The following is a 576,716-nucleotide window of genomic DNA, read 5'->3' as shown; positions in this document are numbered from 1 at the left end:
AATATGAGTAGATCAATAGGTACTGCTCCGTAGGGAAGGTAACGGTGCTCCATGCAGTCATGCCAGCTACATGATGTTGGAGGTGTCTACAGACAACGCCGGCTCTTTGGCTTAGAAATGGAGATGAGCACCAACCCCCAGAGCCGGTCAAAACTAAACTTAATGTCAGGGGAAAACCTTTACCTTTTCTGTAAGTAAGAAAAGTTAGATCATTGGACTGAAGGTCTCAGAATGGCCCAACCAATAGCTGCACTGGAGATACTAGTCTAAAGCCAAACCTTTCAAAGGTGGAATATGGATTTATTTATTGGAACAACATCAGGGGTGAATAACATGGATCTCAAAGAATTTCAATGGAAGCTTGATCTACACTGCATTATATGGTCAATGTAGACTCATACAATACATTTTAACTGCACTGAATAGCATTATGTGAGTCTCCACTGATCATATAATGTAGTTTCAAACTACATTAATCCATTAAATATTTAAATATTAAATATTAAATAAATTAATCCATTAAATATTTCAATAAGTTTGCATAAATTTAACACCATGTTATGCTAATTTTCACTGAATTTTGGAATAAAAATGATATTCAAGAGATCAGGCCCTTAGCCAGGATTTCGTTTCGGGGGGGGGGGGGGTGAATTTTTTTCAGGGGGGGTTTCGGGGGGGGGGCTGAGTCTGAGTGAAAGAAGGTCTAGCCTAGCAAACCTTTTGTATCATTACCCCAATACCCCCATGCATATGGGATATATTGAGTATGGTGATCACATCATGATATGAATAAACATAATAGTTTAAATAATGCACCAGTAAGGCCTTTTCGTGAACCACCATGAGAATTTCGGGGGGGGGGGGGGGGCTGAAGCCCCCCGAGGCCCCCCCCGGCTACATGCCCCCCCGAGCCCCCCCCCCCCGGCTACATGCCTGCAAGAGATGATCTTCAGAATGTTTCCTTGATGTGTCTTTTTTCATTGATGATATAATTCTGAGTGAAATACAGAGATTACAAAAAAATCACTCCTAGAATGTTTTGCATTCTTGGTATTTTATTCATCATTGAGCAACTGCATCTTCTGAGGCAGAAAAACATGTCCTTGAAAAATTTAATGTAAAATATTATTTTTAAATGTTTTTAAAATGTCTGTGCTTTGTTCTGGACTATCACTGTTAGATAGCGGATTGGGACACAGTGCTATGTTATATTCATCTCTTCTTAATGACATGAATTTTTAAAAGTTCTGTGCTGTATTTATTTTTTAATGTTGTGTTAGGCTAACTACGTGTGATCTTAAGTAGGCCAGGGCTTGTAGCATTTGGATTTAAAAAGCAATTAAAAGTAATGGTAAAGGTTTCCCCTTGACATTACATATAGTCATGTCCAACTCTGCAGAGTGGTGCTCATCTCCATTATTAAACCGAAGAGCCGGTGCTGTCTGTAGACACCTCCAAGGTCATGTGGCCAGCATGACTATATGTAGCACCATTACCTTCCCACAGAAGTGGTAACTATTTTTTTAAAAAAAATATTAAAAATATTTTAACAGATAATTAAAAAGAATGAAAATGAAAAAGGGGATACAATAATAGGGATGGTCTGGGTATGTATTCCTCTAAGTTCTTGAAGCCAGAGAGGAAAAGTGCTAGGTATAGGTGAAGGTAAGAGGGAGTGAGGAGGGGGGATGGGGATGGTTAGGGAAGACATGGTAGTGAAAGAGGGATAGTTTGTTGACTTCCAATTGCTTTCCTAGTGGACTTAATCTTTTCTCACATTGTCCTTCCCTCTATCTCCTTTCTTCCTTTTCTTCATCCAGGGCTTATCCTTTTCTTCTTCAGTTAGCTGGATAATTCCTTTTACCAGGTTGGGTTATCCTAATTGTTTATATTTTTATTTTCCTGAATCATATCATCTTTAAATGGTACCTATTGATCTATTCACATTTGCATGTTTTTGAACTGCTAGGCTGACAGAAGCTGGAAGTAACAATGGGAGCTCACCCCAGTCATGGATTCAAACTGTCGGCCTTCCGATCAGCAAGTTCTGCAGCTTAGTGGTTTAGCAATGAGGCAAAATGGTGTCCTGAGATGGTTTTAAAGTACCTTTTAATGTGGATATAAGTGATTTTAATGATTGTATATATTTATGGTTTTATTACCTGGCATTGAATGTTTGACGTATATATGCTGTGCTCCACCCTGAGTTCCCTATGGGGTGAGAAGGGCGGAATATAAATGTTTTAAATAATTAAAACAAACAATAACCCACTGAGCCATCATGGCCCCTAATTAAAAATATCTATTTTAATTATTTTTGAGAAATTGCTGATATTGTTAAGTTCTTCTGGGGTTCATGGATTTACAACTCAAATAAATTAACTTTTAAACAGCAGAGTGCAAAGCTTGGATAGATCCTTGCTCTTGTCATACTACCATTCTCTCCTTCTGCCTCTTTTAAAAATAAAACAGGAATTATGCAGTATTTGCCTTTCTTGCTTCCAAAATAGCCAGGTTTGTTCATTTGTTTATTGCAATACTTATAAATCATCTTTTTGTACTCTCCCCAGGGTGCAAAGGTGATGTACAACTTTAAAAATGAAACAATCACACTGAGAAGAGAACAAGCCATCTTTAAAACATCCAAAGTAGAATTTGTTTTCCTGTGTTTCCTATCTATATGTAAAGCAAAATATCCTACAACCAGATTGATTTTACAGTCCCATCCAAATTCAGCCCATTACCAACTAGACCCTAGGTCAATGGTAGTATTGCAATATCTATTGGGATTGTATTATTGGTGACTTACCCTTGTTTTAGAGGGAAAAGGAAGATATATATAGTACATGAATGAATGAATAAATGCTCTTGAAAGATTCTTCTAGCACCAAGAGTTGAAAAGCAGACATTTCTGCAGAAACGTCCAACGTACCACCTGTTAGGGGATCTTGCAGCCGGTATGGCTCTCCCAGCTGGCATCAGAATCATTTATCTTTACCCTGTTACCAAGGAAATATGCTGTTTTAGCTTTCATAGTGTAAGCTGCTATTTTTGCTGCCAAAGCATGGTAGGAGTTGGCTTATTAAAGCAACCTGCCTTTGACAAACCAACTGTGGCTCCAAAGTGTCAAAAGTCTGCAAAGTCTGTCTGACACCAATTGGCTAAGCCGATTCAACAGCCCCCAAATGTTACCATGAGCTCCGAGAGATTAAAGAATGAGATGCAACAGAATGTGCACTCGACAGCTTCTGCGAGGGAAGGGGATTTGTGTACTTGGCTGAGTTTAATATTACAAATAAACTTTAGAGGCAAGAGAATCTGTCTGGTGCTATGAAGAAGAGATAGGACGAAAGGAGTTGTTTACATTGATGAAAAATCTGATTTACTTTGGAGCCACTGGACACATGATGTTCTTTCTGATTCGCTTGCAGTACTGTACTTGTGACTTTGTGCAGGTTCAACAAATGTTTATTTATTTGCCACATTTGTATACTGCCTTTCTCAGCCCGAAGGCGACTCAAGGCAGTTCAAAGTCGGCAGCAATTCAATGCCTTAAAGTTATGAAATAAAATTAAAAACAATTATAAAAACAATTAAAATATTTAGCATATGCTATAAAAAAGTACAACCTATAAAAACATAATTCTTGGTGTCTTCTTACTAAAATAATTATCCAATTCCATAGTCAGTCATTTCATAATTTCATATTTGCCTGATTATGCTGTATTAGTGAAAGCTTGCTCGAAGAGCCAGATTTTAACCTTTTTACGGAATGTCAGAAGGGAGAAGGCCGATCTTATATCCCTGGGAAGGGTGTTCCACAGTCAAGGGGCCACCACTGAGAAGGCCCTGTCTCTCATTCCTTCCAAACGCATCTGCGAGGGAGGCGGGGCCAAGAGCAGGGCCTCCCCAGAAGATCTTAAGGTCCTAGATGGTTCATAAAAAGAGATATGTTCGGACAGGTAAGCTGGACCGGAATATGCCTTTTATCTCACACTTTCTCAGAATATTAGGATTTTGGGGCATGTGTCTGGGCCCATGTACACTGACCATTTAATACAGTTTCAAAGAAATTGGTTTCACTATGCAGATGATTGTATAGGAAATCCTGGAACCAGTTTAAGGTCCGGATGGAGATTAGAAAGCACTGATGCACATTAAGGGCTTTCTTTCACACACTTTTGTGAGAGCTTGTCTGGATGCCACAGTTTGAAGCCAGCTTTGAACTACATTAAATTCTTAGTGTTGATGGGGGCTGCAATAACATGCATAATAGGAGAGTAAAAAAAGCAAATCAGCCATGACCATGTGACTTAACATAATGGGAGGATTGGAGACATGTACCACTCCTTTATAGTGAGTCTACCAGATGGTTATGGCAATTTCATAAACATGTATTTGTGAACTAGAAAAATCCAAGGCAAAACATTTTTTTCACTTAACTTGGAATACTGTGTCCAGTTCTGAGTACCACAATTCAAGAAGATTATTGATGAGCTGGAAGATGTTCAGAGGAGGACATATGATTTTCCTGCGTCTTGGCAGGGGGTTGGACTGGATGGCCCACGTGGTCTCTTCCAACTCTATGATTCTATGATTCTATGAGGGTGACCAAAATGATGGAAGCTCTGGAAATCATGAGGAGTGAATTTAGGAAGCCTGAAGAAGAGAAGGTTAAGAGGTGACACAATAGCCATGTTTAAATATTTGAAAGAATATCATATTGAAGATACAGCAAGCTTCACTTTCGTATACTAGCACACAGAGCAATGGATTCAAATTATAGGAAAAAGATTCTATCTAAGCCTATAGAAGAATTTCCTGGTGGTAAGAGTGGTTTGACAATGGTATATGCTGCCTTGGAGTGTGGTGGAATCTTCTTTTCCGGAGGTTTTAAAACAGAGGCTGAATAGCCATCTGTTGAGAGTGTTTTGATTGTGTATTGTTGTATGAGAGGGGTTGGATATCCCTGGTGTTTTCTTCCAACTCCACAATTCTATTCCTGTAGACATCACCCCTGGTAGAAGGTGCAGTGGGGAAAAATATCTGACAAAAGAAGGAATGAGTTGCTGTGAAGGAGAACCTATAGCTCAAGAGATCTTAGGGATAGATACGGACTCAATTTCATGTATTGATTGAACTTACCAGCCAGTCAAATCCTTCAAGAGTTGAATATACCATGTGATTTTTTTAAAAAAAAAATACTGGATTTATATTGTCCCTGATTTGTTCCTACAGTTTTAATTGTTTTTGTTGAATTTCTAACACAGAAAAGGGCAGAGGTAGCCTAATTGTGCATTTTGGACAGATATGAAAGGAAACCTTTAACTCTGGCGCCCATCCTGCCAAGGCCAAGTTTCCTGTGTAGTCCTTTATTTTTCAAATTGTGCTGTCTTTGTAGCATAAAGGAAAAGTGGATTAGAAAATGAAAGTATTTACATTCCATAAAATTTTCAATAAAATTCCATGAACAGAAGCAGCTCCAGGTTTTCAACTTCAATAAATAGAGGGCAGCTAAATATTTCATCTAGTCATTGAAAATGCTATATGAATAATGTAAAAAGCAATTAGGAATGCAACTACTGCGTCAAGCTCAGTCCCATGTTGTCTAGCCATCCTGAGTCGCTCACAAAAATGCTTAGGTTACCTTTTTTCTCCCTATTTTGAACTTTAATGTCTGGGCACATTGGAATGTGAACCAGGGGTTGGCTGGGGAGAGGAGGAGGAAGAAGAAGGTGCCATCGGATAAGAACATACTTCAGGTTGTCTGGACAAGTCCTGAACAATTTCTGTGTTCAGCCACCGACATTTGCTTCATTCTGACAGCCACAGTTTATGTTGTGCCTCAACAGGTGTTTACCTTGCTGACAGCACTCACCAAGAAACCAAATGTGGTAATAAACAGTTTATTGATAAAAGCACATATAAAAAGGGCCAAAGGCACCTCAAGCAAATAGAAGGGTAAAAATCCAAGAGTTAATAGAGGAAGCAAGTCCCAAAGGCAATAGGCAAATTCAGAAAATAAACATGAACAAAAATCCAGGAAACAAGGAGCAAAACATGGACATGAATCCAAAGGTAAATCCATAAAACAAGGAACAAAACTGGAGCATGACTCTTCAGTCTTGAATTAAAGTATGAACTAGGAACAAGACAGGGGTTCCTCACTCCAGTAGTGACGTTGCTTGATCTAAAATCCTAACAGCATAATTTAAGGACTGCAAAACATGAACACATTCCTTTTTTCAGGGATTTTCCCGCACCTGAATCCCCACCTGAATTCAGAAGCAGCCTGGTATCTCCGTCTAAGCCAGATGCTTAGTGAGCTAATGTTATTCTCCTCTCCTTAACTGTTGGATTCCAAAACAGGTCCACTTTCACACGTCTCAGCAGCAGCATCTTGCTCCAAAACCCCCTTCATTCCTTCAGCTACAGAACCATTTTGCTCTAAAACCCCCTCTATTTACTCACCTACAGAACCATCAGGTCCTGAATCCCCAAACCCCTCATCTTCATCTGGCTGACCCATGACAGTTTAGATGAAAAAGAAAGTGTAATTAGAAAAGAAGTGATCAGCTGCACTTTTAAGAGCATGGTATGAACAAACTCCAAAAGGCATGAGTATAAAGAAGCTTCTGATGATACAGGTTTGCTGCTGGAATATGAGAGGAATCATGCTTTTCTAGAGGAAAAACAAATGCTGGGTTGAAAGGGAGGAGAAGGAGAAAGATAATCTCCAGAACTGGTCTCCAGTGAAGGAATAAATTATCAATGGCTGGTTAGAAGAAGGCAATTTAACAGAAGTGCCCTTCAGCCAATGTAATGCTAATCCTTAATTGCCTGGTAAATAACCATGCTGTTAAGGAACCTGGCAATTATGCTGAGTTGTACAACACTTACAAAAATTAGATGATAGTAATGTAATTACAGGAAAAAGTTACTCCAGGAGAAACAGAGTTTGGTGTCTTCTAGCGGATGATCTACCGCAGGAAAAGTCAATTGGCAATTACTGTAACAAATACGCTGATCTGACCAGGCCTTTTACTGGTGCTTCAAAGTGAAACATTGCCTCAATGCTGGGAATTGGGAATCGCAAAGAAGAGGAATGCAGCCCTTTTAAATTTTCAGAGCCCTCATGTCACATCTTCTTCAACACAGTGACACACACTTAATTGTTATTTCATTACAAAAGATAGACTGTGCCGCCTAATGTCTTACATAATGTTGGAAGTTCTCATTTTAGGGGATAGAATCACAAGCTTGTGATAAATTTTGAAGAAGCTAATTAGCATGTGTCATTTTTTAAAATACTGAAGATCATATGATAGGAAATGGGTTAGTAACATCTTGTGCCACTCTTGTGAATTCTGCATTTGTAAGAGTTGAACCAAACAGGAACTGTAGAGAAGTTTGCATTACTGATGGCAATTAGAGCTTAGCTGCTGTTCCTTCTGGAGTCAATCATGGTTTATGTCAGGGATCCTCAAACTTTTAAATTCGGGGGTGGGGGTGGTTCACGGTTCCTCAGACTATTGAGAAGGAGCCCCTGGTGGCACAATGGATTAAACCCTTGTGCCGGCAGGACTAAAGACTGACAGGTCAGAGGTTTGAATTTGCGGAGACCACAGTGAGAGAAGCCTTCCATAAAGATGGTAAAACATCAAAACATCTGGGTGTCCCCTGGGCAACATCCTTGTAGATGACCAATTCTCTCACACCAGAAGCAACTTGCAGTTTCTCAAGTTGTTCCTGACACACACACACACAAGACTGTTGGGGAGCTATACTATTGTTTGGGGAAAAATGGACCAATTCCTGGGCACATTACACATATCTTATTTGTAGTGCAAAGAAACAAGAAAGAACAATACAATATCTAAAATGAGGAACAATTTAACCGACATAAACTTACAAGTATTTCAATGGAAAGTGAGGACCTGCTTTTAGCTGATGAGATCTAGTTAATCAGGATTGCTGTTGCCCATGGTTGTTTATTTTTGTTGATGTAGTTTAATTCCACTGTATTTATTACATGTTGTTTGCATTGTTGCTTTTGTGAGCCACCATGAATCCCCTTGGGGAGTTGGGGTGAGATATATAGATTTATTAATAATAATAATAATAATAATAATAATATTTTTGACAGACAATACAATTATTGCAACATGGGATTTACAGTTCCAGGCTTACCATTAGACAGCCTAAAATAGTAGACATTGAGGGGCAGAATAGTGGCAAAATGCTGGAGGACAGAACAATGTGTGCCATGCAGCTTTCCTCTTCCTCATGTTTGTTATGAATCTGATTTACACACTGTGCTCATCCTAGGCACTCAGGGTGGATAACAATCTGCATAAAAACACACTGCTAAAATCACTATTAGAAATACCTATATTCATAAATTTGTTGTTGTTCATTCGTTAAGTCGTTTCCGACTCTTCGTGACTTCATGGACCAGCCCATGCCAGAGCTCCCTGTTGGTTGTCACCACCCCCAGCTCCTTCAAGGTCAATCCAGTCACTTCAAGGATACCATCTATCCATCTTGCCCTTGGTCGGCCCCTCTTCCTTTTTCCTTCCATTTTCCCCAGCATAATTGTTTTCTCTAAGCTTTCCTTTCTTCTCATGATATGGCCAAAGTACTTCATCTTGGCCTCTAGTATCTAAAACAAACTACAAAAATCAATGCAAAGAATACAATTGGCTCTCCACATTTGCTGGTTTGACTTTTGAGGATTTGATTATTCACCGATTCAGAAGAAGGAAAGGAAAGCCCTCCTGAACAAATCTTGCCAAGGAAATCTAGTGATAGTTTGCCCCAGGGTTCTCATAAATCAGAAATGACTTGAAGGCATACAGAAGCAGGCATTTAAAGCTGTGTGTTCCTCTTGCATTCTGCTTAATGGAATTGGCATTTGTTTCTCGTTTTAACTTGGAATACAGGGTTTGGAGTCAAGCAAAGTAAAACAAGCAGGTTAAGATCCTCAGAGTCTTGGAAAAGCCAGCTAAGTCGGTTTCTGGCACCCAAAGGTGGCAAAATGTTCCTTCCCAATAGGCTAATTTCATGAAAAGTAAATTTCAATTTCTTGTTTCATTATATAAGTGTGGCATTTTGGAAAAGACAATCTGGAATAGTCTTTGCATTTCAAGAACACCCCCAGCAGCTTCCTCTCAGTATGTAAAATGTCATGGTGAATTTTGAAGTCTGTGTTATTGTAGTATGTTTTGTTAGAGATATGCATAATAAGGGATCTAGCTTTTCCTGCAACTTATCCAGTCTTAATGCAATTACTATTTTTTAAGGTGGCATACCAAATTTCACAGATGGGCAAATTCACCCTCCCTTTATAGATGTATCTTCTGCTGAACTATTTATTATTATTATTATTATTATTATTATTATTATTACCCTGCTTTTTCTCTCCACTAGGAGACTCAAAGCATATTGCATTACAAGCATTTTCATACAAATATACAAACATTAAAATTGAATATAATTGGTATTAAAAATTCAGTTAAAATCCAAAAAATAAATAAAAATTATTCCAAACTGAAAACCACAGCAGCCCCTGACTTGATCTTAAAAACCTTTTTCTTTAAAAGCCTGTCTGAATAAAAGGTGCACTCTCAAGCTGCCTTCAAACTGTATTAAATGGACAATGTAGGTGTGCCTATATGACAAGGAATTTGGAATGGTTTGACCAGTTCCTCTTTCTGAAATATACTTACAGCACCTAGTACTGATTGGCAGTCTCCTATCCAACTACTAATCGGATATGACCCTGCTTATCTTCCAAGATAACATGGAATCTGGTGCCTTTATAGAATACTTACAGAAAGCACATATATATGCTGATATTTCTTGAAAAAGCTATTTTCTTTTAATTTTTTTTCATGTCAGGAGCAACTTGAGAAATTGCAAGTCACTTCTGGCGTGAGAGAATTGGCCATCTGTGAGAATGTTGCCCAGGAGATGCCTGGATGTTTTGATGCTTTACCATCCTTGTGGGACGCATAGGGAGCTGGAGCTGGCAGAGGGAGCTCACCCATGCTCTCCCTGGATTTGAACCTGTGACCTGTTGGTCTTCAGTCTTGCCAGCACAAGGGTTTAACCCACTGTGTCACTGGGGGCTCTTTTCTTTTAACAATAACCAGCCACACATAGCAATACAGTAACCAATACAGTAAGTACAAAAGCCCCCGGTGGCGCAGTGGGTTAAACCCCTGTGCTGGCAGGACAGAAGACTGACAGGTCGCAGGTTCGAATCTGGGCAGAGCATGGATGAGCTCTCAGCTCCAGCTCCCCATGCAGGGACATGAGAGAAGCCTCCCACAAGGTTGGAAAACATCAAAAAAAAAAAAAAAAACAAACTTCCGGGCACCCCCTGGGCAACGTCCTTGCAGACGGCCAATTCTCTCACACCAAAAGCAACTTGCAATTTCCCAAGTCACTCCTGACATGAAAAAAAACTTTTGAAAGATAGGATTTTCCAAAAGTTGTGTAAGAAATCGGAATTAAGTTATTTTATTGGAATAATCAGGAATGTTTTCTTATTATTTTTCAAAGTTACTGTTTGTGACTACTTCAGAAGTGTTTTGGCAGGAATCATTCAACTTTCAGGCCATTTTCTTATCACTACATAAGCACATGTCTTCCTCTGATTTCTCTGCATAATTGCGGCTTTTGACTGCATCCAGAGGTTCAATATCTGGTGTTTTTCCTTTGTATCCCTTAAAGTAAAATGAGTATTACTCTATTTATATAAGGCTTGCTCATGGGTGTATATCACTGAGTTTTAAGAGCTCCCTTTCTGGACTACAATAGGACTTCTAGGAGTTGTGGTCCCAAAAGTAAAATTTCCAAGTTCAGAAAAGAGACTTCTCTCTGCAAATGTTGTTCTCTCCTTAACTCATAATCTAATTGCATTATTACATAGTGTACTTCATCCTCTCAAATACAAGGATATTGCTTGTCTCTAAATGCACTGGGACAGCTGCCACCACATCTGGGGGAAAAAGAGGACCGGTGTCTGTAGGGAAGGCAGATTTGGATGAGCTTTTCTCCATTTTTCTATTCTCTTAGCACAAATGAGGTGTCTCCTCTTACAAGCTCTTATCATTAAAATGATAACACTCCAAATTACATGTAATTTATATTTCTGGAGAATAGGAGGGGAAAACAGGGAAGAGAAGCATAAAAGAGGACAAGGATGAGAAGCTCTTCCTATCCTTATTGCCAGCTACTCCAGTTTAATTTTTCCACTTCCAGATGCTGAAGGAAACGTACACTCTGCATAAAAACAACAGAAAACACTAAGCCTCCCATTTCTTTAGGTCATAGTAAAAAATGACATTCGGTCTGGGAAATATATCACCAGCCTTAAAAGTTATGCCCATAAGTGTAAAGTATGAATAGTATTTCTTTATTCCAGTTCCTTTTGTGTGTGTTTGTGGAAATTTGGGTGCATCTACATTGTAGATTTAATGCAGTTTAGTACCATTTTAATTGCAATGGCTCAATCCAGGGAGTTGTTTGGTGAGGCACCAGCACTCTTTGGCAGAAAAGGTTACAGAGCTTTTAAAACTACACCTGCCATAGAATTGAGCCAAAAAAGTTAAAGTGGTGTCAAACTGCTTACATTCTATAACAGTGTTTCTCAACCTTACTAATGTTGAAACCCCTTAATACAGTTCCTCATGTTGTGGTGACTCCCAACCATAAAATTATTCTCATTGCTACTTTCATAACTGTAATGTTGTAACTGTTACGAATCACAATGTAAATATGCAGGATGTAGCCGATACACCCAAATTTGAATACTTGTGGGGTTGGGGGGATTGATTTTGTCATTAAGGAGTTGTAGTTGCTGGGATTTATAGTTAACCTACAATCAAAAAGCATTCTGAACTCCACCAATGATGGAATTGAACCAAACTTGGCACACAGAACTCCCACGACCAACAGAAAACGCTGGAAGGGTTTGGTAGGCATTGACCTTGAGTTTTGGAGTTCTAGTTTACCTACATTCAGAGAGCACTGTGGACTCAAACAATGATAGACCTGGACCAAATTTGGCACGAATACTCAATATGCCCAAATATGAACACTGGTGGAGTTTGGGGGAAAATAGACCTTGACATTTGGAAGTTGCTGGGATTTACAGTTCATCTACAATCACAGAGCATTCTAAACCCCACCAATGATAGAATTGGGTCAAACTTCCCACACAGTCTAATCACAGCAGAGGAGGGCTTATGGTGCGAGGATTTGTCATCTGTTTCCAAAAAAGGTAAGGACAGGTGGAGAGATCTTCACCCTTCTCTGCCAAACAGGTTCCTAAGACCATCAGAAATATGTTTTCTGATTGTCTTTGGCGACCCCTCTGACCCCCCCCCCCCGCGACACCCCCCCAGGGGCCCAACTCCCAGATTAAGCACCCTTTCTATGAGCTCTTGAATTCCCAGAGAAGTCTGGATTCAGACATCAGTACTTTTCCTTTCTGCTTTTGTTTGTTGCTTCATGACTTCAAGTCATTTCCAAGTTATAGCAACCCTAAAGCAAACCTATCACAGTAATTTCTTGGCCAAATTTGTTCAAAGATGGATTTATCTTATCCTTCATCCGAGGCAGAGAGTGTGTGACTTGCCCATGGTCATCCCATGGATTTTCATGGCTAAGCCCTTGTCTCCACAATACTACAATGCTCAAACCCTATATAATACAGGAACTTATTTTGTATTGCTATGCTAGACATTCCTAAATTCACAAACCGTCTTAGACGTGACTGCATTATTAAATGGCTTAAATACAATTACAAAGCATTCTAAATATCTCTTTTAATTATATTTCCATTTTAACAAAGCAAAACTACTTCAATAGATGGGAGGCCAGAATAATTTTTCACTGCCAAATTTGAGAACAAAGGGTGAAAAGGTGCCTTTAAATGATTTTATAAATGTCTGGCTAAACTTCGTATAATTAAAATGCCGCCCCAACAGTAATGGCTGAAAAAGAAGCAGAAAAGCTTGCATTTTAGTCTTATTCCAAGCTATTGATTATGGCCCATATTACAGCTCTTATATAAATGTGATTCTCTTTACTTTGCATTAATTTGCATTCCTGGCATTTAAACTGATGAATAGTGGAGATACTTGCACACTTTTGGCCCCAAAGAAAGGATTATGCAGAGGGCAATAGAAAAAGTGGTGAGCAACTCCACTCCTTCTCATTCACCTTTTCTCGTCTATAGTATTTATCTCCTCTGCCTTTCATAATAGCAGGGCTTGGGAACATATCTTTCCTCATTACCAACTAGACTCCTACATGGATGCATTCTATAAAGTTCTGGGATTTGCAGTTTCTAGAGTTCTTAGGAAAGTGCACTAGATAATTCTATGTCCCTGGTAAACTGCAAATCCTCATAAACCATAGGATGGAAGCATAGCAATTAAAGTGGTATCAACATGGTGTCAAACTGCATTAATTCTACAGTGTAGATGTAGGTAGTGTTAGGCTCCAGTGACACTGTCATATGATGCAATCTGAACTGCATTGAACTGCATTATATGAGTCTACACTGCCATATACTCCAGTTCAATGCAGTGAATCTGCTTCCGCAAAGTACATTATATGGTAGTGTTGATGGGGCCTTAGAGACCCTAGACATGACTCGTTCCTCATTGTGCCAACAGTTAAACTGAGTGACTTAAGTCATAGCTTGGGTTTCATGAATAGGCATCAATTTGTTAGCTAGCTCATTATTCTTGTAATTTCACTACCAGATAGAAGGGAATTTCACATTTTCTGTAGGACTCCTGAGTTCAACCTGGAGATGCTAAGTCTTTCTGAGCCTGGAACTACACTGTCATATAAAATTCAGATTATCAGCTTTGAACTGGATTATATGGAAATGTAGACTCATATAATCCAGTTCAATGCAAATAATGTATGGGCCCTGTGGGGACTGACTCACAGGTAGTCGTGGGAATACTTGAACTGATTCAAGGCCAGCCACTATGGTGTGTGTAAACATCATCCAGCCCCTGAACTGGTTCCAGGGCTCACAAGGTATGCCTTAAGAGAGCCAATGAAATTACACGTGTGTGGGAGGCACATACACACAGGTTTTGCTTGCACATCACTTCTTTTGGTTGGTTTTTCATGTAAGGGTGCCTCTTTGTAGCCAATTAAGATGGCTCTGTATCTTTTGGCCTTTTCCAATATTTGCCCAATGGTGAGGATTCATAGAAACTGCATTCTAAGAATATATGGAGGCCTGTTGTTCCTCACCCCTGATGTACACTACCTAAATGTGGTGATGGTGAAATTTAGACATTCCTAACTATCTGAAGATCATTCACGAAGCAATATTATGCTGGTGAGGAATATGTGACCTCAGTTTGTGTGTTCAGTTAGCTCTTCCTCTTTAACTCATGCCCTTAATTATCTCATATTGCATTCACGATAAACCGGCATGAGTGAACTGACCCTTCGGTAAAGAAGGATGTGTTCTTGTGCATCCTCCAAGATCAATTAAAGCTAAAATAGGCAGCTCCAAATCCCTTTTCTAGAGCTTATGCAGCCTTTACTGTCTCTCTCCCAGATGTTCTTGCCGAAGCCGATAAGACTTAGAAAAATGAAAGTGCAAAGCACATATTATTTGTGCAATTTCTTTAGCTCATAATCCAGTTGTCCTTTTTGCTTACAGAGGTTATGGGAAGAAAATCTGTAACTAGATCAACACTTTGCCTTTTGGTATTATAGAAAAGTGTTTCTTTTCCCCCTGCTGGAATTTTTAAAATGGCTTTCATGCACTCTATGAAAGCAGCCTTTTATGTGCTGGGAAATTTGGGGCATTCAGCCTCTCCCTTTATCGTCCAGTTCAGCAAAATATAGAAACTCTTCCAAATGTAGGTATTTTTTTATTCTATGCTAGTTTCAAACCTGTGTAGTTTAGTGGTGATTACTGAGGAAGGTGGGCGGTATAGCAGCAGGGATTGACATAGTGACTTCCAAAATGGTTTTGCAGCAATGTTGTTGATGCCACCTACAACATAACCACTTCCATTTCAGTAAGAAGCATTGTGACTATTACTCTTTAGTGACATGTCCTCTGTAATGATCAAATAGCATTCTACCATCAGTTGCAAAAAATTGGACTGTATTACCTCTTTGGAAACTGTCATATTTTGAGAAATCAGGCAGAGCTTGGCAAAGTTCCTCTTTGGACAACAATCCCCAGAATCCCCCCACCAGAGCTGGATTCCAAAAAGGTAATTTTTCCAAGCTCCAATGATCAAGCATGTAGGAATCACCACCTGTATTTACCTTTTCGGCTCATGCCTCTTTGTTAAGATAGCCATGGTTATGGATGGAAGAAGAATCCCAGTGTAGTAAATTTAATGAGATTCCTCCCTTTTCTACTTACCAAACAGTGCATTAGACAACTGGACAGCTTTTTCAAGTAAACAGAGCATTTTAATATCCACTGTGATGAAGGCCACACTATGGTTTAACATAATGAGCAGCAACAATATCTTTAAAACCAGAAATTCCTAGTTTAAAATTGTAGAATTGAACAAATTTATTTTCCCTTCTTTTTCTAACATTCACCCTGAAAGTATCATTGCTTTTGCTGGCAAAACTGTATTATCTGTGCACAAAAAAGATGTTATCAGCATGCCTGGGGGGGGGGGGGGTCTCAAGATTGTGTGTAAATAGAAAAAAAGAATTAGAAAAAAATGTATGGGGGAACTCATTGAAGGGTGGCTTTTGGGGGACAGACAAGAAAACAAGGAGAGAAAATCTAATGCAGGGGCCAAGGATACTCCACTTCACAAGATGTTGTTGTTATTCTTGTTGTGTGCCTTCAAGTAGTTGCTGCAGCTTTTAAATAACAAGTTTTGATACTAGTGTTTGAGTGTTGAACTATGACTCTGGAGTCCTCTTGTGATAGGTCATCTTTGGGGTTGACATAAGTTGGAAATGACTTGAAGGCACACACAAGTAATTCTCTGCTGTCTCTCTCAATTATCTAGAACGATCCTTCCCAAAATGAGAATAGGTGACTACATTTTAGCTATATCTGAGATTTCCTAGCTTTTCTCATCAAAACTAATAGAATATAGGACTTTCCATATCATCATAATCATCACCACTCGCAGTTGAGTATGCTTGCCTTCCAAATATAGAATCATGGTGGTGGGTCCGTAGGTAACTGTAGAGACCTGTTCTGGATTCACATGTTCTATCACAATGAGGACACCAATTTCCAGATGGAAGGCAGTCCTGACAAGGGTTTGATTGACGTGTCTTCCTTTTGACATGTTTCTCCCTTTTGCCCGTCATTCATGCCTCTTTGAATTCCACAGCATTGTTGGTAACTGCTGAGCTCCAGTTAGAACGCTCCAGGGCCAGGGCATCCCAGTTCTTGGTGTCTATGCCACAGTTTTTAAGGTTAGGTTTTAGCCCATCTTTAAATATTTTTTGCTATCCACCAGTATTCCATTTTCCATTCATGAGAGTAGAGTAGAGAAGGTTGGGAGGAGACATGATAGCCATGTATAAATATGTGAAAGGATGTCATAAGGAATAATAATAATAACAATAAACCTTTACTTATATTTTGTTCTATCTTCCCGGAGGGACTCAGGGCTTGTTTTCTGCTGCCCTGGAAACTAGGACTCAGAGCAATAGGTTCAAATTACAGGAGAGGAAATTCTACTTGAACATTAAGAAGAACTTCCTGACAATAAGAGGTGTTCAGCAGTGGAACTCTCTGCCTCAGAGTATGGTGGAAGCTCCTTCTTTGGAAGCTTGTAAACAGAGGCTGGATGGCCATCTGTCAGGTGAATTTTGTGCTTGTCCTGTATGATAGGGGATTGGACCAGATGGCCATATGGTCTCTTCCAACTCTATTATTCTATGATTCATTGATATACCGATTCACTGTAGCTTTGTTGTTGCTGTATATCTTTTAAACCTTTCTGAATTATGGCGCTCTTAAGGGGAACTTATCATGGGGTTTTCTTGGCAAGATTTGTTCAGAGTGGTTTTGCCTTTATCCCTTTCTGAGACCAAGAGAGTATGACTTGCTTGAGGTCACTTAGTGGGTTTCTATGGCAGAGCAAAGATTCAAACCCAATTCTCTAGAGTCATAAGTTAGTGCCTCACTGCACTAAAGGAATATAGCTCTACTTTTTTTAAGAGAAAGGAGAACAATAAACTTTTGTTATGTTATGTGGTGGAATTAAAATTAAATTCACTTAATGGGTAGAATTAAAATGTTGTAGCTGGTATTGGGAACTGCCAAAAAACCCCCATTGTTTTTATCCACAAAACAAACATTTAAAAATAACTCCAAAACAACAGCAACAAATGCTACAACCTCCTGACACATTTCTCCTGACTGAAGGAACCTGAACATTGGTTGGTTTTCATTGGGACCTTAACGGTACCAGACTTCCTCTGGATCAAGACCATTGAAGCTTTTTCCTTCTCAGTGAGGTGCTTGCTGCCTGTGAGTGTGAAGCAATTTCAGCAGTGTAATGCGAAAAACTGTTGTAATCCCCCAGGTTTCACATAATTTATGATGTGGTAATGATTTCCTGCAATCATAATTCCCTGTTTTGAAATTGCTCTCGCGGATGGCTAGTGCAGTCCGCTTTTCTTCCCTAACAATTCTGCAGCTGATGTCTGCATTCCCCCAGTAATGAGATGGAGGTGGTTAATTTATTAGTCATATACCTCGCATGCAGGTGGAACAGAAATTTCTGAAATGAATGAAGAGTCCTCAGCAACCTCAGCAGAAGTAGTGGCTTTATTTCCTTGCACACAATATGTTTTGGCAAGAAGGCTCCCCCCCACGGAATGAAAGCGAAGGAGAAACCTCTTGCTTCCACGACTCTGATGTGTTTCACTAGAGATAACTAAAGGACATTTGCTTTATCCAATGTTGTTTTTGATTCACAGGAGCATTTATTTTGTTTCCATTTATCCTTCTACATGTTCATAAGCCTTATCTCTCTTTCTAGTATTGAATTGTTCTCAAGCTCATTTTGTATCAGCACACGAGTTTGGCAACTTTGTTCACCCAACATACACACACATCTCCATTTTCCTAACTTAAAGAGTTTTTCCTTGCTTTCATTTTGCTGCATCGTCGAAGGCTTTCATGGCCGGAATCACTGGGTTGTTGTAGGTTTTTCTGGGTTATATGGCCATGTTCTAGAGGCATTTTCTCCTGACATTTTGCCTGCATCTATGGCAAGCATCCTCAGAGGTAGTGAGGTCTGTTGGAACTAGGAAAAAGGGTTTATATATCTGTGGAATGACCAGGGTGGGACAATGGACTCTTGTCTGCTGGAGCTAGGTGTGAATGTTTCAACTGACCACCTTAATTAGCATTTGATGGCTTGGCAGTGCCTGGGGGAATCTTTTGTTGAGAGGTGATTAGATGTGCCTGATTGCTTACTCTCTGTTGTTTTGAGTCCTTTGTCCCACCCTGGTCATTCCACAGATATATAAACATTATTCCTCATATTTAATGAGAATCCCATTCCCTGTCATTTGAATCCATTGTTTGGGGTCCTATTTCTGGAGAGATGGAAAACAAGCTTGCTTCATCTTTCACTGTACAGATCTTCACAAATTTAAACCAAACTACAAAGTGATAGCTCCAAAACCACCTCCTTCCACTTCCTCCTCCTAATATTGTTACTATTTAATACTAATAATAATGCTTTATTGATAACTTGTTCTATCTCTCTGAGGGGACTCAGGGCAGCTTCCAGCAAAATGAAACACAGTGGCAAACATTCAATGCCAGTAACAACATATAACAAATCAAAAAACAAAGTAAATAAAAATTAAATCACAAACAGTACATTCCAAACTTTAACAGCATAATACGTTCTTAAAAACTCTTAAAACTTATTTATTTCTTTGCAATATTTGTATACTGCCCTTCCTAACCCTGAAGGGGACTCAGGGAGGTTCACAGTTTACTTATATTTCCCTTTTTATTGCAGTCTGAGACCCAAAGCACCTTATAAAAACAGACATGCCCAAAATTTCACAGCATAAACATGTTTAAAATAGACTTTTTTCAATTGAATAATGTCAGTTTAAAAGCTATGTTGCTGTTTATTATTTATGTACTGTTTTGTTTATTTATTTAGTGAACCGAGGTAGGTTATAAAAATTACATAAGAAATTAGATAAAATTTGATATGATACAATTACATTTTTAAAAAATTAAAACAATAAGGAAGACCCTTGTTTCCATGGAGGATATGTTCCTAGCCAGATCATGAAAACCTAAAACTGCAGATATGACTGAACACCATTCAGTGATCTGACTTTCAGTCCTAGTATGGCACAGAGGTGCCCTGTAGGACTCAGACATTCCTAGAGGGCTCCTTGGTGACTTCTGCAGGTAGCATACAATAGAATCACTTGGAGAACCTGGCAAACCATGGCTTATTATGTTGTCAAAAACAGATAGTTAAACCAAGTTAAATGCATTTAAAATCTAATTAAAACATGCAAGAGACAACACAACATACCACATTCAACACTGTTTGACAAAGAGGCCATCATTGTTTTCTCTTTTGTAGAATATTTATGTGGGGCACTTGTAGATTCAGAAATACAAAATCTATACCCTTCATATTAATAGTCTTTGCCAACTTGACTACACTCTGATGTTGCTCGGCCATGTGGGTCCTGGTTTTCATCTCTGAAATGTTGGAGGTTATGGAAGTGTTTGGAACAAAGAGTCACACAATTGTCCAATTGTGTAGAAATGAGGTCTCGTGTGCATAATTCTTTCTCACGCTCTTCTTGTCCTCTGTTCTTCTTCTATTAGTTTAGCAATGGAAGGGGGAGTGTGGTATTTAGTTGTGTTTATCTAGGTGGTAATGAATGCTCTGTAGCAAAGTGTATCGGTTACAAAATAATTACAAGGGCCATCTGTAAATTAGATTCATGACATTATCTCCAGGGAAGAATGGAGCTCTAGGCATACTGTCAGCTAAATGTAAACAATGAAACGTTAACCAACAAATGTCAGCAAAATACTGCATGTCCTTCAGTGGAGATTTGACTGGTTTTGTGTCTTGGTTTTTTAAAGGCACATATTACTGTTTTGAAATTAGTCATTAATGGTGTCTAATTCCAACAAAATCAATGGTAATTCTTGACCACAGAAAGACAACTAGACATCAAAGAAAACTTTCCAAAATGTAAATATGCCAGGATAAGATTCAGCTCTTGAAAAAACAAAAAGTCAAGGAAACTGTAATGTATTGCTTATATGGGATGAGTAAACATTTTGGATAAGGATTTGCAAATGAATTTAGATTTGAGATGGAAAGGCGTGAGAATAGAGAGAGAGAGAGAGCAATTGGTAGAGAGAGATCAAACCCAAATATGAACAAAACCAAACGTGGCATGTTCAACCTGTCATTCAGATGCAGGACTGGTGCCTGAAGGACAGATTCCCCACAGCCTTGTTCTGGACGTCTGTGGAGGAGGCCAAAGATATGCTGCTGCCGAAGTGGCAAATAGAACCTCACAGCATATGTTCCAAGATTTCACAACTGAAAATGGAATATTTGTGGCCAAGTGAAATCACAGCAGAGTGAAGATGATAAAAGTTATAAATGAAGAAGAACACACACAGTAGGAGACACTGCAGCCATTGTCTTTTGCCCTAGCTTACAGGGAAGGACGTAATTCTACCTCTGCTCTCATTTCCTGCCTGCTACATTGAGTGCAAACTACTTTTGTACTTTGAACTCAGTTTGCAACAATTGATGTAACCTGAGGACAAGGGGGGAAAGTGAGAAGTAGAGAGAAACCAAGGCATTTAAAAGCTCCTGAAAACACGAGAAGGCTGAGGATTAATTAGGACTTTCCCTGCCAAACCAGAACAGTTGGAAGGGTAGCCATTTTAGAATCTAGAAATCCTACTGCAGACTATTTTGTGTTACAGCAAGATGATCTTAACTCCAAAACAGCCAGCTCCCCAAAAGAACCAAAACGTTAACAAAAACGTTTGCTTCTAGTCACCAAAAATGCTCAGTGCAATGACGTACCTCTTTATACCTTCTAGACCCAAAAGAGCAAAAAATCATGTTCTCTCTTGTAAAAAATACTACATTAGTAAATCAAACAACTAAAGATTTGTTGGCCTTCCATGGTACTCAAAATATGCTGCCTGAAGAAACACCTCCTCATGGTTCCTATGTAGGGACAGCCCTACCTGAGATGCCATACTCACAAGCCTCTGTGTATAAAGTACAATGCAAAGTTTTGTGCTGCATGCTGAGCTTCCCCTTTTTAATTCAGCCTTGAAACTGACACTTGCTTGAACTACTAAGTGGCTTGATAGTGGGAAATCTCTACAGAGTGCTTGTCTTGGAGGATTACAGTAGAGACGTCTCTTGCGATGACAGAAAGTGAGATCTGTCAAAGAATGGATGGTATCTAAAGGGATCCAACATTCTGAATTAATTGAGGAGCCATCCCTCCTGTATCTAAAAGCCATCAGCTTATAGCTGTCTCATCAGATTGGTGCAGTCAGCCTGAGTGACAGACGACGCAGGATACTGAAAAACAACAACAGTAGTCAACAACTCACAAATCGGGATCTTTGGCTTTTCTGTAGCTTGGTGCCTTATTTTTGTTCCATCTGAGAGATGTTTGCAAAGCCAGGATAAGGCAGCGCCAGCAAAGTCATGTAACGTTGCTGCAGTTTTGGACAATGACATTTGGCGATTACTGATCTTGAAAGCTTACTTTCAGAGTGGGGGAAATTGCTCCAGGCTTTTTCCTCCCATCAGTGACAGGAAAGCACTAAACACTCCACAGGCATTGTTAAAAGATGTTGTTTGCAACAAACAGACCTTTTCTTTTTGCTTTGATAGTTCACCCTGGTTTAATATGAGCCATTCTTTCTGTCATCTCAGAATAATTAGAGCATTTTGCACTGTGCATGGTGGTCAAAGGGCTGCAGTATTTTTGGCAACTCATAGTAGCCTTTCCAGCACATGTAATCATTACTGCTAAAAGAAAAACCACTTAGCAAGTAGCATACGCATACTTTGGGGCTTATGAACCACTCCCACTTGAACACCAATTGCTCAAGAGCAGCGGTAGTGTGCAATATTGTCTCCAAAGACTTGACTCCTGTTGTGACTTAGGCCAGGAAAAGTCCCACTCACAAATACATACAGATAAAGGGGTGGGTGGGGGTGGAGGCCTCAAAAGCCATGTCTCAGATCCTTCTTTTTCTACCAGCATAATTATATCAGTTAGGAAGAATTTATTGGGCTGTTCTGGGAAGTGGGACACTGGACTAAGGAGCCCTTTCATACAACGCATTTATAGCACCTATAATTCCACTAACTGTCATAACGACATCTTATGGATTCCTAGGATTTGTCCTTTAGAGAAAGGTATTTTGAATTCTCAGAGAGTCCTAGTTGCCTCAACAAACTATCAGCCCTAGGATTCCATTTGAAGTTTTCATGACAGTTAAAGTGGAATCACTGGGCTGTAACTGAGAAGTGTGAAAGGGCCTTAGTTTGGTATTTTGGTCTCCTACAGCATTTGTGGAGAGCCAATGTTTCATAGTGGTTTAAGTGTTGGATTTTAACTCTGGAGAGCACTGGGTGATCTTGGGCTAGTCAAACACTCTTGGCCCTAGAAAACCCTGTGTTGGGTTAGCTTTAGTGATAGGTTCGCCCAAAAAACTTGAAGACACAAAAACAATGAACTAGCCTGGTGCATAGGGGAAAACATTCTTTTCAATATGTTTTTGAAGAATATAGCAAAATTTCCAATTTGTTTTGTATGGAACTCCCCCTGTATGCATGGGGGACACATTCTGAAATTTGCCATGGAAGCAGGAAACCATGGAGAGTAGCAATCCTTACTGGCATCCTCCTCTAGGTCTTCTAGGCAACTTTATTGGAAGCATACCATTGAATCATGCGGAGGGCCTAGAACATTATTATAGAGAACATATTTTGTTAGATGTGGGCAAGTGAAAAGTGTGAAGTTAAAATAACACAGCCCCCACCAAATCCACAGCCCCGCCCCCCAAATCTTGGTGTCTTGGTTTTTAGGCCTCTTCCGGGGGTTATGTGGGTGGGGTGCTGATCCAGAAAATTGCATTGAACCGACTACATCAGCGCTAGTTTCTTAAATATGGTTATGATGGTTTTCGATGGGTGAGCAGATAGAGACTGGTAGATGGTATATGTTCTGTATCTCTAAAACTAGAGCTGTTAAGGAGAAACCAGTGCCACGTTTAGAATCAGTAGTTTAAATATACCCAGGAATGGGGCTAACATTACAGACATCAATGTAATTCAATTGTAGGAGAAAGCAAACTAGATTAACTGTCCAACCTGTAGTGAAAAGGAACAATAAAGCACCTGCCTACCTTCCTGATTGGTGTGTCCTCTAAGACTTCTATGACAGGTCCTCAGGTGTTTCAAATACTGTTTCAACTGTCAGTGCAGAAGAGACTTTGTGTCTCCTTTGCTTTTGTAGCAATATTTTGTTGACTTACAGATTCCGCTGGATTGAATTAGCAAAGGAGGGAGGCAGTCAGCAGCACTCTATAAAGTTTTTAATCACTTGCTCGTGGAACAAGATAATAAATGAGTCTGGCTCATCCTGTAAAACAATGTCAGTTATGTTTCCCCAGTGAAAGTTTACAAGGTAACAGAAATATAATAAACTGACACTTTGATAAAGTCAGCATTGCTTTATCATTATATGTTGGAGATACTTTTTTTGAGGAAAATAATTTGAAATTCATTTGAATTTAATTACATAGACTTAAATAACCTTAGCAAGATAATGGAACAATTTTTTAAAGAAATGATCCAACCCTAAATGAAGAGAGGGATTGAAATAAAGTGATTGATAATATTCATGCAGCACACTCCTAAATCCTTTATATAACTATTACCTATTTTAACAGGCAATGAGAAATTATTATATTGCAAACTGAGATCAACTACTGACCAGGGTTCAAATCCCTGCATAGTTATAGTCACTACTAGATCAGTGTTTCTTAACCTCGGGGTCGGGACCCCTGGGGGGGGAGTCACAAAGGGGTGTCTATCAGAAAACACAGTATCTTCTGTTGTTTGTAAGGGTTCTGTGTGGGAAGCTTGGGCCAATTCTTTTGTTGGTGGGGTTCAGAATGCTCTTTGATTGTAGGTGAACTATAAATCTCAGCAACTACAACTCCCAAAAGTAGTTGCTCTTTCCCCCCAAACTCCACCAGTGTTCACATTTGGGCATATTGAGTATTCATGCCAAGTTTGGTCCAGATCCATCATTGTTTGAGTCCACAGTTGGATGTAGGTGAACTACAACTTCAAAACTCAAGATCAATGCCCATCAAACCCTTCCAGTGTTTTCTCTTTGTCATGGGAGTTCTGTGTGCCAAGTTTGGTTCAATTCCACTGTTAGTGGTGTTGAGAATGCTTTTTGATTGTAGGTTAACTATAAATCCCAGCAACTATAACTCCCAAATGACAAAATCAATCCCCACACCACACCACCCTTATTCAAATCAGATATTTGTGCCAAATTTGGTCCAGTGAATGAAAACACATCCTGCATATGAGGTATTTACATTACAATTCATAACAGTAGCAAAATTACAGTTATGAAGTAGCAACAAAAATAATTTTATGGTTGGAGGTCACCACGACAAGAACTGCATTAAGGGGTTAGCAAGGTTGAGAGCCCCCGGTGGCGCAGTGGGTTAAAGCACTGAGCTGCTGAGCTTGTTGATCGAAAGGTCGCAGGTTCGATTCCGGGGAGCGGCGTGAGCTTCCGCTGTCAGCCCTAGCTTCTGCCAACCTAGCAGTTCGAAAACATGCAAATGTGAGTAGATCAGTAGGTACCACTCCAGCGGGAAGGTAACGGCGGTCCATGCAGTCATGCTGGCCACATGACCTTGGAGGTGTCTACGGACAACGCTGGCTCTTTGGCTTAGAAATTGAGATGAGCACCACACCCCAGAATCAGACATGACTGGACTTAATGTACCTTAAGGTTGAGAACCACTGCACTAGATGATTTTGAACACGTTAATTTTTCTCAGTCTTATACAATGAGTCTTGTCAAGAGAATTCCACAATAGGCTTGTCATAAGTTGGATTTAACTTGAAGGCAGACAACAACAATAACAGCAGCAGCAGCAACACCAATACCCCTAAAACACACAATCTATATGGCTGGATTGGGTCCATCTTTTCAAGAGGACTCTATGGTAGGGTTGCCATAAATTGGATTTAACTTGAAGGCTGCTTGGGAGTAGTAATAGAATTTAGGCCGCAAGTTTTCACCATAGATTTATTTCTTATTTGTAACTGCTAAACATTGCATCCTCCAATGCAACATGTGCCATTAATAACCACCACTGCCCTTCAGCTGTTTATACAGGACACCAAGGTCCTTATGTAAGAGAATGAATGGGTAGAAATCTGACCTCAAAATAGCAACATTTAGACACCAATGGTAGATCATTTTAATCTCCCAGGATATTCTCTGCTGCCATCTTCAAAGATATTACTCTTTAACAAAAGGACTATAGAGGAAGGCTTCGGGGGGAAATTCCTGAACAACCCCACTGGCATTAAACAGCAAATTTGATCCTATTCAATTTGCTCATCATCAAAATATATTTCCTTTCCACTACCTATTGATAGTGTAAAGTGATACTTTAGATATTGATAAAGAATCACTAAATATTATCAAGAGTTTTTTTTTCCATCAGGAGCAACTTGAGCAACTGCAAGTCGCTTCTGGTGTGAGAGAATTGGTCCTCTGCAAGTACATTGCCCAGAGGATGCCTGGGTGTTTTGTCATCCTGTGGGAGGCTTCTCTCATGTCCCCACATGAGAAGCTGGATTTGAAAGACAGAAGCTCACCCCACTCCCGGGATTCGAACTGCCAATCTTTTGGTCAGCAGTTCTGCCGGCACAAGGGTTTATCCATTATGCCACCTTTCATATATTTGGATTTTGCACACTGTTAGTTGAATTCGTTTTGAGTTCCACTGTTTATAGCATTTAGGTCGCCTGTGTCTGCATACTAACTGTATAGATACACTAAGTACAGCACTTATTTACTATCTGATTACATGTGCATGTTAAGTGTGTGTTTTGGCAGAAACCAGTAACATGGCAGCATCACCTCTTTGACTTGTTTCCTACCTCGCCCCCTTTTTTGTTATTGATTTGTTGCAGCAGTTTTCAACAGTGTAGTGTTCCCACGCTGGTTTATATTAAAATAAACATGTTACCAGGCATTGCAAGTCAATATCTCCTGCTGTTTCTTCATTAAAGAATGAGAGAGTTCTTCCCCATTAGATGGAAAGCAAAGAGAGCAGCTCCTTTCATCTCAGTTACCATGGTAGTCTTGCCTCAAACTTCTTCCAGCCCAATGTTTTAAATCTCCATTGCCAGTATAATTCAGTTGGAGTTGATCTGAGCAAATGTCAGTAATATTAATCATTTTTTGGAAGGAGGCAGAGATATGAGGACAGAAAGGAGGTGCAATTCCAGGAAATTGGGCTCTAATAGGAGCTTAAAAGTAGGCATTCACAATTATGAAAAACCTTTGAAGGCTAATGAAGTTTGGATTATAATCTCTTTATTGACAAAATCAATGCTAACCACTTGCCCAGGACTCGATATCCTCCCTTGTTTTTCCATCTTCCTATCTAGTCATCCCTTATGAAATTTCTAGGAAGGCTCAGCAAAATGCAGCTAGCTTGTCTTTTCCCCATCATTAGCAGTTTCTAATTCTGGCACATAGTTCAGTCATGTCTCAACAATCATGGGTAAGTAGTGATCATGAATACTAAGAAGCATTTGTGAATACAGAACAGTTACCTAGATTTAGTCATTTGTAAGTAATCTCATATTCATGGCTACTACTTAAGAGTTTATCACACGAGGCAGGCAATTTGCAATTATAGCAGGACAGCATCTTTACCTAATAATAATAATAATAATAATAATAATAATAATTTATTTCTACTCCGCCACCATCTCCCCAATGGGGACTCGGTGCGGCTTTCATGGGGCCAAGCCCAGACAACATAATACAGCAATAAAATCAAAGCATATATATCAGACAACAACAACATTATCAAAATGACATTAAAATAATAATAAAATAATAATAGTAATAATAAAATAAAAATAAAATAAAATACCAATAGACACAATCACGATAGAAATGACAATGGGCGGGCTATATATTCTGAATAAAAACAATTAACAGACTATGATGAGATAAAATAGGAGCAGGAATTTTTAAATGGAACTAATAAAACACACAGAGGCAGAACATCCTATTTGTGGGGCAGAACATCCTATTTGGAGGGCATGAACTCCATTAACCAAAAACGTTGAGGGGGTATAAAAAATCATACCGAGCACCTACTCGCCAAAGGTGGAGCGGAAAAGCCAGGTTTTGAGGTTCTTTTTTAATGTTTCCAGTGAAGGGGCTTTCCCGATCTCCCCAGGTAAAGAGTTCCAAAGTCGGGAGGCCACAGAAGAGAAGGCTCTCTCCCTTGTGCCCACAAGACGAGCTTGTGAGATTGGTAGGGGTGAAAGGAGGACCTCCCCTGAGAAACGAAGGGCCCAGGTTGGTACGTGGAGTGAGATACGGTCACGAAGGTATGAGAAGGAAGTGACATCATGTGATTTGGATGCCATTCCCCTGCTGTTATTGCTCTTTGTTTGCCTTGTGTGATAAACTCCTAATTATTTACATTATTGTGACTTCTATTTTACATCAACTCCATGGGGAAATAGACAATTTTGCTAGTACATACATGGCATTTCTGCAAGGCCAGGGGTGAGGTGTAGGGTGGGGGGAAGATATTGGATCAGAAGATTATTCTTAGGCTCCTTCTACACTGCTGTATAAAATCCACATTATCTGCTATGAACTGGACTATATGGCAGTGTAAACTAAGATAATCCAATTCAATCAGATAATGTGGTGTTTCTGCTTTGATAACCTGGATTATCTGGCAGTGTGGAAGGGGCCACAGTGATATATATGCAACTAAATATCTAGTGGATTGTGTATTGTGTGATTTTAATAATTGATATAATTCATAGAATCATAAAGTTGGAAGAGACCTCATGGGCCATCCAGTCCAACCCCCTGCCAAGAAGCAGGAATATTGCATTCAAAGCACCCCTGACAGATGGCCATCCAGTCTCTGTTTAAAAGCTTCCAAAGAAGGAGCCTCCACCACACTCTGGGGCAGAGAGTTCCACTGCTGAATGGCTCTCACAGTCAGGAAGTTCTTCCTCATGTTCAGATGGAATCTCCTTTCTTGTAGTTTGAAGCCATTGTTCCTCATCCTAGTCTCCAAGGAAGCAGAAAACAAGCTTGCTCCCTCCTCCCTGTGACTTCCTCTCACATATTTATACATGGCTATCATATCTCCTCTCAGCCTTCTCTTCTTCAGGCTAAGCATGCCCAGCTCCTTAAGCTGCTCCTCATAGGGCTTGTTCTTCAGACCCTTGATCATTTTAGTTGCCCTCCTCTGGACACATTCAAGCTTGTCAATATCTCTCTTGAATTGTGGTGCCCAGAATTGGACACAATATTCCAGGTGTGGTCTAATTGTTTTAGATGTTTTTAATTCCTGGTTTTTAACGTAAATGTCTACAACTGTATGCTATTTTAAAGTCATTGATTGGTTGCCGATGTGTGAGGCCACTCTGAGTCTCCCTCAGGGTTAAGTAGGGCGGGGTACAAAGTGGTAAATAAATAAAATAAATACTGTAGAATACTAGCCTATTTCAATGCCACTTCTGATATTTTCCTAATATGGTGAAATATGATTGAAAGCAACAATCTCACTAATTGAGCAACTCTTTAAAACAGTGTTTTAATTAGCCTGAGCTGAATGCTGTATTTGTATGTTTTTAGTGTCCTTTCATAACTGTTTAGCTTGCAGCATGAGTAAAATAAGTCTTGGTTGACCCTAAGAGAATACTGAATATTATACTAATAAAAAAGCCATCCTAAATATATAGATTTGTTTAAAAGCAGTGATAGCCTTTATAGCTTTTACTGTAAACACTTGGAATTGTGACACAATGTTTACAATTAATTGAGTGAAGGCAACAGTGGCTTCACTGAGATCTGAATATTTCCTAAAACCATTTCTGAACTAGAATGGATTGTCAGGACATGGTTTCTTAGAAAGGGCAGCAGAGGCAAGGCAGTAGATGGTGGATCTCAGATTCTTCGTATTTCCACTAGTTCCTTGCAAGATGTGCCTTTCATTTGTGTAGTGCTCACCTTTCTTACACCATCACCTTTCCACATTTCCTGGTGTTAGAGATGCAGAAAGCCCCATGAAAGTGGAACATGTAAATGAAAACCACTTTTTTTAGACCAGAGAGACCACCTTTCTAGAAATCTGGGGAGACCCTGCTCTCGGTCCCACTGCCATCACAGTCACATTTGGTGGGGACTAGAGACAGGGCCTTCTCCATGGTGGTCCCTCGGCTGTGGAACTCCTTCCCTAAAGAGGTTAGATTTGCACCCTACTACCTGACCTTCCAGCAGAAACATGTTATGAGATCAAGCGTTTGCAGAATAGACTGATTTTATTGGTGAAGATAAGATTTTATTTGACCACAATTTGGACTGATTTGGATGATGTTTTTAACCTGGCGAACTGTTTTAATGTATACTTATAGTTATTTTATGTATTTTATTATGTGTTTTACATTGTGTCGGTATTGAATTGTTGCCTGTTGGAAGCCGTCCTGAGTCCCTCCTCAGAGGTTGACAAGGGCGGGGTATAAACGTTCTAAATAAATAAATAAATAAATAAATATCTAAGGACCTATTCACATGGCCCATGGGGCCATGCTGTTTTGCCTGCATCCTGCATACCCTCCCTCCTTCCCCCATTATATGGTGGGGATGGGACAAGGCACATTGGCAACCTGTCCATGTCCCCATCAGATGGGAGAAAGGGCAGCAACACACGTTGCTCCATTTCCCTTTCCCCCATCATATGAGAAAAAGGGGAGGAAAGTGCAGGCAACTCCACCAGAGCTGCCTGTAAAACACTTTTCTCCCAGTGATGAAGGAGGAAACATCTTGTGACACTTCCCCTACAATTTGGGAGGAATGTGGGCAGGGCCTGCTGAGCATCATCTCATGTCGCTTGGCAGGCACAATGAGGCTGAAAAACCCCCATGTGAGGATGTCCTAGGTCCCGCAATGTGACTCTACAGTCCACATCTGATGGAAGTTGATCATAGAGTTGCACTGGAGGATCTAGAACTAACAGATCTATGGAGGATGCTATAGCCATCATGCTCCACACTGCTCTGACTCATTTGGAACAATGAGAGAACTATGTGAAAATGCTTTTTACAGACTTAACTTCTGCGTTTACACAATTCTTCCACATACATTGGTGTCTAAACTTATGGATCTTGGACTTTCATATATAATCTGTTTTTGGATTATGGACTTCTTGTCTGGACGTTCCCTGAGGGTTAGATTAGGTAATCATATCTCTTCAGCTCTTATTCTTAACAGTGGTAAGTCACAGGGCTGTGTGCTGAGCCCTCTACTTTATATTCTTTACACATATGATTACACCGCCATTTACCATAGTAATATCATTATTAAATTTGCAGGTGATCCAACAGTGTTCAGGCTTATTTCTGAAGGGGATGAGTCTGCCTACCAGGATGAGGTGGATCATCTGCTCTCATGGTGTAGGGACAATAATTTGGTTCTTAACGTCAATAAGACCAAGGATCTTATAGTAAACTAGCTGTCCCCTGCCACGCATTGCTGTGGCCGTCTGTTGATCTGGGAAATAAAGTAATGAGAAAGTGTTGGTTTCTAATATATGCTATTTCTTTATGCTTGTGGGTAAACAGTATTTCTTGCTGTTTTTTTTTGTCAGTGTTGATGTGGAGAGTGTCTGGTTTGCCCAACCCTGGAACATGCAACATATCATTGTCCTTCTTTAAGGGTCCCTTTCAAATCTATTATACTATATCTCTCTCTCTCTGTGAATCCTATCTATCTATCTATCTATCTATCTATCTATCTATCTATATCTATGGCTGTATGGCTCTTTGTCAGGAGGACTTTGATTACGTTTTCTTGCCCTGATGAAGGGAGTTGAACTGGATGACCTTGAGTATTTTCTGTTGGTCATGGAGGTTCTGTGTAGGAAGTTTGCCCCGATTCTGTCATTCGTGGGTTCAGAATGCTCTTTGATTATAGATGAACTATAAATCCCAGTGACTACAACTCCCAAATGTCAAGGTCTATTTCCCCCAAACTCCATCTGTGTTCATATTTGGGTGTATTGAGTGCTTGTGCCAAGTTTGGTCCAGATCCATCATTGTTTGAGTCCACAGTGCTCTCTGAATGTAGGTGAACTACAGCTCCCAAACCGTTTCAGTATTTTCTGTTGGTCATGGGAGTTCTGTGTGCCAAGTTTGGTTCAATTCCATCGTTGATGGAGTTCAGAATGCTCTTAGATTGTAGGTGAACTATAAATCCCAGCAACTACAACTCCCAAATGACAAAATCATAATTTTTTGAGTGATGGTCACTCCTTGTGTTGTGAGACATTTTGTTGCCAAATTTGGTGTGCTTTCGTTCATTGGTTCTTTTGTTTTTAAGGTACTCATTATGCACAGAGCATACATACATATATATATATATATATATATATATATATATATATATATATATATGATTATAAAAGGAATAGATTAGAAATTCAGCCCTTAGTTATAAATGAATATTGAGTGGAAAAAGTGGCAAGTTCCTGGGTGCTATTGTTAAGGGTGACCTGACTTGGGTGTTCATTCTGTGGTGTAGGTTAAGAGGGCCCAGCAGCGATTGTATTATTTGAGACTTTTAAGGAACCAACAACTGAATGAAAAGCTGCAGGTGACTTTCTACCGCTGTGCTATACAGAGTGTTCTAACCTATTGCATCTGTGTATGGTTTGCTAATTGCACAGTGGCAGATAGGAAGGTGCTCCAGAGAGTTACCACTACTGCCTAGAGAATTATTGGTTGTCCTCTTCACTCTTTGGAAGAACTTTTTAATTCCTACTGCCTTTCAGAAAGCTCAGAATATTCTTAAGGACCCATCTCATCCTGAATATTCTGTTTTTTAAAAAATTACTACCATCTGGCAGATGGTATAGGATGAAAAACAAGACAAATAGGCTGAGAGATAGCTTTTATCCCAGAGCTGTGACTATATTGAACTGTATGGTTTCACACTGATGCAGCCTTAGGGATAATGCAATAGTTATTAGTTTACTTAGGTGATCATTCGTAGCCCGAGGAGAGTGGTCCTCCAAGTCTGGTGTCTTGTTGGTGGGCTCATAGAAGGCTGTGGAGTCCTATTCTTGATCCATATTGGTTTCCAGGTGGAAGGCAGTCCCGGTCAGGGTTGGCTTGACACACCTTCCTCTTGGCATGTTTCTCCCTCCATTTGTGCCTTTTCAAATTCTGCAGCACTGCTGGTCACAGCTGACCTCCATTTAGAGTGCTCAAGGTCCAGGGCTTCCTAGTTCTCAGTGTCTATACTACAGTTTTTAAGGTTGGCTTTAAGCCCATCTTTAAATCTCTTTTCCTGTCCACCTACATTCCGTTTCCTGTTCTTGAGTTCGGAGTATAGTAACTGCTTTGGGAGACGGTGATCAGGCATTCGGACAACGTGGCCAGTCCACTGGAGTTGATGGTATAGGAGCATTGCTTCAATGCTGGTGGTTTTTGCTTTTTCCAGCACACTGACATTTGTCCTCCTGTCTTCCCAAGAATCATTTTTACCAATTGAGATGTATATTCACAAAACCACGTAAGCCACTGGATTAAGCTGGGCCAGAGAGCCAGTGCCTTAACACTCTTTTAACCAAGCAAGAATGGAGATTTGCAGGATTTTTCAGAGGCAACGCTGATGGACTTGTTCCAGGAGTTGAGTGTGATGTCTGTAGACAGTCCACATTTCACAAGCGTATAGTAAGGTTGGGAGGACCCTCCCAGTAGTTATTAGAATGTGGAAGGATGGGTGTTTTGTTCTTGTAATTCTATGTATACAATGTGAATTGGGGATGTCATTAACTTTTGTTGTACGGTGTACAATGAGAATAAAGTTATTCTGTTCTATTCTATCCTAAAGACACCATGTTAATCAACTCTGCAAATAACAAAATCCACAAAAATAAGCCTGCAAATGTGAAGGGCTGACTGTAGTTTGTCTCTCCATCTTCATCTGTATTCCCCTATCAAAAGTACCATCTCTTCTTGTGTGTGGCCAAATTTTGCATTAATTCCCAAGGAGCGATTCACAGAGGTATAAGTGCATGGATATATTGCTATAAATTACAGAGTCCACGTTTCAATGCTAACATCCAAACACAGTTTGGCAGATTCTGAATTCCATGTTTGCTTCTTCTCCCAGATCATTTAGTGGAGACTGAAGTTTCTGAAAGCGCTACTAATATTTAATCCTTTGGCTGACAATTCATCCTTGGGGAACCATAAGAGTAGCATCTTTTTATGTGCAGTAGAGGGCATAGGCTGCAAAGCTTGCATCCATACATTTGCGGTCCCTGACAGCCGGATGGAGTTTCTCTCTCTGAGGAAAAAACAAAGTAACAAGAGTATATAATCCTTTTCCTTTTGGAAACATTCCATTCATCCAGTGAAACCTTATGGACGAGGGAATGGGGTGAATGAATGATCAATTCACCCCCACCCCATTGACCCTTCAACCACAGGTGCATAATGAAAATAACAATTAACCCTCTCCTTCCCCATCTCTTGGCTGATGGTATGCAATGTGAACTATTGCAGTGGTGTGTGTATGTTTCGGGTAAATGCCAGACATAATTCATTTCTTTCTTCTTTGGATAGAATTGTCATACTCTTTTTTGCTCTTCACACACTAATTTAGTAAAATGTGGGAACGTCATAATAATGGTAGCTTTAATGTTGAATGCTCTGTAGGAATATTATCTTCCACATAATACATATCTAGTTACCAGTCCATTTCAGACTTGAAGCACTATTAAGAAAGCATTTCTGCACAGGGGAGACAAAACCATGTAAGAGGATGAGGGTCCATTTCCTAGATCCTACCCACAGTTTCATATTATCATCCTTCTTCACCCGCATTCAAGCACTGGGATAGCCTGCCATTACTTATGGGGGTGAAGGAATGGGGGATGGACTGGGTGGGTTTCCTGATCAAAACCCCAGGGGGAGCATAAGTGAGTATAAATATGAATAGAGTGCATCTTCCTTGTCTTTCCCCCTGGAGACTAGATCAATGATGTCTTCATCATCAAAATACCCCCCTTCTCTGTTCCCTCCCCATCAGTAAGCAACAACTGCTTAAACGGTGTTGGACTTTTGTTTGATGGTGTGCAAAGGGCAACAGAATGCTCCCTGTACCTTATCCAAAAACAGATACATGCTTGTTTAAGCTACACTTTAATATACACATGTATTAACATAACTCTGGCTGACCCTAGAATAATACAGTATATTTGTTTAATACAATTCTGGCCACACTCTAATATTTGTTTTGAAATTTTGTCTGTGGATCATCCATTGCCTCTAGTGTATTTTCCTGCTGAAATATCTGTATTTCCTTGTCTTGCTGCCTTGTGAATGAACATATTTCACATGACTGGAAATCATTTCATTTCTAATACAGAGAACATTCATGACAGGAATTTAGTAAACCATCTTTAAGAAGGACCATTCCTTGAGGAAGTACAGAACATTCTACAATCAACAGCAAAATGCATTCTCTGTGGAATCTAGTATACAATGTATTGTCGAAGGCTTTCGTGGCTGGAACCACCGAGTTGACAAGAAACAACCAGGGATAGTTAATCACCTCTCAACAAATAATAATAATATAATAAAACTTTATTTATATACTACTCCATCTCCCCGAGGGGACTCAGAGCGATTCCCAAGTAATATCACAAAACATACAGAGTAAAAAAAAACATAACCATCAGATTAACAAACAAAATATAAACATAAAAACAAAGGATTCCCCCATGCAGTAAGAAGCCACACCTTGAAAATTGCTAGGTCATTAAATCCTAATCCAGGTGGCCAATTGAAACATTCACACCTACCTCCAACAGACATGACTACTTTCTCCCACCCTCGATATTCCACACATGTATAAACCCAATTTTCCTAGTTTCCAACAGACCTCACAACCTCTGAGGATGCCTGCCATAGATGCAGGTGAAACATCAGGAGAGAATGCTTCTGGAACATGGCCATACAGCCTGAAAAGCTTACAACAACCCAATGTAGTTGGTCATTGTTATCCACCAATTTTGCATCCAGATTCCAACATCTATATGGCCTGTGGCTTTTTTTAATCTAAAAAGCAAACCTGGGTTCTGCCATTTCATATAAAGGACACCATTTTACTATGCCATTGTATAGAATGGGACTTGAGCCTCCACTGTATAAGCATTCTTAGCATTTTTAGCAACTACAGTTCCCAGTACCCAAGATTCTTTACAGGAAACCAGTGAAGTCAAATAAAAATGAAATCGATATAGGTTTTCCAGGGATATGATAGGAATTTGCAGTGTCTTTGGTTTCCAAAACCTAATATCCTGACTATTTCTCAAGAACTGGTATCTACCTACAACAAGCCAATATGAGGCAGTCAATTCACATGAAACAGGCTGAGGGATGGGTGGGCAAGAGAAGCAGTTCATTGGTCATTTCTCTAGACTAGTGGTTCTCATCCTGTGGGTCCCCAGATGTTTTGGCCTTCAACTTCCAAAAATCCTAACAGCTGGTAAACTGGCTGTGATTTCTGGAAGTTGTAGGCTAAAACACCTGGGGACCCACAGGTAGAGAACCACTGTCTAGACCTTCTGGCCCCTACTCTTTGTTAAAAGTCTGAGTTGGGTGTCACATATTTTGACCTGTACCTCTCCTAATGTACTTGCTATCTTCATGAACATGAGATATTGTCCCATCTCCAGTGCTGACGTAGAATTCAATAGCCAGGTGGCTTTTGTACACAGAATATGGGAATGTGTATGTGTGTCACTATCGTCTTCTTTGCTTATATCTTCCACTGCCCTCAATAGTTAATTAACAGTTTTAATTAGTATATTATTCCTGTTGCTAGTATCAAGATTGTATAGAACAAGTTTACTACTGAAAAAAGTTTGCAGTATTAATGTCTATGAGGGCAATAGGCTTGGCTTCCACACTGTTCTTGTACAGAACTATTGATTAGATTCATGATTCCCAAGCTCTAGTATTCCATATGTTTTGGATTTCAGCTTCCAGAAGCCTTGGCTGCCTTTGCCAATGAACAGGGATTCTGGGAGCTGAAATCCTAACACATGGAAAAGCAGAGTTTAGAAAACTATGGTCCAGAAAATGTGTGTCATCTTAAAGGTGTAAAATCTCTTTCAGTCCAAAAGCTGAATTTAGTTTAAGAGAGTTTCTCGCAAATCATAGACCAGTGATGGATAGTGCCAATAAGATTAGAATGAGATCAAAAACATATTTTACCTTAAACCTTATAGTGTTACAGTTAACTTAGCCTTAGGACAGATGTCAACTCTGAGAGCCTGAACCACCCCTGCTGTTCTGAAAGCCTTAATTATATCATCAGAAAAGCTGAAACTAAAAAGTTAAGTTTATCAATACTTTCTGGGAAGTCCTACAGTTGTTGTAAAGGAAAGTTAGAATTGAGAGGGAATAAAAAGTTAGATTGCCCTGTGTAAAAGGACCAATGTATAAATCAACCATAACTGCCTTAAGTTCAATATCTAAAATCTTCTTAGACCAAAACTATATTGATTCAGCTAAAATTATGGTGGCGCAGTGGGTTAAACTGCTGAGCTGCTGAACTTGTTGACTGAAAGGTCACCGGTTAAAATCCGCGGAGTGGGGTGAGCTCCCGCTGTTAGCCCTAGCTTCTGCCAACCTAGCAATTTGAAAACATGTAAATGTGAGTAGATCAATAGGTACCGCTCCAGCGGGAAGGTAATGACACTCCATGCAGTAATGCTGGCCACATGACCTTGGAGTTGTCTATGGACAACACCGACTCTTTGGCTTAGAAATAGAGATGAGCACCAACCCCCAGACTCAGACACAACTGGACTTAATGCCAGGGGAAAACCTTTACCTTTATCTAAAATTAATGTTTCATATGTATGTATTGGATATCAGCACACATTTTTAAAAAAAAATACGATAGTTGTGTTTAGCACTCAGATGAATCTGAGCTCAGGCAAAACAACAGTTCCTACTTCATACTTCTATGGAGTAAGACAAACTGGATTTCTTATTTCAAACACTAGCACTATTTCTTTATTTTACACTAGCAGAATCTCATTTTATTGCAGCCATAGTTGACTCAAAATAATCCCTCGCTCACAGCAGAATCAAAAGACCCTTGGTGTTTGATTCAAGAGGAACATGGTGTATTATTTGAAGATAGACTTTCTCAATTAAGCCTCAAATCAAACCAAGAGTTCTTAGAATTATGTTTCGCCTTTACTATTCCTTGTAAACGATGAACTACAGACTTGCTATTGGTAACTGTACTTGAAATTACTTGTTAATCTCCCAGTGGTGCTTTTGAGGACAAGGCATCATGTCAGCGGATAAAACATAGATCAAATGACAAACTGGCTTTATTCTTTTCTATCAAAGGAGGAAATCAAGGCATGCTTACTTTAATAAAAGAACAAACCACTCCAGTAGCTGGATGACAATACGGGAGGTCATCGTATCAGTACAGTTCATAGTGCGCCCTGACCCGCAAGACTGTAATTTAGCAACAGGCTTGTTACTAAGAGTCAAGGGAAATTGTGCACTATACTGAATTATTCTAGTTTTCTAAAAACCCAGAAGTGCATTTGAAAGATAATACCCAGCTCGGCTTTTATGGACTTCTCTGTAATAGATTTAGGACAGTATTTTTCTTCTATAATAACATGGGCAAAAAGGATTAATGTGGCAAAATACTTGCCCAGTGTGTGCTGCATACCTGGAGTCCCATGGCTGATAATTTGGGGTGTTCTGAAGGGGCAACATTATTTCAGTTGCAATTTTTACTGCTCATGAGGTGTAGGATTTTTGCTTCAAGTGCACAAATGACTTGCCTTGTGTAATGTGCACTTCAACGTGTGTATCGAGCAGTGCCATTTTTTGCCCTACCTCAGGAAATACAGGTTGAGCATCTCTTATCCTGAATTCCAAAATTCGCAATACTCCAAAACCCAAAATTCCCCACTTGGTTGGCTGAGAGAGTAAAGCATTTGCTTTCTGATGGTTCAATGTATACAAACTTTTTCATACACAAATTTACTAAAAGTATTATATTTGCCAGTTTGGCTCGGAGATTCGGCCTGGACTGCTATCAATATGCGGACGACACCCAACTCCTGTTGTGCTTGGAGCCTGGAGTAACATCAATACCTGACAATTTCACTTTATGGCTGGAGGCTCTGTCAAACTGGCTACATGCTAGCAGACTGAAGGTGAATCCGGCGAAGACTGAGATCCTGTGGCATGGCCGCCTGATAGGTCCAACCCATCCGTTACCTACCTTTGATGGCACTGCTCTATCTCCATCACCTACTGTTAAGAGCCTTGGTGTCGTTTTGGATTTGCTGCTGCCGATGGAAACTCAGGTCGCTGCTGCCAACAAACAGGCCTTTTCCCATCTACGACAAGCGAGGCAACTGGCACCTTACCTGTCGGATGAGGCTCTGGCAACAGTCATCCATGCCATGGTCACATCTAGGCTGGACTATTGCAACGCCCTGTATGTTGGCCTTCCGATATCTACGACCCGAAAGCTCCGTATTGTCCAGAATGCTGCAGCCAGGTTACTCACAAAAACACCCATGAAATGCCATATAACACCAGTGCTGCGGCATCTACACTGCCTCCCAATTGAGTATCGGGGTTTGTATAAGATGCTGGTCCTGACCTTTAAAACTTTATTTGGCCAGGGTCCATTGTATCTTAGAGACCGTCTCTCCTTCCACCATCATTGGAGGGCGCCACGACCATCCCAACGTGATTTGCTCTATTTACCGGGTCCTAAGGAACTGCACTTGGAAAGCAAGGTTTAGTGCTCTGTTCCTTTCCCAATTTAGATGGGAGCATGTTGCTAATCTCAGGTCTCCGCGATTAGCAGAGAAACTGACTCTTCAGAAGCAATACCTGAGAACACAGTTTAAAGGCTCTCAAGTTTGTAGACCTATTGCTGGAAGCAACGTCTCACTTCATGGTGAAACTCTTTGCATTATTTGGCTATGTTGACTCTGGACTGTATCTTGATTTCTGCATTTGGCTTTTGCTTTCAGCTTTGGACCTTGCCAGCTTTGTTGATTCTGTAACTTTCTCTCAGTGTGACTATGGAATTTGGGCTTGGAATTTGGATCTTATATTGTTTTCAATGGTTGGTGTGTGCTTTAACACTATGCCCCAAGGACTGAGCTTGGAGTTGTTTATTTTTTATATTCGAGACTGTCTTAGAATATTGTGTTACTAGTTTAACTGGGGCTGGGTTAAACATGACAGTGCTTTCAGCTGTATCATATTTGTAATATGTGATCCACAAACAGAAAAACTGTAATAACAGAAGTTACATTAATGATGAAGAAAAATTATTTATGTGTAGATTATATTGCTCTTGGTTCAGACCTTTGTTTATCTATTTAGGAATGATTGATTTCTTTTTTTAATAAATGAGAAATATATGTATGCATTTTTAGTACTTGAAACTTCCAAACATGTTCAGCGTGAGAATTGAATAATAACAATTACATTTCACAACTGAAAATGATTGTAATTGCATAATGAATGTGTGCCTGAATAATCATATTATCTAGATGGCTCATGCCTTTAGCCTAATTTGAAGGCACAGCTTGCTGTTTTCCAAGTCATACAGCAATTTTAAAGGATGTGCAATAAGTATTTAAATTACACTAAATCTGAGCAAAGTGAATAAATCAGGATGTACACATATCTGAGGTTATTTTAGCCACTTGGACTTTGAATATTACCCAACGCTATAACTGACATAGTCATATGAGTATTGGGAGGGTACAATCCCCATATCTGTTTGGGGGATGTACATTCCAAGACCCTCTATGGATACCTGAAACCATGGATAATAACAAACCCTTTGACTATGAGTGGGCTGAAATTATGCAATAGAAACACATTGGAGGATGTAAAGAGGCCCACAGACGTTTCTCGGGCAAGGAAGATATTTCTTGGAGCATGAGTAAGTGAAACTGTGGATATTGTACTTATGGATAAAAGGACCATACTGTATCTCTAAAAATTACAAGTTTCTCCAAATTGTTCTAGCAATACCATCCTATCTCAAAGATAAGCTGGCTCGAATGGCTTAGGGTATGGCATAAGATAATTGGGTAGGTGGAACTGCCCTCAGCCAAGTGAACATCCCTTATACCTGGCATAACCCTTTTGTGCTAGCTGATCCTAAAAATGAGCTGGTAGACAAACTAGTTGGCACAAGGGCTGAGATCAGCCAGCTGAACCAAAAAGGAGGCAGAGAAGAAATGAAGTTGAGTTATGCCAAATATAAATCTTGCTTAGCCCTGGGAAAAACCCCATGGGATACCAAGAGCCCACTGCAATTGGGAAATGTTAGTATAGTTTCATAGTTATTGCTGAAAGGTGATATTTTTTTCCTCTGGTGACTTTCCCCCTTAAATTGCTTAAGGTCCCACCCTTCCCTGATTGAAACAGGTTTAGATTCATCATAGCTTCAGCCAGCCTTCTGCTAGATGCTTCTGCTAGATGCTGACCCACTTGCTGAGTTAGAATTGCACTGTTCTTCTAGGCTTGACTGACTGATTGATTATATTTTTGCATTGTGCCTGTTCTCATTAAATGCCTGGGGTGATTTACAATAAAACTATAAAAATAATAAATCACAAATTCTTTTTGAAAAATACAAACTCTCACCTATAACAAAACGATGAAATACACACATTACCATAAAACAGTGAAATCCTGTAAAATCAATGTTTCTTTTCTCTGCAAAATATTTAAAATAGTCTGTAACAATTGTGCATTAATGAAACGGATGTACAACTGCCGAAGTTACTGCATAAAATATTTTTGATTATCCTGTCATTAATATTTATTTGTTTGTTTATCAATGCTTCTCTGCAATTTATATCCTGCCTCTCTCCCAGCATGAGACCTGAGATAGCTTACAACAAAGTTAAAGCAAGATGACAATGCTCTTTCACTTTTCGCTTGTTTTGTTTAAATCTATTCTTTTAAGAAAAGCCAATTGAGATAACATAATGCTCCAATTACATGGTCAATGTATTTTCGGTTATTAAAAGCTGACTGTCGTTCAGACAAATGAGGTGTTCTTCAACCGGTCACACAATCATAAAATAATTCTTTACTTTTTGCATCTCCCCAGAGAGAAACAGCTTGACAGATCATTTTAGTGATGTCTTCAGTCATGACCCAATCCATAGCTCACAGAAGCCCAGGCACTTAAAATTAAATGTGTTGAATATCTCTACTGAAACCACGGCTGAACTGGACTAGAGCCAAACATGGGTGGATTAATGGAATGGAGGACTGAACTGGCAGATAGCTTTAATGGCTCCCAGACGAGGCACCCATTATGGTGATGTTTAGAAATATTTAAGCACAAAAATATTTAAGATAACAGTGCTTCATGTAGTCATGCCGGTGACATGAACCTGGAGGTGTCTATGGACAACGCCGGCTCTTCAGCTTAGAAATGGAGATGAGCACCAATCCCCAGAGTCAGACACGACTGCACTTAATGTCAGGGGAAAAACTTTACCTTTACCTTAAACACACATCTGTACAGTCATACTCCAAATCGATGTTGCTTGATATGTCAGGATTTCATCATTTGGTATACTGGGATCAGAAGTGTGGAGAGATATTTTGAAACCTTGACATGAGAGATCTAGTGTTGTAGTTCAGGGAAAGGTCTAGAGGACATTACCGTAGTAGATAATTCTATACATTCACTGCAAATGGAGCCATGGCTATTTAAAAAAATATATTTCATATTGAAATTTTTTCATAAATGAATAAAAAAAGTTAAATATAGATATAGAATAGAATGGTGTGGGGAACGAGAGAGAAAGAAAAAAAATCAAAAATCAAAAAATCAAATCAAATAAAAAGAAAGAAAGAGGGAGGGGGGGAGGGGGGGGGGAAGGGGGGGGGACCAGCTTCCATGCTTCATGTGTATTGTTCTTCTTTTAACCAGTCTTTCATATCCTGTCCCCAATTCATCTTTCTATTTTCAGCACCAATCTTTTGTTGAGTTCTTAATTCTGTTTGGGTAAATTGTCTCTTTCTTCATTTCTTTCTACACATTCTTTGAAGAGTCGCCTGTCGGTGGGTATTATTGGTTGCCCCGGAATGTCTTTTCATTAAGAATGTTAATTTGTCCATGTCCATAATTTCCATCACTTTGTCTAGCCATTGTTCTGTTGTTGGGATTTCATCTGTTTTCCAAAGTCTTGCATAGACCATTCTTGCTGCCATAGTCAGGTATATGAACAAAACATCTTTACTTTTGTCTAATTGCATTTCTGTGTCTGTCATGCTCAGTAAGAAGTATTCTGGCTTCATTTGTATTTTTATCTTTAGTATCTTTTGACATGGCTATTAAGGTGATATCAAATTGCTGTGACTGTAGTATAGACATACAAATTTACAGAAGAACTAAGGCAGACTGCTTATATACTGCCTAGTCAAATTCTATGAATAACCCATGAAATGGTTTCCACTGATATTAATAAATGCTAACTAGGTAGTTTCACATTTGAGATTCAAAACCTTGAGTTTAGAATTAATGCTTAGGAGAGTAATGTCGGAGAGGCATATTTACTCATGCAGATGTGTTTGCTGATTCATATCTTGCACACACCTGCAAATCGAAAACAGTGATCTCTGAATACCATTTTGGTGGCCTTTGGATTAGTGTATTTAACTCTCTCCAGTTCGTATCACAAGGTGACCAAAATTATACCACTTTCTCAGAGTTGGCTCTGTCAATATTTGTTAATTAAGTCTAAATATTTTGAGCCTATACAAATAATTCTAAAATTTTACCTTATCTCTTTTACATAGCGCTACATGCAGTGCTTCCAAAATTGGTGTTCCAGGTATTTTGGACTTCAGCTCCCAGAATGTCTGGTCATTGGGCAAAGTAGCTGAGGTTGAAGTCCCAAACACCTGTAGGACTAGTGTTTGGGAATCATTGTGCTACAGATGTTAAATTGGGACTGTTGTAGTTATGAAGCACTAGACAATAAAGACAATAATGCTTAGCAAGGTGGAAGGCAGTAGGAGAAGAGAAAGACCATTTTGGAGATGGCTAGACTCTAGCAAGAAAACCAAAGGCCTGAATTTGCAAGACCTGAACAAGACTGTTGATAATAGGGAGAGTTGTAGGTCTTTCATACATAGGGTTGTCATAAGTCAAAGATGATTTGCTAATAGTCAACAACATTAAGAATGAATGGGAGAAAGCGGCTCACTTACTGATGCAGTAATCATTACTATCTAGGAACCATGAATATGGATCTAGTATGAATGTATAACTCTACATTTTTGTTGTTTATTCATTCAGTCACTTTCAATTCTTTGTGACCTCATGAACCAGCCCACGCTAGAGCTCCCTGTCACCCATGGCCACCCCCAGCTCCTTCAAGGTCAAGCCAGTCATTTTGGGGATACCATCCATCCATCTTGTCCTTGGTTGGCCCCTCTTCCTTTTTCCTTCAATTTTCCCCAGCATTATTATCTTCTCCAAGCTTTCCTGTCTTCTCATTATGTGGCCAAAGTGCTTCATCTTTGCCTCTAATAGCCTTCCTTCCAGTGAGCTTTATTTCCAGGAGTATGGACTGGTTTGATCTTCTTGCAGTCCAACACCACAGTTCAAAAGCATCTATCTATCTTCCTTTGCTCAGCCTTTCTTATGATCCAGCTCTCACATCCATAGGCTACTACGGGGAATACCGCTGCTTTAATTATGTGGACCTTCGTTGCCAATGTGATGTCTCTACTCTTCACTATTTTATTGAGATTGGTCATTGCTTTTCTCCCAAGAAGTCAATGTCTTCTGATTTCCTGGCTACACCCTACATCTGCAGTAATCTTTGCACCTAGAAATACAAAGTCTGTCACTGTCTCCACGTTTTCTCCCTCTATTTGCCAGTTAACAATCAGTCTGGTTGCCATAATCTAGGTTACACATTTGCAACTCTAATCCTGAGTTCTGATCATTGTTAGATGTTCAGCCATTCACATTGATTTCTGGTGTGAACACCGGAAAATTAATTCTTTATTTTGTGTCTGTTTATGGATTGCCAGTTTCCAAATTCAGATACAGACACAGGATAGCAACCAGAAAGCTAGGGAACCAGTGTGAGATAGTGGCTTTATCACTGGTCTAGGAATGGGAAACCAGGATTTGAATCTATGCTAGGCCATGAAAATCCACTGGATGACCGTGGGCAAGTCACTCCCTCTCAGCCTGAGAGGAAGGTAAGATCAATGCTCCTCTCAATAAATCTTGCTGCAAAACCCCATTTATTGGTTTGCCTTAGGTTCATGACTTGAAGATACACAACCCATATGCAATATCTATTGTTGGATTATGAGATCGCTGCATTGTGATTCCAAAAAAAAAAAAGTAGGTTTCTTTTAAAGAAATGTGTGTTTCTTTTCATAAATAACCTTTCAAAGTTGTTAAAACAAAACTTCTTATCTGACTTAGTGTCATCCCCAATAGCAAAAAGAGGCTGTAATTTTCTTTATTTTCCTTGTATGGTGGCATCAACTTTCTTTCCCCCACCAAATGTCAGTCAACTTTGTTTCACTTCAGATTCCAGTGGGGGATCAATATCCTTAGTGAATTGAGGCTGCAGAAGTCATGGTTTCAGTATGTTTCACACTTCTTCAATGCACACATCACTTTCAAAACCCTATTGGCCAATACTTGTGGGACTTACATGTTAAGAGACAGAACTGTTATGCAGACATGCCAAAGACAGATTTCCTGGATCAAAGTGAGGCTTCTGCTCTCAGAGTGTAAAGCTAAATTATGATGCGTATGTACTATTAAACTTGCTTCACTCACAGGAAAAAATCCTCTGACTTCACTTTCTGGATGTATATATATATTTTCCAACACAGAAAGCTGCCTTATGTTCCAAATGTAGAACAAATATATTACAGATAAATGTGTTATATATAACACATTGGTTGGTATCTCGTTGGGAATTGTCAATGTCATAAGCTAATTCACAATACTGCAATTTAAAATTGCATAGTTGTGCAATGGTCATATTCCCAGGAGGGGAGAATTCTTGTACCTGTGCCATTGTGACTACAGTATTGTACAAGTGGAGCACGCACCATGTTCCTTGCACAGATTTGCAATTACACAAAGGTTGCATTGTAAAGAGCATGGCACTTTATTGAGCAGGCTATGTTTGGGTAGGCCTCAATGCAGACGTGGGTGTTGATAATCCAGAATTAAGTACAGTGGAAAGTCATAGATGTCTTGTATCTAGCCTGATAAATACTGTTGCTGTGCCCTGTTGTGTGGTTAAGTTCCATATCACAGTGGAACATCTTGTGCATTGCCCCATATTCTCCAATATGGTTATGTATTGCATTAGCAATGTAAATATGCTATTGTAATCTTATTAATTGCAGCCTGTGGTAGAGAATCTTAGTCATTATTTGGGGAAGAGAGAAGAACTGAATCTGGAACCTTATATTTACAATGAATGTAAGCTATAGTGTCTCTTAAAATACTATCAACAACAATACGCAAATGGTAACGTAAGAAGAAGCATTAGATTTGCCATTGTCTATTTATCTGATTTATATTCTGCCCTTCTTTCAAGAAGTTTGAGATGCCATGCACAAAGTCATCTCCTTTCATCTTTTTTAATATATCTGTGTAGTATGTTAGGATAAAGGGCCCCCTTAGTGGCGCAGCGTGTTAAACCACTGAGCTGCTGAACTTGCTGACTGAAAGGTTGGTGGTTCAAATCCAGACAACAGGGTGAGCTCCCACTGTTTAGCCCAGCTTCTGCCAACCTAGCAGTTCGAAAACATGCAAGTTTGAGTAAATCAATAAGTACTGCTTCTGTGAGAAGGTAATGGTGCTCCATGCAGTCATACTGGTAACATGACCTTGGAGATGTCTATGGACGACGTCGGCTCTTCGCCTTAGAAGTGGAGATGAGCACCAACCCCCAGAGTCAGACACAACTAGACTTAATGTCAAGGGGAAACCTTTACCTTTAGGTTAGGACAAGAGAAGTGGCATTCAAGGTTGAGCAGGGATACCAATGAACATATCTTAAGTAAAATTCTGTATTAGATAGCTGGACCATTTGTCCAGATTTTGGAAATGTACAAAATATTTGTGTAAGATCTCGATGGAGCATTAAGAGTTAATGAAAGTAATAAACTATTATTGCTACAGCCCTAATTGTAAGCTGAAATGTCTTGGATTCAGCTGCAATGCTTAATTGAATCGTTCTGAAGTTTTCTTCACATAGATTACAAAAATGATGGCTATTTGCATGATAAAGTACAAAATGTAATTAAATTGGACTAGCATAAAGAATGACTTCAGTTTTAATCTCAGTGTAAAAAGATTGCTGCAGAGCCTGCAGTAGACTCAAACCAGTAAAATGTGTTTATACCAGCAAATAATATTAGAGTTTATCCATCTGTGCCATAGAGGTGTTATTTTTTTTAAAGGGCCACATCAGTCACACTTTATGAACCCCACCACTCTTCGTGCAGTTTATCTTTATGAATTACTTAGATTTTGGAAGAGAAGGCATGCTTATCAAATTTGCAGATGACACCAAATGGTAGGGGTGGTGTTAGCTGATACTCCAGAGTATCAGACTACAAAATAAATTTGACATGTTGGAGAGCTGGAGCAAAATGGATATTAACAGCAATACATATAGGATAGGCTTTAAAGAAGGCAACATAAATAGGATCTAGGGGTCTTAGTAGATCAATGGTTCCCAACCTGTGGTCCATGGATCACCAGTGGTCCACAAGAATAGCCACTGTTACTACATTGTTACAATGAGAGTGACTGGTCTTGCAAAATCCTCTTATAGTGCCAAGGCTTATTAAATATGTTTTTTTTGTAGGTGAGAAGATGGTGACTACTGGATGGCACATGTTCTGTATCAGAAACTAGAGCTGATGCAGTCTATCCAATGGGACTTTGTGATGCTGATTTTTCTGAATCAGCATCACAAATAACCAAACCAAATATAAAGTTGACCAAAAACTGATTTGTAACCCTTTTGGTACTAATATTGGGGTGTGGTCCCAGGTCAAAGTGGTCCCAGGTCAAGTGATCGCTGGTCCAAAAAAGGTTGGGAACCACTGTGGTAGATCATAAGTGAAACATGACTCAACAGTGTGATGTGGCAGCCAAAAAAGCCAATTCAATTCTAGGTTGTATTAGTAATAGCACCATATTCAGATCAAGAGATGTAACAGTCCCACTCTATTTAGCATTGGTTAAGCCATACCTGGATTGTGGTGTTCACTTCTGCACCACACGGTTCAAGAAGGTTATATGTCCAAAAAAAGGCCAAGTAAGATGATCAAATATCCGGAATCCAAGCCTAATGATAAACTAGTGAGGGAGCTAAGAAAACTCATTGATTAGTGATAACTTGAAAGCACACAACAGCAACAATCTGTCGCAAAGACATTCTCCCTCTTTTCTTTTTATCTTTTTTTAAAAAATGAAGAAATATTTTTGAATTTCAGTTGCTGTGGTAGGACAGGGCTTGGTCTGCAAATCAAAGTTTGACATATGCTGAATCAGACAAAATTACTGCTAAATCAGTTTTGATATATAGTGAAAATGAGGAGGGAGATCCTTCAGGTGGAAAACAACTTGTTCTTATGTTGAGCTCACAATAGAAGCTCCCTGCAATCAGCCCATTTTCTCTCAAATTATCAGGGATTTATTTTTATTTTTAAAATATTTTTTCAAATTTTAAATATGATTTAAAACATTAGACTAAACATATATCCATCTGTTAGAGCTGGCATGGGTAAACTTTGAAGTCCAAAGCACCTGGAGGGCTGAAGTTTGCTCATGCCCGAGTTAGAGAATTTAATTGTGTTTTGAAATTCCTCCCTGCTGTTTCAGGCATAGGAGAGGTCTCTCTCTTTTTCTTTGTTTCCAACCAAGAAATAAACAAGATGTCAACTCTGGGGATGGTGCTATTTGGTAAAAAAAAATGCAGTAGGAAAACTGGGGTTTTAGATTCTGTGCAATGAGAAAGATGGAAAATAAAATAAATAGGCATTGGAGAACTCTGCTTTATATATCTCTGGAGTAGATCATGCAGGATAAGTTAGATAAATAGTCTGACCCGGTATACTGCAGCTTCCTGTGTTCCTATGTTATCCAAAGACAGACTGAAGTTCGAGGCTCACGTGGGCCAATTTGAAGAAAGATATCCATCACTATACCCTTACTTCTGAGATACATGTTGTACTTTCTATATACACCAGGCCAGGTCCTGTCAGGAATGATTGGCAGATTTTATACGTGTAGAATACACTGTTTTATGCAGCAAAACATTTCTAATTTCTTGTTATACCTTTTTCCCCAAGATTCTCTTGATCCTGTCAGATGAGTTTGAAATTCCATAGAGTTTATTTCTATATAGCCATCCATGTGTTCATTTATTTGATTGATTGTGTCCTTCTTGAATTTCTTAAAATCTTGAGGCAAAAAATAAAAAAAATAATTCAAATGTTGTTTGTCGACTATGATTCTTTGGAAGCCAGACAAATGCTGAGCTGTTGCATGTCAAAATCATCACACACCACAAGAAATATTGAGATTTGGCAGGGGATTGTTCAGCTCTTCTGAGCAGAACATCTAATGACTCTTTGTAAGCAGCCTGTATTTAGATGGATGAGTGAGTGACTGAAAATACTGCTTAAAATGGGAGTAATTTATAAAATCCCTCTGCTGTTAATGCTGGTATCTTATGAACAGAGGGTAGCCTGAACTGTTAGATGCAACACTGATTTTGTTGTGATTTGAAGCTGTTACAGATGTTAAAGATGGTTTCCCTTGTTCACAGTGAGATTGTGAAGATTCATGAAATAATGGATGAATAATATGAGAAAATGATTCATGCACTTCATGGGGCAATCTTATTGTAAAGTGAGAACATTGACATTTTCCAGTACCTATCAACAGTGCAGGAAGAAGAGGTGAGCAATGTCTGATCTTCTTCTTCTTCCCCCTCCTTCTTATTCCTCCTCCCTCCCCCTCCTGCTGTGTGTTTGCAATTATATGCTTTAAAGAACTGTGGCTTGTATTTAATGTTTAATGACGTCACCAGGATGGTTTCAAGGCTTAGGTTTTGGTCTGGAAACATCAGAGCCGGGAATTATACTGCACTGGAAACCCTATCCAAAGCACTACTTGACCTGAGATTTGTTGACTTGTCTTCTTGTTGAGAGACCATAGCTATATCTACACTTACTGGGTTTATCCGGGTTAAAGCACTCTGGAGCTGCTCCAATGCAACCCACAAGTGTTCCCAGAGTCATTTGGCCATCCATTGCCAGAGTCATTTGGCCATCCATTGCCAGAGTCATTGGCCAGTCCTACTGCCTGGACTGAGAGCTCATTGGAGATACTGTCACTGTATTGCCCCAAGCAAGCAGCTCCCTCCCAGAGGCTTGCTGGTGGCCTCTCATTTCTGGTCCCATGGTTCAGTGCCCTGGTGGGACATCACTTGAAATACTACTTCACCAGCATACCTTTGGTAGGGAGCTGTCTGTTGGCCATGTGGACAGTATATTGAGCCAAATCCAGCTCTCCACGCTTCCAAAACTACAGGATCACCCCAGAGCTTCCAGCAATCACCAGAGTAAATAATGTGTTCCATTGATCTGGATTAGTGGTTGGATGCAGTAGTTCTGCTGTGAATACATCCATGTGACATCATTGATGCAGATTAACAGCTGGACACAGTGATTCTACTGTGAATCCAGACATGCTGCATGTAGACTCCCCACAGCAACTGAACAGTGAATACACTTTATTATGTATAAATGGCCTGAGAGAAACATAAATTCCCAAATAATTCAAGCACCTACACACCTAGAGACATGGTAACTACTACTTTTTCACACACACACACACACACACACACACACACACGTGTGTATCTTCAAACCCTGATCTCCAGAGTCAAAGTCCAATTATCAAACCACTATACCATGCCGGCTCATCACTCACATTCCCCTTCTCTCTCTGTTTCTATGAGCGATCACAATTTCATGTTACAGCTTTGTAGATCAGGGTTCAAATTCCTGCTTAGCCATGGAAACTGGCTGGGTGACCCTTGGCAAACCATACTATCTCAGCCTCAGAGGAAGGTAAAGAAAACCCCACTTTAAACAAATCTTGCCCCCCAAAAATCCCAATATAGGTTCATTTTAGGGTTGCCATAAGTTGAAAATGACTTGAAAGTGCACAGCAAATATACTGTTGTGTGTATGTAATTCAGAAACCTACAAATACACAATACTTTCTCTCAAACCTTGGAGACTGGTCCTCTTGAGTTCTGCCCATCTTCAAAGTGTTATGTGGGAATGAGGCCCTTTGAATTTGAATTCCTTCTCAGTGGTTGCTGCGAGGTTCTGGATTTCCTTTCTTAGGGAAATCAGAATGGCTGCTCCTTCCAATGGGAAGTAAACATTTTTGATTCCAACCAAGTGTTTAGCAAATAAGTTGAGACTGAACATATTTAAAGAAAAGGCTTTCAAGAAGACCCTCTTATATATTTTAACTGGACTCTATTGTTTATCATTATGGTTTTAACAATGTCTTTTTTGTTATTTTTAATTGTATGGTATATATTGCTTTTAATTTTATTTGCAGTTTAATTCTGTATTAATATTAACATGAACATCAGCATCACAATTTCTAGAGTGCCTTCTTGAAAGCAGGCTCAATTGATGCTGCTTCCTAAAATATTTGCCAGGAAGCAAGGTTTGTGAATGCTTGTTCTTAGAGGATCATGAGAAGCCGTAACAGAAAATTAGATGGTAATTTCAATAGGGATGGGTTTAATTGGGCCTGGGAAATAACAGCTAAGAAAAGGTAAGGAAAACTATTTAAAGGAAATTAAAAATGATTAAAATCAGCTAACATCCTGGAAAGTAATAAAATCTTAAGCAGGTCACAAAAGTAAGTGTGAAAGCATGATAACACTGCATGCCACCAGATTGAGAAAGAAAGAGAAAGTTACTTTTTGTAAAAACTCATTGGCATATTCTTTACCAGTATCATTGAAGAATCCCAATTCCACTGTATTCCCTGAGATCATATATTTCTAGACAATAGTTTACTAAATACCATTTGTTTTCTGAATTTCAGACTATTAAATAATCCAGACACTGGCATGAGCCTCAAAGCCTGGGCAAATGTTCAAGATTTAGATTAGACAGAGTGGCTGTATGACATATCAATCCATTGCATCAGCAACTGAAGACATCAACATGAGATAGCGATGAATTGTGGTGACACAAGTTGGGCATTCAGAATTGATGGAATGGAGGTTGAATAAGGCCAACGAGGTCTTCACATGCTGTATGCAAACAGCTTCATACACTGACTTAGGTAAGACACACCTTTCCGAAATGTTTAGAATGCCTTGTTACCATATTCCTTCTTTGTAGTGGCACCTTAGTTTCATGAATCTAGAGTTCATCTGCTATTTGACCAGCTGGTCAATTCCCCAGTGGCAGAACAATGCTTTGCATTTTTGAAGATCCTAAATTCAATCTCTGGCATATTTCTTTGCTTTCTTAAAAAAGCAGGTAGCAGGTGATAAAAAAGACCTTCAAGAGTTGCTGCTAGACAAAGTGGACAATATGAGGTGGACAATATGACACCACAACCTCTGAGGATGCCTGCCATAGATGCAGGCGAAATGTCAGGAGAGAATGCTTCTGGAACATGGCCATAAAGCCCGAAAAACTTACAACAACCCAATATGAGGTTAGATAAACAAGTGTCATGGCCTTATATAGGGGAGTGTTCTTCCATATCAAGGAGGCTTTAGTTTATAATAATTGAAATTTTGGGGGAGATAGCTATGGTCAAAGCACATGTAGAAGACTCCAGGTTCGGTTTTCAAGCAAGAAACGATTTTAGCCAACATAAACCTACTAGTATTTCAATGGGATGGGCCTGCTTTTGGTTGATGAGATATAGGCCATGTTAATTAGGATTACTGTTGTTGTGTGACTTCAAATTGTTTCACTTAGGGTTACCCTAAGTCTAAAGTTTAGGGTGGGGGCCTTGGAGGCCTTTGTTGGGGAATCCTTGGTCCAAACATCCTGAGCTTAATCTGAAACCAAAAGGGGATTACCAGAGAAATTACAGTAGACTCTCCACTTTTGTGGGGATTAAGGATGCAGGACCCCCTGAAAGTGGAAAGCCCATGATTCTAGCCACTTTGAGTCCTTTTTGGGGAGATAAAGCGGGGTATAAATACTAATAATAACAATAATAATTTTAACATCTCTCTAGGAAGTTCTAGGTCCTTCAGCATGACTCTGCTAATTTTCACTACAAGTTGCCAATAAAAGTCCAATGGAGAACCTAGAGATTCCCATAGAGAATATATTAATCAAATCTGAATCAAACCTGGTGATCAATGGGGTGACAGATGTCGCAGCCAGATTGCCCTCACATCTGGAGGAGCAGCACTGGTCAAGTTCAACAGCAAGTTCAGATGCTGATTATCTACACTCCCTTAGTTTATTTTGAATTTTTAACTTCAAACTCTTGGACTGCAGACTGTTGACCCTAAATCCTTTATTTTTACTGAAGTTTGTTTAGTGCAACTAATGTAGTCTCCAAAGTTTTAACTGTGAACTGTGAACTAGGAAATGCCTAGAAAGCCCTAGAAAGCTTTGGAAGTTGGTCTGCTTGTTTGGCTTGCCTGTTGTGGCTTGCTCAATAAGACTGCGGGATAAGAACTGATAGTAGAGTGAAGTGACTGAGAGTGCTTGATAGTGGAGTCTGGGAAGGAGCCTGAGAAGAAGATTACACTGCTCTGAATCCCTGAATCTAAATCTGTATTCTATTATTCTATTCTCACTTGACTTCAGCTGAAGGTTTGTTGACCGGAAAAAGGCTTCTGACTGAGTGACTGACTGATTAATCAAATCCATGGATAAACACATCTGCAAAAGTTAAACCTGCAAATGTGGAAGGCCAGCTATATTCCAAAATCAAACATAGGGATATCACACACTCAGCTGGAAGCATTGGCTCTATTGTCCACAGTCCCAGAATAGCTTTGGTTGAGCTAATTTATAGCTACCAGTAAATTAGCACAGCTGGACTCATTAGCCAGCATAGTTTACTTAAGAGGGAGGAGAGTGTTTATGTTGTCTCTGTTTCCTGCATTTCAGATGTCTTGATAGAATGCTGAGAATCCATTTCCTCCTGTAGGTGTTGAACCAGGTTCTGTTTCTGTCATGACAGATCTTTGTCTGAGGAGACCTTCTCCAAGTAAGCTATGGCAACCTTATACTGATCAGGAATGCGAGTAGTAATTCTTTTCACTACAGTCTCTAGGAAATACGCTTATATACATACTTCCCTCTGTTTTAAATTAGGCAAGCACACACAGTATCTGACTTGGGGAAAGTTGGGCCAGCCCAACACTGATGCCTGTGGAGCTTGGGGAGAGGTGGAGCTTGCAATAGAGTGCAGGGAGATAATTTTCCTGGACCTGATCAGGCTAATGGGTCTATATCTCACTTTCTATAACTCTTTATATCTCATTAAGTTTCCTCAGCCCCGATTCAGAATGATTGACAGTAACTTTCCAGGATTTGGCCCTAACTGGAGATGCCAGGGATTGAACTCGGGTTGTTTAGTGTGCAAATCACATCTTCTGTCCCCTGGAGGGAGCTTTTACAGAAGTGTTCTGATAGTAGGACACCAACCCAGAGCCATCAAAATGTGGATTTATAGCAGCATGGCAATAGTAACCTGCTCTCTGGGTGTGTATGTGTTTTGAATGAGTGAAGGTCAACTCCATACAGTGTAATTTCAAATGGCCTCAACTCAGAGGGTGTTTGTGTGAAACCACCCCGAGGACCTGTCTTTTGTCAACTGGCTATTTTTACATGCAAGCCAATTCTGTCAAGAACATAATGCATGACACTGTATGCACTCTCATGCTTATGTGTGATTGACCTTTTTTATAAGCCAACACATGAATAACTGTCCTCAAATCACATAGTGACTCATACCACTCATGATGCCCTGCCACTTCCATTTTGGTCACTGTAGCTTATTCCCGCCAAACATCCCTGCTTCTTGTATAACAATGGCAACCTAACATTATGTTAGATTACTCCAAACCTAATTTATTTCCTGTCATTTCTTATCCATCTTCAAAGGTTTAACGTCTCATTCTCATCACATTCAATGCAGAAAGCCTATATCTGTCTGTAATGTAATTATGGTTGTGTTATCACTCCCTACAGTAAATGTCACTAGAAATTGTCTTCTGCTTCATGTACAATTTCATTTCTTCCTTGATTGGCATTCTACCATGATGCATGTGTCAGGATTCTCTCCTTCTATTTTTGTATGCCAGAATGCATCTCTTTGTCCCCTTAGAAAAACAAGTGAAAGCCAGCAAAGTTGTTAATGCCCCAGTTACCAGTAAATTCTAAAGGTTACAAACTTAGGGTGGAATAGAACAGTTGTTGACTGGGTTTTTTTGCACTGTCTGTGATATGAAAGCTACATTTTCTGCATTGGTGCATTATCTCAGTCCAAAATCACATTTGTCCCAATCTTGGAAGACTTCCTATAAAGGTGAAGGTGGAGTATTCATTCAGTAATATATTTATAGATCCAGTGCTAATTGCATATAATTAGCTGTGTATGGCAATGACCTACGGATGTGAGAGCTGGACCATAAGGAGGACTAAGTGAAGGAAGATAGATGCTTTTGAACTGTGGTGTTGGAGGAAAATTCTGAGAGTGCCTTGGACCACAAGAAGGCCGAACCAGTCCATACTTTGAGAAATAAAGCCTGACTGCTCACTGGAAGGAAGGATATTAGAGGCAAAGATGAAGTACTTTGGCCGCATCATGAGAAGACAGGAAAGCTTAGAGAAGACAATGATGCTGGGGAAAATTGAAGGAAAAAGGAAGAGGGGTCAACCAAGGGCAAGATGGATGGTATCCTTGAAGTGATTGGCTTGACTCTGAAGGAGCTGGGAGTGGTGATGGCTGACAGGGAGCTCTGGAGTGGGCTGGCCCATGAGGTCATGAAGAGTCGGAAGCGACTGAATGAATAAACAACAACAAATGGCAATGAATGCCCTTGGGGCAATTTAATGTTTTGGAATGCATTAAAAAGGAGCAGAATGGGATCCACTCATTCTGGAACAAGTCAGGAATAGGTGAATATTTAGGAATCAGGAACAGAGGACCATTACTTTATTTGGGTAAGTATAAATAAGTATACTTCTTCAGATGCAGTAAGTCAGCATTAGAACATAAATTTTAGAACTGGACAAAACCCCATATGAAAGCTCAGACACTATATCATGGTATGGGGAATGGCATGGACTGGAACCAAAAGAGGTCAAGATCAAATTTCAGGTCTTTCTGTTAGAAATATTGGTTTGTTGTTAACAGAGATGATTCTCAATATTTCCAAGTGACTTGTGTTGTATTATCTCGATTGTGGTGTTTGCCTCTAAAGCTATAATACAGTGGTTCCCAATGCCGCAACCCCTTAATACTGTTCCTCATGTTGTGGTGACTCCCCAACCATAAAATTATTTTCATTGCTACTTCGTAAGTGTAATTTTGCTGCTGTTATGGATTGTAATTTAAATATCTGATATGCAGGATGTATTTTCATTCACTGGATTTATAGTTAACCTACAATCAAAGAGCACTCTGAACTCCACCAACAATGGAATTGAACCAAACTTGGCACACAGAACTCCCATGACTAATAGAAAATGGTGGAAGGGTTTGGTGGGCATTGGCCTTGAGTTTTGGAGCTGAAGTTCACCTGCATCCAGAGAGCACGGTGTCACAAACAATGATAGATCTGGACCAAACTTGGCATGAATACTCAATATGCCAAATGTGAACACTGGCGGAGTTTGGGGAAAATAGATTTTGACATTTGAGAGTTGTAGTTGCTGGGATTTATAGTTCACCTACAACTAAAGAGCATTCTGAACCCCACCAATGATAGAATTGGGCCAAACTTCCCACACTTGGGCCAAACTTCGCTATACCTTGTAGGGACTCGCTGGCGCGAGCCTCCCTCCAGCCTTGCACACTTTCCCTCACCTGCACATGCACACCACGCTGCCATGTGCAGAGCATGCCTGCCCTTCCCTCTCCACTAGGAGTCTCAGAAACAGCTCTCCCCTTGGCTGAGAGGCCGGCTGAGAGGCTGGCCAATCACAGCAGGAGGAGGGCTTTTGGTGGGAGGATTTGCCATCTGTTTCTGAAAAGGAAGAGGAGGATAGGCAGAGAGATCTTCAGCCTTCTCTGCCAAAGGGGTTCCTAAGACCTTCAGAAATATATGTTTTCTGGTGGTCTTTGGAGAACTCTCTGAAACCCCCTTGCAACCCCCCCCCCCGGGTCCCGACTCCCAGGTTGAGAAACACTGCTATAATGCAACAACAGAGACCCATATTTTTTCCCCATTCTGGGAATGCCAATTTAATTCTGACATTCAAATTTTGTGTGGTTTCGGCAGGCAATCCCTGCTGTGGAAATTTCTGTGAAGTGTGATTCTCCTTTAAAACAAAAGGTAGCCGTCTTCAGTCCACCTATATTTAATGACTGGTATTGAAATAGGCTGGGGTAAGTTGTGCTACTCACATGGTGTGATTTTGGACAATGTGTAATAATTGTACCTAGCTGACAGTGTATGTATGTATATATGTATGTATTTTTTTATTTTAAATCCCACCTTTTTCCTAATATGGGGCTCAGAGCATCTTTAAATTTGAGATAAAAACTTTTTTTTGTCGTTTCAGGAGTGACTTGAGAAACTGCAAGTCGTTTCTGGTGTGAGAGAATTGGCCGTCTGCAAGGATGTTGCCCAGGGGATGCCCAGATGTTTTGATGTTTTAGCATCCTTGTGGGAGGCTTCTCTCGCGTCCCCGCATGAGGAGCTGGAGCTGATAGAGAGAGCTCATCCGCGCTCTCCCTGGATTCGAACCTGCGACCAGTCAGTCTTCAGTCCTGCCGGCACAGGGGTTTAACCCACTGCGCCACCGGGGGCTCCATAGGTAAAACTCAAAGCCAAGGAATGTAGAAAAGTTAAAAACAATCAAGGTGCAATTATATTAATAGTACACATTTAAAAAGTGTCTGGAAGTATAAGTGGAGTTGTACATGTGGTACCATCCCCCCCACCCCCGTGAATGTACGTTGCCTCCATGCATTGCCTTTGCACACTGTGCAGTGCAATTACACCAACCATAAATATTGATCACTAATTCACATCTGTTGTTCTGTGTTGGTATTCAGTGCAGGAGTATCTATGTAATGTAACTGTGGTAGTGGATATTTATGTTATCTTTTAATCAATGTAGGATTTTATCCTGTACGTGTAAAAATGAGGAAATTGAACAATTCCTTTTCTGGTTGCTGTTGCGCTACCAAGTTTTGGTGTTGGTGGTGGTATATGTGGCCCTGGTGGGAGAAGAGGAGTAAAATTCACTTCAAAACGACTGGGGTTCTATAAATTGTACTAAATTGTACCTCTTCTATAAATTGTACTAAAGTAGGAGTCAGGTGTGAAGTAATCCAAACATTTGTTATTTCCCCATTTAAAACAAAAGGAGCACCATGAATAGGTTTTTGGGCAGATGATTACTGGTATACAATTCACCATATAGAATTTTACACTTCTGCAAGATTTGCTTAACCTTTGATGCCTCTTTTCTGAGACTTCTTTCCATTTCCCAAGTATTTTAGCTTTCCCTGTTTTGAAAGTCTTTTTGCTAGAGCCAGAGCAATGTCAGAGGTTTGCTGAGGAAGCATTCGTTCAATGCCCATTGCAAATCTGAAGGTTCTGCATGGACTTTTTAAGTACTTTCCTGTATTGCACCATAGCTTCCTTCAGTGGGAGAAATGATAAACCATGCCTTTTTCTATTTGTTGAATTTTTATGGCAGATAACGTAAAGCTAAACATTGACATTTTGAACTCTTCTGTTTGAGTTCCTCCAGGCTATACATTGTAATTATGGCACTGTGACGATTTAATGGACATTTGCAAGAGCAATGCTGTTCTGGCTGCATACCAGTAACCAAAATAACTCTCAAGAGGCCCATACAAGAGCTCTTCCTGCGAGAAGGAAATTAGTCAAGGGGTTGTAAAGGAGTTTTTCTTTCCTACTGTAAGAATGATCTCTCATTTCTGTGTACTTGAGACACAGGGCACGGTCTGAGATTGGTATTTTTTAAATACTGCAAAAGATCAAGCATCAAAGAGGACTTATTAAATATGATTCTACTCTTAGACATGTGTGATAATAATAATAATAATAATAATAATAATAATAATAATAATAATAATAAATTTGTTACCCACCTCTCCTAATGTCTGGACAACAAATCAAATTACAGGAAAGGAGATTCCCTCTGAATATTAGGAAGAACTTCCTGACCATATCAGCTGTTCAACAGTGGAACTCTCTGCCTCAGAGTGTGGTGGAAGCTCCTTCCTAGGAAACTTTTAATCAGAGGCTGGATGGCCACCTGTCAGTGATACTTTGATTGTGCTTTTCCTGCATGGCAGGGAGTTGGACTAGATGGCCCATGTGGTCTCTTCCAACTCTATGATTCTATGATTCTATGAAAACATATCAACCTAAAATACAAACAATAAAATACATATATCAAAACCAATCCAAAACAAATGGCTCAACGTTGATTGGGTAAGCCTGTCAGAAGAGGTCTTCAGTTGGGTAAGCCTGTCAGAAGAGGTCTTCAGTTGGGTCTCAAATTCTGATAGCTCATTTAGCTGTAAGATCTCTTCTGGCAAGTCATTCTACAGTTGTGTAGCAGCTGATGAAAAGGTCCTCTGGTTGATGGTTGCCTGTCAGGGTTCTGTATGGTTGAAGTAATCATCCCCCAGAGTGTCTCAGTGTCCTAGGGGGCAGATTGTACAGGAGAAGGTGATCCTTTAGGTAACCTGGACCCAAACAAGGCAGGGCTTTAAAGGTTATAACAAACAATTAGTACTTTGTCCAGAAACTAATTGGCAGCCAGTGGATGACTGTAGTATGGGTGTAACATGCTCACTCCTAGGTGTTCCCATAAATTATGTACACACATGCACATTGACATGCACATTAGAGTACATTCCTGTCATTCTGGAAGAGCAATAATTTTCATGTTATATAATACAAGTAGAAACTAAAAACAGAAAAATAGTATCCTTTGATGCCGCTTCTGTGTTAGCACAATCCCAATGCAGTTGTATTGCATAGTCATTCCCAGTTTCAAACTTTTGTGGAGGAGTCTTCAGAAATGTGCTGTGATGAATTTATTAAATATTTTGCAGAGAAAATCACTTAGATCCATTCTCATTTGGACTCCACATTGAAATCTCCTATGGATATAATTGAGGCACACACTTGCTTGGTTTTGATGGATGAGTTTCAGTTGGTTCAGCATGATGGTGTAGAAAAGCTGCATGGAGAAATGAAGTCTAGCACTTAGACTCATGTTGATACTGGCTGATTATAGCTTCAGCAGGAGGGCTGTCTATTTGGCTGGTGGAAACAATAAAAATTTCCTTGAAAGAAGATTGTGTTGAAACCCTTCCACAAGAAGCAACTCTAATATAGCAATGCCAGACTTTCTTGGCTGAAACTGATTGCTTGGATCCAATCCAGTCTGTGTTCAGAGTTACTTACAGGACAGAAACAGTGTTGATCACCTCGGTGAATGACCAACACCAGAAACTGCACAAGGCGAATCACAGTTTCTTCTGGTCTTTCAGGAGCATTTGATTGTATCAGTCATTGTATCCTCTTGGACTGTATGTCTGGTATGACCTTTAGGGCATTGCTTTGTATTGGTCCTAGTTCTTCTTGGCTGACCATTATACTAGAAGACTATTGTTCACTCATTTTGCCATTAGCCTGTATGGACCCACAAAACTTAATATTGTCCATTATGGATAAACTTATGGGTTTAAACATCTATATGAGGATACTGGGGAAGATATTTCAAATTATCATAGAAAACTTTAGACAAAAATATATTCACATGTATAAAAAGATAGCAGAAAAATTATCTGGCATTCCATCCTTTCAAGGAATGTGACTTTTGTCAACCCGCCTAGGGTTTTCTTATCACACATGGGAAAGGGAAGGCTGAAACATTCTGTCAACACTGGCCAATGGCATGATGAATAGGGTTTTGTGAACCATCTAGATAATAAGTACCGACCACTCTGTCTGTATGACTTTTCTTCATTCTTAGGACATCTTCCCACTCCCAAGCTCTTGGAGAAGATACAAAATAAGGTCAGATAAAAGGCTGAGGCAACTGAACTCAAGTTTGTGTTTGGTAGCAAGATCAAACACAGTCATTCTTTGGCAGACAAGCTCTGATTGAAAGGCTGTCATTCATTCCTTAAACCTCCTAATTAGACTTCTATAATGTGCTCCATGAAGGGTGCCCTTGAAAAGGGTTTGAAGTTACAGCTAGTGCATAATGCAGCAGCTCAATTGTTGTCTGATGTGTACTTTAGAGGCTATGTATCTCTGATCTTACACCAACTGCATTTCCAATTTATGTCTGAATTCATTTCAAGGTGGTATTTTTTATATACAGAGCTCTAAGCAACTTGGAGCCAGGATATCTTAAAGATCCCACCTCCTTAACATCTGAAATGTATTTCATATCCTTCACAGAGTTCCTGTTGCATATCCCACCACCACAATGGGTAAGTTGTTAAGTGCATGATGCAGGGTTATCTATTTGGCATCACTTTAGTTGTGGAACTCTTTCCCAAGTGATGCTGGATCCATGTCTTCTGAGATTCCATCACGCAACCAAGACAGTATTGCCCTTTATGGTCTTTAGTCAGAAATTGCCTTGAATGATATTTTAATCATGTGGTTTTAAAACTGACTTTAAAAATTGTTTTATTCTGCAAAGAATAATGTACTTTTATCTGTATTATATCACCTCTGGGACCCCGGGAAGCTAGGAGGCGATAAATAAATCTATTTTTGTTATGTGCATTCAAGCCATTTCTGACTTATGGCAACCCTAAAATGAACTCACGATGGGGATTTCCCTTGGGGAGAAATTCTTCAGAGGGCATTTGTCTTTGCTTTCTCCAAGACTCAAAAGAGTGAGACTTGCCCAAGGTCACCCAGTGGGTTTTCATGATTAATAAACAAACGATAAACAAATAATAATAAATATATTTAACAAATGAATGAATGATCGAATGGTTCAGCAGCAGCTGGCAGCTAGACAAGGGACTGGAAAGGCACACAGGCAGTGGTAAAATGAGGAATGTAGTATTTCTGTTTCAATATCAACCAAATGTGTATCTATCAGTATAAATTAGAAGATTATACAAATATGTGGCCTTCTAGTTATCAGTGGTTAAGTGGCTTGCTTATCCTCTCTGCTTTGAAAATATGTCAGGGTTAATAAGATAAGCAAATAGTAGTAGATGTTTCTGTTTGGATTATTCTGTGAAAATTTAAAGAACTGGAAGACCAAATTCTATTTCAGGAGATTCATATTCAGGAAAGAAGTGACATCGCTTGCAGAGTTCCTTTTGGTTTTGCCCTTTGCAGTGAAAGTAGCTGCTTCCTTCCAATACCTATGAGAGTTAGGAGTAAAGCTAAACAGTAGAATGAATAACAACAACCATTTTATTCTTCTATCCTGCCACCATCTCCCCGAAGGGACTCAGGGCGGCTTACATGGGGACCAAGGCCAGCCGAATGCATCCATCACTTTAACTGCCATGAGCCAATGGAATGAAATCCTTTTTCTGTCAAAAAATAGTGGTGCCTCACCAAACTACAACTCCCATGATTCCACAGCATTAAGACTTGGCAGTTGGTGTCAAAATACATTACTTCTATAGAATGTGTTTTGACACCAAAATATTTGGGCAGCAAAATCAGGCAATTCCAATTGGATGGCCCCCCAATAGGATCTTATTCCAGGGGCAAACTAAGGGTAACTTGGAAGTCCTTGAACAGACTTAGAAATTGAGTTGGCAGATCAAAAGACAACCTGGCAAAATGGCACTACCTAGAAGAATCCTCCACCTTGTGCGACTATGGAGCATAACAAATAACTCAGCCATCTGCATGCTTGCCCACAAAACCCGTTCTCAAGCACAGAGGAAGAACTGTTCAAAGCTACAGACAATGCAGAAACTGTTGCCTGTTTTTGATCTAAAACTATTTAGCTGTTTGTGCTCCCTTTATCCATTTTATACTTATTTCTGTATGCAATGCTTTTGACATGAAAGAAAATAACTTCTATAGTGTAGGTGCAACCTCAGATACGAAGACTAGGGCTTACTACTGAAGTATTCAAGAAAGAGTTACTATTTCCAAAAGGACTGTATGCTCATTTTCCTTCCTTGTTCTAAGTTTTCTGTTGGAAAAGTTCAGAGCAACCATTCTCAAGCACGTCTAGAGACCTGACTGATGGCTGGAGTACATGGCCAGAACATTATATTCTGCCTTGTGGTCTAGCAATCCAACCTATATGACTAAAAAGTCAAATGGATTTCAAGATCAACTTACAGAGGCAAATAGATTTAACTGAAATCATTACCAAAGATTAAGACATAGAATGAAATATAGTGCTAGAGATAGCTATATTGTTTCACCTTGCATTCCAATTTGCCCGTCTCTCCAAGAGAAAGGACACCAATCTTCCAGATGTAATCAATTTCAAAAGATTCTAACTCCTTCTTTCAATCCATTTGACTTTATCTGTTGAAAGCATTATATTTTAACTATTATTGTTTATCTCCAAGAAAATAGGAAAACCTGTCACCAAACTGATTGGTAAGTATTTAAAGAGTCAGCTGCTGTGGCCAAACCTTGTGCCAAGACAACAGTTTCTGGAGGTATTTTATATCAACTTCTTATAACGATGGAGACCATTTGCTTCCATGAACTGATACAATCAGATTTTTAAAAATGTATAGATACAGTCCAGGTGGAAAACAAGTTAGTTTCTTGTGAGATCCAGGCATCTGATAGACATGTGGGGGAAAAAAGAAGAGTTTGGTCATAGGCAGTTGAATGAGATTAATAAGTGTGGAAATTATATTTTTCTTAAAAAATATTCAGAACAGAAAATCCATAACTTCAGTCATAGCTAACCCAAAGTTAAAGGACCTATAGAGAAGGATGTCTATCAAGCATAGGGAAAAGAAAAAGGGTGGAAGTAAATAAAAGTTGGATTTTCAAATTTGAAGAGAGTTGCAGTCCAAAAAAGCATAAAGAGCCTAAGAGGTTATGATAGTAAGACTTTGGAAAAATTGTTTTTCTACACTTTGGACTTTGTCGTACAGCCCAGGTAGACCGTTCTGTCTCGCTGGCTTACGACCGTGAAAGGTAAGGCACATGGGGCAACTTGTAGTGCTGTGCGCACCCACCCTCCTCTCCTTATCACACATGGAGGGTGGGAAAGGGTGTGTTGGCACTCTTTTGCACCCCCATGAAATGGCAGAAAGTGCGGCAATATGTGGGAACCCTCTCTGCCATCACACGGATTTTAGGGCCAAAAGTGCAGATAGCTCAATCGAGGCTACATAATGTTTTCCTCCCTCTAGTGGAGGGTGAAGCACCTATTGGCACTTTGCCTCCACTTTGGGAGAAAAGTAGGTGTGGCATGCCATATGTGGTGTGTGGTGGTGCATGGCAGGCCCTGTCAAAGCCATGCAAGAAGGCAGCAAAATGGGACATTTTTACCCCATGTGAAGAGATCTCAAGACTCAGCATTATGCTGAGTTTTGGGATCTCTGATGGATTCTGGGAGCTATGAAAAAAGGAACTTTTCCAAGCTGTAATTTTGTGGGCATTACTTAAGAAAGCTTTTGGAGGCCTGTTCTGTCTCCCAACTCTTGTAACTGAAACTCTTAGAGCCAATGAAGTATCTGTGCATTAATTTAGAATAATTAGTATTCAGTCCTTTCTAGACTTAGTTGGTTGCAGAGCTTCATCTGGAGAAGAGTATAGAAAGCCTAAATTATCTCTCTTGCTAAATTATCCATCCAAAGTCATAAAAAGGAGTCTGTTTTCCCAATATGAAGTTATACAGTATCATTAATCATTCAGTGTTGAAACAAATCATGCAGTGGGTAAAAGATAAAATTTCACATGCTGGGTCCTAATGGAAGAGGAGGAGAAGTACTTAAAAGCAATTTCCCTTATATGAAATTTGCACACTTTGCTTAAGCAGCAATATATCATATTGACTGGAACTAATTTATGAATTTACAAGTACATAAATCTAAACTTAAAAAATTACTCCCTTTACCAATTCCCATTATGTCATGCCCTAATCTTTAAAAAAAATATAAGTTACGTGATAATTGTGCCTTAGTGAATTGCAGTATTGTGCAACTGGAAGTGCAAACAAATAAGAAAGGCAGGATTGTAGTGCACGATGCTCATCTGCACATGTAATGTGGAATGTACAATTTGAAGCATAGAAACATAGGGTTGGAAGAGGCGTTGTGGGTCCCTAATCCAGCCACCTGCTCAGACAGGATTTCTAGCTAAAGCATCCAACTTCTGTTTGAAGATGTCTAGAGAAGGAGATTCCACCACTTTTCGAGACCATTGCTTCAATTGCCAGATAACTTCCTTCTAACATTCAGTTGGGATATTCTAGTATCTACTGTAACTTCAGACCATTAGATGAGGTCCTTTCCTTGAGTTATTTAGATAATAAAATTATGTCTGCTTTCTCTTCACCAAGCTAAAGATGCCCAGGTTCTTCAACCTCCCCTCATAAGTTTTCCATGCCTCTTATTATCCTTGTTGCCCTTCTCTGAACCTGCACCAACTTGTCTATATCCTTCTTAAAATGAGACAATCAAAACGGAGTGCAATACTCCATTTGCATATTAACATACACTGCCACCAGATGCAAAATTCTGGATCTATGACCATCAACTGAATGTGAACTTCTGTTATAGACAAAAATATCCAACCATTTCTATCAAGGAATGTAAATATATGTGAATAACTACCAGGACTCCATCCAGAGATATTTATTAAATATGTGGATTATTTTTAGAAGTTCAGCAAATACAACTTGATCTGTTCTGTGAAGTTACATGACCTCCCCACACGCCCTGTCAGAATCAATACAGATCGCGGCAGATTGTGGCAATTTTGGTGGCTCCTGCTAAGGTGGCATGGGGATTTGTCACCCTGTGACCTGCACCAACCTCATCACACAGGGGGGAGTATCAGGAAGCGATCCATTCTTGTTAATTTCTATCGAAAGATTGAATGCCTCACATCTTTCACCACTGGCTATTTTTTTTGGTGGTGGCAGGTTTCCCCCCCAGTTTTGCCATGGAGCCACTCTGAAAGGACTTCTCTGAGGTGTGATGTGAGCCTTTGGGCTCCATGGTGAAACTACCAAAAACCTGTCATGCTGAATTTGGGCCCATGTGAAGAGGTCCATACATACTCTCTTAGTAGCATGTTATACTGGAATATAATAATAATAATAATAATAATAATAATAATAATAATTGTATCTCCCCAAAGGAACTCAGGTTGGTTTCTAATATGTAAGGCAAACATTTAATTGCCGGAAAGAAACAATAAAGACAATTACATCAAAATGAACACATTCAACAATATAACACAATCTAATTAAACTTCACAGACAAAATAAACAATAACGAAAAACATCATAAAATACAAAAAAATCTACTAAAGCACACTAAAAATAAAAATATTAAAAACCCATTTCATTGTAGCGCCATCAGTAGAGGTTCAATAAAACGAATAGCCAGGGTTGCAAATGGCCATGGCCAACTATAAAAGGGCTGGGCATGGGATAATGCAAACGGCAAATCATAGGGCCGGGGAAGTGAATGAAGTGCAGGACAGAGTGTTATCTGGCTACTTGGGAATTGGGCCTGGGGACTAATCATTCTCAAAAACTTGCTGGAACATTCAGGTTTTCAAATCCCTGTGGTATGTTAGTGTAAAAGAAAATAGATAATGAGAAAAGTAGTCGAGGACAGCTGAAAGATTTCTTTCCATTTCCTTGCTGGCTTACTACTTCATTCTAGGGCATGGAGGAAGAATAAGTGTAATAATAATAATGAGAAGAAAAAGAAAAGAAGAGAAACAAGCACTGGCAGATTATGTGAAAGGCAGATTATGTGAAAGTCAAGAACCAACATTGAGGAAAGTCAATAGTAGTAAACTGCTTAAAGTGCAGAAGACAAAGAGGGAATACTGTAAAAACACAATCCAGAGCAGAAGAGAAAACTGGCAAAAAAAGGCTCTCCATGTACTGTTTCTGGCAAAAATTGAGAGCCAAATTGACAAAGAAAAAACATGGCTGTGGCTCACAAATGGAACGGTGAAAAAGGAGATGGAAGGCCTAATTTTGGCAGCCCAAGAACAAGCCATTCAAACCAATGCCATCAAAGCCAGAATTGAAAAGTCGACGACAGATCCCAAATGTAGACTCTGCAAGGAAGCATGTGAAACAATAGATCACATCCTCAGCTGCTGCACGAAAATCGTGCAGACAGACTACAAGCAGAGGCATAACACTGTTGCTCAGATGATTCATTGGAATTTGTGCCACAAACACAATCTGCCTGCAACAAAGAACTGGTGGGATCACAAGCTGGAAAAAGTTACAGAGAATGAACACACCAAACTCCTCTGGGACTTCCGGATTCAGACAGACAGAGTTTTGGAGCACAACACTCCTGACCTCACAATCGTGTTAAAAAACCAAGTATGGATCTTCAATGTCACAATCCCAGGTCACAGCAGGATTGCAGAGAAACAACTGGAAAAGCTGACACGATATGAGGATTTAAAGATCGAACTGCAAAGACTCTGACACAAACCAGTAAAGGTGGTCCCAGTGGTGATCAGCACACTGGGTGCAGTGCCTAAAGACCTTGGCCTACACTTAAACACAATCGGCGCTGACAAAATTACCATTTGCCAGCTGCAAAAGGCCACCTTACTGGGATCTGCACGCATCATTCGCTGATACATCACACAGTCCTAGACACTTGGGAAGTGTCCGATGTGTGACCCAATTCAACAGCCAGCAGAGTGTTTGCTGTGGACTCATCTTGTTGTGTTGCAAATAATAATATAAAAAACTTTTTTTCTATACTGCCCTATCTCCCAAAAGGGATTTGGCAAAGTGGTTCCTATTTCACTTTAAGATAGAGAGGTAGACTAGTTTATTGGCTGGTAATAAGCCCATTAACTCTGGCCAGTACAGCCAGTTGTGAGGGATGATAGGAGTTTTCGTGTGAAAACATATAGAAGAGAGAAGAGTAACTGTATGGAATAAGAACAAATTCCAGACTGTAGCCCAAGTAAGGGCAGAATACACTCCAGCGCACTCACAGTCATTCAAACAGAGTTTAGAATGTGACTTGATGCTTGGCACTTGGTTTTGCTATCAAATCACTAATCTAAAGATTGACAAGCAAAAGGGGAAGCAGTTCAATTGATTTCCATGGTTTTGATGAGTCTTTAAAAGGCTTCAAGTGCTATCATCTTTGAATCATTGGCTCTCATACCATGCTCCCCCCAGCCCTCTGAGCTTCCCGGAGTAAGGTGTGAACTTTAACAAGAACTAAAAACATGAATCCCTTTTGATCTGCACACCTTGCATAAACCTGTTAGAATCGCAGAATTCAACTTCAGAGCCTTCAGAATCAACTTGTTCAGATACATATTGTTAGGATCTTCTCTGTATAAGAGTCAAGGGCTTCATATATAAAAAGGAAACTGCCAGAACTCAATGTTTCTAGGAGATACAGCACCATTTTAGTTAGACTTTTAAGGCTGTTGGAACCCTTTCTGAGCAGCTAGAAAATGTGTTCACATCTTCTGAAATCAATATACAGGGATAGAATGTAGTCCATGTAATGAGAAGATAACCAACAATCATTGGAGATATACAAATTGTGAGCTTGGAAGAATTCCTTCCTTGGTCTACAACTCGAGCACTGGACTGCATCTCCCCACATGGCCACTGGCCATGCTGGCTGTGAGATTCAGGGCATTGTAGTCCAAATAATAATAACAATAATTTCCCCAAGCTCTGGAAAAATCAATCTCTGCTTGTTAGCTTGATGTACCACGGCCAGTAAAATTTGAAATCTTTCCAATGCTTTGTTTCATTGTCCAGCCCTTAACATGTTGGTATGCTTCTCTTTCTGTCTAATGATGGGTTATTATTTTGTCAAATGCATCCTACCTCTTGCTGGTGGGAACAGCTGTTTTTTTCTTAATCACAGGATGGATGTGAATATTTCAAGGCAGAATAACACGTAGGAGTTGGGTGACTCCAGTCTTTTTCCTTACTAATTTTTCTGTGGAATTAGCAATATAAAAGTTTTACTATGCATAGAGGTTGCCTTATGTTAGATTCCAATCTCAGTTTATTCTGTTAGTGGTTTCTGACCTTGTGAAGGAATGATGTTACTTGTTGTTACTGGAGATGATGAGCTAGGGCAGTGTTTCTCAATCTTCCTAATGCTGTGACTCCTTAATACGGTTCCTCATGTTGTGGTGACCCCCAACCATAAAATTATTTTTGTTGCTACTTCATAACTGGAATTTTTGTACTGTTATGAATTGTAATGTAAATATCTGATATGCAGGATGTATTTTCATTCACTGGACTAAATTTGGCACAAATACCTGATGCATCCAAATTTGAATAATGGTGGGGTTGAGGGAGATTGCTTTTGTCATTTGGGAGTTGTAGGTGCTGTGATTTATAGTTTACTTACAATGAAAGAGCATTCTGAACTCCAGCAATGATGGAATTGAACCAAACTTGGTACACAGAACTCCCATGACCAACAGAAAATACTGGAAGGGTTTGGTGGGCATTCACCTTGAGTTTTGGAGATGTAGTTCACCTACATCCAGAGAGCACTGTGGACTCAAACAATGATAAATCTGGACCAAACTTGGCACAAATACTTAATATGCCAAAATGTGAACATTGGTGGAGTTTGGGAGAAACAGACCTTGACATTTGGGAGTTGTAGTTATTGGGATGTATCGGTAATCTACAATCAAAGAGCATCCTAAACCCCACCAATGACAGAATTGAGCCAAACTTCCCACATAGAACCCCATGACCAACAGAAAATACTGTGTTTTCTTGTGGTCTTTGGCAACCCCTCTGAAACCCTCTCATGACCCCCCAAGGGTCCCAACCCCCAGTTTGAGAAATGCTGCGCTAGGACAACAAGAACACTGATGCTGTGCCAATGTCACATGCAACATTCACTGTATAGTACTCTCATTTTTTTCAAGAACTGCTGGATTTGTATTTTTTGGGAATAATGAATACCTGAACGGAAATTGAGCAGCAAGAACTTGAGACAATACTTATGATACAAAGAACAGACACTCACTCTGTAACTCAGATTCTTGCTTATTTTCCATTGTGGATTCTATAGTTGGAACTGTGCTAACCTTGGTTTCCACTCCCCCTTGATTTCTGCTTTCCTGCTTTTAGTAACTTCAGGAATATGGCAAACTCTCCACTCTGCCAAACCAGATTGTAAGAGAAATGCATTTGCCCTGCAGTTAGCATGTTTTCTTTCCACAGCTGTTCTTTTCTGGAGGGTAGGTGCCACTGCAGTCAAGATCTGGCAGTGAAGTCTAAGTTTATCTCTTGATGGTAAATCTTGAGACAAAACAAACCAATGGGCAAGATACAGGACGTGAGAAGCGCACGTGTTAAGGTACGCAAACATATCTTACAAAGAGAGAAGAGCTTCTAAATGTGTACTAAGGATATCTGATCTCACCCTATCTGGAGATTTCCGAGTGCCAAAATGTTTCTTTGTAAATTTTGTGTTTGTGAGGGTAAACATTTGAATTTGTTCTCCTTCCTCCCCTTCAACTGCCCCCCATACTAAAAACACTATGTAACACCATTTTTGTTCCTGTGTTATAAATGTCATTTCTTAACAGGTTTTATCATAAAAACATGGAAAACGTTTATTAAACTGCTAATGGTTTGTTTTTGCAGGACTTCCTGCAGCACATTTTGCTATAGTTTTTCAATGAATATCTCATCGAGTCCCAACAAATTCAACATAGTTTGTGGCAGCAACAAAACGAATTTTCTGAAGTATAATAACTACTTTCAAAATAGGTACCACACAATTAAACAAGAAATAACACTTTGAAACCAGGAACATATTTTCTTTTCCAAATTTTGTTACATAGTGTAATTGATTCAGCCCTTGGATTCAGCTCTTAAAGAGAATATAACCACAGTCCCCAAGCAAACTTTGCAGGAACTAAATGATGTTTTAATGTAATGTTGCCATGAGTCTAATCAGTGGATCTCAAACAATACTGCAGTCTCAGACGAAAAAATACAAAGGTAGAGCTCTCAATTCATTTGCCTCCAGAACAATGTTTCTGATTAACTTTTGAAGTAGCACAAAGGGGAGTTTTTTGGTTGTTTTTTCCCAGCAAAAGCTTGTGAAGATGACTGTAATATACCCTGTATTCTTTGCAGAGAAAACTTCAGAAAGAAATTATAGCTTTTCAAAAGGTTTGATGGCTGCCTAGAACTCTTAGCTGAATTATGAATGATTACATGGTGAAGAAAGGGGATTTTTTTTAACTTTGCTTGTCTCTTACATACACATTTCAGCATCACTGTATTTTATCTTGCTGCTAAAACTTTACATCCTTGTGTGGTGATAAATATTAAGATCCACTGAAGAGAAAATATATTTAAAAGCTTCCTATTTTGCACATAGGGGGTAACGAAAAAGTGTCAAGAGCTGTCATAAGTAGGGAAAGGGTAGTTGTTTTTCCTCCACAAAAACAGGGCTCTTAAAGTATCTGAAAATAAGCTGTCATTCCCACTCAGTTCATCTGCATTTTGTTTGATTTGTATTGCCTGCATAATTAAAAGCAGGAAATAAATATATTGTGGATGAACAGTGCATATCCGGAACAAAGATAGTTGAAAAACTAGAGTTGTTCCCTGATTTGCTTTAATGAGATCATTTGTGTTTTATTAATTAACATGAGATCATTAATTTTTGGCTGTCTACGGCTAGTGTGTACAGAATGTTTACAGCGGGTTTTGCCCGAAGCTTCTCTTGGGATCAATTCTCTGCATTGTTTGACATGAGAAAAGCTGTAAATATATAAATGTTTGATATTGCTCTGCTAGGAAATGGAATCCTACTTATGGTAATGTGTTTTTTAAAATAGCTGCTTAACGAACAACAAGCAAACCAGCATTTAAAGTACAAGAAACAATCTTCCCAAAAAGTATACTTCTAAGTCCCTTTTAAATGTTATTAACTGCTCCGTCAGTGTTGCTAATTTGTCCCTGGGGTCAGAAGAATCCTGTTGCTTGAGTCAACATCTGAAACCAACATTGTGAGGTCACAAGGGTAGCACAGTTGAGGTGTTTGAGGGGATCTAGAATGTCTCCTAGATTGCCTGATCATGCAACTGTGCGTGTGTATGAAGAAAATGTTTGCCCTTAAGTAAGTACCCATCTGAAGGCAGGCTCTCACCCTGGCAGACTTCAGGAAAAGTTTTGAAAACCTGGCTTTTCCGGTGTGCTTTTGGGGATTGAACATCCAATTTCCATTCCACATCCTGTCCCAAGTCTAACTTGTCTCTCTGATGCTCTTCACCTTATCCCTCAGTTGAAGATTAACCCTACTGTTATCCTGTCCTACCCCCCACAAGTCATAGCACTTTCTATCTATCTAACCCATGGGTTTTATCAATTTTTATCAATTTTTGTTCATTGGCCTAGCTCTCTTTGTCTAATTCTATTACTGTTTTATCAGTTGTTTTTTTTATTATGATTTAGTTATTTTCATTTCATTACTATGTTATTATTAAGTATTTTATTTGATGTTATTGTCTTGTTTTATATGTACTTTTGCTCTATTGTAATTTGTTTGGGCTTGGCCTCATGTTAGCCACCCCGAGTCCCTCCGGGGAAATAGTGACATGGTAATATATATATATATATATATATATATATATATATATATGAAGAAGACCATCTTTTAAAATATATTAACATTGAAATGTTAGGTTTGACCTAAGACAGTTGCATGGGGCATAGTGTCAGTATTTTTCAGCCATTAAGCTAAGAGTAATAATGTCAGGAAGTCAATCTCAGTTGAGAGTCCAGACTTCAAGTAAGTTCACCCAAAGTGAAGACACCAGCCTAAAAGGCATCCAATTCATCCTCCATCTTCTTCAGGTAGTAATGGCTGAATGTCCCTTATGCAAAATGTTTTGGACCAGAACTGCTTTAATTTTGTATTTCTTCATAAATGTACAAAATGAGATATCTTTGAAATGGGTCCCAAGTAAGCATGACATTCATTTATGTTTCATCTACACCTGAAGGTAATTTTATATAATAGTTGAAATAATTTTGAGCATGAACCAAAGTTTATGTTCATCGAACCATCAGAAAGCAAAGGCATAACACTCTCAGTCACCCATCATGATATTTTTAGATTTCAGAGAATTCTAGAATTATGGACGCTCAACCTGTAATAGCTGCATTGGCAGAAGAAAACTGACAGTGAGGACAGTGTGGTAAGTTTGGATGGGATGCTACCTGGCAGCAACAGTAGTGGGAGGTAACAATTATGGAGCATCTCATAGAAGCAACAGCTCTGACACTTTTAAACTCACTGTTATTAGTACAGCACAGAACAAGATTCTGGCAAACCGCTTCTGAATGTGACACTTCTCAATGTGACATGAGCAAGGCTGTTAATAACAGCGTCCCTTGGAGACCTCTCATTCATAGGGTTGTCATAAGTTGATTTGACAGCACATGACAAAAACAAATGAAGTGAATCAAGGTAAATAGGCCCAGAATCCACATAAAACTTGTCTAAGTAGGTAATGTGGTGCCCTAGGGGAGGATAAATTTTTTGACAACTAGGAGCAGTTGCTGCTGTTTCCATTAGGTTTTATGTTGCACATGACATATGAGGACTTCTTTCAGGGCATGCGTGGGAATGTCCATGGGGTGTTTTCCCCCCAGACCATGCACTGCCATTGACAACTTGAGCAGGAAGAAGGCTCAGAAATTGTACATGCTATGTTATCAATCTGGAAAAAAAATCTCATGGTCCATTCCAAAGTGGAAAATCATTGGAATGGTTCCTGTCATGCTCCAAAAGACAACATGGACTCAAGTGCTGACATTTATCAACTCAGTTTCATATAGGTTTCTGGTATATCAACATGCATCCTCACTGTATGGGCTAATTTGCCCATCATATGCTGCTGGCTCTTTTGCTCAGAGCCCATTACACAATGCACATATACTTCCTGCCAGGCTCTGTGGCAAAGAGAGAAACCAAGCAGCATATGCAGCCACAGCAGCAACATGTTGCCTTTGAAATAATGGGGGGAAGCTGGGTAGTGGACGCTTCCCCTTGTGGGATGAAGTTCAGCGATGTGGACATGGGATGACGGGCTCTCCACATCCCCTGCCAGGACTCCATGGATTCGCTTCAATGTGGGGCGAATCCATATGCCAATGTGATAAGGTGCATGGACTCGTATACAAACTTGGGACAGCAAATGGACCCATTACTGTAGGTATGGTAGATGTGCTCTTACTTTTATGGCCATTTTTTCTGAAGTTCTTATAATATATCGTAGATTAGTCTTTCTTAGGAAAGAAGTCCAGGAGCTTTATTTATTTATTTGCTTACTTATGACATGTATATGCTGCCCTTCTCACCCCGAAGGGGACTCAGAGCAGCTTACAAGATATATATACATACAATATATTATTAGCATAATACAATATCAGTATTATATATTACTATATTGTACTATACCATTTTATTGTAATATTATTAGTAATATTACATGTAATATAAAATATATAATTATAATATATTATTATTAGTAATATTATATTTTATTGCATTATAATATTATAAATATTATATGTATCTATATTATATTATATTATATTATATTATATTATATTATTATTATATTATTAGCATAGCACAGGAGACAAGGTGGAACTGTCCCCTGCCCCCCCCCCCTTCACTCTGGCCCAGAGCAGCAGTTGGTGCTGGGGGAGAGGGTATTGCTCTCATGTAGACCAAAGCACTTGCTGGAAGAACTTACATAAAACCAAAAGTATATTTGGTGCCACCATAGCAAAATATTTTGTTTAGCATGGTAGAATGGGCAGCAGAATGTCTTCTTGTTTCCAGAGCATATACTATCACATGACACACTGCTGCCTATTTACTGATGAATCTGCCCTTGCTAGAACCAAGGAATAACACGAAAGCAGCCAATATGTCTTTGAATACCAGGTATTAGGGAACACGAGTGGGAGGATATCCATGTCTTGAATCTGATTGATCGTTGTAAGAGAGCAATGCTGAAATAGATAGATTGTAAGTCTTCTGATTTTTATGTTCCTGCAAACTGTCATCGACATCCACTGTCTCCAGATCACATTTCATGCTTTCAAATGATTTTTCAAAACAGTACATATATGTACTTCACTCTCTTCTGTGCTTACCGATGGAGCATTGGTCTCTTATTAGATATGGACTGATATCCTGTTAGTTACATACACAAAACTAAGTCCCATATATCCCTGGCTATGTTTTTTGTTCATTTCAGAAATTAGTATTATTTTATGAGCTCCCTGCAAATAATCTGCTCCTATTGTTATCTCATTAGTCTTTTAATCGTTTTATCCTGCATATGTGGCCCATCCTTTGTTATTGTGATTGTGTTTATTGGAATGTTATTTTACTATTGTGTCACCTTTTTCTTTCTTTCTGTAATTTTGATGATGTTGTTTGCTGTTTATGTTTTGGTTTCATTTTGCTGTAATGTGTTGTCTGGGCTTGGCCCCATGTAAGCCTCTCTGAGTCCCCATCGGGGAGATGGTGGCGGGGTATAAATAATAATAATAATAATAATAATTATTATTATTATTATTATTATTATTATTATTATTCCGTTCAGCAGTTAGTGGAGTATGTGGAGATGGGAAAAGCATCTGGCTATATCTGGTGAATCTGAGCTGATGATCAATGTCTGCAGAGAGTTTTGGAATTAATAGCTAAATGGTGGGAGAGGTTGAGAGGAGAGATGTAGCATAGTTCTGTCTGCAGTCTTGGCTATTATTCTGTCATGCTTACCATCATTCTGGATATGAAGTTGCCACACTCATTGTCACTTCACATCTTGAAAATTTCCATAAATCTTGCAGCACTAACTCTTTTCTTTAGAATCATAGACTCATAGAGTTGGAAAAGACCACAAGGGCCATCCAGTCCAACATCCTAGCATCAAAGCAGCCATGTCAGATAGCCATCCAGCCTCTGTTTAAAAACCTCCAGAGGAGGAGACTCCACCATGCAGAAACACTCTTACTGTTAGGAGCTTTAACTTCAATTTGAATTCATTGTTCTCTGTCCTGTGACCTCTTCACACAGCCCAAAAGACCGTGTGAAGGCAAATGCTGGCAAATGCTGGCAAAAGAGAAGGTGCACGAACTCATGGTGCTATGCGTGCCCACCCTCCCTCCTCTCCTCACCACATGGAGAGGATGGGAGAGGGAGATGGCAGAAAGGGAAGAAACGTGTGTTGCCCTGCTGCCGTTTCTGTCATCACATGGCAAAAAAGGGAGGAAAGTGTGAGTAGCTCCATTGGAGCTACCCAAACTACATTTTCCTCCCCATAGTGGAAAAGACTAATTTTCGGCACTTCTCCTCCACTTTGGGAGGAATGAGAGTGGGGCCTGCCATGCGCCGTGTGATAGCGCATGATAGGCCCTGTCCTTGCCGTGATTAAAAATGGCAAAATGGGGCCAAAAAAGCCCTGTGTGAAGAGGTGCCTAGTCTCCAGAGCAGAAGAAAACAGACTTGCCCACTCCTCAATGTGGCACCTTTTTAAATATTTAAACATGGCTCTCATGTCCCCTCTCAGCCTTCTTTTCTCCAAGCTAAACATCCCCAGCTCCTTAAGGTGTCCCTCATAAGATCTGGTTTCCTTGCTGACTTCCATTCTAGTCCTTCATGATCCGATTTGTTATTTACTCAATTTACTGCCTCCTTTCTCTCAATAAAGCTAGATTAATATTGTTACCAACATGTAACATTATTATATATATATATATATCTTTTAACATCAAAAGCAAACAGTCTGGCAAAGACTATTTTGAAGTAAATGAAAAATAAAAGAGAATCTTCCTCTGCATGAAGATAAACAGAGATGCACTGACAAAGATTCTTGGTGTGAGAACAGAAATTTTACAGGTCGGTTCCTATTTTCATCTGTGAAATATTGGAAGATGGGCCCTTTGTAATGTGCTCAGTTATCTGCCTGGCTACTCTGAATGAATATACTGCTTCAAACTTTGATGTTTTACCAGTAGCAGCTCCATCCACTTGTACATGCAAAATAATTTTCTTCTTCTAAAGAAATGAATGTGCAAAAGATCTGTATGCACATTTGAGTGGAACTGGATCTCTGGATAGTAGTTCAAAGCTAACAGAATGTCGCTGACACGTTCCCATTCCTTTTGCCTTCTCGTATATGTTGTCAAAGGCTACCAAGGTTGAAAGAAGAAGACTCGGAGGGCCTGGTCTTGCTTTCAGTTCATTCCTCAAGGAAATTCGGTTTCCAGAGCTGCCATAAATTCTATGGTTAAGATTCTACCTGCATTACTTAAGACTGAATTGGGGAATCCTAGATCTTATTGGACATCACAAAAAGTTAAAGGACACAGTAGGTAGCTTCACTCAGTGTTTCTTGAGTGATAGTTAGAAACCCATGTTCAGTAAGAATGTCCAAATAGCAAAATCCCCGAAAAAGTGGAGAATAAATAAATAACACATTTTTTACCCTGAGAAAAAATACCTCTGTAGGAATCTCGAAGTCCTCCAGCACAACTCTGTGGTCAGCTTTGGGCAGAGGTTGACCATGGAGTCACACTGGCATGGAGTCACACTGGCATTGGTTCCCAACCTTTTTTGGACCAGGGGACCACTTTGACTAGGGGCCACTCTCCAATATTAGTACCAAAAAAGTTATGAATCAGTTTTTGATCAACTTTAGATTTGGTTTGGTTATTTGGGGTGCTGATTCAGAAAATTGCATTGGATAGACCACATCAGATCTAGTTTCTGATTGAGAACTTATGCCATATAGTAGTTACCATCTGCTCTCTCACAGAAAACAATATTTAATAATCTAGAACTGATATGGTCTATCCAATGCAATTTTTTGAATCAGCAGCTCAAATAACCCTAGGAAGAGGCCTAAAAATGAAGAAACCAAGGTGCCTCCACTTCCATGTGCCACATGGAATGGCTCTGCTCATTGGGTGGAAGAAGGAGGAGAAGCAGTCAAGAGGCTTGTTGTCATGCCTCTCCCCTCCTGACATCCCTGTTGTCTTGGCACTGTAAGAGGGTTTCATGAGACCAGTCACTCTTGTTGCAATGGTGTTGTAACTGTGAGGCCATGGACCATATTTTAATTCTTGGGGATCACTGGTGGTCCATGGACCACAGGTTGGAACTACTAATCTAAAGCGACAAGAAACAACACAAAATAAATAGCAGATACTATCTCTCCTCCAGATGTATTTCTTTGCTCTCCCCTGAGCCCCACACTTTAGTCCTTATATAGGTCATGCATTTAATACATCCAGTCTAACAAGTTATGTTAAATGCAGTTTCCAATTCTAGTTTGTGGGGAACTTTCCCACCATTGTCCCAATTGGACATTATAGCAAACTATGATTTAGCAATTTGTATTAATCTAGGTGCCTGAAGAGAAATGGGAAAGAGGAGATAAAGAAGGAATGCATGGGTGATTTATTGATCAAACAAAATCTGTGTTTGTTGGTCTGGGAAATGACACAATATGAATATCAATGCACGCATTCTTTGGATCCAGTCTTTTCCCTTTCCTTACATTTCCTTACCAGTTAAAATATATTCTGTCATAGTGGGTGTCAGGTGTAACAATTCCTAATGGCAGCGCTGTATATCATAGATCTAAGGAGTGATTAAAGAATTATGAATCATATTGATTTTTGTTTCCACGGGGCTTAGAAATAAAGCCTATTAAAATTAAATCAACTACATTTATGATAGTTGTTGGAGAAATATGTACCTGGAATAGCTGTGTCTTAATACAAAACTAGTGATAAAGAATAAAAACAAATGTTTTGAAGGAAATTTGTTCTAAAACTTAGAAGTGATTGTCATAAGACTGCTGTGGTGCTCACTATGTTTCCAGTTTGGGTCGCTATAAGTTAATACATGTATATCCCACTTTCCTTTCATCGTGAAAACTATGATAGCATTCCCTGGTGGCCTCTCATCCAAACACTGACCGGATTCATACTTGCTGCACCTTCAGAGAATGCTCTGGGATTATCAGTGTTGTGAAATGGTAATCTACTTTACTATATCCTAAAAATATTGCTGATGGTGGTAAAATGATGCAAATTTCAGATAGAAAATATGTGTTCCTATGGGTATTCACTCAGCCTTATCTGACCTGATGAGACATTAAAAGGAGTTATTAATGGATACTTTTCACTGCCTTCCTTTAAGGCAGTAAGAGTGTGTGATGTGCTAAAGGGCTCCCAGTGGATTTTGTGGTTGAGTCCTAGAGTTCAGTCTAATACTCAACTATGCCAAGCTGACACCTGTGTATCTACCTCAGTGATTAAACTTTCTGGAATAAGTACTGGTTATGATGGTTGAATCAACCTTCATGCTTATAAGTAAGGATAAATGCTGAAGAAGAAAACACAAAGAGGATGTGTGAGTCATCCCTCGAAATGCCACAGTTCTCCAGTCTGGATTCCCCCATTGACAGTTCAAAGACAACACAAGCACAACGCACAATATAATGATGCCATCTAGTGGCCTTACCAAGAAAGCAGCTAGAAAAAGGCTCTATGGCTGTGCCCAACTGTAGGGGAGGAAAAAAAAGATAAATATGAGCAGTGATACTAGATTGACTGGATTGAACTTTTTATCCCCTAATTAAGGACTGAATTGATTGTATCTCCCATCTAATGCAGAACTTAATATATTTGCTGTGTAGCAGATTCTTCCTGTTTTTCCATTACATTGGCATTAAGGATACACCACCGCTAAACCAACACAACTGTCTGAGATGTGCTCATGACAGATATATCCACAATCTCGAGTACTCTGCTTGTGTCTCAGTCAAGGTCTAGGTCAGCAATGAGGTCCACCTTCATCCATGCATGGAGAAAGTCAAAATATTCATGACAATGAATACATGGAATTAGCAGAGCATAAAGAAAAGCTCTGATGGGTATAGCTCTATTTGCACACCTTATGTGTGTAACCTCCCTCTCTGTTGCTAGTTCATTCCTTACAGAAAGCTGAGAGGCTATGGATCGAGCAGACAGCATCTGACTATGTTTCCACAATCAGATTCACCAAATCATTGTCCAAGCCTTTGGAGAATCCTTGGGGCATTCAGGAGGATGATTTTTTTTTCCATGGGAGCTGTGCTGCAGTAAGTAAGGCAGCTTGAATGAACAGGGGTCATTGCATGATGGAGGGGAAGGATGCTTTCTTTTGAATTGACCGCAAAGAGCAATGCATGGGCACAATGGGACCTGTGTTTTTCTTTTGTACGACATTGAATGTTTGCTGACTTTGTGGTTCACCGCCCTGGGTCCCTTTGGGGAGATAGTACAGTATATAAATAAAGTTTTATTATTTTTACTTGTACTTGTGTATGTCAATAACAAGATTGTGTATACTAACTAGATAATAGTTCCCAAGATAGCTTAGGTTCATGAAAAATAGATGACCTTCTACATTTTGATATTTTTTTCAATAATTGTTGTTGTTCTTGGATCTGGTTATCACCTTTTTCCTTTATGCTTTCCCCCCTGCTTTTAGCAGTATATAAATGCAACTAGATTATTATTAGCACTTCACATCATTGGGCATCAGGAGACTTGTTATACAGTTGTTAACTACATGCATATAAGTCCTCCCTCCAAAAAATTGGTAGCCTGTAATTTATTTACTGTCAGTATCCACATTGTAATTAAGAAATGAACATAAAATGCTGGCTTCACCATTAATCACTTTTGGATATAATAATAAATAAACAAATAATGAAACTTTATTTATATACTACTCTGTCTCCCCAAAGGGACTCTGAACGGTTTCCAAGAAAGAAGTGGCAAACATTCAATGCCAAAATACACAACAAAGAAAATAACCAGCCTCCCAGATCCCAAACGGAAAATTCAAACTATAACAAAATTATAACAGATAAACCAAATTAAATAATTAAACATACTATAGATATCAAACGGTATATCACATAAATCTCATCCAGGCAACAGCTGAGACATTGCTAGACTGATGTATTACCAACTCTTACCATGTTAACGTCCAGTTTCATTTCTTTACATTTGCCATTTTCATTTTAAATATATTTCTTTCAAGTGAGCACGCTTACTGATCAAGGTTTTGTATGTGTATCCAGTTTTCCTGCTTTGTCATAACATTTTAAAAGATACATTCTTTTTTTCTAAACCATCTTTCATTTCTAATGGACCTGGCTTTGAAACCCTCGAGGAAAAAATTGATAAGGAAAACAAAGGCAACACAGTCACCAGTCCAATTCTATAAGATAGGGATGGTTCAATATAGTACAACCTTGGAAGCTCAGATGAGCAAAATGAATGCAGATGGACAAGCTTAAGGCAAAGAACATCCAGTTTGTCTACAAAGAGACAGGAGTGGTGAAAGTAACTTCTGTAAGAATGCAAAGTACTAAGACTGCAGTCCTACATACCCTGAATTGGAAGTTAGTCCCATTTAACTCAGTGGATCTTATTATCCAGAAAATTGTTTTTCATGTGAGAATCTGCTACCAACCTGAAAATCTTCTAGGATCAGACCAGCTAAACTATTGGGCTGAGTGAATTGGCTCATGAGACAGTAGATGATAGTGATTGGGAAGAAATGTGGAGAGGTTGTGAGTCAAGCAGCTTGATGTTTGCCCTTTAAGCTTGCATTGCCCTCTGGGTAGTGAAGAATGCTAGTCTATTGCCAATCAAAAAGATTTCAACTAAAGTCCTGTTGGCTGCCTTGTAGGGGATTGAGCAGAATCTTTTTTCTTTCCAAAATGTCCTTCAGAAAACATGTCTAGCCCTGTCTATGAGGCATAAGATTGGGCTTTGCCTATCATCTGGGTTTGCCTTCCATGCTTCTGTTCAATGCAAATTTTACATATTATTTAAGCAATATGAAAGTTTCTGAAATTGTCCTAAGAAGCCAAGAAGAGTCCTGTTGGACAACATTAAAAGCCTGTTTGATGCAGTAAGCTGAAACACTTGTATCTCTGTGGGCTGGGGCATCTATGTTTAACAGTGGATTATAAATCTCCATGAACATCCAGATATGCTTAGGCACTCGTAATAGAAAAAATGCAAACAAACTGCATACCTACTAAATATGCTTCCGAAACATGGCCTGCCTCTGGAAAAACCAATTGCTCGAGTCTAGCCACCAAACTGATGAGATTTACATAAGCATTCACTTACCATTCGGCAGCTGATCTATTCTGCTTTGGGGGACTAGCAATTGGATGTTGGCTCATGGATTGATGCTTGTGTGAAAACTGTGCTTGATGGTGCAACTCCTAAGCTCCCTAAATTGTTCTGTGGGTCGATAGACATTGATTAGCTATTTAAAGGAAACATTTACTAATCATTTATTCACCATTTAGAAATGCTGTACATTTACACATGACACCTGCAGACTAATTGTATGGATCAGATTTAGTGGCTGTTCCTCAAAACAGAGGTTTCCGTTGTTGTAATAAGTGCATCTAAAACACAGCGTTGCCCATTTTACATTTTTTTCAGCAGCCTATGCCCTTAGCATCTACATAAAACAGTAAACAACTTTACTTTTGTAAAAAAAGAAGCTGAAAATACAAAAGAAGTTCAAATTTTCCCCAAAGCAAAAGGAAATATTTCTCATCACACAGATGTACAAGAACAATTCTCTCAGGCCCTATGTTCTGACACACCATGACAGCTGCCTGTAATTCATACAACCAATTCTTGGTACTTTATTACTCTCTAACATTGTATGTGTGGCTTAGAATTTAAGGTGAAGATGAATTTATGGAGATGAATCATAGCCTAGGAAGGGACCACAAGGGTCATTCAGTCCAACCCCCTGCCAAGCAGGACTAGACAACCAAATCATTCTCAACATATTGACACCTAGAATCTCTTTAAAACCCTTCAGAGTGGTACTCATTATGCGGTAGAATTATTGTCTTCTCCTCAATGTCCTCACATTGATAAGATTTGGGTGCCTTGTTTGACCAGATTAGATTTCCTTATATATGTGTCAAATGAGTATAGAAAGCTGTCTTCTACTAAGCCGAACTTCTGATCTAATTCAGTGCTATAACCTCCAAGTGGTAGTAGCCTTCCAGGTGTTCAGAAGGGTTTTTTTTTCCAAGCATTCACTGGAGAACCTTGATATTATCTGGTGCTCCATATAAATATTTACTCATTGTGGTACTGTTTAATTTCAAAATCAGATGAAATTGAGGTATAGAAAGGAATGATTAATTTTATCATGATTGTCTTTATCCCTGGTCTTGGGAATATTCGCTGTCACAATGGCCTGCTGTTAGGTAAGTAAGCTTGCCTTTCTAGTTAATCCTGCCAATTAGTTTTTGGTTGAAATACAAAATGTTGGTTATTATTCCTAAAGTCCTACATATGGGTTCAGGTTACCTGAAAAATTACCTTTTCCTATATCATCTGCCCCTCTGGGAAACACTATGGGTAAATAGTAGGGGTGTGCAACTTGGCAAAAACCCATGCTGTTTTGGTTCTGTTTTCAGCTCCCCCCTCCCCCCTAACCTAACTCTAACTCTAACTCTCTCCCCCCCCCCCAGGTTCTGTTTATTGAGAAGTAGGGATGCTATATTTATTTTAATATTTAAAAATTATTGCAGTAGTTATACACTATTTTAAGTCTTTATAAACCCTCCCCACATTGGTATACACTACATAACCCTTTTCCTTTACCTTATAGACAAAATCCTTCAGTCACTTTAGTTGAGGAGCAACTTTTAGATAGCCCCCTCCTAGGAGTGGCTCCACCCAATCCTCTCCCCCCCCCCTCACTCACTCAATCCTTTTGCCTTCTCTTTCCTCCCCCCCTCCCCACCCTTGCACACCACACTTCCTGCTGGCTACTCTTTGTGCACCTGGCTTCCCCTCCACTCCACTCCCTCCTCCTCCCCTCCACTCCCTCCCCCCTCCCTCCCTATAAGTGCAGTGGCTGCACTTGGAGGGGATGATTTTAACCAACTACAACCACCAAATCCATGTGGGGGTCCTCACAGGTAACAGATGAAAGGATGCATGGAAGTTGCATGGTAGAATATTTAAAATATTTTCAATAAATATTTTAAATTCATATTTATTTAAAAAACGTGGAACAGCGTGTCTGTGAAAAGTGAATTACGAAGTAGCGAGGGACACTGTAGGTCCAATCCCTGGGGATTTTGGTAGGGCAGGGTAGAATTCTGCTTGAATTCTTGGACAACTGCTGCCAATTGTTGCTGCTGGCAACTGCTGACAACTGCTGACAATCTGAGACTAGACTTTGCTTGGATTGAGCACAATTCTAGCAATGCTCTTTGCACCAAAATCCATAGCCGAAACAACAGCTAATCCATTCGCCTTCTTTCAGAAGAACTTCCTTCCCTTCATGATTTTGTGTTTTCCAAATGTTAAATGGTTGCTTCCTACTAAGCCTCCCAGCTGTGCCAATGTATTCATGTGTAGCATTCACTGCTTACCTAATTGCCTATTGAAATTAACTCTTTTGAACTTAGAGGCTTTAATTTCCCCAACTAATTAACTTGTGCCCGCATGGTCCCTGGAGACAAAATATGCCATAATTGACTCATCCCAAATCTATGCGTTTTAATTGGACCTTTGATATCGTGGGAAACATTGGCATGCCTTAAAAAATCAATATGATTGTAATGTCAACATTTGCAGATAACCAAGGAGCTTCCACATTAAAGAAGCCAGTCCAATCTTTGCAAATTATCTTTTGAGGCAGGCTTCATTTCCATTTTAACTGTCTGTGTGGCTTTTCACACTACTTTTGTATTTAACTTTAGAAACCTAGAAATAAGATGGCTGCAGGTTCCATCTGTTATCAGATGGCCAGACCACATCATTCGTTTAAGGGGGAAGGAGTTGCGGATAGCTTCTGGAACATCTACACCAGACAGTTTAGTCCAGTGTAAATCTGCCCCAGAGCCACCTTGGATTCAACATGTTTGAAGCACATGTTTGAAGCTCATCCACTGAGCTGTCACCTTCTCTGTGTCTCCACCAATATGCCCAAATGGCCATGGAGCTAATCTGAGCTTCTGGCCATTGTGGGAAACTCTGTTAATGTCAGAATGGGACCATGCAACCAAAAGGAAGGAGGGGAGCAATCTGCCCCCATTGTTGGTTTCATGGGTCCCTTACCCTTATATCAGCAGAAGTGTCGACAGTGGCCAGGAGCTTGAACGGAGCTCACACATGGAAACCCACTGGGTGTCCTTGGTCACTCTCTCAACCTCAGAGTCAAACCCTCTCTCTGAACACATCTTGCCAAGAAAACCTTGTGATAAGCTTGTCTTTTTCAGTCAGCAAAAGAAATTATTTCAAAGCACATAACAACAACAAAACGCAAAGCATGACAAGTTAAAGAAGAATGAAAACAATTATATTCAGCAACCATTCATGATGGAGCAATTGTAAGATGATCCTCTCGATCTCAATGCATTGCTCAGTAATGAATGCATTCAGCATGTCATTAAATTCATTCTTCTTCAAAGTCATTTTCAAAGGTCTGTTAAAAAGAACACAGCAATTTCAGAGTTCTGTAAAAAGAAATACAGCTCAAAAGTCACCTAGACGTGTGATTCTACAAAAATAATAAATAAAATCCTGTATGAAGTCTGGAATGAGAAAATTTTGATATATTGTCTTGTTTCTATAGTTCTAACAAAATGAATTGTCTCTATCAATTTGGTTTATTCGCCTCTTGTAATCTGTTTGGAAGAAAAATGGCAGAGCAGGGCTTTAAAAAAAACCCAGAAAACTCTGCTGCAAACTCCTAACACTGTGTAGTAGAATAAATTAATCGAATACCAATCGGGTGTGAATGGCCTGCATTCTTTTCTGACATTGCTAAATATATTTGCAGTGTGTTCTCTCTTTTTAGCAATAACAATTAGAAAATGTTTGCTTAGTACATGCACATTCTGTGGGTCTAATAATTTATTTTAATTTGATAAATGGTGGGTCAGATCTCTTGCATTGTTTATCATGGCAGTACTGAAGTAGAATAGTGTTCAGGTCAATTTGCACAACCAGTCACATTGATTTTGACAGTGACTGCTAGCAAGCAAATGCTTTAGGCTGGTCAGCATTAGAATTGGTCCGGCTTTTCTCTGAATATTCATACTTAATGGTATGTCCATTAATCCTATCAACACAAAAGAAGGCCATGGGACTGGACATAGAAATCATATTAGAAGCACTTTGCAAAAATGTACTGCCACTGAATTTAATTTTCTATTTATTGGCTTCTTTATATTTGCAAGATGTTTTCCCTCAGTTTGGGATAATTTAAAACTTTATTCCCTACCTCTTTTGATTTAGAGTATATTAGAGGGATCTCCAACATTCCCAATTCAGAGCAATGTATTTAAACTTTGTTTCACGCACAAAATTACCTCCAGTCCATGTATCTAAAGTGTATACAAGCCATAAATGAATTTTGGGTGTAGACTTGAGTCCTATCTTCAAGATCTCTCATGATGTATTTATTTATTTACTATATTTATATACTGCTTTTCTCACCCCAAAGAGGGGAGGGACTCAAAGCAGTTTACAGCAATAAATAGCAAAATTCAATGCCTTATATACATATAAAACCAAATCATAAATCTAAACAAAACATATAACTATGCATAAAAATCAATAAGACAAGTAAACATAAGATAACAGTTAGACATAAGGACATAAAAATAAAAACCACCTGATATAAACATTAAAATAACATGGTCCAGACTCATAGGCCGGGGCCATTACAAATGTCGACTCCACATATTCCATATTTATTTTTTGTTACGCTTTACTTTACTAGTAAAAAACTTGGTCCCATAACCATGTTTTTGTTTTCTTTCTGAAGGTCAGGAGGGAGGGCACTGATCTAATCTCACTGGGGAGAGGTTTTCGGAGCTGAGGAGTCACCACTGAGAAGGCCCTGTCTCTCATCCCCACCAACCGCACTTGAGAAGCAAGTGGGACTGAGAGCAGAGCCTCCTCAGAAAATCTTAACCTCAGTGATGGTTCATAGAGGGTGATGCGTTCTGACAGGTAAGCTGGGCTGGAACCGTTTGTATATGCAAATATTCCAAAATATTATGACAACAGCAACAACCTGAAATCCAAAATACTTTTGGTTGCAAGTATTTTGTATAAGGGATACTCAAAATATACTTCTGCAGCCCACTTATTACATCAAAGGACTAAGAAATAGGGAAGATGGGAAATTTCATTTAGTTCTTTTCTTGGTGTTAACCCACTTAATTTCCACACTGCTACCTAATACATTAACTTTAACTCAGTAGCTCTTGAATATCGGCACTTTCTTGAAAGGTGCAGTTCAGTTCAGCATTAAAAATATGCATACAAAAACCTATTAGGGGAAAGTACATATGTTTATTTATGTGCTTTCAAGTCACTCGTCAACTTGTGGTCACCCCATTAATTTCACAGAGTTTTCTTAGGTAAGGAATATTCAAAGAGTTCCTTTCTTTGAAATACAGCCTACATTACCTGGTATTCCTTGTTGGTCCCTCCTCCAAAAACTACCAGATCTGATCCTGCTTAGCTTCCAAGATCAAATGAGATCTGCCTATTAATGCATGCAATTGGGGAACAGTATGTACCATGAGGTGAAACATATAGCTGAAAATGGTATACAAAATTGTATTTAATAAGAAAATTGCATACAAAAATGCATACTTTGAATGCAAGATGCCCAAACGTGACACAGTAATGGAATGGAACAACCCTAAAGATTGAAATTGTTAAACTGAAAAAAAAAATACAAAGTTGGGTCTAAACAATGTACACACAGTATATGATTTAGCATAATCATTTGGTCAGTTTTCTTGTCCTACTCCATTTTGTTGCTTTTGAAGGTGTGGCCAACTGTAATACAAAATTCATTATGTATCAGGAAAAGCTGATATACAACATTTATATAAATAATATGCATAAATAATATGCAATTTACATAAATAATATGCAATTTTGATTACTCAAATAGCTGTAGTGGATTTGAGTAACAGGTCAGAAAATAAATCATTTCATTGTCACATACAATATGCATATTTTTATCTGCTAATTTCAGAGTACGTAAACTGATGACCCGGAATATTTTTGATGATGCTTACATTAGGTTTAAATTGTTTTTACAGTTGTTTATCTTTGGATGTGTTATGCTCAATAAGTTGTATGCTTAATAAGTTGTAGCCTGTTCTACAAAATAACTGCCTGGTGATTTTGTACCTAAAAGATTAAAATCTAATGACTTAATGCCACCATCAATTGATAACATGTATTTTATGGCAACTGTTGACTATCTTGTGAAAAGGGGATTATTATCTCTATATCTTGATGCTATAATTATAAACTTAATGAAGTGATATACATACCCACACATACATATAGAGTGTGAGAGAGAAAATGAGAGAAGACGTGAAATTGCCTGTATTCATTCTATCTATGGAGGAAAACACAACAACTCAATCAATCTGTACTTATATGATCATTGTTTCCATCCACTTGCTCTTTATATGGAACCCCCTTTCCCCATAGTGGTTTTTACCATTCATTTCAATGCATGTAAAACACACACACACACACATGCCAGGAGCTGTTTCTATTTAGCAGTGAGCAGGCATGGCACTTAAAAAAAATTCCTGGGATATTCAAGGGGACTTGGGGTCTGCCAAAATGCTTCCCCCCCCCCCCCCGCAAACACACAAGCAAAACCAGGCGTGACTAGAAGTCAACTTCTGTTTTTCAAAAATTGACATTTTAATGTTGAAGAGGGCACATACAAGCACCTCTTTACAATCTACTTAAAAGGTGAGTTATTTCTACTAAAGGCAACCCATTCACCCCTCTACCCCTCTTTTGGCCAAAAAGGAGAGGCTTAATCCAGACAAGACAGAGGTCCCCCTGGTCAGTCGCGAGACTGATCAGGGTATAGGGTGGCTACCTGTGCTTGATGAGGTTACACTTCCCCTGAGGACACAGGTCTGCAGTTTGGGGGACATCCTGGACTCAGCTCTGACACTTGAAGCCCAGGTGTTGGCGGTAGCTGTGAGGGCCTTTGCACAGTTAAAACTTGTGCACCAGCTATGACTGTACCTCGAAAAACCTGACTTGGCCATGGTGGTCCACGCCTTAGTTACATCTAGAATGGACTACTGCAATGCATTCTACATGGGGCTGTCTTTGAAGATGGCTCAGAAACTGCAGTTAATGCAAAGGTCGGCAGCCACATTACTAACTGGGGCTAGTTAAAGGGAGCATACCATGTCCCAAGTAAAGCAGCTCTACTGGCTACCAACACATTTCCAGGTCAAATTTAAAGTGCAGGTTATAACCTATAAAGTCCTGTACGGTTCAGGTTCAACCTATCTTCAAGACCGCATCTCCTTCTATGAACCAGCACAGGCCCTAAGATCTGCCGGGGAGAGCCTCCTCTCTGTCCCACCTCTGTCTCAAGTACAGTTGATGGGGACGAGGGAGAGGGCCTTCTAAGTGGTGCCCCCCGGCTTTGGAATGTCCTCCCTAGAGAGATCAGGTTAGCCCCCACTCTCAAAGCTTTCTGGACACAACCGAAAAATGGCTTTTATAACAAGCCTTTGGACCATGATTAGTACCTTAATCACTAAACTTGAAGACGTAGTGATTGACTCACTTGGGCTGGGCTTTAGAACCCGGCAATGATAAGATCTACCAACCAAAAGGTTCGAAGCTCCAGGTTGGCGTGAGTACATGACTGTCAGCCCAGCTCACTGTTTACCTAAGTAGTTCAGCTTAGAGTTGTAAGTAGATAAATTAGGTACTGCTAAACAAGCACCGGGGGGGGGGGGGGGGGTATTTTATGACATCATAAAGAAAAAGATCAGAAAATATCTGGCGACCAAAAGGAAGAAGGAAGTCTTGATGGCTCTTTGTCATTAGGTTGTAGTGACAGCACCCCCCTGTGGCTGGATTCAAGCACAACCTCCAAGGTGCCAAAAAAGCTGGACATTGACACACCATACCTCCTTTCTGTTCTGTCTATCCTGTCTGTCCAAAACGACATTGAATGTTAGTCGTGTATGTGTACTGTGATCTGCCCTCAGTCTACTTCGGGAGATAGGGCAGAATATAAATAAGGTGATATTATTATTATTATTATTATTATTATTATTACTATTATTATTATTATCATCATCATGCTAGCACTTTATGGGACTGATATTGTACACAGCTAGCCTATATCCACAGCATTGCTGCATTTTATTGAATTTTAAATCAGTATGTTTTACATAAACATTGCTATGTAAATTTACCTTGTTATTGATTTATATGTTCATGTGCCTTGTTGTATTTTGTGTATTGTTGCACTATTGAGTACTTCCTGTGAACCACCCCGAGTCCCTTCAGAGAGATGGTGGTGGGATACAAATAAAGTTTTATTGTTTTTATTATAATCTGGAGGGTTTAGTGGCCACTAAAGCAGTTGGCGGGGGCAGGGGAGCACACAATGACAACCACATGTAGCCTTAGCATTATAGTTTGCCCTACATTGTGTGAATAATCAAGACTGATGTCAAAAGAGACCATGATATTGATTTAGCTACACACAGGAATTTTTAGCAGTAAACTGCAGCTGCCTTATTCTGAGACAAACTGTAGTCCACAGCATAATATTGTCATCATTGGCTAACCATAGCTTTCTGTTGCTACATGCAGGAATTTTTCAAGCCAGGGAATGAATCTGGGGCCATTTGTATGCAAGAGATATGCTCACATCCTGAGTTATGGTTTGGCACTTTATTCATCAAAAGATAGCACTTATATTTATACAGTAAAGTAATAGTTTGAGTCCAAAGAGACTTTTCCAAGCTTAAGAATCCAGCAAAGGAGGTTCACCATGCTGTACTGTGCTGAGAAAGGATTCACAAATCCCCCAAGGGATCTGTCATGATCATTCAAACAAAGTCAAATCACCCATTTCACATCGAGCCTGCACTAAAGAGTAAAGAGAGAAAAGGTAACTCGGACAGTTCTCTGAGCTTCTGTGAACTGGAATGAAAAGATAGGTGTCTGAAGAATCTCCTGTACTGATTTCAAGAAATTGGATCCCCACAAATTATGGAATGTACAATGAAATGTATAAAAGTATGAAATAGAAGCTAGTGCTCCTCCAGACCCAGTACTACCTCCCTCCCTCTGTGTCTCACCTAAACCTTTGTTGTGACCTTTGAATGTTGTCTAGTCTCAACTAAATCCCCCTTTTTTAATTTCCATAATCACTTCACAATGAACTGGGAGATGTGGGGGGAAACAATAAATGGATGCACATTGGAGCTCCCCAGCTTAGTTTCCTGCTCCCATGGATAAGAACGGGGCTATCTGTGGGAAAGATCCAGCATCCATGCCTCAACCCAGTTTTGCCTATTAAGATGGTCATCACCCCCAAGTGTCCATTGTGTACACTGGACTAACCCTGCTGTACTCAACATAGCCAACCTATTGGGCCCATCAAGGATTCATTGCATATTGCCATACCACATTCCTTCAAATGTTCCTATGACAATTTATGGAATTTCCTGCCACAAAGAGCCAACCAGTGATGATGTCCAACAGTATCCTGAGCCACTCAGGACACAGATCCTAGCTGGACTGTTTTTCAACCATTCAGAAGTTGGTATGGGTTTCTGGAATAGGTCAAATGAAAATAAAAGGCTCTGTATTTGGAATTGCAGTATGTCAGTACTTTTGAGTGCTTTCTCTTCTAACATCCTCTCTAGTCATTGAGAATAAACATCTGCTTTTGCCTTCTACCTGTCAGTGTCTGATCTGGGCTTCTAGAAAGGCAGACACACTGGGCCTCCTGAACATGCAATTTTAGCATAGCTGAACTTGCTCAACTGTACAATACTGGAATAGTTATAAAAATACTTCAGATGGCAGCCATTGCAGAGGAAAATAAATGCCAAGTTCATCTACATAAAACTTTGCTGTGATTCAAGGAGGATTGATGGCACTCTTTCCTTGGCAGTATAATGAATGTGGACCTTATAAGGGGCATCTAATGACTGACACCTGAAAATCCTGTCAGTGCCCAATACTAAGGCATAACGGGTGGTTATATATGGTAGCTTCACAGAGAATCTAGATGTCTCTTTTAGTACTGGATCAGTTTTCTTGATCTCCAGGAAAAGCCTCTAGAGCAGTGCTTCCCAACCTTTGCTTCTCTAAGTATTTGGGCCTCCAACTTGCAGAAGCCTTAGCCAGCTTGTCCAGTGGTCAGGAATTTTGGGAACAGAAGTCCAAAATACCAGGAGGACTAAATGTTGGGGACCAGTGCCCCAGAGGACTGCAGACAACTATAGCTTGAGCTCACGATGCAGTGTAATTGCTTGGAGGAAGTAAATTGGTGGATTAAAACACCTAAAATATCTCATCATATTGACTTGGGGGATACTGATAGTTAGTCAACTACAATAACTTTTCCAAATTCTGAATAGAGCAGATCACAAATCAGATCAAGTCAAGCAATATTAAACGGGAAACACCTTCCCTCCCCTTTATGTGAGGTAGGTAGAACCAAAGAAAGCAATGATCTCAAGGTCATATGGTGAACCATAGGGATTTGAATTTGAACATCTTAAAATATTTAAAGTAAGAAACAAATCCTCATCATAGTCTGAACATATTTCCATCTTAACAGCTTGGAGGACTTCATAGATGACTGCCAGTTTTCATAGTCAACATGGAAATTCACCCATACTCTAATATAGGATCTATTGTGAATTGCTTTGAATTAGAATAAGGTAATATATAAATATTAAGGGCTTGTGGTGTTTGTAAATAAAAGGCTATGTTAATCTTTAATGACAGTGATTCATAGCTTATGGTGCTTTAAGTTCTGTTACCTTACGTTTATTTTATAGACAAAACCAATTTCACAAAAAAGCTCCTTTAACCATAGCATCGTACAGTTGGAAGAGACCACGGGGGTCATCCAGTCCAACCCCCTGCCATGCAGGAAAAGCACAATCAAAGCTTATAAATGACCTCCATGCAGTTTTTATAAACAAAGCATGCTCAGATCTTTTAAAAAAGGCATTTTACAATCAAATGACCCTTTCTTCTCTTAGATTTGGAACATGAAAGGAATCATTAAGAGAAATTGTAAGTTTTCATTGCAGTGCTCTGTTATTTGAGAGTGCTCTTGCTGAAACTGGACAATTGCTTTGCAACTCTTCCCAGTGCATTAAGTAACTAGCAATTCAAAAATTGCTTAAATTTTAACTATGACACATGTAAGTTGTAAAGTACATTTTCTCAGCCATTTAAGTGAGCTAGCATTTTGTCCAGTCATTCCACTACAATTGTGTGAGAGCTCTAAAGCAACATCTGGACAGAAGTGAGAATTCATCCCCATGTTTCAAGGAATTTCTGGTCTTTGTTTTAGACTTTATTTCTTTCTTAGGGCCCTTCCACACAGCTGAATAAAATCCCACATTTTAAACTGGAATATATGGCAGTGTGGACTCAGATAACCCAGGCAGGGGCGGCTCAACCATTATGCAAAGTAAGCATTCTCAGTATAGTTGGTTTTGCCCAAGGGCGCTCTTGAGGTGCTCTTGGGGGGAAATAGATTTTGACATATGTGAGTTGTAGTTACTGGGATGTATAGTTCACCTCCAATCAAAGAGCATTCTGAACTCCACCAATGATGGAATTGAACCAAATATGGCACACAGAACTCCCACGACGAACGGAAAATATATATCAGTGTTTGGTTGGGGGGGGGGGGGGGGCGGGGACACGCCAAAATACTGTTTGCTTACCATTGAAAATTACCTAGGGCCACCTCTGAACCCAGGGCCCTTCCACCCAGCCATATAACTCAGAATATCAAGGCAGAAAATCCCCCAATATCTGCCTTGAACTGGGTTATCAGAGTCCACGCTGCCATATATTCTAGTTCAAAGCAGAAAATGGATTTTATTCAACCGTTTGGAAGGGCCTCCATTTCAAAGCAGATATTGTGGGATTTTCTTTCTTGATATTATAGGTTATTTGGCTGTGTAGAAGGGTACTTAGTAAAAAAAAAATACCAGTCCTAATCTAACACATCTTTATCCCCATTCTCCTTACAGGAATTCCTCCCTCCCTCTCTCTTAAATCTTCCATATTGACTTACTCATAGGTCATGTCAAAAACCACAATTTTGCCCCCCAAGCCTGCCCTCAACATAGACAACAGGTTGACTTATACACAAGTATATATACTACTTGACATTTTGGTTTGGAATGCAATGACTGCATTCGCTGCTTGATCGGTTTTTCATAATGCAGTCCTTAAGACGAGTGAAATATTTTTACATTAATTTACATTAATTTTTAGTTTTATTTTCTCCATCCATTTTCTTCTTTTAAAATTCAAGGAACAAATGTGCAAATCAAAAGATTGATTTCAATTGTATATAGAAAACGTATTTAGTAACTTTTCTTATACCACTATGATGACGAGTAAACTTGATTGGTTTTTACATTCCCTGTGACTTTTGCTGCAGAAGGAGATGCAAGTGTTGCCTTGTAATTTTAATTGGGTTTATATGTCACAAGTCAATAATGCAATGACATTACTGCAATAGAGCCATCTGCATTTCAGCACAAATAATGTATCTGCAGTGTTTTCATCTTCATGTGTATGTATAACACTAAGCCTTAAAAGTACCCAACTGTGCAAAGGGAAACCATTTAATTTTAAAAGCTCATTATACATGGTAAACAAGTTTTACTGACAAATGAGAAAGGGTTTTTGAGTTTTAAAGAAAAGAAAAAGTTTCTCTTGGTAATTAAGCAGCTGATAATTATGAATTAGTTGCAAATGTGCAAGCAACAATAAACACTGGCTTACAATTCTTCCTTTTATAAAGTGTATTTGAGTCGTCTCATTCAGAAATGAATTCAATAAAATTAATAACTTCTAGGTGTAGTTTAGCAGGCTGGAGTTGTCAAAGTCTGACAATAAATACCCCAAAATAAAGTATCAAGATGCTTTAGCTACAGATTCTATATGATGGCATGAGTACAGTTAATGTGATGTTAACATGTTTTAATTATATGTAGAATAGTGTGAAGAGAGAAGCCAGGAAAATCTGGGAGGAGTCAGGCTGGATCTACACTGCCATATAATCCAGATTATAAAAGCAGATAATCCACATTATTTGCTTTGAACTGTATTATATGAGGCCCCTTTACACTGCCATATAAAATTCAGATTATCTGTTTTGAATTGGATTATATGGCAGTGTAGACTCATACAATCCAGTTCAAAGCAGATAATGTGTATTACCTGATTTGATAATCTGGATTATATGGCAGGGTAGAAGGGGCCTGCATCTACACTGCCATATAATCCAGTTCAAAGCAGATAATCTGGATTTTATATGGCAGATTTTATAAGGGGCCCACTGGGAAGGGGGCTATGAGCATGGAAAGAGTTCTGGGAAAAATATTACTTTTGTTTGAAATGTTATAATACACTGTCTATGGAACCAGTGTAAGGGAACATGTTTGTTTTATTTGCTGTACATAACATTTTTACTTTTTTCTACACATCTTATTTGTATTTTTAATTTAATAATTAACAAGGAACACTGGTGGTTATGCCTTACTATTAAACACACAGATTAACATAGAAACTCATCCACTTTACAAGTAGTAGTTGTAACATAGAAGCCCATGTACTGCATCTTGAGTGGTATTCTGCGAGTAAAGACAAAATGAATAAAATAGTATTTGGTTAGAACTAAGGCGTCATCCTAGTTAGGGTATTTTCTCACATGTGGGGAGATAAATGATTTTAATGTTTATGTATGTGTGTAGTCTATTTATGTCCTGGCATTGAATGTTTGCTGTTTATATGTCGTGTTCCACCCTGAGCCTCCTTTGGGGTGAGAAGAGCGGAATATAAATGCTTTAAATAAATAAATAATAGTTTCATAGTCAGTGCCAATGCTGGCTCCACATGCAGTTGGCACTATCAACTAATTTGACAGGGTACATCATTCAACTTTCTTACTAACTACTGTTCATTCAACATCCAAACTCAACACTGTGGCTACTGCACCATATGGCTTGAATAACACCATTCCATATTAGCTGTCAACAGTTTTGAATTGTCAAATATGAAATGTTGTTACATGTCAAATATTAAGCACGATCAGATGTCAAACACTAATACTGCATATTGAATATTTTCTGGATAACCTGTCTTTAGAATGAAAAGTGACAAACTGTAAGAGGACTTCTGACAGGCAAATTTATATCTGCTCTAGGTAGCTATCAGAGTTTGTGAGCTGATGCAGCTGGATGTAATAAGCTGCACAGTGGAGCTGGGAAGTAAAGGAGGGAAGAGACATGCACTTAAAGAAATACTGAACATGTTCTTAGGCAGTACTTGAAGGATGGGAACAATGAAGGCAAGCTGATGGGCATGGTGAGACACTAAGTAACTAGAACTGTTTGAAGTACAGATATTGCAGTAGTTATTGAAAGAAGATACAGGTTATTGTCCAACATTTGAAGGCTATACATTTTTTATCTTTGACTTTTTGATTTCAGTAGAATTTTCCCCAAGTAATCATCCAAAAGATTGGATTATTAGGCAAGACAGCAGTATGATGCTTCATAACGGCTTCAAAACCCTTTGTGTTATGGATGTTTTCCCTTGAGTCATATATGATCCATCAAGGTCATCAATGCTATGTTTTGCACCAATCACTACTGTGGTGTTGGGCTTATGGTTTGGATTCAGTGTTGTAGAAATATAGTTGTAGAGGTAGTATATAAATAAGTTGCATACACAAGGGCATCAGTAGAACTCTGTCTAGAAGTTTTATCCCACTTCCACTGTCATGTCTCCATCTTATGGAATCCTAGATTGTGTAACTTAGTAGAGTACCTTACAATGGTCTCCTAGGTAGCAGAAGTGCAGTGATTCTTAAATATTGGTGCTCCAGGTGTTTCAAACTTCACTTCTGAAAATCCCAAGTGATCATGATGAAGCATTCTGGTGAGGGAAAAATTCAGACAGCCTCTAAGAGTAAGGTACACCCATGTTGAAGCAAAAAAATCTTTTACCAAGGAAAAATTTAGAAGCTGAAGAATAATTGAACTCATTGGAATCTCAAGGAAATGTAGATTGAATATTTTCAGGGCATGCTGACCCTTCCAGCAACTAATAACATGACAATATGAAATGTAAAGGGAAGGTTAGGCATGAATAGTTTTCATTTTGTGCTTGCTTAGTAATTCTCTGTTGTGATGTAATGATTGCTGTTTACTCGACTAAAATAGATCTAGTGTACTCTAGCTATATGTTATTATATTGCTGTTGGGTAGATTTTTCCAAAACCTGCTGTAAATGCTTTGGTCTCAGATTGGTCAGAATGTGTACTGATATCTGGACCAAAATCTCAGTAAATAAACAGCTACTTTCAATTCACTAGTTGTTCCATTGTTTCCTACAGAAATGGAAAAACACCTGGAAAACCAATTGTTGACAGCCAAGGATCTAAAGCACTCCCTTGAAATACAACAGATAATGAGGAATGCTGGGTAGAATCATAGAATCATTGACTAATTGACTTGGAAGGGACCTTGTAGGCCATCTAGTCCAATCCCCTGCCAAGAAGCAGGAAAATTGCATTCAAAGCACCCCTGACAGATGGTCATCCAGCCTCTGCTTAAAAGTCTCCAAAGAAATAGAATCATAGAATCATTGATTCTGCAGTCCAACATCTGGAAGGCTCGATTATTTCTACCACTACTTTGAGACTTCTCACTCTCCTGGTAAATTTCCTATTAAGGATATTCAGTATTTAAGAAGTGTTGAAATAGACATTAATTTTTTAAAGAGTCACCAAAAAGCTTTCATTTGAACCATCCACCAATATTTTTCAGTGTCAAAAACATCTGATAGAGCAGATAAGAAAATAATTGCTTAATGGAGCTGCTGCACAGGACCAGCAGTATTGTACCTAGGGATTTCATCCCATGGGATAAGTAAAGCATTTAGGATTGTTGTTCTTGCCTTAAGTATTGCAAAGCCCCATTTTGAAATTAAATGGATGATTTTCCTACCCCAATCACATTGTTTCTCTCTTTCTATTTTCTTTTCTAATTATTCGTTTGCCTTCTCATTACAAGGGAGACATATTTCTCCTCCCACTGTCCTCCCCCATTTTCTTCAGATATTACAATTTCTCTTTGTAAGTACAAATAGATCTCAATTCAAAAGATAAGTCTATTTATTTTACATTCAAAAAGAGATATGAATTACTGTTCCTTTTTCCTCAGTCCTAAAACAGTAATGGTGGAAGAAAGGAAACAATGCTGCCTATCTGGGCTCCTCTCTCCATGATGTCATTGTTATGTTTACAAGTGGGCAAGGGGGAATTCCCATAGTAAATTGGACATTTTTACATGTCTTTACAAAGGGAATTGAATAATAGGCCAATTGCCAATCAGCTTAGGAAGCATAGGGAAAAAACACACTTCAGAAACAGTGAAATACCTGGAACCCACTGTATGAGCTTGCATCATGTGATGGGCTCTGTCAGTAGCTGTTTCTTAATTGTGCACAAATGCTGATTTTATTGCATGTGATGAAGTCCTAGGATCTTTCAAATGAGCACCAAGAGTGGAAACAATTTTAAAGGAGTAGGCATATATCTCAATTCAGAAACTTAAAATCTGATAAACTTATACTACTCTCTGCAAGAGTGGTCTTCTTAATAGACACTAAACTATACCATATGCCCAACAGAGCATATTCTGCTTACCAGATGGAAAAACCATCTGTGGATATGTTCACAAAAAAAGGAAACCCACAAAAAGAACTCTCTGTGTATTTCAGGAGAATGTATTAGCATATTGTCCATGCTGTCCTGCTTACTAAAGTGGAAACATCTCACTCTGATTGTATTACCAGTAGTATTACATAGAAACTGCAATAAAATGAAGTGGGCCATCATATCTAAAACATAGCAAGCCTCCATGCAGCATACTAGATACAGGACCAAAATTAGTGCTTCCCTTCTTTAAAAAAAGCAAAAAAGGAGAGGATATTTTGTGAATTTGTATCATATTGAAAGGATGAAAATACAGTGAGGAATGGCCCTTTTTTACTCCTCTATCTGAAGATAGATTCACAAAATCTTGTGGCACAAAATTGGCCCACTCTTCTCTCTCCAGGCACTGATGGAATTTAATTTGGGTTTTTTTTTTTTGGTGTGTAGTTGATCTATGCTTTCTTTTTTGTGTACATCAGTCTGTGAACAGCACCTGGGTGGCTCTTTAGAATGTCAGAAGTAAGCCTCCAAGATATTGAGGATTTTTGAGAACAGATGCCTTGCTGGGATGATGACCTTTGTTACCATGGTGGCATTTCTGACATTTGTGGGTTTTTATTTTAACCTCCCCCCTCCCCGCCTTCCTTTCCACTTCATGCTGCTGTTTTAAGGGTACAAGCCATCAAAAATAATTAGCATCTAGAATCTTTTGAGGAGATTCAGAGTGGCCATCTGTCCCAGTTTACAGGAGACCGACTCCCTATTGGAAGGAAGCTCTTTCATAGATGAACATCAAAACACTTGTGTCCAAGCAACATCACAGTGTGGTCAAGATGACAAAAGTTATTAATAAGGAAAAACATGCAAGTTAGACGATACTGCTTTTTTCTGAGTTTATTAGGAAGGGCAATGTTCCTCCCCTATTCTTTTCTTCGTTCTACTTTTGCACTTTAAACTCAGTCTGTAGCAACTGAAGTAAGGTGAGAACAAAGGGACTGGCGAAGAGAGGAAAAAACTGGAAGAAAAGAGCAGAATTGGGACATTGTAAAAGTGTCTGAAATGGTGGAATGACTGAAGATTAATCAGGACTGTCCCTACTAAATTGAGACAGGTGTAGGATATGCTGTAAGTGAGGTCCCACCTGCATGAATAGTTGCCAGATAATTTGAGGAATATGTTGCAGAGTCTGCAAACTTTATCACATTAGCCTGTCCTTTGGTCGCATTCACATTGTTTAAGCAGATGGAAACATATTTTTATTGGAATGATCTCATTCACACCATGACACAATTGTGCCATGCTGGTACTTTGAATTTTCACAATCAATTCTCCATACAGGATTGCTTCCTACCTGCGTTTGCCTTACCAAGTGTTTTTAAAAAATCGTATTCTGGTGCTTTTTTTTTCTCTTCCTATTTCTCTCTCTCTTTTTTTAAGTTTTGCCATCTTATGAGACTTTCCTCTTCCTTGCAATATCAGGACTACAGTGGAAGAAAATTATTGTAGAAGGAAGAGAAGCCAGAACAACTGTGATATTGAGGTTTTCCTGTAAATTAAAAGAGAATTAAATCATGATTCAAGGGCAATGTGACTACAGGAGAGCCACAACGTGTAGTAAGCTTCATCAAGTGATCCTTTTCTCCTGACACAATTGCACTTTAATAGCCTCATTTGATAAAGTCCAATGTGTAATTAAGGCATGTGTTACTACACCCAGATATGGCCTATTCCAACCATATTTGCAGGACTTTTCCTGTTTAAAGTTTAATAGGTATAAGGACTTATAAGGTATAAGTTGCCCTACAGCAGTTTGCATTTAGCCAGCAGGTTGTACGGGTACGCAGGTCACCTCTTCACAGTCTGCCCCTCTTGGGTGATATGTATAACTTGTTTATTTAAATCAGCAGTGGGACTGATGCAGCTTTCTATATTGTTGGACTGCTATTCATAGGATTCCTCACCTTGCTAGGGCTGATGGGAGCTACAGTTCAACAACATCTGAAGGGCCAATGATTAATACCACTGATTAAATAGTGGAGATAATTTCTAAATGTGCATAAACATAACAATTACAGTGTGCATATTTAATGCAAATCTGTGTCTTCATATTTTTTGACAATATGTATGTTGTCACCCTAATAGTCTTTGCAAGTGATAGGGGAAGAGGGAAAAAGAAGGACATCTTGATTTGGGTTGCGTCCCTATTTTTTTTTTTGTTCATGAAGATATTTCTGCATCACTTTTCATATAAAATATTTCAAGGCAGTTTACAGTATCAAATCTGAAACTTACTAAATGTAATAAGGTAATAAGATCACAATGCAGTGGTAAAACAATTAAGTATTCAATTAAAATGAAATACTTTCCCAGACTTGGTTTAGGGATTTTGGAGAAGAAAGTGGGACAAAAATCAACCTGACCAACATAGACATATTGTGCTGGATCAGTGGTTCCCACCCTTTTTTTGACAAGGGGCCACTCTCCAACATTAGTACCAAAGGGATTACGAATCATTTTTTGGTCAACTTCAGATTCGGTTTGATTTTATTTTATTCAGAAAATTGCACATCAGCTCTAGTTTCTGATACAGAACATATGCCATCCAGTAGTCACCATCTGCTTGCCCTATAAGTGGGTTTCACGAGATTAGTTGCTCTTGTTGTAACAGGGGTAGTAAAGGTGAGGCTGCTGACCATATTTTAGTTCTTGTGGACCACTGGTGGTCCACAGACAAGTTAGGAACCACTGTGCTAGAAGAATGGGAGAATGTTTCACAGAGAAGGAGGAACAGTGTTGTATATGAATGTCTTTGGCCCAAAGGTCGGGTGGTCACTGCAATGGGATGGGTGGATGGAGAGAATAATATAATGAGAACAATTGTTGTAGACACTATTCAGAAGTGTGAATGTCTATGTACACATAGATGTGTACATTTGGGAGAGAGGGAGCTGTATTGCATTTGATCTTGATCAAAAATTTAATCTTGGTAATATGATTGTGAAAATAAAAAAATGTACATCTAAAGAGGAAAATAAATAAACAAACCTTATATACATACCTGAACTGTGTAGTCGCCAATCCTGCTTTTGTGTATAAATTATTCTAGGAAAGATGTGACCTGTCTTTGCTTATGTTACCTTCAGATTTTCAGATCTCCCTTTTTATTAGTACAGAGTTAAAATGGTTCTGCTTGCTATTTCTCATAGGGAGGAAAAGTCTTTCTTCACTCTTTTTTGTCCCGCAAAACATTTCTGTTGACTTTTTTTCTCCAAACAGATTTCTTTCTGTTTCCAGTCTCAACATCTGGAGTGAAAAGAAATATAGGAGAGCAAACAAAAGAAGCCTGTTATTTTAATAAGCACACTTTTTAAAAAAGAAGAGGGAGGCAAAATTATTATCATTATAAGCAACCTTTTTGCTTTTTCTTCTCTTCTAATCGTATCCGTTCCTCACTGCTAAACCATTCTTCATTTTGAGCTTCTCTATTATTTCTGGAATTTGCAGAAAGGTTAGTGAATCTCCAGAGTTATGATTACTTTTTCTAGATGACATTTATTGATCTCATTACCTTCATGCTCATATTTCAAAAAACTTTTTTCCTTCAGTTACCATTTCAAAGATGACAAAGTCACTGCAGTGTGCACTGTGTCAGAACTGCGTGTAATTAAAACTTGTACACTGTGCTACATCAGGACCTCACTGTCAAAACCTCAGCATGTGTTGTTTACAACTTAGATTGTTATAATTAGAACACAACACGATTGGTAAGAGCAAGAGGAAATGTACACTCAAAATAAGCATCAATTATGTTTCTGCTCCAAAATATTGTGACATTTCATCACACAACATGTTGCTATTGTAGATCATGATTCTAATAGCGATTTAAGCTAATGCTGTTGAGGAACAGAGATTCCATGTAAAAAAAAACCCTGAAAATAATATGGTCAAATGACAGTGAAAATTATAGAAATAGTTTTCCTGAAATGGTACCCCAGTTCCACACTCACAATGAGGCCACTGGCCAACATTCTGTTAATGAATTACGGTAATATAAGTCTAATTTATGCTATCATCCATGTTTAATCATTTTAGTCATCAATTACTTTTACTATTGTTAAATTTTGTGCTGAATGCCTGTACAATTGAAAATCTTAGTGTTGTAATTATTTATTGACTGTGCCAAAATCCTCCCAAAATCACCCTTTTCTTCTGAACCCATCTGTTTCCACCACACAATGACATTGGTGGAGATACATCCAGCTATGCGACAAGGACATTATCTGCAGGGACCTCCCAGAGGCTCCTTGAATTCTCTGTGGATGCTTTTGTAGCATTTTCGACTGCCCAGATGGATGTTGAAGAATAGCATTAGGTAGCATAACTATGGAAATATAGCTATGAGCCAAACACACATCTCTTGGTTTTGAAATTATTTCTTTGATTTTTCTAACATGTCTATTTGGAAGTAAATTCCATTGATTTTATTGGAGCTAAAGTCTAAAAATATTCATTGCCAATCTCCGATTCCTTCCTTCTGTTCCAATAAAATCTGTCATGGGATATCATTTATACATTTGTGTTTATCTTTGAATGAAGCACCTTTGGGATTTATTTATTTATTTATTTACCACATTTTTATCTCACCCTTTTCAGTTCGCCCTTTTCAGCCTGAAGGTGACTCAAGGTGGTGTACAGATCGGCAATAATTAAATGCCACAGCATATATACATACATATAAATTAAAAACAGTTAATTCACATAATAAAAATCCATATATAACCACTTAAACAATATAATCAATATCTACCAGTTCAACTCCTTATCCAATTGCATTGTCTAAGCTGTTCCAATTTTTGCCAGACATTCTTTTTTAAGTCACCAACCAGTCAAAACAATTATTTTGTTTTGAGTGAAATTTTAAAATATTCCTAATTTAAATAAACTATGAGTAGTTTTTGGAGAACATCAGAAAATTGACTGTTATGTGTGTTTATTTCCTTATTCTACAAACCTAAGATTTCAGTCTTAGTCTTAGGATTGTGTGGCTTGTTTGTGGACTTCCTACTGGCCAAGTTGAGTAAAGTGTGACATAAATGCAGCCTGATAAGGCTCTGTCATTGACTTAATTGCTTCCTGCATTTTAAAAAATTGGTCAGGAGGAGGAGGAGGGGAATGAAGAGGAAGAAGGATAAAGAGCACTGTGAAATCAGTTTGTTGTTTACAGACTATTTATCCACCAGACCAGAACTTTTTAGAAAATGGGAACACAAATTCACTTCCCGTGTCTTAAAGAAATGTTGCTTGAAGCCTGAAATAGATCCAAGGACTTAAAATACAGCCTACAAGTCAAATTATGAACAACCCCAAGCTGTCTGGGATGCTAATTACCTTTTTTGCTAACTTTTCCCCCTTTTGATGTGATAGTCAGTGGGCAATCAAAGTCTAGTGGTACATCAAAAACTATTCCTGGACATTAATAATATTTCCCATTACTAGGAAAGATAGCCATTGGCTGCTGTGGGGAATGAATATGGCACTAAATTGGTCTGTGGTCTGGTTTAACTGTGTTGCATTGAAGAGAATTAAAGGGTTTTTTTAAAAAAAGATGAAAAGCTATCAAAGTCATACCATGATCCATCTCCCAGGACATGTTGAGCATAACTCTCCTCAGCTCAGGAAGGCAGCTATCAAACCCTGAGGGTGTTCTCAGTAGACTGGCTTGAGGTGAGGAGGTGAAGCCTCTAAGCAGCATCTCTCCAGGTTGTAGTTCTAGAGAAGGGAGTTGAGGTTGGATTTACAGCCAGGATGAGAGCTGTCTGGTCATCCCCCCTTCTTGCCACCCCACAGGACAGTAGACAGCAATGACAGAGTTGCTAGAAATCTACTCTGGAGATTCTGTTTTGACATTGTACAAGAAGGTCATCAATACTTATTTGGGCAATGTCAAAAATTACACATACATCACCGATAGGATTCCAGCCAGTATTCTATTTGATATTCTCCAATCTGTCTGTCTGTCTGTCTGTCTTCCTATCTATCTATCTATCTATCTATCTATCTATCTATCTATCTATCTATCTATCTATCTATCTTTCTACAGTCACTTCTGGTGTGAGAGAATTGGCTGTCTGCAAGGACGTTGCCCAGGGGATGCCCAGATGTTTTGATGTTTACCATCCTTGTGGGAGGCTTTGCTTATGTTCCTGCATGGGGAGCTGGAGCGGACAGAGGGAGCTCAACCTGCTCTCCCCGGATTAGAACCACTGACCTGTCAGTCAGCAGTCCTGCCAGTACAATGGTTTAACCCAGGGGTCCTCAAACTTTTAAAACAGAGAGCCAGGTCACAGTCCCTCAAACTGTTGGAGGGCTGGATTATAATTGGGGGGGGGGGGGGACAGGAATGAATTCCTATGCACACTGCACATATCTTATTTATAGTATAAAAAACACTTTTAAACAATACAATCATTAAAATGAAGAACAATTTTAAGAACTATAAACATTAGTATTTTAGTGGGAAGTGTGGGCCTGCTTTTGGCTGATGAGATAGGATTGTTGTTGTTATTATTGTGTGCTTTCAAGTCGTTTCAGACTTAGGTTGACCCTGAGCGAGGGCCGGGTAAATTACCTTTGAGGGTCATATCCAGCCCCTGGGCCTTAGTTTGGGGACCCCTGGTTTAACCCATTGTGCCATTGGGGAACTCCGACTCTGTTTATATGATATTGGTGTAATACAAATATCCTTTATTTTAAACCCTGATTTGCAGTATCAAGCACATCCACATTTAGTGAAGATGAGAGAGTGGACTGCCCTTTTCTCCAGATGTGCATAAGGTAGCTCTTCAATTCCTTTATAACTATCAGTTAAAACATAATTCTTAAGCTATCCTATGTGTGAAAAGCAAAATGACTCACTTACAAGACATTATCTCTTGGACATTTTCATGCTCAGTGCACCGCTGGGGCAGTGATCACTTTGCTTCTTTTATTTTGACTGTAGGTGCTCAGAATGATTTGCAAGTGTATATAAGAAAACCATGGAGAGAGAGCATGCACACATGCAAGTGAGAAAATAATACAAGTCTATGAAGAAAAAAAGCAAGTTGTGCTTTCACATATGACAATGGGAATGAGATTAGATAGCTCTGGTGCTTAATTCATGGGATATTCTAGTTCCAGCCAGAAGGCTGGACATAGCTTATTCTTGGCTTCTTCGTTTCTAGGCTTCTACCACTCCACTAAATTCTATGATGTTTAATGAGCTGCAGTAAAACTATCTCTAAAAATATACATACATATATAAAATATTTCTTTGCCAGCTTTCAATGTATGTATCATCCTACAAACAAAGGCATTTTTTTCTTTAAAAATATATTTCAATATAATACTATGGCAATAATAACTCTCGTCATCAAGAAAAAACTGAGTTTTGTATGGTGCTTGAGTTCAATCCAAGAAACCCTGCCTGCAGGCTTTCAATAAGATGAGACGGCGAGGAAAGGGGAAAGGAAAAGACAGGGAGATGAGAGGTTAATGGGTTGGAAGAAGAGATATTTTCAAATGCCGTTGAAAAAGTTGCAAAGAGGGAGAAGTTGAGATGTTAGGAGACAGAGTTCTAAAGCAGAGCGAGGGATGGGGAAGAGGCTATGGCACAAAGTGTTGCCTAAAGTCGTAGTTTGTAGTCATAAAAATATTGCCTTTTCAGCCTGAATTGTATTATTTAGAATCCCAGAATATTGGAATAATTTGCAGGCCATGTAGGAAAAAGGAAGAATGCAATCCATAACAATTTCATCATTAAAATGAATAAAACACATCTAATCTAGGAAGTTGGTTGTTTAGAGGTCATTAAATGCTGTGCCGAGTCATTCCAAGGTAATTTTCTTTATTTGTGAGTTATATTAATTGTTCTCAAAATTATAGTAACTGAAGCAAAACAAAAACCTTGAGATTATTCACAATATTTCACATTAATAAAAAAATGTACGCATTTGACTGGCCGACTGTGGGATAAATGACTCATACTTGGGAAATGCAATTGATATTCCATTTTTTTCATGTCAGGAGTGACTTGAGAAACTGCAAGTCACTTCTGGTATGAGAGAATTGGCCGTCTGCAAGGATGTTGCCCAAGGGATGCCTAGATGTTTTACCATCCTGTAGAAGGCTTCTCTCATTTCCCCGCATGGGAAGCTGGAGCTGACAGAAAGGAGCTCACCCCACTCACTGGATTCAAACCACCAACCTTTTGGTCAGCAGTCCTAATGGCACAAGAGTTTAACCCATTGCGCAACTGGGGATCCTGATATTCCAATAGGATGATGTTACAGATTTGGCCTTCAAAACTCAGTTCTCCAGATGTTGTCTCCAATTCCTAGAATTCCCAACAACAACAACAACAACAACAACAACAACAACAATGGATCAGGAGCATTTCTCTTGAGTTATAGTGCTGTTATTCCACTTTAACTGCCTGAACAATATCCTATGAAAGTTTAGGGAGAAGTATTTAGAATTTTCAGTAAAATACCTTTAGGGCCCCACTGCTGTTTTCAAATGAACTATCATTAGGCTGAAAAATGCGGTATAAAAATAAAGCAAATAAAATAAAGCAAATTACTATAGGTGTATTGTTGTTGTGTTTGGCCATTGAATGTTTGCCTTTTATGTTTGAAATCCTCCCTGAGTTCCTCCGGGGATATAGGGCAGAATATAACATTATCATCATCATCATCATAATCATCATCAGTAGCTGTCTCCTATAGCACCAGGACTGTGTCACAGCTGGCTGGGAGTCAGCTGCATTAAGATCACTACTGACCGAAAGGTCATGAATTTGAAGCCAGCCTGGTTCGGAGTGAGCTTCCGACCATTGTGTAGCTTGCTGTCAACCTTTGCAGCCTGAAAGACAGTTGCATCTGTCAAGTAGGAAATTTAGGTACTGCTTATGCGAGGAGGCTAATTTAACTAATTTATGATCCACCCTGCAGGGTGAGAAGGGCAGACTATAAATACTGTAAATAAATAAATAAATAAATAAATAATATATGGCAAAAGGCGTTGTAAACAGATCCAATTGCCTATTTCTTTCTTTGTTTTTCTCGGGATAGTGCACATGGTTCTTCACACCCTTTTTCTTCCAATTGTCTTGTGAGGAAGGTTAGGTTGAGGGAGAGTGATTAGCCAAAAGAGAACTACTTGAAGTTTACACATTTCAATATAATACCAATAATAGCTAATAATCTAAACTTAGACACCAAGGGGGATAAGGGCCCTTCCACACAGCCATATAACCAAGAATATCAAGGCAGAAAATCCCACAATATCTGCTTTGAACTGGGTTATCTGAGGGCCCTTCCACACAGCCATATAACCAAGAATATCAAGGCAGAAAATCCCACAATATCTGCTTTGAACTGGGTTATCTGAGTCCACACTGCCATATATTCCAGTTCAAAACATATAATGTGGGGTTTTATTCAGCTGTGTGGAAGGGGGCTAAGATGACCAACCAGACAAAGGTAGATGCTCCAAAGATGCTAACTTTCAAAATTCTGGGCAAGATCACTGTGAAGAAGCTCCCCCCATTCAGCATTTATCTTGTCTTTATTTTGCCTCAACTCAGCTTTCAGCCTTCATGTCTGCCTCCTGTGGAAGATACTAACCTTGACAGTGTTTTCCTGATATGTTTTCAGGAAGCAAGCAATTGAAGCAAAGTTGTTATCTCTAAGACTCTAGAAAGCTATTTTGAAATACAGGGAGTACTTAAGAGAACTGTAAGGAAGAAACAGTTGACAAAAACAAGCTTCTAGACAATACATTATCATTATCAGTCAGATCTAAAAGTGCTTTTCTGCATACAAAAGGTGTCAACATCTTCAAGGGCTGCTGATGAAAATGAAAAGTTGATTCTGCAAATCTTTGAGCAAGTAGAAGTACACAAAGTACAGAGTCAGGGTTGAGGAGACGGGCGTCCTTTCCCCATTCTGGGATGGGAAATTAGTAGAACAGGATTAATGTCTCTAATGCATAGAATCATAGAGTTGGAAGAGAGACCACATGGGCCATCTAGTCCAACCCCCCAGCATACAGGAAAAGCACAAAGAACCACCAAAGCACTGAGAAGGCCCTGTCTCTCGTCCCCGCCAGGTGTGCTTGTGAAGCCGGCGGGACCGAGACCAGGTCCTCCCCAGACGATCTTTTCTCCCACCCTGGACATTCCACAGATATATAAACCCAATTTTTCTAGTTTCCAACAGACCTCACAAGCTCTGAGGTTGCCTGCCATAGATGCATGTAAAATGTCAGGAGAGAATGCTTCTGACATGCAGCCCAGAAAACTCACAACAACCTAAAGATATATGGTTTCTTAACTGAATCTATGATATTTTTAAATGTCCATTTAGAAGTAATAGAGTACTTGCAAATATTGCTGTTCTGGAATCCACCCAAGGTTTTAATCTGCCCATAATATTTGGAAAACAGAATATTTTGTTACATTTTAATAATTTTACCTTGGGACCACTGATTAGAAAAGTTATTTTTTTAAAAATTGGACTGATGAGAATCCTTCAACCAGTATGATAATGGAATTGAAAGGTAATGAATGCTAAGGGGTGGCTCATCCATTTTCGAGATAATAAGGGAGAAGTAAGAAGTCTCATAACCCTATATATAAAAGGAAGGAGATGGATTGCTTGAAATCATGTGACTGTGTGGCTGCTCTGTTGGAGGCCATGAGCTTAAGTGGGAACGAAGAGGAGATTTTCCTATTTAAAAAATTAGGTCACATTTCAGCTACTCTTCTGCTGCTTTCCCATCTTTTGTTATGGAGTCTGACATGAATATTACGGCACACATTTTAGCTGAATAAGGATTTAGAGTTTGGTTTGTAGAATGGAGATAATAACGTTCACTTCAAAAGACTGTGAGGATTAATTAGCTTATGAAGTAATTTCATGATAACAAATGCTAAGTACTATTAATAACAGTAATAAAAGCTTTTCTTAAACCAAATGGACAGTTGAGTAAAAGAGTCTGTTCACAATGATTCCCCTTACCCCAGCTCTTGTTTTAGAGCCTAACCCTTCACGGCATTGGCTGAACTTTAAGCACTTGTTCCAAGTAGACATGTTTGATACGGATTTGTGGCTTTGTTGAAAATGCCTCCTACCAAGATATTAATTACTATTGCTTGCAAAAGAGCTTGGCAAATAGTTACATATTACATATGATAATTATATGTTGCCTTTGATAAACGAAAAGAAGGCACAGTGCCATTACAGGATTACCATGATGTCTTAACATGCTGTTATAATTGTTCTTTGCTTGTCCATATAGCATCAGTTATTCAGCTTCCATTTGTAATATCAGGCTAGTGGCTTCATCTTCATCTGGATCCATTCTAAATTAAAGCTATAATACAATACAATTCTTTGCCTGTTATATCTTTCACTGGGCAGGAAAGGTAGTATCAATACTTTGGGAAAGCACCAAAAGATTTCAGACAACTGCATGACAGTTTAGAAGTAAGAAAGGGAGATACGGTCCTTCAAATCGCCTAAGCCACAAACTAAATAGGGCTTTATAGGTCATCATTAGCAATTTGAATTGTGCCTGGAAAAGGACAGTCAGCCAATGGAGCGAGATCAAGAAGGAAGTTGTATCCTACATGTAGCCAAATCAAGTTACCAATCTGGCTGCAGCTCTTTGAATCAATTGACATTTTGGAACACTCTTCAGCCCCATATAAAACACATTGCTGTAATCCAAACGGGATGTAAAGAAGGCACTTGTTATCAGGGCCTGATTAGATTTCTCCAGTTGGCACACTAGCATTTACTGTATAAATGCAGTCATGGTCAACACCAGAACTTGGTCCTCTAGGCTCAGGGCTGAATATAGGCAAATCCTAAATGGTAAATCTCCATTTTTGGAGGATTGTAACCCCATTCAGCACAGGTTGAATCTGTTCCCACACCTGTCTTTGAAATGACCAAGGGCACTTCTATCTTAGCTGGATCAAGCTCCAATTTATTTACCCTCACCCAATCCATTACAGCTGCCAGACACTGATTTAGCACAGAAATACTTATACAGTAGAGTTTTGCTTATCCAACCTTTGCTCATCCAACATTCTGTATTATCCAACACAGTCTGTTTCCTGCCCGGATCCACAGCTGTTTCAATACATAGCGATCTTTTGGCCCTAAATTCGTAAATACTTTAATTACTATAGAACATTACTGTGTACTGAACTGCTTTTTCTGTCAATTTGTTGTAAAACATGATGTTTTGGTGCTTAACTTGTAAAATCATAATGTAATTCGATGATTAATAGGCTTTTCCTTAATCCCTCTTTATTATCCAACATTTTCGCTTATCCAACATTCTGCTGGCCTGTTTATGTTGGATAAGCGATACTTGGAATCAGTTGAAAAGGAATAATAGAACTGAGGATTACCAGAACAATGATGACACCTGATCCCCAAACTTTAGACAATCTCTTTTGACAGTTTCATGTAGATACAACATAGCATAGGGGCACCAGACAGTATCCTGAGGTTAATGGCCAGGAGTTGTTCAGGAATTCCACTACACCCTTAGCGAGCTCCTCTAGGAAAGAATAGAGCCATTATAGAACAGTGTACATCATAGAATCTCCAAGTTTCAGCCCAATAAGGCAATTCAGAAAGACCCCATGGCTGGTGGTACTGAAAGCTCTTGAGAGATCCAGAAGAGCTGACAGGAACATACTATCCCATCTAGATCTCAGTGGCAGTTACCCATCATGGTGACCCAATCTTAAAACTAAGCCTGAAACCAGACTAAACTGGAGTTATATACAGTGATATCTTGACTTAAGAGTTTAATTACTTCTGTGATCAAGCTCTTATCTCAAAATGCTCTTATCTCAAAGTGATTTTTCCATTGACATGCATTATAATGCTATTAATCTATTCTCCCCCCAACTCCCCCATTTTTGCTACATGTTTTTAAATAAGAAAATGTACTTTATAAATAACAAATAATGTATAAATGGAACAATAACAAGGACATTTGAGGTAGCAAAATGTGTGTTGGACAGTGTAACAGCAAGGAAAAATGTTCACATTCACATGGAACAACAAAAAAAGAAAGCTCAACTTGAAAGTTGCAGAAGCACAAAGTTGTGGCAAGGAAGCACAAAGTGAAGAGGCAGAAGCACCATTTTCTTCCTACTGTTCTCATTCTAACACTCTCCCCCCTGCTCTCCCCTCCCCCCACCCAGTTCTCTCTTCATGAAACAAAACATATCAGGAATAAAAACCACACAAAATTAACTAGCCTTAGATTCCACAAAGCAGACAAGAACAAAAGAGACAATGATCTGCCAAAGTGGATAAGAGCAAAGCAGACAGCAGTCTCCCAAAGCGGACAAGAACATGAGACACAGGGCCTGCTCCCTTGAAGCCCTAAAACCCCATACTCTTGCGCTAGCACTCCTTCTTGCATTAGCTCTTAATTCAAAATGCTGCTCTTATGTCAAAGCAAATCCTGGGCAGAGCCACAGCTCTTAACTCAAAAGGCTCCTAAGTTGGGATGCTCTTAAGCAGAGGTTCCACTGTAATCTATTTTAGCCCTTGAGTTGCTCAAATATCTCGCCTAAGAATAGGATGTTATAGACTGGCCTATAGTATATTGGGATCCAAGAAAGGGTTTTTCCCCCTAAAGAGATCATACAACAGCCTATTTCAGGAGAGTTGAGACCCTACCTCATTGCAAAGAGTTGGCAAGATCAGTGGGTCTTACCAACTCAGCCAGGAGTCCTCTGGCATGTTGAATAAACCAAGAAATGCAAGGCTCTCCAAGGTGGTGCTCTCCAAGGATATTGTCCACATCCTTAACTGCATAAATTGAAAAGTGTCCATCAACACTGCACAAGCAGTGGCAAGTTTACCTTCACGTCACCTTTATCAACTCTGGTATCCCCATCCGACCAAATATGAGTGATTTTATCTACAAAGCAATGGGCAAATTCTTCACAGCAGGCCTGTAGCGAGGGGGTGGTTTTAGGGGTTCAAATCCTCCCCCCCCCCGAAATGTTTCAGATTTTTTTTAAAAACCTGGTTTACTCATGAATTTTAACTGGTTAACCAAATCTCCATGCTAAGTCTATGAGATGCAAAAAATAAGAGTCCCTCCAGAACTGTAAGCACTATCTCAAGCAAATATTGACAATTTATTCACACTGTCATTACTTGCAGCAATAGCCGATGTAGTGAAGCAACCAAGTTGGGGGCCAGACTTGGTGGAGGTGGTTGACAGGGGTGGAGCTGCAGGCTATTGAAGGTTGCTCTGCCCCCTGCTGTGCTCTTTGCTTCAGCATGAGCTAGGAGGCAGGTTTCAACCCCACCCACCCCCAAAATTGTCAACCCTCCCCGAAATTTTTTCTGGCTACGGCCCTGCTTCACAGTGAACTGTTGTCATGGCGTCATCCAAATAAATCTTGGGATTGGTTGTTTGGTGAGAGACATGAAATGCTCTGTTAGAGAGCTCCAGTGCTATCCTTTGGAGGAGTAGACTATAATGAACTAGAAGAAAATACCAAGTATCTTGCCAAACTAAATTTTAAGTCCTTCAGATGGAGCCATGACAATTAAGGTGGAATGAGACTTACACACTTCTTGTACCACAGCTGCTGCTGAAGATACTATGATAGACTACCTGCGATATTTTCTTCTTCCCTGGAGATAACCAGTTTATGAGATTCTGATATTTTTACTTTTCAGGCTTCAGCAAAGTCAGTTGATCCACATACAGTTAAAAATGAAGTGAAATAGCAGCAGTACATTCCCCCCACTTTTATTTATTTGTTAAAACAACATCTAATTTATCTTCAATAAAGGCATTTGTACATTTGACAATAATACAGCCTCTGATAGTGTTCAGAATCTGAATTAGTTGCTTTTTTGTAAACCTCAAAAATCCACCCTGTCAGCACAGCGAGTTCTAGAAGTTTGAGTCTTAAAATATATTTTCCCCAAAAGATCTGGCTAGACTTTGTGCATAAATCTCAGTCATGACTTCGTTCTGTTGGAGCATGTAAAAATCAGTTGGTGTGTTAACTGAAAAATGCAAAGCATGAAGCTGATGGGTTGGGCCATGCCCAGAAGCTAGCTGAGCCTGGGAGTTTTGACAACTGTTACATGTTTAAGTTTTCTGTGCAGGAGTTTAACAAGGCGGTCTATATTTTGCTTCTTGGCTGCTGGAAGAAATCTCTCACATGGGACATTGTGTGACCATTTGAATCTCTCTTATGGGACATTGCGTGAGTCAATGTGGCTATTTGTATGACTGTATATATTTTGCTCTACATGGCAAGGAGTAAACACATATATTAGGATTTATATATTAAGGATAACTGTCTCTTTTTTTTAGTAATTACAGAAAATCTTTTCCCAATGATTAGGTGAGCTGCTGTCTAAATTTTATCTCCATCAGCCATCTGTGGCGCCGTTGTTAAAAAAGGGAAAACATACAATTATTATGGAAGAATAGACTTTTAGGAGCCCCTCATCCACCTCCAACACTGCAGTGACTTAGAATTATGGCTGAAGAACTTATGGTGGAATCAAAATCATGCATAATTCATGTCTTTACCAATCCACACACTGTCTTGCTAGAGAAAAGGCACACCGCACAGAACATCAACAAAGAATAAGGTGTTTATAAAATATATGCATATAAAGTATATTTGAACAAAACATTGGTCCAAGTATACAGAGAAAACAATGGGATTAATTCCAACTTGGTTATAATGGGTTTACCACGTGGATCTGTTTTAAGAACATCATATTCTGGATTCCTACATAATAGATTTATCATCACAATATAAAATCATTGCCATCACGATAATTACAATGATTTTCACCATCATTATGGATACAATGTCTTTCCCCGTAAACTGGAACCCAAGATGTTTTACAAATTATAACAGATTTTAAAAACCAACAACATTTAAAAACAAATTTAAAAGATTACTCTGCTGCAACATTTCTCAACCTGGAAGTCGGGGACCCTGGGGGGACATGAGGGGGTTTCAGAGGGGTTGCCAAAGACCATCAGAAAACACATCTTTCTGGTGGTCTTTAACAGAGAAGGCTGAAGATCTCTCTGCCTGTCTTCTCTTCCTTTTTGGAAACAGATGGCGAATCCTCTCACCAAAAGCCTTCCTCCGCTATGTTTGGCCAGCCTCTCTGCCTGCCTCTCAGCCACAGGGAGGGCTGTTTCTGAGACTCCAAGTGGGGAGGGGAGAACAGGCACACTTGGCGCATGATAGTGTGGTGCACATGTGCAAGTGAGGGAGAGTGTGTGAGGATGGAGGGAGGCTCGCACCAGTAAGTCCTTTCAAGGAATGGGGATTCTGTGTGGGAAGTTTGGCCCAATACTATCATTGGTGGTTTTAGGAATGCTCTTTGATTGTAGGTGAGCTATAAATCCCAGCAACTACAACTCCCAAATGTCAAGATCTATTTTCCCCAAACTCCAAAAATGTTCACACTTGGACATATTGAGTATTCATGCAGATCTATCATTGTCCACAGTGCTCTCTGGATGTAGGTGAACCACAACTCCAAAACTCATGGTCAATGCCTACTAACTATGAATCCCAGCAACTACAACTCCAAAATGACAAAATTAATCCCCTGAACTCCACCAGTATTCAAATTTGGGTGTATTGGGTATTTGTGCCAAATTTGATCCAGTGGATGAAAATACACTCTGTATATCAGATATTTACATTACAATTAATAACAGTAGCAAAAGAACAGTTATGAAGTAGCAATGAAAATAATTGTATGGTTACAAAACATGATTATACCACAACATGAGGAACTGTATTAAGGGGTCACAGCATTAGGAAGGTTGAGAAACACTGCTCTACTGAATCTTGGCAAATGTGTGTATAAGTGGGGGAGTGGGGGGATGGGGGTGGAGAGGGAGAACAACTGCTATTCACGGTATTAGTACTATACTGAAGTGTCTTTCCTTCCTTCCTTTTGTGAGTTTGTCATACTGTCACTAAAGAATAAGTACATTATATTTATGTCAGCACTGTACAATTGTTGTGTTGCTTTATAGAATGAAGATGGTATGACAGCTTGAAAAAATAGTTCTTTTCAAACAGGAATGGTAACCTTATATCAATAGTATGTCTTACTAATCCAAAACTATTCTGATATAATTATCTGAACCACCCATCTCAAGTTGATAAGAGACGTGCATACAGTGCAAATAACTCAGATCCAATTTGTGTTAGAGACATGAAATAGACATCAAACTCTAGAAACCTCTTACCCACAGAAAGTCAGGGTTTCTGTGCAGAACTGACTTCTCATATATATTTTCCGCCCTTTTCTTAATAATCTCAACCCCTACAAGTATGCATGGCCCATTTTCAACCTAATGTTGTTCAGATGCAGAGTACTGGATTACAGTATACCCAACATGGGTATTGCAGTTGAACTCATTTGGAGTGCAGGAAGTTGTGGAAGGCTGGCCGGCAGATATATGCATTAAGATAATGTGGAGAGAAGGGAAATAATTATTTACAGTATAACAATTTAGTTAATCCATTTTCTCATCTGGTTGTCTGCCTTTGAAGTTATCCCTCCACATCTGCAGTTTTGACTTTGGCGGATCTGATTAAAATTGGATTCTCAAGGTCTTCCAGCATGACTCTATTGTTAGCATTGTCTGGTTATACTGAGGGACCTAGAGATTTCTAGAGAGAACACCTATCTCATGGCTTATCTCTATGTCTTCTAATTTGATTCTATGGCCAGCTTCCAGCAGAAGAAGGCAATAGGGTTGTGCTGCAAGACTTAGCAATGCCTAGAAAGGTATTCTTTCACAAAATTAGCAGTTTTTTATTAGCTGTGCTCCTAACCCAGGCATGGGAAAACTTTGGCCCTTCAGGTATTTTGGACTTCAACTTCCACAATTCCTAACAGCCTACTGGTTGTTAGGAATCGTGAGAGTTTAAGTTGGAGGGCCAAAGTTTGCCCATGCGTGTCCTAACACCAGTGAATGTGGAAGTATAGGTATTTAACAAGAATTCTTTAATTTTCCACTCTTTTGCTGGTAGTATTATATCCTTCTTAATTATCTAAACATTTTCCTTAATAGTAAGTGATTTCAGACACTGTCAATTTTTGGTTACTTACCCAACATCCATCCATCCATAAATCTGAATAAAGGAAGTTGGTTTTGCAGATCTCTACTTCAAAATCCGCTATGGAGATAACTAAACCATATGATTTTTGGTTGTGCGTTTCCAAGTTATTGTGTGCATTCTTAAAAGGTTAATAACCTAAGCTTAGATATTTGTGAAAAGGAAATGGCAATTTGCAATGCCTCTTTGTAAGAGGCAACAAAGGGGGAAACTAGAATGAAACGTGGCAAGGGAATGCTGTGCTCTGCATCACCCAAATATTGCAGCCAGGGCAAAAGTGAGCAGGTTAATTGTAGCGTACTTGCAAAACATTATGAAGTTCCATAAAACATTCATTTATACTTAACCTGAAGTTACTTTTTAATGGAATGGAATTTCTGGGTGATTGGGAGATACATGTAAACTTTTGGCACCGATTGCAATCAGAATGAAATGTATGTATGTATGAAATTAAAGTCAAGGTATATAAATTACATAATTTACTTTTTAGATTCTTAAAAAAGTTTAAATTCTGGCTGCTTAGCAGTACCTTCACACTCTTGCATAATTCTGCCCATTAAAGAAGAATATGTTTTGGTGCAAATTTTGTTTATGATGGTATTTTCATAATTACAGAGACACATCTGGGAGAATGGGTTGCCTCTAGTTAATTGCTATGATGGTGTGGTGGTTTTAACCAAATTAGCTGAATATATGCAGTATTTACATTAGGGCTGCAGAGACATTGCTTGTGTATTGAAGAAAGGAAGCTGAGTTTGCATATCAAGCTAAATGAGATTGATGGTGTGTATACCCTGCAGAAGAGAAAAATAGCAACCCATTTTCAGCTGGCTTAGTGTTGGAAACATTTCACGCTTGCAAAACTTTGTGACTTATTTAGCTTGTAAATTACTCCACATGCGCCTACCTGTGAGAACTCAGTGGGGGATAGAGGTAGATGAGATGATCACTGCAAGTTCAGCATGGAGATTACTTTATTTCTACAAACATTACTAGCCTCAATGTTCTTTTACCACTGTTGTCATTTATTCGCTTCTGACTCTTGGTGACCTCATGGACCAGCCCACTCCAGAGCTCCCTGTCGACTGCGGCCACCAGTCACTTCAAGGATGCCATCCATACATCTTTGCCCTTGGTCAGCCCCTCTTCCCTTTTCCTTCCATTTTCCCCAGCATCATTGTCTTCTCCAAGCTTTCCTGTCTTCTCATTATGTGGCTAAAGTACTTCATTTTTGCCTCTAATATCCCTCCCTCCAATGAGCAGCCGGGCATTATTTCTTGGAGTATGAACTGGTTTGATCTTCTTGCAGTCCAAGGCACTCTCAGAATTTTCCTCCAACACCACAGTTCAAAAGCGTATACCTTCCTTTGCTCAGCTTTCCTTATGGCCCAGCTCTCACATTCATTGGTTACTATGGGGAATACCATTGCTTTAACTATGCGAATCTTCGTTGCCAGTGTGATGTCTCTACTCTTCACTATTTTATCGAGATTGGTCATTGCTCTCCTCCCAACAAGTAAAAGTCTTCTGATTTCCTGGCTGCAGCCTGTGTCTGCAGTAATCTTTGCGCCTAGGAATACAGTCTGTTACTGCCTCCACCTTTCCCCCCTCTATTTGCCAGTTATCAATCAGTCTGGCTGCCATAATCGTGGTTTTTTAATGTTTAACTGCAACTCAGTTTTTGCACTTTCTTCTTTCACCTTGGTTAGAAGGGTCCTTAGCTCTTCCTCGCTTTTGGCCATCAAAGTGGTATCATCTGCATATTTAAAGTTGTTAATGTTTCCTCCAGCAATTTTAACTCCAGCCTTGGATTCATCAAGCCCCGCACATCACATAATGTGTTCTGCATACAAGCTGAATAGGTCGGGTGAGAGTATACAGCCTTGCCATACTCTCTTGCCATTGCCTTCATTTTAATTATCATTGTTTCTATGGGGCTTCACTCATTCATTCATTGGATTCATATGAGACTCAAGGCAACACACACAAAGAAAATACAAGTACAAGGTTAGTCAAAATGCATAGGCCAATAAGCCATTCAATTGAATGGCTTATTGGCCTATGCATTTTGACTAACCCTGTACAATGAAAAAAATGTTATTTTAAAAATTCAAAACACATTTGAAAACGTATAAAAGTTGAGATACCTGGTTATCTCTTTGAACTGTTAGGGACAAAGATTATTCCAATGCACAAAATATATAGCAGATCTTCAGAAATGTTATTTCAGTTTCCCAAAAATGTCTACTCTTATGCTCTCAAGAGACAAAAATAAATTAGACTTCATTAAAAGTAACACATCTGGTTTACTCACAACCTTCATGTATTCAGTATACAGGTACATAACTTGTCAATCCAGTTACAGATAGGTTTTGAAGTGGTTTCTCTGTACAGATAACACAGGGCATCTTTCTTATAATCAACAGCAACAACTTTACATTTTGAGTGCCTAATGGAGTCTGTCCTCTAAAATGGAGTCTCAGGTCTGAGCAGTCTCAGATCTGATCATGTGGTCTGCAACCCCTCCCAAAACCTTTCAGGAAACATAGAGTAAAGGGAAAACTGCACACCAAAACATACATATACAATACAGTGAGCAACAGAATCATAAACAAACAAATTACTAGTGGACGCTTGAAGAAGTTGCTATTTCCAACACACACACCCCAATAGAATACTGCACCCATTTCTGTGACCCACAATTCCAAGAAAACTATTGACAAGATGGAAAGTTTGCAGAGTATGGCAACTAAAATGGTAAAAGATCTAGCAATCATGCTTTATGAGGAGTGGGTATGTTTAGTGTGGAGAAGGGAAAGTTGAGAAGGGACATCATAGCCATGTTTAAACATTTCAAATATTGTCATTATGAAGATGGAACAGGCTTCTTTTCTGCTGCGCCAGAGACAGATACAATGAGACAGAGCAATGGATTCAAACTTCAGGAAAACAAATTCCAGCGAAACTTTAAGAAAAATGTCCTGATGGTAAGAGCTGTTTGACAGTGGATATGCTGCCTTAGGGTGCAGTAGTCTCCTCTGGAAATTTTTTTAAACAGGTCAGATATTTATCTGTTGAGAAATACTTTGATTGAGTGTTTCTACATGACAGGGAGTTGGACTGGCTGGCCCTTGTGATGTCTTTCAACTCTATGATACAAGTCATTGGCTATACTCACTGAAGAGTTGTAATTGTAGCACATCGGACTTATGGTTCATATATCAAACAGAGGGAGAAAATATGGAGGTAGTGACAGACTTTGTATTTCTAGGCGCGAAGATTACTGCAGATGCAAACTACAGCCAGGAAATCAGAAGATGTTTACTTCTTGGAAGGAGAGCAATGACCAATCTCGATAAAATAGTGATGAGTAGAGACATCACACTGGTAACGGAGATCCGCATAGTTAAATCAATGGTATTCCCCATAGTAACCTATGGATGTGAGAGCTGGACCATAAGGAAGGCTGAGTGAAGGAAGATAGATGCTTTTGAACTGTGGTGCTGGAGGAAAATTTTGAGAGTGACTTGGACTGCAAGAAGATCACACTAGCCCATACTCCAGGAAATAATGCCCAGCTGCTCACTGGAGGGGAGGATATTAGAGGCAAAGATGAAATACTTTGGCCATATAATAAGAAGACAGGAAAGCTTGGAGAAAACAAAGATGCTGGGGAAAATTGAAAGAAAAAGGAAGAGGGGCCGACCAAGGGCAAGATGAATGGTTGTTATCCTTGAAGTGACTGTCTTGACCTTGAAGGAGCTGGGGGTGGCCACGGCCAACAGGGAGCTCTGGAATGGGCTGGTCCATGAGGTCACAACGAGTCAGAAATGACTGAATGAATAAACAACAACATCAGGAAAATACCAGATTGTAGGACAGCTGGTGCAGAAATATTAGCAACAGATTTGAGAGTCTCTTCCAATGAACACAGGAAGTCAGGATTATTCTGTTCAACCGAAGGTCAACAGGTTCTTCTTCAGAGTGCTTTCCCCACTCCTTGACTAACTCAGAGATGAGGGAAATAAATTCTATACTTTCTGAGAAGCATTTTCCATCTATTCTTATTTATTTATAAAATGTCCTTCAGTAGGAAAGTCCCCAGATGGTATGCAATTTCAAACCATAAAAACAAATTCAATAAAACCTAATAAAGAGCCATTTCAACATTGCAAAAGCAAGCAGCATCCATAAAAACTAGTAAAGTCTATAAAATCCAGTAGAAAGCATAAACAACACAACTAAGGCTGCTGCCAGATGATCTCTCCTAGCATTACCCATCAAAAAGTATGGTAAAACTATTCTGTCTTTCCCTTGTTAAAGTCGCACAAGTAAGTAATGATCCTGTAGGCTTTCCCTCCTACTTTAGACAGCCATGCACATCACTTCACCCAACTAAAGTAACGTTTCTCATCTTCATACCCACCTACCCCTCTCATTACTTATTTTATACCTGAAATGCTTCTACATTCTTGATAGGTTGAGTAAAAACCAACCAAGCAGGCAAAATTATTTGACAAGTCTGATTTTGAAAAAAAGGAAATCCTCTAAGCATGTTTTAACTCAAAATTTAGCAGCATCATGACAACAGAGATAAAACAGATTTTTCTTCTTCTGTATATGTGTGCCTCTAAGTCGTTGGTTGACTCATGGCAAGTCCATGAATTTAATAGGATTTTCTCAGACATGGAAGTGCTCCGAGGTGGTTTGTCATTACCTCCCTCTGAAATATAGCTAACAGCACCTGATACTCCTTGACAGACTTCCATCCAGGTGCTAACCTGGCCTGAATCTGCTTAGCTTCCAAGATCAGACAGGATCCGGTGTTTTCAGAGTACCGTATTTGAGTATAATGCACCATTGAATGTATTGCTCACCTCAGTTTTGAAGGTGCACAATACAAAAAATGGATTTGTGTCATGTTGCCAGGGCTCTGCCTTATTTAGGTAGAGATGAACTAAACTCCCAGTTTTATCAAACAGTTTAATTAAAACAGTACTTACTTGCTGGCTGTTTTAATAGATCAAAATATAAAACATAAAGATAGCACTCAGCCACAGAATAAACAAAAACTGATAGCAAAAGCTATACCGTAGTCAAAGGGTCCAGTCCAGTGGTCAAATGCCAAGAGTTCAATAAACAAAATCCAGGGATCGAGAGTCTATACTAGGGGTCCTCAAACTTTTAAAGCAGAGGGCCAGGTCACAGTCCCTCAAACTGTTGGAGAGCCAGATTATAATTTGAAAAAACATGAATGAATTCCTATGCACACTGCACATATCTTATTTGTATTGCAAAAAACACTTAAAAGCAATACAATAATTAAAATGAAGAACATTTTAAACAAATATAAACTTATTAGTGTTTCAATGGAAAGTGTGGGCCTGCTTTTGGCTAATGAGATAGTATTGTGTAATTTCAAATTGTTTCAGACTTAGGTTGACCCTGAGTGAGGGCCAGGTAAATGACCTTGGAGAGCCGTATCTGGCCCCCGGGCCTTAGTTTGAGGACCCCTGGTCTATACCCTAGTCAAAAGCCAGTCCAAAAGTTCAAGATTACAGGATTACAGGAGACAAGTCAGGATACCGAAAATCCAACAGATCTGGTAGCATCCACCACCAAAATATGACAATACCTTTCTCCCAAAGATCATTTCCAAGGCTCGCTCCTTACATCCACAAACACCCAGCTGCAACCTATCTCTTGCATACCTCCACCCTTAATTGCTTTCACCCATGAACTCTTTCTTACAGATAACTAAACCCTTTAGAACTAATACTTACATTAGCCCTCCCATCACCAAGCACCATCAACTGAAGAACATATGAAAATTTGCCATTGAATGTAGTGTGCCCAACAGTGCAGGCATAGAGTGTCAGGGAGGCAGGCAGCATAAATGAGCCCATTTGGGAAGCCATACCCCTCTGGCAGGCTGAGGCTGGAGTTTGCCAGTTGCATGTGGTTCCCAACTGGCCTCATTCATGCAGCTAAGTGACAGGAATGACTGGTTCACCAGCTGGACATTCCTCCTCCTCCTCTGGGCTTCACAGAGCATTAAGACTCAAGTAAATATGGTATTTAGAGTCTTCAATACAAGCCATGTTGCTTTGACAATAAGAAAGATTTTGTTTTAGGAAGGAATCATCTATTTTAAGTGTAAAAATAAGAAAATTAATATCTGCAATTACATATATGTCAGCTAGTTATACGTCTTAATTTAAAAGAAGAAGAAAGGATGTTCTGGTGACATGTGTCAGTCCTGGTAGGCCCCAGAAACATTATGTTTCGCCCAAATCTGGAGGCTGTGAGGTCAGTTGGAAAGTAGGCAAGTGAGGTTTTATATATCTGTGGAATGTCCAGGGTGGGAGAAAGTGCTCTTGTCTGCTTGAGGCAAGTATGAATGTTGCAATTGGCCAACTTGATTAGCATTGATTGGCTTTCTAGCTTCAAAGCCTGGCTGATTGCTGCCTGGGGATCCTTTGTTGGGAGGTGTTAGCTGGTCCTGATTGTTTCATGTCTGGAATTCAGAGTGCTTGTGTGGGTTGCTGCTGCTCTGGGCCAGAGTGAAGAGAGAGGGGAGCAGGGGACAGTTCCATCTTGTCTCCTGCATATGACATCAGTTGGGGACCCCTCCCCCAGGACCAACTGCTTCTCTGGGGCAGAGTGAAGAGAGAGGGGGCCAGGGATAGTTCCATCTTGTCTCCTGCATATGTCATCAATTGGGGACTCCTCCCTCAGCACGGACTGCAACTCTGGGCCAGAGTGAAGAGAGAGGGGGCCAGGGGACAGTTCCATCTTGTCTCCTGCATATGTCATCAATTGGGGACTCCTCCCTCAGCACAGACTGCAACTCTGGGCCAGAGTGAAGAGAGAGGGGGCCAGGGGACAGTTCCATCTTGTCTCCTGTATATGTCATCAGTTGGGGACCGCTCCCCCAGCACCCACTACCGCTTTGGGCAAGAATGAAGAGAGAGGGGGCCAGGGGACAGTTCCATCTTGTCTCCTGCATATGTCATCAATTGGGGACTCCTCCCCAGCACCAACTGCTGCTCTGGGCCAGAGTGAAGAGAAAGAGGGCCAGGAGACAGTTCCATCTTGACTCCTGCATATGTCATCAATTGGGGACCCCTCCCCCAGCACCAACTGCTGCTCTGGGCCAGAGTGAAGAGAGAGGGGGCCAGGGGACAGTACTACCTTGTCTCCTGTGCTATGCTAATAATACAATATAATATATTGTATATACATATATTTATAATATTATAATGTAATGCAATATAATACTACACACACACACACACACATATTTATTACATGTAATATTACTAATAATATTACAATATAATGGTATATTACAATATAGTAATATATAATACTGATATTGTACTATGGTAATAATATATTGTGTATGTGTGTGTGTGTGTGTGTGTGTGTATATATCTTGTAAGCCTCTCTGAGTCCCCTTCGGGGTGAGAAGGGTGGCATATAAATGTTGTAAATAATAAATACATAAATAAATAAATCCATCTTTTTAGAAGGGAATATCTGGCTGAATGGCTGGTTGGCCCAGGTCCCGATGTAGTTAAAGTCATTCTTCTTGTAAGGTTTTCCCCAGTTTGTAGCTGCCTCCCTTGTGGCCTTCTCAGATGTTGCTGTTATTTAACAACGCGCAACGGATTCTTCGACAGAGCCGAGCAGGAAGTTCTTCGGGGCACCTGCTCTTCCTCCTCTTTCTCTCTTTCGCTTTCTTTCCTGGCGCCTTCAGCAGCGCAGCCGAAGGGAAAACCGGGGCGACAGAGCAGCTAATGCGAGAGGAGTTTTTGACAAGGGCTTTAATGGGATGTTGAGGGCGGCCTCGGGAGACGGAGGAGGACGAGGAGGAGGAGAAAAAGAAGGAGCTCGGCTGGAGGAGGAGGTGGATGGATAGATTGGGGAGGGGATTCCTCCTGGCTCGGATAGCGAGGGCCTTTCCCGGCTTGCACTGACGGAGACTCAGACTCCCTGCCGCGCAAGGGAAGCCTACAAACACCAAAGGCGCGGGATAGATCCGATCCATCCAATCCCGTTGCGGAAAGGCAGGACGCGGCTCCTTTCCTTCCCTCCTTCCTTCCTTCCCCAGCGACCCCTGAGTCGCTTCAGGCGGAAAAGGCCGGGGCTTCCCAGCTCTTCTTCACACAGCCAGCCATTCCATCCTTCTCCCGCCGCCTGCTGTTAACGCTTCAACGAGGGAAAAAAGAGAGAGCAGGAAAAAAGAGAGCAGGGAGAGAGAGAGAGAGAAAGGGAGGAGGAAAAGGAGAGCACCCAAAGCTCAAAGAGAGCAGGAAAAGAGAGAGAGGAGGTGGAGGAGGAGGAGGAGGAAGGAAGGAGAGCACCCAAAGCTCAAAGGGAGCAGGAAGAGAGAGAGAGGAGAAGGAGGAGGAAGAAAGGAAGGAGAGCACCCAAAGCTCAAAAAGAGCAGGAAAAGAGAGAGAGGAGGAAGAAGGAAGGAAGGAAGGAGAGCACCCAAAGCTCAAAGAGAGCAGGAAGCGAGAGAGAAGGAGGAGGAGGGAGGAAGGAGAGCGCCCAAAGCTCTCCACCTGCTGCTGTATCTGGATGGATTTCCCCTTTCCTTTCCCAATCTCTGGATCTGGAGGGCTTTGGGAACCAAAACGAGGAGCCAGGGACGCCTCTGTGGATGTCAGTGCCTCCTGAGAAGAAAGGAGTGAAGTGGAGGCGAAGAGGAGGAGGAAGAAGCGGAGGAGGAGCCCCGTCTCTCTCTCTCTCTCTGGACCTCTCTTTGCGCCTCTTCCGTAGCGAAGGCGCCGGAGCCCCTCCGCGGCGCAGGAGCAGCATGTGGACTGCCTCCCGGTCTCCCGGCAGGGCGCTGGGGCTGCTCAAGTCCTCGAGGCCGCTCTCCTCCGCCCGCAGCCGGGGCGCTGGATGAAGGAGGCAGCACTCCTTCTTCATCCAGCAAGAAGCACCCCTAGAGCGCTCCCTCCGAGGGGCACCGGGGTCTCCTTCTCCCCTCTCCCAAGACGCCGCCCGCTTGCCCACAGATCCCGCCGCCCTCCCTTCGGCCCGGGACCCGCATGGCGTGCTACCTGGTGATCAGCTCCAGGCACCTCAGCAACGGTCACTGCCGGGGCATCAAAGGCATCTTCCGGGGACCGCTCTGCAAGAACGGCGACGCCTCCCCGGTAAAGGGCGCGCGGGGCGGTTGGGGAAGCCTTGGAGCCACCCTGTCCTTGCCTTCTGGGGCGCCTTTCCTTCGGAGGGAGGAGGGTGAAGGGCTCCCCCCCATTCCTTAGACTTGTTGCCTCAAGTGGCTTCCAACATAGAGAGCAGGCATGACAAACTTCCTCCCTCCCTCCAGGTGTTTTGGACTTCAGCTCCCATCATTCCTAACAGCCTCAGCCAGAAAAAAATTGGGGGGCTGGGGTTGAAACTTTTTCTTTAGCGAATCATGAAGAGTAGTTCCATGCAGTCATGCCGGCCACATGACCTTGGAGGTGTCTACGGACAATGCCGGCTCTTCAGCTTAGAAATGGAGATGAGCATCAACGCCCAGAGTCAGACACCACTGGACTTAATGTCAGGGGAGAACCTTTACCTTTATCTAGTTCGATAACACAAAATAATTTAAATAGTATGTCTCACTCTGTATTTTTATAGAGACTTCTGGGGCACCTTTCCCTCAGAGGGAGGAGAGTGAAGGGATCTCCCCCCATTTCTTAGATTTGTTGCCTCGAGTGGCTTCCAACATATACAGCAGGCATGGGCAAACTTCATCCCTCCCTCCAGGTGTTTTGGACTTCAACTCCCACCATTCCTAACAGCCTCAGGCAGGGCCATAACCAGAAAAAAATTCGGGGAATGAGGGTTGAAACTTTTTTAGCGGATCATGAAGAGTAGTTCCATGCTTTCATGCCGGCCACATGACCTTGGAGGTGTCTACGGACAACACCAGCTCTTTGGTTTAGAAATGGAGATGAGCACCAACCCCCAGAGTCAGAACAACTGGGTTTAATGTCAGGGGAAAACCTTTACCTTTATCTAGTTCCACAATACAAACTAATTTAAATAGCATGGTTCATTCTATATTTTTATAGAGACTTAATTAAATCAATTTTCTACTTAAGTTACAAAGTTTCAAGTCTTGAAATAACTGAAAACGACTGCTAATTGGATCTTCTTTTCACATCAGGAGTAACCTGAGAAACTGCAAGTCACTTCTAGTGTGAGAGAATTGGCCTTCTGCAAGGATGTTGCCCAAGAGATGCCTGGATATTTGATGTTTTACTATCTTTGTGGGAGTCTTCTTTCATGTCCCCGCACAGGGTGCTGGAGCTGACAGAGGGAACTCAACCCGCTCTCCCCAGATTCAAACCACTGACCTATCCTTCAGGGCACAAGGGTTTAACCAGGCATCCTCAAACTGCGGCTCTTCAACTGTTTGGGCCTTTGACTCCCAGAATTCCTGACAATTGAACAAACTTGTTAGGGCTTCTGGGAGTTGGAGGCCTAAACAGCTGAAGGGCCACAGTTTTGAGGATGCCTGGTTAAACCCATTGTGCCACAGGGGGCTCCTTAATTGGTAATTTATAGTTACAAAATAATACCACAACATCTGTTGGAAACACTTGAAAACTGTGTCAATACACTCTGACAGAAATCAGGCTCCATTGACATTGCAAGTCCAGTCAGTCTTTTTTGCCCCATTGAGCTTCTTATGTATGTTTTCAAACAATTTCAGAATTGAAAACTACCTATATATAGCCATAGCACCGGGATTGTGGCGCAGCTGGCTGAGTGTCAGCTGCATTAAGATCACTCTGACCAGAAGGTCATGAGTTTGAAGCCAGCCCAGGTTGGAGTGGGTTTCCAACCAATTGTGTAGCCTGTTGTTGACCTTTGCAACCCAAAAGACAGTTGAATCTTTCAAGTAGGAAAATTAGGTACCACCTTGTGTGGGGAGGCTAAATTAACTAATTTATGAGGACATAAAAAAGATTCCAGCAAAGCACTCCAGCAAAAAGCATGAGGGGAATGCGGAAGTACTTCATCAGTGTTGCAGATGGACGATGAAAGCGACAGCTCCCCTGGCAGCCAGAAAAAGTTAAATAGCCTCTGTGTATGTCTGTATACATTGTATGTCAAAACTGGCATTGAATGTTTGCCATATACGTGTGTACACTGTAATCCGCCCTGAGTCCCCTGCGGGTGGGAGTTGCAGTCCAAAACTCCTGGAGGGCCCAAGTTTGCCCATGCCTGATGTAGATATATCCCCAGTTACTTTTCTGAACCACTGAAGTGGCTGAGGGGGGAAAGGAAAGGGCGTGAGGCTGGAGGGACCAAGTTTGCCCATGCCTGATGTAGATGCATCTCCCCTTACTTTTCTGAATCACTTAACTGGCTGAGGGGAAAAAGGAATGGGCGTGAGGCTTTTAGAAATGATGGGAGTTGCAGTCCAAAACTCCTGGAGGGAAGACCTGATGTAGAGCCAGAATCGGAGGAGCGCGCGCGGGGGGGGGGGGGGTGTTCTTTGACAAAGTTTTCCCCCTCCAGAATATCATCTCCAAATCTCCTCTTCCTCCTGAATCTTCTCTAAAGAGAAAGGGGAGGCTTTTGGGTGGGCAGCTTTGCTTAAGCTTCGAAGGGTCCCTGAGTAAGTCCACTGAAGGAGGGTCAACCGTGGCCCTGCTTTGGGGCGGGGGAATCTCTTTTGCGCCCCCTTCCCTCTTACCCAAAGCTTCTACGACGATTGAATTCGGTTTGGCAAAGTTTTCTCCCTCCTGAATCTGAGAAAGGGGAGGCTTTTGGAGGGTGGGCAGCTTTGCTTTCGGAGCGGATGGCTTGGCTTCGATGGGTCCCAGAGGAAGGCAATAGGGACTGAAGGAGGGGAGACCCTGCTTTGGGGTTCTTTCGTGTCCTCTCCTTGGTGCCTAAAGCTTCTGCGACGGTTGGGTTTGGTTTTGCAAAGTTTTCTCCTTCTTGAATCTCTCTAAAGGTTGAGAAAAGGGGAAGGCTTTTGGGGTCTTGTACTGGGGATACCTTTCCCTTGACAAAGTAGGATAGAAGACCAAGGTCCCTTTCGTCTATTCCTCCTCCTCGTTGGCTCTCTTCTTGCAGATCCAAAGGTTATGGGATGGCTTAGTTTTGCAAAGTTTTCTCCCTCTTGAATGTAAAAGGGTAGACTTTTCCGATAGGGATGACTTTGCCCTCGACGGATCCTCGAGGAAAGCAACGAGATTGATGCCGCTGACTCGGTGTGTGCGTGTTTGTTGGGGGGAAAAGTTGTCGCGCCTTGGCTTTGGGATGCCGCAGGGAAAGTGTGGTGGGGCGGGCTCCAGGTTGGACTGGTTGGCTGCGGGCGGCGGGACGTTGATTGGCAGCTCAAAGGCGCTGAGCATCAAGGGTGGTCGCTGAGAAAGAGAAGAAGGGACCGAGGAGGACTGATCAAAGAGAAAAGGTCCCCCTGCTCTTCCCTCTTCACCTCTTTACCTGGCAGCCGGGCGGGCAAAGGAGGGAAAGCCCCAACGAGGCAGGCAGGGAGGGAATGCCAGGATGCCAGGGAGATTGAGAAGGAAGGTGGGGATTGTCAGACCAAAAGCAGAAAGGAGGAAACCCCAGGGCATCCAGATTTTCCATATAATAAAAGGTGACGTTTGTGGAGCACAATGAAGCAGAGTTCGACCTCACATGGAACATGAGGCTTCTTTGAAACTGGGTTGTTGTGAGTTTTCCAGGCTGTATTGCCATGTTCCAGAAGCATTCTCCCCTGACGTTTCGCTTGCATCTATGACAGGCATCCTCAGAGGCTGTGAGGTCTGTTGGAAACTAGGCAAGTGAGGTTTATATATCTGTGGGATGTCCACGGTGGGAGAAAGAACTCTTGTTTGTTTGAGGCAAGTGTGAATGTTGCCATTGACCACCTTGATTAGCATTGAATGGCCTTACAGCTTCAAGGTCTGGCTGCTTACTGCCTGGTTCTGGAACATGGCCATACATGACCCAGTGATTCCAGCCATGAAAGCCTTTGATAGCACTTCTTTGAAATGTTTCTCATCCTAGTTGAGCATCTCTTTGTGGAATTCCAAAATCTGAAATTCTCCCCATGGATGACCCAGACAGTGACACTTTTGCTTCCTGGTGGTTCTGTGTAATCAAACTTTGTTTTGGCTACAAAATTATTTTAAAATATTGCATGAAATTACCTGTGACCTATATGTAGAGGGTATTTATTTATTTATTTATTTATTTATCTATCTATCTATCATGTCAGAAGCAAACCGAGGATACAGTTGTAATGTATTTAAAAATAAAGTTTAGAAAGTTGGCATTATACTAAATGCCTTTTGACCAGAAGCTGGCCACTTGGAGTGCCTCTGGTGTTGCTATAAGAAGATCCTCCATTGTGCATGACACAGGGCTCAGACTGCATTGTAATAGGTGGTCTGTGGTTTGCTCTTCTCCACACTAGCATGTCATGGGCTCCACTTTGTGGCCCCATTTCTTAAGGTTGGCTCCGCATCTCGAGGTGCCAGAGCACAGCACCTTCCAAGTCATCCAGTCATCTGTGTGCCCAGGGGGCGTCTCTTACCCAGTATCTGAGGTTCTGGGTTTTAGGTTGAGGTTCTGGGTTTTAGCCTGCCACTTTTGGACTCTTGCTTGCTGATATATTTCTACAAGTATCTCTAGCTCTTAGAAAACTATTTCTTGATTTAAGGCATTGGCATGCTGGCTAATATCTGAACAGGGGATGGGCCGGAGATGTCACTGCCTTGTCCTTTTATTATTGGCTGCTACTTCCCAGTGATGCAAAACCTACTAAACAGTATAATTTCTCCAGTGGTGTAGGGGATAGACATCCTGTGATAATGCAGCATGTCTCATTAAGAGCTGCATGTATAAATACGGTGTATAAGAAATATAAATTATTTTTATATTTTTCATGAAAATGAACAAAATCTGGCTACCACTATTTTTTAAAAACTCTAAAATCAGAATAGTAAATAAAGAACAACACTCAGAAAATGGGAATTCCAGACAGAAAACAATCAGAGCCAGCGAACCCCTCCCAACAAAGGATTCCCCCGGCAGGAAGCAGTCAGGCTTTGAAGCTGCAGTTCTATTCAGTGCTAATAAAACTGGCCAATGGCAACATCCACACTATTTTTTAAAGTGTTATTCTTTACTTACTGTCCTGATTTTATATTTTTTCATTCTGGTAGCCAGATTTTGTTCATTTTCATGGTTTCCTCCTTTCTGTTGAAATTGTTCATATGCTTGTGGATTTCAATGGCTTCATTTGAAATGCTTCTGGAACATGGCCATACAGCCCGGAATACTCACAGCAATCCAATTATATATGTACATATACTACTCTGTGAGCAGAACTGTGGTATTAAGCGTCATTTAGTTCCAATAACTTGGTAAACATGAAAATAGTGAAGTGAAAATTCACTGTATACATTCTTAAGTCACTGCATTGCCTTCTAAGAACGTTTGAAATACATGCTACGCTGTTTTTTCTCTCTTTGAAAACTGCCACACTCCTCATTCAGTATTGACATTGTGCCCTGCATCCTGCTGGTCCCTTTCAATTAAACACTGAATCTGTTGTTAAGTGGTAAGCCCACATTTAGTTACATCCTACTGATTGAGTGAAGTCTGTTTTAGTTGGGACTGAGAACGGGATTTGGCTCTTTAGCTCTATGTATTTCTTGAATCCCAGAAAAACAAAACTTTTAGAAACAATGCACTTTATTTATTTGTGTATTTTAGGGCTAGGAGACAAGAGCTCCCTCGAGTAGCTCAACAGATACACAGTGGGAAAAGTACAAACCTTATACACAATGCATATGCCATGACAGCTAGTGTTATGCAATGGTTTCTATGCTGGACTAGTATTCTAGAAGATCAGGAGTTGAATTTATTTTGGCCATGGAGACCCACTGGGTGACCTTGGGCAAGTCACTCTCTTTCAGCCTTAGAAGAAGGTAATGTCAAATCTCCTCTGACTAAAGCCTACCAGGAGAACCCTATGCTAAGTTCACTTAGGGTCACCATGTATCAGAAATGACTTGAAGGCACACAGCAACATACATATCCCATGAAACGGTCAGTATAGCTTGGCAGGGCATATATTACATTTGTTTTGAATTACCCCCCATGTAGTATTCCTTTGGCCCAAAGCAACTGAATTTGGAGCTGTTCTATTCACTGAAGCTAAAAGCCATACAATTACCATCTCTGCACATGAAACTTTACAATGGACAGATCTGTCAGGTCCTTACCTCAAGGGTTTTACAATCTAAAAGTAGACACAAGGGAAAGAACAGATAAAGGGAAGAAATGTGGAGACAGGGAAAGAGTATGTGATCTTTTATATATTACCCTTATTTAAAAATGAATAAAAAGGGGTTTTACATTACAATGTGAATGGTCACTGACTGTGTTCACATTTCCCAGTTCTTGTTACAAAGAGGCTGTGTTATCCTACTGTTCTAGGCCAGCTTTCCACAGCTTGCTTTCCAGATTCATTAAATATGACTCCCATAATACCATGTTGGGAAGATGGATGTTAAATACATTTATGGAGTTCCTGATTGAGGAAAGCTGGTTCAGGTATTTTGTACCAACCTTCAAAGAATAGTTGCATCAGGATTAGATGGAGATTGTAGAATAAGACAACAAGGATTTGGGCTGGGTGGGTCCTTAAACCATGTTGAGCTGCAGATCCTGCTTTCCCTTCTCCACAACTATTATTTAAAGCAGTGGTTCCCAAACTTTGACCAGGAACCACTCTCCAACATTAGTACCAAAAGGGTTATGAATCAGTTTTTGGTCAATTTTAGATTTGGTTTGGTTATTTGGTGTGCTGATTTAGAAAATTGCATTGGATAGACCCCATCCTTTTTTCGCCAAGTTGGCGACAATGCAGCAGCAACCCCGCTAACACCAATGGGGCCGAAATTAAAATCTGCTGCAATCCTTGGCTTGCAGCTCTTATTTTGCTGCAATTGAAACAGGAAACCTTCCCGTCTCACTCAGGGCACCTGAGAAACTGAAAAAGACCTGAAACCGCGCTGTAGAGTCTTACCATCGCTACTGCGGCCTACAATCGAGCTGCTCCTGGATGGCGTCTTAACAGCTTGTAGGCCTTGTTTTCCCTCCTGGGCCCTTCCATCGCCCGAGCTGGGTCCCCTCAAGCCGTGGCTGCTTTCATCCACCACACCCATCTAGGGAGGGGGCGAAGGGACAAATAGTCGGCTGCTCTGTGGTGGCCCCCCGACTCTGGAACTCTCTCCCCAAGGACATCAGACAAGCCCCAACGTTGGCAGTCTTTAGGAAGAGCCTGAAGACCTGGCTGTTCCAGTGTGCCTTTCCAGAATAGGAAACTCCTGGCATCATGTCCCAATTGCACTTTGTTAGAGATTTAGGATTGTCTGCACATTGCATCTACCTCCAAAAAACCTCTACATATCACCTGTCAAGTCCAGCACTTTTTAAATTTTGTCTATTACATTTGTCCCAGCCTTTAGGTTTTAAATGTGTCATGGTGTCATTGTTTTTAGTGTTTTATTGTTTTGTTTGATGTTTTATTATTTGCTTATGAGTTTTACTGTTGTATTTGTATGCTGTTGTTTGTTGGTGGCCTTGGCCTTTGTAAGCCGCATCAAGTCCTTCGGGAGATTTTGCGGGGTATAAATAAAGATAATAATAATAATAATAATAATAATAATAATAATAATAGTGTCTGATACATCCAGTAGTTGCCATCTGCTCACCCACAGAAAACCATATTTAATAATCTAGAGCTGATGTGTTCTATTCAATGCAATGTTCTGAATCAGCACCCCAAATAACCCCAGGAACAGGTCTACTGTCGAATATGTCAAGGTGCCCCCATCTCCAGGGACCACATGGAACAGCTCTGTTCAGGGGGAGGGAGGCGAAGGAGAAGTAGCAGTCAGGAGACTTGTTGTCGTGCCTTTCGTGGGTAGTCAGCCTCTCCCTTCTTGACATCCCAGTTGCCTCGGCACTATAAGATGGTTTTGTGAGACCAGTCACTCTCATTACAATGGTGTAGTAACGGTGAGGGTGTGGACCATATTTTAGTTCTTGGGGACCACTTGTTATCCACAGACCACAGGTTGGGAACCACTGATTTAAAGAATGTTAAAATAGCTTATTAAATGTTTACATGTTTCTAACATCACTTATAATTTGGTCCTCAGAACCTTTGAGAGCGACTTAAAGAATAAGATACATGAATGCTAAAGCTGTGTTTCTATATGTATATATATATCTGAGAGCACTGTAAGTTTGTCAATTGTGTGTTTTTGTTTGAGAAGGAGACACTGTGCTTGGACCAAAGCTGCTTATTCGGCTTTGGAGGACATCTCAGAGATCATTGGGGTTTAACTTTTGGCCAACAAGCATAGAATTCCTCTGTTAGTATTGGATTCTATTTTTCAGTGATAATTGGAAAAATAACATCTGTTTCTTTGTTTGGAGAGGATGCAGTACCAAGCCAGTATGTTTGTAATATTTAGAGTGAGCTTAAGACAAACTTTCTTGAGAAATCAACCAGAATAACTTCTGCCTTTCTTATTTTGAAAACGTGAAAGCTGATTTTAAAGATGTTTGAAAGCTGGGCTTTTGGAAGGATAGAAAAATCCCTGTGGTAGCTTGCATGCAAAAGTCAAGAAATTTAAAATGTCAGCGTGATCTGAAAATGTGCCTCCAACCATATGGTCTTTCTCTCTCTTTCTCTGTATACATCTCTGTTTCCTACACTGTTGTTCATGTGACACTGCATCATGAACACAATGTAAAATATGCTCGGAAGTTTTGCATTAATTAACAAGCTATCTTCAATATGTTTCTTTTCTCAATCACTTTATTGTAATATCAAAATTCCGACCGTATTTGGAAAAATCTTGATTAATCTTGTTGAAAACAAGGGGGATGTGATGATACGGCACATTTAGTTTGAACTTAAGGCTTTAAAAATCACTTGAAATGATTACAGGTTTCTTTGGAAATCATGAATATTCTCTCTCGGTAACTGAACCATTAATATTCCAGAAAGAGAGGGAGAGGGAGTGAATAAGAGAGGGAAACCGGTGAAAGAGAAAGAGAAGTAAGTCCCATGGTTTTTAGTGCGGTTTAATACCACATAGATAAATGTAGACTTTAGCCTCAAGATTCCTTTAGGACATTTTTACAATACAGGGGACCTCATGCATTACTCTGTGTAGGTTTTAATGTGAAATGTGTACCTTTCCATATTTAAAGTGCTCTCTATTAACAAACCATGAAATGTCAGCAGGCTTGTGGCAATGCTTTCAGATATGAGAACAGTAGTGAATATTTTAAACACCTTTATGAAATTTCATGGCTCTGTGAACAAAGATTTCTCCAACTGGATATTTGTGTGTCACTTTGACTCCGTGTCAATGTTGATATGCTTTGCTGTAACGTCGTGGCCCAAATCCTTATGTTATGAGTTCTCAATTCCTCCCACTTGCAGAACACTTATTTGTGGAAAGAAATAAACATTTATGCTTTTTGCATAATCATTATTTGAAATAATTTACATATTGTACACACTTTTGTATTCATAGATCTCTATCCTATTTCTTAGGGATTCCACATACATCATGATTTATCAAATGAGTTTTATACAGTGGGGGAATTTATGTTAGACAGAGGTAAGCTTAGCTGTAAAAGCTATGTGCAATGGATAGATAGTATCCTTGAAGTGACTGGCTTGACCTTGAAGGAGCTGGGGGTGGCGATGACCAACAGGGAGCTCTGGCATGGGCTGGTCCATGAGGTCACGAAGATTTGGAAGCAACTGAATAAATAAACAACAACAAGCATCCTGTTATTGAACTTTAAACCTAACACCTTCATTTATTGGTTTGATATATTTATGATCCATTTTCATCCTGTTATGGATGTTTGTCCCAGCCCCAAACTTGCCAGCCCCAAATGTACTTAACACCAAGAAGTGGCTGCACCACATGCTTTCAGATCATGACCTAGGACTGGAACATGTTTTATGATTGCAGGCTGAAAAGAAAGAATAAAACTCATAACCACATACAAATGGTGAAACAGCAGAGTAAAAAGTCCATATATAAATTATAGCACATAACACACAGCAGATTAAAAGCATACACAGACTGCACTGGCATATAACATTAAATAATGATTTACTGTCATGCCAGCAAGCCTAGCGAACCTCAGACTCACACACTTCAATTCCTCTTTCCTCCTCAGATTTGGCCACAAAAAGGAGGTTTTTACTTGTTACTTTTACTTATTTACTTCTGATTTCAATTAAGTAGGTCGAGCTATTGCTCTGATTTGGATGTAGCTACTGCGACGTCTTCCAAAACTAAACTATCCCTGGTTAGTTTAATTAAAATAAAACAACTTTAACTGTAGATTTTGAAGCTAATTTATCTTAAACTTAACATAATCTATGGCTGGGGTTGTTTTATTTATTTAATGTAATTTAAAAATTTATATTCTGCCATTCACACCCCGAAGGGGACTCAGGGAGGAGCACAACATATAAATGGCAAACATTCAATGCCAGGACATAAAATAAACTGTAAACATACAAAAACACTAAAATCAGTTATCTCCAGTCATCCACATTGAATCCGGTCAGCTGGCTATGGTTTCTATGCTGCCTTATTGCACTTGGTCCAAAAGTCTTGGTCCCACAGCCAGGTTTTTACCATGTTTCTGAAGGACAGGAGGAAGGAGGCTGATCTAATCTCACCAGGAAGGGAGTTCCATAGCCAGGGGGCAATCACTGAGAAGGCCCTCTCATACCTGCCAGTCATGCCTGTGATAGTGGCGGGATGGAGAGCAGGGCCTCTGCAGAAGACCTAGTACTATATTAGATACAATATAATGACCTGGCTTCTGCTGCTTAGATCTATTGAATCAACTGTTGAATGATGAGTTTCTAAATGGATAATGTCCACTGTTTCAATGAGTCCATTCCAGTCAGGACTGTGAAGCCATAATGTCTGGATTGAGACTTAACCAGTGGATTGGATATACAGGGAAGAAGATCACCTAAAATATTTTAAAAACTTTCTAAGGAAGTGGTGAGTCTTTATTTCTGAAGTCATTTAGGCAGACACTGGAAAGTCATGTCAGAAGGAAGCAGAAACATATGATCTGGGGTTGAGTAGACCACATGTCTATGTAATCCATTATTCTGTTCCCATGCTGACCAACCTGTGGGATGCCTATTGGAAGCCAAGACACAAAGAAAAGCACAAGAGAGCTTCTACTAACTCATGTTCCCAGGTATTTTGTAAGGCATGCTTCTGGAAATTCATGGAGCTCCATTAATAGAAATATAGGTGACCTTCCTTTCTTTGAATCTATCTAATCCCATTTTAAGCCATTCAAGTTGGTAGTCAAATAGGACTTCTTCATGGTCACTACTGTATCTGACCTCATGCAAATAGCAGTCAGTTTTCATATTATGAGTTCACTTACCAGATGGACTGACAAAAATAAAGATGGTTCAACATTTCAGGCATTCATTTGCAGAGAATGAATATGTATGGGGGTGGGGGCAAAGGTAGGCTCTGCTCTCCATCTGTGCCTATTGATTATAAAATATGTAGGTTGCCTTGCATGTATCCTGGAGCCTATTATTACAATGCCATTGCTAAATTTCAACTTTCATTGTATGCAAATGAATGGATATAACTAGGTATCAGAATGCACTGCTATGAGAACTTACGCCTTGTCTCCATAAACAAGATTTTATAAGTCTATGTCATGCATCTTCAGTGTCAGATTTAAAACAAAGTAGAAGTGAAGAATTCCTTTAAAATGTATTTTTGAAATATGTATATTTTTGAAATCTCGAAAAGCAAAGATAATTTTTGTGACTGGTGTTTTTAATTATCAATGAGTTTCTAACAAAATACATTCAGTGCTTTAAATTCACACATGGAGAAACACACACAAATGCACAGCTATCTTGCACAACCACCAGTTCTTATTGAATTAATTTGTTTTAGGACACAACATTTTTCATGTAAGTGATGTACTTTTGAATATGATAAATTAATAAAAATAAGGTGATCCTCAGGTGATCCCATCTGAAATCTTTGTAAGCCATTTTCTTACATTGTGCCAGAAAGAAGACCACAAGACTAGAACAGATATTAAACAAGCAACCTCTCATGATAGTAGGTTGTACTGCTGCCCAAACAGGAGGTCCAACTACAGCTGGCCTTCTACATTTGCAGGTTTAACTTTTGTGGATCTTATTACTTATGAATTTGATTAATTTGTTCTTTCTAGGAATCTCCACTGGAAGTTGAGTTGGAAGGTCTAAAGCAGTGGTTCCCAACCTTTTTTATTTGACCAGGGACCACTTGAGCATGGACCATTTGAGCAGGAACCACTTTGATCAGGGAACACTCTCCAACATTAGTACCAAAGGGTTATGAATCAGTTTTTGGTCAACTTTTGATTCAGTTTGGTTATTTGGGGTTCTGATTCCGAAAATGGCCACATGTATCCTAGAACCTATTTCTGATACAGAACATATGTCATCTAGTAGTCGCCATCTGCTTGCCCACAGAAAACCATATTTAATAATGTAGACCTGATGTGGTAGTAATAATCTTTCATAGGTAGTCAGCCTCTCCCATCCTGACATCCCCGTTTCCTCGGCACTATGAGGGTTTTGTGAGACCAGTCACTCTTATGCCGTGTGTTTTTGAGGCAATGGTGTATGGTCCACAGACAACAGGTTGGGAACCACTGGTCTGAGAGAACATTTCTTTAATCATTTGCAGGTCATCCAACACCATTCAATGATCAACTTCTAGTAGATGTTGACCTCAGAGTCAGGTTGAAGGACCTAGAGAGGTGTTTTTTGGGGGTGCAAAAATGTGTTTTTAATTCATTTTTTCACTTTTCTAGGGTCCCACATCTATAACCCCAATGAAAGTGGAAGGCTGACCATATTACTGTGTATGACTGAAAATAGGCATGTGCCTCACACAGAGATTCAGTAGTCATATCTCCCATGATAGATGGATGCTTTAGGTTTTTTTTAATATCACTCTCAGAATCACAGGTGCAGGGTTTGGCCATAATCCATTGGGCTGATAAGTGTTTTGTTCCACCATCATTGTCCTATTTTCTGTTTCCAAGTCAAGCTCTTACAAGCTTTCCCCACCTTTGTTGACTTCCTGCAGACACATTCTAATTTGTATACCCTGCTTCACTTCAAGTTTGACCAAAGCAAAATAAAGTTGCACCATTTCATCTTGCAACATGGACATTCAAGCATGCACAAGATGCTGTCCTTAACTAAATTGGCATTTATTTGTACAGTATAGTTGAGGATTGGATGCTCTGATTATCTCTGGCTCTTCCATATCTCATACAGAGGCATTTCTCATTACTTCCTGAAGTTGAATATGCCAGGAAATGAGGCTAGGGTCTTCAGCATGCAAATACATGGTATTTCTGGCATATTGACTTGCTTGCCACTGAATCCATGACAAATGATACTTCCAGGAATTCATTGACACTGGTCAATGATTTAAAATGAAGGCTGCTTCTTATGCATTGATCTATGCCCCTTGTTGGCACCCAGTTTGGGAATTGCTGGCTGAGATGAGGGCTCTGGTACACTGCGTGCTTTAACAAAACCGTTACTCACTATGAGGATTGAGTAGCTAATGCCAAGGCTGGTATAAATCAGAAAACTCTTAAACTGATGATTGAAGGAAATCATAAAAAATGCTGAGTTTTATGAATAGAGCCAGAAGCTGTGCCATCCTGAGAGAGAAATATTTTGCCCAAGCGGTACATTTCAGATGCTTCACTTTGTCCTTCCAATTTTTTGTGGAATAACAAATGCTCTTTGAGGATCCAAGACACCACCTTGTTCAACGAAATATGTCCTAAATGCAAAAATCCAGCATTTACAAGGGATTTGTAAAGCTCTGTGAGGAATACTTATAACTGCAAATAAATCATATTGATCACTAAATTGTCTGGGGCCACCAGCATCTTTTTTTCTTTTATCTGCAATTGATACATTGAATACTCGAATGCTCCAAATGCTTGAATCCAGCCTTTACCGATTATCTCTGCAGAGGCAAATTTGGACTTGATTTGGGTCCTGCGGTAGCGCTGATGACTCAGCAGATGTTCTCTTTGCGGAAGCAAATTTGGACTTGATTTGGGTCCTGCAATGGTGCTGATGACTCAGCAGATGGCTCCCTTTCTTCTCATCTGTTTTGATCTAGTGCTGCTGGGTCGCTGGAGGCTTTTCAGCTGAGACTTAAAACAAAGTCAGTTTTAGTTACAGCTACTAAAAATTACTTCGTATTTCTCCAGGTACAGGTTTCCTAAAACCCGTAAATCATGCACCAGATGGAATGTACAATCTTCTTTCACAAGGTCTTTCTCAAAACCACAGTAAAATATAATACTTTCCACTCATTCCCCCAGGTACTTATTTAGTGTTTTATTTATTGTATGTACAATATATTCCATATCAAAGACATCTTTGCTGCGCTGAGCACAAGAGGATTTCCTTACTGAAACATCTGGTGAAGGATTCATGCAATTAAATGATAGAGTGTGCAAGGATTTTGTATTGGCTGCACAAAGTTTTAATGCGCTCCGATGACTTTCAGAATATCTTAAATATGTTTTTTTTGGTTGAAGAGTGAGTACCTGGTTCCACGAGGTTTATGAGATTGGAGATCCAAGAAGTCATGGATTTAAAGAGTCATATAAGATCAGGAAGTCATATAATATAATTTAAAATCATGGAATTAAATATTGGGGGCCCAGGAAGTCCTTAGTATTTATTTATTTATTTATTTATTTATTTATGGTTTTTCTAGCCCGTGTTTCTCAGTCCTAAGGCAACTCAAGGCAAGTTACAGATTGGCAACAATTCGATGCTACACATTCATAAAAAAATACATTTAAAAACATTCTGCATAACAATATAAAAACCATATAAAAACCATTAAAAACATATAAACACCAGTGTTGCCTGAATTCTACCATATACTGAAAAGTCAAGATTTTTTTTCATTTTAAATGCTAAAACATGCATAACTGCAACTAAGCACCCCTGTTCAATGAAATTTATATGTTTGTGTGAGTGTCATACATGTATTTATTTACTATATTTATATCCTGCCTTTCTTTACCCCAGTGGGGACTCAAGATGGCTTACAGATAGGCAATAATTCAGTGGCTTCACAACAATATATAGTTGAAATACATTAAAATTAAATACATTAAAACATTACAATCAGTATAAAGCCACACAATTTGCAATTGTAATTCAGGTCATTCTAGTAGTCATTGCACATAGTTCCAGTTAATCAAATTGCACTATGCTTCTTCTCTGAAGGTTTGATCCCAGAACCACATTTTCCCTCTTTTTCTGAAGGTCAGGGGGGAGGGGGCTGATATAACATCAAGTACTGTAAATGAAATTTAAGAAGCTTGAACCTGTTTCATAGCTAAAAACACAGCAAAAGATCTTAAATATTTATTTTAAATTTTGCTGGGGGGGGGGGGGAGTTCCAGAGCCAAGGGGCCACCACCAAGAAGGCCCTGTCTCTCGTTCACACCAGTCACGCCTGTGAAGGAGGTGGGTCTGAGAGCAGGGCCTCCCTGATGATCTTAATCTCCAAGATGATTCATAGGGGGAGATTTGTTTGGACAGGTAAGCTGGGCTGAAACCAGCTTACCTGTATGTATTTGTGTATGCGTATGTATGTGTTAATATAGATAGGATTGGACCACAGTCATCTTACCTCTTCAGCAATGCAAGTGACTATGGCAAGCACTTTCAAGAATGAAAATATTTTGATTAGAACTGATTCTATTTGAGCAAGAAGCTTGTAAAGCATCTTCTCAGTTCCAGTTATAAGTTAGGAAAATGGGGTGTTCTACAATACAACAAAATTTAAGAACCACAAAGCTACTTACATCTTATTCCTTTTGGATTGACTCTATAACTTGCACTGAAAAAAACATATCCAGTGGGGAAAAAATACGGAATCAAAAAATGATTAATGGAACCATGACACAAACAGAAAATGAAGGAAAAGGAAGTACAGATACCAAGTTTTTTTAAGCACCAACCATTGATGGCTAGTGGCTTCCATAGCAATGGGGTAGTACATTTTCTCCAGTTCAGTGAGGCAGCTATCCAAGATCTGAACTTTATCTTCAAAGTAGATTTAGTATCTTGGCCAGTTCATTTAAAACCTAGCACAGTGATTCCCAACCTTCCTAATTCAACGACCCCTTAATACAGTTCCTTATGTTGTGTTGGCCTCCAAACATAAAATTATTTGTTTGCTACTTCATTTTGCTACTGTTATGAATCATAATGTAAATATCTGATACGCAGGATGTATTTTCATTCTCTGGATCAAATTTGGCATAAATACCCTATATGCCCAAATTTGAATACTGATGAGGTTGGGGGTGGAGGGAATTGATTTTGTCATTTGGGAGTTGCTGGGATTTATAGTTACAATCAGAGAGCATTCCGAATTCCACCAGCAATGGAATTGGACCAACCTTGGAACAGAGAATGCCCATGACCAACAGAAAATACTGGAAGGGTTTGGTGGGCATTGGCCTTGAATTTTGGAGTTGTAGTTCACCTACATCCAGAAAGCACTGTGGACTCAAACAATGATGGATCTGGACCAAACTTGGCACAAATACCCAATATGCCCAAATGTGAACACTGGTGGAGTTTGGGGAAAATAGACCTTGACATTTGGGAGTTGTAGTTGCTGGGATTTATAGTTCACCTACAATCAAAGAGCATTATGAATCCCACTAATGATAGAATTGGGCCAAATTTCCCACACAGAACCCCCATGACCAACAGAAAATCCTGTTTTCTGGTGGTCTTTGGCAACCCCTCTGACATCCCCTCACAAACCCTCCTGACCCCCAGGTTGAGAAAAACTGACCTAACACAAAGTCACTGTCATTCTGGAACCACTGGCCAACAAAAGACCCACTTATTTTCTTGCAACCACACACGTGTCAAACCATGTATGGACAGACAGGACAGAGCCATACAGAACAGAAAGGATTATGTTGTGTTGACGTCCAGCTTTTTGGCGCCTTGGATGTTGTGCTCAAATTCAGCCAAAAGGGGGTGCTGTCGCTCCATCCTCTCTGACGAAGAGCCATTAGGACTTCCTTCTTCCTTTTGGTCGCCAGGCATTTTTTGATATTTTTCTTTATGGTGTCGTAAAATACCTCCCCTGCTTGTCTTAGTGGTACCTAATTTCTCTACTTATAGCTCAAGCTGTTTTTGAACTGCTTAGGTAAACAGTGAGCTGGGTAACAGTTGGGTGCTCATGCCAATCCAGGACTTTGAACTGGGAACCATTCGGTTGGTAGATCTTATCATTTCTGGTGATTTGCCAGCTGTGCTAAATCCTGGCCCTGCTAACAGTCCACTTATAACACAATTACAACAGCAAAGTATAAAAACAACATTAGAACTGTATCAAACCAAACTCAACAACCAAGATATCACTGCTTTAGACATGTTGGTAGCATAAGATAATATAAGATCTTTTTTTTTTTGTTCTTCTCCCCGCTCTCTCTTCATTTGCAAAATTTTGCCTGATGGTGATATCTGGGGATATTGAAATTTTACACAGAAGATTTTACTTCCTTTGGCCTAATGAAGTCATTACCTTAATCCTGTATCGATTTAAGATTTTGTTTCATGGTCAACATAGCTGCCATTACTTTTTATATGTTTCAATATATGCTGTATGAGGTGTAAACAGATTTTGTAGGAACCCTGGATTTGTTTGCTGGGAGTTTCTCTCTCTTTCAAGCCCTCCATGCATTTCAGGCATATGTTAAAATATGAGTTCTCTAGTGGTTCCATTAAGTTAGCTAGTAAGTTTGGCTGGTGAAAGAAACATATTCTTGTGGCATTACAAAAAGGGAGGGAAGACAAAAGCAAAAATGATTTTACGAATGCAGCGAATAAATAAATAAAACTGACCATTATTCACAGGCATCAAAGCAATATGTAACATTATGAAAATGAATAGTTCCATTTTGGAATAACCCTGTTACTATGACCATTGTTCAGTTCCATTTCTTCTAATTAGGAATGTTTTATCCCTGAGATAAATTGCCTATGAAAGCTTCTTCACAAAATGACAAATAAGTTAAAGCTTTTAAAGGTGTGCAGGTTTTTTTGCATTCATTTTGGTTTTTTGAATGAGCTACAACCTTTTTTCATTGAGTTGGTTTTTCATTAGTAATGCTTCTAAGAGCGTTTGTTATGCCCACATCTTCCATTTCTTCTTGCTCCTTTGGAGAACTTTGTTATAAATCAGCACTGTGTTCCCTGGTAGAAGAGAATCAGCTTTTCCTTGCAATATTGTAGTTCATTTGCATGAAAATGCTGCTCTGTAGTGTGAATGTTCCCCATGTTCTAAGAGTGCCATTAGAAGCGAATCAATGAAAATGCAAACAATTTATATTCATAAAGTATAAATTCACTTCTTTCTCTTGAATTTCATTTTAATTAAGACATATTTTGATCTTTTTTCTTTGATTTTGGAATTAATCATTCTTACTGTAAAGTAATGCATTTATTAATTTATCGCGTCAGAAGCGAATTGGGAATACAGTTATAATGTACAGAAAAACCACAAACAAAATTAAAACTTGGCATTATACTAAATTTCCTTTGACCAGAAGCTGGCCACTTGGTATTGCTGTGAGAAGATCCTCAATTGTGCATGTGGCAGGGCTCAAACTGCATTGTAGTCGGTGGCCTGTGGTTTGCTCTTCTCCACACTCACATGTTGTGGACTCCACTTTGTAGTCCCATTTCTTAAGGTTGGCTCTGCATCTTGTGGTACCAAAGCGCAATCTGTTCAGCACCTTCCATGTTGCCCAGCCTTCTGTATGCCCAGGAGGGAGTTTCTCATCTAGTATCAGCTACTGATTAAGCTTCCGGGTTTTAGCCTGCCACTTTTGGACTCTTGCATGCTGAGGTGTTCCTGTGAGTATCTTTGTAGATCTTAGGAAGCTGTTTCTTGATGTAAGACATTGGCATGCTGGCTGATATCCAAACAGAGGATGGGCCGGAGATGTCAATGCCTTAGTACTGTCATTACAGGCTGTTACTTCCCAGGAAATGTCAGGTGGCGTGATACCATCTAAACAGTATAATTTCTCCAATGACATAGGGCATAGACATCCTGTAATAATGTGGCATTCCTCATTAAGAGCCACATCCACTGTTTTAACATGGTGAGATGTATTCCACACTGGACATGCATATTCAGAAGCAAAGTAATCAAGCACAAGGGCAGATGTCTTCACTATGTCTGGTTGTGATCATTAGAGAAGCCTCCCTGCAGGATAGTAACACACCCGGGCATCTCCTGGGCAATGTTCTTGTAGACGGCCGATTCTCCCACACCAGAAGTGACTTGCAGCATGCAACTGAAATAATGCATAAAGTCTGACTAAAATACAATACTTGTTCTATGGATAGCAAAACCTACTAAAGGATATCCAAGAGCATGTATGCTTGCATTCTGCTCTGTAGAACATTTTGAGCCATTGGGCAGAGGATTGCAATATGTTCCGAAGAAGGTTTATAGAATTACAGCCTAACACTGCACTGTCTTTTTACTTGAAACAAATTCCACTGAATTGACCCACAGATATGTGGGCATAGGATTGTAGCTTTAGTATATCTTGGTAGTCTTAGATCTTCTTTGGGATCTTGTCAAAATGTTATACTTACATTACATAGTCATAATTATTGGCTGGATTAGGAAATGGTCTGGCATGGAGAACTGTATACATTAATCAGCTGCATTTTCGTAAAGATTCCTTTATTTGTTCAATTGTAATACAGTCTATCTAGAGAATATGGAATGAATGTGTGTTCCATTTGCACTCAGTTCAGAATGAATCTGAGAAGTGCTTCTCATGTTGATAAGTCAAAGTGTTAGCTTCAAATCAGAAGTGCGGTATGGTGTACATTTCCAGTTGTAGCTAAAGAAAGGCTAGTTATCATGTGCTCACCCAGGATGTCCCTGTGTAAATAGCAGGGTTAAGACAAAAATGTCATGTTGCTGACCTCAAAAAATAAAACAAAGGAATTCTCCATTTATTTATTTATTTATTTATTTATTTGTATACCACTGTTCTCAGCCCATAGGCGACTCACAGCGGTTAACAACAAACAGAAAAATACAGTACATGGTATTTTATAGTTAAACCAAAATCTGTCTTTAGTGTAAGCCCTGAAACTACATCTTTTTCTTTCTTTTTATTCTCTTACAAAAGAGATTTCCTGTGGTATGTGCAGTGGTATTACCTTGTATATTATACCTTATATTTGCATAAACTGTTATGTAAGGTTTTGTTTTCTAATTTTGGTTATATTAGATTGGAAACAACAAATGAAATCAATTTACTGAAGAAAAGAATAAATATGGGTTATTAGTCCACTGGAAGGACGAAGAAGTTGTTCCAACTGTGAGGATCCTTCCTTCCAAAAATAAGTGATTACTAAGTTTAAATAACTTGGTAGCCATGCATTTGTCTCTTTCCATGGACTGAAACTCATCTTGACTGCTTTAATTCCCCCAGCTGTGGAGATCAAAGCACAGCTGAAAATGAACTCCCATAGTATACCAAGAAGAGTCAACATGCAGCATAGGCCCCTTCCACACAGTTGTATAAAATCCACTTTGGACTGGATTATATGGCAGTATGGAATCAGATAATAATAACACTTTATATTCTGCTCTATCTCCCCAAGGGGACTCAAGGCAGATCACAGTACACATCCATGCAAACATTCAATGCTGGTTTGGATAGACAATACAGAGACAGACAAAACAGAAAGGAGGTATGTTTTGTCAAAGTTCAGCTTTTTGGCACCTTGGAAGGTTGTGCTCGAATCCAGCCACAGGGAGGAGCTGTCACTCCATCCTCTATGACAAAGCGCCATCAGGACTTCTTCCTTCCTTTTGTTTTAGCAGTACCTAATTTCTCTAATTACAGCTCAAGCTGTTTTTGAACTGCTTAGGTCTACAGTAAGCTGGGCTGACAGTCAGCAGCTCATGCCAACCTGGGGCTTCAAACTGGCAACCTTTTGGTTGGTAGATCTTATAATTGCTGGTGATTTACCAGTTGTGCTAAAGCCCGGCCCAATTCAAAGCAGATATTGTGGATTATCTGCCTTGATATTCTGGATTATATTGCTATGTGGAAGGGCTAATAGAATAATAGATATTTCTGTATGTTAGATCTACTCTTCGTAGCCAGCAGCCTTAGAATTATAGAATCATAGAATCATAGAGTGGAAGAGACCTCATGGGCCATCCAGTCCAACCTCCTGCCAAGAAGCAAGAAAATCACATTCAGAGCACTTCCGATAGATGGCCATCCAGCCTCTGTTTAAAAGCCTGCAAAGAAGGAGCCTCCACCATAGTCCAGGGCAGAGAGTGCCACTGCTGGACAGCTCTCACAGTTATGAAGTCTTCCTAATGTTCAGGTGGAATCTCCATTCCTGTAGTTCGAAACTATTGTTCCGCGTCCTAGTCTCCAGGGCAGCATAAAACAAGCCCTCTCCTTCCTCCCTATGACTTCCCCTCACTATGACTTCAACATTGCCTTGAAGACAATGTTTAGATTTATAAAAGTACATAAACATTGATTGCATGCATTGCCAGCCCAACTGCCAGAGTTGTCTTGGACCTCCTGCCTTGGAAGTACTTCTTCCCTTGGTTTTTCAGCCTCAGTCCTATTCCCTGATGGATGAGGAGAACTCTGAAACTGAAAGAAATACTAATCTTTCATATTATTCATTTTAAAAAAATATTGTGCCCTATTCAGTGGAATTCTTACTATCACATCCTGATCTGACATGATTAATAGTGTTTTCAGATGTAATACTAGCCAAATACAAAAGAAGCCGATTGGCTTAAATAAACAGCAGTTCTTACAGATGTCTAATATTGAAAGGATCTTTTGAGAATATGACCTTTGTGGAATCGCTGGACTGTGAATCCCCTTTAGACAACAACTACAATAAAGAAACCTTTTATTGTGTTGTCAAAAAAAGCCTCTGTTTCCCTATTAAGAAAACCAAAGTATCTATAACAGAGCTGTCCAGCGTCTCTTTGTTATCCCTTCCTATTGTAAAACTAAGTGTGTAATAAATAGAGTTGTACAGAATGTTCTTGTTCATTTTAGAAAAAAGAGGGGTAAACTGTGCAATGTTAAATTTTATGTCGGAACACTAAAAGCTACTGGTACAGCAAACTTTATAACCACAAATAATACAGTTGTTATCTTTAAAGTATAGGGGGATGTTTAAATTGTAGTGTGCTTTTCACCACCCTGCAAGTTTCTTTTCATTGCGGTAGATTTAGGAAATAGGTCAGGGATCTTTAAAAAGGTATTCTTAGCAAACTTATATAGACACTTGCCCATCACACACACTGTAATATTTCCAGATTTCTTAAAAAACAAAGGGTTCTTTCTGGTGGGTCAAATGTGTCGGGAGGTGTCAGTATTTGTTGTTGTACTCACCACTTTTTGATAAGATCCAAAGGATATTTTGCCAATCACATAAAGTTTGGGCCTATTCTACCTTCACCTTTCTACAGTTTTATGAGCCCCAAAGGTTAGATTGTTGTTTGTGACAATCAATGTGGTTGTGTCTACTTTCACCCTATTTTCAGGATGTTTCTCTCCTCTGACCTATTTCTTTTCCTCTTTGGCCTTCTTTTGATTTCTTATCTTTAAAACAGACACTTCTCTCCAAAGCCTTGGAGCTAAAGTTATAGATTCCAGTTGCTGTGCTTTCAACTTCCCCACTCAGTTTAGGAAGAATACAAAACTGATGAAGAGTGCCATCACTGTAAATTCTCCTGCATTTGAGTTCAGGAAAAAGAAAAGAAAAACAAATATAGCCCCTAGTACAGTGTTTCTCAACCTTCCTAATGCCGTGATCCCTTAATACAGTTCCTCATGTTGTGGTGACCCCAATCAAGAAATTATTTTCATTGCTACTTCATAACTCCAATTTTACTACTGTTATGAATTGTAATCTAAATATCTGATATGCAGGATGTAATTTCATTCATTGGACCAAATTTGGCACAAATACCCGATACGTGCAAATTTGAGTACTGGTAGGGTTGGGGGGAATTGATTTTGTCATTTGAGAGCTGTAGTTGCTGGGATTTATAGTTCACTTACAATCAAAGAGCATTCTGAACTCCACCAACAATGGAATTGAACCGCACACAGAACTCCCATGACCAAAAGAAAATACTGGAAGGGTTTGGTGGGCACTGACCTTGAGTTTTGGAGTTGTAGTTCATGTACATCCAGAGATTACTGTGGATTCGAACAATGATGGACCTGGACCAAACTTGGCACGAATACTCAATATGCCCAAATGTAAACACTGGTTGAATTTGGGAAAAATAGACCTTGACATTTGGGAGTTGTAGTTGCTGGGTTTTATAGTTCACCTACAATCATTCTGAACTCCACCAACAATAGGACTGGGCCAAACTTCCCACACAGAATCCCCATGACTAACAGGAAATACTGTGTTTTCTGATAGTCTTTGATGACCCCTCTGACACCCACTAGGCTGAGAAACACTGCCCTAGAATATTTTTGATTTCTTTACACACAGACCCAAGCTTTCCACACAGCTGTAAAAATCCATGTTGAACTGGATTATATGGTAGTGTGGACTCATATAATCCAGTTCAAAGCAGATATTGTGGATTTTCTGCCTTGATATCCTGGGTTACAGTATATGACTGTGTGGAAGGGCCCCTAGTGGCATAGTCGGGTGGCAGATGTATCATTGTCTCCGGTTGAAACTAAGCAGTATGCATGAAAGCTTTGATCTTTCTAAGCAAAGCAATAACGTTGCTTTACCTCTAAGCCTTTAGAGAAACTTTAAAAAATATTTTAATTTGCGGAGTAAAGGAGGAATCTGTTGCTGCTAAGCAATGTTTATTGCTGCTCCATCCAATCCTTCATTCTATCACAAGGCCATGCCACAGTTCCTTAAAAGCATTTTTGGATAGAGCAATGGCATAAAGTAGCAAGAAAGGCATGGGACAAATCAGTAGAACATTTCCAGTTTGCATAAGTAAGTTTGTATAATATATTTCTATTATGTAAATATTCAGATGGTGGGGCAAGGGAGGAGCCTTCAACCTTCCTAGTTTGTCTTCTCCTCTCCTGATGTAACATTTTTATTTTTAACATCCTTATTTTTTTTCTTGAACCTTCAAATATTCTGCACAGAAAATGATACTCTGCACAATCTTTTGCTGGGCATCAAGTAAGTCCTGAACTGCAAATAGTCTTCAAAAACTGAAAATGAAATCAATGAAAATTTATATTCCTAGATGCAATGTGTTTTGATGAGGGCAAAACTATGCTGACAAGCCATTTCTCTCTCCTCTGACATTGAAAAATAGGCTAAGATGACCTTTAGTTTCCCTCTCCCGTATTGACTCTTGTATGTGGGAGAAACATAACTGACACTCTTGATGGCAATTATACAAATTAAGTATGCTAATACAGCAGGGCTGATTTGCATAAAATGCAGAGTATCTTGCCCAAGTATTTATACGGCGGCTCAAAATAAGAACTTTGAATCAACGGAATAAATGGTTTGTGCTTAAAGGTAACCTTGGGATTTTGAAAAGTCACTTAACTGCAAGTTTATAATAACCTTTACTCCTGCTTGGAAGTGAAAGACAGAATGTTTCTAGCTGGTGCAGAAGAAGAAAGGAATTTGCTGAAGTATGGAAATAACTGAGAAAAGAGTTGAAAGATGGAACAAAATATGGAAAAACAATAGCATGTGTTCTTTATATAGAATCATAGAGTTGGAAGAGACCACATTGGCCATCTAGTCCAACCCCCTCCCATGCAGGAAAAGCACAATCAAAGTATCCCTGACAGATGGCCATCCAGCTTCTGCTTAAAAGTTTTCAAGGAAGGATCATCCACCACACTCTGAGGCAGAGAGTTCCACTGTTGAACAGCTCTTACAGTCAAGAAGTTCTTCATAATCTTCAGATAGAATCTCCTTTCCTGTAATTTGAAGCTGTTGCTCTGAGTTCTAGTTTTAAGGGCAGCAGAAAACAAGCTTGCTCCCTTTCACATATTTATAGATGGCTACTATGTCTCCTCACAACCTTCTCTTCTGCAGGCTAAACATACCCAATTCTCGTCATAGGGCATGGTCTCCAGACCTTTGATCATTTTAGTCGCCCTCCTCTGGACACATTCCAGCTTGTCAATATCTCTTTTGAATTGTGGTGCCCAGAATTAGACACAATAATCCAGGTGAGGTCTAACCAAAGCAGAACAGAGAGGCACCATGACATCTCTTGATCTAGATACTATACCCCTTTTGATACCCATTTGAAATCCCATTGGCTTTTTAAGCTACTGCATCACACTGTTGGCTCATGTTCAACTTGTTGTCCATGAAGACTCCAAGATCTGTTTCACATGTACTGTTGTCAAGCCAGGCATCATCCATCCTGCATGTTTGCATTTCATTTTTTTCTGCCTAACTGTAGTAACTTACAATTGTCCTTGTTGAAATTCATTTTGTTATTTTTGGCCAGTTTTCTAATCTTTTAAGGTCATTTTAAATTCTAATTGTGTCCTCTGGAGAATTAGTTATCCCTCCTAATTTGGTGTCATCTGCAAACTTGATAAGCATGCCCTCTAAATCTTCATCCAAATAATTAATAAATATGTTGAACAGGTCTGGGCCCAGGACTGAACCCAGCGACACTCCACTAGTTACTAGTCCAGGATGAAGAGGAACTATTGCTGAGCTCCCTTTGGGTTTGGTTGCTTAGCCAATTACAGATCTATCTAATAGCATCTAGCCCACATCTGACTCGTTTGCTTCCAAGGAGGTCATGTGAGACTTTGTCGAAGGCCTTACTGAAATCAAGATATGCTACATCCACAGCAATCCTTGCATCTACCAAGCTTGTAACTCTATCAAAAATAGATAAGATTAGTCTGGCATGATTTGTTTTTGAGGAATCCATGTTGACTTTTAGTAATCACAGCATTCATTTCTAAGTGATTGCAGATGGCCTCCTTAATGATCTGCTTCAGAATCTGGTATTGATGTCAGACTGACTGGACGTTAATTGTTTGGGTCCTCTTTTCCCCTTCTTGAAGATAGGGACAACATTTGCCCTCCTCTAGACTGCTGGGATTTCTGTTCTCCAAGAATTCTCAAAGATACCAGTGGTTATAGACAAGTACCCAGCCTTTAAACAGCAAGAGACAAACAAACATTCAGCTTTCTACTGCACTCTAAGAAACAAGGTGTTGTCTCGAGCTAAGATGGCTTCTTGCTTTCTTCTTTGGTCACTGGAGCTCAATTGCTGTCCGTGCCCCCAGAAAGAACAGATGACCTAGCTGAAGCTGAAGCAGAATGATCAGTTCCTTAGACACCACAACAACCTCAAAGCCTTAACAACACATAGCCAGGCCTGTAGCCAGGATTTTGATTTGGGGGGGGGGGGTGAGGATCTACCCTAACAAACCTTTTGTATCATTGTCCCAATACCCCTATGCATATGGGATATACTGAGCATGGTGATCAGATCATTATATGAATAAATGTAACTGTTTAAATAATGTACCAGTAAGGCCTTCTAGTGGACCACCCTGAGAATTTGGGGGATGGGCTGAAACCCCTCAACCCCCCCCCCCCCCGGTTACATGCTTGCCCTTGAACACATGGCAGAAGCTCCTCCTCTCAAGCACAGAGCCAAAGTTCCATCCCACTTAAGGTCAGGCACACAACCGTAAACACAAGATCTCAAGCAGAATGATCAGTTCCTTAGACACCAGAACAACCTCAAAGCCTTAACAACACATTCACCACCTTATAAACAAGCACCCAGCCTTTAAAAAACAAGAGACAAACAAACACTCATCAGTTTACTGCACTCTAAGAAACAAGGCCTTGTTCTCTTTCACAGTATTGAGTGCTAAGTGGAGTGTACCTCTGCTCTAAGAGGGATGGAGAAACCAAGGCAGCACAAGGTCATTCAAGGGAGTCTGTAAAAACCTATGAGTGGTCAATCACTCTAGGGTTTAGGCATGGAAAGTGGTCTAAACAGGGCCAAATGCTAGCCACTGAAAGTTACCAAAAAGAAGACCCCGAAGAACAAGCCAAAGGTCAGGAAACTAAAGAGCAGGGAATATCACAATGCCAGAGATAGTAGAGTTGTCTTCTGCCGCTGAGAAACAGTCTTCCATGTGATCATTTATTGCCATCTCTAACACAAGACAGCTGTTCTAATTATTCCAGTGTGGACAGATAGAAGATACGCATGAACCAGATGCAGGTACTATTTCCCAAATTAATTCCACAAAAGTTTTTGCATATCTTTTCCAATGATGCATTCAAGTTTTAATATGTATCTTGGAGTTACTTATATGAAATTCATAGACCTGAATCCTATTGATCAGTTCCAACTAGATTTGAATTGGCACTTGACTCGAAAGTTGACACATGGATAAGTCCCATCAATGTAGGGTTCACCAAGACTATAAATTGATGCACTTTTGCACCACTTAAATCTAGTTTGGTAAGGCACAACTCCTATGATTCCTTAGCATGGAGCCATGGCAGTTAAACCAGGGTCAAACTGCATTATTTCTATAATGTAGATGCACATGTAGTGTGTCCTTTGTAGTTGGGACTAACACGATTCAGGCTCTAGCTCACTATCAACAGCGACTTTACTTCTTTGTCTGTTCAGATGAAATGCTTATGTTCCAGAACATTAACATATGCAAGCACCTGAGAGCAAGTTTCTTATGCCTCAAAAAAAAGTGTATGTTATTTTGAAGGACATAATTAATGGCTCATACAGAGAGATCTGTTTAGCTTGTTTCTGCTCAAGGTAAAGTACAAAATCCTGGATATTTGTTCAACTTTTCAGCCTGCCTAAATGAATTATGAATAAGAACATTAAAAGCCAGAAAGTACATCCCAAATTAATTTCATGCTCTGCTCACTTTTGGCAGTGGCCCTCAAAAACCCCTGAGTCCAAAATAGCTTCACTCAAGTCAGTGGAAGTACTCCAGAGTAAGAAACTTTGCAATCACCGCTTATACGTGTTGTTGTTCTAGAAGTTAGTAGAGAAAATAGTGTCAGTTCCTTTCCATGAGCTCATTAATTCGTTCAAATTGTGAGACTGAAATGCTATTTAGCATATTAATGCATTTTCTTAAAACTGCATAAATGCAGAAGTATTTTTAAAAAGGAAGCTTCTTCTAACCTCTAATTCATAAATATTAAAAATCCATTATAAAATACACAACTATTGACTTCCAATTTGGCGGTGGAGATGTGAGGTCCTGTCCTCACAGGTTTCTGAGGAGAGGAAGCAAAATACAGTGGTTGCTGCAAAGCAACAATTGCTAAACAGTGGAAAATCTTCCCTTGGTAAAGGGGAGTCATAGTGCACCAGCTTAAGACTCCAAAAATGACTTTAGTGTCCTAATTTGTGTGGTACACATACAGTCTGAGGGGGACCATGGAAAACCAACAAACTTGCAACAAGTTTAATTTGCAACAGTGTGCTTGCCTTGGGAACAAAGCTTCAATCAAAGCCAAACTTCCAGCAAAGAAACTAAACAGACAACAAGAAACAGCACAAGGAAGTTCTTTGAGGTAGGAGATTTAATTACAGTTAACTTTCCTTCAAATTATAATCCTACTGGCAATATAGCCACAACAGGAATATACGTTTAACTGTTCCAGAACAGAAGACGACAAACCTTTCCTTATCTATGTTACATGTTTTGAGTTGGTTTTGAAAGTGTCGCTCTACCCAAGAAATATTGGAGCGTTTAACTTTCAGTGTGTTTTTAATCTCTTGGTAAGCAGTATTATAATAAAGAGAGGATAAACATTGAAGAAATATTCTTGCTACACAATTAGTTGATTTGGACTACCATCTTATATTGAAATCAACATTATGGAGCCAAGAGAAAAATCTACTTCATAACACAAAATAAAGTGTGTATTATGGAACTATATAATTATTTAAATATGTTTTTATTTGGAAAAGAAATAAGCAAGAGTTAGCTGAGAGTCTTGCACTGTTTAGACTACATTCAAGGCTACACCTGAATCATTAATACATGATTACAAAAACCAAGACCTTTCATCACTATAGAGAAAAAATCCACTTAAAATCTGGTTTCTGCCTCCTGCAGAATTCTGGGGTTTGTAGTTTAGTGAGGCTCTTAAAGATTTCTTCCTAAGCTACAAACCCCAGAATTCTGCAGGAGACAGAAACCAGATTTTAAGTGGATTTCTCTCTAATGTGATGAGGCCCTTCAAGACTGTCTATATTACATTCTTATTGTACCCATACAAATTGAATTAATTGAGATAAACACTTTACAGAAAGACATAAGACTAAAGATAAAAGAGACTAAAATACAGAACCATTAGGAAGGATAACTATAATAGAAGAAGGATTACAACCAAACAGCTTTGTCATCTTGAAAGACTAAGTAATTGTTGGACATAGACATTATATATTTAAATAAGAAAAAAGAAACATCAACTGAAATACCAGCTAACATGGGAAATTTAAATCAGAATATTCTGGCAGAGACTCAAGAAATGAGAGATCAGTTCAAGCAGATCTTCGTAGGAATTAAAGACGAAATGATAGCAGGATTTAAAGAAAACAGGGCAATCATTTACCCAGATGAGAACCGATATGAAGACAATGGTTCATCAAGTACAATAGTCAGTAAGAAAAAAGCAGTGCTGAAATATCATTTTGGAAAAAAACAGAAACAGAAAAAACAGAACATCCAGTGGATTTAATTATCCCAGTGGAAGCAAGAGAAGAAAAGCTAGGCTTGAGATTTGGTGGCATAAAGTAAATAACAGATGAAAATATACATATATGGAAGATTAACACTTTGGCGAGTTTCATGGGAGGAGGAGAAGTGGACCTGGATGAGGATTGGGATCAAGTGTATGGAGAAATGTCTTTGCACTTTACAAAGAGATAGTATGTACCAGACTCAGTAATAAAGGCCAGGGAGTTTTGCAGAAGACACAAATCACTAGATGCAAGAAGAAATGAGAATGCAACATTAGAGAAGAAAGGGGAAGAAGGCAAAGAGACCAGGGCTAGTGATGAAGGAGTAAAAAAGAAAAGTTAAAAAAAATGGGGAGTGAAAATTTTTGGAATGAGGTATATGTATAAATTAGCTATGATGAGTAGGGAGGAAATAAAGAAGATATTTTAAAGGAATGGGAGCTATCTTTGAACTTTGTGGGAGGAAGGGAAAGCATTTTAGGATAGACTATAATTTCAGCGTTTTTAGAATTTTTGCTTGTAATTTTAGATGATGATTTTTGTGCTAGAGCAGTGGTTCTCAACCTGTGGGCCCCCAGATGTTTTGGCCTTCAGCTCCCAGAAATCCTAACAGCTGGTAAACTGGCTGGGATTTCTGGGAGTTGTAGGCCAAAAAACCTGGGGACCCATAGGTTGAGAACCACTGTGCTAGAGGGAAGAATGGGTGAGTGTTTTACTGAGAAGGATGGGTAAGATTATATATGAATGTCTTCAAGGATGGGAGGTCACTGCAACAGGAGGGGTGAAGGAGGGGAAATAGTGTAATGGGGAACAATTATTGTAGGCACTGTTCTGAAGTACCGTATATGTGCTTTATGTATACATATATGTTTAGATTTTGGGATGGGGAAAGAGTTGAAGCAATCATACCAATGATTTGTTTTCCATATTGATTAAAAATATAATATGATAGTTAAAAATAAAAAGTTTTGGATTGTAAAATACTCAACTATTGGAATCTCTAGTAGAATAAAAATGTTCTAATACTAATAATAGAAATGTTTTATGATTTAATATTGTGCATATTAATATAAATTATTTTATAGTACATACATACCTGTCTTTGCAGATTATTTAAGTAGAAAAATCTCAGAGACATTAGCTATTTTCAGACTTCCTCATTGAGCATCTCTGATATATCTGATTACTGTTCACCTCTTATTTACTTAAAATATATTATAGGTAAGCTTGAAGGTGATTAGCAAGGCCTTAATGATTTTCAAAAATAGATCTGCTAAAGATAGACCATCTTCATTAGGGACCAATCATCATCGGATGCCCTCTGGAATGCAGAAGAGCATCATGCTAGAATGTCTGGGATTGAGACAGCATAATATAGTCGTCCTTCCACATTTGCAATTTTGACTTTTATGAATTTGATTATTCATGGATTTTATTTAAGAACCTCAAGGCTAGTGCATCTCAACCTGTGGGTCCCCAGATGTTTTGGCCTTCAACTCCCAGAAATCCTAACAGCTGATAAACTGGCTGAGATTTCTGGAACCTGTAAGCAAAACACCTGGGGACCCACAGGTTGAGAACCACTGATCTCGGCCCTCCAATATGGCTCTATGATCAGCGTCCTCCTACCATGTTGCCGATATTTTTTATAGAGAAACCTCCCTAAGACTCTCTAGGTCCTCCAGTGTGATTGCCTAGTTCTCTTCCAATGGAAGTAGACCTGAGAGTTGTGCTAGAAAATCTAGCAATTCCTAGAAAGATGTTATCCCAAATTAAAAACATATCAATTTCTTTATTTGTGGGTTTTCACTTTCATAGGAAACTTGTACCCCTAACCTTAGTGAATGTGGAGGGCTAATATACCAGGCCTGTTGATTTAAAAACAACATAATGCCAGGGATATGTTTATGGGACTGATGACCCTGTGCTAAGAAATATGAAAGGTCAGAGCCAGTACAGTGTATAACCTATACATATCTAATTGGAGTGTAATCCCATTGAATTGGATGAGATTTACTCTCAGAGAAGTGCATATAGAATTGAAACTCTAACAACCTCATCAGACGGCCCGTGGCAGGAAGTGACGGTGCTCCAGTTTGCCATAAGGTGTGGAGAATCTGTGGTCCCATGCCTTGCCACATTGCCCACGAGGAGGGCGACCACATGGGGAAAGCATGAACGTGTGTGGAGTGCGTGGCCTCTCCCCAAATATACAGGCAACATGGAAAGCCTCTGTATTGCCACGGCGGCATGTTAGTGCCACCCTCTTTCACCCATAAAGCCGGCAAGACATTGTCTGATGGGAACCAGCTGGCTCTATGGGTAATTGGGGCTAGATTGGCATAGGCAGCCAATTCTAGCCTCGTATGATGAGGTGGTCAAACTGAAATCCCCATTAGTGCAATTTTCTAGCAGCTACACTTTTTCGGCTTCTGGTGAGGTCCATGTATAAAGACGGCTTTATACATGGACCTCACCAGATGGTCAGCACCGAAATCAGATTGACTACATCCTTTGCAGCCAAAGGTGGCGGACATCCATCCAGTCGGTGAAAACAAGACCTGGGGCTGACTGTAGCTCAGATCACGAACTTCTTATTGCCCAATTTAGAATAAAACTAAAGAGATCAGGGAAAATACACAGACCAGTTAGATATGATCTCACTAACATTCCTAGCGAATATACAGTGGAAGTGAAGAACAGATTTGAAGGACTAGATTTAGTAAACAGAGTCCCAGAAGAACTATGGACAGAAGTCCGAGACATTGTTCAGGAGGCGGCAACAAAGTACGTTCCAAAGAAAAAGAAAACCAAGAAGGCAAAATGGTTGTCTGCTGAGACACTGGAAGTAGCCCAAGAAAGGAGGAAAGCAAAAGGAAACAGGGATAATAAGGGGAGATATGCCCAGTTAAATGCGCAATTCCAGAGGTTAGCCAGAAGAGATAAGGAACTATTTTTAAATAAGCAATGCATGGAAGTGGAAGAAGACAACAGAATAGGAAGGACAAGAGACCTTTTCCAGAAAATTAGAAACATTGGAGGTAAATTTCAGGCAAAAATTGGTATGATAAGAAACAAAGATGGCAGGGACCTAACAGAAGCTGAAGAGATCAAGAGAAGGTGGCGAGACTATACAGAAGATCTATATAGGAAGGATAACAATATCGAGGATAGCTTTGACGGTGTGGTGAATGAATTAGAACCAGACATCCTGAGGAGTGAGGTTGAATGGGCCTTAAGAAGCATTGCTAACAACAAGGCAGCAGGAGACGACGGGATCCCAGCTGAACTGTTTAAAATCTTAAAAGATGATGGTGTCAAGGTGATGCATGCCATTTGCCAGCAAATATGGAAAACACAAGAATGGCCATCAGACTGGAAAAAATCAACTTATATCCCCATACCAAAAAAGGGAAATGCGAAAGACTGCTCAAACTTCCGTACAGTGGCCCTTATTTCTCATGCCAGTAAGGTAATGCTCAAGATCCTGCAAGGAAGACTCCAGCAATACATGGAGCGAGAGTTGCCAGATGTTCAGGCTGGGTTTAGAAAAGGCAGAGGAACGAGAGACCAGATTGCCAATATCCGCTGGATAATGGAGAAAGGCAGGGAGTTTCAGAAAAACATCTACTTCTGCTTCATTGACTATTCTAAAGCCTTTGACTGTGTGGATCATAATAAATTGTGGCAAGTTCTTGGTGGGATGGGCATACCAAGCCACCTTGTCTCTCTCCTGAGGAATCTGTACAAGGACCAAGTAGCAACAGTCAGAACTGACCACGGAACAACAGACTGGTTCAAGATTGGGAAAGGCGTACGGCAAGGCTGCATCCTCTCACCCAACCTTTTTAACTTGTATGCAGAACACATCATGCGATGTGCGGGGCTGGATGAATGCAAATCTGGGGTGAAAATTGCTGGAAGAAACATTAACAACCTCAGATATGCAGATGACACCACTCTGATGGCCGAAAGCGAGGAGGAGCTGAGGAGCCTTCTAATCAAGGTGAAAGAAGAAAGCGCAAAAGCCGGGTTGCAGCTAAACGTCAAAAAAACCAAGATTATGGCAACAAGAATGATTGACAACTGGAAAATAGAGGGAGAAACCGTGGAGGCCGTGACAGACTTTGTATTTCTAGGTGCAAAGATTACGGCAGATGCAGACTGTAGCCAGGAAATCAGAAGACGCTTACTTCTTGGGAGGAGAGCAATGTCCAGTCTCGATAAAATAGTAAAGAGTAGAGACATCAGACTGGCAACAAAGATCCGCCTAGTCAAAGCCATGGTATTCCCTGTAGTAACCTACGGATGTGAGAGCTGGACCTTAGGGAAGGCTGAGCGAAGGAAAATCGATGCTTTTGAGCTGTGGTGCTGGAGGAAAGTGCTGAGAGTGCCTTGGACTGCGAGAAGATCCAACCAGTCCATCCTCCAGGAAATAAAGCCCGACTGCTCACTGGAGGGAAAGATACTAGAGACAAAGTTGAAGTACTTTGGCCACATCATGAGGAGACAGGAAAGCCTAGAGAAGACAATTATGCTGGGGAAAGTGGAAGGCAAAAGGAAGAGGGGCCGACCAAGGGCAAGATGGATGGATGGCATCCTTGAAGTGACTGGACTGACCTTGAAGGAGCTGGGGGTGGTAACGGCCGACAGGGAGCTCTGGCGTAGGCTGGTCCATGAGGTCACGAAGAGTCGGAGACGACTGAACGAATGAACAACAACACACTTTTTCTAGCAATGGTGAGGGAAGGGAGTCAAGATTGGTCAATTCCAGCAACCAGTTTTTTCAATGATTGTATATTTAACCCTTTCCTTCCTCCTGACATTGTCTATGGTAGTGTAATTATACCACTGCAATGCACTAACAGGAGTCCAGCTAAAGTTTATTTGGCTTATGTCCCATTCATATGATTGTATTTGATGGAACCCAGATAAGTATGTGTGAGATTCTAGCCTTATATTAATACTCATGATATGTTGAGGAGGAAAGAAATGGCAAAACTATCAGAGTCTTCCTTGTCTAAGAAAACCCTATGAAATGCATGGGGTTGTCATAAGTCAACAATGATTGAAGGTACATGCACACTATTTAGAAATGACCCCTATTGAATGCAATAAGCTTTATTTTCAGCTTAATACCAATGTGTTCATAAATCCAGATTTTCCAGTAAGCCTTTATTAACCAAAGAACTATGAGTAACCTTTATTCTCATGCTAGTACATCTGTATGATGCACACGATTAACTTCCTGTTACACTTTCAGGTTGTACATATATGTTCCTAATGTATGAAATAACATAATTCCTTTTATAATGAATAATGGGAAGACTATTAGAAAAGAAGAAGATGGGGATTTAAAAATCACACTGATTTGAACTGGCAGAGAAAAGTCAGAACAAGCAGTCCAGGAGTTCAAAGCCGAATCATTCTGCAACATTTCAATGACATTATATTGCAGCTGTTTTTATTCATACATTCCCTAATTATTTTGCTCATTGGTGATTTTTATTATACCTATTAATAACAACACTCTACTGAAATCAGCTGGAGCACTTGTCATAGAAATATTAATGAGTGAAAACAGCTGGAATCTGTAGTTCAGTCCAGGCACAGGTCTGCCCAGAGACCTCTCTGTTTTGATATTGGGAAATAGCTCATTCTAGGAATACTGAAATGTTTAATAAATGGACTTGGACTGCTGATCTGGGTAAACAACCTGCTCTCTGAACAGCAAGATAATTGCTGGGTCTTCGATTATTTTCTGGACAGATGAAGGTCACAAGCCTTAATTAAACCATTTAATAATATGAGAGAGAGGGCTCCATGCAAGCATATGCTGCAAAAACCATAACAGTGATAACATTCTTAATAATCAGAATATAAAGGCATTAGAATAGCAATCTTCTACCACTTTCACTTGATTTGTAAGTGTCAAATTAGAAGGGACTGTTATTACATCCTGCAAACACACCTGCACAAAAAACAGTGTTCCCCACTAACATTCTATATACAGTGGGCTAGTGATGCTAGTGATTATTATTGGAAATTGCCCCAGATATTCTGCTACCAAAATTGCAGGTGCAATTGGTGGGGACGAGAGACAGGGCCTTCTTGGTGGTGGCCCCTCAGCTGCAGAACTCCTTCCCCAGTGAGATTAGATCGGCCCCCTCCCTCCTAGCATTTAGGTAACAGCTTAAGACTTGGTTATTCAAGCAGACATTTGGCAAATAACAGAAATATGAAAAGACACCCAGGATTGATGCAAAGCCTAAATGTTTCATGTTGTGCCTATGATTCCTGTTATAATTTTATAGTTTTAGTGGTTTCAATCTATTTTCATATGTTGTCAATTTGATATGTGATGTTAATACATGTGAGGTATTGAATTCTGCCATTGATTATATGAACTGCTTTGAGTCTCCCCAGGGGTGGGAAAAGTGATATATAAATGCAATAAATAAATAAATAAATACACAAATAGTTCTCTTTTTGGTTTAGATGCTTGTAACTTTTTCTAAGTGCATATTGTTTATCCATTTCCTGAGTGATCAGAGATTGCATTTACCATCTTGTGGTAAACCCCGTAGGAACAAAACCAGCAAGAGTCCAATGTACACATTATTGCATGCTCAATGCTATCGAATCCAGGGATTTGTAGTCCGGTGAAGCATTGGCAGTCTTTGACACAGGGACTAAAGAGCTGATAAAACTATAAGTCTTGTGATTCCATAGCACTGAATAATGACAGGTAAAGTGGTCTCAAACTTCATTAATCCTATCATGTAAATACGCCTATGAAGAGAGTCCCATAGCCTGGGAGCAACCATAGAGAATGTCATCTAGTATTAGTTAATCATAGAATCATAGAATCATAGAATCAAAGAGTTGGAAGAGACCTCATGGGCCATCCAGTCCAACCCCCTGCCAAGAAGCAGGAATATTGCATTCAAATCACCCCTGACAGATGGCCATCCAGCCTCTGTTTAAAAGCTTCCAAAGAAGGAGCCTCCACCACACTCCGGGGCAGAGAGTTCCACTGCTGAATGGCTCTCACAGTCAGGAAGTTCTTCCTCATGTTCAGATGGAATCTCCTCTCTTGTAGTTTGAAGCCATTGTTCCGCGTCCTAGTCTCCAGGGAAGCAGAAAACAAGCTTGCTCCCCCCTCCCTGTGGCTTCCTCTCACATATTTATACATGGCTATCATATCTCCTCTCAGCCTTCTCTTCTTCAGGCTAAACATGCCCAGCTCCTTAAACCGCTCCTCATAGGGCTTGTTCTCCAGACCTTTTATCATTTTAGTTGCTCTCCTCTGACACATTCCAGCTTGTCAATATAATGATTTAAAAAAGGAAATTGCTGGGAAAATATATGAATTTAACAAACTGGGAAGAATGAATGAAAGAATAACACAGCACAACAACAAAATAATCTTGGTGCCTTGGTTTTTAGGCCTGTTCCCATGGTAATTTCGAGCACTGATTCAGAAAATTGCATCGGATGGACCACATCAGCTCTAGTTTCTTTGACATTGTTATCATGGTTTCCTTGGGGGGGGGGGGGGAATGGCAACTGGTAGATGCCATATGTTTTGTATCTCAAAAACTAGAACTGATATGGGAAAACCAGTGCCATTTTGGGAATCAGGAGATCAAATATACCCAGACACAGAGCTAACATTGGAGACACACAAATGTGTGTTGGCTAGTGTAATGAATCATATTTGACCTCTGTTGTTAACATAGGTAACTATTTTCATTGCATTAAGCATTTCTTAGAATTGTGTTCTTAATGTACATACAAATACCCATCATACCGTAAACACTGACGAATGTGTTTTGGAGATTTGGGGGTATAAGAAGTGTTTTGAACCAATATTGTCAGGACACACTGACATTTGTGAAACCAGACATATAGTAGTTGTGAGATGATTACTAAAAGTAAGTGGTGGTGGTGGGGATCAGAAAGAAATCTTCCAGGGGCACAGAAATAAGTTGATTGAACTCAACCCATTTCAAACCATCTCTTCTGAGACATTTCCCAGGGACTCTAAATCAGTGTTTCTCAACCTGGGAGTCAAGACCCTTGGAGGCAGGGACGGCTCAACCCATTACGCAAAGTAAGCATTTGCAGTATAGTTGATTTTGCGCAGGGGCGCTCTTGAGGCGCTGTTGGGGGAAAATAGACCTTGACATATGTGAGTTGTAGTTACTGGGATGCATAGTTCACCTACAATCAAAGAGCATTCTGAACTCCACCAATGATGGCACACAGAACTCCCACGATGAGCAGAAAATATATATCAGTGATTGTTGGTGGTGGCAGGTGGGGGGAGGGGGCAAAATACTGTTTGCTGTTGGTCATGTGAGTTCTGTGTGCCAAGTTTGGTTCAATACCCTCATTGGTGGAGTTCAGAACGTTCTGTGGTTATAGGTGAACTATAAATCACAGCAACTACAACTCCCAAATGACAAAATCAACCTCCCCAAACCCCACCAGTATTCAAATTTGGGCGTATATTGAGTATTTGTGCCAAATTTGGTCCAGTAAATGAAAATACATCCTGCAGATATTTACATTGTGATTCATAACAGTAGCAAAATCACAGTTATGAAGTAGCACCGAAAATAATTTTATGGCTGGCGGTCACCACAACATGAGGAACAGTATTAGGAAGGTTGAGAACCACTGCTCTAGAGTTTCCTGCCCAATCCCTGCTTCTGTATTTATGTGACTTCTATCCCATATCTTCTCTATTCGCTGGTGAGGCAGCCAGAACTGTGATCCATTTTATTTTTATTATGTTCTGCCTTGCTATTTGCTTTCCTATATAAGAGCCCTGAATAAAGCTACTATTCATCTAGGTTATGATGCTACATGAATACTGCCCCACTCTTTTTCACCATCATCATTCCCCAGCTGGGCTTTTTCACACTGGCATATGTTTTAAGATAGTGCCCCTGCAGCAATTTTTGCACCTGGTTCTGACTGTTGCTTTGTTTGGCCCTGAGGACCAAACCTTTAAGATGCAGAATCCTGTTGTAAAATAAGTAACACGAATTCAGTAAGATTGCCTTAGGAAAAGGTCCCTTGAAAACTGCCAGTTAAAGAGAAGACTCATGTTGACAATTCCAGATTATCTTAATTAGATATGCACGGCACATGACAGCTGTTTTCCTAATTCCTTCCTAGCTATTCAAAATTTCAAAAGTCCTGTTCATTTGGAAATCAGATAATATCTGCTATACACAGGCAACCTCCTACTCTGTACAGAGATTTATGGTTATATAACTTTTATGGTGTTCACTGACATTTCTAGTACCCTACTAGCATGATTTGTTTTAATGGTTTGTTGAGAAGTGACTAGGAAAGGAAAATAAAATATAGCAAACGTCTCTAAAAAATTAAGGCGCTGTTGTTGTGTGGTGCTTTTAGGCTCTGTTTTTCAGTGAGTGAAAAGTGAATACGTTTCTATCTGCCATTATATAGCAAGTCTTCATTAACATTATGTATTGATGAGAATTCAAATAGATTATTTGTATAACATGGTTTCATAGTCTAGAATCAGAACTTCACAGGTAAAGTTCAATCTACATTTAGAAAGTTAGAATTTTAAAAGTTTAAAGAACATTTTTGAACTTTGATTCCCCAAATCATGCCTTCGCGAGACATTTCCAAAATACGATAGTCTGAGTTTGGTCATCATGGCTTCTAGAGAGAGTTCAGGCTTGATTTGTTTTGAAGCCCCATTTGCCTTTTTAAGGAGTTCATAGTATCTGTAGAACTCTCCTTCAGCATTTCAAATGTGTTTACTTTGTGCCTCTCAGCTTTCTTCACTGTCCAGCTTTCACATCAATACACAGACATCTAAAATACAATGGCGTAGTCAACCTTTGTCTTTGAGATTCAATGAAATATTTAATAATAATAATAATAATAATAATAATAATAATAAATTTTATTTATACTCTGCTCTATCTCCCCGAGGGGACTCAGTGAGTCACAGAACACATATATGGCAAACATTCAATGCTGTTATTCAATTAACAAAGACAGACAGTACATAAACCGAGGCCAAAGCTGTGGCGTAATGTAAAAATAAACCACGTGTAGTTCACGTGCCTTGCCAGAGAAAGAAAACATGCCATGCAGATGAACAATAAAGAGGAAGTAGTTTACTCTTCATAGTTCAGAACAACATGTGTACAATGTGATTAGTTACATCAACTCACGTAATATCCTTTTATGAGAGATTTAAAATGGCCTTTCTTTGTCCATGTGGATAAACTCCTTCAGAGCACACTCCTTGAGAGCACACTCCAAATTCTGTCTCTCGCTGCTTCTCTCTCTGTTGCTTCAAGCACCTGCATAGCTCAAGCCTGAACAAAAATGTAACAGTATCCAAAAGTCCCAGACTCAGCCTGGGAGTCTGGGACCAATCAGCTTTATGCATCTTATTTTACAGTTGACACACACACATTCACTGATTCCTTACATGCTCCAACAAAGGCTTCCCTCTTTTCCATCTCTGGCATCTGGAGACTGTGTTCAACTTTGGCGATGGGGAGGTACTGTTGTTCCATTTTCCATGTCAAGGAGCCTGTTATCTGTGGATGCTTTCCTGACTGAATTGCCAGCATGTCTTCATGGGAGCCTTTTTTACCTTCCTGCCAAAGCGGTACCTACTTACATTACTGTTTTGGAATTGCTAGGTAAGCAGAAGCTAGGGCTGATGGTGGGAGCTCACTCCGACCTGTGGGTTGAACTGCCAGCCTTCCGGTCAGCAAGATTTTCAGTAGCTGACAGTTTAACCCGCCATGCTATGTTACAGTGCCATTGAAGAAATGTTAAGGATGTAATTTGCCCATGTAGGGAACAGAAATAAAGTTTGAAGTATTGTAAAAGAAAAAAGGAAACCCTTACTATCTTGCCCTATTTGATTGCAGAAATTTATTACTCAGCTCAGATGAAGGGGGAAAGAGATGTACAATTTCAAACAAATTATAAAGAAGACAAGGACAGTACGTAACTGACTCCAGAAAATGTATAGATTTTTGTTCAAATATGTTTGTATTAGAATTCCAGTTACACATTCTTTAAAGGTTATTCTAAAATGTGACATTTTAAAGGAAAGTTCATAGCTTTAAACACAGATATGGCAAAAAAAAAAAAAGCATTTCTTCTTAAACTTTAACTAGTACAGACTTTGGGAACTGTACGTATAAGTGCTAAGTTTAAAATGTAAGGACTTTTAAGCAGTTTCAAATGTGTGGTCTTAACTTTATCTGGACAGATTTATACAAGATGATAACCTGGTAGAATGGTAGGATTTCATAAACATAGTCACAATTTCCTATTTGTATTAAATTCTATGACACATTTGGTTGATAGCAAAGTAAAGCAAAAATAATGGCTTTGAATGAAAGAGGTTTATGGGAATTCTTCTGAATAAAGCTATGGTTGTGCATTTAGTTTTGAAATGTAGCACAAAAGGAGCATGATGATGATGATGATGATGATTATTATTATTATTATTACATTTAATTATACCCCAGTTTTTCTCTCCACAAGGAGACTCAAATCTGGTAATCTTCCCTCATCTCACCACTCTATCAATACATTATATTACTTTAGTCAGTTGTGTAGCCAGGGTGGTGGTGGTGTTGGCTGAACATCAATTTTTGAACAGTTATTTGGATGTGATAGCGGTCATCTAAACCAGGGGTGTCAAAATCATTTTCATCAAGGGCCAAATCAGCCTTTTGGTTGCCATCAAAGGGCCATTGAATCTATGGATGCAGAGGGCCGTAATAGTTGGTGCTCGTCAACACCATGTGGGTCCCCAGATATTATTGCATGACAACTCCCATTACTTTTGATCAATCTGCCATGGGGACTGGGGATAATGGGAGTTGCAACCCAACAGCACTTGTGCTTCTGAGGTTGGGGAAAGATTAAAGGACATTTAAAAATCAGGGATCATATCCATAAGCCTTGTATCTGAATCCAAACTTCACCATCCTTACTCAAGAGAACTGTAGCCTTCTAGATGTTACTGTATCACAACTCCCATCAGTCATGATATCTAATGATGAGGAATACAGTTGTAGTTGAGCCTCTGGAGGGCCACATAAAATGATGTGGTGAGCCAGATTCGGCCTGCAGACCTTGAATTTGAAAGATGTGATCTAAACAAATTTCCTCTAAGGGCCCATCTACACAGAATCTAAAACAGATCTGTATGAGGTTCGCAGGTTCCGGGTTTTTTTTTTTGTCCTCCATTAAAACCCCCATTTTTGTGCTGTCTGGAAGTGCCCTAAGAGGCTTCTTACCTCCAACCAGAGGTTTCCTTTAATGAAATGTAAAAATGCAAAGTCTGAACACTACCTGGGAGACCTTGTAATACCACAACTCCTATGATTCCATAGCATTGAGCTATAGCAGTTAAAGTGGTGCCAAACTGCATTAATTCTACAGTATAGATGCACTCAGGGTCATAAAAGTCTTTGAGATATCTTTAGCCAGTTGCTTTTTCTCAGCATGACCTACCTGATAAGGTTGTTTTTAGGATAAAGTGTAGAAAAAGTATTTATACTACCATGAGCATATGGAAAGAAAGATAGGATATAAATTTAATAAATAATATCAAAATGAGCATGACTGTTCAGCTTCTGACAGGGAATTGAAAGAATAGGATGCAAGTATGTTGAATTGTCTTGGATACATTTTGCTGCATTTTTAGCAGTAATGCTTTCTTGCAGAATGTTTCATACCAGCATTATCAATTTAAGGAAGTCCCCACTGTATTCCTGTAGTGCATAGATTAATATAGATTAATATATGCTTTTAGTCAGCGGTTAGTTGCTGCATGATCATTTCAAGAAAACAGCATGTTACTTAGGCTTGAAGATAAGTATTTAGTCATGTAATTGCATCACTCTAAACTTTTCCTGGTTTAAATTGCAAATAGTTTTGCAATCGAAAGCACTAAAGTGTTTTTTATTGTTTCCGTGGCTCCCACAGCACAATCATTTCTGCTCATGTGATTCTTAATGTGATTCCCTGCTATTCCTAACTCCAGATGCTAAAGGCCAAAGACTGTGGGGGTAAACATTGGTTTGGAATGATTTCCTTTTCTCTCAATGCATCTGCACTCTGGAATGAAGGAAGATTGTTACCACCTTAACCACCATGGCTCAATGTTATGGAATCCCAGTAAGTGTAGTTTGGTCATGCACCAGCACTCTTTGGCAGAAAAGGCTAAAGAAAGATCTTGTTAAACTACAACTCTGTGATTACACAGCATGGAGCCTTGACAGTTCAAGTAGTATCAGACTTCATTATTTCTACAGTGCAGATGGATTCTGAGAAGTTTAAAGTAATCCCAACATTTGCAGTCCTAGATATGAAAAAAGATTCCATCACCCTTTATGCTCTTCTATAGTATCATTTCAGCACTCTGGCAATGATTTATAAAATAATGGATGAGAATTTAGCAGTAACCATGGAATCAACAAATTATTGGTGGCCAGCTTCTGGTCAATGGAAATTTTATATAATGCCAAGTGTTTAACTTTATTTGTACGTTTTTTAAAAAAAACAACAAACTGCATTATAAGGGTATTCTCAATTTGCATCCGACACAATATGAAAAACAGAGAGGGCGGAAGAGGTCAGCACTTATTTTATGTTCTCCTGGAATTGTTTGTTTTTAAAGTTAAGATACAGTACTTACGCATAGAGAAGTCAATCCAAGTTTTCAATTATTAGACTAAAATATCTAGACTTATACATGAGTATTTACAATATTCACTTAGCAAAAAATAAACAGAATTCTCTTTTTCAAATGTATATGAGATGGCTTAAATGATGAAAAGTAAGAATTAAACTTGTTTCTAAAACAGACTCCATAAAATTTTTGTATGGTGTTGACTAGAATGGATTTATATAGCTGTGAGGTCATCTATTATTTAATCCTGCTGTATTTTATGTAAATTCAGAATAATTAAATGACTTATTTTAGATTAATGTCATAATATTATCCTGTTTTATCACACAATTTAGGGATGTGTGTGTGTGTATGTTTTTGAGAGAGAAAAAGCGCAAGGAAAACATTGTCGAATCAAGTGGCTGATTCTGAAGCTTCAGCTTTAGGCAGCAAATGCATTTCACTCTACTGCAACACAACAAAAGAGCCAAAGACTGTAATTTTTATGGCTGACAAAATATGTAAAACCTTACAGTATTTATTATAAATCTCTTTCTTCTAGACAGCCAGAATCATTCCAACAGTCAAAAGCCTGTGAAGCAGAACAAAGAACCTGAAAGCACCAACTATTTAAAAAAGCCCTAGTTTTCCCGTTAGACATTTCAAGATGGCAAAGTATGTTTTGAATAAATGGTTATGCCAGGACAATTTGTCATGGTTAAGTGCTTTCCCTGGAACTTTTTAAAGTGCTGCTTTTTTCAATATTGTTACTTTATTAGGGATATTACCTACTGATCATTAATGCCAGAGAAGGCATTTTGCATGAATTGCATGTGCTGTTAAGTCGCTCTCTACTCAGTCTATTTTGAAATATTGCTATCAGTAGGATGTCAGACATATTTATTGTACCTCCATTTGAATATATTTGTATCCATCATGCCTCTTGCCCTGTTTTTCATATATAATTGTGTGAATTGCTTAAAGTACTGAGAGCAAATTAACCTGGCCCCTGTTTATTTTATTAATTTGGATATCGGATTTTCTATTCTTTCTCACCAAATTTCCAAGCTCCCATATACAATTGAAGTAACAGTAAAAATGAAAACAAAAGTATTAAAAATATTACAGAATTAAACAGCAGTATATGTATATCTACAAGGCCAGAAATGAGAAAAGCATGTTTCAATTCTTTATTTACCACCCCCTCTTAAAGCAGCTCCATGGACTCCCAATAAGTTTCAAGGCCCAATTCAAAGTGCAGGTGATTACCTATAAAGCCCCATACATACGCTTTGGGTCCAACCTCTTGTTGAGACTGCATCTCCCTCTACGAACCGGCACAGGCATTAAGATCTGCTGGGGGGGGGGGGCTTCTTTTGGTCCCACTACAGTCTCAAGCACGGTTGGTAGGGAGGAGAGAGAGGGCCTTCTCAGTGCTGGCTCCCCTGCTCTGGAATATGCTCACTAACGAAATTAGATTTGCCCCCTGTCTTCAGGCCTCCCAGCTGAGTCTTAAAACATGGCTCTTTAGACAGGCCTTTGATCTTGAGTAATCCATGACCAATGTGATGAATCACTGATAGTACTGGCTCACATTTTAATTGATTGTTATGACAGATAGCCAGCCAGCAGGTCCCACTACGTTTTAGGAATTTTATAATTTTCAAGTTTTTATAATTTTATTAATGATATTTTTATGTGCTGTGGATTATACTTATGTCATTGTATTTATACTTCTGTATTGTTGCCTGCTTGTGGTACTTGGAGTGCTTCTGTGAGCCATCCCAAGTCCCTTTGGGGAGATGGTGGCGGGGTACAAATAAAGATGATGATGATTATTATTATTATTATTTGACACCCCCCCCCCCCCCATTTTACTTGCCATAGGAAAAGGATGATTTGTTCACTGTTTTAATTTTATTCAGTTCATACCAACACAATTAAAATAAATTGTAAATATTATACAGTGTCCTATTTTCACTGGTTAAACCTCCCAACAGCATGTAGTATGCTGAACAATAATGTTATATTTTTAGATATCCCACCCACTGAAACGTTTTAGATATGAATTGTTTTGTTCTATTGCACTTAAATACTGCATTATTGACTGCTTGTGTGCTTGATGTAGTAAGAATGTAGATGTTCCTCCCGGTGAAGCGATTCAAAATAAACATCTGAATCCTTCTCTCATCCATTGCTGACATAGAATCATAGAGCTGGAAGAGATCTCATGAGCCATCTCAGTCCAACCCCCCTCTCAAGAAGCAGGAAAATTGCATTCAAAGCAGCCCCAACAGATGGCCATCCTGCCTCTGTTTAAAAGCTTCCAAAGAAGGAGCCTCCACCACACTCCGGGGCAGAGAGTTCCACTGCTGAACAGCTCTCACAGTCAAGAAGTTCTTCTTAATGTTCAGGTGGAATTTCCTTTCCTGTAATTTGTGATTTTTCCTTGTCCTAGTGTTCAGGATAGCAGAAAACAAGCCTGCTCCCTCTCCCTATGACTTCCTCTCACATATTTATACGTGGCCATCATGTCTCCCCTCAGCCCTCAATTCTCAATTCTTGGAGAATTTTGCCATTGAATTAGTCCACATAAACAGAGGGTGGCCTTTGTCTCAAAGCAACTACATAATAATACCTTGTATATACTAACAATGTGATCCTGGATGAGTATTAGGGTATATTGTAGGGAACGCCAGGAGCAAATACAACCCACAACTAAACCAACAGAAAAATCCCCAAGAAAGATGAGAAAAGAGTCTCGATTGATCAACATCCTGAACAGATAATCAAATTTAGTCTATCATATCTGCAGAGATTCTAGGCAGCTTGGAGGTAAAAATTGATCTGGTAAAAATCCATACCAGCAAAATCATAACTAGTCTGTTTGCCCATAGACGGTTATTCTTTAACCCAGTACAAATGTTACGTAGATTTTGTTTACCTGTCAACATACATCAGATCTGGTATTAATTTAGACATGGCATGGAGTATATAAATAAATATAAATCATTTGACATTATAAAACTTTGAGTTCTCAATACAATGTTTAAGACTTCCTCTGTCAGTTCGGGCAAGGATTGCTGGGTCACAGATACATTAATAGAATCACAATCCTGTCTAGATAGGATCGTGAGACAAGGACAGTCATTTATTGTTCACAACTATTTGATAACCGATTAGTCAAATTTATTTGGACTAATTTTTTTCAGAGCATGTTGTAAATATATAGATTATGATATAAAAGGATGGAAATATTATCAATGTGGTGAATCCTGTGCAAAATGTTTGTAAAAGATGAAGGCAGATTCTTGATGTTGTTTTTGCAAACATAAATATGAATAATAAATAATGGTTAACTTTGTTTCTTACTTGCGTGAAAATTTAACAGGGCATCCTGCTTCTTTAGAAGTAAACCTCATGGTTCCATTGTGATTATTCTCAAGTTAGTTAGTATAGGACCCCCCTGTGGTGCAGTGGGTTAAACCGCTGAGCTGCTGAACTTGCTGACTGGAAGGTTGGCAGTTCGAATCTGGGGAGCGAGGTGAGCCCCATCTTCTGCCAACCTAACAGTTTGAAAACATGTAAATGTGAGTAGATCAATGGGTACCGCTTATGTGGGAAGGTAATGGTGCTCTATGCAGTCATGCTAGCCACATTACCTTGGAAGTGTCTGTGGACAAAGCCAGCCCTTCGGCTTAGAAATGGAGATGAGCACCATCCCCCAGAGTCAGACACGACTAGACTTAATGTCAGGGGAAACCTTTACCTTTACGTTTAGTGAGTATAGATTTTTATATGTAGTCTGAAAGTAAATAAATATATTTCATAATACTGTAAGGTACACATAGAAATGTAAAGAATATTAAGTGTGGGAAAGAAAACGTTGTATTCAATAGCTGGAACATCTAGGAGAAAGCTATGAAAATTGCCCATGCAGTAGTTTTTGAAGCTGGGTCTCTGCGTATCTTGTTCTATTGCTGCTTACTCATTCTATTTCCTTAAAGCCCTTAAAATCCATATTTCATACTCATGGGATGGTGATCAAGAAAAAGAAGGGGTGGTGGGCCTACATTTTGTTTGATGGTTTATGAATGTACTATGAAACACAAAGAGACAGATATATTAGCCTTGTGATAGAGGGAGTGAGTATGAAACCCACTGTAAATACAATGGCAAGATGTTGTGTGGCTCTAGTGAAAACACATCATTTCAAGAATTGTGTCTCTTTATGGCTGCTGTACTTCGTGAAGCCTTTTGGCAATATAAGATGTCCTGTATTTATTGCCCCACAATGGTGTTTACTTTCTCTTCACTTCTTACTTCTACATATTCCCAATAAATATTTCATTTTCTAGGCTTGGGCTGCCGGCTGAATTTCCTGAAATGTTTCTCATTAAAACTGGTACAAATTGAAGCTGTCTCTTTCCTAAAGCTTGGAAGGAAAAAGGTGAAAATAAAGTTACTGGTAATGAGTTACCTTCTTTGGAGGAGGCTTTACTTAAACTTCACAGGGCCTGTCCAAGGTGCTGAATCTATTTTGGGATTAGGGTTCCACTCTTTTAACAATTTCGAGTAGATTCATGAACTCCTATCGAAGGAAGTTGCTAAAATGTTATCTTTTAACAGGACAGGAAGGAGTTGCTTCATCTGTGCAATGAATAGTTATTTTTTGAAGTCTTTCAAAGGGCATTTGAAGCATCCAAAACATTTGATGTATATGGTTCAAGTACAGTAGAGTCTCACTTATCCAGCGGGCTTATCTGATGACCCCTTTTCCTCCAGCATTTCACCTTCGATTAAAGGAGCGCTCCCAAACTCTCTCTCCATTCACAATAAGTGAAAAAGGCAAGACAAGGAGGGAGGAATAGGGGAAAAGAGGCAGGACCAGAAGCGGAAGCGTCCTCCCTCCTTCCCTCTGCGATTTCCACACTCCTCTTCCGCATCCAGGCACTTCCTGCTGGGCTACCTTAAGCCTTTGAATTCCTGTTGTTAGTATTCTAGATGTCTAGTGCCGCATTGAGCAGGTAACAGTAGGAGCTGCTGTATTATCCAACATTCTTGTTTATCCGACATTCTGCTGGCCCGTTTATGTCGGATAAGCGAGACTCTACTGTTTGTTATACCAGCCTTTTATCAATCCTGAGCCTTTAAAAAATAAAATGAAACAAGCAGTGAAACACATCCTGAAACAGGTTATGACAATAATTGACTTTTTAAAACACTGTTATGTATAATGACAACAAAGTGCTTTTAAAAAGTAACACTTTAAGCTTTATTCAACTGCAGAAAGGCCACTTTAATTTATAGTTGAGGTTAACCGACACTAGCTTGCAATGTATTTAGGCAAAAACAGGTAAGCAGTAGGTATTGCGGGACAGTTCCAGTTAATGACAAGGCTTGGGAAGAGATCTGTCAGTGGCAATCCCTAAATGGATTTCTGGGCTAATAGACATGCCAGGTAGCTTACTCACTGTCCACAAAATGTCCAGTGACTAGTGGAAATGGGAGGAGGGTGAAGAAAGGCCCACTAAACATCACCCAAAAACTTGATTTCAAGGCTTTTTGCTGATAGAAGACAAATGATAGTTCAGCTATAAATCTTCCACTGTATCTCCTCTGTTTATGCCAGTGTTTCTCAACTTTCCTAATTCCGTGACTCCCTAATACAGTTCCTCATGTTGTGGTGACCCCCAACCATAAAATTATTTTTGTTGCTACTTCATAACTGTAATTTTGCTACTGTTATAAATTGTAATGTAAATATGCAGGATGTGTAGGATGTATTTTAACCTGCTAGACCAAATTTGACACAAATACCCAATATGCACCAATTTGAATACTGGTGGTGTTGGGGGGATTTATTTTGACATTTGGAAGTTGCAATTGCTGGGAATTTTAGTTAACCTACAATGAAAGAGAATTCTGAACTCCATCAACAATGGAATTGAACCAAATTTGGCACCCAGAATTCCCATGACCAACAGAAATTACTGGAAGGGTTTGTTGGGCATTGACCTTGAGTTCTGAAGCTGTACTTCACCTACATCCAGAGAGCACTGTGGACTCAACAATGATAGATCTGGACCAAACTTGGCACAAATACTCAATATGCCCAAATGTTAACATTGGTGGAGTTTGGGGAAAATAGACCTTGACATTTGGGAGTTGTAGTTCCTGGGATTTATAGTTCACCTACAAAGAGCATTCTGAACCCCACCAATGATAGAATTGGGCCAAACTTCCCAAACAGAACCTCCACGAGCAACAGAAAATACTGTGTTTTCCGATGGTCTTCGGTGGCCCCTCTGAACCCCCCCCCCCGACCCCCCTCGAGGTCTTGACCTCCAGGTTGAGAAACGCTGCTCTAGAGTGCCTGGGAAATTTCCCACACAGAACCTCTCTCCATTCTCACACACTATCCCTCACCTGCACACGCACATCACGCTGCCATGCGCCAAACACACCTGCTCTCCCCTCTCCACTTGGAGTCTCAGAAACAACCCTCCCCTTAGCTGAGAGGCCAACCAATCACAGCGCATGAGGTCTTTTGGTAGGAGGATTCGCTATCTGTTTCCAAAAAAGGAAGAGAAGGACAGGTGAAGAGATCTTCAGCCTTCTCTGCCAAAGGGGTTCCCAAGACCACCAGAAATATATATTTTCTGATGGTCTTTGGCAACCTCTCTGAAACCCCCTCGCCACCCCCTCCCAGGGGTCCCAGCCCCCAGGTTGAGAAACACTGGCTTTTGCTTGACCATCTCCAATTCTTTTTCACATAACAACCTAGCAAATTGAATCAGTGATTTTTTTTAAAAAAGGACAATATTTAGGATTTACTTTGAAATGTTCTGTTTTCTCTGTGTATGTTTATCTTTGCTTCCTTCCTGTTCTCATTTCCTTCTTGAGTCTCTGAGTGTGTTCAGCATATTGAATATAAGATTATATTGGAACGTAATACAAGAGGAGGAAGATGGAGAAGGTACAGGAAATTCCAATGTAATCATCTCTATAACTCCTCCACCAACACTGTAAACATGTAAAGCAGGTTTGGGACTTGGTGGTGGAGTATGTGCTATGTATATGAAGGCTCCAGATTAAAGCCATTTCATCACAAAGCAAAGTTATAAAGCATATTTTCTGAACTCTTAGAAAGCCATTGCAGGTCTGTGTAGACAAGGAGTGGGCAGCTGTGCCATATCTGGGGGCCAATCTTCTCTCCTCAGGAACCTCTGGGGACCATACAAACTGCCAAGAATGCATAAAAATATGTAGAAAACATATCCTACAATATTTCACAGATGAAAGCCTGGACATAAGTGGGGGAAAAATCACAGTGTGGTCAAAGTGGCAAAAGTTATTAATGAAAGAACATAAAGTCTAAAAGAGGTTGCAGTGGTTTGCTTTGTCTCGGTTTACTGGGAAGAACACTATTCTAATTCACTTTGAAGCAGCTGAAGTAAGTTGAGAATGAAGGATGAAAGTGGAGGAGGAAAAAAAAAACCAAGAACAGCTGAAAAAGTGAGATAACATAAGTTTAATTAGATTTGCCCCAGTTAAATCAGGACAAAAAAAATGAGAAAAAGTCACCAGGAGAAAAAATATCCTTTAAAAATTTAAAAAGGATGAAATTGATAGTTTGAAGAGTCAAAGGTCACTGTGTGTGGCAGGATAATGCTTTCTCCACTCAATGTATATGTAGGCAATGCAGAGTTAGATGATCTAATGTTCTAACTTGGTATAAACAGGGTCTCTCTAGTAATAATAATAATAATATTATTATACTTTATTTATATTCTGCTCTATCTCCCCAAGGGGACTCAGAGCATATTATGAAATATATTTATGGTAAACATTAAATGCTGCTATACAAATTAACAAAGACAAACAGTGCAAACAGTGCATAGACATAGGCAAAGCTTCCCTCTTTTTTTTTTCCATTTCCAGCATCTGGAGGTTGTTCTCGACTCGGCCATAGGGAGGTGGTGTTGTTCCATTTTTCCATGTATGAGGAGCCTGTTGAGCATGGATGCCTTTCAGCATGTCTTCAGGGGTGCCTCTTACCTCCCTGTGAAAGCAGTATTTATTTATCTACTCACATTCTGTTTTCAAACTGCTAGGTAAGCAGAAGAGCTAGGGCTGATGGCAAGTTGGCAAGATTTTCTGTAGATGATGGTTTAACCCGCAGTGCTAAATGCGGCCCCAATATCAAAATCCTGTTGAAATTACCTAAGTTCCTCTATTTAGGTAGTTGCACTATTTTGACTGGGTTTTTTCCAGATCATGTTTGTGCAAACAGAGTTCCACAAGCATACTATTTCACATATAGCTCTGCATTTCTGGATGGTGCATAACTATCAGTCAGTGATTTTAGTGTATATTTTGATTCAATGGGAATGTAGAAACAGCCATTGCACTATTGACCAGAAACCAAGCACGTTGACAGATAATGCAAAATGCTGAAATAAAAGGATGGTATAGTAACCATTGCTTAAGACTGTGAATGTTGACTTACATTATACAAGCACAAGGTGAGATGCTGGATACTATTTCACAATATCTAACACCGGTGACAATCTGAGAGGAAATGAAACAAGCCTAAGTTCCATCTCATGGCATAACTCTTTGGGTAGACCAAGGGAGGGAATGTCTCTGCATTTTTCCAGTCATACTGGGTCATTGTCCTTGAATAAACACTGGAAGATTCATTCTGAAACTACTGAGTCTCAGCAGAGAATATGAGGAGAAATCTTTCATCTTAACCTGCTGTGCACATAGATGATATTATGTAATATTCTAATGTTACATAATACGATCTGAAAACAGATAACTATTTTGTGTGCAAAAATATCAAATATGGCAGAATACTATACCAGGGCCAGTGAGCTGTCTGAATTTATAAGTGTCTTAATGCTAGTTATCCAGGTACATTTAGAAATAGTAAATGAAATGAAAGAATGGAAAAGATGCCAAGGTTTGTTCTCATCAAAGGGAAGCAAAAATAATTTTAGCCAGAGCCTTGGCTCAAAATATCACTATAAATTGCTTTGTTGTTGTTGTTCATTCGTTCAGTCGTCTCCGACTCTTCGTGACCTCATGGACCAGCCCACGCCAGAGCTCCCTGTCGGCCGTTACCACCCCCAGCTCCCTCAAGGTTAGTCCAGTCACTTCAAGGATGCCATCCATCCATCTTGCCCTTGGTCGGCCCCTCTTCCTTTTGCCTTCCACTTTCCCCAGCATAATTGTCTTCTCTAGGCTTTCCTGTCTCCTCATGATGTGGCCAAAGTACTTCAACTTTGTCTCTAGTATCTTTCCCTCCAGTGAGCAGTCGGGCTTTATTTCCTGGAGGATGGACTGGTTGGATCTTCTCGCAGTCCAAGGCACTCTCAGCACTTTCCTCCAACACCACAGCTCAAAAGCATCAATCTTCCTTCGCTCAGCCTTCCCTAAGGTCCAGCTCTCACATCCGTAGGTGACTACAGGGAAGACCATGGCTTTGACTAGGCGGATCTTTGTTGCCAGTCTGATGTCTCTACTCTTCACTATTTTATCGAGGCTGGACATTGCTCTCCTCCCAAGAAGTAAGCGTCTTCTGATTTCCTGAAATGCTGTGGAGGAAAAGTTCATTAACCACAGAGTCCATCCATATAATTATTTCATTTCATACATTTAAATGTGAATGGCCTTTAATAACTTTTGCCAACCATGTATTATTCCAGGGAGAAACATTCTGGAAACATTATTGGAAGAATTATATGTATTTTAAAGTATTATTTTAATAAATAATGGATTTAAATTATGTTAAATAATACCCAGTCTCTGGTTTCTGGTACCAGGCTGATGTGGCCTTTTTCAATATCAAGTGGGTTTCACTCTTCATCCAGTTCATATGTGTTGAACATTAAAGCATTCTTAGCTAAAGCCCACACATGCAGACATGATGAGATGAGCATGAAAGAACTACACCGTAGACTCCAGTTATTGTTTGCTAAGGTCAATAAAAAGCAACCATAAGAGAAAATACAGAATAAGAAGAATATAAAAAGTGAAAAAATCAATTTAAGATGCAAATATAATGTTGTTTTATTATATTTGTTCAATACTGCTTTTGGTACTATATATATCTGAACCACTACTTTGAATACAGATGAAAAGAATGTTTCCAAATCTAGAGGACAAATGATTTACATTATTGATCACTAGGGTTCTAGTATGGACTCCCTGGTGGTGCAGCGGGTTAAACTGCAGAGGTGCTGAATTTGCTGACTGAAAGGTTGGTGGTTCGAATCCGGGGAGCGGTGTGAGCCCCGCTGTTAGCCCCAGCGTCTGCCAACCTAGCAGTTTGAAAACATGCAAATGTGAGATCAATAGGTACCGCCTTGGCAGGAAGGTAATGGTGCTCCATGCAGTCATGCAGGCCACATGACCTTGGAAGTGTTTATGGACAACACTGGCTCTCCAGCTTGGAAATGGAGATGAATACCACCCCACAGAGTCAGAGGGTTCTAGACTTTGTGGAAGCCTATGCACATGTTTGCCCTGAGGTGTCCATAGTGGGTGTCAAGCAGCCAAAAAACAATGCAGTGATGCTTGTAGGACCATTGATGTCACGCTATTAATCTTTCTATCTGTGAATAGTGCACGAAGGAAGAGGCTTTTTGAAGGAAACCACTATTCTTTTTCTGACTGATAATGAAATGGTATTTAGAAGGAAACATAAAGTGCTGCAGCATTTCTCCCTCATCAGTTGAACATGACTCTTGCTTCAAAATTATTTTTATTTCTGAAATGGACAATAAAACATCTCCCATCTCTTGCATTATTTAAATCTACACTCCACAAACTGATGGCTAATTTAATGTTTTCTTTGCTAGTACACACAGTTCTGCAGCTGAGAAGACAGGTACTGGTGTTTCATTAGAATCAAGTCGTGTTCAAGTTTTATTTTGTTTTCCATCAGAATTGTGAGATTATTTCCTTGTAGAAATAAGTGTCATGTGGGACACAACTCTGAGTTCAGTTTCCTATGACTTCTTTCTTTATAATGTAGAACAGTGGTTCCCAAATCATTTTTTCTAAATCTTCTATTCTTTCTTTTATTGCTTTCATTGCCCCCAAATGCACCTGTGGCCATTACGCCCCCCCCCCGATCGCTGCAGCGCCCACCAGGGGGCGGTAACACCCACTTTGGGAATCACTGATATAGAATTTAATAGGATTGTATAGGATCATTTACAGATAGCCAATTTCCTTGGGATTAGATCATAGAAAACCTTTCTAGAGTTCTTCATTTTAAGTGAAGGTGGAATTGTCTTGATGGACCAAAACCCATACTCAATATGAATTGAGTTCTGGCACATGTTGCACAGAAATTTCCAATAAATAACTAAAGGTTATGATTTTAAACTGAAAGAATTTCCTGACTTAAGAGCTGATCAGCAAAGGAATATGCTGCCTCAGAATGTGGTGGAGCCTCCTTCTCTGGAGGCTTTTAAGCACAGACCGGATGTCAATCTCTTGGGGTGCTTTGATTCTATGTTTCTGAATGGCAGGGGTTTGGACTGTATGGTCTCTTCCAACTCTAGATTCTATAACTTTGTCCCATGTAAGTCAAAGTCTGCGATACTCTGGAGTTTCAGGTATCCCCGGGCTTCAGAACATTGTGGATAGCTGTGTTGGGTCTGGTTTGATGCAATCCACTGTCCATAAAGACATCATCCCTTGTACTGATCAGGAAAATTGACCTCCATATTTCTAATGGCACATGTGCCCTACTCTGAAATCAGCAGAGGTGACCATGGCAGCAGGATACTCAAACAAAGCTCCATAACCAGCTAGAAGTGGCAGCAACATGGAGGTGGTAACAGCTTGCTGGGGCCAATGCAGTCCTGGCACAAATGGACCATGGCCCGGGATTCAAATATAGAACCATTCATGTAACCCTCACGCTTTTAAGACACAACTTTCTGAAACAGCCAAGATATTTAACTGTATTTGTTCCTGTTCTAAATTATAAACTTTGTTGATTATTGTTCATCAAAACCTGACTCAAGTGTGCCTCTATGTTTGAAGATTTCCAAAGTAACTTTAAGCAGCTTTTAAGAAACTAATGGTGGCAGCATACCTTTGAAGAAACAGTTTTAAAAGGGAACCTTAGTAACTGAAGCCTTAGGGCAGACACAATTACACTCTTTCACCTCATACAAGCCAAGGGCTTAACAGCACTGTGGAGTGGGTGTGTGCCGGTGTACTTTCAAAAGGGTTTTGTATTTGGCCAGGCAGAGAGTTACCAGCTTTCTGTATATCATATCAGCGTTTGATTTTGGGGTTTTTTATTATCAAATAAATATTTCCCAGAATAAGTTCCCTTCCTATGATAAGAGGCAAGCAAAAGGTAAGGAAGGATACCTGCCTCCATGAATTAAGCCACAAATTCCAAGAGGGATTGTCAGCGCTCCATGCAGTCATGCTGGCCACATGACCTTGGAGGTGTCTACAGACAACACCGGCTCTTCAGCTTAGAAAGGGAGATGAGCACCCCCCCCCCCCCGAGTCAGAACCGACTGGACTTAATGTCAGGGGAAAACCTTTACCTTAACCTTTTAGTTATAAAATGTGAAATATGGATTCTCAGGGCACTTTACTCTTTATAACATAGTGCTGTGAACATGAAGACAGGGAGCAGTATTTTATGATTTATGTAATCATTGTGATGTTACCCATCTTTTTTGAGGTGATGATAGTAGGGCTTTACTGATGCTGCCATGAAGTGACGCTATATCAACATTCAGCCAGTGTGTTTATAATGTGGCTTATAATATGCAGCATGCATGTTGGGTATAGGGAAGGAATTTATTTGTTTTGCATATTAATGTAATCCTTCTCAAATCAAACATGCAAATTAGGGCACACTCGTTTTTGCATTTCTCAGAATTTTGTGATGCAGTTCTCCAATAAAAAATGAGACAAAATATATAAACATTTAGTGACCCAGTTGGAAACAATTAAAAAAAGCCGACAAAAATGCACACAGTGTGGAAAATTATATATATAATTTTGGAAAACTGCTTTCAAAATGTTTAGACTAGAAAAAATAGCTTGTAACATCATGCGCACATATATTTTAATTCACTGGGAATGATGGTTGTTATACTGGAGGAAAGGAAGGTTACATTGATATATTGAATAAACAAACATTTAGAAAATTAAAAAAATGTAAACTGTCCTGGGAGAGCTTTCTTTGGCTGAAGGGTGGAATATAAATAAACTTTTTAATCCTTGCATGCTCCAAAACTGACCTGTAACCTGCATACTGCACCTTCAAAGGCGGGAACAGTAAATAGACTATATCCAGAATACTTTATCACATCACTTTGTGAAGGATCTCTCTCTCTCTCTCTCTCTCTCTCTCTCTCTCTCTATATATATATATAATGCTAAAACTGAGAAATGATTTTGCCCACTGAAGCCTTCATTGAGCTTGGAAGGGAAGTTCCCCGGTGATTGAGATCAAAGCAACCTTTCTCACTACAGTGGAAGGATGTATAATAGGCAAGCTTCTGGAAAAAAAGTGAAGAATTTAGCTAATCAATAGCACATCATTCCACTTGAGAGAGAATTCACAGAAAGCAGCCTCTGCTTCAAAGGCAGAAGCCTTCTTTCAGAAGTATAGAACTAGCATGACTGTAAATAACTTCCCTCTTATTCAATAGGGGACCCCCTTCCAATTTAACAGATTCATCAGATTTGAACTTCTATTGACACTAGATTCCTAACTGAAGTGCTATTTTGCTATTTGAATGGCAGCTCAATCACTTAATCGGAAAAAAATAGCAAGGGCAATTTTTAAAATCTTACTGCTTTACAGTCTGAAAGCAAAATGCATTGACTAAACTTAACTATTTCCTTGAACATCTTGAAAAGAAAAGTATAATACATAGAATGATAGTAAGATGGATCTGATGAATGAATGAATGATAGAACCTTCAGATAATAAGAGTGCATTTATACCATAGAATTAATGTAATCTTACCTTACTTTCATTGTCATGGCTCAATGCTGTGGAATCATGGGAGTTGTTCTTTGGTGAAGCAGCAACATTCTTGAACTAAAGACCATATTAAGTTACAACTCCCATTATTCCATAGAACCGATCCAAGGCAGATAAAGTGGTGTCAAACTGCATTAATTATACAGTGTAGATGCATCTATAAATTGTTTTTTGAATAGCTACAAAGAGCATGTGCAGACATGGCTATAGATCTGGAGAACATTCCTCACATACTAATAGATTTATCAAAAGCCTTCCACTATTGTATTTCCTTTCACTGCATACATATATTTCACACATTTGCAGTAAGACTTTAAGGGTTGGATAAGGACCTCCAGATCTGTCAATAAGCATGATAAGGGAATACCCTAGCTCGGTGGTTCTTAACCTGTGGGTTCCCAGGTATTTTGGTCTACAACTCCCAGATATCTCAGCCAGTTTACCAGTTGTTAGAATAAATAAATAATAATAAACTTTATTCATAGACTGCCCTGTCTCCCCAAAGGGATTCAGGGTAGTTGTCAACAAATATGGCAAACATTCAATGCCCAAAGAAAAACCATGCAAACAGTTTCCATCAGGGCAAAACACATTAGGCAATTGAGAACAATATAACTATATCTTAATAATTGAAATAGCAAAAAAAATAAAAAGAAACAAAATAAAAATAAAGTAAAAACACCATACAAAACAAAAAGAACCCCTGATAAATATATTTTAAAAATGAAATATAAAACCAAATACATCAAAGTTCCATCATGCAAGGTTTAACAATGGAATTGCCAGGAGTGTTGAAATTGGACTTAATCAATTAAAAAAAGGCTGGGCAGAGATTAGTGCAAACAGCATATCATGGGGCCAGGGAAGTGAATGAAGTGCAGAACAGAGGACTATATGATTTATTATTATTTATTTATTTCCAACATTTGTACCCGGTCCTTCTCAACCCCTGAGGGGGGACTCAGGGTGGCATGCAATGGTAACAATTTGATGCCAACAACATACAAAAGGACATTACATACAACATTATACAATAGGTAAAAACATTAGGTTAAAAATCCATTTAAAACATTATTATTCACCATATAGCTGAATCCATGTCTGATTTAATGACCAATGACACAGACCTAGGGACTGGACTTAGGGACTAATTGTTCTCGAAAACTTGCTGGAACATCCAGGTTTTCAGTTTCCTGTGAAAGGAGGTCAGTGTGGGAGCTTGCCTAATCTCCTTGGGGAGGGTGATCCAAAGTTGGGGGGCCACCACGAAGAACATCCTCTCCCTTGTACTCACCAACCTTGCTTGTGATGGTGGTGGAAGCGAGATGGCAGATCTTAGAGCCCGCATTGGATTTCTGGGAGTTGAACGCCAAAATATCTGGGGACCCACAGGTTGAGAACCACTTCTCTAGCTAAAGAATGGTCCAGAGTTAGTTTGCAGCTCTTAAAAGAGCTTTTACCTGATCACTTTGCATGAGGATACAGACTTCCTCTACTTATTTGAAGGGTTAGGGACAAGATCACTGTCAGAAAATGGAATTGGTTGGAAAGTGGAACCCACCTAGGGAATATGAGGGAATTACAGAAGCTTGCTTGTGACCAACCACTTATTGTCCCTGTTGCTATCTGGGATGCCCCAAATCCTGAAAAAAAAAAAAAAGGAGAGAAAACATCATTGTGGCCAGAAACATGCTTACATTTTTGAATCTGAAGATTTTATTTTAGTGTTGGAAATCCTTAAGACCTATCTAGTAGTCTATATAACTAGACTTGATGGACTGATAGTCACTGTTGACTGTTTCCGATGATCCTCTTCACCATGTGCAAATGTGGATTATTTTCATTTGCTCCAAAATAGTGACACTGAATTTTTAAAGATATTGTGTGTAGAGTTTTTTTTACTGTCCATAGTTTTCCAAGGTTTTATATCATCTCTTCCTTTGCCAGCAACTAAAATAAAAGCTTCTGGCAACAGACTAAGCAGCTTTTACAAATTGGAAATCCGATTCAAGCTTTTGTTGCATTACGAAGACAAGTTATTATATACTTGAGTGCTTTCTTACTAGCTTTATTACTTTTTACATAGTAAAAAGTAATCAGATCTAATTTAAGTCAATAAACACAGAAGAATGAAAAGTATGAAAAAGGCAATGATCCACAGCACCCACAGCCTGGATAATTTATTACAGAAATATCATACAGATCATATTCTTGTTTTGCTTGTCTACCCGCAAAAGGTAATATAATAGAGTGCAATCAAATGGAAAATATAAATTGGATGTGATTTATGTGAAACTATGAGCTGATTTTGAAAACTATCAATTAATCTCGGGAGGCAGAACAGAATTATAGTAAGGACAATTAACTTGAAACCCTAGGTTGAATTTTACAAGTACATTTAAAATCAAGACTATGACTTTTCTTTTTGCTGTATTTTCAGAAATAATTTAATGGGATTTATTTAGGGTCATCGCAGGTGAGTGACTATATCTCATATAATTGGCTGTAGTTCTACAATAAAATTCAGAATGGTTAAATATAATCAGTGTTAGCTTCACCATACCTATGTAACCTATGTTATTGCCAGGCATGTTGGGACATGTAGTCCTCCTAAGTTCCTCAGCAAAGAACTGGAGGTTCCTAGTAGTACTACCTATGCTTTTACTGGCCCCAGCTGTGCTTGAGTTCCTCTGAAAATAAGGGCGGGTAAGAGATATGGCAAATATCTTTATGTTTTCACATGCCATTACATGAATGGTAGCCTAATGTTAAGTGTAATTTCATTTTTAATTTGTTTTATGTTGTTGTTAGAAGCTTTGCCAGAGCTTGGAAAACTTATTTCTTTGGACTGCTGCATGCTTTTATATATTCCATAAAGTAACTTTGCCACCCTTTGTCAGTTCAGCTGCTAGGAACAGATGCACTATCTGGCAGAATAAATTCATTTCTCTTGTGACAAAGTACTGCAGAAAATTTCCACTTTGGGGACAAAAACACCCCACTGTCGCAATATAAAAGACCTACTAGAAGCAGCCTGTGTGTGTTCTGCTCTTTGATTATCTACATCCACATAGTGGTGCCTTCTTGTTTGTCTTTGTTTTGGCAATTTTGAGTTTACATCTTCCCACAGATTGTAATGTAATGCAATTGTACATTTTAAAAAGCTGTTCATCTCTTCCAATGGAATATTGGATTTCACTATGGATGGAGATAACCTTACAGCTGGCACTAGAGCCTAATTGGAATGGCAAAGTTTTATCTCACTGGAGCATAGTTACATAAAATTGTTCCTACTGCTGTGCTGAATTCTCCTATCATATGTTTATTATTTGAACTTCAAAACACAGAAAGCCTTTACAGCCACTCTCAATTTTCACAGTGTTCCGGCTCTACATTCAGTATTTCTCTGCTTTCATACAAAACAGTTAAAGTGTTATCGAGCTATAGTACGCCCCTCCCCCACAAAGATTAATAGTTCACCAAGAGCTCAGAAATAAAAATATGATTTTTCCTTTTTTGAACCTTTTTTGGACTTTTGCAAGTGTAAGGCATTGAGAGACCAGGAGGAGATGAATGGCAGCTTCACCCTCACCCCCTGAAAAGACTCTATCTTATCTAGCCCTTCAATACATTGTATCTGTTTTCATGAATTTTTTGTGTAACTTGTATCCTTTTACCATATACTGTATCAATTTCTTGTATATAAACTGCTTCATAAAATGTATCAAAGATGTAGCCCAGAGACAGTCAATCTTCTGTGACCCTGAAGAGATAATCTCTTGGGAATAAGAAGGCTGGACAACTCTTCCTGGCCATTTCCCAGCCCAAGTAATCACCAAATCCATTGTTCATATGTATGTAAAAATAGGTGACTTCCCTTGCCAGCCCAAATAAACCTAAGACTGTTTGTATAGCTGTATGGTTCACCTAGGACTGAGAGATTGCTGTCTAAAGAAACAGAGACTTTAAAACATTTACATTTGCTAACGCCTTTATTTGACAACCAAGCCTTCGATGACCCAGGTTCAATACCTTTGTTCCCTAAGTTGGACACTTTTGTTTCTTGGAGATCATACCTTTGTCCAACACAGAAATGGAGAGTTGAGCTAATCAAAAGCTCATCAATATTTCTTTAGCTCTGTCTTTCTAGATTACACCCCCTCCCAGGGGGATATCACATTAGCTGATTGGTCCCTCACCTGACCAATCTTCAGCCATCGTTTCCCCACCAAGGGAATCCCCACCGGGAGGTGGCAACATCAGTGAAGTTTCCAATCAATTGGCACCTATCCTGACCAGCCCCCTTTTAAGCCAATCAGGGAAGTGAGTGGAGGATTGGAATAGCTGTATTAACTGTATAAAATGTCTTGCTTTTCTCTGTATGTTTATGTTTGTATATTTTGAAGCATCTTACTTGTATTTGCATCTCTTTTGGCCAAATTCTATTACATTTCTGTGGCTTGTCTTCAACCTGGTAGGGCATGTAGCGGGGGGGGGGGGGGGGTGGCTTGAGGGGCTTCACCCCCCCCCCCCCAAATGCTCATGTGAGAAGGCCTTACTGGTGCATTATTTAAACTGTTATAGTTATTCATATCATGATCTGATCACCATACTCAATATATCCCATATGCATGGGGGTATTGGGATAACAATACAAAAGGTTTGCTAGGGTAGACCCTCTTTCACTCAGACGCAGCCCCCCCCCCCCCACCCTTGAATCAAAATCCTGGCTACGGGCCTGAACCTGGTGAGTTGTTTTTCTGTCCTGGCTCTTTCAGTTTAGCATACGCTCACTGGCCATTCATAACTAATGCAGACTTAGAAGAATGGTATATTAATTCTATGCAAAAGGTGAACAACAGTTGCTCATTTAGTGTAGTGCAGAAAAGCTTTTATCTACATTCTGTACTGCCATTCTTTGATCCTCCCTCTCTGGTAGAGTAAAATTCTCATGTCCCCTTGTTTATCATATTTCAGTGAAAGTAGTAATATAGAGGTTAAAAGATCATTTTCTAATGTAGTTATAAATACAGTATCTGCTGCATCTTATCAAAGTGAGAAGCCAATAAACTTCTCAAGCTGAGAGGCCAAGGCTCCCCAGAAAAGCTGTGACCTCTCTTTATTATGGAACAACTCAGTCTAGGAAAAATGAAAAAGAAAGCCATAGTATTTTATCTTTTGTCTCAGTACTTTCAGCACTAGAAGAACAGAGCATAAATTACAATCCCCCAATAACCTGAAACTCACTCATCTTTATATGGGCATGATCCATAAGTGGGGATCATGTTCATTCAGTTCATATGACCTTCCTGTTCAAAGTAGGTTCTGCTGGGTCATTCATAATATGCAGACAATAGGAGGTGTAAATATATGCAAAGAACCATAACATTTTTTGCTGTTATAGATTGTTTCTGTTCTTATTTTATACATACACACACACCTATATGTAATTGTCACAGATTGTAAGTGAATTCTAATTCTGTCATTATAGTTATTTTTATGGTCCTTTATAACACTTTGATCTGCAGATTGCACAAGTCTGACCATATAGAGGGGAATTATTTGGCTGTTCTGCATCTTTAGTATGCATGAAGTGTTAAGGTGAAAAGACTACCTAAGAGCAATACAGTGTTCCCTCACTTATTTCTGGGGTTAGGTTCCTGGACCTCCCCCAATAAGTGAAAAACCGCGATGTAGGGATGCTCTATTTATTTTAATATTTATACATTATTTTAGTAGTTATACACTATTTTAAGTCTTTATACACTTAAAATAAAGCGAAGGAAAGGAAGGAAAGGACCTTCAAGGCTGGAGGGAGGGAGGACTGAGGAGGAAAAGTGTCTTGGAGGGCAGCGGCAGCAGCAAACCCCTACAAAACAGCAAAAATACCATAATATATATTTTAAATTAATATTTTTTGAAATCCACGAAACAGCAAGTCCACAATAAGCGAGAGAACACTGTATACTGTTATGCCTTCAGGTTTGGAGCATACTTTTGCTAAACTTTGTGCAGAGTGCTTGCTTGGTATAAAGTCAACCCCTAACATCTGAATACGTTTATCTACACAAACCTGATAAACTGAACTCACTGTGCTTTGGTTCCTGTCTTCATGAAATTCTTTTATTTCCAGTAGATAGAATGGGGTAAAATGTGGCCCTTCAACTATCATTTGATTTCAACTTTCAACAGCTTATCAGGTGGTTACAGTTTGATAACATCTGTAGGGCTACAACTGGTTGATCTCTCGACAATGCTAGGACCAATCATTTGTTTCAGTATAAGACATTATATGATAATACTGTATATGAATATGAGCATATTCATATTCCCAATGAAACAACTTCCCCCTCCTCCTCCCCCCTTCCTCCTCCTCTTCTTTGCTTACACAATGTTTTGTCAGACTCAAAAACACATACCCACTCACATCCTTATCATACACCCACATGTTAAATTCATTATAAAGGCACAAAAACATACAGTGAAAGTAGTATCTTCAAATAAAAGATAGGCAGTGGAATAATTGTTAAGATATGAATCCTTACAAACCAACTGAAGACTGTTATTCTTTAACCACATGCCGGTATGAGTATAACTTAATGTTATTTTTATCCTTTTTATCTGCATTTTAATCTACAGGCATTCCCTGAGTTGCAAACATCCAACTCACAATTGACTCATAGTTAACCATATGTTGACCATAGATGCAAACTGGAGGATTCAAAGATTCCTAGAGAGATGTTTTCTTAGTAACCTCTATGTCTTCCAGCGTGGCTCTATCATCAGTCTCCAGCAGAAATTGATCATCACACTGAAGGACCTAGAAATTTCTAGAGAGAACATTTTGATCAAATTGGTGAATAACCAAATCCACAAAGATCAAACCCACACATGTGGAGTGATGACTATCTGCAGATGTCATTATGACTGTATTGGGAAAATCCAAGAACAACTGTACTTCTATTCAAGTGGTTCTCAACCTATGGGTCCTCAGGTGTTTTAGCCTACAATTCCCAGAAATCCCATCCAGTTTAGCAGCTGTTAGGATTTCTGGGAGTTGGTCAAAACATCTGAGGATCTACAGGTTGAGAACAACTGTTCTATTCTCCTTTGAAGGGTTGAAGGAAATGTATTATGGTAACAGGTTTTTGTTAGCTCTAATCATTTAGGCTGGATGAGCATCATATGAATTTGAGAGGTGACAAAGCTTTGACTTCCTGTCAGTAAACATGAGTGGCAGTGATATTCAGTTTTCCCATGTCAGTGACACTTATCTGCCTCTTCCTTTTGGTCCTGCGAGTGCAATTGTGCTCATTCCTGTAACTGTTTTATTGGAAGCCAACAATCAAAAGTTTGCCTCCATGGCCCAAAATACTGATCACCTTGGTGACAGCTGTTGTCTGCTGCATGAGATTCCTCACTGAGCTGGAGTGCTTTTCTTTTTGCCTGGCCTTTGAAGTGACAGAAAAAAAAATCTATAAGTATAGCTTCCTGCTGAGCTCTTACTTTTAGAATACATTTTCATTACCTAAGAGCACTTGGTCCCTGATACCATTCATGTCTTCTGCAGATCATTCTGTTTACTAGTTTGTATACAAAGGGGACCTAAAGATTTCAAACTAATCCATGAAAGATTACCATTTATTTCATATGCTTTGTAGGACACAGAAGTCATATAGAGCGTTCATCTATATAAATAAAAATGTAATGTTTATTTGTAGGATTAACATAACTCAAAAACGACTTAATGAATTGACACAAAATTTGGACACTGCACCCCTAACAGACCAATGAGTGACCATCACTCATAAACACCTCCAAAAAAATATATACTGGAAAGGACTTAAACCCCTCTACCAAAGCTAATGACAATACAGCACATGTGTGAAAATAACAGCTCCCAGCATTCCCTAGACCAGGCCCTTTAGGAGAGGAGGATGACCCAAATCCACTGCTTCCAAGCTGCAAGCTTTCTTCTCCTTGAATGGGGGGAGGGGACTGTAAGGTGGTATGAAATTGGCTGTCTTCTCTAATCAAAACAGTCAAGCAAACAAAAAACAGCCTTCTTCATCCAATGTCCTTGAAACCATTCTGACTCCTTTAACCATCCACATCCTCTCCCTCCATATCTTCTTCATCTTTATATCTTACTACCTGTACCTGCCATGCGTTTCTGTAGCCAACCTTTCCTCCCTCTTTCTTTCCTCCTTTCTTTTTCTCCCTCCTTCCCTCTTTCCTTCCTTCTCTTCCTCTTCCCTTCCTTCCCCCCTTTTCTTTCCCTTCCGCTTTCTCTCCTTTCTTCCTTTTCTATCTATTCTTGGACTGCAACTCCCAGCAATCCTCCAGATTGATAAAATAGATTAGATAGAGATAGATAGGTAGATAGATTGATAAGGAGGACTGCTGGGAATTGCAGTCCAAGAATAGATAGAAAAGGAAGAAAGGAGAGAAAGCGGAAGGGAAAGAAAAGGGGGGAAGGAAGGGAAGAGGAAGAGAAGGAAGGAAAGAGAGAGGAAAGGGAAAAAAGGGAAGGAAGGAAAGAGGGAAGGAGGGAGAAAAAGAAAGGAGGAAAGAAAGAGGGAGGAAAGGTTGGCTACAGAAACGCATGGCAGGTACAGGTAGTAAGATATAAAGATGAAGAAGATATGGAGGGAGAGGATGTGGATGGTTAAAGGAGTCAGAATGGTTTCAAGGACATTGGATGAAGAAGGCTGTTTTTTGTTTGCTTGACTGTTTTGATTAGAGAAGACAGCCAATTTCATACCACCTTACAGTCCCCTCCCCCCATTTTACGGACAGCCATCATAACTTTACTGGGTGTCACGGCTGCCATCAGACGACTTCCGATCGTAAGCCACCTCCCCACCACCACCCCGCCATAGAACTACAGAGCAATTGTGAAATTGGGCAGATTTGTATTCATGGGGAGAATTTATGAATTTAGCCATAATAGCACCAAGGACCCATTAGTTTTGGCTTGAAACAACATGATAGGGTCAGTGACAGTCTATATTCTTTTTTGGAGCTTACCATCGTGAAAAGGGGCGTTACAATGGGCAGTCCTTAGCATCGAGGTATCATCCCTCTTTACAGAAGTGTATAATTAGTCCTTCCCTTCGCAGATTTCTTTTTAAAAAAATATTAATGACAGATATAGCATAATAGAGGCATTGTAGAACAGAGAACAGGCAGTTGTGTTTTTTTTTGCTTGTTTGTTCCAACTATAATATTGTAGTTAGAAGAGAGCTGTCATCCCTGTTTACAGAAATACATGATTACTCCTTCCTATGGAAATAAGTGGTTTAAAACAGTATCTTTGTTTCCAGAGTCCAATGGGTTTAGATGCAGAACACTGGGATCCCATGGAAAACAAGGGTTTAAAGCAGCACCCCTGTCTCAAGGGTACAATGGGCTTAGGTGCAGAACAATTGGATCCCATGGAAAGCAATTGTTTAAAACAGCATCCTTGTCTCAAGGGTCCAATGGGTTTAGATGCAGAACAAGTGGATCCCATTGAAAACAATGTTTTAAAACAGCACCCCGGTCTCAAGAGTCCAATGGGATTTGATGCAGATCCCATGGAAAGCAATGGGATCCCTGTCTCAGGGGTCCAATGGGTTTAGATGCAGAACAAGTGGATCCCATGGAAAGCAATGGCTTAAAACAGCATCCTTGTCTCAAGGGTCCAATGGGGATAGATGCAGAACTATTGCACCCCATAGAAAGGGATTGTGGCAGATTTGCATGAAGATAAAAAGCTTTGGGTGGGGACTTATTTCCAATGTGTGATGAGGAAGGTAGTGGGCAACTACGGGGAAGCACTAAAATGAACATGAATGAGGGAGGACTGGAAGGCACAATCAGCCTCGGATTCCTCTCTTTACTTAACTAACGATGCCTCTCAATACTACTGTCTGATAAAGTCCATAGTTAACAATGTAACATTACTTTTTCTGACACTATTTACTAGCTTCCAACTTCATTCCTTCCATAAATAGAAATATCTGAGATAACTTTGATCTGCAAAATATATATCAATCATTTAACTTAGGGATGGAGGACTCTTGTCATTGTTGTGTGCCTTCAAGTGGTTTCTGACTTACGGCAACCCTATGATGAACCTGTCACAAGGTTTTCTTGTCAAGATATGTTCAAAGGGATGTTACAATTGTCTTCCTCAGAGAATGAGAGAGTATGACTTGCCAAAGGTAATCCAATGGTTTTCCATGTCTGATTATGGATTTTAAGTGTTATATAGCTAGTTCTCATGTAGTCCCATCTGTAATGCCTGATTTGTGTCTATTTTAGGGAGGAAAAGAATAAAGCAGAATATTCAAAAATGAAAAGAAACTACAGGTTTTGTTTTTAGTATAGAGTGAAAAAGAATTCTGAAATGCTGAGAACCTTTGTAGTTTGAGATTTACCAAATATACTTGACTATAACCTGACCTGAATATAAGCCGAGGCATCTAATTTTACCACAAACAAAAAAAAAAAAACCTGGGAAATCTTATTGACTCAAGTATAAGCCGAGGGTGGGAAATGCAGCCGCTACTAGTCTATTTCAAAAATAAAAATAGGTCTCAATAAATTACATGAATTAAGGCATCAGTAGGTGAAATGTTTTTGAATATTTACCCTATTTCAAAGAAAAATGGTAAACTAGCTCTGTAAGTGTAAAAGGGTCAACAAAAACAACATGGTATCAACAAGAACTTAATATAATAATAATAATAATAATAATAATAATAATAATAATAAAGAATAAGAATAAGAATAAGAATAGTTTATTTGTATCCTGCCCTATCTCTGCATGGGGACTCAGGGCGGCTTCCAACATAGTAACAGGCAAACATTCAATGTCTATATAAACAGAAAATCATAAAAAATTCTAAACAAAAGACAATACTAAACATTGTACAATAAGTTAAAATAAACAGTTGCATTAAATAATTATCATTAAAAAAATAAAAACCAGCCAAGGTAAAGTGTCGTATCAGTTCCCTTTCACCTTCTGTTAAGCTTCTCCTATTGATGCAGTCTGGAACTGCACTGGCCTTTTCAGCTACAGCATCACACTGTTGACTCACATTCTGCTTGTGGTTGCCTAAGACTTCTTTCATAGAATCCTAGAGTTGGAAGGGACCACTAAAGGCCATCTGGTTCAACCCCCTTCATTCTGCCTTCATGCAGGGAAAGCACAATCAAGGCACTCCCAACAGATGGCAATCCATCCTTAATATTATTATTGTTATTATTGTTAAAAACAGAGTTGGAAGGGACCTCTAAAGACCATATAGTCCATATGGCCCCTCACATGCCTTTCCCTCCGAGCCCAGAGGAGAGCAAGGCCGTGGAAAACCCTGCGCCGGGGCTTCCTCCTCTGCTACCGCTGCCACCGAGGAAAGCTTGCCTTTCCCTCCTCCTCCCTCCTGTTGTGTGTGCTTTCCTTGATGGAGGAGGGAGCTGCGACTGTGGGGTTTGTTCATGGCCTCGCTCCCTTCTGGACTTGGAGGAGGGAAAGGCACATGAGGGGTGAGTGAGGAGGAGAGGTGAGGAGCCTGGTGGGAAGGCGTGGGGAAAGAGCTCTTCTTTCAGCCCCACACATTCCCACCAGGACCCTCATCTGAGTATAAGCTGAGGGGAGGTTTTTCAGTCTGAAAAAAGGGCTGAAAAACCCAGCTTATAGCTGAGTATATACAGTACTACCTCATCAGACAGGCTCCTTTCCCCATGATACACTGCTTGCTCTCCCCTTTCCTGACGGAGCCCATTACATGATGCATGGATACTTCCAGCTGGGCTCGGTCAGGAAAAGGGAAAGCAAGTGCCGTATGCTGCTGCCACAACACAAAAGGCTTCCTGTGTTGCTTTCAGGACAATGGGGGGGGGGGGAGCCAAGTGTTGACATTTCTTCTCATGTGATGGGGTCCCAGCAAGTTGCACAATGTGGGGCATGGAGTGACAGGCTCACCATGACCCTCGCTGGGCCCCCATGGATTCACCACAGTGTGTGGTGAATTCATGGGCCTTTGTGAGGAGGTCCTTATTCTGCACGGAATTCCTATGTGGTTGTTATTATTGTTAAAAACAGAGTTGGAAGGGACCTCTAAAGACCATATAGTCCATATGGCCCCTCACGTGCCTTTCCCATCCGAGCCCAGAGGAGAGCGAAGCCGCGGAAAACAGCATTTTCTATGCAAGTTAAAGCTGCATGGTTTTGAAAGTCTTTCCACAGTAGGAAGAATGCTTAAACTACTTACTACTTTCTTCCAGAAGAAAATTAATGATTAATTAACTCCCTAGCCCCTTTATCCTCTGGTGTTTATGCTGTTCTGTTTATGTAGACTGCCAAGGGGGCATTGCTGACAAAGAACTGCATATATCAGATTAGAGGATGAGCAAATGAAAGCACCTCTAATGTGGTTGGTGATACTATCAGGATCTGTGATATCACTCCGTGTTAGTCTGTTTCACCAGACATTACAAAGTCTTGAGGGACCATAGAAGATTAATGGATTTATTGTGGCATAATCTTTCATGGGCTAGAGCCCACTTTGTCAGATGCATGAAACACAGCCTCGTCTGACCTTACAGCTGTGACAAACAAGCTGATATCATAAAAGCAAGAACCAGATATGAAATCTTGGCTGAGGGAAGAAAAACCAGTCAATGCTTATGAATTGAAACTCCTTTGAGGGGATTCCACAAGACAGATGGATCGTCAAAAAGCATTACAGTATGTATTTCTATAGAAATATAGATATACGTGATTCTCAGGTACCTGAAAATTACTGTATATAGAAGATCTGCAGCCATGTTATCATCCCTAAGGGAATATTCAGCTTGCTGTAGCAGGCAGCAAAGGATATAAACCCTGAAAAAAAAACAGCTTTATATATTTGAAATACTCATATTTATTTATTTTCGTATTTGTATCCCACCTTTCATTATTTTTCTTAACAAAACTTGGGCAGCTTGTAAAAAATATAAATAATTTACAGGAAAATAAAACCAGAGAGTGAACAATAAGGATAAATCATAAGAACTTTTGTAGTTTATTTCAACTCGATGCCTTTTCACATTGCATGTGATGCATGTTTCGCCTTTCGTATCTTCCATTGTTTTGATAAACTCAACACAAAGATTAGCATTTGAATTTGGACTTTTTAGTGTTCATATTTTTAAAATGTTTTATTTTAATTTGTGCAGTTTAAATTCCACGTTGTTAGATTTTTGAGTCAATAACAGTGTCACAGAATGTAATTCATTAAATTTGATGCATACTTATTCCACCTGCCACATTAATCAGTTCATATCAGAACACATGAAGACTGAATTATTTGAGAACTTCTAGTGAAAGCAGAAATCCTAATCACTGAGAACTATTTCAGACTCTTCCTAAGTTTGACAGTGTAAGAAATTGGCTTTGTTTTTGTATGTATGTTGGGGAAGATGAGTAGCAAATCCTCACCTCTTGTTACTATTATAACTTTATTTGTACCCCGCTAGCATCTCCCGAAGGATTCGATGCGGCTCACTATGTTACTATTCTTGCTATGTGTCTTTATGTGCTGGCTTTAGCCTATAAAGCAGGGGTCCTCAAACTTTTTAAACAGGGGGCCAGATCACAGTCCCTCAAACTGTTGGAGGGCCGGAATATAATTTGAAAAAAAAAACATGAATGAATTCCTATGCACACTGCACATATCTTATTTGTAGTTCAAAAAAACACTTAAAACAATACAATAATTAAAATGAAGAACAATTTTAACAAATATAAACTTATTAGTATTTCAATGAGAAGTGTGGGTCTGCTTTTGGCTGATGAGATAGGATAGTTGTTGTTGTGTGCTTTCAAGTCATTTCAGACTGAGCGAGGGCCGAGTAAATGACCTTGCAGGGCCGCATCTGGCCCCCGGGCCTTAGTTTGAGGACCCCTGCTATAAAGCCTTAAACGGTTCCGGCCCAGCTTATCTGTCTGAACATATCTCTCCCTACGAACCATCTAGGAATTTAGTATTGTCTGGGGAGACCCTGCTCTTGATCCTGCCTTCTTCGCAGGCATGCTTGGCGGGGATGAGGGACAAGGCCTTCTCAGTGGTGGCCCCTCAGCTGTGGAACTCCCTCCCGAGGGATATTAGATTGCTCCCCTCACTCCTGACCTTCTGAAAAAAAGTAAAAACTTGGCTCTTTGAACAAGCCTTTGGAAATGCAGTGCAATAGACAAACACTGAATTATGTAAGTTTGAAACATGGAACAGATGCTATTGAAAAGTGAGATTAACAGAAAGACATGGGTTATTATATGTTTTTAATTGATTATGTATTGTATTGATTTTATAATGCTGTTTTAAATGCTTTAATTGTATATTGTGAATTGTTATGGCATCAAATTGCTGCCAATATGTAAGGCGCCTTGAGTTGCCTGAGGGGTTGAAAAGGCGGGATAGAAATATTGTAAATAAATAAATATTAATTTACACCTTGAGTCGCCTGAGGGCGGTATACAAATACAGTAAATAAATAAATAAATAAATAAATAAACTATGGTTTTATTCTAGGGTTTCCTTGGCCAAATTTATTCAGAGAAGGCTTCCCATTGCCTTCCTGTTAGATCTAAAGTATGACTTGCCTCTGGATTAGAGCCCTTAGCACTTAGAGCCCTTCCAGACAGCCACTTAATCCAGAGAACTGAAGTGGGATTAAAAATCCCAGTACTTTAAGGAGAGTCCTTACACAGAGCCATTAACCCCAGGGTGTCCAGAAAAGTTTGGTTAATGCAGATTGAAGGGAACAACAAAGAGTACAGGATATCTGCCTGAAGTTTTCCTTTAATTTTTTTCTTAACCACCCTCAGAGATGCAATGCAGCTCTTAAGCATTTTGTCAATACTTGTGAGCGCTAATGTCCTGATGCAGATACAACAAAGTACACACAAGAAGATTTCCTGTCATTGGCCCTCCTCACTCTCCTGGTACCTTTAGGCTTGCCCTCTTGAACCCCATTTCCCTTTGGGATCATTTGACTGTCATGCTGATGCCCACTGTAAACCCCGTTTCCTTCCATAAATATGAGAACAAAGGAATCGTTGGATAGTTCTTGTGGGAATTGCTTTCCTCTTGTGCTTCTATTTAGCCACCTGTATGTCTGTGGCTCCATCTGTTTACATCCCTCATCAACTCTTTTGAGATTTTGAAATGAGGATAAGTGCTGGAGCAGTCTACACCAGTATACCACAAGGACATCTCTCTCTCTCTCTTGGAGCACTGGGGCATACAGTGCTCTGTAGCAGCACATTTTTCACCCAGTATTGGATTTTATGTGAACTTTTTTTTGTGCAATCCTGTGATCAAGTTCACATTTTTGGTCTGCATTTTCTACCCACCCTCTCCTTCTATCCCACTTTCTTCCGAGTTTGGGGGCCTGTGTAGATGGGGTCTTAGTGGACCATTTCTGACTCATGCTGCAATAAAATAGGGAAAACTGACTTTGAGTCTTCACTCATTTAATGGAGATGAAATTTGAATATCCTTTTGAATATCCTTTGAATATCCTTTTGTCAAAGACCTGTACACAGAATCTCTGTTAATGCAGACACTTAATGTGTCATAGTCCAAGGCTGTCCATAGTCACACACAACAAACAATCCAACAAGGGCAAAGCATACAAATAGCCAGAGTTATTTTCAAGGATCAAAGCCAAGCAATTTCATCAATTCAAATCATAGTCCAATCACCAAAGTCAAAGTTCCATCCAAGAGTTCACCAACAGATATTAGGTATGTAGCATTTCCACAAACGTTGCTTTCAGCAAACTATCATCTCCAACTATTTATGCCACATTCACAAGTGCTCTCACTTGTTGGCTCTCTTCTGAGCCAACTGATTAGATCTCCTCAGTTAGGTAGCATCAGTTTCTAATTCCAGCCTAGCTGGAACGCTTAACTCCTGGTTTGCTTCCTGGAACTCCTGATTCTGCCCTAACTCTGTGTTCTTCCTTGAGGCTCATGGTCCTTCTCTGTCGGGGTAGATTCCGAAGTGTCAGGCTGTTGCTCTCTGCTTGCCCGTGACTCAGATGCTGAGTGAAGCAGCCCTTCATCTTCATCCTCATCACTAGCCCTGACACTTTTGTGAAGAGAAAAAGTGGGGTATAAATAAATATAAACAGAAACATAATAAATGATAGGATCCAGATCTCAGTATACCAGAAAGCTCATTTGGAGGACAAGGTACTCTAAAGCACTGCTTCTTAAGCTGTGGGCCCTGATTCCATATGGGGTTCCCCTTAGCCCAATGTAGGAATAACGAAATCTCACCAAGTGGCTGTTTAAGACATTTACACAAATCTGTATTTTCAGTAGATTCTTTAGGAGATGCATCAGCTATACTTCATAAAAATGAAAATAAGCTTGTTTAGCAACCCTTGCCAATGTTGGTTTGTTATTGTAAATGTTTGATTTTTATACCTGTTTTATATACCTAAATACCTGAAGTAAAAATGTCTCAAGCCAAAAGAGGTCCTGAGAAGAAAAGTTTAAGAAGCCCTGCTCTAAAGTAATGAATAATTAAAACTAGCATTTTAAAATCTCCACATGCACAGAACACTTATTTTTGGAATATCCAACCTCCAGCTAGGGGATTCTGGCGGTTCTACTCTGTTTTGTGCAACTTCTTGATAGCTGGAGTATTTTGAGAGATATACTCCAAAAACAATGTTTCCAACATCTATCCAGAAGCTACTATATAGCCAGTACATCTATTTCAACACTGGATTTATATGATCCCTAAACCCTTCTGTAGGTTGGTCACAGCATTCTCTACAATCTAAAACTTCTGAACACTTTTCAAGGACATTACAGTAATCAATTGGAGAGATTACATGATCATAGGTGATAGCTGCAAGGTGCCTTTATTCCTGCAATGACCACAGCTTTGGTTCTAAATGAAGGGAAAGATGAGCAAAATCACATTTATATGTAACTGTCGTTTGAACCACTGCTGTTTTCACTATTCAATCATAGTATATGGTATCAAGAGAGCACCATGTTATTGATTCCTAAATGGACTCTTTGAAGTAATGTGAAGTGTTACTTCTAAAATACTAAGATATTATTTCTTCCTTAACTCTGGTAAAGAATTAAGTTAATATAAAATGCCTGCATACTATTATATTGCTTTGGTATCACTTTAATGTTGCCATTCCCTAGGGTATATTTATAACAGGAATAATATCAGGTATGGGAAGTTGCCAATCAAAGTAAATAAATTTCTTAAAGGTTTTTGGTATGCAGTTTCTGTACAGTAGTGTTTTGCATCAATTAATAAATAGTAGCACACGTTTTGTTGTTAATCTCCACTAGAGTAGACCCATTCTACCTGTGTGTTTGCTCAATTTATTCCATGGGTCTATTCTAGTTGGGACTAACCTACAGGATAGAAGGAGGGGAAAAATATAATTCCTTTTAATGACATGGGTGGTCATAGCTAAAGTTCTCACCTTTCTTTTTCATCCCTTCAAATATCCCAAGAGATTGTCGAAGCATTGGATTTAGAGTTGGTATGGGACTCCCTTTTCCCCACCTGAAGTTTGGTATATAGGCATATTGGTTTCTACCATCATATATCTGCTGTACTATTTAAAAGCGTTTTTTAAAACACGAGGAAACATGTGTTGGGAAACATAGTGTATTACTTTGGCATAATAAGAACGCTTTCAGATGATACACAGAGCATACATCATAGAATCATAGAGTTGGAAGAGACCTCATGGGCCATCAAGTCCAACCCCCTGCCAAGAAGTAGGATGCTATAAGTATTGTTGAAGGCTTTCTTGGCTGGAATCACTGGGTTGTTGTGGGTTTTTCGGGCTAAATGGCCATGTTCTAGAAGCATTCTCTCCTGACGGTTCGCCTGAATCTATGGCAGGCATCCTCAGAGGTTGCGAGGTCCTCGCAACCTCTGAGGGTACCTGCCATAGATGCAGGTGAAACGTCAGGAGAGGATGCTTCTAGAACATGGCCATATAGCCTGAAAAACTTACAACAATCCAGGATGCTATAGGATTTTAAATTGAATTTACAGCTGTGGTTCAATGGAAGCTTAAAATTACCAAGTAATGATAGTGACTCTTCCAACCCACATATACCAAAATAAATGTCCCAATTTCTAAATGCCCTCATTGCATTCCATGTGTCATTTAACAGTGAAATGTTCACAGGAGTGAGTTTATCTAATATACTGCACAAATGGAAGCTGAACCCTTTAGAACATTTCCACTGAAATGTTCCTTTACATTAGCATTAACCCCAAAATGCAAGGAAGTCAGGTGAACAGAAAGGCTGAGCACTCAATCGCAAAGATGGAAACAAGGATTGCAACTGAAAATGGCATTTTATGAAGCCATTCAGATCTATTAAACTTTCCATCAAACTTTGACTTGTAGTCCTCCTCCGCCCCCTGGGCTTTTATTCTCATAGAGATTGATATGTTTCTCTCTCTTACAAAAAGGTATCAGACTATACACAAGAAATGTTGCTCATTTTTTGTTATTGTTAATGCTTCTCTGCATTCTCATGTCAGATACGAGTTCATCTGACTGTTTCCTTGACTTTCTGTAGGTCTGTTATGCATACACCAGAGTCTTGCTTATCCAACCTTCACTCATCCAACGTTCTGTATTGTCCAACGTGGTCTGCCTCCCACCCGGATCCACAACTGTTTTAATACATTGTGATGTTTTGATGCTAAATTTGTAAATGCAGTAATTACTACAGAACTCTACCGTATACTGAGCTGCTTTGTCTGTTGATTTGTTGTAAAACACGATGTTTTTGTGCCTAATTTGTAAAATCATAATGCAATTTGACATTTCATAGGCTTTTCTTTAATCCCTCTTTATTATCCAACATTTTTGATTATACAACTTTCTACTGGCCCATTTATGTTGGATAAGTGAGACTCTGCTGTATGTACAGTACTTACATCTTTTAAACAATGTCTATTTCCCTGATGAGATGAACATTGATTATTACAATGAGAATTAACATCCCAGCCTTGCATAGAAATAGGTTGTTGTTATGGCAAACAGTAGTTTATAGTAGTTTACTCACAAAAAACATTGAATACTTGAAGTATGGCGGATAAGGACAAGGCTGTCCTATGTTGAAAATGTGTTCTGAAAGACTGATTCCAAATTGTACGGCTCTATGTAATTAGTCCCACCTCTATGGACAGCCAATGTGTCACAATGAACTGGAACTTGAGAAGCTGAGGTTGAAGTCCTGCAGAGCCATGAATCAATGAAAATCCTGGGGAAGTCACTCTCTGCTGAAGTGATTTATTTCATAGGGTGGTTGTTGTAAAAATAAAGGGAAGAAGGAGAGAACAATGCATATATCCTCTTGCGCTCATTGGAGGAAAGGGAGGTGCAAATGTAACAAATACATGAATAAATCAATGGGCTCCTATGGAATTCCTAAAGCGTTTTTTGAATAGCAAGTCCATATCACTCCTAAATCTTGGAAAGAGACTAAAGGCTCAGTGGGGGAAAACCTTTGTAGGCAGAAATCTGCATGTTTAGTTTCTTAGCACAATCAGTTGAAAGGGTTGGGAAAGGAAACTCTGCCTGTGACATTGAACAGCCACAGCCTTTAGAAACGTAATGAATAAAAATTTTCTTGTGCTCAAAGACAAAGTTTATCTTAAGATAAGAGTCAGTTGACAGGTGTTGCCAAAAATTATACTGAAAGACCCTACAAATTCCTAGAAATGTGTACTCTATGGCAACTTTTGACATAAGTAATTCATTTCAATAGGGGCCCGTCTAGACAGTACCTTTATTGCAGTATCTACCGCTCTCCAAAGAACGTTCTGGACAGTCCCGAATTAATTTTCTACAAACCAGGAAAACCCTGGAAAACCCTGGTTTGTAGTGAATTAATTAGATAGTGGTTTATTCCGCACCTTCTTGGAAGGCGTGGATATACCCATTGTTTCCGGTTCTGTACTGCAGAATACTGCACTCCAGACAGTATTCCCACAGTTTACCAGGCTAAATAAGCCCGATAAACTGGGAATACCTACCTCTGCCCGCAAGCCCCCAGGCTCCTTAGGAAAGTAATGAAAATTTACCCGGCCTCCATTACAGGCTTTGGCCAGCTTGCCTGGTGCATAGAAATTACGCACCAGGAGAGTGGTGTGTGTGTGTGTGCGTGTGTGGAAAATCGATTCCCCCCACTCTCCTGACACATCATTTCTATGCGCCGGGAGAGCTGGCCACAGCCTGTAATGGAGGCTGGGTAAGTTTTCATTACTTTCTTAAGGAGTCTGGAGGATTGGGGGAGGGGAGGAGGGCCTCCAGACATTCTCTTGGGCTATTCCCGAGAAAATGTCTGGACACCCACCCCAGAAAGCACGCACTTTCTGGGATACATGTGGACAGGCCCCCAGGAAAATCCTCTTTATTAAAACATGGATTCTCCTGGGATAAAGGCCTGTCTGGATCCACCCTTGGATTCAATATTCTTTCCACAGTAAGTTTGGGAATGTATCCTCCATGGATCTGGGATTTGTACTGTCACAGGGATGACACCAAACCACTGCTAGGAAAATTGCTTTTCAGACAATTTCAGTGATACAGCCCCCCCCCCCAAATAGCACTTTAAAAATGTTCATTTATATAAACCTCTAGTTCCAATAAGAAAATCATCATCATCCTAGGAAATGTGCCAAAGCTCAGAATAGCAATTTAGACCTTAATGTATGTGCTTTCTGTATCCAATGACCTTATCACACTAGCACATGGATCCATTTTAAATCCACTTTCTGCCTCCTGTAGAATTCTGGGGCTTGTAGTTTAAGGAGGGACCTTTAAACTGCTCAGCCATATAGGTCCTGGGCCTCACAAGAAATAGTTTTCTAAGATCTACAGAGACACTCGCTGGAACACCTCAGCAAGCGAGAGTCCAAAAGTGGCAGGCTCAAACCCAGAACCTCAATCAATGGCTGATACCAAATGAGAGACTCCCTTCTGGGCACACAGAAAACTGGGTGACAGTTGACTATTGGAAGGCGCTGAACAGACTGCGCTCTGGCACCACGAGATGCAGAGCCAACCTCAAGAAATGGGGCTACAAAGTGGAATGCACAACATGCGAGTGTGGAGAAGAGCAAACCACAGACCACCTGCTGCAATGCAACCTGAGCCCTGCCACATGCACAATGGAGGACCTTCTTGTGGCAACACCAAAGACACTCCAAGTGGCCAGCTACTGGTCAAAGGAAGTTTAATCAACTACCAAGCTTGCAAACTCTGTTTTGTCTGTTTGTTAAAAATTTGTTTAAAATGTAATACAATTGTCTGGTTGCTACTGATACAATAAATAAATACTAAACTGCAAACCTCAGAAACCATATTTAAAGTGGATCCATGCTCTAGTGTGATGAGGCTGAAAGATGAGTCAAAATGCCTGGCAGGGAAATCATCCTCAGTGATGTTTCTGACTTGCTCACTTGCCTTTTGTTTCCCTTGCCTTTGCAACTGAAACAAATAGATACGGGCTGCGACACTGCACTAGTAAAGCGTTCATTGGATTTCATTTGAAACTCTTAGCTGCCAACACAGCTGTTCCCTGGCTCAACCGTAAGTGTCATAAGGCATAAGCAAGCCTGTCAGAATGCACTCTCCAGCTGAAGGGCAAATTCTTTTGATATTGATTTTCAGTATGATTGCAGATGTAATGAAATACAGGTATCTTGAAAGTCTATCTTTGAAATGAATGAAATTGAGCTGGGAGGGTGGTTTGAAGCCTGAAAATCTTTGCTGGTAAAGGTATTCTTTCTTTGAGGGTGTTCATAAGGAAAATAGAACTTCTTAAATTTAGCTGGCTGCACAGATAATCTGCTGTAGTCAGTTATTTAATCTATTTTCTTCATATCTCACCCCATTCTAATTTGTTAAATTGTATGTTACAATCCTGCCCTGAATATATCATTATGGAGAGTATAATTATTACCAAAACTTATGAAGGGTTATATTGATAGTTACTTAAAATAATCATAAAATCATGTACACAAAAAACTCAGGCAGAGAAAGCACCAAAAGACAATAGCATGAACTACAACAAGAGTTGGCATCCCAATAATGTGATATTTTATAGCCGAGACACCAGTATTTATTGCAGTATTTTAGGAAGTCAAGGTTTCTAAGATCAGTTTCAGTCCCTGCAGTCAAATGCTATAGACCAGACTCTTGAATTAATCTGTCCCACCACTTGCAATCTTGATTGTTGACCAGCTTGGTTAATAAATTGTCAGTTGGGTCTATGCCATAGTAAAGGGGATGGATAAATATATTTGAAGAAATACCTATTTTCTCCATCACTGTCTAGGAAGGCCACACCCAGTGATAATAATAGGAGAAAGGCCTGTGTTACAGGTTCCCCAGCTCTTTTGTGCACCCACAATGAGCAAATATGAGCCAAGAAAATGGGAAAATCAAAATTTACTCTTAAGTAGCAGAGTCAAGGAGAAAATTCAACAAGCAGCTTCAAAAACACAAAACCTCCAGTTTCAAAATAACTCAGTCCACCTGGAGCAACAAACTCACATAAAGTTCTTTGCATTAAATTCATACATCTTCTTTTGAGATTTCTTCTTCCTTTCATAATGCAAGGCTCTTACTCCGAGTAAGTTCTGAAGCAAATGGTTCAGTAAGTCCCAAAATCCATTACAAACATTCCCCAAGTTATACCCCATTCAGGGAGTGGTTCAAGCTTGTTATCCTTGATTGTCCTAATTATCTGACTATGAATTATGATTGACCAGGTGTTAACACACACACACACAAGTGGCAATCCCACAGAAACTTAGTCAAATACATGCATATGCAGTAATAACCTGCAACCCACAAATCCTTAAGGATGGCTTTCATGGGGTCAGAAAAAGTGTACTTTCCCTTGATTTCCCTTACGACTTTAACTGTATATTTAAATGCAAGATTAAGAGCTGGTGAAGAGAGCAAGACTCTACTGTTATACCTCAAGAGTGATAAAATCCCTTGTTATGTTACTTTCATAGTGCAGTGTTGTTTTCTGTGAAAATTAAATTAATTACAAGCAATGCAGAATTTCTAGTGCATGACTTCCAAGCTCTGCCAAATAACTACCCGAAAGCAATGGCCTGGATTCACACAGCTGTGGGTGAAATCCCACTCACATTGTAGAATGTGTCACTTCTGCTTAAAAGCAGGGTTGAGGATTGGAGGAACTCTTTAGAATTAGAGATATAAATCTATGTGTTCATTGTTCTTGTAGGCAAAAATGTCTCATTTTGGCGGTATGCTTTCCATTGGGTGAAAACAGTTAGCTGCCTGAATCCATAAATTCTGTATCCACAGATACAACAACTCACAACTTGAAAATATTCCAGAGCAAAAAAGATACCAAAATTAAATTTTTAATTTTGCAATTTGATGTAGGGGTACCATTTTACTACACAATTGTATACAATGGAACTTGAGTATCCACAGATTTTGATATCCACAGAAGGTCTTGGAACCAATCCACAGTGGATACCAAGGGCACATGTGATTCCCAACTGTTATTTGCATTTCAGTGTGCAGGCTCATATGGGAAGATGCAGTACATGCATTGCATAGAACTGTATATGTAATAACCAGCACTTTAAATTGTGCTTGGACATTTATTTGTACCATGTAAGTCTATTGCTAAAGTTAATTCTGTGTTCTCAGTGGCAAGTTCCACTTAACAATCCTATCTGCATGTTGTATCCAACAGCAGAAACATTTCTGTCCTTAAACACCACATCAGTATAGTAAAATCAGCAAGCAGTTTATTGAAGGATATATGTAAGCCAAGCAATAAAAATGATAGAAACAATACAGTCCAAAACAGTGTTTTCCAAAGGTAACAGATATGAACTTCAAGATACAAAGGTTAAAAACTCAAGATCCAAGGATGCAAAATCCAAAAGAACAAGATAGCATGGAGATCCAATAACCAGAACAGGAACCTGGCAAAAACTTGAAACATGAAACATCCACTTAGAAACAAGACTGTTATGAAATTTCACTGTTGACGAGACTGAGCTAAAATCCTTTCTCCATCTCATATAAAGGTTTTCCTGTCCCGTGAAACGAAAAGAAAGCATTCAGTTTGCCTTTAGAACCGGATAAGGATTTCTTATCTCTCTTTTCTAGTGGACGGGCTGACCTTCGGTGATCTAGAAAACTCTGTCTTAGTCTTGTTTTCTATCTTCAAACTCCTTAAATTCTGCATCTTACAAATCATGCTCAGAGAAATACTTCTGTGAGCTTCTTCCAGGAATTTGACCGTGGGAATGTACAGGAGAAGCACTCTATTTATGAGAAACCTCAGGCCTCTCAGCAAGGCCTGGGCTTAACTCAGGTCAGGAAAACCCTCACCCCCCCCCCCCCCCATTGACATCAGACACAATCACAAGTGGAACTACAACACTGCACCACTTTGGGCCAGCTTAAGTTTCTCAGCATTTTTCAAAGGTGGCCCCAAATAGAATACATTGGATTAGAAGTGGATGTACCAGGACATCTCCTGGAATGGGTGCAAATGTCACATTAGCTTTCATAGTGCAAATGCATTCCTGGCCACTGCCAAAACCTCGGTCAAGGCTGAATCCAGGAATATATCCACTAATGTATACCTGTATGATCAGGGAGACCTCTCCAGCATCGTGTGTCCACCTTTTGACTAAAGATAGAAAGAAAACTATTTGAAAAATGGTCAAAAACATAGTCCTTGAATATCAGGAAACACTGATGAGATGAAGTTTGGTCTGATGAGACACTTCACATTACAAGTGTTTCTAAAATAACAGTACAGCATGTGTTCATAAAACCCAAAAGGCCAAGGTACAAAATGATCTAACAAAGCAGTAGGACTGGAAACAAGCAGAGTTCTTTCAGGTGCCTCAAAAATAAGAGGACGTCAAAGGAAACAGTTGGGCTGCTGATTAATGAGAAAGTTGAGCTTGTTAACAAAAAAAAAATGAAGGAAGCTGAAGAATTCAGTGTCCACTTAGCTTGGATTTCTTATTGAAATGTAAATTGTTATCAAATGACTCAATAAGAGAACCAGAAAATGGAAAATGAGTTATCAAAGGTTCGGGTTTTGACGAGGTTTTGTTGTATGTTTTGTTGCTGCTGTTTTTTTTTTTTTGCTGATGTTGAAGGAGCATGAGTAATCTGAAGCAAGCAGGAAGCATGTAGCCTATATGATATATTAACACACTCACAAGCTTCCTTCTTTGTATGACATACTATAAGTGAATAAAATAAACTACTTGCTTTCATCACATTGTCAAGTTTATTCTGTTTATGGAAACTGAATGGGGGAAATGCTTTGGGTACTTGCAGAAGAATTTTGGATAGTATAAAATGCAATAGTTTTATGTTATACTTCAGAAAATATAAAATGTGAGAAAGCCAGGATAAACAATATAATTCCAAATTAATTTTACTTTATTTAAACTGGACTATAGAAGTTAGTTAATTGTTTCTGCAAATAGCTATACCATGTTACTTGGGCGGCTTTGTCGGAGTTACAGCAAGACAGGATTTAGATCAGAGCATGGACTACACTAGTTAATGAACTCTTGAGTTATGAATTTTCTAGGTTTGTATAGAGATTTCACCCACTTTGTAGATTTCCCCTTTAACGCTGAAGTTAAAGATATGCTTTAATGAATTAGGTCATTCAAATTCATTGGAATTCATTACTGTAGCTGTTCATTTCTGTAAAACAGAATAATAATAATAATAATAATAATAATAATAATAATAAATAAATTTATACCCTGCCCAATCTCCCCAATTTATTTATTTATTTATTTCGGGCACTTCTACCCCGCCCTTCTCAACCCCTGGGGGGACTCAGGGCAGCTTACAACCAGCACAATTCGATACCAACAATTCATCAGATAAAATACATAACAGCAATAACCACAATAATTAAAACATTCAATTAATACAATAACACTTAAAAAGCCAGTCTAGTGGCCAACGTTCACCGAGTTCTAAAATCCATAAGTTAATTCAGCATTACCATAGTCCTTTCCAAATTCTGGTCATCATTACCTTGTCAGTCTGCCAGATTACCCAAAAGCCTGTCCCATATCCATATTTTCAGCTTCCTTCTGAAGGAGAGGAGGGATGTTGATGACCTAATTTCCCCAGGGAGTGAATTCCACAGGCAAAGGGCCACCACTGGGAAGGCCCTGTCCCTCGTCCACACCAGCCTCACTTGTGATAGAGGTGGGGCCGAGAGCAGGGCCTCCCCAGAAGATCTTAAACTCCGAGGTGGGACATAGAAGGAGATACGTTCGGACAGGTATGCTGGTTTTGACCTATAGGATTTTATAGGTCAAAACCAGCACTTTGAATTGTGCTCGGAACTGGATCGGGAGCCAGTGGAACTGACATAACAGAGGGGTGGTATGTTCCCTGTATGACGCTGTGGTGATTAATCTAGCTGCTGCCCGTTGGATTAACTGAAGTTTCCAAACAGTTTTCAAAGGCAACTCCACGTAGAGCGCGTTGCAGTAATCTATTCGGGATGCAACAAGAGCGTGGACCACTATGGCCCAAGGGATTCAGGGCTGCTCACAACATGAATAAATACAGTAAAACACATAAACATAAAATAAACAGATAATAGCACATCAAATCAGTATAAAAGCAAACAAGATAAGCCAAAACACAAAATTAACAGTCAAAATTTATAAGACATTAGTTAAAATACAGCCATTCCTATGAGTTGAAAGGGGCCTGCTACTCAATTCGAGGTATATCTATGTAAATAGAGGCCTTGTTCACATTAAAGAAAAGTCTGCTGCCTCAGAATAACCTCTATTAGGATTGGAGAAACTATAACATATGGATCTATCATAAGAGGACTTTGCACTGTTTCCATAGGTCATGAGATTTGATTACACACATTTAGAAAAACACAAAAACATCTGGAAAAGTTTATGGGAAATGTTCTCCTGGCTCCTCCATTTAGCATAAAGTCACAGGCATCTGGTTATTTCCATATTGCCAGGTTGTGAATGGCTATGCACAGAAAGTATACCTCAAATAATTCTATTGGGACTACAGTTTATAATTTAGCATTGTCATTTGCTTTCTACAAGAGATACATACATATATATCCTTCTTATTAACAGGTACCAGTTCCGGGATATTGACAATGGTGTTAAAGAATATGCTGTAAAATGAAAAATAATAAAGTATATCAATTCCTTTTCTCAGGGCAAACATCATCCTGAACTGTCCATACATTGATTGAGTGCTTAAATTATTCGCCTAGACGGAAAATCCAACAATGTTCCCTCCTCTTTTTCATAAGCAAAAAAGAAGCAAAAGTAGCACATAAACCTCTGTTTATTTTCAATTGCAGTTAAGATACAAGACTGAGCAATAAGTCTGACTATCTCTGTGCACTGTGTGGAGAGAAATAGAAAGACAGCAAGGATTCATAAAAATAAAACATGTCAAGTTTACTTGGTTTCTGGTTTTGACAGGATAATAAGCTTGGCAGACGGGCTGAAGAAAGTGGACATCTCCTTTGACTTTGTAAGGAATTTGACATTAGTCTACATCTGACTCTGGAAAGGAAGTTTAAAAACAGTACTTTGAAAATAGTTGCAGGCTGGTGTTCAAAGCATTATGTAACTGGCTACAGATACCAGTTTCTGATATTATTTGAATAAAAATGTGAAACAAACTAGTGTAGTAAGAGTTAACAATATCTCTGCAGCAGATCAATGCTCAGCTGTTGGAAGTGAGAGATTTGTAATACAGTTTTCTTTATGCATAATCAATTATTCCTTTCCGACTGAATGCAGCAGGGCATTAGCACTGAATGAAGCAAAAACGGAAAGCCAACTGATTTTACTGAGGATAGCTTTGTGATCAAGTTGCTCATTCTGGTTTATATATCCATGTATTTTTCATTTAATTAGAATTCTTCACTTCATTTCAAAGATACAGGAAAAGAGTGCCTAAAAGACAATATATTTTTACCTGTGGCAAAGCTATTTGTGTGGAATTAGCTACATTTCTTACCATATCTAACCTTCAAAACTAGGGCTGGGCAAACCCCCTTGAGCTCCATAACACACAGTGTTCTCTCTTTGTCACTTTAGTGCCACTGAAATTTGGAAGTGCATCAAACAATCCTGTGTTTTGCACTCGAAACAAAGTGCAATAGAATTATGCCCTGTATCTGAGTGAAGAATTGTATTCCTAGATGCCTCCAGGAAATGTGATTCTTATCATGATCTTGTATTAGTCTCAACCTTCTTTCTCTTGACAACTCAACATGAGTTTTTCACTTCTCAATGCTCCTGAATTTTGGCAATCATAATAATAGGAGTGTATGTATACCACCCAAGTTATATTTTGTGGTCTTAAATTGTCCTTCAAGACCTGCCAAAGTTGACTTGCCATTTTGATAATCCTCACATCCTCTAATGCTTGAAGAGTATAGTGCTAAAAATGGAACGATCTGATTGACACCTAGGGTTCGGTGTAATGAGAATCCACAATGACTCATTTGGTTTGATTTAGTGTAGGCATCCACACAAGTTATACCAACATACTATACTTCGGGAAGGTACTGGAAAAGAATACCATAAGGATATCTAATGAGGTTTGGTTATGTAATCAAGTTACATTTCTTCCTTTTGGGCCCATCACATTACTCTCAAGAATCAATCAAATTGGTTTAAGTAATTGACACTGAATTTCATAACTGATGTTGCTGAAACTGTTTAAACCTCCATGGAATAGATATTGGACTGAAAACTTTTAGTCACTCATTAGCATGCTTTATGCCCAAGTATAGTGAACAAAATCAAACATCAAAGTCTTTCATTAGACAGTTGCTAAATTATTAATCTCGATTTCATTCACTAATGTTACATAGTCCTCTAGATTAAAGATCATTGCATCATCATTTTACACATGTATTTTCTTTAGCACCCAGTTTTTCAGAGATTCATGGCAGAGGGATCATTATAGTAAGCAACTGAGTGGCTAACTCTGAAAAAGTCACTTAGGAGCTCCTATAAAAGTTGGTGTGCTCCATTCCACATGGCATATAGATCTTGCAGGATAGACTACAGCACCTTACTACCACAAAAGTCAGAATGGCAATATCATAGAGAAAGCAATGAGATGGAATGTGGCATTCTCCACACTTGGACAAAAACGTTTGCCATGTATCCATGGGGTAATTAAGGGCTGGGGAAAGGCAGAGATACAAAAAGACTATAGGGCACTAGGCTGTACAAGCAAAAGACCTTTCTATTCCATTGAGATTTGCGAGTCAGTGGGTGGTTCTACACTGACACTATAATCCGCTTTGGAACCAGTTTGGGAGAAACCAGTTATAATGCACAGGTCATTGGATTGTCATATCTGGAACTGATTTGAGGCCAGGAATGTGCTAACATTTAGCATTGTCCAGAAATATAATCTCATCCAAGACATACCGAATCCCTGAATGCCCTGATCTGCATTTTGACTCTGTCTTGTATGGATTAAATTTCAGTTTGTTTGCCCTTATCTACTGCATCACAGCCACCAAATACTGGCTTGGAACACAAAAGGATTTCCTTGTATTCAGCATACTTGTGAGACTCAACCTCAAAATTCTTGTGGTTTCATGTAGTTGCTAAGAACCATAGAAGTCAAAACTATGCCCACAGCTCAACCCATGGGGATCAAACAAGGATCATCCAGCACTACCTTCTGAGTTCAGGAAGGACTGGAACCATAACAAAACAATGACCCCATGCTTCATCCCAGAGGGGCAACTCAGAAGGTTACCATGGTTGATGGTATTGAGAGCTACTGAGAAGTCCAGTAGAACCAAAAAAGGAACTCACCCCCCAAACTCCTAGTTCCCTGTGTAGGTCATCTCCCAAGGAGACCGATCTGCCTCTATAATATTGCTAGTTAAAAACCTTTTGAGTTTTAAGTATTATTCAAATTAACATTAAATGTCTACAGGTGAGAAAGAGGCAAGTAACACTTCCTTGCACTCTATATATGAAGTTATATAATGTATTGCTTTTTGAGGGTTGTGAGTGGAGATAAGTTGCTGTTTTTTGTAGAAAATGTGATTTGAAAAGATGTGTTGGAGTTCAGGGAACAGGAAAAGATTAATATTTCATAACTGTTGACTAACACACTCTGGAAGAACTGTACAGTTCCTGAATGGCTATAGAGATCCCACTTGGCCTCATATTCGTATGGTTAATGGCTGTTATTCCTGAATAAACCTGGCCTTGCAAACTCTCTTGAAAAACATGAGAGGGTAATTTATTGTTTTAGTTATACTGTGTTTATTGGGATGTATGAGTACATACCAACCTGATGTAAAGTTATTGGTATGTCACCTCACACAGTTAAAAAAGATCTGTGGGCTTTGTAATAGCTCTCATTTTTTGGCGTTGAAGCACAGTAATTCTTTAAAATGTACATGTTATATTGTTGTTGTTCATTCGTTCAGTCGTCTCCGACTCTTCGTGACCTCATGGACCAGCCCACGCCAGAGCTCCCTGTCGGCCGTTACCACCCCCAGCTCCCTCAAGGTCAATCCAGTCACTTCAAGAATGCCATCCATCCATCTTGTCCTTGGTCGGCCCCTCTTCCTTTTGCCTTCCACTTTCCCCAGCATAATTGTCTTCTCTAGGCTCTCCTGTCTCCTCATGATGTGGCCAAAGTACTTCAACTTTGTCTCTAGTATCTTTCCCTCCAGTGAACAGTCGGGCTTTATTTCCTGGAGGATGGACTGGTTGGATCTTCTCGCAGTCCAAGGCACTCTCAGCACTTTCCTCCAACACCACAGCTCAAAAGCATCGATCTTCCTTCGCTCAGCCTTCCCTAAGGTCCAGCTCTCACATCCGTAGGTTACTACAGGGAATACCATGGCTTTGACTAGGCGGATCTTTGTTGCCAGTCTGATGTCTCTACTCTTCACTATTTTATCAAGACTGGACATTGCTCTCCTCCCAAGAAGTGAGCGTCTTCTGATTTCCTGGCCACAGTCTGCATCTGCAGTAATCTTTGCACCTAGAAATACAAAGTCTGCCACGGCCTCCACGGTTTCTCCCTCTATTTTCCAGTTGTCAATCATTCTTGTTGCCATAATCTTGGTTTTTTTTATGTTTAGCTGCAACCCGGCTTTTGCGCTTTCTTCTTTCACCTTGATTAGAAGGCTCCTCAGCTCCTCCTCACTTTCGGCCATCAGAGTGGTGTCATCTGCATATCTGAGGTTGTTAATGTTTCTTCCAGCAATTTTCACCCCAGCTTTGCATTCATCCAGCCCCACACATCGCATGATGTGTTCTGCATACAAGTTAAAAAGGTTAGGTGAGAGTATGCAGCCTTGCCGTACGCCTTTCCCAATCTTGAACCAGTCTGTTGTTCCGTGGTCAGTTCTGACTGTTGCTACTTGGTCCTTGTACAGATTCCTCAGGAGAGAGACAAGGTGGCTTGGGATGCCCATCCCACTAAGAACTTGCCACAATTTATTATGATCCACACAGTCAAAGGCTTTAGAATAGTCAATGAAGCAGAAGTAGATGTTTTTCTGAAACTCCCTGCCTTTCTCCATTATCCAGCGGATATTGGCAATCTGGTCTCTCGTTCCTCTGCCTTTTCTAAACCCAGCTTGAACATCTGGCAACTCTCGCTCCATGTATTGCTGGAGTCTTCCTTGCAGGATCTTGAGCATTACCTTACTGGCATGAGAAATAAGGGCCACTGTACGGAAGTTTGAGCAGTCTTTCGCATTTCCCTTTTTTGGTATGGGGATATAAGTTATATTATCTGAGTAAAAAACATGTTATATTATCTGAGTAAAAAACAAACACTCATTTTTATTTCACTTATTTTCAACATCCTAAACCAGGCATTGGTAAGCTTAGGCCCTCCAGGTGTTTTGGACTTCAATTCCTGGAAATCCCAGCCAGTTTATAGATGTGGCTGAAATGCCAGGAGATCATGCTTCTGGAACATGGCCATACATCCCAGAAAACTCACAGCAACCCAGTTTACCGGCTGTTAGCAATTGTGAGAATTGAAGTCCAAAACACCTGGAGGACCGAAGTTTGCCCATGCCTGTCCTAGACCCGTGGATTATCCATATGGTACAGCATGACCCCCTTTATTCACCCCAAAATATCCCCTCCCCCCCAGGTCCTCTGGTGCAGATCTGTGGTATGCCTCTGGACCAAGTATAGGAAAATAGAGGGTTTGCTATTATCCATGGATTTAGGTTTTCATGGACAAGGGTGTTGGACCATATCACCCATAAATATATATATTTAAAATGATCCATAAAGTGCTGAGATGTTTCACAGACTCATGCTTTTAAAAAGGGTCAATTCTGATTGTGAGGGCATTCTTTTTAGCTCAAGCTCTATTTTCTCCATTGATTTGACAGATCTCCTGTATGTTATAGAATCTGTTTTTCTAGAAGCACATAGGGGATGGAGAAGAGTAGACTGGGACGTGATAAGAATCCTGCTTCAGTGTTACATAAACATCTTATTTTGAAATGTATGACCAACACAGATGTCTTCATTGAGAAAAAAAAGTTCCAAAAGAAAAGATGCAGGTGAAATAAAGAATTCTAAAAAGATATAATGTGAGAGTAAGGTTAGAGTGATTTGTTTTATTAAAGAGCAGAAGAGCTCATATAGCAAAATAAAACGTATAGATGTCAACATGGGAATAGGTAATTACTAGTTTTTGGTTTGGCTTCTAGCATTGAATTGTTTCGATTTTCCTTTAGTTTCCTTTATTTTCTTGATTATTTAGTGGGACTAGGAGTTAGAAAGTGTGGGTGGGTGGGTAAGTGGCGTTTGAGGACTTGTGGGTGGATGTGCTTTCTTTTAGGGTGGCTCTGAACTTTGAGTCACGTTTAACCTCTCTACTAAAGTCTTTAGCTTCTTCTCTAATCTCTCCTCCTTCCTCTCTTTAATCAAAGTAGTAATTTTAAAAGATTATTGTTATAAATGATTGTAGGAATTCCAGCAAACAACAAAGCCTCAGTCTCAGAAAAACTACCTGCTTACCTACACTTACCACCAAATACCTAATAATTTTGCAATCATACAGAAGTGTTTATCATATAAGGGGACATGCTGCTTGCTAGCTTGTGGATGGTGGGCTGCTGGTATCTTCCAGTATGCTGTGAGAACAAGAAATGCAAATTGCAAAAGCTAAGAACCATAGAAGTCAAGTTGCTATAGTTTTTTTATTAGTAAAGAAAGTGTAATAGTGGGCGGGCTGTGTGATTCAGAAGTGCATCTTTGACATTTGGCAGGACGGAATGATACCCTGCTGCTGCTCCTGGAGAAGGTACAGGGCAGGGCCAGTGGGAGATACCTTTTTAGGAATTTTTTAAGAGATATTATTTCTCCAAAGAAAAAAAATCCCAAAAATCAGGGCATGACCCAAACATTATGAAACTTGGTGGGCTAGCAGTAGTAGATGTGTCCTCCAAGTGTGGCCATTTTTATCTTGATAGCCCTGAAAATGATGGGAAGGGTAGCCTGTAAAGTCCCCCCTCCCTTGCCGCTAATGGGCCGGATCTAGCCATATTTTCTGGTTGCAGGCTGAAAATGCCAATTCGGGCACCTGCCCGATTTTGGGAGGTAAGCAAAAATGGAATCGCACTCTACACCTGGAATCTGAATTGCAGAAATAGTTTGAGTTTCAGCCAAAATGTACAAGCCTAGTGATTACCATAGAAATTGATAAGTTATGTCATGACAGGTAACGAATAAATAATAGGTGAAACTTATATATTCCTAAATTAGGTAAAGCTATAGAATAGATAAGTGTTGTAAAAATAGTCATGTTCTGCTTGGAATAACTGAAGATTTGGAGGGTGAACACTGGCAGTGTTTTCTTGGAAGCTTGAATATATATATATATATATATATATATATATTCTAGAATTGACTAAGAATCTGGCCCATTGCATAGAAACCAATTTCTATGCAGTTATTCTGAGGCCTGTGAATGTGGGGTAATCATCACCATCATCTTTATTTATAACCTGCCCTATCTCCCCTAGGGGATTCAGACAATACATACAACTTCAGTAAAACCTTATAATAACTAACCAAAAGATAAGTAAAAAAATAAGTAATTAAAACATAATAAATCTAATCAGACACATTTATACCATAATAAAATCTAAACAACAAAAATGCATAAAATTATAAAATAGTTTATAATCTTATTCTTGTCACATTCAGGGTAATCCCCCAACATGGATTCTATTTTCCTTTTCCACCTTCAGTTTCCCATGTATAGGATCAATATTGTTGAGAATATGGTTTGATTTGCTTATATCTTATAGTATAAGACCTAGTTTTATTAGTTTTCTCTTCTACCCTCTGTTTGATTTACTAAACCTCTGCATATATGTTCACTAGGGCTGTGCAGTGTGCTGTGGCACTGTAACTTGGGGCAGATCTACACTGACTCAATAATCGTTGTTTTGTGTGTCTTCCAACTTTAATGTTTTTATTGTCTTTTTTTCCTAGTGGCATGCTTTGCCTACACCTAATTGTTACTCAAGCTTATGTGTCCCAGTATTCATCTGCATTACTGGAGGGTTTGAAAAGGCAGGTTGGCATGTGGTTTTCTATCGCAGTGACTTGTAGCATTCACAGAGATTTAAAAGGCAAAACTAAAGGTAACTATTGAGAGATGGGGAAACCAAGAGTGCCTTTATTTTAATATATATATATACTGTAACAACCTTTTGGAACTGTAGTTAAATAAAATGATTTTCTTATAACTTATAAAATAACTGTAAAATAGCTATTCTACCTGGAGAGTCTTAGTCAAAAAAGAGACAACATAATTGTTTGGTAGCCATTATAGTAGCTATTTTTGGCAGAGACCTCATTTAATGGTCAATCATTTTCAAGTGAAATTGCTGCTTGACTTTTTTTTGGAAATGCTATAGAAGGAGGGGTTATTAGTGTGTACGTGTCTATGCAACTGTTGTTTTACAACTGTAATATAAGATAAATGGTCTAGGGAGTTCTTTCAAACTTAACAGTTTTATTGATAGAGGTAATATATTTTTAGTACTGGAGATCTCTTGTAGCCCGATGGAATAGATAAAAATGTGGAGACAGATCTCAACATAAAGGCTAAGCCATTTATATTAATGTTGGAGAGGACTGACCATGCATTTCTCTTCCTCTCTGCTCAGAATTTAAGTTCAGTTAAATGCAAAGATTAGAGCCTCAAACTTTGTGATTAATTAGGGTCCTTAGTACCTTTCTTTCCCCCTCTAATAGCATTTGCATTGAATTTGAGGCATACCTAATAGTCATCCTTTCTTTGGGGAACTGTAGTTCTAAGTGTTAAGGTAAATAATGAACAACATTTCTCACACAATTATTTGGGATTGGTGAAAGCATGATTAATAATTCAATTGAAATAAAATGACGGTGAATTCATACCTAACATCTTATAGTTCAGTAGTTTATTCTATTAAAAATACCAACTGTAAAGTAGCCCTTCTTCTAAAGTTTGGCAAAGACAGAAAAGAACAAAAACTTACTTTGTTGTGTGTGCCGTGAACACAGCTGAAGTTACTGATGGGTTTATATTGTAGATATGAAATATACTCTGAGACTTGTGTTTATGATGATACACACTTTGTTTTTGTTTGGAAAGGGATTTATATTCTAAAGGGATCATTGGTGTAATTTGAAGTTATTGATGCCTTTCTAGCTGGGGATCAATTCCCCATGTTTTTGACATTTGTACCATATTTTGACTGGTAATTTGAAAGGGTTTGACGGATAAGGTAGTCCATTTTAGTGATAATTCACAAGCCAGTGATGTATTGGCTTCAGTTATAGACAGTTCTAGTTGGGCATCTGTGCCTTTCTATCTTAGACAGGATGTCTGTGCTGTCATTTTTCTCTCTTCTTATTGTTTTCTTTCAAAATGATGAATGTGAATGATCTGTTTTTATATAAGAATAGTGCAAATATTTTTTTTATAAAAATACAGCAACAAAAAGCTTGCTTACTTTTTTTTTTGGATGAATTGCTGAAAGAAATTGTATCTGTTTTAATAACAGATTTCCTGTCACCAAATAGTGTGAAAATGATCTGCAGCTTTTGCAATTGCTACCAATTTTGCTTCTTCATCATGGCCCAGTAATTCTTCTCTAAAATGCATATGTTACGTGATCAAAGTGAAAAACAACACTCATTTTCACTTGTCTGTGTTCATCATTTCAAGGCTCATATAAATCAACTTCATAGTATGTTCATATCTCAAAATAACCTTACAATGAAAAATTCACCATGCAATATGGTACAGACAAATCACATAAGACAATGGAATCATTGGGTGGAAAATAGAAAATAATGAGACTCGGGGTGATAGCTAGTTTGCTCAGTAGAAACAAGTGTTTTGTGGCACCTACATGACTCGGGGTGGCATGTACACTGTAGAAATGATACAGTATGACACCACTTTAATGACTTTTAATGCTATGGAACCATGGGAGTTGTAAGCACTCTGCCAGAGAAGGCTAAACACCTTGTAAATCTACAGCATGCTTGTTGTGCCCCAGCCATGGGTCACCTTTTCACCCAGACACCATGCAGGGATGAGAGGATCCACTAAGTAAAGCTTATGAAGAAAAAAAATTAAAGATAAGAAAAAGCACAATTAAAAAGTACAATCCAAAATATAAATCCAGAAACTCCAAAGTTGCTGAGTATAGGTGACATTCAATTTCATGAATCAAATCACAGGAATGCAAAAACTTGGAACTGCACACTGAGGCAATACAGGGAAACAAGGCAAAAATCCATACACGTGATCAAAGTTATATCTGGAACTTGAGAACAAAACAGAGCATAATCCAGCCCAAAAACCATGAAGACCTGAACAGGAATTACAATCCAAGAATTTGAAAATTAATCAAGACAACATGAACAAGACACATAATCCAGAAACTTGAGCTCTTGAAGTTAGGCCATGGAACTTAGGAGATGTATCTACTTGAAATAAATCTTTGTTCTCACAGAGAACTGTATGCTTGAAGCCCACTTAAAAGCCTCATTTCCCCCCCAGTGACATAATTCCCCGTATACCTGCTTTTTCACTGCTTATCTCAAAGCTGCTGGGAAAAGCGAGTCTGTCTTTCTTTCACATTCTCTCCAACCTAGTAACATACTCACACTCCCCCACATTCTTCCCAGGAACAAACTCTGGCAGATTCTCATGGGAACAGATTTTGCTTTCACTAACATCCTGAAAAATTCCAGGAGACTCACTAACACATCTCTGCATGCCATTTCCTTCCCCCAAACCCCTCTCTCGAGACCCCAAAAAATCCTCTTCCTCATCCTCTGAAGCATCAGATTCTTCACAAACCACAACAGTGCTCTTCCTCAATAATAACATTTGCCTCCACTCTGATGTTGTTTGACCACTCATGTCATGGTTTTCCTGTATCAGATGTTGGAAGTCATGCACCTGCAGCCATCTTTGCTGCAAGCATCTCTGAGTCACAGCATCACACTGCCAATTGATGCTATACTTCAAAGTCAACTCCTTGTCATGCCAGTACTAATTGCCTTAATGTTGAGCAACTAATTAATACTAGATTTTCATGAGGTGGGGATGGAAAAATTCACAAGCTCTGGAAGTTTCCTACTCATATTAGCTGTCGATAGCAAATCTAATCTCTCATTACTTTGTGTAAAAAGGATGTATCTGCACTGTAGAATAAATGCGCTTTGATACCACTTTAACTGCAGTGACTCAATAATAAGGAATCATGGAAATTTTAGTTTTCCATCATGTCTGCCAAAGAGTGCTGGTGCTATGCCAAACTACAACTATGTGTGGGATTGCATTCCTTAGCTCCATTCTCTTCTGTCTTGTCAACCTGGTTGTTTACTTTGTTCCTGGTCTAAGAATAATTCTCTGAAGGTATAGCCACAGGATTTTGTGCCTCTACATACTGATTACTAAGTAGTGCATTCACTATGTGAACCTCAAACAGACGGGGTGATTTTAGCATGCTGGGATGCTGTCATCCTGTCTGGGGGAAGTGTTGTGTGACATCTAACTGGGGTGAAAGCATCATCAGATGCTTCCACCCCAGCACAGGAAGCTTCCTGTCTTGTGCTGTATCCAATGTAGCCAGTATTGTGTATCCCTGCAATGGCAACACTTTCCCTTGAGAGAGAGTTGTGTGGGGGGTGACAGATTCACCCCATTGCTCTCTCTTTCCTTGCAAAAGTCGAGCGAAGTGGGACACTTATGAGGTCCTTAGTAGTAGATTCACATTGTATCTTCCTTCCTAATCAGGCGAAGTGAAAGCCCCACTGTACTTGAAAGCCGCATCAAGGAGATAGGATGAATTATTATTATTATTATTATTATTATTATTATTATTATTATTATTATTATCATTACATGGACCACATGTTGTGCAGGCCTGGCTTAGATGCTACCAGTTACAAATAATATTATATGCAGTGTGTTAATTTTGAGTTACTCTAAATTGACAGTTGGTGACATCATTACTTTTCATACATAAGTAACAGTAATTTTTATAATACTGCCATTTGTGCTACCTTTTTGAAAAAAGCAATGAACATAATTTTTTTTTTTATAATTTCCCAGTTTTGTCTATATATGTAATATCTCCTGTGCTGATTGTTCTTGTAGCACTTTTCTGGTCAACCTGAATCTTTCTCTAATTGCTTTTTCAGAACAGAAAAGAGAAAGTATTTGATTTTAGATCTCCTAATAAAAACACAGGTTTCCTGAATAATAGCAATTTATATTGTGTATTTGGGGACTCAATCATATTTTCCTCAATAGCTTTCCCCCCTTTATTTTTTTTTTTTACATTCAGAATTTGGAATTTGATTCAGGGCCTTGTAAGTATTATGATATGCTGATGTCAAAGCTAACCAATTCAGAACTGTTAAAGAAAAAGGTCTTAAATTCAAGATTTTACTCCATCTAGAGTTGACACTCATTTATACTGGAAGAAAAATTAGAATAATGACTTTATTACTTCATCACACTAGAGAATGAATCCACTTTAAATCTGGTTTCTGCCTCCTCCACATTTTTGGGAATTGTAGTTTAGTGAAGCTGTTAAAGTCTTTTCTCTAAACTACAAATCACAGAATTCTGCAGGAGGCAGCAACTGGATTTTAAAGTGGATTCATTCTCTAGCATTATGAGGTAATTATTCTAATATTTCTTCGAACATAGATGAATTTCAATATGTTGTTGAAGGCATTCATGGCCGGAATCACTGGGTTGCTGTGAGTTTTCCGGGCTGTATGAACATGTTCCAGAAAGTTTCTCCTGACGTTTCACCCACATCTATGGCAGGCATCCTCAGAGGATGTGAGGTCAGTTAGAAACTAGGCAAGTGAAATTTATATATTTGTGGAATGTCCAGGGTGGGAGAAAGAACTCACACTTGCAACATTCACACTTGCCTCAAGCCAACAAGAGCTCTTTCTCCCACTCTGGACATTCCACACATATATAAATCTCACTTGCCTAGTTTCCATCTGAGCTCACAATCTCTGAGGATCCTGCCATAGATGTGAGCAAAATGTCAGGAGAGATTGCTTCTGTAACATGGCCATATAGCCTGAAAAACTCACAGTAACCAATAGACGAATTTCAATGGTAGATTAAAATTCCAAGATATTTAGATATTTTAGATCTCTTAACATACTGTGGTGAATTTATCCTGATTATGTTTTACTGAATTTTAAAAATTTCAACTGCCTGTTTTTTGTGAAGGAAAACAATCTATAAATGCAATCTTAAAGTATCTGGGGAAGAAATTACTGTAGTTGTCAAAAAGTATAGCCACAGTATCTTCGTAGAACATATTTTTCAAAGAAAGGAAATATCTAAATGACTAACTTGACCATTATATGAAGAAGCCTGCTAGGAAAAACTGCTTTTCACTCAAAATTAGGCTTTAGACAAATGCCTTGTTACAACCATTATTTTTGGGAGGGAGGCACAAGGGGAAATGATAGTATGACTTCTAGAACTGAGTTGAGAATATTTATTTCAATATAAACCTTAATTATGTGCTAAGATTAATCTTTAATAATACTTCCCTATATTGTTCCCTGGAATGCTCTTTTGCATGAAAGTGTGGGGCTTGCTATCTGCAATCTTCAGGATCAACATGACACTTCAGCAAATAAGGGTTGGGATTCTGGAGATTTATAGGGCAATTCTGTCTTTGAGTTATGCCTATTGGGTGTGGGAAGGGTTGTTACTAAATCGTGCTGTACCAATATGGGGAAAATGTTATGCCACTAGAATGGATTTATGGCAGTATAGAACTATTGCTCCTCAAGCAGGATAAAATGTTGGCAGGAGACCAGCAGTGGTGCAAGAGATGAAAAATTGACACATGTGGTCAGGAAAGTATAGAAGGCGCTATATTCTGAACTTCTTTCTTTCTTTCTTTCTTTCTTTCTTTCTTTCTTTCACCCAGTACTTTTGCTTGCCCTGGGACTGTAGCCAATGAAAATGGGAACTAATTTAGGAAACCAAAGAGGAATTCTTGCAATAGCTTTTCTGTTTGATTCTGTAATGCATCTTGAAGCTCAAAGGTGAAAAATTGGACAGGGATAGTCTTGTTTTTCCACTAACTATACAAAGTATGGTCCTCAGTCTTGTAAGAACCCTCTAGCAATCCTGGTTACTGGTTACTAAGTTGTGGACTGATACAATGCCCAAAATGCTTTCTTCATTTTGCTCATTGGGTATATTAGGCTGATATTAACAGTTCCACTCTTGGAAAAAGCTCTTTTCTTGATTCTCAAATGTGTTTTTTGAATTACAGTGAAGGATGCAGAGACAGGTAATTGACAGGATACTTTCATGCCTTATCCAAGTCAGCCCTCCATGTTTGCTTGGGGCTAGGGGCATGGGGGCCCCGTGGAAGTGAAAAGCTGCAACTAAAAATTGCTTTTGTGAGAGAAAAAGAACACCTCTCTAGTAATCTCCGACTCCTTCTGTGTGGCTCAACTTCTAACAGAGAGATTCCTAAAGAGAAGATTTTAACGCAATCCACGAATTAATCAAATTTGCAAATGTCAAATTCACAAACGTGGCAGGCCAGCTGTACTCTCATGGACAAAAGCACAAAGCTTTGTGTGTCAGGCCCATGGGATGATAATGCTCCCAAATGAAATTGCCTCTTATCAGCTTTTTATTTGTTTTCCAGAATGTTTTACACATACTTGAGCCAGGTATGATTCACACATAATATTTACCACTTGACAATTTCAACAGCAAGTAAAATGTTTCCAGCTGGCCCTTGGTAACCAGTAGAGTGACTCCAAAACCACCCATGGACACCAAAATCTATGGATGCTCAAGTCCCATGATATATAATACATAGTAAATTTGTGTCCCTTATATAAAATTGCAAAATTAAAGTTCTTTTTTTGGATGGCGGGATATTTTCAAGCAGTGGATGGTTAAAATCATGGATATATAATCTGTGAATACAGAGAGTTGACAGCTTAACCTGCCATAGAGTGTTCCTATTGTCTTTACATCACCTTAAGCACAATGCTTTTCAGTGGACATTTACCTGCCTAATGTAAAGTGCTTACGGGTTATGGTGTGAAATTTGCTTCTTTGGGTATGCTAGAAACAATCAGATTTGTTGATCACAATAGCAGAAACAAACAACCTGGTGAGAAAGGGAAGTTGACTGTTACCAGTAATCACAATAGTTTGATTTTGAGGCAAAAATGGTCATTTTCAAATGGCATCAGTGACTGTATGGGTGGAACAAATGTTAGTTTTGTAAATACTCATGTATGTCTAGATATTTTAGTCGGAGAATCAACCCAGGTCTATATCCTGGTCAATGTAAGAACTGTACATTAATTCTTATTTTAAAAGTGAACTATCCTCTTCCCTAAATGGCAAAAAGTAAGAGCTTACTTAGTTCATAAGTAACAATCCTTTCTACTGTATTTGCTGTGGTCCCACTTTGAATGACTGGATGGGAGCTAGGAGTGGCTGGCCCTCTGTGATGGCACTGATGTTATCCTCTCTTCACAAAGTGAGCCTCAGCTTACCATATCTGAAATCATATTTTTCCCCCAAGACTTGCCCTAGACTTATGAGGGAGGTTGGCATATACATGTGGTTGACTTATACAGCATTTGCCATCTCTCGTATAACTGAGCTGAGCGAATTCTAATCTTTAGCTTGAAAAGCGATATTTTCTACCCTGGCTCCCTGTTTTGCATTGCTCTGAATGATCTGTTGGTCTCTTCAGTATGCAGTACAAAGTAATGCCTCTAATGTTATGAATAATGCACAGGATCCAAGTGCTCAGCTGAGGTTATAACTGTTCTGAAATTGCTGCATCACAAACATGGAAACACGTGTGATTGCAGAGTTAATGTTTTTCCCCTCACTAGGCAATCATATTGGGAAACTTGGTATGATCCTAGAGAAGGAAAATGCAAACCTGTGAGGGAGATGCACTACTGTTTCCTCTCTCACTTGATTTAGGCAGGTAGCTATTGATGCTAAACCATTTTGACGGTGGTAGGGATGCTCTGCTGTAATGATCAACAAAACAGATCTTTCTCTTTATGTTATTAATGTTATTTGCTGTGCTTTGTTTACATGGGTAGTTATTTCATACACTTCTATAGCTGATTCTTATTCACAGCAGGTCCCTGGGAGCTTCTGGCTCTCCCCGCCCCACATTTCCTTTTCTGTTTATAGAAGGCACTGTTCATTTTTTTGCCCTCGTTGCAAGAAATTAAAGAAATTAACCACCATGTATTTACCAACAGAAAGCTGCTACTGTAGCATACAAACAATGCAACGTCCAAAGGAAGGCATAAAAATGGATAAACATACTGACTCAGTGGAAACTGATAAAGTGCAGACGTTGCCTGCGGCTATCACAGCACACAGCAGACTTAACCTGTACATCAATTTTATCTCTTCCTAGGTATTTCCCCCTGCTTGCTTTTAAACTAGGTCACTAAAAGATATTCTCTGTTTCTAAAAGCAATTTTTTGGTCACAGGCGATAAGAAGAGAAATCTTTCCCAATATTTGTGATAGTCTGCAGCTCAGCCTCTCAGCTTTCGTTTGTAATGAGCTGCAGAGCACAAAAGATGCTCAGCTCTTCTGCTGGAGACAAGGCTGCAGTCATTGCATCAAGTTCAAGATAAGAGGGCAAAGCCGGTTCTTTTAAGAGTCTTCCTTCCCAGCTCCTTCTATTTACAGTTCCGGAAAGGGGTTGAGTGCTTGTCTTCTGTCTCTGAGGAGTCAGGAATGCTTACTTTAGCCCACTGGAATACACCACCTTATAATAATACCAGAAAGCATTAAAATGCATAAGTGCAAGAGTGTTGAAAAATTTATATTTGTATGGCAAACAGTAGAAAAGTTCCAAAACATTTCCCTTCAGCTGTTTCATCAATGTGTGTGTTTTGTATATACCTTTGAGGTGATGTGCACATTTGCAACATGTGGGAAAAAGTAAAGAAAATATAAATAAAACAAGAATCATCCAGCTGGTATGCTCTAAGGGAGCATTTACACTAGAGAATTATTGCAGTTAGACACCACTTTAATTGTCGTGGCTCAATGCTATGGAATCATGGGAGTTATAGTTTGGTGAAGCAGTAGCACAATTTGCCTGGGAAGGCTAAAGGCTACAGCTTCCATGATTTCAGGGTGTACAGAATGGATTATACTAAAATGATTTACAATTTTTTGTATAGTGTTCCAACAGAAATTTATTGTTTTTTCTCAATTATTACTGTAATTAGTTATAATGACAAAAACATGTTTCATAAGCCCAGCTTATATGTACTGTAGCAATAGATGTACAAAGCTAAAATTCTAGACTAACTTACTCTTTGTAACTTCTAATGCCCATGTGTTCAGCTCAGATTTGTCATTATTACCTAATTACAATAACACTTTGGCTCACATGGTTTTGTCTGCATATGCTACAAACACATGTTGTTTTTATTGTGTCTGAGTTTTTGTAGTTGCTAATGTTGTCTTTACATTCTGTGATATATGGGAATTACAATGTATGTGTAACATTAGTACAAAAAACATTACTAAGGATTCTGTATGGGAGGAGATCCACGAGAATGATGCCATGAGTTACCACATTGGATGACATCAACCCTAGTGAAGCCACTGATGTTGAACATGTAAAATCTTGAGTAGCCCTCGGTTGAGAAAGGCAATATATAAATATGGTAAATAAATAAATAAATTAGTACACTGGAGCTGAGTTGTGATTAGTACCAACAAAGGTCCCATCTACATGACCATTTGATGTAGTTCAAAGCCAGATTCCAACTGTGGTGGCTAGATAAACTCCCAGAAGCCCTTAATGTGCATCAGTGCTCTGCGGTTTAGTCTTCATCGAGGCTTCCCACTGGTTCAAGGATTTCTTTGAGGATGTCATTCTCTGCACAGCCAAAGCTACTTTATTCAATACCTGTTTGAAACTGTATTAAATGATCAGCATAGATGAGGCCTTAGGCAAGAGTGAAAAGCAGTTTTACTTTGGACTTTGCTATAGCCATTTTTTCTAGTGAATCAGTGGACTGATAGACAGTGTGCATTTATCATTTTGTACAGAAGAAATAAAAGTCTTTCTCATTTGTTTTGCCAGACTGAATCTTTCTTGTAACACGGTTCAGAGATTCCATGCTCACAAACATATCTCCTTTGACTTTCCCCCACTTTCCATTGATGTCTTCATCACCTAGATAGTGATATCTATGAGAAGTTTGTTGCTGCTTTGCAAGGCCTATGCATCAAGTCCTCAAGTCATCTTCTGCAGGTGTGGTAACAATGTGTCTTGTTCAAGTGGACAGATAAACGTCTTCAGAGAAACCATAACCCCTTCTTTTCATTCTCATTAGATACCTAAGACTGATAGCTTTTGCCCAACTGGAACATCTATTAATCTGGATATTTTTAAGTTTTCCAAACATTAAATCACTAGTAAAGTTAATGGGAAATGTCATTCAATTATATTGTTTGCATTTTTCTAACAGCATCTGGGGAATGCCTCAAGAGAAAAACAAAGGCAAATAATAAGAGCCTAAGCAACACTTGAATTCTTATTTGTCTCCTGTTAAAAGGAGCATTTCCACTTTCTGAAGAGTCCTCCTTTGATAGGTAGGTAAGAATAATCTCATCTGACACTTCTACTCAGGAGAAAAATTGTATTTCAATGATAATTTCTCTGGAGGCAGTCCTGTGTAAATTGTGTGTTTGCACTGTAAATGGGACCACATTAATGGGTCCAGAATAGTTAGTCTGGAAGTGTGTTTAAACAGTGAGGAAAATCCATGCCTGTGACTGCTTGTCTGCTTACCCATATTTATTCTCATTCAGCATATTGACTTGTGACCTTTTGTTTGCTTTCCCATATCACCAACCCACCTGCTGTCATACACTTAATACTTAAGCCTTTTCACTGACCTGCGTGAACTGCTAAATTCTGAAGTTTACACATAACTCAAGGGACAAGCAGAAGAAGTGGGGAAAAACTCACCTTTACCTCTTACTCATAGCAGTAACAAGCAGCTAACGAAAAGTGTGACACTTGGAGCATCATTTACAATGTAAATTTTATTTTTAGGCCTGATTTCACAACAGCCATTTGTCTTGAGACCTACCTACCTAGACTATTACTATGCACTCCACATAGGGCTCCATGACCTGAAAAGTTATCTGAAAGCTGAGGTTGCTGCAAAATACAGCCGTTAGTCTAAACTGGCTCTTGGCCTTCCTTCCTGGGCTGCTCCTTGGAGGCCTGACTGGTGCCAGCAGTGGCCTCATTTTGGTGCCAAGTGAAACTTGGCTTGTATTCACAACCAAGCAATTGGGATCAGTGATCATGGCCTCATTTTCAATATACAGGGTGGGCCAAAAATCATGAAAAGGGCCTGTGTGTATATATGATGCTATGGCATTGGACGCCATTCGTGAGATTTGATTATTCACACGTAATGAAAATTTATTTTTATATACTAAATGATGCTATAATATTGTAAATTGAAAACAAAAATAAAGGCTGAGTTGCTGTAGGTTTTTTCGGGCTATATGGCCATGCTCTAGAGGCATTCTCTCTTGACGTTTTGCCTGCATCTATGGCAAGCATCCTCAGAGATTGTGAGGTCTGACTTAGGCGATCCCTCATAGCTCGAGGATAATTGTCTTTCAGATGTGGTGTCTTGGCAGTGGGTCCGTAGGTGGTTGTGGAGCCCTATTCTTGATCCGCATGTTCTCCCACAGTGAGGACATCGGTTTCCAGATGGAAGGGGGTCCCAGTCCATGTTGGCTTGATGTGTCTTCCTCTTGGCATGTTTCTCCCTTTCGCCCTCCATTCGTGCCTCTTCAAATTCTGCAGCACTGCTGGTCACACCTGACCTCCAATTAGAACACTTAAGGGACAGGGCTTCCCAGTTCTCAGTATCTAGGCCACAGTTTTTGAGGTTGGCTTTAAGCCCATCTTTAAATTTCTTTTCCTGTCCACCAACATTCTATTTTCCATTCTTGAGTTTGGAGTAGAGTAACTGCTTTGGGAGACAGTGATCAGGCATTCAGACAACTTGGCCAGTCCAATGGAGTTGATGGCGGAGGAGCATCACTTCGATACTGGTGGTCTTTGCTTCTTCCAGCACACTGACATTTGTCTGCCTGTCTTCCCAAGAGATTTGCAGGATTTTTTTTTGGAGGCAGCGCTGATGGAATCGTTCAAGGAGTCAAGTGTGACGTCTGTAGACAGTCCACATTTCGCAGGTGTATAGCAGGATTAGGAGGACAGTGGCTTTATAAACAAGCACCTTGGTCTCCCTATGGATGTCCCAGTCCTCATACACTCTCTTCTTCATTTGGAAGAATGCTGCACTCGCAGAGCTCAGGTGGTGTTGTATCGCAGTGTCAATGTTGACTTTTGAGGAGAGGTGGCTGCCAAGGTAGCAGAAACGGTCAACATTTTCCAATGTTACACCATTAAGCTGTATTTCTGGCATTGGAGAGGGATTGGCTGGTGACTGCTGGAAGAGCACTTTGGTTTTCCTCGATGTTCAATGAGAGGCCAAGCTTCTCATCCACTTCTGCAAAGATGTTTAGAGTAGCTTGTAGGTCTTCTTCTGAATGTGCACAGATGACATTTTCATCAGCATATTGGAGTTCAACAAGAGATGTTGTTGTGACCTTGGTTTTGGTTTTCAGTCTGCTGAGGTTAAATAGCTTGCCATCTGTCCAATAGATGATTTCCACTCTGGTGGGAAGCTTCCCGTCAACAAAATGAGGTATAGCAATGAAGATGAAAAATAAGATTGGGGCAATAACACATCCCTGTGCCTAATGTGATGAGTATTGGATGGGTTTTTAATTTAAATATGTGTGATTGTTATATATAGTACTATGTTTATATGTTTATAATGCTTTGTGTATGTTCTTGTGTATGTTCTTATGTGCAATGCTTACCATGCTGGAAACCACCCTGAGTCCCCTCAGAGAGATAGAGCAGTATACAAATAAAGGTTTATATTATTATTATTATTATTATTATTATTATTATTATTATTATTATGTAAATTGGTGGAAAGGTATGGTAGGTAATAACAGTGTGAATAAATTGTCAAAATTTGGTTGAGATAGTGTAAAATATAAATTGTCAGAATTTTTGCTTCTCATAAATTTAGCATGGGGATTTGGTTAACCAGTTAAAATTTATGAGTAAACCAGGTTTTTTGAACTAGAACCCTAATACCCCTTGGCTATAGGCCTGCATAAGTATCTGTGGCATGGGCAGAGAATGGATCCATTGGCCCTTCTCTATGTCTGATTCAGAAGCCTGACTGGTACCATGCAGTTTATGGACAAGATTGTCTGAAAGGGCAGCATTTGAAAAGCTCTGATATTTACACACTGATGATCCCATAGGTATGAAGTATACTAAGCTATGTAGCAAGCTGTATAGATTGTATGTCTACCCTTAATAAGTGTATTCAATTCAATCAGATTTAATACTAGGGATCTGCAGAGTATTGAATAAAATAAGAAATAGAATCGGTAATGAAAAATTCAAGATCTCATGATCATAACTGAGGAAATTAAAGAGGACTCATATTTGACAGTGTACTATCTGCTGGTAGGTCTGAGATTAGAGCTATGTTGGCTGAGATTTTAAGCCTTGACAATAGCAATGTTGATGATTGGAACCTATGCTCCAATAATGCAATATTTTCAAATATAGAAACTGCTAGAGCTATTTATAAATGTCTGTTTGGGCCTGGAGAGAATCATGATGAATAAAATCTTTATGTAAAAGTGTGCATTCACATTTTTATAGAAAAATATGAGCATACATACTTTTATAATAAATTGCATGTCTACATAGAATGGATGCAATGTTGGGTGCCTTCAGAAATGAACATTAACAGAATACAATAGTAAGAATGATCAATTGAATATTAACAGATTTTCTGGGTGGGAGTTTCAGTAATTTAATTTTTTGTTGCTGTTAGCAGAACTGCACATACAGAAAACTTAAAAGTAAAACATATTCTGGAATATATTGTAGAACATGAAAAGCTATGTTTTCTCCAAGAAAAAATTACATAGGTTGTGAAAAGAATACTTAAACTATGAAATAGTAAATAACATGATTAAGAGTTCAGTAGTCTTCAGGAATCTTAGCGTGATACTGCCAAAAGTCTGTAGTTTTCATGTACCTAAAATGTTACTAGTGGAACATAAATGATATATTTATTTCATTTGGCAGATAGCCGAGTAAAGAAAGAGAATAGAGAAAGATCAAAGCTTGGAAAATGTATCTATTTTAATGTATCTCACAGAATCCCCCAGTTCCATGTCTTCATGCTGTTTGAGGAATTCTGAAAGCTTGATTATATTAAGCTTTCCCATGATGATATTAATGTATGAGAATAATTGAGGTTTGTTTGTTCCTGTGTTGTGTGAAGATTATGTTGAATATTATGCTACAGAGAAAAGGATGAGAGAATCCAAAAATAATTTACAGCCATGAAACATTGCTTATTATAATTAGGATTACATTTCATAAAAGCAGCAGGAGGGAAAATCCTATCAGGTAATATGTGAGTTATGTCCTGTATTATTCCGCCATGGCTCAATAAACAATAGTCAACCTGCTGTCTTTGATCAATCACTTTGTACAAATTGTGAGAGATTTTTTAAAAAAAAAACTTGTCTGTCTCTCTATGGTTCCGTAGACTTTTTCAAAATCTCACATAATATCCTTAATTTCTTCTATTTTTTCAGATCAATATGTATTGTTGTTCACACATCTGCAGGGTGCAGTATCTGTTGTAAAACAGGGACAGGTTTAATCAAAATGATTAAAACAAGCTAATGAGCAAGAGATGGTAAATTAGTTACTCTGATTTCCTGTCCATTCTAATAACAAGAACACTACCCATTAAAAATAGCTGTGTGAAGAGCCAAAGGGTAACAAATTTGAGGCTGATAAAAGAAAATGCTGGGCTAATCTGTGCATTTGTCATAGTCTTGAAAATGAATTGATTTTATGTTTAATGGCACCTAAATCTGTGCTTGAAATGACAGCATTTATTTAGCAAAATCTCATGAGACCAATCTATAGTGGACAAGGAGAGAGGACATTTAGAAAGTTAGATGATCCTGTTCAAAGTGGAGTAAGAAAGGTTCCCTTTATCTTGTCTTCATTTAATGTTTTTATGGCTATCCTGTGTATATCTAAAGATTACTATAACAAATGCCAAGTCTGAAAATGAAGCTAGAAGGAAGCTTGCTTCATGGTATCCTAAAACATCTGCCTGAGAGCACAAGGAAAATATAGTCCCTTTGGAGTACTGTTTCTTAATTTGCACTTCAAGTTTTCCCCCTTCTATTCCCAAAACATTTCTGTTGGTAATTATTGGACTATTCAACTGGGCTACAACTATAACCATTCATTGCTCTCCAGTAACCCCACTGCCATTCTGTAATTTACTGAACCATGCATTTGTGCCAGTGTGATGCTTGACAGGCTTGCGTCTTGTATTCCTTGTATAACTAATGCTTCAAATGCACATAGATGCTTCTGTAAATCTGTATAGCTTTGTTCAAACACATTACTTTTCTTACAATGTCATATTTTCTTGAAATTATATACTTTCATTTTCGTTTACATGCATAAAAAAAGTTTACATGAATAAAATGTCTACATTTTGCTACACATTTTAAATTTTGAAATTTATGATTTAATACTATATCTTTTCTTGGAATTTATTTAATTCTAAATTCATTTCACTCTGTTTCAAACCACTATGTTATCAAATACTGTGCACAAAGAGTTAGATCTAGATTTAATCATACTGAGAAAAGATAGAGAGAAACGCCATAATTATTAAAACCATGTACCTTTAACTGTATTGATAAGAGATAATCTGTTATTTGAATATTTCAGAGTGTATATTTAGAACCACCAGCAAAACTAGAATTGCTGCTCTACACTGTAATCTGTATTAACAATCATGCCCAGAGGTTTTCATGATAAAAAGGGGATACATCACAGTTATACCTGATCACTGAAAATTGATTTCATTGAGAACAGAGCTATTCTTTTTCCATGGGTGATGAAAAATTCTTTTGATAATCAATTTTTCCTAGTGTCACACCACAAGTTTCTAAAGAAAATCAATTTCTTGAATTTTGGTTTGGTTGTTTTTGTTTATTTTGTTAGGTGGATCTATAATTGATTAAGCGACTGAACTGCAAGGGTACTCACCAACAGTTCCTCTTCATCTTGGAAAGAAGTAACTAGTGGAGTTCCACAGGGTTCAGTCTTGGGCCCACTACTGTTCATTATTATTAATTACCTGAATAGAGGGCATGCTTTTCAAGTTTGCAGATGACACCAAATTAGGAGAGACAGCTAACAGTACATGTGAGAAAGATACTGGAGGCTTCATGAGCTTGAACATGAGCTTGAACATGATTCAACAATGTGATGCAGCAGCTAAAAAAGCCAATGAGATTTTGGGCTGCATCACAAGGAGTATACTGTCTAAATCAAGAAAAGTCATGGTGCTTTTGTATTGTGCTTTGTTCAGACCTGACCTGGAATACTGTGTCCAATTCTGGGCACCATAGTTTTAAAAAGATATTGACAAGCTGGAAGGTGTCCAGAGGAGGGCAACTGAAATGGCCAAAGGTCTGGAGATTATGCCCTATGAGGAGCATCTTAAAGATCTGCAGAAGAGAAGGTTGAGAGAAGACATGATAGTCATGTATAAATATGTGAAAGGATGTCGTAAGGAGGAGGGAGCAAGATTGTTTTCTGCTGCCCTGGAGACTAGGATGTGGAACAATAGCTTCAAACTACAAGAAACACGAGGGAGAACTTCCTAACTATAAGAGCTGGTCAGCAGTAAAACACTCTGTCTCGGAGTGCAGTGGAAGCGCCTCCTTTTGAGGCAGATGGCCATCTGTCAGAGGTACTTTGAACGTGCTTTCCTTATTTACACAATAAATTTTCACTTAGAGCATTTTAAGGAATCAGTCAATATTGGAATGTTGTTTTTCACAGAGAATCAATTTATTTTTTATTTATTTCTTATATTTATATCCTGCCCTTCTCCCCACAAGGGGGACTCAGTGCGGCCTCACATGAGCATCAGAGGATGCTAATAGCATAAATACGATAAAAATTACAATTCACAATAAAATCATTTTTAAAACATTGTACAACATCAGTAAAATGTAACAATAAATTAATAGATTAACGTGCCAATAAAAACCAAGCCGAGTCGGGAGAATCCATGTCGCAAAATTTCAAATTTCCTTTTCCTATTGCTGCTGGCCTCTAATCAAATGCCTGGCCCCAGAGCCAGGTCTTCAGTTGTCTTCTAAAGGACAGGAGGGAGGTAGCCAACTTGATGTCCTTAGGGCGAGAGTTCCACAGACGGGGGGTCACTGCTGAGAAGGCCCTGTCTCTCGTCTCCACCAACCGCGTTTGCGAGAGTGGTGGGATCAAGAGCAGGGCCTCTCCTGATGATCTTAAGCTTTGCGATGGTTCATAGCAGGAGATACGTTCGGACAGGTAATCTGGGCCAGAACCAAATACTGTTTTTGCACAAAGCAATCACATGTTAATTTGTACAAAACAGGCTATGAACTATGAAGATTCTCATCAGTCCAAAATTCTCTTATCAGGATACATCAACCTTTGAAAATGAAGATTTTCAACTATTTTCCAAATGTTTTCTAATATTAATTGCACTTTGATTCACTTTTTTTCCTTCTTGCCAGAAAATGCATTCTGTACCAACTGGTTTTTATACTGGGTATGTAGAACTGGAGGAAAGGATGCTGTGGCACTTTCCATTAGGCATAAGGCTAAAGACTAGGCATGGTTAGGTTCGGTCGAAATTTTTGTAATTCGGAATAAATTCGGAAAGATTTCCTTTTTGAAGCAATTTCTAAGTTTTTAAGAAAACCGGAAATCCCTTTGCCCTTCCGAAGCTTTTTCCGCCATTTCTTTTACGAATCAGTAAGTGAGTCAGAAATGATTCAGCTTTTCCCCCCGCTTCTGTTCCCAGAGAAGCGTTTTAAACCAGAGTGGATGGATCCCCTCCCTTTCCTTTCCTTCCCGCATCAATCTTAAGCGAGAGAAGCAGTTTTAACCAGTGAGGATTATTGTCTTCATTTCCTTTCCCTCCTGTGTCAGTCTTAAGTGAGAGAAGCAGTTTTAACCAGAGTGGATGGATGCCCTTCCTTCCCTTTCCTTTCTGCTTCAAGACAGAGAGCAGTTTTAACCAGTGTGGATTGATTCCCTTCCTTTCCTTTCCCTCCTGCTTCAGTCTGAAGTGAGAGAAGTGGTTTTAACCAGAGTAGAAGGATTTCTTCCCTTTGCCCCCCCCCCCCCCACACTTCTGGAGTAAAACAACCACTTTCAAAGTAAAGACCACCCAATGAAACAGGAAATAACACTTTGAAACCACTAACGAAGGATTTGGACATTTCAGAAGTTTCAAAAAGTTTTGAATATTTTTTTCTGTGAAAATCGGAATTGACTTTAGATCCAAACCACCCCTACATCTGAAACGGGTTTTGAACCATTTTTTAAAATGAAACAAGCCTACAAAACACTGCTGGTGTCTGTGAGAGTGAGAGAGAAAAAGAGGGGATTTTTACAGAGCTTGGAAAAGTAATTTTGTTGGGCTACATCCCACATAGTAATGCCCATTTTAGCAACAATCCTTAACAAGATTAAATATTATTTGGCATGAAATTTGAAGGGAGAAAAAAGGTCCAGAACTCTACAAGCGATCATAGTCCTGCTTACAAATTGGCAGAAGAAGCTAATGTGATACACATGCTGGATCTGTAAATCTTGCATTATTAGTATTTATATCATTTTATGGTTCACTTATCCATATTAATTTATACTTAGTACTTCACAGCAAGAGGCACACAAATGGTAAAAGCTAAATTATATGGGCATGCTTATAAACAGATGACTTTGGTCTATTTACAGATTGCAATAAAAATGTCAAAGCACTTAAACACTATAATTTTGAGTTCCATGGAAATCTACAAGATAAGTACTTTCTTTGGCCCAGGAGCTTGCATAGATTCTAGTGGGAAACATGAACTAATGGAATGAAATATCTCACCCGCCCATCCACCCACCCACACTAAAAAAATGAGGTTCTAATCTGTAGAATCAAAATTTGTACCACAGTCTATACATGATTGGGGGGGGGGGGGGGGAGAGATGGATAGTGTCAGTAATGCACCAAGTTTCACAACAGATGGTTGCTTACTATAGAACACTGTTTCTCAACCTTCCTAATGCTGTGATATCTGAATACCATTCCTCATGTTGTGGTGACCCCCAGCCATAAAATTATTTTTGTGCTACTTTTGTAATTGTGCTACTGTTATGAATTGTAATGTAAATACCTGATATGCAGGATGTATTTTCATTCACTGGACTAAATCTGGCACAAATTCTCGCTATGTCCAAATTTGAATATTGGTGGGGTTTGGTGGGGGGGGGGGGGGGAGAAGTTTTTTTTTTTGCCATTTGGGAATTGTAGTTGCTGGGATTTATAGTTAACCTAAAATCAAAGAGCATTCTGAACTCCACCCACGAACCAAACTTGGCACACAGAATGGCCATGACCAACAGAAAACACTGGAAGAGTTTGGTGGGCATTAACCTTGGGTTTTGGGTTTTTAGTTCACCTACATCCAGAGAGCACTGGACCTGGACCAAACTTGGCACGAAAACTCAATATGCTCAAATGTGAATACTGGTGGAGTTTGGGGAAAATAAACCTTGACATTTGGGAGTTGTAGTTGCTGGGATTTATAGTTCAACTACAATCAAACAGCATTCTGAATCCCACTAATGATAGAATTGGGCCAAATTTCCCATACAGGACCCCCATGTCTTGAAGAGACTCACTGGCGCGAGCCTCCTTCCAGCCTTACAAATTCTCCCTCGCCTACACATGCACACCACGCTGCCATGCACTGAGCATACCTGCTCTCCCCTCCCTGCTTGGAGTCTCAGAAACAGCCCTCATCTTGACTGAGAGGCTGGCCAATCACAGCAAAGGAGGGCTTTTGGTGGGAGGATTCACCGTCTGTTTCCAAAAAGGAAGAGAAGGACAGGCTGAGAGATATTCCAAAAACTGGTGAGTGTTTGTTTATTTAGTTTAATTTATATCGGTCTTTTTCTCAGTATGGTTTTCTTAAAGCAAAACCAGAAAAATGGGGGAGCAGTGAAACAAAATCCCCTGGAGGAGATCATGGCTAGTGAGAGAGTCCTGAACGAGAACATTAAACATTGGAACATTTTGCTGCAAACCCCATTTGATTACTATATTGTTTAATCATGTTATGAATTTTATTGGCATTAAGTTCATCCAAAAGAAGATCCGCTTTAGGAAGATATAAGCAATTTACATTTTGCTTGCTTGCTGATAGTTTCAAAATGAAATTATGCCAACGTTCCAACAGTGAACATGTTTCAAAATAGTATACAAAAACAATATTTGGAATAGATTTGGGGTTGGATGTGCTTTCTTTGTCAAACAAAATGTAATATATGAGAAACAACATTTCACTGAAGTTTAACGGTCCAAGAGAGAAATTTTTACTAGCTAAATTAACTGAAGATTTGGGGAGGGGGGTTATCTTGAAGAATTTCATCTTCTCTGAGGCTAATGCAGAAGCTACTAATTTACATAATACTTTGAAGGTTTATCCTGAGAACCCAGGTCCTTATATGATGCATATATTATACTGCGTTTCTGTATTCACAGTGCACAGGGCATGCAGCCATTTCACTTTAGACTTTGATCTAAACCTGTCTGACCAAATACCAATTCAGATCTTGCATTCCACTTGTCAAAAGAGAAACCATTCTTTGTGTTTTAAACCGCTGTGGAATAGTGATGCCATCAGACTTCAGTCGACAGTGTTGGATTTCTCCCTCAGTGCCTTTTATCTCAGGGCCGCAGTTTCTGTGGTATGAAGCGGTATGAAATGGCAAAATGACAGCAGCATTTTTGTAAAGTTAATGGTATAAAAGCATTGCACTGGAGAGAGAAAGATTTTCAAATACTGAAAAGTTTTTTTTTCTCTTCGAAACATTAGGTTTTGGTCCACTACACCTTATACAATATATCAGTTAACTAAGAGGTCAGAGAAGGTGGGGCACAAGTAAGGCAGTGACTTGTAACAAATTTATTATTTTACTCTATTTATTATTATTATTATTATTATTATTATTACATTTACATTATTTTACTCTATTATTTTATTACATTTATTATTCTACTGTACTTATTATTGTTATTATTACATTTATTATTTTATTTTATTATTATTACATTTATTATTTTACTCTATTATTATTTTATTACATGCATTATTTTATTCTAATATTATTGGAAGGATACATAAGCACATTTACATTGAAGAAGGTTAAAATAATGTTTTGATCAGAGTTGGATGGTCTTATCTTAAATTACAGTTTTATATAAATGCTCAAAAACATTTAACTTATTGATACCTCAATTAATGTAATTTTGTTGATATCTATTTTTATCTATTTTTACCATCAGCTGCTGCATTTCCCAACTTTGGCTTATACTGAAGTCAATACACTTTCCCAGTTTTTTTTTGTGGTAAAATTAGGTGCCTTGGCTTACATTCAGGTCGGCTTATATTCGAGTATATACAGTACCTTTTTAATGAGAAGATTTTTTCAGTTCAAGTGTAATCTAATGCATGAGAGCAAGGTTGCTTCAGATTTTATAAGTAAAACATAATAATTGCCTCTTAAGGACATTCAAAGGCATTTTGAGAGGCAATATGACTGGAATCTATCAAGTTTTGTGGCAATTGTTTTTGCTTGTCAATACTAATGTTTTTTTTTTAAAAAACCCAATATCAGCAATATTTTAAGTTACTTTTCCACATAATGAGTAATGGCAATCAATAATCTTTCATAGATTACATGTGGGTAACTGCCCCCGATGGCACAGGGAGTTAAACCACTGAGCTGCTGAACTTGCTGACCAGAAGGGGAGTGGGGTGAGCTCCTGCTATTAGCCCCAGTTTCTGCCAGCCTAGCAGTTTGAAAACATGCAAATGTGAGGAGATCAATAGGTATTGCTCCGGCAGGAAGGTTATGGCGTTCCATGCCGTCATGCCAGCCACATGTTCTTGGAGGCGTCTACAAACAATGCTGGCTCTTTGGCTTAGAAATTGAGATGAGCACCACCTCCCAGAGTTAGACATGACTAGACTTAATGTCAATGGGAAACCTTTACCTTTTAAACATTATACACATTCAGAATCCCTTATCTAGAATTCCAAAATGAGAACTCCAAAATTACGCATATGGGTGGTTGAGATAGTGACATTTTTGTTTTCCAATAGTTCAATGTGCAAACTTCATGTCATGCATTAAGCATACAATTATTTTCAGGCTATGTGTATAAAGTGTATATTGAACATAAATTAATGCTTTTTGTCTTGGACATCCTTTCCAAAATATGTCAATAGTTCTGCAAATACAGTTACTCCAAAATCTAAATACTCAAGCATTTCAGATAAATGATATGCAAACTGTAATGAATGAACTACTTTTAAAAAATGAATGTACAAAACCCTGAATTTCCTATTTACGTGTGGCTAGAGTCTGGGTAGATGCAAGGTAGGGAAGCATATTTAGGTTTCATAATTTGAAAGCATCATTTAAGCTACCATAAAGCCACATACACGTGTGATCAAGGCCTTCAACACAGCATTCTCTGTAGCTCATCCATGTATGAAATTGTGAACTTCTATGAGAGTGGCAGATTACATAGAAAGTTCTTGGAGCAGGCTGGTCACACTTGCCTAGTGGATGATGACCCTGGGAAAGCAGTAACAAGACCATTGCAGTGATTTAGGCACTGAGCCTTGAAATTATTCACAGTGTGCCTCTGTGCTAGGGGCTATTTGCTGGCACACAGAAGCCAACACTTCATTCAAGCTGCCTCATATTTTTTTCCTGGAATCATTTATTTGCATTCTGCTTTTAGTTCTTGTTAAGAGCTCAACTTATTAAGCTGAAACCTGAAGTATACAAGTTCCCCAGCTCATGTAATTTTGTGAAGCCTTATTGATTTCTGTTGAGCTGAGGCAGTAGAGGCCATTAACCGGGGTATATGACTACCACTCACATCAGTCTGCAGTGTTTCAACATTACTATCCATGCCTGGGCAAGCCTTAGAGAACTAAATATGCTGATATGCAATGTTTAATACAGGACATTTGGTATGCTAACTGTACCTGTCAAGAACGAAATATTTCAGTGTCATGAAATCTAAGGCAAACTGCCAGTTTCCTTTCCAATTCTTATGCACAACACGCACAAGTGGTCATAATTAAAACCTGAGAAATGCAGAAACCATGAGAATTTCAATTCCTTCTAAAAGAATAGAGATGGGAGTCTCTCCAATAGCTGACTTTTGAATTAGCCCCTGCTGTCTGCCTCATTGAATTCCATAGCATTTGAGTAGATATTTTCAGCATGCTGTTCTCCAAAAACCATAAAGATGGAGGATAGAATGAAGAACCACAATACAAAGTGTGGGAAGGAAAATAATTTTCTCTCATTCCAACCACCCATGAAAATGCGTTTGCCACAGAGTTGCCATGCACAAGCAGACCACAGTGGATGATTTATTGGTCTGAAATATGTATCATGAAGAGCATCTTGGAGTGATTATTATTTTTTTGCTGTAGTGACTCCTAGGAGACAAAAGAAAGCATTTCTTCACACTGATTTAGGTGGCAAAATTGATGTCAGGGGTAGCCGGAGGCATTTTGATGCCTGGAGCAAAGGCAGGATGAAATACTTACCTCTCATTCCATGACACACAGAGGAGACATTGATTTTGTCAATTGGGAAAATCTTACTTTGGTTTTGGTGCTGGGACAACGTCCTCCGTTGTACCTGAGGACAGCAACATTGTTTATGGAGTACAGGATAGGACATGTGAAATGCACAACTCACTCCTTCAAACAGAGACAAGCAAACCCTGAATCTCTACTACCCAAGGTAATTACTTCCCTTTGTTTAAGTTGATTTGATCAATGGAAACTGTATAGGAATGCCCCAAAGTTGTATGAAGCATTTTAAAAACAAAATCAAAAAACTTAACTTGTATGAATGAAGAAAAAAAAGGCACCAAACCTGTTTTGATTTCAAAATACAGAAATATCTAAAATAAAATAATGGCATAATACTGGTTAGAAATCTTTGAACACTGTCCAAAAGAAAAATTAAAAGATTATCAGATATCTTGATAGTGGTAATGGAATGTAAAGCTCTTCAATGCAAAACCAAGTACTGTAATTTGTATTGGTGCTGGCACTGAATTGCTATGTGTCTGTCCTATATAGTTACAATATTATTCGATCTATAAAATATGGAATGAGGAAAAGAGAATTAACATCACAGAGAATGCTCTTATAAAACACACTATCAAGCCATGAATTCAATAAACCTGCCTCAAGGTACCATTTGCCATTTATCAGTATCGTCAAGAAACTAACAATATTATGAGTGAGAATCTCTGAACATACAATTGGTTTGTGATGGTATTTAATTTCTGTTGGGAAAACTAACAATCTTGCATGCACATTTGAAATGGTTCTGCAGTCTCCATGTTTCTGTGTAACCTAACTCTCTTGCCTTGCTAAGTTTTATGGCACCCTCATTTAAGAAATTTGCATGGGTTGGGGGAGCTTTTTCATTGTAGACATGCTACAAGTGATATTCACTTTTTGAACTCAGGAAAGCATAAAAGAGGGGTGCTTCTTTGTTTGTTGTTAATTCAGTTTTTCACTGTACTCTTAGAACAGAGTGGCCATCATCCACTTAACAGCTATGTAGTTTTTGCATGCTGTATGGTCATATTTATTTGTTTGTTTGTTTGTTTTATTTACCATATTTATATATCGCCTTTCTCAGCCCGAAGGCAACTTAAGGAAGTTTACAGTTGGCAATCAATGCTCCCAACAACATAAAATATAATTTAAAAACATTAACATATAATATAGACCATATAAAAACAGTAGAAACAATAAAAACAATAATACACAAGTCCTCAGTGTCTCATGACTAAAATAATTTTCCCGTCGCATTGCCCAATTGTTCTGTGGATCTAAATTAGTCTGTTACACTACATTTGCAAATGCTTGCTCAAAAAGCCAGGTTTTAATTCTTTTTCAAAATTTTTGGAGGGAGGGGGTCGATCTGATATCCCTAGGGAGGGTGTTCCATAGCCAAGGGGCCACAACTGAGAAGGGCCTGTTTCTCGTTCCCGCCAATAGCATCTGCAAAGGAGGCGGGACCGAGAGCAGGGCCTCCCCAAACAATTTTAAGCTACTAGCTGGTTCATAGGGAGAGATACATTCGGACAGGTAAGCTGGGCCGGAACTCATGCTGTAGTTAGAGAATGTTACCTTTTTACTTTTTATTTTTGGATTGTACTTTTGAAATACTGCAACCAAGTTTTCTGTACCTGTGTGATTCATCACTCAAGATTTTTGTGAGTAAACACCAATCAGTTGACATGGAGTTTCTTTGTTTTTCTTGTGTTTCTGAATGTGTATTCCTTTGCATGTTAATGGGGGAGCTGTGATCAATATTTATTTATTTATTTATTTAGAACTTTTGTATCCCGTTCTTCTCTACCTCCGTGGAGGGACTCAGCAAAAATTCAATGCTATACGATACAATAAATAACATCATAAAACAACATACGTATTAAATAAGTTCTAAAATGCGTATAAAAACAGTTCATCAAGTTAAACAAGATTTTAACTCTGCCTGTTCCTTTCCTTTTCAAAATCAAGCTGATCTAGCTCATATCTTTGCTCATCCATTGTGTTTAATTCTGCTGAGGTGGTGCTTTTAGAGGAAGGTATAATATTTCAAATGATTTAGTTTGCTTTTTGTCAAACGGCCGAGCCCTTTTGCACTCTAATAATTTTTATAGTATGTACTCCCACTCTTGCCTCATTTTAATTTATACAAAACTTTCTATACAGTGTTACTCAAATCATTTATTTGTACACACTGTTTATTTCTTCCTTGAAGTCATGGATCTGCTGTGTTGTGATTTTCCTAATTGCTTTGTTGATTTGTTTTCTTGCCTAATTGCACATAGCATATTTGAAATTGGCACAGTATTTTTCCATTGTTTTCTTTTCTTTCATTGTCCAGGATAGGCCCTTGTTGAGAAATGCACAGATTGTGGCAGGCACTAATCTTAACTCCTGATTTAAACGACATGCAAAGAAACACAAACATGTTTCTTATCAATATGAATCATATTGGATATTCCGAACTTTCTTACAGATCATAGTATTCCCAAGTTTTCATCATTGGTCATAAGCAGCAGTTGTCTTTTGGTTTTGGTGATTGTGAAGGTTGGCAAGTTAATTTCTGAATCCAGTACGGGCCAGTGCTGTGCTAAGCTTAAGCTCCTGTTTAGCACTGACCTCCACAAATCTCTCTGCCGCAGCGCTGTTTCTAGTTTTGAATGCCTGGGCAGGAAAAATGACATAACATTTTGGTGCTTCCTCTCAAAGGGAGGAATAGAGGGGCTCAGTGATTCTTTTACGTGTTCTCAGAATGAATTTATTTATTTACAACATTTCTACCCTGCCTTTCTCCACTCCGGAGGGGACTCAAGGCAGCTTACACTTAGCAACTATTTGATGCCATACATCAATGTACAATTAAAATAAACATTTAAATCGCATTATAAAATACATTAAAACAATTAAAGACATTTAAGACAATATCTTCCCAATTAATCATGGAATCCTCAAGTGTAATACGGGCCATTCCAATAGTCATTGCACATCATTCCATATCTATCTATTACACAAGTTCTCCAAAAGCTTGGTCACAGAGCCATGTTTTCACTCTCTTAAGGAAGGTCAGGAGGGATGGGCTGATCTAATATCCCCGGGGAAGAAATTCCACAGCCAAAGGGCCACCACTGAGAAGGCCCTGCCTCTCGTCCCCAATAGAGCCTGTAAAGGAGGTGGGACTGAGAGCAAGGCCTGACCCGACGATCTTAAACTCCGAGATGGTTCATAGTGGGAGATCTGTTCAGACAGATGAACTAAGCTCTTGCCTTTTGTCACTCTACTGAGAGGAGGGTGTGGTTCCCATTTTGAGAAAAGTTAAGGTCTAGTATTATTGCTTTTCAAAACCAGGAACCATCCTCTTCTCTTACTGAATGCTAGGGTGCCAGTGTCCAGGGGCAGGTAGAATAATCTTCAAATTATCCATTGCTTATATCAAAATTAATAATTTTGGCTCTGAAACCTGTCCTCAACTTATACATGAGATTGATTTATGCACAAATTTTGAATAGTCTAAAAAAACCCGCGGTTTCTCATAGGGGGGAGAAAATGGGTAAAATTACTTATTACTTTATTCAAGAAGAAAATTAGTGACAAATTATATCCGTGCTTCTGACCCCATCTTGCCTACTCTTTGTTCTTATTTAAGCAAGAAAAAAGACCCCTTTCTATTTCTAATATCCTTTGCTAAACTGTGTAGGAAAAGACACAGAGAGGTGCCAGAACAGTTCTGCCATCACCCCTGGCAAAGTCTGACATTACTTCTTCATTTTTTTCTTAAAAAGCAAATAAACAAAAAGCATCAACTCAGTTCTGTCAGCATGCTCCTTCACTAATTACACTCTCCCACTGCTTGGTTTGATTTAGGGTTTTGGAAGTTTATGGAGTACTCTGAAAAAAATAAAATAAAAAAGGAGGAAGCAGTAGTGGTAGACCAAAACAGTTAGGGTAACTTGGATATTTTTTTCTCTTGTTAGTGCTGCCCTTTCTGTGATGCAAATTAATATTAGGTGGATTTCTTTTTCTTTCCCAGCTGCTTCTCTTCCCGTTCTCTGCCTATTTTTTTTCATGTCGGGAGTGACTTGAGAAACTGCAAGTTGCTTCTGGTGTGAGAAAATTGGTCATCTGCAAGAATGTTGCCCAGGGGACACCCAGATGTTTTTACCATCCTGTGTGAGGTTTCTCTCCTATCCCCGCATGGGAAGCTGGCTCACCCTGCTCCCTGGATTTGAACCGTGAACCTTTCAGTCAGCAGTCCTGCCGGCACAAGGGTTTAACCCATTGCACCACCAGGAGCTCCTATTATATTGCCAAGTGTAATATCACATGTCTCCACAACATGACAGTTAACGTCCTTCTCTTAGATGTACAATATGATCCCCAAATCCCCAGGATTGTTATCCATGGTTTCATTTGTCCACAATCAACAGAATATGTCCTCTCTATCTATTTCCTAGGTCACCCAGTTTTCTTGGGCCAGAAGTCCTTCATTTCAATTGAGCTCATCTGTGATTTTGTGTACCCATATGAAGTCTAAAAATGTATCCCCACAAATATGGGGGTCATGATGAATTAATCTTCAGTTGCCCCACTTTTTCAGCTGTTTTAAAATGTCCTAGTTCCTCTCTCTTCCTTCCATTTTCCCTCTTTGTCACCACCTTATTCCAGTTGTTGCAAACAGAGGCCCCTTCTAGGCTGAATCTACACTGCTCCATATCCCAGGATCTGATCCCAATTATTTGTTTATTCCAGATTATCTCGCAGTGTAGGCTTATATAATCCAGTTCAAAGCAGATAATCTGGAATATAGGATAGTGTAGATACAGCCCTACACTGTTTTTATATGCCAGTATCTATTCCCAGGTTATCTGTTTATCCCAGAATATCTGGCAGTGTAGACTCATATGACTATGGTTAGGTGGATCTGTAATTGGTTAAGTGAAAGAAGCCAGAGGGTGCTCACCAATGTCCCTTCTTTGTCCTGGAAAGATGTGATGAGTGGAGTGTTGCAGGGTTCCGTCCTGGGCCCGGTCCTGTTCAACATCTTTATTAATGACTTAGATGAAGGGTTAGAACGCATGATTAGGGCGGCTCAACCATTACGCAAAGTAAGCATTTACAGTATAGTTGATTTTGCCCAGGGGTGCTCTTGGGGGAAAATAGACCTTGACATATGCGAGTTGTAGTTACTGGGATGAATAGCTCACCTAAAATCAAAGAGCATTCTGAACTCCACCAATGATGGAACTGAACCAAATATGGCACACAGAACTCCCATGACGAACAGAAAATATATATCAATGATTGGTTGGGGGGGGGGGGGGCGCCAAAATACTGTTTGCTTACCGTTGAAAATTACCTAGGGCTACCTCAGCCTATATGGTTACAATATTATTCAATCTATAAAATACTGTTTGCTTACCATTGAAAATTACCTAGGGCCGCCTCTGCGCATGATCATCAAGTTTGCAGACAACACCAAATTGGGAGGGATAGCTAAGAAGACAGGAGCAGAATTCAAAATGATTTTAACAGATTAGAGAGATGGGTCAAAACAGTTCAACAGGGACAAATGCAAGACACTCCACTTAAGCAGAAAAAATGAAACACAAAGAATAGGGGATGCCTGAAACTGCTTTTTGATGCCTGGCTCAAAAGCAGTACATGTGGAGTCCCCATGGACAACAAGTTAAACATGAGCCAACAATGTGATATGGCAGCTAAGAAAGCCAATGGGATGTTTGCCTGCATAAATAGGAGCATAGGAAATCATGCTACCCTTCCATTCTGCCTTGGTCGGACCATTCCTGGAATACTGTGTCCAATTCTGGGCACCACAATTTAAGGGAGATGTTGACAAGCTGGAATGTGTCCAGAGGAGGGTGGCTAAAATTATCAAGGGTCTGGAGAACAAGCCCTATGAGGAGCGACCTTAAGAGCTGGGCATGTTTAGCCTGCAGAAGAGAAGACTGAGAGGAGACATCATGGCCATGTATAAATATGTGAGGGGAAGTCAAAGGGAGGAGGGAGCAAGCTTGTTTCCTGCTGCCCAGGTGGCTAGGATGTGGAACAATGGCTTCGAACAACAGGAAAGGAGATTCCACCTGAACATCAAGAAGAACTTCCTGACTGTGAGAGCTGTTCAGCAGTGGAACTCTCTGCCCTGGAGTGTGGTGGGAGGCTCCTTCTTTGGAGGCTTTTAATCAGAGGCTGGATAACCATCTGTCGGGGGTGCCTTGAATGCAATTTTCCTTCTTGCTAGGAGATTAGGTTAGAGGTCTCTTCCAACTCTATGATTCTAATCCAGTTCTGGGATCAGATCCTGGGATATAGTGCAGTGTAGAAGGGGACTGAGTTCAAACGCAAAACTCAGTTGGGGAAGGAGAGAGGAGGGGCAGAATCTTGCCTTTCCCAGTAGACAAGGAAAAGGAAACTGGTATAACCTCTCCTAGCTAGTGTTGCCATCTTGCTGCAGCTACAGAAGAACCTTAGCAATTGAAGGGAGAAACAGAGATGTGGTTGCATTAGGACCATTCCTACATAGAAGTCAAAGTGCCTGGAGTGGAAATCCTACATATGGCATTTTGTGTTCCAAGCTGAAAGAAAGTTGAATACCTAGTAATGTTGAAAAAATGTTAGAAATTCTAATTTGCACTGAAACCTTTCAAATGTATATGTGCATATTATGTATCGTACATACATGCCTTTGAAGTTGGTTGGACTAATTTTCTTTCGCTGAAGGCATCATGAATGAGGGTCAAACATATTTTTGTATGTCATTTATTATTTATACATCATTAGAGGCTAGAAATTGCCTTCAAAGACGAATGACTTGTACAATGCATGTTAATACAAAGGTCTGGATTAAACAGAGTTTAGGCTTGTCATATTCAGTAGTCATACATATGCAAAGTAATCCTAAGCATGTTTTTTTAATAGTTATTCAGATGTGCAGTGTTCTATACAAAGAAGCAGCAACAGAATGGATGCAGACAAAATGATTTTATCTTGATGGAAAATAATGATATCACTACTTCAACAAGTTAGCCATGTCTGTTCCTTTACATGCACATCAAACATATCCTGTTTGAACGGTGCCCAATCCAAAGCTCATTTAAAGATAAGGAATTCTAAAAAAAGGAGAAGAGGAGGAAACCTTGACATTGCCCGTCAACACTTGCAGAAAAGATGTAGTAGGTACACAGATCACCCAAGCACCGTCTTCCCTACGGAGAGATGTAGTGTGCGATCTGTATCAATATCTGTATCAATATCTATCTATATGAGAGACAGTGACTTATTATATTTCATTTTGCATAGAGAAATTGTGTGTCTATATGTGCCTTCAAGTCACCTGTTGACTTATAGTGACCCCATGAATTTGACAGAGTTTTTTAGAAGTGGGTTTTCCAGTTCCTTCCTCTGAAACAAATTTCCCAATGCATATTTCATGCAAATACATTGTTCTCTTTTGGTTTGCTGCTTTGAATGCAATGTTAAATGCAGTGTGCTGAAGTTATAAGTGTGTTGGGATGAGTATCACATTTTAAAATGTAAAAAAAAACCCAATGCAAGCAAAGCCTACTTGCAAGTAAAGAATGTAAATGAGTGCAACATGTGGTTGTTTTTGTTGTGTTTTTCTTCCCCATTTATTTCTGTTCTGGCTTGAACATGTGAGAGGAATCAGCGATGGCATCTGTCATCTACAACACACTATCTTCTTACTCCACTACCATCTTAATCTGTTGTAATTGAAGAGCCTCTAGGCCTAATTAGCAATTAGGTCAATTGACCTTATTCCCTAAGAAATTCGTTTATAATTTAAGTTAAAGATTTATGAACTCTGAGCTAAATGTGAAAATCAGTACTTTGGAGCATCCAGCAGGTGTTAGAGTATAGTATACATATTTATATTTAGGAGAAAGATCTGAAGAATCCTTTCCCCATCTTTGGAATATTAAATTGTCAGTTGTATTTATTGTAAAAGTCACATACTCATCACCCCTTGTTCTGATTTTGGAAGCATGTGCCTGATTTCTCCTATGTTGCCCCACTTTTTCCAGCTGCTTTGAAAATTGTATAGTGTCTCTGTCCTCCATACTTTCTCCCTTTTGCTAGCATTGCACCAAAGTGAGGTCCCATCTACACAACTGTCAGGATCATGGGACAAGATGAGGATGAGTTTTCCTCCCAGCAGCAGAATCTGAGCCTTGAAGAAGGAGCAGCCTGATACTCCTCCTGCTGAGCAGGACCCTTCAGGAATGGAAGTATCTGAGTCTGAGCAGGAGGAGGAGAAAGAGCAGGAGTTAACTCACTCTGCCTGGCTTCATCTCAGGTTCAATGCCATCCAGCTGTGGAGGTCCAATTGGCTGGCTCAAAGAAAATCTCGTAGATGTAAGGACTTTTCAGGAGCATCATAAAGGGCTGGCGTTTGTAACTGTTCATTGCTGGAAGCAATCAAATTTGTTGGTGCTACAGCCGGCAATCTTTGGTGAACATTAGGCCATACTTTTGAATATATGACTTATTTATTTATTTATTTATTTATTTACAGCATTTTTATCCCACTCTTTTCAGCCCAAAAGTGACTCAGGGTGGCGTGCAGATGGGCAACAATTAGATGCCATAAACATACATACATATCAATTAAAAACATTTAATATCATATAATAAAAACCCATATAAAACAAATTAAAACTGTAATAATTAATGTTTACCAGTTCGACTTCTTATCCATTTGCATCGTCTAAGCCATTCCGTGTTCAATATTTCATCATACTGTATTTATCCAATTATGCCGTGTTACCAAAAGCTTGCTCGAAGAGCCAGGTTTTTACTCTTTTCAGAAAGGTCAGGAGGGAGGGGTCCAATTAATATCCCTGGGAAGGGAGTTCCACAGACGAGGAGTCACCACTGAGAAGGCCCTGTCTCTCGTCCCCGCCAAGCGTGCCTGTGAGGAAGGCGGGATTGAGAGCAGGGCCTCTCCAGACGCTCTGAAATTCCTGGATGGATCATAAGGAGAGATACGTTCGGACAAGACTTTGACGTGTTAGTAAGACTCTGTGTACTGGAGCTTCTGGAATGGACAATGGGATTGGCTTTGCTTGCTCCTGTTACATGGACAGACTATGACTTTGAATCCCAGACTGCCTCTGACCGTGCTTTGGAAGAAAGACTGCAGACCTTGACAACAGCCACAAAATGTGAGATAGGAAACGGATTAGGCTAAAGCTTCCAGATGATGTTTCAGGCTAATCGTTTTCAGCTTGGAAGAAATTGCATTCTCTAGGTTCATTCCATGTTTGAAAGATACCTGAAAAGGTCCAATCTTATTGAAAAACCTGAAGCTTTGCAATCTGGAGGCTCCTGGGATCTCCGTTCGGAATCCAAGCAGGAAGTCCTGACAGCCATCCCTCCTCCCCAGGCTCAGACAGCCTGGGGTTAAGGGATAGTGATGCTAGCCTCCCCTCCCTGCCCCCCCCCCTTAGCATTTAAAAAGTAAAGAAAAGCATCCATAGGAGGCAGGAGGCTTGTCTTACTTTCATTTTAAAAAATCTGAATAATGGGCAGGGAGAGGAGGGGAGGAAGAGACCCCCATGCCTACCCCTGTTGATCACAAATCCACAGGGATGGGTAATCTGGCCACTCCTAGGCAAAAAGATGGGGGTTTAGTCCCCTGTGTGGACAAGAAACACATTTGGGCCAGTATAGAAGGGATCTCAGTTTGAAATGCAGACACTGTATGCATTCAACTTTGTAGGGGAGAGGGATGCTGCATGTCCATGGGTGCTGTGGCAAATGCTTGGTCACATATGATTTGGGTTTGATCTATGAAATATTGCAGGGTTAATATAATATTTATTGGCCATCTCTTCCTACCCTTCGTTACTGCTCTTTCAGTTTTCCTCTTTATCCCAAGTTTGTATTAAGTCAGTTACTTCAATTGAGATAAAATTTAATAATTAGAATGAGTACGGCTTGTATAGTGAAATATTTAGCCATGGGGCTGAATAAGAATCAGTTGACAAACTGCATTTGACTAAAGCCTTAGGCATAATCATACAATAGGCTTTTGTCATGCTAATAATTTATTACGTCCTTTTGAGAAAGGTAATGGGCTACCTTGTAGTCTGACACTTGAAAATTTTAATGGCTGCATGCTCTGCTTTTAATTGCAGTATTTCCGGATTTTGTACTTAGCAAGTATAGTGATAGACTTCCTTGTTTTACAGCAGACTGTTTTAGATGCAAATATATTGTACCTGATAAAGCATGTAAATGCACGCAGGCACACACACAGCTAAAGTAAGACATATTGTTCATGTTAAGAATTATAGAAGACATCTTGTGGAACAAATGCCTGCCCTTGGGAGACACAAATATAAACTCATCCAGACAAAAACCCATTCTAGAGATGTGGGTTGACTTTAAACGACTTATAGAGCATAGACTTTGCTGTTTTCATGAAGCTGACATTCATAATGTCCAGATCTATTCAGCCTTTATCTTGATAAGTTGAGATTGAAGTCAGACTTGTGAGAATTTGCAAAGGAATCTCACAACACCCTTGAAACTATTTGGGAGAAAGAAGTTTGTAGCAGGAGTTTTCATACCCTTGTGAAAAAACTTAGAAAAAATTCCTTTAAAGTCTTGATCTTTCATCATTTTCATTGTCTCTCCATTACAGTTTTATATGATCCCACTGATTAGATTATACAGATCATGATCTTTAATGCCAGACTAGCAGAGCTCTCTCTTACTGTCTTGGCTAGGGATGATGAGAACTTGCAGTCCAGCTACACATGGAAGACCACAAGTTGCTGAGCTCTTTAGCTTATGCTGAAAATGTTCCAGGGAAAATAATCAGCTTCTTCCCTCAAATCCTGGAAAAAGCAGAATCTTGAGTGTGCCAATACTGTAATTGTTTTTCCTTCTCTGTCTTTCTGGTTGCAAATCCATGTACCTCATGTAAATTAATAGATTTTACATAATAATTTATCTAAATGGAATATGGGACAAAGTGACAAATGAAGGGCTTGTAGTTGTTGTAAGTTCTTCAGACTGTATGGCCATGTTCCAAAAGCATTCTTTCCTGACGTTTCACCTGCATCTATGGCAGGCATCCTCAGAGGTCCTCACAACACCCGAGGATGCCTGCCATAGATGCAGGTGAAATGTCAGGAGAGAATGCTTCTGGAATATGGCCATACAGCCCAAAAAGTTATAACAACCCAGTGATTCCGGCCATGAAAGCCTTCGACAATACATTGAAAGTCCTGTAGCTTGTTTCCTGTACTAAGACCCATTGCTCACTCAATGGGGTAGTGATGAGATCTTCTATAACTTTCTTTTTGCTAGTTTTCATCCTTTTTAGTGTTTCCTACTTACCCATAGGCATCAAGTTAGGTAAGCAAAAGATTAGGGGAGGTGAAGTGAGGGAATCAATCAGAAGCTTCCAAAAAAGAAATCATGTTTTAAAGTCATCAGTCTGACTTACTTTCTTTCCTCACAGGGCCAGAAACAGAAAAAGGTATGGAAGTGCTAACAGCTTCTCTCCATACAAATCATACCATGATTGATTTTTGCTGCCTAACCTGCTTAATCAATTCTGACACCGTGCTCATAGACTTCGCTTCCATGATATGCCTGTTGTGAAACTTAGACATCACTTTGGAACAGAGCCCTGGAGTTCTAAAACAATGCAAGTAAAAAAATTAAGATTCTACTTCAGATGCAAAGGAAAAGCCAGCCTTGTGGGGAACACACCAAGCACTATTCACAAGAATGAGCTTTACTCCACTCATTGTTGAGTTGTCCATTTACAGTGAAATTAGTTACAGATCTATCAAATGTGTCCTGCTTGCTTTATGGTCAAATAAACCAACATATATAGTACAGTTTAAGCAACCCTTATTTGAAATGCTTGTGACCAGAAGTGTTTCGGACTTTGGAATACCTGCATTTGCATATATGTGTACTTCCTGAGATGTCTTGGAGATGGGACCCAAGTCTAAACATGAAATTCACTGATATACATCTTATGCACATAGCCTGAAGGTAATTTTGTACATAATATTTTTAAATAATTTTTTTCATGAAACAAAGTTTGTGTTTTAAGCTATCAGAAAGCAAAGGTCACATTTATTTATTAATGATATTTCTATCCCGCCTTTCTCAAACCTGAAGGTGACTCAAGGCGTATTTACAACATAGGCACCTATTCGATGCTATTAAAACAATGTAAAAATTACAATAAACATTTAAAACAGAATTATAAAATACATACATTTAAACCTTTAAAAATAAATACAGTGTCCCCTCACTTATCACGGGGGTTCTGTTCCAAGGACCCCCACGATAAGTGAAAATCCGCAAAATAGAGATGGTACACCCACTCGGTGGTGGCCTCCTCCTCTTCACTGCCTCCGCTGCAGGCATGTAGCCAGGGGGCTTGAGGGGCTTCAGCTCCCCCCGAAATTCTCATGGTGGTTCACGAAAAAGCCTTACTGGTGCATTATTTAAACTGTTATGTTTATTCATATCATGATTTAATCACCAGTAGCACAGGTGGCGAGAACAAGGAGACTGCCAATGAATGGGCAGAGACTCCTCCTGCCCGCCGCCTCTGCTGCTCTGGCCTCGGAGACCCCTTGGGTGCCGTTGATGGTGCTGCCAGGCTGGACTGAGGCCTCAGTGCCATCAACAGCAGCCAAGGGTCCTCCAAAGCCGGCAGGAGGACAGGTGGCAAGGATGAGGAGGCCACTGCTTAGTGGGCGGAGCCTCCTCCTCGCTGCCTCTGCTGCTCTGGCCTTGGAGACCCCTTGGGAGGCGTTGATGGCGCTGCCAGGCTGGGTGAACCATGAAGCGGCGAGGAAACAATGTTATACCACTACCTTCACTATTAGCCTTGCCATCAAAAAACATCAATTTTTCCATGTTTATCTATTTCACTAAGTTCCCAAAGGCTTGTTCAAAAAGCCATGTTTTCACTTTTCTGCAGAAGGTCAGGAGGGAAGGGACTGATCTAATATCCCTAGGGAGGGAGTTCCACAGCAGAGGGGCCATCACTGAGAAGACCCAGTCTCTTGTCCTCTATCACTATCTAAACCACTCATATGATCAGTTTTGGATTTGGAATTCCAAATAAGGGATTATCAGTATGTATAACTGAAAAGCTACACAACAGAGCATAAGATAAGAAGGCTATTTGGATTAGGAATAGAATTGCTTTGGTACTAGGGTGGGACTTGCACATGAAGATGGCCTTTTCCTGGATATGTGGTAGGTCAGATAGGGAACCTTCATAGACTAGATTGGGCCCAAGGGATGCAAATTCCCATCACCAATGTACACAAATCTAAAAGTATTCCTCTGTACAAGTGATACATTGCTTTGATGAATATTTGGTATAATTTGTGTATCAAATTATTTTTGTCATGTTCCTAAAATCTAAGGAAATCCATTTATCATGCATTTCTAAGTATATTTCAAAAGAAGGAACAGGCAAAACCATCTCATTGCCTAAGAAAACCCTGTGAAATTCATGGTGGCTTGAAGGCACACACATACATTGATGCTCATTAGGCTGAAGGACCATTTTTATGTACTCTTTTTTTGTAAAATGTTATATCTGGCTTTCAAAGAAAGATTAGAAAGCATGTCTAGCTTGAACTGCCAGAGAGATTCATTAATATAGTTACTTCCTGATATTAAGAAAACATTCTAGATGGACTTGATTAGACAGGCATTTGGGACTGCTTTTTGACTTGTTTTTAAAATTATACTGTATTTCTGGTTACTTACTATTGGTTATTGCAACTTTAATTTCCTACCTATTTATATAAAAACTCAAATATTTTGATACTGCAAGCCATCGCAAGAATTGTAGTGAGTCAGGATTTGTACATAAATTAAATCAAAAGAAGGGGAAAGACTTAATCCTAATTCTTTTTGGGATGATCAGTACTTTTCATTGCTTGTTACTAATAGCAGCATTAATTGGGTGGAATCCAATGTAATCATTCTGTTCATGGAAGGAACTCTTCTCCTTCTGGAAAGCCCTTTTTAAAATCATGTCAGGAGCAACTTGAGAAACTGCAAGTCACTTCTGGTGTGAGAGAATTGCCCGTCTGCAGAGACATTGCCTAGGGGACTCCCAGATGTGTTATCATCTGGTGGGAGGCTTCTCTCATGTGCCCGCATGGGGAAGCTGGAGCTGACAGACAGGAGCTCACCCTGTCTTGCGGATTCGATCCGATGGCCTTCAGGTCAGCAGTTCAGCTGGCACAAGGGTTTAACCCATTGCACCACCACAGCTCTATTTTATAATGATGCCCTTAGAGAACTATAAATCATTGGGGTGGGGGGTGCTGTGTTCTACGACATCGTCTTTTTCAGAGATTTCCAGATGGAAAATGGTCCCAACAAGAGTTTGCTTCCTCTTGGCACGTTTCTCCCTTTTATCCTCCATTTGTGCTTCTTTGAAATCTGAAGAATTCTGACAAGACTGAGCTGAAGTGAGGGATGCTTTGAAATAAGTGACAATGGATTTAAAATTGACTACTGTTTGAGTGGGAAAACTTGAAAAGAATTATGATTGTCCAAGTGTTCAAGTCAAAACAACAAATGATAGAAGGATCGATGATAGAAACGACTGGAATTACTGGCATTTCAAGATTTGAGAAAAAGAGATCATTATATAGAATACTATATTAATACTATAGAATCATAGGATTTCTAATTTACTGTGCAGAGAGGATGGGAGTTGTAGTTTTACAAGCCTTTATTGCCAGTGCTGGTGCCTCACCAAACTACAACTCCCATGATTCCATAGCATTGATCCATGGCAGAGTGGCGTCAAACTGCATTAATTCTACTATGTAGATCAGTGGTTCCCAGCCTTTTTTTTATCAATGACCACTTGACCAGGGAACTGAAAAGCCCTAATCACTGTGTTTGAAATTAACAATGTGTTAAAAACATTTCACATTGCTTTACTGCAACAAACTGTAATGACATCTCTCTATCTAGATATCTCCATTCCTTTTTTAAAAAATCCTGTATGAACTTCATTTTTTTGTTATGGAGAAAATATCAGTAGTGACATTAGATAAGGATTTGACTGTAGGAACAAATGGAAAATGAAATGCCTTTGGGTGACAAAGGGAGATTATTACATTGGTAGCATTACTTCAGATGTCATTAGTGATATTTTCTGGGATGGTCATGATTCACAAATAGCTAGATCATAACAGAGATGAACAGATTACGGGTTCCAAAAGTAGTTTGCAAAAGATTAAAACATTAATGAGTATTACTTTAAAAAAACCTTAGGAAACTGCTTAGTCATAACTTCAGTTTAATAAAACAAAAAAACCCCCTAAAAATAACATAAACATTAGAAAATACACACAATACATAGTGATTTCAGATTACAGTTGATAGTGGTGAATGTACATAATTGAAGGTTTTCAAAATGTTTAAACCTATGGCGGTTCCACACATGACTTTAACCCATTTAAGAAACCCAATTGGGTGCAGGTAAAAGTCCACAAACCTCCCCCAACATCTACACTTTCTTGGGGGGGGGGGGGTGGTATCCAGATGCCCTGCTGCTCCTTCTGGCAGGGCATCCAAACACAAAACAAAACCTCCCAGAAAAGCCTTAAAACTCAAAAATAACTTACCTGGCCAACATTCTCCCTTCTCCAGAGCTCTCCTGGCATGTAGAAATGATGGGGGAATGGCGGCTGGGTAAGTTATTTTTGAGTTTTAAGGATTTTTAAAGAGATTTTGGGTCTATCTTGGCTTTTTTGGGCTGTAGAAGCCTCAAAATCTCAAGACAGCCATGGGATTGGGACCAAAAGCCTTACGGCATGATCCCTGGTCCCAACCCACACACAGTGTCCACAGCGGGAAAGACCCAGGTATTTTGAAAGACCCGGGTCTTTCCAAATGTCAGATTAATTTGGGACAAAGCAGGGTTTTCCTGCATCTAGATTATACCAACTGGATTGTTTATCATCTGCTCTGGAACAGGTAAAGAGCTGAAAGTGTTTTCCCTTTCCCAAGCTAGTCCAAAGGGATTGCTTTATTGGCATTAGCACAGTGTAAGATCTGCTCTATTTAATGCATTGTAGGAAACTAGTTAATGGAATTCCCACTGGCCTAGTAGAAACCAGGGAAAGTGGCAAACTGAAGACAGCTTACATAACATTCTAAATTTCCATGGCTATTGAATGAGACAAATGAAACAAATTGGCAAACATTGATTCTGCCAACCATTTCTTCTTGGAATATTAATTCTTCAGTCTGAAAATGGAGTTATACAGTAATTAAAAATATATTTTTTCCAGAATGAAGAAAGAAGAAAGAACAATAACTAGTAGTGGCATTATTGACTTCTTCTAAAGTTGCTAGGGGCACATCCACACAGCAACTAAAACATGCAAGCACCCACGTTTTTACCTGGGGCGTCCAAATGACACCTCAGGTAAAAATGAATTAATTTGGCATATACAAAATAAAATCATTCAGTTCAAACTAATTTTTTCTCCACAGTCTATGACTTTTACAGCAGGCATTTAGGATGCTTAAAAATAAACAGTGAACTCCAGCTAAGGTTTAGCCAATAGAAACCATGAGTGTTTTTCTACTAAAGGTTTTAATTTTGCAGTATCTGTCATTATCATTGGTTGGGGAAAAGGAGGTTTGGCTGTATAATTCATTCTTTTCCTTTCTGCTAAATTTAAGTTTCTGAAACAGACATGAACAGTATAGGGGTTTTATTTCTTCCAGACCAGAGGGACTATTGTTCTATTCAAATACTTGACAACAAAAATGTGAATGTCCATCCTGTTTCAGGTCTCTGGTCTTTGCAAGGGTTGTGTCGAAGCTCTAAGAGGGGAAAAAACCAGAAGAGCTTGCACAATAAATCTCATGGTTTGAGCCTTGATCATGTGATTTAATAAAAATGGTCCAGGGGAATCCTGGAGTAAATAGGAGGTATTGGAATGCAGTCAAAGCAAAGGTCACTGGGCACCTATCAGCTGGAATACAAATTGTGATTTGGAGCTGATGGTTTCATAGTATGGCTTACGGGTGAGTGGGAGTTGAAGCCATATTGCTACATTACTATAAAGAAAGAGTTCTCACAAAAATTTCTGGCTTTGGCAGCATGTATTTGTAGCAGATGCAGTCAAATTGACAAGCTGAATGTTTTATTTTTTCTATTGATTCCACTGCTGGAAAAAGAGAAAAGTGACTTTCTATAAGCCAAAAACATGTCTGTGCTTAAAAAACTTCACCCACTCACCTTGTGTTCCCCTGTCCTGGTCATTTCTGCTATCTGCGATCATGATCCACACCCACTCAAGCCTTTTCAGCTTCCTCCAATTTATTTCCTGTCAATGGGCTACTCGTTTGTTTCTCTTCATAACTACAGAGCAAGGGAAATGGGAGCTATGGAAGACGATGGGGTCCATGCACAAGATGGCAAGTAATTAGAGCACCTTATTTTTACTTCTTTGATAACAACATCCTGAGAAGATGTAACTCTCTTCCCTCTAAGGTGTTAGAGGGCAAATATGAGAAAATTCCACTTGCTGAAATTGATTCCCTAGAGCAGAGATGGTGAAACTTTTAGAGGCCGAATGCCCAAATAGCAACCCAAACCCCACTTATTTATCTTGAAGTGCCAACATGGCAATTTATCCTGAATACTGAGGTTATCATTTAGGGGAAAAAAAGCTCTTAGTCTTAAAAGAAAAACACAACAACAGAGCTTTTACTGACACAAACATTTTTATGGAGAGGTAAAAGTTTGCATTTGGCATGCTTTTGAACAATTAATGTGATCTTTGCTTTTGTATGCATGCTGATAATTTGTCTAATCTTGGCTCATATTTTGCAAGTTTGAGAACAACATGTGCAGCACTCAGGTTATCTGTTTGTCTGTTTCTGGTGTCAGATTTGATATAATTCAAAGCTGAAAACAGATGCTCACAAGCAGAAGAGGATTAAAAAAATGTTGACCCTCATGGACCCCATACACTTCAGGGTGCCTTCTTAGGCCAGGAACCTTTGAAGTATCTGTCCAGCTCCCTCCTTTGAAATAGCATCTCCCTGGGATTGATTGGTGACCTTCCACCCAGGTCCCTACCAGGACTGACCCTGCTTAGCTGCTCAGATCAGATGGAGGCTTGGGAACTTTAATGGAGGAAGGCTACCTTTGCAGGGAAACACGTGGAAGGCACAGTTTCTCTAGAATTTTTGCAGTGATCCACATAACCAAATTTCCACATATCCACATCTCACAGGTTTTTTTTTTAAACTGCTGGTTTCTGGCAGAAGTCCCATGACAGCCATCTTGGGAACCTCTAAATCTCAGACCATAGCATCAAGTCTGGACAATGCAGGCAGAAATCCCAGGACCAACAGGTCTTTATGTGGACCTCTCCTGAAGTCCTGGGATTTTTCCCCCTCACTAAAACCTGTGATTTAGTGCTGTCTGGAAGCCCCTTGACATTCTAGAAGTTGATGGTTTAGACAGCACAGTAAGAAGATGTTGGTTTTGACTGCAAGTGAACATTTCTGATTACTTCTCACATACATACCAAGAAAGGAGGGGAAGTGTCTGAGCCTAAAGTTCACCATAAGTTCTTCTTTTCACACCTAACACTGAATTAGTATGCTATCTGAACTGGTTTACTTTGGCAGTCTGTAGTTCATCCTGTTATACTTATAACTTGCCAATTAAAATGCTTTCTCAATTAAGAAAATCACAACAGTACAGTATTTTGTTTCATGAAAATAAAAGATTGACATGGGCATGCTTCTATGCTTTTCTCAGGTTTTCCCTCCCAGTAAGTAATCTTTTCTGGAGACAAAGAACAGACATGCAACTTGTCACTTCATATATTCATGAAATTTTCTTTTGCAACAAGTAGCTTGCAAAAAGATTAAAACACTAATGAGTGTAATTTCCATGCCTCTCTTTTTGATGTCTGTTCTCTGCGCCGTATCTTGACACCAAAGCAAATACTGTCAGCATTATACATTAATAATGGTGCTCCATATTTTTGTACTCTAGAAGGCTTTGGATTAAATTTTTGCAACAATAAGCTTGTTTACGAAGGAATCATTCTCCTTTCAGCTCATGATTTTGAGTGGGATGGCGGGCTCTGCTGGTTCCAGTTTTTGAAAAAAACACTACCTTGCTCACATAGATTCACATTTTTCTAACCCTCCATTGTATGTTGTATTCAATTTGGCATGTTTTTTCTTGGAATCCAACATCTGTAATATATACATTACAATTGTCTGATGATGGCTAATAATGAAGATCTTGGTGTATTTTTTAATTTCATTTATATCCTATCAATTTCTCAACATGTGACTTAAGACAAACCTCTCTGAACAAATCTTACCAAGCAACCTATGGTATGTTTGCATTCTCAACCTGGACCCCTGGGGGGGGGGGGTCACAAGGTGGTGTCAGAGGGGTCACCAAAGACCACCTGAAAACACAGTATTATCTGTTGGTCATTGTGGGTTCTGTGTGGGAAGTTTGGCCCAATTCTATCATTGGTGGGGTTCAGAATGCTCTTTGTAGGAATTCCCAGTAACTACAACTCCCAAATGTCAAAGTCTGTTTTCCCCAAACTCCACCAATGTTCACATTTAGGCATATTGAGGATTCGTTCCCAAGTTTGGTCCAGATCCATCATTGTTTGAGTCCACAATGCCCTCTGGATGTAGGTGAACTACAACTCCCAAACTCAATGTCAATGCCCACCAAACCCAGTATTTTCTGTTGGTCATGGGAGTTCTGTGTGCCAAGTTTGGCTCAATTCTATGATTACTGAGGTTCAGAATGCTCTTTGATTGTACGTGAACTATAAATCCCAGCAACTACAAATCCCAAATGACAAAATCCATAAAACCAGTATTCAAATTTGGGCGTATTGGGTATTTGTGCCAAATTTGGTCCAGTGAATGAAAATACATCCTATGTATCACATATTTATATTACAATTCATAACAGTAGCAAAATTACAGTTATGAAGTAGCAATTAAAATAATTTTATAGTTGGGGGTCACCACAACAAGAGGAACTGTATGAAGGGGTCACAGCATTAGGAAAGTTGAGAACCACTGCTTTAAGATCACCATAAGTTAGAAATAATTAACAGCAGTGTTAATTAAATATGGACTGGATTGGTTTTTAATATTCTCTTTTGAAACCAGCAAGTGAGAGGCCATATATGTCCCCCTGAAAATGTGTTTAAAACTTCTGCAAAAAGGCCCTGTACCACACAGTTGGGCTGCAGGCTGCTTATTGCATCCTTCGGACTTTCTGGATTGCATTTTTCTTATTTTTGCAGCTCAACATAAGGTAAGATAATTATCTGGCTATCCTTTTATTTTATTTATTTAATTTTTTGCCTCTGAAGTAACATGAGAAGTAGCAGCCCATAAGGATTATTTTAAGACTTCCTGAAAGAAACAGCCCCAAACATAGCCATGACTTCTTTATAGCTCTTTAAAATGAAATGAGTTTCCAAGGCAGGATTATAAAGGGAACAGTTGAAATGAATTTCATAGACTAGAGAGCCAGGTCTGTAAGTGCATCTTGCTTCCCTCCCTGCTGCCTCCTTCTATATACAATTGTCCCTGAATAGCAGGAGATAAAAAGAGTGCCTGAGCCGGTATAATTAATAACAGGGAACTGTGATCCTGGCATGGCATAAGCTATATCACAAAGAGCAAAGGGTGATTCAGAAGAAGAGGAAGAAGGAAATTCTGGTGGCTCAGCAGATTCTGCAGGAGAAGAAGAGGGACGATATCGGAAATTAATGGTTCTGAGGCCTTGATGTTGCCTTGCCATATTTCATAAACCTTTCTCTCCACAAAAGGAGATCTCTCCTGTGAAGAGGAGATATTTTGTTAAAGAATACGGCAGAGCATTTAACAGGAGGTATTTTTTTCCGCATTTCCCTAAGTGTTGTATGGACACTGGCAGGTGTTCTATAAAATTCTATGTTAGTGGTCACTCCCAGCACTTTGGACGCACTCTGTACATTCTACTTGTTTCCTGAGGTCTAAGATGTCATCACTACTGGCATCATAGTGGCCATATGGAAGCTGCCTGAATTTGCTCCATGTAGCATACTCTCCAACATTTTGCAGATGACAAATAGGACACATGCCAAGCAACACCAGGGTGTGGTCAACATGGCAAAAATTACTCACAAGAAGAACATTCAAGGTATGACAGGCTATTCCAGTTTGTTTTTGCCTGAGTCCACAGGAAAAGGCAAAATTCTGTTCCGTCCTCTCTTCTCCTGCTCAGTTGAGTATAACTATTCCTCCACATTTATGATTTTGACTTTTGTGGATTTGTTGGCAAAGGTTTTCATGGTCAGAATCACTGGGTTGCTGTGAGTTTGACGGGCTGTATGACCAAGTTCCGTGACCATTGTCTCCTGATTTTTGATCTACATTTATGGCAAGCATCCTCATAGGTTGTGAGGTCTGTTGGAAACTAGGCAAGTGAGGTTTATATATCTGTGGAATGCCCAGGGTGAGAGAAAGAACTCTTGTCTGCTTGAAGCAAGTGTGAATGCTGCAATTGGCACTTGAGTCCAAACTGCCATATAATCCAGTTCAATATGGATTTTGTACAGCTGTGTGGAAGGGGCCCCAATATGTAGAAATTGAAGCAAACTAGGGACAAAGGGGCAGCATGATGTGTGTGTGTGTGTGGATAGTTTAAAGCCATCTGATATCAGCCAACATGCCAACAACTTAAATCAAGAAATAGTTTTCTAAGATCTACAGACACACTTGCTGGAACACCTCAGCAAGCAAGAGTCCAAAAGTGGCAGGCTAAAACCCAGAACCTCAAAAATGGCTGATGCTAAATGAGAGACTCCCTCCTGGGCACACAGAAGACTGGGCAACTTGAAAGGCTCTGAACAGACTGTGCTCTGGCACCACAAAATGCAGAGCCAACCTTAAGAAATGGGGTCACAAAGTGGAGACCACAACATGTGAGTGTGGAGAAGAGCAAACCACAGACCACCTATTACAATGCAACCTGAGCCCTGCCACATGCACAATGGAGGGCCTTCTTGAAGCAACACCAGAGGCACTCCAAGTAGCCAGCTACTGGTCAAAGGACATTTAATAGAATGCCAAGTTTGCAAACTTTGTGGGGGGGTTTGTTTTTGTTTGTTAAATACAATACAACTGTTTGGTTAGCTCCTGATACAATAAATAAAATAAATCTGAAAAAAGTGGAGTGAGACGGGATTAACTGGAATTGTCCCTGCCAAAGTGGAACAGTTGGAGCGCATAGGGAACTTGGTGTCCTTCCAGATACTTCCATGATCCCATAGCATGACTATGCTGGCTAAGGCCAGCCTCCCACTGGATTTTTGTCCTTGGGAATTTGGTTCAAAAAGCAAAGCTATAAATGCTAGAAAGAAGCAAAAAAATGAAATCATTTGGCTTGTTCAACAACAATTTTATTACACCTGGGTTGTAAAATAGAAAAAAAAATAGCTTAGAAAAACGTGCCTTCTGACCGAAGCCTACAATTGCCTCTTTACTTTACATTGCTGCACAGTTTATATAATATATACATTGTCTGCTTTCTCAACAACATCAGTGATCATGGATATTCTGACAGTTCAAGCACTGAGACTCAAGGGCCTTTTGTGAACACAATACTTGGTCCCCTTGTGGACATAATTCACAGTAAAAAGCATGCTCTTGTGAATTTCTATGGTTGTCACTGGCTGTCAAAATCATCCCCAGTATGACATGTCCAAGGAAACCACTAAAAAATTACATAAAATACATAAAATCGTTTTTAAAAACCCAATGAGTGTTCATTTTTATTTGAAGTCCTGCAACAGGCTATAATGGAAAACGAGATAAAGAACAAAAAGCTATAATTCTTTGAATTAAAACTAAACTAATAGATGGGCAAATGCCTGAGTATGAAAGAGTCACAGTTGGGATTAAAGAAATAGAGATTCAAGTTCTATAGCTCAACCAATTACTTGTTGCTTTGTATAATTGTGTCTTATTTTCTGTTTAGAGACACACAAATTGCTCACAATTAAAAAAAATCCAATTAAAAGATTATGATTTAAATATTGAATTTAGATAAATTTGAAGACAGAAGATATATTATACAAGTTGAGAAGATTTTTTAAAATACAGCTTTTGTTTCCTTCCACTGCAAGAAAGCTCCCTCTCTACAGCAAAGCGAGTGATATAGGGCTGAAGTCCTACTAAATGTGCTGGCTAGATATAAGACTTCTCTCATCATCTTTTTCCAGACCATTACAAAGTCTTCAATCTTGTAATCTCTGGCTACAACCATTGATTCCAGTAGATGAATAGATTGCCTTCAACTGTGTTGAAGGATAATGGGAAAGTTAGCTCTTCTGCAGAATGTAATTCAAAGACCTGTCAGGGACAGGTTGTACAGAACTCATGCTTAGGAAAGTCGCTTTGTTGAGCAGCAATTTCCAGAATTCTTCAGGCAAAATGATCAACAGCCATGCTGCCTGGAGAATGCCAGGAGTTGTTGTCCAAAAGTTGTTCCTAGCTCTAACCCACTGATGCTGGTAGAAAGTGTTGTTTGTTGAAGTTTTTTTAAACAAAAGCTCAATAAACTGAGGAGGCAAGCCTGCTTTTTAATCAGGGTAGTGGTTTGCTTCCCCAACAAGAGAAAGTGCTATTACAGAAGAAAACAACCACGTACCTGATTCCTTTTATACTGAAATAACATCGTTATATCATAGCCTCAATTTGCACATTTCAGTGGGAACAGTTCGTTAGCATTTCTGCCGTGTACTTTGGCAAAGCCGTTTCATACCATATGCACCTGGTAGATTAAATGACATTACAAGTACTCTTGTGTCATATGGTAATTTGTGTCCCCAGGGAAATGTAATATATCCACATTTTCAGTTCATTAAATGGAATAACATTTTTTTTCATTTAACTGAATTTCATTTTGGGTTTAAGGAACTGATGATGGGGTACAATATTAATATTTATTTATTTTTCTGCTTTTTTATGCAGTATGATTGGGTACCATGGTTTCTATACTTTACTCTAAATTTTAAGTAAAAAATTATTATTCTATTTATATAATAATAATAATAATAATAATAATAATGGATTGTCAATGTTGCAATCCCAGGCAACAGCTGGATTGAAGGGAAATGACTGAAAAAGCTGACACGATACGAGGATTTAAAGATCAAATTGCAAAGACTCTAATACAAGCCAGCAAAGGTGGTCTCAGTGGTGATGGGCACACTGGGTGCAGTGCCTAAAGACCTTGGCCTGCACTTAAACACAATTGGCACTGACAAAAATTACCATCTGGCAGCTGCAAAAGGCCACCCTACTGGGATCTGCACGTATTATTTGCCAATACATCACACAGTCCTAGACACTTGGGAAGTGTCCGATGTGTGATCCAATATGACAGCCAGCAGAGTGACCTTGTTTGCTGTGTACTAATCTTTTTGTGTTTCAAATAATAATAATAATAATAATTATTATTATTATTATTATTATAAGTATAATAATAATAAAAATAAATCTTTTTATATTCAGCCCTATTTCCTCTGGGGGACTCAGGGCAGATTCCACCAAACAAACAGGTAAACATCCACTGCCTCAATAACAGTAAATACAAATATAATAACCCAATATAACCCCACACAAAGAGCAGCTTAAGCATAACAACTATCTATATAAATAAAAATGTAATGTTAGTTTGTGGGATTAACATAACTCAAAAACCACTGGACAAATTGACACCAAATTTGGACACCTATCAGGCCAACGAGTGACCATCACTCATAAAAACACTGAAAAACACAGCAGAAGGGGCTTAAAAAGCCAAAAAACAAAAAATACATTACAATGCATGTGCAAAACCACATATATTTACGCAAACACAAATATATACACACACAAAGCACATATATACAGACTAGGTCACAGCAACGCGTGGCAGGGGATGGCTAGTAATTTAAATAAAATATAATCAATTGAAAAATTATAACTAACATAAAATGTGAACATAAAACATCTGAATTAATATATCAAAACAACACAAAGGTTCACAGATGTGTGCATAGACTGTATAACCAAAGTTGTTAAATGGGCTAATGTGATTTAAGAAGGCCTTGATGCAACAACAACAACAACAACAACAACAACAACAACAACAACTTTATTTTTATACCCAGCCTCCATCTCCCCTAAGGGACTCGGGGTGGCTGACAAAGAGACAAGCACAACGTTAAAAACATAACACAATAGGATAGCATCAGAACCAAACCAAATAGAAACATATCACAATAAAACATAACATCATAAAAACAGAACCATACAGAATGATAAAAGTTCTGGGTTTGTGCAAATTCCTAGATAGAGCTAAGGGAAAATGCAAAATTCAGAAGGCAAGGCTGAGAGGATAATTTATAGCTTAATCCCAAAGACGTTCTGGGTCATGGTTTGTACAGCTCATTTTTAATTTCAATTTATTGTTCTGTTGGCACTAGTTATTTTATCTGAATACGAGTCGCATTCTGTTGATTATTATAAGTTGTTATTTTAAGTTATTTGGTGTTGCCCGTCGATTTGGGTAAACTTGTGTTGTATTTTATGTGTTCTATATTGCATTTTTGTTGCCATGTAAGCCGTCCCGAGATGATGGTGGGATATAAATAAAGTTGTTATTGTTATTGTTATTATTAATTAACTCCACTTAAAAATGAATATTTCTTGATTATGATATAAGTTATTTGGTAAATAGGAACATAAATATTCTCAAAAGTAAACTCTGAAGAATCAGATATATGCTGTGCAATGATAACTGAAATATTTTTGTATTTAGGTCCCTACAACTTTGTTCTGAAATACTCTTTTTCGTCGTTCATTTAGTTTCACTCCATAATAATGGTATGAGCAGGTATTGCCACTGTCTTATCATAACAGTAACGTACAGCATATAGTACATTTTTTACATTCTATTCCATGTATAAAAATATTTAGACACCAGGGTGCATTTGTCATGCCCTATATAGGGAAGTGATGAGTCTGCCAAAGAAGGTTAATGCAATAGGGAAAATAAATCAATTTCAAGTTTCCGCTAATAGCCTTAATAGTTGGGTAAATCACATCAAAGTTTTCTCAGAGAGCAGCTATGGCTAATGTGACAGAGTACCCACCATTAAGAAACAATTACTGGCTTTAAAATGGAGCTTGTCTTTATCACCCTTTAAAAGGCGAATCAAGTGAAAATAAGATGCCCTGAGAAGGAGCATTGGATCGAAGGACATGCTTTTAGATTAAACCATGGAACAGCATTTTGCCTCATGCCTTAGGTTGTCTTGGTGCACTCTGGCTATAAAACATCCCCTTTTACACACCACCATTGGCAGAGCATTGGCAGTGATTTCCCTCAAAGCATACTTTTACAGTTGTGTTGTCCTGTCAGTTTTGTTTGCTGGGATGCAGAGCTTAAGGTTTTCCTTACTATTGAGTTTTTCTTGTAGGGATATCACATTTTCCTGTTCCAAAACAGCTGTCCTATTGCAGAGAAATATTTCTCACAGCAGTAAACTTGGGGCCTTTCCACACAGCCATTTAACCCAGAATATCAAGACAGAAAATCCCACAATATCTGCTTTGAACTGGGTTATCTGAGTCCACACTGCCCTATATTCCACTTCAAAGCAGAAAATGTGTGGAAGGAGCCTTAGACTTTATTTTACAAAGGGCAAATCAGCATTGAAGCAGGACCATTACTTTTAGTATGCATCCCATTGTTGATCAACCTCCATACTGTGATAAGTCCATCCCTCACTTTTGACAGGAAAAACTGAAAATAGCTGCAGATCATGCCACATTCCCACCACTTGAGCCCATTCCATAATGTTAAGAAGCAGGATGAGCCTGTTGCATTTCACTGTTATATGTTCATCCAGCACTTCTGAGATTTCCATACTAGGAGTGGATCTACACTGAACCATTATATCAGGATACATGGGTTATGCTGGATCTGCCCTGGGACAGATCAGACAAGCACTTCCTTGGCCACTGCGGATATGGGAGGGGTCCCAACTGCCTAGATTTTGTATCATGGTGGTCTCTGGCCATATCATGGGTCTCTGGACATAACAGGGATCCAACCTGTCCACCATCACCTACAGCAATGGTTCTTAACCTGTAGGTCCCCAGATGTTTTGGCCTTCAACTCCCAGAAATCCTAACAGCTGGTAAACTGGCTGGGATGTCTGAGAGTTGTGGGACAAAACATCTGGAGACCCACAGTTTGAGAACCAGTGCACTAGGATTTTTATGAACTAAGCATGCAAAATATTCAGCTTGAAAGGAGGAGTGTGTGAATATCACTGTCTCAGGTTGAAAACCACTGACCTACAATGATGTCAACAATGATGATGGGGTGATCAGGGAAGGAACTAGGAGAGGAGGGGTGATTCTTCCTCTCTCTCCCTTGTCACTCTGTCATTCTGTCCAATGTAAGTGTAGGTAATGGCTGACAGGTAGAACCCATGTTGCTGCCAGCAAGTGTAACTTGGGAGGGGAAGGTAAGTGTGGCTATCCTGTGGATCCGAACCACATTTGGCTCCATGGGGCAGTTGAGACTCTCTCACACCTCCCCAGCAACTTGTGCACCTGTGCACCTGTCTGACCCATCCTAGGGACAATCCAGCATATAACTTGTGAGATCAGTCCCTTGTCAGACAGATGCATCAGTGTAGATGCACCTATAATGCGTAATTATCAGAAGCACCATAACTGGATGAACATATCACAGATCTTGAAACAATAAAATTCAAAATTAATTTGGTAATTTTAAATGTTAAATAAGTAAGGAATTATAAGTTAATGTCAGGTAGAAGACTTATCTTCTGCCAGCAGTACAATAAATGGTTTCTCCAAAGACCAGTCACTGAATCAAGAGCAGAAAAGTCTTATCAGAGTGGAGAGCATTTATGGAGGAGATAAAATAAAGAGGAAGAATATCAACAAACTAGTTTTGAAAGAAGAACAAAAATATAACAAAATGACAATATGGAAAAGGTTTTAAGCTACACGATAATATGATTAATACATTGCGTATTAAGTTCCCCCTGGTGGTGCAGCAGGTTAAACCGCTGAGCTGCTGAACTTGCTGACTGAAAGATTGGTGGTTTGAATCAAGGGAGTGGGGGGAGCTCCCGCTGTTAGATCAAGCTTCTGCCAACCTAGCAGTTCGAAAACATGCAAATGTGAGTAGACCAATAGTACCATTCCAGTGGGAAGGTAATGGCGCTCGATGCAGTCATGCTGGCCACATGACCTTGGAGGTGTCTACAAACAATGCCAGCTCTTTGACTTAGAAATGGAGATGAGCACCACCCCCCAGAATCCGACATGACTAGACTTAATGTCAGGGGAAAGCTTTGCCTTTACTATTGTGTATTAAATAAGCTATCAGAGCAATAGTTTTTTTAATTTTCTATCAGAAACCAGGACACAATGTGGCTCTCATGGCCATAAAAATAAGTCCCATGCTTCATTAATTTGCTATTTTATTTAGTTTTCTTTATCACATTGCCTATGAAAAACATGTTGTAACATAGTTGAAAACGAATTTTTGTCTAAAAAGATAAAATGTGATGTGCTTTCTAGTACTTTGAGCTTTATTTCTTAATCTCCAAAGTGGAATGCTTTGGACCATTTAATCTATCAAATAAAATACTAAGTGGATGTAATCAAAGTGGTTTTATTGTTTCTTTCTCTGTATGCTGAAACTCTTCTATATATGTCTGTGAAGTGAGCAGTTTGCAAAATGAAATGGAGAGGCATTTTATAGCAGCCTACAACTTAAGAGAAAGGAATCAATAAATTAAGATCATTTATAGTACCCATTGCTAAGCATGTTTGATGACTGTAGTGTACAAAACAAATGTCCAAATATGGAGTACATTTTTGGATTTCAGCTGCAATGCTACATATACTAGAAATTTCCTTCTATGAACAGTTACTTTACAACATGAGGAAACATGAGGTTCCGCAGAAATTTCCATAATATCAATATCATAACAGTTACGTAGATTTAAGATATATGGCCAATGAAATGTTATATTTAGTCCAAAGTCATCTTGTGGCTCAATACCAGGATTGTGGCTCAGCTGGCTGAGTGTCAGCTGCATTAAGATCACTCTGACCAAAAGGTCATGAGTTCGAAGCCAGCCCGGGCTGGAGTGGGTGTCCAGCCATTGTGTAGCCCGTTGTCGACCTTTGCAACCCGAAAGACAGTTGCATCTGTCAAGTAGGAAAATAAGGCACCACCTTGTGTGGGAGGCTAAATTTAACTAATTTATGAGGCCATAAAGAAAACTCCGGGGAATGTGGAATGCGGAAGAACTTCATCGGTGTCGTTGATGGGCGATGAAAAGCAGCAGCTCCCCTGGCGGCCAGAAAAAAGTTAAATAGCCTTGGTGTATTTGTCTGTATTTGTTGTCTGTCTAACTGGCATTGAATGTTTGCCATATATGTGTTTACTGTAATCCGCCCTGAGTCCCCTGCGGGGTGAGAAGGGCGGAATATAAGAACTGTAAATAAAATAAATAAATAAATAAATAAATATAGAGCTTGAAGAAGCTTATTTTTAAATACAGACTTTATTAGCCATGGTGTAATGGAAGGTGGGCCCATCTGTTGCAGTTGCACTGTACGATGCCTTCAACAATCCTGAACCAAGGGTGAAGGATGCTGGGAGTGTATCTGTTGAATTGATTTTCCACTTTTTCCTCCAATGTGGGATACAAGGAAACACAATTTTATGTAAGTTAAAGCAAAATACAGATAGAGGAAAAAAATAATGAAAAGTTAAAAACGTATTTAAAACATTAAAATAATTATGACAGCTAATCATCATATTATTATTGCAGCTGCTGCAGTTGCTGCTGGGCAATACTATCTGGAGTGCCACACATTGCTATCTCTGATGTAGGATAGATTGTCTAATGACAATAATAATAATAATAATAATAATAATAATAATAATAATAATTGTAAAAGGCTACCTTACTTGGATCTGTGTACATCATTTGAAAATACATCTCACAATCCTAAACGCTTAGGAAGTGTTCAACTTGTGATTTTGTAATACAAAATCCAGCACATATATTTTGTTTGCTATGTCATACCATGTTTTTGTGTCAGTAAAATAATAATAATAATAATAATAATAATAATAATAATAATAACAACACACTTTATTTATTTTCTGCTTTATCTCCCTGGAGGGACTCAGAGTGGATTACAGTACGTATAAGGCAAGCATCCATTGTCTTTTACACTAACAATGACATACAATATACAGATAAGTTAAAGGGCTCCCCTTTTTCCATTTTTGGTGTCTGGAGCCAATGCTCAACTTCTAATGATGGTTGCTCTATTTTCCATCCCAAAGGAGCCTGCTGTCCTTAGGCATCTCCGATCTTTTTGCTGACATGTCTGCATGGGGTTCCCTTTTGCCTTCCCGCCAAGGCGGTACCTATTGATCTACTCTCATTGCATGCTTTCAAACTGCTGGGTTAGCAGGAGCTAGGACTGACAGTCGAGAACTCATCCTGACTCGCAACTTCAAACTGTTGACCCTCTGGTCAGCAGCCATTCCTGCAGCTAGCAGCTTTAACCGCTGTGCTACTGCGGCCCTATCACATAACTCTATATATGTGTTTATTAGGCTTGGGTAACTACGGTAAAATTTGGTTCTAAACTCGTTTCATTTTTAGGGGGGCCCTTGCGTTTCGTTTTTTAAAAGAATTCCGAAATTTCCCTTTAAAATTTTTTGAAATATACGAAATTTCGTAAAATTATGAATCGATTCGTTAATGGCGGACGCGATTGCGCAATATGCTAAAAAACCCTCCAAATGGGACAGGGGGAACTTCTGAAGCTTCCCTCTCCCTCTGTTGTTGACTGTTGGTGTGATAATTTATTTTTATCACTGATAAAACAAACAACAACTATAAAACTTGCACCAGACATACGGAAATAATTTCAAAACAATTACGAAACAATTACAAAACAATTTTGAACCAATTACGAAACAATTACAAAACAATACGAAATAAATTGGAAAAATTGTTTCGATTTTTAATTACTCCTCACAGTAGTCCTGCATGGCTCAATATTGGATCGTAAGCTAATTTAAATACGAATTAATAACGAATTACGAAATTAATGAATGAAACCGCCCAAGCCTAGTGTTTATTGTATACTTTGAAACCATTTCCTAAGTGAACTTATCACAGAGTTTTTGGGAGGCTAAGAGTGTGTGATTCACTGGAGAGTACCCACTCGATTTCCATGGCCAAACAGGGAATCGAACCCAACAAATGGCCATCAAGGGTGACTGAATTATTGTGTTATTTTACCATAAGAGCAACAAGATGTGAACTAAGTTGTTGGATGAGCTAGTCCTGTGATCTGAACAAGATTGTTTCTATTTCTCTAGTACTCTTAGTCTGTTGTATTTAATGAAATCTAGCATTAAAGGGGGCTTTCGTAGTGGAGGGATCATCCATACAATGACAATCCTTTTGAAGTAGGATGCTTTGCTACAATGGCAAGCCTTCTGAAAGAGGGTGAAGGCCTATAGTTGCTAAAAGACATATTCATCATATATCAGAAGAAAAGTGCCATTAACATCACTCAAAAAGGTTGAGTAGTCAAGAGCTCTCTATTGAATTCAATTGTCGGCAATACTATATGTATTCAATATAAATTTAGATACCTCAAGCATAAGACAGAGAAAGACTATAAAGACATAACACTCACTGTAAGAGCAAGGACACTTAAACAGGGAAAATAAACGCATCATAAAACCCCACAAATAAAATATCAGGTTTCCGTCTTATAATCCATTACTTAGGCATCAAGCAATTTTGGCTACCGTTTACTAGTGCCTGGGCAAAATTGCCCTCTTTCTGCATTATCTCATCACTGCTTGCCAGGAAATTGAAATGTATAGAGAGCTGAATACAGACTTAATTGTACTTAATTCCTGTTCAGATCAGTGGAACAAATGATGACTTACTTGTCTAACTGATTTCAATAGGAACTAGCTGACAGAGAGCTGGAGTCAATTCAGCTGTACAGTACTTGGTTTCAATTGAAATCAATGGAGCTTGCATTAGTTATAAAGAATGTGCAACCTAAAAAGAGCCAACCAGTTTTATCATCCCCTCCTTTGATCAATTCTAAAAATAAAAATAGCTGTTTCTGAAAAACATACATTTTTCTATGTTATTATAAACGGTTACAACATGCACTGTGATACCTAATAGAAGTAATTGGTCAGTAGTTCTTTGGAAATAACCTTTAGTGTTTGCACAATTGGAAACAATTTAGTGTTTGCAATTACTCTGAACAGAGTATGCCTCCATGGTTTAATGGAAGGAATGGCCCTTTCTTTGCCATGGGCAAATACATGTCAGTAATTTTCCTCCTCTTTCATCTAACTCAGTTGTGGTCAGAATATAAATATTCTTTTTCATGTCAGGAGTGACTTGAGAATCTGCAAGTCACTTCTAGTGTGAGAAAATTGGCTATCTGCAATGACGTTGCCCAGGGGATGCCCGGGTGTTTTATTATCCTGTGGGAGGCTTCTCTCATGTCCTCACATGAGAAACTAGAGCTGACAGACGGGAGCTCACCCTGCTCCCTGGATTTGAACTGCTGACCTTTCGGTCAGCAGTCCTGATGGCAAAAGGGTTTTACCCATTGTGCCTCTGGGGGCTCCTAGAATATATACAACTTTATATTAAACAAATCAAGAAATGAATCTTAGAAGAGTTGTCATTTATTACAGTAACATCAGCTTCTCATGCAACTGTTGATTAAATATTATTTTGCGATATAACATTTTCCAATATATTTTCCATTTTAAATTATTCATTCATTTCTGTTATATTAATCCTGTTTTTGCCCCACTGTATGTGATTGTAGTTATCAGTAAAAAGAATAGAAAAAAGTTTCATAACTCACCATTTGGAATCAGAAAATTCAGACAAAGAGGAGGACACAGATTGCCAGGAATCTTCAGCTCCTGATAAAGATGGGTTATCTGAGTCTGAGGATCTGCGGGTGAGGTTAGTGGGTGGGGGTACTCCCCAACAGCAAAGAGCAGTAATTGAAGATCCATTACATAACTCACTGAACAACGAGAGACAAGTGTCACATCTACATGGGCAGTTTAACCTGGGGCAGCCAAGAATCAGCTCCATGGTGTCCACATATGCCCCAGAGCAGGCATCCTCAAACTGCAGCCCGCCTGCTGTTTGGGCCTCCAAATCCCAGAAGCCCTAGCCAGTGTGTTCAGTGCTCTGGAATTCTGGGAGTTAGAGACCAAAACAGCTGGAGGGCCATAGTTTGAGGATACCTGCCCCAGAGTTTCCTGCCCATGTAGATGTGCCACTCTCAGTGGTTATTAAGTAGGAGATGCTGACTTAATTAGGAACCTTCTGCCTGAAAAAAACTGCTATATATCTCCCAGTTGCTACCTGATGGTTTTGTTGATTTTATCCCTTCTTGGTCACTCATAATGCATTTATGTTTTCCTGACCTTGGACTGGCTAAAGTTTATGACTCTGATTGACTTCTTGCTGGCTTTGTTTATCTTGACAACTAACTTGCTTAATGACTTCTGGACTGGGTAATGATCAACTTCATGTTTCTTCTTTTATCTTGTGACTGACCTGGACTGAACTAACTACTTGATACCCCTTGCATTCTGAGTGCCTGATTCCTAGGACTCTTCCTGACAGGAGCATAGGACAGAAATATATTTTGCACCTTGAATCAGCATGCCGTTGCCTCTGAATAATTGTTTTAAAATATTGCAAAAGTTTGTTAAAGTCTGAAGTAAACAAAAAGTAGGCATATGTCTTTAAAAATTCATTAGTTGAATGAATTATTACCATCAGAGAAATCTCTAGCGGCATGTGTCATCCAATTTGTGGGATAAAAACCAGATGTTACATTTCTGCCTTCTTTGACATGTTTGCCCATTACTTCCTGTGTCTTGGAGTCCACACTAAGAAGATAATGTTCTTAAAGCATAATTGGTACCCTTGATAGTAGATTTACATTTCTAGTATGCTCAGCTCTTTTGAAAATTATAGCCTGGGAGCTCCATTTTGTTACGAGTCTTCATAAATTATACTCTGTGTTTGTATGTGTAAAGGATTAGACAGAAGTGTGGATTTTAAATGTATGTTTTATGATAATGCTGCCAACAGGTGTTGTTATTTCAACAAAGATAGACAAAGATTAAATGGATGGGACTTGGTGGTAACTTTATCTTTTCTGAGACAATAAAAGTATGGATAGAAACCTCCCCATTTTCAAAATACTGTCTTGACTCACAATTTTGTTTTGCCTTTGATAGGTATGTTTATAATAGATACCACCATCCCTCCACATTCACTCGGGTTAGAGATGCAAAACCCCCACAAAAGTGGAAAAACCATGAATGAAAATGTGATTTTGTTTTACTTCAGAGAATACTTCCCTGGGAATCACATTCTCCAACATGACTCAAGGGTGCTCATACTACAAATGATCACCTGGTGACTTCAGCACAAGGTGTGTAGGCACCCTGTCCTCATCAGATGGAGGAAAGGGTGGAAACATGCATTGTCCTTTTCCCCATTAGATGGAAGAAAGAGCTGAAAAATGTGGGTAGCTCCATCAGAGGGTGGTTTCAGAAAGGCCTTTATCCCAGAATCATTCACGTTTTGAAAACACAGATGCTTTCTGGGGTGGATGTCCAGATACTTTTGCGGGACTGGCCCATGAGAACATCTAGAGGCCCTATTCCCCTTACCCTGAAACCCCTTTGGAAAATACTTTTCAAAGGGGTTTGGGGGCTTTAGGGGAGTGGGTGGGTATTCCCACAGTTTTCTGGACTAATTTAATCTGGAAAACTCTGGGAGTATCAAAAATAGTGGGTTTATCCTGGTTTGTATCGAATTAATTCAAGATTATTCAGAACATCATCTGGACAGCCCCTTCTTTAGTGCGGGAGTTACCACAATAATGGGGCTGTCTGGATGCGCCCAGAGCTACCCAAAACACAGCTTACCTCTCATTGTTAGCGAGAAAATGCCTTGCGATGCTTCCTTATTACTTCAGCAATCAATGGGGCAGGGTCATGGCCAATGTCATGTGATGTCGCTCAGCAGGGCCTGTCCCCAAAGAGGAATAAGGGGCAAAATTACCTCTATGTGATGTGGTGGTATGATCAACTCCCACCAGTCAGCTTTTGCAGATTTGATTATTCACTGATGTGATTAAAATGTTCTCTCTAGGAATATGAGGATCCTCCAGAATGACTTTATGCCAGAAGTTGACTATAGAGTCACACTGGAAGATCTAGAGGTTTCTATACAGAACATTCTAATCAAATCCACAAATAATCAATTTTGAAAAAGTCAAACCTGAAAATGTGGAGAGGATGACTGTACTTTCTTTATCATTGGTCATGCTGACTGAAAGAGTGTCTAGGTTCTCCAGCATGACTTTTCCAAGCTGTAATAGTCAATCTTCCTCCCCATCTGCATACAAACATTCTAGAAATGTATGAAAGGAGTTTTCACAGTTCTGAAGAGGTGCAGCTTGTTTTAGCATGTTCTATCTGGGTTGGGGAATATGTAGCTCGGTTTTATATGGCCCATGGTATTCTGCCCCTCTCTCTTCCACCTAAATGAGAAAAGCAGAGTATATATCAAATAGAAGCCATGCTTTCAATTGAAGCTCATTCCTGGAGAGGAGGGAGTAGGGATCACACAGAAGAGGAGAGGGATGGATTCAACCAACCTAGATTCTATCGAAAAGGGGGTAGAAAAGGATGCGGAGAGAAACCAAAGAGTAAAAGTGAAATAATGAGTGAGAAAATAAAAGGGTGCGGAAAAATCAAAGGGAAAGAGGAGGCAGCAGTAAAGAAGAGAGAAAGAATTCCATTGTTCACTGCATCCTCTATGCTGACTGCTTCAGCTAACTCTACCAATACATTTTACTCAAGTCAACACAGTCCTTAAAATCCTTTCTTTCCCACACATTTCTAGCAAAAAAATATATAATGTTCCATTTCAGACGAACAGTCACATGTAGGACAGACCTCACATGAGCCTTTTCCTTAAATATATGTTGTTTTCATTGTAATTCAAAAGTGAAAGTTTATGTAGTTGTGTAATTTTCACTGATTCTTCTGTCTTTGGCAGCAGTGTCATCTGAGCAGTGGATCAGACCAAACCCTGAAGTAGCTCCCAACTTTGCCAAAAGCAGGGCAAAGTTAGTTTAAGGCAAAAAACCGCATCTGAGATACTCACCAGAAACTGTGTGCCATCAGGACAGCCAGCGATCCATTTAGAGGAGTGGTTCCCAGCCTTTTTTTGACCAGGGGCCACTTGACTAGGGGCCACTTGACCAGAGACTACTTGACCAGGGACCAATCTCCAACATTACTACCAAAAGAGTTACGAATCAGTTTTCGGTTAACTTTTGATTCAGTTTGCGGTACTGATTCAGAAAATTGCATTGGCTAGACCACATCAGCTCTAGTTTCTGATACAGATCATAAGGTTAGCAACAGGGAAGGAGTGGCAGGCAGCATAAAAAGAGCGGAAATAAAATAAATAAAGGAGGAGGAGGAGGAGGCTCATGGACCAGATTTTCATCCTTGATGCCCACTTGTGGTCCACGGCCACAGGTTAGGAACAACTGATTTAGAGTGAATCTAGGGTTGTTTCTGTTGTTTGCCAGTGTAGAGAAGCCTCCGACAAGTCTCAAGACACAGAACAATGAACAATATGCATGGAGAATAAAACAAGGGTAAGCAACTTTAGAGAGGGTGTGGGATATCGGGAAACTGTCCCTATCTCCTCCACAGTGGCTTACTTCATTGTATATTTCTGTTTTCTTAAACTTCATCTATATTATTCAGTGCACTTTCTATCCTGCTGGTCCTAGAAAGCTGTTTTATATATGGGTGAAGTATTTGTTTTCCTGTGTAGCCCAGTATTATGCCTTTTCCAACCTTTCCCAATCTGGTACCAGCCAGATGGGTAGGGCTATAACTCATATCACCACCACCAGCACAGTCAAGTTGTCTGGGGATTGTAGAGGTTAAAATTTAATTTATGTAGAAGGCACCAGGTTGGGAAATCTGCAGTAAACATTAAACATGTTGACTATCTCTTATCTGAAATTCTTGGTCTGGTCCAGATGTGTTCTGTTTTTCAGATTTTTGAAATTTGCATATCAATAATGAGACATCAAGTCTAACCATAGCATTCAGTTATGTTTCATACATCAATTTTAAACAATATTTTCATAATATTGTGCACGAAGCAAAATGAATACATTGAATAATAAGAAAGCAAGGGTTTCACTATCTTGGTCATCCATGAGGGAATTTTTAGATTTTGAAGTACTTTGGATTTTGAAATTCCAGGTAAGGCATACACAACCTGTATTGTGTTGTTGTAGGTTTTTTCAGGCTATATGGCCATGGTCTAGAGGCATTCTCTCCTGATGTTTTGCCTGCATCTATGGCAAGCATCCTCTGAGGCGAAACGTCAGGAGAGAATGCCTCTAGACCATGACCATATAGCCTGAAAAAACCTACAACAACCCAGTGATTCCAGCTATGAAAGCCTTCGACAATACATTAACCTGTATTATGTTAGATGGTCAAATAGTTTCACCATATAGAACAGGGTTTCTCAACCTGGGGGTCGGGACCAGGGGGGAGGGGTCACGAAAGGGTTTCAGATTTCTGATGGTCTTAGGAACCCCTTTGGCAGAGAAGGCTGAAGATCTCTCTGCCTGTCCTCTTTCTTTTTCAGAAACAAGTGGCAAATCCACAAAAAGCCCTCCTACACTGTGATTGGCCAGCCTCTCAGCCAAGGGGAGAGCTGTTTTTGAGACTCCAAGCGGGAAGGGGAGAGCAGGCATGCTCGGTGCATGGCAGCGTGGTGTGCATGTGGAGGCGAAGGAGAGCATGCAAGGTTGGAGGGAGGCTTGCGCCAGCATGGAGGTTCTTTATAGGAAGTTTGACCCAATTCTATCATTAGTGGGGTTCAGAATGCTCTTTCATTGTAGGTGAGCTATAAATTCCAAATGTCAAGGTCTATTTTCCCCAAACTCTACCAGTGTTCACATTTAGGCATATTGAGTATTCGTGCCAAGTTTGGTCAAGATCTATCCTTGTTTGGGTCCACAGTGCTTTCTGGATGTAGGTGAACTACAACTCCAAAACTCAAGGTCAATGCCCACCAAACCCTTCCAGTATTTTCTGTTGGTTGTGGGAGTTCTGTGTGGCAAGGTTGGTTCCATTCCATAGATGCTTGCATTCTTTGATTGTAGGTGAACAATACAACTACAACTTTCAAATGACAAAATAAATCCTCGCACCCCCACCCCACCATTATTCAGACTTGGGCATATCAGATATGTGTGCCAAATTTGGTCCAGTGAATGTAAATACATCCTGCATATGTGATATTTACATGACAATTCATAACAGTAGCAAAATTGCAGTTATGAAATAGCAACAAAAATGGGGAACTGTATTAAGGGGTCACGGCATTAGGAAGGTTGAGACACTCTGGTATAGAAGATAGCTTTCTGGGACAAACATAGCCAAATACATAGTCAGTGAATGTTTTAGAGATTATAATCACAGCTCACATGAAGCCCAGTAGGTCTCTCCTCTTTATTTGATTTTTAGATAATTATCTGAAGAGCAGTTAGGTTTGAATATATTTATTGTAAAATAGATCTTTGGAACATTGCCTCGAGTTTGATGCGTATTTGGTATAAAGTCATCTAAGAGTAAATGTGAATATTTTCCAGAAACTCCAGAGCTGGCAAAAAACTGGTAAAAGCATATAATAGGAGTGAATTTAAGGTAACATGCCCTGTGAAGCATCGAGCAAAGAGATGCCATAAAACATGAGCTCTTTGAACCAAGCATCTAGTGTTTGGCAAGACTACAGCCTCTTCTTTATTCATAGACAGCAAGGGAATCTTTTGCTAATAAGTCTTGTTATTTCTTTGAGTGATGGAATCCCGTGGTATTTCATGACAGGGAAATTATTAGCTCACAAGTCGGTTTGGGTGCCATACTAAAGATTATGTTGCTGAAAAGTATGTGTGTGTTAAGACAGACCCAACAGTGGGTCTGCAATTGTAGGCAGAGCTAAATATTGGATGAAATATGAAATAGCAGCATACCGCTTGCAGAATTAGAGACTTGTATAGCTATCTCTCTACCTCTTAAACACTCATATATGAAATGGAATTGGAATTAATCCTTGATAAGCAGTATAGAGAGTAAGAGTGAGCCTGCAGTTTCCAGAAAGCTGAATTATGCTGAGGGTACACAAAATTAAGCTTAAGTCTAAATGTGCCATTTGAGGAGCAGGAGGCCTGTAGCCGGGGGGGGGGGGGGGGTTAGGGGTTCAACCCCACCCCCCTACCCCGAAATTTTTCAGGTTAAAAAAAACTGGTTTACTTATGAATTTTAACTGGTTAACCAAATCCTTGTGCTAAGGCTATGAGACGCAAAAAATTAAGAGTCCCGCCAGAACTGCAAGCACTGTCTCAAGCAAATATTGACAATTTATACACACTAGAATCATAGAATCAAAGATTTGGAAGGGCCATCTAGAATTACAAAGATAAAACGTGAGACAAAAATCTGCATCAAAATCAAACACTTTGTTTTGGAAACCTAACGCAAAAAGAAAATATCTTGGATCTAGAAAAAAAAACTTATATCACTTCATCCAGGAATTCAGTAATTTGGTCCATCGAGGACTGAAGTCAAAACAGGGCATCCATACAACCAGGAAGGAGGGCGTACAGTAATCCCCTCATTCTTGGTGCTCTTTCTGAGCTCAACAGATGTGACTGTGATGTCCAGATGTTTGCAGGAAGCTCTAGGCTAGTGGGGAGTGAAGATGACTCTTGCTTTTCCTATGCTGATTAGCACAGGAAAATGGTGACAGTGTCCATGTGAACAAGAAATCAAGTCAAAATGGAACCAATCAAAACTGTGAAGCTCTAGGATACTCTGGAGTTTACCCCCCCCCCCTTTTTTTTTAGGCGCAAAGTCAGGGTTAAAGATCCAGGATACTTACCAAAACTCCACATGCATAATGAAGACTGCCAGTGCTAGATTAACAATAGGCATGTTTTTTTTCCTTTTGTGTGGATCAATTGTAATTTACCGCACAATATACCACTAAGCCGTATTTTTCTTTTCTTCACGCACATTAGAGCTGACTGGGTTTTCCTTCTCCCTCCTGGCTCTTCCTTCTCCCTCCTGCCTCTTTGGAAATAACAGAGGAAATGCCCCATACTCAACAGATTCTGCACATTTTTTTCCTCATGTAACAAAAAGTGTGACTATTATGTGGCAGATTATGGTACTTCCTTATAAAGATTGTGCTACCAACTGATTGGTGTTACCAGGTGCTTCAAGAGCATTTTGCATACTTCTATTCCAGATTGACATGGTCATGTCTTTGAATTCCATTAATGGCATAGTAAGTGATGTTCTAGATTGGCAAATCATATTTAATGCACTGCTACCATGCTACAAAATAGAGCTTTGGAGTTGGTGGACCTTTCATGCACTTGGAATAGTGCTATCATTATATTATCATTATATTATATGTGTGTCTGTTGCATAAGTATCAGGTGGCCCAATCTTTGGACAGGATGAAGCAGTTGCCTTAAGTGCAAGTGCTAGTGAGCAGCATGTATCCCTCTCTGCTACAGGATAAAGCTATGAATGCTACATGTCCTGTCCTGCTTAAATGTGGCGCATAACACTATCCCATCACCAGCATTGATGTAAAATTCAAGTATTGCCCAGTTCATTTCATGGTGTTGAAGGCATGGAACCTTATCCTTCCCTTCAGGTAATGAAATGCTTTAGACCAGTGATTCTCAACCTGTGGGTCCCCAAGTATTTTGGCCTACAACTCCAGAAATCCCAGCAAGTTTACCAGCTATTAGGATTTCTGGGAGTTGAAGGCCAAAACATCTGGGGACCCACAGGTTGCTTAGGCCCTCTGACCAGGAGGTAACTAGTCTGCCAGAATTGAGCGCAATAGAAATAAACTTATCTCCAAATTTACTGCCTCCATTTTCTGTCTTATTAATCCTGCTCTTCATGTGACATTGTATATTTCTGTACCCTGCCTACTTCTGCAGAAGCAATAATAAACCCTGTAAGCCACAGACACAAACAAATTTTAATATGGCATTGCACACTTATTTAAGGATAATTTGCTACCTCTGAATAATGCTGATAATCAGATAAAGATTAAAAAGCCATTAAAACATCTGACAAGAATATTCATGAGAGTGATAATGTAGCAAAGTGTTTTTGTTTTCACACTCTGGCTACAGAAATCTCGGTGAGAATAAAAATTCTAAATACTCATGAGTGCAATTAGCCAGTGACGACTCTTGGGAATAACAAATAATTGTAACGCCAACTTCTGTGGCTACTCGTGGAAAAAAAACTGTTTAGCAAGCAACATTAATTGGCACTGCATGCGTAAATATACAAATGAGATGTCAGATATGTTAATTCAATCCTTTTTACCAGCACTTCTAACCTCTGTAAATGGGTGTGTTAATGCATTGATGGAAGGCAAAGACGTTGCTGATTTGATTACTTATTCTACACATTCACTTCGGAAGAAATATTGCTTTCTGAACAAAAGTTTGTGAGCATGACTTTGGGAGAGTTATGATGTGTTATTTTTTAAAACTTTTATTCTTTTTGTGAAGTTTTTTTCTTCGCATCTCATGCTCCCTTTATCAGCATTCAGTTGGAACAAGATTTCAAGAAAATTATTCTCTTCGGTTTTTCTCAGTGTGGGATGAAATCCATTTCAAATAGCCCTTGATCAATAAAAAAAATCTATTAATACGACCCAGCTACTACCCGATATCCCTGTGGGCACTTTCCCCATGGGATGCCCCACTGATGCCAGAAATGCAAGAAAAGATGGGGGATGTGAAAAATCTTGCCATGGCAAAATATTGAGATTTGTGGCCCTTTGACAGTACACATTGATAGATTTAAGGTTCCACATTAGCTGTCATGCCAACATTGTATGTATTCCTGGGATTTGCAGTTTAGGAAGCAGTGTTTAGAATTCTTAGCCAGGAGTTCTACAGCCTCCCAAACTACTGTCAAAGTTTACTCTGAAAATGAACTAGTCTTTGAAGTGAGCATTCACCTTTATTAACACACGTACATGGGGAACTACTTCAAGAGAAGGAGTTCTTATCATCAGACAGCATTTTCTTTTTATAATCTTAACAGTGAAGCTTCAAGAGTTTCTTCGAAAACTTTTTAACCAATCACATTTATTGAAGAAATAATCATATGTTTAACAATGCTCTTTTGGCTTATATTCCACAGTAACAAACTTTTGTGTACAAACTTTAAATTTAGTGCACTGCATCCCAGACAATTTAACAACTGAACCTTTGCAGGACTGAGTCTGAGGAAAGTAATTTTTAAGACTTGGCGGGGCCAAACCATTGGCTCCAGCTTCCTCTAAGAGCTGAAACTTCTTATCAGCAAAAGCTAACTAATTCGACTTTTTAATCCTCTGGTCACAGCACTTATTCTTAAACTATTGATGCCTGATAATTGAAAATCACTGTTAGACAACAAGATTCCATTGCATGCAGCAGTGACAGTTGAAGTGTGTCCTCCGACTGTTCCAGGTTGGCAGATATAGCCACAATTAATCTTCCATTGTCCCACTTTTGCAACTGTTTTAAAAATATTCCAACTTCTCTTTTTTCTGTTTTCCCCTGTTGTTCTAGGACTTCATCAGATGGAGTGGGGGGAAGCAGATGAAAGCAGAGGGAACCCTCTTACCCATTCTCTCCCACCTTTCCCCTTCTTGTAGGATGTCCAGTCACCCCACATCCTTACTGCATTGATGCCTGTCCTTCCCCCACTCTCTACCATTTTAAAGCTGCTTGAAATCAGGTAACACCTGACTCCTGAAGATGATGTATGGCTCTGTTTCCATGTGCTGCTCTTACATTATGTCATATGCTCCATGGGATTCCTGTGGGGCTCTATTTACTCAGCGCATGGAAATTGAGCCCTACAGCCAGCTGATATGGTCCTTAAACATACTTCAATTGTTGCATACTGAGTTCAATTTGCATTCTATCAACTCAGGAGGGAGAGGAAAGAGCAGAATATTGCTCTTTCTAGATGTCTCAGGTTCCATCTACACTGTAGAATTAATGCAATTTTGCACCACTTTAACTGTCATGGCATAAGGCTGTAGAATTATGGGGGTGGTAGTTTTGCAAAGTTGTTTGCAAAGTCTATGCCAAATAGAGCTGTTTGTCACCAAATGACAACTCCTACAATTTCTTAGCATTGAGCCATGGCAATTTAAAGACCTCTTCCCACAGGGTGAAATAGCTCCATTTTGCTGCTTTTATTCATGGCTTGGATGAGGTCTACCGAATGCCATCAGATGATGCATGACCGACCCTGCCCAAATTCCTCCCAAAGTGGAGAAGAAATGCTGGAATGTGCTTCCTCCACCACCACGGGGAGGAAAGTGGGTTTTAGGTTTCTTCGGCAGAGCTACCTGCGCTTTCCTCTCCTTTTTCTTGTATGATGGGGGAAAGGGTGGTGGAGCAATGCACATTGCTGCATGTTGCCACACTTTCTCCCATCTGATGGGGACAGGATGCCAATTTACCCTGTCTCGTCCCCACCGTATGATGGGGAAAGGAGGGAGGATGTGTGGGGCACCATGAGCCTCCCCATGTGCCTTCCCTTTCGCTGGCAACTGCAGGCAAAACAGCATGGCCCAGCTTACTTGTCCAAACGTATGTCCCTCTACATCCCGCCTCACAGTTTAAGATCATCTGGGGAGGCCCTGCTCTTGGTCCTGCCAGCTTCACAAATGTGTTTGTTGGGGGCGAGAGACAGGGCCTTCTCAGTGATGGCCCCCTGCTTGTGGAACTCGCTTCCCAGCAAGATAAGATCAGCTGCATCCCTCCTGTCTTTCAGGAAGAAATTGAAATCATGGTTCTGGGAACAGGCTTTTGGACAGCAGCCATTAACAGCACTTTAGATGTGGAATTGGACTGGAATGGTGATATGGCTGACAATACTGTTTTTATTGTCTTAATTAATGTTCCATTTATTACTTTAAATTGTTGTTATATTGTTGTATTTGTTTACATGTTGCAGCATTGAATTGTTTCCAAGTGTAAGCCATCCTGAGTCCCCTTCAGGGGTTGAGAAGGACAGGATAGAAATGCTGGAAATAAATAAATAAATAGTCCATAAGGGCCATCTGAAGAGGTCCAAAATGATGTCAAACTGCACTCATTCAAACTTCTGCAGCCTTTTCCAGCTGGTCTTTTCCTCCCTATAACCTTTGTCATCTTAAACACCTTTTTCACTACCCATATCTCCACTTTCATCTGTGAAACGTTGGCGGGTATGCAGACGGCGGGTTAAGAACAAAAATGGTTTCAAATAATGGAGTTCAAAATAATTTAAAAAACCATTTTTGTATCATGACTCTTGGGATTGCACATTTAGAGTATAATCATGGTGTGTGCTTAGATGGAAGCTTCTGTTTACAAGTTTGTGTGAAAGAAAAAATGATATTTGGACCTGGTCTGCCTCTAAACTATGTCCCACCAACAATGTTTTTATTAATTTACTTACTCTTAACAGTCTTTCAACTGTTCCTTTATATTATACTCATACATTGACCAGCGTATTACTCCAAGGGCATAGCATTTCACTTTCACTTTGTTCAAGAAAGTGCAGCATGTGAAATAAATCTTCCTTGATAAGCAGGCATTTTATAATGTTTACATGTTTATATATCTTTTGTGCCCATGCTGTTTGTACTTAGGCCTTAAAGCCATCTCATCTTGCAGCATCGCAGTTTTGAATGGCATTTCTTTTTTTGGAGCATGAATAAAAAGAGTAGCTGGATTTTCAGACATCAAGTTAGCACATAAACAATTCTTATTTGAAAGAAGACCTAAGCTGCTAAACACGATGGAACCGATAAGACTAATCTATTGAAGCGTTTTGTGAAATCTCTTTCTTTTTTCCTTCATTTGAAAATAGCATGTCAAGACTTTAATACTGTTAAGTGCAGGGAATGAATTGTCCCATTTTAGCTGCTATAAAAGCAGGTTTTTGAGAGCTCGTAGTTATTCCCCCTATCCAGAAATACAGCTCAGAACCAAGTTAAATGGAAAGTTAATCACTCAAGTTTGCCCTTGAGTGCAACCTTTTTCTTTCATGAATTGCCAAACTACCAGGAAGGAAGATGGAATGGAACCATGGCATGGGAGTTATGGAGCGGGGGTTAATCTTTGTCTTCACATTGTGGTCTCTGTCTGGATCATGGGAACAAAATGTGAATTGAAAAGCTTTCACTCAAGGGCAAACTACATAATTAACATCATAAGCAGTTTGTCTTTAGTTGAAAATCTGTGCAGAAGAAGTCTTTTGGTGCCTCCACACTGTAGAATTCATGCAGTTTAACAGGGATGTGTAGTTTGGAGAGGCACTGTAGCACTTGACAGATAAAGTTATAAACATGTAAAACTACAATTCCCACCACTCCATAGCATTGAGACATGGCAGTTAAAGTAGTGTCAAACTGCATTCATTCTAGATTGTAGATGGGCAGTGCACAGAGCACTATCTGAGGATGAATATAATCAAAGTAGTTTCATCCCCAATGCAAGAGAAAACAAATATTCCTCCACAGAATCTTCCCCATATTCAGTGTTGCACATAGAAAAAGGTAGTTTTTTTATGGGGAGGAATCTGTACAGAAAATGTGAGGATCATTGTGCTATTCCCCATTTTCATTTTTGTTCAGAAGGGGGAAATCATTGCAGGGACTTTTCCACCCAGGACACCTTTTTGCCCTAGAAATGTTTATGTAATCCTAAATATACAGATATACAAAATAAGTATCAAGTGTTTACTGATAACAAATCAGCATTTGCAAGGTTTGCTAAACAGGTTAATTTTCCTTTTTATGAAGTATAGTTGAAGCATCTTCTGCAGAATTTGCTGTAAATACCACACAACAAATTTGAGTAAATGTCTAAAACAGCCACTAGGTAGCATTCAGAAAACTTTGTTGGAGCCCCAACTCTGAGCTAAGAGGACCCCATTTGGGTTGGGACCCACATTTTAAGAAGCAGTGTGTTACAACAGTTTTGTATGTTTGTCATTTGGATTGTACAATATGCCTCACTAGTCTATTATTCTTCCTCATGTGGCTCCCCAACTACTGGTGAACCCATGGCCTTGGAATTAATAATTATGAATCACCTTTCCATTAGTACTTGTCACCACCACACAGAATCTGCTGCAGGGATTTGCACTTTCTTAAAGTTAAACCCTGACAGAAGGGTTATAGAACTTAGAAGAAATTGGGCTGCTCTCAGATGAATAAAAACTACTTGGAAGTTCCAGGTGTTATACCCATGCTTTCTGGTTTAATTCTGGAGATCCACAAGTTGATTTTTTTTTTTGGAAATCCACTAGTATTGCCAAGACTTCTCGTTCCCATCCCATTTCAGTCCTTAACTCAATATTGTATTTTTTGAAGTGCATTTGTAGTTGTGTGTTTCGGCATTCTCAAAACTAGCTAAGATTGCTACCACTTTAAATACAGCTGTTGTTTCCAGGACAGAGATTCAACAAAGAGCAAGTGAAGGAAAGAGGAATGTTAGCACTAAAACAAAACAATCCTAATGCATAGCTAGTGTAAGATTGCTAAAGCACTTTAGCACTTTAAAAATAACTACTGAATAATATTTTAAAAGTATCAGTGGAAACTGGTGAGAATCAATTTCTGAAATGTTGTATGAGACTGCATGTGACACATTTCAGTAGGAAGGGAACAGGAAAGAAACATAAGAGAAGGGATAACTGGAGGTTACTCATGAAGAAGTTGGGAGCCCTTTCAGACAGGCCCAAAAATGCAGGGCCTGTTGTGCTTTTATCTGAGACATCCAAATTATGCCTCAGGTAAAAGTGAATTAATTTTAAATTAATTAGATAACTGATAAAACCTGGATCTTATCTAAGATCCAGGACTTACCAGGTGTGGGTCCTGTGAGGATTGACCTGGAGACCATGTCTTGCAATCCTTGGGCCCAATCCACACAGCCAACCCGCTTTGGCATGCATTTCTGTCAAGTGTGGAAATGCCCTGGTTTAAACCAAACAAAAACAATTGAAGACTCACACAAAATCCCAATTCTTTTTTTCCCTTGTGGAGGTCCTTGCAGTTCCTCTGGGAAGTGCCTTATGTGCACACTCTTTGGATCCTAGTTTTCTTCAGTTCTTCATTTCTTCCCAAAAGATTAATGGCTTTCTCATTACTGGAAATCTTTGGAGCCATAGACATTCCCATTGTCATGGGTTTTCTAATTAACACTTTGTTTGTGCTAGTTCTTAGATTCTTCCCATTCTAGAACTCTTTGCTCCAGTGTATATGATATTTAACAGAAATACAGGGCAAAATATAAGTGGCTGGAAAATTCCCTACAAGGGAATCTAAACTGACTCAATCCTGACTGCTTTTCTCCAGCAAGCCAAGGTTGTTTTATTCAGAGAAGCTTTTGACTCTGGTTGGCGACTAAGGGAGTGGTTTTGAACTAATGGCAGGTATAGTTCTGTTTTATCATCTTCATTTTTTGTGTTTTTAGCTCTCTCCTTTCTGTTACTCTTGTTGAAGAAATGGTAATGTAGCTCCCTGGGTCCCACTCTTGAAGAAAGGCAGCAGCACACAAATAAAATAAGTTAAAAAAGGTAAATATAAATACATTACACATTAATAAAATTCATACCAATTTGTTAAGCTTTAATCTGAAGAATATATGAAAATGACCACTGGAGTGCATGGGTGAAGTCATGTCTATGTGTGCAAAACAGTTAAAAAGAAATAACCTTTTGAAAGCCCTGATCAAAATTCATTTTGACACATAGGCGGGCTGGTAGTGAACACTTAGCAACCTTATTTTAAAAAAACAGGTACTATTATTGTATTTGATGCATGGACAAAATAATATGACGCTCAAAAGAGGTAACAAAAATTTGATTTGACCTACAATGTTCTTCATGTTATAAAGCATATATTTCAGGCACATATTCTTGCCATGAGTTTAGATAACTAGATGTTTGTGGGATTCTTTAAACCTGTAACAAAAGAGGACTCTGCCTTTGCCTATATGCTGCTAATCTCTGAACTCAACAATACTGCAGAGATAAAGATAATACATTGAAATGATGCAACATTATTTTTAATTTCATGTGTGAAAAATGGAACAATTCTATCCATTGTATAGACACAGCTGCCGGCTTGTGCTCCCCATTTCCCAGTCTTTGTGATGGGTATAGCCCATGATTTATGCTGTTTTCAGAACAGGGCAAGGATGTCTTATACACTGTATGTCCAGGACTCATGATATATTGTTCTATTGACATCTTGAAATTTGTTGGTGGAGGGAACACACAGACAATGCTAAAATGTTGTAGTCTATCCTTTTGGGATAAATGGTTGCACTAGATTTGGGTACAACCAATTAGGAAAGTGAGAACAGACCTCTCATCCAATTCATCTACTGTGGCCCTTCAGCTTTTTGGGCCTCCAACTCCCAGAAGCCCTAATGAGCTTGTTCAATTGTCGGGAATTCTGGGAGTTGAAGGCCCTAACAGCTGGAAGGCCACAGTTTGAGGATGCCTGATCTATGGTATCCCCTTTAGACCCTCAAAATGTTATGTCGTAGCTTAAAGCATTCTGCAGAACAAGGCAGGCTGTAATGCAGGGTTAGCACTAGATTATGTTTGTTGGGACCATGTTTCCGTTACAAAAAGAAGATCTCTTTTGTGCATGTGTGACTTCTCTGCATTTAGAGCAACATTTCTCAACCTGGGGGTTGGGACTCCTGGGGGTGTCACGGGGGTGTCAGAGGGATCGCCAAAGACCATCAGAAAACAGAGTATTTTCTGTTGATCATGGGGGTTTTGTGTGGGAAGTTTGGCCCAATTCTATCATTGGTGGGGTTCTGCATCCTCTTTGATTGTAGGTGAACTATAAATCCCAATAACTACAAATCCCAAATGCCAAGGTCTATTTCCCCCAAACTCCACCAGTATTCACATTTGGGCATATTGAGTTTTTGTGCGAAGTTTGGTCCAGATCCATCATTGTTTGACTCCACAGTGCTCTCTGGATGTAGGTGAACTACAACTCCAAAATTCAAGGTCCATGCCCACCAACCCCCCCCCCCCCCCAACCTCACCAGTATTCAAATTTTGGTGTATCAGGTAACTGTGCCAAATTTGGTGCAGTGAATGGAAATGCATCCTGCATATGAGATATTTATATTAAAATTCAAAACAGTAGCAAAATTACAGTTATGAAGTATTAACACAAATAATTTTTTGGTTGAAGTTCACCACAACATGAGGAACTGTATTAAGGGGTTGCGGCATTAGGAAGGTTGAGAACCACTGATTTAGAGGGATATATTATTATAACAGCGAATGAGACTGGGGTATATTTTCACTGTAATGTTTGGGATTTGAGGTTCATGTAAACAAAACCCAAGTCTGCATTGCCCTTGTATTTGACTTCTGTACTTGTGAAATTTCATAAACTACATGTTCAGCATAGCATATATATCTTTTGAACATAAAATAACAGACATGAGCAGAAAATCTGTTGACATGAATGAGAACTGTGTAAGACCACATTTTCAGGATTCAATTTTGAGAAATGAGCAGCACATAATATTAAAGCGCGCTTCATGTGTTTTCAATTTTCTAGGCAATTCTAATCTCAGTTTTTCACTGAATTAACAGTAGATAGACCTTTTCTAGATAGTTCTGTTGTGCATCTGTTTTGTAAAATCTCCACTCATGTGTTTTTATGCATAATTAATTCTGCATACAAATGCATAAAACCATTTTCATGCTAGATTGGAATGGCAATGAGGAAGTTTATTGCATTTCATTGCAGCTTAAAATTTCTGTGCAGTTTGTTTTTCTCAAGTTTGTCTGCCAAAGAAAGAATCTCACTATTAGCAAAACAAATTTCTGTATTATTTAGTAGCAATGTTAAATGTATATTAATCTGTTATGGAATATGTTCAGATATTACACATATAATGGCAAAAAAATCACAAGGGAATATATGGGTCTTAGTTTTCATACTAGCATCTGAAAAAGAGTATTCTAGCCATTGGTATTTCTTCCCTTTCCCCGCTTTAAAGTTAAACCAGATGAGAAAGAAGGTTAAATCCAATTGTTAAGCACAATGAGAGTAGACACCTTGAAATAATGAGCCTTACATAAATGGTGGCTTGACAAATCATATTTATTTCAATAAATTTACACTAGTTGGGGTTAACAGATAGAATAAACAAAATAAAGAAAAGGTAATATTAAAAGAAGATTGAAAACAAGGGAAAGCTTCCATCATGTTTCATGCTTGGTTTACGTGTCCTTAAAAACATATCCCCACCCTTACTTTAAAGGTGAAGGCACGTATCAAATATTTGGTAGTTTAGGAATGTTAATCTGTTTCCAAGATTTAGTCTGCCTTTATGTGTAAATGTCATTCCACGAAAACAGTGGAAGATGTCCCAGGGCCCTTCAACACTTAACTAAAACCTGAAAGGAAGCAGGTTAGAAACTCCTGCTACCTCATAGGTTTTAGTCCCCACTCTTTCTCACAACCCTGAGCTTTCCCTCTAGGGGATGACATCCAGACACCTCCAACCCACCATCCCATCACTTACCCAAAGGGGCCTGCTGGCAGTGCAGGCTCCTATATGTAGTCCTCCTGGTGCTTAAAAATCATGTGTCAGGAGGTGTGCCACTCCTTACACGTCTTTTGCAAACATCAGGAGGCCCTACACTACCAGCAGCCCCTTCACTAAATTTGGGGGAGGGGAATGTGGGGCTGGGGAAGGGGTGGGTGCCTTCTTGATCCTACAGGCTCCAGGAGCCTGAAGAACCAGGATGGCTATGGAGCTTGACCCCTTGGGACTGCAGAAGCAGTCATGGGTCAATCCCCATATGCCCAGAACCTGCAAAGAGCCGAACCTTAGCTTAAGGTGTGGATATTTGAAAGTGTTAAATTAATGCAAATTAAACCAGGAAAACCCAGTTCACTCTACATTAATCCAGGTTTACCTGAGGTGTCTTTTGGATTCCTCAGGTAGACCTGTTATGGGCTTTAGGGCCTGTGTAGACAGGGACTCAGTGGTGGGATGGAATTCACCCAGAAGAGACTCTCTGGTATACCTCCAGAAAGGTCAACAAGTGTTGATGCCCCTCCAATGGCAAGGAATGTGGGAAAGATGTGATATATTTGGTGGCTTATGATGCCTTTTATTCCCCCTTTCAAAGCTTTCAACCCATCCATTGACCACAAAAGAAGGGAGAGAATAGCCTATAGTTCAAAATGATGACTGCTTTGCCATGAGTTGCTATGGAATGCAGTATTGTTATGAAGCATTCCACCACAACTATCAGGATTTATATGCCCCATATCCTTATTGTTGAATGGAGTCTACAAGCTTACATTTCCATCACTGAGAGAAGTTGAATTCTGTAGATAAAATTCATAAGTACAGTGCACAGGAGACTTCTAAGTCAGGGTAATTGTTAGTCGACATGCTTCACCCACCAATTAGAACTTACAATTGCATCTATTTCAGACACCTTTCAACAGTGGGAGCCTTTGATGTTGCAGTCATAAGAATTCCACTATTCCAGCTAAGGAGGAATAATGCCAGGCATAGATAGTAGTAGATGAAGACCAGGTGATTGTATACAATTCCCTAGAATGTACTAGTTTCTCTTCCATCTGATTTTTCCCTTTGTGGGAGGGAAAATTGGAAGTTAATTACAGACTAGTCTGAATTTCTGATTGCAATCGAAAGAGTTTCTTCAAAGGCCTACCATAATAGGAATGCATAGTTAAAGCTTTCCTGAAAGATAAAAAGGGTTTAGTATTATTGTCACCCTTCTCTGAATATAGTCCACTCCATATGTGACATAGTATTCCAGGTGAGGTTTGACAAGCAGTTTAGAGTGGTACCATTATTTTCCTTAATTTGGACATACAGTTCTATAGGTAGCCTAGAATCTTACTAGCTACAGCAACACACTACTGACTCAAGTTGTTCTCTATTAAACACCCTAAATTTTACACATACAGCTTTCAGGTCAGGTGATACCCCTCCTATATTTGTACATTTGATATTTGCTGCCAAAAGCACCTTATAGTTATCCTTGTTGAAATTAATTTTGGTACATTTCTCCAGTGTTTAAGAGCATCTTGAAATTTGGTTCTTTCCTTTGGGTGATAGCTATACTTCCAGTTTATTGCCATCTACAAATTTTATCACCATGCCTTCTGTTCCCTCATCCAAATCACTTGTAAAGCTGTTCAGGAATATTGAGCCCAGGAAAGATTTTTCTTTTACCTTTCTTGATGAGGAATCACTGCATTCTTTGGACTTGGTCTGTCAACCTACTACAAAATGGTCTAAGTATACCATCTAGCTCATTGCATTTCAGACTATCCAATGTGGAGTTCTGCTATTTTTTTCCAATGTGCCAATATTATCAGTGGACATTTGTTCCCACTGATAATATTCCTTCCTTCCTTTCCTTCTTTCCTTCTTTCCTTCTTTCCTTCTTTCCTTCCTTCCTTCCTTCCTTCCTTCCTTCCTTCCTTGCAACTTAGGATTGGCAGCTGCTAGCTTGTGGATCTGTGCTGGTCCAAGGACCAGCACTTTGACTAACACTGATCTAGCTGACATTTTACCAGCTTATTTGAAAGAACATAATGACTGACCTTGTGATAACTTTTGCTGAAATCAAGATTCACTACTTCCATAGCTTTGTCCTGATCTGCCAAGCTTGAAACTGTCACCAAAAAGAGATAAGCTAAGTCTGGCATTTTAAAAATGCGTTTTGATGAGGTGGGGAGGTTGAGCCCATCAAACTGCACTGAAATATTAAGAAAATATGGAAGCTAGTAGAACATCCATCCAAAAGGGGAGACTGAGCTCAGTTCATATCAGAATTTCTTGAAATTGCATTCCTCGAGCATCACTGGTAGAGAAGAAGGGAATTTTTTCATGTAGCTCTTACAACCTGATGGTTTCCAAGTTAATGTACTTCTGAACTACAAAAGTGGCACATATGTTATGTGATTTTCACATATTTCCACATCTGCAAGTAGTTCTGATCATTTGGATTGACAATCTAGCACGAAAATTTGAAAGCATTCTTTATTGGTTTACAGACCTGCTACTCCATCTAGGTTAGCAGTGAATGTTGCCATCATTATCTGGAGGACGAGTAGGGATTCAGTGCCTTATTTTGGAATGTTTCCATTCGTCAGTCATATAAGTAACTCTTGCCAGCAAAAAAAAGCCATGCAATTGCTTAACGATGTACTGCTAGATCTTGCTGAAACTGAAAACTGCTGTCACTAATTCAATGTAACAGTTTGTCTAATTAAGGAACTCAGTCTTCACTTTTTAAGCTTCTACACAAAAGAATGACTAATTTCAAAGTTTTCTCTCCAATGGGAAGATTACACAATTGTGTGTGTGTGTGTGTGTTTTGCCATTTGGAAATGACATATTTTCTGACTTGAGATGAGAAAATGTGCAAGCATTTCTTTTTGCACATACTGCTACTCCATCTAGGTTAGTAGTGACAGGAACTGAAGGAGACTTTTCCGAGTTTATGGTGTGTGCTTAATCAGTAGTAATGATTGAGATTGACAACGACTTGCAAATTCATATGTGAAGAAGTGTCCTCATCCTGTCATCAGCCTAAGTCTATTTCCTGTTTGTTTTTCAGTCATTAATAATATAATTTCAATACCTATGTTTCCTATTTTAATGTTATTTGCTAAACCTACATATAAAATGTAAAAATAGTTTATAAAGAAAACTGTACTCTACCAGATACCTTCATGCATTTATATCAATGTCAGATAGTTGAACCAACAGCTGCTTTTGCTTTGAAACTGCCAGCTTATTAGGCTGTCACCAGTTAAGAAATGGTGGGTCCATTTAAAAGTGTGTACATATATATTCAGGGGGACATCAGAGCTCGTGCTTTCCCTTGAAACAAGCTGTCAGAATATTTTCCTGTCAATCAGAGAGCTACACTACATTGATTTATTCAAAAATATGTCCTTGCTACATTTAACTTCTGATTTACTCCAGACTATTATTCATAATTATAGTATCTGATGGACAGTTGGAGCACTACTCATTTTGACACCATCATCTTCTTTGTAGTGTCATCTCTATATTTTAAAGGAAGTAATATCAAAGTGTTAAAAAGGGCTTCTGTGGATTGCTGCCTATGCTGAAGCATCTTAACCATCCACAAATATCACAGAGAATATTGGCTATGTATTCAGGAAATGTATGTTAGGCCACTAGGAAAAGTCACACCAAGGTCAGTTGTTCTCCTTCCCGCTATCTCATAAAATGAAGGATTTTTCTCCATAACACAAATGAGCCATTCACTTCTCTCAGTCTGCTCCCATTGCCTGGAATCCACCACAGTAAAAACACTCAGCCATTGAATAGTGAAAGACAAAAATATGGAGATGTGCTGTACTGGACAGTGGAAACTATGGCAAATTATATTTGTGTGATAGCTTTGGAGCAGAGGTTTTTTGGAAATGCGTTGATTTCAACATCAGCACAGCCAGCATTGATTGGGATAGGGTTTGCTGCAATAATAATAATAATAATAATAATAATAATAATAATAATAATCTTTATTTATATTCTGCTTTATCTTTCCGGGGGGACTCAGAGTGGATTACAGTATATATGAGGCAAACATTCAATGCCTTTCTGCATGAACAATGACATACAATACACAGGTAAGGTAAAGGCCTTCTCCTTTTCCCATTTCCGGCATGTGGAGGCAATGCTCAACTTCCAGCCACAGGGAGGTGCTTTTGTTCCATTTTCCATGCTGAAGGAAGTTGCTATCTGTAGACATCTGCAATGTCTGTAGGCAGCCCCAATCTTTTAGTCAATATGTCTGCATGTTTGCATGGCACACCCTTTTACCTTCCCATCGAGGTGGTACCTATTGATCTACTTGCATTACATGCTTTCACACTGCTAGGAGCTTGGATTAACAGGTGTTGACAGGAGCTAGGATTGACAGTTGGGAGCTCACTCCAACTCATGACTTCAAACTGTTGACCCTCTGGCTTTAACCACTATGCGTACCATACAACTGTAATACAACTGAAAGACATTCGCTGTCTTTTCTTTGGAGCCTCCTAAGTCAACTTTTTTATGTTACTGTTAAAAGTACACCATGCTTTTCCTAATCACAAACCACACCTAAAGTCGTCTCCAGTCTCCAGCTCACAGTGTAGGGTAGGCAAAAAACAACAACCCTTCAACGGGGGGGGGGGGGATCCTACCCATCCCTTAGATGACCAGTCAGATTCGCACTGCTGCAGGGGATCTACAGCAAGATTGGAGAGCTAATCTTGGTGTCTTAAATAACTTCATTAAGTCCCACCCTTTCTCAGGTGCCTATGTCCAGCTGCCCAGGTGGCCTCATTTCTCTGTAGGCCATCAAATAGGTCTCCAGCTCAGCATGCTTGTGCCCGCAGAGCTGGAACTTGATTAATACAGAACATAGCATTTATGCCCTTCCTTTCATTATTGGGCTCATCCAATGTTCTTGTTTAATGAAGAGAAAATTTCTGCAATTGTTTTCACAGGAATGCTTGAAAAGAGAATGCAGTACTCAAAAGTCGAATGCAATATTTTTAATGTTGCAACCACTCACTACCTTTTCTGCACTTCAACCCATGTGAGTGATTGGATTGAATGGGCAGCCTAGCATGCAAGTCAGGAACTGATGAAATATTATGGCAGCAACTTGATAAATAAGGATAACTTGCAGTCACAGTTCAAATAAGGTCCACACATAGATGTCTCACTTTTTAAACATTATTTGACTTCACAATATATTTATGATAAACAAGACCTACAATCTTTCTGAGGTAAAGTGAAGACTACAAGCAAATTGTCAAGAAACATCTGACAACATAAATCTCAAGCAACCTCTCACTGACACAAGTTCACTGTTCCCAGGGGGGAAGTGCAATAGACTTTCCACTTGAATGCTAAGCATACATTTCCTTGAATAAACATTATTGTGAATACAAGAAATCCATCCCTATAAAATTTCTTTAGAGCTTTTTTAAAACTAATATTAACTGCAAAAGGTAAGCATTTAAGAAGTATTGGGGAAAATAATCAAATCAGGATTCAATCAAAGCAAAATAAATCCATATCTAACAAATACAAATAGCTGCTTTTAGATAAAGATACAATGATTAGAGTACTAAACTCTTGGTAATCCAGTTTCAATCCAGCCATGGAATATATCCCAATTCACAACTTTCCTTTACTAATGTGAGTATTAAGAATGGAAATAATATTTAAAAATATTGAAAACTTTTTTCAAGTGTTGATAAATCTTAATGAAAAAAAATCTTGGATTGATGAGAATGTTCACAACTTTGGGAAATAGTTTCACATAAAATTCATATATTGTTGTTTTGTACATCAAAAAAAGGATTTTTGTGCAGGAATTGATATTCTGTTTGGGTATATTTTCCCATTCTGTTTCCTGCATTGAAAGATTATTTTCTATGCCAAAAATGCTGTTTTCTGTGCAGAAAATATGGTCTTCTGCATAAAACAACCATGTACAAAATTTGCACAGATGAATGCTAATGACTAGTCTTCAAAAACTATGAGTTAAGAAAATTCTCACAGTGGTCAGAAAATTGTTAAAATTATTTGTTACCTTCTAGAAGAAATTTAGTAAAGAATTATACCCTCATTGGGGATATGAATTGCAATTTCACCAGCTATCTGTCTACAATAAGTAGATTTACTGCCCCAATGATGTGGAAGACCCAAGCCACACTAGCAAGAAGAGCAATGCCTATTATTAGATGGTTCAGGCCCTCAAAGTTCTTGCAAACGCTTATCCGTAAAATAATATTAAATAGACACGATGCCTTGGTAATTAATCAGACATTTCCTAAGTGATTAGTCTAATCTTAAGCGATTAGCATAACTGATTAATAAACTAAATCCTACAGCCACAAGCGGAATAGATATCCCAGACCCGATTTTATCAAAATATCAAGCACTACTTAAACATGCCAGTGTGACTAACACTGCATGATTTACACTGTTTGATATGTGATATGTTTGATCATTTTGCTAGCACCAAATTAGATCTGATGTTGTCAGTCTATTATAGGACCTCCCTTCTTTTTAATCCTACTTCAAGCTGTTTGGGACTGGTTTGGAAACCAGAGATTGATTTATTCTAGACAGTGTTGAGTCTTTATCCTCATATGGGTCATCTCAACCCTCCATCCCAGGCTGGTATTAACTCAACTGGTAGGAAAAAGGAAGTTTTAGATTTACTTTCTCTCTCTTCTTGCAACATAGAACTAGTAACCCAAAAAGTATATCCAAATATATACCTATGTGCTAATTTAGGTGTTCTCTTCCTAAATAAACCTTTGAAAGTCATGAGGTCATCATAAGTCAATAGATGACCTGAAGGCACATACAAACACAAAGTAGAGCCCTGTTACTTCAATATGCTGTCAATGAAATCTTATTTTAACACTAACAAAAAGATATCATCTATCCAATAAACCTGAGGGAGTTGTGTAGTGGCAGAGGGAAAGGTGGAGGAGAATTGAGTTCTTCAATCAAGGGAACAACTTTGTGAGGAAATGGTTTAGAGCAGTAATTCTCAACCTGTGGGTCCCTGAGTGTTTTGGCCTACAACTCCCAGAAATCCCAGCCAGTTTACCCACTGTAGGGTTTCTGGGAGTTGAAGGCCAAAACATCTGGGGACCCACAGGTTGAGAACCACTGGTTTAGAGGCTATAGCAACTGACCTCATCATCTGCCACCCGAGGCAGTATATCTCACTTTATTCAGTGGCAGGACCATCTCTCCCGATAGTGAGGCCAGGAGACTTATTCCATTTTAATTAAGATTAAATGTTGAATTCCCACTATCTATAGCAGGGAGGACATCAAGTTGAGACCTTAATGACAGCAAACAAATAATGGCTTCCATCAAATCATTTCAGTCACTTTATCTGAGCTCGTACCAGCATACAGCTTGAATGATGTATATTTTATATTATACACTGAGTTCTCCTTATGTGCAGATTAAAAATATTGCTGCAAAACACAGTTTGCAACCAAAGCTGTTCAACCTATTTAGGAATTTAGAATTACTAAAAATAGAAAATACTTAGTCACAGTTGGGGTTAGAAAATTCCAGATTCTAATTACTCTCACCAGTTTCCAGAACTGATAGCCTTTTAATTGTTTTTTAAATTTATAAACAATTACAATTTGCATTAATGCTCCTCCCCATCCTTCTACATTACATCATGCTGTAATTTTTATCAGTATAAAAAAACCAAGCACCAAAACCCTTTAAAAATCACAGCAATCAGTTTTAATGATCATTATTTCTTTGGGTTCCCTTTCTAGGGAGCCTTTAATTAGATCGCATACTCTTAAACTTTGTGTTCAACTAAATTTACTATTAACAAGTATGTGAAAATTATGGCAAGAACTTTAACGAGGGGTGACTTTTGCTGCATAGTTGTTAGAATATTACCACTGTTTTCTAAGGCCTTTGATCAAATTGCTAGTCCAAACTCGAGTTGTTCTTTTGACTCAATAGCTCGATGGCAACTCAGCATTGTGTGAATCTTATTGATCCAATGGGTGTAGTCTAAATGATGTTAACAACTAGAATAGTTGGGCTTATAAATAAGAATAACAAAACATTTCAGCAGAAAAAGCTACCTTATACCATTAGGCAATTTGTCTGTCAAATCCAGTATTTTCTTCTCTTTGTGATAATGGCTCTCTAAGGTCTTAATCAGGGAAGGTTTTTGCACATCGGGGAGAGAGGGGGCAAGAGAAATATCATTAGTGTCACATCTACTTTTGGTCCAAACTCAATATATTGTAGAAAAGTTCCCAAATTTGCATCTTCTTTACAGTGTATATTCCAGTGGCCACTTAAACAACGACAATATATTTACACATAAACATGCAAAAGAATGAATTCCACACAGCACACACTTATTTAGAGAGCAGAAAATGAAGTGAATCTTTCTCAGGAGTCCGAATTATTATTTCACCTCTGTGAAAGAAGGTGTAGACCTTATACCACAGGGAAGCAGCAATGTGCGAGGGCATGACACCATAACTTGAGGTTCAGGAAGACAAACTAGGAAGTACCATTCTCTGAAAACCAAGAGGATAATGTGCCATGAATTCACAAAAAGAATTGAGGCTTTTAAAAGAGTATGGAAATAGCTATGCATGCAACATTTACAAATAGTGGCACATACAGAAAACAACTGATTAAAGGGGAAATTGCCCTCAGACCTTTTCCTGAAGATTTGTTTGTGCCCCCAAATTGCTAGTGTACAGAGCAAGGTAAGACAAATAAGAAGCTGGGCTCCTCTGTACAAAGGTCAGGTCTGTAATGAAGGAAAATGTGAAAAAGAGAAGGAATTCATACACTATACTGCTCATAAAAAGAAAGGTGAAAGTTTGTGAATGCTCAGGGAAAGCCAATGCAGTTTCTGATAGAATGCAGGATATGTCTTATAGAAAAGTGCCTGTTCAACTTCTCTTCCTAAAGAAATGCTTTGCCAGCATAAATGCAAAGATTACACTCTTGAATCATGGATCTTGCTTGCCCTCCCATATGGGGAACTGACACGCCCACTCTGGAATCTGAACTTGTAAATGGCTTTCCCCTAAGGTTTTTCAAAGAAGAGTTTTGTGCCATTCCTTATAGTTTTTTGTAGCATCAGCAGCCATTCAGGAAATCCATATTCTGTTTTCTAAACTAATGGCATGCTTACCATGAAAATGATCTCAGAGGAAAAGGTTGCCACACTGAACAGAATAACAGGAGTAGACTATACTGGACACAATGTTCTGTCTGAGCTCCTGACCATTGCAGGCACCCCATTCTAACATCAACAGATGCCGATGCAACCAAGAAGAAGATGGGGAAATGGTCCCTTCCTTATTCCAGGCCTCTGCTGATGTTAGAATGGGGCATCTATGACAACCAGGGGCTCTGTGTCTGCCTGGACATGATAATAGTAACTCAGAGGTGAGATGATGGTCCAGCAGGGCTGGTGTGGACCCATTCTGGCTAGTCATAGCCGTGATCGGGCAGGTGTGCCTGGCTACCTCTGAGACCATTCCAGTTCATTTCTGCTCCAGATTGGCTGTGGATTTAGCAGATTTAGCCATTTAGACTTGCTCAATGTGCAAAGAGAATGTGAAAGTAGCTGCCAAAGTAAAGAGTGGGACCGCTAGTATTTCTTCACAGAACATTGGAAGTAAGTGAAAGGCACAGGTAGGCTCTGAGTGCCATAGATTTCTGTTTCATCCAGGCAACAAAAGGGAGATGTTGATAAGAATAGGGAATCATGGCATAAAAGCCTCCCAAACAGTCTCCTCATCACTTCACATGGCACCCCTACCATCAGGAGGGGATGGCATTTCAAACCATGAATAATTAAAACTGTGTGTGTGAAAGCGAAGAAAATGGATGGCTGACTGTACTTCCTGCAATCTAGCAGTTGAAGTCTCACTTGCAGGACACTGATTTGCGACCTTGTCACATTGGCTGCCAAAATCGCTATGGATTGTGGTAAATCCGGTGGTGCTCGGCATGGACAATCCGTTGCCTCATGCCTCGCATAACCCAACTTATTTTAAACCTCATTCCACTGGTTGGGATGCCCAGCTTCCCTTCATTGTTGCTAGTGCAATATGGGAAGTGTCCTGTATTCCCGCTGCACCAGCATTTGCTGGTTCTGCTTTAGTTTAGCCATTGAGCCCCTCTGGAAGTATCTGTATATTGTGAGATGGCTCTGTGGTTAAACTGGAGAGAAACCGCCATATGCTGCCTAATTAAGCCCGGTCTGATGAGGACTTTAGAAAATCAGTGTAATCACTTTAAGAGTACATTATTGAAGTCCGCATTGAGAATATGCCATGTTTGAACCAAGCAGCCTGTACCTTATCGCAATGGCTGAAATGTCACAGCATTGTTATCGTTCTTTGCTTTCATGTTTTTATCACTCTATCTCCGAAGTCATCTTACTTGTTTGACTGCAGACCTGGCTTTGGAGTGGCTCTCAGCATGCATTCATTTCAGTCAGCATTTCCATATGCTGGAAGTGGAAGGTTTATTGTGAAAATAATTTGTTAAGCAATAAATGCAGCCCTTGGGTGACGCAGTCTGTGATGAATGCAATAATGAACGTAGCCAAGAGGAAAACAACCAATTTCTTTGGAAAGTTCATTAACAGAAGAAACAATCTTAAAATCTATAAACTCAATGCAAACTGCAGTTTTGTGTTTTGCTTTTTGTAGATAAAAAATATTAGAGCTTTCACGTTTTTACTTTTTAGGACTTTTTCCTGATCAGGAAGAATTGTGTGAATTTACCTAGTATTCCCTGTAAGTGTAGAAATCTTATTTTGAATTTATTATCACTATGGCTCAAGGTCCACTTTTGGTATAATCAGATGTGCTACAATTCATATTATGAGTTCTTTTAATTTATACTTCTTGGCATTCTATTATGACTGTTGTTTCTGCACTGGCCTTGTGTCCTGTATTATATTAGTTTTATTCATGAGTGCAGTTACTGCAATTTGGGTTCATTCCAACATCAGCCTTTGAGGATTTATCCCTGTAAGATGCCGAATGCTCTGAAATATGGAACATAGTGAGAAATACTCCAAATGTGTCCATGGGGAAATGAATGTGCATACATGGTCTGTCCCAGAAGTAATGAGAATGTTTTTTCCCCAATTAAACATTGTAACAGAATGGACCTACCTTGCCAGGCAAGTGTGTAGGAAAAGTTCTAGGCTTTGGGAGAAATGGCCCGATTCAAGCTAAAGGAAGAGGGAACAGCCCGCTCCTTATATGATAGTGTTGCCTGATTGGTAGGGGAGCTAGAGAGTGTTGCCTAACTACAGAACCACTTTGATTTCCCCTCGGGGTGAGAAAAGCGGTATACAAATACTGTAAATAATAAATAAATAAATAAATAAATAAATAAATAAATAAATAATACAGAAGTTAGAGGGTGCCAGAGAGAGGGCAGTAGTCTGAGGAGAGAAAAGAAGTGTTTGGAGGTCGAAGGGAAAAACCTCTGTGAGGAGGAAATTAAAAATAGCCTTTGGGGAGAAGTGCTACATTTTTAGAGCGCCTCTAAGGGACAGAGTGCTTATATTAGGAGCCTCTGGAAGAGAGGACTGAGGGGTTTTGAAAAACCCGGTTAGTTCACCTGTGAGTGAACATAGTTCCATGGAAGACAAGATAAGGAAACAGCACGATAATCTTCTGAAACCACTAAGCACCTGAACCTCTTCTAATATCTGAGAAGTCTTCTTGTTCTGGTTCAAATAAACTTCACAAATCTGTTTATACTTCACCCCAAGTATTCAGTGTGTCTTGCTGTGCCTCAATATAAGAAGGGGATCTGTCTGGATAACAGCCATCACTCTTTAAGTTGGAGTTTCCCTCCATTTTTGAGTGGCTCTGTGAACTGACTCTGGTGGTCGGTGGGCCAGTTGGACAAGGAAGAGTGAATTGTGTGGTTGTAGACCATTACATTTAGATTGGTGGCAGCGAAGTTATATTGTGATGTAACCGGCGGTCATTGGTTGAGTTAGACCATTGGAAACATACATACAATTACAGTTTATCCTCTTCAAAATAGGTTCCTTCTGATCGAATACAGCAATTCCAGCATTGATGCTACTCCTCATAGCAGTAGAGGTAGTCTTCTTTAAAGCCCTCATCACAACTGGCCGCAATGTTTTCAACTATTCCAAAATGATGACCTTTGAGGTGGGTTTTGAGCTTGGGGAATAAGAAGAAACCACACAGAGCCAAATCAGAGCTGTATGGTGGGTGGGGAAGTGTTTAGAGCAGTCTTCACATGAGCCACATTACTCTCAGTTCTTGAAGTTGAAGGATGCTGTTTCAGATTCCTTTGCATTTTCTCCTGTGACAAGACACAGAAACTACTAATGTACCAATTGTTACAAAGGCACAGACTCAAGTGAAGAAGGTCAAACTGTATGCTTAGTCTCTCCCTTCATCTGCCTCAATCTCCATTTTCCTTTTCTGGATCTTCTGTGCGATGCCAAAAAGTCATTCTCATAATTTTTGGGACAGACAATGGATTTCATCTGAAGTAAAATGAGAGGTGCTTGATGACTTTCAAATGAAGAAGGTCAATTTGGCCTCTTCTTTTCTGCCTTTCTGGTAGCAGGCAAAGACCTCTCTGAGTGCATTTACAATGTTAAATTGATGCAGTTTGACGCACTCAATGCTATGGAATCATGGGAGCTTTAGTTTGACAAGGTGTTTAACCTTCACTGCCAGACTACAAGGCAATATGACAATGCTATAAGGCAATGTGACAAGGAGGTCAATAAAAAACCATGGAATGGTTCTGGGAAGAGAGATCTGAAAAGCAGAAGCTGCAAAATACAAGAAGGGCTGCAAGTTCTATTACCTCTATGACGGGCTACCATTTTGTAATAAGGCCATTGCACAATGGGATACATTGTAAATTGAAACTGTTATGTAATAGGCCCAATATTATAGCTACATCTCTAGTATACATACAAACATTACATAATAGCATGATTCAAATTGACTTATCTACGGGTCAAATAAAAATATATAGTTTTGGCCTCCAAACCTAACCTCAATTTATACATGAGATTGACTTGTAAATTAGTGCATGTCTGTGAGAGAGAAAGAAAAGTAGGAGACCTCTTTGTTTAAGTATACTACAACTCAAAAAATATCAACAATCCCTGGCGCAGGATTGAAAATTAGACTAAATTGGGGTATAAACCTTACATTTAAAGGACTGGGGAAATGGAGACCTAAATATAAGGGAGGAAAATCAGAACAAAAGACAACACTTTTTATTGCAAGTTTAATCAATGGAAGCAGAAAAAAATGAGGAGTCCACAAAAGTAATGGGTCAACTCAAGGCTAAAAATGGGGCTGCATATACCCTGGAGATGGGTCTTGAATTTAAACATGAATTTCCTTTGTGTTTCAAATACACCTTATACACATGTCTAGAAAGTAATTTTATACAGTACTTTTAATAATTGTGTGCCTGAAACAAAATTTGTATATACTTAGACATCAAAAAACAAACATTTTACTGTCTCAGCCCCTAGGTGAACAATTTTGGAGTATTTTGGATTTTGGAATATCAAATAAGGGGTGCTCAACCCGTATATAAATGCATCTAACATATTTTAGATAACCGATGATGAATAAAACTGAAGAAACTAGTCCTATAATTATCCTTCAGTTTTTACATAATCTCTTTGTGAGGACTGAAATATTTTTAGACATCCTAGACTGGGAAAACATATCAATAGCAAGTTTGTATGATTCTAACACCAGCCAAGTGTTGTTAACAAGTGACCAGTTCTTAGTGACTCACTGACACTTGGCACTGGTCTTTGTACACTAAGAAAAATAAGTAATAGTATTTTGATTAGAGCTCTTTTTATGGGTTGGTTTTATCATACTGATGGCTTCCCTATCATTGTTTTGATTCTGTTAATGGCTTGCTTCTTGCTAACATTTGCACAGACACACATATACAGTATATGGAACATGGATATATTTATAATCCTTGGGGACTCTGATTGCTTTTAGCAATCAGTTTTTCTGAGCTTTAACACAGTACATTATTGCAAATATGCAAGTCTCTTGCCGGTCTTAATCTGCTATAAATTAATCTACCTAGAAAATACAACAAATAGTTTGCAAGGGAGTTCAACAAGGATCCATGAAAACTGTGCTCTACAATACAGTTTGAATTTGCTGTTTAACTTCTACGTGACTGAATTGCAGGTCCATTAAGGAATGATCCAGGTACCCGAAATGTATTTATAAATGCATTTAGATTACAATACAGTATTCAGAACAGATACATTTTAAAATGTGTCTTGCTTTTTGTATGCCTCAAATAGATGTGAAAGGAGGCTACGGGTGGAGGAAAGAAACGTTTTTGATATAGTTGGAAATCTCTATTTTATAGAACAGCTGATTATAATGTTAAGGAATATAACTGTTAAGGGTAACTTCAAAAACTGTATATATCCAATGTTGCTTAAGTTTTGCAGATTCAATGACACGCTGCAGAGATAATATTGTGTATTCATTGAATGAACAGTGCAGAATTTTATGTTTGGAGGTTAATTGAAACAGCTGGTTAAACTATTGTGGATAATTTAATATAATGTAATACATATCTGTAATGTACATTCAGTTGCAATATTGGTCTAGCTGTGCATATGATCAGGGTAGCACAAGGCGGAATTACAACTGTAAGAGTAAAAAAGGGTTTTATGTGTGTGTGTTTGTGTTGCTGTATTTTAGACTACTGGACTTTTGCAGTTTTGCACCAAGCCAATATTAAGGATGTTCAGAGTGAAATCTAATTCTCCCTCCATGTAAGTCCTGTCGAGTCTAATTTGGTTCACTTCTAATTAAATGTGTATAGGATTACAATTTCAACCATTGGTTTGGGTGATACCTGAACTGATAACCCAGTTTGTTGGAAATCAACATCACCTTCTGAAATGGGCTTTCAAATCAGTTTCTTCTGTTATTTATCATGAAGTCTTAATAAATAACACCTAGTTAATTTTTATTATATTCCTGTACATCCTGAACTGCTAACAATGGAAAGCAGCAGATGGAGGGAATGAAACTCTGTTTTTAGAGTCAAGTAATCCAACAAGAAGTTTTACACCAGTTTAAAAGTGTTTGTCTATTGCATAATTGAAAATTCAGAATTCAGACTTCCCAAAGCCTAGATGCCATGTGTGACTTCGTCTCTCCAGAGTTAAAAAGGAATTGCTGAAAAAGCCAAACATGACTTTTGGGGATAATTTCACCAGGTTTTTGGACTCCTCTGACCTGTTTTATGCCCAAGTTGGAAATGCTCCATTGTAGCTTGGAAAGGAGCAATCTTCCTCAATGTTTGATAGAGGGCAATTTTTTCATTAAAAAAAAAATAGGGCATTGGGCTTTGGATGGTGCCCACTCATGTTTTCTACCCTGATTTTGTATATGGTATGAATTGTATTGTTAATTGTATCTTTACTGCAGTGTGTATCTGAACAGCCTTTCCCTCTGAATAGGTGAGAATACTGATATCCAAATATCTTTTTATTTTACTCTTCTTAGAGAAAAAATCATTCTGAAATGACTCTCCCTTTTCAAATTACATCCATAGCAATATTTATTGTCTGAAAGTGACATGAGTAATTTTGAAAGGCTTTATCATCTGCTGTGTGACTGATACGCTGTATAGTGGAAACGTCTACCTTGCAGAACATGCAGGAAATTTTCTGCAATAATTCATTGAAAAGTGTTTCTTTCATTTCAAAAAGAGAAGAAACAACAACAAAAAAGCCCCAGACATCTTGGCCTATTGCAGATATGTTTCCAAAAGTAAAAATAATCAGACTGAGTTTACAAATATATTGTATTGTACTGAATAGTTGTCCCACCTTCCACATTTCTACTAATTGTTCATTACAATTAGTCATTCCATAAATAGGTATAGTGTTTAATTCTAACCAGCTTCTCTAAGAAAATGCTATAAAATTCATGGGGTTGCCATAAGTTGACAAACAACTTGAAGATGCACCCACACACACCCACACACCTTTTTAGTGGTGGTGGTGGTGATGATTATGATAATAATAATGATCATGATGATGTTTATTTAGTGTGTTGTTGTAGGTCTTTCGAGCTGTATGGCCATGTTCTAGAAGCATTCTCTCCTGAAGTTTCACCTGCATCTGTGGCAAGCATCCTCAGAGGTTGTAAGGTTTAGTTATATCCTGCCCCCTCTCCCCAGGGGACTCTGGGCAGCTCACAACATAAACAATACAAGAATTGAAGAGCCTTTCATACTGCCCTGAGTTCCATAAAGGAAAAAAGTGAGGCTATGAAGAAAAATGGATCCAAAGTTCTACGGTCCAACTCTGAATGCCCAATATGTACATTGTACAATGATGCTTCTAGTGATTATAATCATCTTTGTGGAATAGACAACTTGAAGATACAAAGTTTAGACATCCCTTTGGATGTCTAAAACATTGTCCTTAAAAGCTTTTCACCTGTGCTAATAAGCAGAAATGGTTCATGTTTTGGGGGCTTCCCTAGATTTCCATTTTCTCTGTTTTTGATGAGGAATGTACTTTGAAGAAGCATGTAGGGAATTTTTCCTTTCCTTTCTCTAGTCCTTCTATACACCATACTGGATTAGGATGAGAATAATGGAGATCTCCAGAAGTTTATGCAAACTAATTCCCAGAACCCCTCACCATTCTCTATGCAGGCTAAGACTAATGGAATTTGCAGTCTGGCAACATTTGGCAGGCCAATGATTCTCACCCCTTCCTTAAACAAAGGTAGGATTAGCACATAATCAATAAATCAGCTATTTAGAGAAGTTTCTATTAGACAATGTGTTACAACACTAGCATGAACAGTCTAGAATATCAGAGTGTGATTGTTGAAGGAGTACACAGTTTGACTGAGATTCAACGTATTTGTTCTTGGATGTAAATTCTGTCAGATTACTGTGGTTTACTTCTGAGTAAAAACTGAAAATAAAATAGGATGGCAATGCTTCTCGTAATTTACTGGATGTGTTTATTGTTTTCTAACATGTGTTTACAGACATTCTTTTCCAATTTAATATCATTTAATCCTCTTTGAGATTACTTAGCACTAAATCCATTTCTGGTTTATATCGACAGCTGTTTGAACAGATATTTCCACACAGGCAGGATTAGGTGTTGGGTTTTGTTGTTGTTTTTTTGTGCTGGGTTGAACATTTCATAATGAAATTCCACTTCTGAACAAGACTTAAAGCATCTTAAAGTGCTGCTATATTTATCATTGGGATGCATTACAAATAAAATACAAAGGGAAACATTTCCTGTAACCAGAAGTATAGAAGCTACCTGAACATTTTTCTGGAAAACTAGGAACTAATAAATGTAGTTTTTTGGGGGAGGGGCAGCAACTGCAGTAGGAGGGCACTTTTGGTCTCCAGATATTTGTGATAAACACCACCATGTAGTTGTCCAAAAATTGGAAACAGAAGTCACTTTCAGTTCTGATTTCCTTGGTATGTTGGAATTTCCTTTGCAGTTTGGGGTTTTTTTGTGTATGTGTGTCAGGAGCGAATTGAGAAACTCCCCAGGGGACACCTGGATGTTTCTGATGTTTTACCATCCTTGTGAGAGGCTTCCCTCATGTCCCCACACAGGTAGCTGGAGCTGACAGAGGGAGCTCATCCATGCTCTTCCTGGATTCAAACCTGTGACCTGTCTGTCTTCAGTCCAAGTTTGGGGTGATTTTGAGCTTTTCAGCAATGCTGGTTTGCCTTCATCTGCCTTTAACCTAAGCATCCCAAGAAAAGAAGCAGTCTAAGTTGCCAAAGGACTTCTAACACAACAGCTATAAGAGTTCTGAGTAGGAAGTGTTTTTAGCGTCTCACTGTCTGCAATGCTTCGGTCACCCTTAGAACTCAGAGAACACCTAAGAGCAATAAACCACACTTGTGGATTTTTGGTCCATATCTAACCTACAGGGGAGACAACAAAGATTAGCATGGTACCAAAAGTAATGAAATACTACCAGAATGTATCTTATGCTCACCAGAAAGGAAAGTGTGACTATAATAAAGAAAAATCAGAATATATATCACACTGTGGAAGCTTAAGAAGACCTTTGAACAAGGGGGTGGTCTTCATGAAGCAACGGGTTAAACCCTTGTGCTGGCAGGACTAGTCAACTGACAGATTGGTGGTTCAAATCCGGGGAGCAGGGTAAGCTCTTGTCTGTTGAGCTCTAGCTTCTCAGGCGGGGACATGAAAGAAGCCTCCCACAGGATGTTAAGCATCAATCATCCGGGCACCCCCATGGCAATGTCCTTCAGATGGCCAGTTCTCTCACAGAAGAAGTAATTTGCAGTTTCTAAAGTTGCTTCTGACACGAAAAAAATAGGGACACAGTAGATACAAGATGGATGATGAAAAATATTCCGTAACAAAAAAAAAGTGAGGCCAGTACCAGTACCATTGTTTTGGTATGTCCTGTATGCAAAGTTTTTAGAATGGCATTGAAAACAGATACGTTGCTTGTTTCTGCTTAGTAATACAATTCCTTTTGCCTTTTACCACACTGATGAGGATTTCTTTTTAAAGATCTGTTTATACTTATACCATTCTAAGTCTCTTCCTCTTAATTCCTCTTTTATCCTTTCCATATTCACCATTTTCAGGACCCAGTCTTTTACTTTCATTAAACCTCTTCCATTAAATTCTGCTTCAAGTTCTTTTTACAAATTTACTGAGAAGTTTTCTTCCCAGTAAACCTTTTCCTCCAGTAGTAGAGGAGACTTTTTGTTCATCGTATTTTGTATGGAACTTGCAGCTTTAGGAAAGGAGTTTTAAAGGAGAACCTGGATTCTTAACATTTAGGGATTCCCTTCCATTGCCTCAATGGGGGCTACTTTTACAATGCAATGGCCCATCTTGCCTTTCCTCCAAGCATCCTCTTTGACAATGAAGCCTAAGGAGCCTCAGAGGAGAGCTTGACATTCTAGCCACGGCCACTTCTCTTCCAGCATTGCTGCAGGGCAAGAATGACCTTGTTTGCCCCTGTCATGGTCAGAATTTCTCTTCATTCTTGCACAGCCTCCACTATAAGTCTTGCATGTTTTTCAATTTGGCAATGATTACTTCATTTGAGGACCTCCAATATTTATATTGCTACTTTAGCTAAAGGCATGGAAAGAAAATCTGCAGATGATGGTAAAACTAGAGAGAGGGGAAATAATGAGAATCAATGCAGCCTGTTTTAGAGTGTTTTTCCCCTCTCTCCAGAGGACTTGGGTGACAAGAGCAGCATAAAGAAAACAAAGTTAAATTGAGGCATGTGTAAAATAATTATCCTGGTTGGAAAGAATCAACCCATAAGATCCATTGCTAAATCAGAGAGTCAACTAGAATACTGATTGGGAGAGTTATATGGTATAACAGGTGGAGTTGAGAAAGAGTAAATTAATTAAAAGGTTTCCTCCATCCAGCAGACTGGATTAAAGCAAGGAAATGTGGAAACACCCTTCTCGGAGACCAGAACTTTCTTCCTTCCTGTTGCATACCAGGGCTGGGGATGCACCTTTGAACCCAGAACCACACCAGAGTTCTTATAAGTAAACAGTTTATTGAAGAATGAAAATAGCTTCGGCAAAAGAATAAGAAAGTTCAAAAGTATAATAGATTATTGTCTATAAAAATAGTCAATTAAGCAAAGTAAGCAATAAAGCAAGCGTCAAACTTAGGAAGCAGGAATGTCCCAAAATCCAAGACAAAATCCGCAGGAACTAGAGTCTGTGACTCCAGAATAGTCCAAGAATTCAAAGTCCCTCAATGATTCAGGAACAAACTTGAGCAGCTAAATCCAAAGGCATAAACATAGATCCAAGACAGGAAACAAACAGGAATCTCAGCATGAACAAGACAAGGATGCAGTTCAATTCTAAACGTTGATCTCACTCAAAGTTGCAGTTTCAAAGGCCCTATATTTATTCAAAAAGCCATGGCAAAAGCATTCCATTTCCCTTGGAAACCTCTCCCTGAACCCTTTTTTCCTCTTAATCTTTCAGATCGTCTTCTACCCCCTTCCAGGTGGCGTTGTTGATTGATTTGAGTCCTCCTATCAAAGATTGTTTGGGCCTCCCACGGTTTGCCAATTATTGCATTCTTTTCACATTCTGACCTTGACTGCCCAGAGTCTCTCTCAACCTCTTTTTCTGTCTGTACAAACACATCTAGAGCAGGGTGGTTAACTATCCCAGAATCCTTAGCTTCATTCTGGTTAACAGCACTTTCCTGACCAAAATCCCCATATCCAAACCCCCGTGAGTGTGCAGGAACTTGATCATTTAACTCAGGCATTGAAACCTCTGCAGACTCAGGCATAGAAACCTCTGTAGAACCTTGCTCATTTAATTCGGGAGCCTGAGGCAAAGAAACAATTGCAGGCTGAACCCCTACACTTCCCAAACTAAATAATGTGAGGGATGATGGCAGTTGCAGTCTCAAACTATCCATCTTATTGTTACCTTCATACCCAGAACAGATAGCAATCAATAACATGATATTCCTCCACCATCTTTCAGTTAAGTTGTAGCATATGGTAAGGTAACTGAAAGTTGCATTACATTGAAAAAGGATGTTATCCATTATAGCTGTAGTATAATGTTTTAGACTTTACAACTGATAAAAGAAATCAGTTACAAGTAACTTATTTGTAACTAGCTATGTGCTTTGGAAGTTATTTGCTCACTAATACATCCTGCAGATGTGACTGGGTGCCTTTGGGGTATATAGCATGACTTTTGATAATGTAAAACAGGCTCTTCAGATGTTGGATTACCTACACAGCACAACTGATAGTGAGGAATGTTGGCTATCAGTCCAATATCTTGACAACTCCTTTTGTCTGTGTCATCGCCACATCTATCATTTCATTAGGTGACAGGGAAGTACTAATACGTATCATCAGGACAAATAATGGAATTTTGGTTCTCTCCATTCTGACAACCCTTTGATATTATGCTGAATTACTTCCAATGACTTTAGAAACATCTGAACTGGGTTTTCTAAGTTCAGATTCTAGGATTTTAAGAACTAAACACACAAAATATTCAGCTTGAAAGGATGAGTGTGTGAATATCACTGTCTCTCACATCCATTCTAAGAAGCAACAAAGAACATGCTGGGAAAATCGTTACCCTGCCTTCTCCCATTGTAGTTGTCTCTAGTCTCTGAATTATAGTATTTTACTGCCTCTTAATATGGAAGTGCCATTTAAGCTATCATAGGGCTAATGGGCATTGATAGAATGATCTTCCATTAATGTATCTTTTTAAAGCTATTTAGCCTAATGGCTATGATCTCATTACTATACATTCCATATATTCATGAAGTGTTCCATGCTCAAACTGTTTGAAACTACTGCTTGTCAATTTCCTGTTCTCTCCATAAGTCCTAGTGAAGTATCCCAAGCATGCCAGCGCATCCAGACTTTACTTTTCATATACAGCGCCTTTTACCATATAAAACATTACTGTGTAAAATGCAAAGAACTTTCTGTTCTCATTTGTAATATGAAAAATTGAAGCTGTTAGCTTGAGGTTCATTCTTCCATTGTATTCTAGACATTAGGGGTTTTTTATGGACCTGATAAAGAATGAGACTAAACTGGCTGAAATGATCTTTCATTGCAATTGCATTGTAGATTTAGGTTCCAGAGAAACAAAAAGAATCCACATCCATTCATCCAAGTGGAACAAGCTGTTCTATTTCTTTTCCTTCATCGTTATAGAGCACTGTCCTCCTTTTCTGGATTTTTTTCTGGATATTTTGGATACTATAAGAACATTCATGGTCATAGCTCAATGCTAGGGAATAATGGGAGCTGTAATTTGGCAAGGCACCAGCACTTATTGGCAAAGAAAGCTAAAGACATAAAAACTACAACTCCCAGGATTCCATAACATTGAGCCACTGCAGTTAAAGTTCCCACAAACAATTTGAGAGAAGGAGTTTTTTTTTGCATGGGTAGGACAAACAATGAATATCAGATCTGTGGATATAGGGATACATCTCAGTTTCCCATAGCTCCCTTTTCCTGCTCTATCACACCTAATCTTCCATAGCTTCTTCCATTCCTGGAAGACACTAGCATAAGTTAAGTTCTCCACTGTTCATGCTAAACAATTTACAGTTTGGATTTACACATATACTGATTCAACAGTTCAGATAATCTGTTTCATTATGATTATTACCATGGGGAAGTTTTAGAAATTGAACGAAGGAAAAGACAGAAAAATGAAGTGTTAAAGTACAGTTTTAGCTTTTTCAATCCAGCTTTGATGTTAATGCATATCCAAGCAAGATCTTCTTAAATAATTTTAATGATACAACCATTTGATATGCATTTTCTTTGTTGTGGTGTCACTTGGCTATTTTTTACACCATGAGACGGTAACTAGTTGCTTTCTTGAAAGGCTGAATGGCTTGTATTTACCATGCAACTCACATTGTCTGATAATCTACACAGGTTCAGAGCAAAGATATTGCCATCTTCTAAGAGCAACAACTTTGCAGTATTCTGTATTCATGGTTAACTGTGCAATTCTTCAAAATGCTGTCTTCAGAAAAATAAATCTGTCATTTTGAATCCTTTTATTACTGCCTGAAAGAGGAGAAAAGAGTTGTGGCACAGAAAGTTCAGTAGCAACAGAATTGCACTGATGAAAGCATCTGGGCATTGCAGTGTACATTAGGCCCAAGACACTTTTCCCCAGGAAACAAAAAGGGCAAAAAACTGGGCATTAAAATGGAAAAAAGAGCCCTCATAGAGTTGGGGTGTTAACTAGTGTTATAGTATGTATACTCTGTCAGGAGACCAACCCTTTATTGATGGACAGGTGTTTATGGGTATATTCCAACTTTTACTATTTCCTTTTCCAATTGTTCTTTGTAATTTTTGGTCCATGGACCAAGGTGGAATGGTCAGGAAGATTGACTTGTTATGCAACTGGTTTTTGCATATTCCCATTTTTTATATATATATATAATTTTTATTGATTTTTCCACGAGTATACAATAAAAACATTTTAAAAAAGGGAGGGATATACAAACAACTTACAAAAAAAAGAAGAAACCATCAACACAACCCACCAACCTTCATCCTATAGTGACCTCCATTCTTCTTACTTAACCAATTATCTATATTTCTATTCTTTCTCTCTCTTTTCTACCTCCCCTCTAAGTATTTATTTATGTTTGGAGAGAAAGCATTGTGTATATTCTTTCTATCTCTCTTATTTCGTTATTCCCATATTCCCATTCTTATTGTCTGTTGTATTTCCATTTATTCTCTGATGCAGACGTTGATCTGCTTGCCCAATGTAGAATGATGGGAGGCATTCATTGAATCATAAAATCATAGAATAGTTGACAGAGAATGCCATATGCCACATTAAAAGGTGAACAAATGAAAGTACCTCATCTAGACTTTAAGTCAGGGGTGTCAAACTTATATTCACACCAATCTTATGGTTGCCTTTAAAGGGCAATTTGGAATTATAGGACTGTAACAATATAACAATATAACCGGGTGCCCCCGGTGGCGCAGTGGGTTAAAGCACTGAGCTGCTGAGCCAGTTGATCGAAAGGTCGCAGGTTCGATTCCGGGGAGTGGCGTGAGCTTCCGCTGTCAGCCCTAGCTTCTGCCAACCTAGCAGTTCGAAAACATGCAAATGTGAGTAGATCAATAGGTACCGCTGTGGCGGGAAGGTAACGGCGCTCCATGCAGTCATGCTGGCCACATGACCTTGGAGGTGTCTATGGACAATGCTGGCTCTTTGGCTTAGAAATGGAGATGAGCACCACACCCCAGAGTCAGACATGACTGGACTTAATGTCAGGGGACTACCTTTATCTTTACCTTAACAATATAACTATGTTGCTCTGGCATTGAAAGGGTCACAGGCCACTTAAAATGACATGGAAAGTTGAATTCAGCCCACAGGCTTTGCATTTGACACATGTGCTTTAGCTAGTGTGAAAAGGGATCTTGTCACACATTAGATCAAGAGTCCCCAAATTAAAGCCCGCGGGCTGGATGCAGCCCTACAAGGTCATCTACCTGACCCCATCCTAAATTTTAGATTTAGGCTCACCCTAAGTCTGAAACAACCTGAAGGCACACAACAACAACAACAACAACAACAACAATCCTAATTAACTTGACTATCTAATCAGCCAAAAACTTCCCATTGAAATATTGGTAAGATTATATTGGTTAAAATTGTTCTTCATTTTAAATATTTTATTGTTCTTTTATTATTATTTTTGCACTACGAATAAGATTTGTGCAGTGTGCCTTGAATTTTGTTAATGTTTTTTCCAAACTATAGTCCGCCCCTTCCAAACCCCCCCCCCAACAGTCTGAGGGACCATGAACCAACCCTCTGCTTAAAAAGTTGGAGGATCCCTGCATTAGAGACTTATCAAGGGTTCATCTCCACTGTAAAGTAATGCAGTTTGCCACCACTTTAACTACCATGACTCAATGCTAACGAATCAAGGAAGCTGAAGTTTTATAACATTTTTAACCTCCTCTGCCCAAGGGTACTGGTACCTCACCATTCATTCTAAAATGTAAGCGTGCACTGAGGGAACAAAGGTGTTAGCATAAGCTTTGTTCGGGTGTAACTAGAAAAACAGTCAAAAACATATTCTTCAGCATTTCATTGATGAAAACGGGGGCATGTGTTGTCGAGCATCATCAGAGAGCAGTCAAGAGGGCAAAAGTTACTAACGAAGAAAACAACAACAACAACAACAACAACAACAACAACAACTTTATTTTGTAGCCCTCCTCCATCTCCCCGAAGGGACCCGGGGCGGCTTACATGGGGACAAGCCCAATCAACATAGTTAAAATATAAATACACAGCCCATAACTTGACCTTCTTTCCTCTCATCAGTCTGACTTTTGTGTACTTTTGCACTTTGCTCAGTTTGTCGCAAATAAAGTAAGATGTGGGTAAAGAGGGGAAGTGAGTGGAGAAGAGGGCTGTATATTTTAAAAACAACTGAAAAAGTGTGACAGTCAAAGATTATCGTATTTTCTCAAGTCTAGTGAGCATCTTTTTGGCTAAAACACATGGCCAAAATTAGAGTGCGAATTATGGTAATCTACGTGCTGAGGCAAAGTCAAAGAGAAGTTGCTTCAGCAGCGCCATGAGGTTTGCGAACACAGAGCAGCCATTGGGAAAAAGAAGAGGAAAAGACACAAGAGAAGGAAGCTACTTGCTTTTAAAAGATTAGACTGCTTCTGAAGCCAAAAGGAGAAGAAACCCAGCATTAGATATGAGTAAAACGGTAATCTGCCAACTAGGACAGTTGGAGGCTATGCAGGAAGTACACAGTTTTACTTTCATTCTGCACATTTCATACAATTAAGGTTGGCTATACTTCATATTTTGGCTTCCACTAGAATGCCTCTTGATTTAACTGCAGGATATTATGCAATTAATCACAGAGTGATGAGTGACGGAGGCACCTTATATAGTAGCCTCCTATTGAAAAAGCAAGATCGACTTTGATCTCTTTACTAACCAAATGTTCATGGAGCCCAAGTGCCTTGTCTACAGTTATTTGTGGTGTACATGTTATGTTCAGCAGATATCCTCCATTATAATGTATTATGCACAACTGTAAGTGATTCAAATCTATGGCTTGTTCTGTACATATAGAAAGTAAGAGCTATGATATAGTTGCATGGGCAACAGTCCCAAAAGCTATCATGGCTCTGAACTGCAATGAACAATATTTGTAGCACCTTTTCTGCTACAGAATAATAAGGTTATAGGCCTGGTTCAGACATATAATCGCTCCCTCATGACCAGTTGAAGGGTTATATTGCACTACAATTGACTTACTGGTACCTCTATTCATACTTTTTTAGGATTATGGCTTAAATAAATGCACAGGGAATGGCATGCTTAGGCAATATGTATGGAGCTATTATTATGAAGTGTACTGCTGCCCTATTTATTTGAAGTATGTCTGTATAAAATACAGTGACCAAAGCAGTCTCAGACAATCCAGATAGGCCCAAAGCATTATCCAAAAGCATCAGGAGTTGTAAGACTACTAGCACTTTACCCACATTAGCCAAGAAAAGAATATGTGAGAATGGAGTGGGGCTGTTGCCCCTAAGAACCTAATCTAGAGACTTTTTAACATTTTCCCTATGAGCAGATATTCATCTGTTTGGGGAGGATGAGGAAGGTGATAAACAATGGCAAATCTCATCTTGTGTGAAGAGGATTCTCCTTCATTCTGGCTCATTTCTTAGAGCCAAAATCTAGCCATTTTAGCACAAAAAATTTACTATTGGTAACTAAACTTCAAATCAGGGATTGAATGGGGAAAACCCTATCCAAAAACTTGGATGACAAATTGAGGGAATTTCAGAGAACTGGCTTGGGAGCATAGTGTGTGGAGAGATTTTGTCTAATTGGATTCATTATTCCTTATATTTTATTAACATGTGCTATACAATGGATATGGAGCCCTTGGTGGCGCAGCAGGTTAAACTGCTGAGCTACTGAATTTGCTAACCGAAAGGTTGGCAGTTTGAATCCGGGGAGTGGGGTGAGCTCCTGCTGTTAGCCCCAGCCAATCTAGCAGTTTGAAAACATGGAAATGTGAATATATTAATAGGTACCACTTTGGTGGGAAGGTAATGGCACTCCATGCAGTCATGCCAGCCACATGACCCAGGAGTGTCTACGGACAGCGGTGGCTCTTCGGCTTAGAAATGGAGATGAGCACCACCCCCCAGAGTTGGACATGACTAGACTTAATGTCAAGGGGAAACCTTTACCTTTGCTATACAATGGATGGTCAGTGTAGGGATGTTCCAAAGGAATTCCTCATTGGCAGCCACTCTAAAATATGTCCACAACTCTGCTTTGTATCTCCAATGTAAAATTAATCTTTGAACACAAACTGCCACTGAGAGATGGGGGACTTTTGCCCCAGATGTTGCAAAGTCATGCATTAAAAAAAGAAATACTTTGCTGGGTAAGAAGAATTTGGTTTAAGAAAAAAATCATTTTTTCAAGGATCCTTGCATAAAGGATCTGCCAAAGCTGTGCAAAGGAACATCATAAGCAACTATACCATAGTCTGGGATATAAACAAAAACTTGTAATGCTTTCTACTAATCATGAGTGGATGGCACAATGGGCTTGCCATAACATTAGTATTTAATGGATGCCTCTTTTAATAATTAAGAATGTACTAGAAAGGAGGAACTGACCTCCAGATTACTGCTGTTCTAATAAGCTGGGCTGTTAAGAAACAGCAATCTGACAAAAGCTAAGATCAATGTTATTGCCTTGGCAAAACAACTTGACGCTTTTCATTACCATCAGTCTAGTTTGGGGACAGGCTTCAAAATGCCCATTTTTATGTCCTAGTAATTTCTTTTATGACAGCCTCCTGCAATACATGCAAAAGGAATGTAATGCTTCAAAAGCTGCAGTTGTAAATTGATGAAAATGGCTCTTTTTATTTATTACTTGACAGGCTGTACAGCATTTCATTTGGTTTTTAAAATCAACCAAATTTGGGAACTAATTTGAATTGACAGTTGCACACAGCACCTGATCTGTGGAGTTAAAAATCTGGAGGACTCTGCTGTTTCAATGTTTAGTTTTTCAATGAAGAGAAAGATTGTCTTGATACAGGTTCTGAAATATTGGAGGACAACCCATATGAAAAATTAGAGGTGTGCTTTTTCAAAAATGTAATTTACAACCCAATATATTGCAAACAACATAAAACTTTGAGTAAGTACTTCACCTGAAAAAATAATGCCTAAAACTAGCTGTTCTTTCAGTATATTTTCAAAATAACATAGTAGAATAGTGGATGTGCAATGCCCATTTGTTATTCTTGGACCATTGAACAGAGTTCTTAACTAGCCATTTTGATCAGCTTGGTGGGTCTTATGTTGGATAAGAGGAGAGCAAACATACAGGGCCTTCTAGCAGTTATTTATCAGAATATTTATCCTGCTTTTTCTTGCATCCCTGTGTTCATTTTCAGCTAAGGGTACCATTCCTCACAGGGCTCTTAGGGATTATTTACAGATAAAGACAAAGCATTTACACATAAACAGACAATAAGTTATAGAGTGAATGTTTTGGAAAGATGCTCGAATTGGGCACTACATTCCCAAACATTCAGTGAAGTCTAAATTCAGTGAACTTTGTTCCCAGGTAAAGGTGCATTGATTGATCATCTTGATGTGCAATTCTATGCATGTTTATTCAGAAAGAAATCCCACTAAAGCATCTGCAGTCTCTGTTTCTCTGCTATATAGGTAATTTTCAAAACAGAATTGAACAACTGTGCCCTTCCATATATCACTGAACTGCAGCTTCCATTATGATCATTCTCTTCCAAGACACTGATAGATCCAAATCCAGTTGCCAGTCAATAGTTAATACTTGCAGAGCAGACTGGGCAGACTCAAAAGTCATGTGTGTACTGTCCTCTCCAATTCTGTGTAATGCATTTTTAATTTTTTAATGCAGAGAAGTCCCATGATAGAGTCACCATAAGACAGGAACAACATGAAAATGCATAACAACAAAAAACGATTTATTTCTCACTGCATCCATATTAAAACATTTCCTTCTTATTGTCTTCAAGTTAGCCAGTGTGGTGTAAAGGTTTGAAAATTGATCTACGATTCTGGAGGCCAGGGTTCAAATTCTTGCTCAGCCATGGAAATACATTGGGTGATTTTGGCCACAATCATACATTCTCTGTCTTAGAAGGCTGACCAAATATGGGCAAAAGGATGACCAAATGTTGGCAGGAAAACCCTCTAATAGGTTTGCTTTTGGCTCCACATAAACTGGAAATGACTTGAAGGCAAACAACATCAACATCAACAACAACGTGTCTTCAAGTCATTTCCAAATGGGATTAAAAGCAATTTACAGTACAGATTATAACAGAGCACTAAAATAGTATAAAAAAACAAACATTTTATAAAAGTACAATTCATAGTTTTTTAAAACAACAACAACAACAATAATAAAGTGGTAGCTGGAAATTGTACTCCTTTCAACAAACACTGAACACTGCTGATATCATTCTCTGGTACCACTTCCATTATGGCTCCAACACCAATGGAACAAACACAGCTGAGTATTTTGGATCCGCAAGCAATTGTTTATAGTAGGTGGTAGCAAATGTGGACAAAGTCTCAGATGCATTGCAATGCATGTTACCTGACATAAAACCATTAACCCAAGGGAGGCTTCCCCCTCCTAATTTAGCAGCCTAGCTCAACAACTGTTCCAGGAACTATAAATTAGAATAAAAATGGAACAGTCAGCATACTGCATGACATTTCTGAATGGCAAGATCATTGAGCTATCAAATAAATGTTCAAAACTAATTATTTTTCTGATGAAGAAAAAATAAATCACTACTGCCTTGGAATATTATTAGCATTTTGGCAGCCAGCATAATTCAACTTAGCCAGATATTTTCATTTGACCATACCTAAAATGTTATTCATTATCATGTAAAAAATAATTCTAGACAGTTTTCACTTATATCACACAAGAAGACAAAAGGAAAGTGGATGGTTGTGTATATATAGAGAGAAATATATAATACTTTCTGAGACCTGATCATAGCCAGGTCTCAGAAAGCTATTGCAATCACAACCAATTACAACAATGTATATATAGTGTCAAAGGTACACTTGAGGTTTTCCAGAATGTGACAATTTATTTGGAATCTTTAGAATGTTATATTTTGTATTAAAATTTCAAAAATTCCCCAAGATCATCGCTATTGAAAGTGTGCGAATTTGGCGCAATGGAGTACGTTCATGGATTACCAATCCATATAATTTTCTGTTTACCGTTAATGCAGAAGATTTAGGTAAGATATAACTATATGGAAAAATGTGCACAACATTTAATTAAGCATGTGGCCTTCCAGATGTTTTAGGACTACAACTCCCAGAATTTGGAAGGTCTCATTATTCCCACTTCTAATGTAAATAGATATGTTGTTGTTGTTTATTTGTTCAGTCGTTTCCAACTCTTTGTGACCTCTTTGCCACCCTCAGCTCCTTCAAAATCAAGCCAGTCACTTCAAGGATACCATCCATCCATCTTGCCCTTGGTCGGCCCCTCTTCCTTTTTCCTTCCATTTTCCCCAGCATCATTGTCTTCTCCAAACTTTTCTGTCTTCTCATGATGTGGCCAAAGTACTTCATCTTTGCCTCTAATATCCTTCCCTCCAGTGAGCAGTCTGGCTATATAGAGTCAAACTAATATTAACAATTCAGAGCATAGGTGTTTTGTACCTAAACCAACATACCAAAAGTATTACAAAAGTTTAACTGGACTGAACTGTGACCAATGTAAAAAAAAATACAGCATAACCAGCAATTATAAATGGGAGCAATGATTTCATAGATCATTCAGCTGGTTGCTAGACTTTAAAAGTGGAAGGAAATAAAAGGAAAAAATTAAAATCAAAAAGGAAGGAATAGCTGGCACATGGCATCACTTTAATTTATCTTATTCTCTCTTTATTATGCAGCTGAGAACTTCAGTGGAATGATGAAATGCAGTATAATTAATACTATCTGATTAATAAAGAAAATGTCAAGATCATTTGTGATTTGTTTCTTGCTGGGATTAACATCAGTTCAAATAAAAGGGGAATTGTATCTTGTCTAATATTCATCTTTGTAGTAAGGTGTTTCTAACAACAGTTTTGGCAGGATGTAATCTATTATACAATAGTATCTCTTTCTCATCTATGTTGGAGTTGAGAAACATTTCATATTACACTTCTGCTATCAGAAAATAGTGTCAGGCATCAAATGTCTAGTCATTTTTTTTTTGTAAAGCTGCATTCCAAGTTCCCTGTATTTCCACTATGGTCTCTTGTCCTAAGTGTAATTATAAGTATGTTTTATACAGCTGGGCAGACATGATTCCTTGTGTGTCTATTTCGTTGTTCCTTATAGATTTGCTACCTTTGACTTTGTTCTCCACAGGTTAGCTTCTTTCTACTGTCTTTTTTATCACATCATGCCCCTCATCCTATCATTCTTTATCTTTTGTTGCTGCAAGTTTGGTTTTCTTTTACCTTCATGGTTGGTTGTGAGTTGACAGTCTGGACAGGTATAGAGCTAAACACAATGTATGTCAAAGCCAGAGCATTCTCCTTGAAAAATATATTGCAAATGATAAGCTCAATAGAGTAATGGAAGTGACATTGATCAACCATACCAAGGGTCTTAGATACCAAGGGTCATGGGTTTCGATTTCCCATAATGTAATCTTATGCTTTTGTAGTGTGTCCTTTGTCATCTGACTGAAATTATACTGGGAAGGAGGTTGCCAATGAAGAAGACACACATAGACCCAATATTTATCACATAAAAGGAAATGGGGTGTCACAAAGTGGACACTTATTACAGGTGTGAGAAAGTTTTTATTCAGAGTTCTTGAACTTGTAGTAAAAAGGGATAATGTTTTCCTGCTCTATTGCACAGATATGTAGAGGGAACATAAGAGAGAACTGATGATATGCAGATGGAACATTTCTTAGTCCAGTAAGTGAACCAGCATATATCTCTAGTGCAATGATTACCAGGGACCACTTTAACCAGAGACTACTCTCCAACATTAGTACCAAAAGGATTATGAATCAGTTTTTGGTCAACTTTAGATTTTGTTTGGTTATTTGGGGTGTTTATTCAGAAAATTGCATTGGATAGACCACATCACCTCTAGTTTCTGATGCAGAACATATGCCATCCAGTAGTTGCCATTTGCTTGCTCGCAGAAAACCATATTTAATAGGCCTTGACACTATAAGAGGGTTTCATGAACCCAGTCACTCTCATTACAACAATGTAGTTATGGTGAGGCCGTGGACCATATTTTAGTTCTTCTGGACCACTGATGGTCCAGGAACCTACTGCTCTAGAATATAAAGTATGAAAGCAGCTCAACACTTTCTTGTGGAATTTCCACAATCCACTATGTCTGATATCATCCAACCTACCTATTCTTTGACCTTTGAGCTGTATTTTTTATACAAGGAGGTTCTGGAGTATTAAAGCATAGAATAGAACTGAATCCATATACAGGTTAGGTATCCCCGGTCCAAAATACTTGGGACCAGAAGTATTTTGAATTTCAGATAAATTTGGATTTTGGAATATTTGTATTGGTGCATATGTACAAAATGGAACATTGTGAAGATGGGATGCAAATCTGAACATGAAATTCATTTATGATCCATATAAACCATATACACAGAACCGGAAGATGTGTGTGTGTGTGTGTGTAAAATTTTGTGCATGAAACAAATTTGAACCACCAGAAAGCAAAAGTATTACTATTTCATCCACTCATGTAAACAATTTCATATTTGGGAGTATTTTGGATTTCAGAATTCCAGATAAGGGATGCTCGATTTGTATTTTGTGAATTTTCAGATCAGGCTCCAAGCTCTCAGGCTAGCATTGTCTCTGCCATGGACAAAGCCAAACACTGGAGGCAGAACTATAAGCTTTGATATATGTCATCTACTGCTAAGCCTAGGTTTGGATACTCATTTGAGTACTATGACTTTCTAGCTTGCTAATTAGCTAGCAAATTTGCAACAATCTTTCGCAGGTATTTATAAGGTCTTCCAAATTTAGAATTCCACAGTCGCTCACTCTGTATGAAACCTCATATTAGAAATTTTAAACTTTACACAAATTTTAGTGACTAAATCCTTGTTTATTAAAACAAGGATATGAATGTGCATGCTATTATATGAATCATTGCCTTCAGCAGAACAAGCCTAGAAAGGATGCTGATTCTTGGCTCACTCTCAACTCTTATTTTTAAGCTAATGCAGTGTATTTGAACCATCCATTACTTTAAGACAGGGGTCCTCAAACTTTTTAAGCAAAAGGCCAGTTCACGGTCCCCCAGGGCCCTTCCACACAGGCCTATATCCCAGAACATGAAGGCAGAAAATTCAGATATCCCAGTTCAAAGCAGGTATTGTGGGATTTTCTGCCTTGATATTCTGGGATATAGGACTGCCTCCCAAAATCATAGCTAATAGCTACCTTAAGCCCCATGGTCAAAATGTTTGTTCATTCCTGATATATATATACATTATATACAATATATAATAAAGATTTCTTAGGGTTCCATGAGAAATGTTTGCTTTCAAAGGGCTCTGCGGCTGAAAAGGTTTGAGAACCTCTGTTCTAAACCAAGGAGGTAAGTGCTGAAAGCTGTCCTCATACCAAATGTATATGACAGAGTTCTCAGCAGTACACTGCTTGGCGTTCAGGGAATCTTCAGACAAGCTATTCACAGAGAATAACGTTCTTTGGCTTGTAAAGGTACTCAGCAAGTATGATGGTATAATGGTTGAGCATTTTCGGAGTCTATCTTCAAATGAGCGTAATGATCACTACTGTAGAGAAACCATTCAGAATGAACTGAGAGTCTTTGTGGCCAGGGAAGTGCTAGAGAAAATTGATAACAGATTGGAAAAAAAAGATAAGTACTACTCTGTCATACTAGATAACGTATCTGATGTAAGTTTCTTTGAGAAGATGTCATTGACAGAATGTCTGATGAAAATGGAAGCAAGATTGATATAAAGGACATTCCATAGAATTTAGGAGAAGGCCAAAGACTGGTGAAGATAGTGGGGAAAATCTAGCATGGCCACAGTTGTGATAATGGTATAGACATGAAGGGACAAAAATAGTGTTTGTGTGTTTGGGCAGGCTACTTATACTGAACCACCAAGCATCATTCATGTCCTATGGCTGTCATTTTCTCAATTTGATCATTTCGGGTGCCTTATCATCAAAGAAATCTATTTTGATATGCTGCAGTGCACCTTTGTACTATTTTCTGCCTCTGTTAAATGTAAGCAATTTCTAAAATATGGCATGTTCAACCTGTTCCTACTGAGTGGCACTCAGTAGAAAAGTTACATAGCAAGTGCAAAGTCTATGCAATGTCAGACAGATTGGTGATGTTCTGAGGTGCAAACCTGCAGGTCTTTGCTATGAAGGGTTGTGCCTAACAGCTTCATTGATGGACTTTATCATTCTGGGGCATTCTGTTTCATGTGAAAATGCAGGTAAGGCTGCGATAATAACTTACAATGGAGGTTGTGACTGCTATCTCAAGGGAAGGATGAAATTTATCCCATCGTACAGGGAAAACAAATATGCAGATGTGATTACCACTATGGAAGTACTTATATTTACCTCTGATGTTGATGACACTTCCAATGAACCCAACTGGAGCAAAAGAAAGGGCAGTTTGTATGTGAGGATCATTCATGATTAGAAGTAAAGGAATCCAGGAGAATTTTAAAAGGAATTTTCCAGTATTTATGGTGACGCTGTACTCATATTGAATAATAATTTGAGTATTACAGACATATATGGGGATACTTCTACAACTGTAAAAAAACTACCAGAAAAGAGTCTTACCACACACTATATTGCAGGCAGGACTGGTTCAGGAATAGAAATAGCAATGGTACAGATCTTTCCGTTGGGCCATGTCCATCACATTCTGCCTCCTGGAAAATGCTCACCATGAGATGCTCTACAGTATATTTATGATACTAAAAATGTTATGTGTTTCCAGACACCTGGGGATGGCTACAGATTATTCTCAGAACAATTCCTTTATCTCAGCTTGTCCCAAAGGTGGGATTCAAGGTAGCTTCCAAGATAAAAGAGAAAGGTTTAAACCCAAGGAAACTAACTTTTAGGGAGCAGATTTATTGTGCTGTGCTGTTCGCAAAGACTTGTATCACCTTATGCACAACTCTGGGAATTTAGGGAAAACATGATGGTTTGCATTTTTCTGGATCCTAGTGCATTCCACTCCCACAATTGTGTAAATATGTTTATACTCTGAGGCTGGATATCATTCTGTACTGCTTCTGAAGAAGTGGGTTTATATCCATAAAAGCACATGGCAAAATAAGTTAGTCTTAAGATTGTTACTACATTCCTTCAATTAATGAAGCTTCTGAGACTGACCAGATCATAAAGAAGCCTTAAGTCTTTCAGTTGTATGCAAAATATTTGTTGTTGTGTGTCTTTAGTAATAACAACAATAACAGCAACAACAACAACACTTTATTTATATTCCGCTCTATCTCCTGAGAGGACTCAGAGCGGATTACAACATACACAGGTAGGCAAACATTCAATGCCTTTTAAATAACGATGACACACAAATACACAGAACAAAAGACTTCCCCTTTCATCTCCGGCTTCTGGAGACGGTGCTCACTCTGGCCATGGGGAGGTGCTATTTTTCCATTTCCAAGCCGAGGAGCTTGTTGTCCGTAGGCATCTCTCTGGTCGCGTTGCTGGTGTGGTTGCATGGGTGCCTTTATTACCTTCCCGCTGAAGCAGTAACTATTGATCTACTCACATTTTCATGTTTTCAAACTGCTAGGTTGGTAGGAGTTAGGGCTAACAGGGTAACTTACTCCAACCCACAGCTTCGAACTGCCAACCTTCAGGTCAGCAGATTCAGCAGCACAAGGATTTAACCCATTGTGCCAGCTACAGTCCCCAAGTGACTATACATATTTTTTTCTACATAGCACTGTTTAACATTCCTTTGGAAAGATTTTTCCTTAATGCAATGCTGCTTTGTATTCAAAAATATAAAAATATTTTTGTGCATTTTCTCTAATATTTACAGTATTCATGCTGTTCAAAGAACTGCATTGCAAAATTCTGGAAAGAATTTGGATAATGCTTTGGGATGTGCCAACTTCATTAGAACCTAATACTGATTAATATAAAACAAGTCACCACCATGACCCTCAGCAATCAGTCAAGACCTCTGTGGCTTGAAACTTTGTCTGCTTCATGCCAAGATACTTTTTGGACTAAAAATCCTCCAATCATCCAATAATTATATACCACTTTTTGTCTGTATTGTGGAAACAACAATATTGCTATTTCTTGTGCCACAATTTGATAATATAGGTATAATGAGAAAAACCATGTGTGTTTGACTATGATTTAAGGAAAGTAGGGCTTTAATTTTCACTTGCCCATGGAAATCCATAGTGTGATCTTAGGCAAATATACATTTTCGGCCTCAAAGAAAGGCAATGGCAACCTTGCCAAGACATCCCTCTGGCACAGGCATGTAGCCGGGGGGGGGGGGGGGGGGGGGCTTGAGGGCCCCCCCCCCCCCAAATTCTCATGGTAGTTTGCAAAAAGGCCTTACTGGTGCATTATTTAAACAGTTATGTTTATTCATATCATGATCTGATCACCATACTCAATATATCCCATATGCATGGGGGTATTGGGGTAATGATACAAAAGGTTTGGTAGGGTAGACCCTCTTTCACTCAGACTCAGCCCCCCCCCCCAAAAAAAAACTCAGCCCCCCCCCTTCCCAAATCAAAATCCTGGCTACAGGCCTGCTCTGGCAGGTTCACTTTTAGGTTTCTATATTTTGGAAACAATATAAAGGTATTCAACATGGAAACAATGTTGGAAACAATATAAAGGTATTCAACATGCAGTGCATAATAAGACTCAGAATGCTTCAATTCTCATCGCCATTATCAATATTCTCAAAGTGAGAAAAATATTTACTATAGGCTATACAAACCACAGTTCTTGTTTGTTTGTTTGTTTGTTTGTTTGTACTATAGGAAAGCTAAACAACAGAATTTCTCCATCCATTTTTCTGGAGAGTCAGTAAGATTTTGTGGCTATTCTAATGCAAGAATAATTTCCCCAGCAGTAGGTCAGCTGCCCAAAATGATGCACACCATGTGCTCACTTAGCTCTCGCAGTTGGCAGCTCCATTGTTCCTAAGGAACAGAGCTGTCAAAGGAAGTCAAGGTTTTGGAGAGACAGATGGTCTCTATGGTAGGCTGAAAACATGAACAGCTTTGGAAATTAGGATTAAAAAATCAATTTGTCTGAGTACTCATTGGGGAGGCAAGAAAAGTTAGGTGAAAATGCAAAGGTGATGAGCTTTCAGTCACCTGTGTCATGATGTAGGCAGGCTCCTGCATACTAATTATTACAAAATCTGTGTTGGGGCATATTTGTATTACTATGTGCCATTTTTAATTCTTGAATACTACTAATGTATGATTTGCTTCATTTAAATCCAAAGAAATGACAAAGAATGTTGTTATTTGATTGGTCCTAATGGACTGCAGGTAGGTTTTAATACTTTCCTGCTAAAAACTAGTGTAGTGGCCAGTATTCATCCTCGGGATGCATCTATACTGTAGAATTAATGCAGCTTCATGCCACTTTAACTGCCATGGGGCATTTTAATGGAATCATGGGAAGTGACGTTTTACAAGATCTTTAGCCTTAGGTTCTTGTGGGTTTTTTTCGGGCTATAGAGCCATGTTCTAGAGGCATTTCTCCTGACGTTTCGCCTGCATCTATGGCAAGCATCCTCAGAGGTTGTGAGGTCTGTTGGAATTAGGACAATGGGTTTATATATCTGTGGAATGGCTGGGGTGGGGCAAGGAGCTCTTCCCTGCTGCAGTTAGGTGTGAATGTTTAGCTGATCACCTTCATTAGCATTTGAAGGCCTGCCTGAGCCTGGGAAAATCTGTTGCTGGGAGCTGTTAATCTGTGCCTGGTTTTTTCCTCTCTGTTAGAATTTTTTAATACTGGTAGCCAGATTTTGTTCATTTTCATGGTCTCTTCCTTTCTGTTGAAATTGTCCACATGCTTGTGGATTTCAATGGCTTCTCTGTGTAGTCTGACATGGTAGTTGTTGGTGTGGTCCAGCATTTCTGTGTTCTCAAATAATATGCTGTGTCCAGGCTGGTTCATCAGGTGCTCTGCTATGGCTGACTTCTCTGGTTGAAGTAGTCTGCAGTGCCTTTCATGTTCCTTGATGCGTGTTTGGGCACTGCGTTTGGTGGTCCCTATGTAGACTTGTCCACAGCTGCATGGTATACGGTAGACTCTGACTTTATTTAATTCCCATTTATTTCAGTGTTAAAATTATGGACAATTTAGTTTGAAATCCAACCTATAGTTTATAGACTTTAAGATATATCAGAATACCATTATACAAGAGCAGTGCTTCTCAGCCTTCCTAATGCTGTGACCCCTTAATACAGTTCTTCATGTTGTGGTGACCCCCAACCATAAAATTATGTTCATTGCTACTTCATAACTGTAATTTTGCTGTTGTAATGAATCGTAATATAAATATTTAATGTGTAGGATGTATTTTCATTCAATGGACCAAATTTGGTGCAAAGACCCGATACGCCCAAATTTGAATACTTGTGGGGTTGGGAGGGGATTGGTTTTGGGAGTTGTAGTTGCTGGGATTTATAGAGCACTCTGAATTCCATCAACAATGGAATTGAACCAAACTTGTCACAAAGAACTCCCATGACCAACACAAAATACTGGAAGGCTTTGGTGGGCATTGACCTTGAGTTTTGGAGTTGTAGTTCACCTACCTCCAGAGGGCACTGTAGACTCAAACAATGATAGATCTGGACCAAACTTGGCACGGATCAATTTGCCCAAATGTGAACATCGGTGGAGTTTGGGGAAAATAGATCTTGACATTTGGAGTTCTAGTTACTGGGATTCGCCTGCAATTAAAGAGATTCTGAACCCCACCAATGATAGAATTGGGCCAAACTTCCCACACAGAACCCCCATGACCAACAGAAAATACTGTGTTTTCTGATGGTCTTTGGCAACCCCTCTGACACACATACCCCTCATGAACCCAGGGTCCCAACCCCTTGGTTGAGAAACGCCATACAAGAGGATACATTTGTGATTGTATACTCAAGCCTTACTTGCCCACAGCTGCTTCTGTTCACAAACCTACCAGGATCATAGTGGGGCTTTGGTTGTGAAATGCTGTCAAGCTGATCTTGACTAACTGGATTCCAGAATTTGCTCAGGATTTATAGTTTGGAGCAATATTTCCATGCCACCAGGCAACAAGGTTTCTTATAAAAAAAAGAAACGAGACAAGGCTGTACTGTTCATTATTGTTGATTCTGAAGCATGAATAGGCAAAGAATGATAAAGTCTTTAAAATTAGAAGGCATTACAAAGGCCATGTCCAATCCCTTGTTATGTAAGCAACTCAACTTTGAAGTGTATCTGTTTAACAAGAGAGAAATAGAAAGTTTGCAATATCATTTCTAAATAATACAATTAATTTGTCATTTAATTGAAAGAAAAATTACAACTAAAAGCTGAAAGCAAATATCAGTGAAATGAAAAATGAAAGCAATTTCTTTTCTTGTTAATAACAGGAAATTTCATAATAACTTCATATTAAGGTGGCTTCATTTTTGAATGGTAGGTTACATACCTGTGACCATCTTTCTTCGAGTGGTGCTCTGCGAATTCACACTTGTGGAGAGACTGCGCCTGCGCGGGCTCCAACGGAAACTTCTACATTTTAAAACTTTCAAGTTTTGGCGGTAACCCCGCCCAGCCCCGGCAGGGGATAAAAGGGCACCCCGCGCACACCGATCCAATTCCTACGCCGCTACGGTAGCGAGAAATTGGAGGTTTGCATAGAGGGGAGGCTGGGCGGGTTAGTGTGAATTCGCAGAGCACCACTCGAAGAAAGATGGTCACAGGTATGTAACCTACCATTTTTCTTCGTGGTCTCTGCGAATGCACACTTGTGGAGACTAGCAAGCTCAGGTCCCGGAGGCGGGAAGAATGCAAACCGACTAGTCAAGTCAAGGGCCAAACAATTTTATTAAGTGCAAACATTTAGTAAACAAAAGGTTGTAAACACTTCCGAGGAAGGGCACAGTGCATAAAACTTATGGGAGTACGTGATCCTCCCGGTCACGCGAGGGTGACCAATTCACAGTGAAAGACACCCAATAAACGAGGGCATTCTTGAACAATAAGAACTGTTTCATGACCCTTGAATCAAAACACATGGTGATTTCCGAGGCACTCATTGCAATGAGGGCACATTAAGTGGTTACACAAAAACAGTTTTGTTAACAAGTGCAAAACACATTAGCAAGGTAAAATGGTGTCGACATCGACACAAACAGTACCTGTGGGGGGCCCCATTAGGCTGTAGTGCAAGGTTGCCTGCGCCTCAGGCAGTAAGGCATCAAGTGTAAAGGTGCAATTACATTCACTGGCACCGGTAAACAAGTAAATTCAAGTAGAACATGGTAAATGACATTCACAACAATGTATGGTACCGAAGAAAAGCTCGGTACCGACCAACACAAGAAAAAATCTTTGGGTCCTATGAAGGACACGATCCCAAAATCGCCCTCCCAAAGGCCATGTCAGGTGTACACCTGGTATTCAATCTGTAATGTGAGACAAATGTCTGAGGGTTCTTCCAAATGGCCGCCTTGCAAATAGCGTCCAGGGGAATTCCCTTAAGGAAGGCTGTTGAAGCCGCCATAGCCCTGGTTGACCGAGCCCGGACAACCAAAGGGGGCTGCTTTCGAGCAAGCTGGTAACAAAGCTCGATTGCCGAGGTGATCCAGTGGGACAGGCGTTGTGCCGTGACCGGCAAGCCCAACTTCTCTCGGGCATACGCCACGAACAGTCTCTGAGTCCTTCGAGACCGAGCGGTTCTGTCCCTATAAGAAAGCAAAGCCCTTCGCACATCGAGCATGTGAAGTTCTTTCTCCCTCGGGGTGGAGGGGGACTGACACAACGAGGGAAGGACAATGTCTTCATTCACATGAAAAGGGGACACAACCTTGGGAAGGAAGTTCACGTCGGTACGGAGGACTGCTCTGTCCTCGTGGACAACAAAATATGGTTCGTCCACGCGCAGTGCCGCAAGCTCCGAAGGCCTATGGGCCGAGGTGATAGCAACAAGAAATGCTACCTTCCACGACAAGAGTCGCAGGTCGATCGACGATATCGGCTCAAAAGGCTCCTGTGCGAGTCGGGCTAGCACAAGGTCAAGGTCCCACCCTGGAGTCGGGGAGCGGACTGGGGGGTGTAGGTTGTTGAAACCCCGCAGGAAGGTCTTCACTGAGCTCTCCTTAAACAAGGAGGCCTCACCTGTTCGTTGCAGCTGCCAAGAGATGGCCGCCAGGTGGGACTTGAGCGACGACAACGACAGGCCTCGTTCGGTAAGGTGTAGCAGGAACGAGAGGACTGACGGTATCGACGGCTGATGGTCGTCAAGGCCCTTCTCGGAGAGGAAGGCCTGGAAGCGGTTGAGGCACGCCGAGTAGCACTTTTTGGTTGCCGGCTTGTGAGCTGCCTCCAGGATCGGGAGGACTCCTGGACACAGGGACCTCAGAACTGGATCCTCCACGCCGAAAGATGCAGAGAAGCGAGGTCGGGGTGGAGAAGTTGACCGTCTTCCCGGGAGAGTAGGTCCTGCCAAAGTGGAAGGCGTCTCATCCGTCCCTCGGACAGCTGAAGAAGGACCGAGAACCACGGTTGTCGTGGCCATTCTGGCGCGATCAAGATGCAGTTCGTCTGCGCCGACTGGATTCTCTCGATCACCCTCGGGATGAGCGGGAAGGGAGGGAAGAGGTAGAGCAGATGCCGCGACCAGTCTAGAAGGAACGCGTCCCCGAGACACCCCGGTACCGTGTTCGGAGCAAGCCGGGCACCGAACTGAGGAAGCTGAGCGTTTTGCGGCGACGCGAAGAGGTCTGCGGTCGGGAGGCCCCAGTCCCTGAAGATCTTGGCCAACTCGTCTGGGTTCAACCTCCACTCGTGAGATGTTGCCTTGGTTCTGCTGAGTGCGTCGGCCTCGACGTTGACCTCCCCCGGGAGGTGCAAGGCTGTTATCGACACCGACCTGGCCACACACCAGTCCCAGAGTTCCAGCGACAGCTTGAGCAGTTTTCTCGAGCCCGTTCCTCCCTGCTTGTTCACATAGAACATTGCCACCATGTTGTCCGTGAGGATCTGGACCGACTTCCCCGCTACCAGGAGAGCAAACGCCCTCAGAGCTTTGAAGATTGCCAGCAGTTCCAAGTAGTTTATGTGGCACTGCTTCTCCTGTGGAGACCAGAGGTCGTGGACTGAGAGATCTCCTGTATGGCATCCCCATGCGAACATCGAGGCGTCTGTCGTTATTGTGACAGCCGGGGGTTCTGGATGGAATGGAACGCCTCTGCAGACATGCTGGCGGTTCATCCACCAATTTAGAGAGTCCTTTACCGACTTCGGTATCAGCAGGCGTTTCGTAGGACTGTCCCGCATGGGATTGAAGTGGTCCAAGAACCATCTCTGGAGGGGACGGAAGCGGAGCCTCGCCAATGGTGTCACCATCACCGTGGAGGCCATGTGCCCGAGGAGGACCTGTATCTGCTTCGCGGAGACCACTCGGGATCGACGCACTTTGAGCGCCTCGGCACGAAGAGCTCTGAACCTCTCCTCCGGGAGGAAGACTGTCTGGGAGAGAGAATCGAACATGGCGCCGATGAACTTTATGCAGGTGGTGGGCTCGAGGTGGGACTTCTCCTCGTTCAGCTGGAGACCGAGGTCTTCGAGGAGGGAAAGTGTCTTTGCCACCTGAAGGCGCAGAAGGTCCGGGGAGCGTGCTGCCAACAACCAGTCGTCTAGGTACGGGAAAATGCGGATTTTTTCCCTCCTGAGGGCTGCCGCGACCACCGACATGCATTTGGTGAAGGTTCTCGGTGCCGTCACGAGACCGAACGGAAGGACGTCGAAGACGTACGTCTGCCCCGCTACCCTGAAGGCCAGGAAGCGCCTGTGATGCTTTCTGATGGAAATATGAAAATAGGCGTCTCGAAGATCGACGGACGCGAAGAAGTCCCCATGCCTGAGGAGCGGGAGAATGGACGATACCGTCACCATCCGAAACTTTTGAGGTTCGATGAAGGAGTTTAAGTCCCTGAGGTCGAGGATGGGGCGGAGGGAGCCATCCGGCTTTGGGACAGTAAAGTATCTGGAGAAGAAGGCTCGATGGTTTTGAGAGTCCGGGAGAGGGGAAATTGCCCCCTTTCGAAGCAAGGTCTCGACCTCCTTCAGAATGGCTGAGGATGGTTCGGTATCGACAATTTGACCCGTTGGTGGGAGCTCTTCGAACTCCAATGCATAACCTTCTTCGACAATCTTTAAAACCCATGCATCTGAGGTGATATTTTCCCATGCAGGGAGAAAGTTCGTCAGGCGGTCCCCGAACGGTGTCGAGCCGGATGGAAGGAAGAGGGCGGGTACCATCGGGAGGGACATGGGAACAACATCGGTAACGAAAAAGCAAACGGTATCGTCCACTAGGGCGTCAAATGCGGCGCCTGGCTTGGTTGCCTCCAGAGGCCTGGCGGGATCGGGAGCGTTGTTGCTGATGCTGCCTTCTCTGTTGTTGTGGCTGCTGAGGGTGGGTTTGCTGGGAGGCATGCAGAGGGCGGGTAGGCTGCCGGTACTGTATGGTGCGGTACGGGACCGTGTGTCGGCGTTTGTATTGGAACCATCTGGTCCTCTGCGCCTGGTTCTGATTCTCGAACCCGCACTTCGAAGCCAAGGTCTTGTAGTCGTGATTCGACTTCAGTTTGTCGTCCGTACCCGCGTTGAAGAGTCCCAGGGCATCGAACAGGAGGTCCTCGATCACCTGCCTCGAGGATGTAGAAAGGCCAGAGGACCTGAGCCATGCATGTCTCCTGATTGCCACGGCGTGAGCAATCATCTTGCCCGCGGTGTCTCCCGTGTGTTTGGCCATCTGCATCTGGTGATGGGCCAAAGAGTTCGCCTCCTGGGACAGGGTGGAAAGGGCAGAGCGGTCCTCTTCAGACATTCTTTGGAAGAGTGGTGTTGCCTTCTCCCAAAGAATCTGTTGGTATGCGCCCATGCAAGCGCCATAATTTGCCATGCGGGCCAGCAGGAGGGCACCGGAGTACAGTTTTCTGCCCACCGCATCGAACCTTTTGCCCTCACGGTCGGACGGCGCCGACGATTGCCTTCCGAACCCCTGAGCCGCCTTCACGACCACCGAGTTAGGGTCGGGATGGTGTTTCAGCCACTCCAAGCCCTCATCGTCCGTTCTATACCAAGACTCGATCTTCTTGGAGGTTGGAGGGATGGAGGAAGGGGTCTTCCAGGAGCCCTGGATCACTTCTAGGAGGTAGGGAAGGAAGGGCAGAAGAGGAGCAGGAGGGGATTCCTCTTGCACCCTTTTAAACACCGGGTCCTGTACTGCCTTGGAAGTCTGCTTGACCTCTAGGCCCAGAGCTTCAGCCATACGAGCCATTTGATCTGCAAAGGCTCGGACATTGTCAGTAGGAGATGGAGGGTCAGCCTCATAGGCGTCGTGAGTAGGTGATCTCTCGATCCCGAGAGACAACACAGACCCCGAGTGTACCGATCTCGGCAACTCGCCATCCTCTTCTTCGTCATCAGCTGCCACTGACTGAGGGGGAGGGGATGAGGAGACATCTCTACTCAGGAGCTGCAGCGGGGCCACCGGAGGGGCTTTCGAGGTTGAAGCCTGATTGGCACGGGCCAAGGCCAGTCTCATAGTCTGCCTGCCCCTTTCCGGAGTCTCCAGCACTGGAGAAGTCTCCTGTCTTGCCGTCACAGTTGTCAAGGTCGCGACCGACGGGAAAAGCTCCTGTCTGGCTGTCACGTGTCGAGTTGGTGCCTTGATCACCGTGTCCACCGAAATCACCGGGGACTCGGGTTGCTCTGACGGCAGCTCTGGCAAGGACTGCGGCTCCTGAGCGGGCTGAGGGGCCGGTTGGGGTTCGACCGGCTGCAAAGGCGACGACCTCGCCGACGAGGTGGCCGAGGAGGCGGTGGTTTGCTTTCGGGAAGAAGAAGAAGACGAGGATGGAGGCGGCATCGTTTTCTTCTTCTTTGCCGGTGGTTGAGATGTCTTCGACACCGACTTGCCCGGGGTGGGCGGAACTGAGGAAGAGGTAGAGGCACGCCGAGACTCCTCCTGAGACCGGCGGAAGGCAATACGAACCGCCGTGGAAGATGGCGGAGTCGCCGACGTCGACCTCGTGGACCTGATCGATCTCATCGACGCCACAGAACTGGTGGAAGAGTGCCGGATGCGTACGGTCTCGGTCGTGACCGTGCAAGGAGCCTTTTGCTTCGTTGGCTTTGTAGCCTTGGAAGCTGTCGACACCGAAGCTTTGGAGGTTGTCGACATCGCTGCTCTCGGCCTCTTCTGTGCAGCCTTCTTCGCCCTTGTCTGGCGAGGCTCGGCCTCTGCCGATGGGCTAACAGGTCTTGGCGTCGATGCTGCCTTCGACGTCGAAGCTGAAGTCGAGGGCCTGGATACCGCTGTCGACGTCGACGCCGATGTCGATGTCGAAGGAACCGGAGCCAAAGTCTGCTGATACAGAAGGTATCGAAGCCGGTGGACCCGATTTTTACGGGACTGTGCTGTCAACGATTGACAATGACGGCACGAAGAAGTAATGTGTGCCTCACCGAGACATAAAAGGCAAAGAGCGTGAGAGTCCGAGTCAGGGATCTTCCTCTGACAATTCGCGCATCTTTTGAAACGAGTTGTTGACATAATCCAGTCAAACAACTCGAGGAACAAACTCTGACGAGAAACTATCCAAACTCTATCCAACTAGAAGTACCGAAGCGAGCCGTGCGGCGGAAAAAAAGGAATTGGATCGGTGTGCGCGGGGCGCCCTTTTATCCCCTGCCGGGGCTGGGCGGGGTTACCGCCAAAACTTGAAAGTTTTAAAATGTAGAAGTTTCCGTTGGAGCCCGCGCAGGTGCAGTCTCTCCACAAGTGTGCATTCGCAGAGACCACGAAGAAAAAATAACAATTAGTGATGTCTAAAGGGAGGGCAGTGCTAAAATACTACAAAGTGCATAGTGGTAGCTGAGTCTCTGAGCCAATCTAAATAGTTCAGAATGAGAATGTGCTTCTTATCAATATGAGAATGAGTTTGACAAGATCATTTAACATTACATAAAAAGTCTATAAAATAATACCAAATGGCTGGCCTTACTGCAGCTACAATCACATTAGAACTAATTGATTAAAGTAAAGCAAACTCTGAAGCTAGTCCAAAAGAATATGCTGAGACAAATATTCAAATTGTCTCCTCTTCTGGGTTGTTGTAGGTTTTTTGGGCTATATGGCCGTGTTCATAATAAGACTGGAATGTCCAGGGTGGGAGAAAGAACTCTTGTCTGTTGGAGCTAGGTGTGAATGTTGGCCTCCTTGATTAGCATTTGATGGCCTGACAGTTTTTAGATGTGGCTTGTTAGTGCATGGGGTGATCCTTTGTTGAGAGGTGATTAGCTATCCCTGATTGTTTCTTATCTGAAGTTCCACTGTATTTGAGTGTTGTTTTTTATTTGCTGTTATAATTTTAGAGTTTTTTTTTAATACTGGTAGTCGGATTTTGTTCATTTTCATGGTTTCTTCCTTTCTGTTGAAATTGTTCACATGCTTGTGGATTTCAATGGCTTCTCTGTGTAGCCTAACATGGTGGTTGTGAGAGTGGTTAGAGCATTTCTGTGTTCTCAAATAATATTCTATGTCTCCTGTTCTTTAAGTAAAGTTTGATCTTGGTTTGATTGTATTGGCTTTCGTTTGAACAAAACAGTCTTCCAAATTTAAATGCAAAAATATTATTGTTTTGTGTGTGTGTGTGTGTGTGTGTGTGTGTATTAGGAGCGACTTGAGAAACTGCAAGTCCTTCAAGTGTCAAAGAATTGATATTTGAAGAAGACTATCTCCAGTTGTTGCAACTGTGAGCCTAAATTCAAATTGGAACAAGCCCTAGTAATTTGAGGATGAACATTCCAATTTTGGGGCATCCCTGCTATAAATAATTCCTCCATTTATATCCAAAATAAGTGTACATCTTCCTTTTTCTTGAACTGGGCTAACTGAAAGTTGATAGCATAGGTCATAGACAAACTCAGATACATTGTGCTACTGGTCAAACAACAGAAAGGTGTGGCCTGACAATCTAATGCTGGGCTATAAATTGGGGTATTTTAAAGCGCCTGAACAAGCAGAATGACAGTGGATCAATTGGGACTATCCTCATAAAATTGGCGGTACAGTGACTTCCAACAGGTCAACTAATATTGATTTTGGGAATTGTGATACAAAAAGTTTTTCTCAGCTCTAAAACTTGCTCTACAAATGCAGAGAATGGAAGCAAATGTTCTCTGAATGGAGATGAAGCTGAAAGATTAAATCTGATAGGCCTTAATATATGTATAGAAGGGACTTTTCGGATTCTAGCTTGCCACATTATTCAGGAACAATAAGGCAAGAAAGGAACATTATATGAGCATTTTGTAAGTGATAGGTTTGTAGACATACATGGAGAGTTTCAAAAATGCAAATAAATACTCATTTTTCTTTCTGTTTTCTGTCCATTTTGTTTGCTTTGTCATTCAAATCTTTTTAAATGTTCAATTTTTTCCCAGGGATAATATTGGCAAAAAATTTAATTCCCCATTCTTCATGCAAATGCATTTACAATGTAAGTGCAGTGAAGAAATTGAGAAAAGCAACTAATATAATAACCGAATATTTATTATGTATGCAGAGTGCATGTGTGCATTTGCTACTGGGATAACTTGTCGACTGTACATTATGTGTCTTTGTGATAAGGTTGGCCAGAATTAAAACATGGATTTTATGAAGAGAATAAAAGAAGGAACTATTGTACAAATTGTCATCGTTCAAATTCAAATTGAACTTGGCACATATTACCTTAGGTATGAACACAAATTATAGCGGTCATTATTAGACTGGGACCAAATCTCAGAGAGGAAGATTATGAAAGGAGCTTTAATAGTTAAATTATATGACTTGTCATAAACAGATTATTATACTTGCCCATTCTCTTTATGATGACTTAGGGAAAATACTTTTAAGAAGTTCAGTAAGATGTTTTCCAGAAATAGCAAGATGAGCAAATATTTAAAGAGAGAAATCTGAGTCGTTATAATACCATTATCAATTTGTTCTACGTCCCAAGCTTTTAATTGGACTGAGAGCTAAAAGGTCTCAGTCTAACTGAGGCTATCCAAGAAAATGCAACTCAATTTCATAAGCCATAATTTAGTTGTGCCTGTCAAAAACTGATACTATTCCTCTGTGATTATATATTTTTAAAGAATTTTAAACTTTCCAACTTTGCCTTGGTTTGTGAGATGGAAAATGTAAAAGTCACATTTGTGACCTTAATTCACAATCTTATAGTGCAACGTTCTTTGAGAGACCCAGGGAAAAAGAAGCAACTTGATGCTCCATTGTCATAATAAGAATAAGTCCTATTGCTGATATACTGTGGGATATGCATTTGTTTTTGCCGCTACTCCAGTAAATTACTTGAAAATGTTCTTTCGATGTTGATAGTAAAGGTAAAGGTAAAGATTTCTCTTGACATTAAGTCTAGTCGTGTCCAACTCAGGGGTTTGTGGTGCTCATCTCCATTTCTAAACTGAAGAGCTGGTGTTGTCCATAGCCACCTCCATGTGGCTAGCAGGACTGCATGGAGCACCATTACCTTCCCGTCAAAGTGGTACTTATTAATCTATTCACATTTGCATGTTTTTGAACTGCTAGGTTGGCAGAAGCTGGGGGTAACAACGGGAGTTTTCCCCACTCCCCGGTTTTGAACCACCAACCTTTCGGTCCGCAAGTTCAGCAGGGTCAGCGGTTTAACCTGCTGCACCACCAGAGGGACCTTCAATTTTGATACATTAATTTTATTGTGAACACAATTAGAAATGCCATTATTTCAGTCTTTACCTCAGTAAATTAAATCTTTACATGTTGATACATTGGTTTTATTGTGGACCCACTTTGTGTCCATTTCCCATTGCTATGAATGAATAATAAAATTTAATACCAATCAAACTTAATAGTGGGTAAAATGACAGAAAGCATTTCATGTTGTGATCTCAGTTACTGCTCTATCATCAAACAAAAAAAAAACTTGATGCAATGTGCTATACATTCCTGTCAGTAATTTATTCATCAGTTATTTATTCTAGCATTTTAACAGAATTGAACAATAATGTTTCTTCCATTCTGATGTTGTTTATTGGTATGCAATCATTCTAAGATGTTATTCACTTACCAAAATAATGGTTTATTGGGTGTATTGTTTCGTTAGTATGCAATAAATAACTGATGACAGACCATTGGATCTTTAGGATCTCTCTCAGTTTGGAAAGGATTAATCCTCTGTCAATCCACTGTTTCAGTTGGTTTCAATATGTCCCAGTTTGTCTCTCATCCCCAACTTTCCCCTTTTGTCCTCAAATTATGTCATTTTTTTAAAATTGAACTCAAAGGAATGTACACTCATGGAGAGAAAGGAGAGGAAAGTGGTTCCCAATCTTTTTTTGACCAGGGACCAATTTGGCCATGGACCACTTGGCCAGGGACCACTTGGCCAGGGAGCACTTTGACCAGGGACCACTTTGAGCACAGACCATTCTCCAATATTAGTACCAAAAAGGTTACAAATCAGTTTTCAGTCAACTTTAGATTTGGTTTGGGGTGCTGATTCAGAAAATTGCATTGGATAGACCACATCAGCTCTAGTTTCTGATACAGAACATATGCCCTGGTCCGTGACAGGGAAGAAGTAGCAGGTGGCATGAAAGGAGTGGAAATAAAATAAGTAAAATAAAATAAATAAATAAAGATGAAGGAGGTCCGAGAACCAGATTTTTGTCCTTGCGGCCCACTGGTGGTCCGTGGCCCACAGGTTAAGAACTGCTGCTGTAGACTCAGGTAAAAACAAACTGCAGCAGCTTCTCCTTGCCTGTGTGTTGTTTCTCATCAGGCCCGTAGCCAGGATTTCGTTTCGGGGGGGGGGGGGGGGCTGAATTTTTTTCAGGGGGGTTTCGGGGGGGGCTGAATTTTGGGGGGGGGCTGAGTCTGAGTGAAAGAGGGTCTAGCCTAGCAAACCTTTTGTATCGTTACCCCAATAATACCCCCATCATGCATATGGGATATATTGAGTATGGTGATCAGATCATGATATGAATAAACATAACTGTTTAAATAATGCACCATTAAGGCCTTTTCGCGAACCACCATGAAAATTTCGGGGGGGGGGGGGCTGAAGCCCCCCAAGTCCCCCCCCCCCCCGGCTACATGTCTGTTTCTCATTAATAATTTTTTATATCTTGACCATACTCTGATGTTGCTTGGCTATTTCTGACCAAGTTTACATCTAAAAATGTCAAATGGTATATAACTTCCTTCCCCATACGATATTTTTAGAAAGCCAAGTCTACATGGTTCTCACACAGGTGGTTTTGAAAGTCACCATATGGAGGTGGCATAAGAAAAGGAATCCTTACCCCTCTTCTCTATGTAAAGTGATTTACTTGAGTTTCAGATTTGGCCTTGTTTATATAGCTATTGAAAAGGTTATGGTTTTGTTTAATATTCCTAGGAACATAGCAAAGCATATGAGCCAAGCTTCATAAGGTGCTCTGGAGTCTGAAATGTGTGCTTATGCATTTAGATGGCAGGAGTTTTGAAATGAACTCACAGATGGGGGTATAAATCTAATATGCCTGTAGCTGCTTTTTAAAACTCTCTTCATAAAATATGTGCAATAATTCTAGCAAATCTTGTCACAACTATTTTCATAAAGAAGCATATGTGATTTTGAATGCATGAAAATTTCCTTTTAGATATTCAGCTGAACTTTCTTCCTATCTGGAAAATGGGACAGGACAAAATATGTCTGCTTTATATTCATTATAATCATCAGTGATATTTTCTTATCCCTTTAGATACTCCTTTCGACAAAATTATCATTTTGTGGTATAGCCCCGAGATCTAAGCAAACACATTGTAATGCATATTAACATCCCTATGAAGTCAGTAGAGCCAATGTGCCTATAGTCTGGGTTGTAGTTCATATTAGTAAGTGCTTAAAGGGGATGGTTTAATTAGTAATAATGGCTGGCATTCTGTGTTGCAGTTATATGTTCATAAATTAAGAATGCAAGTTGCTCCTTAAAAGTAAGTTGCTCCTTAAAAGTAAGTTGCTCCTTATTCATTATTATAATATTTTGCCATGATCATAAATACCCCAAACCTATTTTACCAAGTGTAAGCTGCACCAAAAGATACAGTTAGCAATTGCGATACAAGAAGGTTATGTTTCCCATCCTGGCAGCAAATGAGACTGCAACAATCAGAATCAGGACCCCATCAAAAATCCTTGCTCATGTAAGGGGACCGGAAATGTCATCCTCCTATATCCCAATAATTAGTTGAACAGACCTTCATCTCTTGGTATACTTGCTCTTTAGTAAAGTATTTATTTTTATTTATTTACTTACTTCATTTGTTTCCCACCTTTCTCTACCCTGAAGGGGACTCAAAGTGACTTTTCTTATGCTAACTATTCAATGCCTTTGAACAACCAACAGTTAAAATACATTAAGTTAAAGACCTAAAATTAAAATTAAATGCACATTAAAAACATATAAAACATTACAATCACTGTTAAAAATCACGCCATCTACAATCGTAATCCTGGGCCATTCCAAAAGTCATTGCACATAATTCAGTAGCTATTATAGCACTGTAGTTAATCTCCGAAGGCTTGACCCCAGAGCCAGGTTTTCACTTTCCTTCTGAAGGCCAGGAGGGAGGGAGCTGCTCTAATATCACTGGGGAGGGGGTTCTACAGCCATGGGACCACCACTGAGAAGTTCCTGTCTCTTGTCCCCACCAGTTGTGCCTGTATAGGACCGAGAACAGGGCCTCCCCAGACTATCTTAATCTCTGAGGTGGTTCAGAGGAGATACGTCCGGACAGGTAAGCTGGGTCAGAACCATTTAGGGCTTTATAGGCTAAAGCCAACACTTTGAAATGTGTTCGGTAGTAGATTGGCAGCCAGTGGAGCTGATGTAATTGTGCTCGGTAGCAGAGTGGCAGCCAGTAGAGCTGATGTAACAAGGGGTCATATGCTCCCTGTACACTGCTCCAGTGATCAACCTGGCTGCAGTCCATTGGACCATTTGAAGCTTCTGAACAGTCTTCAAAGGCAACCCCACGTAGAGTGCATTGCAGTAATCTATTTGGGATGTGACCACCATGGCCAAGTCTGACTACCCAAGGTCCAGTGCAGCTATCGCACATGTTTAAATTGTACAAATGTTCTCCTGGCTACCGCCGAAATCTAAGGTTTTGGCTCAGCATTGAGTCCAGGAGAACTGCCAAGCTGTGAACCTGAGTCTTCAGGGGGAGTGTAATCCTGTCCAACATAGGCTGTAACCCTATACCCTGTTTGGTCTTGCGACTAACTAGGAGTACCTCTCTCTTGTCTGGATTCAATTTCAATTTGTTCACTCCCACCCAGACCATCACAGCTGCCAAATGCCGATTCAGGACCTGAACAGCCTCCTTAGTAGCAGGTAGAAAGGAGTGATAGAGTTGAACGTCATCTGCGTACAGATGACATCGAACTGCAAAACTCCAGTAGTAGTAGATTTTCGGGATGTGCTAGGAGACATTCTTTAGTTATGCATACTAAGTAGAGGATGTAGAATATTGGTTAGTTCTACCTATATCAATTCTAAGAAGGACAGAATTCCAGGATCTCCTTTTCATCAGCAGTTCTTGCAGACTTAAGGTGGTGGCTTTCTTTATTGACTCAATCCACCTGTAGTTGGTCTTCCTCTTTTCTGTCTATCTTCCACTTTACTGATTTACTGATTATTATTGTTTGAGATCATGCACTGAGAGACATAGATTAGATACAAAAAAATGATGATTTTTGTTATATTTCCTGATATTTTCAGTTCTCCCTTGGCAGCAAGACACCAGACAGATATGATAGAAGTCTCCACTGCTAACTGTCACAAAGGACCTTATCACAATAGCTAGGTAAAGCACCCCACTTTGCCAACTTGCTTGTTGTAGGAAATTTAGAAAAAAAATCAAACTTCTGCAGCTTCTTCTAATGTATGTTGTCTTCCTTAGTAATATTACTTGGGCACATGTGTCCTACTTTCTTTTTGTGAAATTTTGGAGGGTATGGATATACTTGAATGAACTGTAACCTGCTTTAAATATACACATGTCTCATAGAAAATAACTATAGTTGTTCCATCAGCTCCAAATCTATTGTGTACCATGTGATTTTTCAGTAGAAGAGATTCAACCAGATGACTTGATTCCAGAACATGAATGCAATTAAATCTAATGCAAGCTGTTCCTGTTATGTAGCTTTGTTTGGGAAATAACATCCCCCTGGTGAACAATTTTATAGCCTGAAACAGGTTGTAGCATTTAACATTAGTTTAGTTCAATAAATTTTAATTCTGCATTATTACTTTTCTTGAACCTAATTCTGCCATCCCCAAATATATGGATGACTAAATCATTGAGGAATAGCCCTCATATTTACAATACTGCTTTTTCTATCCAGATTTTGGTTTTATACCGGCGTAAATTGGGACTCATTGAAAGTAGATGCTAAATGGTGTGAAAAACTAGTCGCATTTTACTGAGAAGTAAATGGTATTTGCTGTTCAGGAAGTAATTTCCTCATTGCTTATTCAAAAGACATTTGCTTTAATAACCTCCTCTTTCAGAGAACTCACACATTGACCCTCATTAGAAACATGTGTTGTTTTAATTCATTCACAAGCAACTACATTTAGTATAATTTAAAGCTCCGTAGCTACTGGTCACATCCATGTGCCATCTGTGTTCTTCATTCCTAGGTATTCCCTGAGGGACCAGACACAGGCAGAAAATTACTTGGAGTTGTAAGTAATAAATAAATGGCAAAGACATTTCTCCAATTCAGCTGTGAGGAGGGAGCATGCCGTGAGGCAGGAAGGCAGCAAGCATGGCTGCGTCACAGAGAACACAACATCAGGACATTGAAAATGCCATATTGCCCCACATATTAGAAATTATATGCAGCCCATTGATCAAACCCATTCTATAATCAATTTTACACCATTATTATAATGTATGACTATTAGAGATGGGGAAAATATTTGCATTAAGCTTGCAGACAAGAAATTCTTTATACTTATGTATGAGTCTAAAAATTATACTCAAAAATGGACTTATTTACAATGTGCAAACTGTACCTTAACTCAATGTGAAGACTGCACCTTATCTGTTTTTAAAAGGAACTATCCCCTTCTCTTTAGTAAAGGCAAAGTCTTAGTCCATCCAGGGAGAACCTAAAGAAACACTCGTCACTCTGTATTCTCTCTGCCATTAGTTAAAAATGATTTGAAGACTACAACAACAAGAGAGCAAGTTTTCTGGGGAGAAAACTTGATTTTCTGCGCAGAAAATGAAATTTCTGCATAGAAAATACAAGAGGCTTTGTTTACGTGGATTTTTCACATTCTTGATCCTGGATTACAAATACTGCATATTTTTGAGAGTTTTCTCACAACAGGAAGAAAAATAGTTAAGTGATTCATTCCTGCCCACTAGAATAAAATTTATGAAGATTTACATCCCTAGTAACCACTCCCCTGCCTCCCTTCGTAGCTTACTCTCTCTCTCCACTAAATTGCTTAGATATCTATGTAGGTTATCTTAGCAGGCATCTTTCTTCCTGTTCTTATAACCTTTTATCAAGGCCACTAGAAGTTAGGATGGCTTAACCTGTACATATTTGCAGATGCTCTTGGGTCATGGCAGCCTCTCTACTGGTAAGAATAAATTTTCCTTGGGAAAAAGAATATTTCCTTCTCCAGGCTCTTAGGGTCACAAGGAGGAAATAAAATCTTCTCATCCGAAACTGTGGGGTACAATATAAATTCTAGAAAGCAAACCTAGCTTAAGAATATAACTTCTGCATATTGGGATACCTCTTTGCTTGGGGCCTAAAAAGACCAAATCTGGGCGAACTGCTATTGCCGTTTAGCTTTTTATAGCACTGTATTTAATTCCCGGTCCCTTCATATTTTGAGTTTGCACTAGCCTTGGCCCGGCCTTTTAATTGCTCAGAACAGGCAGGATTATTTTTAATGTATATGTTTAATTGTGATAATTTTATGCTTATGTTGTTTTGTTAATTTTGTTATGCTGTTTACTCTGTATATTTTGGTGATGTTGCTTTGAAACCACCCTGAGTCCCCCTTGGGGAGATAGAGCGATATATAAATAAAGTATTATTATTTATAATGGGTTCAGAAGCATTAAAAAGTCCTGTTCATTTTCACATTACCTCAGCCTACCTTTGACTAAAGGATTTTTCTAATTTTTGTTTCCGTTCCTGCTTTATCTAGCAATGGTTTGTTGGTTTCTGAAACTTATTGTAATTGATCTCTATGGTAGATGGGGCAGGTGAAAATGTGTGCGATGTCTTTGTTATCAGGCATTAAGATATGATGAGGAACCAAACAATGAAATATAGCCTATAGCACCTGGTAGTCATTGACAGTCGCTCATTGAGGTACCAACAATGGCTGGACCTGCTTAGCTTCAAAGATCAGATGGAATCTGGTGTTCTTAATGTATCCTGGCTGCTATTTCAATAGGGTTAGTAAAGAGCAAGCTGTTGTTGACTTTTTTAAAGCTTGTGTGGTCTTCAGCATTAATATTTTTTGCTAACTTAACTGCACTCTACATTTATTGGTCACACGTGTCCCAGGTTTCATTGCTGAAATGTTGGAGGATATGTGTGATTGCACACTTGGAATGCCCTGACCTTAAGATTGCAAATTGGCCAGATAAATAAACAGTCCCAGGCAGCTGTTAGGAATTAGCAGCTTCGTTTTTGTAATAGCCTGCATGTTAAAGGCACAGCTAAAGGGCTGGTTCAAAAGCTGAACAATCTCCCTTGTAGTATAATTCATTAGAGATTCACTGAGCAAAGCTACGTGGAAATAGCCAAGTTCAAGGGATTAATAGACCCCAAGAGGCCTGAAACACTATGAAGCTGTAATCAGCCACTTAACTTCTTTCTGGAAACCGTTGTAGCATCATTGAAAGTGTGCATTATTGTCTGGCTAATCTATTTCTGTCACGAAGCTGTAATAGAAGAAACTCCAAATGTAATACACTAGAATGACTAGATAGGTAGACGGAAAGATAGACAAATAATAAAAACTTCATTTGATCTTTGCCATGGTTTCTACTAAGGGTGAACCAGAAAATTATTAGATCACTGAAGCATTTCAGCTGGCCAGAATATTAAGGTAACAGCAGTATTTAACTCTGAAAGAATTAAAGTAGCAGCATCATAATCCGTTTGCCTTTCTCTACACATTAGTCCAGTGTTTCTCAACCTTCTTAATGATGCAACTCCTTAATACAGTTCCTCATGTTGTGGCAACATTATTTTTGTTGCAACTTTATAATTGTAATCTTGCTACTGTTATAAATTGTAATGTAAATATATGATATGCAAGATGTATTGTCATTGACTGGACCAAATTTGGCACAAATACCCAATACGTCCAAATTTGATTACTGGTGAGGTTGGGGGGATTGATTTTGTCATTTGGGAGTTGTAGTTGCTGGGATTTATAGTTAACCTACAATCAAATAACATTCTCTACTTCACCAATGATGGAATTGAACCAAACTTGGCACACAGAACTCCCGTGACCAACAGAAAATAGTGGAAGGGTTTGGTGGGCATTGACCTTGAGTTTTGGAGTTGTAGCTCACTTACATCCAGAGAGCACTGTGGACTCAAACAGTGATAGAACTAGACCAAACTTGGCATGAATACTCAGTGTGCCCAAATGTGAACACTGGTGGAGTTTAGGGAAAATAGACCTTGACATTTAGGGGTTGTAGTTGCTGGGATTTATAGCTCACCTAGTATTCTGAATCCTACCAACGATAGAATTTGTCCAAACTTCCCACACAGAACCTCCATGCCTTGAGGGAACTTGCTGGCACGACCCTCCATCCATCCTCACACGCTCTCCCTCGCCCACACATGTGCACCCCACTGCCATCCGCCAAGCATGCCTGCTCTCCCCCCGCCCCTCACTTGGCATCTCAAAAACAGCCCTCTCCTTGGCTGAAAGGCCTGCCAATCATAGTGGAGGAGGGCCTTTGGTGAGAGGATTCGTCCTTCTTTTCCAAAAAGGAAGAGGACAGGTGGAGAGAGCTTCAGCCTTCTCTGCCAAAGGGGTTCCTAAGACCATGTATTTGGTGACCCCTCTGAAATCCCCTCGTGATCCCCCCCAGGGGTCCTGATCCCCAGCTTGAGAAACACTGTATTATTCCAACATGGCATAAGTTTTGGCATTAGAGGAATCAGGAGGTCCACAGTAACCACAGTATTCAATTCTGGTGGCAGAGATACTGCATAAGATGCATTACCATGATGTAATGTCCATGTTCCACTTTCCATCTCCTCATCTGATCCTGAAAACCCATCTTAAATCCAACAAAGAATGGAGTTCCATGAATCTAGCAGCCTTGCTTCAGAATGTATGAGGAACAGTAGGAAGGTCATAGTAGGTGAGGTCTGGATGCATCATCTTTCATCATCTTGCTTGGCAATGCCATATTAACTCTACATCAGTCAACTGGCAGAATTTTAAGATGGATTTTAATAACATTTACAATTGTGGCAACCAACCCAGGAAACACTCATAATATTATATGTCCCATTTACAACATCAAAACAGGACAATAGCCTCATGTTTGTTATCTCCATACAATCATCTCTCTGCATGCACAGATTCAACCAGCCATGACTTGGATTTTTTTTTAATTCCCAAAAGCAAACATTGATTTTGCAAACTTTTTATAACCAATACCATTTTTCTGCATCATTGTGTATAATGAGACTTTGAGCATCCATAGATTTTGGTATACACAGGGGGTCCTGAAATCAAACTCCAATGAATATCAAGGTAAATTAATATCTAAATAATATTGATCCCTGCTGCCAGTCCAATACACTGTTCCTTAAATGAATGATACATATACATGTCAACAATTAAATATAATAATGGAATAAAAACAGTTAGATTTTATTTTCAATATGAAAAATTGAAGTTAAAGACTTTAACTCCCTTCCTGGTGAGATCAGATTGGCCCCCTCCCTCCTGTCCTTCAGAAGGATGGTAAAAACTTGGCTGTGGGACAAAGCTTTTGGGACAGTGCAATAAAGCAGCAATAGGAAACCTTACCAGGCCAATTAGATTTGTTGCAGATGATCGATACAGTTTTAAACAGTGTGTTTTCATGCCGAGATATTTCTAAAAAATGTTTATGTATGCATATAATAATTCTTGTCTCGGCATTGAATGTTTGCCGTATATATCCTGTGTTCCACCCTGAGTCTCCTTCAGAGTGAGATGGGTAGAATATAAATGTTTTAAATAAATAAATAAATAAAATCCAAAAGTGATACGCTCTTATTTTGGTGACCAGGTTTAGTGTTAGCTTTTCCATTTAAAGGTGTCAATTTCCCCTTCACCACTGAATAATGAGAAATTCAATTGGACTGGCTTGCTGAACAGTCTTTTCAACCTGTTCGTGTATTTAGTAGAGGTGTAGCATTTTTTGTTAGTCCTCATAATTTGTATCAAATGTGTTGAATTCGTACTTACAAGGTGATATCCGATACATGGACATGGCCTACACCAAAAATTTAAGAATTAAAATTTACCCCATATGTTTTCATTTTATTTTTGTAAATCTTGGAGGGCTCCTAAAGTCAGCTTCATATTCAGTGAAAGGAAGCAAAGCAAAGCCAAAAAGGCTGACTTAGTGCCTTGCCTTTCCTCTGTAAATTAATGGCATATCACCATTAGGAGCAGGAAAAAGAGGGAGCAGTGTTTGCTGGGAACAGTGCAATACTTTGGGAAATGTAGTTTGGGAAGGGAGGAGCCCTATGCCAGAGAATTCAAAAGGCCCTGTCCCAAACTACATTTCCCAGAATGCTGTTCACTGCTCAGCATCAGAGGGATTTGCCCCTCTGTAGCCAGCCAAAGTTCCAATAAATTTAAATTTCTACACTATAATTTATGTTCCTGGGTTATCAATGTCATTTCCTAATTGGTTCTATAATAAAAACATGGTGAAAGTTTATTAAACTGCAAAACCTTTGTCTTTGCATGAGGGACATCATGTTATAGCACATTTTGCTATCCAGTCCAACAGTTTAACAACATCATCCACCCATTTAATAAAGTTTTTGGTGCAAAAACAAAGTTCCCAGTGTAGTACCACTACTTTCAAAGTAAGGATTACACAATTAAACAGGAAATAATACTTTAAAACTAGGAACATGTTTTCTTTATTATTAAAAAATATTGTTTATAAAAACTGAAAATTCCCCAAAACTCCGTGGATAAGTGAAACATTCTGAAATTTGGTGGGCTAAGAGTGGTAAATATGTTCAACCACTGTAATGAGTTTCACCCCAATAGCTGTAAAAATGAGGGAGAAAGTTTCCCCAATTATAGTAATTATATGCATTACTATAATGAAATAGTATTGAAATTTCATAATTCCCATTATAGCAACAAATGTTTCACTAACTATACTTTAGAAACACTTTAGAAATGAAATACCAGTGCCCCCAGTTTTGTTATGACTTTTGAACATTTTTAATAGATCGCACGTCCCTAGTATTTAGCATGAATTGAGCTTAAATGTAATTGTATTAACTAGACATATCAGGTACTGATTTTAATATAAAGAAGCTAGGATGTAAGAATAATTGAAAATTGGTGTTACTTGTCTTTTCAGCTAAGATACAGATCCTGTTTCGATCTAATAACGTCATCGTTTGTCTTCACTGTTTTCATACATTGATTTTATCATCTTGTTACATGATAAATCAAACAAAAAGAAGAAACAACTAAGACAAGCAGTTTCACGTAGGTGTCCTAGGTAAGAAATGTTGGGATAAGATAATGAGTGATAAGAATTAACTAGTTTAATTACTCTGAGTTGAAATTGCCTAAACTATTTATTGAGGATTAGTTATTGGTGTCATCCTTCTTTGAGCAAGATAAAGACAGCAGGGATCTCTGATTAATTGTCAATGAATTTTGCACTGGATTACAGGAAATTATCTCTATGTGCCATTAGTCTTTTTAAAATATGTGCAATACACATTTAAGACTCTTTCGGTGTTGTTAATTAATCAAACGATTAAATAATTTCATAAAAAATAAATCAGTATTGGAAAATTGTCAGCACTACAATTCCAGTTATAGCAGGACACAATTTACTAAGAATTCATTTAAAATTGGGGGAAGGGGGTTAATTAAGGGATCAAGGTGATATGGAATTGTTAATGAATTTATTACTCAAATAATAAGCCTCAATTTAGATCCAGCATTTAAAGATACTCAAAAGCACGGAAACTTGCCAAGAAATTACAACATAACTAGAATTGTCACACCATGTATTAGTATTTATATGTGGCTATCATGTTTATTTACAAGGACAAGGAATTATTACTGTCCATAACAAAACACTAGACATTTGACAACACTTTGATACTATCAGGAAGTCCATTGTATATTTAATACGGCTTATGGCAGGTGAATTGCTGACTTTACTACTATATTTTAATGGCTGAAGTCCTATAGATAAGATTATGTTTAAAGTCTGCAAAATATGGATTAAGGAGAGGAAGAGTCAGTGTTGAAGTTCAAATGATAAAAATATTTAATGTCATCAATATTTAAATATTTACATATTTTAATCACTATTTTGATAGCATTAGCCTACATTTTATGGGGAAGATTTGCCTCTATCAGTGCTTCTCAAACTTCCTAATGCTGCTTAATACAGTTTCTCATGTTGTGGTAACCCCCAACCATAACATTATTTTCTTTGCTACTTCAACACTGTAATTTTGCTACTGTTACGAATCGTAATGTAAATATCTGATATGCAGGATGTATTTTCATTCATTGGACCAAATTGGGCACAAATATCCAACTATCCCAAATTTGCATATTGGTGGGTTTGGGTGGTTGATTTTGTCATTTGGGAGTTGTAGTTGCTGGGATTTATAGTTCATCTATAATCAAAGAGCATTCTGAACTTCACTAATAATGGAATTGAACCACTGGAAGAGTTTGGTGGGCACTGACCTTGAGTTTTGGAGTTGTAGTTCACCTACATCTGGAATGCACTGTGGACTTCAGCAATGATGGATTTGGACCAAACTTGGCACAGATATTCAATATGCCGAAATGTGAACACTGGTGGAGTTTGGGGGGAAATAGACCTTGACATTTGGGAGTTGTCGTTGCTGTGATTGATCTACAGTTCACCTACAATCAAACAGCATTCTGAACCCCACCAATGATAGAATTGGGCCAAACTTCCCATACAGAACCCCATGACCAACAGAAAATACTGTGTTTCCTGATGGTCTTTGGCAATCCTTATGACACCTCCTTGCAACCCCCCCCCCCCCAGGGGTCCCAACCCCCAGGTTGAGAAATACTGGCCTATATAGTCCTCAACATCACAATTTATTGTAACTTATGACAAGTGGTACCAATATTGCATACTGGAGAACTTTAAAAGTTGAGTTACTATTATACAAATATCTACAACAGAAAGGAAATAATTCAAAAGGAGTTAAAATTAATTAAAGAATGAACAGCTATATAAGCAAGTCAACATGATGAGAAACAACAGAAAAGATGGCCAAATATCCAGAGGTCTGTATTCAAAAGTGACATCTCTATGCTATTGTTTTCAAAGGTTGAGAGTTCCTCCATACATAATATATGGTGGAGATGACTTTGCTAGAGTATATGTCTTTTACCCACTGAAAGGTCATTAAAATCCATTTTTACTGACCAAACATTAATTTTCAAGGTTTAGGCAAATAGTTCAAGATCACGTGTAAATCCATGAAATCCAAAGACTGCTGTAAAACAAAATTGATTTGATTGATTACCTTACATTAAAAGGATGGTACAAAACCAGGTCATAAGTTTATGAAGTGCACAAGGAGAGTTAACATATGAGCACTTAGGCAGAATTACTCAAACATCTGCTGTGGTGGCCAACAATTTGGGCTGTATGAGTTGGAGTTTAAATCCATTAAATATAGCCAGAGTGTGTTAACCAGAGCATGTTATCAATTAATTGGGCAAAACAGAGTAATATATCACCTCTTTGAGAGTCATTGTGGTACAGTGATTTGAGTATCAGACTAGAACTTTGAGTTAAAATCCCTCCTTAGCTGACAAAGCCCTTTAGATGACCTAGATAAGTTGCACTCTCTAAGCCTTAGTCCCTTCTACACTGCCATTTATATATTTACTATATTTATATACCGCCCCTTTCAGTCCAGAGGCGACTCGGAGTAGTTCACAAATTGGCAACAATTGGATGCCTCAACAATTATAACAAGTAACAACAATAAAAAAATTCTGTTAAAAACAATAGCATATGATATAAAAATATTAGGCCTGGGTAACAACGCAAAAATTTGTTTCTAAAATCGATTTGTAATTGGGGTGTTTTTTTGTTTCGATATTTAAAATAATTACAAAATTTTCCAAAAAAATAGTTCGGTATTTACAAAATTTCGTAAATATTTACAAAACATTTTGTAAAGATGGCGCCCTTTTTTTAAAATATTTTTTAAATATTTTTTAAATTTAATTATTAATTTTGTAGAATAGGGAGGAGAAATTATTATTGAGGGAAGGCAGGCACTCACTCTGGCGGGCCCTCTCACTCGCCACTCGCCCGCCCTCTCGCTCGCCGCTCGCCCTCGCCCTCTCGCTCGCCGCTCGCCCTCTCGCTCGCCCTCTCGCTCGCCGCTCGCCCTCTCGCTTGCCCTCTCGCTCGCCGCTCGCCCTCGCCCTCTCGCTCGCCGCTCGCCCTCTCGCTCGCCCTCTCGCTTGCTCAGCCGGCGCCGAGAGAGGAGAGCTCCCAGCAAGCCAGGTGGCCATCTTACGTATTTCCGAAATGGACGGAAATACAAAATTTTTTGGCGCCTGCCGTTTCGATATTTAAAAACACTTCCAGGTTTAAAAATAAGTTTTGTAATCATTTCGTAATTCAAAAATTAACGATTTTTTTAACGAATTACGAATTAACGAAACGAATTGACCAGCCCTAAAAAATATATAAACTGTACAAAGCCTTAAAAAATTATCATGAGCGTTTCCATGTTAAATCATTATTCCATTGCGTTTTCAAGTAGTTCCATAATTCCATTTAGCTATGCCGTATTTGGGAAGGCCTGCTCAAAAAGCCAGGTTTTCACCTTTTCTCAAAAAGTCAGGAGGGAGGGAGCTGATCTTATATCTCTAGGCAGGGTGTTTCACAGTTGAGGGGCCACTGCTGAGAAGGCCCCATCTCTTGTCCCCGCCAGACACATCTGTGAAGAAGGCAGGAGCAAGAGGAGGGCCTCCCCAGAAGACCTTAACATCCTAGATGGTTCATAAGGAAAGATACGTTCGGATAGGTAAGTTGGACCGAAACCATGTAGGGCTTTATAGGCTAAAGCCAGCACTTTGAATTGTGCCCGGAAGCAAACAGGCAGCCAGTGGAGCTGACACAACAGAGGAGTTGTGTGCTCCCTGAGTGCCGCTCCTGTTAGCAACCTGGCTGCCGCTTGTTGGACCATTTGAAGTTTCTGAACAGTCTTCGAAGGCAACCCCATGTAGAGCACGTTGCAGTAGTCTGTACGGGATGTAACCAGAGTGTGGACTAGCGTGGCCAAGTGAGACATCCCAAGGTACAGGCACAACTTGCACACAAGTTTGAACTGTTCAAATGCTCCCCTGGTCCTGGGGCTCCAGGCTCAGTGATGAATCCAGGATCACACCCAAGCTGCGAACCTGTGCCTTCAGGGGGAATGTAACCCTGTCTAGCACAGGCTGTAACCCTATGCCCTGTTTGGCCTTGCGACTGACCAGGAGTGCCTCTGTCTTGTCTGGATTCAACCAGATTATCTGCTTTGAACTGGATTATATGGCAGTGTAGACTCATGTCATCCAGTTCAAAGCAGATAATGTGGATAATCTGATTTGATAATTTGAACTACATGGCAGTGTGGGATCTTAGAGGAAAGGAATGGCAGATCTCCTGAAAATAAGTCTCATCAAGAAAATTCTAGGAGAAGTTTGGTCAATTTGAAGACACATAGGAGTAATGTGACATCATCATTCCATTTGCACTGTCTCGTTCAAGACTAAAATATACTTTTTTTAAAAAAATGTTCCAACCCTCTGATTTTTCGGCAAAAAAAAATCTACCCGAAACAGAAATCTCAGATAGTAAGAAATTTCCTATCATTTAAAATCATTCAAAATGCATCCATTCCAGATGCTTAAGCCCTCTAGATCTCTGGAGAACCAAAAAGCCAGCTGATGTGACCATCCATGTTCCAAAATGTGCCCACCTTAGCATAATAATTGATTCCTGAAGATACTGTATATACTTGAGTATAAGTTGAATTTTCAGCTCTTTTTTAGGGCTGAAAAAGCACTCCTCAGCTTATACTCAAGTGAGGGTCCTGGCTGGCTTATATTTGGGTTGGATTATACTCAAGTATATAGGTAAGCAGAGTTGGACAATCTTAAATTACAGTTTCAATATTCAAAATATCAAATATTCAAAAACATTTAAACCCAATTAATGTAATTTTATTGGCATCTATTTTTATTTTGATATTTATCAATAGCTGCTGCATTTTCCACCTTCATCTTACACCTGAGTTTTCCCATTTTTGTGGTAAAATCAGGTGCCTCGGCTTATAGGTTTCTAAATCCTTGCATGTTATTGTTTATATGTGTTTTATATTAATTGTATTGTTTTATTTGCTTATTGCTTTTTGTTTTATTGATGTGTTGTCGGGCTTGGACTCATGTAAGCCACTCTGAGTCCCCTTGGAGAGATGGTGGCGGGGTATAAATAAAGTTGTGGTTATTATTATTATTATTATTATTATTATTATTATTATTATTCAGGTCGGCTTATACTCAAGTATAGATGGTAACTCTTTTCCACACTGAGCCACAAATAAGTGTGCCCAACCTGTAGGGTTTCTATGAATATTGAGTCAGATTCATGTGGAAATTATACCTTAAGGGCTGTCCTGAATTCAAATAGTATTACACAATAAATATACAAATTCCTGGCTGCCATTGCTTTTTATATATTGTATATCTTGGTAAAGGTGCATTAGCCCTTTTATTTAAGTTTAAATACCACTAAATGTTAGAGATATTTATTTATTTATCCAGCCAGCCCTATATTGAGAAATTTCAGAACAGATCCAGTTATTATATAAAAATTATACAATATAGAGGAATTGAAACTGGGTGTTGCCTGCCTAACAGCACTCATATCCACAGCATGCCACTAAAGCTAAATATAATATTCATACAAATATTTAAAAAAAATGGTAAACTGCAGGATATTGAACTGCACTCCTCACCAGGGGATGAAGACAAGGCAACGGAATTGGGCTTTTGGAGCTGACTTCATTTAAGCTAAACCAATTTGCAGTAGAAAGCAGTTAGCAAAGCTAACTTCAAACAGTGCAGGCTCAGAGCTCATTCATTAAGGACAAATTAAGGGCAAAACACATCCGCTCAAAGGCACGTGTGAGGCAATGTGCCATTTCAACAATATTCCCAAATTCAGTACAGACCAGAAAGAACCTGACAGTTGAGCTGTACTAAGGTCAGATTCACATGTTCCTTTTCTCAGTCGCCCAATGAAAAGTCTTGCATCAGGTGTTGCAGAAATCCTTTATCAGATCACTTCTTAAAGTAGTGGTTCTCAACCTGTGGATCCCCAGGTGTTTTGACCTACAACTCCCAGAAATTTAAGCCAGTTTACCAGCTGTTAGGATTTCTGGGAGTTGAAGGCAAAAACATCTGCAGACCCACAGGCTGAGAACCACGACCTTAAAGGAAGTGTAAATTTGCATGCCCACCTTGGTCTGTCTTCTACCAACACAATGGAGATGGTAGTTGTGCCTTCTCACATTGCTTTAATATAAATTTGTTTTTTGCACGTGACTCTTCCACAAGGTTCTCTTGATCAACTAACCTGGATTCTCCCATAGGCCTTCTTAAGAGGGCAAATATTCTTGTAATCAATGTCTGAAGTAAACAGCACTACCATTGTCTGTCAGTATCCTTGAATGGCTGTGCAGTCTATTAAACATCCGTTACAAACATTGAATTAAATAAATGATTTCTAATTGAGTACATGATGCAGCAGCACTCTAGAAAACTTGGTAATGCTGCATATTTCATTGATTCCCCTTATATCAGAAAATGAGATGTCAAAAGCCATTAATTGCATTTTCACCAGAAGATGCCAAAGCAATAGCTAATGCTGAATGCAGAAACTTCTACCCAATTGAATTAGTAGTAGATTTATAGAAGTACATAATCAAAATTTATCACACTGATGTGCATCCATGGCTGCGTATGTGAAGCCCATACAGAAAGCCTATTTGTTTTAGTGTTGTGCTCTGTTAAATCTTACCTTCATCCAATCTGTATAGGTCACAGAGACCATATGGTCATCATACAATATGACATAAAAGTAACAAGGGCATTAATTATTGTATTCTGACTAGTTGTTACTTATGGGCCAATTTCTCACCTTTAAAATCCACCTCCTTCTTGTTTCCAGTAACTTTGTTTGAAGGTGCAAGCGGAATAGTAAAGGTAAAAGTTTCCCCTGACATTAAGTCTAGTCGTGTCCGACTCTGGGAGGTGGTGCTCATCTCAATTTGTAAGCCAAAGAGCTCGCATTGTCCGTAGAAGTCTTCTTTGTAGAAGTCATAGACGGAACCTCATCTGAAGGTGAATAGCTGAACACATGGCAACTCATCTTGAGCTGTTCTACTTCTGGTGAAGATCTCTCAGGATCACCAAAGGGTCAAATAATGTCTTCTGAGACAGCTTACAGTCAGGGTGATAAACTTTTCCCAATAGCCCCAGTGAGAATAGCCATGAATTATAAGACAATGGCCTGGTTGAATAAAAAGAGCTTTGCCTGCAAGTAGAAGGAAAGCAGAGAGAGGGTCAACTTCAGCTCCTTCCTGTCTGCAGAAGAATAGAGAAAGAGGTAGGCACACCTCAATTGTGCCTAAGTCCAGGTGCAAATGAAAGCCTGCCATCATCCCAACTGCCACTGTTCTGGTGGAGAGGGAGAGATGAAGAAGCAGACACAATTCCACTATGTATAGGCCCACAAGTAGATGCAAAAAGGCCCTCCTTCTATCCCAACTGCCTTTGTCCTGGCCATGGAGGAAAGAAGAGGCATTATCGACTGCAGGGGTTCTCAAACCTTTTCAGCCACAGAGCCCTTTTTGAAGCAAAATTTATATCTTTTATTATATATTATAAAGTTTATATCTTATATGTGTGTGTGTATATGTGTGCGCGCATGCGTGTGTCAGGCATGGGCAAATTTTTTGACAAATTGTGTTTTAAAATTTTCAGAGAGGCTGGGCTAGTGGAAGATGGATGGAGACTCTTTGTGTGAACTAATTGAAAAAAAATCATGAATCTGAAACCATGTAGATTTCTTTCAGAGGTCCAAACAAGTAAAAGAAAATCAGTGATTTGAATGTTGTTAAAACAATTTTAAAATCATGGGTCACGAAGCAAAACCTTGAAACTTTCCAAAATGGTTTTGATGCCTAGGTTAAACAATGGCGCAAATGTGTACAAATTGATGGTGACTATGTTGAACAGTAGTTTTGTGTAGAGGATAGTTCAGGCTATGATCTTTAGCAACTTCTGCTGTTATATGTTCATTCATAACATTTTTATGACAAGGGGGCAAAACTTTTTGACTCATCCTTGTACAATGACAAAAAAAGTTACAATATATTTGTTTATGTTTCATTAAGACTTTGTTAAAGCACTTAACTGCATTTTAACTGCTGGGTGAGGGTTAGTTTCCCTGAGGACCGAATCACACTTACCAATTTAAGCCTCCTAGAATGCTTGCCAGCCAATTGAGAAATGGATAGGCATACACACAACACCCTTCTGGCAGAGGCCCCACCCCCAACCAGTGTGGATGCATCCTAGGAAGCTTTCTTGTCAACACAGAAAGTTTCCCATGTTGTGCTGCCACCAATTGAGCCAGGACATTTCTGCCCTGGTTATGCGACACTTCCCCTTTGTGATGGAGAAACTGTGGGAAATTGAGATAAATCACCTTCTTTATCTCAGCTGCTTCGACCTTCCAAGTTCTACTTGAAAGGCATGAACTGGTAAAGACACCAGACTCCTTAATTCAGCTTTCACCGGAAAGCAACACTGTAGCTTTACATAATATATACAAGACAACCTTCAATCATGTCCACTCACATCTCAGCTCACTGCAAGAAGCACATTACTTTCTTATCACACCTTCTTCATCCGGCCAGCACAGGAACCTCCAAATGTGACACTACCAATACTACACATCTCTATGTTTTAACCCATGCATTTCTGAAAACACATAGTTTAAACTATAAGGAATTTTCATCCTATATAATATTACATACTGGCATAAATGGTGCCATGCTTGCTGGCAAAATGGAATGGTGGGGATGAGGGTAAATGTGATAAGGTCCTCAGTGACCCCAATGCAGATTTCTGTTCCCATCCCATGTGCTTGAGTAGGATCACTAAGATTTAGGTTAGAGTCTCTCCCACTACAGAGATCCTGTGTACGACCATGGAGAGAAGGACTAAGTGAACCACCATCTGTGTTCACACCTGTGTGCAAGCCTCTGGAGTACTTTTTTTGCAACAAGGTTGTACATCTGATGTGCATTTCCAACTGACATATTTTTACAGAAATAAATTTCTTTATTATTTGGGCTCCCTAAAATTATATGGAGCTTATTGTAGACCTCTAATTTGACAACTTAATAAGGAGACCATTCCTGACCTCTAGGAACTAAACATGCAGTAATCATAATAACTGCACTTACCTCAGATCAATGAGTAAACTTGAAATAGCAATGTTTTTTTCTAAGCCAGCGAAGCATAATTAGGCAATCAGCGACAGAGGTAGATGTGATTATCTTAAAATGCACATGGGAACTAATTGGTTGCTATTTTAAACCATCTGTATAGAAAGCAAACTGTGTATTAATTTTAGCTGAATAGTTAGAACTGGAATTATACAATCCTTTTGAAGACACCATTCTAGTTGTTCACCACAAAAAGTATGCTGCCTTTTCTTTTCACAGTTAGAATTTGGTCTCCCATGGAATGGACTGTAAATATTTAATTGTCTGTCCAAGGGTGCGGGGGTTATATTTTGATAGATTGTCAGTGTGACACCAACCTTTCTTGGATGCTGCCCATAGACCCCTTCCCCAGGCTTGACTTTTACAGGACATTTCTGTACTTAATTAATGCTGATGCACCCACATTCTAATTTATGCTTTTTAATTATGTGAAGAATAATTAACATTATTAAAACAGTAGGTCAGAGTTTAATCTTTTTTTTTAAAAAAAAAGCAATCAGTAGATTTAATCTTTTTTTATGTAATCTCAGGATAACTCATTAAAATAATTTTAAAGGAACTGGATACTTGTATTTCTGGAGCTAATGAGTAAACAGTACTAAGCTGTGCTTACTCAGTGAAGAGTGATCACAGCTTAATACTGTTTCCTTCCTTCCTACATCTCATCTTTCTTCAGATCAAAGCTCTATAGAGCCTGACAGCTGCCAAGGGGATCGTTTTTATGAGTCCCAGGAGTGAGAGAGTAGCTCTTTTCCCATTAAGAAAAGGACACACACATAGAATCATAGAATTAGAAGAGACCTTGTGGGCCATCCAGTCCAACCCCCTGCCAAGAAGCAGGAAAATCGTATTCAAAGCACCCCCAACAGATGGCCATCTAGCCTCTTTTTAAAAGCTTCCAAAGAAGGGGCCTCCACCACACACTCTCCAGGGCAGAGAGTTCCACTGTTGAACAGCTCTCACAGTCAGGAAGTTCTTCCTAATGTTCAGATGGAATCTCCTTTCTTGTAGTTTGAAGCCATTGTTCCACGCACTAGTCCCCAGGGCAGCAGAAAACAAACTTCTTCCCTCCTCCATATGACTTCCTCTCACATACTTATACATGTCTCCTCTCAGCCTTCTCTTCTTCAGGCTAAACATGACCAGCTCTTTAAGCTGCTCCTCATAGGGCTTGTTTTTCAGACCCTTGATTATTTTGGTCACCCTCTTCTGGACACATTCCAGCTTGTCAATTTCTCCCTTCAGTTGTTGTGCCCAGAACTAGACACAATATTCCAGGTGTGGTCTGACCAAGGCAGAATAGAGGGGGAGCATGACTTCCCTGGATCTAAACACTATATTCCTATTTATGCAGGCTAAAATCCCATTGGCTTTTTTGCCATCACATGATGTATGTCATATACATGATGTATACCTCTAATAGGATGCTAGTTATACACTTGCCTGTCTCTTTCCCTCACACACTGTCCCCAACCACTTTCTCTTTCAAAAAACCCCAAAATGCAAAATATAACAATCACACTTATACACTGTGGGGATACCCTCCCAACTTCTGCGTTAGAGCTCTATGGGAATAAAAAGATGTAGGCAAAGTATTCTGAAATATCAGTTGATAAGAGATTCTATGTGACCTACATGAGACAAATTATTAGAAAACCCCAAAAGAAGGTGACCTAATTCTTCTTACAGTCAGCAGATGAAAGAGATTGTGTGATCTAGAATTACTGCACAAAATGGGATTGCCCAATGTGACTCAGTATATAAATTGTCACTGCTGTTGTCAATTTATATGTTACTTTTGACTCAGTCTCATATCTCAGGAATATGTAGTGACAGTATGATATGAAGCAGTGATAAAATGTGTGCAGCTGCACTTAACACAAGCAGCTGTGTGCCTACAGGAGGCAACAAAGGTTGAGACAGCTAGTTTGGGTTCCCTGGAGTGTTCTCACTTGGCATTCCTTACTCTTTTATTTCCCCACTAATTGACTATTGTTATCACATTCAACTTCACTTCAACTCTCCCTTCTTATGTCATTTCCTTCTTAGCAATGTAGCAGTAGCCAACAGACTCTATCCTTCTGTCATTCTCTTTCTCTGTGTGTGTGCCTTCAAGTTGTCTGCTGATTTACGGTGCTTCCAGACAGCAATTTGTTGCAGGTAAATACAGGCTAAAGTAATGTGTTTTTGCCCATGTTGATGTCCCCACAGCACCCAAAAGAGGAAGCTTTCCCAAGGGTTGTAATTACTGCCCCTCCCTCCAAAGTCTTAAAAATTAAGGAAAACTTAATGGGTCGCCATTAGGCCTCTCTTCAGGCTTTCTGGAATGTACCAATGACACACCAGTAGGTAAGGGGAGCACAAGCGATCCCCCCCCCCCCCCGGCCTGCCTCCTCGTGCATCATTGGTACATTCCAGGTTTGGGAGGGGTGGATGCCCTCTTTGTTTCTCTGGGCTCATGGGGCCTGAAGAAGCAAATTGGGCTGTGGGGACAGACTACTGGGACTGTAAAAGCAGTCCCAGTAGACTGTCCCCACAGGGCCCAGAACCAAATAGAACCAGGCCTTTCAGAAAGGTCCGGATCTAATGGGGTATCTAAATAATTTGTGACAAATCAGGGTTTACCTGCCTTGTCTCAAATTAATTTGCTTTTACTTGAGACATTGTTTGGACCCCTCAGGTAAAAATCCATCATGGCCTGGGATATGGGCCCTGTCTGGAAAGGTCCTTACTGTCTTCCCATGAATTTCATAGGGGTTCATTAGACAAGGAATACAGTTCCTTACTCTAAAATATAGCCTTCAGCACATGCAGGCCCATACCCAGGATTTTGATTCAGTGGGGGCTGAGTTTGATTCAGGGGGAGGCTCAGGATCTACCCTAGCAAACCTTTTGTATCTTTATCCCAATACCCCCATGCATATGGGATATATTGAGCATGGTGATCAGATCATCATATGAATAAACATAACAGTTTAAATAATGTACCAGTAAGGCCTTCTCACGGACCACCCTGAGAAGTTCAGGGAGGGCTGAAGCCCCTCAAGCCCCCCCCCCCCCCCAGCTACAGGCCTGAGCACATGGTATTCATTGGTGGTGGAAACCAAGTTCACTCTGCTTAGCTTCTGAGATCAGATGGGATCTAGTGCCCTTGGGGTGTAATTTTCACATGATTCTCAGCATTATTTCCAAACAAAGCAACACAGAGCAACCTTCTAGCTAACCTGCTATCAAGGATTGTTGAGGGAGACTGTGAACATTACTCTTCAGAATGAAAGAATATCACAAGAAAGTGATGGTTTCAATGCAACACTTCCTAGTTTCCAGACTTATTCAGTGCCAAGAATAGATTTGTATCGAGTTCCAAGAGTAGGAGATAATAGATAATGATTGCTCAGGATGGTACCAGCTATTTATCTTAGAACCAGAAAGCTTTGGTAATTGTTCAGGTTTCCAAGCTGTCCAACAAAGCATGCTGTTCTCAGGTCAGAGTTCATGTTTGGTTTTTTCAGCAGGCCATTTTCAACTTACAGTTTTTCAAGAGACATTCAACTCAGGGATAGAAAAGTACAAGAAAGTGGCGACCCCGGAACTGTAGGCGGGGAAGTGGTGGTAATATGAATCTAGTAGAAACCATTTAGACTGCCTTGTGCTGAAGTTTGGGATTCACTAGCTATTGTGCATGCCTTTGTCTTAAAAACTTAGCAAACAAATTGGAGGAGACTTGTTCTTTTTTAGCTCTGAGAGTAAAAACTAAAGTCACAGGGAAGCATTTCGAGGATAAATGCTAGGAAGCACTTAATTATGATAAGAGTTGTAAAGCAATAGAATTGTCTTACTGTGTGTTGGCATTGAATTTTTGCCATTGGTATGTTGCAAACCGCCTTGAGTCTCCCCAGGGGTGAGAAAGACAGTATATAAATACAATTTTTTTTAAAAAATTGCCTTCAGAAATTGTGATCTCTCAATTATTGAAGATAACTTTGAGTAAATAGAGTCTGGACAGATATGGATTTGTCACCAATATTATGATGCATGGACTAAACAAATATTGTATGAAATAATCTCCCAGGTTCTTTCCTATTCTGAAAATCCATGATACTAAGATGCTCATATTCTCATGAATATAAAACATATTGTCTAGTGTTTTAGAGATGAATCAAGGTTGCAATATTCCTCTTTATGCTAGGGGGAAGGCGGGCAAACTGTGGCTTCCTAGAGGTGTTGCACTACAACTTTCCGTATCCATGAACTATGCCAATTCTGAACAGAATTACTTTTTTAACTACAATCCCCAGATGCCCCAAACCAGATACCCTGACAGTAGGATTCTGGCAACCAAAGCCCCAAAATAACCTTCTCAAGATCAGCTCTGTGCTTTACCATTCACTCTGCAAGATCTCAGGTTTCCAATGGGTCTCTACTGCCAAGAAGGTAATTGTTGGCTCAGTTAAAGATATATTGGGGAGAAGGCAATAACTGTCCTGCAATTTACCTCCACAGCTGATATGTATGAACTTTCAGGCTGTGCACTGCATGGAGCCGTAGCATACTGTGTGTGCCTTTGCCTGCGTTTTCACCAGAGATGCAGCCATCCATCTAGTCAGGGATTTAGCTTCCCTGAGGAAGGTGCTGAGCACTGAAAAATGACAGCACCGTGGTAATAACATTTTAACAAGGCATTCCCCCAAAGAAGGCAAACAGGGAGAAAATGAAGACAGTGAAATACCACAGGCAGCTGCCAGAAAATGGGAGCATGTGAAACAGTCATTTTCGGCAAGATTGATTTATTTTATTCATCATACATATTTTGATACTACTCTTCAATCTCATTCCCAAGAATATAAGAACTGACATGTAAACACAAAAGAAAATGCTAAAAGTGTTAGATTCATAAAATTGCTCCTTGGGAATGTTACCTTTTAGGAGTATGCATAGCTTTTGGAAACTCACAACAGTCATGCTGACTCAGGGGTTCTGGGGCTGTATCCGCACTGCCAAATTATAGCAGTCAGACACCACATTAACTGCCATGGCTCAGTGCTTTGGAATCCTGAGAGTTTCGTAGTTTTAGGAAATATTTACTCTTGTCTATCTGGTGCCACAATAAACTATAAATTATTTCTAGAATGGAGCCATGGCATTTAAAGTGCTGTCAAACTGCTATAATTCTGAAACACAGCATTTAAAGTAGTGTCAAACTGCTAAGAGCTATAGTCCTGAAGCAGTATTAAAAACGCACATCAAAATCCTATGTTTCTTTTTCTATAGTCATGTTCAAAAGCTCACATGCAGTCAGAGAGAGAGAAAAAAGATCTCTGATTGGTATTGAATCAACAATAAAGTAGGTGTCAGGCGAACTTCTGAGGAGTGAGTTCCACCACTAGTGCACCATGAACTTTACAAAAAGGAGCCTTTTCTTCCTTGTAAATAGTAATATGTGGAGAAAATATGTTCCCATTGTGTCTTTAAAGATATGGTGGAAGCTTGTATTCACAGTGAAATGAAGTTGTGTGAATACATCAAGGGGGGAAAGTATGTAAGAAAACATTCCTCCAACAGAACCATTTTTTTGTAAAATTTCAAAAAAAATTTCAATATTACTGTTAGAAGATGTTGACCATTTCTGCTATCTTGGCAACCACCTCTCCTCAAATGTCAATATTGACACTGAAATACAAAACCCTCTCAGCTCTGCCTGTGCTGCATTTTTTCAAATGAAACAGAGACTGTTTAAGGATCAGAATATTCATAAGGATACCAAGATGCTTGTTTATAAAACTATTGTCCTCCCAACCCTGTTCATACGCCTGTGAAACGTAGACCATCTACAGATGTCACACTCAACTTCTGGAATGATTCAATCAGCATTGCCACCAAAAAATACTGCAAATCTCTTGGGAAGACAGGCAGACAAATGTCAGTGTGCTGGAAAAAGCAAAGATCACCAGCATTGAAGTGATGCTCCTTCGCCATCAACTTCATTGGACCAGCCACGTTGTCTGAATGCTCGATCACCATCTCCTAAAGCAGTTATTATACTCTCAACTAAAGAATGGAAAACTGAATGCTAGTAGACAGGAAAAGAGATTTAAATATAGGCTTAAAGCTACCTTAAAAACCATGGCATAAACACCGAGAACTGGGAAGCTCTGGCCCTCGAGCATTCTAACTGGAAGTCAGCTATTACTAGCAGTGCTGTAGAATTTGAAGAGGCACAAATGGAGGGCAAAAGGGAGAAATGTTGAAGAGGAGGATGCATCAAGCCAACCCTGACCAGGACCACTTTCCATCTGGAAATCAATGTTCTCACTGCAAAAGAACATGCGGGTCAAGAATAGTTCTCTACAGTCACCTATGGAACCACAGGCAAGACCCTACACTTGGAAGGCAATTATACTTGGCCTTGAGTGATAGCCTTACAGATACTGGGATTGATAGATGGATGTATAGATGGATGTATAGATATTAAAGTCATTAACAGTTCTTGAGTGTTGTCAATATGTGGATAGCATTCTATTTTTTTTCTTTTTCATTGGACTCGGGTGATATGCAAAGTTGCCAAACCAGTGTCTCCAATCAATCACAGGATGGACATGAACCAATAAATATAAACCAAATTATAGTTCAATGCTGTTGCTGTTAATGGATAGATTGTACATTCCAACAACAGAGGACAAAGCAAGTTGGCTTGCTTTGGACAGAGCATACAACTCTCAGAAACTCCCAGCCATTGTAGCTAAAGCTATGTTTGATTGATATTCTAGGAATAGCAGTTCAAAAAATAATAATATTCCCAAGTTTTGACAAATATTACTAAACTTTTGGGAGGTGGATAGCAAATTCCACGGAGGCTCAAGTCCATTACAGTATATACAATGCTATAGTAAAATGATGTCCTTCATACAAAATAGCAAAATCAAGGTTTTCTTTTTGTATTTTTGTTAACTTTTTAAGTCGTGGATGGTGGAATCCATGGATACAAAAGATCAACTGTATTGTAATGCTTGGATTCATGCAATTAAATGGCAAAATCAAGGTTTGGTGGTTTAATTTTTAAAAATATTTTCAAGACATGGATAGTTAAATTAGTGGGTGCAGAATCTGTGGATATAGAGAGCCAGCTATAAATTGTCCTAGCAGTGTTGTTGTAGTGTTGCTGCCACAACCAGAATCAAATGTCTTTATTTTGTACCTTGTCAACCTTCATAGTTCTTGCTTCAGCTTTTTTTTTCATGCCAGAAGCAACTTGAGAAATTGCAAGCCGCTTCTGTTGTGAGAGAATTGGCCGTCTGCAAGGACATTGTCCAGGGAATGCCTAGATGTTTTACCATCCTGTGGGAAGCTTCTCTCATGTTCCCGCATGAGCTGGAGCTGAAAGACAGGAGCTCACCTTGCTCCACGGATCTGAACCGCCGACCTTTTGGTCAGCACTCCTGCCAGCTTCATATCTATTTGTGTGTGTATTTACAAATAAACTTTTATTATATGGTTGCTGAAAAGGATGAAAAGTAAAATGCTCATTGGCAGGACTAGCAAAGCTGCTACCTCTTATTCCTGGGAGGGTTGGCTTATTCCCCTCAGCATGTTCACCCGCATTCATTTTACTGCTCTTAACTGTATGGCGTGCTGATAAGGGGATTAGAGGCCATAATCGTTGCACTGTAACATCCTGTCATTATAATGTTTCTCTTTCTGTGTTCTTGTACTTTTGCATTGACAAGTGCAGTATTTAAGTACAGCTCGAAGAGTAATTAGTCTAGAGGGTAAATGTTTCTTTAATCTGCCAGCAAAGATTCGTGTCCAGTAAAAGCTTGCATTAGCTGCTTAGGATTGAAAACCTACCTGAAGTGAATTTTCAGTGCATTTTCAAGGCAGTGAGTCATCCATCTACCTTGAGGCTTGGCTGTTTCAGTGTTTTGCATTGAAGACTGGGGCCGACTCAAAATACTTCAATGCCTCTGGCAAAATGACACCACTCTTTCATAACTTTGTAGGTGCTTTGTAGCCAAAACTGGACATAAAGTCTTACTGCAGCTTCTCTCTGGAAATAAAAATACAGGTTGAGTATCCCTTTTCCCAAATGTTTGCGACCAGAAGCATTTTTGGGATTTGGATTTTGAGATATCAATATCAGGCCCCAAGTATAAATCTGAACTTCATTTAAGTTTGTATATACCTTATGTACATAGACCAAGTGTGATTTTATACAGTATTTTTTAACAAATGGATTGTTGTGAGTTTTCCAGGATGTATGGCCATGTTCCGGCATCATTCTCTCTTGACGTTTCGCCTGCATCTGTGGCTGGCATCTTCAGAGGTTCTGTTGGCAGTAAAGATATTCCACATATACCTGTGGAATGTCCAGGGTGGGAGAAAGAACACTTATCTGTTTAAAGCAAGTGTGAATGTTACAGTCATCATTATTATTATTTTACTGACACAAAAACTCAGTAGGACACAGCAAATGAGATATACATGCTGGATTTCGTATCACAAAGTTGCAAGTCGAACACTTCCCAAGCATTTAGGACTGTGTGATATATCTTAGAATGATGTGTGCAGGTCCAAGTAAGGTGGCCTTTTGTAGTTGACAGACTGTGATTTTGTCAATGTTTATTGTTTCCAAATGCCAGCTGAGATCTTTGGCACCGCACCCAGTGTACCAATTACCACTGAGACCACCTGTACTGGTTTATGCCAGAGCCTTTGCAGTTCAATTTTGAGGTCTTCATAGTGGCTGAGTTTTTCTTGTTGTTTTTCGTCAATGCGACTGTCACCTGATATGGCAACATCAGTAATCCAAACTTTTTTCTTTCCCACAATCGTGATGTCTTGTGTTCCAAAACCTTATCAGTTTGGATTCAAAAGTCCCAGAGTATTTGTGTGTGTTCATTTTCCACTACCTTTACAGGTTTATGATCCCACCAGTTCTTTACTACTGGCAGGTGGTACTTGTGACACAAGTTCCAATAAATCATTTGGGCCACAGTGTTGTGCCTCTGTTTGTACTCCGTCTGTGCGATTTTCTTGCAGCAGCTGGGGATATGATCAATGGTTTCATCAGCTTCCTTGCACAGTCTGCATTTTGGGTCATCAGCTGATTTTTTGATCCCAACCTTCATTGCATTTGTTCTGATGGCTTGCTCCTGGGCTGCAAGAATCAGGCTTTCTGCCTCCTTCTTCAGTGTTCCATTAGTGAGCCATAACCAGGTCTTCTCCTTGTCAACTTTTCCTTCAATTTTGTCAAGGAACTACCCATGCAATGTTTTGTTGTGCCAGCTGTCAGCTCTGGTTTGTTGTGCAGTTTTCTTGTACTGACACTTTGTCTGCTGTGCTTTGAGACGTTTCCAATTATTGGCTTCAATCAAAGCAGGTTCTTTGCTTTCCTTTACTTATTATTATTATTATTATTATTATTATTATTATTATTATTTTACTGACACAAAAGCACAGTATGTCACAGCAAACGAGATCTACATGCTGGATTTAGTATCACAAAATCACAAGTCGAACACTTCCCAAACGTCTAGGACTGTGTGATGTATTTTTGAATGATGCGCGCAGATCCAAGTAAGGTGGCCTTTTGCAGTTGACAGATTGTGATTATATATTATTATTATTATTATTATTATTATTATTATTATTATTATTTATACTCCGCTTTATCTCCCCCAAAGGGGACTCAAAACAGCTTAACATAAAAGCATCAGCATAACAATTTAAAATATACAAATATACAAACATGAAAACAGGCTTAAATATAAACAGTATTAAACAATTCCCAGTTAAAAACCATTAAAACAAATTCAGAGGGAGTGGCCATTCTGGCTTCCCTGGACAGGGTTCCATACTTGCAGGGCAGCCACCGAGAAGGCCCCGTCTAGTTCCCACTAACTGGGCTTGTTATGGGACAAAGAGAAGGACCTCTCCTGAAAATCTCAAGGCCCGGGCAGGTTCATACAAGGGTATCTGGTCGGCCAAGTAGCCTGGACCTGAACCATCCAGGGCTTTAAAGGTTATAACCAGCACTTTGATTTGTGCCCAGAAACAGACTGGCAGACATTCCCTGAAGCCAGCCCCAGTGAGCTCTTTGGACCAGCTAGAGTTTCCAAGCACTCTTCAGAGCCAGCCCCACTTGGAGTGCATTCAGTAGTCCAGACAGGATGTAAGTAAGGCATGTACCACCGTGGCCAGATCTGCTTCTCAAGGAATGGGCGCAGTTGACACACAAGTTTAAATCGTGGAAAGGCCCTCCTGGTCAACTAGTAAATTTGAATGGCCACCACAGCCTGGTTAATGATGGCCCCAGCCACAATAGATCATTGTGGGGGAAAAGTGAACAATAAAGGCTGGCTTTTTGTATTGCAGGCACGTTTTCATAATTGCTTCATTTTTAGTAGCTCTGAACACTGAAAGTTGTTGCACTATTATCTAGCTTACAATCCCACCGTAAGAGTGAGCAGTATCCACATTGAGTTAAGCAGGTCTGTTGACCTACATATCAGAGAAGAGGAAACACAATGGTTCCTGGTGTAGAATTAATGCAGTTCTTCACCAATTAATTACCATGGCTCAATTCTATGGAATCCTGGGATTTGTAGTTTTGGTGAACCACCAGCGCCTTTTGGCAGAGAAGGCTAAGGGCCTTGTAAAACTATAACTCTTATGATCCCATAACATTGAACCATGGAAGTTAAAGTGATATCAAACTGCATTACTTCTACACTGTAGATGTGCCCTTAGTTTCACATTCATAACTAAGTATAGGATATTGGCAGTCATCAGTAACCAAGACTTCTACCTCTGTCTTTGCAGGATTTTGCTGAAAAGGAAAAAGCAGCAGCAAGAGCTCTGGAAGATGTGAAGGCTAACTTCTACTGTGAACTATGTGACAAGCAGTACCACAAACACCATGAGTTTGACAACCATATCAATTCCTACGATCATGCTCACAAGCAGGTAGGTGTGAAAGGAAATAATTATCACATGGCATTTTGTGGTTTATCACATCAGTGATACAATAAACCAAATAGTATGATCCACATGGAATAGACAGCAGTTGGGGCAAAGTGCTAATGCGTACTCACATGCTCCAGCTGGACCAAATGCCTGCCTAAATAAAAAAGGTTTTTGCTTGCTGGAAGAAAGAGACAAGAAAGGAGGCCAACTCAACCTCCCAAGGAGAGGATTCCACAACCTGAGAGCAGCCACTGAGAAAGCTCTCTCATGTGCCCCCACTAAATGTAACATGTGGTGGTAATGGGACTGAGAAACATCTTCTCTCAAAAAAATTAAAACTCAGGCTGACTGATCTAGGCTATTTCTGTCGTACACCAGAGCAGGAACACCTCTGACCTTAAACACCACACCAGCTTGGTAAAATAAGCAAGTGGTTTATTGAAAAATATGTGTAGGCAAAGCAGTAAAAAACAGCAAAAACTGTAAAGGTCCAATACAAGTAAATGATCCATAAACCTCAAAGGGAAACTCCCAAAAGTACATAAAAATCCTTGAAACTAGGCACATGAAACTAGGCAGCAGGAAAAAAAAATCTCAAAAACAAAACTGGAGCTTGGCAAGAATTTGGTACATGAAACTAAGAGCACTTGAAAACAAGAACATGATAAATTTCCAACATTGACCCAAATGAGGCAACTCTTTCCCATGCATCGATATAAGGCTTTTCCACGTTTCAAAATTGAAAAGAAAATGTTTCTCTTGACCTTGCTACCAGTTAGCAGTTTGTTATCTTTCTTTTGCAGAAAGTGAATGGACTGTCTGTGTCTTTGAAGACTGTTTTTCTGTTTACAGAAACTTTGCTTTCTGTCTAAGCTCTCATTATCAGCTCTCTCTGGGCTCTCATTATTTTTTGCACCAGACAAATCATCTTCAGACTGTTGTTCTGGGAAAGGCTGTGAAGGGCTCTTCTCAAGCATGCGGCCTTGTAAATCTTCCTCTTTCTGAAACAGCTCAGGCCTCTCATCTGAGGTTAACTCAAGACTGAGCAAACTCTCATCCCCAAAGTCAACATCTCATCCCCAAAAGCCAACATCATCCCCATTCCCAACATGAATATCAGCATTACCATGAACATCAGACACAATCACAGGCTGAACAGGCTGGCATACTATAATTTCTATGTGGGACTAAGCGGTGTGTTCTAATTGTGCTGAAATTTGTCTTCCATCCCAATACTTGGAGAAAGCAGAATCACTTAGGCGATCCCTCGCTTTCCGAGGATGATTGTCTTCCAATATTCTTGTGGGTCCGTATGTGGCTGTGGAGCCCTATTCTTGCTCTGCATCTTCTTCCGCAGTGAGGGCATTGGTTTCCAGGTGGAAGGCGGTCTCGGCCGGGGTTGGTTTGACGCGCCTTCCTCTTGGCACGTTTCTCTTTTTCACCCTCCATTCGTGCCTCCTCAAATTCTGCAGCACTGCTGGTCACAGCTGACCTCCAGCTGGAGCGGTCAAGGGCCAGGGCTTCCCAGTTCTCACAGTCTATGCCAGAGTTTTTAAGGTTGGCTTTGAGCCCATCTTTAAATCTCCTTTCCTGTCCTCCAACATTCCGTTTTCCGTTCTTGAGTTCAGAGTAGAGTAGACGGTGGTCGGGCATCCGGACAACATGGCCGGTCCAGCCGAGTTGGTGGCGGAGGACCATCGCTTCAATGCTGGTGGTCTTTGCTTCTTCCAGCACGCTGACGTTTGTCTGCTTGTCTTCCCAAGAGATTTGCAGGATTTTCTGGAGGCAGCGCTGATGGAATCGTTCCAGGAGTTGCATGTGACGTCTGTAGACAGTCCACGTCTCACAGGCATAGAGCAGGGTTGGGAGGACAATAGCTTTATAAACAAGCACCTTGGTATCCCTATGGATGTCCCGGTCCTCAAACACTCTCTGCTTCATTGGGAAAAATGCTGCGCTTGCAGAGCTCAGGCGGTGTTGTATTTCGGCGTCGATGTTGACTTTGGTGGAGAGGTGGCTGCCAAGGTAGCGGAAATGATCAACATTTTCTAATGCTACACCATTAAGCTGTATCTCTGGCATTGGAGAGGGGTTGGCTGGTGTCTGCTGGAAAAGCACCTTGGTTTTTTCAATGTTCAATGACAAGCCGAGCTTCTCGTATGCTTCTGCAAAGGTGTTTAGAGTGGCTTGTAGATCTTCTTCTGAATGCGCACAGACCATGTTGTCATCAGCATACTGGAGTTCTATAAAATATGTTGTTGTGACCTTGGTTTTGGCTTTCAGTCTGCTGAGGTTGAATAGCTTGCCATCTGTCCGATAGATGATTTCCACTCCGGTGGGAAGCTTCCCATCAACAAGGTGAAGTATCATAGCAATGAAGATGGAGAATAAAGTTGAGGCAATAACACATCCCTGTTTAACACCTGATTCCACCTTAAATGGGTCACTTTGGGAGCCATTGCTGTCCAAGACTGTTGCCATCATGTCATCATGGAGGAGCCGCAGGATGTTCACAAATTTGCTTGGGCACCCGATTTTTTGGAGGATGGTCCAGAGAGCGCTGCGATTCACTGTGTCGAATGCCTTTGCAAGGTCGATGAATGCCATGTACAGAGGTTGATTTTGTTCTCTGCATTTTTCTTGGAGCTGTCGTGCAGTGAAGATCATGTCCACAGTTCCTCTGGAGGGGCGGAAGCCGTTCTGGGATTCTGGGAGGGTGTCTTCTGAGAGGGGCAGAAGGCCGTTTGCAAGGATTCTTGCGAGGATTTTCCCAGCAGAGGTTAGAAGGGAGATACCTCGATAGTTTCCGCAGTCTGTTCTTTCCCCTTTTTTGAAGAGGGTGATGATGGTGGCATCCTTGAAGTCTGCTGGGATTTTCTCGGTCACCCACACTTTTTCTATGAGCTGGTGGAGTTGGTGTGTCAGCTTGGGTCCTCCCTCTTTAAAGATTTCAGCAGGGATCCCATCCGGTCCACTGGCTTTGTTATTCTTTTGTTGGCTGATGGCATTGCTGACTTCTTCCAGACTAGGCAGTGCTGCAAGCTCATCCCTGGTTTGTTGTTGCGGGATTTGTGAGAGGACCTCTTCGGCCACATTGGAGCTGCGGTTCAGGAGGCTTTGGTAGTGTTCTTTCCAACGTAGTGCAATTGACTTTTGGTCCTTCAGGAGTTTGGTTCCATCTGATGAGCATAGAGGCTGTATGCCATGGTTTCTTGGTCCATAGATGACCTTTGTGGCTTTGAAGAATCCCTGAGCATCATGAGTATCTGCCAGGTGTTGGATTTCTTCAGCCTTCTTTGTCCACCAGATGTTCTTGAGTTCTCTTGTCCTTCTTTGGACTTCAGCTTTTGCACTGGCGTAGATCTTTTTCTTAGCAGCACAGTTGACGTCTCTCTGCCATGTTTGGAAGGCTTTCCTTTTCTTGTCAATTAGCTGTTGGATCTCGATGTCATTTTCGTCAAACCAATCTTGATGTTTCTTGGTTTGATATCCAATAGTTTCTTCGCAGGCTGTGATGATGGAGGTCTTCAGTTTGTTCCAATGTTCCTCAACATTTTCGGGGTATTCTGTGGGTAGATGGTTCTTGAGTGCTGTTTGGAGATGGGCTCGTCTGGAGGGCTCCTGAAGGGCTTGGGTGTTCATTTTGCACCTTGTCTTTCTTCCTTGGAGCCTGCGCTTGGGGGCAATCTTGAGAGCCATCGTTGATCGGATTAGCCTGTGGTCAGTCCAGCAGTCGTCAACACCTGTCATGGCTCTTGTGAGGAGCACCTCACAGCGGTTTCTGGCACGTGTGATTACATAGTCTAAGAGGTGCCAATGCTTTGACCGGGGGTGCTTCCATGATGTCTTGAACTTGTTTTTCTGGCGGAAGAGCGTGTTGGTGATGACAAGGTTGTGTTCCGCACATTTGGTGAGAAGCAGGATGCCGTTTGAGTTGCTGTTTCCAACCCCGTCTTTTCCGATGGTCCCTGGCCACAGGTCAAAGTCTCACCCAACTCTTGCATTGAAGTCCCCCAGGAGGATGATTTTGTCCTCCTTAGGTATCCCCGATAGGACGGTGTCCAGCTGACAGTAGAATTTCTCCTTGATGTCTTCATCAGCATCTAGTGTTGGTGCATAGGCGCTTATGATGGTTGCCTGTTGGTTTTTGGCAAGATCAGTTCGGAGGGTTGAGAGTCGTTCGTTGATGCCAGTGGGTGCTTCGGTCAGATGTTTCACCAGATCATTCCTGATAGCAAAGACTCCGTGCAGTCTTTGGTCTTCTTCAGGCAGTCCCTTCCAGAAGAAAGTGTAGCCTCCTTTTTCTTCCTTCAGCTGTTCCTCTCCTGCTCTCCGGGTCTCTTGAAGGGCTGCTATGTCGATGTTAAAGCGTCCCAGCTCCCTTGCAATGATGGCAGTTCTGCGTTCAGATCGTTTGCTGTCACTGTTGTCCATCAGTGTTCGTACATTCCATGTACCGAAGTTCATATTTCTTTTTTGGCTGCAGGGTGGTGACCCCATTGGACGCGGCAGTCCAGTCAGGGATGAGAGAGGCAGACTATGTTTAGGGCACCCTTTCTAGCCCCCTCCCCATGTGGGGTGAGCAGAGTGGGTCCTCAATAGGGCTGCTCAGTCGCGGATACAGCTGCCGAACTACTCAACTGCCTCGGACCTTGAGGTAGAACGACTGAGTCCGTACCCACCGCCCATGTGCCAGTCTGTGACTAGGGGCTTCCAGATTTCACAGTCCTGCCCCCGTCGCCACTCGCTGATCGCCATGGGGCTTTGGTTGGTTTGTTTTTATTTTCTTTGGAAGACGCCTGTGCGTGGGTTTTTTTAATATGTGGAGGTCAGTGCACAACTGATCAACACACAGTCTTCACAGAGTGAGGTTCCACTGGTGATGTAGTTTAACACAATGACCGTGGCTTCTCAGTCTGTTGCAGCCTTCTTCCGCCTTCGCAGCCATTGTAACATGTGCCATGTTATCCTCCGCCTGCTCCACCGTTGAGGTCTTTGGGTCTTCGGACTGTGCTTGGTCTGGGACCTCCCCCGCAGCCACTCCTGGGAGTGCACGACTCCAGTTGTTGTGCCTACAGGTTCATCGGAACACGCAAGCCCCCTCACCACGACAAGGTGACAGTCCATCGAGGGGGAAAGCAGAATATCATTCATTCAATCAATCAAATATGTGTTGCATGTATAGTTATGTAGCTGTAAGTTGCATTCTTATACTTAGGAGTTGCCTAAGTTGAAAACTGGAGCACCCAATTTTTGTCCATCCCTTTAGCCACTTACATATCACATTCTATATATAAAGACTCCCAAAAGCTAATCAAGAGTTTAAGCGAACAAAATAGAAAATGACTTGTAAGTGAGCAGTAGATGAGTAGGAACTGTCAATCAAAAGACACACCATGCATACTTTCCACTAAGATAAAGTTTTCAATACAACTCTATGTGACTTCTGCAGGGCTATGTAATAAATTTATTTTTATATAGAATATTTTTATTGTTTTCATATTATTTACATAGAAAGAGTGGGAACAATAAGTTTCTGTGAAGTAAAGTAGGAAAGTAAAGAAGTGAAGTAAGTGGAGGAAAGAAAGGGAAGGAAGAAGAGAATAAAAAAACATCTCCAGTCCGTTCTTTGCGGTTTTGTTGTGTTGTGCGATATTTTTTGAGTCAGTGTGTCCATATTCATTATGTCCATTACTTTTATCATCCAATGCTTCACTGTGGTTATTTCCTTGGATCTCCATACTTTGGCCAGAGTCATTCTCGCAGCTGTTATTAGGTAAAAGAATATCTTATCTGTATTCCTTTCCATTTTGAAGTCTACTATCCCTAATAATAATGTTTCTGGTTTTGGGTTAAATTTTATGTGTAGGATCTGCTCTATCTTCTTATGTTTTTGGTGCCAAAAATTCTTTATTTTCTTGCATTTCCATCACATGTGGATAAAGTTACCTTTGTCTTTTTCGCACTTCCAAGATTTGTCTTTCATTTTGCCTTTACTAATTTTTGTGAGTATTTCTGGTTTTAAATACCATCTGTAAAATATTTTATACCAGCTCTCCTTGAGGTCTGTTGCATAAGAGTATCTTAATTTCTTTAGCCAGACCTTTTCTTATGCAATAAATTTCATAACGAGAATGTTAGAGCTACAAGTACTGGAAACTATAGCTATAAGATCACTGGCTGGCCCTTGGACTATGCAGTATCTCACTATTTAACCTACTGATAGAGTTGTTTGTTTGTAAGTGTGGGATAGTGGTTCAAGCACTGAATGACTTGGGAGACTAGGGTTTAAACTCCTCCTCAGCCATGAAACTGACTGGATGACCTTTGGGATGTCACACTCTTTCGGCCTCAGAGAAAACCGAAAGCAAATATTAGAGCTAGACATCAAACAAGACTTGCCAAGAAAACACCATGAATGATTCACCTTAGGTTCGCCATGAATTGGAAACGGCTTGAAGACACACAAGAAGAACTTCTCATGCCACTTTATTCAGTTACAAACCAACTCCTGATTACAGCCTCTAATGCTCACAAGGGACAGTGAAAGCCATGAATTTTACAAATGTAACCAAGGCCATAATTTGGGGGCATTGTTTCTCAGACAAAACTAGGTTAATCATGGTTTAAAGGGGGAAATCAGCTACTGCTCTTCCCCTCGTCACTCAATTAGTCCATAAAAGGCTTGTAATGATATAAAACAAAAATGGTTTCAGATCCAAAACATGTGAAGCTAATCCTATAATCCCCCTTCCCTACACAAAAGGATTTATTTTCAGCTTCAGCTGCTTTTTCTGCACATCAGGATTGTTTCTGGGCTCAGATCGATCCATTCTTAGCATCTCTCTTGCACACACTCGCCATACATATACACTCTCTACTCATGTTTCTCAGTTTTGGTGATTTATGCAAAATAGAAATGGGATGCCGATGCATCATTCAGTTTTTCTTGGCCGCTTTCCATCATAAAAGATCATGGTTAAAAGCAATAAAACTCTTTTTAATTTAAAAAACTAGATTTAGTGCACTGAGGGGGGAAGGGGGAGGGATGACAGATTGGAAGTTGAGGGAACAAATGGCCTATATATTTTATCAAACAACATAAGCCTCATGCAGAAATTGGAGCACATGCTTCTCCGGTGGTATGAAGTGCTGTAGTGTCTCAATTAATACACCCATAACATGAAAGGATAAGCATCAAAAAGGCAGGGTCACTTCTTCACCTCTGTTGAGATAACCTGCTTGTTATTACATCTGTTGAGATAACCTACTGGAAAATTGTGTCCAGTTCTGGGCAACACAATTGAAGAGAGATGTTGACAAGCTGGAATGTGTCCAGAAGAGGGCGACTAAAATGATCAAGGCTCTAGAGAACAAGTCCGATGAGAAGTGGCTTAAAGAGCTGGGCATATTTAACCTGAAGAAGAGAAGGCTGAGAGGAGGCATGATAGCCATGTATAAATATGTGAGAGGAAGTCATGGGGAGGAAGGAGCAAGCTTGTTTCCCAGGACGTGGAACAATGGCTTTGTGGAACATTCTCGATTTTGTATCCACAAATTCTTCTATACTCATGGTGCATTTCTATGTGCTTTAATACGGTAAGATGTCAAAGCGAATTAATGCAAGTGTGGTGTAGTGGTTTGAGTGCTGGAGTGGGACTCTGGAGACCAGAATTCACATACCCACTTAGCCATGGAAACCCACTGGGTGACACTGGGCAAGTCACACACAGTTAGCCTCAGAGGGAAGCAATGGAAAACCTCCTCTGAAAAAGTATTGCCAAGAAATGTTTGTAATAGTGTTACCTTACTGTTGCCATAAGTTGGAAATAACTTGAAGGCACACAACAACAAAGCAATAGAATTATCACTGAGTTGTAGGTTTTTCGGGCTGTATGTTAGAACCTCTGAAGATGCCTGCCATCGAGGCAGGTAAAACGTCAGGAGACAATGCTTCTAGAACATGGCCATACAGCCCAAAAAACCTACAACAACCCGGTGATTCCAGCCATGAAAGCCTTCGACAATACATTATCACTAAGGTGAGTTAGGAATTTCCCATTGGAGATCATATAATGACATTCAGGTGAAGGTATTTTATGTGTCTAAACCTAGGTTAAACTGGTCTTGTAGGCTGCGTGGATGCGTCCCAGCAAGAAAAGAGAGGGTGAATGTGGTTTTGCACTGGACGATTGTGACTCTGCTTTAAGCATCCCTCCGTGTCTCCCTCACCCATACAGCTCTCTCTCTCTTATTAGAAGCATTGCATGTCAAAACATAAAGAGCCATTATCTTCCTTTTTTGCCTTTGTCTCTGACAACAGGCAATCCAAGTGGGTGTCATTTGGCAATGATTGCTGTAAACAGACATCAGGATGCAGCACTGCCATTCTTGACTGTGGCTGTCCTGCTCTCTTGGTTTGTTTTTCTTTTAGTTCAACAGATATGTGGGAAATTTCCTGGCTGCAATAAGGAGAAAGAGAGAGTCTTTTTATCAAGTTCATTCCAGAGCTATAAAACTTGTTTTTGTCTCTGGAGATTTCTAGAGTATAGAGCAGAGACAATGCCCTCGTGTTGATGGTAAGGTTCATGAGTTGTAGTAAGAATTTCAGTAAAACAAAGGGTGCACCTACACTGTAGAATTACTGCAGTTTGACACTACTTTAACTACCATGACTCAATGCTATGGAATCGTGAGAGTCATCATTTTCTGAGGCACCAGCCCTCTTATAAAGACCTCATAAACTACAACTCCCAAGGATTCCACAGTATTGAGCCATAGCAATTAAAGTGGTGTTGAACTGCATTAATTCTGCAGTGTATTTGCACCTAAAAATTTTTTTAAAGATAATGGCATTTCACACATATCAAGGTTTTGTCTGATTGTTTGAAGGTAGGACAATTGGCTTGTGTCCTATCTACACTAGGGCAAACATTGGGGACCTTTATGGTCTATTTGTCCCAAGGAAATGGGAAATGATTGTTTCCATTCAATGTTTGATGTTTTGTCTTATGTCTGTTATACCAGGCTGTGTTTTTATTTAATTTTAGTTGTTAAGTTATAATTAGCATTTATATGTTGGGTCGTTTAAATTTTGTTAGTATGGATGTATTGTTGTTGTATTTGGGCACTGAATGTTTGCCTTTTATGTTTGGTATCTGCCCCGAGTCCCTTCGGGGAGATAGAGCAATATGATGACGACGATGATAATGATGATGATGATGATTATTACGGTTGATGAAGGGGGGATTTCATGGGAAGGATTACATTGTGGGGGGCACATTCCATAATATGTTTTGAACACAGTCTAAGGCAAGTAGGGGCAAACCCAGGCCCAGGGGCCAGATACGGCCCTTTGGGCTCTTTTTTCATGTCCTCTTCTCTTTCACCACCCTATCCTTCCTTCTTCCTCTCTTTCCTTCCTCCTTCCCTCCCTCCCTTCCTTCCCCCCTTCCTTCCCTCCTTCTCCCTCCCTCCTTCCTTCACTTCCACCCTTTTGTCCTTCCTTCCCTCTTTCCTCCCCCCTTCCCTCTCTCTCTTTCTCATTTCTTCCTTCCTTCCTTCCTTCCTTCTATCCTTCCTTCTTTCTCTTTTGTCTTTCCTTTCTTCTCCTTTCGCTCCCTCCCCCTCCCCCCTTCATTCCCCTACACCCTTCCTTTCTTCCATCCTTCTCTGCCTCCCTTCCTTCCTTCCTTCTCTTTTTCCTTCTTCCTTTCCTCTTGGGGGATGTTTAGCTGGGAGAAGAGAAGGTAGAGAGGGAGAACCATGTTTCAAGATTTAAAATGGTGTCCCATTGAGAAGGAGGGGAAAAATTCACTTTCTGCTGCTCTAGAGACCAGGGCACAAGGGAGCAATGGGTTCAAATGGCAGGGAAAGAGATTCAACTGAAAAGATTAGGAAGAACTTCTTGAGGATAAGAGCTCTTAGAGAGTGGCATAGGATGCCTCGGAGTTTGGGAGTGCTTTGATTGTGCCTTCCTGCATGACAGGGGGGAGGAATGGGTGGCCCTTTGGGTCTCTTCCAGCTCTAGGATTTTACATCAGGAGTAGGCAATACAGGGTCAAATGGATACACTTTTTTCTCTCCTGTCCACCAAGGCCAACCTTTTTGGAATCCAAATATTTCCCTTCTTTCCTTCACTTTCTGCCTCTGAAAGAGAAGAGGAAGGGGAGGAAAAGCCAGGGAGGGGACTTGGGGAGAACCCCCTCCCTCCTGGCCCACCCCTCCTTTCTGGCCCACCATGCGCCCCCCCCCCCCCAAGTTAAAAAGTTTGTCCATGCCTGGTCTAAGGGCAGTAGGGCATGGCTTGGGAGTCAAAGGTGTTTAGTAGATCAGGGGAGCATTGCATCTGTTCTGGACTGTAGTATGAACTTTTAAGGAGCTATCCAAAGTGCTGGGTCATATTCTACCCCAATAGGTATAGTACCTTGGCTAGCTCATTAACAGTCATACTAAAACCCAGAATAAATTCATCACTCCACTGACATTTGAGCTGCTAGCCTCTGCTGCTGAAATTGCTATGAGCATGCTAACATTTTATGCAGTGAGCATGCTAACATTTTAGGGATTTTTTTAAAACTGCAAAATATCAGTCTCATCTCATGTATATTACAGGCCCGAAGCCATCCATAACTGTCCAGTGGCAGGATGATGCTCTGGAATTCTGAGCATCATCCTACTTGACTATAGTAATGAACTTAGATATAGTGGCTCCGATCTGTATTTGTGTTCATTCTTCTTAAGAGTAATATTCCAAGCTTTCAGTCAGTAGATTCACATAAATCTCTTTTAATGAATTAACGCAAGATGTAATGAAAACCCTGAGTGAGTTTTCAGAAAGACAGATTTGGTTACTTTTTGAAATCTAAAAATCACCGACATTCAGTACAAACACAGCAGCTGTTACTACAACATGCCCTATTGCACACGAGGGCAACAATGAATCCTAATTATCCTAAAGGCTGTGATCATATTTTTCTATAAAGGGATGCAGGGATTACACTGCGAAGATAAATGGCCTCTGATGGAGAGAAAAAGATTTTGATATCTCACTTATACTTACGAATACTGTAAATAGACACCAGTGGAATCTTGTACATCATGTAGATGATTTATGCACTCTACCCAAAAGATTGAGTTTTAAACAAGAGAGCTGAATCTAAACAAAAAAATAAACAAGATGAAATACAGGGTAATGTGACACAAATTTTATATAATATAGCAGGCCCTCTGGATCCATGGGCTCCAAACCTGATATTTCCACCAAATGTGGATCATCAAACCCTTATATTATTAAAAGGCAATGACATGCTAAAGTATGCATGTTCACTCCACTGCTATTTAAAATATGAGGTATGATCATTCACTTTTTTCATATTTTTGTAAGGTCCTGGACCCAAATCCCTGGTCTCTCTGAACCAGTGTTATGAACCACAAAAGGTTCCTGTTTTTATGCAGAGTGTTCAAGGAATAATAAGTTAGTTTAGATCAATGAGACACTTCAGAGACCAAATTTGGATTTCACACTTTTCATGTAACATTTATTGACAATCACATTAAAATCACATCAGAATCACTTCAAGAGAGAGCACTCATGCATACATTCCAAACACTCACACATACTCACACACACAGGCCTTCTCCTGTGAAGGTGATCAGCTTTCCTCAAGAAGTTGTGGACGTTCCTGGTTGCCACGGATCATGCTTAATCTTGGGGTCCCCAGCATTTATAAGCCAAAGTCAGTCTTTCTTTTAATGAACATGTTTTTCTGTTCTTGTATGTTCAAAACATCAACATTTCAGGCCATATGACTTATGAGGTACCTTCTGCACACTCCTTACACGCCTTGCTGCACACCTCATTGTCCATAGTTATTCAGCTATACCTTACTGCTTCCTCGCTTCGTCTGCCAAGTCCGATCCATATCATGCTTTGCGCAAACCCCATGTTGATTCTTCAGATTTCTTTCTTTTGCTCGTCTCCATGCATTCACACATTCCTTCCTTACACCAGGGAAAAGCTACAAGAGGACTAAATAAGTTGCTCCTTCAATAATAAGTCTTCCTCCAATATGAAATTTTCTAGCATTGTAATACCACAATGAAATCTTGCATGATCAGACTTAGCTATGGTGGAGTTCTGTTGTTATAGCTACTTCTGTGGATACTATCCCTCAAAAAGTCCTACATCTTAAAGTGTTTCCTAACCTGAGGCACTGCTGACCAGGATGCTGGGAAATAATAGCTACAGCTCTCCTCTATTTGTGTGTCATCTTGAAACAGGTAACTGAAGGTACCTCTTGGAGTTCTGTGAGACATGTGGGAAAGCACTATAGTTTTCACTTCCCAGAACCCCAATCTGTAGTGCCTGGAAACCTTTCGGCTAGAGTGTTGCCTGGCTTAAGAGGTAGGTTTGGGGGAGTCATGTCTTGTCATTTAAAATTATAAATGTGAGACCCAAAAGTTTAAAGTTCATAAGTCTGGCTAAAACGGAACAGCCTGATAGTCACAGTTTTGGCATCTGAAGTAAAGTGGCAAGCAAGGCAGTAAAGGGAATCATCATCATCATGGGTGATCACCCATGACCAAGTATGATTGTGTTCCAGAGGTAGAGTCTTGGGAGTAGATCAATAAACAGTCATTTATTGTGAAGACCTATTCTGAATCCACATGGTCTTTCACATTGAGGGCACAGATTTCCAGATGTAAGTGATCACAAGGTTTTGCTTAAGGTCCTTTCTTCCTCTTGGCACTCTTCCTCCTTTTGCCCTGTATTCGTGCCTCTTCAAAATTCATTACACCATTGGTAACAGCTAATCTCCAGTTACAATGCTTGGGTGCAAGGGTTTCCCAATTCTTGGTGTTTATACCATTTTAAAGGTAAGCTGTAAGGCCATCTTTTTTTGTTGTCCACCGACATTCCATCTGTTTTGGGGAGTAGTGATTGGACATGTGAACATAACAAATATGAAAGTCCTAAGTGTGACTGATTTTCAGAGTTTCATTCTCCACAATGCTAGAGTTTTAGTGGCTACAGAAATATTTAATTGGGCAGCAGAATTCATATTGGGCAGACAACATCTTCCTTTTTGGCCTTGAAGCTACATTCATGCAGTCTGAACTGGATTCTGTATTTCATTCTCCTTATTCAAAGTCCATTTGGATAAAGAAATGAATTTAACAGACTTTCCTAATATGATGTATTCATTTTTTGAAGTATCAATTTATTGCAGAGTTCTGCCATGATATTTAACTTGCACATTACTACAGCCACGTTTGCAAAATCAGGGCTTGGATATGAAAAATAGAATTATCAAATGCCACTGAGCACAGTCTAGCCGACTTGTTATGACTCGAGGCAACATATTCCCATTTTTAATGTCAGTTTAGACAAGTCTTTATTTTATACCCACAAGTCCATGTAGCTTGATGGACTTTTATTAAAAACCGCCACACACCTGATGCAATGGAACTGCTTTGTTACTTTCTCATTATGCAAATAAATTAGCAATGGTCTGCCCAGAAATCTGCAACTTGTTTAGAATAATGAGATTTCTTTATTCAGTGGGACTTCAGAAAACTCTAGCAAGTAGCAGGGAGCTACTTTTAAATGAAAGGTCTAGATAAGTTAAATTGTTAAATGTTAAATGCTTTGCGGAATTATAGTTGCTCCTTCTTTTAGACTGAATGCTAATTAGCATGTAAATTAACAGTTTAGCCCTCTTTTAAATCAGGGAGAAAACCCATGGGACAGTTAATTTCATAGATTAAGATAGACCACTAACTGAGCAATAATTTGAAGTATTACATTATTCACAAAACGACAGGATTCTACTATCTGATTCTAGATCTCAAGCCAGCTCTGCCTGTCAGCAGAACTCTTCATTGTTCATATATGTGCTATCATCCCCTCCCTCGTTTTTCTTTCATTGTACACATTTTGGAATAAGGAAATGTGCTATTATTTTTGCTAGGATTAAAAATAAATACTTTAATCCATTGTAGTCAAGTAACTACTTCTGTAAATCAAATATCTCAATAATTCATGTCCTTACTTTCCAACTCTCGGTTTGGCAAGTGCAGTCCCAATTAAGCCTCCGTCAAGCATCTTTTTAAATGTCCCAGTTTCTCTCTCCTTCGTCCACTTTCATGCTTTTTTTTCCTGCTTACTTCAGTTACTGCAAAGCAAATTCGAAATCCAGATGTAATTCATGTGGTTGGAATTAGGCTTGTGCATTTTGGCTGAACCTTAATCCGTTTTTCCTAGCTGGATACCGGTAAACCCCCATATTTGTTTTCACATGCCTCCCAAAAACAGGTGCCCAGCCAGATGGCCGTTTTCGAAATGCAGCCAAAAAATATGGCTATATCTGACCCATTGGCAGCAATGGGTAGGCTTCCCTGGGTCCCCTTCCCATAATTTTTAGGGCTATCAGGATGAAAATGACCACACTTGCAGGACACATCTGTCACTGTTAGCCCACCAAGTCTCATAATGTTTCGATCATCCCCAGACTTTTAGGAATTCCTTATCTTTCTAGAAATAAAATCTGAAATAATTTTCTGAAGGAGAGGAGGGGAGATGGTGGATTCTAGCCAAGTTTCTCCATAGACCGAAGCCCAACTAAGTGTTGTAGATGTTCTTTGTATTGCTGGCAAGTGGCAACAGTCAGTCAAAACTTATTATTATTACATTTTAAAGAAAAATCAGAAGGCAGAGAAGAGCATCACAGAGAGAAATATAAAGAGGGAACTAGCATTGCAAAGGAAGGTGGTAGGTAACTAGGTAGTTGAGGGTTTTCTTTTTTGTTTTCATAATAAGGATTGTTATCTTTTAGAAGTATTTTCTGAAGGAGAGGAGGGTAGGAAAAAAGGAGCTAAAGGGTGACTCAAGGCTCTCAGAGCCACTCAAATATTTTTAAAGAAAAGCACACCAAAAGATCAAAGAGAAAGAGACACTCTTTCTTTCTCCCAAGTCCCCAAATGTGTGCATGCACCTCACCCAACCATCCCATGTGTTCCCAACTGCCAGTCAGCCCCACTAAATAAAAAGAATCAAGTAAATATAGAAAAATAAAAAAGATTCCAGAGAGGCCAAGCTAAGCCAAAAAAATCAAGCTGAGCAGTGGCAAGGCAAGGCGATCGGACTGGAGCACGAGGACGCAACTGAAAGCAATGGAGGTGGTTGCCCCATTAAATAGACACAACTTGCATAGGACATGTCTTTGCATTCTTCTACTCCAATTAGCTCAACAGTCAGGGCTCACAGGAAAATCCTGTGCGAGGAGGAGCACATGGTGGCAGCCTCTTTGTGCTCTCAACTTTCAAATATATGTGTAGGCATGCATGTATGAACCTTCATAATACCTATTGATCAGTTGGGTTTTCTTAGTCAAGGAATATCCATAGGTGTCCTGCCCATTCCTTCCTCTGGAATATAGCCCACAGCACCCAGTGTTCCCTGATGGTCTCCCAATGAGGGTTGGCCCTGCTTATTACTTTGTTTGGGTTCTTCAACCACTCATTAACTCAGAATTCAAGCTTTGTAAATTTACTGTTGTTCCAACATTGGTGCGGCAGTTTTTGGATCTTGAGCCTTTGTTGTGGTTTGCCAATGGTCTGTGAATCCAGTCAGCACAAAGTGTGAACTGAACACCACTTTAAGGGCTGGTTTCAATTTCTGATTGTAAATTACAATTTTTGTGCCCCCTCCCCAAATGATATTCTAATAATTTAGTCTAATACTTTTTGATAATTTTTCACATTTTTGACCTTTTTAATCAACTTCTTTTTTTGCATAAAAATCATTTCTGGACACAAATCAGAATGGGGGGCACAATTTTCTGTTCAATTGGTGCAAACCTCCACCCCCCCTTTCTCCACAAACCCCTTTTCCAGAAATTTTTCATTGACATTCAGATACTAGCATTAGCCTAACTTTTGTTCATTTTGCCATAACTTTTAAAGCTGATATTGCTTCCCTAACAGCTGGCTTTCCTCTAGTGGATGATTCCATCATCTAATTCATTTCTTTCTTTTTACAGCCACTCTGTGCCACTAGCCTATGCCTTTCCTCTCTACTTTTAGTGTAGAATGTTACTGTCTATCTGATTAATATGCATAGTTTAGGAACATAATTGAGTCCAATGGAGTTTAAGAATCTTGCTGATCTTTGTACTTCTGTATAAATGAGCAACAAATCTTCAAGGCACACGCCTGGCCAAAACCAAAAAACTAACAAACATACTCAATGTTTTCTGTAATGAATGCATGGTCCATGCTTGTGTATTATCAAGCCTGGAACAGTATGATGGCAGGATTAGTCACTTAATTCTCAACATGAATTGGAAATAGTAAAACCTTTTTATCACACTACAAAGCTATAAAGAGGGGGCATTCAACACACTTTCTTATTGGAATTTACAAATGTTACTTCGTAGTGTACTTACTAGGGGCCAAGTTAGGACACACTCTCCACCTTCAATAACTATCCCTTTCCCCTGCAGATAAATTATCCTTCAGTTTCCACATTTTTAGCAATGCAGATAATAATGAAAATCAGTCATGTCTACAATTCTTTTGCTTCCTATATCTGCATTCCTTTGGTATCTTTGCCTCCACATTTCCTTTGGATGCCTTAATTTTATTCCTAAATATTGAACTGAAGTTACTACAATGCTAGAATTTGGGTGATTGAAATAAAATATCATTGTGAGACAGAACTCTTCATTTGGGGGAGAAATGCCTCATTTTGCCTCCTTACTATAGCTACACCTTTGCATGTTAGAGTTGGCATCTTCGCTGCATGTAAGAACTTGCTTTTGGTGTAACTTACTCCCAGGTATGGATTCAAGAAAGGGAATGATAAAAGATTAGGGATTCAATTAACAATCTTGTGTTGTAAAAGTACTTCTTTGCTAAGACTTTGACCTTTGACTCAAAAGCATCAAAATTTGTTAGGTCCTCATTGCTCTTGCTGCATGAAATTGTATACGAAGTTAGGTTGATAAGCCTAAATTAATTTATGATGGTAGGTGAACTCCTGATTAAACTAGTGATGATACACAGTAGGCAACTTCTCAGGCATTCGAAATCCTCCACCTGAACTGTGATACATGTGCATGAAGCAACTGCTAAGTTCAATTTGAACATCCCCAGAGCCTACCTCCTTAAAAAAATTAAACTGATATGCAAGCCTGTTAAGATGGAAATTGTGTAGTCTTGACATTAATTGCGAGACATTCTTGCATAACTGGTTCAGTGGCTTCATGTAAGGGGAATGAAACTAAATTAATTCTGAGCATTCTGGTCTATTGGCATAGTCAATTACAATTTTTGTCTTTAAAAATATTTATAACTGATGCAAAAGGAAAAACAACAATTTTAGGAGAATTATACCATACTATAGGTAAAAGGAAACTACACTAATTCAGATCAACTGAATCCTACTGGTGATTTGCACAGGCATAAGTTCCCTTAACACAAATTAATATGGTGGAAGCAAAATTCTATGAATATATGTAATATGAAACCAATATATATATGTAATAATACACCTACTACCTCATCAGACTGGAAGCATCCTAGCATGCTGCCAAGATGTTTCCTCAACAGAGCCTACTGGGTGTCATAACATGACAAAAGGCTGCTTCTGGTAGGGCTCTGTAGAGAAAGTGTCCCAGCAGCATGCTAGAACACTTCTCCGAAAACACAGGAGGTTTCCCGTATTCTCATTTAGATGAACGAGGGGAAGATGGGCAAAGATGGTTTGTCTCATGTGAGAGGGAAAGTGACATAGCAAGCAATGCAGGGCACGGGCAATGGTTTCCCTCCAATGCCCACTGGATTCACCACACTGCATGACAAATCCCCTTACTGTTGCCAAGTTTTGGATCTCAGTGTGATGAGGTCCCTAGAGTAATATACTAATGTGCATTTTATACTGCATTTTATACAATGGGCAATACAGTGACAGCTAGGAACATTAACCTTTTCTCCTGTGCTGCACTATAACTGTATCCATTGTAGGGATTTCATAGTGATTACATAGCATAGTCCCTATGGTGGATATTTCTATTACACTAGCCATCCCCTGCCATGTGTTGCTGTGGCCCAATCTGTGTATATGTGTTTTGTGTGTGTGTGTGTGTGTGTGTGTGTGTATGAGTATATATTTATGTATATGTGTATATCTCCAGCAAAGGATCACCGCCTTGCCGGGGCGCTGGAGCTTGAGCACCTCAATGATGTCATGAGCGAAACTGTGAAGGGACACCCAAGACGGGACGGTTGTGGCAGAGAGGTCAGACCAAGCGTGATCCCTGGGGAAGGCAATGGCAAACCACTCCAGTATCCTTGCCAAGAAAACTAAATGGACCAGTACAAACAGAGATATGTCGGTATGCCATTGGAAGATGGGACTCCCAGGTCGGAAGATGGCCAAAATGCTACTGGGGAGGAGCAGAGGATAAGTTCAACTAGCCCCAGATGTGATGACGCAGCTAGCTCAAAGCCGAAAGGAAGGCTAGCGGCCGACGGTACTGGAGGCGAACGATGAATCCGATGCTCTAAAGATCAACACACCATAGGAACCTGGAATGTAAGATCTATGAGCCAGGGCAAATTGGATGTTGTTATTGGTGAGATGTCAAGACTAAAGATAGACATTCTGGGGGTCAGTGAACTGAAATGGACTGGAATGGGCCACTTCACATCAGATGACCACCAGATCTACTACTGCGGACAAGAGGAACATCGAAGAAATGGAGTAGCCTTCATAATTAATAAGAAATTCGCTAAAGCGGTGCTTGGATACAACCCAAAAAATGACAGAATGATCTCAATTCGAGTGCAAGGAAAGCCTTTCAACATTACAGTGATCCAAATATACGCCCCAACCACAGCTGCTGAAGAAGCAGAAGTAGATCAGTTCTATGAGGATCTGCAGGACCTACTGGATAATACACCAAAAAGAGACATTATTTTCATTACAGGAGACTGGAATGCCAAGGTGGGAAGTCAAATGACAACAGGGATCACAGGCAAGCATGGTCTGGGAGAACAAAATGAAGCGGGACGCAGGCTGATAGAATTTTGCCAGGAAAACTCTCTGTGTATAACGAATACTCTCTTCCAACAACCTAAAAGACGGCTTTACACATGGACCTCACCAGACGGTCAACACCGAAATCAGATTGACTACATCCTTTGCAGCCAAAGGTGGCGGACATCCATCCAGTCGGTGAAAACAAGACCTGGGGCTGACTGTAGCTCAGATCACGAACTTCTTATTGCCCAATTTAGAATAAAACTAAAGAGATCAGGGAAAATACACAGACCAGTTAGATATGATCTCACTAACATTCCTAGCGAATATACAGTGGAAGTGAAGAACAGATTTGAAGGACTAGATTTAGTAAACAGAGTCCCAGAAGAACTATGGACAGAAGTCCGCGACATTGTTCAGGAGGCGGCAACAAAGTACGTCCCAAAGAAAAAGAAAACCAAGAAGGCAAAATGGTTGTCTGCTGAGACACTGGAAGTAGCCCAAGAAAGGAGGAAAGCAAAAGGAAACAGGGATAAGGGGAGATATGCCCAGTTAAATGCGCAATTCCAGAGGTTAGCCAGAAGAGATAAGGAACTATTTTTAAATAAGCAATGCATGGAAGTGGAAGAAGACAACAGAATAGGAAGGACACGAGACCTCTTCCAGAAAATTAGAAACATTGGAGGTAAATTTCAGGCAAAAATTGGTATGATAAGAAACAAAGATGGCAGGGACCTAACAGAAGCTGAAGAGATCAAGAGAAGGTGGCGAGACTATACAGAAGATCTGTATAGGAAGGATAATAATATTGAGGATAGTTTTGACGGTGTGGTGAATGAATTAGAACCAGACATCCTGAGGAGTGAGGTTGAATGGGCCTTAAAAAGCATTGCTAACAACAAGGCAGCAGGAGACGACGGGATCCCAGCTGAACTATTTAAAATCTTAAAAGATGATGCTGTCAAGGTGATGCATGCCATTTGCCAGCAAATATGGAAAACACAAGAATGGCCATCAGACTGGAAAAAATCAACTTATATCCCCATACCAAAAAAGGGAAATGCGAAAGACTGCTCCAACTTCCGTACAGTGGCCCTTATTTCTCATGCCAGTAAGGTAATGCTAAAGATCCTGCAAGGAAGACTCCAGCAATACATGGAGCGAGAGTTGCCAGATGTTCAAGCTGGGTTTAGAAAAGGTAGAGGAACGAGAGACCAGATTGCCAATATCCGCTGGATAATGGAGAAAGGCAGGGAGTTTCAGAAAAACATCTACTTCTGCTTCATTGACTATTCTAAAGCCTTTGACTGTGTGGATCATAATAAATTGTGGCAAGTTCTTAGTGGGATGGGCATCCCAAGCCACCTTGTCTCTCTCCTGAGGAATCTTTACAAGGACCAAGTAGCAACAATAAGAACTGACCACGGAACAACAGACTGGTTCAAGATTGGGAAAGGCGTACGGCAAGGCTGCATACTCTCACCCAACCTTTTTAACTTGTATGCAGAACACATCATGCGATGTGCGGGGCTGGATGAATGCAAAGCTGGGGTGAAAATTGCTGGAAGAAACATTAACAACCTCAGATATGCAGATGACACCACTCTGATGGCCGAAAGCGAGGAAGAGCTGAGGAGCTTTCTAATCAAGGTGAAAGAAGAAAGCGCAAAAGCCGGGTTGCAGCTAAACGTCAAAAAAACCAAGATTATGGCAACAAGAATGATTGACAACTGGAAAATAGAGGGAGAAAATGTGGAGGCCGTGACAGATTTTGTATTTCTAGGTGCAAAGATTACTGCAGATGCAGACTGTAGCCAGGAAATCAGAAGACACTTACTTCTTGGGAGGAGAGCAATGTCCAATCTCGATAAAATAGTAAAGAGTAGAGACATCAGACTGGCAACAAAGATCCGCCTAGTCAAAGCCATGGTATTCCCTGTAGTCACCTACGGATGTGAGAGCTGGACCTTAGGGAAGGCTGAGCGAAGGAAGATCGATGCTTTTGAGCTGTGGTGCTGGAGGAAAGTTCTGAGAGTGCCTTGGACTGCGAGAAGATCCAACCAGTCCATCCTCCAGGAAATAAAACCCGACAGCTCACTGGAGGGAAAGATACTAGAGACAAAGTTGAAGTACTTTGGCCACATCATGAGGAGACAGGAAAGCCTAGAGAAGACAATTATGCTGGGGAAAGTGGAAGGCAAAAGGAAGAGGGGCCGACCAAGGGCCAGATGGATGGATGGCATCCTTGAAGTGACTGGACTGACCTTGAGGGAGCTGGGGGTGGTAACGGCCGACAGGGAGCTCTGGCGTGGGCTGGTCCATGAGGTCACGAAGAGTCGGAGACGACTGAATGAATGAACAACAACATGTGTATATATGTGTGTTTATGTATATATGTGGTTTTGTGCATTAATTATAATGTATTTTTATTTATTTATTTTGCTTTTGAAGTCTATTCTGCTGTGTTTCCCAGTGTTTTATGAGTGATGGCCTAATAGGTGTATCGTGTCCAAATTTCGTGTCAATTCATCCAGTGGTTTTTGAGTTATATTAATCCTACAAACAAACATTACATTTTTATTTATATAGATTGAGACTATGTGGACTTTCTGCCATTACATTCCAGATGTAAAGTTCATTTTTATGTTGATATGTTTTGACTGTTGTACCCCTCCTCAAGCCATTAGGAGAGTGTTATGAACCTTGACCTCAGATCTCCAACAAAATAGTCATACAGTCCAAGGTCAAGTTCAGGGTACCCTGTATTAGTTCAGGGTAGCAACAAAATTCTAAGGATCAAGCAGAAGGGAAGCCAAATAACAGTCCTGGGGTCAATCCAATTACCAGAATGCCAAACGATGAAGCTGTGTCCATGAATCCAAGGACAAAGTCACAAAGAAGTCCAAATTTCCGAGTCTCAAAAGCACAAGGTCCAGGCTTGGTTATGAAAGTTGCAGCCAGCAATAAGACAACACACTGCAATACCTTAAATGCTGCTTCCACAGCTGATCTCTCTTGCCAGCCCTGTTCTACACACTCCTAGCTGAACACCTCAGCTGAGCTTTATCTTTCCTATTTTCCACAAGGGAAACTCAGTTAACTCTTCCTCAGCCTGCTCCTCAGATGCCTCTTGGGTTTGGGCAGCAGGGTGAGTAGTTGTTATTTCTGGGTGCGGTTCAGGGAGTTTCTGTGCCAGACTGGGCTCAGCCAAACTCTCATCCACACTGTCCATGGACCTCTTCACATGGGGCAAAAATGCCCCATTTGGTTACCTTCATGCATGGCTTTGATGGAGCCTACCACGTGCCATCACATGATGCACAACAGGCCCCACCCACTTTCCTCCCAAAATGAAGACAATGCTCCAAAAGGCGCTTCGTCCTCCACTATGGGGAAGAAAGCGTTGTGTCGGTAGCTCCAATAAAGTTACTCAAAAGCCTGTGTGATAGCAGAAAGGGCAGCAAGGTAATGCACATTGCCACCCTTTGTGCCATGTGATGGTGGGGTGGAAAGGGGGAACCAACACACCCTTTACTGCCCTCCATGTGTGATGAGGGGAGGCGGGAGGGCATGTGGGTGCCATGAGTTGCCTCGTTTGCCTTACCTTTCAGCAGGGAAAGCCGGCAAGACAGAACAGCCCAGCTAGGCCATGTGGCAAGGTTCCATGACAGAGAGGTGGGTGACAAATAAAGTGTGTTGTTATTATTTATTTATTTATTTACACTATTTATATTCCACCCTTCTCACCCCGCAGGTGACTCAGGACAGATTACAATGCACATATACATGGCAAACATTCAATACCAATTAGACATACAACATATATAGACAGACACAGAGGCAATTTAACATTCCAGTTATTCCGGCTTCATGAGAGTATGCTCGATTCTGGCTTGATTCCAGCCACAGGGGGGAGCTGCCACTTCACGATACATTTGTGACACCAAGTCCTCAGATGGAGTACTTTCTCATTCTTCTGCATGCCACTGGAAGGTTTTATGGCATTGTAAATTCGTTAAATTAGCCTCCCCACATAAAGTAGCACCTAAATTTCCTACTTGACAGATGCATCTGTCTTTCGGGCTGCAAAGATGGACAGCAAGCTAAACTAATGGCTGGAAGCCCACTCTGACCTGGGCTGGCTTTGAACTCATGACCTCTTGATTAGTAGTGATTTAATGCAGTTAGCTATCAGCTAGTTGTGTCACTGCCCAGTCCTAGTTGTTAGTATTTACAGGTAAGAGAAACTTGTAAATAAGAGAAACCCGTTACAACAGAAAGCCAACTTACCTGCAGGTTCTACTGCATTTTAGGAATTTTATAATTTTATACTTTTATAACTTTTTGGCGGGATTTTTATATGCTGTTGATTGTTAATTGTATTTATACTTATGTATTGTTGTCTGTATGTGGCACTTGAAGTGCTTCTGTGAGCTGCCGTGAGTCCCCTTTGAGAGATGGTGGCGGGGTAAAAATAAAGATTTATTATTTATTATTATAACTAAGACTAATCTAATCTTGCTGGAGTAGCTAGCACAAGCTAACTCAAAATGAAATGAATGTTAGGACAATTTACTCCAACCTCCCATATTCCCATCACACATTGATTCTGGTGCTTCATTTCCATTTTGTTTATTATTATTAGATTTAAACCTGAGGGAGTTGTCCAAAAAGTAAAATTTCCAAGTTCACATATATTTTGGAACAGGAGTGAAATAGGTTGTAATTGCACATAAATCTACTATGTCGGGGTCTTTGACATGAAGCTGGGGTATTATCTTTTAGCTAGAAACAAATTAGGCCTCCTGAAATAAATCATTCACAGCATTGCCTAGAAAAAGATGAATATAAAATAGCCATATTTATGCAACTGTATTTATCTACTAGTTATGAAAAAAATAGAAAATAGTTTACTCAAAAGGAAGGAAATGTTTTATCATTTGAGCTATGATCATTTCCACAGTTCACACCATTGCACAAGGTTATTCCTAAGTTACAACTATTATCCTCAAAATAACAATGAAATATTGTTTCAGAAATGAAAGAGTGACTTGAAGGAGACTCTACCTTGTTTCTCTTTGTCTTTCGCTATCATTTTGGCTCCTCTTAAGCCAAAAAGATATAAAGCCACTATCAGCAGGTTGAATGTGTGCTGATGCATATTTTAAGGGAATTCTAGTTCTGTTTCGGTATTTAAACTCAAACCTTCCTTTTAACAGTAAATAATTCAGATGCAGGGTTACAAGGGAGGTGGCACATAGGAATGGGAAAAAATGCTACTGGGTAAAGATAAGATTTAAGCAGTGGGAAGAATAATTTAAAGATCTCCGCATACCACACAATCATGTTTGATGGGCAATTAAAAGATTAAAAGCCATTTAGAAACTAATTAGATCCTGGGCTACAAATTAAAACAAAGGCACCAAGTCTCTTGGTATCAGATTGCTTCACTCAACTACATTTAAAAATTGCATGTTAATTGTTGATACGCCACTCTTTTTGAACCTCTATACTCCTATGTCCTATTTCTTGACATATGTATCACATGAAATATGGTGAGGAATGTCCCCCAATACATCCACAGCTGCTCCAAAACCAAAACTACCTTCTGCAAACTTACCATATATACTCATGTATGAGCCAACCCGAATATAAGCAGTGGCACATAATTTTACCATTAAAAAACTGGGAAAACGAGAGTGGGAAATGTAGCAGCTACTGGTAAATTTCAAAATAAAAATAGATACCAATAAAATTACATTAATTGAGGCATCAGTAGGTTAAATGTTTTTGAATATTTACATAAAACTGTAATTTAAGATAAGATTGTCCAACTCTGATTAAACATTATTCTAACCTTCTTCAATGTAAATGTGCCTACATATCCTTCCAATAATAATAATAATAATAATAATAATAATAAAGAGAGTAAAATAATAAATGTACTAAAATAATAATAGAGTGAAATGATGGAAATGTAATAACAGTAATAACAGAGCAAAATAATAAATGTAATAATAACAATAAATAGAGTAAAATGATAAATGTAATAATAATAATAGAGTGCAGTGATAAATGTAACAATAACAACAATAATGAAGTAAAATAATGAATGTAATAATAATAAATAGAGTAAAATAATAAACGTAATAATAATAATAACAGAGTAAAATAATAAATAACCTTGACTTGAGTATAAGCCGAGGGGGGCTTTTCCAGCCTAAAAAAAAGGGCTGAAAAACTAGGCTGATACTCAAGTATAAAAAAATGTAACTCGGAGAATGATCTTGCCCTTCTACTAAGCTCCTATAAAAGCAAACATCTTCAGACTGCCCTAGCTTTTGTGGCCTTCATTAAGAGTTTGTGTCCATCTTAAACACACTATGGTGTTGCTTGGCCACAAGTATCGTGGCTATGAGATGTTTGGCAAAATGTTAGATATGCTTATATTGTTCTTTAGGATTTAACACAAAGCTGATCAGTATTACTGCTGAACCCAGTACAGCAATATATTGTAGCAATACTATTTTGTGGCTCTGTGAAACGAATGGAAAAGCATCAGTTAATTTTGAAGTTCTCAGTCTCATATATTTAATCCGGAAAAGTAATAGCCTTTCAATGATATTTTTAGAACTCCAGTTACCATGGTGAAAGCAAATTCTCCCATTGCTTTTTCTTCCAGTTGCTTAGACGAGTAATACTGTATATATCAGACACACGTCCCAATTATGCTGTTTAATAACTTTATCATATTCATTTTATGGTTGTGATTTTGAAAGCTCTTTGGAAATCATGCTATTGGTTCCACCCTATAAGTATATGGTTTGTATCTAATTAGAAACCCACTCTAAGATTGTTATTTGTCTTTTGTTCTTTCCTGTCTTAAATACATCATCATTGTCATGAACATGGCTCCATAGACTTGGTCCAGAAGTTTAAAAAATATGAACTATTAACCCCTGAAAGCCTTCCAGTTCAATTGTGTGGATACTTACTGAAATATTAATGCAATTTTATTAAATGGGGATTTTGTTACCTGGTCATTGTAGTCAGGACAGCAATTTTATCTTCATTGTAATAATACGAATAGTTAAGGCTAATGAAACAGGTTGTAAGTATAATCCATTTGGAGCTTAAACTAGATTCAGCAAACCAGCTGAAGGACAGATTTGTAGAATCCCAAAGTTAGATGTTGTCTCCTTAAAAGTAGGGCTGGAATATTCCACACAAGTAAAGGACTTCTATGAGGGCTGGGATAGTTGAATGTATTAATTCTATTGTTCACAACTTTCAGTCCTGTGTCGACAGGACTGAAGACCGACAGGTCGCAGGTTTGAATCCGGGGAGAGGCGGATGAGCTCCCTCTATCAGCTCCAGCTCCTCATGCGGGGACATGAGAGAAGCCTCCCACAAGGATGATAAAACATCAAAATGTCCTTGCAGATGGCCAATTCTCTCACAACAGGACACTCCTGACATGACAAAAAAAAGTCCTGCAAATGTTTAAGACTTCATCTCCCAGAAGCCCAGCCAACATGGCCAATGTTGGGCATTCTGAGAATAGAGGTTCAAAATATCTAGTTGACAAAAGGGGAAGATTAGGAGCCATTTGTTGTTGTTGTTGAAGAAGAAGAAGAATCATAGAATCATAGAGTTGGAAGAGACCTTGTGGACCATCCAGATGATCATCCAGCCTCTGCTTAAAAGCCTCCAAAGAAGGAGCCTCCATTACACTCTGAGGCAGAGAGTTCCCTGCTTGACAGCTCTCACAGTCAGGAAGGTTTTCCTAATGTTCAGATGGACTCTCCTTTCCTGTAGTTTGAAGCCATTGTTCCGTGAACTAGTCTCTGGGGTAGCAGAAAACAAGCTTGCTCCCTCCTCCCAATGACTTCCCCTCACATTTTTATCCATGGCCATCATGTCTCTTTTCAGCCTTCTCTTCTGCAGGCTAAACAAGCCCAGCTCTTTAATCTGCTCCTCGTAGGGCTTGTTCTCCAGACTCCAAGATCTTTTTCACACGTACTGCTATCGAGCCAGAAGAAGAAGGTATTTTCTTGGATTCAAATTACAGAAATAGAGATCCTGCCTAAACATTAGGAAGAACTTCTTTAGTGTAAGAACTGTCTGACAGTGGAACAGATTGCTCTTGAGGAAGGGATGGACTCCATTCTTTGACAGTTGGCTGAGCATTTTTCAGTGTGCTGTGTGAACCAACATGGCTCCAACATGATGGCTTGAGTTGTGATGCTACTTATATACAGAAACCAAAATGTGAAAATTTACTATAAATATTCAGTACAACTCTAACCTGATGCATAAAAGTACAACAAGAGCAATATTTCATATGATCACATTCACATAGATGTTTGGAGTTGCATTGAGCTCATTGGCAGAGGCAAAGTACAAATGCAGTTGATTCAATAAAAACAAAAATGTCATTATCATCATCATCAGGTCCAGGGAAATTATTACCCCGCAGATGCATTAGCAGCTTTGAATGCTACTAACCTGTGTTGCCAGCCAGAGGCATGCCAACTTATCTTCGCTGCTTAGCGTGGTGCATAATTGGAGGGAGAGGTCTTCTACAGCACTGCTTTCTGCTTTTTTTATATGTTCCCATGGCTCCTACTATAGTGCCTCAGAATATACTAGGTAGTCTCATTGTGCCACTGTGAGGCCACAGTTTGTGCTTGTGCACAACTTTTTCTGCCTGATATAATGCATGTGTTTGCCCTTGCAACAGCTCATGCAATCAATCTGCAAGTGTCTTGCCCTTGTTATTTGGAACAGCCAAAGACCCAAGCTGTAGAATTTGTGAAAATAAATCATACTTTGGCACATTTCACTAGTTTTAGCCAGCCAGTTAGGTACCTAATGGTATGAAAAAATGTAATTGCACACTTAAATCTATGTTAATTCCCAAGCTCAGCATGTTGGTTGAGTGCCCTTGTGGATAAGTGCAATTATTTTGATATTGTTCAGCAATGCTTGTTAGGATGCAAAGTGAGCTGGCAGCATTGGCCAATTGGCCAGCCCTACAAATGCTACTGTTGTATATTTAGTGGGCATATGCGCTCTGTTTCACAAATGCCCTTTTAGTGGCCATTTGTTGATTTTTCTTCCAGAAATATTTGGAGATGCATTCAACTGGCTCTGTAGACCATATTTCCACCAATGCATTTTTTTTCCTGAGTTCCCCTTTCTATCATAGAAGATTCATCCAATATGGTCTGGTAATATAATATTTCACAAATTCTTCCTTAAACATAGACAATCCACCCAATATAGTCTAGTAATGTAATAAGATACGTCATTGAATTGCTTACTTACTTAGGCGATCCCTCGTAGTCCGAGTAGGATTGTTATCCAAGATCGGTGTACTGGCGGTGGGTCAATAGGTGACTGTGAAGCCCTATTCTTGATCTACGTCACTGAATACAAAAGTTGGGATTCTCCATGTCATAGTATGTGTGTTTTCTAGGTGTAGTTGTGAAACCCGGTTACTGAATAAATTTAACAGAAAGAGATTCAAAAGATATTTGAAATGTGATGTTGGAGGAGACTTCTATAGATACCATTGACTGCCAAAAGTAAATCTCATTAGAGAATACTATCATGCTTAGTAAGGTGGATGGCAGTAGGAGAATAATAATATATAGGTGAATAAACATAAGTAAGCTAGAGTTTCTGATTACGCTAGATAAGAAGTTATTAAATCTTTACAAAACTGCCCAATTATTTATTATTATTATTTATTTACCATATTTATATACCGCCTTTCTCAGCCCGAAGGCGACTCAAGGCGGTTTACAATCGGCATAATTCAATGTCTTCAACAACATAAAATATCGTTAAAACATTAACATATAGTATAAACCATATAAAAACAATAAAAGCAATAAAAACAATAAAACACAAGTCTTCAGCATCTCATTACTAAAATCATTTTCCCATTGCATTGTCCAATTGTTCCGTGGATCTAAATTAGCCTTTTACACTGCATCTGTGAATGCTTCCACAAAGAGCCAGGTTTTAACTCTTTTTCAAAATTCTGATTCCTGTGCACAAAACTCAACTTACAAAGACATAACTCACATATAGGATTCCATTACTTGTTACTTGGCTCTTATTAAACAATATTAAATTAATTGTTCCATGGTGGATCAAACCTTGTTGTTGTTAGGCTTCAAGTTATTTCCACCTTATGGTAACCCTAAGGTAAACCTAACATGGGGTTTTCTGGGGCTGAGATTGTATGCCTTGCCCAAGGTCACCCAAAGGCGTTTCCCTAACCAAGCAGGGAATCAAATCTCCAGAATCATAGTCCAGTGCTTAAGCCACTGGACCACACAGGCTCTTGGGTAAACTCATAAAATGTAAGAGGTATTGAGTACACTACCCCTTTCACTTAATATAGTTCCTTATTTTGTGGTGACCCCCAACCATAAAATTTTTGTTCCTATTTCATAACTGTAATTTTACTACTGTTATGAATTGTAACGTAAATATCTGATATGCAGGTTGTATTTTCATTCACTGGACCAAATTTGAGATAAATACCCAATACACCCAAATTTGAATACTGCTTGGGTTGGGGGATTGATTTTGTCTTTGGCAGTTATAGTTGCTGGGATTATAGTTAACCTACAATCAAAGAGCATTCTGAACACCACCAATGATGGAATTGAACCAAACTTAGCACACAAAAGTCCCATGACCAACAGAAAATACTAGAAGGTTTTGGTGGACAGTGACCTTGAATTTTGGAGTTATAGTTCACCTACATCCAGAGAGCATTGTGGACTCAAGCAATGATGGATCTGGACCAAACTTGGCACGAATACTCAATATGCCCAATTGTGAACTCTGATGGAGTTTGGGGGAAATAGACCTTGACCTTTGGGAGTTATAGTTGCTATGATTGATAGTTCACCTACAATCAAAGAGCATTCTGAATCCCACCAGCGATAGAATTGGGCCAAATTTCCCACACAGAACCCCCAATACCAACAGAAAATACTGTGTTTTCTGATGGTCTTTGGCAACCCCTCTGACGCCCCCCCCCCCCCGAGGTCCCGACCCCCAGCTTGAAAAATGCTGCTCCAGAGATATGTAAACACAATGGGAGCAGCAACCTGTGTGATCAGGAGAGTGGGGTGTATAAAAGGAAGCCTAGGGGGGAGGGATGGAATGAAGCCTGGGGGAGAGGAAGCAGCTTTGGATTTGTCAAAATATGTCTGAAATAAATAAACTGGCATGAGTACTTAGAAAGCTTATTGGTGTTTATTGAACTCAACTCAGCAGTGGAGCAGCAGTAAATTATGCATGTCATTTCTCTTACAGTCCAACTACCTAAAGAAAAAGGGAAAACTCCCACATAAAGCAAATTATTTCAGTGGTGTAAATGTTTAATATCTTTTTGCTAATAGTGATTTAGATAATGGCGCAAATGCTATCCTGTAGGCTGCTTTTTCTGAGGGTTTGTTTTGTTCTCCTTCAAGCCAGCACTTTCTTTATGTGATTGTATATGCACTATGGCTGTGTGTCATTGGCACTTACTAGTTAGTTAGTGCCTATGCCATCAGTACTAACCTGCAACATCGTTCATGGAAAAGAGTATATGCACACACTAACAGTAGTCCTCTGTTAAGCAGACCTTTCAACATGTTCAGTTACTTGAGGGACAGCAATTCTCCATTTCTGTGGTACCAGCTCCTCTAAGAGCAACTTCGCACACAGCACTCAGATACTTTTCCTCTGCTTCACAGCCTAACTCTGCAATTGCTTTTAGCACTGTCTAATTTTACCTCCTGTTGTTTCTGGTTGTCAGTATCCCCATGTACAATAAAGATGCAAATGTATGCCAAAGCAATGGTTAAATACATGCTCCTGATGAAAAGATGTAAGCCTCAGTCAAAATGCATTTCAAATCTAAACTGTGTTTTATCAGCTCTGGGGTGTGTAGAAATGGAAATGCACAAGTGTGTTAAGAAGGGGTGCATCATCTTTTATTCTTGTACCTCTCTCTCTCTCAGAGACTGAAAGAGCTAAAACAAAGGGAATTTGCACGGAATGTGGCTTCAAAGTCCTGGAAAGATGAGAAGAAACAGGAAAAAGCACTCAAACGACTCCATCAGCTGGCTGAACTGCGGAAGCAGTCGGAATGGTACGTATTTGGAACTCATATTACATTTTAATCTCTTCAGCTTTTTGCTTCTTTTTGCAGTCTCAGAAGAAATCTCCATAACTTTACTTCTGCTTTATGTAATGCACAGATCATAATCACATGCTCTGCAAACCATTTTTCTCTATCCCTGACACCAAACATCCTTGCTCTACAAGCCATAAAATTGGAAGCTCTGCATTAATTCCTTGACATTTGAAGGCTGGAGTTTTTATCCTTTTCCTAATCTAATCTGAACAGAATGATTTTTAATAGTGCTGTGGTAAGGTATTTGGAAGGAAACATTTTCAATGCAAACAAAGCAGCTGGGGCATGGAGCAGAATCATACCTTTTTGACCTTGTTCACTGTCGCCCTCAATGGCTGCTTTAGTCCCTTTAGGTTGGCTCTAGATTTAGCCATACAAATCAATAGGATTTAAATAGCAGTCCCAGTTCAAAGGTTCACCAGTCACAGGGGATGAGCATTTGACAAAAATGCATTCTGACAGCAGAAATACCATTTTGCTATCGGAACTTTCTTCAGCTCGCTGATTTCAAAAATTTGCCAGCAGAGCAATCTGCTGATAGAATTCCTCTGCTGGCTAAGATTTGCCACCAGAAAAGGCAAAAGGGGGCAGGGCGAAAGAGGAACCAAGTTATGCCATATCTATATTTCCTCCAACCAAAGAACACAACCACAATTTCATCCTAGCACAAGGTTGGTCTAGTGCAGGCCTGCACAAGCAGTGGCCCTCCGGGTGTTTAGGGTTGTTTAGGTGTTTAGAATGCCTGACCACTGATCAACCTGGCTAAGTTTTCTGGGAGTAGGAGACCCAAACATCTGGAGGGATGCAGGTTGGGCAGTCTTGGTCTAGGGCAAGGGCTGATTAAGAATTTTCCAACATCACTAGACTAAACACGGTTTGTATTCAATGTAGCTTCAGCTCATATAGCATCAGGCAACTGGAGAGTGGCTGTTTTTGGCCAGGGAGAAACTGCACTTTCAGTTTAGTATAATTAGGTCCAGTTTATTTCAGACTGGCTGTTAATGTTTAGAGCCTATAAAGCCCTAAACACCCCTGGCCCAATTTACCTGTCCAAACGCATCTCACACTATGAACCATTGCTGAGATTAAGATCCTCTGGGGAGGCCCTTCTCTCCATCCCGCCATTGTCACAGGCGCGATTGGTGGGGACAAGAGAGCGGGCCTTCTCGGTGATGGCCCCCTGGCTATGTAACTTCCTTCCTGGTGAGATCAGGTCAGCCTCCTCTCTCCTGTCCTTCAGAAGAATGGTAAAAACTTGGCTGTGGTACCAAGTGCAACAAAGCAGCGATAGGAAACTTTACCAGGCCAATTAGATTTGACACAGATGACCAAGACAGTTTTAAACAGTGTATTTTAATATTGAGATAAATGTTTTTAATGTTTATGTATGTATATAATGAATTCTTGTCCCAGCATTGAATGTTTATCGTATATATGCTGTGCTCCGCCCTGAGTCCTCTTCAGGGTGAGAAGGGTGGAATATAAATGTTTTAAATAAATAGTGTTCATTAGCAGCTAGACCAGTGGTTTCTCAACCTGTGGGTCCCCAGATGTTTTGGCCAACAACTCCCAGAAATCCTAACAGCTGGTAAACTGCCTGGTATTTCTTGGAGTTGTTGGCCAAAACATCTGGGGACCCACAGGTTGAGAACCACTGCACCAGACTGAAATTATGTAGCTCAGGCATCCTCAAATTCCAGTCCTCCGGCTGTTTGGACTTCCAACTCCCGGAAGCCCTAGCCAGCTTATTCAATGGTCAGGAATTCTGGGAGTTAGGGGCCCAAAAAGCTAGAGGGACAGAGTATGAAGATGCCTGATGTAGCTAATCAGAACTATCTATGTCCCCAAGAGTAAAACGCAAACCAATGAATTCACATTATAAGAAAAGAGATTCTGTCAAACATTAGGAATAATGTGATAATAAGAAGGTAGTAGATTTCCATTCTTTGGACGTCTTTAAACAGATGTCAGATAGCCATTTGTCAATACTGCTTTAGTTATGTCATCTTGCAATGCAGGTGGTTATGTAAAATTTTCCTTGCAGTCCCTTCTTATGATTCTTTGTGGTTATACCACTGAAACCATCTTTCTTATTTTACCTGGCATAGCCATCACAATGAGTAGAGGACGAAGTAGGACTATTTCAGTGTATTTGTCTTGTTTTCTTTTATTTTGCTCCTTATAGAATCATAGAATCATAGAGTTGGAAGAGATCTCATGGGCCATCCAGTCCAACCCCCTGCCAAGAAGCAGGAATATTGCATTCAAATCACCCCTGACAGATGGCCATCTAGCCTCTCTTTAAAAACCTCCAACGTTTTTAAACCTTCTCTTACTATATGTTGTAGAAATCTCACTGCCCACCACAATAGCTCAAAAAGACAAGAATTCTGGGCAGGTTTCTATAGAGTAGCCACATCCTTCTTCTCTTCAAAACAATCTTCTGCACAACCCTTAACACGTTTCCCAAGTAGACAAAAAAGGAGAGGTTTTTAGGAGACTAACATTTTCATGGAAATGGCTTGCTGTTTCACTCAGCATTGCTTTTTAATGTTTTATTAACACTGGGGTTCTTAACCTTATTAAAACTGATCATAGTTTAGAGCTGTCAGCAATATGTAAAAATAAAAATTGCTAGGAAAAGTAAAAAAGTAAAGCTTAGATCCTCCTTTGCTTCATCTATAAATCCTTGTTTTCATGAATATGCACATAATCAAAACTCTCAGAACAGATACTTTTATGGAACTAAAATAATGCTATCTCAGTGAGAGAAAATTAAAGATGTAGATCAGTATTTAGTACTGCAGTAACAGAATCGTAACTCAGAGTTACAGATCCATAGCTGGTCAGTATTCAGTATGATTACACAGTCTTATTGGAAGCCTGCATAAATTCCACTCTGTTCCACCTTAAGAACCAGCTGCCAGATGTGGCATAGGAGGTCTATTCATAGAAGGTCCAAGGAAGATATTTCCAATGCTCTCCTGCCACATAAGCAGGCACAATTGGCGGAAATGAGACAGGGCTTTCTTAGTGGTGGCCCCTCAACTGTGGAACTCCCTCCCCTGCGATGTTAGATCAGCCCCCTCCCTTCTGATCTTCCGCAAGAGAGTGGAAACATGGCTTTGTGACCAAGTCTTTAAATAACTTTTGCAATAGATAGACTTGGAATAATGTGCAGTGGCTATTGGAATGGCCCGGATTACACTCATGGATTATGTGTTTAATTCTTAATCTATTGTTTTAAAATGTTTTAATTGTTTTAATGTACTTTTATATTCTACTTTAATATTTATTTAAGTGTATATTGTGTGTCAGGGCATCGAATTGTTGCCTGTATGTAAAGCTGCCTTAAGTCCCCTCCGGGATGAGAAAGACGGAGTAGAAATGTCATAAATAAATAAATAAGCAAGGCTGTGACAGGACCCTTTTTGAGAAGATAAATTTGAATAGCGTGGATCTAAGCCATACCAAGTTTTCCTTAAGGAAACTTCCATTGTAGCATAGTATTTCTTCCAAGTGAGGTTAAGAGTTCTCCACACATGCTGTAAGAAGTAACATTAGTTCCATACAGGCAGACACCACTAAGCTCATACAGATGGGCATGTCATTCAGTTTACTGTGCGGAGCATTCTTAAGGAAATCATGGGTAACCTGAAAGAAGCCACCAGTCATACCAGGAGGAACTTCAATGAATGATGGGTTGTGATGAGCCTGAAATAGCATTAGGAGTATGCTTTCTTTTTATACGACTGGAATAGGCCAAAGAAGTCATATTCGCATTGTAGCTCAGTAATTTTCACTATATTCTCTTCAATGCTTCATAGTCTTGTCAGCTCAGCATCACTAAGCAGCTCTTGATTTGAATAGAGGGACACCTCAGATTTCTTCACTGCTTAGCCTGAAGGCTACTAGTGAGACTGGTGATCAAGATAATTCATGCCCAATCAAGATGCATCAGTGAACTCTGTTGATTGTTTCTGAAATGAACTCGTTAATTTAAATAACCTTATTTTGTCATTTGCTTTCAGTGTTGCTGAATGTGGACCTCTGGTGAACACTCCCCAAGTGATTACAGAAAAACAGCAGCAACCACAAGAAAAGCCTCTTTTAGTGGAGGAAAGCAAAGCCAAGAACAGAGTAGAAGGACAAAATCTTCCCAGCAGCACTCCAGAGAAACAGCAGGAGGTTTTGCCAAGCAAGAACCAATCTTGCATCGAGAGGCACCACTTGCCTAGAAATCGGATTTCTCCAGCATTTTCCTGTGGAACAAATACCTGTAATCGGGCTGGAGTGTCTTTTTCATTCTCTAAGAAAGTTCATTTGAAGCTTGAGTCATCAGCATCTGTCTTCAGTGAGAACATGGAAGAAGCATACGATTGCATCAGATCACCTAGGCATAAAACAAAACAGGCTCCCAAAGAGTGCCATGGTTGCATTCATATGAGCGATGAGAGGAGAACAAATTTGCAAAAACGGTTAAATGCACTTCAAGGTCACCCAAATAGTATTGCATCCTGCAGTCTGTTTGGAAAAAAGAAAATGCAGAAAAGACATGATCAGAACACTGACAGAGAGCAAGTGGAAAGCCATCTTTCTTCTTGTAATGAAAATTTACATCTTCCAGATTTGGAATATATTGGGTCTCCAAATGCAAAAGAACAAGAAGGACTTCAGAATGAGACTCAGAAATGCCTGGAAACTGTTATTACACCTCACCGCCCAACTAGTAATGTTTGCATGCAGGAAAATACTTACAAGCACAGTGATGTCCTGTTTGCAGAACATGTCCCTGAGTTCTCAGGCCAACAGTCATCCAAGCAAAGACATCCGTGTGAGGTAAACTGTAATCCTTGTGCATTCAAACAATATCCTGATTGTTCAAAAACTGTGAATGCAAACAGTGAAACACCAAGGAGTGATTCACTGGTTCATGAAATTAAGCCTAAAGCATTGCCTTTTCTTCATGTAGTGAGTAAAGATGGCAGCACAGCTTTACGATGGCCCACAGAACTCCTATTGTTTACAAAAACAGAACCATCTATTTCATATGGTTGCAATCCATTATATTTTGATTTTAGGCTCTCTTTGTCCCATAGAGACAGTGAACACAATGAAAGTAACGTGGAAAGTCCTAAAGAGTGTTTTAAAAACATGGACATAGATGAAATTGAAGCCTCAGGTCTAACCGAGATCCAGCTGCTGTCCAATGAACCCGATAATCAATCTTTGAAGCCAAAGAAGAAGAAAAGAGCTGTAAGCCTCAACAAGTCCCAGCCAAAACTGGAATCAGACACAGAGAATGAAATGAATCTGTGTGCTTCAAAGTACATTTCAGATGATTCAAATGAAAGTATACCAGAAGTGCCTGCTCACCTCGATTGCTCACAAAGGCATTACACACGAGCAACAAGTCCTCATACAACGATGCATGTGAGATCTTTAGCACAGCACTTGCAGAACTTTGAACAAACACTACAGGAAGAGGTAACACAAAATATTTGTATCTATCCTTTGGTGGCTTCTAGGACAGAAAAGCAAACATGTGAAAAATGTGATTTAATCTATTCCCAAAGACAAAACAATTTGAATTTGGTCTCCTGTCCCAGTAACATAAGTGACAGCAGGGACAATTCAATTCTGGGTTATACCTTCAGTTCCACTGGGGAGTGTTTGGAAAAGGAAGATGGTGAGAGTTTTGCTGGTTGCTGGAAATTCTCTCCTCTGCAAAAGCCCTTTTCTGACAGACAGTCTAATTATTCTGACACCTCTGCTAGCAGCGTGACTAGTTGCTACTCTAGTCACAGATCCAGTGATCACAGCAGAAGTCATTTGCCTTTTTGTTGTAAAAGGAAACAAAAGCCGGTTGAAAGGCAAAAATGTAAACACAAAAAGCACAATTGCATTTCATCTTCTGATGATGCAGATGAGGATTGCCATTTCAACAAAAAAAGTCAAAGATCTAGAAACTGTACACAGAGGCATACAGTAAAATATCAAAGGCATTCAAGATATAGGCATTTACTACAAAGAGACATATCAAAGCAGACCAGAAATAGACACCCTCTCTGTAAACACAGCAGGGGCAGGAGCTACATTAAAGGCTCCAAAGGTTCTTCCATCCAAGATTCAGGAAGCAGCGAAAGATCATCCAGTGGCACCAGATCAAGAGGCAGTAGTTCAGGATCCCTTACTAAAGGATCAATGCACAGTTGGAGCGAACACAAAAGGGATATGAAAAGAAGTGACTGTGCTGAACCTGGAAAATCAAACTCTGTACACTCAGATTGCCGGTATCTTAGATGCCCATCAAAACATATTGGAATTTGCTCCATCAGCCACTTCGAAAGAGAAGCACTGGGGCAGCGGAAGTCATTAACTGCCAAGCTACTTTTAGAGAAGGTGAACTCAAAGAGAAACCAAGAGCAAACTCAGAACACTGAGAGTTTTTCAAATACCTGTGAAATAGGTGTTCCCCATAGTCAACCTGGTGTTAAAAACTCATCTTTAATGGCTGGAGAGGTCATGTTCCTTTCCCCCGAGAAAGCCCTCAGCACCAATGCAAGCAATGTGTGGAATAACGAAACCATGGCAGTAGAACACAACAAGGAAAGCAACCATCAAGTTGATATTTCAGCAATAGATAGTGTTACTCTTACTGCTAATGCTGCCTATGGTAATTGCCTGCTTAAAGACTTAATTCAAAGAGGAACAGGCTTCCAGACTTCAAATATGGAAAAGGGTGCAGCAATAAAGGAGCAATCTAATGTCTTACCTGGTGAAATGCAATCCCTTCTACCAAGCTGTGATGCAGTGCCAAATGACTTTTCTGGTGCTTTCCCTTCTCATACATATTCTGTTGTCGCAAATCTAACAGAGACCAAAGAAGAACACAATGCAAATGTGAACTTGAATGGGGAGAGAAGTAATCTAAACTGTTACTCTGACAATGCTATGCATAAATCCAGTGAAACAGAAAGCAGTAAATGCATCTCCTTTCCTTTAACACAGCAACCTATTACATTTTCTCCTGATGAAATAGAGAAATACAAGTTTCTTCAACTGCAGGCCCAACAGCATATGCAGAAACAACTGTTGGCAAGGCATCTCAAGGTCCTGCCTGCCACAGGGCCAACTGCCTTCTCCACGTCCCCTGCTGTTCAACCCATTCCAATTCAGCAGCAGTCTTCTGTTTCTACTCTCCACCAAACACTCCTACAAAGCTTTGCTTTGTCCACTGGAGTCCATCCTCATGGTAGCCATCTTTCCCTCGCTCATATACATCCATTTTCACAAGCTCAGTTTGCTCCCATATCTCTCTCGCCTTTTACTCCAACCTTCATGCCTGCACATTCGGGACTGCTAGCTGGACATCCATTCCATTTAGTATCTGCAACTCCCATTCATCCTTCACATTTGATGTTCCCACCTCTGCCCCATGCTGCATTTATTCCTACCTTGTTTGCTCCACAGCTGAATGCAGCTGCATCATCTGCAATACATCTGAATCCCTTGATTCACCCGTTATTCCAGAGCCAGGAGCTTCATCGTCGCTCTTGACTAGATTGAATGTGGTGGTTATCCAATGTTGGGACAGGAGCATAATTTAAATTATTTAAACTAAAATTAAAGCATTATTGCCCCTTGCATTGAAAAGCAACTGAGATGGAAAGGCCCATTTAAGAATCATTTGATTGTATATCATAAAGAGAACTCAACTCATGGCTTATAGATAAAGAGTTACATCAAGAATGCAGATGGAACCTAACTTTGGATATAATGGTATATGAAGGTTAATGTGATGTTTCATTGTGGGCTTTTATGTTTCACGTTTCACGTGAAATCTGAAAAACCTGTTTAATGAAAATCTGGTTCTTTCTCTTCTCTTTCTTTTTGTTTCTAAGCAAACAACAAGAAGGGATGGATACTAGTTTTCCATGTCAGCACAAGTGTCAATTTGCTCAGGTTTTTAATCCAAACTTTAAAAGACCTATCCAACATTTTGAATCCATTTGGAGGATAGGATTGATAGTTCCTTTCGAATTTGGACTAAAACTTCCTACCAACCTAAAAACCAAGAGCTGCCACTGGCAAAATATATTCAATTTCTAGCAGTGCTATCCCCACATCCATTGCATGGAGATAAGATACAATTGGATCTGTGTGAGTGCTATTTTAATGCAAAGAGCAGAATCCCATTTCCTTGCCCTTATCTGGATTGTTGGGCAGTCATCCAAAACAAGCAGCTATCTCCTCTAAGCGAACAGCCTTGCCAGAACCTATCAAACCATCACATGAAGGCATAGGTATATGAATGTCAGTCAACGGATGCACTTTTTCAATGGTGGGTTGGCAAGCTTCTTGTTTGTTTGTTTGCTTTTTTCCCCTCTTGAGATTATGCAACTTGGTTTTCAATAAACCATGTTACCAATAGCAGAGAAATTTAATCTGATTCTTATAGTAAATTGTCAGTTTAAGAGGTCCTTGAAAATGCAGAGATCTGTGATGGTTTCAGTTTTTGGGAATAATATCACACAAGCTGGAAGATGCATTTAGATATCTTTTAAAATCACATCATAAATATAACCCTTAACTTTGCTGCAGTGGTATACCTGCAGCTTTAGCACTGATTGGCAGTGAATGTTCTGGGTTTCCGGGAGAATTGTTTCCAAGCCCTACTGGAGATTCTTGGAGTGCTTTCACACTGTACCATTATGGCATTATGGTTCCACTTTAAATGCCATGACTACATTATATGGAATTCTAATATGTAGTCTGGTGCAACATTAGAATTATCTGGCTGATCTTCTAAGCCTCTTTGAGTCTCTTTGTGGAGAGAAAAGTGGGGTTTAAATAAACATATTATTATTATTATTATTATTATTATTATTATTATTATTATTATTGCTCTATCCTATAATGAAAATCCCAATTCCATAGGCTGTTGCTATGGTAACTAAAGTAGAAACCTAGCACAATACTGTGTAGTATTGGGAAGTCACTGGTTTTGAACAAGATTTTTAGAACTAAGGACCTCATCAGACAGAGTCATCTCTGTATCTTCTTCCCATTTCTCTGCACTGACAAACCGGAGTCCCACAGAGGCCATCATATGACACAAGACCACTTCCAGTGGGTCTCTGTGGGGCTCTGTTTCCATATCACAGAGAAACTGAGCCCAGAATGCCTTGTGAGGAGCCAAGTGCTACCTGACTGCAAACAGGAGAGAGTGGGGGAAAGATGAACCTTAATGAGAAAAGGATGTGGGCTGGCAGAAGATAGACCTCAACAAAATGAGGGAACGGAATAAGACAGTTCTCTCCACTGTCTCCCTGCTGGTGTTTTCGGTTCCACTTTTATGCTTTTGTCCTTTTTGCTGGAATATAGTCCCTGGACAACTTCTCTAAAACCAAATTCTATACTTGGAAAGTGTTCCCTACCATTTCTTTAGAAAGAGCCAATGTGCTACCTTGTGCAAAAGTCACCTGCCTCTTTGCAAGTTGCGGCTTTAGCAAAACAGAGAGGTCAGGAATGTTTTCTTTCTAGGGGGAGAAAAATGATTAAGTGAACCCAGTCAGTCATCAGTAACTGTGTTCTTGTTGTTAAGGTATCTATGTAAAATACTGATCATGTCTATTTATTATGCAGTTTTGCAAAAATAAAGAAAACACACAATTTTTAAAATTCCTCTTGAATCATTTTTCAAAGCGTTTTGTTTGTATTAAAACTCAACAATACTCTGGCTAGTATAATCTGTAAATCAGTCATTTTGTTTTGTATTCTCTGTAAAAAGTGTTTTATATTACTCAGTAGATAAGTGAATTGCACTATTGGACATGCAATGCAGCTTTTCTTGAGGTTGTTCAGAATGTTCCTGGGAATGTAGTTTCATGCAATAATTATTTTCCAAAAAAAAAAAAAAAAAAGCTTAATGGCTGAAGGAGTGACAGTCATGAATCTTTGAATAGCATACCAAAAGGCATCCACAAAATAAAATGCAGATGGAGCAAACAGAACTAAAACCAACCTGTAATCCTGGTTTTTAAGGCTATTTCTTTTTTTTTAAAAAATAGCATGTATTATTAGAGTTGTTTAAATTGCTCTATCAATAAATATTCCTTTTAAAAATAACCCCTGATGTGTTCTTTACAAACGTGTTAACCGATTATGCATTTTTATTTTCAATATTTAAACAAAAGTTTATATGAAATTGATAGATGTAAATGGCAAAGGTGCATTCTTTTGTATATTATACCTTGAGTTCTACATGAAGCTGTTCGCAAAGATCCAGTGTGTTATTCCATGAAAAATTTTTGTGGAATAATTACTTTTATTTTAATGACTAGAAAATGTTCATAGAGGAACTCTGTGATTAGTGTGATCCATGGCCACAGCCAGTCTCAAAGCCAGCTCCAAAGTCACTCTCTTGGCAAAAAAAACCCTCTATATTGTACATCAGATACTTGGGTACATATATGTAACTAGGGGTCCTTCCAGACAGGCCCTAGATCCCAGGATCTGATTCTAGGTTTTCTGCTTTAAACTGGATTATATGAGTTCCCGCTGCCAGATAATCTGGGATAAACAGAAAACCTGGGATAAGATCATGGAATATAGGGCCTGCCTGGAAGGGCCCAAAGGAACCTCTAGCCTGCCCCCCCCCCCCCCCCAGCCTGCCTTAACAGCAACAGCCTCACTGGGACACAAGGAATAAGGTTTGTTCATCTGTCCATTGGGCCATCCCCTCCCACCAGCAGGCTTCCTTTCTGGTGGGAGAGGAATGCACACATTTTTCTCCTTGTGCCCCAATCTGTAATTGAACAAACCATCGTCATCTGATTTTGGCTTCTGGTTATTATAATGGACCTGGAGAATATGAATCCATAACTCTAGGTTATAGATCTATAACTGAATGTCAGTCAAAGAATGTGTTTGCTCCTGAAGAGGGGGAAGGAGTTGCAGATATTTCTGGCTTTTATTATTTACTTTAAAAAAAAGTATTTCCAAGCCATGTACTACTGATGGTGAATCCCATGCATTAAAAAATTGCTATCAAACCATTACACATGAATTACCTCTCCTCTAACTCTTGAAATGTTTATAAGATCTCATCTTGGTGGGAGGAGCTCTGGTTTGTTAGTCATTTTAAAGTCTTGGCTTTGTTATAGACTCAAATTCATCCTTTGGTTCCTCCCATATCTGAATGACTATGCTTTGGTTCTGGGGGGGGGGGGAGAAAAACTGCCTTCTGAGCCTCTGGATTATTCCTCAAACAGGAAGCTCAAGCGCTATATGAAGACATATTAGAGAACGCTTGAAGGCTTCCTCTATGGCTGGCTGATCCAAAGTAACAGGAAAACTAATGAATCACAGGGAGGGACAACAGAAACTTTAAATCTGGCCCTCAAAAGTTAGCACCTAGACTAAAAAGACACTCAGATCACCTGATCACAGTTTTTCACATTACATTAAGATGTAATATTTTATATTATCCCCCCCCCCCCCATATAAAAAAGGTAAATGGTGGCTGGCAGCAAAAAACGCTGTGCTGCTCGGCCAAAGTTCTAATCTGGGGGAATCCGGAGTCCCGTCCCCCCCTGCCTATAACCTTCTAAACTGGGGGGGGTGAAAAACCCCAAGCCTCAAGCCCCCGTTAGAGGGGCAGAAGACCGGGAAAGAGGCCGGAGAAAGCCAGAAATCCGGAGAGACAGTGAAGGTGGAGGAAACACCCGTCGCCCGTCGCCATCTTACCGCGGCCTACCGGCACTTGCTGCCGAGGTCTGAGGCTCGGCCAGCCGGGTTGCCACCGTCGCTGCTTGGCCCCCGCCACCATCGCTGACGGTAGGGAGATTGCCGGGGGGCCACTGGACCATCGCGCTGGCCGCCGAAGGAGGGCGGCGTTGAAGGAGGGACGCCGGGTTGCCGCTAGGCCGCTAGGCCGGCAAGTCACCGCGGCTGAGTGCTGCCCGGCCGGAAGGAGGAGCCGAGTGCTGCCTGGCCTCCCCGGCGTGCCGCTGGGCCGCTGGATTCGCCGCCGCCGGCTGCTGGAGTGGAAGTGGGGAAGCCGAGGGACGGACCGCCGCCGCTGTGCCGCCGAGCCGCCGTTGCCGGACCACCATCGCCGCCGGCCGCCAGGTGGGGGGCTGGGCGCCCCCTGGCCCCTGCAACCGCGGTCGGTGGAAAGCCATCGCCCGGCTCTGCTGGGCTATTGCACCACTCGGCTTCTGCTGGGCTGCTGGGCTGTTGCGGGGCTCCTGGGCTGCTGACCCGTTTTGGCATCAGGCGAGCCCGCCTCCATCCTCCATCTTGGACGAGCTTTTCATCGAGCCTCCCCATCGGCGGCCGAGTCCGCCCCGCCTTGGCATTTTCGGGTAAGCCCGCCCCATCGGCACAGAAGATCTTGTGCCGCCACCCTCCGCCAGGCTAACGCTGATCATCGAGGGCTGCTTGATCGGAAGGAGAGCCGAGCGCTGCCTGGCCTCACCCATCAGTTTACTGGACCGCCAAACCATCGCCACCATCAGCTGTAAATTGGAGAGGCCAGGCGCTGGGCCGCCACCGCTGAGCCACCGCCGCCGGTCCGCCGCCGCCGTCCGCCGCCGGCCGCTGGGTGTAGAGACCGGATGCTCCTGGCCTCCGCAACCGCCGCCGGGGGGAAAGTCATCGTTGCTGGGCCTGCCGGGTTGTTGGGCCGCGGCTGGACCGCTGAGCCGTTCCATCTTGGGCGAGTCTGACATTACTGAGCGCCATTTCGAACTGGCCACGGCTGCGTAGCCTTCCATTAGATCTTTCAGCAGGCTTCTTCGCTGTGATTTACTGAGCAAAGTGTGACTAACCATCTGTGCTGCCCCACCCCCGAGTTATCAACACCGGAAGCCTATCCGCTGGTTCACCAACCGTCTAGAGTCTCATTAGAGTCTCACCGGGGTCATAGCAATATTTAACTAAGATCGTATAATATCAACTGGCACTTTCCGATAGTTATTGTTTGTCATCTGTTTCATTGCAATAAGATCAATTTAGAATATCTAGGCGCCCGCCTTCTGCTGCTAGATTGCACCAGCACTTTCACCCCTGCCCTGTCCCTCTGTGCCGCACTTTATACCACTAAGTAGAGCACTTTAGACCTAGCACCTTATTAACGTGCCTTTGAATGTGTTTTGCTGCTAAGAAATTTACGATCATCCTCGCTCATTGATGGACTGCTTCTGAAATCCTTGCACTTTAAGAACTAGCTATATCATCATTACCATCTGCATTGCTGTTACCCATGTGGTCCCCTGCCCCCCTCTGGATACTGTTTATGTTGTTCTGGTGTGGTGGAGGGGGCGGGAGAGGAGGTAGCCCGGAGCCTGAGATTGAGAGTGTGGTGGGGAGGGGGGAGGAGGGGGAGGGGGGATGCTGGCAAGAACCAATAAACTTAACAACAAGCATAGGAGAAAGCACTCTTATGGCTCAGAACTGCGGCATGGAGGGGGGGAGGTGTTCCACTAGCCGAGGGGCCCCCATAGAGGTCGTGGTGGGAAGGAGGAGATGCGGGAGAAGGAGACCTCGAATTCGGCCTGATTCGGACCGTTTTTCCAAATTAACTATTCCCAATAGGTCTCCTAAGGTAATTTGGTGTAACCAGGTGAGTGGGCCCTCTGGCTTGAAGGTGGTGTTGTTGAACGCCAGGTCTGTCAACGGGAAAACAACTTGGATCCAGGACTTAATCCTGGAGGAGCGGGCAGATCTGGCGTGCATCACGGAGACCTGGCTGGATGAAGCGGGGGGCGTAAATCTCTCCCAGCTTTGTCCTCCAGGTTTCTCCGTGCAACACCAACCAAGAGCCGGAGGACGGGGAGGCGGGGTCGCAGTGGTCTATAGAGATACCATCCATCTAACCAGGAGCCCCATCCCGCAGACCACAAATTTTGAATGCGTCCACCTGAGGGTGGGTGACCGGGACAGAATAGGGATTCTGCTAGTGTACCGTCCACCTCGCTGCACTACAGTCTCCCTACCTGAGCTAGCGGGGGTGGTCTCGAGCCTGGCGGTGGAGTCCCAACGGCTTCTTGTGCTGGGGGACTTCAACATCCACGCCGAGGCAACCCTCACAGGTGCGGCTCAGGACTTCATGTCCGCCATGGCAACCATGGGGCTGTCCCAACAAATAACTGGCCCCACCCACTGTGCTGGACACACATTGGACTTGGTTTTCTGCCAGGGATGGGAGCAAGGTGGCGGTGTGGAGGAGTTGTCCATCTCTCCGTTGCCGTGGACCGACCACTTCCTGATTAGGTTTAGGCTCACTGCGCCCCCTAACCTCCGCAAGGGTGGAGGACCCATTAAGATGGTCCGCCCCAGGAGGCTAATGGATCCGAACGGATTCCTGACGGCTCTTGGGGAGTTTCCCGCCACCGCGGTAGGTGATAATGTCGAGGCCTTGGTCGCTCTCTGGAATGGGGAGATGACCAGGGCTATTGACATGATCGCTCCGGAACGTCCCCTCTCAAGTAACCGAGCTAAACCAGCCCCTTGGTTCACTGAGGAGCTGGCAGCGATGAAGCGAAGGAAGAGGGTTCTAGAGAGCGTGTGGCGATCGGACCCAAGCGAGTCAAACCGAGCACGGTTTGTGTCCTTTTTGAGGGCATATGCCGCGGCAATAAAAGCCGCAAAGAAAACTTTCTTTGCGGCCACTATTGCATCTGCAAAGAACCGTCCGGCGGAGTAGTTCCGGGTTGTCAGAGGCCTTTTAACTCCCCCCACCGGTGGGAGCCCTGACAACTCGGCAACGCGCTGTGAAGCATTTGCTCGGTTCTTTGCAGACAAAGTCGCTTTGATCCGTTCCGGGCTGGACGCCACATTAGATGCAGTCTCCGTGGATGTGACACAAGCACCTGCTTGTCAGATTTTGTTGGATTCTTTTCAGTTTGTGAAACCCGAGGATGTGAACAAGGTACTTGGAGGAATGAGACCCACCACGTCCATCCTAGACCCCTGCCCATCCTGGCTTCTTAAGGAGGCCAGAGGGGGATTGGCCGAGTGGGTAACGGTGGTGGTTAACGCCTCCCTTCGGGAAGGCAAGATTCCAGCGAGCCTAAAACAGGCTGTTATAAAGCCGCTGTTGAAGAAACCATCACTTGACCCCACTAAATTGGACAACTTTCGGCCCGTTTCCAATCTTCCCTTCTTGGGCAAAGTCATGGAAAGCGTGGTGGCCTCACAACTCCAGGTATTCTTGAGAGACACGGATTATCTGGATCCGGCACAGTCTGGTTTCAGACCGGGACATGGTACCGAGACGGTCTTGGTCGCCTTAGTGGATGATCTGCGCCGGGAGCTAGACAGGGGGAGTGTGTCCCTGTTGGTGCTCTTGGACCTCTCAGCGGCCTTCGATACCGTCGACCACGGTATTCTTCTGGGGCGCCTTGCAGAGATGGGTCTCGGGGGCACTGCCCTGCAGTGGCTCCGGTCATTTCTGGAGGGTCGTACTCAGAAGGTGTTATTGGGGGACTCCTGTTCAACGCCACAGCCGTTGACCTGTGGCGTTCCTCAGGGTTCCATCTTGTCCCCCTTGTTGTTTAACATCTACATGAAGCCGCTGGGTGAGATCATCCGGAGTTTCGGGGTGCGGTGTCACCTGTACGCAGATGACGTCCAACTCTGTCACTCCTTTCCACCTGCTACTAAGGAGGCCGTCGAAGTCCTGAACCGGTGCCTGGCCGCTGTAATGGTCTGGATGAGGGCGAACAAACTGAAATTAAATCCAGACAAGACAGAGGTACTCCTGGTCAGTCGCAAGGCCGAACAGGGTATAGGGTTACAGCCTGTGCTGGACGGGGTCGCACTCCCCTTGAAGGCGCAGGTTCGCAGCTTGGGTGTGACCCTGGACTCATCGCTGAGCCTGGAGCCCCAGGTTTCAGCGGTGACCAGGGGAGCATTTGCACAGCTTAGGCTCGTGCGCCAGCTGCGCCCGTATCTTGGGAAGTCTGACTTGGCCACGGTGGTACACGCTTTGGTCACATCCCGCCTTGACTACTGCAACGCTCTCTACGTGGGGCTGCCCTTGAAGACGGTCCGGAAGCTCCAACTAGTCCAGCGCGCGGCAGCCATGTTGTTAACGGGAGCTGGACGCAGAGAGCATACAACGCCCCTGCTGTCCCAGCTCCACTGGCTGCCGATCTGCTACCGGGCCCAATTTAAGGTGCTGGTGTTATCCTACAAAGCCCTAAACGGTTCCGGCCCAAAATACCTTGCAGACCGCATCTTGGCCTATCAGCCCACGAGGGCCTTGAGATCATCCGGGGAGGCCCTTCTCTCGGTCCCGCCTGCCTCACAGGCACGCTTGGCGGGGACGAGGGAGCGGGCCTTCTCGGTGGTGGCCCCCCGGCTGTGGAACACCCTCCCTGCTGAAGTTAGACAGGCGCCCTCTTTGATGGCCTTTCGTAGGGGCCTGAAAACATGGCTCTTCGAGCAGGCCTTCAACTGAGTGTATTAGAATGACAATGGAACGAACTAGGACTACGAATTTTGGCTATGACCCCAGGACTTGACGAAGCGGATTTTAGTATAAGTATATGTTATGTTGTATTTGTCTGGTTTGTATCGTCACGGCTAATTGTACACTGTCTGTTTGTTGTTGTTCACCGCCCCGAGTCGCCCTCGGGCTGAGAGGGGCGGTCAATAAATGCAAGAAATAAATAAATAAATAAATAAATAAATGTTTTCCTTGACATTACGTCTAGTTGTGTCCGACTCTGATGATGGTGCTCATCTCCATTTCTAAGCCAAAGAGCCAGCATTGTCCATAGACACCTCCGAGGTCAATATCAATTTCACCATAAAGGGTGCTTTGTACACGGCACAAAATGGTAACTCTCTCTTCTTCTTATAGGTATAGGTACAATTTGTTGCTCTGAGCCTTCAAGTTATTTCTTATCTATGGGATATTCCTGACAATATCTGTTCAGTGGGAGTGTGTTATTCCTTTTCTCTGAGCCCAAGAGTATGCTTAATATTATGAAAGTAATGTTCCATGCTGAGTAGGAATTTGGACCCTGGTTTCTCTTATTCTTGTGCAACAAATACACAACACTGGTTCTTTCATGCCTACAATGCACATGCTGCAATAATGGATATTTCCTTAGAAAATCTTAGGTAAAATGCACCCAAAGCATGCCTGGAACCTTGACCAGAGCCTTGCGCATTCCACAAAAGATATCTACCTACAAGAAGTTAAGAATCAGATTGTGAGTTGAAAAAGTTACCTTTTGGCTCCAGAACTCCAAAAATCCCCCAAGCCAGCATGTGCAGTGGTTCAAATAACTTGGTTCAAAAATAACTTTCCCCAGCTCTACTTGAGATTATATACATGGGTACTCTGTGGGCATCTTCTCAATCCTCCTGTGAGGGTCAGTCTGAGACAGAGCAACCAGCATAAGTCAGTGAGCTACATGGTCAAAGAGGGGTTGTTACCCAAGTCTCTGAGTCTCTAGTTCTAGAGCAAATGATGTTCACCACAGACTTAATCATAATTCCATAACTGCACCTGGAAAGGCAGCCCAGATCTCTCCAGATCAGAGGATGTGGCTTCCCTAATAATAAGCATAATGAAAATCTCAAATAGCACTTTGACAAATACATGTGTCTATCTAGCTTGCCTTGTTCTCTTTATGCCAGTCTCCTACTCTCAAGTTTAGTGGATGACAGTATGCACAAATTGAAGTCTACTATCTTTCTACTGTACTTCTCATTGGCATTGGTGTCTGAAATGGGAGAAGCACTATCATATTCTTCAAACAAGGCAACAAAATGCCCTGGACATGTCCCATGTCTTCTAAACAGCCTTATCCCCAGGCACACCTGGATTGTTTAGATGAAAACGTCAGAGTAATTTATTGCTCCCATTTGGACTTCATAATGGCTCTTATCTGTTTCTCACAAACATGGTCCGGAATTGTGCCTCTCTTGAATGGTCTGCACCCAGACAAATCACAGCATCCAGACTTTATGACTATGATGTGTACTCCTCAAATCAAAGTCAAGATGGCTGGGAGACCTGTAGTTTAGCAATGTCTGCATGCACAGCTAAAAATGGATGGCACGTTAAATCAATATTTCATTCTTCTAAGCCATTAAATCTCTCAAGCCAAATATATTTTCAATTTTCAACACAATGAATTATATTTTCTTATCAACTTTTATATATCAAAACTGTCTCCATAGACTAAGTAATCTATGCAAATCAATGGCGGCAATAAAAATAATTGTAAACAAACTGACAAACAAAATGTTCCACCAGCTGATTACCCACTTATGAAATCAACTATGTCCTATATTTTCCAAACCACTCATTGAAATACTGCTGTGTTCAACCAGATCCAACGCAAGGCTAAGCATGCAGAAGTCTCCTGAAAGGAAGGGGCCTATGTGTGCCTAAATACATTTCCATATGTTCATGCTGACTAAGTAATTTTCAGAGCTGTATGAGAGCAACATGGTATCTGAAACATTTAATCAAAATTCATAGCTTATCCAGAACTTTGGCTATTACCATTGATTTCTCTAACACTATTAAAAACTACTTGAGTCATTAAAAGAAAAAGAAAAATGAGCCTATGCCATTCTTGTTCTTTTAGAAAACACATATGACAACAATATGAATTGTAGGAGAGAGATTTATATTATCTGACTCTTTTCTCTCTCTCTCTCTCTCTCTCTCTCTCTCTTATAAAAACAAAAACAAAAAGCACCAAGCAAGCTGTTGAGTCCCTAATGTTTAATTTATATCTTGCCTTCCTCTCAATGTGGCGCCCCAGGCTTACACAATGTAAATTAAATTATAGAATAGTCCAAGTACTAATCTTGGCTAAGTCCACCTATCTTCCAAGATCAGATGGGATCCGGTGCCTTTCCCAGTCCAGGACTCAGGAAAGGTTACAAAAGATAGAACTGAAAAAAAATTTTTTAAAGAAATATCTAGATTTTAAAAATTAAAATAAATACATAGCTCATTGGAAAAGTCCCTTCCCCTGAGCAATCCATTGCCAAAGGCACACTGAAACAAAAATATATTTACCTTCCTATAAAAAGATAGCAAGGAAGGAGCCAGTCTAACTCTGGGAGGTGAGTTATGGATTTTAGGAGCAACCACTGAAAAAGCCTTCTCTTATGTTTCTATCAAAGGTCAGAGAAAAGGTCTCACAAGAAGTTTTCAAGACAAGGAAGATCATGTAGGAGATATGGTCCATCAGACAACTCACATCTGACCCCTATAAGGCTTTGTAAGACGTAACTTGAACTTCGAAGTGGGCCCAGAAACATACTAGCAGCCAGTGGAGCTGTTGTAAGGAGGAAAATGTGTGCTTCTTTGTATGTAACCATGCCCAAGTAAAATTCTGGCTGCAACTCCTTGGTTCAGCTAAGGTTTATGAACATTCTTCTGCAAAAGTCTCGCATAATGTGCACTATATTTGAAACCATTTAAAGCAATGGTTCTCAACCTGTGGGTCCCCAGGTGTTTTGGCCGACAAATCCCAGAAATCCCAGCTAGTTTACCAGCTGTTAAGATTTTTGGGAGTTGAAGGCCAAAACATCTGGGGACCCATAGGTGTACTTTGCACAAAATGAAAATTCCAGCTTGCCTTTAAAGTGAGCCCTACATGCTATGGTTATCCAGCTCAGGGGATCACCAGAGAATGGATATGACTTTAGTTCAGTGCTTCCTAAACCTTGACCTTTTTGGTGTTTTGAAACTTGACTTCCAGAAGGCCAAACAGATCAGAAATTCTGGGAGAAAAAAACTGGAGGAACAGAGTTTGGGAACTACTGTTGTCGCTAATCTATTCCTGTGGTCACATTATCTTTTAATGGTCCTTGCATTGACCCCCTATGTAGAATTGGGCTCCCTGAAAGATCCAGTACCATCATACTTTTGGCAAAGCATGGAGTCATTAGAGATTACTGCCTTCAAATCATGGATAATCCAGTCCTAAATAACTTTTACTGCATAGTGATTACAATAAATATTGCTTCATGATGTCACAATGAGATCTGACAAGGAAGAATGACTTGCTTATATAAACAGTGACTGTTGTAATGTGCCTTCAAGTCATGTCCAACTTATGGCAGTCCCAAGGCAAACTCAAGGACTTTTCTTGATCGTATTTGTTCTACCTTGGTCGAAATTATTTATGGGAAACCCAAGTTCTCCAGCATTCCCTTCACTTTCCTTATTGATATATGAGTGGGCACAGCACAGTTGCCAAAAGTGACTGTCACATCTGGCTGCTTGTCTTATTGCCTTGAATCATACTCCCTCCATGCTCCTCTAAAGGGGAAGAAGAGTTATTGGTGTATTGGTTTATTAAGTAAAGAATAAGCTATCTGAGAACACAAGTCAGAGAATAAGATCAGGCTGCACTGATACATCTGAGTGAATTGATTATGCAAACCCAACGGGGCCCACAGAGTTCAAGTTTAAAGCAAGAAAGTATAATTTATGAAAAGGTGTCAGTTTGGGCACAGTAAATTATTATGTGTATATACTACACTATGACAGCCAATATGGTCCAAAAGAAGCATAAAAATTCTAGCGACGGGAAAAACACCTAGATACGTCTCTATTGGTTTCTTCCCTCAAAAATGGCTGTGTGGAGGGGAGGGAAAGACTGTCGAAGAGAATTTCAAAAACTTAAAAGTGGTTTATAAAAGCACAAGTTGGACTACTGTTATTGTCACTCATTAATAGGATACCTGTCAGCTTGTAACAGATTGTACAGTCAGCCCTCTGTATTCACTGGTTGTATCCAGGGCTTTGAAATATCCCTGTCCCATCCAAAAAGCAAAGCATGATTTTGCCATTTCCTACTCCACTGCTCACTGGAAGCAAAGATGAAGTACTTTGGTTACAATAATGAGAAGACAGGAAAGCTTGGAGAAGATAATGATGCTGGGGAAAATGAAAGGAAGAAGGAAGAGGGACCGACCAAGGACAAGATGGGTAGATGTTAACCTTGAAGAGACTGGCTTGACTTTGAAGGAGCTAGGGGTAGCCTAGGGAGCTCTGGCGTGAGCTGGTCCATGAGGTCACGAAGAGTCAGAAACAACTGAATGAATAAACAACAATTCCACTGTAATAATGGAACTTGAGCATACACAGATTTTGGTATTCGTGAGCAGTCCTGGAACCAACCCTAGTGGATACCAAGGATCCACTGTATTTAAGATTTCTTGCTCCCATCATTTGTAAAGAATGTGGTTTTTCATTCATAGAAAAAACAGGATTTAGTCAGGTGCTGTGCATTTCAGCTGTTTGAAGAGGCACATGCTGCCTTGGAATGTGATGAAGTCACCTTCTCCGAAGGTTTTAAAACAGAAGCTAGATGGCTATCTGTCGGAGGTATTTTGATTGTGTGTTCTTGCATGGTAGAGGATTGGATGGATCTCCAACCCATACCCTGTTTGGATATCAGCCAGCATGCCAATGACTTAAATCATTAATTGTTTTCTAAGATCTACAGAGACACTGGCTGGAACACCTCGGCAAGCGAGACTCCAAAAGTTGCAGACTAAAACCCAGAACCTCAATCCATGGCTGATACCAAATGAGAGACTCCCTCCTGGGGACACAGGAAACTGGGCAACTTGGAAGGCGCTGAACAGACTGGCACCACGAGATGCAGAGCCAACCTTAAGAAATGGGGTTACAATGTGGAATCCACGACATGCAAGTGTGGAGAAGAGCAAACCACTGGCCACCTACTACAATGCAACCTGAGCCCTTCCACATGCACAATGGAAGACCTTCTTATAGCAACACCAGAGGCATTCCAAGTGGCCAGCTACTGGTCAAAGGACATTTAGTACAATGCCATGTTTCTAAACTTTGTGTGTGTGTGTGTTTTTAAATACAATACAACTGTTTGGTTCGCTCCTGACATGACAAATAAATAAGAGGATTGAATCGAATACCCCTTATGGTGTCTTCCAACTCTCTGATTCTAAAATTACAACAGTTCCTTCCACTCCCTGTCTTCATTTAGGATTGCAATCTTCAACACATAACACATATTAATATATCAAATGCCCTGTTAACTTGCCTTTTCTCTCCTTGCAGCTCCACTACGAAAGTAAGACAATGATTGTAAAAATAGACATGGCCTTTTTCCCAGCCATTACTATTAGATCATCAAGTCTTTTGATCTTTTCATTCCCTGTAGCTCATTTGGATTTAACAGCAAAGTAAATATACTCAGCAGATAATGGCAAGGCAGTAATTTTCCTAAGATAAGAGTTTTAGAAGCACAATGCACATTAAAGTCAATAGCATGCCCTTGATTAGGTATGTCTTGGCTACAAACTAGACACTTACGTTTGTATTTTAAAAAAAAACCCTCAAAATCTCAGAAAAAACTCAAAATAATCTGCTGTTCTCAAAATAAACAGCAGTATTCGACTGAAGAAAATGTTGGAATTGACCATAGAAGAGCTGATCTTGAACTTCATCATCTCCCAAAGAACTACTTAGGACCTCATCACAAAGGTCAAGGATTTGCCATGCATTATGATGAATCCATGGGGTCCTAATGGGGGGCATGGAGAACCTGTTCCATGCCCCATATCACGCAACCTACCAGGAACCTAATCACATGGGAGAAAGCGCTGCTGCCCAGCTTCCCCCCATTGTCATGAAGGCAACTTGGAAAGCCTCCCATGTTGCCATGGCAGTGGCATATGTCACTTCCTCTCCCATTTCTCGATGGAGCCTGGTATGCTTTGTGTAATGGGCTCTGTCAGGAAAGCGAAGAGGAAGTGGCATACAATGGGGAAAGGAGCCCATCTGATAAGGTAGTAAGTAGCCTGATCAAGTTGTCATCTTTCAGCCCTGTGATGGCATGCCCGAGCCTTTGGGAAAACTATATTGTCTGGCTTTACTCAGGGGCTATCTGTTAACATTAAGACCCTCAGCAGACAGAGGCACCTAAGACAAAGTGAAAAGATAACCAAATGAGCTTACTGAAACAACATGAATATAGGGTTAACTCCACCTGGGACTATTATAAGGTAACTTAAAACAATACATTATAAAAGGAGCCTTTGCTGGTTGTAGTCATCTTTCTGGATTCTTCTGCCTCTGGATTACAAGCTGTTGCTTATAAACTGTCTTAATCTTCTCTCCTGTGAAGCTTAAGGTGGCCTAAAGCGTCGGTTATCCTTTGGAGTATTTGTATAATAATACTGCTAAATGTAGCAGGTGCTAAGAATGCCTGTTTTGGATTGCTAGGCCTAGGAAACTAGACAATATCCAACCCTCTAATTCACTGTAGCTCTGCTGTAGAAAAAAGGAGGAGTCCAGCAAAGAGCTTGGTGCAGTGAAATGGAATAGCCAAATAAGATTGGCCTCTGGGTGGATTTTAAGCTCCATTCAAAAACTAATACAAAGGAAGTTATCTACACTATTACAAAGGCCTATAAACAGGAGGAACTAAAGCAGAGGAGAGGAAAAGACAGAGCCAAAACTTCACAAGCTCCTCTCCATATAACTTGACATCAATCATCAATCATTTCCTGGTACTGGATTATGTGCCTTAACTATATAAGCAATTCCTAGCACAAAGGTTTCATTTCTATGGGAAACAGGCCCATGATGAGTCCCAAAAATTTATCGACTTATCCAGAGGTCATATTAAAATCTGTAACTTTGTTCCCAAACCTGTCTCTGGCTTATATATGAAATTCACTTATACATGAGGATTTCCTCCCAAATCTAGGTTGAAATCCTAGATTTGGAAGAAAATCCTTTGTAACAGAATGGGATTTACTACTAGGAAGAAATACACTTGGTTGTGCTCTCAACAGTTAACTGAAAAATCCATTTTGAGTTCTTGCTTTGAAATGACATCCATGGTGAAGAGACATTTCCAACATTCTTTTAAACTAGCAGTTGAAAAGACAGCTTCATTGTCAAGCTTCATCTGTACTTTTGGAAGCTAAACTATGCCATACTTTAATAGATACACAAGTCCTCCCTCGCCAAGAGGTCATATGGATTCTACTTGGAGGTCTCACTGGAAGATTAAAATGATCTTTTTCTGTGTCACCTCACATAACTAAAAATATATCAATCTCACTTCGCAACATCTGCACATTGATAGTATTTGAATACTGACCATTAAAATACCATTTCTTTTCATGCATGACTGTTTCAAGAGCGGAAAGACACATATTTACTTTCTCGTTTCATTTAAAGCTAGTCATTCAGATCCACAGTTCCTTGCACTCATCACTATTTATATGAAGGGAGATCTTGCATGGATGGTCTTACCTCGTTCAGTTCAATGGATAGGGCACCTAATGTGTACATCTGATCTTCCAAAAGATCTAATTGATTCTTCTGCTTCATAAATCTAATTCAAGGAACCTAGAGCATATGAAATGGGTAGATGATGCTGGACGAATCAAATGATTCTTTAAAATACATATTGATTGAACATGAGATTCACAGAGGCTAAGAAATAAACGATGCTAGAAAGACCAGGATAACAGAACGAGCTGGATTGGTGCTTCTGGAAAAGTACTTTAATCCAGGCTGCTTGCCTGTACTATTTTTCTTAAATATTCAATAGAGCTCCAGAATGATGAATCCTTTAATGAATGGCTGTATTTAATGTGTTGTCGAAGGCTTTCATGGCTGGAATCACTGGGTTGCTATGAGTTTTCCAGGCTGTATGGCCATGTTCCAGAAGCATTCTCTCGTGATGTTCTGCCCACATCTATGACAGGCATCCTCAGAGGTTATGAGGTCTGTTGGAAACTAGGCAAGTGGGAATTATATATCTGTGGAATGTCCAGGGTGGAAGAAAGAACTTTTGTCTGTTTGAGGCAAGTGTAAATGCTGCAATTGATCACCTTGATTAGCATTGAATAGCCTTGCAGCTTCAAGGCATGTCTGCTACCTGCCTGAAGGAATTCTTTGTTGGGAAGGGGCCGTGATTGTTTCTTATCTGGAATTCCCCTATTTCTTAGTATTGTTCTTTCTTTACCATTCTGATTTTAGAGTTTTTAAAATACTGGTTGCCAGATTTTGCTCATTTTCATGGTTTCCTTCTTTCTGTTGAAATTGTCCACATGCTTGTGGATTTCAATGACTTCTCTGTGTAGTCTGACATGGTAGTTGATAGAGTGATCCAGGATTTTTGTGTTCTCAGATAATATGCTGTGCCCAGGTTGGTTCATCAGGTGCTCTGCTATGGCTGACTTCTCTGGTTGAATTAGTTTGCAGTGCCTTTCATGTTCCTTGATTAATGTTTGGGCAATGCTGCGTTTGGTGGACTTGCCCACAGCTGCACAGTATAAGGTATTTATGGCTGTATTTATTTACTCCAATTTCATTCTGTTTTTTGACCTCCTTTTTCTTAACATTGAAATACAACTTCCAACTAGAGTAGAACTGTTCAATTAATTAGATTTACTTACATGGTGGCTTACCATTCAACAATGTATTCAATGAGTCCAAGTCTAACTGGAGCAAACTGCAGGATTCCAGTTTTCTCTGAATAGCATCATACACTTATTCTAGTATTCTTGAAAATCCATTTGTAAGCAGACAGTACTCCTCAGATAAAAACAGATGGTGTTTAGTCTTAAATTATCTATCCCTTTAGCATACCCTTAACTCATTTTGCTTTTGCTAGTTGCCTCCTATAAATCATCACTGAAGCAATATCTTGACTTCAACATCTGTTTACTCCAGAGTGAAAACCAAGAAATTGCAGGAAGCCTTCTTTTGGTCTACAGCAGTGGTTCTCAACCTGTGGATCCCCAGGTGTTTTGGCCTACAACTCCCAGAAATCCCAGGCAGTTTACCAGCTGTTATGAGTTCTGGGAGTTGAAGGCCAAAATATCTGGGTACCCACAGCTTGAGAACCACTGGTCTACATATTAATGGGTTGGAGGGAAAATCAAGGTGAAGCCTAAGGGTACATTGGTCTATATATTTTTTTACTTCTATACAAGTATAACAGAAAATGTATACAAAATTATTTTATTTTTGGTCCCTCCAATTCCATATTGTTGCCACTGACTGACAACAACTCTCCTAAGAGTTTTTTTTTCTCAGACCTGTCTGGAAATGCCTAGGATTGAACTTGGGAGCAAAGCATATGCTCTATCACTGAGCAATGGCACAGAGTAAAGACATTGTCGAGGATGTAATCCCATTTATCATTTTATACTGTTGTGTCATTTGGACCCATGAGTGAAAAAGGAACAGAGGAAATAGTTGCAAACATGCTGTCACTCAGTAAGACATAGCTGGCAAAAGCCTGGAGAAAACATAGCTTCTGGAGCAGGATTTTCAGAAATGTACAGAACATGTCACTACACAGAAATATTTCTGGCAAGGCAAAACCAATGAACGTAAGAATTTTCTGCATTTTATGCCTCGAGAAAATGTTAGACAAATAGGATTGTTATTGATAAGTTTAATATTGCAGTTATTGACAGAGGTCTTTTACCTGTCTGTCAATTGCAGATGATGATAATGGCGGTGACAATGATGATGGTGATATTAAATATGATCATTTCCTTTCTCTTCCTCCTCCATATACTTTTGTATTGTGTAATAGTTATATTTTTCTCACCCTTTAAAGTATTTCTGGTGCACACTTTTAAAAGGAAGCCAAAGCCCAAGTGCTAACATAATGGTCAAAGCAAAGCTCATCCACAAACCATGCAAATGTGCAGAAATCCATTGTGCTAGCATAAAGTTTAGACTTGAATTTCAGAGGCCTGGTTTTTATTTCTTATACAGTTATACCTTGACATACAAGTTTAATTCAAGCTTGTGAGTCAATTTGCTCGTATGTGAATCAACATTTCCCATTGAAATGCTATTAATCCATTCCAAAAACGACAGCAATTTTTAAATTATGTTATTTATTTTCAAGATCAGAGAAGCTCCACTTGTGATTGGTGACCCAAGAGCAGCTCCAAAGGCATGTAGCATAGGTTGCACAGTGGTGCTGAGCTGCTACTTCTGCTGCCTGTGTGTTTGAGGAGACGGCAGCAAGCAGCCTTTTAGGTCTCTCAAAGGGGCTTTGTTTAGGCAGCTCAAGGAGCTCATAACTCAAATCTTGGCTCATATTTCAAAGCCAAAAATTTAAATAGTGACAGCTCGTATCTCAGAAAACCTGTAAGTAGAGACACTCGTAAGTTGAGGTGTTGAAACGAGATAATGACCAGGCGGGAGGCAGGGTGTAGAGGTGAATGATGATGACCTTTTATTGTTGTCTAAGCACAGCTTATATATGTTTTGGTGCTCTTCAGCAAAGTCTGCATAGCAACAGTGGGGAATTACATAACTGCCAAGCGATTGGTTAGACTCTTGAGGGTGAGGTAATCTACAGGTGAGGTCAGCTACAGGCGATGTCATCCTTCCTGTCTTCAAGGGTAATGTCCATATATGGTCAGTGGGGTAGGAACAGTGTATGTATCTGGGGAGTATGGCCTGTCTTTAGTCCTATGTCATGATGTCCTGTATACTTGGCCAAAATGGTGTGAAGCATTAGTGTCAGAGGACTGAAATCCGCCATGTCCATATGGAGGTATGGTGTGCCAATCCCTCTGTGGTACATAGCCATTTCTGCACCTCTGTACTGGGGACACAATGGTGTCCCTCTTGCATAAGGGACATAATAATGTCATCACTCCTTCACATCACTCCTTCATCTCCCCCTTTTTTGTTTTTTTTTTAACAATTTGTACGTATAAAGGACATCATGTTTAGGAGTGGCTTGTAGGGGCCGTGGCTGGTAAAGCTGCCACAGGGATGGGATATATTGAATGTAGTAGCAGCATATGATTAAACAGCCAGTCAATAGTAAAGCAATTTGAACTGTTTTTTGTAGCCGACAGGAAGTCAGGTCATGTATTAGGATATCACTTTGAGGTGGAGGGGAAAGGTCAGCAGAGCGTGAGGCTAGCAAGAAGCTTATAATAATGGGCAAATGTAGCAGTAGCAGATTATTATATAGCCATTAATAGTTGTGTAGAGTAAACAAATTGGATAATAAAAGTTTTACCAAGCAGGTACAGTGTTTTGCTTAAAATGTTAAGCTAAGTCATTAAAAAACAACATGCATAAGTATTTTGTTGAAGTTATTTGTGAGATTTGAAACAATACATAGAATAGACTGGAAGGTGAATGGAATTTAGAAGGCCTTGGTGTCACGTCATCTTTTTAGAGGCAAATGTAGTGAGCAGGAACCCAAAGCGCTTGATTTAAGAAGTCAATGACAGAGAATGTGTGTTTAAACAATGTTGTTAAAAAGCAAGTTGTGTTTGTTAAAGTTCATAGGTTTATGACAGTTGAAGCAGGAACTCTTGGTTCTTGGCAGGGGGTTGGACTGGATGGCCCATGAGGTCTCTTTTAACTCCTTGACTCTAGGCGATGAGGGGGGCTGGGCCTTCTCACTCCGGATCTGGCAACCTGCATCAAAGGGAGTAGAAGGGGGTAGGGAGAGGGAAATGCTTCTGGATCCTGGTAACGAAAGAAGAATCAGATAAAATTAAATTTAAATGATTAATGGTAAATAACACGTATAGGAAGGCCATTGGGAAAGCCTTTGGAAAGCGAAACCCAAAAACGAGCAGGAAAGAGGCCAAGGGGTGACTCCCCTTTCCTTTGTATGTGAGAAGAAGCAGATGGTTTTATAGAGGTATGATTTGAACGCTTAGCAATCGCGTTTGGTGTGGCCATCATATGGAATGTAAGGAAAAAATGAGAGAAAATGTGTGTTGTTTGTTTGTGTAAGTTGGTTTGTCTTAGTGTCTATGGGGTGTTGGTTAAAATGAGCTGTGAACATATGTAATGGATCTATTGGTTATCATAGATATGTGTATAGAATGTCATGTGTTTTATCTTTTGTCATGGAAAGTAGTGAGGAAAATGAGGCAAAGAGTATAAGTGGTTGAAGTTGAAATGACTGTTGTAGTTAGGAGTTTATTAATTGTGATATCTCATTGAGAATGGGGTGTTTATGAAACACCTGTTGATTGTATGTAGATAGTCTGTAAGTTTGTCATGAGTATATAGGGATGGCTTGGAGACAGAACTAAAACTGTCTGTGATGAAGATATCAGATTAACTGAACATCTTAAAAAAAACTGAGTGTGTTAAACCCAGGTCAATAATGGGAAGCCATGGTTAACCTTTAGTATTGGGATGGTATGGATGTAAAATTTTTGGAACTGATATAGAGTCATAAAAGGGAAAAAGCAGTTTTAGAATCTTTAAGGTTAAGGTAGCAATGTGGGTGGAGTTTAGGAAGAATAGATTTGACCAAGGCAGAAAATGTTGTATTAAAATCTTTAGGGAATGTATTTTGAGCAATATTATGGGTAAGTGGTTTTAATCTGTTGAAATATATGTGGATGAGTGAGGGAATGATCAACAGTAAAGCTGTTGAAAAACTTTAGTGAGTGTGTAATGAGAAATGGATAATAGGTTTTGTAGTTTGAGGATGAAAAGGTAAGAGTTTCATAGGGCTGTGTTTTGTTATAGAGGAAGGACTGTGGTAGCTATGAATCAATCAATCAATGATTTATTATGGTCTTTGACTAGCACAGTATAGAATGGGTATCGGTGTGTGTAAGGAAGGGAATTGTAGTTTTTAAGTATTAGGCATGAGAGCAGAATGAAAGCATATTTAAGAACATCTTATAATATCGTATAAAAGAGACAAATTAAAAGCATAAAACAGAGTAATCAAGTATAAACAATCATGAATCAAAAAAATCATTTTAAAACAGACAGAAAGGGAGGAGGCATTGGTGTGATTGTTAAAATGAGAGCCTAGAGTCTGGCCGTGTCTGGGACGGCTATCTCTCGCTTGTGGAATGTATGCCCCCCCCCCTCTGGTTTTTTGGGCAGCGTGTGTTGCTTTCGGTCTCTCAGAGAGAGAGAGAGGGAGAGATTTTTTGTCTCATGGATTTTAGTGTCTTGTAAGGTAGATATGATGTGTGAATAAAGCAATAAATGTCTGGTTTTGAGTATCGTTTTGTTAATTTTTAAATGTGGGTAACGAATAGAGGTGTGTGTCTGTCTGTAAGAAGTGAGTGTTGATTTTATTTAATGACAGAATGTTTAAATCTAGTGAAAGCTGAGATCAGACTTTTAAAATGTTGATAGGTAGCGTGTTGTGTTTGATAGGGCATGTGTTGTCAACTAATGTTTTGTAAGAAGTGTGTTTTTATGAAGGTGATTCATCTGTAAGCATCAGATGAAAGGCATGGAAACCAAGCATGTAATTGTTTAGGTGTGATTAAAATTTAAGATTGTATGAATTGAATGTGAGTTTTATATATAATTAACCCTTTGAAACGAAAGGGACAAGAAGCTTTGTGTGTCAAGCCTGGTTTAATGTTATTGTTGGTGGAGTTTAGAATGTGTTTTAGTTGTGAACTATAGATTTTAAGAATCACAACTCTTGATTATGAAATCAACACCAACTCTATCAGTATTTAAATTGTTGTATATGGGTATGTGTATTACACTTGATCAAGCAAATGAAAGTCTGTTTTGTATGTAAGATATTTTTATCACAATTCAAAATAATGGTAGCAAAATCATAATTATGAAACAATAATAACAATGAGCAAAAATTATAGCTATGAAATAGCAATAACAAATGAAAACAATCTCAAACAATCTCTCAGTTGAGGGTTAGTATAACATAAAGAATTATCTTTATCAAGGATAAAACTTAGAAAGCTTTTTTATCAAAACACTCTTTAAAAAGAATGAGGATTTTCTATTGATCCTTAACTGTATATTGTGTATGTATTAATTCTAGAACTTCTGATTGAACAGAAGTTCATTTTGAAAACCATTTTGTAACAAATGTTTATTTAATGACAGTATATACGGGAGCTTTATGTTTTTGCTGAATGGAAATGTTTTAATGTTGTCTTTTGGAGAGAGGGGTTGTTAAACTGTCTTATCAATGATATATTAAGAAGAGTGAGGAATTTGCGACCTGACGGAGGTCTATCTAGACGTAGTATAGGCACTGTTTATTTATGTAACTCCCCCTTTAAAAGCATGTGTTTTTTCAGACTCAAAATCTGGGAGGTGAATTATGATATTGATGACTGTTTGGTGATCAATGTCAGGTTTTTCAACCGCCATTGTTGCGGGATTGAATGTCATTGTTGGGAGCTCTGGTTGGCCAGCTGTTTTAGTGAATGTGTCAGAGCCATAAATTAGATCTGGAATCACGGCTGTTGTGTTTTGAATGTGTTCAGTCGAGGATACAGCTTCCCCGAATCCTGCTATATCAGGAAGGGTTGCAGTTATGTTTTCTCGGCCCCCAGCATTCTGAATGGTCTGAGGAATCATGTCTCTCAGTGGCTGGGGCTGTAACAATTTTTTAAGACTTGGTTGTTTCTTTTGAAGAAAAGTAGAGGGGAGATTTGGATCGGCGGGGGATGATTCAAAAGCAAAGACACATGAAGGCAGGATAGGGAGGGCTAGCTGTGAATTCACACAAAGAGAAGGGGAGGCTGGCTGTGAATATCCCATCTCGAGCGGGGTAAAAAGAGGATTTATGATCTGAGTTGGGAGAGGTTGATTCGTGACCGGAGCCACGGGTGGGCAATTATCTGTCACTCCCAGGAGAGTGATTGTTTCACAACATTGCTTCCACAGGGACAATTGTTGAATTGTCCCCTGGGGTTTTTCATGAAAGGTTTGACCAATTTTGATCCAATCTGATGGGATCAATGAACCTCCTTCTGGATACCATAAACAATGATACCTGATTTCTCCAAGTAAATCTTCTACCTGGCCCTGATTTACTTCAAAATACCCTGCCTGTCTTAACAACCTGTACAGTTCTTGTGCATGCCGCAGCTGCGAAACTGACATACTTAATCCCATAACTTACGATTTGTGGGAGTGAGAAAACTCACTGAAGGGTGCGCACCTTGTAGCTATTCCAGCGGTAAGCATGGGATGCCTGGATCTTATCACGTCGTCGGTCACCAGATGTTGAAACGAGATAATGACCAGGCGGGAGGCAGGGTGTAGAGGTGAATGATGATGACCTTTTATTGTTGTCTAAGCACAGCTTATATATGTTTTGGTGCTCTTCAGCAAAGTCTGCATAGCAACAGTGGGGAATTACATAACTGCCAAGCGATTGGTTAGACTCTTGAGGGTGAGGTAATCTACAGGTGAGGTCAGCTACAGGCGATGTCATCCTTCCTGTCTTCAAGGGTAATGTCCATATATGGTCAGTGGGGTAGGAACAGTGTATGTATCTGGGGAGTATGGCCTGTCTTTAGTCCTATGTCATGATGTCCTGTATACTTGGCCAAAATGGTGTGAAGCATTAGTGTCAGAGGACTGAAATCCGCCATGTCCATATGGAGGTATGGTGTGCCAATCCCTCTGTGGTACATAGCCATTTCTGCACCTCTGTACTGGGGACACAATGGTGTCCCTCTTGCATAAGGGACATAATAATGTCATCACTCCTTCACATTGAGGTTCCGCTATATTATAGAATGCCTTTCAGATCATAATGCCCAATAGTTGACTATCTTCTTTCAACCCTACTATATAGGGTTTTTTTCAAAGGGTTACATGGGATTACTGTAGATTGTTTGAAAGAAGAGTGGAAGACTTTCTTATAAAAATAATTTTCCCTGGTTACCTCCAGTTGCTAAATTGACTAAATCCCATCTTTTTCAAATGTTCAGAAGTATCTAATTCAGGAATTGGTGATTCTAATCTTCCAAAAGTGGTTGGAATGCAATTTACACCATTCCTATCCAGTTTAGGGAATGGTGAAAAATTATGGGTGCTGCAGTCCAACAACATGTGGAGGATAAGAATTTCCCTCCCTTGAATACAATGAGCATGGTCCAATGAGCAAATTTTTAGAACTCACTTTTCTACTCTGACATCATAAACACTTGCCACTGGAAGACTATGTGTCATATATTGAAACAAGACTGGATTAAACCCTTGTTTCTCCCTCCTTGATATCACAGCTGACAAATTAATTCCTCTAGTTCACAAACTGCCTGGGATGCCTGTATCATTGGGATGTTTGATCCATCTTTTCATCTTGAGGAACTATGTGTTCAGCATTTGTCTGGATGCATATCTTGGACAGCGAAAGCCTGCTTGAAGAAAGGAAGTCTGGACTGACATTACTCTGGTACATCTGACCTCAATTCTTCCTTCTCTGAGAAAATTATGGTAGCTTTCAGCAGATTATAGTTTTTAGTCTCAGTTTCCTTGATGGCAAAAGAGAATGTTAATCAGCGGCTATAGATAATATGGCAAAACACCTCTGAGTATTTCTTGCCTAAGAAACTTCTATAGAAGTTATTTATTTATTTATTTACTTTATTTGTATACCGCTCTTCTCATCCCTTAGGCAACTCACAGCGGTTCACAACAAGACAGCAAAAATTCAATGCTACAATAACATGGTATAAAAAACAGTTAACATCATAACACATTATACGATAATATACAATTAACAACAATAGCCATTCACTAGTGTCTCATCACTAAAAACATGATCCAGATCCGTCATCCATTGTTCCATTCCTATGTTCATTACACTCATTGCATTGACTATTCGAACGCCTGCTCAAACAACCAGGTCTTCACTTTTTTGCGGAATACCATTAATGATGGAGCTAGTCTAATATCCGTGAGAAGGGCGTTCCACAGCCAAGGGGCCACCACCGAGAAGGCCCTATCTCTTGTCCCCGCCAGCCGTGCCAATTTATGGGGTAACCATAAATTGTCAGGAGACTTGGAAGCACATATACATAAATGGATCATTTGATTTTAATTGATGTTTTAATGCTATGTTTTTCACGTGTTTGGTTTCTTTACCAATATACATGGCATTGAATGGCTTTGTAAAACCACCCTGAGTTCCCTTCAAGGTTGAGAAGGGTGAGATATAAATGTGGTAAATAAATAAATACACAGATAATACATCTTATAGCACTGTACTTCACAGATTAGTTATGGCTAGGTGGGGACACCTGTCAAGATGTGCATACCTAGAGCAGAGAATGGGGGGAATCATCACTTCTAGGTCCTGCTTCTCCTTTCCTCAGTTGCCACTGCTTGTATGAGTTTAGAAATCATCAATATTTCCCAAAACACCAGATTTATTCCTAAACACAATAGGAGGAATTTGGTGGTGGAGTGCACCTCTTTGGAAGTTTGGAAACAGGGGCTGTTTGTTGAAGGCGTATTGATTGTGTATTCCTACATGGCACAGGTTTGTACTGGGTAGCCTTTGTGGTCTCTTCCAACTTTATCATTCTGCAAAGAATGCGGGGAAAAGCTACAGCAACACATATAATCATCCAAACAAAGGAGTTAGTGATTATAAGTTTCCCTGATGTCTTTCTATTTATTTTTTTAAGTGTAGCATTGCACCTGAAGATTGAAGATGCAAGACAGATTTTTTTAAATCAGCTGGTCATTGATGAAATAGGGGTATTTGTTTAGTGCAAAATCATTAATATCCTGCATTTCATAACATAAGCTTCCCTTCCTTTTAATAAAACCAAACCATCAGTCTTTTTTAAATTGAAACTCTGATTCTGAAACCTGTAACTGAGTAGGATTGGTGGAGATTAAAGGAAATGTGTAGTATCTATATTGAAAAATATATCCCTACATCCAGCTGCAATGGACTATGGAATAATTTCCCCAGGGAGGTGTATTCAAAAACTGCAGAATAGAGAACAGTTGGGTTTTTTAAATCTCTAACTGGGAGAAAAGTTTTAAAGAGACAGGGGAGTCTGCCTTCAGGAGTCCAGTCTAAAACTTATACATTAGCTGTAGTAGCACCAATAGGATTGATCCCGTACATAAGGACATTATCCCACATGGGGGCAAGTATCATATTACCATGGTGTTATGTCCTGCTGCATTAGAAAGCAAAATCATTTTTCAGATGCCTTCACGTCCCCCCAAATCATCAATTTTCAGATTTATCACATGAGTGAGTGCAATTCCCGCCCACTCCACTTTTGGAAAAAAACCTTGGCAAAAATTTTGGGCATACGGGGTTTTCCCCTTCATTCCCGGCACTGTGATGTAGATCCAAGGCACTGATCTTAACTAGACACTACTTTGGGGATACTAGGCTTTCCTCCCAATCCCAGTACTCTCACTTATGGAAGTCCAAAACTTAAAAAGCTAGCAATACCACAACTTCAAAAGCCAAGAATACTATGAAGGAGAAATGACAGGAAAAACAGATATTTTGAAATATTGGTATTTCTTATATTTTATTAATTTTTAAAAAAATATCCATGCCAGGATCATGAGGCAGGATTTTGGGAGATAAATGTCAATGCCTGGTAGTGGACTGCCCATAGGAACACCCCTTACTCCACATCACTAAAGTGATTCAACACAGGCAAATTTGACAGATCCTATCGCACATGTTTGTTTGTTTGTTTTTGTTTTTGCTGTTTTCTCCAGTTATATACCGATTTCTGAGCTCAGAAGACAATCTCTGTTCATCTTCTCTCCCCATCCCCCTATTTTTCTTGGACTTTTGAGACACTTTCATGACCAAAGCAGACAGGGAGCCCTCTGCATCGTGGGGTGGGCTCCATCATACGTTGTTATCTTTCTGTTTTAAAAGTGTCCAGAAATGGGGGGTGGGGATGCATGGGATATTTTATTTATCATGTCAGGAATGAACCAAAACAGTTGTATTGCATTAAAAACAAACAAACAAACAAACCAAACACAAAGTGGGATAAATTCCTAAAACAAATGGACCACCCAGTCCTGCCTATTTGCCATTTGAAACTAGGGGTGGCAATTCTTCTTTCAGATCATGCCAAATGACAGTTGTTGTTGTTCATTCGTTCAGTCATCTCCGACTCTTCGTGACCTCATGGACCAGCCCACGCCAGAGTCCCCTGTCGGCCGTCACCACCCCCAGCTCCTTCAAGGTCAGTCCAGTCACTTCAAGGATGCCATCCATCCATCTTGCCCTTGGTCGGCCCCTCTTCCTTTTACCTTCCACTTTCCCCAGCATAATTGTCTTCTCTAGGCTTTGCTGTCTCCTCATGATATGGCCAAAGTACTTCAACTTTGTCTCTAGTATCCTTCCGTCCAATGAGCAGTTGGTCTTTATTTCCTGGAGGATGGACTGGTTGGATCTTCTCGCAGTCCAAGGCACTCTCAGAACTTTTGTGACGGCGCGTGTGGCGCCACATATATTTAGAACTGTTAGTTGCAGGATTTAAACTGCCATTTTATTCCTGTCTACCTTGTATATGTATAGTTAAATTTCATTGGTTATTATAGCTGTCAATTTATTGTTGTTGTGCACCAATTGGCTTGTTTCCCCAGTTCAGTTGTTTAGGCTCCACCCCTTCCAAGGGAGAAAGGGAAGGTATCTCTCTCACCTTTTTTACCTCAGAAAAAGACTCATTGGATGGACGTGTTCAAAGCTTGGCCCAAAGCCCCTGGTCAAGGCATTTTTTACTACCAGTTCTTAGGTTTTACCCCTGAGTCTTATACTTTATGTTCAAACCCCTGAACGACATTGTGAAGATCTCAGGCGCCTTCACACCGGTTCTTTGGCACCATAGGAAGGTCTTGTCCTTCAACTTAGGCCACTGAACTGGGGTTGTGGTTTGCTCTGGCATTCACAGCCAGAGAGAGAGAGGGAACAGGAAAAGCTTCTCAGCTTATAACTCCTAGGGCCCTGGACTTTTAGAGTTTATAAAGTGTTTTTTCCCTGTTAAAACTTCAAGTTTGTACCTAAGAAAGTGAACTCATTGTCAACAATAAACAGCATTTTGAGTTACATGTTGTGTTCTGGTCCTTGGGAGTTCCAGTTTCCCTAAAGGAGGGCAAGAAGCAATCCCCTGGGGAAAGAAGTCACATCCATGCCTCTTTCTCTATAGCCCCAGGAGCGACGGAATAACTTTCCTCCAGCACCACAGTTCAAAAGCATCCATCTTCCTTCGCTCAGCCTTCCCTAAGGTCCAGCTCTCACATCCGTAGGTGACTACAGGGAATACCATGGCTTTGACTAGGCGGATCTTTGTTGCCAGTCTGATGTCTCTACTCTTTACTATTTTATCGAGACTGGACATTGCTCTCCTCCCAAAAAGTAAGCGTCTTCTGATTTCCTGGCCACAGTCTGCATCTGCAGTAATCTTTGCACCTAGAAATACAAAGTCTGTCACGGCCTCCACATTTTCTCCCTCTATTTTCCAGCAAATGACAGTATCGATGTGTAAAAGGCTGCCTTGGAGAACCTGAGGATCTTCTACAGGGGACCTTGTAGACCTATACAGGATAAGATGGGGCTTTGTGAAGCATAGCTACATAGGCTAAAGAAACATGGGTTTGCCAAATCAATGACATACAAATCCTTTGGATTTCAGTACAAGAGGTAGCCAAGGCTACCAGCAGTGCTGTAGAATTTGTATAATTTGAAGAGGCACAAATGGAGGGCAAAAGAGAGAAACGTGCTAAGAGAAAGGCGTGTCAAGCCAATCCCGACCGGGACAAACATCATCATGCTGAGCAAGAGAGTGATAGCACCAACTGGGAACCGATACAACATGGACCTGGAAACCGATGCCCTCTCTGTGGGAGAAGATACAGATCCAAAATAGGGCTCCACAGTCACCTATGGACCCACCGCCAGTACACCGATCTTGGAAGACAATCCTTCTCGGACAATGAGGGATTGCCTAAGTAAGTAAGTACAATAGGGGACACAACAGGCATTTTAGGGCAGGCAGCACCATGCATCCAGTAACTGCAGTAGTTGCAGAGTTTGCATCCTGCAGGACTTGACCTTATAGCATGTACTACACATTGTATCTTTCAGGGGATGCTGTTGCTGTGACTGACATGATGGGTCCAAGTGTATGGATCTACTACTCCCTCCACACACACACACACACACACATTCCCTTCCTTTATACCTGCCTTTTTGCTCCTGGCATTGCACAAGCATACAAACATCATCATGCTGAGCAAGAGAGTGATAGCACCAACTGGGAACCGATACAACATGGATGTCCAAGCTTTAAAGATACCTTGCATACAAACTATATTTTCTCCTTCGGTGCTGCCCACCTTGAGATTTCTCTCGCTGCCTTGAATCTAGAGACGCAAAACAATTCCAGGATACTTAGCCGATGCCTTCAGATCTGGTATTCCTAAACTGCCAAAGAAATTGATTTCAATTTTTGCTTCTCGCATCACAAACTACACACCTCTATAGAAAATCCATGTTCCAATGTGAAGCCTAGGCTTTTTCCTGTAACAGTGCTATTTCTTCATACTACCACTTGTAGGCTTCAGGTGAAATAATCTGATAATAATAATATAATAATAAAACTTTATTTATATTCCACTCTATCTCCCCAAAGGGACTCATGGCGGATTCCAAACATAAAAGGCAAACATTCAGTGCCCGAATACAACAACAAAGTTTCAATATGTAGGCTCACAGTATCATGAGATCAGTTATAACTCTGAAGATATGACCAACTTTTGATAAACATTTTATGGCACCATGGGGAAAATGCATACAGAACATGCATACAACTTTCAATACAGGAATTAAAAATGAAAACTCACAAAGTCATACAAGCAAAGGGTGGGATGAAAGCTAAGGCAAGGGAAAAAAACAACACCAAGACTTGAGTTTTTCATAAAGTTACTTGTCTTCCCTGTAAAGGAAACTTCATCTTCTAAATATACAGCAAGTAATAATATGCCAGACAATAAAATGAACAAAAATTAAATATTTTCATTTTTTTTAAATGTGGATTTTTAAAGCAGTGTCCAAGCTACTAGACAACAACATGTGAACACAGAAATGAATGCAAAATATTGGCATCTCTGGACTACGTGGGCAAAAAAATGATTGGTCACAAATGCATAATTTACAACTGACTGTTGTAACTTCACCAAATCTAGAGACTTTGAAAAGTTAATGAGGACATTCTAGTATACTAGCAGCATCAGGGATCTCCAAACTTCTGAACCAAGCTGCTGACTCCATTCCCTTTCTTCCTGCTGCCAGCAAAATGATGTGTCTCTAAATTAGTCAATACACATGAGAAAAAGACAAGTGGAAAACACATACCTTCTGTGCATTTACGTGATGCTCAGGTACAATTTAGGACAGACTTTGTTTCATTTCAGCACTCTTAGCAGTGAGCACACTGATTGAGCACAAATTGCAAGTTATAGACAACTGCATCTTAAGAAAATGTACTCTTGGAAGCATATAATTTATCACTCCAGTGTCAATCTTGAGAAACTGTGCAGGAAGGACTGACTGGCTAGATCTACCCATTACACATATTGATAAAGGGGAGGCACCCCAGGAGACAACTGTGGGATTTGATGGTTGATGAGGCTTTATTGTTTCCCTGAAAATACACAGCCTTTAGACATGTCATTGCTAAACTACTTTCACCATAGAGAGCTCAAGTTACAGGAAACTTCAATTATAAGTCTGTTAAAGGGCCACATTTAGGACTCAAAAATCTGGACTCAAATACTCAAAGTTAGTTCCAGCAGCACTGGACTTACAGGTCATTTCTGAGGTGAATTCAAGCAAGGATATTTAAGAGACTGTCTTTCCTTCATGCCAGGCATGTAGCCGGGGGGGGGGGGGGGGGGGGGGCTCGGGGGGCTTCAGCCCCCCCCCCCCCAAATTCTCATGGTGGTTCGCGAAAAGGCCTTACTGGTGCATTATTTAAACTGTTATGTTTATTCATATCATGATCTGATCACCATACTCAATATATCCCATATGCATGGGGGTATTGGGGTAATGATACAAAAGGTTTGCTAGGCTAGACCCTCTTTCACTCAGACTCAGCCCCCCCCCCCAAAAGCCCCCTGAAAAATTTTTTAGCCCCCCCCCCCCCTCCCCCAAACGAAATCCTGGCTACGGGCCTGCTTCATGCAAAGTTTATCTCCAGAAGTTTGTCTCAACATGTCTTCTGAATTATGGTGAGTTATGGCCCAGGTCACAGTTTTTTAAGAAGGGCCAAATGGATTGGGAATCTACCACTGAAAAGAAGATCATTTGGCTTCTTCCCTCACAAGGCAAAATCCCGTTGATGAACTATGGCAGTGTAACAACTAGGCTTGTGCATTTTATCTGAACCTTGATCCGTTTCTGCTGGCTGGATTCTGGTAGACCCGTTTCTGTTTTCACTTGCCTCCCAAAAACAAGTGGATAGCAGGATAGCCTTTTTTGTCCACACCCAAAAAATATGGCTAGATCCAGCTCATTAGAAGCAATAGGGAATTTTCAAGGCTCCCCTTTCCATTCCTAGGACCCTTTCCTTTCTTTCCTTCAAGGGAGCTGGGGCTTTCAGTAACGTTATTAAGGAAGCAAACTCAGTTTGCATAAGACACGCCACAGCATTCTTCAATTCTGACTGGCCCAACAGGCAAGGCTCATAGGGAAAAGCCATGTGAGGAGAAGCACATGGTGGAAAGAGAAGGAGGAGCCGTGATTGGCTGCCACGTGCTCCTGTTGCAGACAGGAAACCGTGACAGCTGGGCCCTTTCCATTGTGGCTATGCATCCAAGCCAAAGAAGACAGATTGACGGAAGGAAAATGGCTGAAGTGGATTCGTACACAAGCCAGGTAACTACACCAGTGAAAGCGATAGCAGACAGAGAGGAAAGACTGTAGGCCCAACAGACATGAAAAAGTTAGGTGTACTGCTTATCTATCTTTATCGTTGTATATGTTTTAAAACAAATTTTAAAAATTTATTGAGTTGTTATTAATTCCTACCAAGTCTACTTCAATATATGGTAACCCTATAACCAAGAGACCTGTTATCTGGTGAATTTGGGAATGTGGTTTCCTTGATTGAGTCTATCTTCCTGTAATGCCGTCTCCTTTTCTCCTACTGTATCTTCTACTTCACCAAGCATTGTTGTCTTTTTCTAATGAGTCCTATTCAAAGCAATATAGCCCTGATGGATCTACATTGCTCCCAGATTATCCCCCTATCCCAGATTATCTGGCAGTGTAGACTCATATAATCCAGTTCAAAGCAGATAATCTGGGATATAGGGCAGTAAAGATCCAATCCGGTTTTTTCTTGATATGTCCAAAACATGACAGCCTTAGTCATCTCATGTCAAAAGCATGCCAGTCTCAGTCATCTCGTGATGACAGTTTCAGTTTAGTCATTTTGGCTTCCAGTTTAATTATATTCTATCTTTATGTATGCTTTTTTACATCTGTTTTAATTATTTTCAGGTTACCTGAAGCTCCAGGACTGGGGAAAAGGCAGTAAATAAATATGAGAATGAACTACTTTAAAATTAACTTTCCAAGCACTGAGGTGAATGCAACAAAGTGCATATTTGAAGTCAGAGGTATCACAGAGATATATTCCTATTCTTATGTTACTTAGAAGTAAGACGCAATGAATGGAAGAGAAATTCCTTTTGAGTAGACTTACATCAGATGGTGTTGATATTAGAAAAGCAGACATGTTTATGAGCCAGCTACATTGACATCTGAAAGGATTCTTTCCGCGTCTCACCTACACCCATGAAGCTTTTTGTCATTCTCTTTTCTGTACCTCTCTCACAAATGCCCACCCTAGTCATTCCCAAGGTCCTGAAATTAATTTTTAAATCTTTACCTTCGTTCCAGTTATGAATGACCTTCCTGAAGCCTAGGTATTAATAAAGAGACAAGTCTGAAGAGGGCATATTTCATTTTCTCCTGCAAACCTTAAGGAAGCCGAAGCAAACAATTTTTGGCGTTTGTAGATATTGCTTGCTCGCCGTCCAGAAAGCAGTTCATAAAAATCCAATGCTGGCGCAGCATCAAGGGTGAAAATAATCTTACTTTAATCAATACAGTGACAAGCTAACTTCTGTGACAGCCGACAGCCCCTAACCCATCCTCCAAATGAACAACCATATCTCTCCAGGGGCCTTTTTCTACCATCTATAATTGCTTCCCCTGAACAGACATCTCTAGGGGCTGTTCATTTTATCTATTGTATACACGGCTAAATAGGCTTATGTCAGTTTTCTCTACCCGGAGATAAAAGTATGTTTAAATTCATTTAGATTAATACCAGAGCAGGCACTAATGTTACAGCAAACAATGGTGAGAAACCATAAAGACTTGTGACAGCTCTCTCCAGCTAATCTCAATTATGGCAATATTTTCTATATATCAGGTCTCTGGCAATTCCATGGGGCATATGTAGGGTGTATAGATTGGGGTTAAAAAAAAGGCTGCCAAAATTATTCATAGTAATTCAGGTCAGGTTTGCCTCTGACCAAATCAGCTATCCATTTTTCAATTGTTCCAACCCTCTAATCAACTTCTTGATTTTTCTAAGCTATTTTTTGTCAAACCATTTTGTAGCATCATATTATGTTGCTTAAATTGATGTGATTTGACAGTGTTTACAAAAGAATAAAGGAAACAACAGCATTGACATCACTGGTAGAAAACTTTTCAATAGTTACTTGTCCTACAACACATTCTCAGTAGAAAGAGGAAATCGAGACTACAAAATGTGGTCTCCAGGAAAGGCCGGGGGGGGGGGGGGGGGACGGGGACGGGACACTCCTGCATAAGAAATAATACTGAATAACCTGTACTTTAATCTGACTTTCTCTATGCACATATTTTTCTGAGAGCACATGTTGCAATCATTTTGCTGAAGTCAAGCATATCCGAATTGGGTGAGTGTCCGAATGGGAGATCCTGTGGGGGAAACCCATGAATGATATTTCTGTAATGCAAGGATGCCTCATGTTCCATCATGGGAGAAAGATGAAGGGGAAATATTTATTGATTTAATTTATAAACCATTTTTCACCAAAAACTATTCACTAAAATCAACACAAGATTTCATATAGCCCTGGTACAAAATGAATAATAATAATAATAATAATAATAATAATAATAATAATACTTTATTAATAGACCACCCTATCTCCCTGAAGGAACTCAGGGCGTTTTCCAACGAATATGGCAAACATTCAATGCCAAAAAGAAAACCATACATTTACATCAAGACAAAGCACATAAACAATATAAAACAACCTAGCTGTAACCTAATAAGCAAAATAGCAAAAAAAAAAAAAAAAGACATCATAAAATACAAATCAAGCCTAATAAAGATAAAGGTTTTCTCCTGACATTAAGTCCAGTCGTGTACAACTCTGAGGGTTGGTGCGCATCTCCATTTCTAAGACATTGTCTGTAGACACCTCCAAGCTCATGTGGCTGGCATGACTGTATGGAGCACCGTTACCTTCCCACCAGAGTGATACCTATTGATCTACTTACATTTGCATGTTTATGAACTGCTAGGTTGGCTGAAGCTGGGGTTAACAGCGGGAGCTCACCCAGCTCCTGGATTTGAACTTGCAACCTTTCGATCGGCAAGTTCAGCAGCTCAGCAGTTTAACCCACTGTGCCACCGAGGGCTCCCATGAAGCCTAATGCAAGTGTAAAGAAGCCATCAATTTGTAAAGATGGCACCCAGTTTGTAACAATGCCACCAATTTGTAACAGTTTGTAAAGGAGCCACCACTTTGTAAGGACTTATTAAATTGATAACACAACTTATAACTTGTAAAATTGATTTGTGCTTTCTTCAATGTGTAGTGTGGCTTAACTTGAAAGTATTTGTAACAGAGACTTGGCTTTGGAAGAAACTGTAACAAGTTTATTGAAGTATAGAAGAAGCTTGGTGGTTTCAATGTTTCTTAGCTCTTAGAGGCACAATTCTTCACAGGTTACATTTAATACATTTCAGAAAACAAGTCTTAAGAGGACTATTCCTTCCACTGAACAGGTTTCAAACTTATTTTCCTTCAAAATGTGTTTCTTTCTTTAACGGATTACTTTAGGTACAAGCTTATCTTTTCCTTATGTTATTTCTGTTGTAATAAAGATTCTTATTAGGGTTCTCTCCCCCTTTTACTCATACACTGACTAATAATATAAATGAGTCAACTCAACCTATCTAAACTACACAGGCTAAAAGCCAAAACCCTGATTCTCAACATAGTAGAATCAGCTTTTCCCTGTAGCTCTTAGACTACAGACTACCTTACTGGTTCTCAACACACAACAGAACCAGCCTTCCCTGTAGTTCGCTGACCACAGACTAACGGTTTTAAAATGGCTGCCCTGCCAAGTGGCAGTTGGCTCCGCCCCTTTTTCCATGGCCACTCAGCTCAAAGTGAGTTGAGCTGGCTACTATCCTCCAATTATGCTAGTTTAAAAACTTACCCTTTTAAACATCTATCTATTATTATACATATCTGTAGATTAAAACTTACACTTCACCACAGCAAGTAATTAAATACAGATAATTTAATCAACAATTTCACCACTTAATTCTTAAGTGTATAGTTTTAGATAGCAAAATCTTTCCACTCTAATAGGATCAAAGGGGTTCATGTGAGATTCATGTTAGGATTGCAGTCTAAATCTATTAGACAACTACAAGTAAAATAAATAAAAATTTAAGAGTTATATTGCTCCGGAATCCCATAAAGAGCATATGTGAACAGCAAAATGGGTCATTCCTGCATATTATTTTTAAAGCATTGTTTTGTTTTGGCCACCAGAAGGAAAATCATAAAGAAAATTCAAGGATAATAAAAAAAAAGGAAAAATGCATTGCAAGAAACTTTTCAGTAGCTTCTTCAAGGCTCAAAATATCTACAGGGCTTGTCAGTTTGAGACATTGTTAGTTTGCAGAAACAATTCATCTTTTGAAACAAAAGTCCAAATATACTTGTGATACTGAAAAGTTGTTACACAGGTTAGGGAAATAATGGCCATGTAGATCTAATAGCGGGTCAAGATATACCTCCATAAAGCCTGGACCCTACATGGATCAGAGATGGAAAGTATGGCTCCATAGAACTAGTGAGATATCTGGTAGAGAAACAATGTACCAAACTGGACAGATACCTTTGCAGTAAAAGTAACATATATCCAAAGTGTCTTGTCTGTGACAGGAACGTATCACCTAACAGATGAGAGAAACAGAATTAACCAGAAGACCTCTGCTGGGATTTGAGGCAATCAAACTCCTTCAGGTTGAAAGATATATAGCCGCACTGTAACAAGAAATCAGTCAGTTTAGAAAAATCCATTCCGGAGAAGTAATGTTGTCTTTTTTCAGAAGCTCTCTCTACCGTTGGGAAGGGCATAGATTAAAGGTCTAAGAAAGTATGAGTTCTCCGCCTTTCCTCTCAAACGTAAAGGCAAGAACTCAAGGTCTTTATTCTCAAAAACAGCAGGTCAGCAAGGCCAAGAAGCATCAACAACCATAGAAAGAAAGCAGTTTTTTTAAAAGAACTTTATCGTAGCCTAAAAGCAAGTTGTACAATTATACCACCTGTTTCCACATTCACATGTGTACTCACTTAAAGAATCAGTATACCATTTGTACATATCCCAGGTTAATTGCTTTTGGAAGCTGAAAAGGGTTGGTACTTGGGCCTTCTCGGTCATGGCCACCCGTCTGTGGAATGCACTCCCCAATGAAATCAGAGCAACTCCATCTCTCCTCTCCTTCAGGAGCCCTATTCTTGACCCACACGTTCTCCTACAGTTTCCAATTGGAAGGTGGTCCTGGTCGGGGTTGCCTTGATTGCACGTTTGATGCACGTTTCTTTCTTTTGCCCTCCATTCATGCCTCTTCAAATTCTACAGCACAGCTGGTCACAGCTGACCTCTAGCTAGAGCGCTCAAGGACCATGGCTTCCCAGTTCTCAGTGTCTATGTCACAGTTTTTAAGGTTGGCTTTGAGCCCATCTTTAAATCTCTTTTCCTGTCCTCCAACATTATGTTTTCCATTCTTGAGTGCAGTGTAGAGTAACTGCTTTGGCAGACAGTTATCGGGCATTCGGACAATGTGTCCAGCGTAGTTGATGGTGGAGGACAATCGCTTCAGTGCTGGTGGTCTTGCTTCTTCCAGCATGCTGACATTTGTCTGCCTGTCTTCCCAAGAGATTTGCAAGATTTTTCAGATGCAACACTGATGTAATTGTTCCAGGAGTTGCATGTGACATCTGTAGATAGTCCATGTTTCACAGGCATGTAGTAACTATTATTATTATTATTATTATTATTATTATTATTATTATTCTCTGCCTACCACCCCCTTTTGGCTTTTGCCCGGATCATGAAACAGTACCAAATCTTTTTACCACATTCTGGTCTTAGAATGTGTATCGAATCCTATTATTTGCTGAAGTATAGTAGGTTTGTGATTGGTACTTGGATGGAAAACCACATGGGAATCCCAAGAACACTGCTTTGAATTCCATGATGGAGAAAATATGGGATATAATATGTACTTAAAGCGTAAGTGCAGTGGAAATAGTTTGAACACTTCACTACCCCGAAAACAGGGATTTTGAAAGGTTTTTCTGATGCTGTGAGCAGCGAACTGAAAGCTAAATAAAACAACTAGCTTTATCATCCCCTATTCTTTCTGCAAACATTTTTATTGAAAGTGGTTTTTTACCTCTTAAAGCAGTCTAAATACAATTTTAAATACATAAATTAGGATGCGAGCACTGCAATGTGCATAGCTCCAATCTTCTAAGCAACTACACAGTGTGACAAGCAGCAAGTATGCAAGGAATATAATAGGTAGGTCAAAACAAACAAATGCTAGCAGCATCCAAAACTGAAGGTCTCAGATGAGCCTGGAGATTCCTCCCCTTCTTGTGGCTGAAGCTGGGATATAAAACCAAAAAATATTCCTTGAGATTATTCAATGGTATGTTATTTTTGTTTAAACGTATTGGTTACTTCACTATATGTTTTTATTTATTGTATCAGAAGCAAACCAAGGGTACAGTTGTAATGTAGATTAACAACACAAAGTCAATCCATGCTGAGATACTTTTTTATAGATAGTCCTAGTCTGATATAAGGAGAATCACTTGGCTTTTTTATTTTTAGTATATATATCAGGAACAAGAGTTATGTGGACCACAAGTCACAAGTAATCCTCAAGTTCCCTGTTTCAATTTAGAAAAATTAAAAAGAAGCACACCTCTAAGAGATATGATTCCTCATCTAAATGCTATTATTGCGTAGGTAAAGGTAAAGGTTTCCCCCTGTCATTGTCCAATTGTGTCTGACTCTGACAGTTGGTGCTCATCTCCATTTCTAAGCTGAAGAGCCAGTGTTGTCCATAGACACCTCCAAGGTCATGTAGCCAGCATGACTGCATGGAGCACTGTTACCTTCCTGCCAGAGTGGTACCTATTGATCTACTCACATTTGCATGTTTTTGAACTGCTAGGTTGGCAGAAGCTGGGGCTCACAGCGTGAGCTCACACCATTCCCTAGATTCGAACCTGCAACCTTTTGGTCAGCTCAGCGCTTTAACCCACTGTACCACTGGGGACTCCTTTTTTATTGTGTGGACCACATAATTTAAAGGGCACACATAACATTTTTTTTAAAAAAACCTAGAAATGACTTTTGTTGAATATTGCAAATATTATTTCAATCCCTACTATACTCATTTCATGTCTTTCATGTCAGGAGTGACTTGAGAAACTGCAAGCCACTTGCAGTGTGAGAGAATTGGCGATCTGCAAGGACGTTGCCCAGGGGACACCTGGATGTTTGATGTTTTACCATCCTTGTGGGAGGGTTCTATCATGTCCCCACAAGGGGAGCTGGAGCTGACAGAGGGAGCTCAATCTGCTCTCCCGGATTCGAACCACTGACCTGTCAGTCAGCAGTCCTGCCAGCAAAAGGGTTTAATCCATTGTGTCACCGGGGGCTCCTAAGAATAGAACTGCTACAGGACTCTAGATACAGTAGAGGCTGTTCTCTTTCCTGCAAAATGGCAGTTCAGTATGAAGAATGGCTGTCAGGAGGGAGTCTTCTTCCCCTCCTGAGATCAGCAGTCTTCATGGGTTCATTAAGATAAACTGTCAGGATATTCAGGCCTGGGACTTTATTTTGCACATGCTAAATTACAAATCAAGTTGCTGTCAAGTGGGACTGGCAATGAAACAATGACTAGGGATCTGATCAGCTCAATCATATTTACATGGAAACAGCCCCGTTAAAAGCCTTGGCCAATTTCATCTCTTTCAGGTGAGGTTGCTCATGATGATTTATCAGCCAGAGCTCAACCAACCTCTCACATGTGTTGGCTATTATTTATCATCTTTAGCACCATGAGCGCAATCATTACCATCAGCATGTTTATACAGCATTTGCACTAGGAATTGCATGCCACTATTTTTGTATTACAAATTATAGTAATACCAAAGTGTGCATATGATTTATCGTTTAGGGTGTTTATTGAATACCATTTTTAATCTCAAAATGAGTAGCTCCATTGAATCAGTTGTTGAATGGAGAGTTAACCTATATGTAAATACTATCAATTCAATATGTTTACTCAGGTTGGAGCTATCAGTACGAAAATTCCAAAGTAATTTAAAATCCAATAAAACTAGAAGAAACTAAACACCTTGAAGGCACCAGGTTGCATTGTATTGCATCTTAACTTGGAGGCTATACAGGATAAGCCCAGTGAGTATTTGATAGGACACCATCATGGAATACCAGGTGCTGTAATTCAAAGGAAGGAATTGGCAAAACCACCTCTGAGTATTTCTTACTTAAGAAAACCCTGTGATATTCGTGGGCTTGACATATGTCAACTGGCAATTTAATGGTGCGCGTGCACACACACACACACAAATAAATAATAAAACAATGAAAAAACAACAAGATCGTTCATTAAAAACATTCATTACAAATGAGGAGCTAAAGACAACTTTAAGATGAACCAAATATTATGGAATCCTATATGCTCTTGGACCCCTGGTTGCACAGTGGGTTAAAGTGCTTTGCTGACTTAAAGTCATAGGTTCAAATTTGGAGAACAGCATGAGCTCCTGCTGTTAGCCCCAGCTTCTGCCACCCTAGCAGTTCGGAAACATGCAAATGTGAATAGATCAATAGGTACCACTCCGGCGTGAAGGTAACAGTGCTCCATGCAGTCATGCTGGTCACAGGACCTTGTGGTGTCTAGGGACAATACCAGACACGCTGGACTTAATGTCAGGGGAAAACCTTTACCTTACTATATGCCCTTTAATGCAATATTGATTTGCACATAGTTCCTTTCCATCAGTGACCCATCAGTCCCTTTGCCACATCTGCCATAGTTACAAAGTAGTAACCCTCCACATAATGAGAAGATAGGAAAGCTTGGAGAAGACAATTATGCTGAGGAAAATGGAAGGAAAAAGGAAGAGGGGCCAACCAAGGGCAAGGTGAATGGATGGTATCCTTGAAGTGACTGACCCTGAAGGAGCTGGGGTGCCACAGCTGACAGGGAGCTCTGGTGTGGACTGATCCATGAGGTCACAAAGAGTCGGAAGCGACTGAACAAATAAACAACAAAAACACCTTAACAATTATTTTCCCCACATATCCAAGTCCATGCATGAATATGTAATGCCCCAAAAGGATTCTGGTCAATGTTTTTAATTATGGCATTAATTAAAAGCAGAAGCACCCTATGTTGGGAGCCAAGTATAGGGTGTTTCTGTTTTTCATCTGACATATTGCCAGAACAGGGAGAAGTTGTTGTTTGAACCATAAGTACCAGGGTCTACCAATCCACATGGCCACTGGTCACGCAGGCTGGGAGATTTGGAAAGTTATTGTCCAAGGAGGCTGTGCAATGAGGATAATGGACACTCAATACTATGATACTACATTATGCCCATGATCTGTCTCTGTTCATGACAATTCTCAAATGATAGGGACCAAGATAATGAAACAAAACAATAATGCTTTCGTCGCCTTGTTTACTAAATTCCAGTTGACCTATTCTAATTGAACCTCAGAAACACAAGAGGCAGAGTCACATTCCCACAGAGCATAAACAAGTCCTCTCATTAACAATATCTTTCATAATACAGTGCATTTAAAAACCAATAGTGTAAGGAGTGACTGTTTTCAAAACTAGTGTTGTTTTGAGCTGGGAAGCATAAAGAAAACCGGTCCTTCAAAAAGTTCCCCTTGCAGTCAAAACAGCAGGGTGCCTTGAATTTTGTTTTCAAAAAGATACCTTTTAAGAGAAGAGTCTCTTAAAAGGATCCCAGAAAACAATGTGAACATCTCAATTAGAATTAGCTTCCTCGTTCTCAAAATCTAGATTCCTCAATTAGCAAGTGACTGCTTTCCAAACAAGGCTGTCAAAATGGATAGTAGTAAACACAAAAGAGGGCTTCGTTGCTACTTGCTGGGGGTTTGTAGAGAAATAGTTGCTCTGTGCTGGTACGGCTGTACCAAAAGCTCCAACTTCCTTTTCTTTCTTTGAGTGTTTGCATGTATTCCAAAGTTCCATGCATTTTGCAATAAGGTGGCTTCCCTTGGTTTGCAATTATAGGGCCAATGACCCATCAATCATGGTTAAGTTTTGGTTCCGCCCCTTTCCCCAGGGCTCTGGGAGGAAAGGGAGCCATTTTAGGTCAGTCTTGCATTTTAGGTCAGTCTTGCTTAGCTACAGGACGTGGATTAGCTCCACCTGTAGAGAAGCTTCGTTTCTCATAGCATCCGGCGAAAATTCCGGGGGGAAACAGTTCCAAAGGACTCCAGCTGGAGAATCTACAAAGCCTTGACTGGGGGGGTCTTCTCAGGACCCAAGAAGCAGTTTGGAGCCAGGAGTAGAGCCCACACCAGCAAAGTCTAGAAAGTAGATTGCCCAAGGAGGGGTTAAAAATGGGTTTCCTCTTAAAGAAAAGAAACAGTTCACGAAGCCAGTTGCCTGTCCCTTGTGGACAAGACTAAGAAAGCCACCAGTTGATTCAGAGCCTTGAAGCATTTGTTTAATTTGTTGGAGATCCAAGAAGTATTTGATTGTTTGTTGAAGAGTTAAGCAATAATAAAGGACTTTGTTAAACCTTTCAAGTTTCTAAAGACTCTGTATAGGAAAATCCTTAGGGCCTCTCACTTGAGGCACCCCGGCTTCTCACTGGGCACAAAGAGCACATCCTGTTCAAAAGCCAACTGCTATAGGCCCAGCGCGTGACAGCACATGCTCTTCTGGTGGAAATCCTGGCAGCCAACCTACAATTTGTACATTTAACAATAGAATGTGCGGCAACTGGATTAGGTACAACAGATGCCTTCAACCACTCATATCTGCCAGAACTTTCCAAATTATTGGAACATGCAAACTCATCAAACAAGCTTTTGAATCTGAATAAGAAAAAAACACCAGCAAAACAAAATATTTTTGAATAAAATGGCCTCCAAGGGGTATGAATTTTTTTAAAAAATGAGATTCCTAATCCTCACAAGAAATAAGTAAGTCTTGTTTGTAAGATGCTGTTGGATCTCTAGTAGAAGAAGCAGTTGAGGTGCAAGATGCAAAAAAAAATGAAATATTGAAGCTTAGAATGTTAGAAAACAGTCTTGAACCCCTATGGATTAACAAATCAGTTTATTCGCAGTTTGACAGCTTCATACGTATTTGTTCATAAATCTGTTCTATCCTGTTTCTGCATTAATCATGGCAAGGGAGAGTTTGGGGAAAATGTACACACTCCTGCATATTCCTTTGATCAGCATTTGATTACATCTTACTACAAAATATACACACATGCTGGTTGAGATCCTACTTGAGATATGCAGCCACAATGTCATATTATACTTTCAACTCCTCGTTTGGTCCCTGAAATCCTCCAAATGGGAGCATGAATCGGTTACCATGTCATACATGCAGCTTACAACATGATACGTGACTAAGAAAATGATGGTCGTTATAGCCAAAATTGTAAAAATATTTTGTCCAGTGTTGAACATTTGCATTAGTTGAGGCTTTGAGAGCAACCCATACCATGTTATCATACATGCAGCTGTGCATCTGATATACATGCATCTGATATACATGTAAGGGATGTATGTGCATATGTAATGTGTATGAAAAGTATATGAGCAAGAGATGCATAGGCATTTGCAGGTGGAGATTCACTTACAATGTTGCCATAAGTTCATAGGCAAGGATTTAGGCTATCATGCAACACACACACACACACACATTTTCAAAGCAAAAAGCTGCACTGCACAGCTCTGAGTAGTGTAAAATCAGAAACGTAGTTCTGCACCGTAGTTCAGGAGGAGCAAACCATGTCAACTCATTTCCAAATGAAATTAAATCCTCAAGCAACCCTAATTTCAAGTTGGTATTTTATTAACTAAAACACTTTTTAAGGAAAGCTCTGGTTCAAATCTCAGGTTGATCATGAGCTCACTAATAGCTACAGGAAAGCCAATGCTACACAGTGCCTGTTGTATAATCTGCAAGGATGTCAGCCTAGCTATTAGACTGTGCAAGGATTACTGAGCCAAAGCATGTGGAGTGCTCTGAGAATTTGGGGAAAGCGTGGAGCATTATTGCTGAAATGAACAAAAACATTATAGGTGATATTGTGGTTATAAAAATCTGCCCTTTCCATCAGGTGTTTGATAGAGTTATACAAGCAGCTGTGTGTTTCAGAGATTATGATTTCACAAATTCATTTACAGTTTTTTTGACACAGATTCCAGAATCCTCAAAATCCATGTTGACTAGATAGTTGTGGTCCAAAAATAGTTCAATAAGAGGGTCAAACCTCTTTCCAAATATTAATATGTTCATGAAGTGTGATCACAAGTCTACATAGTATTATTATTATTATTATTATTATTATTATTATTATTTGTTACATATCAAGATTAGTACACAGTACACAGCAAACAAGATCACAATATGGTGGCTTTTGTATTTGATCACATGTTGAACATTTCCCAAGTGTCTAGGACTGTGTGATGTTTCGGTGAATAATGATTGCAGATCTGAGTAGGGTGGCCTTTTGCAGCTGACAGATGGTAATTTTCTCAGTGCCAATTGTTTTTATGGGCAAGTCAATGTCTTTAGGTACTGTACGCAGTGTGCCAATCATCACTGTGACCACCTTTACTGGCTTGTGCCAGAGTCTTTCCAGTTTGATCTTTAAATCCTCATATCATGTAAGCTTTTCCAGTTGCTTCTCGTCAATTCTGCTATTATCTGGGATTACAACATCAACGATCCATACTTATTGGTTTCCCCCAATCATGAGGTCAGGAGTATTGTGCTCCAAAACTCTGTCAGTCTGAATTCCCAGAGTAGCTTGATGTGTTCATTTTCCATAACTTTTTCAGGCTTGTGATCCCACAAGTCCTTTGTCACAGGCAGATGTTATTTGTGGCACAATGGATCATCTGAGTAACTATTATTATTAATTATTATGTTTATTATGTTTATTTATATCCCGCTTTTTTTTCTCTATACAGAGACATAGAGCTGCAACTGATTCTATGCTACTTGTGCATCAACCAACCATGGAAAGTGAGCCTGCACATGTACAGAATCATATACAACAGAGTTTGAATAGGTTGCATGCTTCTGGTTGTGTTATCTTGGAGGTTCTGGTCTAGAAATGCAGACGAGATTGAGAGATTCTGTAGGAATCATTTGGAAAGACATCTAGAAGGTTCCAGATACAGTCTCTGGTACCTCGAGTTAGGACGATTAAGTAACAGGTGCAATGCTTGGGAAAATGACTCTTTGGAACTACCATTCCCAGAATCCACTGCTCAGATCAGAGTTTGGTGGTTGGCTAGTAAGTTCTAGGAATAGCAGTCCTAAAGGATCACTTTTTAAAGTTCAGAGCAAATGACAGGAAAGGATCTAAGACCAAAGAAGCCACATAAGAGTCTGCCTGTTAAAGAGCACAATATGGGTATTTTATTGGGAGAAAGATGGGACATTAAAATAAATAGAGGATTCTAATGATTTCTAAGGACCGCAAGTTATGCATATTCTGCTAACAGCATTCTGAAGTTTTGTTCTGATGCCATTATATCTTAGATTATAAAATACCTAACAAAGTTGCAGAAATCAAACCACTGTGATTTTTTTAAAACCCTTGGCAGACTTCAAATTATGGTTATTCACATGTGACAGCTGTGAAGTCTTTGAATATATAATGATCAAAAAATGTCAATTAGATCTTTCAACTCCAATACATACACCATTGTTGTTGTTCATTCGTTCAGTCGTCTCCGACTCTTCGTGACCTCATGGACCAGCCTACGCCAGAGCTCCCTGTCGGCCGTCACCACCCCCAGCTCCCTCAAGGTCAGTCCAGTCACTTCAAGGATGCCATCCATCCATCTTGCCCTTGGTCGGCCCCTCTTCCTTTTGCCTTCCACTTTCCCCAGCATAATTGTCTTCTCTAGGCTTTCCTGTCTCCTCATGATGTGGCCAAAGTACTTCAGCTTTGTCTCTAGTATCTTTCCCTCCAGTGAGCAGTCGGGCTTTATTTCCTGGAGGATGGACTGGTTGGATCTTCTCGCAGTCCAAGGCACTCTCAGAACTTTCCTCCAACACCACAGCTCAAAAGCATCGATCTTCCTTCGCTCAGCCTTCCCTAAGGTCCAGCTCTCACATCCGTAGGTGACTACAGGGAATACCATGGCTTTGACTAGGCGGATCTTTGTTGCAAGTCTGATGTCTCTACTCTTCACTATTTTATCGAGACTGGACATTGCTCTCCTCCCAAGAAGTAAGCGTCTTCTGATTTCCTGGCTACAGTCTGCATCTGCAGTAATCTTTGCACCTAGAAATACAAAGTCTGTCACGGCCTCCACGGTTTCTCCCTCTATTTTCCAGTTGTCAATCATTCTTGTTGCCATAATCTTGGTTTTTTTGACGTTTAGCTGCAACCCGGCTTTTGCGCTTTCTTCTTTCACCTTGATTAGAAGGCTCCTCAGCTCCTCCTCGCTTTCGGCCATCAGAGTGGTGTCATCTGCATATCTGAGGTTGTTAATGTTTCTTCCAGCAATTTTCACCCCAGCTTTGCATTCATCCAGCCCCGCACATCGCATGATGTGTTCTGCATACAAGTTAAAAAGGTTGGGTGAGAGTATGCAGCCTTGCCGTACGCCTTTCCCAATCTTGAACCAGTCTGTTGTTCCGTGGTCAGTTCTTACTGTTGCTACTTGGTCCTTGTACAGATTCCTCAGGAGAGAGACAAGGTGGCTTGGTATGCCCATCTCACCAAGAACTTGCCACAATTTATTATGATCCACACAGTCAAAGGCTTTAGAATAGTCAATGAAGCAGAAGTAGATGTTTTTCTGAAACTCCCTGCCTTTCTCCATTATCCAGCGGATATTGGCAATCTGGTCTCTCGTTCCTCTGCCTTTTCTAAACCCAGCTTGAACATCTGGCAACTCTCGCTCCATGTATTGTACACCATAGGTTGCTAATAATTTTCAGAATGATACTCTAGCAAAGAAACTGGGTCTTTTTTCAAAACGTCATTATTGAAAGACAGGATCCGATCACCAACCACAAAGGATGAATAAAACTAGAGTTGTTTCTCTTGTAAATGCATGCTTGTGTGATATAATTTTTTGATGAAATAGTGTTTTTGTCTGTCAATGTAATCAAATGTTGTCTCTAATTTACAAGCAAGTAGTTTCATGTTGCTGTTGACATTACTAACAAACCCAAGAACTATGTTGCCGAAGAATTGGGCACTTTCCAATAGCATTAACATGAAATTTTCACAGCAAATTTATTTCTGCAAGGATCTGTCACTCAGAGACACCTGGGTGTTGTAAAAAGTAAGTCCACTAGCCACCGTCTACTCCACCAGGTGCCATTAATCCAAGAAGTAAGTAAAATGGGTCATGAATCAGTCTGCAGATGTTTTTGCAGCTGAATTGAAAGTTACAACTAATATTTTATTCTGGCATTAATACTAACAAGGGAAAAAACTTCTTAGGTTTTCACTAAGAAGCAGCTTGATTGTTCATATCACTCTGACTACAATATTATTCGTCATGCCATCTTTCTTGAGAGGGAACTTTCTCAGTATTAAAATGAACCGGGGTTTGTGGCACAGCTAGCTGAGGAGCCAGCTGCATTAAATTGCTACTGACTTACTGACCAAGAGGTCATGAGTTCAAAGCCAGCTGAGGGTTTGGAGTGAGTTTCCAGCCATTAGTCTAACTTGCTGTCGACCTATGCAGCCAGAGAGACAGTTGCACCTGTCAAGTAGGAAATTTAGGCACCGCTTTATGTGGGGAGGCTAATTTAAGTAATTTACGATGCCATAAAACCTTCCAGCAGCATGCAGAAGAATCAGGAAGTACTCCATCAAAGGACTCAGTGTCACAAATGGACAGTGAAGTGGCAGCTCCCCCTGTAGCCTGAATTGAGCCAGCATCAAGCATACCATCATGAACCTAGAATGTTAAAATTGCCTCTGTGTCTATATATGTTGTATGTCAACATTGAATGTTTGCCATATATATGTGCATTGTAATCTGCCATAAGTCTCTTGGGGATTGAGAAGAGCAGAATATAAATACTGTGAATAAACTGTAAAATATGTCCTTTAATAATTCTAATTATATGAAAACAGGCAAACTTTATGATCATGACCTGGCTACAGAGAAGGCATTTAAGATGTTTTGTATCATTTCTTCCTCCCATTAGAGATGGGTGAGAATTCTGTTTTCCATTTGTTTTTGACAAGCTCTGACCAAAACTTGGGGAAATTTCTGAGCTGGAAAGAATGTGACATTTTAAAAAAACTCAAAACCAAGCTGACAGATTTATCCAGTCAGGTCCAGGGGCTTGAGTGCTCTTCTCTTAAAAGTCTGGTTTTCCACACCAGTGTGTTTAGCCTTGTTAAGTATGAAAAAAATTGAATTGTCACCCCCTGGAAATGCTTGTCATGAGCCCCTTTCTAGCAGGCAAATGCAATAGTCCCAGTCCATGCTGGGCTGGAAATAAATGTGTTCATTGAATTTGGCCACTTGTGAAAGTGATGTATTCAATAGGCTTGTGCAATTTACCTGGAGGGTGATCAATTTCTGGTATCCAATTTTGTTGGCTACCCAGATAAGTTTTCAGGAGCCTCCCGAAAATTGGCTAATAAAAAATTCTGGTTTTGGCTAGGCAAACAAAATATCTGGAAAGATACAGCCCATTGGCAGCAGTGGGAAACTTATGAAGCTCCTCTTTCCATTCCTGGGCTCCTTTTCTTTCTTCCTTTCAAGGGAGCCTGGGGTTGAGTAACAGCGTTAAGGATGTTGGAGTTCATTTCTGAAGTAACAAGTAGGAAGTGATATAAGTGATGCAAGGATCAATGCAGCAGGGAATGAGCCAAACCACTTGGCCAATATTGGGTGGTTACAGCCAGGGTGGGGCAGCTGCAAGGGGAATAAAGGAGCCAAGGTACTACTCTGTGGTGTGGGTTGTTGGAGGTGGGTCATTGGAGGTGGTTGCTGGAGCTGGATTGTTGGAGAGGTGTATTTGGAGGAGTTGGAGGAGTTCACTGGAAGGAGTTTGGAGCTCTACAAGACTTGTGTCTCAAAGAGAACATTTGGACTCTGTATGTATATATGTTCTTTTATAAAATCTGCAAAAGACAATGACTGAGTTTGTACTTTGGTCAAAGGCAAAAGGCTTCCACGTCTGTGAGTGTCTATATTCATCTTCATCATGACAAAGGAAGTACCCTTCCTAAGACACTTTCCTTTCTTCCTTTCAAGGGAGCCTGGGTTCGAGCAATGGGGTGAAGGAAGCACCCTTCCTGGGCTCCTTTTCTTCCTTTCTTCCTTTCAAGGGTGCCTGGATTTGAGAAATGGGGGTTAAGGAAGCTCCCGAATAAAAGAGAAGGAGTTGCGCCCCGCAGCCACATGGACTGTTTTTGGTAGGAAAAAACATGGCAGCTGAGGCATCCGGAGAAACCAAAGAAACCAAAGGAAAATGGTAAAATGAACAAGTGTATTATTCAATGAAATTTTGAAGAATTTCTCCAAATTCACAAATGTCTTTTTAATAGCTATAGCAGTGCTACATAAGGCATGGCAGCTACCTGGAAAGAAACTATGCATGGAGCGAAAAGGACTACTAAAAATGCTCCCTATGGCCCACTTAAAACAAGGCATTCACATGAGTAATTTTGTGTTGTGCTCATGTGTGTCACAAATAGGATTCCAGAAAATAGACATAACACATGTTAAAATGTTCACATTCCCAGTCCCACACAATCATGTGTACATGTCTCTGAAATAAATAGAATATTTATTAAGCTAACTGAAGACCTATTAATATTAATGTGATTTACATATTGCATTTTCCCCCTTAGACCCAGTAGTCAAGTGAATAATGTGAGAACAGAGTCAGATCCATCATGGGACTCCCCATCCAATAACAAGGCATGGCCAAAAGCTCATCTTGGATCAAAACATTAGGCAGACTTTGACACAATATCTATCAGTGTTTGACAAAATATCTATCAAAACAGAAAATATGCCACCTTCTGTTTAGATGAGACCTTATTCTGTCAGATACAGGCCTAAATTCAATTATTAATCTTAACTACAGTAGACCTACTGAATCAATTATTAAATGTTATGTCATATAATGAGATCCTATTAATATAATGAGCCTAGTTCAGGCTCCTTGATGAATTTAAGCCATTTTGTTTGACCCTACGTGTAGACATACTTGCCTTTCCCCTCTATAACTTGAAGATCCTTGCTAAATAATGTGAATGTTAACATCCAACCTGCCTTAATAAAATCCCAAGAAAGACGGCCCACAAATCAAGATGCTACTGGATCCTACTAGTTAAAATTTAGTTTCACAAAACATTTTCCCCATTCTATAAGCATCAGGCTTAGTGAAATAAAGTATTGTGGATTATAAAGCATTCAGCACATTCTGTTCAGAAAATTCTGTGTAAAACTCTTTATCCGATGATGTCAAATTTATTGTGTGTGCTGAAAAGAGAAGTAAGAAACCACAAAAGGATAACAAAAGGAGCTTGTACATCCATTTGAAGTCTTCAGTTACATTTTGGAAATAATAACAACTGCCTGGAAGAGGATTGTTTACTAGATGCAGAAGATAGAAATGGAAAGAGTCAATGTAATTTGGGATACAATGGATAACAAGGGTGATTTCTGCATGTGTCTTAGATTAAAAATAAATGGAGGCTGAAATGAAAATAGTGATTGATAGGCAAGATGCAGTCCAGAAAGTACTGACTTAAAAACAGTAAGAAATCAACCTGATGAGCCAGAAAAAAAAACAGTCTGTAGTTAAGAAACATGAAGGAGCAGAGAGTTAGGAAATCATACACACATACATGAAATGGAAATCTATTTACAGCCTATTATGGTTTGTAATACTTCCTTTATGAAAGTTAATTATATACCATCACTGACAACAAGCTGGGTATAGTATGTCAACAAGGCTTGAAAAACTTGAAAATCAAAGACTATCTTTTAGAGTTCATTTTTGTTTTGATATTTGTAGGAGTGAATTTATGATTATTGCAAACTGGGGTAAAAACGGGTTATTAACATGGTTGGTGAAGCAGGGGAAAGGGATGATTATATCCAGATGTTTCCATTTATATTATTAATGCTTGTCCCTGAATTTATTTTGAAAGACTAAAGAATGAGACTGAGACATTTTGATCCCTGGGGTGAATAAAAATGTCATCCAACCCATATCATGTAGACAATCTAACCAAGAATGAAAACTGGTGCGCATACACACAGCTTCATCCTTCAATGCCAACATCACATAAGCCAGGAACATTTGCCTTATCCTGCTTGATTCCTCCTAATGATGGGATTTAGCCCTGAAAGATTAAGCAACTTTATTTCCTCAGACTAAGATTTCCAGTCTCTACAATCAGCATGCTCCCTTACTACACATAGAAACACCCAAGAATTACAGTTCACATAAGGGATTTCCAATAGATGCTCTTCACTGGTGTCTTCAAGAACTGCTCAGTTCATGATTTTGAAGATCTATTCAGTTATTTTTATGCATATATCTATTTTAAGTTTTGTAAGCCAGTTTGATTCCTGGTACTGGATGATGGTGATTATGATAGCTATCACCACAAAAACAAGTGGTTACTAGGAAAACTAGTGTGCTTTTAAGCAATGCACCCGTCTTAATCTTTCTTTCCATATCAATCATTATATTCTTAGAATATAAAAGTGTTTGGTGAAACTTGGTACTTAATTTAGCGCTGCTTTCCCCCCCAAAAGGGTACATTGAGGGTGATTGAGGAAGCATTCCAGAGGGCTAGAAGGCGAGGATAACATCTTTGGAAGTAGAAGGGAAAACCATTTCCAGCACCAAGAATGATGATGTATTATGAGAGCTATCCAGGTTCTGAACTTACATAATGGATGAGATTCCACACAAGGGCAGGTCTCATATGACCTGGAGGAGCTGCCAATAAGTTTGCCATTAAAACCAAGGGGGAGTCACTACTGTTATTGTGACTCAGAACCCTGCAGTAAATTGAGCCACCAGTTGTGCCTGCCCAATGCTGTGAAGTGATACAGTGAGGCTAGGCTCACAAGCTGAAAGTGCCAGGACTTCCATTTTGGCATTCTCCCCTTCAGCAGAAAATTCCTGTTTCCGCTAAAAAAAACCTTCTTTTTTTGTTCTTTGCAAATTTTGAGAGTTCCCCAAACCTGCCAATGCTGCCTTTCTGGCAATATAAAGATTGGTACTCAAAGAAGATGATAATGTGTATATGTGGAGACAAAATAATTGAATTCCCCAATGGTGCAAATTCAGACCACTTTGAGATCTGACTCTATCCATGATTTGGGACCTCTTCACACTCGAAATTTTTGCCCTGTTTTGCAGCTTTTATTTGTGGCAAAGATGGGGCCACCCGTGTGCCATCACATGATGCTCAGCAGGCCCTGCCCACATTTCTCCCAAAGTGGAGGGGAGGAAGTGTCAAAAGGCAGTTTCTCCACCATTATGTGGAGGAAAGTGTAGTTTGGGTAGCTCCAATGAAGCTATCCATATTTTCCTCCCCTTTTTGTCATATGAAGACAGAAAGAGTTGCAGAGCAACCCGCGTTGCTGCCCTTTCAGCAATCTTTCAGGATATCAGCAAGCATGTCAATGACTTAAATCTAGAAATAGTTTTCTAAGATCTACAGAGACACTCGCTGGAACACCTTAGCAAGCGAGAGTCCAAAAGTGGCAGGCTCAAACCCAGAATCTCAACCAATGGCTGATACCAAATGAGAGACTCCCCCCTGGGCACACAGAGGACTGGGCGACTTGGAAGGCACTGAACAGACAGCGCTCTGGCACCACAAGATGCAGAGCCAACTTTCAGAAATGGGGCTACAAAGTGGAATCCTCGACATGCGAGTTTGGAGAGGAGCAAACCACTGACCACCTGCCGCAATGCAACCTGAGCCCTGCCACATGCACCATGGAGGACCTTCTTGCAGCAACACCAGAGGCACTCCAAGTGGCCAGATACTGGTCAAAGGACATTTAATCAACTACCAAACTCACAAATTTTGTATTTTGTCTGTTTGTTTGCTTTGTTCTGTTAGAAATGTAATATAATTTGACTGGTTGTCCTGACACGACAAATAAATAAGCAATCTGATGGGAACAGGAACAGGGTGCCAACTCACCCTGTCCCAGTCCCCACCATGCGATGGAGGAAGGAGGGTGGACACAAGGGGCGCCACAAGCTGGCCCATGCGCTTTTCCTTTTGCGGCACAATGACACAGCCCAGAAGGACTGTTTGAAGGAACCCCTGGCCTCTCTCTTGTTACTTTTTTGGATTGCAGTTATCCAAATCTAGAAATTGTAGACCCAAAAAGACCCTTTTCATTGTCCCATAGGTTAATTATTTTTCACTGGGAAAAGCTTCCAGAACCTGGTATATTTGATAAAAGAATTGTTTCTCATGGGATCACTTCCATCTGTTGATGACAGAACAGGGAAGAGAAAATTTGGAATGAAAAATTAGTTATAACGTCCAGCTGTCCCCCATCCCCTGCCCAAACCTTCTGCTTCACGTGATGTTTTTATTTTCCACCACTTTAAAAATGCTTTATAAGCTATTAACACCCCAGATATGTTGGCAATAGCTGTATGTGTGTCTTTGTAGCGGTATTCATTGACAGTAATATTCTTTTTGGAGGGTAATTAAGGTTGTCTGTGTCAAGCTTTGCAGCGTATACTTTTTCCTACCAGCAGGATCACTGGCACACATTTCCAGCAATTCGTCTGACAGCCTTGAAGTTCCTTCTTAAGTTGGCAGTATGATTATGCAGCTAAAAACAAGCTATAAAATAGTTCTTCTCTAAACAATCACATTGTTGGTTCTCATTACGTTAAATCACAATGTTGGGGTCCATTTTAATCTTCCCACATCACTTTTGCAAGACTTTTATCCCAGCCCATCTTTCAAGCAGAGACATCTTTGTCCTACTTTCATAATGGCATTTTCTTCTGCCACTACAGTCGCTGCTTTCACACACAAAAACCAGTATAATGTCTGTATCTGTGATGCTTGAAGGTAGAGGCAGGCCTCCCTGAGGAGGCACACGGATCTGGGAAAGAAGGCATGAAGACAAGTACAACAGGCGAGGAAAGAAAATAGAAGGGACTTCTAGAGAGGCAGGATATGAAAACAAATAGGCAGATGAAAAAGAGGATAGGAAGAATAGGGAAGGAACAAACAATGCCTGTCTTAAAGCTCAGCTGTTTTTCAGAAACTCATGATCAGCTTTCATTCAGGATGGATTCCCAAAGACTTTGGGCCCTTCCACACAGTCATATAACCCAGAATATCAAGGCAGAATAACCCAAAATATCTGCTTCGAACTGGATTATCTGCGTTTACTACCATATATCCTAGCTCAAAGCAGAATGTGTGAGGTTTTATTCAGCTGTGTGGAAGGGGCCTCAGTGTCATTCATTGTGCTTAGGAAAGTCAGAGTTTGTTTTGCACTTTAATTCACAGAAATCCCAAGTGGAAAGGCACATAGAACTGTCTCGGGGTGCTTCCAGACAGGGCTCAAATCTGCATCAAAATGGGTTTAACTCCCCCCCCCCCACACACACACTTTTTGGCACTGATTTGAGTCTACACACCCTCCCCCAAAACTCAGCCTTGTCTAGATGCCCTCCCGGTACCTACCAGACACCCCCTAAACCCCTAAAAAAGTCTTAAAATGTTTTAAAATTTACAGGGCCACCATTATGCTGCTCCAGCAGTTTTCCTGTTACAAAGAAATAACATGACAGGAGACCAGGAGGGAGAAGCACAATTTTGCTCCTCCCCCCCCCCAACACACACACACACATGTCATTCCACAGATATATAAACCCATTTTCCTATTTCCAACAGACCTCACTACCTCTGAGGATGCTTGCCATAGATGCAGGCGGAACGTCAGGAAAAATGCCTCTAGAACATGGCCATATAGCCCGAAAAAAACCCACAAGAACCTAGTGATTCCAGCCATGAAAGCCTTCGACAATACAAGGCTTACTGAATTATTTCACTGTTACCTAAGGTGTCATTTGGCTGCACATTTTGGAGGCTATCTGGATTGGCCCTTTGAGAGCAAGAATGGTTTATCAATTGACTTCTCCCAGGAAGGGGCCATGACTGTTGAAGTCATAATTGTGTCATGTGAAAGAAACTCAAGTCTGCTTTAAAGAAGGTAGAACAAAAGCTCTAAAGTTGCACATCAATTCTCAGAACTGGACAAACAGTCCCGTTCCCCCCCCCCCCCCCACACACACACACCTTTTCTACTTGTTCTTCTCATGAATTCATCAATTCTCAAATCTATCACAGAGACTGAATGAAATTCCCACCTAAATGCAGGTTGCCACCAACCTGCATTTTTGAACAAGTTTCCTAAAGCCCCAACTGGTTAAGTTGTAGTGCAGTTTTCTCCACAACGATGGGATGTAGAGTGTTGTTATTTGAATTCCAGCAAGTATTTCTAAATGTGCATTGCAGTCCTCCCCACCTTCGGAATGGAAACCTATCCTCGGCCCATTTTTAGTCTTTACGTGATAAAGATGCCCCATTCTTTTGTTAGATGTTTGGGGATCTAAATCTAACTCCGAGTACGGGCCACTGTCAGGAATTGTAGAAGCTGAAGTTAAAAACATCTGGCAAGCCAAAGTTTCCCCATCCCAGTCTTGCAGCAAAAGCAGATTAAATTAATCATGTTTAGCATCCGGCTGGGTTTTTTTTCTCCATAACAAATGGGTCAGATGAATTATATAATTGCATCATAACTAAACCTTCCCTTGGTTTGTTTATACAGTTAGGACTCTCTCTACTTTAGTTGCAAGAAAAGAAAAAAAATAGTGATTCACGAGACTTGCTATCTAGAGACAGGAGAGATTGTCTTCATCAATCATGGTTCTGCCAAATATCTCCCTGATGAGGGTTGTTTTGTTTTGTTTCCAAGAAGAGAATGAAATTGGTTCCCTTATTGTAATGAACTGAGATACCAAAGGCTTGGATAAAGTCAATCTCCCTCTTTGTCCATTGTTACATTTATTACTGCTTGTATGCTGGGAAAAAAGTCTGCTAAAAATATTTAAATCCTCCACATCCCCAGAATGAATCAAAGATCTCACATGCTAGTTCTTGGCTCTGTAATCTGTAACACTTCTTCTGTTGCATTTATTAATGTTTTACTTCCTTCCTTTGTCCTATATTGTCCCAATTCATCACAATCTGTGTTGAGTACATGACATGCTTCTTCCTTGTGTTATCAGACTATACTTTGGAGGAAAGCTAAAAGAACTTAAATTATAAAACAGTAGCTATTCACATCCATGTATATGTACTCTCCTGCAGACACTGCAAGCTTTGCTAGACAATGTGAAATGAAAAAGAAGGTGTGTGTGAGGTGGTGGGGAGGAGTACCTTGAATCTGATAAAATTATTGGGGTGGCTGCAGTTAATCTTGGATAATATGTAGGTTAAGACCTACATACTGTATATACTTGAGTATAAGCCAAATGAATATAAGCCGAGGCACCTAATTTTACCACAAAAAACTGGGAAACATATTTATTTATTTATGACATTTATGTGCCACCCTTCTCACCCTGAAGGGGACTCAGAGTGGCTTACAAGACATATATATGCATACAATATATTATATTATTAGCATAGAACAATATCAGTATTATATATTACTACATTGTACTCACACATTTCAAAATAAAAATAGATATTAATAAAACTACATTAAGTGAGCCCTCAGTAGGTTAAATGATTTTGAATATTTACATAAAACTGTAATTTATGATAAGTGTCCAACTCTGATTAAACCATTATTCCAACCTCTCAATGTAAATGTGATTATGTATCCTTCCAATAATAATAGAGTAAAATAATAAATGTAATAATAATAAAAATAATAATAGAGTAAAATAATACATGCAGTAATAATACAGTAAAATTATAAATGTAATAAAATAATAATAGAGAAAAATTATAAATGTAACAAAAATAATACTAATAATAGAGTAAAATAATAAATAACTCTGACTCAAATATAAGCTCAGGTGAGTTTTTTCAGGCTCAAAAGGAGGCTGAAAAACTAGACTTATAATCAAGTATATACAGTATTTCAGATTCTAAATCCACCATGCCTTTTGTTTGGCCATGCTGTTTTGTGTCACAGACTAAACAGAAAGTGGCAATGTGTGAAAATGATGGCTGACATTGCTATCATTTAATAATATGAGCTGCAAACATCCACATTTTGGACATCTGTGGTGGGTCCCAGAACTGAACCCTCATAGAGTGGGAGAGTCCATTGTGATACTAAAGTCCACCAGAGATTACATATTCATCTTTATTTGTGTGTATCAGTGTAGCAACAGAGTTGCAAAGACATTCCACATATGGACAGACATCTTGTCAGGAAGGAATCCATATGTGTTGTTTTTAGATGTAACAAAGCAAATATTCAGCATATCCCAATTACACACAGTAATTCAAACAACTACTATGGCAGCCACAAGCAGCTTCTACTTCTCCAAACATTAACTGTTCAGTTGATCATAAAACTAATTATATATATATATTTAACTAGACTCAAAACAGCCCTCCCCAACTCCAAGTGCAACCATTGTTATTATCAAACAATAAGACCAAAGGCCGAAGCTTTGCCAGGTTAAGGAAGTCTCCCATAAGGACTGTGCCATAATAACCTAATCCAGAAGGAAATAAAACAAAAACATTTCCACATCCTGCGGGTTAGCTCTTCCCTGGTTCCACAGTGTAGAAATTAATGTACCTAATGAAAGTTGTGATTGCAAAGGAATTAAAAATGTAGGACAATCAGGAGGTTTCATTTCATTAGAAATACCAACCCAGTGCATTATTTTCACTAAGAAATAGTCGTTCCTCCAAGTCTTGGCAGAAAGTTTCTTTATATGTCTGTGGCATTTTTTAGATATATACATCACAGCGTGTTTGCATTTCTGGGCAAAATTATATTGAAAGAAAGTATTGCCAAGGAATGCTGTGCATGAAGATGAGATACTCATTTATACTGTCTTATTAATATTTTATTATGGGTGGCAATTAGATGCAGACAAGATAACATTATTACTACTTGCCTCCTGATATTAATTTTACTCTTCTTTCATTTTTTTTTTTGTCTTGGTCTTGAAGGATCTGCTTATTTATTTATCTGCATTTTGAACATATTAAAATATTTCAACTCGACAAAAAACACCATTTCCAGTGAGTAGGAGAATCTGACTGCCTTTTACATGGAACCAGTAGCACAGCACTTCTGTCTCTTGAGTGAGGGTGCATCTACACAGCAGAATTAATGCCGTTTGACACCACTTTAACTGCCATGGCTGAATGCTATGGAATCCAGGGATTTGTAACTTGGTGAGGCACCAGCCCTCTTTGGCTGAGAAGGATAAATGTTTTTTTAAAACATAGCATTGAACCATGGCAGTTAAAGCGATTTCAGATTGCATTACATTTATAGTGTAGGTGCACCCCTAGCAAAACCAAATCAGGTTTCAGTTGGGATGTAAGGTAAGGAAATGCTATTTGTATTCTACGTAAATAGGCTTTCTGACAATGACACATAGCCATAAAGCAGTCATGGTTTCACATGACTCCATGCTTTTCATATTTTCATTTTTGTTTGGTTTTGTGGCCCTCAACAATTTCCAAATAGAACACAGATGCATTTCACGAAGTGAACCTAAGAACCACATACTCACATACTCACACTATTTCATCTAAGCTCTCATATACTTCATGCACACTAGATTTTCCTTTTGAAGGCAATTCACAAATGAAGGAAAAGTTCACTGCGATAACAAGAATGACAGAGCATTTTGTACCTAATCACGTCTGCTGACACTTGAGTCTGTGGAAAAGGTACTTGACAATGAAAGTGACGAAAGAGGACATGGTAGAGAGCTCTTCAGTCTGTCATGTAAGGAAGTTGGTAAGTCAGTTCCTAAGGTTCCAGACATGTCCCTGCATATCTGGGACTAAGGCCATGTCTACATGCCCAAAATAAAGTGAACTCACCACTTAGCTGCTGTGAGGAATCTACGTGACATATGGCTGGATACACAGTGTAAATGCTGCATCTAGCTTTTAGATCAAGGAGTACATAATTTACTCTGGATGCTATAAGCCTAAAATGGAATTTTAAAGTCTGGAATTATACCACAAAATAAAGGACTTTATCATGTTGTTGAAGGCTTCACAAACCTCTGAGGATGCCTACCATAGATGCAGGTGAAACGTCAGGAGACAGTGCTTCTGGAAAATGGCCATATAGCCCAAAAAACTTACAGCAACCCAGACTTTATTGTGGATTGATATTTCTGTGCATAAAATGCTATTTTTGGTACCAAAAAAATCAAAGTGTGACTTTTGTATAGAAAAAGTTTTGAATTGGGAATAATTCATGCAGTTTTTTAAGACACTCTTGCAGTTGAAAGAAAATGGGCCAAATTATTTGCTGCCTCATCCAAGAAAAAATAATAATGAAGTATTACTTGAATTTCCAGATATTGGGAAAAATTGCAGAAGCCAGGGAGCAAGAGTGGGTAGGAGGCACAACCATGTTTCTTTCTGCATGTCCATAATATACTCACAATGGACCTCTTCACATGGAAGGCATGCGGGGCACCTCGTGGTACCCTACACGCCCTCCCTCCTTCCCCATCACATGGTGGTGGTGGGACAAAGCACATTAGTACCCTATCATAAGGGTGAAAGGATGGCAACACATGATGCCGCATTGTCCTTCCCCCCATCAGACGGAGGAAAAGGCAACAAAATGCAGGTAGCTCCATCAGAGCTACCCAAAATACACTTTCCTCCCCAAGGTGGCAGAAGAAATGTTTTACGACATTTCCCCTCCATTTCAGGAGGAATGGGGGCAAGACCAAACCAGCATTGTCGATGGCGCACAGCAGGCCCTGTCCAAAATAGGCAAAAGGGACCATTTAAACCCCAATGTGATGAGGTCATATGTGACCCATGTGCCATTTTAGTTTATTTGATGTTGCTTCTTCACTTGACTAACAGTTTAAACATCAGAATGGACTCTGAAAATGAAACAAGCCCTTGAATTCAGAACAGAAAAGATTGTTTCCCTACCTATTTACCCCATTATACCTCACTATTAGTCAGACTGACTAAATTTGATTGGGGCTGCAATCCAATTATATCTGGAGGTCCATGATAAAGGTTATTGCCTGCTTCAATACTAACTGCTCTACATAAAACTGTTATAAAGTGAGGAGGGAAGGGGAAAATATGTTGCCTGTGAAACTTCAGTCTAAGTAGTAATTTATACTGTTCGGAGGCTGTTTGGATTTTAAATTTTATGAGCTTCTCTCTGACAGTTATTTGCCGCAGTGTTAACTCTATTTCTGATTGTAACAAACATCATTTTTTAAATTCCTGCTGCACTTTCCATATGACTGAGTCTGAGCACAAATGCACAATAGTCTGCTTAGTTTTATAACAAGTTTGTTTTTGAATAAATTATATATCTTAATAATAATAATAATAATAATAATAATAATAATAATAATATCACAGACCTCTCAACCTAAAGTAATAAAATATCCAGGTGTTCCTTTCAGTTTGCAATTGCTTTGCCACTTTCATATATCCACAAAATGTTAACTACCTTTGCTACCACTAATGAATTAAGTGAGGAGATTGGAAAGAAGGTCTCTCGGGAAGGTCCATAAATTCTTCCTTCCTTTGCCTACAATGAATGTCAATCCCAGATTAAAAGAAAGCCAGAGCTGCTGCATGTGTACAGTCCAGAGCTGTTCAGCACAAATAAGCCAACTGACCTTTTGTTATATTTTGCTTTGTGATCCCTTATTGCTCAGTGACCTTTGTGGCAACTCGCTGCACTTGGGAGACTGAGCTCATGTCCGCTGTCACTGGCAGGAAGCTTTCGATTAACTTCTACGGCTTTGGGGTTGGATCCCCTAAGAGTGTTGGGTGGAAGAGGGATTCAAAATAATTAAAGGCAAAGTAGTATGCAGAGAATGCTGATGGCTTGAAACAGCCATCGTATTACTGTGAGATCTCAGAGCAGCAATTCTGTGAAATTGATGCCAGGGAGAGAATGTGTTTCTGAAATGGGGCAGGAAGATAATATGGTAAGTTTTCAATTTGGTATTTTAAATAAGCTATTACCAGCTCTTAGCTACAGGGAGACAGAATAAAGAAACAGTTATATAGCTATTTACATTTTAAACACCCTCGCATACTAGGCTTAGACTTTGATGGACCCTCAGCCAAGATAATTATTGCAGTAGAGACCCACAAATGGAAGTGTCTCTCTCCATGCTGTCACCTTTTGTAACATGGTGCACGAGGCACAGCATTCCTAAGCCACTTTCACAAACATGTGGAAGAAATACAGAAGAACTAGAACTGCCCTATAGAGACACATGTGAGAGGGCATTTCCTGCTTATGGACTGCCAGTTATGGCCTCTATGTGATTTGGTCTGATCTATCAGGGCTCATCTAATGTCCTTATGATTTCCAATCTCATTAGAATGAAATGTATTCTGATATAATACATCCTTAGAATAGCATCGTCTAGATCAGTGTTTCTCAAACTGTGCTCCTTTAGATGTTTTGGACTTCAGCTCTCAGAAATCCCAGCTAACTTACCAGCTGTTAGGAACTGTGGAAGCCAAAGTCCAAAACATCTGGTAGAGCACAGTTTGAGTAACTCTGGTCTAGATAGTAAGAACTGAGCAGAAGTAAGAGAAAGGGTGATCTTCATTATTTCTTCCCTTGACCTTGCTCGTTTTGCTAAGATACTTCAAGTCATCCTCAATTCCTATGCATTCAGGAAATATCAATAGTCACAGCAGTATGAAAAACAGGACTTTCCACCTCTTCCTGTGGACTGAGGCAGAGTAGAATCTGAACAGGAACATTTGCAGTTTTTCTAGCACCATGGTAATGTACAGTACTTGGATCAGCAAAAACCAAAATTCAGCATTACATTGATGGATCATAAAGTTCCTCTAGAAAGAGTTACATCCTGCTTAGATTTTCTAGATCAGCATTTCTCAACCTGGGGGTCAGGAACCCTGGAGGGATCGCAAGAGGGGTTTCAGAGGGGTCGCCAAAAACCATCAGAAAACACATTTCCAATGGTCTTAGGTGCCCCTTTGGCAGAGAAGGCTGAAGATCTCTCCACCTGACCTTCTCTTCCTTTTTGGAAACAGATGGCAAATCTTCTCACCACAAGCCTCCCTCCTCTGTGATTGGCCGGCCTTTTGAGAGAGGGTTGTTTCTGAGATAAGTTCTGTGTGGCAAGTTTACTAGTTCTGTCACCAGTTTGGTACAGAGTGCTTTCTGAGTGTTGGTGATCTACAACTCCCAGAATAACCCCCAACCCCAGCAATATGCAATGTTGGCAATGTAGATAGTGTGCCAGGTTTGGCCCAGATCCATTGTGGGATGAGTTTGGAATGCTCTCCGATTGTAGGTGAACTATAAATCCCAGCAACTAAAGCTCCCAAATGTCAAGGTCTATTTTCCGCAAAAACCACCAGTGTTCATATTTGGGCATATTGCATATTCATGCCAGGTTTGGTCCAATCCATCATTGAGTCCACAGTGCTCTCTGGATGTAGGTGAACTACAACTCCAAAACTCAAGGTCAATGCCCACCAAACCCTTCCAGTATTTTTGTAGGTCATGGGAGTTCTGTGTGCCAAGTTTGGTTCAATTCCATCATTGATGGAGTTCAGAATGCTCTTTGATTGCAGGTGAACTATCAATCCCAGCAACTACAACTCTCAAATGACAAAATTAATCCACCCCACCCCACCATTATTCAAATTTGTTCCAAATTTGGTCCAGTGAATGAAAATACATCCTGCATATCAGATGTTTATATTAATATTCATAGCACTAGCAAAATTACCATTACGAAGTAGCAATAAAATATTTTATGGGGGTCACCACAACATGAGGAACTGTATTAAGGGGTTGAAGAAGAAAGGAAGGAAAGAGGGAGGGAAGGGGAGAAAGAAAGGAGAGGGATGGAAAGTTGGCCACAGAAATACATGGCAGGTACAGTTTTAAATGAAAACATTAACCATGATTGCGCCCACTTCCTGGCAGGAATGATCACATGACCTACTGCCCCTTGTCACCTTTCACCAACCAGTTCAGGCCTCCCCTTACACCTCCCCTTACTCCTCCCCCGGCTCCAATATGGAACCACTTATTTGGGATGGCACACACGCACACACAAACTCTGGTGCTCATTCAAATTTTCAGCCAGAACAAGGTGTAAAAGGCAATTCTTTTTAAAGCGGCTTAAGGGCCCAACGGATTGGTTGGGCTGCAGATCCTCATAAGTGTCATGTGACAGAATAGTGACCAATATGTTTTGAGTACAATTTGTTTTTGTCAGTGTAAAGTGTCCTGGCCTATATAGTTCTATAGGCTATGTCATCTGAACCTCCCCACTTCCCCAGCAAATATGAATGACCTTTTCTCTAATGAAATGTATTCTCTAATAGCAGACATTCTGGCAATGACTTTTAAAGGCATCTCAATGCCATTCCTAAACGTTTGCCTAAAATCAATAGCACTGAAAATAGTAGGAATAGATATCTTTTAATGCCTTTCATGTATAAATCAGATACTACAGAGCCTTAGGGCCAGAGCAGATGGGATGGTGGCAGATTTGCTCTTTTCAAATATAAAGCAAGTCAGATCTAACAGGTTCCTCAGTCTCAAAGTCAGCATCTCACTGCAATGAATTGAAGCCTTGTCTTCTCCCTATCATATCAGTTGTCTCTGTTCAAGAAGTTTCATGTGGTTGTTATTTTTGATATTGAAACATGCAGTTCCCAATGTGGAATCAGAAATGCCATTCCTCTTGTAAATGCAATTTCATTTATTTTTAAACATCTCATTTTGCTCTTAAACTGAGACATGGTCTTTTAAAAGAAAACAAACCCGTGCATTTATAGGCCACACTCTAGCTCAAAAATAATCTTTTTTTGCTGCTGTTAGACACTGTTTCAGGTTGTCCAAATATTTGCTCTCTTAATTAGTCATATTTATCACATATCTCTTCTGGCAAATGGCTCTCCATCACCCATTTTCAAAATGAATTATTAATGCTAATTGGCTCGGAAACCAAAATTGCAACAGGGTGAAATGACTTTGATTCTCAGCTCTTTCTGTGCTGCAGTAAACTTTTATTAGTGCCTGCTGTATCATTGCTCTTGCTTTCTGTCGCTTCTTCCTTCTGCTACGATGCTGGAGCCAAAACTGAACAATTGCTGCTTACATAGAAAAAGACCTTCTCTCATGTTGCAGGTTGATAGCTGCCCTCTCTCCTCCTGAACACCCAAGAGGCCACTTGTATTTGTCATTCTCGGCAAGATTAAATGCCTGTCCTTGACCTTCAGTTATGACAGGAAGAATCTATTTATATTAGCATGGCTGGGCAGAGACAGTCTGCTGTCCAATGGCCACATTACACTAAACAAGAGGTTGTCTACACCGGCAAAATAAATCAGGTGCAAGTCGGAGCTGCTCCAGATTCCCCCTCCCTTAGTGCCACATCTACTCATAATGCATCACAGTGACATTGTACTGATGGCAATACATTTCCCATGCCCAAATTCAGAAAGAACATGGTGAGAGGGTAGATTGGGCTCCTCACAACCAAAAAAAAAGGTAAAATAGCCAATATTTTTCTCCTGAGAGCCACCAAAGAACTGCTGCTGCCTTCCTTAGCAAGCATCTCCCCTGCAGCATCCCATTCTGTGGTCAGAACGAGGCACCAAGCCATGAGATCAACAATGAGGGGATCGATCAGACTCACCATTACTCTCATGGCTGGGCACCTTATTCTGATTTCAGAACAAGGAACTTAGCAAGCCGGGCTCTGCTGGGGAGGTGCTTCCTAGAGAAAGCAGTGGTGGTACATCAGTGGCCTTAAGGAGAAAGAAACAGTATTCACATGGATTCAGACAACTGGTTGATTGAGCCCAATATAATCTTCTCCAGCTGAAAGTGACTCTCTAAGGTCTGACATGGAGAATTTATGTATTTATTTCGAACATTTATATCCCATCCTTCTCAACCCCCGAAGGGGGACTCAAGGCAGCTTACATCTGGCAATCATTAGATGCCAACAAACAAAGAATCACAGTATAAACAATTAACAAGATTATAAAAAATAAATTAAAATATTAACCATTAAGTATTAAAACACAACCAAGCCTTAAGTCCCCAAATCCAAATCATAATCCAAAGTTCCAGTCCAAGGACTATTCATTGACAGTTCTCATAAGTCATTGCAGTTGATGCTCGGTCAGCTGCCTAAATGCTTGGTCCCAAAACCAAGATTTAAGCTCTTTTTCTAAAGGAGAGGAGAAAAGGAGTCACCCTGATTTTACTGGGGAGTGCATTCAATAGACTGGGGGCCTCTACCATGAAGGCCCTGTCTCCCATGCCCACCGATCGCGCTTGCGAGAGTGGCAGGATCAAGAGCAGAGCCTCCCCTGATGATTGTTAACTCCAAGGTGGATTATAGAGGGAGATATGCTCAGACAAGTAAACCATATAGTGCTTTATAGTTCAAGACCAGCACTTTGAATTACCTAAGAAAATGTTGCTGATTTTGAAACTGCAACAGAGATCTTTCCAGGGACAAACATATCACCTGCTACTGAAGCCAGGTTCTTCCACTCACCTCTTCCCACCTATGTACAGAACGACCTCTGTTCCAAGACATACACATCCCAAGGAAACCTGAAACCTATATTTTGACTATACTTGGGGCTGAAGCATACCATAGAGTAACACCAAGAGATGCTCCCAAAAATGCTCTTTGTAGAATTCTCTAAGGGCCCAGCATGACACCTAAAAGAGAATTAATGATGCCTCCAGTAAAAGAGAGTTAATTAAATACCCCATTAGATCCGGGCCTTCCTGAAAGGCCTGAATCTAATGGGGTATGGGTCCTGTGAGGACTGACTACCAGGGGTCAGTCCCAAAGCTCATTTCGGTTCTTTGGGGATCCACCCCTCCCCAAACTCCTGCAAAAAGCCTTAAAATAAAAAAGTTAATGGGCCACCATACCACTCCCCTGCCAGGAGGCAGGAGTCAGGGGAGGAAATTGTCCTGCCCCCCCCCTTCCTGGCACGTCATTTCAATGCACCAGGAGGCCTGGCAGAGGAGTCACATGGTGGCCTGGTAACTTTTTTATTTTAAGGCCGGGAGAGGGTTTGGGTGGCCCCATGCCACCCCGTAAGTTACTAGGATGGCATGGGGACACCCAACCAAGAAAGCTCAACTCTTTTGGGCACACGTGGGAACTTAAACCCATGATGACGTGGATTTCTACCTTGTGTGGAAGTGCCCTGAGTCTTCCAGTGCTATTCGGTGATATATAGAATCACACAGGAATCATACCATAGAACAGTAGTTCTCAACCTGGGGTCCCCAGATGTTTTTGGCCTTCAACTCCCAGAAATCCTAACAGCTGGTAAACTGGCTGGGATTTCTGGGAGTTGTAGGCCAAAAGCATCTGGAGACCCCAGGTTGAGAACCACTGCCATAGAATCACACTGCAGGACCTATAGAGGCACACAAACATTTTCAGAAGGAATATTTGTTGGCGTGTGGATATTGAGTTCATCAATAAGGGGTTTGTTCTATACTCTCTAAGCACTGAATGTCACTCTATCACACAAAGGTGATCTTTTTCTCTTGTAGCAACAGGAATTTAGCCACAATAATAGCCTGACATTCTTCTATATGAAGAGTTTTCATTAGCCCTTTACCATGCATCATGATGCTGTATTGATGCAGAAGACGTTGTTACAACCTATCCTAAATGCTTATTTGCAGAAGGTCACTAGCTTGAGCAGCCAGAGAACTAAATCTGGTACATCTAGCCACTAAGCTTGTAATGAAATAAATGAATAGGTCTATATAATACAGATTATGACCATCGTATTTCTTTCCCTAATCACAGTCAGGCACTTGGGTAGACATGCAGTGTCCTTGACATTGCAAAAGTTCTGATCGATTGCTATTTGAATCAGCAGCAAGACTGGCAGCAATGTGTTTTTACAGTTCAAACACATGAAAGTGCATAATTGTCAAATATGGTTTTATGTTTTCCTGTAAGAGAACATCCACAAAATCAGAAATCACTTCAGATTAGCCTGTTGAAACTTTTTAACCTTGGAGAAAAACTTGAAATTATTTTCAGGTCTCAGGGAAACTCTGAATAAAATTAATAATATATTTAAAAGCCCAACATTTACAATGTTTCAAAGAACCCTGTATTCCAGGATGTCCTGGTTAAAAATAATAAAATTGGAAGAGATCACCAGGGCCATCCAGTCCAACCCCTTGCCATGCAGGGCAAAAAGAAATGCTGTTTTAAATTATCTGGTATGTCTGTCCAACTGAATATAAGTCGGCATGGATGTATTGGTGGATGAATAGATGAACAGAAAGACAGATGAGTAGACAGAGAGTCATACAGATTTCCAGAGCTTTGAAAAATTACTCTTTTGGACTATACACACCAGAACTCTCAGCTTGATGGCCTGTGGCCAAATGAGAGCTTCTAAAAGTCTCAATAACAAAATGTGCCACTTGCGGGCAATGATGCCAAATTAAGCACAGGTTGAGTATCCCTTATCCAAAATGCTTTGGATCAGAAGTGTTTTGGATTTATTTTTTTTTAGATTTTGGAATAATTGTGTTTGCATCTATGTACATAATGAGATATCTTGGAGATGGAACCCAATTATAAACATGAAATTCATTTATGCACTATATACACCTTATATATGTAATCTGAATGTAATTTTATACAATATTGTAATGATTTTGTGCATGAAAGAAGTCATCCCAAATAGGCCAGACCCATCAAATCATTGAGATTCACAAAAGTGTTGTTCTACCCTTCAACAATGGATTCCATGGATTTATTCCAGTGGAGTAGGACTTAAGCCATAACACTAAAGTTGTGGAGGAAGTGGGAATGTTTTTGCTAATCCAATTTCCACACCAGAATTCCACATACAATTACATCAGAGTGGGAATCATGTGCTCCCCATTGTTCTTTTATTCTAAATCCCAAAATCCCATGTCTACATAACCAATGGCAAAGAATATAGAGGGCCGCAATTAATTTGCACCTATAGGGCTGTATCATTCCCATGCCTTAGTCGTGTACGTGTCAAACACCATGTAAAAATTCACATAAAAAGATCAGAAACTGGTCCAGCATAGGCAGTTCTCCCTGCACCACAAATACAGCATCTCTTCTTCATAACAGGTAGGAACAGGGTCAACATTTTCATCTCCTTACATTTTCTTTATTGCCACATTGTTTGCTTAGTTCGTAGTAAAACCATCTTATTTGTTTATACTTTACAGTGTGTTTAGCTACAGGCTTACTATTTCTCAACTACACTGAAGAAAGCAACATATCCTACGGAGGAGACCCCCAGAAGCATTTTTATCCTCACATTTATTGCAAGCTTGTGCTGCATCTTTCCCTTCTGAGTCGTTAGGGTTTTCTTTTCTTTCCTTTTACTCCTACCTTTTTATTGTTTTTTGTGAGATGTTTGAGTGGCTTCCTAATATAATTTTTTACCTATCACATTAGCTCATTAATGTGACAGAAATATTACTGATACAACCACCTTCCATCATCCATAGGAGTAATTATATATTATTTTCCATCACTCCCCAGGTAGATTTTCTGAGTCACCTTCTCACTAATTTGACTATATTTATAACCTGCATGCCATTCGTAACTATAGATGACTGTTAAAATAATAGCATGCAATGTGAGTAGAATATAGACTCTTTCTTTATCACCAGCAGTGAACATATTTTTCAGAGTGAGTAAAACTAAATGATCTTTTGGTAACAGGATTTATCAATAACATAATTTTAGCTATCAGGTATTGGGGGTCATTTAGATGTAATGTTTGTGGCATGCTGTCTTTGGAGAACACAGATATCTTGACCAAGATCCTATTGTCTATCTGCCTTACACAAGATTACACATAGATAATGCTGTAGTACTAGGTTGTGCCATTGTAGCATCATGGTATTTGTACACCCTAAATAGGATAATGCCATTCTTGGGCTACCTCCAAGAAATTGCAGGTATTCGTGTAGTAGCCTTTACGCTAATGTAAAACCATAACAGAATTCACAACAAAACTAGGAAAAGTTACTTTAAAAAATTATTTCCCCAAGTCCAAAAAAGTAACCTTCCCCCATTCTACTCCTTCTTGCTCCAAATGTTCACAAGCCTTAATTGTTGTAATTCCTGTTAGAATTTGGTAAAGTATCTGGTAGATTCATGGTTAATTGTAAAGTCAGGAGTACCTAAGCAATACATAAGTTCTGAGTAAATCACAGAGTGATGAATGAGACGACAAGCAATAAAGAATAGGCTGCAGTGAAGATGATTTAATGCAGCAGGTGATTGGTTAAAGGAAATATAAATTAAGTAAGCAACCACAGCATGTGGGCTTCCCAATGGCAGAGGTTGTGGACTTCTTTGTAGAGGAATGTTTGGGGCTTCCCAATGATAGAACTCGTGGGATTCACTAGGGAAGATATTTTGGTATAAATCTGTGAGCTTGTGAAACTTGCACTTTTATCCCATGCCCTGTTCCTTAGCTACAATTTGCACTATTCCATTCCCTTGTCTTGTTTACAGTTTGGCCATGTCTTATGGTAGTTGTCACCATACGTCATTGGGTGTTGTTCTGAGTTTGAAATTGTTGTTTTTATATACTATAGTTTTTACTTTATTGTATTGCACTGTGTGTTTATTTTATGCTTTGTCTTAGGCACTTTGTGCCCTATGTAAGCCACCCCAAGCTCTTCGAGGAGATGGAGGTGGGTACAAGAATAAAGTTGTTGTTGTTGTTGTTGTTGTTGTTGTTGTTAAATGTTTATAACTAAAGATACAGTGGAAGAGAATACTGTAAGTACAAGGAGGTGAACTGTGCATCTATTGTACAAAATGTGCATATTTTGGATTATGGAACTGTAAAGATAAAAAAAAAAGTCTTCCTGGTTGGAATGAAGACAATGTCTGCTGTTAGTTTAATGTTTATGTTCCAGAATTATCAAGATTATCAGCATTCACTTCTACTCCATAACCCGAAGAATAATAAAGGCTAGAAAAGTATCCAGCAATTCCTTCCTACTTTGTTCACCATACGTTTATTACTGTTTTGTGTGCAACTAGTATGGTTGTTTATTTTAATTTTGAGTTGTGAATTTGAATCTGCATTTCATCAGTGGATTTTAACTTGTACTTTAACTCTGTATCTTGTTGTATGTCTTTTAATGGTGTTCTATCTCATGTTTTAATGAATTCTGCCTTGAGCCACAGGGAGAGGCAAGTAATACATTATTTATTTATTTATTTATTTACCCATCTAACGGGTCATCCACATTGTAGAATTAATGCAGTTGGCATTACTTTAACTGCCATGGCTTAGTAATACAGAATAATGGCAATTGTAGTTGGGTGAGCCACTAGCACAATTTGGCAGAACAAGTTAAAGAGGTCTACAACAGTCAATTATCAGTTACTCCAGAGTTCCAGAGGACCACAACTACACTGTTATTGCATATTCAGGGGAAGCCATGTTAGGTATGCAGCAAAATGCAGGAATATCCAAAATCCACAAAACAGTGATATCTTTATTGCCCAACCGAAATGCATAAAATACATCATGCAATCTTTTGGAGCTCCATTGGCTTTTTCATCAGGCAAAAGGTGAGGTTCGGTTGTGCTGGAGGGAATTGTAGTGCTTTCAGTGATACTGAAAAAATACAGACATTAAGGGAAGTTACATTTCTATTGTTTGTGGGGTAGAAATTTTATTACCAGTCTTATATTACCCATTGTCCCAAGAAGGAGAGTAGCCTTTGCTTGGATTGAGATTACTTTCAATTTTAAAAAAAATCTTTGAAATTTTCTCCAAGTATAGTAATGAAGATACTTCAAAGAAATCTGAAGATCTTCAGATAACTTTGGAGAAGTCGACAAATTATATTAATAATGACTATTCCTATTAGTTGTCGTTGTTGTTATTTGCAGCTGTTTTGAAACAGCATGTTTTATTCGGTAAGAGATAGAAAATGCCATATCATTAAATGTGGCAACATTAGTAATACAGTTGCTATTTTGATTTTTAATAGCGGTAAATTTCACTTCTGCCAACAGTACAAGTTATTGCTTTGCATCAAATAATGCTCTCAGGAAGCTTAACTATGTTACCTTATACCCATTAGTTTACGCATTCCTGCAGATACCAATTTTATAAGGACATAAACATCTTGGGCGCATGCAGGCTGAAAATTTGTATGTACAATAAAGGGATAGCTGACATACACAACATCAGAATACTATATATTTTTTCAACAACATGTATTTTGTTCCTTATTTGCTTTCTTAAAATTACTTTTTCTGCAGATCAAACCATAGATGTGTTTGAATCATCCTAAAGCAACAGAAAGCAGAACCCCTTTATACTGAATTTGTTGTTGCTCGCATCTTGGACCATCTGCTCCTGGGTAAAATTCTCAGTTGATATTCAGAGGATGAAATATCCTATGACATTTTTTTCCTGGGATTTTCTGCTCACATTATGCAGTTCTTCCCAAACCATGGCAACATTAACTCTCTCTATTCCTTGACTTTAGAAAAACACTGGGGATTTTTGCTGCAGGTTTTTATATCATTTAAATCTCATGACTTTCAGTCTGGAGGATACTGCTTGTGTACCATTGCTGTGTATTCTATGAAGTCAAAATATCCTGGTTGGTCCAGCTTCAGAAGACCTTAGAGATACAAATCTTCACCTATATCATCCTCACATGCAAAAATGAATAATTCCTATAACCTTCTGTCCAGTGCCAGAGAGAAGAAATATTTCTGCACAGAAATATCCTAGTGTTCTGGGGAATTGTTCTGCACAGATGTACATACAAGGTTTTTCCCTTGTGTATTTTCTACTTTTTCCCTTCCCCACACCCCATTTTTAAAAATCCACAGGAAAATGTGGGGGTGTTTGTGAAGCAAAACCCATGTGCATTACCTGGCAAAATAAATCCTTAGAGCTATTTCACAAGGTGCGGATACCAGGAGAAAACTGTGCAGAATCTCATTGCTACATTATTCATCCTGTCAGGTGCCAGGAAACCTGTTTCTCTACAAGGAAAGAAATAAAAACAAATATTCTTTCTGTCCCTAGGAGAGATATGAGCAATTCAGTCAGACATTTCACTAGAAACTTCGAACATTTGAGCTCTCTCCTGGACTGGTACAATGAAGCATTTCTGTCATATATAACACCTGGGCCAATAAAATACTGCAACCTTCCCAGAAGACAATTCTGACTCTGACTTTTGAAGCAATGGCTTCCCTTGCCCTCTTGGTAGACCTGTACTTTCACAATCCAGGGCTTTAATGTGTCTAAAATTTCTCTCGCTTCCGCTGCATTATCTCCATCAGAGGTCTTCAAGGAATTGTGTAAAAGCCACAAAGAAAATTGAATGAACTGTTGTGCGGAATTAGAGACTACAAGCTGTGAATGCTTTGTATTCATGCAAGCCCAAAGCACATGGTTAGACTGGGAAAAAGAAGAACAATACATCTTTTTACTAGTAGGCATATCCAGACCAAATGGAGAGTTTGTTAATATATTGCCTTAACTACAAGTAGGGATCTAATTCTTTTCTACATTTCTTCTTTAATGATTTCAGCCATTTTTCCACTTGTGGCTCCATCTACACTATCTTGTAATGCAGTTAAACTGTGTTATATGGCAGTGTAGATCCAGCCTGTGTGGAAGTATTTGAAAAGCAAGGCTATATATGCAATTCAGAACTTATTCAACACTTTGTGAAGAAAGTAATGTTTTTCCAAAGAAAAAAAGCATTTTATGTTTGAAAAATAATATTCCAATGAGGAAAATGTATTATTACAAAGAAAATGCTGTTTTCTAGGCAAAACAACCATATTCTACTTACTCAGAACAACCCCCCATTACAGCTTTTTTTCTGAGCAGAAAACATTTTTTTCTGCAAGAATTAATATTTCTTCATTGAAATACTATTTTCTGTAAACAAAATGCTGTTTTCTGTACACAACAACCAAGTGTGATTTTTGTACAATAAGTCCTGAACTATGAAGATTCTCATCAGTTCAGGGTTCTTCCCAGTCAGAGTTCAGAAAACGTACATTGGAGGATGATAAATGCTAGCATCTTCAGCCAGACCGATCAGTGACCATGTTGGTTGTGAGATTTTTGGGCAGTTTTCATCCACAAAGTAATTTTTTCCAAACGCTTTTTCTACTCTTTGCAGTTGCCCAAGGATCCCATGTGATGGTACTGGAGAATTATCTTTTCACATGAGGTGCAAAGGAGTGTGATGGGAAATTTATAAGTACAAAATATTTATTTAAATTCACCTTGAAGCTGCAGTTCCTTTGAATTCCATGACTATTCAGATTATTAAGAGAATTCTTGCATTGAGGGATGGCTAGAATATGTTTTCTGAACTGTGCGAATGTAGCTGCTTGGAGTTTCCTGCAGGAGAGATAAAGTGGGATATAAATAAATATAGGAGGAGTAGTAGTAGTAGTAGTAGTAGTAATGAGGTTGGTGTTTTAAAATGTCCTATCTACAGTTAGGTTTCTTCCATGGGCCATAGGCAAAATAAGATAATCTGGGAAGAGAATTTGCTTCAGATGACAACCCAAGAATCCTAAAGATGTGACGTGTATTGGTCTGTTTGGGGTTTTTCTTAGGTATCTTACAATCCTTAGAAAGAGGAAAAGAGAAATAACTTCAATGTGTTATGTGAGCTAATGGCCATTTTGTATGGTGTTTTCCTTCTTAAAAGTATGAAATGAAAGGTCTTTTTAGCCTGGAGCAAGGTTCTCAAATTGATTTTGATTCTCTCAAGTGGTGAAACTTGGAGGAATGGATCAGCTAGAAAGAAAAGCTTATCACAAATAATTATTGTATCAGCTTGGTACACAGTTTTGCTGGACATTTTGGACTGGAGGATTTAAATGCTAAATGAGCCCCACAAGCATACAGACTTATGGCAAGAGAGTTTGTAGCATAATAGGAAAGTGTAATCAGAATAGACTACCAAAGCCTATTCCATGTTTTATTGATGCTTTGCTTAAACATAACATCAGATGGTTTAAATGCATTAAAAAAACCCTTTATCTATATCTATAGCACAGTTCTTCTAAATGTATGTGGCTTTGGCCATTTGGTATTTGAAACACTTCTAATATTCATTCTATGATGAAATCTTTGCACAGTTGGTAAGCTCTTATTTCTAAAACGATTGAATCATCAATTTCTTAATAACAGCATTGACTTTGGGCTTTTCAGAAGTTTGTTTTAACTGTCCCTTAGAATTTGGGAAAGTGGCTCTTTTGGAATACAAATTCCAGAAATCTGTACCCTTTTCCAAGACTACTAACAGTCAAAGCAAATGTCACTGGGATTCAAATGCTACTTTACCAAAGGGAAAATAATATGCATGATTAAAGTTTTGCAATTGTCTGTGAAATGGGAACAATTAATCACTCTTTGATATCTCATATTGTTCAGCTTCTACTTTAGAACTTCTCTTCCATTGTTCCTGAGCAACAGAAATATCATTGTGTTCTATTATTATCCTGTATCTGAGATAACCAAGTGTCACCTTAAATATGGTTTAAGTAATCTACCATCCAGAAGTCCCTGTTTTCCCTTTGTCATATTGTCATTTATATGTAGATTCCACTGTAAAGGAAGTAGATTTTAGTGTTATACTTTCAGACACAAGCTTTCCCAAACCACTAATTCAGGGCTAGGAATCATGCTGCCTTCCAGGAGCTTTAGCCAATATAGGCAATAGTGAAGAATGCTGGGAGTACTAGTTAATCAATATCTTGAGAGCCACATGATCTAACTTCCACTTTAAGCAATAATCACTATCTATTTTGCTTCCAAAATAAAATCACTCTTGGTCCTCCAAATTCAAAGTGCAGGTGATTACCTATAAAGCCCTATACGCTTCAGGTCCAACCTATCTTCAAGACTGCATCTCCTTCTCTGAAACGGCGCGGGCACTAAGATCCACTGGGGAGGCCCTTCTCTTGGTCCCAGAACCATCTGAAGCACAGTTAGTGGAGACGAAAGAGAGGGTCTTCTCAGTGGTGGTTCCCCGGCTCTGGAATACCTTTCCTAAGGAAATTAGATTAACCCCTTCTCTTCAGGTCTTCTGGGTAAGTCTAAAAACATGGCTGTTCAGACAGGCCTTTGATCCTGAGTAATCCATGGTCAATGTGATGAATCTTTGATAGAACTGGCCCCCACTTTGATTGTTATGACAGATAGCTGACCGGCAGGTTCCACTGCATTTTAGGAATTTTGTAATTTTCAAATTTCTATAATTTTATGAATGAGATTTTTATGCACTGTTGATTATACTTATGTCATTGTATTTATAGTTATGTATTGTTGTCTGCATGTGGCACTTGGAGTGCTTCTGTAAGCCACCCCAAGTCCCTTTGGGGAGATGGTGGCAGGCTACAAATAAAGATTATTATTGTTATTATTATTATTAATTTATTAATAAATGTGTTGGTGTATTTTAAAATTACATTTATATCCTGATTTTCAAGTGCAGTATAATTCTACATTATTTTCTGTGTCTGAAGCGTATAGACAAAAACTGTACAAGCAAGCAAATCAGATTAACTCATGGGAAAAAAATTATGTCCAAAAGTAAGAACTGGGTGTAAGTGACTTTAAAAAAAAAGCTAAGTTAGATACAAAAGTTTCTGAAATAAAATCATTCTTTTCTTAACGGCAGGATAGTAAAGCAAGCAAAATAAATGCATATAAATGGGAACATTTCCTCAGTTATTAGTTATTGCTTCCTTTGAACTACAGTAAATTACAATCTCATCTTTACTAGTTTTATATGTGTGCAAATACTGCTCTACAACCGTCTCTCATGTCTTTTTTTAAAAGCATAGCTCTATATTGAGATAATTTATGCTTCTACTTTAAAAATACAAATAAGAAAGAACCAGCTCCTTTTTCTTCGGTGGAAAAAAAGGCTGAAGAAGAAGAAGAAAATAACTCAGAAGAAATAGCAATTTATAGTGCATTTCTCACACTTTCCTTGCATGATTTCTATCTCTCCACACACAGCAGCCATAAAACTAGCCCTTCGTCTTGGAAAATAAAGGATGAAGAAAGCTTCAATCCTTCAGGCCTATGTTCAGATACCTCAAACAGTTCCCGGTACTACATTATTCTCACTCACCAAAACTGCAACTAGGCTGTGGTTATTAACTGCTGCCTACACTTATAAATAAAAAAATACAGAGTTAGCAAGACAGAGTGAATTTGAAGCATAAAAGTGAAAGATTTATTTGAAACTATTATTTCTCCTTCCGCACAGAAAATAAGAAATTTGGTGGGTGGATTGAAGAAGATGAAAACTAAAGGATGAGAAGAGCGGTTGAAAAAACGAATCCTCATTACTGACTAAAAGGCTTCAAACAAAAGATGTCCAACAGTTTATATCAATGTAAAATTCCTTCCTTTCGTTGTAGAGTACAAGCGTTGGTGCTTTATAGTTCTGACTTTTCCCTCTGGACATATCCTATTTCCCCAGATAACTTCTCAGTTGACTTGATATAGTGTTGCTTTATTTACCATTGCAAATGAGACAGGTTTTTAAAATTAATTCCAGAGGGGGTTAACTCTACAATATTTCTATTTGAGGATGTTTATATGGAATAGTTGATATAGGATTCTTCTTTTGACAAAAATATATGTGTGCGCTGGAAATTGAAAACAATTCTCTTTTTGCTCTTTCCATGGCACAAAGCAATGAGATATATACTTTGTTCCTTGATAAAGTACTATTTCATTGTGTTGTCAAAGGCTTTCATGGCCAGAAACACTGGGTTGCTGTGAGTTTTTTGGGCTATATGACCATGTTCCGGTAACATTCTTTCCTGACATTTTGCCAGCATCTTCATTTTGTTTCTCCCTATGGACTGGCAACATATTCTAGCTTGTTAAGGCATTGTCACACTTACTGAATGGAATTAGCATCAGCCATATTTCTAACTGGGGCAGTGTACAGGGAGTATACTACTCCTCTGTTATGTCAACTCCACTGGCTGCCAGTTCGCTACCAATTCAAAGTGCTGCTCTTTGCCTATAAAGCCCTAAACAGTTCTGGTCCAACTTACCTGTTTGAACGTATCTCCTCCTATGAACCATCAAGAGCTTTAAGATCGTCCAGGGAGGTCCTGCTTGTGGCAGAACGAAAATCATGTGTAGTTCACATCTTTAGCAATCCACACACTGTCTTGCTGGAGAAAAGTTATGCCACGCAGATGATCAGTAAAGAATAAGGTGCTTACTCTTTGTTATGCAGATCAACATATATACAGCCATGTTGCATTGATTCACACAATGTCTTTTGAGAGATATACAAATGGTCCTTAGGTGTCCATGTGAAAGATCTAATTCCAGCAGCCCAGAAGCAGAAAATACAAACTGTCTTGGTAAACTCCTGCACCGAAAACCTAAAAATGTAACTGTTCCCAAAACTCCTATGCTCAGAAAGATTCTCAGGCATAGCCCAACCAATCAGTTTTGAGCTTTGAATTTTCCAATTAACACATTCACCAACTGATTTTTACATGCTCCAACACTGCTCGGGTCCCACCCCCTTCACAGGCATCATAGGTAGGGACGAGAGACAGTACCTTCACAGTGGTGGCCCCCTGGTGGTGAAATTCCCTCCCCAGCAAATCAGACAAGCCCCATCTCTTCTGGTTTTCAGAAAAAAAGTTAAAGACATGGTTCTGCACTCAAGCGTTTGAAGGATAAGCTATTATGGCTTTGATACAGTCTAAATAGGGATTATGAGCAAGGATTATGGATGAATGGTACCATGCACTTTATATGTTTTTAATCTGTTATTATTCTATGTGTTTTATTTGCTTGACTGATTTCATTTTTTTAGTTGATGCGATATGTTTTATGGTTATGTTTTAAATGGCATTGAATTTTGCCACAGTTGTAAGCAGGCTTGAGTCCCCCACGGGGGTGAGAAAGGTGGGGTATGAATGAAGTAAATAAATAAATAAATAAAAATAGTTGAAACTAGGACCTGTGACAAGCCAAACAACTAATACAGAACAGAATCAGTACAATATATATCTCTCCATAAAAATGTGTATTTCATGTTTGTCTCCTCTATGTGAGTATACTGTATGTCACATCTTTTTATATGATAAACTCAATAAAATATTATTTTTTAAAAAAAGAAAGAAATTAGGACCTGTGAAGTTGCTCCTTGACAACATAAGTTCTGTATTTACTCTGATTCTCCAATTTGTTCCATAGAACTTGGTAAATTTTTCTGCATCTACCTGGACTAAAGAAGCACTGCATCCACTTTACAGTAAACATGGAAAACCAGAGTTTACTCCAGAGCTTCCAGGAAACTGGAGTGACCCCGGTGTTTTTGACATGTGGACCGTGAAGCAGGCTGTATCTGGTACAATCCAGGATCCACACATCAAGGCCCAACACTGTTGTACCAGCCAGAAGCAGGTCCCCAGCAGAGCTTTTTGCTGGTCCTGTTACGTCTGGTGACCACACAGCAGAAAATCCTGTGATCTCACCAGAAGTGACAAAACAATGTTGGAGGTTCCCAGGAGGACAGGGCACCAGTGTCAATATGCCATCAGCACAACTGCCTGTGTAGGCAACAAAAGGGCTTCAGAGAACTTCCACACAAGTACATGTGGACTACCCAGAGGCGGCCCTAGGTAATTTTCAACGATAAGCAAACAGTATTCCCCCCCCCCCTCCCCGCCAAGCAATAATTGATATATATTTTCTGTTCCTTGTGGGAGTTCTGTGTGCCATATTTGGTTCAATTCCATAATTGGTGGAGTTCAGAATGCTCTTTGATTGTAGGTGAACTATACATCCCAGTAACTACAACTCACATATGTTAAGGTCTATTTTCCCCCAAGAGCACCTCAAGAGCACCCCTGGGCAAAATCAACTATACTGCAAATGCTTACTTTGCGTAATGGGTTGAGCCGCCCCTGGGACTACCTGTTCTGTTTGAAATTATTAGTATTCCACCTAGTGTAGACACAGCCTGTATTTACTACTGACTCTTTGTAGAACCAAAAACACAAAGAAGACAAGATGACATCTTAAATGCAGTGGGAATGGAATGAGTGCACATTCATTGGACTCAGAAGCATCCAAACTATTGCCAGTAGCCTAAAAATATTAATAAAGCAAAAATAAATGAGCTTGTTCTAGATAGGTTATGGCCCTCCACATAAGCAACACTACTAGTGGCAGTTCTTCAATTGGTATTGCTTCATTCTTCACCAGTAGCTAGGCTGGCTAAGGATGGTGGGAATTATAATGCAAGTTCCATCCCTGCTACAATCATAGATCAGAAAACTATTCCAGAAAGTATTCAGAGTCAGATAAGGACCACGAAAGTGTTGAGACAACAGACTCAAGATCAAGAATTTTTTTAAACAAGCCAAACAGCTAATACAGAACAGAATCAGTACAATATATATCTCTCCATAAAAATGTTTATCCCTAAATACCTCTTGGGGACAGTTTTGCTACTTTGGTGGGGGGGGGGTCATTTTAAGCTCTAGAAGAGCATGTCCTAATTTCTAAAATTGGTCCTAGGTTGCGGAAGGTGGTTGCAAAAACATTCATCAGAGGTAGTTTCATGCCTTCAGAGGAATTATTTGTTCAATACCATAGAAAGGAATGAGAAATCCATTCAGAAGGTGCTTCATTTGCAATTAAGAACACAAACAGCAATCCGGGCAGTGATAAGCAATAGTAAAGAATCTGAGTTTTGTTTTTACTGTTGTTGTTTACCTTCAAGTTGGCTTTGATGTATGGTGGCCCTATGAATGTGAGATTTCCAAGAGACCATATTATTTGCAGCCCAGTTGCATACTCATACCTGGGGCTTCAGTAAGTAAATCAAGCTCCCAACAAATGTCCAAATGTCTTTCTCATCATTACCAAAGAAGGGAACGATCCACATACATAAATCCATCAGAATAGCATATGTGATTATATTGTGCCTGTTTGAACAAATGGTCCCTAACTCTGGAACCAGCATGACCTGCAGACCTTTAGCCAAACAGACCGCATGCACTGGCTCTAGGTGAATACCTGGCATTCTGAAAAGCATTTCCTTTCTAGGATAAATCACAACAAACACAGCCTTTTGTTTGAAAGGTGCTACAGATCACAGAAACAGATCATCATTTGCAAAAAGAAAGGCAGAGGATTTTTATTTTTATTTTTGCTGAAAGTACTTCAAACAACCCTTTGTCATTATTTTCTGAAACTTTCAGACTACAAAGAATTCCTCTAACTCTCTGTGGTTTGCATCTCTGCTTTTTTGAAGCATTTTGGCACAATTTCAGAATGAGACCAAGAGTCTCAATTTTATTTATATTAGAACAAGGAAGTTTTAACTTCAAAAATGCAGGCATTCAATCCTAACATTCAGCTTATTTCCTAAACTCAGTACAAGGTTTCATCAACTGGAATGTTTTTGGCATTTTGGAAATTAGATCTATTCTCCAGTAAAAGTGCACTCTTGCTGAATAACAACCCAGAGCTACATGAGGTTTTCTTTCTTATGGCTTCAGCTTCTAAATGAGCCATCATCTGCTGGGCTTCAAAAGAACAAAGCTTTTTCATGTCGGAATGGGAAAAAGTATTCAAAATATCTGTGGGTGAATCTACACTGACCAGGAAATCCTCAAACAATCTGAATCAGAAATTATCCAGGCTGGTCCTGGAAGTATCCACATGCACCTTGCCAAATCCATTGCAGTGATGACCCATGGTCTAACTGGTGATCTGTCCCATTGTACCATTGCCTCATCTTCTGTGTTGCATGAGTGCCTCTGCTGATGTCCGAATGAGAAGTCAGCAATGGCCAGAAGCTCACAAGGAGCTCTGTGGCCAGCTGAGAAAGGCAGTTACATAAGTATGACCAATTCCCTTCTCTCTGCAATGTCAAGATCAGGAAAAAGGGAACAGTACAGCAGTTTGGATTAGAACTGGTCATCCTGTCCACACTCACTCCAATGTATATACATGTTTTGGAGTTTCACTGAAACTCTGAGGCATTCCCTGTCTTTGCTTAAGGCTATAACTGGCATACCCCCATCTAACCCCCATGTTAAGGACTGGAAATTTCTGGATGTCATTTGAACATCCAGGAACAACTTCTAGTCCAATTCAGCGTATGGGACCAGTGTAGAAAAGCCCTTAATGAAGAATTACATCCCTACTAGGCTTGTGCAATTTGGCTGGAGGGCGATCCATTTTTGGTATCTGAATTTCATTGGGTACCAGATCCTTTTTCAGGAGCCTCCCGAAAATCGGCTAATGGAAAAATCCCTTTTTCACTAGGCAGCCAAAAGATCCAGGAAGATCTGGCCCATTGGCAGCAATGGGGAACTCACAAGGCTCCCCTTTCCATTACTGGGACCCTTTTCTTTCTTCCTTTCAAGGGGGCCTGGGTTTGAGCAACAGGGTTAAGGAAGCACCCTTTCTGGGCTCCTTTTTGTTCTTCCTTTCAAGAGAGCCTGAGTTTGAGGAATGGGGTTAAGGAAGAGAAGAAGCCATGGCCAGCAATCACATGGGCCATTTCAGGTGAAAAAAACATGGCGGCTGAGCCCTTGCCATTGCAGCCATCGGAGAAGTCAAAGAAGCAGAAGGAAAATAGCTAAAACGGATCTGTGCACATGTCTAATCCCTACTTGAAACAGCAAAGGTCTTAGAGGAAAACAGTGTTGTTGTTGTTGTTGTTGTTATTTTCCTTGTTGTGTTGGCTTTCTTGCAGATAAATCCAGGTCCTATAAATGAAAAAATAAAGAGCAGCAGGGATTAAAAGTAAGAAGACAATCTAAGCGTGTGAGGGCGATTTTCCCTGTGCAACTGGAGACAGGTATTCTTATTTAGAAGGTTAGCTATCAATCACACTTCAGTCATGCAATCCTGTCACCAATATGAGTGTCAATCATCAGGGATGCCAAGACCTGGTGATCCAGCCTAATAATGATTCCCCATAGTCTTAAATTCATTTTGGCGTGGCAAGCTGTATTATCACCATCTCCTTTTTTCTTCAGTTCTGATGATGCGTCTTTCCTTCTTTTTTCCTCTGAAGAAAATTGATGAGGAATTAAAAGCTATTTTGTCTCCATCTTGTTGGTTGTAATGGATTTTTCCCCTCAACATTTTAGAGAGTTTGATCATCCTATAATTAGATGCCCTTACCTCCAGCTATTCATCATTCCCCTTTCACTCTCTGCGGTTTATTTATATTTCAAAACAAGAATCTGTATAGCAAAAGAAGTCAGGAAATGTGTGGTTATGCACCTCATGATTCAAGATCTATTTAAAAGCCTCTCTCGGGTCATCATTATCAGGATTTACAAGCACCACAAAGGCCTGTCAGGTCGGAGGTGGGCAGATTTTCAACTTGTGTGATCACCTTCATTGTTTACTAGAACAGAAGCTGAGGGAAGTTAGCTTTGGAGATTGCAACTCCAGAGATCTTGTAGTTCAGGAGTGTGGGAATTTTAGTCCCAAACTGGCCCATTTTCAAAGCTATGTTTTCTCTACGTGTTATTTGGAAGAGGGAAACAGAAGCATTGAACACCACCATCCTCAGAACTTCATGCCAAGGAACAGTTAGAAAACACAGGCAGATTTTTTTTCATCATATCATACACTAGTTTTAGTTGTTTTAATTTTTACTATGAGCAGGCGACTTGTAAAACTGTTCTTGTTATTTTCATTTGCATCTTCAACCTATAGCAACCCCATGAATGAAAGTCCTTCAAAACCCGTCAGAAACATTCTTGAACATTCACGATGTGGCCTCCTTGACTGAGCTGGTCCACCTAAAATGTAGTCAGCTTCTTTTCCTACTGCTTTATGCTTTACTAGGCATTTCTTAATGTGTCATCTCATCTCATTGTATATCCAAAGTATGATAGCTTCAGTTCAGTCTTTTTGGTTTTCTATGAGAGTTCAGGTTTGATTTGCTCTTAGATCCATTTGTTTGTCTTCATGGCAGTCTCCAATATCTACAAACTCTCCTCCTCTACAATACCTGTTGTTGTTGTTGTTGTTGTTGTTGTTGTTGTTGTTGTTGTTGTATGCCTTTAAGTTGCTTCCAACTTAATGTTGACTTTAACATGAACCTATCACGGCATTTTCTTGGCAAGATTTGTTCAAATGAGATTTGATCTGAGGTTAAGAGAGGGTGATTTCCCAAGATAACTCAGTGGCCTCCATGCCTAAGCAAGGATTCAAACCCTGGTCTCCAGAATTATGGTCCAATGTTCGAACCACTACATCAGGCATGGGGAACCTTCGGCCCTCCAGGTGTGGTGGACTTCAACTCCCACAATTCCTTGAGGCCAAGGTAAGCCTTTGGGGCGAATGCCGAGCCTCAAGGAATTGTGGGAGTTGAAGTCCACCACACCTGGAGGGCCGAAGGTTCCTGACCCCTGCACTACATCATGCTGTCTCTCTTCATTGTCCATTCAAGACTAAGCCATACCCAAAGTATTTATAACAGGGATAGCTCATACTGATTAGGGCTGTGTGATTGATATAAAAAGTTTCAAAAGTCATTACAAAATTAGGGATTGCTGGTGTTTTGTTTCTCAAGTGTTTCTAAAGTATCATTATTAAAAAAAATTCATTACTATAATGATAATTTGTTACTATTTCATTAAAGTAATCAAAGAATCAAAGAACAACAAATGTGGTCTGCAGAATTATGCCAGAAGAAATTCCTAGAGAGGTATTTCCTAGGAAACTCCAGGTCCACTAGCAGAACTATGGCCATTTCTCCTTATCTATGCCTATTACTTGAGGCAGCACAACAGTACTATATAATGTCATGTGATTTCTGGGATGCCATGACCACTTCAGGACAGATCCTATAAAACTAGAACTCCCAGAAATCTGTAACATTGAGTCACAGTAGTTAAAGTAGTGTCACTATCAAACTAAATGACGGTGTCCTTGCAAGCCTTTGAACAGCAGCTAGGCACTTGACAGGTGCCAGAGTTAACAAGTGGTTTTGTTCTTTTTTGCTGGATTATGCACACAGAGATCACACTACCTCTAGAATAAAACAGCTAAGGCAACTTGTGCCAGAGTTAAACAAGTGGTTGTGTGCTTCTTTTCTTTTTTTCTTTCTTTCTTTCTTTCTTTCTTTCTTTCTTTCTTTCTTTTTTTTTTTTTTTTTGCTTTATTATGCACACAGAGTTCACACTAGCACTAGAAAATGCAGCCAAAGCAACTTGTGCCAGAGTTAAACAACAGGCTGTGCGCTTTTTTGCTGTATTATGCACACAGGGATCACACTAGTGTTAGAAAATGCTGCCAAGGAGAGTTGTGGCTGGGTGAAAAAAAATAGTTGTGTGCTTTTTGGCTCTGTGCACACATAGCACACAAAGAGCAATGCAGCCCAGGCAGTAACCCCCTAAAATGTCTTAAAATGCAACAAAAATATAAGGCATAAGGCAAAAGGCATCCATCCACCCCAAAAAAGAATAAGCAAGCCTCTGCCTGCCAGTGCCTGTCTCAGTGTCTCTACAGCATGCAAAACTTCTCTCTCCTTCTCTTTCCACAGTGCAAAGAATCAGACTCAGCTACAGTAAGCTAATAGCTATAAGCTAAGCAGCAGCCGGTGGACTGTCCTTCTCTCTCTTCTTCAGTGCAACCCTGTGCCCTATGCCTGCCTGCCTGGAAAGCTAACCCGAGCACAAGTGGAGGGTGTGGAAAGACGCTGGAGGAAAAGAGCAATGGCTGTGGCTTCACCTCCTCTCTCCCCCCCCCCCCCCAGTATTAATTGGCTGAGAAGCATGGCAACACAATTGGCTTCACCTCTCAGTAGTGCTTTGTTGCTCTGTGAATTAAAACTGCATCACAGAGAGTTATGACGTTTACGCAACTTACAAAAAAAATAGTAGGCTAAAGTTTTGATTCTTAAGTACGAATCTAACAAATTTGATCCGACTTATGACGAGTTACGAAAATTTTGCACAGACCTAATAGTTATACATTGTGGTTGATAAATCCATTTCCACCAGCTATAACAAAGTGTTTTTTGTTTTTGTTTGTTTGTTTTTATTTTTGTTTTGCTTTATGGTTTTGGGGGGGGGGGTGTTTGTTTGTTTGTTTGTTTGTTTGTTGTTTTTTCTGCAAAATCTTGGAAGATGAAGGTTTGAGGTTGTATATACATTGCCCTATATTCCAAGACTAAAATGATCAAGGGTCTGGAGAACAAACCCTATGAGGAGCAGCTTAAGGAGCTGGGCATGTTTAGCCTGAAGAAGAGAAGGCTGAGAGGAGATATGATAGCCATGTATAAATATGTGAGAGGAAGCCACAGGGAGGAGGGAGCAAGCTTGTTTTCTGCTTCCTTGGAGACTAGGACGCGGAACAATGGCTTCAAACTACAAGAGAGGAGACTCCATCTGAACATGAGGAATAACTTCCTGACTGTGAGAGCCGTTCAGCAGTGGAACTCTCTGCCCCGGAGTGTGGTGGAGGCTCCTTCTTTGGAAGCTTTTAAACAGAGGCTGGATGGCCATCTGTCAGGGGTGATTTGAATGCAATATTCCTGCTTCTTGGCAGGGGGTTGGACTGGATGGCCCATGAGGTCTCTTCCAACTCCTTGATTCTATGATTCTATGATCTGATCCCACATTATCTGCTTTGAATTGGATTATATGAGTCTGCACTGCCAGATAATCTGGGATAAGCGGATAATCTGGGATCAGATCCTACGATATAGGGCAGTGTGGATCCAACTTGAGACAGAGGGCAGGGGAAAGGATGTCCCTGATGATGAAAGTGTCTCAGTACTTTGACCCCACAAGTTGTGGCTCCAGTATACCACTGGTAGAGGGTCAGAAAACTCATGGCTATCTACAGCAAATCACAGAGATCTCTCTCAAAGGATCACCATTTATATTCTGTTCATGCATCTTTCAAGTAAATCCATTGTGGAAGATGGTGTTATTTGTGCATACAGTATGAGCCTGTATCCACGGACCAGTATCTGTAGTTTCATATATCCACGTCCAACAAAATATGTCAATTCTAGGCAATTTTTGGGTCCTCCCAAGTGATTCTATGATATTCCTGTGCTGGGGGGTCCTTCATTTCCATAAGCTTCACTATTATCTGTTGTTTCACATAACCATACAACAACCAGGAATGCATCCTTCATGGATATCGGTCATACCATACACATCATTTTATAGATTTCCCAGTAATGAAAGTCATAGAAAATTCATCATAATTTCTCAAGTTTTGCTGTTATTCATATTTATTAAATATAAAACTACTGACCATCTCTAAAAGTTCACTGGTAGCCAATTAAATAGAATGGGGATATTTTTTTCCCCAGCAGATTCTGTTCCAGAGATATAGACGAGACTTGGGTCCGAATCAGTTTGTACGAAAATGATTTGTAGTTTTCAGTGGACTGTTTTGAATAATATCTGAAAACAGAATGGGGAGGAGAGAAATTAAAAGCCCAGCAAAAAGGATTAAAAGAGCCAGATTTTATCAGTTCTGGAGAGGAATGTGTTAAGAATGCAATACCTGAGGCTGAGATCTGCCACGTTCTCTGGCAGAAGCCGCCTCTGTCCGTTTTTTCTCAGAAGGTCCCCTTGTTCTCCAGAGAAGGGCTTGGGAACTCACTTTCCCAGCAGCACTTGCATGAGATGGGCATTGAAAAGTCTCTGACTTCCTCTCAGAGCATGATGGGAGTTGAAGTTATTCTCTCTCCTGGTAGTGTCCATGCTCTGATTTGGCTGAGAATAGACACAACCGGCAACTACAATTCCCAGGACCCTGTATTGTGGTTTGTCTTATTTTAAAAAATGTTATGTTTAAAACTTAAAATACTTCTTCAAAATTAGTAGATTGGTGAATTATTTTGAAACTTGACAGGCCTGCAGTTGTAAATGGGGTCTAAACCGAGGTAGGTTTCATGCAGATAGGCCTTAAAATGGCTGAAAATTGAGCCTTTAAACTTTTAAAATGGCAACACTCCTTCCCTTTTAAGTAATTTCCCAGTTAACAGAATGAGAGTCAGCTGACAATGGAGTCCAAAACAGCATCCCTTTTGGCAGAATTGCACACCTCTAATATAGAACGATCTTAGATTTATAGGCTGATCACTTCAAAACATGATACCTCAAAATCTTTTTAAACTTAACAAACTCACTACTTTAGCATAATAGAATTTATGAGAATTGCATTTAAGAAAAACCCAACAGCTTTTTAAATACACACACACACACACACACACACACACACACACATTATATGTTTGGCAGTGGGATGTTCTTTTTTAAAAAAAGGAACAAAACAGAATCAGGTTTAGTTTCATCTTAGAGAAGAAATCTTTAAAACTTACTTTGAAAAAAGAAAAAAATGCAAGATAGAGTATTTCTGCTTTTCTTTTTTAAAAAATCAAACTAACATTTTAGTTTTGAATGACAGAAAATCCATGTTTTAAAGGGGGAAAGCCAATTATTATCATTCTAAAGAATTGATTCAGTTGCATCCATATGCCCATGTTGCGTTCTGACAGGTTTTGATGAGGGCAAATCAGTCACTGTGATCCTTTCTTTTAGTTTTTGGGCAAACTTATTGCTGGTATAAGGACTATTGATATTTTGGAAATATTCAGAACTGAATTATATAGCTCCTTTAAGCACAAGCAAAACTACATTGTAAGTTTTTTTTTAAATTATGGCTCATTTTTCACTTTTTAATCAAATTGAGACACAAGGTGCACCTACACTGCAAAATTAATGTAGTCCAATAGCACTTTAATTGCCATAGTGGGGCACTAGCATTCTTTGGCAGAGAAGGATAAACACTTTGTAAAACTACCGGTCCTGTGATTACAAAGAATTGAGTCATGACAATTACAAGTGGTGCCAAAGTACATTAATTCTACAGTGCAGATGCACCTACTAGGCATCCGATTAAATAAGCAGAAGGTCAATTGTGGTTGAGACTACATGGATATGGAGATCATCCGAGCCCATGAAGCAGAACTTCGCCTTTAGTCTTGGTTTTTGGCCCTGAAATGTCAGAGAAATGCTCAGCAAGGACAGTTTATTTCTTTTTAAAAATGATTCTGTATTGTCCAGTAACTCTGTCAAGATCTTTACAATAAGTAATGAAAATAGTGAAAGGAAAATCTATCCCTTCAATTAGGTGCTAAGCAACTAAGTTGATTGAGGAAAAGGAAGTTTCTAATATATACGGTATGGTTGAACATCTATGACACACTCTGCTGTAAAAAGGCAGACTTCTTCGTCATGAACAAGTATCAGTCTCTGGAAATCAAATCTTTTCATTTTAACATATTTAAAGGTATTTAACATTGATGATATATACTATAGAAATGCATAGCTTTAAGGAAAATGAGACATTATACTTATCATTTTTGCCTTAAAAACTAAATATAAATATACAGTATTATTAAATTACATGGCTAAGTTCCTGTGGGATCACTATTGTGTGTGTTAAGAGGAAAAGACTCACCCTGGTTAATTACAATCTGCTGGCTGAGTAATTGGGGTAATTAAGGCCAACAAGTTTTTGGACCACTCCCAAAGGGGTATAACTGGGGAGAGTTTGTTGTACGATTTTGGGCTTACTGAATGTTTGCCTCTGAGCTTACTCGGCATAAGCTTTTGGCTTGCAGCCTATTTGATGCTGGCAAGTTTGTCTTCCATGCTCGTCTCCATGAACAAGAAATGAAGATTGGGAGAAGACATCTTCTGATGGAAAACATTGCATGAATTAAATGCAATGTGTTAGTTTGATACTCCAGAGCAGTAGTTCCCAACCTTTTTTGGCATTGAATTTTGCCATTACCTATGTGGAAACCGCTTTGAGTTCCCTTCAGGGTGAGAAAAGCAGTATACAAATGTTGTAAATAAATAAATAAATATTTTTTGACCAGGTACCACTTTGACCAGGGGCCACTCTCCAACATTGGTATCAAAAGGGTTACGAATCAATTTTTGGTCAACTTTAGATTTGATTTGGGGAGCTGATTCAGAAAATTGTATGGGAGAGACCACATCAGCTCTAGTTTCTGATATAGAATATATGCCATGGTCAACGACAGAGAAGGAGAGGCAAGTGGTGCAAAAGGAGCAGAAATAATATAAATAAAGAGGAAGGAGGCTCGAAGACCAGATTTTCATCCTCATGGCCCATTGGTGGTCTATGGCCCACAGGTTGAGAACCAATGCTCCAGAGGAACTGTGACTGTATTATTACTAGAAAGTTTGTGTTGAAGTTGCTGTCTTTTTTCATGAACTCTGCTGCACAAGTGTAAAAATTAATTTTTCATTTCTTTTACTTGTCTTGCTCTCTTTTGAGCACGCATTGTCAAACCGTAATAACAAGCATGACCCCTGTACCTGCAGGACTAGTATTCACAGTTTCACCTACTTACAGCAGACAAAATATCTCTAGGAATTTTCTGGGTCCTCCAATATAATTCTCTGGTATGTTTCTACTGGATAGTTCCATACAGACAAAACTATATATTTTTAAACTATATATTTCAGAAGAAAATCCTGAAAGTTCTTTCAAACAATCTGAAGGAGCATGATCAGTGACATTACTAAGCCAAGCCATTGTACTTCTTCAATGTTAAGACACACTTTCTCTCATATATCTCAAAAAAATGGGGTACATCTTGGAATCACAGCTACTTTTTTACATATTTTTATATATTGATTTTTTTCTGTTAGTGGTACTGAAATAAGTGCGCATGTTACAATCAATGGTGTCTTATATATCTAGTAGATATGGAACATTATTGGGTACTGTATGATCACAACCTACTGCATAAAGGTCATTTTACTGTGAGCCATAACAATCTGATTTGCATAAAATCAATGCCTTGTTAGGGAGAAGTCTGAGCTTTTTAGACAATCTGAGGATATGTCTCATAAATATCCCATTTACAACTATATATATATATATATATATATATATATATATATATGAACAAGACATTTTGTGTAGCAGTAAAATGCAATATTTATGTAAAGCAGATTTAATGTTTGCATATGGCAATAAGTCTCCCATGTGCACTGATTGCACAGGAACAAAAATGAGGGAATGCATCTCTATAAAACACTGATTGTGAGGCTGTTAAGCCTTTCAATTCCTTCTCTGAATGGACCCCCGGCACCCCGACAGCAAACAAATATGAGAGTGTGATGTTGTATTACTCAACAAGTGATTATGTGATTACAGTGAGATCCTATCTCTTTCAGAAACAGCAGATCAACTTGTTTCCTGGATAAATGTAGTTAAGTGGGAGGTGTTCAAATTCATTTAAAGCGAGTTTATATAAAAAGTCACTGTCGCTGAAATTTGGTTCTAGGATCCCCCTTAGATAACAAACACCCATGATATACAATGGAGTAATAAAACAGTGCCCTTTATATAAAATGGCAAACAGCAAGGTTTGTTTCTTTGGAATGATTTTTGACTGTATATAGACCAAAGCTTCTTAAACTGTGGATCTCGACCCTAAATAGGGTCACTGTAACTGAAAATGGGGATTGCCAAAAATTTACAACAGCAAAAAGTTTCTGAATGTCACCTGGTGGCTGTCTTAGGTATTTACATGAATCTGTTAGCAATATGCAGTGTTTATAGAAAAATAAGCCTGTTTAATAAGTCTTTCAATGCTGATGTATTAGCAATAAATGTTTGACTTTTCTACCTATTTTATATACCTATTAGTTTGGGCACTCGGATGTGCCCAGGTTATTTGAAAAAGGATTTTTTTGTTTTGGGATGTTAGGTAATATCATTTAGTTTTTAGTTTTTAGGTTTTTTTGTGTCAGGAGCGACTTGAGAAACTGCAAGTCACTTCTGGTGTGAGAAAATTGGCCGTCTGCAAGGACGTTGCCCAGGGGACGCCCAAATGATTTAATGTTTTTATCATCCTTGTGGGAGGCTTCTCTCATGTCCCCGCATGAGGAGCTGGAGCTGATAGAGGGAGCTCATTCACCTCTCCCCGGATTTGAACCTGCGACCTGTCGGTCTTCAGTCCTGCCGGCACAGGGGTTTAACCCACTGTGCCACTGGGGGCTCTATCATTTAGTTAATAAGTAACATTATTTATTAGAAAAAGCCACTCTTTAATTTTGTTGTTTATGAATGCTTCCATTAGAAAATACATAACGATGTGGGTGAACTACCATTCCCCAAACCAGGTCTGCATGCACAGCTGGCCATGTTGGGTCTGTGTGCCAAGTGTGGTCCAGATCCAACGTCGGCTGGGTTCAATGCTCTCTGGATAAGGGTGAATTACAACTCCCAAAATCAAGATGAATTCCCACCACCCCCTGCAGCATTTTCAGTTAGTCATGAGGCTTCTCTGCATCAAGTGTGGTCCAGGTCCATTGTCAGTGGGGGGGGGGGGTGTCACAGTTTCTCTGGATGCAGGGTGAACTACAACTTCTATCCTGTTGAGTCAGTTCCCCAAATCCCTCCAATCTGTTCAGTTACTCATCAATTCTTTTCTGTTGTGTGCCGTAGGAAAGAATAGGACAGTAATAAGGGAGTGGCACTAAGCGAGGTCATGCAAATTCCACATAAGGAACCCTAGGATGCCTGCCTGTGGTGGAGGAAACACATCAAATCTAGGATGAAATTGTCCCGGAATGAAAGCATTCCTTGTGTGGTGGGCTGTAGTGTTTGGGGAGGACACTGGCAGCATTTGGGCTACATGGTCATGGTGCTCGCTATAACCCGCAATGTCAGTTGAGAGAGTGCCTTTGGAGGCTTCTCAACACTTAGAACTATAGCCTGTTTGTGGGGGGCAGAGGCTGTCTGTGTAAGTGGACACCTCTGCCACATATACACATACACATGTTACTTGTATAGTGTTTATAGATAGATATTTCTGGGGCCACATGATCATTTCATGGGAGGAAAGGGGTTGCAAGTAGGAAAAGATTCAGAAGTCCCGATATAGACTATGACCAAAACATGACCTACAGGCAGAGTGGATTCATTTAGCCCTGTCGGAAGCATGTGGCCTTTCAGATATAATTAAACTGTAACTCTGAGAATGCTTCCCCAATCCTGCATGATAACCAGCTTCTCATTGTGGGAATGTAGAGGCAACTGTCATTCACAAAAGTAGCATTTGTACCCTCTGAAGCCCTACTTACACTGGCACTTAATGCAGTTTCAGAATTCAGATTATCTGCATTGATCTGGATTATATGGCAGTGAGGACTCATATAATCTAGTTCAATGCAGTTTATCTGGATTCTGAAACTGCATTATATAGCAGTGTAGATCAGGGCTGAGAGGCATTATGTTTCCACCTTTTATCCCTTTTTCATACTCTGATGTTTTGCTAGAACCGCCATACTTACATTTACATACAATACACAAACAAGGCTGTTTCTACATTCAGCAGGCATCGCTCTGCAAATAACTTCGGCTGTAACATATTTCCAGCATGTGTCTATGATATTATTCTCAGTTTCAGGTGCTTCGAAAATATATACCCATACAGCCCAGCTTCCAGTGCTGAGTTTGCCATGGGTTTATGTTGGTGTCAAAAATATCAGGAGTTATGACATTGCTGCCACTTTAAAAGATAGCAAATATGCCTTAATGGCCAAGTGTGGGTGGGCACATGGAAAATGTAGAGAGAGGGAAACCATTTGCCTAAATGACAGAGTGCATGAGCGGTTGGAGAAAGGATAATCTGTTCTTTTTTTAAAAAAAAAATGCTGAATTACTTTAGTTATGGTGTCACAAATGGTACTTCATTTTAACAAGCCACTTATTGCCAGCAGCTTCTCTGATATGCCAGTTGTAATTAACATGCCATGATGAGGCAGATTTGATATGCAAAAATGTTCTTAATTTAGCAAACCCTTTTTTTTTGCAGTTGGATTCAGAGCAGACTTAAACCAAAAAAGCTGAGGTTCCCATGTTTGAAAAATAAAAGAAATGTGTTTTGAAGAGTCCTGCAATGACCTGAATATATAATTTGTCTATCAATGGTTCACTTAAGGTTCCCAATGTTCTCCATTTCCCCATGCTGTTTTAAAAAGATTCATATGTGGAAATTAAGCAGGCTTTTCCTAACAATAAAGTAGTAGTAGTAGTAGTAGTAGTAGTAGTAATGATAACAACAACAACAACAACAACAACTTTATTTAATAAGGGTTAAACAAACATTGCAAAATTAAGGACAGAGACAGAAGAACAAATTTGTTGGAGCATGCAAGGCATCAGTTAATGTGTGTGTGTCAACTGTAAAATAAGTTGCATGAAGCTGATTGGTCAAGCAATGCCCAGGGAGCAAGCTGAGCCTGGGACTTTTGGATACTGTTATACTTTTGTTCAGGCTTGAGCTATGCAAGTGCAGAGAGATGAAGAGAGAAGCAGAGAGAGACAGAGTTTGGAGTGTAAGCTTGCTTCATGAGCTGCTGAAGGAGTTTATCCACATGGACAAAGAAACACCATTTTAAATATCTCATAAAAGGACATTTAGTGAATTGATGCAACTGATCACATTTTGCATATCTTGTTCTGGATTACGAAGAGTAAACTAATTGATCTTTACTTCACCTGTGTGGCATATTATCTTTCTCTAGTAAGGCAGTGTGTGGGCTGATCAAAAATGAACTACACATGGTTTATTTTACATTATGCCACAAAATTGACAGTCCATCCATATCATGTGTAAACAGATACATGCAAATCAGGAGCAAACATATACATTCAAATCACTTTTAATATTTGGATACAAACCAGAAAAGGGTGTGTTTGACTTCCCTTTCCATTGAACCTGGTATAAAGATAAAAACTGCATTGGTTTGGATCCAGATATAGTCTTACTTGTTTCTAGTATAACAACTTCTCTTGTTAATTTCAATGGACCTACTTATAGTAGCCATGCATTTAAATCCAACCCCATGTCCCAAAATAACAGCAGGGTCTTCAGTAACATGCACACTGATTGTTAATTGCCCGTTCTGGTTAAAGCAATTTTATGAAGTGATTAAAAATTAAAGTAATTAAACATATTGCTTTCACCTGTTGGTGGTAGAATTTATGGATCCAATCGAATTATATAGCTCCTCATTTACTCAATGTAACCAACCATGCTACAAGAAGGACTGTGTTGTTCTCTTACTTTCAGCGTTATCTAGGCTTGTGGATGAATCCATAATTAGGTGCAAAATCTCCAACAACTGTATTAAATGATGGCAGAATACTTAGTTAAGGTCAAAGCTAGCCCGAGACCAAGGGAATAATGTCTCTAAAGACAATGAAGTCTTGCAGAGGCAATAGAAATTTGACAATTAGTGATGCTTATTGAGGACCGTTTACCATTTCGCAAGACACAACTGAAAGTTCTATAAATCATAAGTTTTTTGTAAAATTAATAGATCTCAATGTCACCTTCAAGATGAAGCCCACCCAAAAGCAAGATATTACAAAAGGATTGATCAGGAAAACTGAGCTAAACCTAGGGAAAAGCTATGCTTGTGGTAGTCTGTGGTGCCATTGTCCCATTAATTAACACACTCTCTGTGCTAGGAACTTTTGGCTCCACTACACCCTGAAAAGAAAACTAGAGGTCCTGCAAACAGGCAAAGCTCTGCAGAAGACATCAGGAAGGAATCCAGTAGTACCTTTGAGCTTGCACTGGCCATTAAATCTGTTGCCAGTCTACCCTGGAGGTGCCCAGATACAGAGCCAAATCACTCCAGTGTCAAGTTGGTGTCCAGCTGGACTGAGACTCCATGAGTCCTGCTGATTCATCACCTCACCCTCCATGTCATTGCCACTGCTCCCAGCTGGACACAGAGCTCTGCCAGCTCCTGTTCATTTCAAACGCCCTGTAGTAATATCAGCAGAAGTGCCCACACAGCCAGGAAGAAAAGGAGGTCTCTTCTTCTTTATTCCTGGTTGAATAGTGGTCTCTGTTGATGTCAAAATGGGACACTAGCAATAGCCAGGAGGTTGGATAGAGCTCTCTGTCTGAACAGAAGCAGCAGCAGAAGGGACAGAATCCATCCCCTTTCCTGGTGCCACTGAGCACAGAGAAAGGATGATGGTGCCAGTGTCCAATCTGGATGGTGGGCTTCACATGTGATAGTCATCTGGACATTCACATTTGACTTCTGGTTCATTCGTGATGCAAAAAAAAAAAAACTCTATGAGACCAGGAGACCAGAATTCGCATCCCACTTCAGCCATTGAAACCCACTGGATGACTTTGTGCAAGTCAACCTCAAGGAAACCTCCTCTGAACAAATCTTGCCAAGAACCCCCATGATAGGATTGCTACAAGTTGGGAATGCTGTAAAAGCACTCGACAACAACAGAAGAACAAATGGAAGAGTCCAAATACTCAACATTTATAAACAGCATCCTTATGTCACTACTTTTTTAAAGTGTGGGTCCCGACCCCACATTTTTCAGGACCCCAACACTGAATTAAAGGGACCCATTAGCTCAATGTTGGGTTCCTGAAAATTTTGACAAGAGTAAAACGTTTCCAAATGCCACCTAAGTGGCTGTTTTTTACATTTACATGAATCTGTTGTGGAGTGTTTGCAGTGGGCTCTGCAGAAGATGCTTCAACTGTACTTCATAAAAAGGAAAATCAGCTTGTTTAGCAAGCTTTGTAAATGCTGGTTTGTTATAAGTAAATGTTTGAGTGTTATGCTTATGTTATATACCTATATACCCAGGGGTCACGTAAAACATTTCTTGGGCCAAAAAGGATTCTGAGAAAAGTTTTAAGAAGCCCTGCCTTAGGTGACTTTCTCACTCTGAATAAATAGTTAGTCCAACTATTGGTGCAGGTAATTTCGCATGTTTGTGTATAACATCTACCATTACAATCAGAATGATTTTTCAAATGAGCTTTTTCTGCATTTTCTGCTTTCTTCAGCATGTCTGCATAGCCATGCACATACACATACCCCTGCAAATAATGAAATTGAATCCTTCCAGAAAAGGAAGAGTAATCTATTTTCTCATTTGTGTGTGTATGTGTGTGTGAGAGAGAGAGTATATATATTCATATCCAGATGTGAAAGGAAATCAAAGCAGGAATGACTGAATTGTTTCTAAAATGTAACATTTGTATGCAATCTTATCTAAGTAATACGTATTTTAAATGGTCTGAAATATCTGTCCACAAAAGCATCTTCTTAGCCAAATGCAATACAAGGGAGAAAAATCTATAAAATTATTAACATGCCAAGTTATGCATCTGTCGTTTAATTAATGGGAGCATTTCCAACATTGCGGGTCACATTTTGATGATATCAGCCACACTGAGATAACAGATACAAATTGAAACCATTTATGTAAGGGAATAGCCTTTAATCTGAAGGACAATTATTCTTTCCTGTATCATCATCATGAAGAATATCTCAGTATGCAAGCCGTTTAACCGAACATTGTAAACAGCCGTCTAAATGGAATGCTAATTTCCCAGGGTAAAAAGGGGAGATTTCTCATCTGAATGTGAACATTTCACATCATGTGTATAAATTTTAATCTACATTAGGCTGATTAAAATATTAGCATTTACTTGTCCCTTCCCCCAGTATCATGCAATTACCAAAAGTTTTTTAAAAATGAGCTATTAGTCACAGTGATAGTAATTACTGACTAATTTAAACTCATTGCAGTTTTAGAGTCAGTCATGTACACTTCATTGGCAATGAATCTATGCAAAGAGAAATATATAAAACACAATAAAAGGAAACATTCTTCCAACTCTTGAGCATTTCTGGAGCTTTAGTGGATCTTCAGGGAGTTAGGGTACTGCCAATCCAAATCAATGCTGACCTTAGAATAAATTAATTAGTTACAATTAATTATTTTTCCAATATTAAGGGTGTAACTACTTTATTGTTAAAACATAACAAAGGATAAACTTATTTTGCAGAATTTGTGGTCTGTTTTGGCCATTGATGTGACAACTAGGGGCACAAATACACTGTACAATGAATGCAGTTTGAGGCCACTGTAACCACCGTAGTTCAATGCTATGGAATAATGAGATCTGTAGTTTGATGAGGCACCAGCACTCCGGCAGAGAAAGCTAAAGACCTTGTAAAGCTACAATTCCCATGATTCCATAACATCAGACCATGGGAATTAAAGTGGTGCATTCATTCTACAGTGTAGATGCTGCCAAGATGGACAGGAGGAGAGTGTATTTGGTCCTACGTGAAGAGACTTGTAGCATTCAGGGGTGTCTTGGATTAATTTAAAAGTAACTATTTTAGCTATCTTTCAAGAAACAGAAAATAGTCACTTTTCAAAAGTATAACTACAACAGTACATAGAGAGCAGGGTGCTGGAATTCATGAAGATAATTAATTACTTTTAGAGTAACTTCATAAGATCTAGTTGCATGTAACTAATGGGATATATGAAATCTCTGTATGAAACACTTGGATCCAACCATATGAGTGCCAAGGCATAGCATTTTCATGCATTTTGATTAATATATTTATGTATTCTAGAAGCAGTTGTCTTAAGTTGGGAGCTTCATTCTTTGGCCATTGTGCACAAGTGTCTTCCAGTCACCTGTGGATGTATGGCTGTGCTGTGAATTTCATAGGATTTCCTTAGGCAAGGGATACTTTGATAGTTTTGCCAGTCCCTTCCTCTGAATATAGAGTATCTTCTATTCATTGGTCTCCCATCCATGTACTAACCACAGTTGATTGTGGGTAGCCTCATATTTGACCTCATGCCTTTAGGGTATTTAGATGGTACATTGTTGTGTAATTCCTTCAAACTTTTAACTAACTTAATTTTGTTTTATATTACTATAAGCTGTCTTGGATCCCACCTTAGGAGAAAAGTGGAGTGTTGAGAACCACTGGTATAGTGTATTTCATGTGTTCTGAGCTTAACAGATCATGAGAATTTCGGGGAGGGGGATGAAGCCCCTCAAGCCCCCCCGGCTACATGCCTGCTCCTTCCCATAGTGGTTGGGTTTAAATGCTTTTTATTAAGTTATGTCTGTATGTATGTATGTACTTGTGTACTTGTTGGCATTGAATATTTGCCATTCTGAGTCCCATATTGGGAGATGGCGTGGGAAATAAATAAAGATTATTATTATTATTATTATTATTATAGTGTACATTCAATAAATAAATAAAAGGATACTTTGTGACTTTCTTGATATGTTGCCCTCCTGCCTCAAGATTGAAATACATAATTTTGGAAGACTGTCAGTACAAGGAATGATATATTCCACAGTGCCCAAATTGGTTTCATTTTTCTCTGAAAAGAAGCCATGAAAAAAGGGTTAAAATTCAGATTCCACTTTAAGAGATTGTAAAGTAGAACTTTCTTGGTCCCATGCTATTTTTAATTAGACTGTACTTAGAATAGTTTTAATTAATAGTGTTATGATTAGTTGTTTAATCAACTTGATCAATCCATTAAAAACATCTAATCAATTAAAAAGGTGTCTTGAATTTATTAGGTAGGAAAATGTCAATTTAATTTTCTCATAAGTGCTAAAAAACAAATATATAAAGTGTTATTTTAGGGAAGGGGTTTCCTTCAATGTGTGAAGAAGAGAAAGTACTCCTTTTAAGATAATTATTTGCTTAACAGTTTCATGTGTTATCTGAAAGCTGAAAATGGCCATGCATTATCTGAAAATAATTTTTTTCTAAGTTACTCTTCTAGGATTTAAAAAAAATAGCTAAAAATCCTTGTTTAGGGGAAGAGTAGAGAACTTTGGGAAGTTTTGTTCAATCTCAATTTCAAAATCAACCATTATAATCTTCTATTATGGAATTAGTGAGATGATTAGGACGGGACAAGACTTCCTTTTCAGTTTAGCTTGGAAAACAGGGAACAAAAGTGTACATTTTATTATTAACTGGATCACTTTATTGTGAGAGGACAACCCCCATGCTACAGCAGCTCCACCAGCTCCTGATCTGCTTCCAGGCTAAATATAAAGTGCTGGTCATTACCGATAATGTACTTAGAACACAGATATCTATATAACAGAGTACACAGGGCATGGTAAATTATTGTTATTATAGGAACATCAAGTGTGCTGTAATCAGGCATGTAGCCGGGGGGGGGGGGGGGCTTGAGGGGCTTCAGCCCCCCCCCCCCCCAAATTCTCATGGTGGTTCGCGAAAAGGCCTTACTGGTGCATTATTTAAACTGTTATGTTTATTCATATCATGATCTGATCACCATACTCAATATATCCCATATGCATGGGGGTATTGGGGTAATGATACAAAAGGTTTGCTAGGCTAGACCCTCTTTCACTCAGACTCAGCCCCCCACCCCCGAAACTCAGCCCCCCCCCCCAACCCTCCCCCCCAAAACGAAATCCTGGCTACGGGCCTGGCTGTAATGTAGTCAGTTTTTTTTACAACATTCAAATACAAATTAAACTTATTTCTATTGCAGGTAAATATATATATTTACAAAAATGGGTGACATAAAACTCCTCTTAGTAAAGACAATTTAGAAGTCCATTATATTGGCAGGATCTGTCTAGTAGTTCAAAAAGTCAATCTTAAATTACTTTGAGGATTGTGACTGACTACATTACAGCACATTTGATGTTTCTATAATAACAATAAATACTATTTACTGCATTACCTATAATGCCCTGAACGGTTCAGGTCCAGACTTACTTACAAACTGGCTCAAACACTGCAATCCACAGAAGGGACCCTTCTCTTGGTCCCACCTTCGTTTCAAGCATGGCTGGTGGGAGTGAGAGAAGGGGGACTTCTCTGTGATCACTTCCTGCCTCTGGAACTCCCTACTAAAAGAACTAAAAACAGCCCCCTCTCTCCTCTAAAAACACATATATGCACTTTGGTGTATGGAGGGGATGAAGTTTAATATGTCTTGACATATAACATCGTCTGGTTATACTAAATCCTATTTAGATATTGGAATTGACCTGGTCGAATCCAGGGAGCGGAGGGAGCGCCCGCTGTTAGCTCCAGCTTCTGCCAGCAGTTCGAAAACATGCAAATGTGAGTAGATCAATAGGTACCGGTCCAACAGGAAGGTAACGGCACTCCATGCAGTTATGCTGGCCACATGAACTTGGAGGTGTCTATGGACAACGCTGGCTCTTTGGCTTAGAAATGGAGATGAGCATCAACCCCCAGAGTTAGACATGATTGGACTTAATGTCAGGGAAAAACCTTTACCTTTACCTTTTATAGTAATGGCCATTCTAATTTCTGTGATGTAATTTGTTATATGTTTCTTTGTTGGCACTGAATGTTTGCCATATGTGTTGGAAACCAGCCTGAGTCCCTCCAGGTAGATAGGGCAGTCTACAAATAAAGTTTTATTATTATTACATTTATTGAAAGAACTTCACACCTTAGTAAACTGAATATTGATCAATCCCAACCCAGGATTTTGAGGACTCCTTTAAAACACATAAAAGAGTATTGAATTTTGTTTTTCAGAAGTAAATTTAGAAATGTGCATTATGGGACAGAGAGTCACTCAAAACATGTTTTTGAATATGCATTTAAATCTGAATTTTCAAACAGATTTTTAAATGACATGGGGTGACATCACTATCCTCAGAGGAAGTCTTCTTTTTCTTTATGGTACAGTTTGGATTTCTGTGTATTAGTGTGAAAATTATATAGAGGGGGGAAAGCTGGCAGAAAAAAAATCAATGCATTTGAAATGTGATGCTAGAGAAGAGTTCTGGGAATACCAGGAAGTGCTTAAAAATAAACTCCTAATGGCTCCTAATGTACATTTAGCCTCAGCTCTTTCTAGAAGCTCAGATGAAATGCCTCGCTGAAAAAGACAATAAGGCTCAGCAAAGTGGAAGGCATTAGGGAAGAGGAAGACCAAATTACAGATGGATAGACTCAATCCAGGAAGCCGTAGCCTTGCATTTGCAAGACCTGAGCAGGTCTTTTGGAGGTCTCTAACCCATAGGGGCACCATATATTGAAGCTGACAGCAAATAAGAACAGTTTATCGTCACCAGCAATAAGAAATAACAGAGCTCAAAGGGGTTACTTTCTGACATCTTCCAGAATTCCCCAAATAGCATAGCCTTTTATATCATTTAAACCAAATCATTGTGAGGTTTGTTTCTTTTTAAATAGCTTTGTTAAACTCTGGATATATTTAGAAAATGAACTCACTGAATGTAGAAAACATCTGATCTAATACTATTATATTTTGTGGTTTAAAGTTCTTTGTGTATTGTAGGAATCACTGCGTAGCATGCACCATTAGGATACCAGTAATGTTGTGACATCTACAAAACTGTTATCACTATAGACTCTTATGCATTTGTACAACACTTCGAATGGACAGCATAAAACCAAATTAACCTGCCCCCTCCAACTAACTTACTTTTGTGACTCGTGTACAGATAGGTCTATCTATCTATCTATAGCATAGAGAAACAAAGAGCCCTTCAGATGTTTGTACTTCATTCTCCAAAAACTCCAGCCAGTATAGTCAATATGAATAGATCATGGGAGATGTTGTCCAAAACAGCCAGAGGGCTGAAATGCTGTTTTTAGATCATAGGTAAATTGAATTAAATGGGATTTTAGCTGATCACACAGCCTTTTCGCATTTATATATTCCATTATGCCGAAGGAGTTGGAATAGATAGCCTTTGTAGTCCTCTTTCTATTGGAAATTCCATAACCTATTGGAAATAAGGGCACCATAACCTTATCAAAAAGGTAAAAATTATGTCATATCCATTTGGCAAATGTGAATCTCCATGAACATGTGGAGACCACCTTTTGAAAACCACTAATCAAGAAAAGCATGACCTTGTTAGAAATCAACCCTCTGAACAAGTTATATTCAGAAGCATTAATGTAATGGCACACAGGTAACTCAGCTGTTAAACTGAAGAACCATGACTTTAAACTGCCAAGGATAAGGACATGCCACTACAAAAATATATTTGGTTAGCAGAGGATGGTTGTTTCTTTGAAACTGAAGTTGCACTCAAGAGACAAAACAAAGTAGGCTTCTTAAGAAATAACATCTCAGGTTTACTAACAAACTTGTTGTATATATTCAGCATACTAGTCCATAGTCCAATGTCTTTAAGCATATAGATATAGTCCAAACTGTATAACTGTATTCACTGGTCTGAAAAGAGACAAAATACATCCACCTCCATTGAGATCTAAAAGCATACTATATAACAACAATGGAGTCCTGTGTCTGAGGCCCCTCCCACACCAAAGAGGCCCCTCCCACACCAAAGTCAAACTGGCAAACCAAAATATACATACAATATAGGTTAACAATTATGCACATTTACAAACAGTTAGTGGAGGTTTGGAAGTTTGCTACTCCCAACACTTTCAGTTCTAAGATTATATCATTCCAGATTTTAAGTGTAGCAAGCTTATTTATCTGAGTTCAGTTCGTGACAGAAATAATAGATCAGCCAGGTCATATGAACATGGGCAGCTCTACCACCATCATATTTAAAGGAGTTGATATTCCACATCAGATAAAAATGTCCATGCACTTCTACAGGGAAGTCGTAAATGTAGTACTAACTTGCTATATTTCAGAGGAAGGAACTTTCGAAACCACTTCTGCATATGCCTTCCCTAAGAAAGCACTATAAAATTGATGAGTCTCCATAAGTTGACAGCCAACTTGAAGGCACAACTTGTTTGTGGGAAAGGAAGCATTATCATTCCTATAGATCCTAGATCGTAGCAAAGAAAACAGCTCTTCCTTTCCTTTTTTAAAAACAAAGCAAACTTCTTTGGTTTATTTTTTGCAAGTCCTAATATGAAAATGAAAAAGTCTTCCATGCGAAGATAATCAAAATTATCCCTGACATGAATATTGGCTATTCTAGAAGCAGAAAAATTAATTTGAATATCTACTTGGATTTTATTGGCAGGCCTCTGCTGGCAAAGCCTCTATGACAAAATCCAAACTGATAGCAGGAGCAAATAAAATAAGCATTTTCAGATGGCTACAACTTAACGTAGAAATCATGCTATTACTTTCAGACTATTTTAAGCCTTGTGACTGGATTGTAATAGCTTTGGGACACCTGAATGCTGTCGTGCGAGTGGGAACATAATGCATTCCTGTTTGTGGCATAGCTCACATGCCAATTTGCTAGTCTGCAGGTTCTTCCCTGAGTCCAATTCATTTCTTACAAACTCATCTGCAGGGAATGAGCTGGCCTTCCTTAAACCTCCTTCTTTTCAGAACAATTTTCTTGCATTCCCCAATTGCTCTGTAGCTTTTGATATGCCAACCGCCATTACAGAATTCCTGCCACCCTTCATAACACATGTTAAGTTTTATCCCAACTCTTTGCACTTTCTCAGAACAGAAGATAAAATTGAATGGTAAATTTTATCTAGTAGTTAAAAAAAAAAGAACCACTATTCACATTGTAAGATATTTCATGACCCCGGGGCAAAATCTCAAAGGTTAGAATTGTAATAATGAAATAGAGAAATAGAAATGCATTTGGAGAGAAATCCCATCAAGTAGATATCAAGTTTTTGGAGATCTTGGAACTATTCTAGTTGCCTTGGCTCTTTCTCCAAGAGCCAGAATTTTAGGCCTGGAAAGGACCACAAGGGCCTTCTCACCCAATCCTTTGCAGGAAGATACAACTAATGCATTCCTGAAAAATCCCCATCTAACCAGTGTTTAAAGTCCTTCAAAGATATCAGGTCTACCACTTCTGAAAAGGTTCTTCGATATATTTTGGTACAATCTCTTTGCTTATAGTTTGAACCCATTGGCTTCTGTACCCATTCCTGAAGCCACAGAAAACAAGGTGGCTCCACCGAAGAAGAAGAAGAAGAAGAAGAAGAAGAAGAAGAAGAAGAAGAGGAGGAGGAGGAGGAGGAGGGGGAGGGGGAGGGGGAGGGGGAGGGGGAGGGGGAGGGGGAGGGGGAGGGGGAGGGGGAGGGGGAGGGGGAGAGGGAGAGGGAGAGGGAGAGGGAGAGGGAGAGGGAGAGGGAGAGGGAGAGGGAGAGGGAGAGGGAGAGGGAGAAGAAGAACTTTATTTTTCTACCCCGCCTCCATCTCCCCGAAGGGACTCGGGGCGGCTTACATGGGGTCAAGCCCAGGCAACATACAATTAAAAGCAAAGCAATAACAAAATACAATTTTAAAAGCATAAAACAACATAACAATAATAGACAAGTGTCAAGCAACAAAAACTAATTAAAAAGGGGAGGGGGAATGGCCAATATACGGTCTGATTAAAGAATAATTGGTTCAATAAGGTGGATGAAAATGCATGATAGCATAGGAAATATCATGAAAACAGAGCAATTTAACAGGAACAGAATCAATTCAGTTTGACTTACAAAATCTGAGTAGTAACGTATTATAGGAATTTAGGATGAATAATAATTAGGACACAATACAAGTCGTATGTCATAGGAGTTGTCAGTTGGAAACACGATGAAACATCCACATCTTTAATTCCTTATGGAGTGTGGATAGGGAGGATGCTAGCCTGATCTCCCTGGGGAGGGAATTCCATAGACGAGGGGCCACCACCGAGAATGCCCTTTCCCTCGTCCACATCAAACGCGCCTGAGATGGGGGCAGAAGCAAGAGAAGAGCATCCCTGGAAGATCTTAAGGATCACGTAGGCTCATAGGGGAGGAGGCGGTCATGCAGATAGGCAGGTCCTGAACCGTTTAGAGCTTTATAGGTAACAACCTATATGTCCCTCCAAATATTTAAAGATAGCTATCAATCTTCTCTTCACCAAGCTAAACAGACCCAGTTCTTGAAGTCATCCCTCCTGTGATTTGTTTCAATTTCTCACTCTTCTCTGGGTATTTTCCAGCTTGTCACTATCCTGAGGAGGACACAGGGATTTCACATTGGAGTTGCTATGTCAGCATCTCACTAACGACCTCATCAGATGGAGGGTTTTCCGCATCCTAGAACATTGCTGGCTTGCTGTCAGGACAGAGTCCACAGGAGCCCATCATATGACACAGAGCTACTTCTGGTTACTTTCCAGCTGCATGTCAGCAGTGGGCTACGAAGGGAGCCCTGAGGATACAGGCGACTTCCTGTATCCTCATTGAAGAAGCTAGGGAGGAAGTCGGGGATAGCAGGGAAACATCATAGGATGGCAGCACACGACCAGCCACAGTAATGGGATGAAGCTGGGTGCTGCACCAAAGTTTTTCCCACTGTCTCCAAGCCGCTGGATCTCCATGTGATGAAGTCCCTTAACAGACCAGTGTCACAGATGCAAAGTTTCATCAGATAGAAATCAGTGGTATATAATATATGGGACCTTTCACAGAGTACAGGTATTGCTCTGAGATTCTACCATAACTGCCACTTCTCCATCCTATGAAATCTGAGATTTGCAATTTATAGAGGAACATTTAAAATTCTCAGCCAGAAAGCCATATCCTCCAACATGTCACAGATGAAACCAGAATGAGAGTATGGTCAAGAGAACCAACATTGTTAATAAGAAACAACGCAAAGGATTCAACAGTGGATTCAACAGTTTGCTTTTGCCTAAGCCTATTGGAAAATGGTATGACTCTATTATCCCCATTCCTCCTCTTATTCCTGCTAAGTGCAAACTGAGGCCGGATTCAAACAGGCCTTTATCCCAGAAGCATCTGCATTTAAAAAAAATGGATGTTTCTGTTTCTGGGGGCCTGTCCACACGCACCCCAAAAAGTGCACATCCACCCCAGAAAGCCCAAGAGAACATCTGGAGGCCTTACCCCCCTTCCCCCCAAGCCCCCAGACCTCTTAGAAGAGTAATAAAAACTTACCCATCACCCATTAGAAACCTTGGCCGCTCTCCTGGCACATAGAAATGGCATGCCAGGAGAGTAGAGGTAGAGTGATCCCCCCCATTCCCCTAGCACATCATTTCTATGCATCAGGAGAGTGGCCAAGGCTTGTAATGGAGGATGGGTATGTTTTTATTACTTTTCTAAGGGTTCTGGAGGCTTGGGGGGAGGGAGATGGGTATTCCCACAGTTTACCGGGCTTATTTAGCCCGGTAAACTGTGGGAATGGTGTATGGACTGTAGTCCAGACACTGGAAATAGTGGGTTTATCTCACACCTTCCAAGAAGGCGCTGAATAAATCCGCTATCAGTTTAATTCACTATAACCCAGGGTTTTCCTGGTTTGTAGTGAATTAATTCGGGACTGTCCAGATTGTTGTCTGGACAGCCCCTCCTTTATTGTGATAGATACTGCAATAAAGGACCTGTCTGGGCGGGCCCTGGGTGAAAAGATAAGAAACAAAATGAGATGCTTTAACAGAAGCTGAAAAAGTGAGGTGACAGGAAATTAATTGGACCTATCCCCAGTAAATAAAAAGGATGTCATGAACCCAGTGACATGGAAACCACCAGCCACTTCTGTTTGGGGTTTACAGTCAAAGAGTATTTTCCTTGTTGTTTGCTGTATCTAGAAAACTACACACACATCCATTTCAGACCCTTCTAGGATTTATTTTTAACAGTAGCAGTAGTAGTAGTGATAATAATACAAAAATCCTTAAAGGGTCTGAAAATGGTATGTGTGTGGTTTTCTAGTAGTAGTCGCAGCAGCAACAGTGATTAGAAAAGAAGAAGGAAATCCGTTTATTTGTGTAGTGCTTGCAGACTTAAAATCTTTAGTTTCAACATCCATTCCATTTCTTTTCTTAGTAGGACCTTGTCATTCCTGGCAGCTATTTTATCAGTTTTCTCAAATTTCCCCTATAGTGCACTTACGTTCTTTCTCTATGAAACTGTATTAATGGAGCACCTTGTTTTCTGTTTCTGATATTGCAAAAGTATACTCATATTCTTTTCCTATGAAGACTTGATGTTTCCCCAGTGTAAAAGTTGTTGCAATGCTGCTAAGCAATATGCCTCTGTACTACATGACTAGTATTGAATGTGGTGAAATGTTTCAAGACTTTTTTCTTTCCTGAAACTCTGTTGATTTGCTGGTAAATTTCCAGAAAACACTTTCTGAAGGGATAATGTCCCAGGAGTATTTTTAACATAGCTTCCAAAAGACCAAATGCTTTTGCATTGAAATTTCCCCTGGAAAGTATCCCTATGTTCTTGTCTCTTTTAAAACAAGGATAGGAAAAATACAAGCAGGGCCCCCATGGGATTGTAAGGACATTTTCAGGGTCCCCAAGTCAGCCCTGGTTCTTATATCTGTGGGGGGATGTATTCCAAGCCATGGATATCTGACACCATGGATAATAACAAACTCTATTTTTTAACTATACTTAAGCAAGATGCATACCATAAAATAGCATTGGAGGATTTAGATAGGCCCACAAATACTTCCAGATGGGTAAAATTTTTGGAGCATAAGTAAGTGAAACCATGGATATTGAGTCTATGGATATAGTGGTTATAACATATTGTTTTCGTGGTTTGCAAAGTCATTGTTCGCAATCGGCACTGAACAGCTACTACAACTGTTCAGACATTGACTCTAATAGAGGTGAATCGATCTGCCCTTTTCTCTTTCTCTTACATTCATATAACTTCCAAGATCTTTCCATCCTTTTTTTTAAAAGAACTATGTGAATTTTAAAAGGCTATTACCAAAAATGAATCCCATAAAATATTCACACATCCACAACAGCAAAAATCAATATAAATAAGAATTGTCAGCATGGGGAGTCTGCTGGATGTATCTGCAATGTAAAAGTTACAGAAGTTTGTCCAAAAAATAAAAAAAGAAGTTTACTACTAGCATGGATGAATATGCAGGGCATCAAGCTCAGATTTTAGAGTTTTCAAAGCCATAAGTCTACCTATTTACTACCTATTTATGAAGAAATCTGCAAAAGTTTAGTAAGTTCCTATCAAGTAATGGACTAACAAAGTTCTTACCTATTGTTAAATTCCAAAAGCCAATTCTAATTTAGGTTGAGTGTTTGTAATATCCAGTACAGTTGGCCCTCCATATCCATAGATTCTATATTCACAAATTCAACCATCCATGGCTTGAAAATATTTTTAAATATCCCAAAAGCAAGCCTTGATTATACCATTTATATATGGGACACCATTTTTACTATGCCATTATGTACAATGCTACTTGTGCATTGAAGGATTTTGGTTTCCGCAGGAAGTCTTCAATCCAAATACGAACATATATCAAATACCTACTGTATCTATATTTTTCACTTCCATTCAAAGTAGCATTCACCATCTGTAATAAGTTTATCTTCCTGTAAAAATTGCAGGCTTGAGAAAATACTTCATTTTCTTATATTGTTTAAATCAGTGTTTCTCAATCTGGAAGTCAGGACCCCTGAGAGGTTGTGAGGAAGTTTCAGAGGGGTCACCAAAGATCACCAGAAAACATATATTTCTGATGATCTTAGGAACCCCTTTGACAGAGAAGACTGAAGATCTCTCTGCCTTTCCTTATCTTTCTTTTTGGAAACAGACAGTGAATCCTCCCACCAAAAGCCCTCCTCCACTGTGATTGGCTGGCCTCTCAACCAAGGGGAGGGCTGTTTCTGAGACTCCAAGTGGGGAGGAAGAGCAGGCATATTCGGCCCATGGTAACGTGGTGCACATGTGTGGGTGAGGGAGAGCGTGCAAAGCTGGAGGGAGGTTCATGCCAGTGAGCCCCTTCAAGGAAAGGGGGTTTTGTGTAGGAAGTTTGGCCCATTCTATTGTTAATGGTGTTCAGAATGCTATAAATCCCAGCAACTACAACTCCCCAATGTCAAGGTCTATTTCTCCTAAACTCAATCTCTGTTAACATTTGGGCATATTGAGTTTTTGTGCCAAGTTTGGCCCAGATCCATCATTGAGTCCACAGTGCTTTCTGGATGTAGGTAAACTACAACTCCAGAACTCAAGATCAATGCCCACCAAACCCCTCCACTATTTTCTGTTGGTCATGAGAGTTCTGTGTGCCAAGTTTGGTTCAATTTCATCATTGGTAGAGTTCAGAATGTTGTTTGATGGGTGGTGAACTATCAATCCCAGCAACTACAACTCCCAAATGACAAAATTATTCCCACCCCCACCCCCCACAACCCCACAAGTACTCAAATTTGGGCATATTGGGTATTTGTCCCAGATATGGACCAGTGAATGAAAATACATCCTGCATATCAGATATTTACATTACGATTCATAACAGTAGCAAAATTACAGTTATGAAGTAGCAACAAAAATAATATTATGGTTGGGGGTCACCACAACACAAGGAACTGTATTATGGCATCACAGCATTAGGAAGGTTGGGAAACACTGGTTTAAATCATCTGGAAATGAACCATAGAATTATCTGAAAACCTAGAAAATACCTAATAATGGCATATTTTGTCAAACAAGGTTAAATTAATTTTGAAAATATCACACTGCATTACTGGTTACATTGTTGAAGAATTATTTCCTCTTTCCTTAAAAAACAGGATTGATAAGTGAATGGCATAATGCTTGAGAATGCCCCTCAGAAATCATTCAAGAAAAGCCTACAAGGGACTTTTGAAGTTACCAGAAAATGCACCTACTAACTTTAAAAAACATTTAAGGCACTTCTGTTCTTTAATTTTTGACTTAAGGCAACCCTAAAATAAACCTGTTACAGGGGTTTTTGTGGCAACATTTGTTCAGAGAAGGTTAGTCATTGACTTCCACTGAGGCTGAGAGAATGTGAAATGCCCAATATCATCTAGTGAACTTTTTAGGCCAAATGGAGATTTGAACCCTACTCTCCCAGAGTCGTAATCCAATATCCTGGATAATAACATATCTAAACTTTGTAAATCATCCAGTCTCTGCAAAACATTAGTGCTGCGTTTTTCTGTTCCTTAAGTATCTTCCTTTCATTATCCTCATTTCCAGTAGAAAATATGCATCTCTCCAGAGATTACAACCTCCATCATCCCTCAACAAAGCCTGCTGGAACTGCTGGGCCTGCAGGGCAACAATGTCTGGATGGCCACGTATTCCCAAGCCCTAATTTATCAGCAGATTTTTCTCTCCATTGTTGATTTATTTCATTGCCATCGGAAAGAACTGCTGCTAATTACTTCCAATTTCATTATGTAGTGGGCAAATTGGAAATGCACACAGACTCACACCTTTTGTTTAAAGAAATATGTTTGAAGAGTAGCTGTAGGTTAGGAATGAAACATGGCAGTTTCTTGTAACGTGAGGCAGTTTCCCTTGTGGCTGGAGCAGAGCTGCATCAGAACAGCTGTCTCTGATGTTGAAGTCAATATGGAAACCTCAGGCTTGCAGAAACTCCCTCCTGAGTTTAGGCACTTCCATGCATTACACTTATACCTGCATATAAGGAGCCCCTCTGGATTAGATTGATGGTATTTCCTCTGTACTGTATGAATAAATCCATTATTTCTTATTCCCCAAGTTCTCAAGGTAAGCTCTCTCTTTTTTTGAATGATACAAGAGGAATATCAACCAAATGCTGCAGTGTTTACCTGGCAGTGCTTGTGCATACCATATTTGATTTTATCTTCTCAACAACCTATTTTCTATCTTTTTTTCCCCAGTCTGTCGAGGTGAAGAACAAGACTGTTCCCCCTCCATTTTGATGTGCTAAAGTCGAATGGACTGGCAGTTTAATTCCATCTAAACATTAGGAAGAACCATTTTATTTCAAGAGCTGTTCAACTGGTAGGCTGCCTAGTTTTAGAGTTTTTGAACAATCCTCAATACTCCACTGTATCTCCACAGAGGATATGTTCTGGGACGTTGTGTGGATATATGAAACAAGGCCTATTGTGACCTTGGAAATAACTCTCTAGGTATCACTAGATCTTTCAGTGTAAATCTATAGTCAACTTCTGGTGGAAATGGACCATAGATTTATCTGAAAACCTAGAAAATACCTAGCTAGGACATATTTTGTCAAACAAAGTTAAATGAAACCACAGGTACCAGTCACGTGGATATGGGGATGATATTAAAGATAAATATTTCTGCCAAACTCAGGGTTTTCTTCAGTCTAATGATATTCCCTAGTACAGTGGTTCTCAACCTGTGGGTCTCCAGGTGTTTTGGCCTACAACTCCCAGAAATCCCAGCCAGTTTACCAGCTGTTAGGATTTCTGGCAGTTGAAGGCCAAAACATCTGGGGACCAACAGGTTGAGAACCACTGCCCTAGTATGTAATGCTATCCTGGATACATATGTTAGCATCTATGGTCTATGCATATATTTATTTTTATTTTTATTTACCATATTTGTATTCCACCTTTCTCACCCTGGAGGGGACTCAAGGCATCAATTCAATGTCATACAGACATGTATCAAATAAACAATTACAATTAAAACCAAACAATTAAAACATAAATTATTAAAACATCAATTACAATCACGCCATCCAAAACATAATCCAGGGCAATTCCATTTGTCAATCATACTGATTCATGGGCATTTATTGCACTGCTCCAATTACTTGTCAAAAGCCTAGTTGCAAAGCCACATCTTAAGTTTTTTCCTGAAGGTCAGGAGAGAAGGGACTGATCTGATTTAACTGGGGAGGGAGTATTATTACCCAATATTTCCTCCATTTGGGGAAGAAAAGCTGCTGTTGGTGTCCCACTGGCATTAGTTAAGTCCACACTTCCTTTGTTTAAGCCCTCCTAAAGCACCAGGTATTCCTATCCTTAAAATGGAATAGGGAATAAACTAATGTCTTAGACCTGTGTATGGACATCTCCAAAGAATAGGAAACACTGCATACTAGAGATGGCATGTTTATTGTGAGTGGAACATCATGTGCAAAGAACAATAGAGGAACAAACTAGATAGAAATCAAGGAGCAAAGTAGCACTGCCCCACAATTTCTTAGAAGAAGGTAGACATTTAGACCTTAGATGGCACAGCTGAACATGGTGAAAGGAAGCCGTCCTCCCACTGGTACACTCCTCGATGTGCCTGCATACAAATGTCATCCTGGTTGGGATGATAGGGTTTGTAGTCTAACTCCTGAAAGAGGCTGTCTGAAAAACTGCAGAAGTTCTTCTTCAGTTGTGTGGTGCATGCTAGGGCTGTGAACAGATCTGTTTTTCAGAATGGACTCCAGCTGGTTCAGCTCTTTCGGCCAAGCCATAACAACACAGGCAGCGCCACCTATATATATATATAGCGGCACAATAGACTACGCAGCTGTTGACCATGGCTACTTTTGATTTCATTCATGGAGTGTGGCGAGGGATCCATGCTGCACCTGCATGAGGGTTTCACCGTGAGCCCTACCTGTTGAGCCAATCAGAACAGAAGAAAGCCATGGTGTGCCTTTTAGCCAAGCTCAGCCTCCATTTTTCTGTTGCAAGCAGGCCTCTGAGAGAGAGAGATCATGCTCCAGTCCACTGGTGATCTAAATTCTCAGTGCCAATTGCAGCTCTTCTGCATCACTTGCCTTGCTTTTTGACTCAAATAGCAATAAATAAGCATTTACTTTCTACACACTTAAGAAACTGTCACTGATTGTGCCCTTCACATGAAGCAAGCTTCAAATGTAAGGTAGAGGTATCTTACCATTTCTAAAGCCACCATAAAATGAGGAGGTAGTTTGTATCTTTTTAAGAATGGCTAATGCTCCTTCAGGTGGTGTGGCTCCCACTGAAATAAGTGTTTTTAAAAGGTGCCTTAATTCTGCTTCATTGAAAGGGTGTTGAGGAGAAATGATGCCCAGAAAAGGTGGTTTCTTATGTCTGATTCCTTAAACCCAGGTCTTATCGGAGGAAATAAGGGGAAAGAAGCCCAGAAAGGGTGGTTTCTTAAGTCTGATGCCTTAACACAGGTCTAGTTGAATGATCTGAGGACAAAGGATCCCAGAAAAAGTGGTTTCTTAAGACTGACACCCTAAAAATGACAGAAAAGGGAGCCTGGGAAGTTCCCTCATTGCCCCCAATAGCTTGGATATTCTCAGAGCAAAAACTGATCTTTTGCCTGCCCTAATTTGGAAGGGGGCCTCCAAAATCCAGGCACCAAAAACAGCATAGAATTAGCCAAATTGCACACCCCTAGTGCACACTACTGTTGGGATACCTTAATATAAGGGTAAACAATATCCAGAATTATAATTCTTGATTGGTTTGGTTTGGTTTGCAGGTCTTGGTGCTAGCAGTTGTGAGCTCTTCCTTCTGTTATTTTCCCGCTGTTCCCTCATGCTGAGAGTGGCTATCAGCTTAATTGCCGAGCAACTCAAACCCAGCAGACGCTGTGGGTGGTTTCTGAGCCACTTCATAACACAGCCAAAGTGAAAAGACAGTTCAGGCTGGGGGAATTACAAGGAATGAAGCGCTGAATATAGATTTGGGCTGGGAAACTTGAGGGAAATACTCTCCCCACCCCCTTAAACTGATAGAAGTATAATTTGAACACTGAAAAGGTAACAATGACCATTTTTGTGACAAGCTGTCAAAAGTTTGATTGAGTGAACTCCAAATAGAGATGGTTAATAGCTTCCTTCAGTTCAATTCACACAATCTCTGATTAACCTGACAAAAGCAAAACAGGGATGAGGAATGTGGGATCAAATCCTCCTCCCTTTATAAGGAAAATAACTTCTCGTGTGTTTGTTTGCTAAGACTGGCTTCACTCATAGAAGCACCAAAAAGAAGAACTGATATTTCCTAAGTGGCATGAAATGCTGCTGCATATTGAATATTCTTTATCCTTTATTTTCATTGAAATCTCATCTAGTGGTGGCTATGAGGTCAAATGAAGGCCACCAAGAAACAAGCAGGCTGAGGGGGGTGTACCCCAATGAGTTCCAAATGTTTGGTGGCTAAAAATACTGAAAATCAGCTGAAAAGCTATAGCCAAAATCCCTTCTCAGCTACTTAGTTTACTATGGACTTTATTGTGTGGAACTGCTATTCTACAACAGACACACAGTCATTGATAGGAGATATATACAGGAATGAGCACCTTCGATAACTATATAACAAATTTGAAAAATGTTATATTCATCGAGAAGTGGCATACTATTGAAGGTGCTCAACCCTTCTATCTGTGAGATAAAGTCCACAGTTCAATGCTGAAAGCACTTCACCACGCTGGCTGCCATGGAACAGTTAAGGATGATTAAATCTAAATAACTCTTTCATATTCACAATTGCTGCTTGATCATAATTGGCACCTGGATAGAACTTATGAGAATAAATTTAGTATTGATCAAAGAGGGGGAGAAAGATGGAAAGACAAAGAGAAACATAGGTGATAAGCAGGTAAATTAGTATATTATAGACCTGCCTGGATCCAAAAATCATCTTCAGAGACAGAATTTTGGGTACCTCAGGTGAGAGATAAGATGCTTAGAAGAGATCTTTTCATGGTTGGCATAATAATTGTGGAATACTCTTCCCAGGCAGACTCACTTTGCACTGAGGTTAAAACCTTTTGGCCAGTTGGGGAAGCTTTCTTAGGATCCATTTACAAGTATTGCTGCTTCAAATCAGTCCTGGATTCCGCTCTGATTATTACACTGAACCATTCCCAAACCTGGTTTGTCTCGCTGTTGTTTATTTTGCCATACTGACCATGGAACAGGATGTCTTTGCTAATGTCAGCAATGCAAAGGCATCTGCATGATTTGAGAGAAGATGGGGGAAAGGGGGGTATGATCCCCTTGTCATGGCTAGTGCTGACAACAAAGAGATGGATAATGTCAGCAATGCAAAGGCATCTGCATGATTTGAGAAGGGTTACTTCTCCCTGCATTTGAGTTGGGCTCAAACACAAAACAGCAGCACATGCAACCAAACAGTGAAAACCCACTACTTTAGCACCAGAACAGCAGCAACCCCAAGCGGACAATGGAGGGCTTACCACATGTCTGGGTTCAGAGCAAGGGCAGGATCCAGGCCTTGAGATGGGAGATGAGGGGTTAAGTATTCCGGATCAGGTACAATTAAGGACAGATGAGAGTCAAGTGCGAAAATCAAGTTGCACTTGATTCTGAAGAGAACCAGCAGATGGGATCACTTGGAAGATCTGCATAAATAGCTGAAGCTTGGTATAGCTAGTTGCTGGTAGCAATGTTGGTATTGAGCTGCATCCTGAATGAAGGAGAAGGAGAAGGTTTATTTTTATACCCTGCCTCCATCTCCCCGAAGGGACTCAGGGCGGCTTACATGGGGCAAAGCCCAAACATATACCATTAAAACATAGCAAATAAAACATAGCAAATAAAATATTTAAACAATATAAAAACAACATTATAAACCATAATAAAACAAACATCATAGGCAACAACCGGAAATGATTCAAGTCTCATTGTTTGAGGGGGGGTGTGCAACACGTTAGAAAATAAAATGATCATAAGATGCATAAATCATGTAGGAAAAATAAGGATAGAGCAATTGTAACAGGGTCATTTTGATTTGAAAAATGCAGTAATCAGATACAGCAGCTTAGTTTTGGCCATGGATTAGGGACCATGTGTCAAGGGAATTGTCAGTCAACTGCACAATGGAACATCCATGTCTTTAGTTCCTTGTGGAATGTGAATAAGGAGGGTGCAAGCCTAACCTCCCTGGGGAAGGAGTTCCAGAGTCGGGGGGGGGCGGGGAGCACCACTGAGAAAGTCCTTTCCCTCGTCTCTACCAGCCGCGCCTGAGATGGGGGTGGAAGTGAGAGAAGAGCCTCCCCAGAAGATCTTAGAGACTGTGTGGGGATATGGTCATGAAGATAGGCAGGTCCTGAACCATTTAGAGCTTTATAGGTGATAACCTCCACCTTGAATTGGGGCCAGAAACTTATCAGCAGCAGGTGGAGCTGTTTAAACAGGGGGGGTTGACCGCTCCCTGTAACTTGCTCCAGTTTGCTATCTGTCCGTTGATCTTTGCACCAACTGTAATTTTTGAGCTGTCTTCAAGGGCAGCCCTACGTGGAGTGCATTACAGTAATCCAATCAGGTAACTAAGGCATGGACCCCTATGGTCAAGTCAGACTTCTCGAGGTATGGTCGCAACCGACACACAAGCTTTAACTGCGCAAAGGCCCCCCCGGCCACCACCAACATCTGAGTATCAAGTGACAGTGCTAAATCTTGGAGGACCCCCAAACTGCGAACCTGTGTCTTCAGGGGGAGTGTAACCCCGTCAAACACAGGTTGCCACCCTATACCCCGATTGGCCAAGTGACTGACCTGGAGAACCTCTGTCTTTTCAGGATTCAACCTCAGCTTGTTGTCCCTCATCCAGCCCATCACAGCAGCCAAACACTGGTCCAGGATCCAAGGTACTTCTTTGGAGTTAGGTGGAAAAGAGTAGTAGAGTTGCATGTCATCTGCATAGAGATGGCAATGAACTCCAAAACTCCAGATGACCTCACCCAGCTGTTTCATGTAGATGTTGAAAAGCATGGGGGAAAGAATGGAACCTTGCGGGAGCCCACAGGTTAAAAGCCAGGGGTCTGAGCAGGTGCCTCCCAGCTTCACCAACTGGGTGTGGCCATCCAGAAAGGAGTGGAGCCACTGCAATGCAGAACCCCCAGGACCCATTCCGGAGAGAAAGCCTCCCCGCCCCCCAGGTCTGGCCTGTCAATGTACCTTATAACCCAGTGGGCATAGCTGGGTGAGATTAACCCTAGATGTTGGATCGTGGGCTATTAATGCAGTGTTGGCGAGATATCCTAGCTTTGGGTTATTGGAATAAACCCATGGCTTACCCTCTTGTCTCCTCCTTGCTTGGGTGATTGATTAATGTGTTGACTTTGGGCTGCTCCTGGACTATATCTGTGTACTTGGCTGATTTACAGAGACTTGCTGGGCAGGACTCTGACACTCTTACTCTCTCCAAGTCAGCAAAGGTGCCCAGCAAAGGCTAGGAGCATTCTGGAGCTTTGTGTCTACCACTATGGTAGCAAAAAAATGGCAGAGGGAAATGCAGAGTGAGGGAAAAGCAGGACTGCAGCACAGGCCCCTGTGAATAGTGGGTCTGGTTCTGAATCAGAACTAGCATAGCTGTTCATATGTTCTGCAAAGTGCAGAGTTGCCTCATAGCTTCAAAGCTCATTGGGAATAGGAAAGTCCTTCTTCAGGATGTGTGGCCCATGTAGATGGTCCTTGTGTCTCTCCAGAACTAGCCTTTGAGGTTGTTGGGTCTTTGCACTGCTTTATTTTGCTTCTGGTTTTATAATCTGCATAATTTTTGCCCCCTGCTTATGTTTTTAAATTAGTTTCACTCTGTGACTTTTTTTGTAATCATTGCTTACTATTTTATGGTTATGGTTTTAATTACCTGTATAGTACCCACACAACTCTGATTATCAGGCAGTCTTAAAATCCAATTAATGCGCAATACAATAACAAACCAATGTACTTACTAAGATGTTCTAATTTATCATAAATGGTAGGTGAACCTCGTCATTTTTCTTTGATGATATTGAGTAGGTAAAATTGTATCCTTTTCACCCTGCAGTTTTCTTTAATCCTCAAAAACAATTGAACTCACTGAGGTTGAACCAAAGAGTGAGTCATTATACATCATCCCTTAATAAAATGCTAGATGATCAGAGACATTATGTTTTCCTTCAATGTACAAAATTCTACTACTAATCAAGTGATAACCATCAAGGTGAGCTGACTGACATTCTCAGGGATGCTTTCCATCTGGGATTAAAATAAATGGTATTGTCATATGGATTAATTAGTTTTGATAGTGAGAAACAAACTTCAGTCGATGTGTTTAATTGTCTGTGTGCTAAGAATCAATTTCTCTTCCAATGAATGCCTGAAAAGAAAATCAACCAGCAATTGGCTTTTGTACCTTTTCATGTAGGAAAGTGTTTAGCCCCAATTCCTGTTCCTCTTCTTTATCTCCATCCATCATGGCTCAGATAAAGCTGCATGAAATGGCCAGTGAGAACAAAAGAAAAATGAAGTTGCTAGAATTAAAGCAAGCAAACAAAGAACACCACCCTCCCTGTCCTGGCTTTCCTACCTGCCTGAATTTAGTCTTTTTATATTTCCCTGAGGAAGAACATAACAAATGGTGAGAACAGGATGGAGAGATTTCAAGGCAGTAAAATAAAAGAGCCATGCATCAAAATGAATTGAGCTTGCTTTGAGATGTATTCAGTCTCCCCATGAACTTACTTCTCCAGGCAAAGGGTTTGGGGAATGATGTCACTCTGGTTTGTAAGGAAGTGCAAAGGACCTACTCTCATTCTGTAGAGGCAGTTGTTCTTATTCTCCTCTTGCAAGCAAATCCACTTTTCAATTACTTATAAAATGTCCCAGTTTCTCTCTCTTTCTCCTACTCTTTCCCCTTTTTTTGTCAGCTTACTTCAGTTGCTGAAATTTGAATTCAAAGTGCAAAAACAAAAGTGGGAGAGGAGGGAACAGAATCTTTACCTTCCCGAGTAAAAGCACACTGCTGCAGCCTCTCCAAACCTGTGTCTTTTACTCCTTGATAACTTTTGCCATCTTGGCCACACCCTGATGTTGTTTGGCCACACATGTCCTGTATTTCATCTCTGAAATGCAAGAGACAATAGAGATTGTGGTGGGCTAATCCTTGTTGAGTGGGGGAGACCTAAAGAGAATGTATATCATGGATAGAGAAGGATGGAAAGCAATGTAATTTGATAAAATATAGATGAAATTACTATCTTTAGCACGTGTACTTTTTCATCATTATTTCATGATGTAACTCAAGTTGTGATGCATAGAATTCCCAGATAATTCCAGTTGAGGTGTTACGCAGACTGAAGAATGATGGGCTCAGGTGTCCTGAGATCAACACTTAATGAAATTTTTAATGTGTCACAGCTGAATTAATACACCAAACCCAGAGCTTGAGAGGTTATTTCCACAGACTGCATGGAAGCAAGACCATTACTTTTGGCGACAGTCCTTTTACATGACACTGTGCACAACCCATCAATAGACTGATATCACACCACTGTACCACAGTTTACTTGCCTGATGCTGCTTCTGTACCAGTATGAAAGTGATATCAGTTGATGGGATTGTCCTGCTCTCCCCACTCCCTCTCCCAGTATTTAAAGATAAAAAAATAAATATTAATCTCAACTTCACTGAGCTCTCTTTCAAAGAAAATTAATGTTTTGGAGCTGCAGTAGGCTACAGTTGCCTCTCCAGGAGGAAGTACAGTTGTAGGACCTTGCAGCAGAGATTGTCCCACTAGGTTGCTGGGATCTGGGATCATGTGAATGCTGTGAGATGGGAGCTTCCTGTGATAGTCCTAAGAAGCTCTCCACAAGACATAGAAGTATTACAACTCCAAAGTCATAGGAGTAATTAGTAGCTTCCTAAATGGAAAGACAAACAGTAAACATTATGGCTTCACTCTTAGTTGTAAAAAAGCTGTCCAAGATATTGAATCTTAGTGTAAGGTTCAGCACCTTGGATAGATGCCTCAAGGGCTAGATAAAACCCCAAGCAGAATTAATGCTCCACTCCCATTAGCTTCCACTGGGCATAGTTCCAGTGCCTACTAATCAGGAATATCACCTCTCAAATAGATTCCTCCATTGTTTTAAAAACAAGGTGGAAAAAGTTGTGGACTCTCCTCCTAGCGCCCACAGGAATTTGTGATAAGGAGTCTTGTGCAGTTGACTGCATAGTGTATGACTGAGTCTTGCCAGGTTTTCAAGCTAGGGAGAAAATAATTCAGGTTGTATGAGCTTGTTCTTCTTGATGATAGCCACACTTCCTCAATGGTATTTATCAATGGGTTACATGCTGGAGAGGTGAGCAAGGTTAAAGTCAAAAGCAGGTAAAAAATAAAGGCCTGGGGGTTGATCAAAGTCATAATACTAAAGTAGATTTAAGGATGACCAAGATGAGACTAAGCCATTGGTAAAAAACAGACAGACAGGCGATGCAGCAATTACTTGACTGCAGAAACTGAAGTACGTAACCTTTCCAAACTGTGATGGCAAACTAACAGGTCATAAAGGGGTTGTACCTCCTCAGTGGGTGGGTGTGTCCTCATGACATGGCAGACATACGGTGTAGCTTAAAGCAAGGAAACAAAGGAATTCCCATTGCACAGAAGTAAGCCAGACAAAGAACCATGGTGTGTGAAAGTAACCTCCCCCCTCCCCCCCCCCCCCCCAGCACATCTTCACTAGGAAGGCATAACTTCTTATCTACTCGGATTCCATATTCTGGTAAACAGTTTAATGCTGTATGTATTACTTGCAACATATTACTTCCATGACTATTTTGTGACTTTGCTATAGCATTCTATATATATTACAGCTACCTATGACTCATACCTTACCTTTATAATAAGGACCATGCTTAATGAACTGTTTGCTCAGTATAATAATAATCCCTATTGGCTAGATGAATGCATTCCCCTTAGCATATCTCCAATTTATGTTTGAACTGGAAAATCACTACTGCATTTTGTACACTGCTATGGTTTACAAGGTATAGGATACCATAAATATTTGCAATAAATATATAATAAAATATTAGCACAACTAGTATATAAAGTAGTAGCTGTGTTGCCATTAGTATGAGACTTGCTGAATGCAGAATGTTACCCAACACACATTAAGCAGAACTTGCAACAACCCCCAGAATCCCTGAGGCAGCACGCATATACTGCTTTAGACAGGATGATCTACTTCACAGGGTATTCTGGAAAACAATTCAAGAATGTTTTTTTTTTCCTTAGGTTCTGCTCCAGGATGATCTTGTACCAGGGCCATATTTGCTAAAAATCCAATTTCTTTGGATTCTCACCCAGGCTGGTGTGGACTGTGCTGTTTTGGGGATGCTGGGAGCTATATGTCTAAAATTAATTTTTACAACTTTTATTATTTAGATCCTAAAAATAGAGAGTTGGTAGAGACCAAATGTTCATCCAGTCCAACTCCATTTTGTCATGCAGGAATACACAACTAAAACAATCTGGAATGGATGGCCATCCAACCTTTGTTTAAAAGCCTACAAAGAAGGAAACTCCTACACACTCTGAGGCAGTATATTGTTGAATAGTTTCTACCATTAGTTAGTTTTTCCCTAATGTTAAGGTGGAGTCTCTTTCTCTGAATCATTGGTCTGTGTCCTGGCCTCCAGAGCAGCAGAAAACAAACGCTGCCTCCTCAATGTGCATTCTTTCAAGTTTTTAAACATGGACATCACATCCCTTCTTAATCACCTTTTCAAGCTAAGTATAGCCAGCTCCCTAAAATGCCCAATGGCTTCCAGACCTTTTACCGTTTTGGTCACCCTTCTCACAGAAATGACTGGTAAAAGCATAGTATGACTGATGGTACCAATGACTGCAATACCTATTTTATTGCCCTCTACTCTAGTCTGTAGGTAAGAAGCCATTGCACAAGTCAGATCTTTAGTCCACCTAGTCCAGCACTAACTGTAGACATCTCTGGAATTAATACATAGATATACTGGGATCTGAATCAGAAGCTTTTCTCACGAAAAGCCAGTTGTTCCCAACCTGTGGTCTGTGGACCACCAGTGGTCCTCAAGAATGAAAAAATGGTCCACGACCTCACCGTTACTACACTGTTGCCTCAAAACCACATGGCAACGAGAGTGACTGGTGTCGCAAAACCCTCTGATAGTGCTAAAGAAACAGGGATGTTGGGAGGGGAGAGGCTGACTACCCATGAAAGATTACTACTACCACATCAGTTCTACATTATTAAATATGGTTTTCTGTGAGTGAGCAGATGGCAACTACTGGATGACATATGATGTGTATTTGAAACTAGAGCTGGTGTGGTCTGCCCACTGCAATTTTCTGAATCAGTACCCCAAATAACCAAACCAAATATAGAGTTGACCAAAAACTGATTCATTACCCTTTTGGTACTAATGTTGGAGAGTGATCCCTGGTCAAAAAAAAGGTTGGGAATGACTGCTCTAAGCAGTCATGGGGCTAGGAATGATGTGAGAATCTATAGTTATAACCATACTTAGTTGAGTGACGCCCTAAATCACCAAAATTTAATTGGGTCCCATTGATTTCAAAGACATTAAATACAGCAAAGTTGAGATCAAATCTCTATAGAAGGTTCCGTTTAGATTTTGTAGGATTTAACTCAGAAGGTAAAAACTATATTAGCTGAGATCTTTATTCTGATTGCAATAGAGTGAGTTATAAAAATATGAGGTAACAAGGTTGGTTGCAATGCTTCAAAAATTAAAAAGAAATACAAATGTACTTTGAGATGTTGGAGATTCAACTCAAGGAATAGGTTGGGTGAAAATAATACACTTGAAAGTGATGGAGGGTATGACAAGATTGCTGATACACGCTAATTTTAGAATTACAGAGATATGCTAATTTTAGATGGTCTCCTGAGATCAACCCTTTTCTCCAGCATTGAAAATTAATCATCATTATGATTAATCTTCCATTGGTGAATGCCTCATACTCCTAAGATAAGAGGAATAGCACCAATATTTGAAAATAATTATCAGTTTATTAGATTAAATGTATAATCTAGCTCAAATTGGGCAGATTTAAACTCCATTTATTTTAGTAGGTGACTGAACTACATGTTTAACTGATCCCCACTGAGATAAAAGTGCTTTACTTAGCTAGATTATTCTTACCTGTCTTTTAAAATGGCATGGAAAGGGCCATTAAGGAGAGCTTCGCCATTAGAAAGAGTTCAATGGACCACAGTGTAAGAACTTTGAAATTAACTGTGGGGAAACTGCTTAAGAAGAACTTCTGCTGATGTCCCCAGTGGAAACAAATGCCTTACTTTCCTCTCATCCTCTGAGAATCATCTCTTTAAAGTGTGTGATTGACCCCATGTTGCCCTTGTGTCTCTATCTCAACAGAATATCTCAACAAGGCACCCCTCTATGAATCAGATACTTGACATCAGTCATCTCCAATTGAATGAAACATGTATAAAGTAACCACCTATCCAAATTTGCAGAAGATAGCCACCTGTTTGAAAGTCCACTGTTAGAGAAAAGCAATCATAAAAAAGGAAGAGTAAGTTCCTCCCCAGACAAACTAGTTCATCTCACCACAATTTTGTCCACCCTATTTTATGGACACAAGCATGTCCATATGCACGTGACTGTGCAAAACAATATGCATATATTGTCGAAGACTTTCAGATGCTTCAACTGTACTACATAAGAAAAAAAATCAGTCTGTTTAGTAAGTTTACAAATGCTAATTTGTTATCAGTAAATATTTGATTTCTATACCTGTTTTATTTACATACCTACGGGGTATGTAGAAATTTCTTAGGCAGGAAGGGGTCCCAAATGGAAAAATTTAAGAAGCACTGCTTTAGACATAGTCGTCATGATCAACATGTTAAACATCAGCCAACAATGTCATGCGGCAGCAAAAAAAAAAGCCAATGGGATTTTGGCCTGCATAAATGGGATTCTAGTGTCTAGATCCAGGGAAATCATGCTACCCCTCTATTCTGCCTTGGCCGGACCACACTTGGAATACTGTGTCCAATTCTGGGCATCACAATTAAAGGGAGATGTTGACAAGCTGGAATGTGTCCAGAGGAAGATGACTAAAATAATAAAGGGACTGGAGAACAAGCCTTATAAGGAGTGACATAAAGAGCTGTGCATGTTTGGCCTGAAGATGAGAAGCCTGAGAGGAGACATGGTGGCCATGTATAAATATGTGAGAGGTAGTCATAGACAGGAGGGAGCAAGCTTGTTTTCTGCTGCTCTGGAGACAAGGCGTGGAGCAATGGCTTCAACCTACAGGAAAGGAGATTCCACCTGAACACAAGGAAGAACTTCCTAACTGTAGAGCTGTTCAGCAGTGGAACTCTCTGCCCTGGAGTGTAGTGGAGGCTACTTCTTTGGAGGCTTTTAAACAGAGGTTGGATGGCCATCTGTCAGGTGTGCTTTGAATGCAATTTTCCTGCTTTTTGGTAGGGGGTTGGACTGGATGGCCCACAAGGTGTCTTCCAACCTGATTATTCTATGACTGAGATTATGCTCAATGATCCATGAAGCTCCTTCTAACTTTATCATTCTATGATGAGAATCTTTGTGAAAATTACTGATACAGAGAGAAATACATATCAGCATGCCAGGGCTCCACTCTTCTATGTCATTTCCTAATATTCAAGTATTCTCTTTGATTTCACTCAACTAAAGTTTTAGCTGAGTTCAAATTCCTCTTACTCAAGGTGGTTCCAAAACTGCATTTTGTGGAGAAAGGATGTCACCAGTTACTTAGAAGGGCATAAATTGTTACACAACAGCAATATCTTTTCATCTTAACTAGTTACCATTAAATGCAAATTGGCTGTCCCGGAAAACTAAAGCACCCATATAACCTCATCAAACCTTTTAGATCCAGAGTTCCATCTGCCCAGTATATCTCATTAACCAACCCCCTTTGTCTTAGGGGTGAAGTACAGTGTTCATTATGCCTCCCGACTAGCTTTTCATCATCTCTGCCTCATCTTTTTGCATGGCAAGGGACTCATCTTTTGAAACTGCCAGGGCAGGAAACCTCTATTTACATTCCTCGGCTCACTCAAATACACGTACACGTGCGCACATACTCCCGTCAAATTAAAACATTTCACTGTTTCAAAACATCAATGGAGCATCTGCCAAAGTGTTTTCTCTTACAGGTTGTAACCTGTTTAACATCTGTTTAAAGAAACCCAATTAGTTTCTGGTGGTCTAAAGTCAAACACGTTGTTAGAAGTAGCTTTACAGCAAGCAGCAACGCTCTTCGCCCGGCAATTTAAATGACTGACCGTTCAATTTATGAGCATTTGAAGCAATAAAATTCAGCCTGAACTTAATAATAGCACATTTTATGTGACAACGATGACAATTACAATCTATAGTTACTGCAGTCGCCCTTTGGTCCAGAGAAAGATGACAGCATTAATTATACACACTCACCATTTGTCAGACTTAAGTTGGCAGGCGATCGAGCTAAAAAGCATCACCGACTTGACTTCTACATTTTCTATTTTCTAATCCACTGGAACAAGGATAATTAGAATAGAAGGGGGAAATGGGCATTTTAAAAACTTATAACACCCACTTATATGATCCTTCTTTGTACAACAGGCAAGTTCACATGTAACACAGACCTAATTTTGTTCAAGAACTGTCAAAATTACCTTTTTTGGCCATTCTCTCACACTCCAACTCTGTCATTCATTTATCCCAGTGCACAGTAGAAGAAAACAGAAATGCTCTGACTATATGTCTTGTTAGGGCATATAAAATCAGTTTGAGTGTGTTAACTGAAAATGCAATGCACAAAGCTGATTGATTGGGCCATGCCTAGGGAGCTAGCAGAGCCTGGGAGTTTTGGCAACAGTTACATTTTTAGGCTAGAGCTGTGCAGGTGCTTGTAGGCAAAGAGACAGTTCTGGCTTCATGAGCTGCTGGAGGGAGACACCACATGGACACCAAAGGACCATTTTGAATCTCTCTAAAAGGACATTGTGTGAGTCAATGCAACTGTTCACATGAATGTATATGTGTTGCTCTGCATTACAAAGAGTAAACTTCTTGTTCTTTATCAATCATTGGCGTGGCATATTTTCTTTCTCTGGCAGTGTGTGGACTGGTAAAATGTGAACTATGTGTGATTTTCATTACGTCACATGTTTTTGCCTCGTGTTTAATATGTTTTAATGATACCTTCTTTGCTTTCTCGTTAGCATATGTGGAGGACATTGAAATATATTATTATAACTGCTTCAGCTCTGGATTGTATGATATCTACAATAACCAACATTATTCACAATGAATACAATCTCCTTCCACATTTTTTTTTTGTGCAGCGGAGTGGATGTGCCACTCTCTCCAACAGAAATTGCCTGATTAAAAACTCATTCAGAAGCACCTACATACTGTGTTGATAAAGGTATTCATGTTCAGTGGCAATGAAACTGGTTTAAGTTATCTGTAATGGGGACTATTGTTGTCTATTAAATTCTAAACAATTATCTCATCTCCAATATTATTTTTTACTACAGCTTCAGCATCTTCCAGCCAGCATGGTTCACCAGATAACAACAATATGATGCTTCCAAGTTCTGTGTAGGACTATGTAAGATAAGGTTTCTGAGAATCTGTTTGCCATTTGGGAGTGACATGTAGCAACATAAAGGAAGTATGAGAAAAATATTGCCCTTAGATAGATTCGCCTTGAGGTCACCACAAGTCGGAAATGACCTGAAGGCACACACACACACAAAAAAAAACCCAACAAAGAATGATGGTGTCTTCCTCACTCTCATCCTCATTTTCTTTGTTCTTAGAATTCAGACGTAGTTTCAGATCCTCTGGATGAAAATCCTCCTTGACCCTGATGAACAAAGAGAACCTTCAAGGGAAGTTAGCAGCTACAGGCACTGAGAGATGTTACTAGCAATTTGGGAAGGGAAAAGTTTTTGCAGAAAAGTTGAGAGTAGGGTGTTGTTGGGGTTCAGCCTGTGTGTGAACCTGAACCTGATTCTCTGATTGTATTTCCTGATGCTAATTTTATTTCCTGATGCTAATGAGGATGTTGATTCTGAGGGCAATGTAGAAGAAACTCCTGCAGCCTTGGAAAGCGAAAGTCCAAATTCCCATGAGAATATTTCAGAGCCAAGCGGTGAACTTTCACTCCCTTTTGGCTCTTCAGAGAATCTGACACTTGGGCTCTCTAATGAGGATAGGAGAGGGCAGATTTGGCAGAGCAGGGAGGAATCGCAAGGTTTATGAAGGTCAGCTAGATTGAGAGAAATGCAAGCAAGGCCTTCAAAGCCTTCAGGCGTGTCACATAATAGATTTCTCGGCTTTAAGTGCCTCCCGCCTGGATGCATCTTCAGACCAGGCATCGTTTCAGATTCATGAGCAGACTCTTGCAGTTCTCCTGCATCCAGTGGCTTTGTTCCAAGGAGTTTTTCTAGTGCTTCAAGTACGGTTAGTGGATTGCTAACAGGTTCCAGGATTTAGCAGTGTTACTGTGGGACATTTCTTGTTGCTGATTTTTACTGTGGCTTTTTACCTTGCATATTCTTCTCTATTTTTGTATTCATCTTTCATCAATAAAAAGGATTGTTTTTCCTGAAGTCAAGTGTGGTGGATTGTTGTCTTAGGGTCGAGTTTCCTGCTCTGGGTTGCAACAGGTGTGGACTGCTTAGAAGGAAGCACAAAAAGAACCTTGGTGTCACATGTGTCCCATAATCCATAGGAGATGTATTAAGAAAGGTAGAATTAGAAGAAGAAGAAAGAATTAGGTAAATGGTGATGGAGAAAGGAGCGAGAGAAAGAGATGGAGATATTTGAGCCATCTAGGGGCTTAAGATCATCTGGCGAGGCCCTGCTCTCGATCCCGCCTGCCTCACAAGTGCGATTGGCAGAGACGAAGGACAGGGCCTTCTCAGTGGTTGCCCCCCAGTTATGGAACTCCCTCTCCAGGGATATTAGATTGACCCCCCTCCCTCCTGACTTTCCATAAAAAAGTAAAGACCTGGCTCTTTGAGCAAGCTTTTGAGAATGCAGCGGAATAGATAACATGGAACTATGAATGATGAACATGGAATGGCAGGACGATGTTACTGGATAACGTTTTTAACAAGATGACACCGATGATTATATGCTTTACCGGTTTTTATTTGTGTTTTATATTGTAATGTTGATTGTTTTTAATGGCACTTATATGAATGTCTGGCATTGAATTATGCCGATCTGTAACCCACCTTGAGTCTCCGTATGGCTGAGAAAGGCGGACTATAAATATCACAAATAAATAAATAAATAAATATTTGGGTAGATATGAATAAAGGAATAAGGGGAAAGACAAAGCAAGAGTCCAGTATGAAAAAGACTGTATCTCAAAGATAAGTCCCAACAGTTCATACATTATACTGCTGTTCTCTGTGTCTATGCTAGGTGAACATTGGCTTCAGAGGGACTGAGCAAAAAAATGAGAGTGATTAAAATAGACAGATTGCTAACTGGGGCTAGCTACAGGGAACACATAACTCCCTTGTTGCAACAGCTTCACTGGTTGCGGATCCATTTCCGGACACATTTGAATATGCTGGTTTTGACCTATAAAACCCTACAAGGTTGAGGTTATTTGAAATACTGTATTTTCCCTTATGAAGCAGCCCATGCTTTGAGAGTTGCTCATGAGGATCTCCTCTCTGTCATACCACCTTTCCAGGTCCTTCTGGTGGAATGTGAGAGAGGGGCTTCTTAATGGTTGCCTCCAAACTCTGGAATACTTTTCCCAGGGAAGGTGGACTAGCACCCTCCTACTTTCTTTTCACAGACAAATAAAAAAATCTTCTGTGAGTTGCTCTGAGTTTTTTCCATTTAGATGATTGACTATATTTATTTATTTACTACAGTAATCAACTTCCTTGATTCTATAATGTGCTGATAGACTTGTCCGTTGTATGTTTTTACCCTGTTTCCCCTTCCGCTCCCTCACCCCCTATTGTGCTTCAGTATTTATATTTACATTCTAAATGTACTAAACATACCTAGTTGGTATGAAAATGTGACATTTATTTCCTGTGTGGTCTATAACCGAAATAAATGATTTGATTACATTTATATCCCACCCTTCTCACCCCAACAAGGGGACTCAGAGCCACCTAACAGAAAGGCAGCAATTCAATGCCATACACATACATAAATACAATAAAAATAACATATATATTAAAACCAAAAAACAATAGCAATATCAAAAACAATTATTAAAATCACGTTATCCAGGGTCAAGTCCAAGGCCATTCTATTAGTCTATTCTATTTCACAGTTCCATATATTCCTAGTGCACTAGCTACACATGGCCCATCCCATTAAAATACAAGAATCTTGTTAGTTTTCATGCTGCTGTATATGTGTTGTGTGTCTAGTTATATGGTTTATCTGGTTTTAATTGTTGTATCTGATAACACTATGTTCTTTAATGTGTTCTTTAATGTGTTCTCAAAGCAGCTGACAACATTTGCAACAATATGTTCTTTAAATAACATGCTTTAAGGTCAAATTATTAATAAAAAACAATAATTTAAATGGAAGAAGACCTTGCTGTTCTTGAATTTTAAAAGCTTTATTCTTTACAACCACAGTCTTTTCTGTGTTGTCAAAGGCTTTCATGGCCGGAATCACTGGGTTGCTGTGAGTTTTCTGGACTGTATGGTCATGTTCCAGAAGCATTATCTCCTGACATTTTGCCCACATCAGGGCCAGCTTTTTATTTATTTTATTTATCGTGTCAGTAGCAGCCAGACAAGGGCCAGCTAACCCTTCCCAACAATGGATTCCCCCAGGCAGGAAGCAGCCAGGTTTTGAAACTGCAAGGCTATTCAATGCTAATCAAGCTGGCCAATTGCGACATTCACACTTGCCTCAGGCAGAAAAAAGTTCTTTCTCCCACCCTGGACATTCCACAGAGACATTAACCCCACTTGCCTAGTTTTCAACAGACCTCACAACCTCTGAGGATGCCTGTCATAGATGTGGGCAAAATGTCAGGAGAGAATGCTTCTGGAACATGGCCGTACAGCCCAGAAAACTCACAACAACACAGTATTTTCTTTTTCTTGGCTAGATCACATTTTAAAGCTTTGACAAAGGTTTAAATCAATCCAGTTTTGGTATCTGATTAATTGTCCTATGGGATATATGCTCAAAGCATGTGTATAGCTTCCTTTTTTCCATCAGGCAGCATCATGAATGAAATGCAAATGTTTCATCTTTATTGTTAGCATATGACAATTGCACTATCTCGCCTGCGGTTTGCTCGAACTGAACCCTCCAAGGATCACATCACTGAGGCAGCTGGGTTCAACGGGGACTGGGGAGATGTGAGGCACAGCTCTCTGTACTTTGTGGTCATGGAAAAGTGACTGTTCTACTGTTTAAAGGGGGAAATCCCTTTGAAATTCTCTGGAATCCTTTGAGGTGTGTCGGAAAGGCGTTTTTCTCAATACATTCCTTTCACTTGAAAGTGGAGCTCAAACTGAAGCTTCTATTTTAGGTTGCCCCATTTTTTTTTTCTGACACAATCCTATGTGTTTAACGTCTGCAGGAGAAGCAAAAGTTCAACAGGGGATATGTTTTTCTTTTCTATATCTCTGGGCCAGAAACAGGATAAGCTTGTCACGGGAACATTGAAGCACATGTATTTGAAGCTTATTTCAAACAAAGCTTGGGAAAGTTAGTTTTTGATTACAACTTCTAGCCAGGATAGTCAATTTAGAGAATTGCAGTCCTAAAAAGTAACTTTTCCAAGCTTGAACAGAAGACTTAATAGAAGTAACAGTTACCCATTTTACTCCACAGAAACGTAGCAAGTTCAAAGTAGTCATTTGAAATATATTCTTTGGACAATAAATGACTTGATAAGAATTCCAAGATCCAAAACTGTCCACTTGTGTGGCTGAGATAGTGACATCTTTGCTTTCTCATAGTTCACAAACCTTGTCTCATGCAAAAAAATTATTAAAACATGGTAAATAAAACTACCTTAAGGCTACACGCATAAGGTGTATATCACCTTATCCATACAGCCTGAGGTTTGTGTTTAGATCTTGGTCCCATCTTCAAGATATCTCATTAGGTATATGCAAGCCTTCCAAAATTTTAAAAATTCTGAAATACATAACACTTCTGGAACTATAAACACTGTGTAGTTCAGTGATAGCATCTTCAGGTAGGGCTCCAGATCACATCCTCAAGAAGGGCTAGAAATGGTCTGTGTTTGAAACAAAATACTTAGGTGATCCCTCATAGCCTGAGAATGATGGTCCTCTAAGTGCAGCGGTGGGTCCATAGGTGGCTGTGGAACCCTATTCTTGATCCGCATGTTCTCCTGCAATGAGGACATCGGTTTCCAGATGGAAGGCGGTCCCAGTTGGGGTTGGCTTGACACACCTTCCTCTTGGCACATTTCTCCCTCTCACTCTCCATTTGTGCATCTTCAAATTCTATAGCACTGCTGGCCACAGCAGACCTCCAGTTAGAGTGCTCAAGGGCTAGGGCTTCCTAATTCTCAGTGTCTATGCCACAATTTTTAAGGCTGGTTTTAAGCCCATCTTTAAATCTCTTTTCCTGTCCACCAACATCACTACGTTTCCTGTTCTTGAGTTGGGAATATAGTAACTGCTTTGGGAGACAGTGATCAGGCATTTGGACTACGTGGCCGGTCCAGTGGAGTTGATGGCGTAGGAGCATTGCTTCAATGCTGGTGGTCTCTGCTTCTTCCAGCATGCTGACATGTCTCTGCCTGCCTTCCTAAGAGGTTTGCAGGATTTTTTGGAGGCAGAACTGATGGAATTATTCTAAGAGTTGAGTATGACATCTGTAGACAGTCCATGTTTCGCAGGCTGAGATAGTGACACCTTTGTTTTTTGATAGTTCAATGTACACAAACCTTATCTCATGCAAAAAAAATTGTTAAAGCATTGTGATAAAACTATCTTCAATCTACAGGCATAAGGGGTGTATCACCTTATGCATATAGCCTGAAGTTTGTGTTTATACCTGGACCCCATTTCCAAGATATCTTATTAGGTACTAGCTGTCCCCTGCCATGCGTTGCTGTGGCCTAGTCTGTGTATATGTGTTTTATGTGTGTATATGTGTGTGTATATATTTGTGTATATTTGTATATGTGTGTTTGCGCATATATATGTGGTTTTGCACATGCATTATAATGTAATTTGGGGGGGATTGCTTTTTAAATCTCTTCTTCTGTGTTTTCAGTGTTTTTATGAGTGATGGTCACTCGTTGGCCTGATAGGTGTATTGTGTCCAAATTTGGTTTCAATTCCTCCAGTGGTTTTTGAGTTATGTTAATCCCACAAATAAAAACATTACATTTTTATTTATGTATGCAAGGATTCCAAAAACTTAAAAAAAATCTGAAATACATAACACTTCTGAAACTAGAAACACTTTATAGTTCAGTGACAGCATCTTCAGGTAGAGCTCCAGGTCACATGCCCAAGAAGGGCTAAAAATGGTCCATGTTTGACACAAGGTAAGCCACTATTAGTGAGTACAGGGAGCATTGAGTGAGATGAATCAATAGTCTGGCAAAATATAACTTACTGTACAGGTAGTCCTGCTATGCAGAAACAGATGTATTCTAGTAATGTTTTAAATAACTGGATTTTAAAAGCATTGAACAGTTGAAAGTTGAAATGAAACCTTAGGAGAAACGGCTATTAATCATCTTTTACTGGATTTTTTTGGCTGAAGGGAGGGCTATGGAAACCCTCAAAAATAAAAGTTGCAAGTGCGTAATTTTAATGTTCCTTGAGGCTAAAACCAAATTTTAGTCTAACAAACAGCTGGCTGAATAGTCAAATAAACATTTGGAATTTTCTAAATTATGTTTCTCCTAGAGAAAGTATTACTTTATAAAACCTAAAATGAATTCAATATTATGACTTATAATAATTGATTCTTATTTGCAGTTGGCAGCCACAGCAGCTCAGCCATATTTGTGTCAGCTGCCATGGCCAAATGCAGTGAGGAAATTAATGCATCCAGATCAATCCATAAATGGATTTATATGTGAAGGAGTTCTCTGTTCCACAGTTCCACTTCTCAACCAGTCACGTGATTATGTGAGTGGGCATGATTTCTCCCAGCGAGTGAAATTAGAGCATGTAAAAAAATCAGTTGAAGAGTGTGTTAACTGAAAAAAGCAAAACACAAAGCTGATTAGTTGGGCCACACCCAGAAGCTTGCTGAGCCTGGGAGTTTTGGCAACAGTTACATGTTTAAGTTTTCTGTGCAGGAGCTTACCAAGAAAGTTGGTGTATTTTTGTTTCTTGGCTGCTGGAAGATCCTTCATATGGACACCAAAGGACCATTTGAATCTCTCTCAAAAGGACATTGTGTGAGTCAAAGCAACTGTTCTCATGATTGCATATATGTTGCTCAGCATAACAAAGAGTAAACTCCTTATTCTTTACTGATCATCTGCATGACATATCTTTTCTCTAGCAAGACAGTGTGTGGATTGGCAAAGACGTGAACTATGCTTGATTTTCATTCTGCCACTCGCCCTCCTTCTTAGACAGGACTCAAAGGAACACAACTGGCCCCTCTTCCCTGCCAAGAAGCAACAACAATCCTTCCTAGACAGAAAAATATATGGATGTACACAATAGCGCATGCAGTGTTCAGATGGTAGTGTTTTGGCCACTGTGTGGAAGCAAACCCCGTAAACATGGATTACCAAAGAAGCACTACAACACTAATGTGATAAAGACATAGTTACATAATTGAACTAGTACAATTGCTGCAAGGCAGCAGTCTCGTGTGATAATGCCCTACACACAGTCACTTCTTGGAAAACTACCAGGAGATTTAATCCTCTAGTCTAAGGTCCTAAGACACAACGAAGCACTGTTCTGAAAGAACAGAGAAATTGAAATGAGTCATGCAACTATGATTCTTATGGTTGCATGACTCATTTATTGTAACATGAATTTTCATAGGCAAGGAATGAGTGCTATCACACTGCAAGTTAACAACGAACAGCCCCAAAGGGAAAGTGATTTTGCTACAGAAGTCAATGCAAATCTAGACAACATAATCATATTTTTGAAAACCAAACCCTATAAAGTGTTGAACCAAAGTTACAATCTATGTGGCTTAATAGTTGTCCCAAATGTATCTAATGTGATGCATGGACAACAGACCATAGCTGCATCCTGATAGTGCTGTATTTACTGACAAGCTTAGATCAGCACCATTGTATTGTCAAAAGACCTAGAGAAACCTTAACAGCATGACTTTTGTTCTGGAAATAATCATCTTTAAACTTTAAATGTATATAGTTTGCCCTATAAGTCAAAACCATTAAAAAGCACTTTGAGAATTTTCTGCCTACTTTTCCCATTAAGTTTGACAAAACACACAAACACTGTAATTTTGAAAATAATGGGTACTTTAGAGGAGGCAGTGGAATATTCTTTGAAAATGCTATTTCATTTTTCCAATTGATCCTTTCTAAGTTCTTTGGTTTGTTTTATCTACTTTTTGAAAAAAATAATATTCAGCTCTTTTCAGACTTTCAAGAAACCTCCCCACATCCCCATCCCACATGACTGAGCAATCAATGTTCTTGACACCTCATTTGCAAATACCATATGTGCTAAAGTCATATCTAGCATAGTTTCTCTGACAGTTCTCGATATAGCAATTCTATAGCTTCACATCTAAGCTACATTTATGCAAAATAATTTGGAAACCTTTTTTCATTCCCAGAATCTTCCTACTGTTTTGAGGATTTTGGAAACTCAGTTCAAAAGTAAATATTCAAAATCTGAAAATTCCAGCATTCCTTCGCCCACAGTGACCATTGAGTTGCATTAAAAATACAATGCACAACCAGGAAATAAAAAAAATAGTCATACTCTCCCACTATTGCTCATCAAAAGTGAACACCATGACATTTATTATACAGAGCAGGCATGCGCAAACCCAGGCCCAGGGGCCAAATGCAGCCCCTTGGGCTCTTTTCTCAGGCCCTCCTCTCTCTCTCCATTCTATCCTTCCTTCCTTCTCTCTTTACTTCCTCCCTCCATCATTCCCTTCCTTCCTTCCTTCCCTCTCTCTTTCTCATCTCCCTTCTTCCCTTCCATCCTTTTGTCCTTCCCTTCCCCTTTCCTCCCTCCTTCCTTTCATCTCTTTCGCCTTCCATCCTTCCTTCCTTCCTCCCTCCCTTCCCTTTTGTCTTTCCTTCCTTCTCCCTCTCTTCCTCCATTCCCTTCCACCCTTCCATCCTTCTCTTCCTCCCTTCCTTCCATTCTTCCTTCTCTTTTTTCCTTCCTCCTTTCCTTCTGGGGGATGCTTAGCTGGGAGAAGAGAAGCTAGAGAGGGAACATGAGAACCATGTTTCCAGATTTAAACTGGTGCCCCCCAATGAGGAGGTGAAGGAAAACTGACTTTCTGCTGCTCTACAGACCAGAGGACAAGGGAGCAATTGTTTCAAATGACAGGGAAAGAGATTCAACTGAAAAGATTAGGAAGAATTTCCTGGAGAGTGATGTAGGCTGCTTTGGAATGTGGTGAAGTCACCTTCTCTGGAGTGGCTGTCTATAGGGAGTGCTTTGATTGTGCCTTCCTGCATGGCAGGGGGTTTGACTGAATGGCCCTTGGGGGTCTCTTCCAGCTCTAGGATTCTAGAATTATATATCAGGAGTAGGCAATACGGGGTCTAATGAATACATTTTTTCCCCTGCCCATCATCTCATCCTGACCAAGGTTAACCCTTTTGGAATCCAAATGTTTCCTGTCTTTCCTTCACTTTTTGTCTTTGAAAGAGAAGAGGGGGGGGGGGGAGGAAAGGGCAGGGAGAGAACTTGGGGAGAACCCACCTCCCAGCCTGCCCACCCTGCTCAGGTCCGACATGTGGCCTCCAAGTTAGAAAGTTTGCCCATGCCTGATACAGAGTACTGACCATTTCCTATCCCCAATTATAAGAATATAAGAATGTTGGTCTAATTTTATGGATCATATGAATGGATTATACCATGAAATAGGACTCGGGTACATGATCTCACCAAATTGTGTTGGGCTACAACTTCCCTCATCCTTCAGCATACAGACTTGCAGAATGTTGACATGGCCTTTCTATTGCAAAAACAGAATACTGTGTGCTATTCGTCTCCAACTGATGTGTTACTAGGCACAGGCAGATGATGATTGGAGCAGGAAATCCATTCTGAGTTTTATTCCAAACCAGTAGTGTAAAAATGCAATCTGAGGGTAATATGCATATCTTAGGATACTTTAGTGCAGTTCCTGAAGCCTCCCCAAAGCCCCCCCCCCAACTCATCACTAATATGTATATTTGTTCTCAAATATGTATATTTGTTCTCAAATCAGCCCAAATCTGACAAAGTTGTATCAAAACAATGTAATAGTTTAGTGCACTGTTTCTCAGCCTGAGGGTCGGAACTCCTGGGGGGTGTCAGAGGGGTCGCCAAAGACCATCAGAAAACACATTATTTTTTGTTGGTCATGGGAGTTCTGTGTGCCAAGTTTGGTTCAATTCCATCATTGGTGGAGTTCAGAATGCTCGTTGATTGTAAGTTAACTATAATTCCCAGCAACTACAACTCCCAAATGACAAAAACTGAACCCCACCAGTATTCAAATTTGGGCATATTGGATATTTGTGCCAAATTTGGTCCAGTGAATGAAAATCCATCCTGCATGTCAGGTATTTACATGTATTTACATGTATTGTTATGAATCATATTTACATTATGATTCATAACAATAGCAAAATTACAGTTGTGAAGTAGCAAAGGAAATAATTTTATGGTTGGGGTCACCACAACATGAGGAACTGTATTAAGGGGTCATGGCATTAGGAAGGTTGGGAAACAGACTTAAATCCCACACTGGATTCACAATCTCATTGACATGGAAGCTGCCAACTGCTAGTGCTGCCAGCCTGGATCCATGCACCCTTCTTTGCAAAGTGAAGGCAAGGAGGGAGCAAAGCTGAATATACCCAGGTAATTCTCTAAGAGCTAGTTGGGTGGCAATCACAGAAATCCCAGCAAGCTTACTTGATGTTAGGAACTGTGGGAGTGAAGTCCAAAACACTTGGAGGACCAAAGGTCAGGAACCACTGATTTAGTTTCTCCCAAGACAGGCTAAGCTCTCACCTTTGCCACCCCACTCAGAGATTTGTTGATGAGAGTTAAGGTACAGTACTGACACTGATTTATGGACATGTTGACTCAAGTCTTTCAGGTTGTTTATTTTTAAAAAAACTAAAAATTCTGGACATGTACATGAGAATATGCAGTAAATCTTGCTGGGGGAAAATGATAAGATCACTGTAAGTCAAAATTGACTTGAAGGCACATCACAAAAATGAAGTATTTTGTAAAGAATGGGAATCTTTCAGAACTTCACTGTATTGTGTCAGATATCTCTTCGGGCTGTGTCTTTGGAAAGGATCCAAAAACAAGACAAATTTGAGCCTTTTCTGTGTATCCTGGGGCCTCAGTAGGTATTGTAGTAAGCATCTGCTATGTCTCAAGGATAGATTTCTAATAGTGATGGCAAATAATGATTAAAATTGCATTCGACCGGTAGTAATAGCCACATACAAAAAAACACAATCTGCATGATGCAATTAATGTTATTTGAAGAAAGATTAGTTGATGCTTTCCCTCATTTCCTATAAATAATTTTTAGAAGGGCATTGGACAGCTGGAGTCCCATAGTCTGAGACTTACAAATCAAGTTTAAGTGAGGCAATCCCATCATGAGTCTAGGCACTTATTTTTGTTTTCCTATTAATTTTCAATTATTTCAATGTTTTGTTTTGGATACATATTCAGGACTTTATCACATTTGGATATACTTCATTTTTGAGACTCTTTGAACACGATTCCAAACAGGTCCTATTAGATTATGTTTTCTCCACTCCATCAGTAATCTGTTGGAATCCATCTGCAAAACGTAACAAAAACAGTAATTGTACAGGAGATTCTAATTTTGTTTTCTGATTTTCTAAAATTTTATATGTTGCTGAGGCACCTGTCATTTTTGCCCACCCTTGATCTACTTTCACATGGCCCTTTCAGACCATGCCATTGCCCTGCTAAAGAGAAGGAGCACAGGATGGGTTGTGGCACCCTACACACCCTCTCTCCTTCCCTCATCACACAGTGGGGATGGGACAGGGTGCATTGGCACCCTTTCCTTCCCCCCACCCCAATCAGATGACAGAAAGCAGAGCAACACAGAGAAACACACGCCCCGCCACCCTTTTTGCCATCACACAGCAAAAAGGAGAGGAAAATGCAGGTAACTCCATCAGAGCTACCCAAACAACAATTTCCTCCCCGTAGTAGTGAAGGAAGGACCTTTCATTGCTCCCACCCCATTTTGGGAGGAATGTGAGCGAGGCCTGCCATGCGTCATGTGATGGCTTTACATAAAAGTGGCAAAACGGGGCAAAAATGCCCCATGTGAAGAAGTTTCAGGAAGAGGTTGCTGGCCTAGTCTCCCCTGGTTTGAAGAGGAAACCAATAAAAAGGTGGTAGAAATTAACCTTTAAAAATAAAAATGAACTCAGGCCCATGGAAAGTAAACAGAAGAATAGGGGTAGTCTTTGCACTCACCAAGGATCTGTCTACACTGGCCAGCAAAGGCACTCAGCGACATCTAGGAGCTTTCCAGAGCTCCATGTCCAACTGCTGGTGTGTCAAAAGACTGCAAAGGTAAGGCCCAAACTGGGTTCATTCTGAGTGGACAGTGTGGACTCCGCTGAATCTGCTGCTATAGTTCAAGAACTTACCATGTAAACACCTTCACTGAATTCGGGACTAGTCCAAAGCAACAATACTCCAGAGTGGCATGCAAGTATAGTAAAACTTCTATATCCACGCAGGATACGTTCACACACTCAATCATGGATAATGGAGATTCCCGTTGAAATTGATCCAAGATCCAAGAAATTGATAGAGTCATGCTGGAAGATCTAGAAGGTGCTGAGAAAGGACATATTTTGTTGGATATGGATTAATAAAAACACTGGATAGGGTTGCCCTATACTAAGGATGCTTTTTTTATCAGTGTGTGCTTCTTTTCAGCACACACTGAACCATGTTAACAGGCCTTATCCTGCAAAGGAGCCATATGCACATGCTGAATGTGGAAAGAAGGCATGCCTTCTGTCCCCAGGTTCCATAGGCAAAAATGGGTCTGTTCATGCTTACAAACTTCAGACAATACACTGTAGTTTTACAGTTTGAAAAAGTTAATTTTTGAACCACAGTTCTCAGAATTCCCTAGCCGGCATAGCTTCTGGCCATTTTTGCAGAGCAATTCTGTCCTCCAAAGTAACCATTCTATGCTTTGTTTTTGAACTGGAGTGGCAAATCTCTAGAATCACGTTTTATGTTAATATGTGAGCTTTGATGATAATTTACCCAATTAATTTAGAAATTTCTTTTGGTTTGTTCTATATCCCTGCTGTCTTGCCATTTGCATCTATGAATCTCCCTTAAGGAAAATGTTAACTTTATTTCCGGTTTAGTCAAGGATTTTATATTGATTGTTTGCTGTTGGGTAGGACACAATGAGTAATCTTTGATTTGTGATAGACATGTCACTTTATTTCATGTAATTTTCTTTGTAATTACATTCTGTAAAGGCTCCAGGTGCCTGTGGGTATATGTGTCAACAAATGGCATTTATTACCAGCATGCGTTATTTCAAAATGTCATTCAGAAAATGTATGACACTAATGTCAGTTCTTATATTAAAAGTTAGACAGCTATAAGGCACCAAAGTCTTAACACTTCAGAGATGGACAAACTAGAAAGGGACTCTTCAGTTCTTTGAGGGAGTGTGATGAATTTAGGCTAGGAAAAGCTCAGAAAAGTAGCCCAGGAAGTTCAGCAGCCATTTTAGAAGGGTGTCTGGGGGCATCCATCTTAGAATCTCATTTCCTGGAGGGGGCGTGCTTAAGAGCAGCTCGGAGGGAAATGAGGGGAGTTTGTGATTGGCTGAGAGAGAGTGGGCAGAGCTTAACTTGGAAAAGAAAAAAAAATTACTTTAAGGGTGCATTTTAAAACCTGACAGTTCAGTTAGGGTCTGGTGTCAAAGAAGAAGGAGATTGGGTCTGTGTGTCAAGGAAGAAGGAGTTAGGGTTTGGTGTGAAGAAGAGAAGAGCTAGTGAAGCCAGAAGTTGGTCAGTTAGTCAGCAGAGTTAGTTAGTGAGAAGATTATAGCTATTAGGAAGGATAGCTGGAGGAATGGAGAGACAGATCCCAAAAGGAAAGGGCTGTCTGTGTGGAGTTTAGGATTACTAGGCAGAGAGGAATCCTGTCAGTAGTTTCTGGAGGGAGAGAGGAGTGTTATTTGCAACTAAGTTTTGAACTATTTAAAGAAACCAGATGCTTTATTTAACATTGAAACCGCTAAGCTTAAAGCCTGTATTGATCAAGTTCTCTCAAATAAACATCATTGTTATTTGTTCACAACCACTGCCTCAGTGTGCCTCTGTGTGTGCAGATCTAAAGCAGTCTAATGAAGAAATCAAAGTCTATTGGTGGCAGTGTGTATTTTAGAAAGGAATTGCTTAAGTGTTACCTCAGAGAACAAAGCCTGACTGTGAATCCAGCACATTCTAGCCTAGATACCTCAAGACAAGACAAGGGCTAAACATTTCTTTTAAGTTGGGTGGTAGCCAGTGTTCTTTTTAAAGGTTTTTGGCCAGAAGATTATTCCAGCTTTTGATTTTAATTAAAGAAGCCACATTCCATTACAATTTGGTGTACAGCAATAAGGATTTGGTTAATAATCCTTTATATGTGGTGTCAGCTTGTGGGATTTGTTAAATTAATAATAGCCTATCATTTACAGGGAATTTTTAGGTTTATCCAAGCCAAGATCTGTAAGTAGTCAACAAATTATCTACAACATTTATGAGACTCAAAATTAAAATGCTTTGACTGAGATCTTGAATGAAGGAGCTGTAGTAAAAAGCCAACATGGTGTAGAAATTTGAGCATTGGGTTAGAGGCAGTTGTACACAATATATATAACTGGCTTGAGGACAGGATTTGTACTGTGTGCTGCACATCAAGTCAGAAACAGTGCATTTAAAAACTCATCAGAAGGTTCAGAAGAAGCCAAATAACCCATTGCAGCCAATCAGAGTATATCCCATGCAGGGCTCAAAACTGGGGTGATCCCAAGCAAAAATAAATATGCTCATCAACAGGGTAAAGGGGGCTGCATTTTCCAGCAGTTACCCAGCTGTGGATCTTAGTAATATGGAGACCAGGTTTTACATCTCTGTTCAACCATGGAAACCCTCTGAGTGACCCACTGGTTGATCTTGAGCAAGCCACACCCTTATCTGTAGAAGGCAAAAAAAGATACAAATCTTGCCTAGAAACCCCATGATAGATTAACCTTGGGATTGTCATCCAAGGATCTTTTGGAGATTCTGAAATATTATGTCAATTGGTGTATCAAGCGATAATATTATAACTGAGCACTTTTTCAGTATTCCTAATTCAGGTTGTAAATAGCTAGCCTGAGTGGGAAAGATGCATCAGATAGGTTTTGGAAATGAGTTTAGGGAATTCTGTCCTCTGCAACAACAACAAAAATGATTAATCCAGGCGTAAGGTGTAATGTGGAGTTAATGGTCACATTGATAGGACATCAGTCTAAGTCTGTAACTCCTGTTGGAGAAGTGTGATTGTAGAAAAATAGTTGTCCAAATAGTTGTTGTTTTTCAGAGGTTACATAAAGTTGTTCTCTAGTATAGCCAGCTATTCAGTAAGGGCATCTACAGCCCTCTGATCCACTTTTGACTTTATATTTATACTGTTGTTCCCACTTCTTCAATTGGTTGTGCAACGGTGGAGTCCCGTATAACTGTTCTGACCTGCAACTGGGAGGTTGCCTTCATTGTGGTTTGTATACCAGAGAACTTTCTCAGCTGGAGAATGACCTCTGCTTGGAATTTGACCAACACTAACTTTGTTCTTATTTCACTGCTATGACAAAACATACCTAAGCATTGGGATCTAGGAAGATCATGGCTTGTATCGTCATTGCAGTTTGTGGTTGATTTGGGTTGTTAAATTGTTTTACAATGTTTGCATTATTTTAGATAATTTTAAAGTGGTTTTTACTGAACTCACACTTTTCTGAGATATACTGTAGGTTATAAAATGCTTTAATTAATCAATAAAAATAAAAAGATTATTTATTTTATTTATTTATTTACAATACTTGTATTCCACCCTTCTCAACCCCGAAGGGGATTCAGGACAGTTCACAGGGGCGATTACCCCTTAGCAACTATGGGTTCGACACTGAGGATATAGCTATGGAGGCTGTTTTTGTAAGTTCACATATTTCAGAATGAAAATACACCCAATGAAATTGGAAGACACGTGGAGATGTGGGTTGAAACATCATTAAAATGCAATTTGATCCCTAACTTTAGCTCTCATTTTCATCCTATCCCAGAGTGGACATAGACTACTGATCATCACTGTGGAGGAGTGGCTGAGAGGTAATGAATTGAAAGGTAGTTGAAACAAGATGGAAATATTGTTAAGTGGGTAGGCCATTCAGTTTCAATTGGGGAAAGGTGCCAATTTTGGATAGGGTAGCATTCTGTCTCAAAGCTCAGGAGTTGTCACTTGGCTATCTTCTTTAACTGGGCACTCTTCTAAGAGGAATTGGTGTTGTTGGTGATATACAGTTCTTTTTCCCAGTTTTGGCTGGAGTACCAAACTATAACCCATCTTGATGAAACGAGACGTTGGCACTTATTCATGCTCTAGTTATCTCCAGACTGCTGGAATGTGCTCTTTATGGAGATGCCTTTGAAAAACATTCATAAGCCACAACCTGTACAAAATGCTGCTGCCAGGATGTTGCCTGAGCAAAGAGTTCAGAACACACCCACTGTGTTCAATCCGCACAATCAGGTTATTTTCAAGCTCACTTAAAAGTGCTGTTTTCAGTATTTCGTGCACTATCAACTAGCAGCCTGGATATCTAGAGCATGTCCTTTCATACGTGTTCTTTCCTGCTGCATCAAATGTCTAGTTCCAGGTTTTGGGGCCCCTATGAAATGGGAGACAGAGCAGAGCTTGAAGAAGTTATTTTCGTTTTACAATTCCCAAAATCTTTGATGCCATCTGAGAGTTATAGCTCAAAACTAACTTGTTGAGGCAAAAGCAAGGTAGTTATGCCTACTTGTGGAATGCATTCCTAGGGTGCATCAGACAACAACAAACTGCACAAAATAGTGGCTATAGAAAAGCAGTGTTTGAGCAAATGAATAAAAAAATGCCTCAAACAGGAAGGCAAAAACTAGAGTCAAAAGGTCAAATATAAAAAAAGTTAGAATACTAAAAAGGAAATGACTCTGTTAGAAAGCTATTTTTTCTTGAATTTCTTCTTGTTGTTTCTGTCTTATGATTATAGTATGATGAACCTATCCCAGGGTTTTCTTGGGATTAAGAGGTTTGCCATTGACTTCTTCAAAGCCTGGGAGTGTGCAAATGGCCTAAGGTCACTCATGGTGTTTCAATGCTATGGAATCCTGAGAGCTGCAGTTTTACAAGGTCTTTACCTTCTCTCCCAAAGAGTGCTGGTGCCTCATCAAACTACAAGTCCCAGGATTACGTAGCATTGAGCCATGGCAGTAAACGTGATGCACTGCATTAATTTTACAGTGTAGATGTACCCTAAAATTCTGCTTTTGCACCATAACACACACACCTATATATCTGCACACACTTTTCTAACAAGAGTCAAACAAAAGATTTGCCATCCATTCATGCTGCCATTACTTTACCAAGCTGGAAAATATACATGCAAACTGAATCTGGCTCTAACAATTTCATTTAGCTTCTATCTAGCTCAGTAGTTCTCAGCCTTCCTAATGTCAACTGTAATTTTGCTACTGTTATGAATTGCAATGCAAATATCTGATATGCAGGATGTAGTTTCATTCACTGGACCAAATTTGGCATGAATACCCAATACCAGGGTCGTAACTGGGGGAGGGGAGGAGTAAAAGTTCATCCCTGCTCTAAAATGTGTCAGATTAAAAAAAGAAACTTGGTTTAATCATAGCTTGGTTAACCAGTTAAAATTCTTGAGTATATGAGGTTTCAGGGAGGAATAGAACCCATTGAGTGGGGTTAGAACCTTTAACCTCCCCTCCCCCCCCTCCCCCCACCGGCTATTGTTCCGCTCAATACACCCAAATTTGAATACTGGTGTGGTTAGGAGAAAATGATTTTGTCTTTTGGGAGTTGTAGTTGCTGGGATTGATAGTTCACCTACAATCAAAGAGCATTCTGAACTCCACCAACAATGGAATTGAACCAAACTTGGCACACAGACCTACCATGACCAACAGAAAATACTGGAAGGGTTTGATGGGTATTGGCTTTGAGGTTTGGAGTTGTAGTTCACCTACATCCAGAGAGCACTGTGGACTCAAACAATGATGGATCTGGACCAAACTTGGCACAAATAATCAATGTCCTCAAATGTCAACACTGGTGGAGTTTGGGGGAAATGGATCAAGACATTTGAGAGTTGTAGTTGCTGGGATTTATAGTTCACCTACAATCAAAGAGCATTCTGAACCACACCAATGATAGAATTGAGCAAAACTTCCTACACAGAACCCCCATGCCATGAAGGGACTCGCTGGTGCGAGCCTCTCTTCAATAATAATAATAAATAATAAAACTTTATTTATACTCTGCTCCATCTCCCCCAGGAGGACTCGGTGCCACTTACATGAGGCCACGCCCATCAATACAATACAACAAAATAACACAAAAACGTAGAACCAAGCAAAATACATAAAATCTTCAATCTCTCATGCTCGCCCTTGCCCGCACATGAGCAGCATGCTGCCATGCACCAAGCACACCTGGTCTCCCCTCCTCACTTGGAGTCTCAGAAACAGCCCTCCCCTTGGCTGAGAGGTTGGCCAATCACAACCAGGAGGGCTTTTGTTGGGAGGATTCGTCTGTTTCCAAAAAGAATAGAAGAACAGGTGGAGAGATCTTCAGCCTTCTCTGCCAAAGGGATTCCTAAGACCATCAGAAATATATGTTTTTGATGGTATAAGGGGACCCCTCTGAAACCCGCTTGCAACCCTCCCCAGAGGTCTTGACTCCCAGGTTGAGAAACACTGATCTAGCTGTTTTCTGATTTTTGCTACTCCTTCACTGCAAACTCCATAGTAAACCAGGAACCACATAGTTAGAGATAAGAAAAAGTCACAAATTCAGTACAACTGCAAACAAACTGAAACAAAAGGATGTTGGTATCATTTCTAGCTTGGAAGGCATATTATTAAAGTAAGGCTTTCTATGATAAATACAGACTTTAGAATAAGAATAGTCAATAATCTCCCAATTTTGTCTCTTTTCTCCCAAGGAGTTAGTCCTTCTTTCCTTGTTTCTAATCTGAATGTCAATGGTAGATAAACACACAATACGACAGAATTACTAATGAAAAGAGCTAAAGTGGCTTAGAATGTAAAGTTTGTGCACACTTGCATTTTATAGGCATTTTAAAGAATATCCTGCAGAGTGCTAAAGTACAAAAGCTTATATTACATTTTGATACATCAGCTTAGTGAAAAGAATGAAATGCAACACTAGAAAGAAAACCACATTCATATTCCCTGAGTTGTAGCCCTATGATATGAGATGTGATATCACCAGATGTAACAGGATATGATGTGTTTTTAAATTGAACACCAGGCTCCATATCCTCACCCAGCCACAAAATATGCCTGAATAACTTTGAGCAAGTTGTATTCTCTTATTATCAGAGGAAGGTTATGGCAAACCACCTTTAATGAAATCTTGCAAAGAAAATTCTATAATGGGGCTTGTCTCCACAAATTCAATAACTCACACTCAATGGGAAACCATTCCTGTTTGTCTAGATACCATTTGTCCTTATTGTGGGGAAAACTGAGTTAATCCAGTTTAGCCCCATGTTGAGGAACTTCACAAGTTGGAAACAGTGTGGACACCAGGACTAGGTCTGATGAGGACCAGTCTACTATCCACACTGGTCATCACCCCACCCCCCACCCCTTTCCCTGCATTTATCAGCACAAGAAAAAGGGATTGGAATGGGCCCATGTAATCAGTGGTGCTGCCAGGAGGGGAGATCAGTAAGGAGATGGTCTCCCCAGACAAAGTGATCTTGGCCCACCTGGATCATGTAGATTGCTGCATGGAGTTGGGAGTTGAGTGTTTTGGCCACCTCCAAGAACAGACAGCCAGTATAGATGATCCCATAGTCAGCATAAACTAGAGTTGACTTGAAGGCATGTTAACACACACACACATGAAACACAAGCAAAGTATAGCCCATGTGTTCTCTAATATAATAAATAATAATATACTTTATTTATATTCCACCCTATTTCCCCGAGGGAACTCAGGACGAATTACAGTCCCCATTTATGGCAAACATTCAATGCTGATTATACAATTAACAAAGACAGACAATATATAAAAAGAGGTAAAGGTTTCCCATCCTTTTCCAACTCCAGCATCTGGAGGCTGTGCTTGTCTCTGGCCACAGGGAGGTGCTGTCGTTCCATCTTCCATGTCAAGCAGCTTTGTTGTCTTTTTTAGACTCTCTCCCCATTAAATTGCCAGCATGTCCGCATGGGCGCCTTTTATTACCTCCCTGCCAAAGCTGTCCCTATTTATCTACTCACAATTACTGTTTTTAAACTGCTAGATGAGCAGAAGCTGGACTGATGGTTGAGCACTCACCCAACACAGGCTTGAACTGTTGACCTCTCGGTTAGCAAGATTTTCTGCAGCTGGCAGTTTAACCTGCTGTGGTAAAGCCCGGCTTTGTAAACCTGTTGTTGCAGCCTCTGCATCTCATCTGGGTCCCCTCCATGTTGCCCCATCTAATGGGTCAATTTCTGCAACACAATTCCCAACATTTAGTTTACTTGTTTTCTGATATGCCATTATCAATCAGCCAGTTTCTGAATAGTTCGCAGAGTCCCACCTAGGGCCAGAAAAAAACTAGTTATTAAATGGTTTAAATTAAAGTGTTAGAGCAGAACTACTGAATCACTTGAAAATAAGGTAAATTGACATTTCTCTACATTTCATTAATTCAGTGGATCCATTGTATTTAGATTCAGTTGTTAATTCAATATATTTACTGCTGATTTCAAGAATGATTAGGTGTAGAAAAACAATGCTGGTTGTGGTATTCATCCTACCGCATATTTAACACATGTGCCATGAAGCTCTGACCATTTGGGAATTCTAGAGCAGTTTTAGGCCTTTAAACATATACTGTCAAAAACAGCCAGTAATCTGGCAAAGAGAAGGAAGCAACAAAATGGATTGCATTTTGGAAAAGTATTGCAATCTCTGAAGACTTCTCCAGTGAAGTTGGTCATGAATGCCTAGACCCTTTTTTCCCCAGTTCCCCGATATTGCTTTCATATATCATACACATCACAAAGCGGGTTAGAAAACTTTAAACTGAGAGTATTTGCTGTATATTCCCTTGAAAGGGGAATTGTTATATAATAGCTTATTGCCAATAATGAACTTATTGTGTAGTTTAGATTCCATTATTGAATAAAGTGCTCATCCAAATAGAAAGGGCACAAACAAAGATTATTACTGACCCAATTAGGTTGGTTATAGCATTTATTTACCATCCCTATGCCAAAAAGAGGCTCGCAATGTCAGAATCTAGGATGGTTCTCTTTTTTTCTCTTTCTTTTTGAGCTATAATTCCCAATGGTTGTGCAAGCTATGGGATCTGGGTTGCTGGATAAGGAATCCCACAATGTTATTTTTCCAACATCTTCTCAGTAATGGTTTCATGAGGATATATGTGGAATATGAATGGGCACTGAAGGGTGAGGTAGGACCAGGCAGAGCTCACCCAAGGAACCTTATAATTCTTATAATCAAGACACTTCCCTTCCTGCAATTCCACACATAGAACATGGACAGACTTTTTCTGAAGCTTAGTGTACCACTTGTGATAAAGGGCAGCATCTTCCCACACTGTACTTGAGAACAAAAAGCTGGTTTAGGGAGCTTGGGACAGGCTCAAACCATTCTCTCCCCTTTTCAACATCTGCTGCCTGAGGCAACTGCTTCATTCTTCCTAATGTTAGGGTCAGCTCTGGAGTTAGATGGTAGCTTCAATTGGTTGACTTTGGCAACAAACAGCAAACTAATGAGGTTATGTGCTGTCAGGTAAGAGGGCACCTGTTCCATTTGTGAAAAAAATTACAGGTGAGACTTGAAATGACAGCCTGGCAATAGATGTGTGTGTGTCCAAAGGCACTTTTCAACACTCTTTTATAACATCAATGAAGTCAGGAAACAAGGCTGTCTTTGAAGCAATATTTCCTGAAAGCCCAAGAAGCTTTTTTGAATGGGCAGATAAGAACCCAAGAACACAATTTTCAGTCTGCTCTGATACAACAGAGAGCTCAGTAGCTAAGATCCTGTGATGAGAAGGGGAAACCACACAGTTCCATGTCTTCTGTCAAACACAGGAATGGGTTTCTGATGCAGGTGGAGGGTAGTACAATTTATTATTATTATTATTATTATTGTTGTTATTATTGTTATTATTATTATGTGATACTAAATCCAGCATATAGATCTCATTTGCTGTGACATACTGTGTTTTTGTGTCAGTATAATAATAATAATAATAATAATATACATTAAAATCTAAAGTATATAAACATTCAAATAGAATTAAATATGGCAGCAGTTTCCATCTGGTCAATAAACCAGGCTGACATGGACCCAATCCAGCTGTACAGATGTTCACAAACGCTGATTCTGTTTAAAGCAGAGCAAAGTCAAGTGGAAGGAATCCTAGAATATTTGCCAAAAGTTACCATGCATCTTGGAGACAGCCAGAGTTGAATTCAAAGTGTGTCCACTTTTTTAAAAAATTGTGTAGATATGTTCTGAAAGAGAGAGAGAGTTGGGGGGGGGGGACTAAAAACTACAAATTTTTGTCCAATTCTGACAAAGGGGGAAAAGGTACTAAAGTTTTGGTTTGTTTTTTTAAAACAATTCCAAAGAGTGGTACAAATCTTTGGCTTTTTGAATCACAATTCAAAAATTCAAAACTTACTGAAAATAAATAATAGAAAATGGGCTATAAACAGGTCAAATCCAAAGTTGATCAGTTTTCGCACTACTAAACAGGGATTCAAACCATCTATAAATCGTATAGTAAGAGGTTCCTAAAGGCCAGAGACTTCTAGACAAATGTATGTCTTGTAACTTCACATTTTACAAATGAGGTACTGCAGGGTTGTGCTCTTTATTCCTTCCACTCCATAGGTGGCATATTATTCTTCTATCCGGCTGTGAAACAGAGATATTTAATTGGATCCTGAATTCAGATGTGCTACGAGGCAAGTCCCCTCTTTCAAATGCTAAGGAGTCCATTATGACAGCTTATGGAGAAGAGAGGTGGTGAAACTGATAAGAACAATTGTTTTAATGAACAAAATTACAGCTTCCGTTAATGGCTCCCGCGTTCCAGGAAATACTGAGAGCTTTGCTATACCAGATAATACGATGAGTTCATTCTCATTATTGCTGCTTTTTTTGCTACAGATCAAAGGCTTTTCTAGATCTTAGCAGTCACCGATTCCTCACCCAAACACCTACCTGATCAAATGCAGATCAATGTTAAGCACCAAATCCATACATAAATGGGTCACATTTAAGGGTCACGTTCCAATTAGGAAAATTATCTGTATGCCTGCTGGATTATTGTTGTCATTACTAGTAGTAATAGTATAGTGCATAGTATTAGTAGATGCACAAATAAACTGCTTTTCATGGAATAGGAATATCAAAGTGTACATGTTCCGTTAAATATATTTTAAAAGTCAGAGAAATCTATGGGAGATTAATTATGCATTTGTAAGCCACACAGTTTATTTAGAACTGTGTCTTTAAGAAAAGCAGGCAGGGAAAACATATCTTTTGATATTTCTAAAAGATGGATGTAAGTACACTTTGCTGTCATTACACAAAAGAGTCGCTTTTCATACTGAAATGGTGTGAGCTAACTATTTGCATTAGATTTAACTGAAAAAGATGGGAAATCTGAAGTTAGAAATGTACCAACAGAAGATGCATTTTTATATTCAAATGTCAGAAATATTACTTTCTTCCTCCCGAGCATATTATCCCTATTTATCTCTCCGGTAGGTTAATTTAGAATTTCACAACTAAGCATATTTTAGCAAGTCTGCTAGATCCAGCACTGATGCCAAAGTAAGATAGTTGGTATATTTGGATGTATGATACATAAGCAATAGTGGTATTGTTAGCTATAAGTGCCTACAGTCAGAGAGTACAAGTCTTGCCCATCCCAAATAGGACATAAGAAGCTCTACTCTTGGTAAACTCTCCAGTTTCTATGCTTGAATCTTTCTCAGCTTTGCCTGGAGATGTCAAGGATTTTATCAGTGGCGCTCTGTTTTCCAAATATGCACCCTGCCCCAAGCAATGCCCTTCTCCCTCTGGTCAGTGTCCAGCTTGCTGAATGTGCCATTTTGATATTGTATGCAAACTTGAGTAAGGCATGGCTTCCAGTTGCAGGTGTTTTCTTAACACATTTATCTCAATGTGAGTGAACATGTGGAAATGTATTCCAAATAAGACAAATCCTAATGACCTCTAGAACTGAGCCTGAAATTCAGATCTAAACAGTTGAATGGGCAATAAACAAGATGAGCTGGAACTCCTAGTACAACAAAACAGTTACAATGTAATAGGCATAACTGAAACCTGGTGGGATGAGTCCTATATTGGAATGTAGTAATGGATGGATATAACCTATTTCAGAGAAATAGACCAAACAGGAGAGTGGGTGGAGTAGCATTATATGTCAAAGATATTCACACCTGTGAAGAGATGCAAGACATCAATCCTGGAAACCAGGTTGAAAGCACCTGGGTAAGAATTAAGGAAACAAGGACTGTAAAAGATGTATTTATGGGAGTCTACTACAGACCTCCAAGCTAGATGGAAGGACTGGATGAAGACTTCCATGACCAGATGACCAAACATGCAGAGAGATATCATAATGGGCGACTTCAACTACTCTGATATTTGTTGGAAAACAAACTTTGCCAGGAGTACAAAGTCCAAAACATTATTCACTTGCCTTACAGACAGTTTTATTGTCCAGAAGGTAGAAGAGGCAACAAAGGGATTCTGGACCTAATCCTAACCAAAACTGAGGATCTGGTCAATGGAGTGGAAGTGGTGGGATCCTTAGGTGGGAGTGATCATGTGCTCCTAGAGTTTGTGATACAAATGAAAGGTGAAACCAAGGGCCCTTCCACACATCCCTATATCCCAGAATATCAAGGCAGAAAATCCCACAATATCTACTTTGAACTCAGTTATCTGAATCCACACTCAGATAACGTGGGATTTCCTGCCTTGATATTCTGGGATATAGGGCTATGAGGAAGAGCCCTAAGAGAAGTCAAACACACATTCTAGACTTTAGGAGAGCCAACTTCAAGAAATTTAAGTAAATACTGAGCATGATTCCATGGACAGGAATACTAAAAGAGAAGGGAGTTAATGATGAATGGAAGCTTCTTAAAAGTGAAGACCTCAGAGGCATCTATGGACAATGCTAGCTCTGCGGCTTAGAAATGGAGATGGGCACCATCCCCCAGAGACTTAATGTCAAGTGGAAAGCATTATTATTATTATTATTATTATTATTATTTGAAACACAACAAGATGAGTCCACAGCAGACACTCTTTTGGCTGTTGAATTGGATCACACGTCAGACACTTCCCAAGGGTCTAGGACTGTGTGATGTATTGGCGAATAATGCATGCAGATCCCAATAAGGTGGCCTTCTGCAGCTAGCAGATGGTAATTCTGTCAGCGCCGATTGTGTTTAAGTGCAGGCCAAGGTCTTTAGGCACTGCACCCAGTGTGCCGATCACCACTGGGACCACCTTTACTGGTTTGTGCCAGAGTCTTTGAAGTTTGATTTTTAAATCCTCATATCGTGTCAGCTTTTCCAGTTGTTCCTCTGCAATCCTGCTGTCACCTGGGATTGTGACATCAACGATCCATACTCAGAAGTATTATGCTCCAAAAATTGTTGTTGCTGTTGTTGTTGTTGTTGTTGTTTGGCAGTATAGACTTATATAATCCAGTTATAAGCAGATAATGTGGATTATCTGCTTTGATAATTTGAATTATATGGCAGTGTAGAAAGGGGACAAACATTAGTGTTTCCTGCTCAACATTAGTCACATTTGGCAATAATAAGTTTACTTTGATATTGCTTAAATGTTCTTCTAGTAGTAGATCTAAAGAATGACTGAATAATCTGTTTAACGTCCTGTAATCCAGTTTGACATTTTAGTAGTCGAAATGCAGATTGGCCTTCTATTTTACAATTTTAAAATGCTTCCCAAGGTTGGTAGTGTTTGCATATCCATATTATATGTGTGCCTCAGCATTTCTGCAGGTTAATCATAACCTGAAGGCAACAGGATTTTGTCTTGCTTTCTAAAATTACATATACATTATTGCAAATTAGGTCTAGCACAAAGGGACGCATAATAAAAAAACATCAGAGGAATTTAAAGTGCTTCTTATTATAAGCTGAGTTTGCTCCATTAATCGGAGGGCAGAAAAAAACGGAGACATATATGTCTCCAATATTGCATGAGGGTTTGTACTCGTGATACTTCTAAACCTGTGGATTTTACCCACTCAGCATCACTGCTAGCATATATAGGCCAAAATAAATATGCTTTAGTTAAAATCTCTATGTAATGGTTAGATTTTCCTTCATAGAGATGCCAGATTACTGTTAACTACTAAGAGAGAGAAAATAAGATTAAATATAGTCACACTTAATTGCCTTAAGGAAAATGCTGAAGACCACAGACACCTTATTATGCATTAGTGATGCTTTTCATTTTTAATCATCTTGTCTAGAAAGAGACTTATAACTAACACTAGTATCACAAGTTACAAGCAGTCTAGCCATGTGCTTTTTGGAGTATGCTGTTCTTTTGGGAAGTCTGACTTGGCCATGGTGGTCCATGCTCTTGTTACATCCCAAATAGACTACTGCAATGCACTCTACATGGGGCTGCCTTTGAAGACTGCCCAGAAGCTTCAACTAGTCCAATGGTCAACAGCCAGGTTGCTCACTGGAGCAGCGTACAGGGAGCACACAACCCCTCTGTTACACCAGCTTCACTAGCGGCCGGTCTGCTTCTGAGTACACTTCAAAGTGCTGGTTTTAATATTTAAAGCCCTAAACGGTTCTGGCCCAGTTTACCTGTCCAAAGATATTTCCAGTTATGAACCATCATGAAGTCTAAGATCATCTGGAGAGACCCTGCACTCGATCCCACCACCATCGCAAACTCGATTGGTGGAGACAAAGGACAGGGTCTTCTCAGCAGTGGCCCCCTGTCTGTGAAATTCTCTCCACAGGGATATCAGATTGGCCACCTCCCTCCTGTCTTTCAGAAGGAAACTCAAGACTTGGCTATGGGACCAAGCCTTCGACCATTGAATAGCAGCAAGTGAGAAGAAGATATAAGCAACTGGCGACAATGAATTGACCCGGACACGGCTTTGGATTTTAATTGGCATGTTTAATTAATTGTTTTTAATTAACTGTTTTTAATTAACTGATTTAATGTTTTAATTGTATTTGTTTATGTGAAAGCACTGATCGTGCTTTCTGTGAGGCCGCCCTGAGTCCCGTTTCGGGGGTGAGAAGAGCGGGTTATAAATGCAGGAAATAAATAAATAAATAATAAATACATTTTGTGTAGCTCATAAGTGTCAAGAAATGAACACTAGTTGCAATTGAGATCAAAGCAGAACATTTTGGAAGCTGCATTTCGAACAGATGTGATGTTTGCTTTCCGTAGAGTTGGAGGGAGTATCCTTGATCTGCCTCTGGACCTAAGCATGCTGGAGCTCTACCTGCATCTTCTTTCTCTTTATGACCAGGGCAGTGGCTGTTGGGATGGACTGCCACTGCCCTTTCAACTTCTTCTAGATCTAGACATGATGGAACTGTGCCTTCCTCTACTTCTCTCCCTTTGAGGCCAGGGCAGAGGCAATTGGGGTGGAGGGAGAACTTTTCATCTGCTTCTGGGGACAATGAATAGAGGACTTTTCGCATAGATATAATAGTTGACATTGTCATCATCATCATCGACATAAACTTATAAAAGTTTGTATAGTGAGCGCAGGGATCATACAATGCTCCAGATGTTTCTAGAGTACTACTATTAGTATTCCTTATGATTGACTATGCCGGTTTGACTTCTATGCGCTGCAGTCCAAAAACACCTGGAAGACCATGTAAAGATATGGAATTTAGAAGGAAAGGACAAGATAGTGACCTGCCCACAATAACACATACAGTAGAGTGTTAGGACCCTTCCACACAGTCATATATTCAAGTTCAAGGCAGATAATGGGGGATTTTATTTAGCTGTGTGTAAGGAGCCTTGGTGTCCTTCCAGACAGGCCCTATATCCCAGGATCTGATCCCAGGATTTCTGCTTTAAACTGGATTATTTGAGTCCATGCTGTCATATAATCTGGGATAAACAGAAAACCTGGGATCAGATACTGGGATACAAAGCCTGTCTGGAAAGGTCCTTTGTTAACTGAAACCCATGGGGATTGGTAGATGTCAGATAAATGTAGTTCTGGTTGCTTGAGAGTTACTATTAAAAACAGACCTAACTAATACTATAAACCCATTCTATACCATACTATAAACTCTGTAATGACTTGATAATAACACTGAAATACAGTTATTAAAAGCAAATAAAAACAAACTTAATGTAACACAGTTTAGCTTTGCGAATACAATATGCAGTTCTATGTTTTTTTTATTAATTTTTATTAAATACATAGATACATAAATACATAGATAGAGGGAGAACAATCTATAGCAGATAGTGCAGTCGGAAAAATACAGGGGTGCCCTGTTATTGGAGAGACTCCCAAGGGATGTAGGGTGGGGAGGTAGGTAGGGAAGGTGTCGGATGGAGATGGGGCGGGGGTAGAGGGGGGGTGGGTGGGCTATGGGGTAGTTAAAAACTTTGAGCTTCCATCTATTCAATGAGGATTTTCTATAAATATTTTCAGTTTAGCTTCTTTGATGCTTCTTCCTTTCTTGCGACACTGGATTTGTGATTTACTCTTTTGTGTTTTTATTTATTTATTTCTTTATTTTTATTTTAAATAAATGATGTCTATTTTCAATTTCTTAAGGAAGACCTTAGAAGACCAAGCCCCAATTCGTAGGTTTACTTGGGATGCCATGGTTTGGTGTTATCCAATATGTCAGTTCATCCATGGTCATTATATCAAGGATTTTATTGATCCAGTCTTCTCTTTGAGGGGCTTCTCTCTGTTTCCATTTTTTAGCGAATTCAATCCGTGCTGCTGTAATTAAGTAATGGAATAATTTGTCATTATTTTTTTCCTCCTTAATGCCAGGAGAAAGAATTCTGGTTTGTTTTCTATTTGTATTCCTAAGATCTTTTGAATATCTTTTTGAATCATTGTCCAGTATCTTTTGGCTATGGGGCGAGACCACCAGATGTGGAAGAAAGTCCCAATCTGGTGTTCGCACTTCCAACATTTGTTTGAAGTGTTTTTATAACATTTTGAAATGATTTGAGGAGTCAGGTACCACCGATGGATCATTTTGACAAGATTTTCTTTTAATTCATATGAGTAAGTTAATTTCATTCTTTGGTTCCAAATTTTCTCCCATTTATTCAGTTCAATTTGGTGGCCTATGTTTTGGGCCCACTTGATCATTGAGTCTTTTACTTGTTCCGTTTCAGTGGTCCACTCTAGTAATTTTTTGTAGAGTTTTGTGATAAGTTTGTTGTTTGTCTTCAATATGCTGTCCAGGAAACCATTTTGATCAGCAAATTCTGCGATTTTGTCTATCTTGTAGATATCAACCAGTTGTCTATAGTTTAGCCAAGAGAGGTTAGGGAAGATTTCTTTTATTTTATTTTCATCTTTAAGTACATATTTTCCTTCTGCCTTTTCTAGGATGTCGCGATAAGTAGGCCATTGTTGCCAGCCCATTTCTCTCCGGTGAAGGGCTTCTAGGGACGAGAGCCACAGTGGAGTTTTATTATTTAGTCTTTTTTTGTGTCTCTCCCATATCTTCATTAGGCCTGCTCTTATATAATGATTGTTAAAGTTCCTTTCGATCTTTGTTTTATCGTAGTGCAGATAAGCGTGCCAGCCTCGCCTGAGGTCTACACCTTCTAGGGAAAGTAGGTTTTTGTTTGTTAATAGGATCCAATCTCTGACCCATATCAGACCGCAGGCTTCATAATAGCACCTCAAGTCTGGGAGGCCGAGGCCGCCTTTTCTTTTGTCATCGATAAGTATCAGACGCTTGATCCTGGGCTTTTTCCCTTGCCATACAAATTTGGAGATGGTTTTGTTCCATTGCTTGAAGATGTTTACATTTCTGATTACTGGTAGGGACTGAAACAAGAATAGCATATTGGGCAAGATGTTCATCTTTATTATAGAGATTCTCCCTAGCAGAGACAGCTTCAGATTTTTCCAATTGTCTAAATCCTTCTGTACTTCTTTCCATGTCTTTTCATAATTGTTTTTTATTAGTTGGGAGTTTTTAGCTGTTAACGTTATTCCCAGGTATCGTATTTTCTCTACTACTTTAAATTCTGTTAGGGTGGAAAGCTCTTCCTTTCTTTTTTGGGACATATTTTTAGTTAGTATCTCTTTTATTTATCCTTAGGCCCGCTACTGACCCGTACTCTTTAATTTTAGTTATCCATTTGGAGATTGTTTCTATGGGGTTACTGATGATACACAACAAGTCATCCGCGAAGGCCCTTAGTTTATACCTTTCCTTATTTATTTTGATGCCTCTTAAGTCAGTATCCTCTCTGATAGAATTAAGAAGTTTTATGTTTTAAATGTTAGTCACCTGAGAGCTCTGATTGCCCAAGTTCCAGTTAACTTAGGGCCCTTCTACACAGCCATATAACCCAGAATACTAGGCAGATAATCCACAATATCTGCTTTGAACTGGGTTATCTAAGTCTACACTGCCATATAATCAAATCCAATGTGGATTTTATATAGCTGTGTGGAAGGGGCCTTAGAGATGGAGATGCCCCGCTCTCTCGATCCCACCACCATCGCAAATGCGATTGGTGGAGACAAGAGACAGGGCCTTCTCAAAAGTGGCTCCCCGTCTGTAGAATTCCCTTCCCAAAGACATTAAACTGGCCACCCCCCTCCTGTCCTTTAGAAGAAAACTCAAGATTTGGCTGTGGGACCATTGTGTTTGACCATTGAATAGCAGCTTGTATGAAGAAGACATAAGCAATTTCAAAGTGACAATGAATTGACCTGGACCCAGATTTTAATTGCCGTGTTTAACAATTGTTTATTTAATGTTTTGCTTTAATGAATTTGTTGATTGATTTTATCATTATGATGGTGTTTGCTGTGAGGCCGCCCTGAGACCCTCCTTGGGGGTGAGAAGGGCAGAATACAAAATAAATAAATAAATAAATAAAGTCTTCTGTATATAGAGGATTGCTAATTGAATCTTGCTGGCTGTAGGCCAGTTTAAGGATTGGGAGAGGCCCTTTGATCTGTAACAGAGAATAGCTGTAGGACTAAGGGCCCTTCCAGACAGCCATATAACCCAGAATATCAAGGCAGGAAATCCCATAATATCTGCTTTGAACTGGGTTATCTGAGTCCACACTGCCCTATATTCCAGTTCCAAGCAGATAATGTGGGATTTCCCATCTGGATATCCTGGGTTATATGGCTGTGTTAAAGGACCCTTAGAAGAAGCAGCCACTGCACTTTTGTTCCGCTGCTTCTGCCACTTGGGTTTTCTAATTAAGTCAGTTTCTTCATTCTGCCTAATATACCTGGGCACCACAATTGAAGGGAGATATTGAAAAGTTAGAAGAGGGCTACTAAAATGATCAAGGGTCTGGAGAACAAGCCCTATGAAGAGTGGCTTAAAGAGCTGAGCCTGAAGAAGAGAAGGCTGAGAGGAGACATGACAGCCATGTATAAATCCGTGAGAGGAAGTCATAGAGAGGAGGGAGCAGGCTTGTTTTCTGCTGCCCTGGAGACTAGGACGCGGAACAATGGGTTCAAACTACAAGAAAGGAGATTCCATCAGAACATTAGGAAGAACTTCCTGACTGTGAGAGCCATTCAGCCGTTCAGCAGTGGAACTCTCTGCCCTGGAGTGTGGTGGAGGCTCCTTCTTTGGAAGCTTTTAACCAGAAGCTGGATGGCCATCTGTCAGGGGTGCTCTGAATGCAATTTTCCTGCTTCTTGGCAGGGGGTTGGACTGGATGGCCCATGAGCTCTCTTCCAAATCTATGTTTCTATGATATTAGAACTAGCTCTGTAAAAGAAAGATCGGGAGATGGGGTAGCATCTGTGAAACTGCATGCAAACCAACTGCATGCAAAACAAGAACTATATGAGTAAGAGAGCACTTCAGAGATGTAGAATAAGACCAAGGGGACATGCAGTCTTGAATGTCAGAGAGGAGCGCAGCCAGATGTCTTTTATTTACTGTATAACAAAGTCAGTCATGGACCAGGGCACATGAAGCCACCATACAAAACAGACACTGCTGAGATCAAAATCTCCAGGGATGGAGCAATAAGAAAAGAAAAGACCGACAGACAGAAATATGGGAACCCAAAGAAACAGTAGGGAAATGACTCAGTGAATATCTCTCTTTGTCTTTGTCTTCATAGTATTGCATGGTATGATATGCAGGTCAGTGGAGAGTTCCCCTCCTCCATAGTCATCTCACAAACAGACAACTCAGACAACGAAGGCAGAGTAGGCGATTGCGGCTTACACTTTACCTGTTGGAACACCTGGGAAATAAAAGGAAGACGAGTTCCGCAAAGAGAAGGAAATTGTTTCATTTTCATAGATGCAACTTCTGGGCTCGAAATCTTTTGTTTGACATGAGCCATATGAAAATCTGAAAAGCACAAATTCAAACTCATGCTTTGGGAAAACACACAGTGACAGATGAGTTGTTTCCATTTAATACATTGCTTCCCACATTGCTGCGGTGCTTTCATCAAAATATTCATGAATTCTTTTTTTAAAGTTCAATCTAATTTTGCCATTTCTTTTCATTTTTCTTGCTTGCTTGCTTTTGGAATAAAGGTGTTTTTTCCCCTCATTCCCATGCTCTGATGTATCTTGAGTGTGATGTGGTCTTTACTTTGTTATAGAACCTGTTCGTCTCTGTCCAAGATCCTGACTTCAGGGTACTTAGTACAGAGGAGTACAAATCTAAACCTTTCATTTCCGCTACTGCATAGAAACAGAGGGGAATAATGTTGCTATTTTTAATTTCCTCAGACATTAATATCAACCAAGTACCCAAGAATTCAGCAAGCTATTTTCTCTAACAGATGAGTAAGGATATTACTTACTAAATAAAGTAGTCAAGAGGAACAGTTTCAGCAATAGAATAAAAGACAAAACCTACAAAAGAGAGATACCTTTAATGGTCGACTGAAAAGGCTAAAAAGGCTAAAACTACAAGTTCCATGATTCTATAGCAATGTTTCTCAACCTGGGGATCAGGACCCCTGGGGGGTCATGAGGGGGTTGTCAGAGGGGTTACCAAAGACCATCAGAAAACACAATATTTTCTGTTGGTCATGGGAGTTCTATGTGCCAAGTTTGGTTCATTTCCATCGTTGGTGGAGTTCAGAGTGCTCTTTGATTATAGGTAAACTATCAATCCCAGCAACAACAACTCCCAAATGACAAAATCAATCCTCCCCGCAACCAGGCATGTAGCCAGGGGGGGCTTGGGGGGCTTCAGCCCCCCCCCCCCCAAATTCTCAGGGTGGTCCGCGAGAAGGCCTTACTGGTACATTATTTAAACTGTTATGTTTATTCATATCATGATCTGATCACTATGCTCAATATATCCCATATGCATGGGGGTATTGGGGTAATGATACAAAAGGTTTGCTAGGGTAGACCCTCTTTCACTCAGACTCAGCCCCCCCCCCCAAATCAAACTCAGCTCTCCCCCCCCCCCCCCGAATCAAAATCCTGGCTACGGGCCTGCCCCCAACCCACCAGTATTCAAATTTGAGTGTATCAGGTATTTGTGCCAAATTTGGTCCAGTAAATGAAAATACATCCTGCATATCAGATATTTACATTACAATTTATAACAGTAGCAAAATTCCAGTTATGAAGTAGCAAATAATTTTATGGTTGGGGTCACCACAACATGGGGAACTGTATTAAAGGGTTGCAGCATTAGGAAGGTTTAGAACCACTGAGCTAGCTAGATGCTAAATGAAATTGTTTGGGCCAGATTCGGTTTGCAAGAATATTTTTCAGACAACTCCCAAATGATAAAACCAATGTCCTCACTCTGAGAGAACATACGGATCAAGAATACGGCTCCACAGCCACCTACGGACTCACCACCAAGACACTATACTTGGAGGACCATCATCCTCAGACAACGAGGGATCGCCTAAGTCGCTATATATATACATACATATACATATACATATACATATACATATACATATATATATATATATTGCAGCATGAGAGACAGAGGTTTTTTGTCTATTTTTTCTTGGGGGTCATAAAACGGTGCAGTTGAATGTGTGGGCTTCTAATGGGCTTCACATCCACAACTGATTGGTGACTGCGTGAACAGTTGAACTCAATAAACCTTTGGTCTGGTCTAACGGGTCTTTCCTTTTGTTCCTATGGATATTCATTAAGTTACAGAATTTGGCTCCTGTTCTCGGCTCCTGCTTATTGCTCATGGGGTTGAGCTGCTTTGAGTCTCCTTGTAAAGGGAAAAAGCAAGGTATAAATAAACATAAACCACACACTAGGAAAAATATATCCAAGTTTGTTTGAAAAGAGTTATAGTTTAAAAGAGAATGAGACACATTCTCATAATATCTAGATTTGTTTAAGAAGACACTTTTTAGTCAATGCCCAAAAAGTGAGAAAAAAAAGTTATACCTCATTCAGTTTTTCTCTGGCACTGTCCCCAAAATGAAAAGATTCCATTCCTTGTCAAAAGCAATGCCTCTCTATTAGCTATTCAGCAAACCAGGATGTGTAAAAATCTAAGTCATCAGAAATCTGGCAGACAATCCACTGCTTGTTCTGATCCAACGGATGCATGCCAGGCTATTATGCCATCTGTCACATAGGAATCAGCTAGGCGGTGACAGGTGGACAGCTGGTGCTGTCAGTTTTGAAATGCCACTTCAGCGGAGAAAGAGCAGGGGAAAGTGTGGGTCAATCGTGTGCAAAACAAAGAACCCTGCTGGTGAAAACAAGGGAAATAGTGCAAGTTCAACACTATGTATAATGAGCCAGCTGGCCCTTCAGGACTTACCCTCGCCCCTCGGTGAATTAAAGTAACACCTTCCTTGGGAGGTAAAAGGTTGCTTGTACCATAAAAGAACACAATTGTCTCCTTCTTATATTTGTAGTCCTGGTGTTGTAAGGAAATTCACCTTTCCTGCAACGGCCAGTGTTACAAAGCCAGTGCATAATGAATTCCTCTGTTGCAGAGGCATGGAATAGGAACACAGCAGAGCAGGTTTCTAGATTGATTTTTGCCATGGAAACCTTGTTGGCAGCGAAGTATTCATCAAATGGTGGCCGCCAGCTGACCTCCATTATTCTGCTCCTCCTTTCAAGTCCTCCTTTGGTACAATGCTATTTCACACTTTATGAATATGTCAGCAGGGATGGAAATGCGTATCCTGACGAGGTGAGGTTTTGAAAGTCTCTCCACATTTCTAAATACAAGTCAATCAATACTCCACTAAATCCAGGAACAGAGACCCCAAGAAGTCACTTGTCTCTGTGAGGGAGACTAATGCACACAATAGGAGTCTGAGGCTGAAAAAGAGGCAAGGAGGAAAAAAGTAACTCTCTATTCCCTGTTGCCATCACTCACCACAAGCTAATGTTTGTTGCTCTTGGTAGATGGAGAAGAAGAGCGCAGCTCCTCTTCCAAAGAGTCATCCTTCCCTTGTCAATGAGAGATTGTCTAGTCTGAATTGATACCAGCCCAAGAAGGGTCCATAATGCACAACTGAACTAACAAACTAGAGAAAACCCAAACCTAGGAGGCTGCCTTTGCCAAGCTGTCAAGCAGAGTCCCCATAAATTCTTCTCCAGAGGCCATAACTACCAAAAAAAAAAACCACCAAGAGCTCTGTACAAGTGTATAGCTTTTAATGCAGGTCTGGAGTTGTCTAGTTCTGCAAAGCCTCCTCACAAGAGTCCAATCTCAGCAATTTTCACTGAAAAATATTCTGGCCTTAAAGCTATCCAAAGGGTCTTTTTGCAGTTATCTGCAATGATGACTGAACATCTTATACAGACAGGTGGCTCACATTACAATTTTACCTTTATCTATGGTTTCCAAGGTCAAAATAGACTATTCTTCATTCATCCTGTCTTACCTTCCCATGCTCCATTCCTTATCCCAGTAATACAGTGGTTCTCAACCTTCCTAATGCTGCGACCACTTAAGCCAGTTCCTCATGTTGAGGTGACACCCAAACATAAAATGATTTGTGCTGCTACTGTTATGAATCGTAATGTAAATATCTGATATGCAGGATGTATTTTCATTCATTGGCACATAGAACACCCATGACCAACAGAAAATACTGGAAGGGTTTGGCGAGCATTGACATTGAGTTTTGGAGTTGTAGTTCACCTACAACCAGAGAGCACTGTGAACTCAAACAATGATAGATCTGGACCAAACTTGGCATGAAAACTCAATATGCCCAAATGTGAACACAGATGGCATTTGGGAAAAATAGAACTTGACATTTGGGAGTTGTAGTTGATGGGATGTATAGTTCACCTGCAATCAAAGAGCATTCTGAACCCCACCAATGATAGAATTGGGCCAAACTTCCTACACAGCACTCCCATGACCAACAGAAAATGCTGTGTTTTCTGATGGTCTTTGGCAACCCCTCTGACACCCACTCACAACCCCCCCCCCCCCAAGAGTCCGGACTCCCAGGTTGAGAAACGCTGCTGTAACAGGAACTGAAAAACTCTTCAAAATTAAGGAGCCATAATGGGCTTTTGAATGGCATCACCTCACTTACCCCAAAATTGACATTTTTCTTGCCCTTTGTCTTTTGGCCCTATCTAGTCACTCTTAACCCATGAGCAACTTTTTTTTCCTCATGAGACAATGTCCTACAGTTCTATCCTTCTCCAGCACTGCACTATGTATTGATGCAGAGTTTGAAGAAACTACTTTTTTGAACTACATTACCAAGAATATTTTCACCATTCCTAACCATGTAAAATAACTTCTTACCTAAATGTCTCTGTAGTTAATTCAAATGTGATCTTGCTTTTTGGCAGTGAAACACCAAAGGGGAAGGACACCTAAAATTAATAGGAGAAAGTGCCACTTCTGCCCTTGCAGTGATAGCAGCAGAAACATAAGAGGCAGCAATCAAGCATCCGCTTCCTGGCAGAGCGATGCAAAAGTATTGCTCTGCGTGGAACAACAGTTCC

General features: G+C 39.8%; 1 protein-coding gene across 3 annotated transcripts; it reads left to right on the top strand.

The window, feature by feature from the left end:
- The first annotated feature begins 124,721 nt into the window (after positions 1-124,721).
- On the top strand, positions 124,722-414,826 carry ZNF804B (zinc finger protein 804B). Of its 3 annotated transcripts, XM_060782299.2 has the most exons (5): positions 307,558-307,728; positions 347,260-347,304; positions 373,296-373,439; positions 404,520-404,650; positions 408,727-414,826. In XM_060782299.2, the coding sequence occupies exons 1-5, from the start codon at positions 307,720-307,722 to the stop codon at positions 412,253-412,255; spliced, it is 3,858 nt and encodes a 1,285-aa protein (XP_060638282.2). In that variant the 5' UTR covers positions 307,558-307,719; the 3' UTR covers positions 412,256-414,826. The 3 variants fall into 3 exon arrangements, with proteins under 3 accessions (XP_060638281.2, XP_060638282.2, XP_060638284.2); XM_060782298.2 differs by lacking the exons at positions 307,558-307,728; positions 347,260-347,304 and adding an exon at positions 124,722-126,225; XM_060782301.2 differs by lacking the exon at positions 347,260-347,304.
- Positions 414,827-576,716: the final 161,890 nt, after the last annotated feature.

This window comes from Anolis sagrei, chromosome 6, assembly GCF_037176765.1.
Source record: "Anolis sagrei isolate rAnoSag1 chromosome 6, rAnoSag1.mat, whole genome shotgun sequence".
Lineage (NCBI taxonomy): Eukaryota > Metazoa > Chordata > Lepidosauria > Squamata > Dactyloidae > Anolis > Anolis sagrei.
The sequence above is the reverse complement of the archived record's forward strand: the minus strand, read 5'-3'. Positions and strand labels throughout refer to the sequence as shown.

What these genes read in the sequence shown, in the direction of transcription:
- ZNF804B (XM_060782298.2), top strand. Translation starts at nt 126,118, where the DNA reads ATGGCGTGCTACCTGGTGATCAGCTCCAGGCACCTCAGCAACGGTCAC. An exon ending in AGAACGGCGACGCCTCCCCG is followed by an intron (nt 126,226 to 373,295) that starts GTAAAGGGCGCG and finishes CTGTCTTTGCAG; the next exon opens with GATTTTGCTGAAAAGGAAAA. An exon ending in ACGATCATGCTCACAAGCAG is followed by an intron (nt 373,440 to 404,519) that starts GTAGGTGTGAAA and finishes TCTCTCTCTCAG; the next exon opens with AGACTGAAAGAGCTAAAACA.